Source organism: Athene noctua, chromosome 2 (genome assembly GCF_965140245.1).
Source record: "Athene noctua chromosome 2, bAthNoc1.hap1.1, whole genome shotgun sequence".
Classification (NCBI taxonomy): Eukaryota; Metazoa; Chordata; class Aves; order Strigiformes; family Strigidae; genus Athene; species Athene noctua.
Window position 1 is genome coordinate 141,121,537 of NC_134038.1, and position 547,188 is coordinate 141,668,724.

General features: G+C 40.3%; 9 protein-coding genes and 1 long non-coding RNA gene across 33 annotated transcripts; 6 read left to right on the top strand and 4 right to left on the bottom strand.

Annotated features, from left to right (window-relative positions):
- The first annotated feature begins 99,973 nt into the window (after nt 1-99,973).
- On the top strand, nt 99,974-263,355 carry CHN2 (chimerin 2). Of its 7 annotated transcripts, XM_074900457.1 has the most exons (13): nt 99,974-100,289; nt 166,172-166,210; nt 173,429-173,484; nt 189,109-189,140; nt 192,265-192,378; nt 194,382-194,667; nt 237,701-237,778; nt 244,404-244,488; nt 246,937-247,110; nt 248,858-248,935; nt 255,725-255,862; nt 257,735-257,840; nt 261,459-263,355. In XM_074900457.1, the coding sequence occupies exons 1-13, from the start codon at nt 100,241-100,243 to the stop codon at nt 261,628-261,630; spliced, it is 1,407 nt and encodes a 468-aa protein (XP_074756558.1). In that variant the 5' UTR covers nt 99,974-100,240; the 3' UTR covers nt 261,631-263,355. The 7 variants fall into 7 exon arrangements, with proteins under 7 accessions (XP_074756558.1, XP_074756559.1, XP_074756560.1 ...); XM_074900458.1 differs by lacking the exons at nt 99,974-100,289; nt 166,172-166,210; nt 173,429-173,484; ... (2 more) ...; nt 194,382-194,667; nt 237,701-237,778 and adding an exon at nt 237,046-237,643; XM_074900459.1 differs by lacking the exons at nt 99,974-100,289; nt 166,172-166,210; nt 173,429-173,484; ... (2 more) ...; nt 194,382-194,667; nt 255,725-255,862 and having other exon boundaries at nt 237,046-237,778.
- A 9,246-nt stretch (nt 263,356-272,601) lies between these two features.
- WIPF3 (WAS/WASL interacting protein family member 3) lies at nt 272,602-351,372 on the top strand. 4 transcript variants are annotated; one of them, XM_074900467.1, is made up of 8 exons: nt 272,602-272,704; nt 327,665-327,797; nt 341,882-342,014; nt 342,658-342,786; nt 344,307-345,101; nt 346,632-346,778; nt 347,469-347,570; nt 348,496-351,372. In XM_074900467.1, the coding sequence occupies exons 2-8, from the start codon at nt 327,720-327,722 to the stop codon at nt 348,534-348,536; spliced, it is 1,425 nt and encodes a 474-aa protein (XP_074756568.1). In that variant the 5' UTR covers nt 272,602-272,704; nt 327,665-327,719; the 3' UTR covers nt 348,537-351,372. The 4 variants fall into 4 exon arrangements, with proteins under 4 accessions (XP_074756568.1, XP_074756567.1, XP_074756566.1 ...); XM_074900466.1 differs by lacking the exon at nt 272,602-272,704 and adding an exon at nt 313,425-313,461; XM_074900465.1 differs by lacking the exon at nt 272,602-272,704 and adding an exon at nt 314,854-315,002.
- Nucleotides 272,952-276,245, top strand: PRR15 (proline rich 15). Its single transcript, XM_074900470.1, has one exon. The coding sequence runs from the start codon at nt 273,293-273,295 to the stop codon at nt 273,656-273,658; it is 366 nt and encodes a 121-aa protein (XP_074756571.1). The 5' UTR covers nt 272,952-273,292; the 3' UTR covers nt 273,659-276,245.
- Nucleotides 351,373-351,896: 524 nt separating the features above from the next.
- SCRN1 (secernin 1) lies at nt 351,897-392,368 on the bottom strand. Its single transcript, XM_074900469.1, has 9 exons — nt 392,242-392,368; nt 381,757-381,916; nt 370,027-370,208; nt 362,870-363,072; nt 359,751-359,945; nt 357,981-358,146; nt 355,923-356,103; nt 353,688-353,847; nt 351,897-353,422 (listed from the first exon to the last, which is right to left on the bottom strand). The coding sequence occupies exons 2-8, from the start codon at nt 381,913-381,915 to the stop codon at nt 353,689-353,691; spliced, it is 1,245 nt and encodes a 414-aa protein (XP_074756570.1). The 5' UTR covers nt 381,916; nt 392,242-392,368; the 3' UTR covers nt 351,897-353,422; nt 353,688.
- A 10,231-nt stretch (nt 392,369-402,599) lies between these two features.
- On the bottom strand, nt 402,600-410,171 carry FKBP14 (FKBP prolyl isomerase 14). The gene is made up of 4 exons (XM_074898086.1): nt 409,812-410,171; nt 407,801-407,952; nt 404,984-405,111; nt 402,600-404,112 (listed from the first exon to the last, which is right to left on the bottom strand). Exons 1-4 carry the CDS (start codon nt 410,006-410,008, stop codon nt 403,954-403,956), a joined length of 636 nt encoding a protein of 211 aa, XP_074754187.1. The 5' UTR covers nt 410,009-410,171; the 3' UTR covers nt 402,600-403,953.
- Nucleotides 410,172-410,767: 596 nt separating this feature from the next.
- On the top strand, nt 410,768-450,738 carry PLEKHA8 (pleckstrin homology domain containing A8). Of its 4 annotated transcripts, none has more exons than XM_074900472.1 (14): nt 410,768-410,858; nt 421,943-422,059; nt 422,737-422,892; nt 424,816-424,940; nt 426,377-426,535; nt 427,448-427,488; nt 428,018-428,175; nt 430,743-430,902; nt 431,314-431,399; nt 432,048-432,106; nt 433,458-433,588; nt 434,091-434,161; nt 436,391-436,452; nt 437,379-443,474. In XM_074900472.1, the coding sequence occupies exons 1-14, from the start codon at nt 410,819-410,821 to the stop codon at nt 437,574-437,576; spliced, it is 1,563 nt and encodes a 520-aa protein (XP_074756573.1). In that variant the 5' UTR covers nt 410,768-410,818; the 3' UTR covers nt 437,577-443,474. The 4 variants fall into 4 exon arrangements, with proteins under 4 accessions (XP_074756573.1, XP_074756574.1, XP_074756575.1 ...); XM_074900471.1 differs by having other exon boundaries at nt 410,819-410,896; nt 421,930-422,059; nt 437,379-443,475; XM_074900473.1 differs by lacking the exons at nt 436,391-436,452; nt 437,379-443,474 and adding an exon at nt 450,398-450,738.
- Nucleotides 450,739-452,958: 2,220 nt separating this feature from the next.
- Nucleotides 452,959-496,895, bottom strand: COLQ (collagen like tail subunit of asymmetric acetylcholinesterase). 7 transcript variants are annotated; one of them, XM_074900482.1, is made up of 17 exons: nt 496,681-496,895; nt 483,373-483,485; nt 481,463-481,567; nt 478,755-478,799; nt 478,021-478,047; nt 476,312-476,383; nt 473,835-473,897; nt 472,793-472,819; nt 472,102-472,146; nt 471,351-471,386; nt 470,357-470,437; nt 465,746-465,842; nt 463,858-463,997; nt 460,871-460,990; nt 460,147-460,267; nt 457,829-457,931; nt 452,959-455,854 (listed from the first exon to the last, which is right to left on the bottom strand). In XM_074900482.1, the coding sequence occupies exons 1-17, from the start codon at nt 496,784-496,786 to the stop codon at nt 455,785-455,787; spliced, it is 1,371 nt and encodes a 456-aa protein (XP_074756583.1). In that variant the 5' UTR covers nt 496,787-496,895; the 3' UTR covers nt 452,959-455,784. The 7 variants fall into 7 exon arrangements, 6 of the variants coding, with proteins under 6 accessions (XP_074756583.1, XP_074756588.1, XP_074756586.1 ...); XM_074900487.1 differs by lacking the exon at nt 496,681-496,895 and adding an exon at nt 487,743-487,848; XR_012633227.1 differs by lacking the exon at nt 452,959-455,854 and adding an exon at nt 458,302-458,427 and having other exon boundaries at nt 457,837-457,931.
- Nucleotides 496,274-513,532, top strand: LOC141958040 (uncharacterized). The gene is made up of 4 exons (XR_012633228.1): nt 496,274-496,750; nt 502,251-502,355; nt 504,174-506,688; nt 513,186-513,532. It is a non-coding gene; the product is annotated as an uncharacterized LOC141958040 (long non-coding RNA).
- Nucleotides 507,067-531,583, bottom strand: HACL1 (2-hydroxyacyl-CoA lyase 1). 4 transcript variants are annotated; one of them, XM_074900475.1, is made up of 17 exons: nt 531,444-531,583; nt 530,301-530,405; nt 525,043-525,083; nt 523,726-523,806; nt 519,586-519,658; nt 518,994-519,071; nt 517,902-517,996; nt 517,321-517,433; nt 516,244-516,379; nt 515,005-515,110; nt 513,545-513,628; nt 513,147-513,248; nt 512,093-512,247; nt 510,537-510,695; nt 510,149-510,256; nt 509,379-509,565; nt 507,067-508,986 (listed from the first exon to the last, which is right to left on the bottom strand). In XM_074900475.1, the coding sequence occupies exons 1-17, from the start codon at nt 531,516-531,518 to the stop codon at nt 508,954-508,956; spliced, it is 1,731 nt and encodes a 576-aa protein (XP_074756576.1). In that variant the 5' UTR covers nt 531,519-531,583; the 3' UTR covers nt 507,067-508,953. The 4 variants fall into 4 exon arrangements, with proteins under 4 accessions (XP_074756576.1, XP_074756577.1, XP_074756578.1 ...); XM_074900476.1 differs by having other exon boundaries at nt 530,551-531,549; XM_074900477.1 differs by lacking the exon at nt 513,147-513,248.
- Nucleotides 531,584-531,807: 224 nt separating this feature from the next.
- BTD (biotinidase) lies at nt 531,808-541,262 on the top strand. 3 transcript variants are annotated; one of them, XM_074900480.1, is made up of 5 exons: nt 531,873-531,945; nt 533,945-534,020; nt 536,528-536,762; nt 538,267-538,416; nt 539,850-541,262. In XM_074900480.1, the coding sequence occupies exons 3-5, from the start codon at nt 536,532-536,534 to the stop codon at nt 541,029-541,031; spliced, it is 1,563 nt and encodes a 520-aa protein (XP_074756581.1). In that variant the 5' UTR covers nt 531,873-531,945; nt 533,945-534,020; nt 536,528-536,531; the 3' UTR covers nt 541,032-541,262. The 3 variants fall into 3 exon arrangements, with proteins under 3 accessions (XP_074756582.1, XP_074756580.1, XP_074756581.1); XM_074900481.1 differs by lacking the exon at nt 533,945-534,020 and having other exon boundaries at nt 531,808-531,887; XM_074900479.1 differs by lacking the exon at nt 533,945-534,020 and having other exon boundaries at nt 531,846-531,945.
- The last annotated feature ends 5,926 nt before the right edge of the window (nt 541,263-547,188 follow it).

A 547,188-nucleotide genomic window follows, 5' to 3' on the forward strand; every position in this document is an offset into this window, starting at 1 on the left:
TATGGGTTAAGAATCAAGACCTCTTAGTTCAGTGTCTTCCTTACTGAATATATTTTCATTTGCTAGCTTTTTCTCTTCAGTATCTTTCACATCATGTCTAATATTCAGGACAAAGTAGAGGGATTTCTTTTCATCTTACAAAGACTGTATGTTTCTTTCCTCATTCTCTACAGTGAAGCCACTACAGTGCAAAGGAAGATATCCTGGCTCTTAAAGTTTTCTTCAATTCTGAACAAAGCCTAATTGACTTTTCCCTGTGACAAATTTGCTTCACTCTAGTGTACTTTAAATACTGACATTTTAGAACACCGTTCTGTATAATGCTGTGCTTATTTTCTGTCCCTTTGGGTTTTCCTTTTGAAATATGCTCAAGCTTCTAAGGGCAATTTATGAACTGTCCTTCCTGTAGAAGCACCCTAGATCTTTTTCTAGTCATGCATCATTGCAAATACTAAAGGTTTAAGTCAAATTGTATCTTATGTATTGCTTGTGATTTATGCTTTCTAGCACTTAGCCAACATTATTATTTTCACTGGGTTAGGGGAATAATAAGTGACAAGAATTTAATAAAAAAAAAATGTTACTAGTGATTCTTTAGAAGCGAATTCATCACACACTTGTTCTCAGACTGGAAATATTTTATACCATAAACAAAAGAAATACAATGGGTTTTTTGCAGATTTTTTTTAAAGTTCAAATAGGAAGTTATTATTCAAAATACATTAGGAACCCATCTGTTTGGATAAAAGATGCCACATTTGCTTTACCGCTTTGGAATAGGAACTTTCCAGCTGCAGTAGTTCTTGTTATCCTAGCACACAATGAAATTTTTAATGATTGAGAAATAGTAATCTTTTTTACCCCAGACTGAAAAAGCATAAATCCAACTATGAAAAACAGGGCAGTGAGAATGAAAAAGTGGTCAATTCTTAAAAGTTTTAAAGGTTATCTTAAAATACATCTTCATGATTAAGATTTGAAGTACAAGGACTTTTAAGGGCCAAGAACAGACATCTATTCTTATGATGATTATGAGAGAACTGACCTTAAATAAGTATTGTTTGGCTAAATAGTATTTGTATGTTTGTTATACCTAAGATCAAATACCTCTATGAATTTCTTTTTGGTTGTTTTTTCAAGAGGTGTTATGTAGGCACTGGTCAGAGGACTGGTGGTTGAAAGTGGTGAACACATATTTGTAGGCAGAATACAAACTGGAGTGAAAGAAGCAGCATGCTCTGTGTAGCCTATCCCAGTGTATACTGGGACTGTAGCAATATCCCCATGAGAAACTATCATTAAACAAAATTACTCTTTCTTGATTCCTGAATAAGAGAACTGGTGCTGAACTGGTAAGTTTAAGGGTTGATATCTCATAGCTTTATGTAGTTATCAGGAATGGCAGCTAGTTGTGTGGAACTGGAGCTTTATCTCAAAAGAGGAATTTTTCTTTGGTCTACACAATTATTCTGTCCACTGTACATCATGAGTGTTTTCATCTGAATTTGTACAAAATGTTTCTAGAAATGTTAACTTCAAACTATTTCTCAGTGAGCTATCTGGTCTGATAGAAACTTCAAACTATTCAACTTTAATGTCAGAATTCCCATGTAAAACAGGACAAAACACTTCTGTAAATTGGTATATCAATGCGTTTAGTTGGTTACAATATAAAATCTTAATTTGGAGTTATTTGACTTACAGTGCCATTGGAAGTTGTGGTATACATCATTACTCCATGAGTCATGCTAAGTTCCCTGCAAGTAAGCATAAAGAAAACCAGAAAGCTACTACACCATTCCTGTTTTCTAGCTGATAAAGTGTTAGTGTATGAATTTATACTGTTGTAAATATCTTCGCTTTTTGAAGAGGGAAAAGTATTGTGGAACACTGCACAGTGGTAACAAAACATTTCATACACCGTCAGTGTCTTTGTTAGCAGCTCCTGCAGCTCATGGGTTAAAGCATCTTTTAAGTGGTTACCAATTTCGGTGCTATTCTATATGTCAGTGACAAACACCATAGTGTAGGAAAATATGAGAATTCTAGTGCCAATTGTGCTATTTTTTTTCCTATTGAAATTTCACACACAGTTCACCTATATTGTATAATTTATGTTGGTTGCACTTACTGTAGTAATTAACATTTTAACTAAAACTTGTTCCTGATATGATGGTTTGTGTTCATTTGTAATGAAATGTTGCTTGCCACATCCAGTTCTTCAGAAATGAAGCACGACTTCCAGGCTAGCAGTTAATATTACGTGCCTGTTCTGCTCCATGGGACGAAAGCTACCAGATGTTTGGGAGTTGGCTGGTCCCATCATCCACAGAGGTCTGTGGCCTACAAGGCTCTGCCAATCGCACGTATCTTTAAATCTCTTCAGAATTAAACATCTGAGTAAAGTATTTGTGGTTTTTTGACATATGATGCTAGTCTAGACGTGCTTTTGCCATTGTGTGCATTCTCTGTCAAACAGTCAAAACCCACTGAATTTCACATAGTGTAGGTTGTGCCTCTTCGACACCCTCTGGGCAGGCAGTTTCAGGACTTCGTGTTGATTATAGCTATTGGTTCCTTTGTGCATATTAGTTTACTGCCTAAGCGATTTCAAATCTGTTTTTTGGGTCTCACTGTGTAGCCTGTGTGAAACAAATTGTAGCTGTATCCACAGGTAACAATGTATTCACGTGTTCTGTCTGCAAGTGAAAATCAGCTAGCTCAATCTATACAATTAAATGCAAATCAAATAATGGCTGTTGTTGCTGTAATATTAGCATTTCATAACAATAAATGTAGTGTTAGGTATGCACGTTCTTCTGTGTAGTGATCTCTGCCAGTATGAATCACTTACACTTACTTAGCTTTTGTCACCTAGGTTGCTTGAATCTGATACATTTGCTTTATCCATGACTTCTTTCCTGAGGGAGAAACTCTTTTAACGGAAGTACATGCTTTCTGTGTAGTTCAGCAGCTGTGACAGTAAGAAAGAGGAGAACCCTACTTGTAGCAGGATAAGAGTGGTGTAATTTATGTAAAATAAATGCTTATGTAGCTTATCCAGGGCCAATTAGCTGTTGCAGTGTCTGCAATTCTTTTGCACGATATCTGTTTATATATTGAATCTTTGCAGTATTGTTAGACCAGTTTTTCCATAATGGGGTAACAAATCAGGCAAGTGTTCTTGCAGACATTTTCTTCTTCTCTTTCTCCATAAAAGGATATGTGTACTTATGGCAATCTCTTTCATAATGGGTAATACTCTCTTGCAATGTTTTTAGTGTGATAGATGGTCTTTTCTATTCCTATCATTCTGGAATTTGGAGAGTCTGTAGCAGAAAAACCCTTAAACAAAATAGCACTTAAACAAAATAGCGCTTGAACCAGGACTGGTAAAATATTTTCTGATAGATATGCAGAAAAATGGAAAATACTCACAGTTTGTTGTGGTTGACCTATATCAGGTTAGAAGTCAGGTTACTCAGTGTCATTTAGTCCAGCCTCCCAACTAGATCTGGTTGCTTAGGGCTCTGTCAACTCTCTGAGGATGGAGTTGTCATCACAGTGCCTCCCATTAGGTAGCTGAAGGCAGCAAAGCTGTCTTATGGCTAAAAATATCCCTTTCTTTTAGTCACTCCTCATACACTGACATGCTTCAGCCTCATGATCATCTGTGGCCCTCCACTGGACCTGCTGCAATATGTCAATGCTGCTGTTGTATTGGGGCAGCCAAAACCTAATACCTAAGACCCCAAGGCCGCTAAAATGGTTAAGGGACTGGAGCATGTGTCATGTGAGGAAAGGCTGAGAGAGCTGGAACAGTTTAGCGTAGAGAAGAGAAGGCTCAGGAGGATCTCATCAATGTATATTAATACCTGGAGGGTAGGGCGCAGAGAGGACAGAGCCAGGCTCTTTTCAGTGGTGCCCAGTGACAGGACCAGAGGCAGTGAGTACGAACTGAAACACAGGAGGCTCTGTCTGAACATCAGGAAACACTTTTTCACTGTGAGGCTGATTGAGAACTGACACAGGTGGCCCAGGGAGTCTCCATCCTTGGAGATATTCAGAGGCCACCTGGATGTGGTCCTGGGGCAGCCTGCTCTAGGTGACCCTGTTTGATGACCTCCAGAGGTCCTGTCCAACCTCAGCCATTCTGGGATGTTAAAGCCCACATGGTACTTTCACATGCTTACAGGTGCTTAATAAAGGGGAGTGATCATTGATTTACTGGCTACACCATTGCTAATCCAACTCGATATGCAGTTGGCCTTCTTTGCTGGAAGGGCACACTGCTCACTCACGTACATTTTGTTTCCTGTAAGGTCTCCCTTGTAATTTATAGCAAAGCTGCTTCTTAGCCGTCATAGATTGTACTGTGGCATGGTGGTTATACTGTCCTGTGTGCAGGACTTTGCATTTGTCTTTGTTCAATTTCAAGAGGTTTCAAACGTCTCTTTTCTCTAGCCAGCTGAGGTCCCTCTGAAGATGAGTCTTGCCCCCCAGCATATCGCATACTTCCCCGTATGTTACCATCCATGAAGCTGCAGAGCGTGCACTCTGACCCACTGTGCTGCTTGTTAATAAGAGTGCTAAAGAGTATTAAACAATTTTAAAGAGTGGGTAGAGACTCACTTTTGATACTTGGGGGTTACCTGTAGTAACTGGCTGCCGGTTGGACTTAGTCTTACTGATCATAATCCAGCGGGTTTGAGAGTCCCACTGATTTTCCATCCACTATTTAACCGGTGTCTCACCAGTTTTGCTGTAGTGATATTACAGGACACTGTTGAAGGCTTTGCTAAAATCAAAGTAAACATCATATTTTGCTCTCCACTAAGCCAATTATGTTGTCACAAAAGGCATTTAGGTTGGTTAGACCTAGTTTGTCCTTGATGAATCCACACTGGGTGTTTTCAGTCACCTTTTTGTCCTTTATGTGCTCAGAAGTGACATCCTGGAGGACTTACTCCATAGCCCTCCTGGGACCAGAGGCAAGGCTGAGTGGCCTCTAATGGTCTGGATCCTCATTGCTCTCCTTGAAGATGGCCGCCTTCCAGTCATTGGGGACCTCCCACAGTTTCCATGATCTTTTGAAGATAGTAGAGAGAAGTCTTGCAATGAAATCAGCCAGCTCAGATGCAGCCTATGTGCACCCATGGACTTGTATATATCCAATTAGCTTTAGTGGTTCCTGATTTGATCATCTTTTGTTGTGGGCAATGCTCCCACAGACTCTGCTATTAAGATGAAGGAGCTGGGACACCTAAGAAAAAAACCTTACCAATAAAAACAGAGGCACAAAGGCATTTAATACTTCTGAGTTTTCCATTTCCTTTATCATTAGATTCCCTGCCCTGTTAAGCAATGGTCTCAGCTCTTCTTTAGTCTTCTTTTTTTGCTACTTGTATTGAAGCCTTCCTCATTTTTGCTTTTCACATCTCTAGCTAGTTTTGACTTCAGCTGAGCTTTGGTTCTTGTGTCTTCATCCCTATACACTCAGGCAATGTCTTCCTTTTTCCAAGTAGTCTGTTTCTGTGTCCATCTTCTGTGGTCTTCTGCCATATTTGCTTGTTTTTCTGAGTGTCAGAAGGGACCATTCTTGTGCTTTGAGAAGGTTGTCCTTGAAAATCAGCCAGCTCTTTGGGGCCCCATTGTCCTTCATGGTAGTATCCAATGGGTTCTGCCAAGCAGATCCCTGAACAAGGAAAGATCTGCTTTCTTGAAAGCCAGGATTGTAATTTTTAAGATTTATCTTGCTCACTTGTCTCAGGATTTTAAACTCCACATTGTTAATGGTCATTGCAGCTAAAATTCTCCTCAACTTTCAGAACCCCAACTGGTTCTTGATTGTTCATAGAAACAGGTCCAATAGAGCACCTAATTAGCTTGTCAGTCACCTGTATCAAAAAATTGTCATCAAGGCTATCAACATGTGCTCCCAGCTCCTGTTTCATAATTAGTACACATGAGTCTTAAATAATTGAAAACTATGTTCTAGACCCTGAACTGGAATGACTCAGCATACCTTTGATGTTAATAGAGCCACGTGCTCATGTGTGTTCACCCCAAGGCCTGACCTCAAGTTCTAGATGGTTTTTAAGAAACCATTTAAGCACATGACTGAGTTTTGATTAGAAAGACTGATTGAATCATCAGGTTTAGTCATCTGCTATCAAAGTATGTCATATGAATCCATTCACATCCTTTTGAGAAGTTACTTAAGGATTTTTTGCTCCTTTTGCTGCTACTGGAAGCATCTTTGAGAACATTCTGGCTGTAGTAGGCAGTCTTCCAATTTCTGACATAACTGCTTCCTGTTCAGTATGCATTTATTCTTGGGGGTCTAAATTATCCTTTAATGTAAAAAACTCTACTTATCTTTTGGCATTTAGTGTTCTGATATTTACAGAGAGCCCAGCCTTATCCCTTCAGGCTATTTTGCTGTGATAAACAGTCCAAGCTGGTTTAAGCTGTCATAGACAGACTCTTGATTCCACTGTAGGTGCCAGTGTCTCATCTCTGTTTTAATTACTCTTTCTTGGATATGAGTGATAGAAATCTACACCCAACTCCAGATAAAGTCCCTTCAGTGCCTGAAGAGAGTTTCGTATGCTTGAAATTATGCTCGGTTTGAAATCACTTAAGGCCATTTCATTCATCCCTCTCCACTAACTTTTATATCATATGTTGACAGTGACACCTCTAGATTCAATGAGAAATCTGTAAAGTTTTGTCTCTGATTCTTAATACCACATTTTTGCTATATATGGTGATACATGGTACTAAGAGTCGTAGTTTTGAGTGAAAGTGGGCAGTAAGGCAGTGTTACATGATCCTTCAGTCTTAAGCACTGAGCATTTCTATAGAATTTGACCTGGGGATATATGTGTATTTAGGGGAGCAGACATAAACCTTCTGTCTTTCTCTTAACACCTCAGACGGTGAGTCTTTGAAGCAGAGAAATACATATTTTTTATCTTGTATTGGGAATTGCCCTGTGCAGCCACTTCATTTGTATAAATACCTTGATAAAGTGTTTGTAGAGATTTTCAAAACATTTACTAATTAAAATGAGAGGACCTAGAAAAGTGAAATAGAAGCAAAAGTACTGTAGTCCTTGCATTCTTTTATTTTTATAAATATTTGCATTTTGATTATGCTGTACTTAATACCACATGATGAAATGTGATATTGGATCAAAGCTGTTGCTCTTGCTGTAGCTGAGATTTGTTTAAAATGGCTGATTTATTGGTAGTATTCCATTATATTTCATAGTATTGGGTTACAGATTACTTTAGCTGACTACGTTCCAGTTAGCTCCAAAGAAGAGTATGTGATTTTGTCTCTCCCTGTGGACAAAAGAGAGGCTTGCTATGACACGTAGCTTAATGTATAGAGCTGGTGAAGAAAGAGTTATAAAACACCTGACATAAATAAGAAGTTACTCTGATATTCTCAGGTTCTATCTAAGGCTAGATGATAAAACTGTAAAAGCGGTGCTAAAAGTGGATGGAAAACTTACATCTGATCTCTCTTGGTAATTACTCTAAAACTTGTCAGGTTTATCAGCTTTGGTTCTGCAAGGATTTATCCTGTGTCTGCTATGTATTACTATCTGTCATTAAAAATATGGATGATGGAATAGAATATGCTTATTTGATTTGCTGGCAATGTTACACAGAGGAGGATCTGCAGATTTTAGAGGATAGGGTCAGAGTTCAAAATTAACTTGACAAATGGTCTGAGGAAAAAAGTAATTCATAAACCCCAAAAGGATATTGTGAAGGGGAGAATGTAGGCAGGGAGGGCAGGAAGGATGATGAGTGTTACAGCAGTTTCAGTAGCAGGAAAGGCTATATAGACTGCTGTAATATGCATGTTTGTTGTTTTCACCACTGTAATTAAGAAGTCTCATCTTAAAAACATGGTGACAGAACAAGGAAATATTTTTATTTTGGGGGTGGTTAAGTGAGAAACAGAGCTCAGTATTTTTTGAGTGTCTAATTTGAGAGGCTCATCACCTGTTTTAAAGTAATTAAAATTTATGTAGTATTTAAATATTTAGTACGTAGCTTCAGCTAACTAAACTTGCACCTTTAATTTAGAGGTCACTTCTGTTGAAAATCAGACTTCCCAGATGTTTCAAATTACACAGCCATGAAATAAAGGACTCAGAGTTGGGGGGGGGGGGTGGGGGGGGTGTGGTGTGGTGGTGTTGTGGGTTGATCTGTGATAGAGACAAAGATAGAATCTACTTCTCTGTGGCAGCATTTAAGGATTCGGACTGAAAAAATACTTTTTCTCCTTAACTCTTCCTGTTCTTGTTTCCTATACAATTTCACTCTCATGTCCTGCTGATAAAAACCTCCGCAAGCCTTTGAGTTTCCATGCCACTACCCCAAGATCCCTGCTCATTCATAAAGAATTATACAATACTTAATATCAGAATTTGTTTTAATATATATGTGCATAAATGCTGTCACGGTTGATGGCAATCTAAATTCTGGAATTTCTTAACAGCTAAACGTTTAACTTTTAGAATCATAGTCTATTTTGCTGTGATTTTAATGCATTTCTAACAAGTTCTTAACATTTGAAGTATTCTAATACTCCTGTGAACTATGGTGGTACTATATTTTTCTATATACATTATAAAAGAAAATAGCTAAATATTAACTATTTTTCTTTTCCATATCAGATTGTGAAGAACAATCCTCACTTTCTCCCAGGTATCACCATGATAACTGATGGTCCTGCGTGAAAAGTCACAATCTTCTGAGAAGTCTGAAGTTACTTAGACAGTGGATGCTGAGTTATGTTCTAAATTGAGTGTTTTCTTTGATTAAGAAGGGTTACATATTTCTTCTGTCGCACACTGGATTTAGAATATATATTTCTGTAGTCATAAACAATACAATTTTTATTTCTGTAGCCCGGTATAATGTGAATAGAATAACATGTTGTTGGAGTCTTGAGAAGGCTTGTGACTAGTCTTGTTCAATTAGTCACTGTAAAATTAAGTGTCAAAAAGAGGCTATTTCAGATTGATGCTGGATATTTAGATATCTACATCAGCATTGTTCTGTCAGTATTGTTTTAACTCTTATTTTTTTCCACCTCCCCACCTCTGTTTGTCTAACATGATGGGTAGTGTTTTTGCACAAAATTAGTAAATTAAGCCTGTACCAAAATTAACATCCTGAAAGTAATAAAATTTAATAGAAGCCACATTTGTGATGGACTGCTTGTTAACAGCAGTCTATAGGATCAGTGCAAACATATCATGTTACAGATATCCTTAATCAAAGTAGGTTCATAAAACTGGTTTCAGAGGCAGAGGAAGCGAACAGGGGCAGAAGGGAGAACTACAAACACAGGGGAAAAATCCTGTTTTATATTTTTAATGGTATTTTCAGGTTACTTATTGAGGAATTAAGTAATTCTGATCTGTTGTTTATTACTGTACACTGCTTATTTGGTTGTCCTTATTCTTTCATAAATAATTTTATATTGCGGCGGCTAGTTATAGCTGACCTACTGTTGATTGTACAGTCATGTGAGAAAAGAAAGTAAATGCTAGTGCCACCAGGATACTTGCTTAACACAAGCCAGTGCTATCCAGCCTGAAAGTATGGAGACTGGTCTTTAAAAAAATGCTCATTAGCTGGAATCTCTAATGGAACAATATACTTGTGTCTGTGGTATAACATACATGTACTTTTCTCAAGGGAGAGTGCAGTAAGCACAGAATATTTGACTTGTATTGATTTCTCTGCCTCAGTGATTCCTCTATTAAGCTGAATATAGGCTGTATTATGGGCCAGCTCTTCAGCTGGCATTATTTGTTTTACCATTACTGCATTTTCCTCACACCAGTTAATGTGCTAGTCTGTCAGCATGCTACATTTTTACTCAGTCCCTCCTGTAAGCATTTTTTGAGTTATGTATGAGGCCACATTACCATAAAAATGAAACGTCCAACAAAATAAGTCGTCTTTTTTTTTTTTTTTTTTTTTTCCCAATGGTAATATTACTGTGTTCAAAAGTTGAAATACAAGAATAAAGGTGCAGAAAGAATAGTTGTGGCTTTTCAGTTACAACATCCATTTTGTTCATGCTGTAGAACAAAAGTGTATCTGAACCAGGTCATTCTTTAAAACAGTAATTACTGAGTACTTCACCCTGTATAATAACCATGATGCAAGGGGTTTAACATTCAGCATGAATTATAGTGATGACATACATTATATATATGCACAGTATATAGTATAGAACTGTTTACGCACATTCAAGTTTCTAATAAAAGATTAAGCGGTATTAAACCTTTGTGAGGTAAAAAACCTTTTCTGATTACTCCCTTATTTCAGAATTGTAAGGAGATAATTTCTTCCCCTCTTCTCCAGTGTTACCTATGTTAAGAACAGCTTTGTGTTTTGGGGTTGTCCTCTCCAGCTTTCCTCCTTGAGACAGCTTTACCTGAAATAAGCAAAACCTTTGTCCATGGACTGCTGCTTGTTCTATTCATACTTGAAATATCACTTGAAATATAATTTGTGTGTTGAAGAAGTGTTATACCACTGGGAGGTGATCCTTTTCCTGATAGTAACAAACAATGCAGTTTTATATTATGGCATAATTAATTATGAATACAATAGACTTAGAAAGTTGCAAGTTAAAATTAGCAAACTCAAATATCGGTTCTCAAAAGAATAATTGCATTAATAGGAAATAAATACCTCAAGCAGAAGGAACAGAAGAATTCCCATTGGTTGCTACTTGGGTGTAAAGGCTATAAAGTTTTTTTGTCTTATCATGTGAGAAGCTTTCAAACTTCCTATCTCAATGAAAATTTTTTCCCATTTCAGTGTTGTCAAGTCCACCAGCAGAATAAACACAAAATGGGATTCTTGGAAGGAAGCTTGGAGTACAGGTGGGACTCTCTTCCTTTGGCTTTAGAGATCTCAAGTATGAAATGCCAGTGGCAGTGGCGTTGCTGCCTGGGGCAGAGGGATTCACCCTGTCTGGTGAGAGAGAGTTTCTGGTCTTGCTCCTATTTTAAAGGCTTGCTTCTGGTAGAAAAAAAAGAAAAAAAAAAAAAAACCTTAGTAGGCTAGAAATTAAAAGACACATTAAACCCACTGCTATGTTTGTGTTTAAAATAGATGCGTTTTAAAAAGTGGAATAAAAATTACACAGACTTTAGTCAGTTGACAAACATGACAATAATGACCAAGTTTCTGAAAGAAAAAAATGCAAGGAATAGGATTGTAATTGTGCCCAAACAACTTTAGATCATAATTTCAATTGAAACAGGTTATTAAAATTATGACATTTTAAAAACTGAGCTTGCATAAGGAAATACGTGACTGAAGATTTCTGCTGTGGGCTAATCTGGCCTTAATTGTCCTCATGCGTGACAGTGATGCCAGTGTATAAGCAGAGAATGGTTTCTGAGGCCATTGCAAGTCTATGTGTACAGTGTTGTGGAGTAGCGTTGTTGCTTTACTCTCCAACTTGCCAGACAGTTGGAGACAGAAGAGAATTTATTGTGTCAAAATACTGAGGTAACAATAACAAAGTAAAAACTGCAGAGGAAGATGTAGAATAACCTGTCCTACCATGTCTCCTCTTAATCACAAACCTACCTTTTTGTTTGGGTTTGTTTTGGTTTTTTTTCTTTTCTTTCTTTACGTGATTTAGAGTTATCCATAAAATGTCAGATTTCCTTATTTTTGACAACTTTCTTAGTTCTTCCATTTGATTTAGACATAAATATCTATTTTCTGGAAATTAAACTTGATTCAACAGTAAAGGAGGATTAATAAGCTCTTTATGTATCGCTACTTACAGTTCACTATGAAACTGCTCTTGTGCAGCCTGATCAGCTATTTCTGTTGGCACACAACAGAGCTGGAGTTTTGCCTAGAGTAGCACAATCTTTTTATTCGCTGGAGAAACAGCTAGTCACCACCTCAGCTATATGATACTCTGCCTACTGCTACACAGGGACATAGTTACTCACTTTTTGTGCTACTGCCCACACCTCTAAAGCTCTGATGTCCACACTTTATCATTTGTTTTCCTATAACTTCTCTGTATTCCTGGTTTTTCTGATTCTGTTGGTTTCTTTCGGCTTCTTACTCTCAGTTGGTGCCTGACTTGACTACTTGCTTACAGTTGTCATGCCAACTCCCAAGCCTGGAAACTCAAGTAGAGCGAGGATTTATCTTTTTTTTTTCCCCTTCTTTTTGTCAAGTACTCACTTCACAGTTACCAAGCTACATGAACTGAATGTGTAAGTATGGAAAACAGCTCTGTGACATTGGTCTGACACATTTCTAAATATCCGTTTCTGCTTCATGAAGACTTTTTTCAGGCCTCCCTTAATCCTTGCTGCTTGTCTGCATGCTGAGTATCAGGAAAGTTAGAAATAGATCAATCAAGTGGGGAAGGAATTTTATAGACTAGTTGTTGCATTTTTCTTATTTAAACAGAACTGCAAATGTATTTCAAATACCCTACATGGAAATAATTTTTTAAAAATCCATGAGTCTGTTCAGTCTTTCTGAAAGTTAGATATTACAGAACTTGATTCACATTTTATGCCAAGTCATTCAATATTTATTTGTACCAGCTTTCCAAATAACCAAGTGAAAAATACAAGAGAGGTACAGGAAATTAAAAATGAAAACTCTTAACTCCTTATACCAAGGTCACATGCAGTCATTATGCCTTGTTAGTAATGTATGTAACAAGGACAAAGTTCTGTCAGATAATTCCTATCCAAAATATACAGTAGTTTTAATAGTTTGCTGTAATTGACAGCTACATTCACAGGTGAATCACATTGGAAAATGTAATGTGTCTAAAGGGAATTGGTTTAAAGAGGAAGAAACATGGAAATTTAATCTCAGACAGTATTGCTCTTTGGAGATTCCTATAGCTCAGTTTGTTCTAGGTTTCACAAGAACCATCTGTATGACTTCTGTAATACTGCATCTAACGTGTATCTTGCTTTTCTCAAGTTCAAAAATGTGTGGTTTATCATTGAAGATAATTCATGTGTAAATATGTACTGTAATTCATTACAGTTCCTACTTGAAATTGAGCTTTCCTGGCTGCAAACTTTTATTGAGAACATGCATTTATTTTGCATGAAGGACTTCAGAGAATCAAATAAACTGGCTGAACCTTTTCACAGTTGGTTAATAGTAATTTCCTTTTCTTCTACTGTATCAGACAAGTGTGTTTGCTTTAACTGAGCCCATTCTGAAGTGGAAGGCTTTTATATCTCATTCAAAGAGGCAAGAAACCTCAGATATCTGAAGAAGCTTTAACCTAGGAGGCAGGTCCTAGACTGTGGATCAGGGTTCCAGAGCTATATTAAACATTATCCTACACTTGGGCCACCTTGTAATAATCTCAGATAATTTCACTCCAAATACTGGAGACTTCGCAGTTTATCTAAAGCGTCAACTTTTTTCTTCTCCCTGCAGCCCTCTAAAAGAAGAGCCTATGATTTGTGTTGGGCCTTTATGACAGTGGAGTAGAGGTAATTGCATTGGTCAGCAGTCTTAGTGACTGTAGGTAACTGCAATAGATGTTTAATCTAAAAGGATCTAGAGACCACCTGTACCTCTTACCCCCACACACTCTACAAAAGCCTGTAAAAAAGGCCAGGAGTTATAAACTGCCATAAGAAGAAAGATAAAGCATTTCAAATGTCTTGGGATCCTTTGGTAACACAGTCTTTAATCAATAGTTTCTGCATGATCTTTAGAAGTATATATAGTGCATATATATGTGCTACTGGCAAAAAAAATCTCTGACATGACTTGTCTTTCTGATCCTAATTCAGGTGACTTGTTTAAGTGGGAATGTGAGCAAGGTGAAACAGGCTATCCTTGAGAGGTTTTAATACTTTAAGGAGACCACCACAGCCCAACTTGTTTATTTCTTCTTGTGCTTTCCATCCTAATACTTGCTAATGATGAGACAGGATATAAACCACATAAAAACAGATGATCAAGCTGCAAAATGACCAAGAAAGATTGTTTACATTCTACGTCTGCCAAGAGGAAATAAACTCTTGGTCTTCTATGCTAGGAATGTAGAATGAAAAGCAATGTTACTTTCACATCATCTCCCTGGTACTTCCTTGATAATGCATTTTATGCAGCTTTTCCTAACTAGATTTATTATGAGAAGATCCTAGGATGGGAGGAGACGGAGCCAATTAGAAGAGCTAATCAGCTGGAATGCTGAGAACCATTGCTTTGGAGGCCTCCCAGCCGTGTAGCACCATCAAATGCACTTTGCTGAGGAAAGGACAACTTGTTTGTTTTGGCCATGGCTCATGTGAGTAGAGATAGTGAAAATCCAGGGAATCCAACTGGATAAAGAACATCTGCAAATGATGTTCAGTTAATGTGTGTTCTGTCCAAAGAAGCCTTGATGCTTGGTCTCAACTCTGGCCTTGGCCACACATGTTGCTTTGTCAGGTTCATTCAGAATCAGGTTTTGTTTCCTGTAAATAAAGGGGGTGCAGAGTCTCTTTCATGCTATTCTGCAATAACAGTGTAAACTATTCAGCAAACAAAAAAAGTAATTGTTGGGTATATGGAAATCCATTCTTGACCTAACTTTAAAAACTAACTGTGAATTTAGAAGCTTAGTCAAATCTTCTGTTGTTTGAGTCTTGCCTATATTTCTCTATGTTTTGTTTTACTTTAGTAACTAAAGAAGGTGGACTAATTTGGAAATCCATCAATAGAGTTTGAGAAATAAATTGCCTGATGTTCCATGTGATCTGGAGGCCAAAAAGTTAAATAAAAAGATTTGAAGACTACACTAGGTGACTTTAGAGAGGAATTTGGGTCATATTGCTGCAGGAGGGGCAATTAGTGTTCTCTGTAAACTGCGATTTTAATCTAGACAGCTAGGAGGACTGATATAGGTTGGACTTCTCACCAATCTTTTTTTCTGTAGATACTTGTGAGGTAAAGACAACTAATTCAGTATTTGTTACCAGTTATGTGAACTAAGTTACATTCTAGGACAAAGTATTGGCCCTTCAGTATGTTAATCTTTTTTTGAAGCAGAAACATATTTTTAATTATTCACTTTCATGGTCCTAATGTATTAATAATAATGAATAACTGGTTATGACAGCTGTATGATTTCTTCATTCAGCACAAGTGTTCATTCTGTTCAGTTTATTTCTAGTAAGGTGGTTTGGGCACAATCTTGAAGTTGTTTCCAGAGAGAAAAATATGTACTATTTTGAGAGCATAGTGTTGGAGAAAATTTGCATTTGGGACAAGCTCTGATTTAGTGCAATTGCTTGAAGCCACAGGCTGAATTTCATGTCTGCACAGATGCTTTGCATGGACTCACTGGAATTGATAGCTGTTATCACGTCCAGGGAGGTATTGTTACAATACCTTTTATGAATCTTCTGTCTCAAGGATTCAAGCCTTGATTTAGGTTATCTTCACTGCATCCTTTTTTTTAGTGAAGAGAAAAAAAAGATTCATCATGGAATGACTTATGACACATTAGTTTTTATGGTGTAGTCTCCAACAAGGTAAGCAATAAGTTGATGGCCAGTATTTCACCGTCTAACAACAGCAAACATTTTTAGCTACAGTGTCCCCTTAAAGGAATTGGATAAATTAAGATAATATTGATAATATTAAGATAATTTATTTTACTACAAATTAATTTACTCTTAAAGCTACTTAACATTTATACAGTTGTTTCACACTTAATTTTAGAAATCAAAGAGTTTTAGTGTGAATTCTTTACTTGCACAATAAACCATAATAAACCAATCAATTAAGCTTTCTTAATTGACTTTCTGAACTGACTGCTATTGGGTTAATGCAAACATTTTTTCTCTCTTTTTTGGTTGCTTATATATTCTGTGTAATGGATCTGTGTGACTTGGCTGACAGTGGGTGTTTCTTGGTTCTTTTTTGTCTCATCTGAAGTTCTTTGATCCTCTACTTTTATTAAACTGATTCTGTTAAACTGGTAGAGAAAGAACACACATGCTCTGTCTTGGCACTCAGCTGCTGTTAACTAGACCATGGTGCCATGTTTCTAGATTATGCAGAAGATATAAGAAGACAGTGAGATTTCCAATATATTTTAATCTTTATGTGTAATTCCTGTTCTCAGCTCTGCTTTTTCAATATTAACATTATATTTAAAAAATAAAAGATCTTTTTTATTCATGACTATAGTGTATCAGACTGACTTGTCAGCAGCTTGGACACTTTGGGTAAAAGAAAGCTTAAAATTGAAGAGATTTAGCTCTTGATACGTATATCACTATGCTAATATATGAAAATGTCATTTTGTAACAACACAATTCTTAATCAGCCTGTCAAAATTGTCAAATATCCTAAGGAGCAGCTGAATGGAAACCAACTGCACTTGGTTCTCCATCAGCTGGGAGCTTCAGTCGACCAAGGAAACATTTTAGTTGATTATAGCAGGCTGCTTTCTACTTGAGAAATGCAAAGAATCTGAAAAGCAGTGCAGAATGGACTTCATTCCACGATGACAGATCAAATAAAATAGTTCCTGCTGAGATATGCTGCCTCTTCCCTCATCACATGAATTACTTCAGCCTATGACAATCCTTTGTGTGAGGATTGTCACTTCTTGTGGGAATCAGTGAATTCACTCAGGAACTTTGCCAGTCTCTCTAACTCAAGATAGTAAACTGGGGTCCAGATATGTAGCCTGAAAATTACTGCTATGTGGACAGAGTAAGAAATTTTTTAAAAAGCATTTATATGAATGTATTAAATAGTGAGTCATAACAAGTCAGTTTATTGCAAACTTCGGTTATCCACTCAGACTAAGAGACAAAGTCCTAACTGTAGAACTAGCTACATTGCCTTCAAAAATTATCCGTGCTTGATACTATGTAACTGCAGGAATTAGGACTCCTATGTGTGTATGTAATGTTAAGTAGCTTTTGTAAACTATTTTGTATCTGTTCATAGATTCATTTTTTTCAGATGTAAGCATATTCATCATAAATCTAGGCAACTTCAGAAAGTGAGATGCAGACATTGTTCTCCCTGGCATTTTATCAAAATATAATTTCCATCAAAGAATATATAAAGAAAAAAGGATGCTTCCATCCACTTAATTACTGTCGTTCTCATTTTAATGATGTTTCCGCATGACAATGTTCTCTCTAAAGTTCAGTCATAAATTCTCTGAAACACTTGGAAGGGCAGCTGATTAATATTGTCTTTAATCTTCATTGCACTGTCTTCTTCCAGGCCAAATCTGTCCATCCCATCCAGTGTTCTGTCAGGCTGGCCAGGGTAATGCAACTGTTCCATCTTGAACAAGTACCTTTGAGATTCTTTAGCATCCAAAGGTACCTTTTCAAAGTTAATTACTGGTCTCAAGAATATAAATTTTGAATAGTTTGTTGATTTGATGCTCAGTAGTGACTCAGACTCAATAATTTGCAAGCACATCCAGTTTTGTTACAGTTGTTACATTCAATAACATTTGGATTGAAAATGAAAAGCTTTGATGCATGGAAATAAGGACAAGGGTTAGACTTCAGGTTAGGTTGCCACGTCAGGCTAGGGAAGTTATGACATTGGCATTAATCTTGTGTTTGAAAAGAGCTTTTTGAGCTAGAGCTGGACCTGATGCCAGTTGGTTTCCTGTAGATAGTGTTTTCCTTGCAGCTGGGCAGATTTAGTTTAAAGGGTAAAATACTTTTAAGGGCTAGAAGTCAAGGTGACATGGTGGTTGAACCCACGTTACTGTCGGATTTAAAAGGGTATATTAGAGTATTTTGAATGCGTTTTAAATGGGAGCTAGTAAGCCATGTTTAGCTTTTGGTGTGGCAGGGGTTGCTGGTGAAGCATAAGGGATGATTTACAGGAAGGCTTCTTGATGGGCAAGGTGAAAGATCAGGTGATACTAATCACTGAGTCAGTGTTGCTGCCCTGATCTAGGTGTCTTTTAATGTCATCACCAGCAGGAGTCACTGAGCTGTGCTTAGTTCAGAGTTTGACAGGGATTGCTAGTCTGGGTGTAGTTTTAATTTCAGGATTAGTGTTAATGTTAGGGTTCAGGCTGGCATGAGCAGGAAAGGCTTTGCAGCTTCTTGGTCTAATGAGGTCAGTGAGGTCAGATTTGTGTTTTTGATGGTAGGATGCAAACGCTATCCCTAAATATAACAAAAGACCCTTTCCTTACGCTCAGCCCTGTAACAAACCTGAGAGCTCTGCTCGTCTGAGCTACAACCAACCTCATGATTTCTGGCCCATTTCAACTGAGGGCAGCTCAGTAACAGGATTCCATGGGAGACCCCTGCCACATGAAGATGTAAGTAGGGAGAAACGTTCCTGATTACAAATGGTGTGCAGAGTATTTGTTGCTGCTCATAACAGCTGGCTCATATATTAAGCTTCCAGGCTGAAGCTCAGGAAGAGACTGCTGCTTCTTTCAAGCTTCACAGTTGAGGCATGGTTAGATGATTTCTGAAACTCTTGAAGTTAGCTCAGGGATCCTGTTAGGATTTTGGTTCATATTTGAAAGCAGTGCTGACTCCAATCCTAAAATAAAAGCAACAACTCCTATCAAGTCCAGAAGTACTTAGAGCTACATTGCCCTGGTCCTCAGCAGTTTTTTGTAGAAGCAGCAAGAAATCAAGTTAATTGGGCCACCCTGATCTTTTCATTAACCCTAAAGTCTTCCTAAAACTCTGCTATATTCAGAGGACGGTGGATTAGTGTCACTGTTAATCACTGCTCCAAGCAGAGCTTCACAACTTTTGAGGCTCTGCAGCAACTTGGGTTTACAAGCTGTTATCCCCTGCCTACCCAGGACTACAGTAAGAGAATCTGCAAACAACTGTCCACCCACCCCAAATTAAGTTGCCTTTCTTCAGCTGCAGGGACTGCAGCTCACCATTTTTTATCAGCCCAAATTGTAGTGCTACACCCTCTCTGATTTATTTTTTTTTTTCAGCCTAAAATCTCTTATGAATGTCTCAATTAAGTGCAGTCAGCTGGCTGTAGCAACTCCAAACACCTTGATGGCCCCATCTTTAGTAACCCAAACTCTCCCATCCATCCTGGGCTGAAATCCAGTCCTCTCCTACAATCTCTTTGCTCAGGAGAGGAGTCACAAATCTTTCACTGCATCTAGGAGGTGTTAGTAATTCAGTGCCTCCTCACATCACACAGAGACACTCCTTCAGTGTTAATCAGGGGCAGAATTCTTGTGATTCAATAGGTAATTCTTCCTGCTGAGCTGCTTTTTAATGCATAATACTGAATGTCTTGCAGCCCAGTGGAGTATAGAGCAAATTTTGCTTACCTCCAAAACACCATGTGGCACAAAAAGGGTATGGATTGAAGTTCTGAATTTCTTTGATTGGCTAGTAGAGGAATTTGAAGTAACAGTTAGGAAAATGGTTTCAAATGCCCTTAAACAATGTAAAGGCTGAATTTTTTTTTTTTTTTTTTTTTGATGAGTGACATGGTATGCATCCAACTTGCTTCTGAGAATAGAGTATTAGTGGCTATTGAAAATTTCTCCTCATGTTGTAAACATTTTTTTAAAACAAAAAGCCCCTACACTTTACCAAGTAGACATTTGCAAATTAATTATTTCTATACCATTTACTCTGCTAAAAAATGTGAATGGATTAATCATGTCAAAAAATGAGTATGGTTAACTCAGTACATATTAGATTGCATACAGCTTCAGCACAGCTAGATACATCCAGTATAAAATGACATCTGAAGGATTCTTCAAACTATATATAAACATGAGCAAGGAGGTCTATTAGCTAATCTTTATTGTTTAAGAAAAAAGTAAAACCCACTAAAGTACAGTAAGGAAAAATCTGATTTACATTACAGAATGACAGCTTTTCTTTAACCTCTTCGCTATGTTCTTGCCAAACAGTGTGTATGTTAAACCCTGTATCATTTATGTTTTGTTGTATTTTGGCACAAAATATTCTAAGCCAGAGTATTACTTTCAACTCATAAAGTTTACCTTTAAAAAAAAAAAAAAAAACCACAAACTTCTCTACAACTCATTTTACCTGTCTAACTAAATCCGGAGAATAAAATCTTTGTATCTGACTTTCTAAGGTATGAGATTCTCTTTTCTGGAGATGTGTTTAAAATGTACAATTATTCCCATGGGAAAATAAGTAGATTTATTAAAAACTTCTAGGTTCCAGTATTTCTGATATTCACATGAAACAAGAAGAAAATGCAGGAGGAGAAACATCACTGTGTGAATCTGTCCCTTCACCTTGACACTGAGTAGGAAAACCTGGACTTCAAAGGGTGAAAGTGCAGGCTTCATGCTAAATTAGTTTTGGTCCTGCTCACAAGATTTGTCAGCTATGCCTATGTTTTAAGACAAACTGTAAGATGATGTTAACGTAAAGAAAACCACAGCCACCACACTCATTTTCCTTTGGCTGGGGGATCAGTTTAAATCCCCAAAGAGGCCAGTACTCGGTCCTTCCAGACAGCCCTCTCTCCCCTAATCCAATCACCACCATGACCAGAAGATGCTAACTGTGCTGTGGATTTACAGATTTCTGCCTTAATTGCCAGCCTGCAGGAACTTGAGGCAAAGACAATAGCTGGCTCTGTCAGATGGGTGAACATCTGCAGCCCCCCTGCTCCAAGCTCTGCTGTGAAGGACTGCTGGGAGAGGAGCAGAGCCCACGTGTGTCAGCTGCAGTTGGCACCCTTGTGAGAAACGAGGGTAGTGGTGAAATGCTGTGTCCCTGCTTACGTTGGCTATGACCCAAGCTTCCTATTTGACATCCTTGGTGGTTGTAAGAGTACTGACTGTAGGATGTAGCTACCCTGTGTGATTGTATCAGAAATAGTGTGTTCAGCAGAACTAGGGAACTAATCATCCCCCTGTACTTGGTGAGGCACCTTGAATACCATGTTCAGTTTTGGGCCTTTCACTACAAGACAGATGTTGAGGTGCTGGTATGTCCAAAGAAGAGAAACAAAGCTGCTGACGGGTCTAAAGCACAAGTCTTATGAGGAGCGGCTGAGGGAACTGGGGCTGTTTAGCCTGGAGAAAAGAAGGCTCAGGGGAGACCTCCATCACCCCCTACAACTACCTGAAAGGAAGTTGTAGCGAGGTGGATGTTGGTCTCTTTTCCCAAGTAACAAGCGTTAGGATGAGAGGAAAAGGCCTGAACTTGTGCCAGAGGAGGTTTAGATGGGTATTAGGAAAAATTTCTTCACCAAAAGGGTTGTCAAGCATTGGAACAGGCTGTCCAGGACAGTGGTTGAGTCACCGTCTCTAGAGGTATTGCAAAGACGTGTAGATGTGGTGCTTAGAGACATGGTTTAGTGGTGGACTTGACAGTGTTAAGTTTACAGTTGGACCCAATGACCTTAGGGGTCTTTTCCAACCCAAATGAGTCTATGATTCTATGACTGGGGATAGTCAGAAATTTAAGTAAGACCAACAAATGTCAGATTGATTGAATTACATCATTGAGGTGTGTCTCACTGGTTGTACTGTTATGTACAGTACCAAATAAAATAATCCTGACTAAAATAGTCTGGTTTCTAAATTTTAGTTGTATTAAGACTTGCAGGAGAGATTACATGCTCCCTTGCATGTGGCAAGCCATACATATGTCAGGCAGAGGGAACTGCAGATAGAAATTGTTGCTTTCACTATGTGTCAGGTTTACCACACAACAGGTTTAGTATTGTTGGCCTCTCTACAAAGGAAGCTACAGCAGCTGACTGACCTGGTGCCATGGTGGATCCTACAGGCCACTGACATGTTGTGCATGTGAGTGTTTCTTTCTGGCTTGTATTTACCTTCCATTTACTTTAAGCTGCCTTTTGCTCTTTTCTAAATAACACAATATAAAAGGAAAATGAGGCTTTCTTTTTTTTTTTTTTTCCTATAATCTGCCTTTTCCAGTAGCTAAAATAAGTGCCTCCAGCTATCTTTTTCATACCCATTTCCCTATCCCTGCCTTCCCCCCAGTAATTCTGACAACTATTACCTCCTGGCTGAACTTTCCAATAGTTGTGATCAACACTGCCCTAGTGAAGAGTGGTCAGGTCTCCGTAACATAGCTCCTGCAGAGAAGCCAAGATCATTATGGACTAGTGTTTATGTCCATCTTATTTACTGTGCTCGGCTATGGACTGAATCCTAACAACTATCTCTGATGGCTTGCTGTCAGGAAGGCTTTGTAAAGTCCTTGGAGCACTTCTGCAGTACTGCACATGCAAGAGCTGGAGGGAAACTTTCTCCACATTGGACTTTTCCAACACAGAGCATCATTGTCCCACTTCTTAGATGAGCAACAAAGTCAACATTCCCCAAGTGATGACTTCTAAAGTTTAACATAATTTGTTAAATGGGTAAGTCTATTGTTTAGAATAAGTACTAAAACGATCAGTGTAAGTAGCGAGTCACCCCAAAGGATATTGTTAGAGAATTAAAGGGGCAGTATGTTTCTCCTGAGTGTCACCAAAACCAAGCTCTCACTGACATCCTTCCTTTTCTTCAAAATAAGTTATTGCTAAGGGCAAGTCAGGGATTTAGAGTGAAGATTGCAGATTTGTAAGTAAAAAAAAAACCAAAACGTGGGTATAATTAGCAACGTCTGCAAAGAGATAATTTATATTTATTCCTGTGATGCAGAAATAAAGATGATTTTACATTTATTTTTGTTAAAATGCGGATATTTCTTTGTCTTTCTTTTCTCCATTCTTCATTATCTAGCTTTATACAAGTGGTTCCTTGTGGTTTGTCTAGGATATCGGTAAGCATGTACAATTAAGCCAATGAGAGAGGAGCTGCAAACCAGATGTGGACAGACCCCAGCATAATCAGGCGGGTGAACTGCAGGAAGCACTGAGTGAAGAAGGCCGAGTTAGTTCTTGTTTTCTGATCTCTGGCAGGGAAATGGAGTTGGCTGATAGTGGGTGTTTTGAACAGCCCTGTGGCTTTGTGGTAATACAGTTCAATATAATTTGGGAGAGCAGCTGGATTCCTGATGTGGGATTATTGTTCCCTGGATGGGATGTGCTGTGGAAGCAGTGAGATCTACTCCAAAACTCAAAGGGCAACCTGCCTTGCATAGGGAAAACTGGGGAGCATACTCTGATAAGAGATGGTTTAACTCCTCTCACAGATGGCTGGCAACTGCAGGAAATGGAGAGACTCAATGTGAAGTGAAAGACAACCAAGAGCTGTGGAGTGGGTGGAGATCCAGGAGCCTCAGATTGATTTTGGAATAGGTCTGAATGAGTAGAATGGGTATCTTGGCTTATGATCTCATCTGTGGTTCTCAGTAGCTATAGAAAACCAGACTGGAGCACCAAATTAATAAATATTGACATCGCATAGTTCATATGTTAAGGTTTTTGCAGCCAGATTTTGTACAGCTCTTAAACATTATTTGCATACTGAAACTATGAAAGCTTTATATTTTTAGATAATCTGTATGAAGCATTCCAGAGACATGTTCAAGTTTTCTTCAATTTAAACTTTAATTAAATATAACTACAGCAATTTCTTTTCTCTTAAGTATATACCCTGAACCTTCTGCAATGGCTTCACAGTAATAAAGACAGTGAGAATTTAATGTGAACTGACTCATGCCCAACAGGAAAAGATGAAACAGTGTCCTGACCAGTCAAACATCATTGTAAAATCTAAACCAATTGTACTGCTTAAAATAACAAGGCCAATTTTTTATGAATCAAAGAAGTGTGTTTCCTTTGTTGGCTCCCTACATCAGCACAGGAAAAAGACTATTTATTATCCTTTGCTCCTTTACTTTTTGCAAGAGTTAATGCAATGGAAGAGGATCCTTCTCTCCCTAAGGAAGAGCGTGCAAGGCAGATTCAGTCCTCTCTTCACAGCATACCCCAGAGAAGTCACCACTGACTCATAATCAGTGCTTGCAAAGGCAATATCTATTTTGTGTCAGCTGTGAACACTAGGAAATACAAATACCCTTTTTTATTTACTGCTACTTACTTCTATGAAAAAGAAAATCATGCTATTAAAAGCCTGTTTTTTCTCTGCCAGCACAAATGAAAGTGTCTTCTCAGCTATTTTCCATACACCAGTGACTTGTGCCTGTCCAGTTTGACCCTCACCAGCTGAAATGAATGTAGCAGTTCTTCGTTCTGCACATACTAATGGCAGCGCATGCCGTGTTCTGAACACGCTACATAAGCGATTCATTGTGGCTACCCTTGTGTTGTATGTACCAGTTGTGTCAGCTGCATCACTCAGTCTTGTTCGAAGACAGAGGAGTCCCTGGTGATTCAGCAACTAACTGTGGGAATTTGGAGCTTCAGAATAGAAAAGAGTTCACCAAGAACTCGATGGAAGTTAGTTAAAACCATCAACTTCAAATAAATGCAATAAAAATCTTGGAGGGGGGAGGTGAGAGGAGGAGTTCCTTGCTTGCTTTATGAAGAAGGCCCCATTGGTGAACTAGGCTGGGGTCAGTCGTACTTTTTTATGTGAGTATCACTCAGAACTGGATCATCTAATAATAAAATATTATTTTACAGTAAAGTTAACTGCAGTTAAGTCTGCAGTTTTCTTCTCTTACAGATCTACAGGTGTAGGTATTTATTTGGAGTTGAAGGCAGGTCCTTGGACTTAATTTGCAGTCCAATCTAAATGACTTACAGCAGGTCACTACCATACAGTATGGCAGTATGGAGGGAGGATAATTAGTCTTGTCTCTTTTCAGGATATTTTCAGCATTTGTTACATGTTTACTTATACGTTTACCTCAACCAGAAACAACACAAGGACAGTGCTATTTTTCTTGGTACATGTGAGCAACCTAATTGATTAAATTGCATCTGTGTAAGTAGCTGAAGTGAGATGTTCACATCCACTTCACAGGGTAAAAGAAGGAGCGAGAAATGGACATCAAATAATTGGTAATTTTTATATTTTCATTCTGTAAAGGTAAAAGTTAAACTACTAAATTTCACTTCAAAGTGTTAACCATAGAAGCATTGGTCTTACTCAGGCTACTCTTGAAGCCTCAGATGCTGCTGTAGAAGTCCTGGAAGCATAGTAGGCAATCCAAGACAAGACCATTTACCATGTGTGGGCCTGCAAGCATATAATCCCAATTTCATGAGAACAGTTCAGGTGGAAAGCTACAAATCATCTGGCATGTTAGTTTTTTCAGTGGCTGGACAAGAAGTGTTTATTTAACACATTAGGATTACAAAGGCTGTGAAAATAAGCAGGGTCACAATAAAAAATAAAACACAGATTTCGACAGAATGGACAACCCCCAAAGATCTCTTAAAATCTAAATTTGAAAGGTGATATGGTCAGCAGTAATAAGCTACTGTTTTGCCACTTCCTAGTTTGTGGAATTATTTCCTATTTAAAAACACTGCTATCTTGAGAATGCAGAAGATGTGTTAAATTCTATTGTATTTGACTACCCAAACGAAATCCTAGTGTAGTTAAGCTTCTCTGAACTCAGTCTGTGGTACACATGATTGAGTTTTTTGGTAGTGGAGTTGCAAAATGAACATATGATGAGGATTATATTGGGGGAAAAACAGCAGAATCCATCTATTGGGATGGCACACACATGCATCTAGCAAGAACTAGTATCAACTACTCAGAGGGCCTCTGCTGCCTATGTGCTATACCCAAACTGTCTACCAAGTTTTCTTTTCAAAGAGCAGCAAATGTGGATCCAGTTCCACATTTTGCAGAGCAGGCATCTGCATTTTTAATTTAACAATGACTACAATAAAATCAATGCTTTCTTCCTGAGAAAGAGATGCTCCAGCAATAATTATCGCAAATCTATTTAGCAGTTTGCAGATGGACTAGTATGATGTAATGCATTGGGGAAAAGCAGAAATACTTGGTCAGGATTTGTTGGTTTGCTACCTGTATATTTTGTCTTTAAAAGATCTTGCTTAGAAAGTTAATAAGCATTTGCTTTTATTTATTCAATTGGTTTGGTTAAAATTCTGCACTACCTCCTCTGAGGTCATAATGTACAGTAACATTTAGGCTTTAAAAATTATGTTGCAAATATTGAAGTTTGATGAATATCACATTTGCTTCATTGAAATTAAACTAAACTCTTTAGGCAAAGGGATTTGGATTTGTTTGGGGAGTTTTTGGTTTTGGTTTGCTGCCAGGCCAATATATCTAGACCTGTTCTAGTTTGGTTTAATAAACTACCACTTGGAAGATTAATCAAAATCCCATTTTCAATGTACAAGTGTAGCAGCCTATTACTAAAATATGCTTTAACATGACTTTTCCTCAAATGCTTTGATGTTCCAGTATGTCCACCTTTGTAAAGTGTAATCATTCTATGCAGGTTTTTTCTTATTTTACCAAGGCGTTGACATGTGACAATTTTGCAGCTCTTCTTCATCTCTGTCATGTATTCCCACAAAAGTTGAATATTGCATGGGTTTATCTTTCTACCTTCCACTCCCTCCTCCACTTGAAAGGGTAGGAAGAGTAATGAGAGTGGAGCAGTGTCCACATAAGGAATGGCTGAGCAAATGAGGTCTCCTCAGTCTGAAAGAGGGCAGTTGAAACATGATATGCATCTAGTAAATCATGAGAAGCATGAAGAGGGTGGCTAGCAATCGGTTGTTTACTGTCTTCAGTGCAAGCACTGCAGGGTACTTAATAAAGCTTATATGAGGCAAAGTTTTAAAAAAAGAGGTTTTAAAAAAGAAGTTCATCTAACTCATAGGCAGGCTGTGAATCTGTCTTGCAGTACTGTGGATACTGGAAACTGATAGGGATTCCAAGGAAGACTATGCAGGGATTGCATAGACGTTACATTTGATTCAGCCAGTCCCTGGGCGATCAATGGCTGCAGGCTGGGATAGCCTATGCTCAGCTCCATAGTCTTCCCTGGGAATCTGCTTTTGGCTAGTGTCAGAAGCAGGATTTTGGACTAGTCTGACCTTTAATTTTACCCAGTTCCTATAATGCCAGTTGATCACAGAATCAACTAGGTAGGAAAGGACCTTGAAGATCATCTGGTCCAACCATTCACCTGACCCTGACAATTCCCAACTACACCATATCCCTCAGCGCTATGTTGACCCAACTCTTAAACACCTCCAGGGATGGGGACTCCTCCACCTCCCTGAACAGCCATTCCAACACCTAACAACCTGTTCTGTAAAGAAATGCTTCCTAATATCTAGTCTAAACCTTCCCTGGCGCAAGTTGAGGCCATTACCTCTTGTCCTATCGCTTATTACTTGGTTAAAGAGACTCATCCCCAGCTCTCTGCAACCTCCTTTCAGGTAGCTGTAGAGGGCGATGAGGTCTCCCCTCAGCCTCCTCTTCTCCAGACTAAACCCCCCCAGTCCCCTCAGCCGCTCCTCGTACGACATGTGCTCCAGACCCTTAAATGATGTATGAACTCATCAGATGTGCTAAGATTCATATTATTGTCAGTACCAGCGACTTAAGACATGCAGTTGTAGCATGTCCTTAAATCTTCATGTTCTCCTTCCCTTGGCCTCAACTATACAAGAAGATTGTACCAGGTAGAATTAATCAGCCAACTGTACAAACTCCAAAAGCATACCTGCAAATAGCTGTGCTGAACTTGACTTCTCTCAGTCCAGACTAATCTGGTAATATGCTAGTTTTGGTTCATTCAAATAACAAGCTTGCACTGCATTGAAGATCAAAACTTAACTGTACCCAGCTACTTTGACTCATGTTTCTTTGCTCTTAATTTTATGACTTTTTTTTTTTTTAAAGGTAACCTTTCTCCCTTCTCTTTAATGCACTGAGCATAGAGAGTAAGCATCTATCATACTGTAGTTTGTTTTAAAGTTAAGAGCCAAATGGTTTGGCAGAAAAGTTTTCATTTCGGTGAACACAAGCATACGCTTCTGTTTTAGGTAACCAGTGCTAAAATGAAAGTCCACAGCAATTACAGCCCATTTTTCCATTACCACACGCTTACCATTTATAAAGTCTCTACAGATCCAAGTTTCACGGAGAATGCTTTTTTGTTACTGCTCAACAATCGTATTTGATTTTTGAGCAGTGAAAAGACAGGATCTCTGCCAAAATTTTTAAATCACCTATATAAAAATGGAAAGGCCTGGATACAGAATTAAACACTTCTTACTTATCGCAAACACGTGTAAGTCTCTTTTTTTCCTTTTCTGCATGTTATGAAATTTTAGAATCTCTTCTCAACATATGCATAGAGGCAGTGTGGTCTATTGGATAAATCACTAGGCTTAGACTTCTAAGACCCAGATATTCTACCCTTGACTTTGTTACAGGCACCAGGGAAAATCCTATCACAGTTTTCTGGACAAGCTTTTTGCCAGAAAAAATTAATGACAATAGGGCCAGCTAGAGAGTATTTATTTATGGTTATATGCTTTATTTTACGGAAAGAATTAATTGCACCCTGTAATTGGCCAGTAGTTTCTGATAAAGCTTTTGATAAACTAATTTTGCTTCCTCTCACATAACTGCAGTTGCCTTATTCTGGTTTAAATTGGATCCATCTTCCAGGCTGCTAAGCACTCCAAGAGCACTAGTTGTCACAAAACTAGGCAGAAATGTGGGAGGGTGCATACACAGAAAGAAGGTCATCATAGACTCATAGAATGGTTTGGGTTGGAATGGACGTTAAAGATCATCTAGTTCCAACCCCTGCCCTGGGCAGGGACACCTCCCACTAGCCCAGGTTGCTCAAAGCCCCGTCCAACCTGGCCTTGAACACTGCCAGGGAGGGGGCAGCCACAGCTTCTCTGGGCAACCTGTGCCACTGTCTCATCACACTCACCATAAAGAATTTATTTCTAATATCTAATCTACATCTACCCTCTGTCAGTTTAAAACTGTTTTTTTTTGTCCTATCATGTCCCTCCCCGTCTCTCCTGTAGCCCCTTGAAGTACTGGAAGGCCGCTATAAGGTCTCCCCAGAGCCTTCCCTTCTCCAGGCTGAAGAGCCCCAACTCTCTCAGCCTGTCCTCACAGGGGAGGTGCTCCAGCCCCCTGTTTGTCTTCGTGGCCTCCTCTGGACTCACGCCAAACAGGTCTGTGTCCTTCTTATGTTGGGGGCCCCAAAGCACAGTATTCCAGGTGGGATCACAAAAAAAAGTGCCCTTCCACATGAACTGCAGCACAAAAACTACAGGAGAAAACCTGAAGGTTTCCTAAGACCTCGTGTTTGAAAGTGGAGATTGTTGTGCCTAGCAGTTTTGTTCTACCTACTGTATATCTCCAGACAGAAAACAGAAAAAACAAACAAACAAATAAACAAAAAAACCCACAACACAAAACCAACTTTAAAAGATATGGTTTACACTCTCTGCAGTAGATTAAACTCCAGGGAAGCTTAGTTGGTTTTCACTCTAAAGTACACAAAAATAGGGGACACTCAAGTAGGTTAAATAGGTCAACTAATCCTCCAGCTGCTGACCCACATTAAATCCACAGCCCTTTAAACAATCACTGATAAGACTGTGGAGACCCTTGGGGACAGCTGTAATAGAGATACAGAGCAACCTTTCAGGCTGCCTTGGGACAATTCAGCCTCGTGAGGGTGGAGGTGCTTGAACCACAGCAGAACATGCACGTGTGCTGTGGCATGATGCTCTCCTCAGGCAGGAGCAGGGGCAGAAGCATCCGCAGCCAAGGAGAGTCGGTGTGTGGTAGGGCCAGATGCTCAGTATGCTCTGTGCAATGGGCTGCTTAACAAATCTATCCTGTTGGAGAGGGTCTGCCACCAAACAAAATATTCAGAGGCATTTCTGTGACTTCTCAGAGGCAAGGAACTGAATGGCCTTCAGCCAAGAGCTCCACTGTCTCTAGGGGGCAAACTGAACAGGAGAAGATGACTGTGTGGGTGGAGGGCAGAAGGGGCAAAAAGGGGAGCAGAGACATATGAGAAGCCCACAAGAGCAGGGCAACACAGAAAGTTATGGACTTATTCTCAAAAGAAATTACTTCAATTTGCAGAACAAAAAACGTAGATACAGACTAAATTCAACCCAAAGCACTTACAAATCCATAGGATGTCTGTGCTCTCCCGGGGCACCATTTTTTATGCCTCTCTGAATTGGATCCTGAAGGTCACAGACAAAATTATTCTTGGCTTTAGCTATAGGATCAGTGTGTGCTCTGGCTGTTTTCTTCTTAACCATTTCGTGTGTAAGTGGAATGGAGTCAAATCAAGTTTCTTTTTTAACATTTTTTAATTTTCTCATTATAACCAAGAAGTAACTACAGACAATTTAAAGCGTATTGTAGAAAGACAGTTTTGGAAGAATATTCAGAAGAAAAAGAACCACTTCGAGGTGCTATTTAAGAAAGTAGATGTGTTTTCTTCCACTCTGACAAACTTGAACTCGTCCCTATCACACCCCTGTATATATTTTGGTGGTTTTAGACATGGTCACTAAAGAGCTCAAAGAAGCTGTGAGTTGTGATATGAATCTCTATCTGTTGCCAGCTCCCTTTGAGAGCTTGTCTTTCGTATTTAAAGACATTTAGTGGAGCACTTTGCCACTTTCTTAGTATGACCATAAGAGGCCTCAGACTCTCAGCTTTCATAGCTATATTCCAAAATTAGAGTGTTCTCACAAACTGGCAAGTTTCCAGTTTCTGAAACAAAATGGCAAAATCCAGCACTGTGAACTATTAGCACTTGTCCCCAACATCCAATGTCTAAGCACCTCTACTGGTGTTCTCCAGCTACCCACACAAGTTACCTGTACTGTGATAAAGAAATGACTTACAGCTAGAACTGTGATTCACTTAACAGTATATTTAACAAGGTCCACAAAGAGATCATCTTTAAGAAGACAAATCACAGGAACCTTATGAATATGCTTCAAACTAGTAAAGAACCTAGATTACTTTTATGCTGTTAATTCTGTAATAATCTGTCTGGAAATGCAGTGAAGAATTTAAAGAAAGTAGCGTGGATCTCCTTATTAAATACATTTTCAACTGGGGACCAAGGTCTTGTTTTAATTTGGAGCAAAAGAACAGTCCTAGTGAGGAAAGGTCTTCAGCCTCCAAGTTTCTTGATGAATTCAGGGACAGGACACAGTGGGGTTGTGTCCACAGCTGTGGGCTGTCTTCTGCCCTCCACCCTCTGCCTGGGCTGTGTTAATGACTCTCAGCAATGATTTCTCTGCCTGTATCCTGGTGCAACGTCACCTTTTCCCAAACCAAGAAGCTGCTACTCTTGGCAGACACAGGCCCAATACTAACCATCCTGGTTTGCCTTTATTTTCAAGGAGAGGGCTTCTAAAGTCAGATGGCTTCCTGGTGCATTTTGTTTCCTGGGGAGTTGCTCTCTGTTTTCCAGAGTTGTTGAGAAGCCACTTATCAGAAAACCACCTTAAAGAAGACCACAGAGCAGCAGTGGATTAAACTCTTGATCCCAAAACACAGCTACAAAAGAGCACAAAAAAAGGATGCAAAGTTGGACTGGTGTCAGTCACCTGTCCTAGTTCTCATTTGTTGGTACCTGCAGCAGCTTGAATTCTAAGGGATTTCTTAGCTACAAATATTTCCAGTTTGTACTTGTTCCAGTTTTGTATCATCAGCAAGCTTGCTGAGGGTGCAGTTGGTCCCATCATCCAGGTCATTAATTAAGATGTTGAACAGTATTGCACCCAGTAGGGACCCTGGGGAACATCACCAGTTCCTGCTTGATTTCTTTGTTAGGTTTATTACCTTTTGAAGCAGCCTAAAATTTCAAAGGTGAAAATCATATTTGCCCATACACTTTGTCTTTCTCCTTCTTCACCAGGTCTTCTGCAGGCCATTAGTTCCCAGCTCTGCTCTTTTTTGAGGAACAAATTACTAGGTGATGATGACTAGTGCATTCATAGAGACTGTGCTAGACCCAAATTGTCATCAGAAAGACCTAAAAATCCAGATATTACAAGGGATGTTTGACTCCAACATTCTCTATAGACTCCTAACAACCTCCAGAGACTCAATGAAACAGAAAGCATCACTTTTTGAGAAGTTCCAATGGCAGCATTTTATCTGGTTATTCATTTTCCTGTATAGTGTACATGCATTTCATATTTCAATGACAAAGGGGGAATTCACAAAAGTTCACTTCAATGGAGAGGTGCGTCAACCATCGGGGGTTTTGGAAAGTGATTTAGAGCAGGAGCTTAACTTCAGACACTCTGAATATTATCTCTGAAGGGGCCCCTTTCTTTCCAGTGCCTGTAGAGGAAGTGCAGAGAGATTAGCCTCCATCAACACTCCTCTAAATGTCAATGCAAAAGATTGCGTATGACAGCAGTTAGGAAATTAGATAGTTTAATGCAGCCATTAATTAAACAAAAACATTAAGGCAGTTTCACCATACATTTTCATAACTGTAATTGAACTAGAATTTCAGGGCTTGAAAAGAGTTTTGTAATTAATTGCATTTGTAGAAGCAACAAAATATTAACAGTGTCTGAAAAATTACCCATTGATGCCTTTAGGACATTTAAGTGAGCAAAAAAGGTAGCCTGTCTTTTCATAAATGCACTTACAGTACAAAAATAAATGGTTTGGAGAACTGTCATTCGAAACATGGTATATAACTGTTGCAGCATATAAGTAAAGCAGAGTGAAAACTTTGGTAAAATATTTACTCACACTGTAAGATTTAATGTTTCCTCAAAAACAGCATTTATGAAAGTGGTTGATATAGTAAAAAATGCACTTAACCCTTGGACTGTGTGTCTGAGCATTTCCTGGTATAGGTTGATGGTGGCAACATGAGGAACCATAAATCCATGGAAGACACCACAGTAAATGTGCAAATCAGATGTTCTTGGGCTCCGTCTTGGGTGGACTCCATCAGGTTAGGGGGAAGGAGACTGATGGTTTTTGCTCTTCATTGGCCAGGGAGCAGGAATAAATTAAAAACTGTACCTGTATACTGAAAGCACACATCACTTTAGCGGAAACATTAAATAGTCCAAAAAACAATACATAGGGTAATATTCCCTTCTAAATTCCAGGCTGAAGCACTATTTACATTTTGTATCAATCAGGAGCCAGCAGCGATTTTGTAGGATTTAAACCAAGATAAAGATCTTTTTGCATGTAGAATATCAAGATCTTTCCTATATGAAGTACTAAAAATCCCAAAACAGGCACAAAGGGTTTTTTGAAAAGGCTCATCCCAATCAAATGAATTAATACTTGCAATGTTTATATATGTAAGAGATGTTGAGAGATCTGGATTCTCACAACTTTAAGAGAATTTTCTGCAGTTGCTGTATTTACCAGCATAGACCCACATTATGGGTGAGAACACAAGAAAACTACTATATACCCAAGATTTTAACTGTGATATTATTTTGTCAAGTATTCTTTCTGAAATGTTAACAAGCACTCAGATTACATTTAGTTAGCATTAATTTCTTCTATTGTTTGCTAGTGCTAAATGTTTTTATTACAGTGTACATAGCTTTATCTACATAGACAATGCAATGAAATTTATTCCAATGCAATGGAAATATGGGACTACAGTACAATTCAGCTAGAAATCATGGCCTTTCTCCATCATTTTCTCCATTAGTAATTGTTGCAATAGGAGTTTATTTGACACAGAACAAATTGCTACTTTAATGACCTTTACTGAAAAGAACAAAACCTCTAACATGCAAGAAAACTCAACAGGCCTGTATGTGTTAAGCAGATTATTAAAAGAAAACAATATGGGAAGATGAGCTAGACCATTCCAGTAGATATAAAATATTTTCTCTTTAATGCTATTTTATTCAAAAGCAGTCAGAGACTTATTAAATACATTATCACTTTACCAGAATTTCCTTTATTTTCAGTTGATGTAATTTCTCTCTCTTTTCTCCTCCTAAGGCTCTAGGATTGCTCAGTGGTAACCATTAATATGATATCAGTATTTTGGCCCCTAGTATATAGATGTGTATTAGATATGCAGGTACTGAGCTATGCAAACACTGTTAATTTTCAGATGAGGAATTTAGGGGGACATATTCATGGCAGCTGAGTTATGGCAGATTCAGTATTACAGCTGGGCTCCAAGCCTTCCCATATTACCAGCCATCAAGGGCACACAGTCCCTGGTGGGGATGTCAGCTTGAGGCTGTATAAGAGAGCTAAGACCCCAGGAAAGCAAACCATATGAAAGGCAGGTCTGAGGCAGCTTGGCAGCAAGTCAGCTTCTAAATAGTAATGTTTGTATTAAAGATATTATGCCTTCCATGCTTAATAGTAATAAAGTTTGATTGAAGACATGTTCAAATTGCACTCTGTCTGATGCCAGGTATTTAATATTAAGCAGTTTGGGGAGCTGCTATCTGAAGCAAAAGAGATTTAGATTTATTCCAGACTTTCACAGTAGAAACTTGCTCTATGGCCTGGAGCCACTGAGGCAGGAAAAAAAAAAAGAAAAAAAAGAAAAAAAAGCTACTGGAGGTCTGATCATCTTCCTTTTGGCAGAAAAACTCCTGGGTCTTTGCATGCTTTTCAAAATTGTTCTACTGTAGGAGGAGTTACCCTTTTCTGCAGCACCAGGAAATCCCCATTTTGCCTTGAAACTGCTGCAGGGTCCAATATGATGATACTATTCTTTTTCTGAAAGTACAGGAGCTCTGGACTCCTGTCATGATGAACTCCCATCTCCCTCCCTCCCTTCTTCCCTCCCTCCTTTTGTCACAGAGACAGTTTCTAGCCCCTGTGTTTGCAAAGTTAAGTTTGCTGCCAACAAGAAGCTCAAAAACAGAGAAGTAAATTAAAAGATGCACACATTACATATTGGCTTTTTCTTCGTTATTTAGAAAGCCTCCTGATCCTATGGCAATCCAATTATATTTTAAGCCTGGCTCATGATTTCTGAATGCTCGATGTCATATCAGATATCCTTGGGGATCCACAGCAGGCTATGATGTTCTGTAAAACCTGTATTAGGTTAATACAGAATTCACCACTGAGAAGACAGATAGAGGGACAGCCTTGCCGGTACAAATTCTTCATTTACTTTTAGGTGATAGGAAATACAGTGCCTGTATTTGAAGCTCTGATTAAAGAATTTATTAGCTGAACATTTCATATCACTAGCTAACAGCACACATGCAAATATGTGCTATATTCATTTGGATTTGCATTTGCGTGGATGGTTTTACCTATAATGTAGCCATAGACATTTAGAGGATAAGAATTGTCAACAAAGTAATCTGTATACTGAAGGAGATAAAGCCCTACCTGGAGCATAAACAAAGAATTTAAAATTCAGAACCACTGGCGAAAACGGTTTTGAAACGTGTCTACGGGATAAATGTCCTTTTGAAGATAAGTGCAGGTAGGAAGAGGAAATTAGGAGGCAGCCTTCCACACTGAGCCATGGCCTGGGAAAGCAGGTGATGGGCCAAAGCATCCGAACAAGTTGCATCTTTCTGAACACCTTTACCTATATCCTTACAGTAACAACTGGAGGTTGTTTCAGGCTCCCTGCTTGATGCAGAGAAGTTTTACTCTTCCATCTCAACACCTTTTGCGTTTTCAAACTATTTTTGTTGTTATGTCTTGGCCTATTTCTAGGGGAGGATAATATTTTGCAGATGAACCTGTGGGCCTTTCCTAATGACCCAGTGACCTTAATCTCTAATGATTTGTGGTTTCCTGCATGGGGAAGTGCTGGACCATCGGACTGGGCTCTTTCAGCAGATTGATCCCAGTCGACTGCAATGCATCTATATTTTGACGGCTCTTCTATTCACTGACCAAAACAAGCATATAGTCAGGATGGCGGTGAAACATCTGCAAGGAAGAGCACGTATTTCCTCCTTCTACTACTGGAGATTCCTGGCTAATTTGGGAATGTTTTTGGCTACAGCAATGCAGTAGTTTCAGCTTTGTGCTGTTTCATGTCTTCCGTGTATTTTCCTTGCTGCAGGGGAGGAGGGAGGAGAGGAGAAGGAGTTCCCTGGTGCAATTGTTTGTGTCAGGTAAACTCTCCATAAATCTCATCTTGAGGAATTCAGTTCATTAAAGCCCAATTAGACACCAATGGCTTGACTTACCTCATTAAGGCTAATTTAAAGTAGCAGCAACAGCAAACTGCTGTTAGGGATTTATAGATAGAGTTTTAGTGGACTGTGAACAGACAAATACCAAAGCAAAGATAGTTCCTTTTACTGTACTTTTCACTCATGCATATTTTTGAGCATAAATACCTATTAAAAGAGCATTTACTAAACCTGGCGTCAAACTCTCAACATGTAATAAAGAAGACATTAACAAATATGGTGATTTACCTGAAATCCCTTGTTTGTTTGTTTGTTTAAAACATAACTATATTTTTCTTTGAGCTATATTACATGACAAGACTAAGAAAAGAGAAAATAGTCTGGATAAAGTTTTTTCATTCCCAAGAAACTTGTAGTCAAAGAAAAGAAAGTTCCTCCAGAATTAGCATTTGCTTGTATTGCATCTACCAGCACTGCAAGAACAGGTTTATTCAGCTTCTGAAGCAATTACATTTGCAAGAGTCTGTGCACACCTAAAGGAGAAGGGTATGGGCATTATGAAATACTTAGAATTTCAAGAACTTTCAGAACAAACGTTCTACATAAAAATGTCCTAGGTAGCATTACCAGCACTTTCAGAGACCCAGGTCCCTGTGAATGCAAACTTTGGTTCTTTTCCTTATCAAGCTGAAAACATCTGATGCTTGAGACAGCACTACCCCAGAAATGGCTGCATGAGTACAGCGGGAGAGCACCTACACACATTTATATGGATCTATAACTCTATAGAGTTGGCCAAAAGCAATCAAGAAGTTTGATATATAATCTATACTGCTCATTCAGGCTCCCTCTAAGGTTAACAGAGTTGCAAGAAGACTTTTATAGGTCCTCTACAAGAGCTATACGGTGGTCATCTTGTCTTTATTGCCAGATTGCATGCTACTCAACTGGGTTTGCTGACAAACATTGCTTTAAGGTAGAAGTTAGGCATGGTCCCAACTTTTTGTTTTTCAGTTTTCAACCAACCATGGTATTGCACAATATTTCAGAGGGTTTGCTAGAGATAAAATTTCAAGATTTTCAGTAGCCATATCAGATGCCAGACTCCAAAAGCTGCACTAAACTACAACTTGAGTATAAATGTGTGTGTGTGTACACCTATGATATTCGACAGACAAAGGATGTCATAGTACATTCTCTGATTTATACAAAATGGTCTTCCCTAAGAAGAGACAATCTCAAGAATTACTCCAACCCCAAATTTATATTCCTTTATTTAAGGTTATGTGTACTTTAGATAAAAGTATTCAAATACATCACTGGCATCAGTTTGTGCTTTTTCAGCCTAAGACTCTTAAAGGTGGAGGGATAGGTTGCATAACTCAAGTGTTTAAGCATTTGAACTTAAAGTTTACCACTGAAGCTCATAACAAAGTTGTACAGCAGAAAAATGGCAATTTTAAATCACATTTTTCTCTTGTGCTAGAGCCATTGCAAAGATGTGCTCTGTCAAGAATAGTTTCAGCTTAAAATACCAGTTCTTTGCATTTAAACCCTCAGACAAGCTACAGACTGGGAGTTCATCAAAGCCATTGAGCCATGTCAGACAAAACAAAAAAAGATAGTTATGCATTCAGCAGTCACAGACAAATGCAAACATTAGAACAAAATTATTTATCATCTCAAATGGAAAGTTTTTTCTGATATTCTGAAAAGAAGCTAAAAGATTAACAGCAAGAGAAAATAAAACATAAGTGCAACCTCATGCTCACCAAAAGTTCTGACGAAGCCTTATAGTCACATCTCTTAGTAATAAAGAGATAAATCATAACCTTTGACTTCTGGAAATTAATCTTTAAAATACCCACAGTGGCCATAGCTTTCGATTCCCATTGTACTCTGACCCCTCTCAGAGTGCTTGACTAGAAATGGGATGCTGAGAAAAGACAACGTCCCAGATCTGGACACTTCTTTTTATTTTTTTAAACTTTCTTCTCTAATTTTTCTAACAGTCACTGCTAAGTAATGCCCATTTCTTCAGTGCTAAAGCTCACTATCATTTTTAAAGCAATGTTAAAATCTAGTTGTTAAGATGCACTTCATCTGGAAAAGTTTTATCTGGTGGAGTTCATGGAAGAAATTTGGAGATCATTTTACACAAAAAACTTCAAACTTGTTGTAGTAATTCAGGTGACATGAAGCCAGTTCTCTCAATTAAACTGAATTCTCACTTGCCCCACAGAAAATCTACTCTCTGAAAATTTGCACATGCCAGCTAAGGGGAATATTTAAAAGGCACTGTGCAGAGCAGCCTTCCTCTATGTCTGCCTGGACTCCGAGTGAGTCTACATTTACCCCAAAGTTAAAATCAACAGGTAAACTCTTAAACACTCTTATCAGTGTGGCCTAGTGAGCAGCTGAGCTGGTCTAAGAGTCTGCTGTTGCCAGAAGACAACACCTTCACCCCACGGTCCCTCCGCCTCCTCCCACAGCCCCAGCATCTCACCCATAGGCTCACCCACTTTGCAGAGCCACAGCCCCCCATGCAAAGGAGACACAGTCTGAACAAGAAGGGAAAACAGACGTTGAGAAACTAAGTGACTGCCTCGAGATCACACAGTAAGCCAGCAGAAAACAGCAGGCCAAAATTCTGTTTTTTTCAAACGCCACCCCGACACTGGTCCACACTGCGCCTTATCTAAACAATCACAGATAGGCTAGCACAGGAAAACAGGAAGAGGTAAAATAAGCAGAGAGCTTTTTTCTCCCTCCTTTCAGGGGAAAAAAAAATAAAAAAAGTGGTCAAATCAAAGGAGCTTATTTTCTGCTTATGTTTCGAGGAAGGCATTGATATATAGATCATGTTTCAGTTTGACAAGTAATACCAAATAATTCCCAGTTTGCAAGTCACAGAGTACAGCAGTCTGATTTTCAGCCTGATTTCTGAAGGATCTGGGACTTCTGCAGCTGTGGTGTCCATCTGGCTCTCCTCACCTTACCCATTGGCCAACTTCAACCCTATGTTCATAAAAAGCCATGTCTAAACAGAGGAAAAAGAAACCTGAATTAATACTCTAAGAGAAGCAAGGCTACAGTTTTCAGGAGGCAGAGGAGAAAGACCATGGTACTTGGGAGGGTTTAAGAGACAAAGAGGTAGTTTAATGATATTGCAGCAAGGAGTAGTGGAGCTGAGGCTATGACTGTAAAGTGTTGTAGGAAACAACACCATAGTAAACTAGGTTTGTTAATTCTGCTGTTGCTTTCATGGATGAAAAAATATCTTTGTGGGATTTTTAAAGCACCATCAGGTGTTTGAATCTTTCCACTCAAAATCTTTTCTTCTGAGTGATCACCTGCTTTCAGAGAGGCAGGAAGAGCTTTTATGTTTAAGTCTTCTGTGAAAGGAAGTCCTACACAGAAAATAAATGATCAATGCATTTATATAAATTTGAATCTTCCGTGTCCACAGTTTTCCAAAACATAAATAAACACACAAGCCTGCAACAGCATCTGTATTTATTTTGGCCTTTTCAAAGTGAAGTTCTCTGATTTTTTACCAATGTGTTCCTAATTGCTAAAGTAAATGCAAAATTAGATCCAAAATTTGAAAGGAGACGCCATAGTGCCTGACCTAGTTAGAAAAAGAGACGCTTCTGCTAATTGTTTTCCAATGAGTCAGAGACAATGCAATAATGCTCCGGAGCGGCAGGATGAGTTCAGAATAAAGTGTACGGTCACAAGCAGTTGCACATCATGGATTTTGTCCTTTGGAAATTAATGAAGAAGGTAACCATGAAATAGCTTTAACATTTGCAAATTCATTCAGAAATAATGATGACAAATGATTCAAATCTAGGAAAGTTAAAGTAAAGAAAGTCCACCATTTAAGTAAATGTCACTGTGCTCCAGAGCTGCCACTTCTGTTATAATTATTGGAGGCTGCGAGTGGCACACATAGCCCTGGGAGCCCAGCACAGGCTTCACTCAGGGCTTTGCAAGCCCTGGGGGACCAACATGCTGAGCAGTGCCACTTCCATCTGCAGAGGGTTTCACGACACAAAGTGTGATGCCTGAAAGAGCAGAGGAACTCCAGCTTGCCCTCAGCCTGTCACTCTGGCTAATGGGACTTGAGGGGTTAAAGAAACCTGTCCATGGGAGAGCCACCACCTTCAAATTCTCCATGTTGCATAACAGCATTAGTAACACAGAGAGGCATTTCAGCGAGATCAAGCAGTATCAGCTTTGAAAAGAGTAATAGCATGGGCGTCTTTAGTATATAAAACAAGCTGCATGAAGAATATCCCACCCAGAGTGTACAACTGTCCTGTCCCCTTCATACTGTCCAACAATGAAACAGATCTGAGGAAGATTTTTGGCCTCTACCACTTGATAAATTAATGCAAATTAGTAACTGATCTGTGATGAACTGTAAAACCAGGACTGAACATTTGTATTTCAGTGTGGAAGTACAGAGAGGCAGAGTGCCTCAGCATCAATCAACAGAGGAAGGGGAAAAGACTCCAAGACGGCTATCAACCAAACAGCCACGCGAAGCCCTTGCAGGCTTTCCTGGGGAGCTTGGAACACTGCCTCATTTATTCCAGATGTAACCTACAAGACTCATTTGTTCTGATGATGGCTCGATAGCAATATTTCATATATGGGTCTTAAATGGTAAGTGACTAGCAGTTAAAAATAGCAGTCACACAAGCACTGTTCACATCAGTGAGCTGGAGAGTTGGAATCACACTTTACAAGACAATCTTTTGTTTTGGGTCCACGAAGGCTGAGAATGTGACACCAAGAGTGGCATGAGATGACTCTGCTTGGTCACCACATGAACTTTAGCACCAGCTCCTTGACATATTGCTCTGTAATTTGACCAGTGCTAACCTCTAGGCTCTTGTGCTTTTTTCATCTATAAAATGAAAAGATTCCATACATCGCTCAAGTTCTGTAAGACCTAATTTGTTGGTATTTATAAACTTGCTCTGGTATGTAAAATGTACAACTCATGCAACAGTATCAGGGTTCTAGAGATTCTGAATAGGAAAAACTACGCTGAGATCCTCTTGGAACAAGTAATAATTATTATCCAGGCATCAGTATTTAGCATCAGAAGATTGATGAGCAGCCTCACAGAACTGCTTTGCCACTTTCTACACATAAAAGAGTAGCTTTGTAAAAATTAAACACATACTGTATTACAGCCTAGAGAAATCTTCTTGTGTTTTGTAGATTTTTAGATTAACTGCAATATATTTATTTATTTTTAACTTTATGAGTTCTCCCCCTCCAGGACTGATCTTTATCACTTTCAAAACTACAGTGTCTGAAAAGACAGCCCATAGGTAAGTGCAATATAATTAACAGAATCAATCTAGGTTAACAAGTACAGCAAAGCCTAGTAAAACCAGCAGTAATTGTTAATGTGTTAGCATGCTTATTCACAGTTTCAGCTCCTCAAAGAAAATGACACAGTGAGAACATATTTTGAACAGGAGGTTTAACTACAAATTGAATTTATTTACGAAGGTCGTTCATTTGAAAGGACACTTTGAATCTTGCATACCAAGGTGGAATAATGATGACAAAAATGCAGAAGTTTCATGAAAAAGGGCAAGAATTTTAAACTATTTCAGTGATCTAAATGCAAATTATAATGGAATTATTCCCATTGCTAGAAAAATTCTTAAATTTGCATTACAAATATATATACTACTTAGAGGTCTTCTTTTTTTTTTTTTAAAAAAAAAAAAAAGACTTCTGTTAATTGAAATGGGCCGTTTTGGGAGAATAAGAAAAAAGCTATATTTGACTCTATCATATATGCATGATTGAAAGGGATTGGTTTCTTTAACTGCAAAATAAAAGTCAGTCATTCAACGAAGGATAATACTAAGCTTGGTGCATGTTATCTCCATCTTCAAAAGCCTGTTCTGGATAACAAAGCACTCTGTCCCAACCCTGGCTCATGGATTGCTCCTGTGGTAAACTCAAGTGAAATTATAGTGATTCTAAATTATAACTTTTGCTTTAATTTGTCATAATAGAAAATAAACAATTTTGTTAAAATCATCTGAGAATTGGATGCCATTTATATTTCAAGTACAAGATATGATGTATTCCAGCACGCTTTTTAAGTTGGACTTTGGCAGCAGAACTTTTTAGATGTGAAAATATACTTTGAATGTTCTAATGAAAAGTAAGGATATGTTATTTATAGCAAATAAGCACTCAAATACTTTTTCTGGTGATTTTCCTTATGAAATATTTCTTCGGTTGTAAAAGAGACATGACTTTTCCCAGCAAATCATATGATGACAAAAATGTGATAGATAATTTATAGATAATTCTTCAGAGACTTATTCATGGGAAGGAACAGAAAGAGTGAGAGAAATAAAATAAAAAATAAATGAAAAAAACCCAACTTTCATGCACTAGTGTCTTGTACTAAAAAAAATATGATTTCCTCTGATTTTCCAGCCACTTCTGGGAATAAGCATTTACCTCTTGAAAAAATGAGCTAAAGGATTGAATAACCAGGGTGCAATTTTTACTTTTCTGAACAAATTTAATGTCTGTGTTCCATTGTTTTCTGTACAAGAAGTGACTAAAATAGGGAGAATAATTTGGATTTTAGGACTTCAGTGTGCTAATTAGGCACAGAAACATTAGGACCTGGATACTAGGGTGAAGCTGCAATTAGCTGAGATTTAATGAGCTGTGTAATGATAAGTGACAGGGCTATGTAACTTTACAGCCATAATTTCCTGACTAGATGAACTCTTAAACACTGAAATCCTACGTCCTACCCCAAGGCACGTTGACCTTTCTAGCTGCCCAGAGGAGAAACAACTGCCTGCAAAGTTTTTAGGACCTACACAATATTTTAGCAACAGGAAATTCCGATAGTTTCAGGGCAATTTCTCACTCTGATCAGAGCAAGCATTATTTTCCATGCTAGTCTAAACATTTTTTTCTACACCTTATAATCTAGTTTATGTGACTAGAAGAGTTTGCCTGATGACAAGAGAATCCTCTGAAGTAGCCACGAGTCAGATAGGATATCAAGGGCATCCAATATCCACAGCTACATCAAATACAGTTTAGGTGATGGAAAGGATGCACAGAGAAAGCCTATAATAAAACACCTCATAAAAGAGGACCAGAAATGCAATCTCAGAAAGAAAGCAAAGCACAACATTAGAAAACTCTATTTGTAACATTCACGAGCATCAAGGTGAAAGTCTGCTAGATAAAGCATGGCTCTGATAATCAAGTGACTTGCAACCATTAATTGCTTCTGGCTTTTCATATCTTTTGACAAGTCAAATTCTTTCTGTCAGTCTTAACATGGGGAATGTTACAAATAAAAATGTTATTTGAAACTGTTAAAGAAGTTATTTGAAGATGATGAAGTTCTCAGATTCCCTATGACAGACACTAACATATTGCTAATGCTTTCAAAACCCAGTGAAGGGGATCTTTTCTTTTAAATCTTAATCTTTCTAGGATAGATAAACTGTAATATATGACATACCTGTATGATCACTTAAAATTTTTTTCTCCTTCATTCCTTTGCCTCCTTTAGCACAGAATACACATTTGCTGTGATCAAAAAGCAGTCCATGGAGCCAGAGAATTTTACTCCTATTTTTCTTTTCAGCCACCATCCCCTGTTCTGTCCTTCTATTTTAACATAATTTATAGTGAACAATGTAATAATGCAATGAAAGAAACATGGAAAGCTCCAAAATGCCTAGATTCTGCCTATACTGGGATTTTGGCAGAATTTAAGTATCTGGGTCAATGACAAAAACCCTGTTCTCCTGCAACAAATGTCCTTGGAGGCACCCAAGACCTTGTTAGACCCTGACACTGCTTGTCTGTACACACAACAAGAGGCTGGGATGAGCAGTGAGCTCCTACTCATGCTCAGGCATGGTCCAGGATTTCTGCATGGGTCATGGAGTTATCGAACACCTGGGATTTGGCAGAAAGCCCAGAAGCATGGTCACATCCGTGGAACGTACACAAACTGTATATACACACAGTGCATGGCACTGCTTCGGACTTCTAAACCAATTAAACAGTTTCCCAAGTGCCATGTCTGTTACCTCTGTTCTGTATGTGTTATGGTGGATGTATAACAATCTGATATCAACTGTATGCTTATCAGCAGTCCCAAGTAGATAATACTTGTTATGATATGTAGTTCAGTAGTTATGGGGCTGTGAAATGTGTGATGACATGGAAATCCTCATCAGCGTTACCAGGCTGTGATACCCCTCTGCCTTTTTCCACTGCCTGTCAGTCTCCTCAGTGTCTTGACATGCAGGATGGTTTTTTTTCTTTCTGGGGATGACAGCAAAATAGACATCTTTTTACTTTACTGGTTTTTCCTTACACTGTTCCTCAATCCAGTGCCCAGCCCAACTGACACAGCAGAGAAGGCACAGATGATGCAACAAGGGAGCGGTACATTAAACTGATTTTGCCAGAGGAGGAGTAATGTAAAATGAGGTTGTGTGAGAACCATGGCCTAATCTAGCTGTGAAAGGAGTCAAATACAATTGCAACTCAGTTAACATCCTTAGGTATTAATTACCAACTATCTTTTGTGCTGAAAAGCTGGCCTAGCCCCAGACAAATATTACCAGTGCTTCATTTGCACTATCACCAACACCCACAAGTATTCAAAACTGCCACACACTCTCCACTATTTAATTAATTAGGCAAGGAGGAACATGATTATACAAAACAGATCTTTGCATTTGAAGACTGTAAGTGCTTCACTGTGGAATTCTCCTACAGTCAACTTCCTTCTGTTTTATCCTACTAATAGTACAGGAAGCAGAGAAGCTGCAGGCAGGGCTCCAGGACACAGGTCCCTTGTGCTGACCATATTCTTGGGGACATGCCTCTCACTATCTTTTTAGCTGAAAATGGGCAAAGGCAAATAGCATGAGAGGAGAAGGACATGGATTTATTTGCAGTCTTAGGGCCTTGATGCACAATGGTGTGCTGTGCTGGGAAATATCTCTGGGGGAAAGACAGAGCCATGATCCATCTGCCTTTGGAGAAATCCACCCCAGGACAGGCTTTGTAAAGAGGAATCTACTTTCCAGCAGCACTGTGCATTGTGCTCTGAAGGAGGGGAAGAGTGGGAAAAGGAAGCAACAAAAGGTCTGAGACATCTGGTTACTACTACCTTTGACCCTGACAGGTCTATCTGCTGGCTCCTTATGCAACTTCATGGGGAAGCTGTATCTTCACAAAAATCAGAGTTAATGGACTACTGATAGGCCTTCCTTTTCTTTATTTCCTTGCTTATCTTTACAGGGCACTTGCTTGCACACTTCTCTGACTCTACCAAATGGTTTTCAGAGATGGGTGGATAATATTCAACTATGACAAAAGCTTTCAACAGTCATCTAATGTCCCAACTAAATAATTCAATCTGGAACACAAAGACTGTAGAATGAAGTGCCAATAATGATTATATGCAACCTTTCCCAAATAACTGCCACAACATGTGCAATTATCCCTTGCCAAGTAACACAACAGTGAAAAGTGATGTACCACCAGACTTTGGGAGATAAACAGAAGAGTCAGACAATTCACTCCAGCAGGCCACAGACTGCCAAAACACTGCTTGTTCCTCATAGTACCTGGATTTTGTACTGTTCTCGTATACCAGTGGCATAGCACAATCATGGGTGCATGGATAACAAGAGTTTGCTGTGTTAATATTTTTTATGAAACCTCTTTCTCAGCCAGTCACAGGATTTGAAGAATACAGTATACCATTCACCTTTTTTTTTTTTTTTCAATTAAAATAACAGCAGCCAAACACTTAATGCGAGAAGGTTAAACGTATGTGAATTAATTCCTGAGGTCTTCTTCTGATTTCAGTATGAACAATGCAGCCAAAGTTGTGGGAGAGCCTTGAAAGATGGCCAGTTTGCTCATGTGCCATATTTTAATCACTGCCTAAACCTGTTGGTATAATATTTCCTTGAAAGTGACAGTATAAACCATCTTTTAGAAAAGCTTGATAAAAATCTGTAAACAGCGCAATGAAATTCTTCACCAGCTGCAAGAGAGAAAGGTACTAAATTCTTTCTAATTTAAAGGCAGCTTGATGCAATCATACATGCAAGTAATGGAGAAAATACACAGCTTAACCTCCAAACCACAGCACAGAAAAATATCCCAAGGAAAAAATCCCTGTCCTATGCCCAAGCAGTGAAAATGTTTTCATAAGACTTCGCACATTTTATTTTCAGTGAAATAATATGAACTATTTAAAACCCCTTCTGAAACATGCTGGAATCTAACATGATTTGAGAGGATGAAGCAGCAAGGAGTTCACCAGGCTTTTGATCCCTCCAGAGGACCGAGTTTGATATAGTCATCTGTTTTGCAAGACTTTCCAGCCAAAAGTCTCCCTAATGCCGCAGTTCTCTCATAGCTGTAATTTATCAAATAGATAAACTGATGGAAATTATCCATTCCCTGTTCCAGCATGAGCGGTGCATGATGAAGAGTAAGTGACCATTTGGAAACAATCACCTTCCCTCTGTTCCCTCCAGTTTCTTCCAGTAATTCCAGTAGTCCTCTTAAAATAAAATTTATAGCTAAAAAATGGTTTCCCAGAAACTCTTTAGCTCAGTAATGCTATTGCATTCTTACATAGTAAAGAGTTACATATATTGATAATGCTCCACCAACAAGATCTCTTGCATCTAATTTTCAAAACCAGCTTGTTACCACTAGCCACAAAAGCAGCTGTCATATTAATTCTACCCAGTTTTGCTACCACCTGGTGAATACTCTGCTATATGATCAGGGCAACATGGAGCTTGAATCCCATTCAAGTGTATTGAATTGCAGGCATTTTTCACCTATGTGCTCTGAGGCAATGCAAAGGTTGTTCAACTGTGTACTTCCGTATTTCTATCTGTTTCACTTTCCTTGAAGTTTAATCTTAGTCTGGATTTCCTAAGGATGTAATTCTTATTCTTGTGGTAATTATCATAAATGACTGGTTTGGAGACAAACTCAATTGCAGTTTAATACCACGTTCAAATAAAAGGACTAAGGGGACTAGTGAGGGCTCTCCCTCTGCCGTTTCATTTGAGAGAAGGGATAGATGTTTAGAAATCATGGAAGCACCTGAGAAGGGTCTGGTAGGAAATGGGGCCCACACTCACAAAAAGGTGTTGGATTCATTCACTCATCTCAAGTGCATCTACACCAATGCACACAGTATGAGCAACAAATGGGGAGCTTGAAGCCATGATGCAGCACAAGAACTATGACACAGTAGCTATCACAGAAACGTGGTGGGATGCCTCACACGACTAGAGTGCTGCAGTTGATGGCTACAAGCTCTTCAGGAGGGATAAACAGGGGAGGAGACGCAGGGAGGTGGCCCTGTATGTTAGAGAATGCTATGAGAGCTCAGAAATCAAGTATAGTGATGATGGTTTTGAGAGTGTTTGAATTAGGTTACAGAACAATAAAGCAGATCCTGCTGTGGGAGTCTGTTATAGACCCCCCAACCAAAGGAGTGAGGTCGATGAAGCGTTCTATACACAGTTGGGAGAAATCTCGTGGTCACTTGCCGTTGTTCTTGTGGGGGACTTTAACCTCCCGGGTATCTGCTGGGAACACAACACAGTAGAAAGGGAACAATCCAGGAGGTTCCTGGAATGTGTGGAGGAGAACTTCCTCACACAGCTGGTGAGTGAGCCGACCAGGGAAGGTGCCTCCTGGACCTGCTGCTTGTGAACAGGGAAGAGCTTGTGGGGAAGGTAAAGGTTGGAGGCCGTCTAGGGTGCAGTGATCATGAGATGACTGAGTTTTTGATCCCTGGAGAAACAAAGAGAGGGGTTAGTAAAACTTCCACCTTAGACTTCTGGAGGGCAAACTTTGACCTGCTCAAAAGACTGATTAGCAAAATCCCTTGGGAGGCTGCTCTGAAGGATATGGGAGTCCAGGAAGGCTGGACATACTTCAAGAGAGAAGTCTTAAAGGCACAGGAGCAGGCTGTTCCCATGTGCCAAAAAACAAGCAGGTGGGGAAGGAGATTGGCCTGGCTAAACGGGGACCTTTGGCTGGATCTCAAGAACAAAAGAAGAATCTGTGACCTTTGGAAGAGGGGCCAGGTCTCTCATGAAGGCTATAAAGATGTAGTGAAGTTATGTAGGGAGAACATTGGGAGAGCCAAAGCACAGCTAGAGCTCAACCTGGCTACAGCTGTTAAAAATAAAAAATGTTTCTATAAATTCATTCACAACAAAAGGAGGATTAGGGAAAATCTCCCTCCTTTATTGGATGCAGAGGGAAACATGGTAACCAAGGATGAGGAAAAGGCTGAGGTGCTCAACGCCTACTTTGCCTCAGTCTTTAGCAGTGGAACTGTCTGTTCCCTGGACACCCAGCTTCATGAGCTGGGAGATGGGAGGGGAAGCAGAATGAGGTCAGCACAGTTGAAGAGGAAATGGTCAAAGACTTGCTGCACCACTTGGATGCACACAAGTCTGTGGGACCATATGGGTGACACCCAAGAGTGCTGAGGGAGTTGGCAGATGTGCTCACGCAGCCGCTGTCCATGATTTACCTGAAATCATGGCTAACTGGGAAGGTCCCATTGGACTGGAGGGTGGCAAATGTGACACCCATCTACAAGAGAGGCAGAAAGCAGGATCCAGGAAACTATAGACCTGTCAGTCTGATCGTGGTACCAGGGAAGCTCATGGAACAGATCATCTTGAGTGCCATTACAAGTCATATAATGGACAACCAGGGGATCGGGCCCAGTCAGCATGGGTTTATGAAAGGCAGGTCCTGCCTGACAAACCTGATCTCCTTCTATGACAGGATGACCCGAATATTGAGCAAGGGAAAGTCTGTGGATATTGTCTACCTGGATTTTCAAAAAATATTTGACACAGTTCCCCATAGAGTTCTCATAGAAAAGCTAGTTGCTCATAGCCTGGATGAGCCTACGGTCTGCTGGATCAGTCACTAGATGGATGGATGGTCCCAGAGAGTGGTGGTCAATGGAGTTAAATCCAGCTGGCAGCCCGTCACAGTGGTGCTCCTCAGGGCTTGGTGTTGGGACCATTTCTGTTCAACATCTTTATTGATGCTCTTAATAAGGACATAGAGTGTATCACCAGTAAGTTCGCAGATGACACCAACTTAAGCGGGAGTGTCGATCTGCATGAAGATAGAGAGGCACCACGGGGAGACTTGGATAGATTGGTTCAGTGGGCCAATGTTAACGGGATGAGCTTCAACAAGGCCAAGTGTCAGGTCCTGCACTTGGGCCACAACAACCCCCAGCATCGCTACAGGCTCTGGGGGTTCTCATTGACAAGCAGCTTAACATGAGCCAGCAGTGTGCCCAGGTGGACAAGAAAGCCAATGGCATCCTGGCTTGTATTAGAAATAGTGTGACCAGCAGAAGTAGGGAGGTGATAGCCCCCCTGTGCTCTGCACTGGTGAGGCCACACCTGGAGTACTGTCTCCAGTTTTGGGCACCTCAATACGAAAGAGATCTCGAGGTGCTGGAGTAAGTGCAGAGGAGGGTAACGAAGCTGGTGAAGGGCCTGGAGAACAAATCCTATGAGGAGCGATTGAAGGAGCTGGGAAAGTTTAGTTTGAGGAGAAGAGGGCTAAGGGGACACCTGCCTGAAAGGACATTGTAGAGAGGTTGGTGCTGGTCTCTTCTCACGGGTAACTACCAACAGAACAAGAGGGAATGGCTTTAAACTGCAACAGGGGAGGTTTAGACTGGATATTAGGAAAAAATTGTCACAGAAAGAGTGGTCAGACAGTGGAATAGGCTGCCTGGGGGCTGGTGGAGTCACCATCCCTGGATGTGTTTAAGGGTCGTTTAGATGAGATGCTGGGGGATACGGTGTAGGGGAGAACTTTGTAGAGTAGGGCTGATGGTTGGACTCGATGATCCCAAGGTTCTTTTCCAACCTGAATGATTCTGTGATTCTGTGACTTCCTTGTGTTTTTAAAAAGAAAGAATTTATACCTATAATCTAAATTTTAAAAGTCAAAGAAAAAAAAAAGGGTACAATAGTTGTTTGAAGATATGTACCATAAGAAAACATTCTCTTCTGCAAAGTAGTAGGATGGGTTTTCTAGGTCTGTCTGCTCTTTGGTGCTTTAGAGCAGCAAGAAGCAGTGAGTACCCAGCCACTGGGACTGTTGGTGATTTCTAGCATCACCTGGCTGGAAAAAGGGATGAGCATTGAGGCTCACAGGCCTTGAAATGGTGAAGGCAAAAAACTCCAGAAGCTGCAGGAGGCTTGGTGGTGAATTTTGAGCAGGCAGATTGCACCCAATTTCTAACACTGCCCTTGCATTGATCCATACAGGTCCATCCCAGGCAGGACTTCTGGTTGTGCTGAGCAGCAGACTCCAGTGCTGGGACCAGTCCTGCAGAAGGAACTGCCTGATTGGTATTGCGTTCTTGGTACTGCCTGGGAGGGTAGTTTGGGGGTAGCCACCTGGTTTTGAGCAGAAAGAGATAATAGGTATAGGGATGCAAGATGAGCTAGGATGCTTTACCACAGGGATATTGAATAGCCTCTGGCATCTTTAATTCAATCATGTCAATGCTATCAATTGAGTCTAGGAAGTACATAAAGAGGTAATTTTACATGGGATTAAGAAATAAAGTCTGCTGCATAGGAAGTGAAGTCTGTGAGAGGGTAACTTCCTCTCAGTGAGAAATGGGAAAACACAACCATTATACATTCCCTAGAGGCAGCTAATGCATGAGATTTCACTGTTTTTTAACTAAGTAAGATTTTGTAGGTCTACACTGTTATCCAGATCAGATGTTTTTAGTAAATAAGATTACATTTCATTAAAGACATTTATTTCTCCCTATTTAATTTATACCCCAAATAACTGTTAAATCCAGCCTTATTCTAAAGTTTTCTATATAAGTTTGGAGCAAGAATGTAATGTCATTTGTGCTTAATGAAATTCCTGAAAGCAAAATTTGCTTCATAGATGAGGAAAAGGAGAGAGAAGTTGCTGAATTATGTTTTAGCGAATAATTTGCTCGGCACCTGAAAAGCATAACAACAGCTGAAAATTAATTCAGAATACAGAAAAATAAAGGATAATGCACAGGGTTTAAGCTAATTGTAATCACTAAGTTAAAACCCCTTTTGGCTTTTGGACGAGCCTGGACCAGTTGCTTCACTTTGTATTTGCATTCTGACAGATAAACTGGGCGATACCTGCCTTAGCAAGTTATTTGTTCAGGATTTGTGCGTTCAGTTCAGTCCCTCACTTCCAGCTTGTGACATGTAAGGTATGTTCTATGGCAAGGATTATGCTCCATTTTGGAGGACAAAACATAGATCACTCATCAGCACAGAAGCTGTGCAGCTAAGAAGCTTTGTAATTAAGAACCCTCACAATTGCATTCCATAATTTATTCATAGTATCAATTACAGAATTCCTGGTAGAGGAAGTCAAACTAATTATATTTTTTAAAATTTAAATTGGTTTTTTCTGTTCAATTAGGGGAAGCCAGAAACTCTTCAGGGCACCCACACTGCCAATGGCAAAGTCTAATAGCTTTGCAGAGAGACAGTCAGCTGGAGCAGCTGCTGAAAGAACACTCTTTGCAAAACAAAAACTCTGGTAAAACCGCATTAGCCCATTTAGTCTTGTTGAGTGACTGCTTAGCCTGCTGATTACATAAATACTACTGGTTTTATATATGATTGTAATTCTGCAACTTTATAAACAGAAACAATGACCAATATATTCAAGAAGTACAGTCTGACTTTCAGAATGATGAATAACCTTTCTCGGCCCAGACACATAAATGCAGATGATTGCTTGTGAGGTGTGTGTTAGGGACACACTCATCCGAATCACCTTCTGTGTTGAGCCTGGTCCTCCTCATTCCCGAATGAGGAGCAGAGAACAACCACTTTCCTAGGGCAGGCCCCTCAGATGCATGAACTGAGGGGATGGGTTTGGTCCTGCTTTCCCAGAGCACAGCCGAGTTGTGTGTTTATGTCACCCTAATGCCATGTGGGTCCTGCTGTGCCCTTCACATCGGCACTGACGGTTCAGGGGGCTTAATTCAGCAGGGCTACCCTTTGCACCCTCAGCTGCATCATTGCCTCCTCCCTGCCCTCATTTCATTGGGACCAGGATATCACTGCAGCTTTTTGGGGGGATGGAAGGAGGGGGAAGACTTAAACTTTCACCTAAACCCAAATGTATTTTATATACATTAGATCCTTCAAAGAAAAACATCGTTGCTTGCAAGGAGAGCTGTGTGACCAGCAGCATTTCTCATAGAGAATGATGTGGGCATTTTCTGATGTTATCTCAAGTACCAAGTAAAAAAGCACTGGGCATGTATTTCATCCACAACTGCTTATGCCCTGATAAAAGAGCAGAGGGCCCCAGGACCCATCACAGCAGTTATTACAGGACATTCCTTCACATATCCCACACAGTGAGTTACAGCGAGTTGTATTATAAATCCAGCTGTATTTTTAGGTGCATTAGTGGTCGCTTGACTACAACTGACTCTGGTCAGAGTTTAGATGTTTGGTGGAGGTTTTTTAATTCCTCCATTTCCTCCTAGGAACCATAAACTCATTTTCCAGATATTTCACTCAAAAACTTCAGGGCTGCAACTTCCATCTACTGATTGGGGGTGGTGGTGGGGGTGGTGGGGGTATTTCTTTCTGGAAAATGTCCAGAAAGACTAATATACTACCCAGTAGTTTATTGTATTTCCTAATTACAAAGAGAGCAGGTTACCAGATCAAGAGAATACACCACCTTATCTTTGATCCATCCCCTGTGATACACAAGTAACCTTTGGTAGAAACTTCCCAGTGTCTGGATCATTGATTTGTGGATGGCCAGGAGACAGGGTGTAGGCAGCATATATGCAGCAGGGAAATTTATTTCTGCACATAAACAAGACCAGAGATTAGGTGGTTAAAAGCTCTTGTATGCATTAATGCAGCTAACAAGGCTTTATTGTCTTCATCGTATTTTCAGTTAAAAACTATGCAACTACAGTCCCATTGTGGAAAGTGTGGTTTCTCACATGAGTGAATTTATTCAGTTCTGGGAGCAATGAAAAGTTTGCAGAATTGCTCCAGTCTTCAGACTCCTGTTGTAAAGGATATTTCTGGGAAAGTTGCTGTAAACAGAATAAAAAGCACCCCAAACAACAGTCAGCACCTATTTCCAACATCACGATGCAGAGATTCAATGGCATATTATGAGAATTACCACATAAAGAAAAGCCTTTTCTGATTTTTAAAATCTCTCTTTAGCACTTCAAAGTCCTAAATTATTTGATGTTTTTCATCATATTTGTGTCAGAAGAGGGAAAAACAACAACAGCAAAGTAACCCAAACATCCCCCATGATTGGAGGATGACACATCTGCTAACAGAAGAGAAGCTGGAAGATTTTCTTTGCAAACCAGTCATGCTTCAGATACCACGGCTGCAATCCCACTTTCTCCCAAGAGAAAATGCCACAGGGAAGCAAAGGTGTCACACATAGTCTGTCTTTGCCCCCCCTCTGTGAGAAACGGAGTGAGTAGCTACTTAAATTTATATTTTATGCATGCCAGGCAATGAAGTGAAGCTAATTGTCTCAAACCCACTCCCAGCAGTATTTTAGCATATTCCTGGCCATTTGAACTCCACGCTTACAAGGTCAGATACAAGGCTTTGCTTCTGGACTGTATGATGGGACACAAAAACATATTGTATACAAACCAGATGAACCACTTGAGCATTAAATTAAAATTTTAGTCTTTAAAATATCTCACTGTAACAAAACAGAGTTTGAGGTGCATCTGTATCTTCGATCAGTCATATATATAAATACCTGCTATCAGTCATGTCAAATATCTGATCTACTCCCAGATGCAGCACGTACAACTACAAGATTTTGAAGAATTTGCTTTCTCCTTTCCAGATAATTCCATAGAGAGTATAAACATCTTATGACAGACTTAAATACACCAGTAATCAACAAACGATACCTGTAATACCAGTATTGAGCAAAGAAGTATCTTAAAACAGTATTTACATGGAGCCCAAGCATCCAGTTATGACATACTCTTATCAAATATTTTGGCTCATGGTGAGAATTCAGAAAGATCCTGGCTCTAGAAGGGATTACACCAGTTATGGGTAGTATAATCAGATACATAATTTCAGCTTCTAATTTCATATCCAAATGCCAAAAAACCTGAGCAGCAATTTTCAACACTTTATTTTCAGGGACCAAGATTCAGACCATAATCCTTATCATTTAAGGTTGTTCACAGCATTATGGGTGAGTCCACTGCAGTCCTCAAATAACCCCTACCATAAGGTGAAGTGCCTTGACAAAAACTGAAATGGAGGAGAGGTGAGACCATGATAATGCAATTAAGCTGTTCTGTTTATGATCTGTGTGGAAAGGAATTCCTCTCCAGCTAGACAAAGCCCTAGTATAAAACGTGACTGGGCTTGAATACAAGAGCTATCAAGAAGCTTATTAATGTTTCAAAATGTCCTTACTAAAGGTGTCTTACGGTCTAAGCTTTAACCTAAATGAGTACATAAGCCAAATGTTATGTGTATGAGTGGCCTTTTTCAAATCAGTGGAGCTGCTCCCACACTTGGATCAACATAGAGTGAAATGCATGAGTAGATGGCAAGGATAAACTAAATTCTACACTAACTGCATTTAGGCTACTTCCTAGTGCTGGTGTAAGAATAAGACATTTATTTACATTAAACTTTAGGGTTTTTGCTTGTACACCAACTGGGTGATGTAGCAAGGCCATTTGTTTGAATTATACTGACAGCTTTTCTGGCAATAGAAGAAATTATAGAAGTTAATATATTATAAAACATTCTTAGAGAGGGAAGGATTTGTATTATTATGTAGCCAACCTGACAATATCTGGAGAAACAATCACTGTAAACCAAGATGGATGGATTTATTTAAAACACAAACCCTATAATCAAAATTTTCTTCTGCTTGAATTTGTTTTCCAGGTCATTTTCTGATGAAGTTTAAATTTGAATCTCATTCCATGTATTAATATTAAATGACTGTTTACATTTCTTATACTGAACCCACAGTGAGAGAAGTGAACACTTTCATATTATTGTACAAAGTGCTCCCCTACACCTGGAAGGAATTGTATTATTTTTTAATTTAAGCAGTTTCAAATTTACAGTCTAGCTCTAGTATAGAGAGGAGTCAAAGGTTATCAATCCTCCATGGAAGCTAATTTAGTACAGCATAGGACAGATCTGTTAATATTTGTAACTACTTGCATTTACTCATAGTTACTAAACACTCCTTTTTGTCTTTCATTTTCTATAGGGGACTGAGGTCTGCACTCAACCACAAACAAAACTCAGTCTGAACTGAATTATTCTGTTATGGGGTTTCACACTCTTTTTTTCCCCCTTAACACTAGATTCTGTTTAGATTCTGTGTACAATTCAATTTGAAATATTTAGATCTTTAGGACTTTATGATATTTTTTAGTCTCCATTCAATAACCCTTGAATGTATGCCCAGTTCAGGGTGTTCTCAGAGAAGTGTTCCAGTTTGGATTTTATTTCAGAAGACCTGAGGCCTGAGGTTTTTCAAAGGGATCTTTGCTTTGATTCCACCCCTAAAAGGAAGGCTAAACCATGGCTTATACATGCATATGAATAATGAGCAAGGCTGAAAGTGGACTATCCTTACCTGTGTTATGACTGCAGTTAAAAATACTCATTAGGAGACAGATCCCATTATGTCAGGCACCATGCAAGTAGAGAGCAAAAAATGCAGCTTTATAGGTTTACAGGTAGGTTCAGCTACTATTTTATAAGTCCCTAGGGCATTCATGCATTGTACTATAAGAAAAGTTCGACTACATTGGTTGTTGGCTAATTATCACAAAACTCATTCAACGTTAACTGTTTTCTTTAACACCAACCAGTAAGTGCTGAATTATCATGTGCCCCAAGGTTCTGCCATAAACACGAAGCAATCCTTAAGTTTGAACTTGTGTTATAAAATGACCTGGCATGAATTTCTGTTTAAATTTAGTCTTTGTCATTATCTAAAATTTAAGATGAGTGATAGTACAATTTATTCCACTATTTTAATGGAGGTCTTATCAGATACATTAAATCTCTTCTGACATTGTTCTGTTTTTCACCTTGGCTCCCACAGCAGGCCTTCCATTTCTAAATACCAAAGTTTGTGGTCATATGAGAAAGCACTGAGTTGGGTTTAGAATTGGTCTGGAACATCATGTATTGCTCTATAATATTTCTGTCACAAGTTGGTTCACTTAAGATGGCATCCAGCAACAGCAGTCTCAGAAAAAATAGATTAATGATGCCTTCATAGCCACTGAACTTCTGGCCTGAACAAATATCCCTTTTCTAACATAGTGTGATAGCTTTTATTACTCACACTGGTGTAATACGTGAAAGAGTCTCTTGAATATAGTAAATCAGAGACAAAAATTCTTACTTATATTTAAGGGTTCACACATTACTTCATTTTTACTGAGACAAAGATTAATGAAACAGATAGTGTAAGTCAGCTTTGTAGTCCAATATTTTTTTTTTATTGCAAGGTTATGAAAGGCACCTTCAAACATTTGTTTCCTTTCTACTTGACACCGTGTTATTCAAAACATTTATTTTTCATATGTGTTGTGACATTAAGTTAAAGGAAGAGCAGCCCTGCAGAAAGGGACCTTGGTGTGCTGGCTGACAGCAGGCTCAACATGAGTCAGCAGTGCCCTGGCACCCAGGAGGGCAAAGCCCACCCTGGGGTGCATCAAACAGCACAACCAGACAGTCAAAAGAGGTGATTATCCCGCTGTGTTCAGCATTGCTGCGGCCTCACCGTGAGTACGGTGGGCAGATCTGGGGCCCACAATTTAAGAAGGATGTGAAGGTACTAGAGTGCATCCAGAGGAGGGAAACAAGGCTGGTGACAGGGCTGCAAGAAGTGTCCTATGAGGAGTGGCTGAGGACCCTGGGTTTGTCTAGTTTGGAGTAAAGGAGGCTGAGGAGCAACCTCACTGCTCTCTACAGCTTCCTGAGGAGGGGAAGTGGAGAAGGGGCTGGTGATCTTTTCTCCCTGGGATCCGGCGACAGAACCTGTGGGAATGGCTCAAAGCTGCACTAAGGGAGGTTTAGACTAGACATAAGGAAGCATTTGTTTACCAAGAGGTGGGTCAAACACTGGAACAGGCTTCCTAGAGAGGTGGCCGATGCCCCAAGCCTTTCTGTTTAAGAGGCATTTGGACAATGCCCTTAATAACATGCTTTTAGTCAGCCCTGAAGTGGTAAAGCGGTTGGACTAGATGATTGGTGTAGGTCAGCTCCAACTGAAATTTTCTCTTCTCTTCTCTTCTCTTCTCTTCTCTTCTCTTCTCTTCTCTTCTCTTCTCTTCTCTTCTCTTCTCTTCTCTTCTCTTCTCTTCTCTTCTCTTCCCTTCCCTTCCCTTCCCTTCCCTTCCCTTCCCTGCCCTCCCCTCCCCTTCCCTTCCCTTCTCTTCTCAACATCTCAGTCTCTTTATGGTATTCAGAACCCAACAGCACCAGGTCTTTCTAATCACAATATTTTTTTTCTCTAAATCTCTATCACCTTTTAGGATTTTATCCTAAGATCCTTATCTATCCTGTTTTGGTAAAGAAGTTGTTGGGCTGGAGAATAAATACAGGCCTTGGCATTCCTGGGGTGTCCTAACTTTCTTTATTTTGGTTTGTTTTTTTGTTTGAATTCAAACACTATTCTGTGATGGACCACAGAAGTAGATGGCAACATTTTATTCCAGGGATGTTGAGAACAGTATCAGGCCCTACATAAACAGGCATTTGTGTGAGTTTTGCCACATGACTTCCTTTTCATTGGCCTGAAATTTACTGATCCAAATTCAGTCCAAGGTCTAGAATATTCTGAGTGACTATATGGCAACTTTCCAACAGTGCTAGTCTGAAGCAAACAAAGACAAGATTTTTTGGGAAAGGTAAAATAATTTATTGGGAAAGTTTCGAATTTGCTTATTGTAAGTAAAGATACAAACAAAACTTTAAGCCTTTGGAAAATGTCCCCTGTCATACTTTCAGAGTTAGATATCCCAAAGTTTAGCCCCCAAACAGGAGCCAAACTTTGTCTTCAGTCATATAAATATCTCAATAAAAGTGAATAAGTGGCAGACATCATCTTTGCAGAAGTGACAAGTTACCTAAACATGGACACAAATACAGAGGTATTTGTCTGACCTTGTTCCTACAGTGTCTGAATAGTGCATTGTCGTTAAAGAATTTGCCTTCTTAACATCCTTATGAGATAAAATATGCAGCTTTGCCTACTTTACAGTGGGGACACTAGCACAGGGGGCCTTATGGCATCATTGCAAGCCTTTAAAGGCATTGAGGTAATTGGAAACAACCAGCATTGGGACTAAGAGGGAATTTAGGTCAGGTGAATCTATGCCTTGCTTAAATGAGAGATTTTACAGGTTTAGAAACATGGGAACATTACAGGAGCAGAATATTTGCACAGATGCAGGCGTATCAGCAAAATGAGTGCCTTATGCAAATGATTCCTCCAAAGCCAAACAAGATCACAGAATCACAGAATCGTCTAGGTTGGAAAAGACCTTGAAGATCATCTAGTTCAACTATTAACCTAACACTGACAGTTCCCAACTACACCATATCCCTAAGCATTATGTCAAACCTAGTCTTAAAACACCTCCATGGATGGGGACTCCACCACCTCCCTGGGCAGCCCATTCCAACCCTAACAACCCCTTCTGTAAAGAAATGCTTCCTAATATCTAGTCTAAACATTCCCTAGCACAACTTTAGGCCATTACCTCTTGTCCTATCACTTATTCCTTGGTTAAAGAGACTCATCCCCAGCTCTCTGCAACCTCCTTTCAGGCAGCTGTAGAGGGCGATGAGGTCTCTCCTCAGCCTCCTCTTCTTCAGACTAAACATCCCCAGTTCCCTCAGCCGCTCCCGTAGGACCTGTGCTCCAGACCCTTCACCAGCGTCATTGCCCTTCTCTGGACACGCTCGAGTCATTCAATGTCCTTTTTGGAGTGAGGGGCCCAAAACTGAACACAGGAATTGAGGGGCGGCCTCACCAGTGCCGAGTACAGGGGTCAGATCCCTTCCCTGTCCCTGCTGGCCACGCTATTGCTGACACAAGCCAGGATGCCATTGGCCTTCTTGGCCACCTGAGTACACTGCTGGCTCCTGTTCAGGCGGCTGTCAATCAACACCCCCAGGTCCCTCTCTGACTGGCAGCTCTCCAGCCACTCCTCCCCAAGCCTGTAGCGCTGCTGGGGGTTGTTGTGGCCCAAGGGCAGCCCCCGGCATTTGGCCTTATGGAAACTCCTCCAGTTGGGCTCAGCCCATGGCTCCAGCCTGTCCAGGTCTCTCTGCAGAGCCTCCCTACCCTCGAGCAGATCAACACTCCCACCCAACCTGGTGTCATCTGCAAACTGACTGAGGGTGCACTCGATCCCCTCATCTAGATCATCAATAAAGATGTTAAACAGGAGTGGCCCCAAAACCCAGCCCTGGGGGACACCACTCGTGACCAGCCGCCAACTGAGTTTAACTCCATTCACCACAACTCTCTGGGCCCGGCCATCCAGCCAGTTTTTTAACCAGCAAAGCGTGTGCCCATCCAAGCCGTGAGCAGCCAGTTTCGCCAGAAGAACACTGTGGGTAACAGTGTCAAAGGCCTTACTAAATTCAAGGTAAACAACATCCACAGCCTTTCCCTCATCCAATAAGCAGGTCACCCTGTCGTAGAAGGTTCAAGCAGGACCTGCCTTTCATAAACCCATGCTGACTGGGCCTGAGCATCTGGTTGTCCCCCATGTGTTGTATGATGGCACTCAGGATGAGCTGCTCCATCAGCTTCCTGAGCACTGAAGCCAAGCTGACAGGCCTGTAATTTCCCAGATCATCCTTCTGACCCTTCTTATATATGGGTGTCACACTGGCCAATTGCCAATCTGTCGGGACCTCCCCGGTCAGCCAGGACTGCTGGTAAATGATGGAAAGCAGCTTGGTGAGCACCCCAGCCAGCTCCTTCAGCACCCTCGGGTGTATCCCATCCAGCCCCACAGACTTGTCTGTGTCTGTGTGATGCAGCAGGTCACTGACTGTCTCCTCCTGACAGTCAATATAGATAGGGCAATAAAAGTTGGCAGAAGCCTCTAGCCCATATGCAATTTGCTGGGTTATTTTCTTCAGCTCCTAACTGAATGGTAGAGTTATTTCAACATCTCATTGTCCCCGGGACAGCTGTCTCAGTGTTATAGACAGGCTGCACCAGGGTCAGTGTGCAGTGGGAGGATGCTCTGTCCCAGATGCTGAAATGGCAGGGCATCCAATGGAAGTACCATCCAAGAGAAGGTACTTCTGGTAGCAAGCTGCTAGTTTTCTCAAGCCTTACTCTGAGCAGAGCCTTCATGTTTTGGCCTAGATCAAACATGAAATTTCCAAGCACTTGGAGGCAGGTGTCCAGCTCTTGGTACGTGTGCCAACTGAAACTTTTCACCACACCAAATATGTTTCAGGCTCCAGCCCTATCAAACCAGCTAAGTGTTCCTCTCCAAAATGGGAACTGTACTGCCAGACATCTTGGAAGACTTCTAATAGTGATTTACATTTTTTTTAAAGTATAACTTTTGTCTTAGTTTATTGCTTGTTTGCAAATGTTAATGAGGGATGTGTTTCTGTCTATTAAACATATAGTAGCTCAGTTACAAGGGATGTGCAATACTTATACATATGATGTGCAAATACTTATCAAAAAGCAAAGTTACACATTAGACATACAAATGATGATTATTAAAGTAGAACTTGCTGTAACTTCTTGGGAGTGTGCTTAGAAAATGTCTGTGCCATAACCCTCTTGGTAGTATGCCCTGGTATCCATCAGAGAGCGCAATGCTTCCCTGCAGTCCCAGCTCAGCTGTGCTTTAAAACAAAGCTGGTACTTCTGAACATGAAACTTATAAAGCATGTGGTCAAGTCCACACCAGCTCTCTAGATTGCATTTATTCTGATTTCCATGGGATAAATCAAACCTTCAGGGCTCTCAGACCCTTAGTTAAAGAAATTAAAACAGCTCATGAAAGACAGGATTGTATAAACAGTATCTGAAGGCACTCTGTTTGAAATTAGGCCAAAGAAAACGCTGTGGCTGCTTCTTCCTTTCCCTTTAGCTGCCTCTTCCCCCTCGGCGCCACTATGAGGGACACCTTTGCCAGACGGCTCCTGACCTCCCTGGTGCCCCTTTCTGACCCCCAGTCTCCCAGCTGGTTTTAATTGCAGAAGGCTAACACAAGGTCCTTCAGTATGTACTTTAGTAGCATCTCTGTTTCTTCTGCTGGATATATTTAAGGGCCTGCTCAGCTGGCTGCTGGATGTGCCTCTCTGCCCCTTGCCCCATGAGCCTGTCTGGGAGGGGACTCTGCAACCATCACCTTTTGGACAGGCATGCAAGATCCAGAACTGGTTCCTGGGGAAAGGATATTTTACTTCTCAAAGATAATTTTTGTTTGCTTTTGGTACCTCTAACCAAAAACTGAACATGCTGGACACATTTCATATCAGAAAACAAAACAGATAATGTCTGGTGAAATAGGAATTTTTTTGACAGCTACTAGAGGTTTAAAGCTGTTAGAAAATCATTTGCAAAATAGCTTTTATCAAAGTAGGACAAATGAGTCTAATTGCAAAGAAGAGAAAAGAGAAACAAAGAAAAGGTAAAGCTCATACCATTCACCTCCATAAGAAATTCCTTTGAAGTTGATTATAACCTGGGAGCTAGGGTTACAGGTGTGAATATAGTACTTGATACTAGGCACAGATTTCAAATCCTAAGATGGGAGGGACCACTAGGGTGATTGATTCAATGAGATTTAAAATGAGATTACATGATCTGTTGTGTCAGGGCTGGAGGATGTTTCTGTTACACTGCCTAGCAATATTTTTAAATTCAGCTTTCATATGGTGACTATGGTCTTTTTATTTTCTGTTCCTTTGCAGCATTCACCTAATCAATTCCTAATGAGCTAAAATTATACTTAATATCATAACTAGATGGATTCAAGATTCTGTGGGCGAAACTGTTGGATCATCTGGAGGATTTGAATAACAAAATCTCATTATTTACAATGGAAATTGAGCAGTCCAACCACATAGAAATCTGATGCTTTAAAAGTATATTTTGCTGAATGATTTTATGTTGTTATCCAGGAACACAGAGGCATGACATACCTCTTCTTTTTTGAGCTCCTAGTACACTGCAAACAATATTAGGTCTATTTAACCAGTGTCTATAATGGTTATGGCTGTGAAGAAAAAGGCCAATGTCTGAGCAGAAAAACAGGTGCAGAGCACCTGGAACAGTAGCACTAAGACCAGTGAACTGCCCTATTCATCCCAGCATACCCAAGGTGTAGTTTTACGATACAGCTGAGCCACTCTACATGCAAACTGCCCACAAACTGGCCTTGCTCTCCTCTTCCACCATTTCCTTTGAGCCAGCTCTGGTGTCTGATTGAACACAAAGTGAGGCTGATCAGGGAAACGGCACAGAAGAAAACTTGCCTTTCAACCCATCTCTAGCCCCTAAAAGAGGGAAGGAAGAAAGAAAAGACTCTTTTCCATGAACTGAGAGGATGAGGAGAAATGGCTTTGAAATCTGTAGCCTCCAAATGCAAGAATCTGGCAAGTTATTCCTAAGGTAAGGTTTATATATGATTAAAAACCTTCTAGTCATTAATATTAGTTACATTATTAAAGATCCCTGAGCAAGATCTGATGGTGCTAACATATCTATGCTGCACTGGAACAGGCCCCCAAAGCATGTTAGCCACTGTAGTGTTTTGCTGCTCTCAACCCCAAGAGCCTGTCTCCAGCGAGCAGCCTTGGATGGAAGGGAAGAGGGATGCAGCTGCCAGCAGGACCACTTTGGCACAGGACCTTGCTTGGGACTTTGCTTCCGTCTGGGCTGGCATGGAGGTCGCTATGCTGCAAGGGAGTTTTGGGGGTGACACACTACACACTGCAGTTCACTGAGAGGCTGACGCCTGTGATCTTCTCCCCAACCAAGGTGTGCCCACTGCTCTCCTGGGGAAATACTCTTGATCATTCCCATATTCACCCAGTCAGGAGGAAAGGACAGGGCAGGGAACTGGTCTGCACTGGATTGGACAGCTCTTTTGGGGACCCTTAGATGGGCTTAAGCCCATGAGAAATTTCTAATGTGTGCAGCTGGGCGTTCATCACCTAACTATGACAGCAACACTTTCTAGACTGGACTGGCCTGTTTACTGACAATCATCTTCCAATGTGGTGTCCTACATTGCTTAAGACCCAAGGCCAATGGGCCAACTGAGTCCTTGGACCAGAGTGCTGTAAGAGTAGGGTGTGCATGTCTTCCATGTATCTCATTTCACAGTCTTACATGGGCAGAAAATGTGACGCGTCTACTATTTGCCCCTTAACTTACCCTTTGGGCTTTCTAATAGAAAAGTTTTGCTGTTAAGCTCAGTTATAATCAGAATCAATGATCCACCAAATAATAGAGTGGGACTTACTTGTTTCTATTACAAATTTCCTATTTCATCTAGTGATTGCACCACAGCATCTTCAGGAAATCGAATTCTGAATAAGAAGCAGCTGGCACAAGCTGAATTTTGCAGGAATGCAGTGATTTTGGTCAAGACTGAAAAAGAGCAATGCTTCAAAAAGTATGTGGTACATAAACATTATCTGCCCTTGTCTCTATCTCTGCTCATGTCAGCACACAGGTCCTAAAATCATGCTAATCCCATCATCAAGTTTAGAAAATCTTTAGAGCATCAGCAAAATATACCTTTGACTTTCCTTGCAAGCAAAGATTTGATCTCAAACTGTTTAATCATTCTTGATGTTGGAAAAGCGGGGGCAGTGGCGAAGTCTCATTCTGGAAGAAAAATGCAGCCTACCTGTGCTGGCAGCTGCAGACAACACTGCTGTTCAGCCGTCTCTTTGTTTTCCTAACACTGCTGGTCAGATTTCAAAATTTAATCTTCACATTCCACCATCACCTCAAAATCCACCTATCTCATTTCCCAGACTAATTATACAAGACCTAAAGAAAGCATTTTTCTTATCAAAAAGAGTTTAGTTCTCACAAGCAGAGACTGTGGAGTAAAGTTTTAGGAGTTGAAATGGAATTAATCTACCCTTAAAGCATTCTTTATCATTTCCTTTTGGACAAAGATTTTACCCTTTAATATTATGTGCATATTTTCATTACCATAACTCCACTTTTGCCCAAGGCAGGAAGAGAAGAAATTTCCTGAAGCACAAACAAAAAAATAAGTTCAAGCATGATTTCCCTAAGGGAAAGGCAAAAACCAGTGAACTGGGGCTTACCTACTCTCATAAATCTGAAGAAAGCCATATAAGTTCCATACCATAAAAATCCAAGTATCCTATAATATTTCCTATGAACAAAAAGTATGAAGGCATCGTATTTTGATCTGGAGGTGGACAGTGATTTACAGGAACATGAGACCAGGTTTCTGCTTCAGGAAACGGGAGACCAGCTTTACACTAAGTTGATGTAAAACGATGGGCTGAGGTGATAATAAGCAGAATGACAGCATACCTTAGCTTCTTCACAAAAAGTAGAGTCTACATTTTACTTCTTTTCAAAAAGAAGAATCATTACTAGTTTATATGTCTTTTCTGGCCTATGTTGTATGAATTAACCAATTTCTGTGAAAACAGGCTGACTCGTTTTCCAGAAATGCAAAGCACAGTGAAAGGAACCCATCCTGGGCATGAGTGTTAGACACTTGTCTCACCCACATTAATGTTTTTAAACAAAACCAACTATTGTCAGGGGGTTTTGTGCTTTTTCTGTTGTTCATTACTACTGAAGCAGTGGCTTTCCTAATGAAGAAATCAAACTGGAATCTGACACTTCAGAGTAGCTGCAGAGAACAAAACTATAATGAAAACAATATCCCTCAACCAGAGTTTCACATGTGTTAGCGGTTACTATCGCCGCCTTTCTCAGTACTGCCTATCTACATAATCATGGTCTGCAAAGCAAGTTCAAAGGGCTTTATACGTAGGAACCCACACTGCTTCAGTTACAGCACAGCACATCCTCACATGGATGCCCAGCAGTTTAAAGCTGAATAAAAAACCTCAACTTGCTTCTGTCCTACAGAAAAGCAAATCTTGGCTAGTGCACACAGGAAGATGGACCAATACTCTTCTGTTGGCTTAGCTGCTTAATTATTTTGTCAAATCAATATTGAATACTCCAATTAATTCAAGAATTCTCTGGGCCCCAGGTTGCTTGTCTGCTGTTATTTTCTTTTGCAGGGGTTGTTAATGTTTGGCCGCCACGGGCAGGATCATGGGCTGAGCAGGCTGTAGGTCTGATATGATACAGCTATTCTTATATTCACAACTCATACAACTCTGTATTTAGACCAGGGACGAACACTTGGCTCTAATTCCATAAATTATACTTTGCCATTAAATTCAGGTGGTCCAGAATTTCACCTTAGACCTTTAAAATCAAACAGTGTTGACTGGGAATAAGTTTTAATTTTTAAAAAAAGCATATTCTAGACAAGAATGTTAAATAAAGGAGCAAATCAGGCCTATCCTTTAAAAATCATCACTGTCAAATCTGACACAAACTATCCCATATGAAAAAAAGTCCCTCAAATGTCTCACTGGAAAGTTAAGTGAAGCAGACATAATAACTACCACACTGTTTCTTCCAGAAGCTCCCTAAAATCCATTGTGCCATTACTGAAAAGCCAATGGTTTGTGCTCCCTCAGCTGGTTAATTCATGAACATTTCCCAGAGCTATGCTATTACTGAGGGCTGAATTTCCTGCAGCTCGCTAATATCTTTACATATGCAAAGATATTTGTCTCTACAAAAAAACTTTACACTAGTGATAACAGTATGATGGAGAGAAGCACAAAGATTGACTCTTAGGGCCCTGCATATTATCTTGAGTTGTCTGACAGCAGTATCACAAGATAAATGAAAGCAAACAATGACTCTTCCTTCTCATCTCCACGTACTTAATTAGGCTTTATTCTGACAAAACCCTATACTTTAAATAAACAACATGAACCTATAATTCTATGCTCTCATATAGGACTTCATATGAGATTGTAATTAATTCAGGAAAATAGTGTTTTCTACTATGAAATTCCCCAATGCAATTTTTTACTGTTATTTTCAACAGATTTTTATTATTTGAGCATTGTTCTCTCTGTGAAAAGCACCCAAGACTGATCACATGCTCTCACATACACAGCCTATGGAATCCATTCACTGTAATAATCCAGCGTAGGCTTAGAGAAGTAGTGAGGTTCTCATCCACACAGCTGTGGTTCATTTGAGGTTTTACTTGGGATACCAGGATATCTAGTTTCGCCTCCGTACCAGTTTTTTACAGAGGAAAAGAATTTGACATATCTTTTCTTCAATTATTTTGTATACTTCTTGCTTTCTATTCTTTGACTTCCCTTTTAGGCAAATCTAATTGAAATGTGGTAGGCTTATTTGTCTTATTAAGTTACTATAAAAATAAAATGCATCTTCAGTATGTTTAGTGAAAATATGTAATTAAGTGTCAGCAAAGGAAATCTAATAATGCCTTTTAATTTACAACTTTTGGGTGGATTAAAGTGTTATATGTTTTCAGTGTAAGTGGAGATTCCCTTTGCATGTCAAGAAGAAAAAGTAGGGCTTCTAGGAACTAAATTTCTCTGGTGAACAATTCTTCCATTATTTGTGTTTCTTTATAAATAGCCAGATATATTATAGGTGTCTTCCATAATGTTGGATTGTTTGGTCCTTTTTTTTAGTAGGGACCTGATATTTGCCTGTACTAAACAAGTAGATTGAAATAAACTAATTGGAATCTAGTTATTGCATTTATCCATGCAAAACTTGCACTGAAAAGCACTTCTACAAGAGAAGCTTGCTCATGTAACACCAACCTGGAAAAAGTAAGCTTTTTTTTTTTTTTTTTTTTCCTGTATCTGAGATACATGTAGTATTCCACAGAAATAACACAATATTTTGCTTGTAAGCAATTTGGTACAGGTCTTGGAAATCAAATTAAGAAAACTTTGCAGATGCAGTGGAATTCAGAGGAACACAGCCATCTGCCAAAGACCCCTAGTGGGACTGATTCCTGATTCTACTTAATTCCAAAGTTGTCTTTAAGTTCATGAATAAAGTATTGAAATGTCTCCAGAAAGGGCTCAGATTCTTTTCAGAGTTTTCTGCAATTCCTTGAATCAAAGATCAGGCCAATTTTGTGCAGGAGAATAATACGCTATCAAAGTTCTTAAGGAGCTTCAGCAGGAGACATTAGCTTCCAGACAGCCCTGTGGTGTGAGCCAAGGTATTGTTCAGGATGCAAAACATGGTGGTTCATAGGGTGAAGGCCATGAAAAAGCTAGCCTTCAGCTTTTCACCTAGATTTCTGTCAGCATTTTTAAGGTTGAACTGTTAGATAAAGCACCTGTACACCTCTAAGTCACCCTTGCATATAGGCACATCATCAAGTTTCTCTAATCAAAGGAAGGAAGACCAGCAGAAATCTCAGGGAATGCACCCTCCCTCTGGAGTGAATGATGGAAAATAAAAACCTTTCAACTGGTAGAAAAAATTGTTTAGAGGAAGTTATTTCCAAAGACAATATCTAGCAGCACCTTTTAGCAAGTTTCCAGATTAACTCCAAGACTTTGTCCAGGGCAATTTACTAATTTCCAAACATGATTGGGAGTCTAGCTTTTGAAATCCAAGTTTCAGGATCCAAGCTGGTCTAACAGCAGGAGCTGTTGTCTATGCTACCAAAATGGGAACATGATGAAAATCTGATAATATTGTAAAAGCTCCAATGACAGTTTCATGGACTTACTGTAATAATGCATCCCATGAAGGAGTTAAATGAAAAAAATCTATCCTGGGCAGATCTCTAATCTTAAAGTATAAATCTAGTGAGTAACAAAACACTAAAGCAAAGCTTTGTCTAAAATTTATCTATAATAAGTTTGGGAAAGTTGGTTAATAATTTATCTCATATACTTAGAAAGTAATGGTAGCATCCACTGATACACTGCATCTCTAAAGTAACTTTCTGAAGGAACTGAGTAGGAATGTGCGTAAATAAGAAAGATGTATGTGACTACTCTTCCTGTGAGGTATATAGAGAAGTTACATCCATCCTTTTGTCAGGGGATCTTTTGCTAATCCAGTAACAAATTTGAAATATGCCAATAGAAACCTTAAGAAGCAGACTGACGCAGACAATTAATTGCAGTTCAAATGGTTCATATTCACCTAAGAGAAGGAATGCAGGCTTTACAAGAGAATATTGTTCCTACCCATCTTTACCATAGGAAAATCCCAAATCTTACCTTTCATCATTCTACTCACTGGTTTCTGTCACCGAGTGTAAGGCAATGAAGATTTATTTCTTGAGCTCCCAGGTAATTATAAAGTAAGATAGTTTCCAGGGACTGGGGGCAGTGTTATCCAAAGTAATTTCTCCAATAACATAGAAATAATTTTTCTGGTAACACAGAAATCACTGGAAAAATTGGGTAAATATACTGGACTATAAGTAAAAATACAAATCAGGCTTATATAGGAAATGTTCACCCAAGTCAAGCAACACAATTTAAAGTACATTTACTTGAAATACACAGTGTGGTTCCATACAGACTTTGCAGGACATGGTTGTTTGTAGTGGTAGTCTTATCATTAGAAAACTCATTTTACTAGGTTTATGGCACTTTAGAAGACACAACTGTCTCTTTACTTGGTGTTGCATACATAACACCAGCCTGAGAAGTCATGTCATCCAGAATTCACATGGTTTCTGGGAAATGCAGTCAATACTAAAGGATATCACAGGTCACAATATTTCTAAATTGATCTTTGGAGACATCTTTTTGCAACAAGATGATCTTTAGAATTTCCTGGCTCATTTGAAGGAAATTTGCACAGTGTCTATGCAAGCATTAAAGTTGAACTAAGTTCTGTTTTCTTATACCACTCACTCTCAGTGGAAATGGGATATGACAGTTTTCATCTGGTGAAGCAATAAACAGTATTGTTGAAGGAAACAGATCTGTCCTTTCAAGAAGACAAAGAGAGGGAAGTGTATCTGGCTTTGGCTTAAGTCCTGGCTATAAAGAGGGCTGTTCTCTCTCTCTGAAGTGCTATATGTACCTTTCTGGTTACAAGTAAGCAGTAAACATGTTTAAGATTGGAGAGAACAGTCCTGGAGTTATGAGTGAGAAAAGTTTGCAAGTCCTGGAGGCAACCATCAGCAACGATTGAGTATTTAAGTGAAGGAATGGAGGGCATAAAGCTAAAAATGGCCCACCAGCCCTTAATTTCCTGTAGCTGGACATATCTTTCTGGAAATTTTAAACTTGTCTTTGCTTTTCTCTTGATTCTAGGGAAGGGGACTGTATTAGGGAGGGGGGAAGATGCCTGAAAAAAAATGTGAAACCTATAAAGAGACAGCTGAAATCAGTTTTCTGCACTAGCCTTTGATTAGCTGTTCTCCAGCTCTAAACCCCTGAAGCTAAAAGAACTAAAAAACCCAGCCATAAACAATGAACGCTTTGAATTAGCTTCTCTTCATATGTCATGCAAGAGGAGAGGAGTGACATGCCCGCAGTGAATAGCCACACAGAAGGTCAGTGGAATCTGCAACAAAATCCAAGGGTGGAAACTAATAGCTAAAAGCATCTTCAGGACTCTTAAGAAAAGACACATTTAAATCAAGACATTTGTTAATTAAACAAGTAAAACATTTGTTAATGGAGGAGAACAGCCACAAGGTAAACCTGCCCAAGTATACAGTGGTGTTGGGGGCTCCAAACTCTGTCCCTATGCAGTCCAATGCTTTTGACCCATTTCCTTCAGCATTCAGCCTCCCCTAGGGTCACGTCCCACTCCTCGGGGATGCAAGGGGACAACAGATCTAGAGGAAAGTAAATATATCCAATACAGGAAATTCAATCCATCCCCTAGAAGATTTTGTTCCTCAAAACATCAGTAAAGCCTCAAAACAGCAGGTGACTATCTGTTTCAACTAAGAATGAAAAAAACCCTAAAAAGATCTTACTAGTTGATAACAGGCTATCCATTCTGAAGAAACCACTAACACTCTGAAATCATAGTGTTGCTCTGAAAGCCATTCAGTCAGGCCTGTAAAGATCCAGGTTTCAAGTCCACAACTGGACTTCTCACACACTGTGTTTATTTAAACAAAAAGATCAAGGCAGATGCTTACAAGAGAGCTAGTGGAGAATTTATTTTTTTAAAAAAAAGGAAGCATTTACACTAAGGTGGTCAGAGAAGACCTTAAAGACATAAACCAGACAAATCTTAGGAAAAAGTTAAGGATTTTTTTGCTAATCTGTTCCAAATCTTGTTTGTGGGAACCAGCTATTATGAGGATCAATTATGAGGCAAGTGATTTTTTTTTTTACCATTTTGAATCATTATTTAACTATCTACCATTATTTTTCCCTTAAGTTTTCTATTTCTGATTTTCTTTCAGTTAATAATTTATATTACTGGTATTACAGACAATTTGGTGCCCCAGAGAGATTTCTTAACACCAGCAATTATCACTAAAAGCAGTAACTTCTTCATAGCCCCTTTTTACATAAATTTCTTTAACATGTAAAGGAAAAAAATATGAACTGAGAAGATTTTAGAAGTTGCCCAGGAGATGTCAGCAGTGCCAGCTTCTGGAAGTCCAGTGGGCAAGTGTTTAAAAAAAGATAAGTAATATAATCAAAGAAGCAACGTTCACCTGTACAAAATCCTTCCCACATTATCTTCATTTATTACACATACTGTTACATTAGCATAGCTAAAGCTAATCCTAACCTAACAATAAAAGAAAATCTTGGATACATGAAAAAGGAAAAGCCTGTTCCTAGCTCTTCATCTCTAACCCTACTTCAGGGTTTTGCTCACATTTACCATCTAGGAAAAAACACCATGTTGCTTCTTGAAATTAAAATAAATAAATTAGAATTAAGGACACTGAATTTTATAGAGTCAAGCTACATTTTCATTTTTTTCTCATTTGGCATTCTACACAAGTGCAAGAAGAAGGGAATCCATATTTCATTTTATCAATCCGTTTTTAAAAAACAGAAAGAAAAAAACGAAACTGCTTTGGGTCACATGTGAATTTCTGTCTATTCCTCGACTCTTATGCTCACCATGCTCCAGGAACAAAGTCTTCCAGAGTCTGAAGACATGCATGGCTCAGGATGGACTTTTTTTTTTAATAATTTCTCTAGTAAGAAAGAAAATGTATGTTAAAGTGAAGTTGCTCATTTAGCCAAAGAGGTGCTCAAAAAAATGGTCAGATAGTTATAAGTAGATGTGTACTTTCATAGATGCAAAAGCATATATACAGCTACCATTTTCCCTGTGCATGCACATGGTTCAGAAAGCTCTCTGTCTCCAACGGTTTCTTTGTGTCTTAAGAGTCTATTGCTAAAGTGTAGTTGGCAAGTATAGATCATTTACTTTCAGGTATGAAGGAGGAAATACGTAATCAGTGTTTGCACTTACAAGATTATCAATGGAAAGCATGGAAAACTTGGATGTACAAGGAAACTTGTTTATTCACTGCTAACAGATGGTGTTTTTTGTCAGCCCTGAGTCTGTTTTAATAAAGGCATTTTCCTATAAAAATGCTGCTACAGAACAATATAGTAGATGTTTCCTGCCATCCCCGAAAGCTAGATGATTCCCTATTTTCCCTTACATGTGCCACTAATTTCAGTGGCACGTGTGAGAAATTGCTGTAATACCAGTGTTATAAAATGAATATGGCCATGGAAAATGTGCACAAGAGACACAGCAGCTACTGTGTTTTCCCAGTATGTTCTGTATTATAAGTGCTGGACCCTTTCCATTAGAAGACCTGTTTTCAGATGCCCAGTTTCAGCCACATTGTTGAAATTTTTCATGCCAGGGTTCTGACCCAAGACAATTTAGGAGAGAATATTTTCAGCTCTACTTGTTCAATTATTTCCAAGAGTCATCTTGAAGCATTATGGTGATTTTCCCATTAAACAGGTCCTGTGTTTCTGGACTTTGGAGCAAGTAGTTTGGTGGGATGGTTACTCAGTCCATAATGTGCCAGAGGAGATGAAGCTGATGTGGAAAGGAGTAAGGATGGGAGAAGATGGAGTGGGGAAGGGAAAAAGAGAATCCACAAGTTGTTGGCAAGAGGATGGTGAAAGCAGTCCTTCTCCCTTCTAAGGCTGGGAATGGAAGTGTCTTGGGATGCAGAACACTAAAACTGGAGGAGAAAATGCAGAAGGGAGAGCTTGGGAAGGAGGTAGTAAGTGAGAAGGGGAAAAGACTAGACAAGGAACAATGCTCCGGGGGAAGGTGAAGGTGGCAGAACAAAGTGCGTAAGAGCAGCTGAGGAGCCCAGAGCATGCTGATATGAGACAGGGAGCGCTAGGGGGAAAATTTCAGATGGCAGGCCTGGAAGGATGGGCTGGGTAAGAAAAATTACACTGGATGATGGAAAAATGGGGAGGAAGTTACAAAGTCAGGGAAGAGGCAGGCCTGGCACAGAAAGAGATGAGAGGAGAAAGATAGAGCAGAAGGTCAGAACTGGGGCTGGAAAGAAGTGTCAGAAGAACCTATGCCTCACTGGAAGAAAAAAGAAAAAAGGCAAAAAAACCCAGCTGTCAAAATAATGTTTTTGTAAAGTGAAGGGATCAAAAGCTAGAAAGTTTCAGATTAAGGCTGCCTGTGTAACCCTAGCTCAGGTTTTTTTAGGGTATTTTTATCACAACACTCAGATTAGCAACTGTTTGCTTTCATGGCACTTCATCATTACAAGGAAATCAAAAAGACGCTCAACAAGCCATAGTCTATTTTGCTAGAAGAACAACCAAACAAAATAAGATGTCTGAATTTCTTTCAGCTTTATAGCTGGTCTCTTGTACCTGTTCCAAAACACACTCAGTATCAGCTGTATCAGAAGAGAAATGTTAATGTTCAAAAGACCACAACAAGGGATATGAAACATTATGATTACCCACGTGCATCAAAGAAAACACAAAGAGGAGATAATGTTGGTAAAAACAGTTTTTCAAAGTGTAAAAGTAACAGAGAAACTGGCATTGGAAGAAACAGTAACAGAGAAACAGTTCATTGCAAAGAAAATGCTGCAGTATACTCCAGGTAAGTGTAAGTCATCAATAACATAATCCTTTCCTGAAAGTGATATACTAGGAAACAACAGATAAGAAAGCAGCACCCTGGAAGGCAGGCAGAAGCATATTGCAGGGAGATCTCTTTTAGGGCAAAATGTAGCTGTGATTTATGTTGAGGTAGGCAAAAAAAAAAAAAAAAAAAAGGTATTGCAGAACTAAGAAAGTTTACCAGGCTGCAGAAAAATACAGAGAAAATATTTAAAACATTACAAATAATTAAGATTTGCATCAATAGCCTATTTATTTGGACCATCAGGAGTCGGGGCCTCTATACAATCAGAAGAAAAAGTCTAGTCACAAAATCCCAATACAAAACAGCAAGGCCAGAAGGTATAGGGAGTATGGGGCAGTACTAACTGAAGAAAGTGCAGGCTAACTTTTCTTCAATTGTTCCTAGTCAAATTCACTATACTTTCACTTACAGTGCAGCAAAGAAATGTGGATATTACCAACAATGCTGGTTTGTCCCTTATAAATGCAACAAAACTCTTCAACTAGGATTCTGCCCAAATAATAATTTTAATTTCTTTAAGACTCGAAGACGGCCTATTTCAATAAAAAGAAAACAAGAATTTCTGAAATAGCCTGCCTTATTTCCCAGAAACTTTTAAAACCTTCTACATCCTATTGTCAGTGGTGACTGAAGTATTTACAAAGTTCCCTTTCCCATGGCCTTCTCTCAAAGTCCCTTCTGATAGCAAGACTTCAGAGGATGAATGCATTTTAAAATCCACTCTTTCTTTATCAAGCATCCTGAAGAACCAGAAAAGATGCAGTGAAATGTCTTCCTCTCTTTTAACAAAGTGCATTTTTCAGCTTTTTTAATTTAACGGTTAAATACTTCATTTAAGGGTCACTGTTGTCAGTTACAATCAGAAAAGATGCTGCGTCCATTGAATTCTTTTGATGCCCCCTGCAGGCCACGATGGATAGGAAGCCTAAATCCTCGTAAAAAAAAAATAAAAATCTGTAGGTAGTATCAAAATACCCATTTCATTAAGAAATAGAGCTGCTTCCATTTTAGCTTGACTCACAGACTTAGTGATACACAGTCCTTCCTGTTCCAACACGCACAAGCAAAATGCAAAACAGTTCTAGATTCCTTCTTGCTGACCTAATTAGGCAGAATAATGAAGGCTGACGAAGCAACGCAGGATGGAGATGTGTAATGCCAAATACGGTGGTAAAATCGGAGGCGCCTGTGGTACGTGAGACTTGGAGGAGTCCCCATCCCTGTGGGGACATGCAGCTTTGCTGTTTCTAACCTAAAGATGCCAGTCTGTTGTCAAATGCTTTGACACATGACAGTGACTAATACAGATGAGCAGACTTCTGAAATTAGTCAATGGCAGGGCTAATGTGGAGCCAGTCACCTTCAAGAAGCTGAGGGCTTCTCATTGTGGTGGCTTCTCCCTACTGAATGTCCTCCAAGACTTTACAGTACCTGCCTGAGAGTCAGTCATTGCTGGTGTCTCTTCTCTAACTTGGTGCAGAGTATCAGGAACCTTGGGGACAAATGCGATAAAACTGCACTTGCTGGTTATTTTTCATTATTTTCCTTTTTAACCTTGGAGACTGCACACATTATACATTTCTCATAAGGGATCTATTTTGCTAGCAGTTTGGAAAAGGGCGGCTTTCTGAGATGAAATATTCTACTTCAGTACTCAGGAGAAGGGAGAAACTGTAATCACACATCATTAAATGAATCACCCCACTACCCTAGCAGGATGTAACAGGATACAGTGTGCTGCGAAAACCTGCTTCAGAAAGTTAAAATGACTCTTTCTTTAAATAACAGCATCAATCACCCATCATTTTTTGGAGAAAACATACACAAGACCTGGAAGGCATGAGGTGAATATGGTGGAATAATTCCCAGCTAAAGAATATTAAGGGGATGGATTAAAGAAGAAACAGAAGACAGAAATTTCTGAAGGATGTTTGTGAGATGAGTTGCAAGGAAAAGAATAGCAATGAGAATAGATAATTAGCAGTGGGAAATTAGTACAAAGGAATGTAAGGTTCTCACAACCTTTTAGTTCCTGCTCTCATCTGTTTTTTAGGGGAAAAAAAGCCCTCTGAAACAGGTCGTTGAAGTTTGATGGAAGCACACAAGTTGATCTGGGATCATTCTGGACCTCTTAAATCAACCTGCGTCTGTTTGGAGCTAACATGCAGCTGATGAGAATATGATGGGTAGGAGAGAAAGGACACAATGTGCAAGAGAGCCTCTCCAGAGAGATCGCTGCTATTGTCTGGTCTGCATTACACAGATGTTAACTCCAAGCTATTCTATGCGCTTGTTTGATAGGTAGTGTCTAAGGTATAGTGCTTTTCTTCTGAAATGTCATCTTCCTATTGTGAACAGTGAAAGAACTGCCATGCTGAGGTTTGGAGGTGGGTTGTTCTATTTCATAGGGTTTATCTCTTTCAGCCTCTCACATGATAACTCTGTCTTGGCAGAGAGTACTCAGAAGAGATTGTTGTTTCAAGTCTTGCTCAGTTTAGAAAGACTGGAATAACTTTTCAAATTTATTCCTTGGGGAGACCAACCAAGCTTAATTTCCTTCCCAAAGAGTAAGAGGAAATTAAAACAAGTGTTTAAAAGGAGTGAAGTAAATGCTCAAAAGTTTTAGTTAATGCACACACACAATTGTGATAAAGCTTTCAAGGCGTCATCTATTTTACTCATACACTGAAAATTCAATATATTTACAATTCAGAGTACTTCTTTGTACAGAATATTGTTTACCTCAAGACTTCTTTCTGATTTATTCTGCTGAGGTGACAGTTCTGATTCAGACTTCTTCACACCACAAAAAAAGTGGCTGGGTGAGGAAAAACCCTGCTTTCAGCAGACAGAAATAGGCTCTTGTTCAGCTGTACAGGGTGCCAATGGGCAGACACAGTCATTCAGTTTAGTGCGTCTGTCATTAATGATGCAGAAACTGATGGACAGAGATTTCTTATCCATGACGAATGGTTGAAGAAGAGTAAGAAGAGGACAGACCAGCATCCTATTCCTGGAGTAAATATTACCATGTAGGCATCCACACTTAAAGAAGTTCATCCTTTACAGATGGTAAAGAAATGGAGAATAGGGGAAAACCCACACAATCAGTATCTTAATTTAGGGTAAGTGCCATGAAGACTTTTGTTCCTGCTCCAGTCTGTGGGATGCCCAGCCCAGTGTGCAGCACAAGAGTTGCACAGTAAACCCTTGGAATCCAGCTGAAACCTCCCCCGGGGAAAGCATGATCCAGGAAAGGTTTTGTCCCTCAAGCACATCACTAGGCCACTGCATTTATTCTCCTTACCTTGCCCAACTCTGACTGAGCACACATGAGTTGAGGTCCAGAAGAGGAATAGAAGTGATTCTCCCTTAAAATAGAATGTGTAAAATGGGGGGGCAGTGAAGGGGGCAAGTAATTTAGCTTACTAATGATCTTATTTCTTCTGGCATGAGGCATATCCCTTGAATTAGTTTTAGAGGATCCTGGGTTTTGCTAGGTATTTAGTAGCCATTAGGAAAAATGTAAGCATTTTTTAACTTGTTATGAGAGAGGATGAAAATTAAAACCTCTTTGGCTAATGCAAGTTGTAGCTCCCATGATTTTGTTTTCCAAATTTTCAGGAAGTTTTCAGAGCAGAGGTGTCATGTTTCCCAGAATTCCTTTAAGAATGAATTGCTTTACAGTGAGTTCAATAATATTTCAAGCACCAGCCCAGTTAATGAACTGTGCTGTTGTCGTATGAGCTGTACATTAGGCTATATCATTGCAGTCTCATTTAATCTCTTGCTTTGATTCTTAATTCTTGCAGCTTCAGAAACTGGATGTGACAAGGCCCTCCAGATCCCTAGTGAAGGTTAGGCAAGGAGTCTATAAAGTTGTTTTCACTGTGTTGCCATTTTCAAAAGGAGGGGTAAGCAAGAGCAGCTGCCCTGGATCTCCCCTTGATGGCTTTCAGTCCTTGATCTCTCTGAACACAGACTGCTGCTGATTTCTAAGGTCCCACACAACTCAGCAAAGCCAGCAGAGCTGTTGCTTTAGATGCTGTCATTTAATCATCCAAGATAGGAAAATGTATCACAGATCTGAGACAAGAGAAGAATTTTCTGCTGTGCTTACTTTGCTTTGCTTAATGGTCTATCATGTCATTCCATTTTATCCCCATCTTAACATGCTATGAAGAATCCTCTAGGCACCCTTAATCTAGTATCTCCTGCAGAACAAATTGCTTTCACTTCTTTAAGATGTTCTCACTTTCACAGTAATACAGCAGAGGAAAAGAAAGTTTCTGATGATTTATGGCAGGAAACAGATAACGTGCCCTCCTGGCATCACTGAAGGAGAAGCGGAAAGCTTTCATAAACACATTTCTAAAAGGCAAGATCAGAAACAGTATGTTGCAACTTCAGAAAGGCCCCAGCTACAGAGTTTGCATTTATGTCCTGAACCTCGTGCACTTTGGGATTGTTCAGCTCTCAGATACAGATCTAAGGCTGCTTTTCCATGATATTACAAGCTAATTATGAATTTTCTAAAAGGTTTTATGTGTTCATATCACAGTTGTTTCCCAAAAAATGGCAAATAAAAAAAAAAATAATAAAGCAGCAAAACCTAGGAGGACTAAGAGTGGCTGGAAAGCTATCTGGGTTGGCTGAGTTGGTCAACAGCCAGCTGAATATGAGCCAGCAGTGTGCCCAGGTTGCTAACAAGGCCAATAGCATCCTGGCTTGTATCAGAAATAGTGTGGTCAGCAAGACTAAGGAAGAAATTTTCCCCCTGTACTTGGCACTGATGAGGCTGCACCTTGAATACTGTGTTCATTTTTGGGCCCCTCACTACAAGACATTGAGGTGCTGGTATGTCCAAAGAAGAGCAACAAAGCTGGTGAAGGGTCTAGAGCACAAGTCTTACAAGGAACAGCTGAGGGAACTGGGGTTGTTTAGCCTGGAGAAAAAGAGGCTGAGGGGAGACCTTATCTCTCTCTACAACTACCTGAGAGGAGGTTGTAGTGAGGTGGGTGTCAGTCTCTTCTCCCAAGTAACAAGAGATAGGATGAGAGGAAGAGTCCTCAAGTTGTGCCAGGGGAGGTTTAGATTGGATATTAGGAAAAAATTCTTCACCAAAAGGGTTGTCAATCATTGTAACAGGCTGCCCAGGGCAGTGGTTGAGTCACTATCCCTGGAGGTATTAGAAAGACATGTAGATGCTCATAGTGGTGCTCAGGGACATGGTTTAGTGGCGGACTTGGCAGTGTTAGGTTAATGGTCGGACTTGATGATCTTAAAAGTCCTTTCCAAGCTAATTAGGTCAGAGGTATTTTTGTTCTGTGTATTCAATGCCCTACAAACCTTTGCTCAGGACCTTGAGACTGTAGGAAGAATACTGAAGGAACATTTTAGCTATAAAAAATCTCACAAGAAAAGCCCCATGGTCTTGGTAACACCAAAACATTTTTCAAATGTATGTTGGTTTCAAATAAATATTCACCTAGTACAGAAAAATAAGCTTGATCATTTTCACATTATCAAAGGAAAAAAAAAATGTCTAAACATAGTTTCATCTAAACCTGAAATGGTGTTTCTGACTGTTCAAGAATTTCTATCAAATAACACATATATTTTGTGGAGCTTGGCTTCAAATGTTATTCCAACAGAGAATAGATAGTAAACGTTCCTTGAGGCCTTCTGACATTAGATTTTGCAGAGGAAAAGAAGGAAGGATTTTTCCTAAATTCATTTATATTTTCATAAGGATTTAAATACTACAATACAGCAGTAGGATACCAGGGCCTGTAGAAGGTCCAACATTTTCACAGCTCAGGGTTCAGGGAAAGGTAGTTCACAGATGGATGTATTTCCGTAACACCACATGTGCAAAGCTGGCAATAAAAAAAAAAACCTGCTGTTCATTTGAAGACAGGATCTGTGGTGAGGTACAGCTGTTTGTTTGAGCTAAAACACTGCAAAATAAACCAGCTAACCAACTTCACAAGTTTTCACCCACACCCTAACATGTCCATTCAAGGCTTTAATTGCATTTATAACAGAGACCAGAAAATATGCTACAGGAGGGCTGGAACATAGACCAGCTTCTGTGACTAAGGAAAAACAGACCTATATGTGCTAATTCAAAAGGCCAAGAAAACTGTGTGAGGTTGGAGAGGATGTGAAGGAAGATGGCAACAGAATGAAAATAGTATTAATATGTCTCTGTGAATAACTGATAGTCTTCTGGAGATTGTCTGAGTCCTGGGGAAAAAGAAGGAAAAGGTATTTGTTATCGCTGAAATGAAAATCTGAAAGAACTGTGGGGTGAGCAAGGTTGCTCGATGGTTTTGGACACAGGATAGACCATTCAGCCTCAAGGCTTTGGGATCTGAATCAAGAGAAACAATCTAAAAAAAGGATTGGAGTCACACAGTTGTTGGTGCTGTTTAGATGACTCATTAATTAAAACTCCAAGCCAGCAGAAGAAAGTGACAGATTTTATTGATTCTCCCACTTTTAGAGTCTGAAACCAGTACTGCTTGTTCCCCATGAGAGATTCATTCTGATTTTCCTGCCCATACAAAAGGACTACAGCAGGCAGTATGGAATGGTCCATGCTCTAAAACAGTTTACAAGCCAGTGTTGGAGTGAGAAGACAAACAACAAGGTTTCCTCTCTTAACTCCATGGAGTAAAGAGAAATCCCAAGGAAAACAAAGAAATAGAACTTCTTCACTCATCTGCAACTCTAGGTTACTGAAAATTGTCACAAACACAAAATATTGTACATGGAGCCTCATTCATACAAATTTTATTACAAGCAAATTTGTTTCTCTCATGTTGTTCTTTATAGATTATGATATAGGCCTCGACAGGTTAGACAGAGGCCTTGGTTAATCAGTGGATTAATTTGGGTTCAGCAGTTATGTTGGAACAGGGCTGTTTTGTGTTTCATAACCTATTGCAGTATTCATTTGGACTGCAAAGACTGTAGCAGAAGTAAATTGGTGGTTACACCTACAGGTATTTCTCAACCATAAGAAGAGGATGAGCTTATACCATTCCCTTGATCTGTCATTCCATTTTTAGTCTTAAAGAAAACCATTGCTGGAAAAAGCAGTTGAATTGCAACATCGCTAAAACCTGAGAAAAAGCTGCAGCTTGCTCCTGCATCTGGATTAGTGGAAGTGATTCACTTGAAGATGATACTAACTGTTCAGTAAGCATTGTTCACTCCCTGACTTCTTTACAAGGCAGAAATCAATGCGGACTGCTCCATTCACCAAGCACAAGTCATTACAATTTAATTTGCAAGCACATTCTGATTTCCTGACATGACCGTTGTACAGACTGCTCTGGAAAGATATTTCATGCCGGTCAGCTATGTACTTTACAATTGGCTTAATGCTAATTGCACTGCACAGACCATGGGAAGAAGACACTTACGAGCAAACTCTTGTGCTAGGACTTCTTGCAGCACAGCAGCAAGAAAGTAAGGCTGGGAATCAGTCTTCTGGAATTTCAGTCACACACGAAAGCTTAAAGAAGCATATGCTTTGTGAACAAGCTTCTTATAGTGCTCAGACTGATCTTGCTGACCCACTGTTTTCACAAAAGCCTGCTTTTGAAAATTAATGTCCTTTGGATAATTAACTGATATTAAAGGAATTTGAGAGCAAAAGCAACCTGCTGGGTTCTTCTTGACCACAGCCCAAAGATACACCACTCTGGCTAGTGTGATTAGGAAGACATCATTAGCTTGCAGCTGCACTGCAGAACCATTAGTCCATATTGTTGCCTCTCTCCGGGAACAGTTGCATGCAGGTAATACAGATGAATGCTATCAGTTAATATCAGTTATTATGATCTCATAACAAAATCATACATGGCAGGGGTTTATTTTGAACCAAATCACTTTCACATCATCGTAGAAAGTTAATAATGTTACATGTGAAGGGAAGGTTAAAGTCACTTTTCTTCAAAAATAGCTGCTATAACTCTTAGTAAATTAGTATTTTTTCAGATGATCCTGAAAGTTCAAGTGTATAGTAAAGACTGTTTTTTCTTCTCACAAATCCATGTAAAAACACACTGAATACAATGGAGACAGATGCTTAGTATTGTAGGCCTGATTCTTCAAATCAGAGAAGCTACTTGCTACGCTGCTGCTAGTGTAATCTATTAAGCACCCTTAATCTGACAAATGAAGGACAACAGCATTATAGTAATGGTCTTCCTATCCACTTATAAAGCCTTCAAAGAGGCTCTGAGGACTGTCACTCTCATCCCACTCCAGAAGCAGCTTTGCAGCTCTCGCTCCCTCAGATCACTGCAGCTGGGTGTGCAGGACAGGAGCAGAACTGTCAAAGCTGTGCTTCCCATCGCCTCGGGCACACACTGAGAGCAGCATGCTGCATTCTCAGCTACATGTCAGGATCCGGCTATTGCTTTCCACTTTGATTGTCTCTCAGAAAGACCAAACTGGCAACGTGGCTTTCTTATGCCAGCAATACTAAAATTCATTTATCATGCTGATTTCAGTCAGAGTGTTAGTTACTCTGCCAGGACAGTTGCCAGCCCTCAGTCATTCTTCTTGTATGAGTTTCCCAAATGCTTATTTTTTGACTGTGTATTTGTGGGTCCAGTGGTTATTTTTGTTCTTCTAAACATTTTTTAAATTCCTCCCCAGTTCAGCACAGTGATGCCTGATGAAAAGCAGGTGAGCGGGAGGCTGTTTAAATGCCCCTTGCCCAGCCATGCAGCAAGGCCATGCTACTTGTAGTCTTCTGCAAGTAAGGGAGATGGATCAGAAAATAACACTAAACTGTGCTTTAGCAGCAGTATGAGAAGCACATTAGTTCCACTCATACAAACCCAGTCAACCTTCTGTGAACAGACTCCCTGTCACTGGGAGTTTTTCAATGCCTTTAAAGAAGTAAACAGCAGGAAGGCTCAGTCTTGAAAACACAATTAGTGACTAGAAAACCAGGGCGGTCCAGAGCTGCTTCTGATATAGAATACCTGTGAGTCACTTCTTGAATATTCTTGATTTGATCTTCTGTGTGGCAGTACAGTCACCTTGCGGTGTTTCAGTCATCACTCTGTGTTGTCCTAGGCGCAGCACTCTGAAAATCCTGGGATGGTTTTGTTCCATGGCCTTTGCTTTTTGGAGGCTGGGGTGGCTGGGAGGGTCATGGGTGGGACTTACACATCCACAGCTGTGGAAGGACTTGCTGAAAACACAGGTACACACTGAGAAGTGAATGAATGCACCAAACCAAAAATTAAGTGCAGTACCATGTTGGATCAACAGAAGTTACAGAAGCTCCTTCCTTTTAATCCATGTGACACTGCTGCAGCCTTTTGACTCAGGAAGAAAGGATGCAGCAAGATGTTTCTGCTGAAGATGTTAACTATTTATAAAGCTAAATCCTTGATGCAGCTAGGGAAACAAGTGGAATTGACCTCTAAATGGGAGCCCTTGGTTCAGCAGTCTGCCTAAAGACAAGCTTTCTTACGTGGGTAAAGTGTGTATCTAATATGTCAGCTAGATATTTTGACAGCATGGTGTTTGTGTGTTGCTTGTGCTTTAACCATCTGGTAAGCACATTAATTCCTCCAAAGAAGGGAGAGACAGCGACAAGCACAGCACAGATTTACACAGTTTACATTACGGCTTTACACTCAACCGTGGGGTCGCAGCAATGCACCCCTGGAGCAGAGTTTGGCAGCAAACACCACCACGTCAGAGGAGACCAGACACAACCCTTGCACTCGCAGGGACCTCATTTCTTCCTCTCTCAGTGGCTGGCACGGATTTGTAAGAAGCACAAATATGAGGAAAATAACCCGGAGCAGACCGTCTGTGGGAGGTGCCATCAAGGCTCTTGGAAGTGCTACCACAGCACACCACAATGTGCCAGTCTAGTTCAATCACTGTTTCCACAACATAGCAGGAGAAAGTCACAGGAAATTGTGTGAAAGGAGTAACAGCGCGGGGAGGACACCAAAACCAACTCTAACACGGTTTAGGGGAAACCAACACAAATAAAAGCTGGCAGGCTCTACCCAGCAGGGTGGTAGATCTGCTTTCAGAAAACAGGCAGGAAAGGTGTGAGGGAACACAACTTCCTTTCATAATTGTTGGTTCTCCCACCTTGGCACAAAAAGAAAGCACACAGATTTTATACTCTGGCTGACTCCAGGTCACTGGAACAAAACACTTCCTTTTATTTAAACACAACTGCTAAACAAAATTCTGCAACTCCTGCAAGAAGTGCTGGTAGGTAAGCTTTCCCCTTGTCAAGTCTGAGATGCTCACAGGCGACTGCACCAGTTGGTAGGCTGGGGATGACACAGTCTCAACTTCTTTTTTGGCAACGAATATTTCTGTCCTCCCCTGTTAACCTCATTTAAGGTTTTGCATGAGGCAGGAGGGTCAGTCCCCTAACTAATATCATCCCCGTCTCCCTGTTCTCTTCCACTGTTGCAGCCTAGAGTTGTTTCTCAAGTCAAACAGGTTCAGGTGTAAAGAAACGTACATCTAAAACCCTTCACTGTGATTTGCCATCACTTACAGTTAAGGCAGTTTTTGGTTTTGGCCGTGTCACCTTACATCATCAGAAATTTCACCCCATTTCAGCAAAAGCAGCCAAGCTTTTTCATAAGGTGCACCAAGACGACTAAACTGCTGATATTCAGGTTTCCACATCTCAGAGTACAGGTGACAGATGAGTATTATAAAAGGATCAGTTAAGTGACTTTCAGAAAAAATGTTTGGGTCTTTGCTACTGACATTAAGTGACATGTGAATGCTCTGAACTTTTCATGGCCAGCAAGCTACAGTTTAGAAAAAAAGTTAAAATTCCTCTAGTTTGGGTCTTTCAGATGAATGCAAACCAAAACACTGTTAAGATAGTCAGTAATAGACATTAGACATAGTCTGTCCATAAGTGATCACACAGGCTTTTGTATTCCCCAAACTTCACACTTAAACATAGTTATTTTTTACTGTTGTTTTTCATGTGACTTCATAGACAGGATGGAAAGACAACTGAGTGACATGTCTCATGAGCACTTTTGTGAAGGTGGAGAGGGTAGGAATTTGGCATCCGAAATTGTTCTAACTTTACAGCAAATCTCAAGGCACTTCTTATTTATGTCAAAGTTGTTTCTCAAGAAATAGCTAAAAGCAGAGGTCTTGCAAGAAGATGGTTTAAGGAACTTCAGATTTTCTATATCTTTCACCTACAAATAATAAGCTCACAGAAAAGTCTTTGGTTTTCCATGTGAATGACAAACTATTGACTTTAAAAAGGAAAGTTCTGTTGAGGGTGGATGTGGCACAGTGAAAAACGGGTAGGCATGCTGCACTGCCATCAGTTCACAGCTCTGACATAAATGCTCTTCCATTCACTTCCATCCACAGAACTAAATAATACAAAGAATCCAGCTTACAGAAATTAAATTTCTATATAGTTAAATCCACAGCCATAGAGTTTGATACTGCACTCGAAACCAATTTATTTCCTTTGGGAAAAAGCAGAGTATGAAATTTCATCATACATGTTTGTCCCTGCAAAAGTACTACTATAATTAAGAAGGGATCTTGTGGTTAAGACATGTGACTAAAAGGCTGTGCACAGCTGCACTACAGCTTACAGAAGTTCAGGTTTGAGTCTGCAGATTGAAGATAATTTAGTCATAACATAAAGTAGGCAAGATAATGTGTATTAAAATCCATCTGCAGAAATAATTACTAACTGTGCATTATACCATATGCAAACACAGAGCAAGAAGCCCTATTTTATTTTATTGAAAATTAATTTTACACATTTTAATGAATACTAAAAGCATCAAGAATTTCAAGGCACTGAACTGGCACTTCCTTTGAAAACTTTAATACTTGATTTAGAAGGCGTTTTGTTTCTTTCTTACGGTGTAAGCTAGATCATTTTATAGTATTGCTGATAACTAACTAATACATTCAGATCGTTGAAACTTCACATTTCAATGTATGCTCAATAATCAGAAGGCAAATATCATCTCTGAACATGTTCCAACTGCCCTTAAGGTAGTTAATTGGTTTTTAGGAGAACAAAGTTGTAAATCCAAGCATACCTGGTGAACAGAACGTGGGTATGGATTAACCTCAATTGAAGAAAAAAAAAAAAAAAGGCTAATTCTCTCCTGCATATTTGACATGTAGGCTTCTCCTTTAAACAGCTTTAAGCAGAAGAATTCCATACCACTCACATGCATATCAACTGTAGTGAATCAAGACTTGTAAATTAGAATTTTATTAGCCATAACAAAGTTAAGAAGAAATCTTTCAGTGTAATACTTCAGCACAATTTACTCTTCCGTTTTATCTGACAGCAGCTCTTGATGACTTCAGGAAAGACTGAAATACTTCAGTCTTAGGGGCCACCATCAACACACATGGTCAACTGATCTTCTTGAATGAGGAAGTCACAGTAGCCACAAAGTCATTCATAAACACAAACTGCACAGCTCTGTGTCCCTTAAACCCTTAAGCAATTAAATTATTGTATATTCCTGCAGCAAAGTCTCCTGACTAGTTTTGAATTAAGGTCACAATAACAAAATAGTTCACCCTTTGAAGACAACTGATGATGTTTGCTCTTCTTTGTTAATCTGTTTAAAAAAAAAATCTGCATTTAAAAGAACCAAAAAGTAGATAGACTGCTGCTTGCAGGGGCTGGAGCTACAAGTGTGGTATTTGTTATCAGCTTGTGAAACATACCCAATATGACAGTGAGAGTTCCAGAGAAAATAGCTAAGCAGAGACTAAATCAAGTGCTTACAAGATGCCAACACAGTTGCTTATTCCTAGAGTGCAGAACAGGCTTTGACTCCTGTGCAAATCTTTTGCTCTCTACCCTGAGCTGGTACCCCCTTTCCTTTAGCTAAGAAGTCATTCTGGACAGCAGCGACTCTTTAACAGAAAAGGGCTTGTTGTTTATTTTAAACACACAAAAATAAATCCATTGTTTATTTTAAAACTTCCCACTTTCTATGCAGTACCAGGATTCTTTTCTGAAAAGTATCCCAAGACAGTGACATTAATGGAAAGACTCAATGTCAGCACCAGCTTAACTGGTGTATTGGCTTCCAGACTTGTTCCAATACATCTTTATGGCAAACTCATTTGCAGGCTGTTTTTTTGCCAGGAGAGACTGAGAGGCAATACTCTTCCCTTAAGCTTGTAATAGATTTGCATTCTGGGATTTATTTGAAAAGCTAATTCTACCATGACTTTGGTTGGAAAGATTTGTTTGGCTTCTATTTTATTTTGAATGCTAAAAATGCTAGAAACATTTTTTTTTTTAATGAAAGCTTAAGATTCAGTGATTCATTCTTTCACTTACAATGGTATGAAAAAGCAACAGGGAGCTGGGAGTCCCATGATAGTGTGGCCAGAATTGAAGCAGAGAAAAGGAAGTACCTTCTCCCACCACATATACCCAGGCTTGAGAATTCTTTGACCCAGGGAGCTTCACAAGATCGGGAGAGGACCTGAGGAAGTCCTTAGCAATGTCTGTATTGCAACAGCATTGAAGGGGCCAAGACTGCTCTGTTTCCTCAAGTCCATACATCTCAGCCACTGCAGGATCCCGTTTCAGTGTATGTGGCACAAATCCCTAAATAAACAGATTTAAATAGGTTAAGATTATTCTCAAGCATGGAAAAGACTCAAATAGAGGAAATAAGACTGCACAGAACATACCATACCTCTGTGATACCAAGACCATCACAGGGAAATTGCCTGAAACAAAATGCAGTGAACAACGCATTGGACAAGTAAAACAATCCCTCATTCTAATCCCTGTAAACCAAATGGGCAAAAGTCAGTACATCATATCTTACTCTCTGGGCTAAATAGCTGGAGTTTAATAAGATGGAAGATTTAAAAGAACATCCAATTTTTTTGGAAACTCTGGGTAGGACTCGGCTACTGATAGGATTCAGTTGCAGCAGAGCAGAATCAGCTTCTCTCCCTGAAATAGATACCTATTACCTGGGCAGCTGAACGGTTCTTTAAGATCCATTGATGATATTGACAGAATTTTGATTGACTATGATGGGACCTAAGTCACTAAAAGATCTAGGTTCCTAAATGTAGGTGTCCTCATACTGTGTATCTCGCTCACTATGGGGTGACTGGAATGGTTCATAGCAAGTCTTCTCCATCATAATATTTCAGACAAGAGCATCCAAGGACCTAGAAGGTATGTCAAACTCCAGTTAAGCCTGAAAGACATTCAGAAGTCAAATCAAGGAGCAAAAATAAATATCACAGCCACAGATTATAGTTTTGACTTTCCAACATATTTTTAGATTATTTTGCAATTAGAAAGAAAAACTGAAAGAAAAATCTGAATAGTAAGTACAACAAAATATCAAAAAGATTGTATCTTTTTTCAAAGACATTCTGAGGCATATTGAGTTTAGGACAAAAAAAAAAATCCTATAGCTTAGGACAGCTAACTATAGTTCAAAAAAAATCAAAGTCAAAATGATTTATGATTTGCAGTGAAAAGCTACTGTTCATGTTACTAAACATTAAAAGAAATAATACTGAAAAAATTTTGCTGATTCTGGATTTTGATAAATCTGTTTCTTATTACGCAATTTATTCTCTGATAATTTGGTTATCATTTTTTCTCTGATAATATTGGCTTGATTCCTGGGTCAAGTAACTTCACTGACTCCCATTTCTTGACTCCATCGACAGCATAGGTACAAGTTCTTTCGGCTTCTTCACTTTGCTTAGCTGTAGATTGAAGTTGAGTTCACATGGATTTTTATGCAATAGAGTTCTGTCAAATTATTTTCCAAGAGCATATCTACAAGAAGTTTCTAATATTATAAAATCCCCCAGTCTCTCAAGTTATAGACATTCACCTATCTCTCACCATTTCTGAGACAGGTAGGCAGATAGTTACCAACACAATACTCCTCTTCCATTTGCAGATGAAGCTGCATCTCCGGTTCTGTCCTAGAAAGTTATAATGCTTAATCATTCTCTGCTATTGAGCGATCCATAGGGGATGCAGTTTCTAAGAAGATAGTCCAATTTGTTTGATGTCATCATCCCTCAGGGAATTGCGTTTGCGACTGAGTTGAATGTTAATGTTCAGCATTCCATATTCTAAAAATGTCAAAAGGTCTACAGAATAATCTCTGTAGCTATTTCTTGGATGCAATGTCAAGAATAATTATTAATAGGTCTGCTATAAATATAAGCATTTGCCCTATAAAAAAACACTTCAAAGAGTATAAAATCCATCCCAGCATCTTATATATACCAAATCATGCACAATAATGACTCTCCGTATAAAGGTGGTATTAAGTTACAACCCAAATTTATGCCTGTGAAAATTCATTTCGTATTTTTCACTTACAGGCATCAGAGGAAAATGAGTTATGACAGTCTTGATACAGGCTGTGACAGAAACATTTGTCTTCCAATGCTTGTAAATAAGAAAAAAGGAAATAAGTATTGATCAGTAAAAATTTGACTGGATAAGAGTTTAGTCATTTATTAGTATGAAGCCACTGCTACTGAAAGATCTAGTCTGTATAATGCACCGTACTGGGAGAAAAGGCTTTTCATCCAGCCTAAGGATGAAATAAATAGTCACAAAACCATACCAATACTGATGCTCTTCTCAAGTTCTGACTGAAGCTTTTGACAACTAGTTTCTGGTTCTAAAAGAAGTACGATAAGGGCTTTTATTAAGAGGCAAAATAATTTAAGATTCATTTAACAACTAATGTTCTCTATTTCCAACACCATGAGAACAACAGTATGTAAGCTAATTTTAACATGTGGAAAGAACATTTAATTTTATCAGAAGGAAACAATGAAGAATCTAATTTATTCTCCACATGTATGCATAACCCCCATTGATATTAATAAGAGTTAAGCAGCCTATGGAGAGGAAAATAGGCCCCCAGATGTGGCAAAATGTTTTAAGAAAATTATCTGCAGCTTTCTAATGACCACAGAAATTATTTCTTTTTCTGTGCCAGTGGAGATAGAAAAAGAGCTTCATATCCAGTCAGTCATGAAATGTTTCTGGCTTTCCCAAAGCTGTATATATGTGAGCAGTGGTACATACACACGCTCACAGATGTGTACATGGGTCATGTCTCACAGACTCACACAAACACATCCTTCTCAGTTGTTGCCTCTTTCCAACCAGGCTGACCCATGGCACAGGGCTATATGAAATTCTTCTGGTCTTCTCACTGGCTGCTCCTCCCAACTAGGGATAAAAGAAGATAAATTTTGCTTAAGTCATATATTTTTTGAATCTGAGTGTGTAATGTGCTGTCAGAGGTAGCTGACAGGACCAATAAAGGCTGGTGAATAACCTTATTCTCCCTGTGCCACATTTTGCCTTAATTCTACTAGCCTTGGTGAGTGTGGAGGGTTAGTCTGGGTTAGCCCAGTGGCACTCCCACAGAGGGACATGCTTTGATTTCATCCTTAACATTTGTACCAGTCATCTCCATTTTCTTTTCAGGATGAAATTTGGTATAAGAGGGTGATCATTAGCAAGTCATTCCACCTAATTCTTCATCCTTCTGAGGCATTTCCTTCTGAAGATGTACAAATATTTTGCTGTCCCTGTGGTGGAGCTGTTTCTCTTCATTTTCTGAACTTTTTGAGAGCACAGTGCTCCTAATGCTCTTGGGCAAACCCATTACTAAATGGGACCTTTGCAGAATTTGAAAAGGTCATCCCTTTATTGGTGATCACAGCAGGAGTTTAACTGAATGACATCCAACTTTCTTTTCAGAGCGCTAATGGGGAGCTGCCCAGTCCCTGAAATCCTGCACTCTATGTTCTCTGTAGCCAAGAGCTTGCAGTCTTGAACCAAATCATCCTCAACACATTTACAGCCCCCATTCTGTCCAACTAAGCTTATGATGTGTTAATGTTACTTGCACACAGATACTTATTTATGGCTCTTTTACATACCCTCCATCCTACTTTCTCTTTAATTTAATGTGCAATTTTAGAATCATACCATTTGAGGCACTAATCTCTGAAAAAAATCCCTAGAATTTGCATTTCACTCAATCTTTTTGTATGTTTCAAAATGTCAGCATAATAATGAGAGCAGGACTTCCGAGGTTTTGTTTTCTTTTTTAGATCTGTGGAATGAAAGGCAGGTTGGGCACGGGCACCTCTGTTTATTTTCCTGTTGAGTCATAGACAATAGGATCTTCAGTCACCGATGAAAGCTCATTTGTACTCTGAATGTTTTCCTGTTCACTTAAGCTGATTTTATATAACATGCAAAATGAGTATTCAATATTCAATTAATTATGCACCAAATGGAGTAAGCCAAAGAATTGGCTTAATCAAGCATTCTTTTTTCTTTTAAAAAGACCTAACAAACCAACCCAACCAGAAACAAACCAAAGAAGAGCCATGACAGGTATTGCAGATAGGTTCCTGGTCTGACTATCAGGAGAGAATTTTTCCCTTCCCGGTATGGCTGATTACCTCTGATGCTGATTTTAAACTGGAGACTTCATTTTGTCTCAGTTTACTTTGTCAGCTTTTTCCATTGTCAATCTTAGATAATTGCTTAGCAAAGTTCTGCTTATGGTACACTACACATATATATTTATAGTGAGCTATTTATAGTATAGACTTATGCTTTATTACCTTTTCATTAAAATGTTCCCTCTTGTGCTTTTATCTTTGCAGGCCCCCAAAATCACAAATAACAGGTTCAGAAATACAGATTTTATCAAAGTATTACTGGGAGTTTTGGGGCGGGGTGTGTGTGGGGGTGTGTGTGTATGTTGATGATGGTGAATTTGATGAAGGTTTGGTTTTAACTGCACTAGGACCAAGACCTGGCCATCCCTTCAAGATCAGGGCTGTCACATACTTAAAATGGACCTGATTTAAGAAATTAAAAAGGTCCAACAGCCCAAATCGTAGGAGTTCCTGTTCCTGTTGCTCAGTATCTCTATAAATTTGTATTCTTTACAGCCTGCATACAAGGTAACTTTACCCAGTTCTGAGTGGAAGACAGCTTATCTTTTTTTCCTGGGAATTTGGACAAGAATTGGTTGCAGGATACAGGCAGTTTTATCTTTAACTTTTTGGTGGAACTCCATCATACCATCCTTGATATATTTTGGACTGGATGCTTAACATGACAGCAAAGGATGTCAGCCAGAAGATACATGCTTGGAAAAACTAAACTAAATAAATGAGGTAATCCATGATGCGGTATCTTAGAATAAAGCTGAACCTCTGAACATCTGGAATTCCCCAGGATTATGCTTAAATACCTAAGATCTGCAGAACTTCTTTGGTACTGACCCTTTTCTCACAAACCCATTAGAGCTCAAAATCCCATTTCCAACCTTCTTTGTGAATGAGAAAAATAATAAGAATAGATTTGTTGGTAAACCTGCGTTTACCTGACAGCTGTCCTTGGTGGAATGGTACTCAGCAGGTATATGGGGGGTTTATTGCTTGAAAGGAACTATTTCCATTTATAAATACTGCAAAAGCTCGGAGCTTTGTGAGTAGGAACATTTGTCTCTCCTGGTTTATTTCCTCCTCCCACTATTGCATACAAATATATATTGACATTGCCTTGTGGCATTACAATTTTTACAGTGGTGCATTATAGTTTCCAAAGCACATCGCATTTTATGATACATGGTAGCTTAAAGGGAAAAGCAGTATCCAGCAGGGAAATGAAGGGTGAAACACTGGCCTCTTTGAAGTCAGTGAGAAAACTATTACTTCCTTCAGCAGAGGCAAGGTTTCAGTCCAAGCATTAAGGGAGAAATGTGGAGCCATATATTGATTTTATCTCTTAGGTAAAACCATTGAGAAGAGAAATGCCTTCATCTGGAATCTAGGATGCTTAATACCAGGACGCCTTTAGGAAATTGCATTACATAGCTGAACGGTATGTTGGTCCTATGAAATATCCAGAAATCTCTACATTTGACCTCTGAGTCTACAAATGTGGAAGAAAGATCCCAACTGCAAAACCATTACAACCTGTAAAATTTCTGTTTACATATGTAATACAGAGCATCCATATCTGAACATATTTAAGAATAAAACAGCCAAGCTTGAGGATACCCCAGCCTCTATCAGTAAATTGCAAAGTACACAAAATTACATTTAGACAGAATTCTATAAAGGGGTGGAAAACATTTATAAATAAAAAACACATTAGTTCCTCTAGTAGCTGACCCTGTAGAATTTAAAATATTTGTAGCTAATTAAGAGAATCTGGTATCCCTATTAAACAGGGGAAATATTGAGATAAATAATTCAGGAACATCTGAAGTAAGTAACTTCTAAATAGATATTTTGACTAATTTACTTTTGACAAATAAATGAGCAAGGCTTTGGTTTTGCAAGAGTCTGAAGAACGCAATTTTCGGTTCTGTAGCTGAAATAAAATTTATTTTGGACAACTGCAGATCTCATTTCTAAAGGCTCGTAACACATGACTTAGATAACAAATCATGCAGCTCCACCTCTATTTGTGAATTTTGAGTATCTGAATACATTTCTGCATTGAACAGTTGTCAAACAAATCCATTAGCCAAAATTTGTCAGTACCAAGAAACGCAGTGAGGATGCTGGAATAGCAAATAAATTCACTAATTAAATCTTTGTAGGTTTTCATACAATTCACATACAAGGGAAAAAAATGACAGAAGAGTTAAAGCAGCTCTGCTCTGAGTCTTGCTCTTTTTTCCATCTTAATGAAGGAGTAAAGCTGAGGCTTTGATATCACTGCATTGTCATGGTAATTGGGAAGCTGTGAATTCAACATGATGACTTTACTGTAGGTTCAAGAAAGAGATGTTGAACTATGAGGAAAAGAATTTATTTAAATGTCAGTCTAGATAAAAGGCCAAAGGTTAATAAAAGCTATGCATTGTACGTCATGGATCTTCATTTTAAGTATGATCTACTTGGAACAATTCTGTAAGAAAATCTCAGTTTAGTACCAGTAGGCCCATATTTCATATTGAGTTTGTTAATATGGACTAACCTGAGAATCAGAATATTCAGAAAAAGACTGATTGTTGTTAAGTTCTTCAAAATTATTTCTAGTCTTGTTTTTCCACCTCTTCACCTACATCAAATTATGTGGTAATGCTATTGTTTCCAGTAATTATAGAAGAGAGGCTGAGAGCAGCTTTTATACAAACATGACCTTCACATTAAAATACGATCCCTTCTGTTTAGAGAAAGGCAATACAGAAACATGGAGAAAATTCATCTTTTCCTATATATGTTGAACTTGTCTGATACTTGTTGCCTGGACCAACAAAAGGCTATGCTATCCATGATTTTAAGTGTTTACGGATTGGTAAAAAATTAGCTATCTGTTTAAATATTTAGTAGTCTTGGGTTCCATCCCTGGAAAAATTTAAACTGTCATGTTCCAAAGTAAGAGCCTGATCATGATGTAAAGGAGAACTACACTGCAAGGAGTCTGCATTTTCAAATTCTGTTCTCTAAGACTAAGGATTTGAAAGTTGCTGCTTATTATTAAGAAAGAAAAAAAACACTAAAATTTAATTTCACAATAAATTTTTCGGTACTTTTTTTTTTAATCAGGTATAATGGCAGTTACACAGTTGACTCTAGTAATTCCAATATCTTTATCAGCTTCCAATTACAGATTAGAGCTCCACTGTATAAAAAACTTTGAAAACAACGTAACAGGGAAATTCTCTGCCCCAGTGAACTCTCAATCTGAGATTTAATTAAAATAGGATGTATGAGACAGGAAGAAAGATGAAAGGACAAATAGGATGAATGTTCATAAATTAGTCATAGCAGCAGGTTTAGCACACACAAGTGATGACCAGCCTATTTGCTGTATGGTTTTTGCAGAGCTAATAAAATTCAATAGATGCCTCTAGCTTGTTCACCAATTAAAAGTGCAGAGCTAAAAATTACACCAGGTGTTAGGGGTCTCAAACCTTCCTCTTTGGAGTATGAGGAAAAAAGGGAGAAATCACAGAGAGTCTTGAACTACACCACCACCTGCTGTTGCGACCATTATGACTCACATAATTTATTCATACCCAACATACAGTGTGCATCTGCTATTTATTGATATTTTTGGTTTATTTTTCTTATTATGGCTTGTGCTTACGTGGAGTAAAATTTCCAAGTACTGTGGAGAGTATATAAATATGGATTGATTATATATTGCTTATAAAGACCTTTCCCTTTCATAACATCAAAGAATGAATAATGCATTTCCTCCCTTTCCAGCTGAGCAATATAAACATCAAAGGAAGGATTAGCATTTTAGGTCTTTGACAACACTAAATCTTTGTGTCATATGTCTTGCTGTCTTGTGCAGAACATTTGTATTTCTATACCTATTACATAATCAAAGCAGTGGGCCAAACATCCTTACTTTCCTCTAATTTGCACAATTAATTAAACCCCCATTTTTTTGCCAAGCTATCTGCACTCACACTGAAGTAATAACGGCCAGTTTTCATCCTGAAATAAATTCGTTAACTAGATTTCAAACTCCTGTCCTCCCCACCAGGCAAAAGTCTATGGCGCACAGTAAGACATGGTAACTCTGCTGTAATAACCCAGCAGTCTGATATAGTGGATTATGCCAGATTCCATAAACATAATCTGAGATGTCATGACTGCAAAACCAGAAGGGCTTTAAGGATTGTACTGCAGCCATCTACAGAGGCTTGGCTGCTAGGAGCCAACGTGAAGCTTGGCTGTGGTATTGGATGGGGAGGGCTTGCGGCCGAGGAGACTCAAGGTGCACTGATTTCAGGCCAGATTCTTTTAGGAGGAATCTTATGAAATGGCTCCTGTATAGCGGAGACTTCAACAGGTGGATGATAGCAATGTAAATGATTGCCTGCCTTAGATGAATTTTTCAGACTGAGTAAGCCAGGCTGATGCCGAGATTCGGGTTGCTACAGGCCCTGTCTAGTGACCTACCTGTTTGGGGGTTTTTTTCATCTATACTTGTATTTCAGATCTCTTTTTCTGCAGCACGAAGCATTCTGCCAAGTCAGTAAAAAGAAATAGGTTCGAAGCAGAGATCTTTGCCTCCACAGCGAAAATGCCTACTATGTCTGAAAGTTGAATGAGAGGAAACCAGGATGTTAAACACGAGTGGATACTTCAATATGCAATAAGCAATTTGGTCAAAAGGGAAAAATTTGGCTTCTGGAAGGAAAGCAGCACAGTTCTGCTTGCCTTCCTTTATTTGTTATTTCTAGGTTTTTCATCCTGCTGTCTGGGGGAAGGGTGACTTTCTGCTTGCTTTTATCACATGAGAACATAAAAACCTATTTATCAGCTAGGATTTGCTTTGCCTTCACAAAGTCATAACAAGTTAGCTATGATAATAATGACTGTGCAGTAGGCAGGTGGCCTGTCTGCCCCACAGAGACTTTCTTTTTAAATAAGGACACAAACCAGTACATACCAGTTGGCTGGGGAACCAAGGCCACTCCAGAGGCCAATCCATAGCAGCGCAGACATGTCCTCACCTGTCAAAGTCACTACAGTTTACACCAATGGTTCTCCAAATGCAGGTCCTCATCCTGCTCATACCTATGATTTTACCAAAATACATAATTCCACCAGAGTTCCTGTGACAATGAAATTGTGCATGTATCTACACATCAAGACGTTCAGAACTACACTGTGAGAGTTACTTCCAAATGTAATTTGACTTAGTTTTCTGTTGGGTTCAATAGGTTTTGGGCTGTAAGACATTATTTGCTGTAATTCCATGGTATTTACTCATTTTTGGTTATTGGAGAACAAAATGTGTGTGTAAGATCCAGCTTGAATAGGAATCCTACCATGCAGAGGTATGAGTGGTTAATTAGGATATAGAAATAAACCAACACACTGAAAATTTGGAGCAACTTTTTAGATATTTTCATAGATTTCTTTGAAAACAAGAAGCAATGCTTTTGGGTTCCTTTAATATTCCAACTATTACTTTGGGCTTCCCACATCTTTTAGCTTTTGGAATACAATGGCCTCTTGAGCAGTGAGTTTAATCTTACTTCAAATATTGTGTTGCTAGCTGGGCTTTAGCATGAGGCAGGCAATCACTTCTCTGGAATTTAGGAGCAGACTGAGGACTGGTTTGTTAAATCTGTGTTCTTTGACAACCTGCCTAATCTCTTCATTAAGGAAAAAAAAAAAAAAAAAGGACAAAAAAATGCCTAAAAAACCAAACATTGAAACTCTGTCAGTAAAAATTGCATTGAACCAAGCTAGAAGCAAGGATATCTTCAAGGAATCTTTCCCAGGAATGAAAAGCAGAAAAGCTTTCAGATCTTTCTCATGCGTAATACAAAGCATACAGTCTGGTATTTTTCCTTTGCAAGTCACTGTTAATGTCAATGGCACTGTCCATCCATGGGGGATTTCTAAGTTCCTACCTAGGGAAATGTGATTTTTCTGAGTTCCTCAAAACTTTTGGAAGCTGGGACTTCTCATAAAAGTGCAGATATCACGCAAATAGGTATAACATTTAGTTCCACAGGAAGTGTAAAGTGAAGATTTTTATCAGACTTATATGAAGCATACACTTGTGGAAAGTCCAGGAATAGTCTATGTCCAAGAGAGATTATCTAGTTTACAATTTAAAGTTTATTCTTGTTATCTGAGTATTTCCACTATCACTAGTGGCTATATTTGGGTTCTGCACAAATTAGAGTAAGACAGAATCTGTTCACAGTTTTTATAAAATAGAACTGAGATTTGATTGCACTGTCTTCACTTTGCACTTTTTACATGTAAGAAGGCTACTTTTGTTTCATTTAAATTTGCTTCCCCTTTGATCTAGTAATCTCCCCTGTAATTTCATGGCTTTTATGTTCCTTGCTACTAACAAGAAAAAGGCCATCCTGTCCCGAAATATTTCTTTTAATCTACAGTACATTTCACTTAACTTTATTAATTTACCTTCCAATGTTGTGGAAAACGAGATTACACAACCTCATACCTGCTCTTATCACAAAGATTATCAACAGTTGCCCGTCTTCTAAAGGTACGTATGTTCACAACCAGACATGTTCAGACTCACTGAATTTGGACACAAAATACTTCATTTGCAATTACTGGAATACCTGGAGTAGTCATTCTCTGAAGAAATGCCTCTCTTGCTTTATTCAGATTTATGGCTGGAAAAATAATTTAAAATTAATTATGAGCATTTCTTCTGTCTGCAAAATCTCAGCAGAGTGAGGGGGTTTTCTCTCTTTTAGGCTATTTACCTCTTTCCCTGTAGATTTTGTCAGTGTTGTCAACACCACCGTATTTCACCGATCATGTCAGACAGGTTTCTGACAGTTCCTGGAGAGCCATGAGGGTAGGACAGCGCTAGATTATGGAGGGAAACATGAAGACGTATAAGAGACTACAAGAAGACAAATACTAGAAAGAAAGGTACAGCAAGAGGAGTAGAAAGCCCAAACATGTAGAAGACAAGCAAGTACCACTTCAACACATATACTCTGCAAGTGAAAAATTTACTATTACAGTCTTGATATTTACCATATTACTACAGTATTTTCCTACATCCTAGGTGTCAGCCTGGTTTGATGACGTAATCTAGAAGATAAAAGAACTTTCTGCCGTTCTCATTTTGTCCCCAGCATTCAATATTTAAGATGTGTGGCATGAAATATTTGGCCAAAGGCCAAAAAGCGATGACACACCTGCTCTGTTTTTTGTGCCCGTTATGTGTCAATTTACAGATTAGACAGATTTAGTGCTAAAACGTGGTTTGCAGCTCGTTCCTCCTCACACCGAGCAAGCCGTCATCAAAAAACAAACAAACAACCCCCCAAAAAACAACTGGAAAAGCGCGTTGGCCCCAGCCGCGTCCCCAAAGCTGGCGGCGGGATCCCGCGGGACGCGGCAGCGGGGCCGACCGCTCCCGGTGTCTCTGCCGCTAGAGGGGGCGGCGGTACCTTGTTTTCCCAAGGAAAAAAAAAAAAAAAAAGGGAACCGACTGGAGGGTCTGGGGAGCCCGGCTTGGATTTTGGCCTCGGGAGGAAGGGGAGCGGCTGGGTGCGGGTTACAGAGAGGGCAGGCGGCTTTGCACGCTCCTTCGGGACGCTGTGTAGCTGGGCGGGTAATGCTTCGTTTGCCAAAAAAACTTTAATGTGCTTCCTTGCTTGTCCCGAAGTAACTTTGTGTTACAGACTCGCTGTTACGAAACACGGAAAGCTCTCGTAAATCATCAAGGCAAATGGGTTTGTAGGCTTCTTATGGATCCCGTGCCAGCAAGACTCTGCCATGCCACTCGGCTTTTGACAAGCGTGTGGCAGCCGCCCATCTTCCTGCAGCCCAATTCTGTAAACGGAGATGGAAGCTTTGGCTGGCGATAAAGCTCTGCGAAGGAAACACGAAGGGCACTCAACAGGAGGAAGCCTCCGAGGGATGCTTTCTCGGCTCTTCTTCTTTTCCGCCTGCCCGTTAAGACACAGGGCAGCGGCCCAGGCTGCTGGGCCACAGACCCCCTTTGCGCGGCTGGTAGACGGCCCGGCGGGCCCCCCCCCCGTGTCCCCCCAGAGCCGCTGGGCCCCGGGCGGGGTGGGGAGGCCCCAACTGTGGCGGTGCCGGGACCCCGCCGCGCCCGCGGTCCCCGCTGTGCACCTGGCAGGGAGAGCGTGGTGGTGGTGCCGGCCTGCTTTTTTTAAGAAATCGGATGCCAGGAGGGAGGAAAAAACACACACGCAGAGTAAAAAAAAAAAAAAAAAAAAAAAAAAAAAGGGGGAAAAAGTGAGGGTGGGAACGTGCCAGGCGGGGGGAGGAGAGCCGCGGGAATGGAGGGCGACCCGCGGAGGACAAAGGGCGGCGGGGGGCGAAGCCCTGCCCCAGGTGCGCAGCCCCGCTCCAGCCGTAGCTGCACGGTCGCGGCGGTCGCCGGCGACCCGGGGGGGGGGGGGGGGGGGGCAAGCGAGCGGGCGGCGGCAGAGCCGGGTTCGGCGGGGCGCCGGCAGCGGAGCCGAGGGGGGGCGCCGGGCCGGGGCGCTCAACAGGCGCTGCCGCCCCGCCGGGCCGGGCGGCGGCACATGGCAGGAGCCGCGCTCGCCGCCAGCCCCGTGCCCGGCGGCGGCGGGCGGAAAGGGGCTTGGCCGCCGCTCGGCGAGGCTACCGCGCCGCCGGGGCTCGCCCGCCCGGGACCCACCCTGCCCGCTCAGCCGGGGCCGGCAGCCCGGCCGGCAGCGCCGCCGCTTCCTTTGTGTGCGTGAGGGGAGCTGCGGCGGGCGGCGGCGGGTCTCCCCGGCGGGCTGTCAGCGCTGCCCGCGAGGAGGCGGGGAAGGGAAGGGCTGGGAAGGGAAGGGAGGAGGCGAGGGAAGGCGCTGGCGGGGCGGCTCTCCCGTCCCCGTCACAAGGTGAGCCCCGCTCCCCGGGCGGAGAGAGGCACTTGGCGGCGCCGCGGGGCCTTTCCCCTGACCTGCCGGGCGGCTTCGCCCAGCCCCGGAGCGCGGCCGGCAGCGCCTCGGCGGGGCGCCGCCGCTCCCCGTTCCCCGGCGGCGCGGGGAGCCGAGCGCGGGCTGCGGCGGCGGCTCAGCGCAGCTCGGCGCGGCTCCGGCGCTTTGCGATGGGCTGGCGGCAGCGGCGGCCGGGCAGCAGCGGGGGCCGACGCGGGGCTCGCAGCTAAGGGGCTCGCAGGGGGGACCATGGCCGCTTCCAGCAACTCCAGTTTGTCCGGCTCGTCGGTTTCCTCCGGTAAGTTTCTCCGGCGAGCGCCGCATTTCTCCCCTCCCTCCATTTTAGCAGGGAGCTACCTGTCTGCAGAGCGCCGCGCCGTCCCGAGCGCCCCCGGCCCCGCCGGCGGCGCTCCCTGGGGGGCGGGGGGCGGCGATGCCCCTGCCCGGGGCCGGCGGTCCCTCAGGCGGGGCAGCCGGGACGGGGTCGGCGCGGCGGGGCCCGGCTCGCCTCCCCGCCGTGCCTTTGTGTGGGGCGGGGGCGAGGGGAGCTCCGCGCCCGGCTCCCTGGCCGGGCCAGCAGCATCCCCCCGCCCCGGGTCAGGAGGGGGCGCCTCCGCGGAGGGCACGGTACCGGGAGCCCCCGCCTCGGGGTTTGGGGGGCCGCGGCTCTTCGGAGACCGCCTCGCCCTGCGGACGGGAGTCCTCTGCCGCCGTCCCCGCGGGGCAGGAGCGGCCCCCCACCCCGCCTCGGCGCGGCGTCCTGCGCGGGTGCTGCGCGGGTGCTGCGCGGGTGGCGCCCCGCCGGCCGGAGACGGCCGGGCAGGGGTGCCCCGCGGAGCGCGTCGTGACACACACGGCGTTCTGAGTACTTCTGCAGTACTGGGAACGGTTAAATTCCCGATTTTTTTTTTTTTTTTTTTTTTTAAATGCTCCAGGTGAAAAACGGCGCCAAGGTTTCGGCCGCGGGGACCCTGCGCTGGTCCGAGGAGCTTGGGCTCGCGCTGGGTTTTGGGGGTGCTGGCGTGGGGGGGGGTGCGGGGCGGCTTTCTGCCCCTCCGAGGGACAAGGGCTGGCTCCGCTGCAGAGCCGCAGGAAGACAGGAAAGTTGCGGTGCGTTTCTGAGCGAGGCAGCCTGAAATTGAAAGCAGTGATAGAACAGTAACCACCGCCTGCTTCTGAGCTGCCGAGCAGTTATTTTAATACTTCAGTTATGAGGAGCTGGCAGAGAGTTAAGTCCTGGCATTTTAGTGGGCCGAAGAAGTAAATAGAAGGATGAACAACTTTGGGGTTCAAGCGACTTGTGACTCAGTGTTTTATTTGAGGTGCCAGAATGAGAATTTGAGAGCGCTTCTTAAACAGAGCAGTATGTGCTGTGAAAAGCAGACAAGCTCCTCTGACTATCAATACCACTGTAGAAAATTCTAAATACATTTTAAAAGCAATGAGCAGCTATGTTTTTTAAAGATGGCGTATGTGATTTACACAACTGTTCCAGCGTGCGGCACTTACAGCCAGATCCAAAGAAAGAACTGGGTCCTAAAAATGTGTATTTACTCCAACTCTGTTAATAAAAAGCACAGACATGGTGAGCCCTGCTTGCCTTAACTGGAAAACACTTGAAAGAAGCGGGCGTGAGAAATTTTGCGTTGTAACTCTTGCATTGTGAACACGAACACAAGACCAGAATGAAAACAAGCAAGAGTCAACCCAGCTCAATAGCTTATTAGTTAAGGTGCCGGTTTGGGCAATGTGATTTTTGTTGTATCAATCATTTGTATATTTTTACATCTACGTTATGGGATAAAACCAGAAACAACCCTGAAAGGCTGGACTGGAACTTGAGATTCTCTTCCTTGGTGCTTTGACCATTGAGCTGGGGAAATGTGTCCCCCATGTGTGTAGCTTCCTTGATCTGCCAATCTCAAGATCTTTCCTATATACTGTTCCAGCTTCTGAGGAAGGATGCTGAGTGCATACCTCCGAATCTAGGCTCCAGGATCTCTCTCCTGAATTGGCAGATGCGTCTCTCTGGCAGTCTTGGTTCAAATGCCTGAACTGCAGGGAAGAGTGGGAGTTCAGGCACATCCTTGGTCCAAGCAGTTGGTATCAGCGAACTCCAGATGGCCTCCTGCTCAGCAGGTGAAGCTACACCAAGCTTAACATCTAGCTGAGTAACTGAGCTCTGGGCTTTAGATGTACATGCTTAAGTCAGGGGTTTTGGCACTTGACAGTACCCTGCTTTGTATGAAGCCCTTAGCTACAGCCTACAGCAGTTTATGGTTCATCTTTTGGTTTGTATTTTTGCAAGGACAAGCACAGCTGAGCCTTGGCCAATGCTTGGGGCTCTTAGATGCCACAGTAGTACAACTAATAAATATTGTCAAGTGCTTCATAAAATAACTGAGTGCCCTTGGCTTTCATAACTTACAGCCTTGGAGTGTTTTTTGTTTTTGTTCCAGTGCATTCAGTCTGCATTTTTTTCTATGCACATACTAATCAGAAGTTAAATTTGCTGCAGCATGATAAAGTTTCCAATATTAGCAGACATGCCGTATCTGACTGTGTGCAGCTGTATTTTGGCTGTCTGTGGTTTCGGTTCTCAGAACTCGGCAAGTCTTAGAGCATATTGTTTACATATAATCTAAGCAAACAGTCTTGCTTTTAAATTTAATTTAGTAGAATTTGTATGTATGTTTAACTTACCAATATGAAGACTTCAAAATAGCATAATTATTTCTGTTCCGCAGAAGAGGGAAGGTTATAGTATCCCAATGCATTTTACAGATGGGCAAAGGAAGTGAAGTTTGGGGTTGATAGAAGAATACCACACTGCAGGACTCAGCTCTACTACCGTTGACTTGATGCTTGGCCTTGATCAAGCTGTGTAATGTGTTGCTGGATCTTTTTGCCATCTTTAAGAGCAGTTTAGTGTTTGTCAATCTCATAGGGAATTTCTGAAGCCAGATTAAAGCTCCGCTCGTAAAATCCTTTCAGATCTTGAAATAATCTAGGAACAATTACCATATTGGCAAATGTATTTTTAGCTTCAGCAAAGGGTCTGTTATTTTTAGGTTTTGGTTTTGGTTTTTTTTTTTCAAATATGCTCATATACAAACACTCTGAGAAGAAAGGAAACTGTTCTTGAGGCCATATAAATAATGTGAGTTTGAGACCACTGTTAGGGTTTGCTGTGGGTTTGAGGTAACAGAAGATCTGCCTCGCTTCTGTCCTTAAATTAGTGTCTATAACATCCAAATACATGGTTAGGTTTGAGCACTAGGACATGATACTTCAGAAATGATAGGTGACTTGTTTAAGAACTTCTGGGGGTAATAGCTGTCTCACATATGCATGAATACAAATTGAACTGGCTGATAGCCAGATTCTGGCCCATCTGAACACAGTGTGGTGCAGAGCATCTCCAGGTTCATTATGTTCACATCAAGATTTTGGTTAGCCTCTATTGCCTGTATGGAAAGGCAAGGGTTAGCTAGAATCTGTCTTACGAGGAGTAAAAAGGTTTATTGACTCAGTGATAGTGGAAATGAGAGTCTGAGTGGCAGATGGGGATTTTCATTCACTTTTTAAAAGGGATGATTTCTTCTCTCTCTTACCCACCTTTCTTAAAATAAAGACAGTTGTCCTTCCTTAGACAGTGTCCATCTCTAAACTCTTCTTTACAGGTCAGCACAGATGTGTTGCAGGAACAAAGTAGTCACATTAGGCCCAGGGGGGGGAAAAGTCTGCTCGTGAATGCTGACTGCTGAAGCCCGAGAATGTGTTACTGCAAGTGACCATTTGCAATGCATCATTTGTGTTTCAATTCCTGCCAATTCATATCAATGAGAAAAAATGTTAAACAGTTCAAATATATTTCAAACAGTTCAGATATATTTAATGTGAGGAAGCTGCCCAAGAATTTTATGGTGTAGATACTCTGCTTGCTGCCCAGGAATTTTATTTTTATTTTATTTAATTTAATTTTATTTTTTATTTAATTTTATTTAATTTTATTTTTATTCTGCTTGCCCACTTGTGTTTCTGTAAATGTGCAAGTGGAATTTATAGTCTTCACTTGAACTTGTGCCTACGTTGAAGACCAGAATTCTGTTCTGTCCTAGAGCAGTCATTTATAAGCACTACCTGCATTGTGACATGGCAGCGTGGTTAGCTGTAGCTGTTGCAAGGATGGGGAGCTAACATGCATGGAAAGGTATGACTTCAGCTAGAAACTGAAGCAAGTTTTGTACTTAGGAGTCTGTTGCTCCTGTGCTTTCACAGCTAGAGCACCTGTCCCTCTGTCAGAGTTCATGTCTGTGGTCTGTATGTACTTGTCTAAACAGCCACTGTGAGGCTGCTAATTATAGGCTCAGTAATATTAGGTACTTGTCATGGGCCCCATCTGACAGGAGCCTATGAAGGATTTTTTTCAGTAAGCTAGCACTCACTGGTAACAATCTACAAGAGAGCTGGGGGTATTTGCACTGTATTTCTTCATATATCAACTCTCTGCTTTTGGTGACAGAACTTAAGGTGCTCTGACTACCAGCAGGTATGTTTGAAGATGGCTGGGGGAGAAAGAGGTATTCTGTGCTGAGGGAGGAAGGTGGCCATGATAAGGAGTTAAATTAAGTATTCTTCTTTGGACCTTGGGCAAATCTGCACAGCATATGAAGTGCTGAAATTGTAATTACTTCCACTGGGAAATCCACTTTGCTTTCCTGTAATCTCTTCCATAGCACATGCCCAGGTGATCTATTAGCTGTATTCCTTGCAAGCCCCTAAATTTTGTTCTTCTCCCTAGATGATGTGCTGATTCAACCACAAGCAGCATCTCATCTTTCTCTCCCGTCCTCTAAAGAGGACTGTGTATGTTTCTGTGCTTTCCTCCATGCTGCTTTCTCCTTAAAATAGATGTATTTCCTTGCTGCTCCCCATCTTAGTATTGACCCTTATTCTCACTCATTCTGATCTTCCTTTTTTTAAAACTTTTGTTCTTGCTGAAACTTTTCAGCTTTTTCCTGGCAAACAATTTACCTCTCCCACTTTGTCATCAGCTGCCTCCAGTTTCTTCCACCCAGTAGCCAAATACCAATTGTACACAACTGACGAACTTGACACTCTGCTTGCTGGAATGTAAATACAGTCCTGACTCAAGAGACCTTTGTGGCTGTGTCTGCTCTGCTTGTCTCGGGAGGAAATAATACAGCATGCTTCCCAGCTCGACTCTATGCAGTGGTATTCTTGGGCGTTAGATGTCTTGATCTTTGCACAGTTGGGCCATCCCAAGCTAATATGAAGTGGCTCTAAATCCCAGCTGCCTTTAGGACTCTGAGCTCCACTTAAAACGTCTTCTTCCAGGTAGCCTCTGGGTAGCAGGTGGATAGCTTGAGCTATCAGGTAAGGGTCTGCACTGAAGGTAAATGCAAATACAAATCTGCTGAATGATAGTGTGTAATCAGACTTTCTCCTCCAGAAGGACTTGGATTGTGCCAAAACCTTTGCCTGAGTCTAAGCCTGTGTTGTGAGACTGGGGGAATTTGGATGGAGACTCAAGGCAAACATGTAAATGTATGTGCCAGTGTACCCAGTGTTTTGTGCTTTTTATGAGCTCCGAAGATAAATTTGCAGGTGTTAGGCTGAAGGGATAGCTCTGCACCTTTCTGCTTCCCATCTGAATTGATGCTTCTTCATGTGCTGTGTGCATTTCAAGTAATGTCTGTTACTAGACCTGATGATGGAGTTGAAACACATAGGCAAGCTTTCTGCTGCAGGCCTGGCGAAGGGCTTGTGTGTCTTGTTGAGGTGTTTTTACTTTTCAGCTGTGTCTGCTGCTGTAATAAATGATACTGCTTCTCTGTGCAACCCCCCTGCTTTATCAACTCATACCTATGTAGAAGGAGACAGCTATAAATTCTTTTAAAATCACCAATTATTGATGATTTTTTAAAAATTGAAAATCAAAACCTGTTTTTCTGTCCTGAAGCTCAGGGGAAAAGGCCTTTAAATATAATTTAAGCAGTGATCCTCCCTTAATAATGAGGTTTAGAGTTCATAAACTAGTTCTTGTAATAAATTGAAAGGCAACAAATGGTTTTTTTAAGTAAACGAACAGTTATGTTGTTTAAAGGCAGCATAGTTCTCTACTACATGTTTTCATACACACTCTGCATTTGGAGAAGGATTAAAAACACTTACTGAGGGAAGAAGAAAAATCTTTGATGGTTCCAGTAACTTAACAAGGTCAAAATAAAATATTAAAGGCTTGTGACTCTCTGGGGGTCATGAAGGTGCTGTGATGTGAAATAGGCACATATATTGTAAAAATGAAAGTCAACATAGACTGATTTTAATTAAGATGCAAGCAAGTGAGAAGAAATGAAATTACTATTGTACACAGATTCGGAGAGATTCTAATTGGGGAAAAAGATTAGTAAATGAAAATAGGTGTTTATTCTCAATGATTTAATAGAAATAGTGTTGTGAAAATAGCACATGAAAGCTATTTAAATAATGCTGCTGTTATGCTGATAAGGTGCTACTTTTGATTTTTAAAAGGGCAATGAGAGTTCTTTTTATTTCTGTTCCTCATGCCGGGCTTCTTGCTGGCCAGGGTGTTATTGCTCTAAATTAAAACTGAAGCCTTTTGTATTTGATGATTATAAAGAACTCACCATTCTTATTAAAAATAATAAAAATTCAAAAGGGAAAAGTGCCAAAGTACCCCATTCTGATGTAGTGATTGGTTCGACAGTTAGTTACTGAATGTGTAGGCTGTGATTACTTAGAATAAAATAGCCTGGAAACTGGTACAATGCATGTCTGCTTCACAATTTAGTTTATATTAGTACTCAGTAAAGCAAAAGTCTTATTCTTCTTATGGATCTGCTTGTCTCAAAGACATATGTGGAGGATCAAACGAACAGTCTTTCATGCTGTCATGAGGATGACCTTTTTGGATACCAGTTGAATTGACGAGTTCTTGCCTTCTGTTTGATGGTTCTAAGGAGACTTAGATATGCCAAATGCTGAGCAATTGTAGGCAGGAATATTTTACATTAGTGAGTAACACAGTCTTCTTGTATGTCCATGCCCATAATGTTTTACATGTTTCAGATAATAATTTAATTGTTATGGTGCATAGGTAAGTCTTAAATCTGGTATTTTAGACAAGGAAATGTTTTGGGGTTTTTTTAAGTTGCTTTGTTTATATACATACCTTTTGGCTAAAGGGCAACAGTGGCTGGATTCACCTCGCTTGCAACACTGAGCGCTGGCAGAAGGTGTTCCCATGCTGGGGAGCCAGTCTGTTGTTGCTTGTTCTTCTCTCCTACAAAAGGAGATATTTAAGAGATTAAATATTTGGAGAACTGTGTGTTAAGGAATGGCATATTAATACTGCATGAAAAAACTTTTGTTGCAGGCAAATGTAGGAAGATTTATACAAGAAGCTATAAATCTGTAATTCTGTATATATCACATTTTTTACAGGTGTAGTCACAGTCTAAGAATTATATACAGTAGCTAGTGTAAATGTATAGTTTTAACTGCTATGAATAATGACCCATTCTTGCTGTCTTTTTCTGACCTTTGATTATGAGAATGTAAATTTGAATTTTACATTTGGAGGTGGTTATTACCAACTATGAATCATGCACAATTCAGAAAGAATAGTTTCATCACCCTGTTTTACTCAGCAATAACCCAAATCCCGGGGCTAGAGGGTGAGCGTATCCTCGTAGAAGGAAACTGATGTTGCAATAGTGTCCTTGCAACATTAATGTGCTTTAAAGTTGCCGATGAATAGGTTGAAACTTGACAGCACAGGCTGATGTGTTTGGTAAGGTGAGGTTAAAAGGTTTTTAAAATTCAGAAGGATGCGCAAGTGTCACATGTCTTGCTTGTGGTATTATTGATCAAGGTCATCACAAAAGAATTAGTTCAGTAAATAAGACATCTGTTCTGAAGATATCTTTATCAGGCAGTCTGATTCCCCTGAGACAAGGCATCTTCAGTACGGTATTATTACTGACAGTGTAGAAAGTACTAGGTGGGCCCTTTCTCATCATCAGTAAATCACGTCACCTGCTGTGACCTGTGTGTCAAGTCACGTTTCTCAGTTTCTTCTTACAAGCTTGTCATGTAGCTATACCTCTCCTTCCTTCTCACCTTCTTGTTGGCTGTTTAAACATTACTTGTAGCTTTTTGAAAAAAACCCAACATGTTATGAAGTGTTTGTGGTGTTACGTTTTTTATTTCATCAAAGAGGAAAACTGAATGTTAGAAGAGATGGAGACCTCAGTTTGTAAATGAGGTTCAGCTTGCTGAGCAGATGTTTAATTGTTAAAAATTTGTCTTATCTTGACAGATCAATTGGTTAAATGTCTGGCTTTGTGTTATGGCAAGGAAGAAAAACAGCAAACACACATCATGTACAGGCATACTGGGCACAGCCACTGCGAAGGCAGGCAGAAGATGCTGGGAGAAAGTGATTCTTCTGCTCAAGCAACGTGCAGTGTGCCGGAGGGCTTCTGCTGTGCTCCAAAGCACGAGTCTAACAGCTCTTCCAGCATTAAGTTTGCCTTCAAAAGACATGGAGTATCTATTGTAATATTCTTCTACTGTGTAAAGCTGCACTGATTCTGTGTAAACTAGATCAGAGTCCCCCAAAGGAAAGAGAGGATGAGGGGGTCATGAGGGACCCTGACAGATCTTCCATTTTCACCTTTTCCAAAGCATCTATGTGGTTGCTGTTAAATACGTTTGTAAGGTTTTTCTGTGTGGCTGAACCCTACCTTTGTGTGCATGTAGCACTGGACTGTTTCTGCATATTTTACAGTGCTGTGGCCCCACAGGCACTGCCAGCCCTTGTATCTCCCATTTTGAAGCAGTTATATTGTGTGTGAGCATGTGTAGCTTAATAGGGAACCATATCCTATCCTGGTTAGGATTTCAGGGTTAGGTACTTCCTAGCACAGAGGCATATATAAATGTGGACCTCTTTGGCGTGGAAAATCAGGGAGGCTGGTGGCTGACGCGGGCTGTTGCATGTTTAGGTAACTTTACGGGAGAAAGATAAATCCACTGCTGCTAAAATACAACGGTATCACCTCTGTCTGAAGTCCCTCAGCTGTATGTAGGTTGAGAAATTGGTGAAATATATATGCTATACACCTGTTGTATCCTTTTACAGTTCTTTAGGCATCCACTGATAGTCGCTGTGGGAGATAATCTACAGATCTGACCCATCATTGCTGTTCTTATGTATATAGCTGGTAGAGTTACCTGAGTCAGCACACCATGACTTCTAGGTCCTGCTTTCTACAGTCAGGAGCTCCTAAAAGGGGATAAATTTGGTGTGGGTTTGAAATACGGGATGTTGACATTCTGTGTTGCATGTTAAAAAAAAAACAAACACAAAACCCACACCTGTGTTGCAAGGAGACCTGACAGGAAAATCTTACTAATAGCATGCTGTACAGAACAGTATTTGTCTCAAACCCACTTTCTTCCTTTGCAAAGCCTTCTCCTTCTCCTTTGCTTTATGAACATATGACCCAGCTGGATTTATGATCCAGCTGCAGCTGGATCATATTTCATTCTTTTTGTTTCCAATATTAAGGCTAGCAATTAATGAACTTTTAAGAGTTAAAGCAGAGTTTTTCATACATGTTTCCTCAAAAGTTCCAAGATTTAGGGCCTTTACAAAACGCCTAAATGTGGCAATCAAAATTCTGTAGTGCACAGAAGTGTCATAGAGCTGAATTAATTATTTGTAAAAGATTTTGTGTTTTAAATGAAAACCTCTTTATGAGCACAAGTTATTAAGTCCTGACCCTTCAAGCTGCTTGGTACCTTCTGTTCCTACTGCATTGAGGTAGTAAATCAGCAGCTTACAGGACTGGGTAGCTGCTTATCTGAATATTTTTATGCAGCTTCCATTAAAGCAGCATGTGCTATTGTGACGAGGCAAATTATTATAGGCTACATGGTAAACCTCTCCTCCTCCAAGTACTGGTACATAACATATTTAATATTCAGTTAATTCACATCATATATATATATGTATAGATATAGAGAGAGAACGTGTCAATTCTTTGGTGATAAATTTCCAAAGATTATGTACAAGATTTAAATTATACGTAATTTTATAAATACCTGCTTCTTGAGAGAGCATACTCTCAGTAACTCCTGATCTCCTGCCAGGCAAAGCAAGATGATGGACAGCTTTTAGCATCATGCTGTGATAGCTCTGTATTTGTTTTATTCTGCAATCTGAAGCATGTAGTTAGATTGTTTTGTGTTGATGAACTTACTTACTGAAAGAATATTGAACCCTTTGATGTCTTAACAAAAATGGAAAGACAAATTTCAGTTCTAAGCTTCCTCTTGCTCGTTTGTTTATAACATTGGTGTATGTTGGAAATTTTGCTTAAGTTTAGAGAATAACAGTAAATAATGACTTAAATAGAACTGCCTGTTCTTGTGGATGAAACTTCAGTGCTCCTGAGTGAGTGCTGGAGGCTGGGAGACAAAGCTGTGGAAATAGTGATTGACAGGCATGCTTTTTTCTCCTCTTCCATTATGACACTAAAACCAGCGTTAAATCAGTAAAACATTGAGAAATAAACTGGATGAACTGGAGGGTGGAGGTAGGTAGATGTCAGATTTGGGAGGATTTATGAAATTATGTAGACAAGAAAAGGAGATGGTTTTATTTAGGTTGTATAGAGAGAAGAATACAGGATCCTGAACTCTTTATAAAGCAGGTTGCTGTATCAGACCGTGTTATTTAACAGAAGGAGTACTTTATAGGTTTTTAATGTAGAACCTCTGGTCATTTTGGTACCAGATGAGTACATCTAAGCTTGTGGGACAGAAAAGCCTTAGGTCTGATAGAAAATGTTGAATGTTGGATTCAGGCCTTATCTGATGTTTCTGCATGAGCGCACAAGCAGGGGAGCTCTAAGGCATACCTGAAAGCATCAGTCACTGGCCATGAAAAATTAGGTAATAACGTTTTTCTCTCCGACTGATACGACAGTTGACTGCCAAAGTGAAGAAGCATCCTATGCTGTGGTAGAATTTTAGGTACACACATAAAACAGTGTGTATGAAAATCTGAGAGCTTCATTTCCATCGACACAGCATCTGGAGTGACCACTGTGGTGGCTTTCCGTATTGCAGTTTGAGTGATTTCTCCTGCAATTTGAAAAAGTACGGTGAACATAAAACAAAGAGGTTTTCTGGGCATGCTGTTGGGTAGGTAGCATTGCTGGGTAGTGCTGTTGTGCATTGCTAAACAGTTGTTTTATTTCCTTTCAGAATGATGGATTAGTTCATTCAGTAAGCTCCAAGAAAGAAAAAGCAAGAAATTCTCCTCCCAAATCCATTAGATCACCTTGTACCATTGATTTGAAACATAAACCTGAAAAAATGAACTTTAAGTGCAAAACCAAAGAGTTAAGTGTATTCTTTTTAATGATTAATGAAACAGTAAATCTTTAAGCACTGGCAACTTAAGAAATCAACTGTGTGATTTCTCTAGAACTACAAAATTTGACAGATGTGTACAGGTTTATGGGCTTGAATGTGTATGGGCTTGTTTGCACATAAAAATTATTTCAAAAAAAGGTCTTAAGAGCTATAATGAAAAAAAAAATGTTCAGACATGGAAATAATGGAATAGTTATTCTGGAACAACTACTACTGAACACAATTCAGTTTAGTTATAGTAATCTAGATCACTGACTTGAAAGGTGTAGAAATATAGCGTTAAATATACACATTTGTTGAGTAACGCTAAGCTTATCTTTTCTTTTTCCTTTCTGCTCGACGTATTCTTGAAAGCTTGTTGCTCCCTTTTTTCAGAGACATAATGTATTCTTGACATCAGAAACTCAAACCTGAACCTGACATTTTCAAGCTTTTTTTCTGCTTTTATTTAGTTTTGTGTTGTTTAGCTCAGAAGCTGATCACACGATGGTTAAACTATAAAAGGATAAAACAATGTGAAGATAAAGGTGATTCATTTCGGAGTAAAACTTTGCTAAACAGTACAGGTCATTATTAGTTAGAAGCATTAATATGCACGTAAGAGATGCAGTCAGGACTGGAGGTCTAGTTTGCTGAATGTTGCTGAACAGGATATTATAATTACTGTTGTTTCATTTATGCTGACATACATTTATATAGAGATTGCGTGAAAAAGCCACAGGGAGGCTGGTAGCTATAACAATGTAGAATAAATTACAATTTGAGGCCCAAAAACATCATAACTTGAAGAATGCTAGAAGCATGATGATAGGGGGTGTAAACTACAGCCGAAAATGGTGAAGAATTGCCACAGTTATTAATTACATGTATCAAAATGTGTGTGTGTATTTTAAGAAAATAACAGGAACAGGAACGGTTAGGAAAATAGTAGGAATGTGTCTCCCACCCCCACGAGCTGTTTCTTCTTTAATTCTGTTAACTAAGAAGGAGGAGGCACATTGTCTGCAAAGAATTGTTGTGGAGGGCTTTGGCTTGTGAAAGCCTTTTCTGTCTTTTATTTGTTTCAGATCCTTTGATCTCTTCTGGTTTGATGAGTACATGTCATCACTTGGTATTGCAATTGCTTCCTCTTGCTCAGATATGACAGTAATAAATATATTCACTGAAGAGTATAATTTAAAATTTATATTATTCATAGTTATTGGCAAGTACTGCAGCCTAAATGGTGAAAATGAGGGGGAGTCTGGTTCAGGTTGATTTTTTTAAAATAATTGATCTGTCTTATCAATATGCATAATAAACTTATCAAAACAGACTTCTCAAAAATTAAAGAAGAAAAAACTCTATAAAATGATTGTACGTGTAATTGAGTAGTATAATTTACTTTCACTTTACAGGAAAAGGCTTTCAGCTTCACCTCTTAATCTGCTTTAGAAAACTGCACACTGACTCCTGGCAGTAGTGTATTGATTGAAAGCATCCAGAGTGTCTAGAAAACATAAGTGTACACAAATCCAGCTGAACAGGGTGTTTTATAGAAAGAAATTCCATCACTGTCTAGGGTTTGTAAGTATGTTTACTTTAAAAGTACTGGATATACTATAATATATAATAAAGAACATAACAGTAGGATTTTTAAAAAAATGTCTTTTTTCATCATTCTGTAAATGCTTAACTAATCCTCACAGCACCTGTTTCATAACTCAGAAGAAACTGGGCAGAAAAATTGAACCACTTAGCTATTACCAAGTCCTAAAATTAAAATCAACATAGAGTTAAAATAGAAGTTTTTTAAGGAAACATTCTCAATTCATGAGAGGATGAATTGAGGTCCCTTCTTGGACCTCATTGGAAGCTTTGGCTCATACAAGGGATGTATTTAGGACTTCTTTTTTCCACCTTTAGTTTACCTTATTTTTGTTTTATGTCATAGTATGTCACAAATTTGTCTTACACATTTTTGGTTCTCATTATAAAATCAGTTTAGGACCTGCTTTGTCTCAGTAGAATTTAGATTTCTTTTGGCTTTACCTCCTTTCTTGTATGTACTCTCTCCCTCCATATGTAAAGCTTTGTAACAGTCTTGGGCTTAGTTTAGAGTTCTGCTTAAACCAGTTAAGTAACTGCAAGTAACGTCGATGATGTGAACTGTGTTATCCTGGATTTCTGTTCTGACAGTTACTTCGTCTGATACTAACTTTACCCATCCTTGATGATCAGACTGTTCCCTAGTAAACATTTCAGAACAGATTTATTCATTGATATGTACTTAAAGAAGTTGATGCTGTTCATTTCTGAGGCTGTTGAGTACCATTTGGAATAGCAGCTGCTGAGGTAACGATTTGGACGTGTCCCCTACTACCCTTGAAAGGAGAAACATCGTGGGCGCACAAAACCTTTCCAAAGTATCAACGACATGCAAGCCTGAAAGCATTTGCATATTTCATTTTAACAGATTTTTTTCACCCCATGAATATGTTTATCTTGCTTGCAGATAGTGAGTCTGATTGTGTGATGTCAAGCAGGAATGACTTCAGGATTTTTTGTATATCTGGGGCTCCCATAAGCGCATGAGTAAGGGCATATTCTTTCTGATTACCTGCCAGGTTGTGACAAACTTAAAGAAATATGATCTTATGGGTAAGATTCGGTAGTCAGCTCGGTTTACTGTATCCTGTGATTTATTGGAGCCTGCAGTCCATGTAATGGGAGATGCCAGCTCTCATTTGAGGGAGCTTGTAAGAAAGAATGTGAAACTCACCTTCAGGCCTGGACCAGATTTCTGAAATACTGAGAAAAAAAAAAAGAGTTTTGTAGTGAGGTTATTACTTGAAACCAAACCAAATTTTAGGTCAGTCTGTCTTCATCGCATTCCCACTGCTCCTCCTGAAACAGGCCTTCTGCCCAGTAACACACCAGTCTTTAAAATCTGTGATCCTAAGGAATCTAACCTTGGGAAAAGTCAGCTGGATTGCACCATTGGAGAGTCTATCTTTAAGTTTTGTAAGAGAAGTGAAGTTCCAGGACTAGCTGACTTGTCAGAGCAGTGTAAAGTTCCCATCAGTGCAAATGGGAATCAAACCAGAAGTGCTACTAAGTAGTTGTCCTCTTGGGTTTGTATTGTCAGGGATAATTCATCTTTGGACAGCCTTAGTAAGAGAATAAAAATCGGCCTTACAATGGTACAAGTATGAGGAGACTACCTGCAACTCTTAGCGTCACAGTCTCAAAATGCCTCACTCATGCTTCTCCTTCTTTCCCTGCCTTTGGAAATAGTAGAATAAAGGCAGCAGAAGGTAGGTGAGCTGAAAAACAATACTGGTGTAAGATGACCTTGTGGCCATTATATTTTCCCTCTTCTTGGTCACTTGCAAGATATTTACCCGTGCTGGGCAGCTGGCTAAAGCACGGCACCCAGAACAGTGGCTGGATCATGTTTACATAGGAAGAGCCGTACAGCGTTGGCCAAAAGGCTCAGCTACAACCCTGTGTCTTCCTCCCACTTGTGGCCACCAGCAAATGCTGAGGAGAGAGTTTAAGAATAGGACAAATGCATGGACTGAAATTTCATGGAATATTCTATTGGCATCCAGAAATCTGTGGCTTTGGAACTTCTGAGACAAAGGGCTGGGTGCTTAAGTTTAATAGATATATTTTATTCATATATTTTATTTCATGAATTTGGTTAGTTCTGTGGACTGCTGTAAACTTGGAACATCCTGTGTCAGAGAGCTCTGAAGTTTGAATGTGTTTGTGGACAAAGATAATGGTTTTGCTTGCTTTTGAACCTGTCATCAGCTAGTTTAATTTCATAGACTGTACCTCTTTTATGGGAACAAACAGTGAGTATTATTTTTTTTATAAATGTGTGAAGTTTGAAGTGGTGTAGAGACCTTTGTCACAGTGATACAGTCAACTCTTCTCCAGCCTGCAGAGTCAGGGTACTTGGCCGATCCTTGTATGGAATAGCCTATGTATCTTTGGTCATCCACACTGTTTTCTATTACTCTTTTCCAGTTTTCATCTTAGAAAAATGGACCAGCAGTGAAAACAGTCATCAGGGGATGGATGCATGTTATATTTATTGCACAGGAACTAGGGTGTTCTCATTTTGTTCTCTGTTCCTTAATATTTGCTTTTCTTTTTCATTCACGGTATTTTCAAGCTTTTATGAGAGCTGCGTTGACTTGCCTAATATAACATATTATCCTGTGTCTGCTAGTATTGTTTTTTTGAATAGTTTCTACAAATTTGCCCAGTGCAGGTGTGAGGCTACCTGGAATTTTTTTTGCTTTCTCTTGGGGCCCTTTTTAAAATTGGCATGGTGTTAGCCATTTTGTAGTCCTCTGATACTGAGGCAGTTTCAAAAGAGATAGTTGGTCATGCTGCTGCTTCATCCATGAGTTCCTTAAGAACTCTTTAATAAATACCTGTAAATAATATCTGTACAGATTGTTATTGTTTGTATGTTTGTAGTCTCTTCCACCGAAACCTCCCTTTGAAATGGATGATCCAACCAGTCCCTCATAAAGAAATGTTCTGACGTGGCAGCTTCTCCAAGCTCTGTGTTCTCTATAAGCAGAGCTCGAAATACTTGATCATTTTCTGCTATGGCCCACAAGTGCTGCTTTTATGCCTTGATCATCTGTTGGTCAGACTTGGCAGGCTTCGTATTTGGGCATGAAAAAGGGGTTGCTCTTAATTTTTATGTCTTCTGCTAGTCATTTCTCAGGCTGTATTTTGGCTTGCCTTATTGTGGTTTGAGTTTGCTTTGGTTTTGGGTTTTTTAATGTATTTAACCCGCAATAGCTCATGAGCCTTTCTACTTCCTTAATTTGGACACGATTCCAGCTTTCAGAAGGATGTTTTCTTGCTTCTGGTAACCTCTCGTAGCCTTCTGTTCAGCTATGCTGCCTTCCTTTTCCACTTTCTCAAATCCTTTTTTTTTTTTCTTTGTGGCGTGTATTTGCTCTCAGCTTCCAGTGTGGTATCTCTGTTTACCATACTGCCTGGAAAGGTTTAACTCTCTTAGCTTCCCCATTTAGCTAGCTTCCTTTTAGCAAGATTTAATGTATCCTCCAGGGTGACTTAAAAATCAGGTTTTGAAGGTTTTATCAGTCCTGTCAAAATTTCCTAGTATGTGCATCAACACTACCTACAGTTACAAACCCATTAAAAATGTCCAAACTGTAAAAACTATGTGTGAATATGTAAGCATGGTTGTCTCTTCATCATAGATAGGGAACAGATAATCGTTCTTGACAGGGAGAATAATTCCAAGTACAGAATCTAGGCAGTCGAAGCTGGGTTTTGTTTGTTTTTATCAGGCTCTAAACTAGCAGAAACTGTCCCTTCAGATGTAACGCTGCCATCTTCAGCACCTGTGGCTGCTTGAGGGCCAGCCAAGCTGCTTTTGCACCCAAGGAGTCTGGGAAGTGAGGTCTCAGTTTTGAGCTACTGCAGTTTGGAATTTGGATTGAGATGATTTAGCAAGACAACTTGTACAATTAGACATGTTTTTTGGAGTCAAAGTAGGCAAACTTTATTCCTGGAAGAATCTGGAGCACTCCCCTAAAATTGCATGCCTTTGTTACATCTGTGGTAAATTCAGCTGAGGAGTCAATAAGCATTAATGAAGGGCCTTAATAAGTGTGGACTGATGTGGTCTAAACAAGCTTAGTAAAGTCCTGTAACTTAGCTGTGGTATTGTTGTTAATGAAAAAACTTTTCAAAGAGTCAGAAAACCTAAGAGGAATTGTATAATAAGACATCACTGACACTCTCCTGCTCAAAGGGAAGAAAAACTGAGCAGGATTTGGTAATTTTAAAAGATTGGTAATTTTAAAATAATGGTAATAGAGGAAGGTAAAAGACTTTCAGAAAAGATGAAACAGCATTCTTCCTTTAAACCAAAATGATGCAGTTTGTTTAGATTTAATAGTAGTGTCAATATACATATATATGCACTCAAAAGCTGTCATATTATCCAGCCATTAATCTTGATCTGACCTGTGCCAGGTAAGAAACATGCACCCTGTGAACGTTTTTCTTTAAACTTCAAACATGAGCTCTCTTTATGATAACATAATATTTTCCATGCTGTCTTTCTGAACCTTTCTCTCTGTGTTTGAATTTTACAACATTGAGCTTTATCTGAAAGCGAATTTATTTTTAGAGCTTGGAAGAGAGAGTTCAGCTGCATGAGTAAGATGCAGAGACTGAACAGCCTGGAAATACCCCTCTCTAAGAAACATCTCTTCTTGGCTGGTCACACTTGATTTCAGTTTGCCCATGACATGAGCATCTACAGAGCGCAGGACAAAGTCCTCGCTTGGGTTCAGGTTGTTTATTTATAGTTTATTAATATTTTTAATACGATTTTAAGATGAGTGGCTCTGTGTGACCTGAGTAAGGAAAAGATTCTACTGAAATGCCGCCTTCTTAATTAATGGCTAGGGAGGTCTCTTCCAGAAGCAGCAGAGGCACTACCCCAGAGGCTTTCGTCCGACTGGGATGATGTGTTCCCACCTCTCCCTTTCCTGAGGCATTTCCCTGGGCAATATGTTTCTCCGGCGTGCATCTGCCCTGCTTTGTGCGCCCCCCCCCCCCCCCCCTTAGCCAGCCCCGCGCCCTTGCTCACTATTTGCCCTTCCCTCACGGTAATCCCCAGCCCTAGCTAAGATGTGTAGGAAGACAGCGGGGGGTGGCGGTGGTTTATTAAGCCTGACAGTTCGGAGCCACAGGGTGAAGACCCAGGAGGCAGCTTGAACAGAGCGAGCAGCTTGTTGGTGCCGGAGAGAGGGTGTCCCGGCCTGCTGCCCGCGCCCGGCCCTGCTCTTGCTGCCGCCCGGCGCAGGCCTGGCACTCGCCGCCGCCTTCTGTGGGCTGGCAGCCGCCGCGCTTCACAAACAGGGCTGACGGTGGAGAGCAGAAATCTCACTCAAGCATTTGCTTGGCAAGGGACTCCTCTCCTTATCCCAGCGTATATCGCCCGGAATCTGATTTTTCTTTCTCTTAAGGTATCTGGCATGTCGGTCACTCCTTACAGCTTTGCTTCTCAGAGGCTTTCTCTTCATGCCTTTCTTTCTCTTCAGTTCCTCCTCTTGACCCCACTTCATTCATAACCATAAAAACTTTCAGTGCCAGTATCATTCCTTTCATATAGGAAACATTAATTGTACATGGATTTTGCTAATTCCTTAGTATTTGAGCCATTCTTAGGTTTTGATAGAGCATCTTCAGATACATTTTTTTTCTCATTTTAGCACAGCTGACCATACTGGGAGCTTTCTGAGGAAGAAAAAGGATAGTATTCCAAACAAAGCAAAAATAGTGCTAAGGAAAGTCTGTTACCAAGTGATGAGAAGCCATAAAATTCCAAAGTTGAGATTCTGGGTGCACATTTTCAGGAGCTGCTGTCAACATCAATATTAAAATGTAATTGTCAACCATATGAGGAAACGTTACTTTTCAAAAAATGAAATACAACATACAGTTTGTGCTTACAGTATTGGCACATCTCTGAAACACTGTGTTTTATTAGGTGTGTGAGCTGGAACTCAAGAAAACTATTTAGATGAAATGTGCTTATTCAAGAGAGATAGCAATACCCCTATAACACCAAATGATTTTAAAAAAAAAAAGAGAAGGGCAGAGAAGTGTACTCATACCTGAACATTTTAGACTCCTGTTTTGCTGTCCACATGAAAAGGCTTGTTTTCTTTCTTCTAAGGATGCAGTCTTTTTTTCTACCATTATTTTTTCCCTGTTCCTTTGAAACAGTGGACTAGAAACAGAGATGTGCGGTAACCTATTGTATTAACTTGGGCAAGTGCCAAGAAAACTTTTCTGTCTGCAGAAATAGTGCCAATTTTCAGGTTCAATATTTCATACTACCTGGGTTGTAAAAATACTGTGAATTTCTGTGCAGCTGACAGTTTGTCTTTCCAATTCAATAAAGCCATTACTAGCAACTGGTTAATTATTAATCCTTGGATTCAAAGTCTTCTGATTGTTTTGATTCCTTTTTTTTAACCTAAACTGTCCTCTTGAGCAGCTCTAGATAAGTAACGTCTACAAGGGGGTATATTTTACCATGAGAATTTTTAAACTGCAGCTTTCAAATGCTGAATAAATAACTTCTTTCATATATGACATATTTTACAACCAAGACTAAGCTAACTTTAAAAGCAGAGGACAGATGATCAGTCATGTCTTTTTAGAAAACCGATTCCTCTATCTTAAACACACTCTACAAACATTTTTTTAATCTGTCAGTAACTCGATAAATTTAAATTTTCAGATGCATGATGATCTTAAGTGATGTGATAATACAATAAGGAACATAAAATCTTTAGCTGCATGAAATACTTTGGTCCCACTGAATCTCAGGAAACAGCATATTATACGTCAAATAGCCATGTAGGGAATTCAGAGATGACACAGATATTAATTTCAACTTTTGGAAAAATAGTTTCAAACCCAAACTTTTAGATCTTTCAACAGGGAGTAAATGCCCCTTATACTTAAATCTCTGCAACCTCTTCGATGGAACAGTAGAAATGCTTTGGAGAGCAGTAAAAGTAGAATTGGCTCTGTGACTCAGAATATTAGATTCCTGCAAATGCTCAATAACAGATAATGAGGATAAGTGAGAAATCCAACCAGGAGTGTAAAGAGAGGCTCGTTCTTGCAATGAGCTCCATATGGGTAGACATTTCTGCCTTTGCAGAACATCACTTTTATCAGCAGGTCCCCACATAGTACATGGATCAACTGTGTGGAGCTGATTGCATCATCAAAATGAAGTGACAGCATGTCTCAATTGTTTGCCTAAATGTTGTGTGATATTCTTGATCATGAGGATAAAACCTGTGATTATTTTGTTTCCATTAGCTGTTTCAATTTTGTGTTTCATCCAGCTATTCTTGCTGTCTTTATTTACTGTCTGGGATAACACAGACATAGGCTTTGATTTGGATTGAAACTGCTTAGTCCTAACAGCAATTTCTGGGGAATTTCTGGTGGATGACTTGAGGGATAGGGACTAAAATAAGGAATTCTGTGAATAGGTGAGCATCTTAACCCCCTTTATCCTGAGTCTGCTAAACTACCCACTGCCATGACACCAGGTCCCAGTTGCATCCAACGTGAGACCCCAGCTGTAACACTCTAGGCACAGTCCCTTTCTGCCTTTCCCTCACACATGCTTATATTTTCCCTTTCTACCCAACTCCCTGCAGCCGTTCCTGGTTTCTTCCACCTCCTTCCAAATCTGTAAGCTCTCTGGATGCAGTACCCTCTTGTCACCGGGTCCTTTTGTTAGTCTCTAGTTAGACATGCACTTACTGGTCAGGAAAGGTGTTCTTACCCATCAGACGAGCAGAAGGGGTATCTGTGTGGTAATCGGGTGACGAGTTACAGTAAATACCATTTGCCTGTGAGAAAAGCAGGGACGATCATTTTGAAACTGATACCACTCAAAATTCAACTTTCTAGGGATGTGAAAGCTGGTTTATTGTGTCTGAGTGACTGAATGTGATCTCTTTCAGTCTGATTAGCTACATACATTTTAAAAAAAGGGGGGAAAAATGTATTCATTAGAATTTGAAATATGACCGTGGATGAAACAATATCAGTATTAATAAATTTTGTGATTAATTAAAACACTGAGAAATTTCAGCTTCCTTTGACTTCAAGTCAGAATTTTTCCCTTTCATCCTGAGACTTACCCTATCAATAATAAAGTATCTATGTTTTAGATAGATGTAAATGAAGTACTTATAATTTAAAGATACTCTAAATTATATCTACTTTGTAAAGTTTAAGCCATCCATTCATTTCCAAGAGAGTGCCAGTTTTGGGGCCAGGTCAGACACTACCAGCTGGTTTGATTGATAATGCTGATACCTTGTGTTCATGGAAGACATTTAATCAGTCAGGAAATTAAAGCACTTCACTGCCTCAAATACACTAGAAGAATAATTTGGGGGTTAACTGCTCCCCCAGCCTTTCAGCACAGAGCAAGGTCAACAGGTCGACGGAGGAAGTTAGGAAGCATCTGCTGCTGTAAAAGAGTTTGTAGGTGAGCGGTCTGCAAGCACTCCAAGGGAAACTTGGCACCAATACTGAAGTCATTGCTGCCTCTGGTGTAAAATGAGTCATGAAATGAACCAGCCAGTGTGCTGGTTTATGGCTTTCTCTAAAAACTGTCACTACAGACAACCGGTGGAATTTGCACACTGTGTTGGGAGGTCAGGTCAGTGCAAATCCAAAGGGCGACATTATTGTCACCTTCAAACCGAAGACACAGACTGGCTTCTGACTTGGCACTTCTCACTCCAGATGTTTCAGGAGCAGCTGTGATTATCATCAAAGTCTGTCACACAGTAGCTACATTTTAAGACTTGAGAATGCATTGACTTAAATGGCAGAGGTAGAATCTGCTACATTTTTCTGTCTAGACATGCTTTTAGCTGCAGCGTCTTGAAATAACGGAACATAGATTTGTAAAAATTAAAATACAGCAGATAGTGTCTTGATATCATGGTGGGAAGAGACTGCATAACCATTTGATCATGATGGGGACACATAAAACCAGAACCTGATGGCTGATGCTAATGCATGGGCTGACACCTTCTTCCTCCGCAGCAAAGCTGTGCTTTTACTTCTTGGTTATAACATACATCTGAATGATAAATATGGGCACTGAAGCTCCTGGTTACTGTTTTTACATACATTTTTGAACTCTTAATACTTTGCAAATGCACTCAAAGCATGATGTAATGTATTCCAGAGAGGTATTATTTATTCTGAAAAGAATTTGGCATATATTAGTTAGGATTTTTCCTTCTTTTTTTTCCCCCTAGTTTCTGTAAAGCACTCTGGAAGTTTTCACTAACAACTTCTGTCTTCTTAAGCGACATATGGAGAAGCCGTGATGTTGGCATGAAGTTATCTCCTGGTAATAGTGCCAGCAGAGTGTTATTTTGCGGCATTGTTTAACACAGGAAACTGCTTCACATTTTGTCTGTAATTTCAGCTTTTCGAATGTTTGTTTTTGGATTCATAATGTTAACATTGACAATTTCTTTCGCATTTTGAAATGTCTAATAAAAGGGATAATGATAGCATGAAATATTTCTTCATGATCTTTGTTTTATTTTTTTTTAATTCTGTCTCCTTTATGTGTTTCTAATAAGTACTCTGTGGCAGATATTGAAGAATAGCTTTTCTAGGAAAAGTTGCAATATAGAAATGCTAACTTTTTATGTCTGAAAGTCTTCAAGTTCTGTGAGCATTTTTCATAGATAATTCTTTGCGGTTTTCTATTAGTGCTAACATTAAGATCCATCTTAGCTGCCTAACAATGAACTGGGTGCTTCTCTGTTAACACAGAAAGCAAAACTGTCAGTTTGAGTCAAATCCTGATTCTTTGCTCACAGCAGCAATAGGCAAGGCAGGAAGATGGGAGTGGGATTTCCACATCCTTGCTTGTTTTCTGACCTATGGACTGAGCAAGTTTGATTTGGGAAGTAACTGAGACTAGGTATAAAGGCTTCGAAGTCTTTTTAAATAGAACAAATTCTAGATAAAATCCTAGTGCTGTTGAAATCAGCATTAAAAGTCCCACTGGCTTGAGCAGAGCCAGGATTTTGCAGGCAGTGTTCGAAGCCCTGTCAGGACATGGATTGATTGTCCATTGCCCCATTCAAGAGGTGTGTAAGTATTGCCTTTAATTTGCAGACCAAGTTAGCAAGATGAAATAACTTGGTCCTTCCTTCACAGGGAGTTGGCTAGTACTAGACCAGTAATTCTGGGTTTCCTTGATCTCTACAGTCAGTCCATGCCTGACACCATCTTTTACAGACCATTTTTCTGTGGTATTCCTGCCTGTTAATTTGATATTCCATTCTTTGGCCTTGTTTTTACTTGCCCATCTTTTCACTAACCATTTCATTTATCGTGTACTTCTCTAGCATTTTGTCCTCCTAGTTAATTTACAGTGGTTCTATTCCTGGCCATCAGATTTCCTCTCCTCCTTTTATGGTTATAACAGAGCACACTTGTAAATCATCCTTTGGACTGCACGCACTCTCTGCCTTCTTGCTGCAAAATGTGAGCAGTTCTACCCTGTCACTATTATGCACTGACATTTAGCACATGTATTGCCATTGTTCCAGAAAGACTATTTTCTTAACATTTTAAAATGTTTTTAAAATAACTTTACTAGCCTTCCAATGTCTCTTAATAAACTTAATAGATGTATTCTAGTATGTGTAAATATTTGTTGGAAGTGTTTGGAAATAATCTGTACAAGCTTAATTTTTATATTACCACTCATCACAGACAATTCAGTTGGGTGATATGAAATTCATTTATCTGTCCTGGTTGTATATTGTATCCTACACAAAAACTTAAATTACTTTCACAACAAAGACATCATCTGAACAATGGTGGACATGCCTGCTGTATCCAACATCTTACACTGTGCTTCTGGACACAAATAATACACTATCTTTTAAAATTTTCGATTCATTTCCCCAGCCTGTTCCTTGTTGTACTTGTTCTCAGTTTAATGTTGGCTGCTTTCCCCTGTCAAATGAGATCTTTTGGAGTACCTTGGCATGTATTGTGGTTTAATAGTCATTAACTGGGTTTTCTCTATGGACAAAGAAAGGCTGGCACAGCCAGAATCCCTGGGGTCCCTCTCTCCTTTCTCCTCTCCTCTTGAGCCTCAAGCTTGAGCTTTTTAGCAGCTGGAGTCTCATCCATGTTCCCTGGTATTTGCTGTGAGGGTTCATCACTCGGTAAAAGACTACTCGTTTCTTCAAGAGCTGCGTTCAATGATTTTGTAACAGCATCAGATGGCTCGGGGTAAGTGAGCTGAATCCAAGTTTGAACACAAATTTTCTTAGATAAATCACTCTTTATCTATTTGGTTGGTGATCTTTATCATTTTGGTTTTCATGTACACAGCACAGTTATGCTGAAATTTGCAAGTTTAATTCTTTATAACAAAATGCTAAAATATGGCAGCTTGGTAAGTGAATTGCCACTTGCTTTCTGCTAAGCAGTATAATCAGTTTTGGCCCCAAACTGAAACTTTGTTCCCAAGTACTGCTGCATTTTGATCTGGGACAAATCCAAAATCCATGGAGTATCTCCCTCTTGGTTTTTGTTGGGAAGGCATCAGGCTTTGCCAAGAACAGTGATTTTTTTTACCAGATTTCAATGCAAGAGGTGATGACGTCTTTGGAACAAATAATTCTGTGAGATTTCTGCTAATGTGGCGGCAGCTGTTTTTCAGAGTTACCACTTTGGCTAGAACCTTGGGTTGCTCTTGCTGCTAAAACAGTCGCTTGATCCATACCTAAACTAGTGTAAAACTCACCGAAGTCTGTATCCAGACCAGTGTTTCTCGGCATGCCTTTGCCTGTGTTACTACATCACTATTGATCTCATATATTTCCAAAGTGGAGGAGAGGGAAGGACAGAGGAGGAACCACCATCTGTGTGACCAACTTAATTCAGTATATGCTCAGTAATGCATTCGGTGACTGTAGCGGGCTATTATTCATTTTAAATGTTATTATCGCTGTTCATGGAGGCATAGTTGAAATACTAGCTTGAGCATTAGATCATGTATATTTAAATGCTAATAGTTGTAAAAAATGGTAAGCACTTACTAGCTGTGTAATTTTTCACTGGAAGGATCACATGAATTGGTACTATTTCCTTGCGTGTTTGAATAATCCATAGGTTGCATTGCCTAAAAAATAGGAATATACGTTTGTAACCTAAGTATGCCTGAGGGAATGCCAGTCATGTATTCCTCCAGAAATTTTAGAAATCCGTCCAGATAGACACAAACTCTAATATTCAGTGATTCTTCGGGTTCCTGAAATATTGACTGATGCGTAACAGAAGATGATAGTAGGGTTCATTCAAGAATTTTGAGTATTCATTTAAGTCTAAGAGTGCTTGATTCTGTGAGTAATTATTGAAATCCAAGTGTACTTGCTTTTTTATGGAGGAATTCAGTATTCCTGGAAAACCATTTACATTAGCTCTCACTCTTCCTGCATTGTGCCTGCATTGTGAACAGGCCAGATGGTGCTTTGCTGCATGTGAGCACAGCAATAATTGCAGTTCTCAAAGTGAATGACTACGTTTTGCAGCATGACACCAATTTTAGATGAAAATGAGGCCTGGTGTATTGACAGACATAAGTGGAATGAAGCCATGGCCCACAGGGGGGGAGTGGACTTGCTTTCTGGCTATTCCCTCCTATTATTCTTTATGTACATTTGCGAATGTCTGTGTAAATTAGGGCCATTTGAAGAGACGTTTGCATAGGGTGAAGTTTCAGAAATTATTCCCCATCCTTCTCAAGGCTGTATGTTTCAGGATCCTGACAACTTTCTTACAGTAATATGAAAAGGTATTAAGTGTAATAGATATTAGTGTGTGTTTTGAAATAAAAATCTTGATTCGTAGAGCTGGTGATCATTTTGCTGCCATTTACCCATAGTTGAAAACATTTTCTTAACTCTACACCAAGCTGTTTCCAGGCTCCAAATAATTTGTCCAACTTTACTGTTAAGTGTATTTTTGCTCCCATATTCTGCTGGAAATCTCATCATTAGTCTCCTGGTCTGCTCAGAAATTAAAAAGCATCCATCCTTGCCTCCCTTTCATGCTCTTCTCTTTTCATTTTATCCCTCTTGTCAGGATGCCTTTTCTCCTCTTCCCCTTCTCTTTGAAATCGCAGCGTTCAGCTACGCAGTCCCTCTGCCTCCGCTGTCCTCTCTTGAGGTCCCAGACTTGCCTGGCCTTTGTGGATGGGAGGGGAGGAGATGTTGGAGGCAGGTTGTCAGCTTCAGCAGGTCTTAATAGGAGAGGGATGGGGAATTGGGGAAGGAAAGGGGGCTGGGGTGGTTGAAGGTTGCTAGGGATTAGGTTTCCATCTGCCACTCTCTCATCTGTCCTTACCCTGGTCCTGGGCTGCCAGTGCTCCCCTCCTTTTCTGCTGTTGAAAAGAAGGAAGAAAGCATGGGCTTTTGTTTGTTTAAAAGCATAAAAGAAAGGGAATTAAGCTCATTAGTCCTTCCTTATTAGTCACCATTGACTGTAGGGAGTAAGCTTGAGTAAATGGAGGCTCGCAGAATGGTGTAAAATCATTCAATAGCAGCAGTTAAGGGGAAGCTGAAAGTCCATTTTTCTTTTCTGCAAATTGGAAAAATACTGAAAGCAGATGATCTTGCATCACAGTATCAAAATTTAAATCTGACATATGAACAATTAATTGTATCACTAGTTGCTTGTTTCTCTCTTACTGATTGTCAAAAGAATCTAAACACTTGAAACAACAATTTTGATTCATGCTTGGGTTGTCTCTGCAGTATGTGTTAGAGACTTGGATTGTATATTGTTGTATGACTTATAAGAGGAAATTTGTTAATTTATATGAGTGCTCTGAAGTAATATATATGAGTATGTGTATCTGAAGTATATGAACATACTTAAATAACTATTTGTGTATAGTAGGAGGATGTTTTATTAGGGAGACAAGTTTCTGTTTTCCTGCTTTTGGCTTTATCTTTGATCAGTGCTATGCTATAAAATAAACCTGATTCTGTGTTACCTGCTCTGATAAAAAATATTTTGATTTTAATGATAGAAAGAGAATTCCTGTTGACAGGTTACTGGTTGACCATACTTAGAAATTGGCTGGGTGCTGAGCATGCTTAGTTTACATAATCTTTATGATACAGAATGTCTAAATGCAGAATGTAAGTCATTTGTTAGGATATTTCGGATGTACCAAATCAGCAGCATTTGGCAAGTTTTCAGATAAATGCAGAAGACAAGTATAGGTAGCCTAAAAATTCACAGGTAATCTACTGATGTCTATTACTGCTGCTGCTGTTTTGGCAGCTGCTGCTACTAGCAACTACTGTGCAAACTGAAGATATTAACGGGAAAAATGACCTGGGAAAGCAGTAATTAGTACATTCTTATCACATTTTACATGTTTGATGAATACAAGTGGTATAGCAATTAGAGTGATATGTTACTAGCGGCTTGGTACTATTCCCCCCTCTGCCCCTCACCATGCCTACATGCTCTTGCACGGGGTGACAAGTCTTGTCACATTGTTTGGAGGGATGGGAACACCTTCCTTGAACCACAGTCCCTAAATCCACCCTGCCCATTAGATTAGAAAAGCAGTTGTGCATCTTCAGCGAAGTGCTGTGTGCATGTAGCTTCAGCAGCGTCAGGGCACTAGGGCTTTGGCACCTCACCTGGGATGGTGAACAGCCGGTGCAAGAGCTGGGATGTTGGGTCATCATCATAGATAGCTCTAGTGCTGCCATTCTTTGTCTGATGGTGTCTTCCAAGCTGCTGGCAAGATTTTCCTCTGGTGTGTGCGTGTGGGAAGCCAATTTGCATCAAAAATTTTGTTAACTTGGGACAGCAGTGACAAGTGGAGGTGGTCTCTTGCAAGTAGGACATGTAGAAAAGGAAAATGGGCACTAGATTTCATCCCATAGCACTAGGATTTTCCTCTTGTTTTGTTTTGAAACTAAGTCACTTTTAAAGATTTAGTGTAAATGAGGTAATTGCCTCTGACATTCTTTGAAATTATGAGTTTGAGTGTGGATCATTACTATGTCTCTGTGAGCTTTATTGTATTTTTACATTATTTGCTTGCTCTTGAAGGAACCAGTTTCAGTGAAGACATTTTCACACAGGGCTTTAAGACAGATTAGAGAAAACAGTTGTTTATAGTACTTGTAACAACACCTTCATTGATATGTCTCATTTTTTAGTATCCTTTTCTCTACATGTCTAAAATTAAATTAGGCCTCCATTACTAAAATTAGAAGAGTCATTGGATTAGAAGTGCTTTCTTTCTGATCCTTAACTGAATGAAAGGGACTTCTTTTGATAAAACTGTAATAGAATTATATGCTCTACATCTCATCTCCTGAAATCTATGGATGGAGTATTAACTTTATTATATCCACCAGACTAAAAACACCTTAAAAGGTGGGACAGAATTTTCTGAACAGGAAATAAGGTTTATGTGAGTAAGAGAGATTACTCATTCAACCCCAGTATTGCCCTCACGTACTGGACTTCTGTTCAAGGTAGCCTTTCCTCTCCACCTCACACAGACAGAGCTCCTGTTGTATTCAACACAAGTTTTGCTTGTTTGAGGCAACATACTTGTCAGAAACTTCAGTGGATTACACCGATACTTAACAGAAAGCTTGTGCATAAGTATTTTTACTAATTGGGACCATAGCATTCAGCATCATTGAGCTCTGGCATCTTAAGGGCTTCAGGATTAAGTCTACTTTTTGGCATTACTACACCATATATGTGTTTTGTATGATTAAGTATTTGTATGTTTCTAAAATGCTTTATTTTCCACTCCAGAAATCATCCGTAGGTGATTCCCAGCCAGATTCTTTTCTGCTGATGTCTCTAGCTCAGAGACATTAACTGAATCTCAAGTAGAAATGGTGTAGTGGAAGAGTAACAATCATTGAACAGAAACATCAGAAGATAATATCCAAACTTCGCATTCCAATGCTATATGTCCTGTTAACTGGCAAGCAATTATTATAGTATTAAAAACCAATCTCATCTTTCTTAGAACCACAATAAATGGCTGTGTTTTCCTGTGATTTAAAAGTAGTAAGACTGAATGCCTTCAGAACAGTTTAGTGTAGCTTGCCCTTAGGAAGATGCAAATTCTTCACAGTCATTGCAGGCTGTGGGTTTATTTGGTGTGAAATAGACTCTCCTTGAGGCCGTCTACCTGCTGCTGGGGTGGCCCAGCAGATGGCATTGAGTGGTGGGTGATTGAAAAGTAACCTTTTTTCATGCACTTTGACTCACAGTCTATGCCAGTCCCATACTCTGAGGTTATTGGGTGGCTGGGATGGTGCAGCAGGATGGAGGATGGGGAGGAGTTCTCTTTGGAAGCAGTTCAGTTCCTTACCTATGGGGAATGGCACGGAACCACTGTTGGGCCCAGTTGAGTTTCATCTGGACAAAGTATGTTCAAGAGGTGCCCGAGTTCTGCCCACTTTTTTACAAACAGTACTGCTGTGGAGTGCCAGGCCTTGTTTCTAAACTGTTCATCTAGTCTTGCCAGAGAGCTAGACCTCAAGTTAAGAGGACTACACTTTTGTGTAGATAAGCCTATTATGTAGGCAAATTTTGAATGTACCCTAACATTCAAAAGTTGAAAGTAAAGGAATAAAAAGTCATTTCATTGACATAATTTCAATTGTCGAATGTTTGTTGGAGTGTGAAATTTATACATCTTTGAATTTATTTGTGAACTTGTCTTTGAGATATATAAGCATAATCAGCATTTGCTGCTCTTCTCACAAACTAAGTGGCATAGGAGGGAAAGCTGGTGTTTAAATTTCTTTCCTATAATTGGGTCATTGCACTGCAAAAAAAAATTTCTGACTGCACTGAGGTTATTTTAGCATGATGCAATTTATTCTGTAATGCAAGCAAGTCTCTTTCATGTCTGATGTGTCACTTTTAGAAAAAGAACTGTGGGGGAGTATCTCTGAAAAATGCTAAGGCGATACTTGCAGTTTTCATGACCTTCTTTTATTAGTGCTTCTTCAAGCTGATACATCTTTTTTGTCAGTTGTTCCCAAACTTACCAGCTTTGGACTTGTTCCTGTCTTCCAATCTCATCTGGGCTTGTGGACCCACCTTCAGACCTTATGCTTTGTGCAATAGTGTTAGGGCCTGACTGGCCTTGCTTTAAACTGGCCTTCACAACAGGTGACAAAATGAGATTTACCCAGCATAAGAAAATCTGGGCCTGCATGAAGAAGGCAATTTGTTGTCATTCAGAGAAACAACAGGCATCTACTAGGAATATGGAAAACCTCTAAGGAAAGGTTCATAGGGAGATACTGACTCTATAGTGGAGTCAGTCTCCTATGGAAGAAGCTCAGAAGAGAGCAAAGAGATGGAGCTTTGAGAGAAAAGCCTCATCTGCAGCAGGATAAATTAATCGTTGTCCATAGATCAGGAGCAAGTCAGGCTGTAGAGGTCATGCTTCACAGATTACATAAAGGAAGTCTTCAGAAGGGTTGGTAAGAACACGCTTGCAGTGGAAAACGGGTTTAACATGGAAAGCAGGCAGACCTAAACATAGACAAAGCAAGTGTAATACTCAGGTTATGTAGATGGAGTGTAGTCTTAGACTGAGTCTGTTTTACTCGAATTTTACATTTCGTTTTCAGAAATAAGCTAGGTTATGGCTTCAGACTGAGGCAAACTGCTAATTACAGAAAGTGAAGTTGCTTCTATCATCTCTTTTTAGGTTGGAAAAAGCTTGAAGTGGTAAAGGCTAGTCGAGTTCACAGAGGGGCAGGATGTGACTGGAAGTGTTTCCTTGTGTGCAGTGAAGCACTGATCTGAAGAGGAAATGTTTGAAGGGTGGATAAATGTCCACGTGTATATTTAGCCAAATCCCCTGTGACAAAGGGAAGCAGGGACTGGAAGGATTACCAGGATCCTGGCGTGCAGCAGTGGTGGTGGAGGAGCCAGCTACCTGGAACAAGCAGCACCCAACTTTCTGTCCAGGCTGGGTGCTGACAACAGGGTCTGACCTCAGAAAATTTCTCTTACGTGCCCAGTGCCATTTCAACCTCGGTACAAATTAACAATTTAAATAGTACCATTTTTCAGATATATTTCAGTGAAGGTTATTAAAGCCTTTGCAAATACAGCATTTTAACTGATGTGCGAAATCTGTGAGGTCTGTGCCAGTACACCCACTTTACTGAGTTACTGAGGGGCATAAATGTGATCACTTTTTGAAAGAAATGAGTGTTGGAACCGCAGGAGGAATTAAAAATCCAAATTTAGGTTTGTTAATCCAGGTATATAAATAAGGCTTCCCAAGACAAAGAGGTTGAAAAGGTAGCCTGTGAACTAAAAATCTCTTCTTTACAAATATAATATTCTGTTTGTTATATATGAAATATATTTAAAAACCCAAACTTTCTGACTTGTAGATTGTTTATTTGAGGGGAAAAAACCTAACATTTTAGAAAATGCAGTGTTTTCTGGAATGCTTGTTCAGCATATATAAAACTTTTTTCTCAGAAATTTATTCCACTTAACTCCATTACAAGAAATCTGAGCATCTGGTGGTGTTGTAGTAAAATCTGTAGTGCATTTCTCTTCAAGATGCAGCTGAATACAATCTTCCCCTTGATATTTCTGATGAGTATGTGGTAGCTATGTCAGCTATTTCTATGTTACTCATTTTGACAGATTAACTTTTTGATGAGAATTTTCCATGGAATGAATCTTCTTGTAAACATGTACTTAATAAATTAGAAATTGACTAACAGGCAGTGATGACTAAATTATAATGTAGAAAATATTAATTTGTCAAGAATTCATGTATTTTAAGAATGATTTAAGTTTGTGGTCGGTTTGCATATGTTGCTGTTAGCAGCAAACCAACCAAGGAACAAACAATCCATCCCCTCAGTATATTTTTGCTGTTTTCCAAAATAAGTAACATCAAGTGAAGAAGTGCACACTTTTGTTTTCTAAAAGCAGCTTTGCCCTCCCATAGGAAAAAATAAATATTTTGGAGAAAATCTCATTTAATGTAATTGATATATCACAAAAGCCAAAAAAAAAAAAAATCCATCAGTACTTCTGCTAGTTCTTGTATTTGGGTCTTTAGTAATTTGTTTCCTTTCAAGTATCATTTTTGCCATATATAGATAGTCTTAGAGCACCAAGAACATACATATGCTGAAAGCAGTATTTACATATAAATTTTTTTAAATTATTTACATATAAAAACTCATGTAAGGATAAAAAACTTAGCATATTTAAATTATTTACATATAAAAACTCATGTAAGAATAAAAAACTTAGCAAATTAAACCAGGGCTCAAAAATGATAAGGAATGATAAGGTGTTGCGCTGAACTTCAAAAAGCAAAGAGGTTTGGGGATTTTTTTTAATAATGAGCATATGTCAGACAAGGCTTTTTTCCTATTAAAACCTACAGTAGGATTAGCAGAAAAAGTAGTGCCATTCAAGCAATGTATATGCTAATTTCTGAACACTTGAAGTTTATTTGTTTTTCCTCCTTGCTATGTCTTCTCAGTTGATTAGTAATAAATCAGTTTTAAGCTGGGGGCATAGGGTACTAAGGAACAGAAGAAAACGCAAGGATGACTGGCTCATTTAATGGCTTAGCACAGAAACATGTTGGGCATATTGCCATTAGTCTTCTTGAGTTTGGAGTTCAGTTCAAATTGATGCTTGTAGTGCATTTCCAAAAGGATGCATTTTTCATTTTCATAACGATGCTGGTGGTGACTGCATGCTCAGTAGAAGCTATGAAGAAACGGGAACTTCCTCTTTGTTCTTGTTTTGTCACGGGATATATGGTTCACACAAACTAGGTTCTATGGTATTCAAATTAATGAGTAATTGTACATTGTTTTCTGACTAGAAGAAAGTTGAAAGCACACTTTTCAAAACACCTAGCTTTGCACAGATTTGTTGGGTACATTACCAAGAAGAACGTGTCCTGATTTGTTGTGTGGATCAGCCTCATCTGAATGGACTTTCTGGGTCCACAGCTGGTCAGAATAAGCTGAGGAAACTGGGATGCTGAGGAAGGACTGGGCACTTGTAGATGGCACAGGCCCTGGCACATCTGTCCACCATCCTTAGTGCTCTCCTGTTAAAGAAGGGCAGTGTCAATGAACTATCATTAAATGATGGCTCTGAGTAAGTCTTGACTGGCGGACAGTTCCAGAGAGGTTCTAGGACTCCCGAAATGCCTGCCATAGGGAAAAATTGGAAACCCCAGAAAATTAATTTCATCCTTCCCCCCACCCCCCCCACCCCCACCCCCTGGGAGAAAATGTTCTAGCTCCTTTTCTGTCCTGCTTGCCATCATGAGGTGTTCTGATCATCCTGTGGAAGAGTGATAAATCTCCCTTTCAAAGAGCCTTTATGGTCAATAGCAGGAAGTGGTGATGGCATCAGAAAGCATTTAGTACATGCTCTTTCAGGAAAAAACACAACTTTAATTTCTCAGAGAAAGATTCCTTGCCAAGGGAGAGGTAGGAGTGGCTATAGACTGAATAGAGTGAGGAGGAAAAATCCTGATAAAAATCTTCGCAGTGTTTTGTTAAAGGACATTTTAACAGGTCTGATTCAGCAGCTTCTCAGTGGCCATAATACTCACCTGAAGTTTAGCCTTGGGGCCCTAAGTATTGCTGTGAGTTAAAACTGAGCAAGTCTGTATATGCACTTTATCTGACCTATGTACCATAGATTATACTTAAACAGTTTTATTATACTTGCAAAAAAACTCACTAAATAAACTTTCTAATACTTTTTCGAATGTGTAGAATTAACTCTGTCAAAACTGAACTATTTTTTGATAAAATTTTCCCAATGTATTTGAAAATCAGATCAAATTGTGTCTTCCCCTAATTTTTGTACTTTATACATTGTATCTTAGTTTATTTGTTTTGACATCACCGTTTTACTGCCATGGAGTCTGCAAACATTTGTAACTTCCCCAACAAAATTTATTTTTTCTATTAATAAATAATTTTTTTTCCCATGTAGAAGCACATAATCAAAAATTGATTATACCAAACCAACTGAAAATTTCCATGGCAGCTTGAATCTGAAGAATTCCCAATACAGAGAATGGAAATCAAGTGCAGCTAGATCAATGTGATTCCTGTTCGTAGTTATTTATACAAGTAACAGGAACTAGGCTATGCTAATAAGCAAGTCAGCCTTTGAAGTACAAAGTGTATGTAAATGTGTTAGCCAAAATTTGGAGTTTGGAATGCAATTAAGTGAGCAGAAGAAATACTGAGGATGCAGAAAAGTTATAGGACTATGGCCCACTTTTTGGAGTTTACTGGGTTTTTGATGTCTTCATGTCCCGAATCTTTTTAATTCTTCTGATTGTAATTTCAGTTGGTAAGCGATATTGTAAGCTATTGCAGTTCATCATAGGTGTTTTGCATGTTAATGTTCATTCATTCTTCCTGCTGTTTATGTAAATAAGGGACTTTTGCATTTACCTGCATTACTTAGATCTTAACAAGCACAGCGTTTTTAGGAATGCTCAAATTTAGGTAATTTTACTCCTTAATTTCTTTTAGCTTCTTCCCAGCAGCAGCAGCATTGAGCCAGTAGGCTCACCAGCATTAAGGGGAATTTAAAGGGAAAAGCTGGTACAGACCTAGGGGTATGGAAAAGTGAAAGGTGAACACATGGAGTTTGAATATTAGGAAAATGAAAAACTTTACTTTTGAGTGGATGTAAGTATTTGTAGAAGAAAAAGACAATAGAGAGAGTATAGAGAAGGGGAAAATAGCAGAAAGGGGTAAAAGAAATAGAAGAAGAAACCTATCATTTTAGTCATAGGAAGCTGGTATGTATTGTCAAAGCATCCGAAGCCCATGCTGGCTTTTTCTGGTTTTTGGGGGGCTTTCTACATTTTAGTTTTCCTTTAAAATCTACAAGTGCTTTAGCGGAAAGTTTTATGCGTTTCCTAGTGTCCAATTCTGAATTTTTAGGGAAGATGCTGCAAAAGGTTGTTTGCAGAGTGACCCTTCTCTCATAAATAATGAAAGTTAACAAATGAAGGTGAATACTCTGTGCTGTGGGATAGAGTTCATTGTTCACTATCCTGAAGATGAGGGAAGTTATTCTGGAAAAACAGTGTTTCTAATATGCAAAGCCACTAATGGTATTGTTCACATGAACAGCTGTTGCAGCATTAGACTTTATACATATCAAATCTAAGGATTGGGTTTGAAGTAGCACTGTAAGAGTGGTACTAGACAGTCAGAGTAGGTGCTTGGATGCTGACATATTACTGTAGATTTCGTTAGTGCCTTGACCCCGTACATTGCTGGTAGGGTTTATGACAGATTTTGAAGGTAGCCCCTGACTGCAGTGAAGGGAACTGTGCCTTTGATGCCTTAGTCATCTTTGTTTTGCAAGACTATTGATGACAAAATACTGGTGTTTTGGTTTACACTATCAAGTTTCTTATAACACAGATGGAACTAACAAAAGAAAAGAAAAAAAGAAAAAGAAAATAGCACCTTATCCAAGAAGAAAAGCTGCATGGAATACGTTGGCACTTCCTGGGCCCATGTTATGTGTGTCCTACTTAGTATGTGTCTCCTACTTAGTTTAGTAGGAGAATATATAATAGTAGTAATAGTATACATAGTAATAATTTTACAATGCAAATTACAGATTAAATTCTAAAGGGAAAGTCCTCCATAATGAAAAGACTCTTCAGAAACATACTCTCTTTACTGAAATTTAATTACCGGATGAAAATCTTTTTTACCTCCAGAGGGGTCAATTGTTCCAAATTCATAATTTTTAGAAAGATTTCTGCAAGTATAGAAATCTCAGGTAGTAGAAAAGCATACATTCTTAAAAATACTGAGGGCAACTTACAAAACATTGGAATCCAAAATAAATACATTGGTTTTGGTATTTAATACTAGAAATCTGCTTTGAATTCTTCTTAGCATTTCCTACTTCTGATTCTCACTTAGCACAGGTCACAGAAGTAGCTGCTAAAGCCAGGCAGGAAATGATCATGTGCAGCCCCGCACGCTTTCAATCCCCGTATAAACTTTGTTTGCATCCTGTTTTTTAAACAGGTAATGATTAAATGTCTCACAGAAGAACAGAACTTGGAAGGTGTGGTATTTTAGCTTTGCTTAAAAATGCTTTAACATGCATGTCTTTTCTGGGACTAGCAAAGGTTTTGACTAGCCATGTCTTACAGTCTGATGCTTTATTGCCATACAGCCCATAAAGTCTGAGCTGGGATTGGCAATCTTGTGACATAATCGCTGCACAAACCACCATTTACCAGTTCAGAAAGCCTGGTTCGTTCTTAGACTGTGTCCTGTGTATACTACAAAATACTTTTGCTGGCAGAGTGATTGTTGGACTTCAGGACATTAAAATGCCATCTTTAAAGATTACCCTTTTTATACAGTTTCTTGCTTCCGTTTGCTCTCTGCTCAGCAAAACTGCCTGGGTATGAACTGCACAGTGTGGCTTCAGTCGGTCATAATTCTTCTCCAGAGGAAAGGTTTACCAAATGCTTCAGGTTTTTCAAGAATGTGACTGAAACCAAAGAACATGTTGAGATTTCTGCTCACATGCACAAGCTGTGTTATTTCCTCATGGAAAACATGATTTTTCTGTGTTAAGATGCTTTTTAGAAATGGCTCCTGTGTTGCCTTTACTCCAGGAGTGACTGTGGATTGCAGTAGATGGTTTGGGAGTGCAAGGAATGCACATCAAAACCATTCTGCACAGACCATATTGAAAATAAAGTACATAAAACTTTGAATTGGATCTCCACTGACAGAAAATGCTCAAGGTCTGTGGAAAGCTGCAGTCTTCATTGATGTCTTCAGAATTAGAATGAGGTTGGAGATCTGCTGGCTTAGGCAAGCTGTCTAGTCCACATGGATGGTATTTAGGTTTTGGCATTTTCATTTTCTGGCAAATTTAGTCTTGGGAAAAATGTTAGTTGGGCTTGATGTAATTAGGTAACTTTCTGTATAAAAAATACAGTGATTTCTGAGAACATTCATCCAATAGCAAGTTTATATACTCTTAGAGGACAAAAGGCTAGGACAAGTTGTTTTATTTGTCCAGCCAGAGGTTGGTAGAACATTTGAGACCCCAGGGTGCTCCAGAAATCTTAATGCTGAAGCAGCCTTCCTTCATATGTTATAGGTAGACTGAAAGCTGTTGAATAGATCAGCAATAGAGATGGAATCTGGTGGGATGTAAAGAACCATTTTTATTTTATTTTGGAAATGAGATGATCCTAGAGACAAAGTAGCACTGCATGAGCGCTGCTTAGACAAGGGAAGAAACAGCTTTTTGAACTTAATTCATAGGGTGGTGCGTGACACTGGGAAATAGCAAAAGGTACAGAGTAGAAGAGAGTTTGAGACAGGTGTTACGTTTCAAAATAGAACGATCCTTTCTGAAGATTAATTGTCTTTTAGGACCTGTTAGGACTGGGTATGTTAAAGACTATCTTTCTTTTAGTGAAATAAGACCTGAATGTTTTATATAATAACATACATTTGCATGCTGTGGAAAGTGATTTTTACATTACATGTATTTATTCCATAAGTTCATACATAATGCCTTAAGGAATGAAGCTGGTATAACGAACTTCAATATTAACAAAATTTTCAGCAGGGAGGGGCTGCTAATGCAATCTTAAAATGACAGTTTAGAACTTCTTTTAGTAAGAATTCAGAATTCACCACATACACTGTCCATATTGCTAGAAGAATACTTCACTGGATACTGCTGTGCTTGAGAATTGTGCAGAAAGAAATCAGTGGTTGCCCTTCTCTGGGCAGATGCCTCAGCACTACTCCCAGCTTGATCAAGCATTCCAGATTCAAAAACCCAACGTAGAACAGTTTGGTACAGCCTCATCCTGTGTTCAGAAGAGATGTACTGACAGACTTGCTTACTATTTGGAGGTATGTGAAGCTATAACAGTATACCTACCAGGGGTCCCTTGCACAAGGGGCCAAGACCATGAGAAATACCTGGCTGCTATTACATAATTTTCCTTATTGGACGTAAGTGGAAGTGAATGCTTCGTTCTTGTTTGAAAATTTAAAATCTGGGTAATCTATTAATTTGCCAAAACTGGGTCTCACAGATTCTGGTTTACCCCTTCATATGGTGTTACTGCAGGAGTGAAGAGTGAAGTTTTTGTTTCCCACCCTACTTGCAGTGCAGTCTAGAGAACACTTTTTATAATAGATTGACTTCTAATTCCATGTCCCTGTGCAACTATAATTTACATTTAGGTCTATAATTTGATTTTTAATGTCTGTTATAAGGAAGCAAGTCATGACTATATGACTTTAAGAGATCAGAAGTGTATGTGTATTGAAATAACCAACTCAGAGCTATTAATTGCATTTCTTTATATCATGCTTCCTATGTTTTTTGTTTATGCTACACATGAGGATTTTTAATAGGAAGCTTGATTCTGAAACCAGTGGAGCATATAAACAATGAAATAATTGTTATAAGAGACACTGTAAAGGCTGATAGTCCCAAATTTTACCTACGTGTTTTTTGTTTACTTTTATGTGCTTGATGCTAGTCTAGACCTGCCTCTAATGCTGTTAGCTTCAAAGCTTCTGAGGTACAAGAGGAGCCTCCCTCTGCCTTTTTTTTTTCCTCCGGCAGTGTGGTTGTTTGAAGCTGCTCTTTGTTTTCAGTCTGTAACATCATAATGTTAGTCTGCATATAACACAGCCATTCAAGTTCTTTCAACTCTGTGTAGTAATCACATTTATGAGAATGTTATTAGGGTTGTAGTCAAAATGTTCATAGATAGTGTAAGAGAATGTTGTTGCCTTACCTGTAACTTTCAGATCACCTCTTTTCAAGAGATCTGAATGGTGGAGAGTGTCCCCAGTAATTCAAAATGCCTGAATGACAAGGTTGAAAAGAATCAAGGCCAAATACAGAATACATTTTGAAGACTAATTGAGTATACTTTGATAGTGAGGAGCATCCAAGGTGAGGCGGTTAGTTGGCAAGCCCACAGTGGTTCTGTTGCATGGGTATTTCGAATAAGTAAGCAATTGAACTTTTAGGGTCATCAGCATGCAATTAAGAACTTCAGTGCTAAGCACTGAATGTATATGGAGATTTTACCTTGACGAAAAGGAGATGAAAATTTGATGTAAAGCTATGACTTCAAGAACAACTGATAATTACTGTAACCTAATTTAGGTGAACAGCTTGGTACTCTGAGAGCACCTGATTGGAATTTTCTAAAGCTGAAAAGTTAGGACTCAGAATCCCTTTTGAAAGTGCTAAGTCCTGTATTTGGGAAGTATGAACAGTAAATGTTGTGCCAATGCTGATAGGAAGACAGAACTTGGAGAAAACCTAATTTTTAATACTTGATACCTGAACACAAGTATTTACATGCATTTTGCTAAGTAAACACTCATTCTATATAACACAAGCTTTTTGGTGAAAGATTTGCATGCTGCTTTTCCTTTTATTTGGTTCCAAGTTTTAATTAGTTCTTAAATGTCTTGTAGCATCTGATTCAGATAGGCTGTTCTGTCCTGGGATGTTGACTTTGTATTTCAGTGTGATAAGAGGCACTTGCTCTTAATAATCAGGCATAGGCTAGAAAGTATATAGAATACCATTTAAATTTATATGTATTTACCATATCTTCATTGCCCAAACAAAAATAAATAAATAATAAGAAAGGAACCTGGCAATTTCTAACCATGAGTAACATGGCTGGCAGGTTAATTGCAGGCTTAGGCATGAATATGCAAAGGCGGAGATGATTCACAATTGCAGGAATAAAAGGACAATGAATGCAGTCTTTGGCTAGATGTACAGTTATGCCAGAGGCCTGGCACCAGAAAGGATGAATATAATACTTCCTCGATTGGGCAATCATCATGATCAAGAACAAGTTGTTCCATGAGCAGAACTGCAATGAAGCCTGGTTTCCTATGGATTCAAAACATACCCACTGCACTTCATGACTTCACCTCCTAACCATGTGCTTCACCCCAGTATCTGCAGCTGCAGTTCCCATGGTCTTCAGTGCTCCCTTGCCTCAAAGCAATGGCCAGTGCTTTTCCCCCAGTAGTATTTCCTCCTCCCCTCATGCTCCCTTAACGGCCAGCTGGGCTGGAGGCAGTATGCATTGCTCTTAAATTTAACAAAACAAACTCTTAAATCCCTTCTGTGCCCTTTCTCACATTGGTAAGTCATAAATTTTACCTTCATTCTTGAGAATGCAGCTGATAAAATGTAAGGATAACCTTAAGACACTATTTAGTTGGGGAAAAAAAATTGAGATGTTCAAAGTCTGAATTTAGACTAAAATTTTGCAGCTTGAAGCCGTATTTTACATCTATTGGACTGAAGGATCTCAGCGGCTTTTAAAAATCTCTAGTCCTTAAGATGCAGAGGGGCCCTTGACTACTGATTAACTCTCCCCAACTTAGGAGGAAAGTGAAGAGTTATCCTTTCTGTTAATTATGTATTTATTGATGAGCATTTAAGTTTTGCCACCTCTTTGGTAACTTGTTTCTTTCTCTACATAATGAATTAGGAAAATTCTTTTAATATGCCTGTGCTGGAGAGTATGAGAGGTGCACTCTTGTGGTTTTGTGACCAGAAGGATTTTCAAAATACTCATTTGCAAGATGACAGAGTACTAAGATGAATCTGGACAGTCTTCCTGCACAACATGCTTTTAGCTGCAGTAGCACTTCACAGTAAATCTGTCAGGAAGCTTATGGCACTGGCAGTATTTGCTGTTGTTTCGGTGCACTACAGTTGCATTTCTCTTTCTCCCTAGTTTTGATTTATGTTTTATGACAGTTGAGTCACATGGTGAGTGTCGATGAGCTCTGTCTTTTTTTGTGACTTTTCAAATAGTCTGAACGATGAAAAGAGCTGGAATGAAACAGGACATTGGCCCTAGTTTTGCTTTTTTGCTGATTTCCTGCAGATTTTTTTTCAATGTAATTTCAATATGAAACAGATGATAGTGTGGTGATCCACATAGGTTCAAATAGTAATAGGTCTTTTACCACAAAGTACTTCTGGGAAATAAAGACTGAACTGGGTTTATGGCTGTTTGGGTTGTAGAGGAATGAAGCTTTGATCAATAATCTTAAAGTACACAAAATTGCTGCTGACATCTTTTGTGGATGTACATAATGAGGAAGAAAAGGCAGTCATATGGAACAGTATGCTCATCTGGACAAACTGAGCCAATCCAAAAAACCTTAACATAGTTTCTGCTTTAAAGAGTGTTCTCTGATTATGTCAGAATGGGGTTACAGTGTCCCAGCAAGCAGCGACTGGTATTTTTTTGAAGAGTGATAGTGAAAATGCTACTTGAGAGAGGCTTTGACAAAATGAGCTCATAAATTCTGGGAACACATAAGTAGGGCAGGAACCATCAGGAGCAGACCAATGAGTTACAGTATGCTTGTCACTGGTGGAATTAGTACTAGAGTACTGAGTTAGTCCTCCTCATCTCCTTCGAAAATGGAGTTGTAAAAGGCAAGCGAGACACCGGAATGATACGGGGCCTGAGTAAAGAATGTGTCTTATACAATAAATGTAAAAAACTCATCAGGCTCATTTTATCGAAAAGGAGTTTGAGGAAGAGCTTGATTGCAGCATACAAATTCCTGCACAGAGAGGAGATAGGGAGTGCTAAAGGCTTTTTTTAATTTAGTGGAAAATGAGTAATAGAAACAGAAACCAGATAAAGTTGAAGTAGAAATAAGGTACTCAATTTAACATGAGAAAGGATGAAGGAGCGAGGGAGATGGTGCAGTCTCTGTTCTTTGATTTCTTCCAGTCAACGCTGACTGCATTTTCATAAAACAGTAGTAAAAATAAGGGTGTGATATATAGCACATTATACAGTCTTGGGCCTGCTGTCCTGTGAAACTTAATAAAATGACCACATCAGTTTGGCTGAAGACACCAGTGTAGTGGTTAATCCACAAGAAGCCTGTACATAAGTACAGTTAACATGCTTGTTTTACACACTGACCTATTTCAGTGCTGAAGTGCTTCAGTGGTTAAGCTCATGGTGAGAGTCACTTATTTCAGTGTAACAATTTCTGTTTGTCTTTTAAAGCTCTTACCATCTCAACATTTTTATTTGTAGAGCAACATTACTAATTGGTATACACATGATACTGAAAACATTGGTAGGCAAACAGTGCTGAAGAGCCAAGAGAGGAAGGGTAAAATACTGTTTTATTTGCAATTCACAATAATTACTTGCTTTTCTTCAGTTGAATGAATAGCAGTGGCCTTGTGGATGCAGAGCAAAGTGTGTGATGCCATTTTTCTAAAAGTGTATGGCTTTAGGAGTATTTTGGGGTTGGAGAAGGGGAAGCAGGAGAAAGATGGGCTTTTCAAAAGCATCAGACAAAAACATTTTGAAAGGTATTTTAGGGCTAGATGATTACAGGATTAATACTGATGATTGTTAGAGCAACTGTAAGAACTTTTTAAAATGCTGCTATTTATTCTGAGTTAATTTCTTCTGAAGGAGGCTTTCAGGAAAGACATAGGACTTTGAGGTGTAAATTGATACAATCTACTGTACTATTTGTAGGAGTGAGGAAGCCTCTTCAGTACCAGTGCAGGGGTCAGAGTGATTTTTAAAATATGATTTAACTTTTTGTTATTGGCAGGGGGTTTTTTGCTTAACTGTATGGCCTTTTCCTTTCTTTAAAAGGGGCTGCAAAGAAAGGTCAATTGAGGGAGTACAGCTGATGCCTGCTAGGAGAGGGACATAGCTTGGCATACAAAATACCTGGTTATTAGGACCCTCCCCAGAAGGATCTGAGTGCTGTAGTTAAATGCAGTGCTATATTTTTGTATGCAGCTTCAGTTTTTGTGAGTGCTAAGTACCGTCAATTTTAGCTGTACTCAGATCTGAAAATGATCAGTCACGGGAGCGATTCATCGTTGTACACGTTCTGGACCCTGTACCTTGTCAGTCTTTTAATGACATTGGCTCTGCGTCTCGACCTCTACCCCTTGCACGCTGATCTCTACAAAAAGGCCTAAAACACTGTTCTGTTCAATAGTAAAGGATATAACAAGAAACACTAGACAGGTCTGAAAGAAGTGAGCCATAAGAAAGACATGGGGTTTGATTCAGGATCAGGTACAGTGCTCTAGTGTTTTATTTTCTCTGTTTCTTTCTTGCTCCAAACATTGTATTGTGTTAAGTGCCAAGTGAAGCAGCAGGTCATTGTTCTTATTTTTGCCATCCTAACCATTTAAAGCTAAGTTTGGGTCAGGAATGAGAGTAATCTTCTGTTTCCTTCCCTGTCATTAGCTGGGCTTTGAGCACTGAATGGCTTTTCAGGAGAGTTATGCATTTCCTTTTGTTTTCCTCCCTGACGGAGTGGAATAAGCTACAGGCCGGTGAATTTTATTCCACTGAAGCATTCTTCTTGGAAAATAAAATGAAAGCTGTGCCACAGATCCAGCCCCAAGTATGCAGTCTAGGGAAAGGCTAGTGTTTGATAATGCTCTTATGGGATCTAATGGGTTGTGTGGCAGTTCCCAGTTGCTAGAGCCATCTTTGTGAGTGTAGCATGACCTTCTGCAGAGCTGGGAACAGAGAGGAGAACATTGTCAGTAAATGCGTATCACATGAGAGGAAAAAGCAAAACTTCATTTTTGTCACTGTTCAGTTCATTTGAGGCAAAAACATGTTCTGGTATCAAAATGGGTGTTGCTAATTGTCATTTAGTATCACCCTTTTCAATTTTCTTTGCTGAAGCATGTGCCCACTAAAAAATGAGCCAATGTTCCTCATTAAGGGAATTTATTAAACTCAGGATTTAGAAACTAAAACAGTGATTTCCTGTCTCTCTGTCAAAAGAAATAATTTTAATTATTTACAATTCTGTTCCCATTTCCTACCTTTGTTTTAAAAATGGTTGAAAGAATCCTTAGTTGAAATAAGTACAGATACAGATAACTTTTGAGCAGAGCTGCACAACAGCCAACATCTAATTTTTAAAACAGTGGGGCTGAGTTGCAGGAGGCTTCTGGAGGTTTTCTTTATGTTAGGTATGTTAAATTCCTTTGGCATGTTTTGTAGAGGTCCTAATGTTAATAGGAACTTTGACTATGTATAATAGCAACAGCAAAATATGTCGCAAAATTTTATATTGTGGATTGGAAATTAATTTTCCTATGGTGATTTCATGTAAATTAAAATTCTTGAGGGGCAAATTTTGCACTCCCCTGAATTCAGTTTGATGAATGTGTATTCATCCAGGGACTGAAATTGATCTCATGGGATCTTTTCCCTATCAGTTTTTTCTTAATCCATGTGGGCAATAGGATTTCAGTTTTAGACAATTGAAAGTGCAGCCTTCCTCTGAGCTATATAAAGTCTTGTATATGCATGTATGTGTTGTGCATCTCGTTTGTGCACAGACACATTCAAGATCTCCTTATAACCTGTGATGAGAAATTCTTGTCTTCAGAATAATTGCCCTTCCAAAAGTCTCAAAAATTTAGTTAAGCAATATTTTTATCTAGTATTTCTCTTTTATCTTCTTTTCCAGCACACAGTCACATAACAGAGTCTGTGCTATAGAGGTAGAGATAAAAATCTTCTCAAAACATCCCCTGTGGTGGACCACTTGTCATACTGTTCTGAAATGGCTTCTTTGGTGGGAGTGGAGACATGTAGCTGGGTGGGAGAGGAAAGAAGGAGAAAGCAAGGTTTATTCCATCTGCCTTACACCTGGAAGCATCTCCCTAAACTAATAATTAAAGTAGCCTAAATGACTAGCTGAGACTAGATGTACAACTTCCTAAATTACTAAGTTGAGACAAAATCCCTAGAAATGTTTCATTGTGCTCCCTCTGTCCAGGCTTAGTCTTTGGACAATCCAAGGCCTGATGGAGGGACCAAACCAGTTGACTCAGCAGCTTACCAGTAACTAGTGGGTTTGTGTTCAGATGTCTGAATGCACAGGTATGTCTTAAGTGCGATAGAGAGTGGATCGTATGAATGTTTCAAATAAGTATAAATTACATGTCAGTCTGACCCATCATTTCTTTGTCAGATTCAGGCGGAAGATAATACTGATTTTATCTTCTTTGGAAATAATATACCAAGCACTGCATCCCACGGTACCCTGACTTACTCTTTGTGGCTTTTGACAGGCTTTCCAGTGCCACACCATCAGAAGCTATTAGCTAAAGTTTAGTCTGTTCTTATTTGTCATCCACTGTCATGACACCATTTTATTAGCTTTGCATTCTATACCTATATGCATTGAATCTTGACTGATCAGCTAATTGGATCTTGTTAATCAGCTTCTAAACTGCTTTTAATGAAGACTTTTGACTGAGATGTTAAGACTGTGTTCAGCATGGTTGGCATTTCTGCTTGGATGTAGCGTGATAAATGTTTAACTCCAGATCTGATGAGTTTCAGTGTTTGAGAAATGTGATGTGTGTCAGTGAGCTGGACCTGCCTGTTTGGTTGGAAATCAGGAATAAAGAGGACAAGACATGAAACTTCTTGCAGCTGTTTGTAGAGCCACTGCTGAGAGATGAGGAAGGTATAAACAGGGTTCTTGGTGCACTCAGGGAGCAATCCTGGCAGAAGCCAAGTGTGCAGCTACTTACATAGTAGATATTGCCAACACTGAAAGATGTTGCAGCTTTTTTTCCAGCCCATCCTCAATTGCTTATCATGTCTGTCTTGCTGGAAGTAACTATTTTCTCAGATCTTCCCACAGATATGCTTGTTTAAGATGTTCCCTGACCTTGTTCTATCCAAAACAAGCTTGGTTAATTTATGCAGCCTAAAAAACATGTCTTTGTTTAACCCTACCTGCTACACTTTTGGGACCCGAAACATCTAGCAGGAGGGCTGTGTGTGGGAGGTGGGCAATAATTTTTTCATTGAATCATAGAAAAGTTGGTTGGAAGGGCCCTTTGGAGGTCTTGAATCAAAACCATTTCCAGCACTGTATCTGGTGAACCATGTCCTTTGGCCAGCTTAGTCTTGAAAACCTCCAAGAATAGATACTGCACCATCTCTCTGGGCAGCTTGTTCCACTGCTGCCCAGAATTTTGTATAATCGTGTTTGTCCAATCTTAACCATCCAAGCTGTAGTTTGTGGTGTTCTCCACTTGTTGCATTGTCTGCTGCTACTGAGGAGAGTTTGGGTCTGTCATCACTGCAGCTGCTCTTTAAGCAATTCTAGACTGCTATTAGATTGCCTCTTGACCTCCTCTTTGCCACACTAACAAAGCCTAGCTCCCTTAACTTCTCACTGTGGATAATGTGCCTTCTGTATGGTGTTTGTATTATTCATAAAGAAAGCATGCTGTTGGTTCATACTCAGGAGGGCACCACGACTCCCAGGTCATTTCAGCAAGGCTGCTGCACAACCACTCAATTCCCTGCCTTCAGTGATGTATGGAGCTAGTCTGCCTCAGACACCAAACTTCACACTTCTTGTTGAACATGATGAAGTTTCTGTTGTCCAGTCCTCAGTTTATCAATGTCCTCCTGACCCGAATCTCTCAGGAAGAGATTAAGCTAAACAGTAATTTATTATTGTCCACAAAGTTGCTGAAGGGTCTTTTACCACTCAAGTGGTTGATGAAGACATTGAACAATACCAGCCTGCTATTGATACTGGGCTACTCATTACCAGCTGCAAAGCAGTTGTAAAGCCATTGATTATCACTCTTTAGGATTCACAGTCCAGCCAACCAATTTTCAGCTGACCTGAGTCTCTTCTTCTAGCCCTTACTTCCTCAACTCCCAAATGAGTATGGGTGCTGCACAGTGTCAAAAACCTTAATAAGTCAAAGTATATTGCATCCATCTCTCTCTCCTCATCCACACAGCAGGTCATTTTGTTACAGAAGTCAGTCAACTCGATCAAGCATGGTCTACCAACACAGGCAGACCATGTGTTGACTGACGCCTTGTCCTTTGTGCACCATGAAGTGGATTCCAAGGAACATGTTCTCTTCCCTGCCCAGAGGTTGAGGCGAGGCTGACTGGCCTGTTGTTCTCTTGGTCCTCCTTCTTGCCTTTCTTAAAATAAGCATAACGTCAGCATTTTTTCCAGCTGCTGGGGACGTACCCTAATCATGTGCATTTTTTCATACATAATGGTAATACAATCCCATCTAGGACCAGGTATTTGAAGAAATACATCTAGTTTTGCTGACAAGTCCTTAACCAGTTAATTCCCCACTGTCAGCTACCTGTCCTTTCCCAAAGTATAGAGGTACATGCAGACGTCTGGAAGCAAGCTTTTCCGTATTGCATGCCAGTGGGTTGTCTGCCCCATTCATCTCTGGACCTTCATTTTCCCTCAACTTCCTTTTGCTGCTGGCATTGCTTGCAGAAGCCCTTCTTGTTTCCCTTTGCATAGCTGACTAATTCAGCTGTAGCAGACCTTTGACCTTCCTGATGTTAACCCCTAGTGACCGAGCAATGTGTTTATACTTCTTCTCTGTTGCCTTTTTTAACCAGCAGAACTGCTTCTTGGAGAGGATGTTCATCTGCAGCTTGGGTGTTCATTAAAGCACGGGGAAGCTGGAAGTGCACAGGCGGCATTCCCATCACTGTCCCTCCAGGGCAGAGGAGTGCCTGCTAAAGATACCATCTTAATATTTACAACATTTCAGACACCTGCTTTTGTACACATGTGGCAGGTCATGAGAAACTATTACTTTCCATATCCCTGATGGCTATTTACAGTATGACTAATTTATCTCACCAGGTCCTCTATTATAAATATGTATTATATTAGGATACTGGTGTAAATGGCCATGTTGTTCAGAAGAATTACTCTAGTTCAACATAATACTTTTACAGTTATACTATAGTGTTACTGTTTATGAATTCAGTGCAGTTAAAAGTGTCATAAAATTGAAATATAGGAAGTGAACCTGTCTACAGTTGGCGTATTTTTTACTTCAGAGACCAAATAATGGCAGTTGGCTACATTCTGTATTTTAAAGTTAAGAAAAAGCAATGTGTACATAAAACTTTTCCCATGGTTATTCCGTGTGGGTACTGATGTACGCCACAGGATTGTTTATCTCCAAAGCACTCCAGAGTGAGTGGGTATGATGTAGCTCTGATGGTGTCATGTGGGAAGGAACCTCCCTCAGCTTGATTGTTCTGCTTGCAGGCTCTTCCCCTGAGCCAATGTTGTTGGCCGTTGTTGGAAATGGCCTGTTGGGTCAGACAGGCATTTGGTCTCTCCTTGGTATTGCCATTTTTGTTATTATGACTTTCATATCTTGATACTTTAAACTTTGTCTTATACATACTTATTTCAAGTGAATGTGTGTTTTCTAGTACATTTTATTAGTAACTAGATTTTGTCAATATAATGGATAAATAAATAATGTCATGAAAGCTTTTTCAAGTCAAACTTTCAGTGCATTTGTTTGTTTTGTAATGTGTTAGGGGCAGCACAATGGTCCACTATTTCATTAACTGTATTTCTTATTCAAGCTGAAATGGCTTATTCCTGGGTTAGTTCCTGGTACCAGACAGTAACAAAAGAGCAGTTGACTTTGACCTTAATTCAGTTTACTTAGTGAGACATCAGTGTGTAAGGTCTGCTGCACAATTGTATTTCAGAATTATGTTTCTTTTAAGAAGACATCTCAAAGGTCACAGGAGACACTTCTTGAAAGTTTTTCAATAACAGCTTGTTTTCAAGATGAAATTCCAAATCAGTAAATGAATAATGAATAGAGCTGGATTCGGATATCTAACAATAACTTTTAGAAGTGGGTAAGGTAGACATGTCCTTGTCCAATTTGGACAGGAAATAAAAGGTACATGGCTTGAAATCAGAAGAGGCACTTGAACTGTACAGCTATTTGAGATTTGTTTTTTCCTGGATAATTCTGTCTGTCCCACCATACTTGGATTTTTCTCTTTTTTGTTTGTTGGTAACTTTTGTCTCAGTACTTCAGTTACTTCCTGCACTTATCTGCTCCTTCGTAGAGTTAGGGAATACTTTGTTATTCATGAGGAACTAAATCAATCATCACTTTCTCGTGTCATCTTGCATTGCATCAGCTTCCTTTTTCAGATTAAATATATGGGTGTAGCTCTCTATGGAGCTAGCAGTGCTGTTTGCTGGCTTGTTTTTGGGTAGTGGTTGCTCAATAATATCTTAAACATTTAGACGTTGCAGTTAATTTATGTTTATCTGTTCCCTTGCAAAGCTTGGAGTTTAAGCACTGTTGAGGTAAATGGGCATTTTTACTGCGCTGGTGTTGTACCATTATCCCTACAGTCATAATTGTAAAGATTTGCATTTTCAGTGGAGCTGGGTAAGGATTAAGAGCATGAGCAGGAGAGAGGTGGGTTGTAGAGATATGATTGAGCATAATTTGTCCTGCCAACATCCTATAATTGCTAATGATGCCTTAGAAGTAGAACTTGGGATTTTTGTTTGCAAGAATGACAATTAATTTGTTTACTGGGGGGTTGAAGGAATATTTTATGGAGTGTGAGAGCTGCCATGTAGCAAAAAATACCTTATCATTTCAAGTTTACCTTTCAGTCTGGAGCTGTATTCAGGTTTGAGCAGAAAAACTGAGTCTTTCTCCAGTGCACTGTATGATCTGCTCCGCTCTGATTTAGTTTCCCGACAGTGTAAGACTGCTACCTAAGTTAATACATTAATATTCATCGGGTAGATCAGTATTGCACTGTTGGAGCCAATAAATTTTGGTTTAGTTTAAAATCAGAGATGATATTTTATACATTATGTTAGCATACAATTTTTATTAGCATATCAGGCTGTGAAAGTGATGCATTGCAGTAAAAAGCCAAGTATTTCAAGTTAATTGCTATTCCATTAAGTAGAAGTGGTGGTTTCAGCTTAAAAGAGAGTAGAGAAATATTTGACTAATGAAAAGAGTGCTCAGAGTGATAATAACTGTTTGATGTAGTGAGGATGCCGTCTGAAAATACTCACCTCAGCGGTCAGAACTGAAGGCCCTTAGAGGCAGGTGGTGACATGGGACTAGTCCAGCCTGCAGAAGCACTTGCAGGGTCAGCCCAAGAGGCAGCAGTGCCCGCTGAAGCCCCATTGCGCTACCAAAAATAAATAAATAAACAGCCGCCAAGATAAACATTCAGCAGCAGGTTTGTCCGACCTGACCTGCTTTTTTTATCCGGAACAAGTAGTGTGAGGGAGCAGAAACCACATTAAAGCACTCGGTTGGAGGGTAGCTGGTAGATGCCAGTGTGATGCAGCAGATCGTTCCGCACCGTGCTGCCGCTGCTGGGGCTGTGCTGTGGCTGGCACGGACGTGTGGCTCTTCTCGCAGTGGCCACAGCGAGGGCAGGGAATCAAGGCAGGCTGTTTTCTTAGACCCTTTCCTTCTCTCCTGCTCAGCCTCCTGCTGTGCTTTGAGCAGCTGTGGAGCCGTCACTTTCTGGAATGTGTGACCAGGTGCAAGCGCAGCCACTGAAGCTCCTTGATTTCCTTCCACATCCACACCCTACAACTTCTTACTTCCTCCACCATGGAGGGGTTGCAGCTGAAATCAGAGTGGAGAGAGGGGATTCAGCTCCTGCTGCCTTCTGGGGAGACCTGCGTTTTGGAAATGTTTAAGAAAAGCTCCTGAGACTCCTTTTGACTATAAGGAGACAGCAGTTTTCTTCTCTACACCTCTCTTCAACAATGCTCTCAACAGCTACCACTGATTTCTGTGCCCTGTCGTAGTGCACTGCAGCACTACAGGGCTATTTGTGTTGGATTAGAAATATTTGTTCCACTGAACTTTGCACTGAAAAGTTGATTTGTTTACTTTCGTCTCCCTCTCTTTCTACCTTGCCCCTGCTTTGTGCCAGCTTAGAAGGCCACTTTTTTTTTTGAAATGTGCCTCTGTTATTTGAGACAGCAGAAGTATTTGTGGTTCATTTTATGATGATGTCTAAAGGCCAGATTTGAACTGGGATTCTGCTGCTGCACAAGGCTCAGGGCACGGTGGTTCAATCCCTAGGAAAGCTCAGAGAGGCCAGGAAAAAAACTGTGTTGTTTTTCTCTCTCTTATAGGGATGGAGAATAACACAGGGAGCATTTGGAAGAGCTAGAAATTAAACTCAGTATCTGAAGTTTCAGTACTGTCCTTTAATTGCAAACCCATCCTTTGTCATTTCTAGATGTCGGGGTGTTCCCTCCTGATATATGTCTGTGAGCTGTGTCACTGGTTTGTCTTTTGTCTAGCTGGACCTGTGAAACTCTGAATAAAAAAATCAATAAACCCACAAAGTTTATTTTGGAAGTCAGCGCAAAGAGGGAAGAAAACTTACTGATCATTCCACATACTCTTCTGTGAAAAATTCACTGAAACCTGAAGTGATTGAAAGTGGTAGTGAGTATGTGAGATGGAGTACAGAGATCTCACTTGTAAAAATAAAGACTGAATCTTAATGAGTATATAAGGTAGAGAAATCTAGTTCTATATATGTCGGTAAATGTACATGAGCATATTCAGAAAAAAAATGGACCTTTACAGCTATTAGGATATAGCCACTGGAACTAATCTGGTTTAAAATCTGATAGTATAGTATAGTACAGGTGTTTGGTCAAGGCTGCTGTGTTTTACTTTTGTTATAGGTAAAGATTCATGTTTCAGTTCTGAAGTAAGGTTATCTTCACAATATTTATCGATGAAGGAATTGGACTTGAACTGGATTTGAATTAAAAAGTGTTTGATACTGCTTCTAGCCTGGGGTTTTGGTATTTTTTTGTCTTAGAGAGGTTTTTGATAGGGTTTTTTTTCATCAGGTTAGGTATTTTTTTCAGTGATCAGCAGAATCTGTGTTCATCCAGTGCATAGTTTGAGGAGTATACTTCTGTAGTTCTGTAGGTCATTTTAATCTTTACTACTTCAGTGGTTCGTGTAAATTATGTCATAGGAGAATACTTCTGTAGATCTGGACATGGGTGCAAAAATTAAGTGCCCTTTCGGTGGCAAGAGTTCTGGGCTGTAAGGGATAAATCGGAGAGTGGCTGGCTCTGGCTACTATTGTACAGTGCATGAATAAAATTATTGTGATTGATAAACCTAAGTTCTTGATACTTCAGTGTGAAACAGAGTACGTTGCCATCAGTGGTACTGAGCTTACCGAGAGGAGCGTGGGAACCATCTGCTGTTAACACCATGACTACTGGGATTTCTGAGCTCATGATGCTCATATATAATTCTGGACAGTGCTTTGGCTGAAATAAATCACTCCCACCCTACTGAAATCAATGGAGCAATTGTAAGTTTTATAAATCAAAGTTTGGGACTCTCTGATATAAAAATTTATATTGAGTTGAAATATCATGGGGGTCTCGCTCAGTTGTAGGCTGCATTCATTTTTTACCTCCTAGGAGATGTTTCTTTAGTACTGATTATGCTACTTTATTCCCACTTACATTCACTTTTTGATAAATTCAAAGGTAGTACATATTTTGTAGCACTTTCTAAGTTAACCATGAGAGTATTTGTCACTGTTGTTCATAATACAATAAAGATAGTGATTTAAATGCAGAATAGTGGTGCAGGAATGTAGTACACCGGTCTAGGATATGCAAAAAGTAATATGCCTGCTAGGCTAACACTTTTGTACAGCAATAGGACCAGTCAGGGCACAGCTCTGAAATCCCATTTGGAACTGGTCCAAAAAGACACCTGTACTTTGAAGGACATTGCAACTTAAAGTTGAATCTGTTTTAAGAGAAATCATCTGAAGACTTTCTTCAGAGCTGGCATTGAACTATTTTGGCACCTAATCAGTTGTCTCTTCCATTGTTATAAAACCACTGGAGCATTTTCAAGGGAGCGTTTTGAGATAAGCATTTGTACAAGGCTCTCCTGCTATATTAAAAGTGCCTGCAATGCATTTCTTGGGGAGGTGTGATTTGCAGCTAATGATCAGGAAGCACCACCTCACGTTGATTTTTTGTTAGTGCTTTTGCACACAACCAGTGGGTTGTTAGATGGAAGCTTGCATTTCACAGATCCTTTTAGCCGAGGGTTATGTCATCATAAATTGTCTGCAGCAGAACTTGCCCTTCTACTGAATTTTGCTGTCTAATGGCAGCAATCATGTGCCTCAGACCTCATCAGATATACATGACTGCTCTCAAATTTGGTCTACTCATTCCCGTGGGGACTGAGTTTTGGACCCTAATGAGTGAGAAGCTGGGAGGAAATGTGGTTCTTTTAGACAATAAATTAGTTTCAGAAAAGAAGCATTCCTCTATCAAAAATGTTTACCATTTGTGGACTCTGGACCAGACTTTGCACAGCAGTGGTGTAAGTAAATTGACTGGCATCAGATAAAATGATGCACTAAAATCAAAGTACCGAGCACTAGGGTATAGACATGTCTTTGAAAAGACAGTGAAGTTAGTTTCTGTTCTCTGGTGCGCCTTAAGCAGGGAAGAATATGCTCAGAGTGAGCTGCAGTTTGCTTTTGAATAATTCACTCTTCGGTAGAAATAAATTATTACAAAACCTTGATCCAGAATAATTTTATTACTGACATGATGTGTCACTTCAATAAAAATGTAACATAAATGTATTGAGGTTGTTTTTTCTCGCGCTTTCAGGAGGAACTAAATCTCCACCATTTTTCTTAACATTTATAAGCAAAGCTTCGTAATGTAATAATAAATCAGCTGAAGTTATCCCTAATGTGTTTGTGTGATGTTCTGTGCTTCTGAAATTTTTTTGGTTTGTTTTTAACACCATCTTCTTTGGTTTTCTGGCTATCTTTCTGTTGCATTCAGATGAAACTATTCTCTTAATAGTTAGGGGAGGATGCTGTGACTGGTACTTATGACTCTGACACAGATAGCCCTCCTGTTATCCTTTTGCTTTTCCATCCCTTTTCCTTTTATCTGTTGGATGCCTGCCGCACATTATAATCACAGGCACTTTTAGGTCAGCAACTGCTGTGTTTTATTTTTAAACTGCACTTGTTAGCAGTTGGACATAACACCAAACCTGATTTTGGGTTCCAAGTGCTCCAAATAATGGGAATATAGTAATGATAATAAAATCTTTGCTTCTGACTCATTTGGAGTTCCACCTAACCTGAGTAAGCAATCAGCAGTTAGTAGGCAGATCTAAATGAAATATTATTACTCTATAAAACTGTTTAAATTTGAATAGCCTTTTATTTAAGATGCATAAGCATTTTTCCAACATTTGGTCTGTTAGGCAAAGTATATGCTGTAAAAGAAGCATTTATTGCTTGCTTGTAAAAGTAAAATATAATATTGGTAAGTTAGCTGGAAGCTTGTAGATATTCTAAAAAGATGACAAGGTAAGATAAGTGGTGGAGCTAAGCCGAAATTGCTCTGGAGGTCTTTCTGAATAGCTGTCAGTTTTGTGTTCTCCTAACACAATAATGGGCACTCCCAGGAGGTGGGAGTCTCATGGGATAATTATTCTTCTGAGGTTTAGATTGGTTTTGCTATGCCTTTTCCACAGATGGGTAAGACTGCCTTATAATTATTCTCCTCCTCTTTCAGTAGATTTTTCTAATGTAGAAATTAATAGAATTAATTCTGTGTAGATGCACTGTACTTATGTTACTTTAGTATATTAACGAATTTCAAGCAATACTGAATGCTATCAGATGGCAATAGTAAGTGTTCTGGTTAGCCTTTATCTTACAAATTGGATTTAAGTCTCACTGTGCTTGCCTTTTGAGAAGTGTTTCTTTTTAATAGTCAGGTCTATTTTCTGCTGTCATAAGCAAGCATATTTACTCTCTCAGCTGGTTTACCTTTAACTATCCTTGACAATAACAAGCGCAAGAAGTAAAAGTTTAAAATAAATATATATTTTTATAATTGTTGAATATTTTTATAGTTCCTGGTGCATGAAGCTGACACAGTAGCTCAATATCTCTCTGTAAGCATCAAATAATGTTGGTGAAATGAAGCAAAAACTTGTCAAAAACTCAGCTTCAGTTGGGGTGGCTTGTAGGGCAGCACACTGTCTCGGTCATTTGTTAAAAAGCTTTGGCATTGCCAATAAACCTGCAGACAATGAGCAACCTCAGCCTCTGGATTCTCAAGAAAATCTATATTTTGGGAGATTAGCTACTAGGATGATCTGACAAGTATATTATTGGGCCAAAACCATGGCCTTATTTATAATTAATTGACCTTACACAAAGTGTTTTAGTGGGATGAGTTAGAGGGTTTGTTCAAAATTATGGCACCTTTGTGTGTCTTTAAAAATAACTCCAAGGAAGAGGATATTTTTTTCTTACTGTACTGATTTTATGATTGAAGATCTGACAAATGAGCCTTTAAGTACTGCCTTGACTCACTTCTGAGTGTACCTGCAAGATTAAGTGGGGTATAGTGGGGTAAAAACAAATTTACTTTGTGATTTCTACAAGAGTGAAAAACAATTCCAGAAAAGTTACTGAGAAAGATTGTGCTTTCTCCTTCCTTTGTAATTTATTTATGTAAAAATAGCCACCCTAATTCTGATTATACAGAAGCAAAATCCATTTTTACATGAGAATTACCGTTTTCACTGGTTTGGTTTACTTCCCACATATAAAGAAGCTTCATGTGTTCTGAGACACTTAAATACAATATTCTTTTGTTATACCTATCTTTAAAATTTGCAGAATAGTAAATCAGGATATTAGCCAGGCTACAGTCACATTTTCCTTTATACATTACAGGTGGCTAAATTTTGTCCTCCCACTCATTGCCACTGGAGGCACTCATACATGTGTCCTGTGAGCACTGGTTTGGATTTATTTTAATTTGACGATGAAAATGTTAGAGAGACCTGGGGCTTGCCTCATGTAACATGCCATTAACCAGCGTTTCTCTAGGGATAATACAGTCAGTGTTGCAATCTGCAAAGCAAAATTGTCACCCGTGCCCAGGCACTGGGATATTTTGCACAGCCCTGTTGGTTAGTTTGATAAGACTTGTGGAAGACCTAAGTGCATTTTTAATTTTACAGTGTTTCATCCAAGGTGTTTTGCAGATATATTGATACTGTAAGAAGTCATTATCAACTGTAAAAGTGCCAGACTGTAGTAAAAAGCTCTTGGAAGAATTACAGACTTCTCCAAGGCAATTAAAATTCCTCCCATGTAAGGAAACAATACATAAACTGTATTCTTCGGAGGGGAAATAGTGCATGATAGTTTTCTAGCAATTTTAAATACTGGTAGTAACTCTTTTATTGCTGAGATTGCAGGGAGAAAAGTGTAGTTACATAGACATTTCTAAGACATAAGAATCTTGTCAGCATAAACATATTATAATGGAACTGAATTTTGAGAAGATAAACATTTCTCTATTATTTAGATCCAAATTAATAACTGCAGGAATAGCAGTACTGGGGGAACAGTTAAATGATGGGTGGAAATATAATAGAAAAGACATGTGAAGTGTTTGTCCGTTTGTACGGTATATTTGAAGAGAACGTAGGTGCCTCAGTAATAGCTGACATTGATAATCAAAACTATTTTTAAAAGAGATAAATTGAAGATCCAGAAACTCACGTCACATAAAATAAAATAATAATTCAATTGGCCTTGAGTGTAATTGACACACTTAGATGAATCTGTCCACCAAAGAATGTAATTAAAAGAAAAAAGTCATCTTTTTGTAACAGGGGAATTACACAGGTACAGTACTGCTGCTTATCCTAGGAGCCCTGATTATTCAAAGTTTTATCAGAGAGCTGTGGGAATGATTAATATGCTTTGCAGGTGGGTGGTGTTTTTCCTGTTTTTCATGCTTCAATGTATAGAAGCAAATATTGCAGCAATACTGCAGGACCTGTAAAAGAAGACAAAGAAAGGTCTACTTGTTTGCTAAACTTTTTTTTTTCTGCAGGTCATTATGCATGCTCTGGATGGCAGAGTAGTTCTCATCTGTGATGCCCAAGCCTTGAAAATGTGTTTAGGCTGCAAAGTTCAGTAAGGTCCCTAGTATGTGAGTAGCCCCTGTGGCGAGTACAGCACATTTTGTGATTTTTTTTAAGTTAGCAGTGTAAATTCTCTGAGTCACATGGCTTTGCTGAGAGGGATGAATTACAGGGTTTCCACTTGGTTCCAAGTCTGCAGTTTTGGCCTTTAAAGATACTTATATTTCTGTATCCAGAGAAGAGTGAATGTGTGGCTAGATGGGGAAGATTGAGACGATCTCTGAAAAGCAGTTGAACAGGCTCCACAGTCAACTGCAGGACTAGGACCGCCTTATACCCCTGAGTAGTCAAAAGCAAACACTTGCGCCCTTGCTTAGAGAGATGATAAAACAACACATGTCAAAAATAAGAGAGTTACCAAAAGCAATGACTTGAATTTTGCTAAAGGTTAATAAGTTTTCAGGGAATGTGCTGGCTCCTTTGACAAGACAGATAAACGGGCACCATGTCAATGTATGAGTGCATTTCTGGAATGGGAAATGTGCTGACACTACTTCAGCATAAATGCTCTAATTGAAATACTTCATGATGACCCTTTTAATGCCATTTTTTGGCATTATTGTGGTTATTTCAGTCACATACTTTTTCATATAGTGCCTGCACTGCTTTGCTGAGTCCAGAGATCATTGGCTGGAGGGTTGGGGTGTGGGTTTGTTAGGATGCAATAAGTAAATGACTGGAAATGCATTGCCACATTCTGCACAGCGATAATATTACTTCAGCAGAGCTATTCTCTTATATGCCAACTGATTATCCGGTCTTGATTTTCAGCCAGGAACTAACTGGTCATTAGTTAGAAGCTAAAGTATAACTGTGTAAGATAGGAGATCTGCTAATGTGATGTGATTTAACTTATGTCATGTGTTTATTCCTACCAAAGAAATGTCATTGTCTCAGTCAGTCAGGCAGAGCCCTGACTCTGCCATTTTAATGACTTGATACCTCTGGTTTATACATTAAAAACATGAAAATGTGAAAATAAACATGTTACATTTTGATTACGCTGACATTAGTGTTCAAATAGAGAATGGCAACAAGCATTGGGGCGCAACTTTTAATGACCAGATTAAATATAATGGCAGCTATTAATTTAAACAGATTTTTGGCAATCAAGCATGAAGGAGATATTTTGTGATTTTTTTCATTGTCTACCCTTCTAGCTTTTAGAAACAAACCTTTAATGACTTGCATGAGGAAATTCTTCATTGTTGCTCTGTGAACAAAATTATTCAAAGCACCTAAATCATGGAGGCTTTTAAATGCCATCCATGGTCAAATAGATTCAGTGTGATTCAACATTAAAAAGGATCTACCTGCCTAAGATTAGGTGGTGTGAATGCCCCTCTGCACTCTTAAATCTTACGGATTTTCCAGAAAATATCTAAAGTGTTGGGAATATTTGTATCACTTATTTAGATGCCTGTCAGATTCTTGGATTTTCTCTCTGGAAAAGTCTGTTTAATTCTATTTCTTGGGCCCCATGCAGTAGTCCTAAGAAAGACTAGTCTCCTAAAGAGACTTGTAAAACTGGAATTGTACAAATACCCTTCCCTTTTACATTCCTTATATTGCTGTTGAGAACCCTTCTTATTCCTTCTCTCCTTTTCCAAATTTTGAATAATATTTTCAACACTTATAATTCTCTTTAAATCTGTGCAGAATAGAAAGCCAGATTTTTTAATTAAATGGGATATTGCTCCAGTTGCATGGTCGTAGCTGACTGAACACCACTCACCAACAGCAGAACATGGCTCTTTAAGCTTTTGTTCTACAAGTTTAGCTGTGAATTCAAATAATTCAAATCTCCTGTGATCTCTTGCAGTAGGTCCCTAATATTATTCATTTATTTCACAGCTGTATTTTATTTGACACTTGATAATTCTTCTAAATTATTAAATTTACCTATTTCATAATCTTTCATCTGCATTTTAGTAAAACAGACATTCATTAAAAAAATTATCCATGCACTGTCTACTAGTGGAAAGATACTGGTTTGAAATCCGAAGCAAAAGCAGGAGAGGGCAAAATTTGGAAAGACTGATTTGTAGAATGGACTTAATGAGCTACCTTTACAGCAGTGGCTTCTAATAGCAAGTTTGTGGTAGGCAAAAGCAAAAGATACAAAATAGCTGTCAATTTATATTGTGGTTATTAAAAGCTTACTGTTTCAGTCTAATTGCTGTGCAAGAGAGAACTCCACCCCTTTCGTGAGCATTTTTTGACATTTAAAATTACACACTATTGCTGAAATTTTTTTTTAAAGAGAATAGCACAGTGGGAAGCACCCATCATCTGAATTAATACGCCAATTATAAACTGTGTTGCAAATAAACAGTTTGATCATTTCTGTTTCTATGCCTTATGCTGAAAGTTGAAGTGTCTCATTAAAACAAAAGCAGAAGTTTCATTCCATATTTTAGCTGTCCATGTACCGAAGACAAGAAATTTCAGTGATAAAGCTGGCAACTACCTGCTCCTCCATGGGCAACTGTGTGTTGTGAATGAAACATTAAACAGAGCTTTTGACATGCTGAAATGTTTCAACAGCTACATTGCTAATTATTAACTGCAAGAGAATTAATTTTCCTCTTCAAAGGAACAGTGACTTTTCAGGAGTTAGAGAGGTACTCATTTGACAGTATGATTATTTGCAACTTAAAAAATAATAATGTTCTTTCTCAAAGTGTAGTCAGACAAGCCTGCAAGGACAGTTGCTGTATGTAATAGAAGTAATCGAAACGCCCAAAGATATATGCCAAATGACAGTCAAACACAGAAAAAAGTGCCTATTCAAAATAGTTTGCAAAATGACTGTGATGTGACATAATTGTGTATGCATATACATTAATTGGTGAGAGGGCAAAATAAATGAAAATAGCCCTTCACCATCGACAAGATTAGCCATTAGGGGTTCAGATAAGATGAAAATGAGCTTCTGTAATTGATAAGTTTTAAACGTGAAGTGGAAATTAAATAACACAGTGATGTTTTATGTGTTGAAAAAGAACTGACCTTATCAAAGAAGCCCCCTTATTACCCTTCCACTTCAATCTCCATCCACCGATATATGCTGAGGAACACACCGCTGGAAAACAGCTTGGCAGAAAAGGACCTCGTGGTCCTGATGGACACCAAGTTGAAAATGAGCCAACAATGTACCCGTCCCTTGAAGAAGGCTGATGGTATCCTGGGCTGCATTAGGAGGGGTGTTGGCAGCAAGCCAGGGGAGGTGATCCTTCCCCTCTGCTCAGCACTGGTGAGGCCACACCTGGAGTACTGTGTCCAGTTCTGGGCTCCTCAGTACAGGGGAGACATGGACATACCAGAGAGAGGCCAACAAAAGGCCACTAAGGTGACGAAGGGACTGTGGCACCTCTCCTGTGAGGAAAGGCTGAGACAGCTGGGACTGTTCAGCCTGAGAAGAGAAGGCTCAGGGGGCTGTTACAAAGCATGTAAGTATCTGAAGGGAGGGTGCAAAGAGGACAGAGACAGGGTCTTTTCAGTGGTGCCCAGTGACAGGACCAATGGCAATGGGTACAAAAGCACAGAAGGCTCTGTCTGAACATCAGGAAACCTTTTTTCACTGTGAGGGTGACCAATCACTGACACAGGTTGCCCAGGGAGGCTGTGGAGCCTCCATCCTTGCAGATATTCAGAAGCCATCTGGACATGGTCCTGGACACCTGGCTGTAGGTGGCCCTGCTTGAGTAGGGGAGTTGGACCAGACGACCTCCTGAGGTGCCTTCCAACCTCAACCATTCTGTGATTCTGTGATGTCCTTACCCATTATAGTCAATTGTATAATATAATTCTGGCTGTATGAAGAAAATTACATGCACCTACAAACACTGTTCATCTTTCAGTTAGCCTTTTACTCAACAGTTATGTTATTAATATATATATATATAAAAATAAGAAAAATATTTGATAACATATACTAACAATGTTTTGGAAACAAAACTGTAAATATGAAAGTGTATACGGTGAAACTGTAAAAAATCTCTTTAAAGGAAATATAAAAAGGCATTAAAATACTAACAATTACTAGTCTTGGTCCTGAAAATAACAATAAAAGATGAAAAGATTAGTAACTGGACTTAATCATCCAGTGAATCATTTATCTGCACACTGCCAGTAAGCTAGTGGCTTCCAGATTGGCTCTTCCTCACACACAAGTGTCTTGCACACACCACACAGGTCATAGTTTTAAAATGAATTGTTACTGGAAAGGAAGTCTGAACTTCAGACAATGGTGGCAGAAAATCCAGGCAAAAGCAGTTCTTCCAAGGTGAACTGCAGAATATTTTTTATAATCCTTTAGTAAGGACAAAGGCAAAAAAAAAAAATCTTTTCTCCTCTTTCATAGTGTCTATGAAGGAATTAACAAAGAATGATGGTCCTGCTTTGGTAGCGGTCCTGCTACTGGTCTGCATAACTCTACTACTATAGGACTCGTTAGTACTTTTAAAAATATCTAGAACTGGAAATGTCATATAGCTACAGAATGGATATTTGTTACTGTTCCCCTTGTGATCAGAAATGCCACTTACAAGTCAGAAATACTTGATTTATGTGACATAACTTGTGATCTTTCCTATAAAACAAAGTTTTCTCTTTCCAGTGCATTACCAGTCTGGGTAGTCAGAAGCATCAAAGTTTTAGCTTAGTCGGTATCTTATTAGAACTGCTTTGGCTAGGTCAGTCCCAGTGCTGGCAGCACAAAATCACAAGCATTGGCATTACATCATCATCTTCACAGAGTACAAGGAAGCAGTAAAAAACAATTCAGTCATTCCTGAGCCTTTCACAACTACAGCCAGAAAGGTGTCACCTTTGATACAGAGCCAGGCACAGTGAAGAACAAGGTTTGAAGTCCATGGATAACTTTACTTACTGTATAATTAATATAAGCCCATTTATCAGAAATTGCTTAAGAATGGCTCTGAGTAATGTATTAACCATTTACCACCCATTGTTTACAGAAAAACTGTCTTCTGTCTTCATATTTCTTTCTTTCAAAAAAAATCTTACGTAGTTTTACTTTTTCTCTGGCTGCTTAAAGCTTTACCAACTTTTCAGTACTCCCTTTATGTCTTTTTACACTTACTCAGCTTTACAGTGCTGTATCCACTTTATGAAAATATTTTATTCCTAAGATGCTTTTCATCCTCTCTGTGAAGAGTAAAGAAAATAAAGTGAAGAACTAATCTGCTTTTCCTTACTCCCACTTTCCAATTCTACAGTATCGTTTTTGGTTTGACAGTTTTTTGTGTCAATTATGCATGCAGTGAGAAACCTTCTGGTAGCTGTAATAGTCCCCAAGAGTCAGCATTCACCACTCTTTTTGCCTCTCTGTTTAGCATACATCTAAGTTCTAATTAGTTTTTTAGGTCTAATAAATATTAACCTTCTCAACTGGTAGGTTTCAAAGCTTTTACTTAACAGTATTGTCTGTAATATTATTTGTGAAAGTGTCTCATGCTTTTTTGCCAGTTCTAGTTTCTAGTTTTTCCAGTGAGTATCCCTTAGTTTTTCTGGTCAGGTCATTTCTGATACAGTATTGGTAAGAGTTGAAATAGTAAAACCTGAACTGCACATTCTGTAATTCTTCTTCGGTGAGTCTCTAGATTCAGAAAGGTGTTATCATAGCTGGCCCTGGCACGTTTTGTAGAGTTTTGTAGGATCGATACTCATCTTATGCTTTGCATTTCTCCTGTGACAACTGCTTTCAACCTTAGCTGGCTCAGTTTCTGAATTTAGACAAGAAGTCACTGTCAGAAGTATGAACTCTTCAAGAAAACAGCAGTAAGAGAGACCCTGTCTTATCACCTAAAGAGTACCTCAGTGAAGTCTTTTTCCCATTCTGCAAATCACAGTTTTAATAGGCATTACGCTCAAAGTTTGTATTAGGAATATCATTTAATGAGAGATCAAGGTGGGGCATTTGTCATTTGTGCCAAGTCTGATTGATTGATTGATTGATTGATAGACTGTTTTTTGCTAGGGGGCTCAAGAGTGAGGTCTGTGGTCCTTGCTGAGACCATTACCACATGCAGAACTGAAGGCAGAAGCTGTGGGAATTGAGGTGTCACGTAGTAACTGAGCCAAGCACCCAAACTGTGAACCTGCTGTATTAAGTCTAGTGATGGAGAGTGGAGCACAATTTAATGAGTAGAACTACCTTATAATAAAACAGGACTAATAAAAAAAGAAGCAGAATAGAAAACTCAAAAAAGGGCAAATAGTAGTAATCCAGTCTGCTCGGGTAGGATTTATCTCATTTGAGCCCCGATTTATGAAGGTCTGAAGTTTAGTCTAATCTAGTCATCCAGGATGGGAGTCCTAAAACTGTTATCATACAAGGAGGAGAGTCAATATATTTCTCTGGTCACTCAGAAGTGGTGATTGCTGTCCTGAGGCTAATTTCCATGCTGACAGCAGTGTAGAATGGCATCTTCGGCTGTACATGGCCTATGTCGAGACAGGGGTCCAGAGGCCTCCTTCCACAAAAGGGGAAAGAGGTCTGTGTCTGGGCTCCATTACACATCGTCCTGATCCTTAAATCCAGGTTGTATTTGAACTAATGGTTCTTTATTTCCCTACAGATGGATGGCATCAAATGTCATGCATGCTAGCGTGACAATAAACAATATTAATACTATCAACTATATGGAGTTTTGTTCCCTGTGATTTAGGGATGTGTTATCAGCTGAATGGATCACAGAGGATGTTGCAGCGCCGCGTAAGGGTGAATGTGGACGCAGTGACCCGTGCTTTTCCTCTGAGTATGCTGCCCTTAAGAATTATTTTAGCTGTTGAGGAATGGTTTTGTCCACTCTTTCCTGGGCTGACAGATTCATAACTGTGATGAATCTAATATAATTATCAGGAGTTTTGTTTTATGACTATCTCCTGGATGATTGTTCTCCACCTAGGCTTCAGTGTTTCCACACCATCAGTCTGTCTCGAGCTAATGAAGCACTTTATGGCCACTTGTAGATCAGCTTTCACTGTTCAATTTACTGTGCTCTTTCTAATTAATTTGTTAGGCTAAAGCAACAGCTGATACTCATTGGTTTTTCATTGTTTCTCCCACTATTATTTTCTTTTCTGAATTCACAAGTATAGATAATCAGATATTTGCATTGTCTCATATTTCTCCTATTGGAAAAATACATAAAGTGAACAAGCAAATTCAGAAATTCTCTTGCAGTAGTGCAGAAGTATGACAGAGGAATTTAATACACAATATTATGGTGTTATGGTAAACTATATGTGGAGCAACAGATGTATAGAAAAAAAAAAGTAATGTATTACCATTATAATGTGAGAGGAGAAAAAATTAGCTCTTGCATGAATAAATTTCACCAGTCTCACAAATGGCTTCATATAATTTAAAATAATCCTTCTGTATAATGAAGTTGCAAGCTAATTACTCTTGGATTACCCACAGCATGGTATAACTCTGTCAGTCTGGGAGCATTTTGAATTTTGCCAAAGTTGTGAAGTGGATACAGTTGAAACTGGAATTGAATGGGTTTCCCAATCAATGTATCTGCAAATTGTTGCAGGGTATTATTCCAGGCACTAACTGTGATCATTGCTAGATTTATCCTTTTTTAAAACAATAGAGTTTAAAGTGGCAGATGGTAGTTAATGATTAATGTTCCTAGTAAACAAACTTTTGCCAGGATATATTTCAAGTGGTTGTGTGTATATAAATAGACAAGGAGCATGAGCTATGCAACTATAATTGAATTACATTAGCATAACTTAAGTAGAAGTTTAGTAAATACCAAACACCTTAATTATCTTGCACAGTATTAGGAGGTTAATGACATACCCCTGCAAATGACTCTTCAAAGTGTTTAGCAACATGGCAGTTCAGAGCTAGTACCCGGTACCCCACCCTTTGTGACTGGTATATAGTAATTTATCTAACTCCTACTGCTCAAGCTTGGCCTCTGCTGGGGTTTCTGGAGGTTGAAGCAACAGCCTTTCTTGCAGGCGCTGGAAACCTCCCTGTGGAGTGGGACCGTACACTCGCTGTGCCCTCCAGTTGCGCCTGTCTGCCTCCCACCCTGGAGAGCCCTTTGCTTGCTGGGTTCTTAACATGCGGTGGAGGAGGAGGGGGCTGTGTGTTAGCTCAGGCTCTACAAACTTACACTTTGTTTATATATATATATATATATATATATATATATAAAAGTATATATGTATATAGTACATATAATTAATTATTTATTTATATATAAAGACATATAGTACATATATGTAAGTACAAGTTTATGTATATATAAGTATACTCAGAAGCTCTGTTCCCTCTGGCAAAAATTTGCCCAGCAGCATTGTAACTCTGGCACTAACAGAAGAACCAACTCTTTTTGTGACCCTTCAGTCAATCAATAATTATCTGCTTCCAATTGCAGGTTTTGCAGTCTTCCCTTTTTCTAACTTATTATTATTGCTGATGCAGTTTCTGCAAAATATGACAGTTACGTATTCTAGCGGGTTCAAGAAGTGTAATTGAATCTCTGTGCATTGGAGTCCAACCTGTATCTTTTTAGCTAAGGCGTGTGTTATTCGTTGATGGTCGTTCTAAAATCTTAATAGTGGGGTTATAAGTCTGGTTGAAAACCAGTAGTGATTTGTTGGTTTATCATGCCAAGTAAAATGAATTAATAATGTAGTTACCAGTCTAGTTAATTATTTTAAAAATACTGGTGAGTCAGGAAATGATATGCAAATTGGTAATAAATTAATTCCTGTTACATTTGAATGATTTGGAAAAAGCACATTGGATCCACAAGTGGTTGAAATTTATATTCTTCTCTCACATAAGAAACTGTACTGTAAATGAGCTAGCATCTCTCTTGGGAAAGAAATGTGAATTTTGCTGACAAGCTGAGGTCTCTCGGCAGAAAAATGCGTGCTGACAGTTTGACCCAGTGGCCAATTGACTGATTTCTTTCCCCCTCTTTACTTCTATTCCAGATGCTGAAGAATACCAGCCTCCAATATGGAAATCATACTGTGAGTATACAAGAAATTTGAATAATCTTAGTACCTTACCAAGGTGTCCCTCTTAGGTCTTTTCCTTTCCTTGTTTAGAAAAAAGATATAAATGCACTAGGTGCTTGTAGAAGTTACTGTATGGGACAGCAATGAAATCTGAAGTTTTCTGGTTGTCCATGGAGCAAGTGCAGCAGGGTTATGAGTGCCAGACTCTTCTGGGTTGCCTTAAAAGTGTGCAAATCCTGTATTTCATGGTTTCTCTGCTGAGATTCTCAGGAAGAATTCCAGAGGTAATGCTTCACATGTTTACTAAAGGTCAGGCTTGAGTATACTTGTCTTTTTATATGGGTCACCAAATCACTTTAAGATAATAATATTTTTGATCCTTAGCAATAGAAGATGATTTTTGAAGTGGTGGTTTAGAAGTTGGAGACACCATTATCAGTTCTTTGAACCTTCCTGTCTGCCTTTAGAAAAATCATTTACATAGAGTGCAGTGCAGAAGTGCATATTTTATGCTCTTTTTGCTTTGTTCCAAATATATTTTCTAATGAAGTAGCACAGGTCTAAGACAAAATATTGGCTTTAAAAACCCTTATTAAAGATGGCCTTTTTATTTTAAACCCTTACTGGAACTTTAATGAAAATGTAGCTTTGGGTATGGACAGAGGGGTTTTTGCTGTTTTCAGATGCAGAACTATCCTAAGCAAAAGTTGTCTCTTTTATTGTGGCAACTTTAAGTTCAGTGCAGTGCCATTACCAAAATGGAACTACAAAAAGACAAGGATCACAGTACTTACATGCATGTACATGTATAATTTTAAAGACTGGAATAAACTTGTTGACTTCACTTATATGCACATTAAACTACCTTGCTGACTTCAAAGACATCACTTCTGTGTTACCCAAGAATGACATTCCGCCTCAGAATGGACTGGGATTTTTTCAACCAAAATTTGAATATGCCATTAAATTACAAAAATTGCTTCTCAGAACACTGTTTTCTAGAGACTCTTGTTTGTTTGTTGCAATATTTTAAATGTGCAAGAAAAACTTCTTTAAAAGTCGGCAAAAGTGTATTGATTTGAGTTGGACCATTCCAGCGTTCTTTGCTGGGTACTTGGAAAGAAGCAGACACTTGAGCAAGTTTTTTAGAAGAGGAACCTGGCTTACTCGAAATCAATGGAAAATCTTCCGTTGACTCTGATGAGACCAGAGTTTGAAATGACAGATGTTTTCTTTTTTTTTTTTTTTCAGGAAGTTTTCATTAAAAGGTCAGGGAATAAGCACATGCCTTTACTTACCTTTTCTTAGTTGCCCCACTGGTGCAGCAGACATATCACTGCGTGCAGTGAAAAAGTTTGGTTACTTTTGCCTGATAGTTCACACATAGTCCAAGGAAACTTCTTTAAAATTAAAAAAAAACCAGAATGAACTAAATGTATATCAATATATAATTTCCTATTCGTATAATAATAGGATGCCAATATTGTGGTAATGATGGAGTCACGGCCTCAGCATCTGAACCCCATGCATGAATGACCTTGGAAAAAGTTACACAGATCCAAAACGCAGAAAATAGTTTGAGGTTACAGAGGTTTACTGCTGAGACTGCTTAGCCGCAACCATACGTCTTTCGTTGTAATGTTAGATAATGTATGTTTCTTTACACTGCCAGAAAAATCCCAATCTGGTAAATTAATTATAGAGGTTATGTCCAATGATGGCATTAGTCTACTGTCCTGTCTCATCACAGTTTTAAGTTGTATATATATTTCCCTCTTGGCAGTTTGTGTTTATTGCCTATTTAACAATTGTTTTCAGTGTATTTTAGGTAGTAATTTTTGAAGTTTGCTAACAGACTATTAAGATACTTTGCATACAGTTTTGATTTCATTTTTAAGTCCTGGGTAGATTTAGGTGCACTGTGTTGCCTTTTATTGACATCATGATCAAGGCTTCAATCCTCCTAGCTTCTCAACAAAGGCAGATTTTCCTGTTTATGTGTGTAAGGTATTCAAATAAACAGTACTGCACATATCCATGGGAAGACGCCAATCAAAGTGAAACAGCTTTCAGAATCTGAGCCTTACTCTTTGGCATAAGGTACATGCTTGTTTCAGCTGTATTTGGAAAAGATGGACACTTCTAGTGCAGAAGATCCTCACTTTCTTATGAAGAATTATTAGAAAGTACATAGATTTCACAGATTACAAGGTTTTTCAGATTTTTCTCGTAGCCCTGGGACACAGAGAGTAGAAGAATTGGCAAGAATAATTTTGTATTACCAGGAAGGGTCTGGGGAAAAAGTCTGGAAAGTTACTAGCAGCCAGCAGTCTCTAGGCAGTGGATTTGATTGCATTTATACCTGAGTTACAGATCAACAAATAAATACCCATAACAGATTTCTTTTTTATGTTAGGAATATTATACAAAATGGCATTTTGCCTTTTTACCATCACTGTGGTGGGAAAGAAAGGAAGATAAGACTCACAGACATGTGAGTTGGGAGGGACTTCTGGGGTGAGCTCATCTGGCTTCCCACTTGAAGGATGACTGTTGTCAGCTCTAGAGCTGAGCAGCCATGGCTTTATCTAGCTGAGTCACGAAAACTGTCAGGGTTGGAGCCTCTGCCACCTTTGTGGGTAACCTGCTGCAGTGCTGCACTGCCCTCTTGGAGCTGAACTGATGATCTTACCTGCTTCGTATGATGAGTAGGCAATTTGACTGCTGGAACACCATAGTCACTTTTGACTTCCAGTACAGCAGATGAGTTTTGAAAAGATACAAACCCATTCTTTTTCTCCTTTTACCACTGTTGTGATTGTCATGTGCTAAGTAAGTCTGATGGCAATGCCATTTCCATGTTTATTTGCGCTATTTAAGATCAGTATACTGATGTGAAGCAACGTGGCAAGGCATGGAGCATCAGCTGATGCCATGCTTCAGCTCCTCATGAAATTTCCCTGCCTTCTGCCCTTCATCAAATAATAAGCGCGGTGTCTGAGACTCAGTTTTGTTAGAAATTAAGGCTTTATTTCAGCCAGGCACTTAGGTTCCTAATTAAGCATGTGAGTAATCCCACAGAAATAGGACAGCTTGTATTGTTCAAGCTCGGCACATGGATAAAGGCCTGACTGAGATGAGGCCGAGGAGGTAAAACTAAGGAACTCTATGAAACATTCTCAGAGAGAAGACAGTATGTTTCTTTGCTGCTTTGTAAAAGCGATGATAGGAATTTTTTCTCTCTGCTGGAGCATCACTGAACACTAGTCATAGGTGAGTTAAAGGAGAAAGCTTGAGTTCCTGGCACACTGTGGAATGGAAAAAAGTATGAGGAAAATGGTGATAGTCCTTCTTGCCTAGCAGAAAAGGAGTAAGTGTTGGTTTTTTTATGTTATCTCTTTGTTTCTTAGACACCTCAGGTTTTGGAATTAAACAGTTTTTTCTAAAATATATTGTAGACTTTCCCCTATTCATACCATGAGACAAGACTTGTCCTCTAGCAGGAATAAAACAGAGAGATTCTAACTAGTTACTTTACATCTCAAAGAAATGTTCCCCTATAAATTCAATAATAAATTGAAGTTTTGTTAACTTTGTAAGTTCCCAGGTGATTATGTTACTATGAATGCTGGCAAGCTATCTGAATTACGAAACTGATAAAAATGTTCAAGGGCCAATTAAAAGCTACTGCATTTTTCTATTGCAGAGAGTGTATTATTACCGTTCATTTTGTTTGCGTCTGATGCTGAACAAAAAGCTACTCTCAGTCTCATGCTGTTCTCTAAGCAGTAACAACACATTTTCTTTTTTCATGCAGTTGACTTTTTGTAAGGTTAATTTTCTCAGGGCTAAAATAATAATGCATCATTATGTTCATCTGTTTTACGATCACAGTGTCTACTCTGCCTGTCAGTTCTAAATGCTGGTCAGATGTCGATAACTGCTTACCACTGTATTAAATAAGTGTGTTTTTGTATTATTTCAGTTAGCCATGTCCTTATACATTTGATTCTGTTTTAAGATTTTCAGAGGTGGAGAGGGGAAGATGAGGCAGAAAGGCAAGGCTTATTTGTAATTCGAGCAAGTGAGGGCATGTGTTTTCTGAACTTCTGACCATTCTGTGGACTCTGCTGGGGTCTCAGCAATGTCAGCCAGAGTGTGATTGTCCAGTGCTTTGGAAAAAGTATGTAATGAAGTCGGACAGAGCTGCAGGATGTTCAGCACTTCTGAAAATGAGGTCACATAATGAGGTGTCTACGCTCATTGGAACTTAGCTGTAGGGCACATTTTTCTCAAGTCACCTTAGCCATAATATTGCACTTTTGTTCATAGACCATTAGCAGGCTTTCATACAGCAATCATTTGAAGCAGAAACGGGAGAGAACCTTTCTAGAGAACACAGCTTTGGTAGGGTCACACTTGTTTTGCTGCTTAATACTTTAGTCTGTGAGATAGTACCTTTTCCCAGTTTTTCACTTAACTGCACTTTCACTGCTGTTTTACCTCCTCTACCCTTGCCTTGCTATGTGTCTTTTCTGGGTGTCCCTAGCAGCTGTGTGCCTATCTGTCTCTTCTTTGTTGTTTGTCTCCTGCTGAACTGCTTGGCGTCCCTTACCACAATGCCACTGGTGGTTCTCAGTCCTTTCTTTCTGTTCCAGATCTCTCTTCTCTCCCTCTGATGGTTTTGCATCTCTCTCCAGTAGTTCCACTGAATTGTCTTACTGTCAGTTTAATTTCTTTCAATTTAAAAGTAATATGGCCACATCTGAATTCTTTATCTTTCCCAGGAAACCATTTCCCATTAGTGACGTTTTCTGTGATTACCACCATTCATGACCTCAATCATGCTTGTTATGTGGGTACATTTTCTCATCCTGCACATTTAAGGCAGTATAGCAGTATTATTGTTGTTATTAATATTAGTGATAATTTATTTGTACAGTAATAATTTTACTACATTTCCCTCTGATGTATTTCTAAATCAGATATCTTTCTCAGGTCAGATTATTGTGCAGATTATTTACCCATGCCTCTGTGAGAAAGATAGCAACCTTTTCCAGTCTATTCAAAATACAGTTCTTACGATGATTTTTCTTCCTTGCATTCATCACGAATCCATGCACTGATTCATCCCGCTGCATCCTATCAGCATCCAGTTTTTTGTGTTTGCTTTCAAGTCTTTCATATATCGGCCCTCACCTGTTAGTCATTTCTTCCTTTGTTTTGTGAAATGCTGACTCTTCTTCCCACCCTTGCGTCTCCAGTGCTATCAGCCTCAGAGATCCTTTTGGCCATTTTAAAGAATCCTTTGCTTTTCTCATTTTGGATAAATGCAGCACAACACAAGATAGGCTTCCTATGTGTTCTTCAGACCAACTTGGTTTATACCACAGCTATCAAGGTTATCTTAGAAACAGCTCCACTAGCTTAGTTTGCTATGTCAATTAATATTTAACAGGTTTGATTATTGAAAAATAGAATTTTTATGAAGTATGATTTTTCAATTAAAACTGAAATTAATAAATTGAGGAAATAGAAATTTAAATGGAAAGCAATCATATTCTTTCAGTATTTTGAATCCTTAGAGTTCCTTCTCTCTAATGAAAATGTATGGGGGAAGAAAAAAGTTACTATTCCTCTTGGTTATGTTTAGTATTAAGTATCAGTAACTTGCTAAATCAGTGGTTATGCTGATTTCACACATTAAGAAATGGACTCTAAAATCATGATATCGGGCTTCAGAATAATCAGCGTTTTAAAAAACTATCCGATTTTGGAAGCAAAATTTTCATGCTTTGCTTGGCAATTCTTTTGGATACACAATCCATTTGGTCACAAAAGAGTAAAAGGAAGACTTTGAATCTTAATCAGACAATTGTAAGAGGTAAGAAAGACCGCAAGTTAGCATGAGTCTGGTGCAAAAGTAGTGGGAGATCTGGCAGTGCTGAGTGATGTGGGTTAAATCCAAAGCCTTAGTACTCTGAGCTGGATCACGTCCATATGCATTAAAACTAGTGGGGAATATAAAAAATCATGAACTCTCTTTCTGTGCCCCTACAAGGGATCAGGGGTGAAGGTTGGGGTGGGAAAAGGAAACGTTATGTTTTTTTCCACTTTGACATTAGCAGAGAACAGAAGCCCCCAAAGCTTTCACATCCCCTGAGTGACAAACTTGAATGCAAGCTGAGGACTTCCCCACATCTCAGATTTCATCTCTCCTAGCCCTATTTAAAGAGAAGTGCAGAATATGGGAGAAAGTGCTGAAGAGTAACACCTACCATTTCAATTTCTGCAACAGGGCTTCTGTGTTTATCAAACCAACAGGCATTATATTCCTCCTATAATCTGCCACCTTTCAGGGCATAATCCTGAGCTTCACAAGCATTATGAAGAGCCCTGTCCTAGAAACTTGGTCTTAAAAAAATTCATAGACACAACATGATCTTTCCAAATACAAGAAGGTCAGCATACAGAAGGCCTTTCTCGAGGGACATAATCCAAACCTCTGAGATTTTTACTGGAGTCACAGAGAGACAGTCTGTCTGCACTGGAATTGATTACTGTCATTGCATGTCAGCTTTTTCTCACGGCTCTGGAGTGGAAAGGAAGGAGAAGATCTCATTAAATACATGCAGTGAAGAGTCTGGGGGCCAGGGTTCAGTGACTACCCCTAGCCTCAGGTCTCTCTCCTTCAGCCCTAAGAAGATTCGCAAAATTGATCCAGGGCCATTTGAATAGGGCGTAATTGCTCTGAAAGGAATGTTTGCTTGATTGTCAGTAATTGCTAGCAAATCTTGAAATAAATTATGAGACTGTGGTGAACCCTTTCAAACGTGTTGAACTTTTTCTTGGCCTATCCGAAAAACACGGGTGTTTACTGGTAAGCAGTGTGTTCTTGAGTTACAGCATGGTATATGCAAAAGTGAGATTTTATCCTGAGATGCACCTAATTAATCTTTCTGGTTAGTCTTCCCTGGTGTAAAAATGTAATAACAAGTACAAAAGGAGGTAATACTTCTGAAAGTCAAACCAGTGATTATTTTAGTTAGTTTGCAGGTCAACAACTAATTTTCATATAAATTATGTAGATACACTGAAATACCTCTGTTTGCTGTCCTTTTCTTTACATTTGCATTTTTCTCTGCAGCCTCTGGCTAAAAAGACTCATCTGAATAAAAGTTTGTGTATGTTGCCGTCTTCTAATGATCTGTACATTTCTGTGTTTGACAGTGTATCAATTGCAACAAGAGGCACCACGTCCCAAGAGAATTATCTGTCCTCGGGAGGTCAGTTCTTCTTTCTCTCTACCTTGTTAAATCTGATTAATTATCAACAGCATATGATTACCAAAAACTATTTCGTACAGTCTGCAGGTAGTATTTTCTTTAATTTTTCTAAGCTATCATTCTGTATAATAATTTTTCTTAAGGTTGATTAATTAAAGCAGATTAATATTTTCTAATTAGGCATGGAGGCCTCATTCTATGACTAGAAGCCCCTTCATTAGACAAATGCTCATTAATCATTGCTTAGTGTGCTTTTCTGTATACTACCTAAAGCGTTGTTTTTCCATGTCATAATGAAGGTGTATTTTATTCCTTCATCTGCATATTAACATCTGCGTGATACTTCCAACGTGATACAGGCAGCTCCAGTTTAGTGAATGCATTCTGCCAAGGATTATGTTCAAGTTAAAATACTGAAGTGATAGCCAGAGAGCTCAGTTCTGTCACAGAAAATTTAAAGATTATAGGATATTTAGAAATGTACAGGGCTGCAGATTTGGCTGAGTCATCTTGTCTCCTTTTTTTTTTTTTTCTGTATTTCTCCATTTCTACTTAGTTAAATATGTCCGTTCCTCAACCTGTATTGCATAATAATAATGTAAAACATATGTAGATGTCCCTGCTCAATCAATAAAATTGTGATAGCTTTATCTTCTATGTCCGGGACAAATTTTCTTCAAATAGACATGTAATACTAATAATATACTAAACGCATGAAGTGATTGCATGAGGTATAAACGATGATGTGAAAGAAGATAGAAACTGCGGTTCATCAGCGTGATGTATAGCTCTACTCAAACATCATCCTGAGCTCTGACTTGCTTCCCACACTGTATACCCCTTGAAGTAGAGACCTGGTAGAGCGTCTGTCAAGTATTAACAGATACAGTCTCAAAAAAAGTTTGTGTGGGCAGGAGGTTTTGTATCAAGGCACAGGTATTTGCCCAGGGTTGTGAAGAAGATCCACTGCAAATCCTGAGTCCACCCAGTACCTTAACTAAAATGCCATTGCATTTTTTTCTCAAGTGCCATCTACCAGTTGTTTCAGGGCAGGGAGAGCAGGATCTTAGCCTCAGACTGGAAGTCTTCAAGCTCTGTCAGTTCGGGATGGTCCCAAGACATTTACACAGGATGCTAAGAAGGGCAAGCAAAACACCAGAGTGGGCGAACTCTCGTGTCATCCTTTCTCCCTGTCAAAGACAAAGCTTGGGGAGAAATAAAACACTGCAGCCCTGTGAGACTTCAGTGCACATGTGCTGGAGGGTTTTAACAAGAGCTTCTCTGAAATTCTTGCACAAACAAATGACAGGTAGGTCTCCGTGGCTGGTATTCTCTAAAGGAGAGGACATTAAGTTTTTTACTAAATTAATATTACATAACAGGTATTAAACTAGTAGTGGCATAGTTGAAAATTTACTTCCAGTATGGCCTTAGAGGAATTTCTCGCTTTGTATGAGATGATAGTTTATCTAATATTTATTTATCTTTTCCATACTTTGAGAAAGAACTTAGGAAAATCTGATTAATAAGCATTGAATGTTTAGGAACCTTTGACCACAATTTGAAGTTGTCTTTGTGGAGATATAAGTGACTTGGTCGAATAAGTTTAATCCAAAAATTTATTATGGCAATTCAAATTAAAGAATTTTTTCGCTTGCCTCCTATGAGTGAAAATTTGAATCAAGGTAAAATGTGCTTTTAAAGTGGAGTAGAAATTGTATTCTTGTTCTAGAAACAGGATTATCTACGCAGGTGGAGTAAATGTGTAGCTATGAACTCCTTACCAGTGTGCTGTATTGAACTTATTTCCTGAGACTCAAGAACATGTTATGTACAAGCGGAGTTGTCCTTTGCTCCCTTTGCCTGATGTTTAAAGGCCATACATATTTAATGCCCATTCAGGTCACTTCCAAAGATTTGCAGAAAGAAGATCATATTATATTGACAAATTAATATGTAATTGGCAAAGTGGTACATAACAAAAAAGTATCTGATTCACATAGTCTGGGTTTGGTTCTGACTAATGGCTCACTTCATGGACTGGAGAGCGTCCTGTTTTGATTTTTTTTTTATTCAGTTAAACAGCTGAAAATAAGAGACTTTATTCAGGGGTAGGTATATATAACAGTATGAATTCCCACAGATGTGATCTTTGGTTGACTTCTTGTTACTTGGATTTTGAATCTTTGTGTAGCTCAACTGTATGTGTTCACAACCGTATTGCTAGAAACAGATTTTCTGACCCAAGAGCAGAAGCCACTACGACACTGATGATGTGCTTTATTTTTACGTTTTACATATAGTTGGGGAGGTGGGGGTCCTGATACCTAGATTGCTCCTTGTTGTTCATATTATCAGTTTTATATGAAGTAGAATTACATACTGGTTTCATAGAGCATCACAGATTATTTCAGAGAGAAAATTCAGCACTATGTTCCTATGGCACCTATTAGCTTTTCCTTAGCACACAGACTGTGAGGGGGGGTGTTTTGGGGTTGTTTTTCTTGATTCTGGTTTGACTTCAGTGTAATCTGATGATTGTATAGGCTTGCCTCACTAAAGATGGTGTCTTATTAACCCTAAATTTCTGTAAGTTACGTATAAAGATCTCAAAATCTGGTTGTGTGTTATGTATATTAATTGGCAATACGATACTTATTTAGTATGCAACATGATGCTTATCCAACTCCTGGAGAGCAGGTGTCAGCAGGATGTGTGACTGACAGGGGAAAGAATTATCTCTTCGTGTGCATATCATAGGAACTGGACTTTGTTGATGGTGTTCTTTTGTGTAATTTAGGATTCAGACTGCTTCAGACAAATGTAAAAATTGCAGATAATTTTAAATCCTTCCTGCTTATGGGAAGAAGCCTTTAGTTCGTAATTGCCAAATTCTGCACTGTTCGCAGGGAAACTGAAGGATCTGCTGCAAACAAAATCTGTAACCAACAACTTGTCAAGGGTTGAAGTTTTGGTTTTTTGCTCTCACCACATGTCATTTTCATCATTCCTCCATCTTTTCCATTGCCATTTTCCATAATCTCCATATTCATTTGCTCTTCCATTACCTCTGTTACTCCATAGTCACAGGGGGTTTAGCCTCAGATCTCTGCAGTTCTGCCATCTCATTTGTGGGGATTTATTGAATAACTACGCTGTGGACAACAGAAATCACCTCTCCTGATATGCTAACCACCAGACTAAAAACTGGGACTGTAAATAAAATTTGAACATTTCTACGTTTGTGTCTTTGAGCTTTGCTATCATGATTTTTCCTTTTCTTTTTTTTTTTTCCTGCATAAATATCTTGTCGGTGAAAGCAGGTCATTCCTGCAATGGGAATCCTATTGAATGAACTGTTAGGGCTTCAGGTATCCAACAGCTTTTAATTAATCACCACTGGCAGTGGGACTAGTGTGAATATCCTACTTTCCCAATAACATTGGATTTCTGCCAATATTCTCATTTGTAACCATATTCCTTCCAGCAGTGTTTTAATGATTTATTTTTTTAAATAGAAAAAGTTTCATTTAAAAGTGCCATTTAGGTGGAGGAGTAGCTTTTAAATATTGTGCAAGTGTGGTGATAGGCACCAAAGAATCACATTCATGTTGTGAGGAGGCCATATTATAAAGAATCTTTTAGGGTTTATTCTACAGAAATGCTAATAAAAAATTACATTCTCAGAAAATAATTCAAGCATTCAACTTCCTGGTTTTATTCGAAAGTGACATTTTAAAGAATTCTTATTTTAAGAAATATTTCAGAAGCAGACTAATCAAATTTAAAATATCTTTTAAAGAAATGGAGGCTTCAACAAAGTAAAATTCCTTCATTCAGGAAGGATGGTGACATTATTTGGAAATATTTTGGGTTAAACAGTAGGTTTGTTATAAATTCCTCTGAAGAAGGAGTGTGTCTTACCCATGAGTTTTTGGGGTACTTGTGTAGAAATATTCATACCTATGAATACTATTCCTGTTTTGTTCCAAGAAACCCTTAATTGCTGTCAGCAGTTTTTGAGGCTGGTGAGTTTGTCTGCATTAGACCTTGCATATTCCTAACAATGCCTTGGCCAAGCCAATGTCAGCAACAGTGAGAAACTTGTCTGAATTTCCCTAGTGTAGACAAAGCCTTAGAGCCCTAACTTATATTATTATACAGAAAAATGTCAGTTAATTGCTTTTCTCGTCATTCTGAATTCTAAATAGGTGTGTCAAAAGCGGTAGGAAATTATTGTCTCTGCCTTCAAAAGTATCAAAATTATGGTTTCTTGATTAAAACAAAATATGATTATGAAAGGGAGACTTTTCTCTGAAAAGAAGAAAAATCCCTTTTTCTTTTTGCTTAAGTGATTGTAAGAGACTAAAATAATCATGGCATATTCAGACAGTAACACTCAGAGCCTTTCACTCTAACCATCTGGAGATGGTCAGACAACCAAAGCAACTGTTTTGACTCTCTGAGTATCCATTACCCAGAGGTAGTGGTGTTTCATGGAACTTAATTGTTAAAATGGTTACTAGCAGGTTTATAACGATATTGCCATCTTGTATATTTCTAACAGAGATTGTAGAGGATCATTGCATATCTCCAGAACTCAACCACTGCAAATTATTCTTTACTCAGTTACCCTCAAAGTTTCTTCTGAAGCATAGGATTCGAGCTAAGAACAATGCAATTAGCAGAGTATCATTTAAACAATAGCAATATTGAAAAGTGCTTTGAAAATGCTGGTTACTTTTGTCAGTCATTCTTTCAGGTACAAAAATGTTTTATATTTGTACATAAGAAAAAGCTTGTGATTAGGTAACCTTGAGCAAGGTTTTTAAAATTAAGCCTTAGTAAGACGTTTGCAGAGTATATTCAACTGGATGATAAGTATTTAATCACTGCAGTAAGTCTTCCATGAATTCCCTTATTCTGCTGGCTTAGTGACCTTTACAAACTGAATATTTCCTCTTTCCCTCTGCTCTCATCTTTCTAAGAACAATGTCTATACTGTGGCAAAGTGCTGGAGAACTGTAATAGGCATTGAAATTGGCCATAAAACTGGTGGTAAATAATGGGAGTAAATGGGAATTTTCATGGCACTTGTTCAAATCACTCTGCTGCAAATAGTCAGACACCACCATGAGAAGGTGTCTCTTACTGTCAGTCCTGAGAGCATATCTAAGATAATTCAGAATATATTATCTTTTCCTTAGAAAGAAACTTCAGATCACACACAGTGACACACCGAGAGACCCCATTAGCTAGCAATTCAGTGAAAATGAGCAGAATTATTCTGAAACCTATTTTCATTAATGAAAATGTTTGTACATATAAGACTTAATGGAGCCTACACCTTCAAATTCTTATAATATCACTGCTGCTTTAATTGTGTTTTTATAATCCTGTCTTTATGATAGAAACAAAAAGAAACAAGGTAGACACAGCAGTAGTCTGTGGGTTGCAAATGAAGCTGAAGAGCAGTTTTGAATAGACATAGACAAAAGGAGGAAAGTTCCTCAGCTGAAATCCATAGCGAAAGTAGAAAGCCTGGCTGCACTGGAGAGGGCTGAAAACAGTTGAAGGCCAGGAAGGGTTTTTGTTTAAATTGGTATAGAGGACCTGTGGAATGTCGAAATGTATTGTATCCAGCTTCCATCTAAACTGATCACATGCAGGTTTTCCCATTAGGTTTAAAATGGAGGTTTACACCCAGTGTCATTTTTCTGTGGTATTGCCATAGTGAATTTTGCCCCATAGAATGCCTGTGGTTTGCAGCAGTGGATGAAAGAAAGAAGGGAGACTTGAACATTGCCCCAAATTCCCTTGTATTCATCACATCAGGGAAAGCTGCCAGTATTTTTTTCCAAGGCACTTTAAGGATTGACAGGAAATCTTACCTCTCCTAGAGTCCATGAAGTCTTACCCTGCTGAAGTAGTAGGGTGTTGGAACACTCAGATGAAGCCACATCATCCTCATTATAACAGTCCATTGACTATCAAACAGAGGAGAAAGCTTTCTAATTATTCTGTGAACATGATGGTAAATATTTCATTTAAGTAGTTACAGCTAAACAAAAAGGTTTATCTGTTCCACTTGAATTTCATCAAGTTTGATTTACTAATATTCTAGGTTATGATTTCCAAATTAGACTGTGGTGCTCACCTTCATTAGAGGAATATGGTATGGTATGAACCAGTTGGTGCGTTTAGTGATCACTGTGAAACAGAAAAGTTAAAGTCATCTTATTGGAAGACCAGAGGGCAGTTTCTGACTAATGAGCACAAACTGTATGTAGCTGTCTTTATGGACTGATGAACTTGCTAATTATCCCTCTGGCTTTGCTTGAAAGTTTCTTTGGGAAGTTTCACCTTCCTCTCCATTTTTCCGTGGAAGTAGGTGATGTGTATATATGTCTGTGTTTGTGATTTTGCTCTTCTCCTGATTTTTTATTTCCTTTTATCCTTGTTATGTATCAGTCTTTTCAGCTAGTTCTTTTTGTTTTGACATGATGATGAATGTAAGTAGTTTTCAAGCCAAAATAAATGAAAGCCTGTTTCATAGCTTGACCTAGATAAAGTTTATCAGTAAGCTTATGTGTAGGTGAAAATGCTGTGTGCTTGTATAGATTTACATATCTGTTCCAATTGAGGCCAGTATTCCTTGTGTCTGGTTAGATAGTATGTAGAAGGTAGTCTTGCTGTCTCTGCTCTGACTGATACTTTGTGAGGTGTCTGGTGTCTTTTTTCAAGATTCAAGATGAGAAACAGAGTATTGAGCAGTTTATGAATTTCTATTTCTAATATGAACGTAAAAACTTTACACATCTGTCTATCTTGCTTACTGTACTTCCTGTACGTGTATGTATAGCTACACATACAGTATTATCAAGTCAGCCAGTTACACGCATCTTCTTGTAATGCTGAAGGGAAGTAGGAATGAACATGACACAGTTTGTATGGTTTTCAAACAAGGACTCCTGAATGTCAGGGTTCAGAAGGTTTCAGTGTAGTTTTCTGTTTATCTTTTGTTTCCAAAATACTTGCATATCTGTTTGAAATACCATCATGACTAACTAATGTGTGCTGACACATTTCAACTGCCCTGTACAAATTAGTGAGAATGTGGGTGGGTGTGTGACAGAGATGTTTTTATGAATAGTATGTCTCATAAATAGTTTTCAAAATATTCAGCTTTGTTGAAATGAAAGCATCTGTAAGTTACCATATTGTTCATTATTTGGGAAATAAATATTCTCCTATTTAGTATTTTGCAGAGAAGCAAATAGGATCTCCACCTTTTACAGACTCAAGAAATAGCTAGCACTATCTAAGTTTCCTTATTTCTGTTCAGATTTTGCAGATAGCCTGATTGAAGAGAAACATCAGCGATTCCCAAGAACAGAGCAGAAGTATTCATAAAATCAACAACAGGACATAAACTGAATTAATATTATTATTCTTCCTTGGATTTTTCCTTTCATCCGTCCCCTCTCCCCATGCAGAGATTTTCTCACAGTGTGATGAAGTGGCAGTGCATCTCACACCCCACGATTCTATGCAGGGGTTTGTCTAAGGTTCCTCCTCCTCATTTTCCACCTACCCCATCCACTCTCAGTTCTAATGCGTTGTTTCCTGATTTTCCTTCCACACCTCCAGCCGATAGTCAAGTTTATGACCAGTTTCCAGCAGATTGGTTACAAATGTTCATTTGGCACTTTGCAAGTGCATTCACTAGGCACCTTGCTGAAGGGCTGCATGTTTACATCAAGTTGTAGCAGTGAGCTGGTTAGGAAGCACGGCTTTTGGGGATGCATTAGGGTAGGTGACATAACACCAAGAGGTTTGTGCAGATGTACTATGGACTGTTGTGGCATGTGTCATAGGAATGTTTTAGTGCTTCTCACTGGTTACAGAATTGCAAGCAGCATTTAGAGCACTGATAGAGCTTACTGCATTTATCTGCTGCCGCTGGGGATATTTTTCCTCCCATTGAAATGACTCAACACATCATTCTTGAAAAAAGGGAGCACAGCACTTAAATGCTGTAGTCAAATTTTTCATCTTGCATTCAAAGTAACGTTGATGTTCCTTCTTACATTTAGTGATGTCCTTACTGTGTGAGCGGAAGGTGCGTAACAAAATAGGTGACTCCTGCTTTTGCTGTTCAAGTTGTTTGAACCTGACCCCTGACTATTTAGTAGCAGCCTTCTTGATTAAGATTTGTTTCAGTTTATTTTATTTAAATCATGTTGAGGAGCACATTATTTTCTTTACTAGGTGAGAAAATACTTTATTTTTCTTGTTCAATCTTGCTTTTTTTGTTAGAGCTGGTTATATGCAGAAATATATTCTGGTTTAGTAGCAATAACAGATGTCTGTGTTAGGGGAGATTTTTGTCACCTTCTGGAGTTTATAGTGTTTTGTCTGGTGTATTGATTATTGACTGCTGGACAGTTTGCTCAAGGTCGTAGATAGGAGACAAAACTGAGTTAAAAATAGCCTCAGAAAGGATTTCTTAAAGCAGCTCTTTTTAAAGTTTGGTACAAGCAAGTAAGCAAACAAGCAAACCCAATTCATTTTAAATTCTTTGTTTTCAAAAATGGTAGAAATAACCTTGAGTTGCTTCTTTCCCACAATCAGTGTCACAGTAAGAGTCAGAGCCACTGAGCTTCCTGTGTTTCTTTGCGACGCATTATCTTTCTGCAGGAGGGTCATTATGAATCTTACCTTCTCCATAGGTTACAGCACACCGTGAGAGCAGAAAAGTTGTGTGGCTTTGAGCAGCAGTTAATAAAAGCATTCTTTTTGTTCTTCACTTTTGTCTTTCCTTTTATATTCTTCCTAGTGGCAAAGAACTCCACTGCTACCTTCTCCCCAGCACTGTTAATTTTAATGCAGAATATTTTGTTAGAAGGTATCACACACAATTTGGCTCTGTGCTATGCTGGTAGATTAAAACTGAGTTTTCTTATTCAGGTAAGCGGTGACCAGTTTATCACTTAAATGTTTGGCTTTCTTCTCTAGAACAGTTCACGCAGTCCACTGCCTTCTCCCTGCTGCCTTCTCTCGAGAGCCTCACAGAGGTGGGCAGACACATGGTATTATTGCGGATTTATATGTGATTTATACAACCTATTCAGTTTGCTCCCTGCTAATGCCTGTCTCCTGAGAGCAGTCCAGGCAGAGATGAGGAATAGGCTGGATCATGGTATCTCAGGGCCAGAAGAAACTCAAGACGTCATCCCTGTGTCAGGAAGAGGTGTTTTCATATCCTCTTCTTAAAGCCTTTCAAGGTTGAATATTTCATGACTACCTCTGCTTATTTATTTAGTGTTTAATTATTTTTAACTCTTTCCTACGATCTAAGCTCTATCTGTTTCGCAATTTAAGCTTATTACTTCTTGTCATGTTTGGTAAGCAGGCAGAGAACAGATTCTTTTATTTCCTCTTGAAAGTGGCCTTTTTCCTACCTGTCTTCTACAGCCCCTCTCTGTCATTTATTTAGACCAGTCTTTTCGTGACTTTCACAGTTGCTAAATCCCTGCTCACTCCAGTTATTTGCTCTAGTCTTTCTTGAGATGTGGTGCCCAAACACACACTAAGTATTCCAGAGGATTACTCTAAGGTGTCTTGTTGGCTGCACTCTTTTTTCTATACCCCAGTATGACATTATGGTTTTGGCAGTTTTTGCAACAGGCAGCATCAGTGATTCATGTTAATTTTATGATCTGTAATGATGCCAGGATCCTTTTCTGCAGAGACCTGTCTAGTCGTTGCCCCTCTGGTATTTTGAATTATTTCAACACCTCGTTCCCAGCTACTTTCTTGGAGGCACTGTAACCTCTTGCCATCATGTGGCTGAATGTGCATCCATCAAGTGGCCTTAATGCTCACATCCCCGTGGCTCTGACTGAATGACAAAAGGAGACACAGACTTCCAAAACTATTCATGTCACCTTTCTGGAGAGCCTCAGAAACATGGGCAACACAGGTGGAATATGTTATGGGGGCTTGTTCATTGATAGTTTCTTTCTGAGGAATGTCTTTGCTCCTCCCTCATCCCACAGCCAAAGTACGTGAATATACTCATGAAGTTACATGTGCTGGATAGGCTTGGCATATGAAGCCTGTCCCATCAGTCATGCTGAATGCCATTGACTGAAAATCTTACAGAAGAAGACTGACCGTCTTACCATTATGTGTGCACATAGTGAGTGTCTGTAATTGGCCTGTCCTTGGCCTCAGAGTACGGATGTTACATTGCTTCTACTACTAAGAAAATGAGCAACAGGCTTTATGATATGATACTTTTCACAGAAGCAAGAGTTGTGTCTCTTTGAAAACATTGGTACCAGAGAGCCTGATAAGGTAATAGTAAGGAAGTGGTTTAAAGGTAGTTAAAAAGATCGATTTCCCTTCAAAAAGAATGTTCTCCCAGTTTAAATTGCTTAAGAGTCATTGGTGTGAAATAATTTGTCCTATTTGGAGGGGAAGTTAGACACTCTAGTTGATCTAAGGAGCAATTTCTTCAAGAAAAATTTAGAGACAAGAAAATTATAGAAGTAATGAAATACAACATTGTTTTTTACTTCATTCCATTTAATGGGTGCTTACAATCTTCCTTAATCCTATTCAGTTGTTTGTTGGAAGACTAAAGTTTGCAGTTGGCTTATGACATTTCTGCCAAAAGTTGAACAGTTTGGACAATAAACTCCTTTTCTGTACAGTCTGTTTTTACTTGTCTTGAAAGCTTCTTTTCCAGCACTTCTATTTCTCTTTCTGTCAAACTGAGCAGAAAAATGTATTTATATCTAGTCAACTAGAATTACTGAAATTAGGATTGTTCCAAACAGAAAATAAATCAGATTAAACTTCCTTTGGGAAAATGCCTCACTGCCTGCTCTGAGTAAACACACTGACATTATTAACTGTTGGATCTTGTTGCTCTGCTCTTTCTGTGTACTGGAGAGAAGAACAGAGTGGCAGGTGCAACTACCACCTTATTGTTTCCCTTCCCCTTTTATATTCTCTTCATGAATGTATTAAGGCAGTGGTTAAAATAGATATACAATGTTATGCCATGCTGGCCCTTCCGAATTACAGATGAATTACTGTCCTAGAGGGATTTCTAAATTTCATTCCAACATTTCTAGATTTCAGCTTTGGCCACTGGATAAGGAAAAAGTCTTGCGCAATGAAGCCAAAGAGAAAATATTTTTTTTCTGAAATTAGGGTTATCTTATTTCTGTGGTGGTACTTATGCAGAAAGAATTCTTCAGGGTATCTTCAAATTTGCAGTACAGTGTGGCTTGGATGTCAGTGCTTGCAATGAAAATCTATCACATTAGGGGATGTTCACCTCCTGCCTGCATGATTCCCAGTAGTTTTGTGATGAGTTATCTTGCAGAGTGGTGTAGGATTTTAATACAATAATCTGTACATTAGCAGGAGTGTGTCATGCCAGAGTCAAACCATCCTGGCCAAAAGAGGAGCCACAAATCCCAGGGCATTAAAATTCAGTAAACTTCAACATTATGTAAACGTAATATATTGAATTAGCTTAGATAGCTGCTGTATTTTTTTGAAGAAGACTTTTCCTTCTCAGTGTTGACGTCAAGCCCCAGTACAACTTACTCCACAACTTGAAGTAACCTTGCTGTAACATTGTAAAAGAACTTGTAAAACTAGACTAAGTGTACAAGTCGGGATTTTTTTATTGGGATGGGGAGAGGCAATCAGGTTTGACAAGCTGGGAGTCAAGACTGGAGTATGCAGAATCTCTCAAACATGAGCTTCCAAAGGCCTCTAGAGAGTGCCAGGAGAGCTGTGCTGGGTTTCATTTCTCTTTGAGCATGCTTCAAGATTAGATGTCATTAAATGTTGCAGACTTTCTAAGAGTCCTGGATTAGTAGTGATTTAGGCTATTTCACCATACATCTTATTTCCTGATCAACTTGACTTTAGTTTTAAACAATTTTGGCATTTGCTGCTGATTTATAATTAATACAACTATGAATTTCAATAGTCATTTTCAGCATTTTCTCTGTGGTTTCCGGAGCAGCGACCAGAAATGCCTGCTCTGCAACAACATCTTTGGTTTGAGATTGGCAGTAGTACCGTTTTCTAAGCCAGAAAATTACCATCTCACATTTGAATTGAAAGCTGCCACTTACTTACTTTTAGTGGAGAGAAAGAACCCATTTAATTTATCCCCTGTATGGGAGTAGCAAAAGCAAGCTGCTCTTTAAAGCAAAATCTGTTTTCACTAGCCAAGACCTATTATTTGCCTTACATAATTTTCCTCAGTTTTGTGCTTAGTTTTTGTCTGTTAGCATAAGAGTCCTAAATGATTCAAACCCTCTGATCTCTCCTTATCCTCAGTGTCTAAGGAGATGGGCCAGAGCGATGGAGAAAAGCAACTGGTCACCTGGGAAAGGTGGCCCTTGTTTCAACAAGGAAATTGTGAGGGTTATACAGAAAGTAATGAAAGTGTTCTTCATAGCCATTATCTGTGAAAAATACCTAAGGTCCTTAGAATAAGGCCAATTGTTCTGGGCTCCTACCACTAGGAAACAGTCACTTTTCTAACTGCGAATTTTCAGTTCTTTCCACCACCACGAATTCTCTTAGGCGGATCTGCCTGACTTTGTGTGTGCAAACCCATTTGGAACAGGAGAGAGAAGGCTAATCCCAACTGAATTTCAGTCACCTTTGCCTTCTGGGATACATAGAATTTCCCTTGAAGTTTGTACAGAGTCTGCAGTCAGCACAAAACAGACCTACTGGCTGCTTTGATACTTTTAAGCCTCTGCTCCATCAATTGTGCAGGCTTTTGGTTTATTTCCAAGTTCAGTCCAACATTCTGGTTTTGATCTAGAGACCCTGATGTTATTTTGATCTTTTATCTTGCTGTAACTTTGTTTCCTTGTGTTTGTTCCTAGTGGTGAAGTTGGTTAGGTACGAAATGATTATTTCAGGCTAAAGGTTGATTTGAGCACTGGAGAGGATTTTTAGATTCTGGGACACCTGGATGGTCTGGCAGATCTGGAGCTTCATTTCGGGAAATATTACAGTATCTTTTTTGCCTAAAGCCAAGTGCTGAAGTTGTGGCTATTTTAGACACAAGGATGCTAAAAGATGTTGGAGTGAAGGCTTCTGTTTTGTGAAAGAGGAGGCAGAATATAGGATTTGATGAGCTTTGTGTGGATTCTCAGAAAAGCAAACCTTTTAGCTCATGAACAGCAAGAAAAATGGAAATCTCAGTGTCCAGGGCGGTTCAATCAGTTGCTAGTTAAACTATAAATATTTCACAGATAAATTAGTAGTTTTTTATAAACGGTGTTGTGAGAAGGATAGAAAATGTGCCTCCATTTGCTCAAGGAGTTATTTCCAGATGTATATAGGAGATTTTATATAGATATATTTTTTATATTTATATTTGTGGGAGGATTTGTGCTTATAGGTAATTTTGAGGGTGAGTGCTAGTACTGTGAATTCTCTTATCTTTCTGAGGTAGATTGAATGTGTTGAGATTTATTCTGTGTATGCATAAAATTAAGTCAAATCTATATTTTTAAACAGAAGCAGATTCTGAACCCTAGATGAAAGTCATGCTTTACCTTCTGTGGTTTGAAGGTTTTATTTGGCTTTCTGTGGAAATGAAAGTTTATCTCTTTGTTCCTTGTCATCATTTTCAATGTACTGAGTGGCCTTTGTTTCCATGAAAAAGAAGATTGGATGTGATGGTCTTACCTAACCCAGCTTCTTATACCCATTTTTTAATTAAGTTTCCAGCTAAATATATGCTTTGAGGGGTCATTAAGGTCTATAAGGATGACAGGAAGGCAGTACAGTTCCAAGATAATAAAGTCATGTAGCACTACTGAAGATGAACAGATGAACAACCTCCTTTCTGAGGTAATACAGCTTTTTCTTGATTTTTTTTTTTACTTATAAAAATATAAAGTTAAAAAAATGAATTCATACACTTTCTTCTCTGAATTGCCATGTACGCACATAGGAACACAGCGCCTGCACTTGGTAATTCCTCTGATTTTTCTCTCTCTTCACTTCTGAATTTGCTTTTTCCTCTTAGTCCTGCCCCTCGGGGCTCAAAACTGTTTGTATCAAGGTATTATTCCTAGGCAGGAGTTTCAAGGGTATGATGCTGCTATTGTTAGTGCCATGCTAGAAAAATAATGCCAAGCTGGGAAAGAAGCACAGTAAGGACTTGATTGAACTCCCATAGGTCTTCCATTGAAGATTCTCATTATCTTGTACGGACTTTCGTTCATCTCGCGCTGTATTGTCGCCTTAGTGACTGCAGGGTAGAAAGTCAGCTGCTTCCGTACAGTGTGTGGCGTGTAGACTGTTGAATCAAAAATGTGACATTTATGGATCTGCTATTCAGAAATAAAAGACCTTGATCAGTTTATGAAGGTTTTATGAGCGAACTAGTGAGATATAATGAAAACAAGAGCAAAGGTGCTTATTTCCAGTCAGATAAAACGGTGACAATTCATGGGGTTTATGCTAAAGGATGAAACCATCTTAAACCCACGATTTTTCTACGTCCACGTTGGTGTGTATGAAGCAGTAATTCCACAGCTACGGAGTTTTACTCAGGTGTGCGCTCAGTTACTTTTTTTTTTTTTTTGCTAATCAGGACACTTTATGTACGGCTTGCATTAATTTCCGTCGTGCTGACACGGTGCACACGCCGGCCGAAGTTGCGGCCCGGTAGGAGGGCACTAGTGGTAGGTGCCGTAGCTGGGGGGAGCCTCTCTTTATGCAGACGCGGGGGACGCCGGGGCAGGATGGCGGCTGGGCGCTGCGCGGGGAACCGGCCTCGGCCCGCGGGCAGCGCTGGCGGCCCACGGGCGGCCGCCGGGGCAGCCGCGCCCCCTGCCGGCGCCACCCGCCCCCGCTGCCGGCGGCCGCCCGGCGCCCCCGCCCGCCCGGGCCCAGCCGGGCTGGGGGCTGCGGCGGGCCGGCTTTGGCGGAACTTGACGGAAGGCTGCCGAGGCCGGAGCGACGGGCGCCTCCTGAGTGTCTGGATAAGAACGTGACCTTCCTAAAACTCCCTTCAGAGCTCTCTGAAGTCACTGGGAGTCCTTCCAACAGCTCTCAGTGGACTTTGGATCAGGCCTGCAAGCGCTGCAGGCTTCGAAGAATTTAAGACTAGGTCTAAATCCAGAAACCTTGTTTTTCCCAAGAATATTAAACTTTTTATCTGTAGTCAGTGGCCATATATAGGCATAAAATGGTTTCAAGAAGCTAAAGGGTGTATAACAAAAATAGCCTTACTCTATATTATAAATACTAGATTGGCAAAATTTCAGTAAACTACTATTTATCCGTTTGATCACATTTTATACAATTATGGGTAGTTCTGTTTTTTGGCCATTGAGACATACTATTCTTCCCCAAATCCATAAATAAAAGCCACCTCTTCGGTTTTCATTTTTCTGTTCTTTCTGTGTAGTCATGTTCCAGTCACAGTTTTGGATCTGCAGAATTTCATCACTTAAATGGGTGCAATAGTCCTCATTAATAACCAGCATAATTTATTTCTATGTATTTAAAATTGAGTATGATTTTAATATTTTTTTCATTTCTTTCAAAATTTAGGTGGAGAACAGACCAAAGTATTATGGAAGAGAGTAAGTATTTTCATCTTCTAAGTATCTGTTGGGTATATCCAAAAGCTGTTGTTCTAGAACTACCAAAAAAAAAAAAAAAAGACACAATGAAAGTCTAATAAAGTATTTTATTTTACCTTTCACTTCAGCTGTGAGCTAAAGATATTGAAAGCCTAATAATTTAGCTATGTTACAGTCCAGTACTACTGCTCACAATCCAGGGACTGTGCTCCTGTGTGACCCTGCATGTTTATTTTGCTTTTCTCAGGACAGTTTGGGGAAAAAAATATTGTCTGGAGTATTTCTTCTTTTATTTTGGTTGTCACTTAAATCTCCCAGTGGTCCTGCAATGCCCTGCAGAGGAGAGAAGCAGCTTGCCTCTCTCAGTGCCTTTTCTGTGTATGTTCCTATACTTTCACCACCCTACATGGTTGTGGAAGTATGTATTTATACTACTTCATGTGTAAATGCTGTTCTCCCTGCTGAAGTCACAAAGTCCAAAATACTCACAGATGAGGTGTATTTTTGTTGTGAGGAAAACAGCAGACCACTAGAGTATAATTCCTTTGTGCTCAGCAGTCTCCTTGCCAATAAATAGCTTGAAAGGAGCTGGATCCTGCATTGGCATGGAGATTTGGGCAGGTGAAGCTGAAGGGCATAGTCACTGCAGCAACCACCCAGGTCTGGCATTTGGCCTTTGCTGGCGTATCTGCTCAGGCCCTAGCTCTTATCATTAGCTACATTACTTAGATCCCATGTTCTACTTTTTCTTCCTTCCCAGACACATCATCTGTGTTTAATGATCCTTTTATACCATCAAAAACCTCAAGAGCCAGTAAGTTTTCCCCTAGTTACTGAAGTTTAATTTTTTAGAGATTATCTTTGACAACAGGGGATTCAGATCTAGCCACTAGACTGAAGACAGCACCTAGCTGAGTAACCCATCAAGCTTCCTTCAGCAAGACTTGTAAAATGATTACTGCCATCTCATATCCAGGAACCTGCCTGGCTGTTGACATATCCTGGGTCCGTGGAGCAGCAGGGCTGGCAGGAACTATAAGAAGTCACCTTGGTGAACCTGCCCAGGCAATATCATGTTAATTACTATCATTCAGAAAGATTCCAGAATCACTGGGACAATCCTATAAAAGCAATTAGCTCAGTGCTCAGTAGGTGCTTGGAAAGAGAATCAAGAATTTCTAGGGAAAGAAACAGAAAAAAGTATAATTACATAACTATATAAATCTGTGATGTGGCTGCATTTTAAATAGTACACCTAGTTCTGATCTCTACTCCTTCCTCCTCTCTCCTTTTTAGAAAGGTTATAGAAAAACTTAGAGAAATTATAGAAAAACTGAAAGGTACAGCACAGTGCAACAGCAGTGGAGCAAAGGGATGCAGCTCCTACTATAGGAGGAAAATTAACAGGTCTTCCTCAATGGGTGTCCAAGAGAGGAACATGCACTGTGTCCCTCTCAAGTTCATTGCCATGGAGTGCTGCAGATGCCAAGAGCATAAAGATACTGAGGGAGATTCTCAGATTCATGAAGGGTAAGGTCACAGCTGATCGGACACAACTTCTGACTCAACCAGTGATGGATGGACAGGGATGTGAAGTGAAAGAAATATGTCATTGCTTCCTCTACTCTTTCCATAAGCATTTCTTGTTGACTGCTGTCAGAAGCAGGCATCTTGAGTTCATGGGATCTTGTACCATGTACAAGCTGGTTTTATGCCCTTATAAAAGTGTACCAAAAGTATCAATGAGAAAGCTTGGATTACCCAGTATTTACCAGCTATGATTAAAGAAATTTCACAGGTGTTCCAGGTATCCTGTCCCAGTGATTTCTTAAATTGGTCACCAGAAGAGCTTTTTTCCTAATATCTAACCTAAAGCCTGCCATATTTTATGATGAGCTTCTGGTGGTGAATAGCTTATGCCCATTGTTTTTAACTAGAGTTATGAATTGCCATGCGTTTATTGGCAAAAACATGCTTAAATTATGTCATCTAGGGGTTGCTCATTTCAGTTTGGATGTGGCAGTAAATGAGTGTGTCCCTCACCGGTACAGACAGAAAGTGTGAATCAATTTACATCATTCTGAATAGAAAGTCACTCTGTAAAGATCACCTAAACCGAATATTTCCTATAAATATATTAGTTCTGAAAAGACAACATAAAGAGAATGAAACAACTGCATTTACATCCAGTGTGTTTTTCCTCTTTCACTACCGAGCCAGAGGCAGCATTAGAAATGTGCCACTTCATATGTATTGTCAGAAAAGAAAAAATGCCGAAGGCCAGTACATTTTAGTGCCTTTTTTCAGACAACAGCAAAAATATAAATTTTCAAAACCTCCGAGGAGACCCTCAGAGACTTACCAGCTAGCAAAATGTCTGTAGGAGTTAAGACTCAAACTGCTGTAAAGGCTGCATTTGTACTTATGGAAAGATCACCACTAAATATTGATTATTGTAAGGTTAATTGTGCACCCTGGATCTCTTTCTGTCTTAAAATAGCAATGACAAAAGAGTCAGAGAAGTATTGCTGTTTTCCAACACTGAGGAACTGATTGAAATTAAGAAAACAGTATTTTTCTCAAGGCTACTCTGTATCTTCTTCTGTTTTAATATATGCAGAATAGAATTTTGAATAATTGTTGCCATTTCTTATCTCAGTTTCCCTTGCAAAATTGAGGAAGCAATGTTAATATAAAAATAAACCGATAACAAGAATGACCCCTCGTTTTAAGTCATCTCCATTTAAAAAAAAAAAAAAAATGCCTTTGTGCCTAGTTTTCAATTCCATTGTAAGGCCTCTAGAAAGGAAACAAGGAAGAGGGGCATAGACTGGTAGAGAAGAAGAGTTGTGAAAAGATGACGCATTTACAGAAAATAATCTTTGGGTGCAGTTGAGTGTTAGCCTCACTGAAACTGCATATACAGTGTAGTTTTTGATTTGCCTCTATGCTGGACTTGCCCAGGCTGGATGACTGTCCTACCACTTTTAGATGCTTGGATGCTGTCCTGATGGCTTAGACCACGATGCTCTGCAGTGTGGAAGTTTTAAAGTGGTTTCTGAGGTGGAGGAGAAGGTGTTTCTGGTCTGATTATTCTGTAATTCACTCAAGTGTCTTCTCTTAGGTTTCATGGGATCATTTCTCGGGAGCAAGCAGATGAAATACTTGCTGGCGTAGAAGGAGCATATATTCTTAGAGAAAGCCAGCGACAACCCGGCTGCTATACTCTTGCTCTCAGGTAAATGCTGTTTTAATAAACGCTTGTAGTTCACATGTAAATGTGTTTAATGGAGGGGATTGTATCAGTCCCTTTTGAGTGAAGGCTCTGTCCACTGTTACTTAATACACATGGTGTCAGGGTGATTATAGCTTCTTGTCAGCAGTTTGACCGTGGCAGTACGGCAGCAGTTCAGTCACTCCTTCAGCACTTGGCTAGGAAGTCCCTTTTCAGAAGCAGACTGTGCCCATTTTCAAAATTTTTGCTGCCTGAAGTTGAGTGTTGTAAAGATAGAGCTTCTCCCTGAAAACTGTGTAAGAGATATGAGGGAGTACAGAACAGGAGAGTGTCCCGACAGAGGCAGGTTGTCCTCTGAGCTCAGTGGTGTGTGTGGTACACAAGTATCGGCAACCACTAGCGATAATAACCCTGGATAAACCTGGAATATTATGAAGTCCGGTGGCTGACCAGCTGTCAAAGGCAGTATACCAGACTTCAGTTTTCTTCCCTAACTGGAATTCAAGCTTGCTGTGGCATGAAGCATGGGATGCTGCTGCTCAAAGAAGTAAGAGTTTGCTATTCAACTGAATGAAAAACATAGCAGGAACCCAACCAACAACCTCACTGCCCCTTACAGGTGCCTTCCCTTGAAAATATGCCACTCCTGGCTTAGCTGTGCCATTCAAAACCATGACAGTCTGAAAGCTGCTATGGGTTAGTGGCAAGACAACCAGATATTCTATTGGGTTTTGACAAAGCAAACTCCATGGCAATATTTTACAATCTTTATAGCATTACTACTTCTGTGGGATATCCACAGAATAAAATCTGCATTTTTACCCTTCTGCTGGTAAGCTAGTAGGAAAAATCCTTTAAGGAGTTACCCCAAGTAACTGCGATACAGTGCTGAAATCATCCTCAGAATTTGTATTGATGTGCAGATGGTAGAGCTGGAAAAGCTGGTGAGTCATGCCAACTAAAAAGTGGTGTAAATTAAAAGCAACTTTTGTCAGCTGAAAAAGAGCAAATGTAATTTTTTTAGGGCTTTGGAAAGAGATTTCAAAATAAAGAATAAAAAGAACGACCAAGGGATGGAGATTATGGCAAAATGCCTGTTGTTTTAACACAACAGCATGATTTCTAAATCCGTCTGAATAATTATTTGTAAAATCATAAACTGAATTCGATAGTAAATTGGGAATTTGTACAAAAATGTGGGCAAAAAAAGAAGAGGCTTAAACAGTTTAGTTTGAATGACCAATAAAGTGTGCAGATTGCACCTTTGATGCAATATAAGAACTGTTTAACCCAATGTCATACCTTTAATCCTTTAATCAAGAATGGGATTTCAACATCGGTGTTATAAACTGAATGTGCTGCTACAGCACTTTGCTTTTTAAAACTCTTAAAAAACTTACATAGATTACACCTGCCATAAATAGCTGCATGGGGCTGGAGTTATCCCACAGAACTTCAGATGTTTAATTGGGCCCCTGAATTAGGAGCTCAGTCTCCCTGGCTTCCCTGCCAGAGAGTGATTGAGACCCTTAGGATTTGAATTACTTTCTAGAGATGCCCTTGTCTCTTCACTGACTGTAAATATGCTCATGGTGATTATTAAGCAACCAGTTTCTGCACCTCGGACACATTTCAGGATGGAAAACCCCTTAACACAGTTATGCATCCCGGTATAAAGTCTGGTCAATGCAAACATGCCTTTCAAATTGCTGCAGTAGTCCGTTTAGGATTTAGATTTAAACTACGTACGTTTGAATTGCATGACTTGTTATGAAGAATTGGCCTCAGTTCTGTAGCCCAGTTCATGTGATGCAGTCAGGTTTAGGTTTGAGCTTGAGTTGGTGTATCCACAGAGATCCAGCTGCACCATGTGCATATTTCATATGTAATGCAGATATGCAGACTCTTCAGCAAAACCTCCTGAGTGTTTTGCCGATATGAATTCTCTCTCTCACTCTTCCCTCTCTGTCTTTCTTCTCTCCCTCCTTTTTTTCTGGTATTTGCAGATTTGGTAATCAGACCTTAAACTACAGGTTGTTCTATGATGGGAAGCACTTTGTTGGGGAGAAAAGATTTGAATCAATCCATGATCTAGTTACAGATGGTTTGATAACATTGTATATAGAAACAAAGGCTTCTGAGTATATTTCCAAAATGACAACAAACCCCATCTATGAACACATTGGATACGCCACTTTGCTTAGAGAAAAAGTGTCCCGGCGGCTGAGCAGAACTAAAAATGAGTCAAGAAAAGCAAGTGTAACAAGTGAAGAAAATACCCCGGTTGAAAAGGTAAGTATTCAGTTTAAAATTTTGGCAATTAATACCAGTCTTTTAGATCTGATAAAAAAAAAAAAAAAAAAAAGTGTTTTGTCTAAAGATCTGTTTCTATTTTTCTATACTTCATTAAGTATTATTATCCCACTGAAAAGTTTATATCCTGTTAATGTGATCTTGGCTCCAAACTGATATTTGACTGGAGCTTATGACAAAAGCTTTCTAATAAGTACCAAATGCAAATGTTTTCCCTGGCTAAATATATATAGAGAGAGATATATAATGGCTAACTTAGGAGCTGTGTCTAATATTGTTGACAAGGTATGTCCATGTATACTGAAGCATATTACACAGCAAGATTATGAAACTGGTTCTCACTGATCCTTCACCACAGCTCAAGTTTGTTATCTTTCCATTCACAGTGCAAAGCTCCTCTTTTCTGCCAAGTCTTTGGTGGATGGGTCTCAAACTGAGATATTGTGTGTTTCCTTCCCTTTCTTCCCATGGATCTGAAGTTGGGATACTGTGTGTTTGCTTCCCTTTCTTCTTGCTCTTCTCATTTGAAGTGGGCTTTCCTTCGTCTCCTTCTCACATGCACCCATACCCATAGCATTGTATGGACAAGGACTTATTTACATGATGGTAGTTTGAGAATTTTGTCCAGTTAGCGGCCATCTGAAGACGTAAAACTAGAAATTCTTTTACACAGGAGAAACAGTGTTGTAAGCAGTGACACGTGGATATTTTCATTTCCCAGGTGGTAAGGCAGTAAGAACTGTCAAACAAAACTTTTTTTTGAGTCCGGTGTTCGTGCTGAATTGACTTACTGACATTTGTAAGCATACTTCCGCAGTGTGACTGATGATTTTAGTGCTTGTGTGGTGGTAGCTAGTTGGGAACTGGAGACAGTTTGTATTTGAGAAGCAGAGAGTGAATTTGCTGTCATATAGTAATACTGAACATGAAAAGAGATCATCTTTTTTGTGTGTATCCTCATCACGCTAGGACATTTCTTAACATAGTTATTGTCTGTTGGGTTGACATATCTGCATCGGATGATAATACACTGTTTTGGATTTCACAGTAGTAATAATTGCTCAAGTAACTGACCTGTCATGTAAACCTAATCATCCTCTATAACAAATTAATTCCATTTATAATGACATTTTTTAGGGAAGTCATACTGCTGCAGGGAAGTCCTTTGGAGAATCGCACAGCAACAAGTCCTCCATTCAAGTTTTATTTCAAAATTAATCCACTGATAACAATAGGTTTTGGTTCAATTGGATGATATTGTAATATGTGAGAGGAGCGGATGCCATAGAGCAGGGCTTTGTTCTTGTTCAGTTGATTCCTGTGATTGGACACTGGTTGGTTTTGAGTGCTGTAACAGGCACGAGAAAGTGAATGTTGACTTTATCTGAGGCACACTAAGAAATAAACATAGTGCAGTGTGACAAACGTTTTTTTTGTAGGTGTTTTCGTGTCAGTAGGAAAGCAGTCCAGAGGATGTTCTGGAAAAGTTTCTTTTATATCAAGAAAGTACTGGACCATCACTGGGATGACTGTAAATATTCCATGACTGTAGCAATCATGACAGTTGAAAATCATGATACATTCTCTAGGAAATCAGGAGAATATTTTTTGTAGAAGGAGAAACACAATTTCAAAATTGTCTTTAGTTTTGCTTACAGTTCTTCCAGTTGAGGAGCAGTGGTCTTTTGTATCTCTCAAAGCGCTCTCAAAGACTTCAGAGGCGTTTGTTCTAGTACCATATATTTCCAAACAGATTGTGTTTTCTGTTATGCTTGGGGTTAGATGTCATTTTTTCAGGCTGGGCAGTTTTGAGAGACTACTGTAAAAACTTTTAAACCAACAGAAGTCAAACTGTTGCTGAAGGAACCCCTGCCCTCTCTCCTTCACTACTGCGTTTTTGCTGACATACAGCTTTATGCAGCTACACAGTAGATGACACTAAAAAAGGGCTCCAGGGTAAAATTAACTCAGAAGAAAAACCACGTGAATTTTCAGCCAGATCTGCTACCTGATCCACCTCATATGAGTGGAAATGCAGCACAAAGGGGATGCCAACACTTTTTTCTGATGACAGCTCAAAAATATATGTTATTGGCTTAAAGTGAGTGGAAAGCTGCAACCCTAGTTCCAGATACCTGTGACTGAAAATGTTTGCACTTGATGTAACTTGCTGTCAATAGTGAAAATACACCTCTGGATCTTGTTAGTGATAGGATTTGGTCTTCTTTTGTGTTTCAGCTGAATGAAATTAAAGTGTTTAGAGTATTATTTACCTCTGAGGTGGTTCATGATGTGAAAGGCAGTACCATGGGTCCTTACCCTACAAGGACTGGTGCTCATCTAGATTTCCAAACATACAGGCAGTAGCAGCCTGCAAGACTGGGCTGTGTGGCTGCGCTGTTGTGTAAAAATAGCTGGCTTCAGCTAAGCCATTACATTGCTGGCAACCCTCTCTGCCTTCCTCCCACTGAGGTGAAGCAACAGAAGGAGGAATAGCAGCTGTTTCAAACATACTTTTCTTGCCAGGAAGAGTAGAAGTAGTCACAACTACAAGAGTAGTGGGACTGAATAGGCAAGGTGGTCTGCTCACAGGCTGAAGACCTGCCGTAGCAGCTGAAGCCTCACTATTGATAATTAGGACTCCCAGTGGGCTTCAACTCCCAGTGGGCTTCTCTACAGGCACCGGTAGTTTTCCATCATCTCATGCGAATCTATGTGAAAAAAGATTATGTCAACTAAATTATTAGCAACTGAAAGAAATTCACAGAAGTCTATATGGTGAAGCCTACTATGGTTGCTTTTGATTCATATGTTCCTGGGGGAAGCTCATGAGAGGTTTGGATAGCAGACAAAGACTCAGGGGTTGTCATTCCCATCTGTTGCTCACAGTAACGTCAGATAAAGTATGGACTGGGCTTTGGAATAAATGAGTGAAATATCGAGCATTTGTCAGTAATAGCATGTAGGGACAAAGGTAAGAAAAAAAGGAATTTAATGTTTGTTTCTATATAAACTTCAGAAGTCCTCTAAAATATAAAAATAATATGGGAAAGTGGTAGTTCAGTGAGAGTTGTATCAGATGTTTTGCTTGAGGCTGTCATGTGTTGTACAGTATTTTAGACAAACACCATGGTTTGCCCACAAATCAAAACCTTCACCCACTTCAATTACTCCAATAAATTTCAGACACATAGAAATAAATTAATGAATATTCAGTATAATGGTTTTTTACAAAGTATATTCTTTTCTGCATGTGTGAAAAATCATTGTTTTTTATAAGGTGTGTTTTCTCTGGCCAGTTGAACAGGTAAAATGTAATTTTTTGATAACTGAGCTGGTTTATTTGAAAGTGCTGCCTGGAGTATTTTGAATGTTTCAGAAATGATGGGGAGGAACCATACATGCAGGAGAGAAACTTCCATTATTTCTCAAGAGGAGGGTGAGAATTTAGCACTCTAAGGTTAAGCATCAGTGCTCGTTTTACAGATTAGGTTTTTTACAAGTGAGATTTTGTTTTATATTGAAACCAATTCCAGAGTGTGAAAATGCATCTGAAGGCATTTGTCTCCTTAGCGAGTTTGTTAACACCATCTGAGGAGTCTGCTCATTCTGTCGCCTCCAATGTTGACAGAGGAGATTATTCAACGTCTCAGTCATTCCAGCACCGCCACTCCCCATGGGGTAGGTCGATGGAAAGGGGCCACCAAGGCACGGGCTGGCGGGAAGAGCACACATTCAGATGAAAAGTCTTGGTACTGCCTGGGGTACCTGTCTTTTCCCATAATGATAATTTCTTTGAGGTTGTAATTAGTGGAGTCATGCCCATTCCAGAAGGGGCTTGTGATTCATGGGCTGGATTAAACTGTTGTTGTTCATGCCTTTTTATCCAACATTTTTTGTAACAGGCCTAAGAAAACATTTATGCTTGAAGATACTTTATGCCAACATTTCATCTGAACGTTGTTTCTGTTTGGCTTTAAAGAGGTGCTAGATTTGTAGACACAGATTCCAAATTTTGGTCCAAATAGTTTAACAAATCTTTAATCTGAAAGGAGCCGCAGTCATTTTTAGAAATGAAGTCTTGTGGGAGAACAGCGTGCTGCAAATACTTTTTTAGCAGTGTAGGCAATTGTCATTTTAACAGGATCCATCTTCAGAAGGGATTTTGGGTAGAGAAATAGTTTTTTGTGCGAAGAACATTTGAAGATTGTATGTTGTCTGTTTAAGGTTGTAATTTAAGTTTGAGCAGATTGTGATTGCCTGCTTCGTGTTTGCTCTGCTTATGGAATGCTGTACTTGGGGCAAATGAATGTATACTGGAAGATGTAGAGCAGATAAGTACCCAGTACTGGTATGTACTGTAATTAATTACCAGTAATTCACGTTAGTGGTGAATGTAGAAGTGTAAACTGCTGTAAACAATTAACCTTCACGTGTAGGAGTGAAAACTTTTCAGTAGTCTGTCAGTAAAATACGTAGTTCTGAACCATTTATTGCTCTCACATACCATGTTATCCTACAACTGCTGCCTTGCTGCGTCAGTGGTCCTTGTGTCCCAGTCAAGGAGAAAAAATTCTCATTGTCTAATCCTACATCAGCAAAGTGTAATTTGGGAAAATATATTCAATGAATTGAAATGTTGGAAGTAAATGCAAACTGGAGTTTCATGACTGCTTTGATCAGGTAAAATCTGGCACGGTTGCTGATGAGAAACCGTCCTGGTTCCCTGCTCTTGCACTTCCATTCCCACTCTTGTGATCTGCCCTGTGCACTGCCACAGCCACCCCATGCCTCAGGTGGGACCTGGACACTGTGACGCAGTGCCCTGTGTCAGGCAAAGGTTGTGCGCTGCACCTTGTTTCTTTGCTAGGCTGGTCTTATGCAGGAGCAGTTCCTCAGTTTGGGTTGCCTTATAGCTTCTCAAGTATTCATGTTAGCCTGAGGGACACGATGAGAACAGCAGTCTGGAGTTAAAGAAAACTTTTGGCAGCGACTGAGCTTAAAGTATTTGCAAAAAGAATGATCTTAACCTATCTGACTGGGGGCAAACTGTTGGTAAACACAGTAAAGATTAAGGAAGGTTTTGTCAGTGCCAGGTCTCCACTTACTTGGATGCTGGCAAAGCTCCCATCAACTTCTCTCCAAGTAGGATCTGGTTCAGTCAGTTCAAACATACTGGTTGTACATGAAATATGAGTTTGCTTGGAGCCTGGGCTGGAGTGCTTGTTCTGCTCTCTGGTTGCAAATACATGCCAGGAGCAGCAAGAGGCATTTAACAGTGATGTTCTGTAAAGAATAGTGGAGCAATTTGCACTAAACCAAGAGCGAGCTGTTTGCGGAGTCTTCACTTAACAGCAAGATAGTGCTGAAAACTGTGTATTCCTGCCTGACATGGTAACCTCTCTATCTGGTTTGCTGGAACTCATTATGGGGCATCTAAGTGCAAATGACAGCCCATAGTTAATACTGCAGCTAGAACTAAGGAGCTGAAATGATAAGCATATTATGGTGTCTGGAAGGTTGTAGATTTCCTCGACAGAAAATCCCCCACAAATAATAGACAGATAAGAAAGCTATTCCTATTAAGGCAAAGGTGACAGAAAAGGAAGAATAACTTTCCTAGAAGTAGTAGTTGGTATTACTGTCCTCATTAGTCATGCTGCTCACACACAGTTTCCCACAGAAGAAAATGCAGGACTTCCTGGAAAGACTGTTCTGTAATATCTCTTAATTGGAGATGTAATCTGGTTATGGAACTAATTTTTTGGAGGCACTGCAGTTTTCCTTACATCAAAACTGCACGGGAAACTGCCAATTTCAAGAGAACTCCTGGTTTAGTTCAGTTCTTGTAAGTATTTACACTTCTCCATTGTTATTCACATCACGTCCCTTTCTGAAGGCCTTTTAGCCTCATCTTACCACTCTATTTTTGTCTCTTCATTGAATTTTCTACAGGTACTGCTGTTAGCCAACGATAAAGAAATCTTTTCAGTCTTTTATTTATTCATTATTCTTCCCATTCTGCAGCTCCTCTAAACCTCTAATGATCCTATTACAGGTTGCTAGCTAGTGTTTAACTCTGCTGAGATGTCTATCCAGATGTTGAGCATTTCCTTCCACATGAGGGCTGTAGGGTACTGCACTGCCCCAGCAGCAGGTCATGGGGCTAAGAAGATAGTGGGCAGGAACACCTGATCCTGCAGACTCTTGGCTGGAACAACACTGATAATTTGACATGATGTGTTTTACGTTGCCTTCACCTCCCTGTTTTTTGCAAGATGCTTGGTCAGAACAAATTAAAATGCTCAATTCTACAGGGACATTAACAACCCACCACCTTCTTTTATTAGGAGTTACAGTCTCACTCCTATATGCATAGCCATAGAATTTATAAGGAACGTCTCCCTGGCAGTACTGATTTTGCCTGGAAGATGCTCAGATGCCACACTGTTAAGCAGCAATGTGGCCTTTATCTGTACATTTTAGTAATAGATACAGTGATAAAAGGTGTGTGGCATTTTTTGCTGCTAGAAGCAACAAACTTACACATCAAAATGACTTTGGGAGTAATGAATTCCTTTTCATCACACATTCAGGCTTGTCCTGCAAGTATTCTACACACAGGTTACTACATGTACATACTTAATTGTAGCATGTCCTGACATGAGTCCTTAACTACATACGCCACTGTCTTCTTTAAATAACTGTTAGCAATTCAGATTTCATCCAGAATACTCACTGGTATTATACCACAGCAAGGAGGAGTTTAGATAAATACAGCAGATCTACCAATATATGTATTTTAGTAAGCAGTTTTATATTTTGAGTGACAAATACCATCTTACTGAAAATATAGCTAGCTGATCATTTTCTTTCGCCTTTCAATGTTGGCATTCTTTTGTGTTTTCCAGCTGTGTCTCTTTACAGCTTCTTTTTTGTTTAAAGCATCATAAATATGAAATTGGCAATATATAAGAAATAAAAATAAGAAAGCTACGAAAGTAAAATCGTGGAAAGTATCTTTTTCAATTCCTTCCCTCTGGCTGTCTGTGTTTATGCACACAAAGAGGGATGCTGCTTTGTAGCTGACTGTGGCATTCCTAACTAATACCTAATGTTTTGCCTGATTAGGCAAGGATTTTTGAGAGGAATAATTTGGGTTCATTTTAACAGTAATAGAAATTGAGAGAATCAAGAGGAAGAGTTTCCATTGAAAAGCATTTGCTTACATTGCTTCCCTGAGCTGTTAACATCTCTCCAGGTTCCTGGTTTATGTTATGTTATTACCATCAGTTTAGATTAATGACTTTTGCCTTAAGCAGAATAAGTGATATGATTATGCCTGAAGAGAGGTTATAAGTTGGAGACAACACTGATTTACACAATGACATGATGCAACAGATATGATCTGATCCAAATGCTACTGTAATTAATGGGAAGACCCTTGACGGTTTCACTGGGTCTTGGAGCAGTTCAGGGCCCTGCTAAGCACATGGAGCAAAGGTGAATATGAAGTTTGTTACCACCAAAGTGTTTCCCAATCCAGTGTTTTAGAAAGGTAGCCACTTGAAAGCAGTATGAATACCACAATTGTAGATTGACATTTTCTCAAATGAGAATGTCAGATTAGTACAAAAAATGAGTAGATACACCAGAATTGCTTATAGTAGTCTGAAAGCAAATGCCACTTGGCTCTTCAAGTACAGTACTATATCTGCAACTAGGCTCTGCTGAATACATAAATTAATTCTTTCTTCTTGGGTATTTTCCTGTTATGAGCATATTAATAATTCTAAATGTTTCTTGCATGGAACCTATGCTTAGTTTCATGTATTAAAAATAAAAGCTTTAATATGAGGGTGTTTTTGTCTTGGCTTTTATGCTCTTTACATGGTTTGATGGTATTAAATTAGTATAAACAAACTTCCATAAGGATTGGGATGGAGCCTACAGCATAAACATTTCATTTGTCTAGTCACTGGAAAGGGAAAAGCCATTTTTAAAATATAAAATCTATACTTGATTGTCTTGCATGAATCTTGAGACACTGTGTAAGAATAGGCACTAAACTTTTACAAGTGCCTCTAAACTGCCACATTTTGATCTTGGAAGACAAGTGTTCAACTTAAGAATAAGAGAGATACTAATTTCAGTTAGTAGAGGACTTGGAATTAGCGTGAAAAAGAAAGTGTTTAAATAGTGACAATATTTATTCTTTATATTTTGTTTAGAAAATAAGTGATTTTAGTAATGTGCTTGTTTAGGTCATATATTTGCTTGACTCATTAAAAGGAAAAAGATAACATGTCCTCTGTGCTTATGCTGGACATGACAAGAAATGATAGGCCTGAAATACAGTGATGAACATTGCAGGTTAGCTATTAAGGTAGAAAAAAAGGAACGAACAGTGAAACACTGGAATGGAGCGCCTGAGGGAATGACAAAATCTCCCTCATTATAAGGCATAGAAACACATTAGAAAACATCTGGGAGAAATGGCACAGGTAGCACTGACACCTGAGGCAACCAGGAGAAAAACCTCCTAAAGTACCTTCCAGTCCAATTTCTCCGTGGTTTTCTGTGCCTGAAAAAATATTATTTAGGTTCTGAATCATCCTTTATAGATGAAGATGTCTTGCCAACATAGCTAAGGAGCAGTTATTTGATTCCTCCCCAAGGGAGGAGAGTACATTCCAGCCTAGAGAAGGCTCCAGGGAGACCTTACAGCAGCTTTCCAGTACTTCAGGGGGGCTGCAGGAAAGATGGGGAGGGACTCTTTATCAGGGAGAGTAGGGATAGGATGAGGGGTAATGGATTTAAACTGAAAGATGGTAGATTTAGATTAGATATAAGGAAGAAATCCTTCCCTGTGAGGGTGGTGAGACACTGGCACAGGCTGCCCAGAGAAGCTGTGGCTGCCCCCTCCCTGGCAGTGTTCAAGGCCAGGTTGGACGGGGCTTTGAGCAACCTGGGCTAGTGGAAGGTGTCCCTGCCCAGGGCAGGGGGGTTGGAACTAGATGAGCTTTAAAGTCCCTTCCAAACAAAACCATTCTGTGATTCAATCCTGAATCGTCACTTCCCTAGTGAGAAATTAACTGCATCTACAATCCTGATGTCCAAGACTTCCATGAAATGCTTAATGCTAGATAAGACACACTAAATTCTTCCTCTTCTATATCCTGCGCACACTGCAAACCTTCTGCCAAGGAACGGATTGGCCAGATTTCTATGTCTTCACACACTGACTGGCACATGTCCTATCATACTCTGGATATTATCCTTTCTGAGCATAAAACATGTATTTCATATCCACTGAGCATCTTCTTCCATACTCAGGGTGTAGAAGGTCTCACCCTTGAGGCATATGGGCACTCAAGTGAAGTCAGGTGCAGAGCCCAAGCAAATGTCCTGTTTGATCTGGCCTCTTGGCACAGAGAGCCAACTCAGCAGCCTGCACCCTCACCCTGCATCTGGGATGCTGGGAATCCAAGTGCAGGGATCTCCCTGGTCACCTCTGGGCTGGGTGAGCAGCTATCAAGTCAGCTGCAGTTGCAGTCACCGGGCTAGCAGAGAGAAGGCAGCTAAGCAGGAGAAGGCAGCAGCCTAGGCAGGACAACAACCAGTAATGACCACAGTGAAGCACATGCTGTTGACAGCTTTCTCTGCTGAGACTTGACTACAAAGGTCAGGAACCGGTGCTTTTTATAACTGCTAATATGTGGAAAAGAGGACACTGTGGTGTGAAAAGTACAAATGGTAACAATGGGCTCTTTCTTGTAATGTATTCTCAGCCCTGGAGAACAGTGGGACTGTGCACAGTCGTCAGCATGGGTTATATAGAATGAATACTGCCAGTTAGACTTGATTGCCTTTTTGATAGATTTACAAAAGTGCTGAATGAAAAGAATGCAGCAGATGCAGAATAATTGGTTTTTTAGCAAAGTAGTACAATGTCTCATGGAATCATACTCTTGACATTAATTCAAATTGGTTGACGCATGAACACTGTCACATGGACCAAAAATAGGTAGAGGAATTTCAAGTAAAGAATAAAGATAGGCAGCAGCTTGATAAGCTGGGGAGAGGTACCTGATGAAGTACTGCAGGGACAAGAGTTTCATTTAGGACTTTTATTGATCTGGGAAAAGTGCAAACAAGACATTACCGAAAACTTAGGTTGGTCTGTGCTATGATATGACTTAGTATAGGAATTTAATCCCTGGAAATGCATGTCCATGACAGAAATATCAAGAGAATCTCAATTAGAAAATGTAAGAAGACAATTTATCATATTTTAAGCATAGGAAAAGGGGCCAAGCCACATACATACCTGGAGTATGTCTTCTGTTGAGAGTGAGAGGATTGTTTGCATTTAAGCCAGGTGCGCCACTATTAAGCAGAGGCTAGAGGTGAAGAAGGAGAACATTACCATTTCCTCAGGAGAAATTATGTCTCCACTGCTTGTAAAGAAAAACAGTTATACTTTGAAAGCCTCTTTCTCTGATTTTCGGTGGGTTCATCCGTCCATCTAAACAATACCTATGCTGTGGCAACTCATTGTCCACTTTTGGCAAGCTGTGAGCTGGGAATAGTGTTTCTGCTTCTTAAAATGATTGAGCCCAGCACCTGTAGGCAGGGAGATGTGGAAAACCCTGCTTCCTTCACTTCATGCGCAGGTGCTGGACCAGGTTTCACGTGGCTTGTGGTACAGGGCAGCTTTTCTGAAGTCCTGTGGGCTTTTTGGGGATCTTCATAGCAAAGGTGACACCCCATGGTCAATTCTCGGTGCCTTCTGGATTGCTCACAGCAGTCTGAGGTGTGGTGTCCTCAAATGAAAAAGATGGGCTAGGAGAGTAGCTTGGCCATTTGGCGGAGTCCATCAGGAGCTAAACAGTCCCTGAGGATGAAGATACATCTTCAGTGAGAAAGCTGTAGGGTGGGGTTTTTTGGGGAGGGACGGGGAGAAGGTGGAGAAGGTATCTCCAGATACTTCTGCTAGACTCTGTACCACGTAGACTTGCAGGGAAGAACTTGGGAGGAATCAATCAAGTTGATTTATGAATGAAATTGTGCCAATTAAACACTAGGTGGCATATTTACTTAACAGTTTCCAGGGACTGTATTAGGGCATCTTACACGCTGACACCCATTTGTGCTTGTATGATGAGTGCAGTTTCATGCATATGTGACTGGCTGATGCCTTTTTTAACAACAAGTATTCATCTTGTTCTTAAAAATCTTGACACAAAACCTTGAAGTTATTCTTTAGCTTCAAAGTCACTTCTATATTAATACACAGATGATTAAATGCAGTGCGGTAAGGAATAGATGTACATGGCAGTGGTCCTACAGAAGGTCCAGTCTCAGAGGAAAATGTGTAAATAGTGAGAGGGGTTAATATGGAAAGACATAGTATGATTTACTTATTTTACTTGTCTGAAAGGCTCAATGTAGGAATATATAATGCATTTTAAAAGGCAAATGAATGAAACCTAACATTTCACCTGATGTGAATACAAAGCACAGCTTTTGATTTCAGAGCTGGTATTTTAAGGTAATAGCGTCCAGTGGTTTGTGCAAAATACTCGAAGAAAGAAAATATGCCTTTATTCTGTGTCTGTGTGACACCTGTTAAGTCAGTCAGGCTGCAGTTTTCCATATGCTGCTGCTTCTCCATTGGTGAAAGAATAAATATACCTAGCTTACAGAAATGGCTTTTCACATGCTGCATTCTTGAGAAAATGCAGGACCACAGCCATCACCCGGGCTTAGCCTCAGCTGAAAAAATTCCATGTTCAGTATGTCTGCTCAAAAAATTCTTAATTCTTCCTTTTGATATTTTATGAAGACAGATAGATACTTTGGACTAACTGCATATACCATGAAGATAAACTTCTCTAGTGCAGAAATCCATAGTGCTGGCTGCGCAGGTTGTTGCAGCTCTCCCTGGGAGTTGTAGGTTGTTGACCCACACTCACCACCAGCTGGATTTCTGAGATGAATCCTGTCGTCTGTCAGTCTGCTCTGCTGTAACTCATGTACGGCCCTCTGGGTTGACAGAACTGATTATAGCTGTTCAGTACAAGCTCTTACACACAAAGTGGGCTGTATAAAAAGGGAGCTAAATATATAGATCTGAACTGGGGTGTGCTCATTATGCCAGTGCCAAGGTGTGTGGAAAGTAGCCCTTGCTATGAGAACATGCCTGTTTTTCAAAGAGAGAAGGTCCCATTCCCGTTCCCTTTTCTGTCCTATCCTCACACACAAGAGGAAGGCTGTAACTATTGTATTATCTGATGCCAGGGCATGTCGTGGGCCAAAAGCTGAACATCTTACAGCTTGATGCCTTAGGGCATCAAAAATGTGTCCAGAGCAGCTGTGCTCTGGCATCAGGAGAATCTGGTCAGGTTCGTACCACAGATTAATTTAAACCTATTTTCATTTTCAGTAATATCTCTTGATGCTCATATTCTGTAAGGTTTTTTATGTCTGTTGTTTTCTGAGCTCTCAGGCAAATACTAGTAGACCAGTGTGTAATTCAGTGAGCCAAGCCTGGTCCCCTGCACACAGTGGCTGGATCCCTGGCCACTGCGGGGCTGCATTCACAAAGCTGTGTTTTACAGTGCAAGTACACAGAGAAACACCTGGGCAACTCTTTCAAATAAATTAATTCCACTTACTCATATACTTTAGGAAGTAGAGGAAAAAATAATTTCCTTTTATTTCCCTCCTCCCCTCACTTCAATTTGATTAATTCAATCACTGCAGTTTCCTAAATCCATCTGGTCTATAATGCATTGCCGAATGTCAGGCCAAGTGAATTTGCAGACAAAGCTTAAAGGCATTTCCAGAATGGCTGAAAATGAAGTATACTGGCAGAGGCTGGACTATAGAGAGTATATTTTCAAGGACACTGTTCACATCATTTGGTTTCTTGTGGACCTCAAAGTACTAGGAATTAAGGGAGAAGTCTGGATTGTGGTTTCTTTGTGGGCTGGAAGAATCCCAGTTGAATAAATTATATGTTGCGTGTAATGCAGGATTTGTATAACTTCCACACGATACTTTGTAGGGAACTTTTCCATCTGTGGTTTTTCAATAAGCCCTTGAATTCAGTGGCTGAAGTTTCATTCTCCACATGTGAGCAGTGTACAAGCTCTGTATCATCTAATATATCTAAAATACGAAACCTTCTGTAATTTCCTTTGTTCTATTTCTCACTAAATTTCATGTTGCAAATATTTAGGGTAGGGTACATGCAGCCTTTTCTTCCTTTGCAGGTCACAGTGTATGCTCTACAACAAAAGTGGCATGATACTGTGCCAGTTGAAATGAGAGTGAGCCCATATAGCCATGGCTCGAGACATGTAGCTGTCCCGTTAGAGCTGCCCAGAACTAGAAATGTGGACAAGCCTGTCATGATATACGTCCACAGAGTTCAGTGCCTTGGGGCTGGAGCGCCTTGTGCCTTGGAGCCAGCCTACTGAACAGGTAGGCAGCTTGTTCAATACATCAGCTCAAGTGCAGTTCACAGAGCATGTGAGCCATTGCTCTGACCAGGTTACCTGGAGATCTTGGTGCATACATTACTGGTACATACATTACTGGATGACAGTAATCAGGAGATTAAAGCACTGCGCATTAGAACACGAATGGAGTTCAGACATCTACTTGATCAGTATCTTTTAAGTAGAAATTTGTAATGGGAATAAATCAGTCCATTTAGTTCAATTTGGTGTCTAGACTTTCTACTACACAAGCAGAAGGTCTCACTTGCAGCAAAATTCAAGATTGGACTTGGGAACAGAGTACTGTATCAGCTAGTTCCTGAGCTTTCTATGGGGTAATAAATAATCATACCTTCTCTAACGCAGAACCCTCTTTGGTGCAAACAGATGGGAATGGTGAATTTGATTCTTCTGCAAATTATATTTGAAGTAAAAGATTGCAAATAAAGGGACAGTGACTGAAATGTTAATGCTTTCACATTTTATTGCCTATTTTCCTTTTAAAACATGAGTTTGTATTCTTGAATAAAGGTAAGAATCATGACATTAATAAGAGGAGATAAAAAATTTCAGCCATCATCAGCCTTCCTGATTGTATGTAGATTGGGTTAACAGTTGTGGATGTTTGCACTCTTAACACCACCACCTATTTTTATCTTGCCAGGTGTTGCTAAGAATAATTTAGTATTTTGAACAGCTATATATTTATAGACATCTGCAAGAATCAGGAGAAGTCCTTGCACATTTAATATTCCAATAATCAGATGAAAAAACAAGTTAATTCAGTATTTGCTAGCACTTCCAATCCCACATAATATACTCAGAGCTAATTGAGAAAAGAATATATTCCTATAGGCTTTTGGTATTTTTTCTTTCTGTAGAAATTTAGCAACTAACTTTGTGCACAGAAAATAAGCCTCGATATTCCCATCTTGATACTGCTTTTAAAAATGCAAGTACTTAAGTTCTGCATCATCTTCAGAAAAACAGATACAATAGAATTCATTGACAAAGCACAGGGGAGATGTATTTTTCACAAGACTTCAAATATCAAAATTTTACTAAAAATGGTGGGGGGTACTTGTCCCTTTAAAACAGAAATTGGCAAATAGAAAACAATTCTATAATAACCCATGTGGGACCGTGGAGCATTTTGGATTAGCTATGCACCACGGGTAATCCTAGTTTTATCTTTTTATTATTGTTGTTCTGTTCACAGTTCAGTGTATTTTAAGATGGTATCCATGGCCTTTTGGGGTATAATTACATTTTTCACTTGATCTGTAATTTAGTAGCTGGAATAAGAAGACAAAAGGTTATTTGGAATCAGACCTGACAGCCAGGAGGCTGAAGTGCTGACATTAGTCTGCTGCATGACAGATCTGTGCCTCATGATTCGTCTGTGGATGTGTTTGTGATATATTTAAAAAGCAAGAAACCTAGCAGAAAGGATTCTCAGCCCACACATAGGTGCAGGCAAAATGCACAATAACGAGCCTCGAACTGCCTGTTTTATTTTCAGCAGGATGCCCTTTTTTTTTTTTTTTTGGCTTGCTTTCACTGAACCTGATGAAAATAGTTGTCACACAGAGCGTCAGAGGATGCCTTTTTTGCTCCTGGAAAGCATGCCATTGCTCTTTGTCCTCAGTTTTTCTTCCATTACCAGCACATACTCTGTTGAACTTGAGTCCATCTTGTTGAGCTGGTTGTCTGCCTCACCATTTTTACACAGAGCAGTTGGTCCATCACTAGTCGTGTTGCCTGATACACTGAAAACCTCTTGTGTTGTGTTTGGCATTTGCTAGCCAAAATAACTGGAAAACCTTCACTATCTGCCCTTCATCACTGTAGGGTTAAATGCTGTACCCAGCTGAATTAATGTTTGTATCTCAGCAGTTGGTAAAGTCCCTTCTCCAGGGTTCCACCAAGTCCGTATCTCCACTGCCATTGCACAGATGGCTTTACACCCAGATACTTTCTTCCTTTGATTCACAGATAGGAAGGCAAAGATGCACAAACAGTGAATTTAGGACAGAAATGCAGATCTGTCTCATTTGAGAATGATGTGGCAGTGGGGTGGCTGTGGTAATTAGGGTTGTTTTGTAAATACGTTCTCATGATGGTTTATTTGGAATAGTAATGTTGATGCACAGTGTATTTTGTATAACTAACTGTCCTCAGAAGTCACTTTGTAAAGGAGTGGGGCTGGTGGGGGGATTTTAAGGAGACACACTTGCACTAGTGGAAATGTCTCTGAAGGCCAGTGAGGTGTTGCAACCAAGGACCAGGGTAAATCCCAAACAGAAAAGTACAACCTCCAGCAGATTTTCCTTTAATTAACATGTCTGTTGATCTCAGTGGCAAATGCAGAAAAGACAGCTATTGTGAAGAAACTGCAGAGCCACAAGAGACAGAAACAATAGCAGAAATGGCATAAAAAAACATTTTCAAAGATTGCTTACTGTTCTCAGTCATCAGCCTTTTTCCTTGAACATTCTTCTGTAGCACAACATCAAAGACAAAACGTTTTGCCTTAATCACACTTTTATAGATGTCTCGATAGTTGAGACTATAGGATCTAAAAATTGCAGAATTTTTAATACATCTATATAGCTAATATTAAAACAAATACATAAAAGACAGTGCTAGAAATTTAATCAGATTTAGTCTCTAAAGCCTGAATTTTCAAATTCCTGTAACTTTAATGAAGCTTCACTCAGATGAGTAGATAAGCATATGATTTACATCTAAACATAGCAACACAGGCATTCAGTGAGCCATTAAATGAATTGACTGTGGATACTGAGATAGGGGCAAAGCCCAGGTTTGAACATAGCAGCTTTTGGCTCTTAGTTCATTCCTCGGTTCAATAGGTCCCACTACCTCAGATTTGCAACTCTGAGTAAGATTTCATGGTGTGTGCTTAGGAGAGTCTTAGTAAGTAGGGTGTCCTTTTCCTAGTTAAACACTTCACAGCTTTCTCATCTATGACTCTGCTAACCCCTCATGGGTATATCTCTGGTAATGGTGCTTCAAGCTTTACCTTCCTTAGCTTTGGTCCCTTCCATTCGGTCTAATTATTTGCTTTTATAGGGCTTTACTTTTTCTCTCACAATCAAGCTTGAGAATTTTTGGTGGTGTAAAAGGAGTCCAGGGAATTTGTTCTGGCAAAGGAGAATGTTCAAGCCAGAAGCTGAGGGGAGAGGTTTTAAAATACAGCCTCTCAAAAATTTAAAAACGTTAACGTGGTTAGATTCCACATCTTCTGAAGCAGACCCTTCAAAACAAGGAAGTACTGCTGAATCTGACCATGTGGTCTGTAAAAGAAAGTATATGTCCCACCTCAGTAATCAATTTTTTTTTCTATTTTAAATCTGTGTCACTGACTTTCTAAAAATGCGGGTGCTGTGATGTCACTTCGGGAGAAGTTCTGCAGCTATATTCAAAGGGAGCAGCAATAAAATTTAATATGGTCTCCCCATACTGCAGTCACCTCCATTTACACTTCAGCCTCTTCCACCAGGCAAGAGGGATGGGAGAGGTAGTGATTTGTAACTAGCCCGTCTGCACTCTTGAGACCTGGTGCAGATCTTTCTCACCATTTGGATACCACGCTGAAGGGCAGGAGGTCAGCCTCAGTCCCTATTTTGCGACAGGAATCTCACAAAAGATGAAATGACAGATCTTTTTGGCAAGAATGGGACTTGAGGTTTATCCAGATTCTGATGCAAAGAGAAGCACATGATAAGAAATGTGGCTTCCTGTTGCTGCTGCTAAGGAACAGAGCATTAATAACTTCTTTTGACGAGTGACATCACTTCCAGAGAAGCAATGAAGGAAGAAATAAATATCAAAAAGATGAAATAAGGATCTGTTCATTGGCAGATCTTAGTTCTGTTGACTTCTCTTTTCATTTAAGCAACATAGACACATTTCTAAACAAACTGTCCACTATCAAAGTTGTGAATTATTGAAGGATTTACAGAGACTGCCTTCATACCTGTCTGTAATCTTAAGTACATTGAAGGCAACAAGTGGAAAGAAGTCTTCCAAATTCAGGACAAAATGGCTGTATTTTACAGATACATGCATAATATAAAATAAAGGGTTGGATCCAGCTAATATGTAATACTAAGCTACAGTATTCATTTTCAGGAACAGTCCTTTTAAAATATCTGTGAATGTTAATAAATGCTGTGCTTACTGTCATTTAAAAGCACAAGGTTATGAAGAAATAAAAGTAATCCTTTTTGGCTCTAAATGTATAACAGAACTATTACATGAATATTGAATATTGCTAATATGTGAATGTGAAAATTACATGAAGCAAAAGAAGTTCTGGATTAAGAAACTGTTGGATCTGGTTCTCTGACAGCTTGCATCAGCTTGAGGCTGGTGTAAGATTTGTCTTGTCAAAAACAGGCATTGCAGAACTGAAAGCATTATTTTTATGGTCATGGTAAATATATATATATAATTTTTTCTTCTTACAATAATTTTTAAGGAATTCTATGTCCATAACATTTCCCTTTTTTTCTAGAAAAACAACCCTTTTTTTAAATGTGTGTTCATGTACACAAATAGTCAGGGGAAAAAAAAAAGTGTTGACACCATCATCATTACCCTTTTATAATTTCCCCAATAAGGTTGTTCAGGCTGGTTGTGCAAACCCCTCATTGGGGAGTATTTTAGTATTTTACATTAGATGTGTTGCAATCTCAACTTTTCCCTTATAATTCCCTTTATAATTCTTATAAAGGGAACTATGGACATCACACCATGTTGGCTATAGCAGGATTAATCAGAGCAACATCAGAACAGTCAGTCTCTACAAGGTTGCTCAGCCCTTGCTACCTTCTGTCAGATGTCAAAGTGGAAATAGGAGCTCTCCTGAGAATCCGGAGAGAAGAATGCCCAGGGAAGGTATATGAAAGGCTGTTTACCCCAGTATGTAATTGGGTCTCCTTCCCTGAAGCTGAGGCTTATGAGGAGGCATGCCTGGCTGCCTTCGTGCTCTTATACATGTAGCTTTTTTGGAAGAGGAGTGTGGAAGGGAGAGGAGAGGGACTGGTGACAGCAGGGATCCAGATGGGAAAAGGGGGCAATTTAGAGCTACTCCATGAAAAAAATAAATGCACCTGTTCTCTGGGAGCCAAAAAGATTGGCATGAATAGGAACACAGGCTCCTTTGTGTTTCTCCTCAGCCTCCCTCACTTCCTCACTGGCAGCAATCAAACATGTGGAGCCTCAACATTTCACGCCTCACAGGCAGGGGTCCTACATTGGGATTCTGCCTGTAGAGTTCTCAGGCATTGCTCTGAGAAATATTGGAGAGAATTACATTGAAGACAACTTTTGCCCCAAGTCGGCTGTGAGAAAGTGCAACACAGGTTGCAAATTCAATTGTTAAATAAAGTTATTGCCTCTCAAAAGCATCCCCCAGTGGGGATTTTGTCTTAAAACTCTTAAGAATTTAAAAAGAGGGGTCATCTCAGTAAAAACATCACTTGATAACCAACAGACTCATCTCCAATTCAATGCATTGGAATATCTCCCCCTCACCCTGTGGTTTCACTTCAAATTTTTTTTTTCTTTTATTTAAACTATCATCCTAAAAAACACCCTACACCACCTTTATTTTTCCTCATTATTTCCCCTTGCCTTCCCAGGACAAGAAAAAGTCTTTCTTCTGGCTTTTTCCCACTTTATGCTTCAGAAACCCCAACACAGATACCCTGGTTTCTACCTATAGAGCACCGGCACAGCAAAGAAAAACAGTCACATTCTGCCGCAGCACAGAAGATGCAAGAAGGACCAGCAGCAAAGGGGTTAAAGGAAGTCCCATAGCAAAGATATGCAATGCCTTGAAATTTTAAGCACTAAAATCTACAAATACATAAGAGAATAAATCTTTGCAATTCCAGATATTTCTGGTTGACATAAAACACTCAGAGCCAGTTACGTAGAGGGTTTTTTCCTGTGAGCACTGGAATTGGTGATGCCTGGTTCCTTATTCATTTGTGCTCTATCTTTCTGCACACCTTACTCGCACTTGAGTAAGCCCAGCCATCTCTACAGACCTTTCACACATCCCTCCCTTGTCCCCACTCCTCCTCCTCCTACCCTCTTCTCCCCTCCACATTTCCTTTTCCCTACCTGCAAAGGAGGCAGAAGACATTGCTGCCAGGCCACCCAGGAGACAAAGCACAGGAGCTCTGACCACAGGCTGCATCTCTCACCTCAGTCTGGCCGCCAAATTTCATAAAACTCATGACATCTGTTGTTCCATCAACTTCAGCTAGAATTAGTCAGCTGGTTCAAAAGATAGACACAGCAAGTGGCAAAACAGATTCACATACACTGCAATCACATTTCTGTAGGCAACCAGGCTAATTTGAGGCTGATATTACCTTTTTTTTTTTAATAATAATTTTTTTAAGCTCCATAGGTACGGTTTCCAGACATGTTTTTTTACCTCCCTGTAAGTGTAAATGTAGCAATAAGATCCACCTCTACCCGCTGCCCCCCATGTTTGTAAACATACCTCTTTCTGCAAAATACCTGGCTGTAGGGGATTTACTGGTTTCCACCAGTACCACACAGACTACTACTTACAGAAAGGTAGCCAGGTACATTGCAGCTTGCCAACTTACTGTGTCCCACAGATTGGTTTCAGGTGGCTTTAAAAAAAAAAAAAAAAAATCCAGATTTTGCCTTTCCCTGAATGCCACAGCTGTAGCTGACTGCAGTTTCTACTACTTGATGGCTGCTGGGGGAAGATGTGGCTGTGGGTGAGTTGGGCACCTCACCAACAGCATCTGAGAGCTGCTCATTTGAAACTGTGAGGTGGGTGACTCCTGCCTCTCCAGAAAGTGTCTGGTGCTTTCTATGGGAGGGAGAAAAAGGTTTCACTGTAGCTGTTCTTCATGCTCTTGAGTTACGTAGCTCCCAGCCACCTCCTCTCTTTTCGGGTGGACTGAAGGGAGGAGAGTAATTGCTGCTGTCTTTGGCACAAGGGAATACCCACTTTAGAAGTGCTAAAGTGCCCTTAGCTGAACCTACAGGGGATAAAATGGAGATCTCTTACCCTGTCTTCCTCTAGCAGAGATCCCTGAGAAACTACCCATTTTTACCTCCATCCCTCTGGGTGGTGGACAAGGGGCATCACCCTTCTGTGATGCAGTTAGATCCCTGGCTGAGGAGCACACACTGTGTCCTTGCTGCAATGGCAAGAAGGGCCTCCAGAGTCTTTATACCTGAGCAGACACTGTATCATTCAGGACAATCTGTTTTGAACTGGTTTGCAACATCCAGTTCCCCCGATTGTGCTCTGAGTTATGTGCACTCAACAATACCAAAAAAAAAAATCTCACAAAAATATGCATCAAGCAGTCTCCTCTAGTTTGGTTTGGTTTAAATCTCCAATTAGGCAACTTCTAAGACATGTCCTCGGTTTTTCTGACTGCTTCCATTCCAAGAGAGACTGAGTTTCCTTTACTTCTTTAATGAGACTGTTCCCAGTGAGTTACTGTCTCGCTTGTAAAGAGGGATAAATGCCTGATTTCCTCCACTTGGAAAAGGTCCCAAAAAAATACTTCTGCTCAGCCTCAGCCATTTGGCTGGGAGGTTTCCACATCATGTGTCAAGCTGGCTTTTCTTCTCTGACTGTAGAAAACTGCTTAGATGAGGTTGAGGGGAAGTACAAGGTTTTGACAGCACATAGAAGACTCCAGCTAATTGAGTTCATTGGGAATTTTTTCTGTTGAAAAACACCAACTCATTGTGGAGGAGGGTCAGTTCCGCAAATGATTCGCTTTAATGGAGAGCCCACAGTAGAAGAGGCCAGGCTCAGGCTGGTGCTCAACAGGGTAGTGTTTGTACCCTATGACCCTCTCCCTCACAGGGATTAAAAATTCCACATCTAAAGTCTCATCAATGCCCTTCTGTAAGCAAAAAATGCTGACAGTTGCTGTGCTGGCTCGTACTACAGGTATCTGTCCTTGGGTTTTTGGTGCAGTCTGGGTGATTAACCATGCTAGGGTCATCCTCAGTTCATGTTTTTAGGATGGAGGAGTGGTTCACATTGCTGCAGGAGTCCAAAGAAATTAGGAAGAAGAGTCAACGTTAAAAGAGCTTTGAAGGTGCAAAGTTAAGCATTTGGAAGTTAGGGAATGTCAAATGGAGGGTCACCAGTACAACCCCAGCTGTATGTTTACATGACAGTACTGGTTTTAGTTATTGGATCTTATTTCTTTGCTGTGGGACTCCTGCCTCAGTCAGTGCTCTGAACAAACATTGCTCAGCTAGAGCAGCATGGTTATGTAGCTAAACATGCTGTTGTCCCTTGGGTTGGATTCAAGTGGTTTAAACCCAAGAATTTCCAAATTTTGCCTTCCCCTGAATGCCACAGCTATAGCTGACGACAGTTTCTACTGTTTCCGCTTCTTGATGACTATTAAGTCATGGCTGTGGATGAGTGGGTGGCTGTGGGCGAGCGGCTTTGCCTTGCTATTTATGGAAGTGAAAGGCATGTGATGAAAAGGAATAAAAATGTGTACTGCAGTGATGAAACTAGTTGAAAGTTGCACAAAGGGCTGGATTACATCCCTGCCCAGAGCCCTCATTTCATTTTGGCAAGTAGCTTAAACATGTTCAGAGGCTAATGAGGCTGCTTCTGCTACTGAGTGCACAAATTAGATTCTGCAGAAGTATTGAGTAAATGCAGGTGAAACTAATGGGATCTGTTATCTGAATATAGAAAATAATATACCCTATTAAATGTTATTAAAAAACCCACAAACTGTGACACCAATTAGGTGCCAAAAAGGAGAAAAGATTAATACGAAGAGTCAGCCTCTTGTCAATGATACGGGAATAATACCAGCCTTTTGATGAAAATTGTTGTGCAGCATCCAGACTGCACAGCTTCCCGATTCCTTCGCGAGCCAGGGGGTGAGGGAGGGACATTTACATTCAGGATTCAGAAGAGAGTTTGAGAGGAACGTGCATGATGTGAACTGGCTTGAAGAAAAATAGTCTGCACTCATCTAAACGCAGACACCATCATAAGACTTCAAGGGTCAGAGCTCAGCTTGAATTAAGACAGATCTCTCTTCTTTAATATTTAGTGTTGGGAGGATGAAAGAAGTAGTGCCCTAGAAAAATCAGTTTTAAAATTCTGCTGGATGCTGGGATTTCACTTTAGAAGTAAATAGGGATGTTCTTTTTCTTTGCTTTGCACTTCAAAGATACACATGCATGATAGTGAGTAATCAGCTGTTTGCTGAGTGCAAGTCAGCGTGATGGAAAAATAGCCACTGGTTTGTTCCATAGGGTCATGGGAAGAAACAAATAAAACAAATGACACAGTGAATGTTTGATTTTTTTAAGATCATAATGTGGCTGAATAGACCATTTCTTACCACTATGGGTAAGGCAGTGGTCTGCCAGCTTTGTAGTTGTTAAGCAAAATTTTTAGTCACAGTATTTGTAATAAAAATAAAGGAAAGTTAATCAGACAGCTTTTTCAGAAAACGCTTTGGAGGCTTTTTCCCTAGACCACGCTTACTCCCTAAGTTGTCACTTGCCTTCCATCCCCCAGAAGCAAGTATCCTCTCATCTCACAGATATCCTGAGGATTACTATTAATATTTTCTCTTATTAATATCTATTTTCTGTAAAAGCACCGATGTGTACTAGGCACTTTATAGACATATAAGGAAGCAAGTTTGTTTTCCTAGAAACTTGCAATCAATAGGGGTTTGCCTGAAGTAGCATAAAATTACTTTCTCTGGGCTGTATTTATTTATCTATTACTTGTAACAATTTATCTTGCATGCCTGGCCCTGACAGCTCTTGTTTTACAAAAGCTAGCAATGTGGTAGGTGATCCACAGCAGAATCTAAGCATGACCTGCAGCTAGAATGTTATTTTAAGAAAAAAAAACAACAAAACAACAAAACAACAAAACAAAAGATATTCACAGATCAATCTTGACTGGTTCTTTTTCTTCCCGCTCACCCTCCAAAATCTAGCCATCTCAGAAACTCAGCCAAGTAGATGTTTCTGTAGCCTGCTGAATTTATGTATTGGAAGGAAATGAGAGAAGCAAAGTTCCTGGTGTTTATGGAGAACCACTGGGGAAAAGTGAATCACTGGGACCTCAGCACAGATGCTGGGTGCTCTGAGCATCCCATCCCTGCCAAGGAGGCTGGCGGCTACGGCCTGTGTTGTGCAGAGCTTCTGGTGGGAGCTTCAGGTTTGATCCTAAACAACTGGCATGGAAGTTCCTTCACCCTGAAGGTGGTAAAGCAAAGTCTGAATGAGTGAAAAAAATTCATATCCTCATTGGCATTTTAAATGATGTAAGGCACTACTCTTCCCTGATGGCTAAAAAGGAATATTAGGTCTAATAAATTCTGCTAGTTGCTGATATCATTTTAGGGAAAGGTGATTTATCATCCTTTGGTAGACAGCTCAGGTTCTTCTTTACTGAATATGTTCACTGACAGTAAATGTACATAGCTGCTCAAGATAGAAAGCTATTTTAATAGTATACTTCCTAACACAATCTTTTTTTCAACAGTAACATTTGAAAGGTATGCAGGAAGAACAGGTGACACATTTTGCTTAAAATAAAAGCTTTCTTTTGATTTGGCTATGAACTTAGATCCTTATGAAAAAACCCATGTTCAATCTTTCTAACTGCTGTACTTTTCACCTTATATATCCACTACTACAAAATACAGTTGTGTGGGACTGTAATATCCAAATTATGATTCTGAAATTTTAAATATTTGCATATTTGTAATGAAACATCCTGATAATTATATTTTACCTGTATAAAATTTAGCACAATGATGTCTGGTTTAGAGACAGACTTAGGGTATGTGAGGGTGGTGTTTACTGTGCATGGCTCCAGTTGACAATCCAAGTCTTTCTTTTGCTTACAATACATTTTTCAAATATGGCCAACTAATTAAATTTAGATAAATTTAGATAAATAAGTACTTCTCCATTGATATGCATATATATTTTATGTGCATAGCATATCAAAAGATATATACATATGCAGATGTACTAAAGACAAATAATGTAATGTTATATTACGTGAGTATAATAGATTCATAAATATGAAATACTCACACTGTTCTTTGGTTTCTGTGCAGATTTATGGTCTATCAAATGGATTAAAGCCTGTGGCTGCTGCATAGTGAAGTAGGCAGCTGCTCCATATTTATTTTTATCTTCATTGCTGAAAAAGTAGACCCACTGCTCATTAAATTAGTCCTGTTTATTCCAGTAAGCACAGTCTATCTCCTTCAGCAGGAGTCCAGGTTAGAGATACTTGGAAGTTTTCCAGCAACACCTAGGTTTTTTTGTTGTGTTTTTTGTTTTTTTTTTTTTCCGGATAATGTATGTTTGAGCCTGAAATCTTTCATTTAGAAGAAAAAAATATTTTATTGAGTCCAAGTGACCATATGTATTCACACATCACACCTCCATCCTCAGCACTCACACCTCCCTACTTCCTGGATTTCTTTTCGTGTCCTCAGCCTTGGTGTAATCTGCCTGATAGATTGGTCAATTATGTTGGAAGATAATAATCCCCAGGCTTTAGGCAGTCTGCCATTAAACTGAGAACCTGAAACACAGTCCCCTGTCTGTCTAGCAGATCTTCCCCAGACGCAGCAGACCTGAAACAGTGTTATTTTTGCCAGAAAACTCCTTCCACCAAATGCCCACCATTTCGCCTGGGGTATAAAATTTTGTTAAAAAGACAAGAAATTTTACACAGAACAAATCCCTTGCTTTTCAGCCAAGTCTAGTCCACTCACACTCTTTGGTAAATCATCATGTCAATCCACAACACCTTTATCTTAATATTTGCCTCTTTTCTATTATGTCCATGGAATGACAGACTCTATGAGTACATACACATATATATATGTGTTCATGTGCGTGTATATATATATATACAAAATTAGAAAAAAAATGTTGTCTGTAAGTAGGTAGATTTGTGTTGTGGCCAGAAGGGCAGTGCTGGAATTCTTCAGATAGTTCTTAGCTTTGGTATTTCTTGGCTTCTAAATGTTTTAGTTTGCAATCTATTTATAAATGTAGGAAGTTATTTTAAAGATGTATTTTAATGGAAAGTCTAAGAGAGGCTCATTTTGAACTAAAATACCTGTATTTTTTCAGCAGATGTTCTAAAAATATTTTAGTTGTGTATGTGTTGTGGACTGCAGACTTTTGCAATAGCAAGGGCTGGTTCTCAGGCAGATTAGGGTTTGTTAGGAATTACAAAATGGAGTATCAGGTTGTAAAATAATCTACACCCCATGATAATATTCAGGGAGAGCTCTAGATTTTTATAAATGTTGAATAAATTGACTGGCCTTTGTTCTACATATTTCTCTTTTGAACTTGTGCTGATTTATTCTCTGAAGAAATAAGGGATATGGTTATTCTGGGAAAAACAGGGACAGCAAGGAGAAAAATTAGTGAATTAAAATGGGGTTTCTACTTCCCCCCTCCTCTTCATTTGCATGTTAATCAGTAATCCAGCACTTAAGCAAAGGAGAGACAGGAGCTTTACTACTTGGGGTATTATATATAGTGCACTTTTAAAACACTCTGGTAATTTTCTGTTGGGGTCCTTGCCCCAATATTTACAATTTTTTTTTTTTCACAGGCTTAAAAATGAATGTCTTTCTCTGTTGTGGTTATGTTCCATTTCATATTTTTTCTTGTGTGAAAAAAAGTCCTTGTTATGAAGTTGGGGCAGCTTTCTAGACTGTAAGCTCTTCAGGGCAGGGAATGGTCTCTTACTCTGTGTTTGTACAGCACCACTGTTGCCTTGACCTGGTCAAAGGCTCAAGCTCCTGTGCACTATTGCAATGCAAATAATAAACAATACTGAAAAATAAAGAGTCTGTTCAGTCAATTGGAGTCTTACCCAAGTATGAACAGAGGGAAATTAGCTGTCAAAGTCAATGCTTTCCATTGTAGGTTGTTCAGCCCATAGTAACCATTTAAAATAGTAATGAGTTTTATAAATTAGTCGTGCAGCTAGTTGATACTTTGCAGACTTTAGAAGATTTACTGATGATAAATACAATGACATTTCTTGTTAACAATGAGTAGTGAGACTGTACAGATTTATCAAACAAAGGAAAATTCTTCTTACTCAGTGACCCTGCCCTTTAAAAAGCCCTTGAATCCTAAAGGGCTTCTGTAAATATAAATCACTGTAAACTGCAGAATTGCTAAAGCATACAGCAAAGTACGTCTGTAAATCTGGAGTCTGATCATTTAATTTACTCCATAAATTACCATATAGTTAACCATAGAGGACATTTCATTTTTTCTAAAAAAAAATTTTCTTTGGGCATTGAGTTAATGTGTATTAGTGATTCCAGACAAAGAATAAAAATGGAACTTTACTAATGGAATTAGCTCAGTAAGTATTTTTCTCATTTGATTCTTCACGTGGTTATGGGAGCAGAGTCATCTCAGATGAATATAAGCAGAAAATGATGGGAATATTCATAGTATGGATAGCATATGTAAAACTGCATTGAAAATAGTGGCCCAAATGTGTTCAGTAGGATGGATGGCCCACTAAGATGAGACAGGCAATTACACAAGGGCAGGAGGCAGAAGGTGAAAAATATTCAGAGTAGAAGGTGAAAAATATTCATGAGATGGCAGAGCTTCTTGTTTAGTGCTGGTGCCAACCTACAGAAGAGTCTCAGCTGAAGATTCACTGAACCCTTTTTCAAGAAGAACTTTATCATTCAAAAATAAGAAATAAAAGTACTGCAGTTATAATAAGTTGACTTTGACGTTCTACTTGGGGGGGGGATTGCTTTAGACAGATTCCTCTGGCTGCTCAGGAGAGCTTTCTCATTGCCAAGCTGATGTTTTTCTGATACGGAAAAATCTGCCACAACTTCCACCTGTAGCATAAACTTCCATGACATTGGTCTGTGTGAAACCAAGGAGCTAATCTCCTTATCCCTGATTGATCTCCAAGGCCCTTCTGATCTCGTTTGTGCTAAGCAGTTGCCAAGGTTTTTAAGAAGTGATGCCTGCCTTTCCTTTGCACACAATGTGCCAAAACCTGGTACTTGGCCCTTACTGGATGGGTGTAGAGAGCTGGTACCTCGATGGTTCCTGACTCTTTCCCTTCTTCCCCTTAACAGTAAACATGTATGTTTTTCACACTGCTGAGACCATCATTGATCAGACTGTCAGTGTAACAGCTGGGGGAACAGCTATAATTGCTTTTTAGTGGCTTTGTTGTTAGCTGAGAGCACCCACTTGTTCATTTCCAGGTGCTCGTTCTTTGTTACAGGGGCTGACTGGGACAGATGTTCCCCCTCGACTCTCCCCTGCAGAGTCCATGCAGCTGCAGCAGTGCAGAGGTGTAGGCCTTTATCTCACCAACATCTGGTTCATTTGCATCATGTGGATAGAGGCAGCAGTGTGGAAGTCAGCGGCACAGTCAAGCTCTAGATAACTTGGAGCTCAATCTGGGTGATGCGATGAAGCAACTTGAAAGTCATTACAGCCGCTCCTTCAAGTCCTGGTGTTTGCCTGGTGCATGTTACTAGAGCTTGCTGCTGGGGGTATTGCTACACCCTCCGCTGCTCTTTGGCATTTATAGGCAGTAGTATCTAGTAAAACAGGGGTTTTTAAACCTGCATCTACCTGGGGATTGCAGTGGTTTCCTTTAGAAGCATTCATAGTCACCACGATCTGTTCCATTGCTGCTACCAGCTGCTTTTTCATAAAAACCAAGCTAGAAACTGGTGTTAGAGCAACAGCCTCTTCCGTGGCTCATGCGTTGCAGAGCAAGTGGTACATCTGTTGTAAGGCATATTTTGCCTGTTTGCACGTTTGCAAATAAATTTAGGACGTTGAGGTTTGACCTGTAAAGCTTGAGGAGATTCATGAACTGTTGTCTGTGGAGATAAACTTTCTCTTTGCAACATTTTGCCATTGTTGAAGTTAATGAAAAAGATCAGTTAAGAAAGCAAAAAGCCCCCAACTGGGAAGACCTCACCTTACACATCAGGAATGTCTCCAGCTCTGGTGCCCTGCAAGTACCATGCAGCACTGAAGGCTGTGAAACTGGGGTGCTAAAGAAATGTGCAGCACAGGGGAAATGGAAGCAACTGACATGCTTTCCATGCCAGTCTTGTACTTCTGTTAAATTACCAAGAACCCGTGTTGGCAAGTTCAAAAAATTGCTATAAATTAAAATAAAACAAGGGCAGCATGTAATCATGATGATGCTGATACAAGATGACAGGTCATTTAATGAAATCTCCCTGTATTACAGCAACAGTAAACCAACTTGTTAAACTTCTTAAAGCAAATTAGATGGTTTTAGAATGAAGTGAAAATACATTTAAGTGATAAATTAACTTACTTTGTCTGAATGGGCAATAGAGTGCTCAGCCTGTTTTTCAAACTATAGAGCTGACGCACTGTTATTTTTAATGTTGCAATAAAAGAACCTTAAAGTTTTGTCTAATTTGGAAATTAACTTAATATAAATGGAAGCAATTAGTGTGGTGTGAAAATGTACCACCCAAAAAGACATGGTTTTCTTGCAGTGCAGTGAAGTCTGATTTTAGCTTTTGTCTTTTGCACTGGCAAGTCTTTGACTAGTTTGTGTAAACATGCAGTTTAAAACACTGCATTGTCTGCTCCTGGCTGAGTAAATCCTTCATTAATGCCATCTATATTAAGTATGGGTGTTCCCTCCACCAGGGCTGAAGTGCGATACTTTACAAACAGCTGAGAGTCTTTCTACAGCATTCCTTCAGGGGTGCTTCTTGTTGGACGGCCTTTGCAAGGCCATGGCTGTGGCAAGGCTCCTTCTTCCCGTACTGACTAGATTAAGTCTGTCTTTCAGTTGAAGTCCCAAGAGAGCAAAAATGAAAGCAGAAGATGGCCATGATTAATTCACATCAGCCTGCTAAGGCATGAGTCTTTTGTTATTGCTTTCTTCAACTGAAAGAATAAGATTCTTTTCTGCTTGAAATGATAAAGTATTTAGAGATGTACCTTTTGTTTTAGTAGCAGAAAAGCCATTCTTGGTGGGACTGAGGCTGTCGCTGCAGATTAAAAGAGCCCCAGGGAACAACAGATTAACAGAACGAAAATGAATACAAAGCCCCCGTGTCTCTGTATTGAGCTCATACGGGGGAATACAACTTTACTTGGCAGTTGTCAGTAGAGGATCACCTTTGAAACTAACATTTTATCAAAGCACGATAGTGGAGGGTTATAATAGTAGTGGGAAATTTCTGCATTTTTGTTTTTACTTTGTTCTGAATTGTGATAAAAGAAAAAAACTCAACTTTTCACAACTGAGCACTGAGGAAACAGGATAAAAGGCAGATTTGAGTTAGATTGACTGAAATGGTTCCAACTATTTTTAATGTTTTATTAACTGTCTTTCACAAAGTGTTTCACAGTGGAAACAGAAAATTGCTTTTTAAAATTTTTCAAACTTAAATGTTTTCACAGTTTAAAAAAAAATGGAATCTGGGTCTTGGTCGGAACTTCCCTGTGCAAAATTCCCAGTCTGATGAGTCACGTATTCTGCAGCAAAACATGTTTCCCTGAAAAATGCCCCTCCCCTCCCTGATTCAAACCTGCTGACTATATGCTGATCTGCTCTTCAGACTAGCAAAGTAAAAAATGTTGGTACTTTATGAGGCAAATGAGTCCTCCTTTTTTATCATAACCTCTGGTCTAACTCTATGGTGTGCTTGAATGCCTTCAGGTCTGAATTAGTGGCAGTGGAAGACATGCAGCACATCACTGGTTTGGGCCCTTCCAGTGTATGCTGATGCTGCCATCAGCATTGCTGAGACAGTAAAGCTCAGAGCACATTTGATGGGATCTGTTACATCCTTGGTCTCATCAGCATCATGGTTTTCTGCACTCCCATCCACTGGCCGCAGCTGTGCAAATCCGCTGAAAGCTGCATGTTTGCTCCAGAAATCTCCCGGATAGAGCTGGTTTGTACAGCTGTGCACAAGGGAATAATCTGAACCTTACTCTGTGTGGTTAGATGCAAGAAGAAAGCAGCTCAGCTTGGTTCTTCAGGCAAAACCACAAATAGACAGTGACGTCTCACACAGACGCTGATCTGTGTTTAGGAATAAAACCATCTTCAGGGCTGGAACAGGAGCTGCACAGGGGCACTGTTGGGTGACAGGTCCCAGCCCCAGCTCAGACTGCCTGGAGGAGTGTTTCTCTGCTGTTCCCAGTCACTCAAGGAAAGAAGAAATTGCTTCACTGGCAGAAGGTGCTGGGGGCTTTCTTGATCTTGGTAATGCCCATGTGTTATACTCCCAGTTGTCTCTGAGGAGAGAGGAGGTGCTCAATACCTTCCTTTTTTTCCTTTCAGGGAGAAAATCTCACCTTGAAGGAGTTTCTTATTCTCTGTGGAATGGTTTCATCTTCATATGACAGCATTCCTGCATGTCTAGTGACTGTTGGTTGTTTCACAGGGAGGGTGAAATAAAACAATTTAGAAAAATAAATTCTGATCCTTCTGGCAATGTCTACTGATGGTGACATAAAGGGTAGTAGTAGCTACATGGCCACGTTGATGAGTGTCCTCAATGAGACATTCCTAAAAGCAGTAACATCTTGCAAATGTACCACAGTGGATCGAGCATATGCCTAAGTTTTATATTTTAAAAATATGTTTGCTGAATTTTACAAATTTTACCAAACTATTACTATTCCTTATAAAATTATACTTCTGTTGTGTTATTCCCCCTACACCCTAACAGAATACTAATTACATTTTACAGAAGCCCCAGGATCATAGGCAGGCTTGCATTATGTCAGCTTTACAGCTGATAAAACAGAGGCACAGAAAGGTCAATTATTTTATCCTAGTCTGTGAGGTCAAAAGTATTATAACAAGCAGAATTCAGAAATAGTGCTCTGCTGATGTCATAATATATATTTATGACACTACGTATACTGGACCTTATTTGTAATGCTAACTTTTCTCTTGATGGTTAACAGTTTGGAAAGATCTCACTATTATTTCCATTTTGGAATTTTTGTTTCATGATTTTTATATAGTTTTGCTAGGAACCTCATCTGTTGCAAAGCAAAAGTTTGTGCTCTGCAAAAAACCATGATGGCACCAAGTACCACACATACACAGAGGCCAAATTTCCCTGTTCCAAGTAATAATCAGGTAGTGTACTCAAGGTAATATCTAAATTCAGATAAATACTAGCTTGGTAAACTTTAGTGGACAAGATCACCGTATACACAGTCCATTGAAGGTGTTCATAGTTCCCCAGAGTGTCTGTCCTAGAGTACCACAAAGGCTGCCATTCTTTGGCATCTGGTGATCAGAAAGGGATGAATTCAGAGTGATTTCATAGATCTGGCTGAATTCAAGGCAGAAGAATAAGCTCACTACTTCCAGAACTAAAGTTTTGTGCTTTTTAATTCCATTGATTTATGTGGGGCTATAAAATACAGATTAAATCCTTTACCTACAAAATGTCTTAACGGGATTGGTCCTGATGGTGAAACATTTTTTCTGTTTCATTTTTCCCCAACATTTCTTATGAACTCCTCATCACAAGTGAAACAAAATAAATGAGCTGTAAACCAAGTTACTGCAGTTGAACTATGGGCAAGGATGGAGGTAGGGTACTGTGTAAGTCTTGCTTTTTGAGTACTTTAAAAGTGCTGCTGCTAATAAGACAGTATCCATTCAGATTAGCTAAACAGCTTTAAAAGAATATAAATATTAGAATGGTAGCAACTACTTATTTCAAAATAAACATTCTTTTCTTCTGCAAAATACAAACATTTTCCTTTCCACAGGCAGAGTCAACTGCAGTTTGAGTTCATACTGGTGGTAGCTCCATGGGTCCCATGAGTTAAATCCTAGGCTGGATAGTGATGTCATTCCCTCGGTTGTTTTTTAATCTCCTTTTTGTGCTGAGAACAGCCATCTGTCCCTCTCCAAACAATGACGGAAGCAGCTGTGCATGTTGTGCCATCAGGAACAAAAGCTGCTGCTTCATACCAGAGGGCAGCGGGCTGCAGGTCGCAGTGAGTTATAAGGATATCAGGGTCAAATGACACCTGTATAGAACAATAAAACTGGGATTATACAGGCTTGATGGGTTCATTCACTACCAGAGAAGTGAGGTCAGTCTTTGTGTGAGTTTTTCTCTACTGGCCATGGGAATGCATATGTGTTTTCAAGAGTAGCTGAACCTCTACTCATCCACGGAGTAATGGAGTAAGAAAACCAGCTTCAAGCAGTGGGCAAAGCAAACACAACACCAAACAATTCTTTCGAAGGGAAAATAAAACAACTTGGATACATTCTGGTACTTTATACAAGTTCAAAGTGTGTGATCTCAAGTGGTTTGTGTGTCCTGTAACACACCCATATAAAAGCTCGGTGAACCATGCTTTTCATGTGCAGTCTGCAGCATACAGTAGTTCCCTGGATTCTCTGTCAGAAAAAGGAAGCTGAGTGAGGGTCGAGTGCTGCACAGAAGCCTCATCCAGGAGAATAAGTTGGTTATGCTTTGAGCTGCTTTTTCTGCAGGGTGAACTGTAAGGAGCTGGAGGAGGGTACTTACAGGATGAAATTGCCCACTCCTGCAGGTGGCTTTCTACTTTTCAACAAGTGGTGCTAGTCCTGGCCGAACTATTCTCTTTCTGTGCTGGGTCTGTAAGGAGAACAGAAACTGATACAGGTTTAAGCAATAGGAACCTTTATTATATACCAAGGGGGAATGTAATATATGGGGTAAAGTTCATGCATATAATGAAAAAAATCATAGAATCAGAATGGTTTGGGTTGGAGAGGACCTTAAAGTTCATCGAGTTCCCACTGCCCTGCCATAGGCAGGGACATAAGTGATCACAGCTGAGTACAGAACCTCCTATCTTTTCTTTAACGTTACATCACTTTTGTCTGCTTGGATTCCTGCTCAGTTTCCAAACAAACACACATTTTGGAGCCATTAGTCAGTGATATACCAAGGATCATACAGCCTTACCACTTCTTTTGGGATGACAGTCCAGGATTTGACCCTGTCTCTCACGAACAGGGTGACATTTCTTGAAGTTTGATGGGACAGAAGCATGTATTTCCCAAACAGGTAAGCTGTAAGCACCGTATGCTCCCACCTCAGGGAACCATGTCCTGGGAGACAGAGGCATTTGTGGATATACAGCTGAGCTCAGACAAGTCATAAGACAACTGTGGCTGGCTCAGCACCAAAAGAGATCCCTTCCATGACACAGTTCCACTTACACACATGGAGAATGGTTTCCTATTGTCCTCTTTTTTTTTTTTTTTTTTGCCATGCAATTCATAAAGAATACTGAAATAGGAGTTCACAGTCATAAAGCATAGCATTTTTATAATACTAACATTTCTCTTTTTTTTTTTTTAGGTAAAGTGCAATGGCTCAGCCTTGCTAAAAGTATTCTTCCAACCTTAAAAAAATGTTGTGTTCCTATTTGCTAATTTCCTCGTTTATGCCCTAAATGTAACAAATAATTTCCTTCACCTTGTATTGCCTACCCAGTTCATGAATTTTTGCAGGAAGAAGTCACAAGATACTGCAATAAAAGGGAACAGAAATATTACTAATGATGGAAAACACATGATTAAATTTCTAGGCCTTTGCACTGTGTAGCTTACCTGAAGGCATCATGACTGCTGAGCAGCAGTGTAACTCGTCATGCTGTTTATAAGTTTGAGACTGAAGCTGTAGAGTTCCTTCACACCACCCAGAAACTGCCAAAACTAGAGAAGAATCCTGTTTACTGCTTCATGCTGATATTGGCACTGTCCTCCCTGTAAATTGCTTATCATCCCCATCTGCCTGTGAGCGCTAAACAAACAGAGCATCACACCATTGAGAATCCACTCCTGAACTGTTACTGTCTAGGAACAATTTTATAGATTGCCAGTTTTTAGACAAGATGGTGACAGGTTCATGACTCACTGGTTCGCAAATTAATTGTTCTCTTTCACTTACATAAATGTCTTCTTTAACCCACATTAAAGTCTCTTGTTTTAAGCTGTCTTGAGCCTGGGCAAAACTTAGGGTGCTGCTGTTGGTTCCCAAGACTGCCACAGCATACTTTACATTCTGGCAGCTCTCTCGGCGTCCTTTACAGACCCTCCAGAGATCAGCTGGCTCTGCCGAGTGGTTAGTGGCTCCAAACATAAATGCCATTGCTGTCTGACTGTGTGGTTTCTGGGAAACTTTTCTGAAGCCTGTTTTCTTCCATGTTTTGAAATAATCCCGGAAGGGATGGATTTTTGCTTCTCTATATGAACAGAAGCTCTGACTGTGGTCCATAAGATTCAGCCTAGAGCATATGCTGCAAGGCTGAGCTGGTCTCACTCTGAGGGAAGCTTACTCCCACCGGCATATAGGATCAGAACTGAAAGTGAGAAACAACAGATGAACTTTCTGTCTTTTATTTTTTATACTGTATTTATTTTTGTTGTGTGAAGTTTTACTATGTATGGAGCAGATAGCCTGTTACGGTATTGCTTTGAAATAACACCTGCCTGTGTGAAGGTAGGTGTTTGTGTACTGTCCTGTGGGGGTGTGATGAGGCACACGGTCAAACATCCAGGCCTTACAACCACCAGCTATACAACACAGTAGCTGTAGAGCACTGGGATTTATTATCAAGCTCATTCATTTGATGGCCTGACATTAAACAGACTTAATGCAGTCTCACAAAATATGGTCTTCAATTTAACCCTGTGATTGAGCATGACACCCAACCAGCTCCTTCAGTGCACAAACCGTTATGGTTAATGACAACCCCACACGAAGGGCAGGACTGCTGTGCTTGTGGTGCCTCTAGCTCCTTTCCCATCCTTTCAAGGACACTGCACCATGCTCACAGGCATCACCTTTTTGAGAGGGGATGTTCTTGCCTTCCCCTCTCTCCCCAGACCAGGCAGTAAGTGTGTTAACTTCTCCACTTCCTTGTGGTAGCTCAGGAGGTTTGGCTCTAGTTCAAGCTCTGCAGTCTCCTTGCAGGACAATGGCAGCTTTAATCAATAGCAAGCCAGCTTTCTTAAACAAAGTGCTGTTTCTTCACAAAGCAAGAACTTCATAGCAAAAATGTAGAAAGATGAACAGGTCATATACATGTATAGCTTACATGGTGCTGAGCCAGCATCCACTGGGGGTCTGGATAAAAACTGTAATGTTTGGGATATATTTTTAAATCTCTGTCTCTTGACTAATAGTCCCATATCTTGCAGAGAGCATGAGTCACTTCCCTCTCAATTTAGAGAGGCCATTGTATATCATATTAAGTTCATTATGTTGCTAGGCTATTTCCTCTCTGGGTGAAATGTCAAAATACTGGCTACCTATATAGTCATACCAGAAATTTGTATTAATTCCAGACTGATTCCTCTATAGTTATACTTACTGAAAAAGTTCATCGAATGAATCCAAATAAACCTATAAAGGTACATGCATCTGTGTAACAAATGATACGGTAAACTGGGTATTCCATGTTGCCAGAGCATGAGTCTTAGCCGGGTCTAAAGTATGGGAGGTACTGATAACCAAAACACAGTACAGTTATTATTCTATAATTACTTACAGATATGGTTGAGGCTGGTAAAATAAATTATTCCTTCTTTAATTTATTCTAAAATTGAATAGATATAGAAAAATGGAAATAAAAAATAGTTCAGAGAGGGATTAATTTACGCAGTTTTTAATACCTTAAACTATCTTTTTCTACCTGGGTTATCTAATTTCCTTATATAATCCATAAATGAGCTGCAAAAAGGCAATTCAAGCTCACCCATTTTAAACTTGATCTGTCATAGAAGAGGATGAATCACTGTCTGGAGTTTTCTGGGTTTCTCCTTTGGTTATAAAGAGAGATCAGATTACTGGTTTAGATTAAATACCTTCCATCTGTCCATCCATCCATCCATCCATCCATCCATGCATCCATCCATCTATCCTATCCTTGAATGTCTGTTTGTTAGAAAAATACTGTTAGGTTTTTTGTCAGCAAAAACATCATTGACAGAATAATGGGATCACTGCAGATTTTTTACAAATATCAGGATAAATACTATGTTTTGAATTTTTGTTTGCCTACAGACCGGATGTTATCACAGATACACTTTAATCTATTGGTATTATAGCAGTACTCATTCACACACGTTGCACAGAGTCAAATTCCGTCAATCATCACGTGTGTTGCACCCACAAAGAGAGCAAGAAGTAATTCAGAAGTAAATTCTGTGCAGTTTTCCTGAGAAAGCCCTGTTTGCAGATGAAGTGGCTCCTGCCAGCCCCACCACAGGGACCTAGTGCTCCTCTTCCTCTGTGGTGGCAGCAGTGGCAGCGGTGTCTGGCTCTGCTCTCATCTGCCCCGCTTAGCCCTCACTCCCCTGCTCTTTCAACCCTCTGCTACTGTTTGGGTCATGAATATTAAGCACAGAGGAGAGGATCATGAACTTGGCCAGGAAAACGTCATTAATAACCTTGACAAGTATGGAGATGGATTGGGAAGGATAAAAGAGAGAGTGGGAGGAAAGGAAGTTGAGGCAATAAATAGGCTAGACCTGCTGTGACCATGTTAATCTCTGCAAGGTTATTTGAGAGAATTACTGAATTAGTTCATCCTATACCTAGATCCTTGCCTTATTCCTGGACTATTTCTTCCTTCGTACTGACAATGTAATTGTAACACAATGCAAATTTATTACAGTTTACAAAAATAAGAAATCAAAATACTGTTTCAGAGAAATGCAATGGCGGATGTGGAATGCACAACACATTAAGTGATACAACTGCTTGACAAAATAAAAGGTTTTAGTCAACCCATTATTTTTTAATTGGAGATGACTATGTAATTGCATACTACTTATTGTAACCTCCAGTTTTTGTTCTAAAATAGACAATAGTTTATTATATTAATACTCTATAAGAGGCTTACAGCAACTATTATTTTTTATAATAGTCTCTCTAGTGCCTTCCTACACCATTTCACCTTTGGCTGTTGTATTGTTTGGTTCACTACATTGTTTTGAGAAAAATAATCATGATGCGTGCAGAAAAATCTGTTTGAGGAGGATTTAGAAAGGGGAGCTGAAATTTAAGGAAGATTATATTTCCATTTGCTGTAGACAAATTATGTCTTTTGTCTGTGGGGGAGGGGTCTTTGTACCACATCAGAAAGAAGTGAATATAAATGACAACTGGTCACTACAATGCTAATAAACAGTTAATCATATTAAGTTAGGAGAGGTGTAAAGATTAAAATTTTGCTACAGGAGTCCTCCTAAATGAGCAGTTCCTTTTGCTGTGAAGTGGGTTATTTTCAAAAGCTAGGGGTGTGATTGGTGGTGATGGAAGTGCACCCAGGGTCTCCAGTAGAGGAGCCCAGCATAGGTAATCTGCTGCCATGAACACTGACACATATTGTTAACAGCTCCTCAGACTCATGATTTGCAGAGGGGCTGATGTTTATTAAAAAAAAGAAGGTTGAAACTCTGAGGAGTAAAAAGCAAAATTATAGCTATATCTTAATCCTTAAAAAAAAAAAAGGCAGTACTTTTTTTTTTTTTTTTTATGACAGTGTTCAGTTTACTGAGCTCCAGCTCACCTGAAAGGAAGTTTTCTGCTGGCAACAAGAGACTGTTGGCTTTTCAGTGAGCAAGATAGCATCCTTGATGAGTCGAGATGGACCTGTGTTTGGAGGAAAGTCTCAGCGATCACAGATGGAGCTCTGTTGAACGGAGGAGGGTGGCAACCAATTAATGCTAATTATTTTTTGCCTATTTCTGATTTCCTGGGAGCAAGTAGATTGTGTTCCCCCCCAAAAGCAAACCAGAGAGCAGCAGCAGCAGCACAGTTTCTGTGCAGTCTGAATCCTTTTCTAACCCCAAGCTTTGTGTTGTGGAACTTCCCAGCCCTGCTCACCTCTGCAGTCTCTGTTTACCTAACAGACATCAGGACCCTTCCCACCAGAGGGAGGGTTTCTTAGGAAAGAGGTTTTGCAAGATTGGGTTGGCAGGCATTGTGCTCTCCTTCGTGTTCAGTACGTTTTCTGCTTGGAGCTTGTTTCCTCTAACTGTTTCAGCAGCACAGAAGCCCTTTAATGGCAGCCCCCAGTGCCGTGGCAGTGGAAGGTACGGGCTGGCAGCATTGTGGTATGGCGAAGGCCTTTGGCTGACGAGCCTTTGCCATTGTTTCCCCTCTGTGCCCTGTGTTTCGCTAAGAGCACACTTAGACCACTGCATGCCTTGCCACCTTCTCTGGCATTGTCTCCTGAGCACATCGTGGGAAGAGCTCCGTGGGAGAAAACCAGGAAAAAAACAGTATCTGTGACATTCCTGCACTGTGTGTCATCTCCATGGCGTGTTTGTAGTTGAGCAAACATAATCTGTCTGGCAGATAACCGAGTGTGCCGTGCCTGCGAGGAAACAGGCCTCTCTTTGACCTATGACTGTGTCTGTGTGCGGTGTTAAGTGTATTTAGTTAGAGATCAGTCATGGATTTGTCACAATTCCTCATCACGGAGAAATCTCCCTTTCGCTTGTGGTGTTGTCCAAGGAGTCATGCCCGTGCGGCTCCTCTGTCCGCTGTAGCTGTGCCCTTCAGCAGGCAGAGCGGTGAGCCAAGGACCTGCCACTCCATTCCCTTTCCCTGCCAGCCACGGGTGGGCACGGTGGCAGCTCTGGGAGAGAAGCCATCGCTCCTGCAGCATCTCCTCCCACCACGCTTGAGCTGGCACAGAGGAGCCGGGCAGCATGCAAAGTCCCCCCACCTCTTGCTTCCAGCAAGTCCTCAGTGCTTCCTACATGTCTACAGCAGAAATCATACCACATGTACAAAACTAAAAGCTTTTCATACTACAGTTTGTTCTCTCCTACCCCCGAGGCCTTTGTTAACAAACAAGACAACAGTGTTTGAGGGGAGAGACAATGGCGTGGTTCAGCTCGCTCTGAGAAGGCATGCTGGAAATGGTGCAATAGCTGAGTCCGCCCTCTTCCCCTCCCTTTTTTAATTTTATTATTCTGGTTCAGTGACATTTATTTTGCTGTAAACGCTCAATTTGGTATAGAGTACATATGTTTTACAAAGAGACTAGTAAACTAAACTCATATGTTATACAGAAATCCTTTGGTCTGAAAACGCAGGCAACCCATATTTGCCTTTCAGTTTTCACTGGCTTAGATGTTTGGTGACAACCAGCAATAATATTTTTAGCTGCTGGCATTCTCCTACTGCAGACTATCTTGCTAACTTGATCAAGAGATGCTCTTTGAATGAGTTGACATCATGTGCAGTACATTTTGTATTAAGAAAAATAGATAAAAGAGAGCATTGGGCTTGGCCTACAGTATCAGTAAGTTGGAACTGATTGCTGCTGGGAATTTGTTGTTGCTTCTGTTTGCATTATATTTAGAAAGGGAAGGGGTTATATATGTGGTCCAGCTCATCTCAGTTTTACAGCACCATTTTAGACATCAAACCTGGTAGGGCTTTTTTTATGGTTAAGCTTCTTAAGAGGATGCACTCAACTGTTGGCCTTCTGTACACATCCTGTGTTTGCAAGGGTTCCCATTAAACAACAGTCTAAACAGGGCCCAAGCAAGGCAGAAAAAGCAACCTAGGGGATAAATAAAATTTCATATATGATAAACAGTAAATACTCATCTGCCTTAGTCATATGAACTGGTTTGACTGTGTGAACACTCAACAGTTTCCATTAAATATGTTACTGTATGACTGATTCCAGGATGACATTCTGATATTCCAAAAACAGTTTAATAAATAGAAATTCCAAGGTGTATCATCATAAGCCTGTAGCTTGAGTATCAAATCTGCCATGTTATGTAAAAAAAATATTGGTTATGTAATGGGATTTTTATCAGTCTAGTGACATAAATACAAATATCAGAACATTATTAGGAAACCAACCTCTCTGACTTTGAATCTGTTAAGTCAGATCTGAAAGTCAGAGAGAAAGTAGCTTATGCATATGTGGAGGTACAGATGCTGTAGCTTCAAAGCTGTCTTAACAACTCAGAGCTAGCTTGAGGGTTTTGTTCCAGATAAATGTTAATACATTTAAAATGGTACTGAGAAAAGAAACTGAAGTGTGATAAGAACTTCAGGCTGCTCCAGAGTTCCTTCGTGATGGCCCAGACTGAAGCCATTTACAGCCATGGGGTCAGTGATGTCCCTAAAACTGGTGCTAAACTTCATCTCCTGAAATACATTGAGACAGACCCAGGGAGCTATAGCCGATAAAGGTCCTGAGCTGGCAGAAATCGGGACTCACTAGCGGGAGAACATATGGAAGAGCAGCAGGGATTTCCTCCAGGCAGAGCAGTGTTCATACATGCATCACAGACGGTTGTCACCGGTGGTCGGATAACAGTGCCGAGCCCTGGGGAAAGGCTGGGCAGGCAGCAACTGCTCAGGGAGCAATGGGGTTGTGTGGAAATCCTCCCTACTGGGGAGCAGAAGCTGTGGAGTATGGGAGCATGTAAAAAGAGCTACTATGAGTTACCTGGAAAAGAAGGGAATTAAGTATGCTATACATAGAAGTAAGTGCATCATTTTATAACCGAGAAGCTGATTTTGCAGGTTGCACAACTTCTTGAAAACCCTAAGTAGGGCACTATCTGAAATTGCACAGCCTGATGTTAGTCACAGCCAACCATCTGTCCCCCCAGGCTTTCAGATCAGGAGAGCATCGCTTTTACTAAGAGCATGCAGTCTATATGGTGGAGGTTTTAGTAAGTAAATTAGATGAACCTTCTGACTTTTCAGCATAAGGTAAAAGCAGACTGAAAAAGCAGAGGCGAGTTCAACTTCACAAGTTAACATAAGTTAATTAAATAATTTAATTTCACGTATTTTCTGGGTAAGTTGAAGTGGGGCGGACTGTAAAAGGCTGATGTGGTCTTTAGTGTTTAATTCAAAGAGACAGTTTTCCCAGTAGTGCTGTTAACCCCCCCTATTTGCTCTGTCGCAGCACCTCAAGCATTAAGACACACATTAGAGAATTAAATCTCACAGTGCTGTGCCGAGCAGATAACTCCTGTCCTCCTCTTGTGGGTGAAGAATATGCATACTTACCAGAGGAGCAGGAGAGGGGAGCAGGAGGGAGGGAAGCTGGTGGGGAGGGGGCACACTGCATGTGCTTCCCAGGGGAAACTCGGTGTGACACATCTTACTGCGTCCTGGGACAGGGAATTACCTGCCCGTAAAGAAGTGAATCAGTTGCCCAGAGTAACACTGCAAGCTGTAGCACAGACTGGTCAGGGTCCAGATCCCTCCTGTTCCTGGGCTTTTAACTAGAAATCAGTTCGCCCCCACGAAATCTATAGATGCATGTAACCAGAGCAAAGGACGGCTGCTTTTGCTACCTCTCAGACCCTGTTCTGCAAGCAGGGCTGTGTGCATGGGCTTCCTACATCCACGTGAAGGTCTCCTGCTGCCTTCACTCGAGCAGCACAGGGCTTGGGGGCTGCCGAGCCTGCATCGTCCCAGCTGGGCTTTTTAACTTTCCCAGACAGTGAGCCAGCTCCGTGCTACCAAGTGCACACTAACAAAATGCTCTAGTTTAAAACATGGCATAAAAGTGCTATTAATGCTGGATTTTTCCCCTTGTACAGGATGGGGGTGGGGGGGGTGGGGGGGGGGGGAAGATTTTTAGCCATGTAAGATTAAACAATCATCATGGTTTTAAGGTCTTAATCTGCTGGCATGCAGACTGCTGGCTGATAAATCTCGGAGTGTAATTAGATGCAGCATCAGAATCAGTTGTGTGGGCTTTTCCAGGGCTTTTTGTTTGTTTGTTCATTTTTAACATGCTGTGGAGTTGAAAGATCTGTCCCTGGAGATGTCTTTGGGCATGAAGCTGTAACATTGTCCGCCCCTCCCCCGGCTGGTATTTCGGCAGCACCTAGCTGGAGACCACCGCTCGAGGAGGGTCAGGGGGAAAGGTTGCTCAGTGTATGAATTCAGGCTATTGTTTGAGGCACACATCTGCCTTAAGAAATCACACGGCACAGGCCGTTACTTATTCAGATGCAGAAGCTCCTTCCGTCCCACAAGACGGCCCATTCAAGTCACATGCCAGAGGTCTCAACAGAATGGGCTGCAGCTGCTGCAAATCTGCTGTCTAACATCAGAAGCAGTTGGACAAACTGTACCGTACTGACTACAGTCAGGCTCCCAGGCGCCGAGGAAGACAGGGAAAAGATTTGGGATCCCAGCACTATGTTCTCAGAGGATCTGTGGCTGGAAAATGAGAAAAACTGTGCCGTTGTTCACAAGTCGAAGCGAGGAAGGAAGCGCCAAGAGCTCCTGGCCGTGGCCCTGGGGGTGAAGGTGGGAGTCAAGGGGGCACTTTTATGGCAACCTCTGAAACTCTTTGCCTATTCACAGATCACCTCCTTGGTCAGAAGAGCAGCCTTAACTCAAAATGACAACCACTTCAATTATGAAAAAGCACACAATTTTAAGGTAAGTACAACTTCCTATTATTTTTGGCTAAAAAGTTCTGTGAGATGCCTCACTTTTTATTTTTTGCTGTGATGGGTTTTTCACACACCCATCTATACTAGCTCTGAGAAAAGTGTTGAAAAAAGCATTTTTCTAAGTTCCCTTGACTGCATTCTTAATATGCTTTTACATAGGCACTGAATCCAAATAACGGTTTTGCTACTTACTGCACTACTTGACTGGCATTTTAGCTGATTTTGCCCAGATTCATTTTTCTTTTTTGTTCAGAAACAAAGTACTTCATATTGATTGTCTTTATCTTAAAGTGTATCCATTTTTAAATGAGAAAAAGTCCCCTTTACAAAGCCTAGCTTTTATCAGAAACCAGTAGCATTTTACCAGCAAGTATTTCGGACCTTTTCTATTTTCAGAAGAAGTTGAGGGAGCTCGGGTGCTCCCTAACAATAAAGCAGAGCACAGCGGTGGTTATTGTCTCCTAGCTTTTGTTCCACCACCATATGCTAAGGAAATGCTCTCAGAGTCCTGCTGAGCTATAGGATCTGAGCTTGTATTTGCTTGACAAACTAAACCAAATAGATGGACAAACACAAGGGTGTATAAATGGATCATCTTTTTTCTGTCTTATACACACAAAATCAGATTCTTAGGGGTTTTTTCCCCAAGTGCTGTGTCTGGCATGCTGCAGCGGGGAAGTGACTCAGCTTTGGAAACGGACCTTCCAGGCAGCTTGTACTAAAATGTTTTGCCAAAAGGACTGTGCTGTTACTGTATCTAATGCTGTCAAATTGCGGTTTGATGCTTATCGGAATGGATACAGAGAGAATAAGAGGCAGTAACAAGACAAGAAAGGAATGCATCTCAGCTTTGAAACCTCAGTTTACTTAATGCTGCTTGAGGATGCTGATCTGGGTCACTGTCAGAATAGTTCAATTCATCAGCAGAAAGAGAATTTTCTTATAGTCATCTCAGGCCTGTCAAGAAAGGAGAAGCACTGATTAAAATTATTTCACTCATTTCCGGGTTTAGCAAAAAACCTTCACTTCTTATTTTTCTACGTATTCTGCTGCGCAGACATTGCTCTCCTCTGCAGTGCTTCTGCTGTAGTTCTAAATCTATAATTTAATATTAGTGAGCAAAGCAAATAATAGCATCCCTTTTCTCATTACCCCTCCTTGACCCAGTCTACAGAAAAGTCAATATTTATCTCACTGATCAGCACTGAAGAAAATAGGGAAATACTCTGTGTTTTCTTGCTTGATTAAACCAGCTTTCTTCATTCTTTCTGGTTTTTGCCCTCATTATCATTTTAATATCAAAACTATTTTAGTTTAACGAGAAAATATTTTCTCATGACTGAGACTTTTTTCCACTTTGACCCATGCATTCTTTCCTCTTCAAAATTCCCCTTGTTTTGGCTTTGATTTATAATTGGACATGTGCCCAGTTAGCTTTGTGTTTGCACAATCTAACTGTTGTACAGTCTCCGTTCCATTCTATTTCAAAAGAGTCATAGTTTAACTGAAAGTCACATGATTAAAATATATATGTATTCAAAGGCTTGACAGCAGAAAATTACTGTTTAATCCTAGTAAAGGCAATAAAAAACCTAGGGAAGAAACATTTTTTCAAAAATTGTCCAGAAAAGCCAGTCAAAAGTGTTACATTTACTTAATGACCAAATATGTTCACTATGCAAATACAAGTAGTTTTCCAAAGGAGTATATTAGAACATGGCTAGTTGTTGAACAAAAAATGTGGATACAATGCTTAGAGTATAATATTTAGATTTAAAAGATGGCTAAATTGAAGCCTAAAATCTTTAATATATTCCATATATATTACATAAAAGGGTTAATAAATTCTTTAAAAGAGAAAGAATGGCTTTATGGGTCTTGGGGAAAATTCTTAATGGCTTTTGACAGCACTTAGGCTATGATGATATGGGATTTATCTGAAGAAGAATGCTATTCTGCAGATACTCAAAGAGTTGTCTTCCCCATTTTTAGGTGAATACTGATGTGCATTGTATCATTCATCTCAGTTCATAGGGACAAATGTTATGTGTCACAGTGTCCCTTACAATCTTGTCATAGGCAATTCTTCATGAACAAGCAGACATTCTTTAGCTCTTGTCCTTTAGCCATGAAGAAACTTAAAAACGGAGGGCACATTTTTAGCGAAGCTGGTGAGATTTTTGTAGATCTTATACCAAAGCTCTTATCTACTAGACAAGAGAAGAAAGAAATAGACTCAAGGCAAAAATTTAGAGCAAGGATGCATCTCCCTCCATCCTTTCCAAGCTAACATGAAAATTAAAAAGAAATGCTGGCGTTTGGAGAGTGAGGGTGCCAGGTTATACCGTTCTGACCATCCGTGCTTTCTCCTCCAGTCTCTCTTCCAAATTTCAAGGTACTCAAGGCAAATGAACAAAAAAAGATTTAGGATCCAGACGGATTTGTTAAGCTGGGTTCGTCCTGAGCACACAACACAGTCACATGGATTTAGGTTTGGAGCTGGCGTCTGTCTGGCGGGACAACTTTGCATAAGCCAGTGTAGACATACCGTAATTCAGGGAAGAGAATAAATCTCTGAAGCCCTGTTTAGAAAAACACAGAGGTATTTCATTAACTATGTGAGCATCAGCCTAACTGGATCACAAAGTCCTCTTGCATCTTGTTACAGTTAGGATCCAGCAGGCTCTTTGGGATGTGCTTTACCTACCAACTTCAGCAGGGTCCCAGCTGGTGGTGAGGTCACCTCGTGCCCGAGGGTGGCAGCGTGGAGTTTAGGGATGCTCCCCGCGTTTTGTTCTAGGCTGGGAATTCATGAGAGGGCCTCTGTGCTGCTTCAAGTGAGCAAATACAGTTGAATAATGTGCATCTACCACAATATTGTGCCTGTTTGTCACTACTGGATGGGCAAATTCCATTTGCAGGCGGGTGAGTGGAGTAGAGGCAGCTGATTACTGACAACTCAGAAGATCTGCTGGGAGAAAGGAGACTCTGGGATAAATTTCCCCTTCTGTTAATCACTGCAGACAAACACTGCTTCTGGGAGACAAACGGTTTGGGGGAGGCATTTTTTACAGACATCATGAAGATTATGTGTATGTAGTTAAACAAAAATAACAGCAGAGTCAGCTTTTCTTCCCTGCAAGGAGCTCAGGTTCAGCAGGAGTCCACAGTAGAGTACAAATGTGCATGTATTCAGGTGAAAGTCTGAAATTATTTTCTTTGGATGCAAATAGAAAAGTCTTCAAACCCAGTCAGATAAACAACAAAATTGCCTTAGAAACAGCACCATATAATGCCATTAAAAACCATGCGTTTCAATTCAAGGGAATTTTTAGTTTGTTTCTGCAATATTGCTTAAGGGATTATTTTGGTTTGCCACTGTATTGGCACTCCTTAACTTTGGTCTTAGTTTCTCCCTCTGTGAACACAGCTCAGACACAGACTAAAGCTGCGTGAGATCGTAACACCTGCTGGGAAAATTCTGCCATTTGGAAGCCAGGGCACCAGAGGGCTGAAGGGCGAAGGGGAGAGCTCAGGAGGGCGATAAGAAGAGACATACAGTCTAGTATCGGGTGAGGTTGTCCAGCAGAGAGGATGAATGTAAGAAATTACTTTTCACTGAAAGAGCTGGAAAGGAAATAGAGTGAAGAAGTTAGGAGTTAAAACATTGTTGAAAGAAGATGAAAGACTGAACAGGTAAAGTACACTGTATAGTCTGAAACGTCATGGTTTTGGCTTATATGAAGAAATGCTTCCCAGAAATGCTTCCCTGTAAATTCTTCTTAAATTTGGAATTATGTGTCAGCTGTAGCCCAAGCAGCCCAAGCCTATGCTGTTTGTACACAGAGAGGTCTCCTGAGACTGCGGGATGGGCTAGAGACCAATAATAAATAGATCTTGATCATGTTTCCAAAAACCTAAGCCCAGGCCATTTATAATGATGTGGTTACAAAGGATGGGGCAAACCTAAAAGCCCATCTGAGAAAACTAAGACCTACTGTTACTTCTGCTTGTAACAGGCCAATCTTGCAGGCAGAATTCTCATTTACCATTCTAAAGTGTTGTGTGCAAGCTTCAGGCTGCATTTGAGTGTTGTGTTCAAAAGAACAAACTTCTTTCATTATTTCTTTAAAATTAATGGCAAGCCATAAGAGACTTAGTTGAAAACTGCATCTTAAGAGATTTTTTTCCACCTTTATCTAGAAACTTTTGAAGATCTTCCTTTTTCAGCTAGAGATAGCATTTCCCTGTTTCAGCTTGTCGAGAAACCACTAAGACTCGCTTTTCTCAGGGCATTTCAGTTGGGAACTTGCTATCTGAGCTAAAATGCAGATCCATGAAAAAATTAAGTGAATGAATAAAGAGAGGTAAACCTTTGAGGGCCACCAAGCTGAAGGGAACAAGGAAAGGGTGTGCAGTCAGCACTTCTTAGATGGAAATCAGCAATGATGATTATTTCCCATTGATGACAGGAGATATCAAAGAATAATCATCTACCATTTTCTAAATATGCCACAGCGAGCTCAGCTGAATTAAGCTTTATGTAAAGTGAGCAAGTAGGCCCCACATATCCTAGCAACTGTGATGGACTTTAAATATGAAATGGTGCGGTTTTAAAAATCCTGAATGAGCTTTTACAGCCACTTCTCACAAGGTTAGCTTTTGTAAATCACTGCAAAGCAGAAGACATAGTTAGCTGTCTTCCCACAGCAGATTATTTTTACCCACAATTAAATGCAGGTGCAGACTTACTAATTATGTGGTTATCAGTCTAAAAATGGTAAAGATGCAGGCATAATTAGTTGTATCTGTAGTTTTGTATCCACTGAAGGTCACATAGAATATATGCCTGAAACTCAGGTCACCAGCTGATGTTAGGTATGGCCATTTACCCCCACTAAAAGCCATGTCTGAAATTCATGCTACCCACCCTGCAAAATAAAATAAGATGAAATGAGAAAGAAGTATGTGTCTGTGTCTGTCAATCTATCTATCTCAAACTTTATCGCAGAGTGTTGTTTCCCAGAGATACACATTTTTCTGAGAGGTAAAATACCATTTCAAAAAATAAATATGACTAGTCAGACATTCCAGTTTTGACCTTTTACAGTCAAAAGGGAGGAAGAATTACTATTGCTTTAAGCTTATTCACACAACTATTGACTGTGAGTAGTTGGTTAGCAGTCATTTGTAGTCAGGCTCACATTTTTACCACTAAATCAGAAAGAGAATTCTATATTAAAATCACAATACTTCATCTTCTTGGGAAATGCACGCAACAGTAGAGGCTTGTTTAGGGGTGATCCTGCAGACAAATGGGGCAAAAATATTAGCAAGCCAAATGCTTGGCTTAAAACATCACCAAGTTTATTTGAAAAGGTCAGTGACCATTTTTTTACTCTATGAAAAGTAAAGAGCAGCTTTCTCCATCCCAGGGGGTGGAAGTGGCCTTTCAGCCATCCACCCAATGGGTAAACAAGAGCAGAGAAAAGGAAAAGGAAACATTAGCAGCCAGAGTGTGCATGATTTATGTTTTGTTAAGCTCAGTTAGGTCTCTGGTCAGAACTAGCTCATACCAGGTCCATTCACAGGCACAGACCTCACTATTTACTCTTCTTTTCAATGAAAATTAAATGCTTACTTTACCAGAACATACATCTTAAATAAAAAGGTCTTCCACTGTAGCCTTTGGAAAAGCAGTGGAAGAAACAGCAGTGGTATGCAAAACCTGGCCGGGGAGCTGTGGGCTCTGTCAGCATGCAGGTCATTTTATTCCTCCTTATTTGCTCATGTGTGGACTAGCAAAATGAAGTTTAGCCTACTGAAAAAGAGCCTAACGACATCTTTTCCCTATGTGAGTTCAGTTTACTTACTAGAGTGGGGAAGGGTGTCATTTGCTTTTATCACTAACTGATTCCAGTATGCAAAATCAGATCATTACCCAACCACTGCCTGGAGTGGCTCCACAAGTCATTCATCCCTGATACAAATTTACAGCTCGAGTTTTTTTCAGTGTTGTTGCATAGAAATGCATGTGTAACACCACAGTCGTAGTGCATTCAAACCTGAGTGGTGCTCTGAGAACACGGATCTTGCACCAGATCTGTGGTCACACATGATTATGGGGAACCAAAATGTGGTGCATTAAAAGGGAATTTCTGTCACTGCATTTCCCCTACTTTCAGGTGATGAAGAGCATTTGAATCTCAGAAACATTCCTGGTTTGTTAAACTAGTCAAACAAAAGCACTGACTACAGTTCCCTGGATTTTTAGTTTTAGTTGTTTTGTTTTTTTTTTTTTTGTCTAGTGAACGTGGTTTCCTCTCCGCTGTAGCTGAAATGTCAGCTAGCAAAAATTATTTGGTTTTGGTGTCGTACACAGCCCAGTTCTCTGTTATGTTAAGCCTGCTGAAAGATAAACTTCAAGATCAAAGCAAATTTTTGTCCCCATGGTTTATTTCATCTAGACTTTAGAAAGATGTGGGCACTGTGTGCTAAAGATTTACTCCTACTGAGTCTTCTGTTGTTTATCCATTTCAGTTGTTCCATCTGTCAGACCATCTGCCTCCCAATGACCCTATTTCCTTTTTTTTCCCCCATTTGTATTACAGGTCCATACATTTCGAGGTCCACACTGGTGTGAATACTGCGCCAACTTCATGTGGGGTCTCATTGCTCAGGGAGTGAGGTGTTCAGGTAACCCTGCAACATTTTCTGTCATTCTCTTGAAATGCTCAAACACCTCTCCCACCCCCAGCCTGCACTCCCTGCAGGAGTGGGGGTAAGGGTTATTTTACAGAACAAGGCAAGAAATCCTCCTGCGCATTTTTTATTTTTATTTTTTATTTTTATTTTTATTTATACAGCATTGTCATTTTCCCCATTAGCTGGTTGAGAAATGAAGCCACCATCCCTTGCTCACTGAGGGTGACATCCTTTCGGTAGTACCTTGGTCATGTGTGTGCCTTGGTGTGTACATTGATCTTTATGGCTAAGTTATCCCTGAATGTTTTTATGTCTTAAGAAGCAAGCCCTGGAAATGGCAGAGCCATTCAGCAGCTAGGCTTCTTAACTCATCTTTCTGCAACCAATTGCTGAGAAGTGCCCTTGTCTGCAAAAAGACTGTCACCTGTTTCCTATAAAAATACCATGCATTGCTGCAAGTCTGAAGTATCCTACCTCAAGGGAAAGCAAAAAATATGACCTTCATTTTCCTATAAAGATTAGTTTTCTGGTGCCTTTATAACTGTATTAGCATTTTAATGGTGTTTTAATTATTTTGAATTTGTTTGTTCTTTTGTGAAAAATAATCATCTTGGAAAAATGGAATAATCATCACATCATGAGCTTTTGGATTCAGCAAGTGAAATAGTATTTGGTGCACTGCAAATGGAGTTTCATAACTTCTTTCTGTGGCCCTTCAATCCCTTCCATGTCTCGCCTGAGTATGCTTCTGTCTTACCTCTCCCTGCCCTGGCCTTGAGACTGGCACCAAACACATCTGATCCTGACATCTGCCTTTCATGGGTAGAGGAGGTGGTTGTTACCTAAATTTTAGACTGCAGTTTGAAGGATCAAATACATTTCACAAATGCACAGTTTTATTAAGCACAGTTTCAGTGACTGCTACATCTTGTCTGCCTGTAGATGAAATGGTGACACAAAGAATATGAGAAGGACATTAAAAAAAGAGGAAAATGAATAGTAGTTTGCTTTTCAAGCTATTTGATCTTAAACACAAGTGTGCAAAAACTGACCTTACTAATGCATAGCACTGTATTTGTTCACGTTAATAAAATATTAAACTTATGAAAAGGCTTATTTATTTAGTATAAAACATAATACTCTCCCTCATTAAATTACCAACATTTAACTCTAAGTAGACAGATGCATTTGGATTTAAATCCACATGCTAGGAGAACATCACTGAAAACAATACAGGGAGAATCCTAACTGCAGCTGCTCACATTTGTTTAGATTTTGCAGAACAATAATATATTATTCAGTAATAACTGTATGGAGAAACACACATAAACCCACTCAATTCCATTAAATGTGTAGGTGTGTTTGTAGTGATTATATGATTTTGCTTGATAAATATTTTATAGAGAATAATACTGAAATGTGCTGTAAATAATAGTCATGTTTACGTTTTTCATAGCTCAGGCAGTAAATCAACACAAAAAAACAGTAAGTGACTTGCTAGTGATGATATTAGACATGTTAAGTTATCCCAAAGGGTACTGTCAGTGATGGGCATGACTGGGAAGGCATTAAAACAGGAATCAGAGTTATGTGAGATAATGTGATTCACAATGGTGGTGTTTGCTTTACTGAGGCTTATAAATTAATTTGGCTGAATATTTGAATCTGTTAGAAATGTGGAGATCAAGCAGTGATGTTTAAGTTAATAAAAACCTACTCAAGCAACAAGTAGGATTTGACTCGAGTAGGACACCAACAACCATCTGTAAAATTAATCCCTTTTATACATTATGCCTTTCCCAGCATTTTATATGTCTGAACTGACCTACAGACTAAACAGAGGGGACGCTTTAGTCACCAGTGAAGTGATAAGACAGGGATGGGAAGGCTGCTGATGTGGCAGAGAAAGCAAAAATGCGACATTCCAGGAATGTGGAAGGGAAAGGGAGGTACGCTAGCTGAAAGCACTGTCCCAGTCTGAGTGCTCGGGTGAATCTTAGGTCCTTCACCCGTTAGCATTAGCAGCTCTAAGCCACAAGCTGGCCAGCAGAAGACAGTCATTACTGTGCTAATTTTATAAAAGGCTAAACTCAAATACCCAGAAGTTAAGTCCCACACGTTCAAATGCAATACCTAGAGCTACGTGTCTGGCAGTGAACTGACCCAGACTGCACCAGTGGTCACCTCCATCTCAGAGGGTTATGAGGGACATCCAGAGCTTTTATAGCTTTTTAACAACTCTGCTGGAGTTCACTTTACCAACCACAAGTTTTTTACAGATTTCCATGCTTGTCTTTCTCATCTCCATCTTATTTATTGTAGCTTTGCTGACTGATGGGGAAACTATGCACCTTGCTTGATGTGGCCCAAGGAAATAAATTGTTAGACAAGACCTATCAGCATTAGTATTAATTAATTAACAGCTAACTTTGTTTACAGACTGCGGGTTGAACGTACATAAGCAGTGCTCCAAATACGTGCCCAATGACTGCCAACCAGACCTCAAGAGGATAAAGAGAGTCTACTGCTGTGATCTCACCACACTAGTGAAAGCCCACAATACCCAGAGGCCAATGGTTGTGGATTCGTGCATTCGAGAGATCGAAGCAAGAGGTTTGTGTGTTTAGGAAAGCAGCGGACACAATTAAATGAAGATAACTTGAATTATGTGCTAAGCTAGGATATGGTAGTATGCTCAGGCACACTGAAGACAAAATGAGAGAAGGGCTATTTTAGTGTAGGTGATACATTGCTTTGCATTAGCTAGTAAAATTAAATCATAGCATTTCATAATGCAGTTTCCTGAAATGCTTTCTGAAAACATGTCAAAACATGTATTATGTTACACTTCTGAAAGGGGTGAACTTTAAAGTGAACTTTTAAGTTCATGTTCATGTGTCTTTTTTCATTATTTTCTTTTAACGTACCTAGGGACACTTCCAATTTCAGAGTAATCAGTTTAAATCAAATCCCCTATTAATAACCTTTCCAGGCATTAGGAGCAAGCGAACACAAGTGACTGGAAGTGACTCAGACTAGTGAGGTCACAGGCTGTGTGTTTTGTGGTAGGTCACAAACTGCACAGGGTTCCTCATAAAGCTGAGCTACTGACTGATGGATACTGTGGCTCAGGCAGCTCAGCCAAAATTCCAGCTTGTAACAGGTTTTTGGTACACAGACACGTGCCAGATTGAAGAAATACTGTATCAACTCCAACACAACACAGTAATGATCACATATTTTTGCTTTGGATAGCAAATGTGTATGCCATGCTGCCCAATAAGCCAAATTTTCTTGTTAGTTATAGCTTCACACACGAATCTCATAATGTTGAATTCATCCCAGTAATCTGCATGGCAACACCCTGATACTAGCCATAGGGATTTCAAAGCCACTCATCATCTACTGAAATGAATTAAAGATTTACAAGTAAATCCCCTGCACTGCTCTGTAAAGCTCTACCAGGATTATATCATCATTGCAGGGACAAATAGAAAGAATAGTTTGGACTAAGACAGAAGAGCTTTCCTCTGATGATATAGCAGGAAGATACACTGCATTTGGGATCTAATCACTTACTTGTACATTTATTGATTAAGATAAAATCTGCTGCCTGCTCTCTGTTTTTTTAACAGCTTTAAATTCCTTTCCTTTATTGCCAAAGAACTATGTAGGATACTGATTTCATTCTTAAGAAAACAAAGAGTATTGGATCTTATAAGTAGGTTAGCACTATGCATAGTCACAATAAGGAGTCTGGGATTAAAATAAATAATATGTGTGTAACTGTGCTTGTCTAGCTCTGCCTGCTCTGCTGGGCTGCCCTGCATTTCATTTTGGTGTGGAGCAATGGGGGGAGAGTTGTGCAAGTGAGCAGGTCTCCTGTGCTGAAAGAACTGCAGAAAGGATGTACTGATGTGGGAGAGAACAGTATCCATCACATCTATCTGCTGTGTATAAGTAAAAGCTGACAGCAAAACTGAGAACAAATGTGCTCATAGGGAAAGACAGTCTCTTACTTGCATTGCTATTTATCATTAAGCAACTGGTAAAAGGAAAGGAGACCTTTAAAGCTTTATTAATTATAGCCAAATCCAGGAAAATCTCCCACATAAAATTAATAAATCGTTATAACATCACATGCCCCACCATTAGCAAATTACAGTATTTTCCTCTAATATAATCAACTGTGTACCTAACAAAATCAGAAAGTATAAACTCTGAAATTCTTTAATCCTTTAAAAAACAATTTAAAATTATCTTGATCCTTCCTTATATGCTCCAGAGTTTCACATTACTAAGTGTGTGTAGTTTGCTACACTTACTAGATCTGTTGTTAACCAAGAACTTTTTGTTTCAGGTTTAAAGTCTGAGGGCCTCTACAGAGTCTCAGGCTTCACTGAGCATATTGAAGATGTGAAAATGGCCTTTGATCGAGGTATACCATTTTTTAATCTTTTACAACTTTAACCTAAACTTTCAGTTCTAGGACTTTTCAGTTCTCTTTGGGTTTCCATAGGTACTGTGGTAATGAAACTGACATATAAGCACAAGCACAGAAAGCAACCTGCCTTTTCTGAGTTCTCAAATTAAAGACATCGTATTTCATAGTTGGAAGGAATAATTAAACAGTGAGTGATGGTAAGCAGAAGGCTGAATGCTTGAGGGACTGGATGATTGCTCAACCTAGAAGCACAGCCTAGGCTCCTAGTTCAAGTATGAGCCTAGGTAGTACCAGGGGAAAGTTCTTAGTCCTATCTTTAGTAGACTTAGTGCTTTACAATACAATAATCTCTTTATGAGTTTAAGAACTAGGAACTTCAACTGGGAAGTCAATCTGCAGGTAGCCTTCTAGAAAGCACTGCACCATTGTGCATGATTGCATTTGTCAACAGATGAGAGGAGCATTGAGGAGATTTCTTTGTCTAGCGTATTGAAAAACTAATAATTAAAACACTGCCTAATTACCATCCTGGTAGCCCTCCTGATTTGATTTAGCTGATTGCATTGGTTCTGGTTGTGCACAGAGTCTTTGTACACAGGACTAATTTTAAGTATATATGTAAATGGGTGTCAAGCAGGGCCTTCATCAACAGAAGACATTTTCAAGTACATTTAAGAAGTTACATAAATATTTTTCGCCTTTCCCGTAAACAGTGTTTTCCTTCCTACTTAATTTTTTCAGGTATTACCTCTGCTATGTTAGGGAATAGGGACAGACACAGCCCAGTGATCACAAGCCCAGGTCACGTCAGAAAGTCAGCCTGTGGGACCAGAAGGGCGCACAGCCAGGCACAGGCATGGCCATGGCACAGCTGGAGACAGCTATGATGCAGCTCAGGCAGGGACTGGGGGCCCTGAGGACCCATGGGCAGGAGGTGTGGGGGCTCCAGGGGAGGCTGAGCAGGGCCAGTCAGGTCTATGGGTGGCGTTTGTCATGCAGACATCACTGGCAGAGAAAGTCCAACTAGGAATTTCCAAAGTGACTGTTTTCATGATACACCAAAATATCCTTTCAAAAAGAATAAATATTTTTAAATGTGTTGGATGCTGCAGTTGTGAACATGTGCATATACACACATAGCTCAGCCATGATTTGGGCGAAGGAGATGCACAGTGATATGACTGCTATCATAGAAAGATACATGTTGCAGATGTGCCACATGAAGCACAGTCCCCATAGGTCCCACTCTGCTCCCTGCAAGTAGATCTGGCTGGCAAACCCTTTTATTCTGTGTTAATTCTCTTCTAAGTGTACCAACCTGAATGAAACCCAGAAGGAGAAGCACAGGTTGAGGCGGGAAGAGTTTGAAGAAAGCAGATGGAAATTTATGTCTGAGCATGACTTGAATACTGCTGCAGCTGTAGTTCCTTTGCAGATGCTTCGAACCATTGGAGCTAATTCAGTTTTACAGGCAGCGTATCTTTTATTGTCGCATATACTCATGGCATAATCTGGTGACAGTACACACTTGAATTAGACCCACAGCAAGGAAGAAAGTGTGATTTACCAGCAAAGAAGGCAGCATCTAGAAACAGGAAGAGTAAGGTCACTAGCACTGTTGGACTTCCAATGGAAAAAAAGCATGGATAAACATGGAAGCAAAGAAGGCAAGAACCGAGTTTGCATACAACAGCTATGGGGAAAACCATTGGGCATAAATTGATAAAAAGCTGTGTCTTCCTTTTCTTTTAATAATCTCGTGAGGGGAAAAGGCTAAGAAAGGAAAGAGAGGTTGTTGCCATGAATAATGCTAAAAGGAGCAGAACAGTGAACAAAACCTTGTTATGACAATTGCATGACTAGCGTATTGCTGAGACCAGAAGCTGAAAACTTTCAAAGTCTTCCAGTTTTTAAAATGTTTTCTCCCTGAACTGAGGTGGAAAAGCAGGAGGAGTTAGGGGGTTTTTGCAGGAAGGGATGTAAAGAAAACCAAAATAGATTTTTTTTTGTTCTGACTTGTGGGCTGTGCAGCTAGAAAGTGGTTGTCAGCTGGCAGAAGGTTGAATTGGCAAGACATTTCCAACCTGGCAGCTCAGGGCTTGCTTCCCTGTCATATCCAAGTTTACAGAGACAGGGACCCCACCGTCCCTTTTGCATCCAGTCCCACAGGTAGGAACATCGCTTTTCTGCTGCCCAGTTACCCCTGCTTAGCCCTGTAAGCCAGAGCAGCAGGCAGTGGTCTATCCCAAGGATGTAGAATATCCCAGATCTCTGTCCCAGGTGACAGTGCTGGGAGAGAAGGGAGCTGAGAGCCAGGTGGCAGGTCTCACCTCCAGCAACACCTGGAAGGTCTTTATTCAAATGTCAGTTTCTGCCCAGAAAGTGAAGTTTGTGGGAGTTTTACAGAACCGTTGTTTCCACATTCACTACATAAAATTAACATTTTTTTTCAAAAGTAAAAAAAAAAAAAAAAAAAAGAAAATTTGTGTCAAATATAAAATGGAAAATTCCTGATCACTTCTGGTTAATAGATAGGTGTTGCAGCAGAAACAGCCCTATCTGTGGCCACATAACTATCTCAGACATCTCTGAAGTGTGATACATAGCAGAAGGTAAATGTGTTTTAAAAGAGCTTGAGATAGTTAGCTGTCAAAGGAGAAGCTGAGTGCAGGGATATGAACCAAAGAAGAGAACTCTTTAATCTAATGCATAGTCTTGGCACAATACTAGAGGGTGTACACTGGCCAGGAATAAATATAGTTTGACAATTCAAAGACCATTTTTTAACCATCTGACAGTAAGACGCTGAAACAACCTTCTAATAAGAGCAGGGATAAAAACCTTAACTAGTTTTAAAATGGAAGTTCAGGGGTTTACGAGAAGGTTTATATGGTGTGGGGCCTGCAGTAGCAGAACACTGCACTCTGCCATTACAGAGGTCCCTCCCTGCCTGTCATTTCCAAGTCAGTCCCCAGGCATCTGGCTGGAATGCCAGTATGCTTTTGCATCTCTGGAAATACAGCTTTTAATAAAAGTGTTTGAAAATAAACATGCAAGGAGTCCTCCCATTTTAATGCGCAGGACGCCTCCTTCAAATAATGACATCAAGCTTTCTGGTTTCCCAAGCTCTTTCTCAAGACACAGGAGCCTGAAGACAGTTTGATACAGGGGTGAGGCATAGGGACTGACTCGGCCGCAGGGTACCTCTCCTGCTGATTTCATGTGCAGCTGAAGGGATGCAATGAAGAGAAGCCAGCCCTCCCTCTGACTAATTCTGCTTTGCCCAAGGGGCATTCACTTGTTGCTTCCAAAGAATTATAGTGAGAACAGAAAAGCAAAGGCAGGTTTGAAAGTTAACATCTTGGGAAGAGAATGGCATCCCACATAATATTATTTGGACCCAGTGAAGCTGGGGTAGCTGGTTTTAAAACAGGGAGAAGTTGGTCCTCATCTCATTTAAACTAAGACTCCCTTCCAAAGCAGTGTAAATACCCCTACTGTAAATTAGCATTAGGCTCTCTGAGGCACTGACAATGTTCCATTTTAGTGATTTCTGTAATGAGAAGGAGGGGAATAATGTGGATTTATTTAATCTGGTGAATGTTGGTGCTGTAGAATGACAGTTGCTTTCTGTCAGCATTGTTGAGCTGTGGCGTGGTGGCATCCAGAAAACACTCATTGTGCGCTTTATCCACAGAGCTGCCATTGTCACCAGTGCATTCTGTCCCCCTACTTGTTTGCATGACTGGCTGGTACAATGCACTTGCTAAAAATATTATGCTGTTAAATATTACATGAGTACTTAGAGGAATCCTAACTCATACTCAGTCTTTTGCCAGTGTAGCTGAAACCCTGTCAAATGCCAAATCCAAGAAAAAACACTAAGAAGCATGTCAGCATGCTGAAGGTTGTGCAGTAAAAACAAAGTGTTAAGGAAAAAGGAACTTAAGTAGAAAAGTATTTCAGTATGCAGAGGGCATAGCTGAGGCTTTAAGAATGTAATACTTATTCCATTTCATTCTCTAATAAACTATTTCTATGGTATTCACAGTCAGCTGAAACCTTTAAGGAACAGAATAAAGACTTTCTTTGTCCTGAGATACTCATAATGCAATAAGATATGTTGAGTCAAGTAACAAGGAAAGAGAAATGATGGACTTTGGGTAGGATTAGGTTTGTAAAGCTGAAATGAACTATATATTTGTAATCTAAAAGTAAAATAAAGGGATTGTATTAACATATGGCCACTGAAAATGCTAATCACAATCTGAGGAAAATTGCTATATTGAAGAGTGAAAAAAATTATTGTGGTAATGCAGAAGGTACCATATAAAATAAGTGTAGTTCATCAGTATGATATTGCAGAGGATCCTCTGTGAAATAATGTGCCATGAATTTACCAGCAATGAAATAACTTTTCTTTCTTAAGTGCTTTGAATTTTAAGTGTGTTTAAATAAAAATATAGATCCAGGAATTTGATGAGGATAGGAAATAAGTGCAACCTGCCAAGGGCTTTCAATTGCTCAAATTGAAAGGGGAAAAAAAAAAAAAAAGACAATCCAAAATCTACCAAAGGAAAATAAAAATCTGCCTTCCCCTACATACACACTGCAGAAATGTGTAGGTATATTATAACAGCTGTATTATTACACTCAGTTTAAACTCAGAGCATTTAGAGCATTTCCAATGGATGTATATTTGTCTCTGAAGTGAAGACAAAAATCTTTGACTTGGGAATGAATGCATTTTTCCTACAGTAAATGAATATGTAAATAAGAGTTATGTTTGAAGTACATTGTAGCTGGAAGTACGTCTAGCTGAAGTGCCCCTTTAAGCTTGCTGGGCTGCTTTGTAAAAGTACTAAATAAATAACACTTCCATTTATTGTACTGGTGACCAGGATAATAGATGCAACCTTCTGCTTTGCTATATCTGTTCTGATGCAGCTGCTGGCTCCTTGGAGGTATCTGTTTTCAGTGGAGCATTTTGAGTGCTCAGTGTCCATCAATTAAATAGAGCTCTCCACACAAAGCTTTACAAGACTAATGCTACCGTGCCTGGAACGTGTGGATTAAACAAAAGATTGGGGCAGTGTAAACATCCTCCTAGGGCTTATTGATGCTGTATTAAATTAAATGCTGATGGATGTATTCAGACTGTTCAGCTGCATCAAGAAAGGCTGCTTGTTTTAAACACTTAAGCATATAATCTCCTCTTGATGAGAACATGTAGTGCTATTAGTCTTAATGAGAATTATGTGCATACATTGGACGGGACATATCCCTTCAAGATTAATGCCACAGGTTTGTATAAAATGTCTACAATCAATATAAACTCTTTTTACTCTGCTGTGAAAACCTTTATCACCATCTTAGATGCCATGTATCAAGCACACCCGCTCATCTGTCTGTATCAGATTGTGTCTACAAGCACTAGCTACAGTGAGACAAGCAAGGCTATGGCTTTACAGCATGTTAGTGCCTCAGTGGTAACAGCCCAAGCTTGTGCTTGCACCTCCTGGCAGATACAAGCAAACTCCTCTCCACTGTTCAAGCAAGCATAACCTCACATCACCCCACTCACCGTATGGTCCTAATCTTCACCACCTCCTGCTAGGGAAGCGGTATTATCCTCACTTGAAAGTTGGGGAATAAGGACTATGTGGTATGACTGATCTCAGAGTACCCTGAGGTAAAGCACGGGTTTAAATCCAGGCAGCCTTAGCCCCTGCTTGACCAGTGTCCTACCCCATCTTTCTACTGGAAGACTGCCAAGGACAGGCCACAGGAGGGGTGGGCAGTAGAATTTCCTGGTCTGGAGAAAAATGTGGGTATGAGGGTACTAGGTAGTACAGAACAGATGTAGTCATTTGAACTTGAAAAATATTAGTGATCCAGCCTCTCTGCTAGTTCTTGTCATTTCACTCATTGCAAGCCATGCATTGGTCAAAGTCACACTTAAAAATGTTAAGATCATGTGATTAAAAGTGCTCCATAACGGAGTTCTAACTGTGTCATAATATGTGACCAAAAAAATGTATGTCATTTCAGTTGCATAATTCATCTACTTAGCTGTTCATCCATTACAAGTATCCATATTCATTTAACAAATTGCAATCCACATTTCAGAATAAATTGTATAGCTAAATGCCACAGCATGTCTATTTACATTCAGATCTCTGCTATAAATAAATAAGTCGAATATTAAGACATTAGAGGACATCCAGAAAGTAAGGTGGCTTTCTTATTAGGTAGTCAGTATAGACAGATTGGTGCGAGAATTAAAAGATTCAGACGTTTACTCTGATTTTTTCTGCTGGTCTCCTGAGGGTCATTGGAAATTTGTGTTATTTTTCTGTGCCTCTGTTTCCCCAAGTAAAAATTAAAAGAATCATTCATACTCCTATGCATTGATCTGTGGATACAAAATACAACATCAGAACAAGTTATTAGTAGCTTATTTTCACTGAATAAATGGGCCAAATTCAATAAATACATTATTAACATGATTTTTCATCCAACATTAAAACATTATGTGTGAGATGGTACACTGCAGATATTGTCTGTGAAAGATGTAAGCAAATAAATTGTTTACTGAAGTAACTACGGTTCCTCATTCATATATTGTAAAGTTGGTAGCGATATATTCTCATTTAAGCTTTCCAAATGCTTTCAGGTTGTTTTTTCTTGTCAGCTTGGACACAATAAATCTGAATTAGAGGCCTAGCCTTTCTTCAGTCAGAATTAGCCTGGTTTCAAAAAGATTTCTTCCTCCTCTTCTAGATGGTGACAAGGCTGATATTTCTGCCAGTATTTATCCAGACATAAACATCATTGCTGGAGCACTGAAGCTATACTTCAGAGACTTACCAATTCCCGTCATCACCTATGACACCTATTCCAAATTCATAGAGGCAGCGAGTAAGTATTGCATAGTAATTTGTACTGATCTTTAATTACAATTCCCATCCATAAAGCCATCCATGTTAAAGAATAAGAAAAGGCAGACAACAAATTAGAAGCAAGGGTTGTTATGTTCATTGCTTCTGTGCCTTGTTCTTCTTTCACATGAAACTATTGCCTGATTGTTAATGGGATGGGACATCATGCAGATTAAAAAAATAAATGTAGGATATCAAAATAACTGACCAATTTCAGAAAGTGTGGTTTCAGTGTCAGTTGGTGAAGCTATGACATGCCCTGGGATGGGATTTTGAATGGAATTGCTTGCTATTTTCTTGTCACAACCCAAATTTTGTGCCAGGAGGCAGAATGTCCAGTGTCATTGCAAGGGCTGCATCTGGCACTGGGCGGATCCCAGGATTGGTATCATGGTGGTAACGCTGGCCGCCAGACACATGCAAGCCTGGGTGATCAGTGAGGGTTCAGGGTTGTGTGAGCCTTGAAGGTGCATCCCATTTCCCCACCATTTTTCCCATCTCTTATATTTGGGCCTCCTTTGGCACCAGATCTGCACTGCAGACAGGCGCATCATTCAGTCAGTGAGGGATCAGAGCAATAAGACACCCCACAAAGCACATCTGCTCCACTGTTCAGGTGCATCCACTGTTATTAGTCCTACAGGACCTAACCCATGTCCAGACAGGAGGCACGTGCAGTTACCACCCACCCAGAGCCGGCAGGTCGTGCGTGCACGCTGTCAGAGAGGGAGAACAGCAGCATTCATTGCTGTAATGTTGGCAGAGGGAGCTGAGACAGGTTCTGTTCTCTGGGGCACAGCCTTCCACATAATGATAGTCCCTAATGAAAATTTACCAGATAGATTGCATCAAAATCAGATTATTAGCAAAATTGTTGAAGACCTGAGGTATCTAAGAAGTAGCATGCTTTCTTCTTTACAAACATATCCTTAGTAATTTTGAAATGGCACCCAGTATATTGATAAGCATCAGGAAGAGTGGTCTGTCTGTGTGACTTGCTGCCTTCCCTTCCCCTCTGGCTTAACCCAGCCTTGCACTACCCATTCCCAGATACCTCTCTCCTGCACTCTCCTCTTCCTCGCTGGCAGAGAAATTATTCTTGCTCATCACTTGTCCTCTAAAGAACGTGTCCAGAGGAATCAGTTCCTATCATGTCAATACGCCAATCTCTTAGAAGTAGGACAGGTCAGGAGGATTCTTAGTCTTCTAAAATTATGGGCCTCTGGTGCCATTTGTATGAAAAGTCATGCAGCAAATATAACTCAACTCAGTTCACATTTTAGGAATTGATAATTTTCCTGTAAAATACATGTAAATCCTGCTCAAATTGTTAGAGAGATTGCCAAACAGTCTTAAGTAAGCACTCATGCTTTCTGATCACCAATACCTACATATTTAAATATGTTCACAAATCTTTGTTTATGTAATTCCATCTAATTTCAATCTCTATCTAAATTTACATATTCAAGCATAGTATCTAAAAGCATGTATCAACACTCCCATCTAGTTTTGAAGGCTAATGGAATTAAAATCTCATGTAAGATTTTAAAGAGTGAGTTCTGGGGAGAGTATTATGAAGCACTTAATGAAGCTTGGGTACTGTATCTATACAGGCCTGTAGGTAGAGCTACAAACCATAGAGTCAACTATGGGGTGGTCTTTGTTGCTGATTTCTTTGGGTTTTTTGAAGCTGCAGAAGTTGCTGATAAGCTCCATGTTTATACGTTTTTTATCCCTCCAAGCACAGTCAATGGCTTGTAAATGACTTGATAATAATAAGTTAGCTTCCTGAATTATGCTGTTTACAAATGGAAAGCCCTATTGACATTAATCCTGTTTGGTGTTTTTACAGAAATCTCCAATCCTGATGAACGACTAGAAGCAATACATGAAGTGTTGATGTTACTCCCTGCTGCTCACTACGAGACACTTAGATACCTAATGATTCATCTCAAAAAGTGAGTTAATTGGCAATGAGTTCTTGAAGAGCTTAACAATTTTCTGCTTTGAAAAATTACAGAAAGTACCAGTAAAGTTTCCATTAGGGCACTGCCACTAAAACAATGTTACAATAAGCAGAAAAACTATGTTTGTATAAATGCATATAAGGTATGCACATATATAGCCTAGATCCTTTTGCTGGCAGATCATCGCAGACCTTCAGAGAGTTAATTGAGATTTGTCACGCTTCTCTGAGGCAGATAATATCTGAAAAATACCGCAATGGCAGGTACTTCAGAGATGTGCTAGATGTGCTGCAGTAAGTCAGTTGATCATGCTTTGCTTCTGCCTCCCCTTACCTCCTGCTTTGTCTTCTTGAATGATAACCCTAAAAAGAAAGAGCTGTCTCTTTACAAGTTGTTTGCTCACATCACAGTTAAGCCAAGAATCAGGCAGGCCTTATTTTTAGACAACTAGCAAAAGCAATACAGATCCTCACCAGTTATATCTCTTTTGGTTTTAAATACACGCATGCCTCATTTGCTTTCCAAAGCTACTTTAGGCATACATAAGGCATACATAAAGCATACACAGGGCTCCATAAGGCATACAAACTTTCCAAAACTGGCTAAATTTCATTACTGAAAGTGACTTGGGAGTGTACTGACGAGTTTTCCAAGTTTTCAGGTAGGTACCTAGGAAAATTATGAAGTGCTCCAAAGAGGGTGCCTCACTTTCACTAATTTCAAGCAAAACTGTTTTTCAGGACTATGCTAACTCTACGTTGCTACTTTGGGTATTTACATGCCTCAGGAAGTCTTCTTTATAAGTTTTTACGATGAGTAAAACTGGCACTGTTATCTCAAAGCAGGCCTTCATTTAAGGATATATTGCCCAAGATGTCCCTTGTCTCTGGTTAAAGTTTATGGTGCTACTTGGAAACAACAGAGAAGGGGATAAGGGAGGAATAAGCCTACTCACCTTTTATACAGTAAATCCTTGATCTCTTCTTTGTCCTGCTACTTGCAACACAGTTGCAAATTTGAAGTATTTTCTGGGTTTGATCTGCACTGTTCTGCACTATTAATGCCATCTTGTAAAGAAAAAGGCCTCAACTCATGTAAAATTGCATCAGAGAGCTTGTGTGAAGTGCATTTCATGCTCAATCAGGTTCTCATTATGCAGAGACTTTTCCTCATTTTGAATTGGCTCGGGTCATTACATTTTTCTTTTCAATGAGACATTACGTGGGCATGCAGGAGCTTCTTTGGACTCTGCAGAAATGAGATGTGAAAATATCCACCCTTGTCAGCATATATGCATAGACAACGCAGGATGAACCATGCTGGCTTTTAAGAAGGCCTGTGAAGGCTGTGGACAAGCGACCTGCATACAGAATCTGTACTTTGATGTCTTGACAGCAAATTTTTAATAGGCAAGTATTGACTTGCCTTCCTTCTTTTTCATCAACTACAGTACAGGCTTTGGTTCAGCTGTTGAGCTGAACTACTCATGAGACAAAAATAGTCCAAACAGCTGATTAAGCTTTCTCTCTCAAATACCTGCAAGTCATGCAATGAATTTCCTCTCCTTTCCCAAATCATAGCTTTCAGCACCTTCATGAAAATCAAGTGCGTGTCAGTTCCTATGGAGAATCTGTTGGAGAGATCTGAATGCAAAAGAGGGAAGGATCCTTTAGGTTCAGACTATGCTGTTCTGTAGATTAAATACAGAGTCCCAACTCCAGTCCCATAGGGCTCCTCCTGCTTAGAGAAGACATGCACCAATGTCAAGGAGTCTACAGAAAGATGACATACAGGATGACAGCCTCTACACCAATGCTGTTTTTCAAAAGAAAAGAAACTGCACTGAGTTACTGTTAAAAAGACAGGAAAATCCAGCAGAGGACAATGTCAGCAATGAAAAATTAGTTAGTCATCTGATAGTCTTTCTGATAACTTTTTGCTCAAAATTGAAGGAAATACAATAGCATGAGCAGTCCCCCCTGTGGTGAAATATGTACAACTCTATATCCATGCCAGCGTTGCAGTGAAGCTGTGAATCTTCATGCAGCATGTGAATTCTCCATGCAGCAATCCCCACACTCCTGCACAGAGGTGCTAGTAAGATATATGTGGCATTGCAGAGCTGTTCAACATCTGAGCTGCACACATCCACAGATGGAAAGCATAGTGTTACACATACATTTGCACAGAGGTGGCTTGGGCTAGGCAGCCTTGGTTTGTCTTTTCTCCTTGCAAAGCACAGATAACATATCTGTGCTAGAAGATGAAGACGTGTCCGTGAGTAGGGGCACTAATGGACTTCTGTCCTGAAAGCAAAGAACAGTTTTTCTGTGACAGAGCTACTCTTTGCCGAGAGCTAATGGTAGAAGCAAACCCTAGTCATATAAGGACCTTGAAAACAAGGGAAGACCAGATTACTTCTGGTTTCAGCCTCTTTGTGCTCCCCCGATGGCATGAGTGAAGCCACTGCTGCCCAGCTGGGGAATTGCCAAGGCCAGGGGCAGTCTCAGCTGTTGCCAGGAGAGCTGGCTCCAAAACCAGATGTGCTCCACCCTGGCAGAGAAGTTGTGTGTGGAGATGTGGAACTTCACCCATGCTGTACTTAGTAACAGCAAGTGTCTGGTCCATGAGGGACCATGACCGATCAAGGGACCATGGCTGTCTCTACTCTGCAGTGCAAGAGCGCTCTCAGGATTGAACTCAAATGCCAAAATCTTGCTGGGATAACAGTTATGAGATTCAGCAACATTACCTGGAGGAAAACCTTGAGCACATCTTGCATTTTCCAGCAGGCCTGACTGATTTTCCCATCAGGGCTCACTTGTCTCCAGCTTGGCCAATCCTTGGCAGTCTTTGTTTGCTCCAGCCACAGTCTATCTATTCTTCTATTTACATTATATGACCCATGTCAGGGAACAGACCAGCCTGGGCTCCTTCCTAGAAGTGCCTCTGTTCTCTGTCAAGTATAGGCAGCATTTGTAGCAGCTTGACTTTAGCAAGCCATCTCTCCAGGCTGCTCCAGGATTCAGCCTACTCCTCAAGTATAGCAAGAATCAGAATCACTCACCTGTTGGTTGGCCTGAGGCAGCCAGCAAGGCAGAATCGTGTGAAGGGGTGGGTTCCTGCAGGCTGGAAGCTTGTCTGGCAGCATGGAGGTCATTGGTAATCAAAACAAAATCTGGGTTCGTATTTGGGAAACACACCTCCACCTCCGGTGTGATGCACACCAAGTACAACGTGCCAGAGAACTGTAGTTACTGTAGCTTAGGGGACTGCTCATACATCACCACTTAAATCATGATTATGCTTTTCAAAAAAGCAATTGCCACTAATTCTTATACTCTAATGGATAGCCACATGGAAAAAAATCACTTAAAGAGTCACATAAGGGGTGTTTAAAGGCACTGGCAATCACAGCTCCACTGTAGTTGCATTGTACTTGCTGTGGAAACAGTTACTATTCTGAATGAAAGTAAAATTTGTTACTGAAAAACATCTACCAATGCTTGATGTGAGGCAGGACTAAGATTAAGATGCATATATTATTTTCTTCTGGGAAGTAAACAACTACTTTTTTTTTCTTTTTTTTTTTCTTTTTTTCTCTTTTAGGGTTACCTTGCATGAAAAGGAGAATTTTATGAATGCTGAAAACCTGGGAATAGTGTTTGGGCCTACTTTAATGAGACCTCCAGAGGACAGTACCCTTGCTACGCTGAATGACATGCGGTACCAGAAGTTAATTGTGCAGATTTTAATAGAAAATGAAGATGTTCTCTTTTAGACAAAAAGAGGCATGTCTTCAAAGCCATTTGTTTTAAAATAATTAGTTTGGAGGAAAAACAACATTTCTTTAAATTTTTTTAAACATAAAGGAAAAGTTCCTTGACTGCACTTCAATTTCTGCAAAGTTGCAGATGGATGCCAAAATGTTTAGGGAAAGCCTATGTCTCATAGACATACGCCTCTTTGTAGAAGGGAAAAAAAGGTCAGAAAAAATCCTCTTACCTTGTATCTTTTGCCTTGCCTCAGATGTATATTTGTTTTGAGAAGTTGCAAACAATTTTATTGTTAACTTATTAAGAAACACAAAACATATTTTAATATGGCTAGAGAAGCAAAAAGGTACTTAATCAGTGTTACTTGTATACACCTATACATTTCCCTTTCCATGAGACATAATTATATATGTCAATTGTGAAACAAAACCTATATTATAAAGATATTTTTACTTTACCTAGCTGAAAGAATGGCATTTTATTTTAGCAAACTGTAAGTCAATGCGGTGCATTGATTATTTTCCACGTGATTCTTTCCTGCATTTTTGCTATGATATATTGAAAACAATTACCACTAATGCAGTATTATCCTGACATACCTCTTTCATTGCAAGTGTTATAAAGGAGAATTCTTTTCTTATGTGTATTCCAGCTTTCCTTAGGTTTCTTTGCATTTAGGCATTAGTATCCTAAGAATGTACACTTTTAGTCATTTGCTATTTCCCAAAACATATAGTATTTTCTCTTCTTTTTGGTTTTTTTTTGTTTTTTTTTTTTTATTACTCCCATGTAAAATAATGGTATTGAGAATTTGTATTGAGAATTTTTCAAAAGTTCTGGTGGTAGTATCAGTTTCACATGCCAGATTTTTCTTGGATTACAGTAATATGTAAGTTAAGTGATGCTGGGACACTGGATATTTTCTGGCCTTGTTGAAAAGTTAGCACTTTTTTGGGTTAATTATGAAGGATTTGGTTTTTCTGTAAAAATCGAGTTATGTTCTGTCATGTTTCTGTATTTATAAACGTACAGTAAATCTGCTAAAAATGTAGGTATTTATCTTGAATGTGTTTCCTGATGGTTTGTTAAAAAAAAAAAAAAAAAAAAAAAGAAAGAATGTGTAGGAAATGTGGGAGTGGTAATTTAATTATTACCAAGTTTTAATATTTTTCTCCCCTCACAAACATTGACCTACAGAGTTCATAGTCTAACTGCAACTTATTCCTAATGTTAAAACTGTTTCTCAGCATGAGATGTTTCTGCAAGCATAGAAAATCAATATACTTTACTACCAAACTCAATTTTCAATACAGAAAAAATTCTAATGATCCCTCATCTTGATTGTTTGTATCATATGCTTGGTAACTCAGTGATGCAGTTTCCTGAATTATTTCAGGGAGCACACGTTTCTATTCAAATTGAAAAATACGTGTAACTATGATAATGAAAGGAGATGGAGGGTATGACTGTAAATTTGTTGTCTTCTAGAGAAGTAACTAAGGGCTAGATAGATTAACCCAGATTGCAGAGCAAATGCTAAATAGTCTGAGTTCCCAATACTTCCATAGATCCTCCTGCCTTGTACAGGACTACTTGTTGTAGATTATGTACTACTTAATACTGTCATAAAAATGATCTGGAAATGGTTTTATTTTGTGAAGTGAAATATGCTTTGTAATTTATGATAGTGTAAATGGAAGGAAAAATCCCATTAAATGTGTTAAAGAGTTCTGGTGTCTGTCACTCCGACCACATGGCAAGCGGCCAAATGAAAATCAATCGCTAATTACCATCCTGACACTGCTGGAAATTTTCCTACTTGGAAAACTTAGAACAGTTTTACTGAATTCAGCAGTTTCAGATTGGCACTTGGATGCCCACACTACCACAGCCTACTATGCACACATTTATTTTCTGCAGCTACCCTGAACCACCTCTGTGTAGAACTTCAAGCAAGCAACAAATCGCAGTATCAATCCAGTCAATATCCAAGAATCAGTGCCATTGGAGCACTTTTCCACTCCCTTAAACACAGACATTTGACTAACAATGATTTTCTTTATTTTTTCTGGTCAGTTCAGTAATGAGTTATATTTTTAGGGCAGAAACGGTATTTTAGTATCATTTTTTGTTATTTTTGTAGGAGGACAAGCAAGCCATTCTGCTTCTGCTTTTCCTTTTCCCTCTACCATAAGCATACTGGTAGTTCTGACATGTCTCACAGTCTGGGGTCTTGAATACATGTCCCATCCCAAGGATTTGATGACAGTACAAAGCAGTGTGTTTAGAAATACCCACGCTTAGTGTCTTTGGAGAGCAAAAGTTTCTAATCTGTTGGACAGAAGGAGAAGTATGAATCCACGTCTTAAACCACAAATATTTAGTGAATTGTTCATGTTCATCTTGGCTAACTGATTAACCAATGTCCAACATCCTCAGGGGCACACTGACCATGGAGGCAAAAGGTTCCTGTCCCCTCCATACCTCATTAGTGCCACCTTGTGCTGCTCATGCTTCATCTCTTATGTCAGACTTAGTGTGACCGTCACCACTGCACGTGGGAATGAGCAGCACCTCCGAGATCTGATTGTCACTCTTCCAGATTCACCATTCAAGGAAGTAAAGGGGCAACAGACTCTGCAAAACTGACTGCTAAAACAGAAGAAAAAAGCATATTTATCTTTAATGGAAGCCTATACTCCAGTACACAGAAAAAAAAGATGGGTCTGACTGGATTATACCAAATCCTTCCCTTTGCTTCAAAGCATTCAGCAAGAGTGTGATGAGTTATCTCACATGAAGCACTACTAGAGAGTAGTTAAGAGTCATTTGAAAGATGCTTCAGGAGGCTGTGTTTGAGCTGATGTCACGTCCCTGCCAGGTCATTTCATCTCAAGTGGAATGCAGCTCTGATCCTCTGGAAGCAGGTAAGATGCCTATGTCTGACTGCACTGGGGCCTCTGCAGCCAGATGTTCAGCCAGAACCTTGTTCCCCTCCAACTACTGGCAAAGGCCTTTGGTGGAGTGCTCCGGGTGCAGCAGCAGTCCCCTACTGCAGGCATCCGCCCGTGATTTCCATCTGCTATTCAGCTAGCCCCATCTCCTGGTGTGAGGGGTGCAACTCCGTACCCCCTTACAGCTGGTTCTTGAGCTGCAGGGGTGAGATGACTTGCCTTCCATAAAGCAGAAGTGTCTTAGCCACGACTAGTAAAACATTACATGATGTTAATGCTTTGTAAGGTGGCTGCTTTCCTAAGTGCTGTGGACCAGCTGAAATCTCTTTTTTATACCTCTTGTGAGCCTCATTGCTGTCATGTTTAAGTATTTTGAGCCTGCCAGGGCAACTGAACAAAGGACTTGTTTCCTGACAACACCACGCTGGAGACAAGGCAGCATGTACTGTATCTGACTCCAAAGCACACGTGTACTGAAAAGGCAGCTGGCAGACAAGACCAAACAGGGAACTGTTTCCTCAACTGAGACACCGACTGGGGACTTCTCTACTCAGAGACCAGTTGTGAAACTTAAATTATCTCTCTCCTGCTGTCAAATACCATTGGAATTGGACAAAGGATGTAGAAGTTACTGAAGAAGGAAAATAATTTGAAAAAAAAAAAGAAAGAAACAAAGAGCATAAGTTCAGATACTCTTTCCTCAGGAGAATTTTTTTAAAATGAAGTTAGAAAGGAGACAAAGCTTGTAAACCAAAATGTCTTGTTAATATTTTTTTTTTGTCTTTGCTCTCAACTCACCACTCCGCGAGCTGATGTCAGTTTAAGCTACAGAACGGGTATAACAGAGCACAAAACTGGGTGAATTGGTGCCACATTAATTTTATTTCTAAGTAAGAGGTAAGACTACACTTTCCTATACACTTCACAGTCTCAAAGCTCACACAGCATTTGAGCTTACTAAGGAGACAGGGCTGCAGGGGCAGTTGACGTGAGACTCTGAGAAGGAATGTATCAGGTTTGGGATCTCTTCTGAAACAAGGTGCTTGAAAGACCTGAGCTGTGTGTTACTGTCAAATTTAGGATACAGGAGGGAGGAGGGATTGTGGGTGTAGTATTGGGCAAAACTCCCAGTAAGACCTCGGAGAGGTGCCGGCTGTGCTTGGGGTAACAAATAGGTGGGCTGAAGGAAGGCTTAAAGTCACACTGCAAGGAGCTGAAAGTCAAAGGTGGGTACTGAGAGCAGTTTGCAGAGCACGTGGAGCAACTGTATCTTTTATGATAAGCTCAATCACTGCACAGTGCAGATCTGTACAGATGAGACACTGGGAGATGATTAACTGTGTTTGCATAGGGCCCTGCCTGGACTCACACTGTTTTCCTAACCCAGCTCTACTGCGGCTCTCTCCCCCTCCCTCCCACTTGGAGATGGAGACAGCCAACAGCCTCTTCTGCTCTGCCTTCAGCTGCGTTAAGACCCAGACTGGGAGTCCAGGGAGTCGTTAAAGGTTTTGTGATCCCCTCAGGTTAAATTAAGGTGAAGCAACACCAAATGACTGGTTAAAATGTTTTACTTGCGGTAGAAACAACTTGAACTTGGAAAAGGTATAGTAAACAATGAGGCCTCTTATTGATAGTCTATAAGAAAGAAAAGAAAGGAAAGAAAAGGAGGGGAGAGACAATAGGGCTGGTGGTTGGACTCGATGATCCCAAGGGTCTTTTCCAACCTGAATGATTCTGTGATTCTGTGAAAGAGAGTCAAAGAATTTGGATCACCACCCCAGGTTCCAGCATTGTCTCAGATCCAGTAACCTTGGGTGGTGGGTGCACAACCAGTGAAGTTTTCTGTCACCTTTTTTAAGTTCATCTTATCAGCTGATTTGCATAGGTGGGTTTTCCATAAACTCATTAGCATGAGAGACGAGGAAAGGTGGAGCACGGGTTCTGCGCATGCGCTTGAGGGGGGAATGCGGTGCATTAACCCTTTCAATTGAATCAGCGTTCACAATATCCCCCTGCCACCTTTGCCTTTCCCCGGTTACCATCATTTTTCACTGACTTCCTGCTTCTCAGGCAACCATCCAGCCTTTGGCTCCTTCCAGGGCAGATGCTGCCTGCTTATCAGTCCTCTAGCTCTTCTTCAAGGGCATAGTCACCAGCAAGCCCTGCATCATTTATACAAAGTATCAAACTTACATAACAGAGCCAATGTTTAGCGTCCTCCTTAGAGTGCAGACAACAGTTGGATGAATGTTTGAGGCATTAACTCCTTCAGTTCCTCACAAGCTGCTGCCAGTATCACACTCCCCCACGCAGGGTACAGGCAGGGCAAAGGCAGCCTGCTCCCCTGATCCTGCTAATGGCTGGTGAGGTGCTGCCCTGCTGTCTGGGAAGAGCCCAGAGAGGCCAGAAAGGAGTTGGGGTTGGAAGGAGGGATCACAGAAGGATCCACAAATGAGGACTTCTCCAGCTGTTCACGCTCCCGAAAGCGGCAGCAGCCGGAGAGGCTACGACATTTTCCCTCGCTGCTGCGCTCCCCCTGAATCTTGCTCAAAGGGCACAAGCCACAGCAGCCTGTCTGGCCTCCTTCTTGTTTCTTTATTGACAAGTACAGAGTCAGGTTCTGCAGCAAAGGGAGGAAGATTCGAGTGCCAAGAGACGAGACTCCTCCTGCCAATAACCAGGAACTGATGGAACTGATGAAAACTCTGAGTAGGAAGGCAATTCACAAACACTTAGGCAAGGATAAGAATGCCATCTAACTGGATCTTCAAAGCAGAATTGTATTGCTAGATCCCCTACAGCTATCTAAAGGGAATGAAGAGACTATAGGGCTCATGGAGATTGAGAGCATCAATACGTTTTATGTTCTTTAACTGTAGAGATTAATTCCTTGATTAAAGCAAAGATCATGGTTAAGATTCAGAAATCTGAACCTTAGGGAACTATGATTATTGCTGAATGCTCTAGGGCTTGCAGATTTAGGACATCAATGGGTCTTACATGGGAGACATACTTTACATTATCTTTCTCTGAAGGCACAGTATTCTGGATATAATTATGCTGATGCTACAGCTAGAGCCAGGACTGGGAGTTCAAAGCCTGAAGGACCTGGATTACTGCAGGGTGCTGTAAGGACTGCAGTTAGGAAGAAAGCTCATGTCAACTGGAGTCAGTGCTTTATAAGCTACAATAGAAATGAGCTGCAGGTTGTAAGTAGAGAAACTGTCAGCATTCAGTTTACAGTACACTTGGGGATGGCAGGAACCAAGCTTACCACTGGAAGCTACCTTCACTGCAGGGCCTGATGAGATGGGGGTCAAAGTATTCTCGCTGGTCTTGAAACTGTGAGTTACTACAAAGATGAAGGCTAGAATGAGGAGTGGGGTTAGCTGTAGGGTTTGGAACTGTAGATCTTGAAGAACAAAATTGCTGATGGCAATATTTGAAGATACCTTATTTTCTGGTCTACTATAGGTCAGGTATGAGTATGACCAATGTGCATGAAGATCCGTATTATTTACCACATGGTGCTGCCCAAGAAATTAGGAGACTGGGGTCCACAGGTATTCATAACAAGGTAACAGTTAGGGTTAGGTTAGGAATCTAAATTTTGGGGAACTGGTATTGTTACTGCATGCTGCAGAGTATTAGGAATAGGGCTGATGTCAACAAGGGATAGTTATTTGTAGTACATTTTTTGTTGTTATAGACATGAGCCTTACAGTTATAATTGAGGTAGGTCTTAGGGACAGACTTTGGAAATCTAAAACCTAAAGAACTGAGTTGTTCTTGAAGTTGTAAAAACTGCAGCATGCTGGTATCAACAATGATCAACTCTTTACTCAGGGTGTGAGTTCTCTGGTTAGGAGCATGGATATTGGATGAACTAATTTTTTTGCAAGGCCTGCAGAGCTAGGAAGGGTACTGGTGTCAACAGTCACAAATATCTGCATTCTTCTCTTCTGCTATAGGAACAGGATCTTAAGTTTTATCTTCAGATAATATAATGGTGAGAGAGAAGATGAGGTTTAGAATTCAGGATTCAAAGAATCAGATGGAGTTTGTTGCTGGATATACAAACATAAGAAAAGGGCTGGTGTTAGGGGCCTACACTCTTCTGTTTGTTTCTGCTGTGGGTATTAATTCATGGGATACAAGAAAGAGCTGGCAGCTGGCTGGGAAATGAAAGTTTGAGGAGCTGTGTTTCTGGTCTGTTTTGATGAAGTTTTGGGCCTTCCTTATGGTTATTGTCAAGGTAAAGTTTCAGAATCTGTTGTGTTCTGAGACAGATTTTTTCCCAGTGAATGAGGATGAGCACTAGCACTAAGCTAACATCTTGCATTCCACTATAGAACTAGTTCCCTTCGTAGAGATACTGTTAGCGCCATGTAAATAAAGATATTGTCTGCGCTAGCACTGGAGGTAAGATTAGAAAAGTTATGACTACATCTGTATCAGTCAATAAAATGGGGTCAAGGACCTCTTCCCTGCCAAGTGGCACAATCTTGCCCTATCCAGATTACACTGTACTTAACTGAGGTCCTCTCAGGAGCCCATGGTGTTGCCTTTAAGAGTTGTTTTTTCCTAGAGGCACTCAATCAAAAATTGAGACCTAGCACCTGTAATAATGCAAGGGCTGTGTTGCAGCCCATCAAACTGGTGTTTTCATAAACCGAAGCTGAGATGGTCCAATGCACGTCCCTAGACTGTTACATGAGAGTGGTTGTGTACTGAAGTGTTTGAGAGTGCAAAATGTTGCAATAAAGCTGGAGGACTATGGAAGGTGACAAACTGGTGTATTTTCATCAATTCTGCCTAAGGGGAGTAATCCTTTGCTCTTGCTGCCTCAAAACCATGTCTGACCAGTGGATATTTACTGACATAGGCCAAAATCATGACACAGAGTTGCCACTAACAATAGGGCAGATTGACCAGGTGCAGGGTTCAAACTCATTCCCTGGCTCTATGGTTTTTTTGGCGGGACAGATATTGCCTGGGTGTGGATGCTGCAGTCCCACAGCCTTAAGCAGCAGCCTGGTGTCAACAGGGAAAGTGTTCTTCCCCTTTATAAAATGGTTGGAGTCCTTCCTGTGGTTATGGTAAAGGCTCAGGATTGAGATGCTGCTAGCACTTGGAAATCTAAAGCTAGAAGAACTGAAGTTACTGCTGGCTTCTTGTGAGTAGACAGCCTGATGAGGATGGGAGCCAGTTCTTTGTGTGTTTTTTTCCTGTACACAGAGGTCCCTTGGTTTAAATTAAGATGACATTTAAGCTTAGAGATCTAGGAGTTTCAAGATTTTAATGCTGAATGATAAAAGACCCACTTGTGCCACCGGATATCAGTGTTGCAGTTTTTTCTTCTAAGGGCCAATTGCTCAGTTGTATGTCAGCTCAGAGTTAGAGCTTATGAATCAAAACTTGAAGAATCAAACGTGCTGTTGAATATTGCTGGGCATATTGACCTAAGAAGAGTTCTGCTCTTTATAGGTGCCAGTGCCATATGTTCTTTTCTACAGGAGGCTTAAACAGGTCCTTAGCCTTAAGGTTAGCATTTGAGAATCCCGTTTCAAAAGGCCAGAATATTTGCTGGATGGTCTGGAGCTCCAGGGTAAATAAGAGATCTGATAGCAATATTCACTAGTGCCCTTTATGTTTCTGAGGTCACCACTGGATCCCCTTGGTATAATTATAACTGCATTTAATATGAGGGTTAATTTTGCTGTTATGTTTCAGAAATCAAAGGGTTCCAGAGCACAGCTGGACACTGCGTAGTCCATGGTGCCAGGAAGGCTCATGTCTGCAGTGGACGGTGCCTCTCTTATCGTGCGAGTAGAGATGGGTCCCCTCAACACAATTAGGTAAGGGTGTGGTTTGGTAATCTAAGGATTGCAGAGCCCAGTTTCAACTTGAATACAGTAGCGTCTGCAAAGTTTGAAAAAAGGACAGTGGGAAGTGCAACAAACACCTTTTTTTTCCCCCTTTTTTTTCCTGATAGTAACAGTTTAGGTGTTGCAAGTAAGATTAGTTTGAGAGCTAACATTAGTCTTTGGGAATCTAAATCTTGAGAATACCATGGTATTTCTGAATTTTGGAGAGCCTGCAGCATTACGAAGAGACCTGATGTCAGTATGGTCCAACCTTACACAAAAGGAGCATGTTAGAATATAGGAGAAAAGGCCCTACAGTTTTATTTTGCACTGTACCGGGGCATCTGCTGAAAGCCTACACTAGTCACCCTAGTTGGGACTACAAAACCCCACTAATTTTTATCATTTCCTCCTGCAAAGACAGAATTTAACAGCAGCAGCCTTATTAAATGAATATAGTATCTAACTTCCATGCATTGAAAGAGTCAATGGGTTGGTTTACTTTCCTTTTTATATCAGCGCTGTAAATATATGCATACGGAAGGAATGCAACAAGTACAGCTGCAGTAAAAAAGGGGCAGAACATTTTCACTGTCAGAGTTGTTTTTATATAAACACTAACCTCAGTGACACTCTTGTGAAACAGCATGTTGTGACTGATTGGTAGCAGTGACTTTCAAATGCAGAGCAGGTTTTGCTGTCCTCCTGCGCCACCACATACACGTGCAGGCAACCCTCCCACTCTCTCGACTCTTAGAAAGCCCTGCGACCTGCCTCTCTCTTTTCAGTAGACCCTGCTTTTAGTAGCGTCAGAAAGGACAAATCTCTTTCATTATATGATTTCCTGAAACAGGTTCAACTGGGAAAAGCATGCTGATTTGATGTAAGTGGCATGTGAGTGAAGATAATAATCAAAATAATATAAACAGGTAATATAGTGGCAAATGTTTTGTATATGCCTATAACCAGAATGAAGGTTACAAATGTCAACCAGTAATATTTTTGTGAAAAGGGCTTTTAAAAATAATAATAATAACCTTTATTTCTCCATAAATACCCTTTTTCCCAGGCATGAGGAGAGATGCTGCTGTTCTCCTTCTCTATAGGTACAAATGAGTAACAAAGCGGTAGGTTCTACGGACTAGGGGAAACTTGACCCTATGGCCTGTTGCTGTCCTTGGCTCAAGAGATCTTGATACCCTTGTGCGGTGCATCTTAGAAAATGCTAATTGCTTACTTGTTAGGAGGGAATGTAAAGGCCATCTTTTCTCATGGTTTTATTTCATAGAAGAGATTTTTTGCTGCTGGTTTTAGTTAGTATGACAGATGGTCTATAGTACTTTCAAGTGTGTGTGCATGCATGCTTCCCATTCCAAAAGCCTTTGGGTTTGAAGGGAACAATCTACAGAGTAATGTAAGTGCCCACCCCAGGCTCCTGTCCCTCAGTAACCTGCATTCACCAGATTCCATACGTGTTGTTTTTATGGGAAGGTGCAAGCAGCAGAAGCTGATCTGCAAAAGAAGATGAGGTTGAAATACCACTGGTTTCACAAACTCCTCCACACGATCACAGGCATCCTTCAGTAACTGACTGTGCACTTGACAGGAGGGCTGTTAGGGATCAAACATGGCATGACAAGGCATAGTTCTGCAAAGAGCAAATCACCATTTTTAACACGTAGTGTGGCACATGCAAATCTTTTTTCTCCTTTCTGAGTGAATAAAAGACATTTGCTTGGCCGTATATACATCCATCATCACACAGAAGTTCAAAGTCCCGGTAATATTAGACGGCACAGTCTCTCTTAGTGCGTCAGCTACATTCATTTTCTAAAGATGGGCAGTTACAGACAATTCCATTTTCTTCGCGGCTACCAAAGACTCACCTGCGCGCATCCACCGTGCGCACCAACGAATCGCGCCGCTGCCTCAGCCGCGCACGCTGACGCCACCGCATCCACCGCCGGTAGCCCGGGATTCCGTGACGCGCACTAAACCCCCTCCTCCCGGTGTCCCCTCAGGGGTCACCCCTCTTCCCCCCGCACTCCCTTCCGCAGCCCCAACGCCGCCCCCCCCCCCCCCCCCCCGCCAGGTGAGCGGGAGCGGCCCCGCCCCCGGGGCCGAGCCGCCGCACTGGCCGCCACCTGCCGCCGCTCCCGCCGGGCCGCTCCCCGCCGCGGCCATGGAGCCGTAGGGGCGTGCGGCGGTAGGAGCGGCCGCGCTTCCCCGGCGGGAGAAGGAGAGCGCCGGCAGCGCAGGTCAGTGTCGCCTCCCCCGTACCTGTTGCGCCGGGAGCCGGCGGGGGAAGGGAAGGGAAGGAGGGAAGGAGGGAAGGAGGGAGGGGGGAGCGGCGCCCCATCGCAGGAGTCCCCCGGAGGTACGCGGGCTCCCGGCCCCGTCCCGGGGGAGGCAGCAGCCCCAGGGTACTGGGCCTCGGGGTCCCCTTCAGGGGCGGGCGAGCGCAGGGCGCGGGTCCGGCAGCTCCGGGGCTTTATTTACCTTTCCCTCTCCCCGCCAGCCGCGCACGGGAAGGCGGGTGGCGCTTCGGAGCCGGTCACCGGGGCTCGGCCAGGGCAAAGCGCGAAATCCTGCCGCCCCGCCACCCCCTCCCCGGCTGCCTGTGCGCGACCTGTCCCTCCCTGCTCGGCAGCTGCCGGGGAGCCGCGCAGAGCACCCCAGGAGCGCTGCCCGCCTCCCCCGTGCTGGCGAAGAGGGCTCCCCGCCGCCCTCAGCGGCACCGGCCCGAGCGGCGGAGGGGCCCCGGCGGGCGGGGCGGCGGCGAGCCCGGCTGCCAGCCCGCCCTCGCTGTCTCCCCCCCCACCTCCTCCCCACAGCAGGAGCCCGAGATGGCGGACAGCGCCGCGGCCACCGCCGCCCCCCGCGCCGGCGTGAAGGGCAGCTCGGCGGGGCCCTGGTGGAAGTCGCTGACCAGCAAGAAGAAGCACAAGGAAGCTGCAGCCGCCCCGCCGCCCCCCGCCGCCGGCGAGGCCCCCGCCGCCCCCCCCAGCCCCGGCGGCCGGGAGGAGCAGCCGCCCCCCTTCGGCAGCGGCGAGGCCGCGGGGGCGGGCGGCGGCAACCGGCGGAGCCTCCGCGTCTCCCACTCGGGCCGCTTCAAGGAGAGGCGGAAGGTGCGCACCTCGCTGCTGGCCGACAGCCCCGAGGTCTTCGACGGCGGCGGCGCCCCTGGCCATACCGCCCAGGGGGGCGAGTAGCCCCGGAGGGTATCGCCCCCCGGAGCCGCGGCCCTGGGAGGAGCCGCCACCGGACGGCTGTCCGGAGCGCCGGCAGGACGGGCGGCCGGAGCCGGCGGTTGCCCCGCGGCGGGGCTGCTTAGCCTTGCTTGGCCCCGTGGGCCACTGGGAGGTGCGCGGTAGCGGCCTCCCCAGCCCTGACCGGACACTGCGGGAAGCCCGGCACCCGCGCCAGACGAGGGGATCCCGTGCCGTGTTCCACGAACGCCGCCAAGACCAAACCCCCCGACGACGGACGATGTGATTGTCCTCACAAAATAACACCAGTAAACACCCCACTCCCTGTCCTGTGGCGAGCGGACTCGAAGGTGCTGTCCGGGGGCCGACGCTGGGGTCCCTGTACCTCGCCAGGAGCCAAGGCGCTGACTTCTCAGGCCTGCGACCCGGCTCCTCCGAGCTCGCCAGGCGACGAGGCGCTTCGCTGCTCTCCTCTCACGCGCTGCCTTATCGAAGGAAGGGGGAAACTAAGTGCTCTTATCTCATTTCGGGGCCGAGGACCTCCGGCGGTGCTGTGTGTGCCCATGCCCTGCGGTTGCAGGCACACCGTGAACCCAGCCTCGTTCCCCTGTGGGGGTCAAAAGAGAGTTATCGTGAGGGACAGGCGCCTGCATTCGCCCGTACCCCACACCACATCGCATTCAAATATGCAAAAGGCAGGACCGTGCTGGTTTTCTCCCTCTTCTGACTGTGTAATGATAAGCAGGTGTTTCAGAGGCTGGTCTCCTGTAGGTCTGTTACAGAGGGAGGCTGGTTGTTGTTGTTGTCTTAGCAATTCACGCTGTTTACACAGGGAACACATGATTTTTGCATAACTGGCATAATGAAGCTCCGGTGAAGAAATTGTGTGATAAAATGTAAATATTCTTCTGGGAGACAAGACCAGCCCTAGAGAGCACAGGCAGGGTTTTACTCTTAATGTAGAACTAGGCTTGGGCACCACTGCAGATGTTCTTTACCGTGTCTGACGCATGTGAAGCAAGGTTAAAGATTCCCAAGATGTCTTTTGATAGCAAGATAATGTGCTTTAACTTGAGCAGCTATCTGCTCCCTCTAACAGCTCCTGGATTTTTGGAAAAATAAACTGTCATCAGAATTGTACTGGTGTTGTGCCTTACAGAGCAAACTTGGCTAAAAACAGTTGGCTATTACACATTTCTTTATAGTAGGTGATGTAGCAACAACTGATTTATTTATTTTAAATGCATTCGCAATATATATTGTTAAAATGGTTTTAGACTTTTTCTAACTATAAGATACTACATAGCGGTGGGGACTGAAAATTGTTTCCTAACAGTCAAGTATTACTCAGTTATGATTTTGTTTGGTTGTAACTAATGATCTAAGGTCAATTAAAAATAAAAAGTGACCTGAAAGGAAACAAGAGCTGAGAGCTGAGTTCCAGTTGAAAATATGGATTAAACCAGTCACTGACAATCACTGAAATTATGCGGTAGTTGCTGAAGAAGTGCCTTATGGGTCGATGTGTGTAATAATATATAATGAACTTTGAAAGCTCCAGTGCAATAAACTCTTGACAACCTAGCTGGCTTAGGTACTCACCGGTCCTTCACCGAGCTACTCCTTCAGACTCTGAAATGCAAGGACAAGGGGACTGTAGCATCAAATTATTTCCATAAAAGCTTTTTTCTACCGAATGCGCAGGCAAAGTTTTTTTAATTTCATTTAGTAAAACCACAAGGTACTGGTTTTGGACTGCCTTTTTATGTTCCTGACTACTTGCTGACCAAGCAGAGAGGTGGGAGGTTGTAGGGGGAGCTCCTTAAAAGTTTCTCCTTGGAGATGCTTTTCTTATGTGGAGCCTCTCCAGTCAAGGGGCATCTGAAATCCCTCTGCTAAGAAGAAACAATAGGAGCAAACCCAGCCCCAGATGAAGGGGTGTGAGAGAGAAGGAGGAAAAATTAAATCTGGGAATGGAGAGATGGATGAAGAACTGTACTTCAGCTACAGTTAGCCTGAGGTGGGGGGATAGGAGGCAGAGGTGACCTTGCTGCCAGGGTTGTCATACTACCTTTGGAAGGCAACATGTTCACATCTATTACAGATAAAAGAATTCTGCCTGTATTGATGTATTCGAGGGCTCAAAGAACTTTTCTTCTATGTGTGTCCCCAAAATGGAAGAACAAGTAAGCAGATACTGCAGTGGTGCATTTCTTTACTCCTGAGTCTGGTTTAGTGTGAACTCTGTGAGGGTCGGATCCTCAGAACTATCCAGAAGCCCAAGTATGCAGACTAGTGTTTTATACTTTTAATGCAAATGCTTTTCTGCCTTACACTGTTACGAAAATTCAGTTTCCCATCTTCTGTACCTCCAAGCTGCCCCTTTCTAGAGTGAACCTCTATTTGCTCTTTGGAAATGTCTCAGGTTTATTAGTTCCAAGTCTTCACCTAGGCACAAGATACCTACCAATTTGAGTTTTATTTGAGAATAAGTCTGGTATGCTGTTCAGATGGCTGCTGTTAAGATTCGATATCAATACTGGTTAATATGTGTCTAAACATTAGCCATGTCTTAATCCTTGTGCATGGTACTTTCAGCTTGGAAATTCTGTCAGAATACAAAGTCAATAAATGCACATAAAATGACTCGCTTGCAGCCATCCTCCATCTTTATCCTGACCTTGAGCTGTGGGAAGGAGACGTAATTCTATCTTCCTGCTCAGTCAAATCCTTGCTTCAATGAATTTGATAGCAGGCACTGAAAAACTAGATCCATGAGAAAACGGGCTGACTGCCTTGTCTCACTTTCCCCACCCTCTGTGCAAGGGCCACGCAGCAGTATCTTAGGTTAGTGCTGCCCTGCGTACCACAGCAAGGAGTGAGACGCCCCATTGGCCATAACTGACTTGTAGTGCAGAAATAGTCCTCTTGTTTCTCAGTCTGAGCATCAGATAATGCTTTAAGTAATCCTTAGACGTGTAAATTAATTAAGCTGATGAAGAAAAAGACAGTGTTTTATGGAGCATCTGAATTTATTTTTTTAACCCTTGAAATGGAGAAAGTTCAACCTTTCTTTTGTATTGGAGAATACTTGTTCAGTTATAACAATAGTGCATTTCTGTGCACTGAATTATTAAAAGGCTGTCAGCATTCTTAATATAGGTATTTTCCTCATCTCCTTTATAATGATCATGCATCACAAAGTAAGTTTAGGAAATAGGACAGCTGAGAAAGTAGTTGCTGTTTGTTTTTAAAAGCAAGCGGTGACATATTGACAAAATACATCGAAATAAGCAGATGAGGTTCAACCTCAGCTACATCAGCTGTAGTGAAATTTTCTTAGTATTATCCCAGATACTACTGAGGATTGCAGGCTTGGGGCAAAAAAATAAATATTTAGTAAACTGAGTGAACTTTTCAGACAAACTCGCTAAGTATATGCCTGCTTATTCCTGCTCTTGCCAAAACTAAAAATAAATCTCTGAGTAGCTGCTTGGTGAATCATTCCCTGCTATTGTAGGCTGGTCAGTCTGGACCTCAACAAAGATTATAGGGAGCACCTGCAGAAAATGATCCTAAATTGGAAACACTGAAAAAAATGCCTTGAAACCCTCAAGGCTTTTAACCTCAGATGTTAAGTCAGGATGTGACTTAAACTGAACTGAAAGAATGGAAAGGGGACCTTACTGGTTTGGGGGGGAAAGGGGTCTTCTCTGTTTTTTTGTGTTTTGTTTTTAAGCTCTGTCTCCACTGTAGTGCAACCAATGATAATTTTAGATTTGAAATATCAAGTCCATTAACAAAATAACCTCATATGAGGGCTAAAATCTGAAGGACAGAACTCCCAGCCTTGGCCTGGCCAGTGCAGCTGAATGCTTCATGTTAAAGCCCATGTTTAATTTAGCTCATTCAAACATCTGATATCTAATTGGAAGAAAACCAGTTTCAACTGCAGGTATAAACTGGAAGCTCATTTTGCTGCCTTTTAGGATCCCCTCTGTCAGAGCAAAAGAAGGAAACCCAAACCTGGTATTTTCTAAGATGTCTTTTAAAAGCTGAGGTGAGAGAGGGTTGGTTATAGAAGATATTTGAGACCATATAATTACACCATTTTGAAAAACAAACCTTTCCCCTTCATCACTAATTTATTGTAAGATGGGAGTCCTGCTGGCTGTGATTTTTCATTTCAGAATAAAACATAAGGGATAAAGTTGCTCAATATTATAAACACCAGAAGTAGTTAAGTAGTTTATCTGTTTTATCCTTAACGACACATCTGAAATTCACAAATAGCTCTAAGGAACAATATTAGGAGACAGTCTTCAACTAAAGCGTATTGATTATCAGCTGCAGCTTACGAATTTGATTTACTGCCCATTTTATCTAGATAAAGCAATATAACATTAGATAATACGTGTTTGGGGGATAGCAAAGAGCTTTCCACAATAGCCTTAAGGCATGATTTTAAATGAAAAATTTACTCTGGTGAGTAATTCTCATCAAGTCTAGACATCATGTTTCATGTGAGTAAAAATGAGTTAGAATGTTTTTTCAGAGTATTACCTGTTACCAGGCTATCGGATGGTTTGGGAAGTGTGAAGTAGGCTTGATTCTCAGACGAAAGCCTGTATGTGCTACATCTTCCCCTGCCTGTTTGCAATGCCTCGGGTCTTTCCCCTGATCCAAAGTTACCATTTTATCATGGTAGTTCCTTTTCCACTATGGAGGTAAAAAACATGATCCTCTGCATTACTGAAAGCAACCATACATAGGTATGTCTGCTGAAGTGAAAAATTAGAGGTACTGTGCATCCTTGAACTTTGGTGGCTCACTGGTTTTTTCTTTTCACCGCTGGCTTTCATCCATTTTGCTTTCCAGGTCTTTATTTTATCCTCAGCCTGTAAATGAACAGATAAACCGTGCACTGCTCTCACAAGAACTCAGTGACGGGACAGTGAGCAGCACTTCAGTGGCCAAGGAAAAAGAAAAACTTACAATAAAACCGTTTGTCCATATGCTTCTGGGCACATTCCCATTCAGTTTTATGAACAGGAGCAGAACTGAGCCTTAGTCTTGGTTCTGGAAATGTCACTACCTGAGAAACAGAAGGAGCCTCATAGTCTGCGCGTCCTTGGTTGTGTTTATCTTGGCATGCACTTTCAGTGACAGAAGTTTCCAAAAATCAGAGTTGGTTTACCTGTCCTGTTTAACATCATAGGTTCGGGACTTGGAACACAGTGTAAACTTAAAAGATAAATTCTGCCAACAGTACTTGATAGAAATGCTGTAGCTCAGACCTCTGCAAGGAGGAGGAGGAGAAAAAACATATTTTCTGGCTTCTCTATTTTGGGGTTCTTTTCTTGACATACCAATGCTATAGCAGTCTGCTTGCTAGACCCTAAAGCAGCTAGAAAAGTAGAATTTATGAAATAGGCAGACATACAGAATATACAAGGCCAGAATTCTGCAATGGTTTTCTCCTGAGGAAGAGACAAACCAACGACTAGACATTACAATGGGCATTCAAAGGTGGTTTAATTCTTCATGCAAGGCCAGGAAGCTATGGTTTGTTCCTGGCTCAGTTCTCAATGAAAGTAGCTATGAAAATGCCTCTAGGTAATATATTAGCTATTGCAGGTGTTAATTAACATCTGCCGAATTGCATCTGAAATGGAAAACGGTGAGAAAGTGAGGAGTGACATTAGAACAGTAAATGTTGCTGACCATGATTGAAAGCAGCTTTGAAAAGATGAGGTCCCATTTTAAATAATCAATTGAAGCACTTAAAATATTACCTCTTGTTCTAGACAGCTATTCTTCCTTAATTAATATGGTTTTATTTTTCTGCTATAATAATAAATGCAGTTGCCTTTATAATGAGTAATTTTTTCACTGTATATTACCTCTCCAGTTTTATTCATGGATATTCTCCTTTTTGTACTGGACAGAAATTTGTCTGGGCTTATCCCCTGCAAAATGTTTCCACAAAATTTGAAGATATTCCTCTGACCTATGTCTAAAACTAAACTCGAATTAGTAATAATACCTTGCAGTTGTGGAGAGCTCTGGAGAAGTCAGCTCACTGCTGAAGACTGATCCTTTCATCTTCCTGGAAAAAAACATGCATCATCCCTCCTTTAAAGAAAATAAATTCAAGATATAGGGCTAAAGTAAGGCTCATAAGTAAGTACCTGAACAGAATAATGCATCTAGTCTGAGACCAGAAATCAGGCTATGGTGAAAATGCCTAAGAAAACCAAAGTGTAATAAGTGGTGGCAAGAGATTCAAATGGGCTTTCTAAAGTTTCAGATCCCTGAGAGGGACCTTTGGATATATGGGAGTTTTAACATCACTTAAACTTACATGTCATTGCACAGCTACCTCCAGGACAGTTACTGATGCTGTGCATTGTAAACTATGGCTGGAACTTTAATGAGAACCACAGAGACAGGCAGAAGTGGAATTGTAGTTGTAGCTGTGGCATTGGCATCCCACTTGTACGCACGGGAAAAAACATTTAGTTATAACCTAAGATGTGTATTTGAACTAGTGTGGTTGCATGAGTATGTGTCTCCCCTCGTGCAGCTGCAGATTTCCAGTGTGGTCAAAGGGTCACGCTGACAAAAGCATTGAGGTGTCTGATTCCGCTTGCTTCAGTGGTGTCTTAGTACCTTTGTGGATCTAAGCTTCAGGAAAAACTCTCAGAAACTATCAGAATTGTACTAAGATGAGGAAGTTATAAAGGTACATTTCTGGTTTATTTACCAAGGTTAATAGAGTTAACAATGCAAAAGATCTGCCTAATAACATGTATTTTTTATTCTGTATTTTCAGCTGTTCGTGCTGAAGCAGTGTAACTCCTTTCTCCCCTCCTCCCTGGTATATTCTTGCTTTCCAGCTGCTATTTGATCTTTCCCAGTCTTGACTCAAAATTATTCCTTACAGAACCTCTCAGTGAGGTAGTTTCAGCTCAGCCTCGTGTAGCATTTCGACAGAGCCATTGTTCTTTTGTCCTCTACCTCTAGATCAGCTTTTACTGCTAAACAGCTTCTTTATAAAGCTCAGCGAAATCTTCTCTCATGCTTTTTGTCTGCGTCGAGAACAAGACTAAAGGTTGAAGATCGTTTTAAATCCTGAGGTGTGTGGAGGCCCCCATCCCTCCCTGTGTTTCGGTGTTAGTTACTGCTTTGGCCTTTACCTGCCAGCCAGGATGGGGCACACACCCATTAAACACAATGCAAACCCATTTAATTAAGAGCTATTCAAGCCCTTTTTTTTTTAAATGTTTGCTTCAACAAATGCCCATGTCAAGCAGCAGTCATATGACACCTTTCTTTCAAGCCCTGCAATCCAGAGGAGACATCAGCAATACAATTTTAACTCACTTTTGGGTCTGAACTGTCACCATAAAGATCCTCAGCTTGTTCCCAAGGCTGGGGAAAGGTCACTTGCCAAGGCTTTGCTGGCCTTTTATGGCATTTGCATGCTCTATAAAGTTTTCTATAAATGATACCAAGAAGTGTCTGCTGTGTGGGGAGAGGCAAAAATGGCGGTGCAAACTAGGCTTCTTGAGACTGGTAACATGCCCAGTGTGTGCTAGCAAATGGGGTATTTTCAGGATGTATGTGAGACCCAGCCTTTGATATCTGCACATACAATGCCACCTGCCAGTATGTGTGAAGGATCTGCATTTAGCCATGGACCTGTGCAAATCAACGCAGGCCATTACATGCAGGAAGCATTTTGAAAATGTTGTCTTCCTGTCTTGCTTGGGGATTGTATCATCGGCTGGAGCGTCCCTGCACGCCCCACGTGACTGCTCAGTGGCACTGTACCTGAGAAGGCTTTGACTCTATGATACCTCTTCTAGAGCACCTTGGTAGTCCCTCCAGAGGAAACAGGGCTTGCTCAACTGGCAAAATGGAAATTATAAGCTACTACTGGAGGAGTTAATGCCACAGGGATCCTGGAGGAGCCTGTCTTAATTATTGTTCTTTGACAAATCAAAGCTAGTTGTGTTTTGGCTTGTGGGAGTCGTGTTGGTGTTTCCTATCGCTGTGACAGATCCCCCACATGCCTTCATCAGGCTTTAAGCAGTGCAGTAATATCATTTGAATATGTTTGACAGATTTGAGAAGGAGCGTCATTCACTAAAGTCTTGACTAAAGGAAGAACTTGTGGAGAAGATCCATTTTTACATGATAAAATAAAGCTAAATTTATGGGGAGGAATCCCCCTGTCTAAGGTCCATATCTGTTCACAAACACACCCATGAAATTCTTGTGAATGAGAGCTGCAGGGTCTTATCTGAAGATGCAGCTGACTATGGGGAACTAGATGCCCTTTCACTCCAGGAGGAAGCGGTGCATGCTCTGAGGGACCTTAAACCTGAGACTCATTATCCTTGCTAATGGATCTGATCCCAACGTGTAGGAAACATGCAGAACTTTTTACTCACATAATTGGTTTAAGAAAGGCACATTGACAGTCCTGTTTTATGCTGATGGCAATGTATCATTGCTGTGCCATTTTGATCAGTCTTGCTTGTAGTGTTTGCTCATTAGGCCAGCTAATTGCTCTCTGCTTTGGACAGCTGCTCTGTTACTCTGTGCTGTTAATCTTCACTCTGAATCTGCCAAGAGGCTATTAAAAATATATCTGAGAATGAAGATGCTTTGCTCTCTCAGGTAGTTAGAGAAACCTGCCCATCCAACAGACTGGGAAGATTTGCAGCCTCAGGTAACTGTCTTGACAGAGGTAGTTTCAGTCCCTGCAGGCATGAGGGAAACATGATTGAGGTAGACACCTTCCTTGGTAAGTGCTTTAAATCTCAGTGATGTTGATGGGGCTCAAAAACTATTAGGCAGATTAGTGAGAAAAGTCCATGGAGAGCTATTAACACAAAGATGGGCTTGTAACCTCCCAATAGGAATTTCTTGACCAGAAAGCCTTGATCTCTTGTCAGAAGTGGGAGAGCATAGCAGAGGAAATATGCCATGTTAGTCTTGTTCAGGAGATGATGAAAGGGAATATTTACTATTAATTACTGTCAGAGATTGCTGTACTAGATGGACATTTGGTTTGACCTGGTGAAAAACTGTCTCTCTTGGTATGAAAACATAAAACCAAGTCCTGTGCACTTCTGTGGAAGAAATGGCGCTGTCACCTCTGCTCAAGAGGAGATTCTGGGCTCTGGAGTGTGCCTTTGTGAAAACGTCCCAGCAGAAAGAGAGAACATGAAAAACTCCTGTCCCCAGGACTTCCACCTCAGCCCAGCACCCGAGCTTTGAGGAGTCCCAGCCTGGAACAGAGTCCAAAAACCAAAGCTCCTTAGTCAATCTGGACTTTGCTAGCAGGCCAAAAGTCATGCATTTTATTTGTGCCAGAGCAAGGACCCTTTACGCAGAAGTACAGAAAGGTCTGTATTTGTCAGTGCTGATTTCTCTGTGGTTCAGACCTAGCAGGTACCTTTTGCTGCTGCTACAACAAGCTGTATTTTTACTATATTTTATTGAAATGCAGCTGTACTTTTGCACATCATGTACTAATTTCTAGGCAGATAATATTTGGTAAATGCTTTTGGATTCCTCTGAATGGGAACTGCATGAGCAGAAGGGATGACCTTTCTGCTCCTAGGGGTGGATGAGTACTTGGAAGGAGTTCCTGTGTCTGCACCAGAAAATGAAGTATCTTTAAAATGTCTTGTCATATTTAGCATTTGAAAAAAAAAACCAAACAAGCCAGCTCCAGGCATGTGCAGTGTGATATGGCATGCTTGTTTTTATAGCAGTTAAACTGTCCAATGTTCAAACAATAAAATATTCACAATTACACAGCAATAGACAATGTCCTTCCTGCTGTAGGGAGGGGCTGATGTGAATAGCTTCTCAATCATATCTTTTGGGAGGAACTTGCATCCTCAGTCTCCTTCCCAACAGAGACACCCAAGCCTGTCAGCTCCAGGGGCTTTCCTTTTGAAGTAGATGACAGGTTTTACACTCCCATACTTTCTAGTGACTCTCCAGATTTTAAACTCACCTACCAGGTGAAGTATTTTTTATATCAGTTGTGGCGTGCCCTGTGTCAATGATGATCTAGATCGCCCTTGTAAAAGTTTAATCATCAAGAAGAGTGGGAATTTTACCTGTACAACTCCAGCTAAGGCTGACCATTGTATAGTCCCTTTTGTGTATACATAAAATTGCTTAACTTTTATAATTTCTTGAGCTGGCACATAGTAGCTTCTTATATTTTATGTTCTTTAGAAACAGCCTCACTCTTATAGAGACTGGCTGTCTTTGTACACCATTGTAACAAGCCCCAGGAAAAAAAAAAAAAAAAAGTAAAAATGCTTCTTTTGTCATAGGTACTTCAGGATCTGTTCAAAAAAAAAAAACATTTCCAAGGTTTTTGTTTGTTTGTTTTTTGGTTTTTGGTTTTTTTTAGGCAACTACAGGTTCCTCTGGAGCAGGGCTATTGCAATTTGCATGACCAGCTTCAGGCAAGGAGGTCAACAGGCTGTACTATAGAGGTCCCCTCTTTTTAGTAACTGTTGAGATATTATGTATGAATTGTGAATCCCAGGCTCAATCTGCTGCTCACACAAGTTTTTTCTCACCCTCTTATCAGTTTGAAAACATGCAGTTTGCAAGCTTTATTTGTTGAGCACTGACAATAGCTGCTGTTATTGACTCTGATTCTCTGTCAGGAGTGATCCTGCTTGGAGGATTTAAGCTTTCTGTAACACTTACAGCTTTTGCTTTTCGATGCATCCATCTTAACACTCACTTTGCCCTCCGAGGTCCTGAGAGGCATGCTGCAATTGCAGATTGGTACTTCAAGGGAAAATACAACCATGGGTTTCCAAGAGGTTTTGATCAGGCTTTTAATTATGCTAAACATAAATATCCTAAAGCTTTATTCATTAGGAACAGGGGTATAAATGTTAATTTTTGTGTTTGCAGGCCTTCCTCCTGAGACTGATGACCCAGCTAAGGACATGGATTTCACAGATTTTCTAAAGCTGTCTCCTCTCCCCAACTAATAATACACTGTAGGAATAGCTTAATTTAGCTTAAATTTAAGAGTACTGTGTATAACTAAATTACAAGTAAAATGAGCCTATAATTTTATTGGATTCTTTGGACAGGGAGAGTTAATGTGATGTTCTTAACACTCGTGCAAAAGTATGTCTGTGTGCTCAAGGCATTACAAGGGACAAACATTTCACGCTGCCAAAAGTGGTGAAGGGAGAGCTTTAAGAAATAGCACATAGGCCTCTCTTCATTTCAATATATCAGCCTTATTTTGTCTTGGACCCAGAGCAATCTCAGTGGGCACCAAAATAGTTTTTAATCTCTGCTCTGTCGCTTTCCCTAGTAACTCCATTCACATTGTGTGGTTGCTGCTGTCCTCTGCTCAGCTGTATGTAGCTGCTAAGGCGTAGATGAAAGATCCTTCAATCTCATGATCTCTAAATTCTGATTTTTCTATGTACAGCTCATATGTGAGAGGAGCTGACTCTTTCACGTGCTAAGTAGCTCTGCTTTTTGCTGGCTTAGAAAAGCTGATCAATGGATATCTCCCGCACCGTATTAACACATGCTGTCAGCCCCACAGAAAGCAATGCCATGCTGCAAAAGACCAATACCTGATCAATGGTTTGCTTCTGAAAATGTCCAAGAAGGCACCTGAAAGGGGGAGCCAGAAATCTTCAGGGGTAAGTCCTTCTCTCCCCCACTCAGAGCATGTGGAATACAGTTCATTCTTCGTGCATTTGCAACGAGCGCTGCAAATGCTGTTGGGTTTGAACTGTAAATTGTGTCAGGGCTGAAAGGTTGAAGGAAGTAGGAAGACCAGTGGCTGAGGAGTAGGACATAATGTGCTCTGTGTTGGTTACAGATGCAGCAGGGTAACCTGCCAGAAAGGAACAAGGCATGACAGTGTGACTTCAGAAGTGACATCCATTATAAAACAGGTTTGGATGTAAATATTTATGTATGTTGTATGCTCTTTGATAGGCAAACAGTCTGATTTGGTGTGGACAGAGAAAACAATCCAATAACAAACTGGGAACAGGGCTGACATTCATTCTGTCTTTTATTGTTATTTTCAATATGAGCATAACTTAATGCCTATTAACAAATCCTACACTGGCATTTTAAGTAGTGATGTACTAAAGCTGATCCTGATCTGTGGCTGGTAGATGAAAGGACATTTAATTTCCCAATTGAGAAAAGCTGCTAATGACAGAAAAGCTTTCTTATTGTACTGTTGATATCTGATATTCAGTGGAGTATACCAAGGGCTCCTGCTGGCCTCAGGAGGAGGTTTTTCTGCTTTTGTTCTCCAAGTTTTAGACTCAGAAAAATCTATATTTCCTGCTGCTCTGGAAAACAAATAATTACTGGTATATATGCTGAGATCTTGATTGTGTTTTTCAGACTATGGCATCACTGGAGCATAGGACTATACAGCCAAAGCAATGCTCTGAGTGTGCAGCAACCACCGTATGTATTTTTAAATGATACATATTTGACTGCAGGATCCAGAGCTGTTATATTTAGAGAAAGACATTTCCTTTTAATTCTGAGTGTGAAGCTGAGGCTGTAATGTATAAAGGGCATGAGATTAAAAAGTTATGTCTTCTACAGCAACCAGTCCTGAACGAAATGATTTCCTTGTTACTTGGGAAATAAATTATTAAATTGGATATGAGAAATAGTCCTCTCATGAATCAATAATAGTTTAAAACAACAAGAAAAAACATCCAAAGGGTAATAAACAGTCAATTTTCTGAGAGCAGGAAGTGGGTCTCAGTGAATAGGCAGCAAAGGGTGAGGTGACAAGACTATAGATCATTCAGAAAAGTCAGAGTTTAAACTATGATCTTAAAACTTGGCAAATAAAATGGCAGATGAAAGTCAAAGTCAGTACAGTAATAGATCCGGGGAAAACAATCCTTACAATGATAAACTCTCCAGAAATGATTACTGTTTGGTAGAGAGCTTGAAACTGTTGTGTTGGCTGTTCCAGCAAGAATGCCAGCTCAGTACTCCATGGTAGTCCAGAAAAGTAAATAAAATGTCAAGATTTATCAATAAAGGAACAGCAAGCAAAACTGAAAACAGCAAGCTCATGATGTGACCACAGCTTGACTGCTGAAGGCAGTTCTGGTCTTTATTTCAGGGAAGGTATGGTAGGGCTAGAAAAAGGTATAGAGAAAGGTATTGAGAAAGTATCATCACAGGTTCGGAAAGGTTTTGTTCAAGATGAGATTAGCCAGAGTTACTCTGAAAAAGTTCAGCAGAGAAAAGACATAACAGAGCTATACAAAATCATGAACAGCGAAGAAAGGTGAGCAGGACACCATTATTTTCTCCCTCTATGCAAAAGCTCGAGAAAACTGGTTTAAAGCAATCGGGAAATGTTCTTCACAGCCGATGAATTAAGCTGTGGAACTCCTTGCCATAGGGTGTTGTGGAGACAAAAAGTATAACAAGTTGAAAAAAGTGTTATGAATAAATTTGCAGATGAGAGAAATCCATCAAAACCTATTCAATACAAAGATATGGATTAAACCTCTGTCTCAGGTAGTCCCCAGCTAGACTGTTTGGATCTGTGAGGATATACTGCAGGAAGTATAATTCTGTGTTTGCTTTATTCTTACACTCTCTTCCTAAACATCTCCTATGGACTGACACAGAGGCTGGCCAGTAGCCTGGATAGACCTTTGCTCAGATCCAGTGTGACTGTGCTTGGGCACCATAAATCTGATTGCTTGACAGGCAAATACACTGAAATTAAGTTTATGCATCAGATAGTGCTGGAAGATATGTGCTATCTTATGAAAGTCTCATAAAAAGTATACAAGCAATCTATCATTCTCCTGCAAATATATTGCAGGGAGCTATTATAAATTGGCGTGATGTGCTCATTATCTAGGTTCTATCAGACCACTGGTACTAACTCATTATGGTTGTATTGCCACAGATTATATTACTTTCATAACATGGGTCATGGCAGAATCTTGGCGCCAGAACTTATGATAGTTTTAAAGGTCATTTCTCAAAGTCAGATGGTTGCTTTGAGATCAAGGACTTGTACTGATTGGTCTGGTTTAACAATAAATTAATGTACACCATCTTATAAATTAGGATATGACTAAACTGCAGGTCTGAGATGCATTAGAGTTCACTGTTTTAGATGAATCTCTGAAAATAAAACATGCTTTCAAAGAACTAAGGGTTTACAAAATATTGCAAGCCTGAATTAATTAATATTCTGAACTTGTGTCTTAGAGATGGTTGAGAAAAGGATTATTTTTTTCCATGATTCTAGAGATCCAGACTAAACAGTAGTTTATCTTTAATAGAGATCAACCACGTTTTCCTTTCATGTAGTACCATTCATTACCTGAGGAACTCAAAGTGCTTTACAAACGTGAATTAGCTAAGGGCTATAAAGTAGGCAGAGACTAGAGTAACCTCTTTTTTAGAATGAGACTTCACTGCAGAAAATTCACATGGTTTAAGAAATTTCCCCTTCCAAAAGGCATCAAGAAGTGAATTTTGTGAAGACATCTTTCTCTTATTTCCATGTCTCAGCTGTGTTATATTTTCACAGTATTTTAATATGTTGCACTTTGAGTTAAGAAAAGACCAAATATTTGACTAAAGGGATATCTGGTGGTCCAGTAGAATACTTTATTTTGTCAGAAAAGACACCTTTTTGTAGCTGTGGTTGAGTTGAACTGTACTTCACTCTTTACAATTCTGTTTCTGCTGGCAAACTCCACTTCTGCAACTGAATTTCCAATGAGTTTGTGACTCACAGCAGTTCCACCTTCTGAAATCGTAAGCACTAGTTTAGAAATCACTCCTTTCTCTGGAATATTCCCTGTAGGTCAAGTTTACATACTCGCAATAGCAAAGTCATTATTCACTGATCAACTTACATTCCCTTTTGGAAAGGGGAGAGAGCGTATGGCTTTCTGGGGAAGCTGGAAGCTGGCAACTCAGGTGGAGCAAAGCTGGCGTCTGCTTCTGCCCTTTGCTATGAGCTACGGGAAATGGATATTTTGGCTCACCTAGAGGATCAGTAACTGGAGAGGTTTTAGCAAACAGGCTTTGGGGTTGGAGACAATGAATCACTCCACTTTAAACAACGACAACAAAAAAACCAAAACACAAAAGCAAACAACCCCAGGATGAAACTTTCTGTGAAAATGGTCTGTGCGCCTGTGAAATGGCTTGTGAATGTAAACAGTGAATGTAAAGGAAGGGCAAGGAGGGAAAGCTGGAGGAGGGCATGGAGGTAAGGGTAGTCCTGGGCAGCCATATACTTCACTTGCCATCTGCTAAGTTTTGCGAAGTGGGTGGGAAACATGGCTTCCTAGTAAATAGAAGGGACATTAAAAGGCAGATGAAAACAATCCCAGAACTTAAATTACCAGGCACAGAGCTGGCAGGGCGGGCTAAAATGCTAAATTCCAACTCTCTTTTGGCAGTTCTGGTTTTCAGGAAAAGCTGAGCTTCTCCTTGAAAATTCAGTCCCTTTAAACTACTTTTCAAGTTGAGTACGTACCCACATCATGAATCACTGCTTCTTGCATTAGCTAGTGATCAACTCATGTTTGTACATCTGTTTAAATGTCTTGGCATTTTTTGTGGAGTGTTTTCCACAGAGTACCAAGATATGTTTCAATGTCTTCTATTTTAAATGAAGAACATTTCAATGATGAAAAGCAACAGAAAAAAGGTGCTTTCAGAGCAAAACTGAACAAAGTGTGAACCTATCCCTCTTTAAAATCCTCTTCCTTTCATGGTATGACTACTTTATGCTCTCTGTAAAATGAAACATGGAATTACTCATGCGAATAGGCAAAACATTTAGAAATTAATCACAGTATTTTCAGGGAGTTACAAACAGCATCCTTTAGGATCAAAAATCTTTTATAAATAACAACTGACCACTTGGTTTAAAATCTTTCTCATAATCCAGAGGCCAAGGGGTCCTTCACAACTGAGCTTTACAGGATTCTTATATAATTTTTTGAACTTTTTAATAAGTTTTAGACATGCAACTTTTGCTGCCTTCCACTGGGAAAAAGGAGTGTGAAATTCCCCTATCCATTCTTAAAATTTCCTTTCTATGTTCCTAACCCCTCCAGTTGACCTCAGATGAAACAGCCCACTGATTTAAAGGAACTGAAGGAAAACAGGGAGAAGGCTAGTTGTTGGTTTAGAGGGAAATCACTGTTCAGGACCATGGGGATATGGCTGTTAGGAAGAACTTTGCTTTAGTATGGAACTTACCAGGAAAGTGGTGCATACAAATGACAGGCTGCGGTAGCAAAACAACTAGGGCAGCGAGAATTGCTGCAGTCTGGATGAACTGCATCACAGAAGTAACTCAATGAAAGTGAAGAATGACAGTAATTTACCGAAGAGTCTATATCCTTAATGAGTATAAGGACCCTATAATTTTACTGACAATGCATTTGATGTACTGTTCTCCAGTTTATTGCAGAAACAGCAGGAAGTCTCTTTGAAAGCAAAACAACAACAAAAAACTGTAGAAATTTAATTATTACGTCTTATGCGTCCAGGCCTCTGAGTCTTTTATTCCTGAAGTTGCTCTCTGACCCTGGTGACCAAGAATGCCATGTTGGTACTAGGAGTCCCTTAAACACTGTCTCATTTTTTTACCCACCAACAGTGCTATTAAACTGTTGCATAAAAGGCACTGAATCAAGAGTAGCTTGGCTTGGGAAGCAATACTTCATGTCTGTTCTGCATTGATGAGATTGCAATTGGAGCATGCATCCAGATCTGAATCCTTCAGGCTTTAAGAAAGAGGGAGGGTAAGTAAAGGGAGTCTACAGGAGGTACTTAATATGCATGAGCAGAAGCCTAGAAAGCATGATATATGAGGACAGACCGAATAAATTAGAGGTTTTTAATCTAGAAAGGAAAAGAAAAAGCAGGAAACATAATGGTCTTGAAACACCTATAAAATTACTGCAAGAAAGAATAATCTGCTTCCTGTGTCCTTGGTAGCTAGTGCAGGGAGTAAAAGGTCTGCACTACAAAAAAGGGAGCTTAGATTTGACATTTGAAAAAGCAAAGCTTGGAAGGGTTGCCTTCACCATACACGGCTTTAAGATAAGGGCCTCTTTGAAATATAGCTGATACTGCCTTGGGGCAGGAGGCTGGAGCCAGGGATCTCTTCCGATTCCTACCAGCCTTCCAAGCAGTTGGTTGTAAAGAGAAAAATAATGGCTGGCTGTCTCTGTTGGCTGTTTTATGGACACAGGAGAAGCAGTCTCACCAAGGAAAGAAATTTATACTGAGCTGATCTTGCTGAAAACATTTGTTTGGTTCTGGGAAACATGCTGAATGATTTCAATCCCGTACCCACCTCCACAATATCTGGTATGTATTACAGGGAGGTAGAGTAATATAAAGGAAAGCCTCTTACTGGGGATGATGTAGGATATTTCTCAGCACTAAGATTTGTAAGGGGTTGTAGATGCCAAAACTCGTCCCTTTCCAGAATGGCTCTGAGGAGTGCAGCCATCTGGCCTTGGGGAAACTGAAGTCATAAATGACTTCTGCAAAGTGCATGGTAGAAGGAATTAGTAGCTCTGACAAAGAAGTAGTAGATAAAAGCTCCGTAAGAACCAGCAAGTACAGATGCTTCCAGAGCAAACCAGCATGGGAGGATTCCAAATTTCATGCCAGCGCATGTGCTTTACTCTCCCAGCACTTTTCACAGTGTGCCCACAAACATTTACCTTTTCCAGCCTGAGCTGAAGCCAATCATTTCCTAACCAAGAAAAAATGCTGTTCAGATAGTTTGGTCTGCAGCTAGAGAACCCTAAAACAGGCATGAATCAACATGAGGGAATGCCTCAGCTCAGCCACTTGCAGCAGTCCCTGGATGCTTCCTTTACACAGCAGGCAACACAGTGCCCACTCACCCTGAAGCTGCACAAATCCAAGGAGACAGCAAATATTCACATTCACATCTGTCAGCAGCAAGCACAGCCTTGGAGCAGTAAATCTGCCAACTCAGATTAGCGATTAGCAACAAAGATTCAATGATTAAATAGCACCAAAAGGCTTTGGCTGAGAAGTTTTAGAGCATGGAGCAAGAGCTGGCATTTGCTGGCCACCTGGTTCAGCAGGAGGTTCAGCTGTTTGCCTAATGTGGCTGGGTCTCCTGACAGCAAGACAAGGAGAGGTTATAAAGTACAGCATATAAAATAGAGAAACCACTACGTGGAGAAATATTCATGGAAAGACGCTAGTTTTTTATTCAAAGGAATACAGAGAAAAAAAAAAAAAGTACAGTTTTGATAGTTACAACTTGACAGATCAAAAAATCTCACTGTCGGTGGGAAGTTAGCATGATTGTGTTGCCAGTAAAATCTCACATGAATTGGCTCTAATTTTCATGCCATTTAACATTATTCATCAGTCACATGGAAGAAAAAATAATTCCTAGTCTTAACAATTACTGAAAACTTGAGCTGACACAAAGACTGGAGGTAGCAGGTAAAAAATGAAGAAAACGTGTCATGGATAGAGACCAATCTGGGTCTTGTGGCCACATCAAACAATGCGTGCGAACAAAAATTAATTCTGACAGAGATTGTAGGACAGCCAGACTATGAAGGACAAGCCCTCTTCACAAGCTTCCAGTGGCCAAAATATCTACAGTAAACCTTGATGTGTTAGCAGGAGAATGGTGAGAATGAGTGGGGAAGGCATATTGCCTTCCTCATTCCACTGGTGCAGCCACTTCTAAAAGAACATCTAGTTCATTTATCTGGCAATGATTAGAGAGAAGACTGATCATACAAGATCATACAAGAATGATTAAAGCCCTGGAAAATACACCTCATAGTGTAAGACAAGAGGAGGTCAATCTATTTAGCTTAACAAAGGAGCCACAGCATGACAAAACTTTGATCTCAGACTCCTTGATCTAGCAGATGAAGATATAACAAGATCTGGGACAGGATGGCAGCAAACCCAAATTATAAATAAAATGTAATTTTTTACTAAATCATTGCCATGTTAAGCTAATAATAGAATTATTTCTAGAAAAGAGGCTCTAGTTCAAGCAATAAATTGTTAATGAAAACCTCTTAAATCATGGTATATATGACATCAGATTCAATAACCAAAATAATCCCTCAAAACAGATAATCTATGGGTTATTAAGAAAATTTTCCCACACTATATTATTATTTCATTATATGTTACAATCATGTCAAGAGACTCTCAATAAAATTCATGTTCCTTTTGTGTCGATACTACACAGCCATGTCTCAGAGAGAAGGTCTCTGCCCTAAAGGGGTTCTAAAAGAAATTATTTTATGCCCTATTTTGTAGATTAAGTAATTTGACCAAAATCAGACAGGAAACCTGTGGCAGAAAATGGATTTGAATCTGCATAGTCCTTAGCACTATCTTAACCAAAATGTCATCTACCTTTCACTGAGACATCTGCTGATGTTATGTGCTTACACAGTGAGCGCCCTTCGTAAGGTCTTTGCAATGCCCACAGGCTGGTTGCTCACCCCTTGTGCCGCAGAACAGTGCTGGAGGAGAGCAGAAGGAAAGGGACAAGGAATACTGGTGCAGTTCATGGGGAAGGCATCTCGACCATTGCCGATGGAACAATACTGGTGGGATTTCTGGATAGGTGTTCCTGCTTTTTATTAGAGCCTGCAGGGAACAATAAAATAATATTTACATAATGTGAATTAGCTATTAACCTGCCAATGCCAGATACAGAGATACAGAGGTGAGTGCGTGGGAAATGCAGGTCCATGCTGCTGCTGTGCGCAAAGCTGAGAACATTTGCAGGATTTGTACTGCTCTGAAAGCATTTGAAATGCAGCCCAGCAGCTATGTCTCAGCTCACTATAACACAACCACACTTTGCTCATGGGAAGCTGTTACATCAGACTGACTGTATCTCAGCTTTGGATGTACACTGCAAGGTGCCCTATGGTCCCAGTCCCATTACCTCCCCCAGCTCTCTCTCTGCACTGTTCCCTGTGCACTGACAGCGATGAAAGGGGATGGGGGCAGAGGGGCTTGGTACACAGTGAGGGCTCGCACCAGCTTGGCCCCAGCACAGCACATCTGATGCATTCCCAAGGCACGGCCTTTGCAAGTGTCTTTAACCCATCCTGAGATGATAACTGCTCCCGGTCTGTCCTGTGAGCGTGGACAGCCTGGCACATACCAGCCCTGAACAAGGCAAGCAGGCATCAATGCAGGAAAGATTTTTCACGGAAAATTGAGCATTATTCAAGAGCTGAAGGGAACTGTTCTTTTTTTCTGACAGCTATTCCTAAAAATATTTAATCTCTTTAGGTTTGAATTTATTCCCCGTCTTCCTTCTTCTCCCTATTTACAGAAGAGGAAATGATTCTTCTCTGCCTGTGTTTTAATTTTTTTCTCCCTTTATTTTCAGACTGCATTTCTCATGAAGAACATTTTGAGAGGGGTGTTTCTTTATGGGGGATGAAACAAAAAGCCGGGAGTTTCACTTGAAAAATGGAGGCCCGTTGTCAGAGAGCTCTTGTACAGCTAGTATTGGAATGTGTATATACATCCTCTGGGTCATTAAGTCTGTAGGAAAAAGTCACCCAGACTTGGTGGCTATTCCTTTGGTGGAGACATCCATATGCTTCATGGCTATGTCATGCAGAGTGGCAAAGAGAAGCCTTTTCATGTCTCGTGCCTCCAAACACACACACGCATGCACACTCAGATACACTATGGTTTTCCTAGCGTCCTAAAGAGTCGGCTGGTGCTTTCAAGTGTTTATGTAACACCGTCATTGCTAGTTAATGCATTGGAAATGCTGAACAGCAATTAAATAGCAATTAGTAAGCTGAATGCTTTATTGTGGTCATAATTCCTTTCCATTTTACTCAGCAATGGCAAGAATGTCTTGGCTGCAAGCCAAGTGATTGCTCAGAAGGGTGATTATGAATTTCAGTGGCATCCAGAGGGTTAAGTTTCCTGATTAAATCCAAAAGCCAGCGAGGAAGAAGTGAGTCTGTGATATGCAAGGCAGAAGTCATTACTATCCTAATAACATATTACATACAGACAAACATTTTGGAAACAGTTCTGCAGTAGAGGATCCACACTCCTCCAGTCTTGTAGCTAAGATAAGGGCTTTTTCTTCCCTTCTACGATATTGCTTTTTTATTGTTTCGTACTTTGAACACTATCTTACGAACCCAAAAAATTATGGCACTTATTTTCTTATCTTGCTAGGATAAGCAACAGATGAAAGATTGTGGACACCCAAAGACCCTTGTCTATTTGGTCCTGTTGACCTCTCCAGCATGTCCTGTAAGTGCAAAAAGGCGTGTCACAAGCTGTTCAGCTGTAACTAAGCTGTAACTAAATGAAAATAAAAGAGCTAAGGGTAGCCAGGTGTGGTGCCAACCTTTGGTCATGTGCTTTTGTTTGCAGTTGGCAGAGTCCAGGCTCAATTTATTTATCTTAGTCACTGAAAATCATATCTCTGTATTTAATTGTTGTCGAAAGGAAATGGGCATGTCTTGTGGCTCCTGACTGGGTTGGGAAAAGGTAGTGGTCACCTTATATTAAATCTAAATTTTTTGCTGCAGGACTGAGGCCAAATTTGGAGCTCATTATCACTGGAGTTTTTAAACAGTCCTTAAGAACTTTAACAGAAGTATAGCTATATATAAAAGACTTCTTCAGCCGTATTTCAACATTAATCAGAATTATTTCTACACTACAAGAACTTTTTCAAATAAATGTAGCACAATAATGCACACATCTGTGAGATAGCACTTTTGTAAGCCTTCTCAAACCTGGAATATTTCTTGTCTAGGGATGCAAGACTGGATGCTAGTTTTGTATCTAACCTAAACCTAACTCTCATTTGAAAAACTTGCTAGTTAAACTAGTTAAGAGAACTTGGAGTATTCAGCAATGCTTCTATACAGACAGTGCCATTTTAAGACTACATGATAAACCCATTTAGAAATTATGGACAATACATATACCCAGTATACTGAAAACCCTAATTACTGGGTTTCTCAGAAAAGTCTCTCTATTTTTGTCTGTATTGTTGCTCATGTTGCTCCTCCACTTTCATGTCTGAGGGCATGATAAAGGAATGAATGTATCTGCAGAAGTGCACTTGGTACACGAAGGTAGAGCCTTCCTGGTGGCTTCCTCATCTGGACAATAATCAAAGAACAAGAAGACATGTCTTTGAAGCAACTACTCTACTCTGACTGTAGAATGTAGAGAAGGATAGTAAATAACAAGCACAGCAGCATTACATGTACTGAAAGTATGGTAAAAATCAGAAGGGCTTTGACTTCAGGAAGCAGCACTGTTCTGTGAGAGAATGGTCACAGTTCACTCTCAGTATTACAAAATCTGCAACACTCTATAAAAAGAAAGAAAAATTCAAAGATCAATTAGCTAATGTGACATTGCACTCCAAGAGAGCTTGATGTCATTTAGGTGTGTTGAAATCTTTAAGTCTTATACTAAACAGGTATACATTTGGAACTTGCTGACATGACAAAGTCCCTTCAGGGTGCAAGCAGAAAAGTTTTGCTTATGTGTAAATCAACAGAATCCCAGCCAGTGATTGAAAAGCAACTACAATTCACTTCAAAAGCATGTCAGTCAGAGAGGATTTACACCTAAAACATTTCTCCCAAGCTGTGAGTTACATCTGGCTGTGTAGAAAGCCCTTTGCTTTTCTGAGAAGTTGTAATAAACGCTGCACCATTTGAATTCTTTGGCACAGGTGACATTATAAAATAAAGGTATTGTTTTCAATGTAGTCAGATCTGCTGGGATGTCTTATGCTTAGAAAGTAGGCTTTTGGATATTGTTTTCATTTAGACTGACTTTACCGCTGCTATTCAGATGTATTACAGTATTATCTCTGAGTTTTCCTTCAGTTATACCGAAACAAAAAGATCAGGCATGATGCTATTAGCTTCTATAATTTTTAAGAGATCGCCACCCAGTGGTAAAATAAATTAATACCATTTCTCAGCTCTGGTAGGCAGCATCAGTGTGCACATCAATGCTTAGAAATGACGGTGCAGATTAAAATATAGTCATAATAACACATTCAAAGCAAATATTAAGAATCATGCAATCAAAAGAATTTCTTATTTTAGGGCGGACTAATCAAGGAGGTAAACCCTTTGAAATGTAGATGACATAGCTTTCACTACCATACTCTGCTGTAAAAGAAACAGCCCTAAGTAGGTAACTTATTATTTGAACTACTGGCACTGGTTGTTATGAAGACAAGAACCACCTGGACTGCACAACTCTGACTTATCGCCATTCAGAAAACTCAATAGAAGTGATTGCATTAACACGTCTGCTTCTTTAGCTGGCTGGGTTTCAAGTAGCTAAGTCTCTTAAAAATTAGCATGCTATTATTTAGTCATAATTTTTCTGGACTAATAAATGTCACTTGTAAGCTGCATGATTGCAGTGGAAATGGGATTCCTCATAGGGGGTCCTGGACAACAAGTTGGACATGAGCCAGCAGTGTGCCCTTTGCAGCAAGAGTCCAACAGTATCCTGGGCCAAAGAATGTCACATATGAGGAAAGGCTGAGAGACCTGGAACTGTTCAGAGAAGAGAAGGTTCAGGAGGGTCTCATCAATGTGTAAAAATATCTGAATGGAGGGTATACAGAAGCTGGAGTTCTTTTCAGTGGTATCCAGTCATAGGACAATTCCACAGAATCATAGAATTGTTTGGGTTGGAATGGACCTTTAAAGATCATCTAGTCCAGCCATCTCTGTGATGGTAACTGACCACTGGCACAGGTTGCCCAGGGAGGCTGTGGAGTCTCCCTCCTTGGAGACATTCAAAAGCTGTCTGGGCATGGTCCAGGGTCACTAGCTTTAGGTGACCCTGCAGGAGAGTTGGACCAGATGACCTCCAGAGGTGCTTTCCAACCTCAGCCATTCTGTGATTCTGTTGTAGGTAGCCATCTGGTTTGTCTCCATTTGCCACACCAAGCTTACCAGAAGTTATTGCTTAAAAGTGAGTTCTTGATTCACAAAAGGAAACTGTCAACCTTAAAGTGCTAAAAGAAGGGAGAACAGGAACTTCATATGCTATGTCTACATAGTGGTCAATGTGTTTAGCCCACTGAACATCACTTTGCAGTTACTTTATCCATTCCTATTTGCTTGCCCTTTCAAAAATAATTTTTGTATTCTATGACAGAAGTCAGAAAAACACAAATGTAGCATCACTGATTCTTCTGAAAAACTGATACTGTTATGTAACTTTTAGATTATCTTAATACTTGGGATCACAACTAGCAATTTCTTTAAAGTGATCTTTAAATAGTATTTTCAGACCAACTTGATTCTGTGTTCCACAGTAAGATTAGAGGGCTCTGCAATCATAAGGCCTTCTCTAGTCCCACATTATTTACTGCTTGTAAAAGCCAACTATGCAGAAGGAAAACAAGGTCTTCAGGAAATATGTGTTTAGGTGCAGCTACAGAATCTACCATCAGAGGTGGCCAGATCCTGGCCTGTGGTGTGTCCCTCCCATGTTCCTGGACTGCATGAAAAGTAATTTCATCCAGACCTTCTGCAGGCTGTGATCTGCCACCTAACAAAAGCAAGGGCATTTGGGATCCTGCCCTTTGTGAAATGCAGTGTTTACATAATCATTAATCCTCTCCTGTTTATCCCAGTTTTTTAAAATGTCACTCACAAGGTGGGGGACTAGTCTCTAGTTTCACATGATTTATTCAGTGAAAAATAAAAATGCCAAAGAGCAACTTCTTTCTGGGCACTTAAACAAAGAAAGTCTTTTATGTCACCAGTGATCCATGAACCTTATCTTCACAAAATGTTCGTGTTGGTAATTCATTGTGATGTGACAAACTGCATACATCACCTAATGCAATCAGCTCCAAAGACAGAAAAACACACACATACAGATGACTTTCCCCTCATTCGCTGGAATAAAGAGCTTCCTGCAACTGTATTGTTCCCTGTTTTGAGCCAGTGATCCAACGCAGACAACCTTGGCTTGTGTTTCAGCAGACTGTTCTCCAAACCACTGATACCAACAGGCTTCCAGTTGAGCAGCAAGGACCAAGTGCCTCTCAGGAAGCAGACCCAAAGGAAATTTTACATAAAGATTGCTGCTTTGTAAAATAACTTTATCTTTCAAGACAGATTGCACGCTTAAGTCCAATTTCTTCTAGTTGGATTGGAAATCAAACCTGAAAGTAAGCTCCAGCTCCAGCCACTCCATGGGTATCAGAGCAGACTGTGCTCAGGATATGGCCACTACCAGTGTCACACTGTTACGGCATGTAGAATTCATGTCCTGAAGATACTGTGACAAAGCTAAAATATGCAAAGCTTTATCATGCATGACATTAACATTACTCATAGTTGGAATATGTTCATCAAACCATGTAGCTAGGTATGTGTGTCTGTTTAAGACCTGGGACGAATGCCAGGTCTGTATTTTCCTGCTTCCTGGTGCTTAAAGGAAAAGGGTGCAGTTGAAATTTGTTGTGTAGTGAGCAGAATGCAGTCCTAAAGAGTGTGGGAGATGTAAGGCTCCACTGCTCATGGGTGCATACAAACGCATGAAGATTCTATTAGATTATGACTGTGACCTTGGTGCAAATGAACACTGGTTGGGAATAAATTCTAAATTCAAGGAACTAGTTCAGCCTTGTTTTAACAGGATGATGGTTAGCATGTTAATTGTTTTTGTTTTTAAGCTGATACAGTTTAAACAGTACAAAAACTAGAGGTAAACTGGGCAGCAGTAGGGAATAAAGATGCAAAGCACCTCAATATCAGTGTATTATCTGTACTCCATTCATGTAGCTGTTGCTGGTCTAAACTGCCTGATTTATGCACCTTGTAATAATTATGCCTTCACATTGATCACACAATTGCAAATCCTTGATTAGTGTAAAGCTTTACTTGGTGAAGGTACCGTTCAAAGTTAATGCCCCAGTCTACTACATGGACAACTTATACATCAAAAGCTGCTGATGCTGACTGCCTAGGATGTGATGTTGTCTAATCATATTTACTAAACTATCTTCTCAATCATATCAAGGTCTCACATGCAATTTCTTTTCTGCCATGGAAGCTCGTGTGCAGGCTGCTGCCTTGACTGATACATTGAGGAATGAACCACTGACCTTGGAGGAAAAAAACTCAAGGATCTATGTGCTGCTGCAGTTTGAGCTTCAGAGTTAACGGCGTTGTAGCTTTGAGCTGTAAAATGCCTCTGTGAATCAGCACAGATGGGATCTGTATCACATACCACAAGGGGTTTGCACTTCAATTCAACCAAGTCTGGCTACTTCAAGCAGATGAAATTTGGCCAGGGGGGTGAACTGGTGTGTTTTAACTTCTACTGGTTTAATGACTAAATAGCCATGAACAACACTATTGAAATGGTGTCTTAGTGTCTTTGCCTTTATTCTCATTTCTACAGTTATTGCGGTAGAAGCCGTGTCAGTCTGTGACTTCTAACCTCTGTGATGTGACAAGGTTATTAATCCTTTTGTCAGCTTAAGCCATGTTGGGAGACTGAAACGGAAAACTAGGATCAGCCTTCTTTTCCAGCATCCTCCTGTGTTTGGGTGTGTGTGTATGCTTTGCTACAGTAATGACAATCATATTTATGTCAAGCCAAACCCTTTTTCTTTTTACATATTCATATACATTGATGGAAATTTAACATGTTTAGCACAGATTTTATTTCTCTGTGTAGGAGAGCATGATGAAAATAATCACAATTTTGGCAACTGTCTCAGAATATAAAGGTCTGCTCACGGGTCTGAGGCAATGTTTGGTTGTTTCCATTTAATCTGTGCAACTCCCTTGATGTGTTTATACAATTTCATTAATGTTAAAGTAATGAAATAGTGAAGTAGGCCAACTGTCTTCTCTTCACAGACCCAATGCTGCAATGAACGATCTGTCAAAGAGATAAAAACTCTTATAGAAAGTAATCACCTGACTGCAGACATTCAGGGCAAATTTTGTAGGTGTCCCATGATTGCACTAATGTCTTCTGAACATGTGTCAGCCTCCTGGTGACTTGGCAGGACAATTTTGCTGCACCCAGCTCCACCAGCCGTTGACAGGTGGTCTTGTTCTCCATTTCACAGTAGGCTACTAAGTAACTGTTGCATTTCATTACACAAATGATGAGGGAAGAATATTCCTAGAGTTATTAACTGCATGGAAGACCCCGAGATGCAAAAATCCGATCCACATTCAGTCCAAGTTTAGCTCATTTTTGGAAAGAAGCTTGACTTTGGACTTTATAGAGTCTTGGATGTTGGGATCGCTTTAGTTCCACCTCTGTGTATTAGCAGAGTAAACCAAGGCCCTAAAGGCTAAAAACATGGATAAGACATTTGTTCAAAACCAGTTCATTTATTTCAGACCTGTTATGTTTCACGCCATGAGAACAAAGTCCTCTCAACTGAATTCTTCCCACAGGCTCTCCCTGCACTGGCTGCTCTCCCAGGGTACACCTCACTCCTGCTTCTGGCTCTCCAGGGTGCAGCTGCTAAGCCACAATTGGCTGCTCCTAAATTGATTTCAAATCCTATTTTTTCGAGGAACCAAATTCACTCACAGCTTTGTGTAGCCCCAGAGCTCAACTTGACACCAGATTTATCACTGGCCTTACTTTATTAAGATAGGATAACAAACAGCAATGGTTTACTGTCAATCAAGCAGTGGTCAGTTGTCCAGCTACCTGAATCCCATAACCCTGACAGTGCAAGTCTCTTTTGTATACATTTATTTTGTTCCTTATATCTTGTAGCATATTGTTGGGTATTATCTTTTATCATGCCCTTTCTAAATGGTTACATATTTAACCCAACACCTAAGGAGGCCCCCAAGCTCCAAGCCCCAGCAATGGTGGCTACTCAGGTCAGGCTGTTTCTTTTAATGCTGTAGCTGGACTTGTCCTGGTCTGCAGATGCGATATCACAGGTACCATTTGTAGCCCATTCTTAGTCCCTGGATGGACTACGGACATTCTGCTCATTTTTCTGGTATCTGAGCCCTTAGCAGTCGCGCTCTCCTCTCTACTTCAGTTGCACAGCTGTAATAATTAGACTTGCTGTTTTCCAGGCCCTTTTTGCATTGCATTAACCTATGCCTCAACTGCAGAGTCTGCATCTCTAGCATTTGCAATACAAATGTACCTGATGCGTGGCCTGCAGCCCCGGCAGTATCTCTGAGAGTTGCCCGATAACCAAAGGAGGAATGCACCAAGGTCACCCCAAAGCAGTAGCTGCACACCCCAATCTCTCATCCGTCAGGCGGCCTCATGCTCTTGCGTGCGCCCATTACACTCCCCTCTTCATCCATCATTTTTGATCAGATCTTTGGAGCCTCGTGCATCAGCAGTCAGGTAAGACGAGATGTCTGTTATACAGCAGGCATTCACTTAGAAAGGGATTCGCTGCCTTTGTGTACAGACTTGTTTGCATCCACTCTTGTTCTTTCTTTCTTTGGTCTGTACTGAAAGCCTTCCTCCAACCAGCCTGTAATGTTTAGTACAGACTTCCACGTAAGAGCAAAGTATGATAAGGTATCTGCAGCAACAGCCAGTGAAGTAAAGTGAAAGATTTTAAAGGTTAAATGTATAGCAGGAAGTGATTTAATTACTTACAGGATAGGGGGATAGAGAGCCCAAACAGACAAATCAGTGCAACTGGAATAATGACACCCAGGAAAGTACAGAGGAGAGATAAGTCCATCATGAAAGAGGCTTAAGATAACTCACATTACATCGCATTTGCTGTGGGCTAAGCCTGAACACAGGACAGCTGCCATGGCTTAGCTGATGTGCAGTATCTTCTTAAAGTCTCATACCTCGATCATGTGTGTGAGCCATAAGGTTGCAGAAATACACACTAGATCAGTTTGGCAGAGTTCCATAAAAACATGCAGAACTTTAAAAACTAGGAAAAGAAAACAGAAATTGATTCAGAAATAGAGAAAACCACTTTCTTCTGTCTTTTGTAGATTCAGTGCAAATTCCTGCAACACCTTAACCTTGCAGTAGTGTGACTCATAATGAAAGAACCGCTACAAGAAGGGTGGGAGCTGATGCTGTGAAAGCACATTGTAGTTTAGGTAAAACTAACCATAAATTTCAGTTGTGTACTGAACTGGGTGAAAAGCACAATGGGGAAATGGGTCTTTTGGTAAGAATCAAAAATTGTTCTGTGCTTTGGGAACCAGGAACAACATCCAGATTTAGTGCCAGTTATGGAAACAAGACTGTTTTCTCACAGTCTTCCCTGCAAGAGTCAGTCATACATTTCAAATGTTCATTGGGTCAGAGAGCAAGCAATGGTGCTGTTCAAGGCACTCGTGTGACTTCCAGGGCCAGCTCCAATGACCAGAGTTCAACAAAGTAGACAGTTTCAAGAGCAGATGTTCCAACACTCCTTGAGTCAATGACCGAGGTACTCTCCTACAATATCAGACCTGAATTCTTTGCTCCAAATTAAGCACAGAAGGGATCTGAACATCATCTTCCTGTACCCTGAGTGAAAGCTGGATATGTACATGGGTCAGCTATAAGTAGCAGAGACAATGAGATCTACGTGGGCAGCAGACATTCATGGTCCCGCTTCCCGCTTCGTGAAAGCCAGAGCCTGAAAACCCAGTCAGAGCTGTTGCTTAGGGCAAGGGAATGAGTCATTTCAGAATAGGCAGTTGTCGTCCTCACCCATTCCCCTGGCAGCAGCAAGTCTGGCATTCCTGAACTGTCCTCTCTGCTCTTCATCATAGATAGCTCTTTCCTTCCCCTCCCTCCCTTCCTCCCTTCCTGCAGTAGGAAGAACCCAGACCTCTCCCCCAGGCACTGAAATTAATTTTTGCTGATGCTGCTAAGATGCCTTAAATTGAATCTGGTGTAAGCACAACACTTTTGCCTAATAAATCTCATTTTATTCCAAACTGTATCTACTTTTATCAAAACTCACACAGAAATGTACCATCCTCCAAATAGGAAAAGTTTTGTTTCATTCACAGGATATTTATGAACTGTAAATTAAAAAAGTAAAATTTTCTAGTCAAATCAAAAGGAATTTTTTCTGCCTTTGCTTCAAATAAAACTTGGAAATCTTAGAAAGAAGTTAAATAAAGGGGCACTCTGTTATGAATCAGAATGAAAGAGACATAGATGACCTTAAAGATGAGTAGAAAAAAAGATCTGTGAAAGATCACTAAATACATTAAAAGCAATAGCTGTAGTAGAAGCCACTTGGTGTGAAATCTCTGATTTCAGAAAATTCTACATCAAAATCCCTCCTTTTTTAATAGGGACTCCAAAACTGGCCCCCAGCTGGAGAAGAGAGTGGTATTAAATACCCTGGAGAGTACTAGAAGGCAAAGAAAAGGCAGAAATTAGCTGTTAAAACAAAGTAGCTGCCTGCTGGGTAAAAAGTAAATGACATAAAGGGTGAAGACATGGTGACCTTGTTGCCTGGAAACATTTGAAGTGTGTTTTGTTAGTGACTTTCCAGTTGGCTAGGGTAGACTTGGCAGCCCAGTACAACCCAGAGGTGTTGGCTGATTGCTACCAATGTGCCGCTGGCTCGTTTTCTGTGGGGTCATTCTGCCCTTTGTGTCGAGACTAATTCAGCTGGTGAAATGTGCGGCACGGGGTTTGCTGCTGCAGAGCACCTGCAGAATTTGGCACCCACACTGCTGCAGAGATTTCTAGAGGGAAAGGGTACTGTGGGCTACCTGGGTGGCTTCAGGGGAAGACTTCCTCATTCTGCAGTCCTCTCGTGCTAGGCACCAGAATAATCAGCCTGATTAGTACTAAGCTGCTCCTCTGCACAGCGTGTCTTTGCAAACCTTGGAAACTCAATTAGAAATTATTTCATCTGGGCTTATTCTGTTTATTTACTCATTTAGCTTTCGAGCTGAAATGCATGCCACGCCTACAAGATGAGCTGACTGGGCAGTCTTGAATACTGCAACACTTTCTAAGGGAACAAATAAGCTTATATTTTTTTACTGTTGCAATATCTAGGATCTTCAGACAGCTTTCTCTGATCCTACTGTAAACCACACATTTCAGCCTCAAAATAAAATGGTGATCTCTGCCTTGATATATTTCACCTTCCAGTATTTTCTAAGAATGTGTCCGGCTTTTACCGCATGTTCAGGTAAATTTTCTTTATTTATGGGAGTTTATCTGAGGATGAACATAGTGACTTGATAAACATATGATCAAAAACAAATGACAAAGCACAATAATAGCACTAAATGAAAGGGAATTTGATGACAAGTCTATAATAGAGAAAGTGGAAAAAAAAGATCTTACCCAAAATTCTGTTCATAGAAAACCTACGTTTTTATAAATTACTGTCTCTTTTGCAAAAGAGTGTTAATCTTATTTTTCTAGGAAAATCGCAGTATTAATCACACTGCCTTCTACTGAGAAGTACTAATGCATGTGGTTATGTGGGTTAGGTTGCCACAGGTGGAGAAATCAGAAAATGAGAGCTGGGTTAGTTTCTTTGTGTTTTGTCTCCTCAAACAGGATGGTAGCAAATCTTACAACAGCAGTTTTCACTTGCCAAAGAAGGTGAGGCATCTTTGTCTGCATCAATAAGAACTGTAGTGGGTCTCTGAAACTCACATAAACTCAAAGCAACCCTGCTGTTCCAGTAACCACATTCTGCTCTCCCTTCCATCCTTTAATATTCACTTCACAACTAAACAAACCCCACAATTTTATTTTCATCTCCGTATCTAGAAAAAATGAGTAGGCGATTAAAGCCTTTTGTATGTCCTACAGGGGAAGTGGATGCAAACAAGATGAAAAAGAGTGTTTTTGACACACCATGCCTTTTACAACACTTCCAGGACAGCTACTCCAAGGCAAGTGAGCTCCTTCTCTGGAGAGTTTTATCTCAGATACTTGAACATCTGGCTTTTAATGCAGAATTCATTAGTACTTTAAGTCATAATACCGGAAAGTACATTGAGATTCTGAAACAAAAACAGTTGTTATTGCAAAGTATTAAACATTGAGTAAAAGAAGCAGCTCCTTAGTGGCATGTAATAGTTACAGCTCTTATTCCACAAATCACTTAAAGCCACTTATAACTACTATTATTAGCTATAAAAGCCCACTTGGGTTTTGTGAACACTGGAGAACTGAGACAAAAAGACTGGTTCGAAAAGAACGGTGTCTTGATCATCGTAAGTTTTTTGGCCCCCGCACAGACATGGTCAAAAGAAAAACAGAGATTATACCAGTCCAATTACCTAGAAAAATGTCTGAAGATTTAAATGCAATGTATCTAGGAAGATTTTATTTTAATTAGAACATAGCAGAATAACAGCAGCAACCTGCAGTGATATCATCAAATCAAGGCTGTTTCTATGGGAACACCACCAACTCCCAGAAATTATCGTGTCAGTTTCCATAAATAGAAAAAAAAAGACTATTTAAAAAAAAAAAGAGAAAAAAGAGAAAGAAAAAAAAAAAAAGATTACAGGAGAAAGAGAATGAAGAGAATGGAGAATCCAGTCCTCTCTGATGCTTATTGCCAATATGCTGTCAAGTTTTATTCTGAAAAAAAATGCATTGAGATAAAAATTTCAGTAAATTTACACTCCTCCTGCCACATATTCGAGGCCTTGAACACCTTTTCTGAAGACTTTCTAAAAGGTTTTATGGGAAAAAACATGCACTGCACTGCATTGTATACTGATCTCCCTTCTTCCTGTGCTTTCTACAGCATGAGTGAGCTCAAGATTGGCGTGGGAGAGAGAAATACTCTTGGTCATAGATATTTGCTGTATTTCCTCATTTCCATTTTTCTGCTAACTCTGGACTTTGAAAGTCTGGTATACCAGGGATATAACTACAGAGAAAGAAAAGTAAACAATGAATATCACAAACAGAAACTATTACTTCCCTCCATCTGCTTATCTGATTTCTTCTCTTTCCCAACAATCTTCTTCCCAACAGCTTCCTCCAGCCTGGTGCCTTCAGCAACCACATAAACACAAGGCAAACCACTCGAGTTCCTCCCAGGAATATCTAGAGATGTCTTACCCCTTTGAGACTCCAGTCCAGCAGCATTTCTGCACTCTGGCACTCAGTGGGCTTGTTTCTCCGGTTCTCCTCAGCACTGCGACACACTCCCTTCTGCGGAGGCAGTGCCTTTCTGATGAGCTGCCCAGGCCAGTGGCAATAGCTTCCCAGCACTGTATTCCCAGCTGTAAAATTCCCTTTTGCTCATGGTTTATGTCTACTGTTTTTCCACTTAGAAGATGTGTGTTCTACTGTCAGTGATACTGTTCTACTGTCAGTGATACTCATTTGTACCCCCCTCACCAGGCATTCCTCCTGAAATTATCCTTTATAATCTTTTTCAGACCTGCCCTATTGTGGCTATTAATAGTACCTGAATGTCACACCATAACCTGTGTCATTTGCTTCATATGCACTGAGAAGAAATTCTCCACTTAGAAGTAGTCCATGATAGTAAATTATTATTGAATTTTATCTCGTTGAATGACTGAAAATAATAATGTCTCTTTGGACAAAACCAGACAGTGATAGTATCAGTAACTGCTGCTGAGAATATTGACAGTGAATTTGATGATAGTCCTTCATGTATAATCTTCCCCCTTTTAACAACTTGATTGAAACTCCTATCTGCATACAGAGCAGCAGAGGGCATTCCCTTACTCAGATCCCTACAATGAGTCTAAAGTACTTTGAGTGCTCTCATGGCCTGGGAGAGATATCAACCATATTTCAAAGAGAAAAAACACTTTTAAATGTCTATTAAAATGTTGATACAACCATTTGTAGAGAATATGTCCATTTTTTCTAAGAGGACTTACATGAATATTTTTCTTACACAGTAAGCTGTAAAATATTTCAGATTTTGTTGTTAAGTGCTGAAAAGCTGAATAGGCATTTACTAACAGTATGTTTAAGCCTTGGTTTCAAATGAGGCTATACCTTTCTTTAGATACAAAAGACCAAATTATTTCAAAGAAAAACTGAAGAATTTACAATAATATATCCACATGCTAAAGGTGCAGATTTACTTAAGCAAACAAATCATGAGAACTGTTGTCTGCCCATCTCCTGCTACCCAACAATGTAGACTGGTCCCTTCTATACTAGTCTGATTTTAAGGACTGCAGAGTTGAACAGTATTTCAGGTTTGACTGGTGGTGAACTCGACAGCAAAGAGTAGCAGCCCAGAGGCAGAGTACAAAGAAGTATAATAATTTGCTGAGAATAGTCAGTTATGCCTGAGTTACGGACAGGAGCAGTAGAGACTACCTGGGCACTTGTACCCAAGTTGAACAGATATAAACTCACACCTCTCTTTGACTATGCTAATACCTAAGCAGCATGTGCAACATTAACAGCTGTGTATGCCATGATGTAGGAGACTTTCATTTGCTGTTCAGCATCCTGTCCTAGGTAAACTCTGAGCTAAATCTTGTACTTGACATCAATGCTTAAAAAAAGAAGTGTTCAGAATAACACATTCAAAGCCCAGGATGTAGAAAAACATTCATGCTGCGTCTTTGCTATAATGTGATAGCTGAAGCAAAAGGAATTTCAGAGGGGGGAAAAAATTGCTCACAAAGATCACAAAGTACCTTTCTATTTCAAGAAAGCAGCAAAGGAAACCATCCTCTTCAAACACGCTATTTGTGCCTACTAATTATTATCTTCAAGTACACTCCCCCTGGTGGGGATGAAAAGGTTATACTCTGAAAAGTGAGATTCAAAAATGGTATTCTGATTCTTGCCGTATTTCACTTTTCACCCTAATTGCAGAGTAGCACCGGTATGCTTTCAGCTCATTATTCTCTACAGAGTCCTGCTAATGGTATTTCATCTACTGCCTAATTCTACAGCTTTAACATGGAGAAATTCCTTTCAAATTCAATACTGATAGAGAGCAAACAGTAGGTCTGCCTCTCTTTTTGTTTAGCTGTTCAGTAACTGGATAAACATTAACCAGCTGGATAGTGCAATTATAATTTTTTTTAAGGTACTGTAAATGCTTGCAACAGCATAGTATCTGGCAGCCTCACAAATATTAATGAATGCATTCTTGTTCCACTCACGCTATTAAGAATGATTAAGTACTTTCACAGAGGTCATGCAGAAAATGAATGGCAGAACCAAGCACGGAAGAAAATCCAAAGCCTTTTTTACTAAGAGATACTTTCTAAGACATCCCACAGCACAAACAGAAATAAGAATAAGAAATACAATTAGTGGAGGAATTGACATTAGGTAGTAATTATTTACTATGAGCATGAACATACTTAGATATTGTTTCCAATGAACTTAGCAAACAGCTTGCTCAACAAGATCAGGAGTAAGGATTTAGGATTTGGTTTAAAAACACGTTAAAAAGTAAACACTAATATTGCCCTCTAGGGAAATTATCTCTACTAATTATTTGTCTACAGCTTTCCTCAGTATTGCAGTATAAATTGCATTTGTAAACATCACTCCACTGTTCTTAACAAGCAACTCAGCCACTTATAGGAATTTCGTACTAAAATGCATTAGAGCAAAATTAAAGTTTTGAGTTATTATTGACTCTCTACAGAAAGGACAGAATTTGTACAGATAACAATGAAAAAATCAATATTTGGAGACAAAGATATGGTAATATTGCTGTTCATACATGGGAATGTCTCTGTTAATCATGGAATTAGAGCTAACAAGTCATCAAACACAATAGCTGAGACTATTATTGTAACAGAATTTCCAAGTGTTGAAAGCTATTCAGAAGTGTAATCAAATGGCATGCTAAAAGCTTGCATTAAGAAACTTTTTTTATTTCTGCTCTTAAGCTTTTAAGTTTCATGCTTTTTTATTCAAACCCTATTTTTTACATTATGCACAAATGCCTTGACCTAGAAGTAGTTTATGTCTTAAAAATGAATGCATAAATAATGACAAATACAAACCAATTCATATTTTCTGACAGATGTATTTGGCTTTTACCAAAGCTTAATATTTTTTATTTCAAAGTATTTTTTGCTTATGTTCAGTGGTGACTAGAAAGCTTTATATGTGCTTCTTATTCAAAATACAAAGGTACATATGCTTTAAGGGACTGAAGACTTTCAGCTTTTTCTTATATTGTCTAGAGGGAAAAAAAAGTGTAAGTACTTATGATGGGTATAAGTACTTTCTCTGGCAAGTATTTTTCTTGACACATGCCAGTGAAGATCCCTGCTTGTTCTCCTCAAAATCAGAAACAATACGCCCAACAGGAGATCTGTTTCTTCTTCCTCTGTTTGGAACTATCTTTATCTCCTCTTAAATTGTTTCATTTATTTCAGGTATTTTTCACTTTCTTGCATGGGGTTTTGAGGATCCTTGAAGACAACAGTGTCATAAACATTCTTGTAGTGTAGAAAGATATTTTTAAAGAAGAAATGGTCAATGATATATTTGCTAAGAATAATTATTATCTAGTATTGAACAAGTTATGAATGGGAGTAGTCTTCACCTAAGTAATATGGATTTTTAAATTTGTTTTAATTTTCTTTTCACGTGTTTGTAGCGAAAACAGATGTATCAAAATCAAATTTCTCTCACTGTGAAGCATCACTCACCCACCCACCACATCCTATTGCAGGTCACCGCAGGCCATTTGTACCTCTCCTGTCTTTAATGGTCATGGCTTCTTGGTGTAGAGGGCAGAGATTATTCTTCTTCCTGTTTTAGGCTAGGTTTTTTTAGGTAATTTCTTTTTAGGCAATTTTTTTTTAGGTAATTTTCTAGAAATTATAGGCTCATAACAAATTTGGCTTTCCACAGAATGGCTAGGACCAGAAATGGAAGGGTGCAAGATTTCTCACTTAGGCTGTCAAGGCTGAAGGTATGAACTAGGGTTCAGCTGTGCAAGATACAGCAAGAAAAGGAAATGTAGGAGAAAAATACCAGGTATTGCAGCTGCCTGTGCTGAAATAAAAAGATGACAGACTGGGGCTGTTACGTTGTTCAGCACAGCCACTCAGAAAGTACTCACCAGACCAACATGAGAGACATGTTCCCAACCTGTGGTGAAACCCAAAGCAAGCCTTGCAGTTGCTTGCAACACGGTACCAAGGAACCACAGAGAATGTCATACCAGTAGCCTGAGTCTAGGCCAGGTGCAGAGGTTCTTCTTTTCTCGAGAAATGGATATATTGTGGGATACATGTTAAAATGTATTTGTCAAGAGTTAAAATATAATTTCAGTATACAACATAATTTTTAATACTTATGCAGGTGGAATGTTTGGAAAATAAACTTGTATTTATGACTAACCTTTGTGAAACATATCAGTGTTAGCTACAAACATGTTTGAGGGAAGTTTTCTGTATTTCAAACACTTCAAATAATCTTTAATAAAACCCAGGAAAGGCACATCCTACAGAATAATTTGCAGTCAGTTTTGTCCCTGCTGTATTGCCCTTTCTGTGATCTTGGATGCAGCTGAGGAGGAGGAGGAGGAGGAGGAGGAGGAGGAGGGCTTCATGTGGGGAACCAGAAAAAATGGGGGTTTCAGTGCACTAGCCTTCACAGATCTCCTTGCAGTTTGTACAGGAATCTTTGGCCTCTTCCACTACCACTGTGTGCTTCAGAAGTGCCTTCATTCCAATTCAGGATTGGAAAGGGAGCACTTTTCTTTTCACCTATGCCTCTCAAAGACAAAACAGAAGGAGGGGACTTTTATAATTCCTAGGCATGCAGCCCCATAGGACTCTTAATTAATGCACAACAGGTTTCTGTAACTACCACTAGCCAAGAGGCAAGTATTACGTGCTTCAATATATTAAATGTATGCAAACTACGTACCACTGGTACAGTTGATTGTTTCAGACCAGACCAGACCAGTGCATAAACTTTGTACCAGGTCAGTCCAGCTTCACAGGTGGAAATGGTCACTGTTGCACTGTACAAATTCTGCTATCGTTATGTGGACCTCGCTGAGACGTGAAAGAAAGTGAGTGAAAGAAATGTCATAGGAACAGGACAAAACCAATTTCCTGCTGCATTCTTGAAGCTTGTTCCTCTGAAGCTCCTTTTTGATCTAAACCAAAAGGTGGACAAAGTGCATTTCAGCATTAGCAATCGAAAATCAAATCTCAGCTGAGATTAATTTGCATGAATAATGAAAGCTATTTTCAAGTGTGGCATTACATGTATTTTTTAAAGTAAATGCTTACATTTTTAATTTTCTGGGGCACTACCTATGACATTCTTGGCTTTGTTTTGTGCTTTGAAGTTCAAACGAGTAATCAGCTGGAAATGGTTTAGAGCTCCCTGACCGCTGTGGAAGGAACTGGGGTAGATATTTGGAACTGAGAATTATTTAGTCTGCTGAGCAATCAGGAAGGATATTTTCAGAATAATAAAAAAGACTCATACCTCTGAACAGACAGGATAGAGAAACCTAGAGTACGGATTTTTGTGCCTCTGTCCTGACGAGCAGAGGTGCCACAGCCCATTGGTGACTTTCCACTGGTCTCAGAGACTGATATTGCCATCGTCCAGATCCATGCAACACTGATTTCACTGGACTGCTTTATAATGAAGCAGGGCAATGAAAAACCTGATTTTACATTTCTGCAAAGAAACAGGTTTCCCAGATAAATCCAGAGAAGACGGGCCTGCTCTCAGCCACCTGAAATCGCCGTGCGAAGGCCACCAGGCAGACAAGAACCCACGCTACCGTTTTTAAGTTATTCATTGACATCCTCATCCCGAGGCGTTCGCTGCATGACAAAACGGGGGTGCCTCGTTCCTCCAGCTGGCTGGGAGGCTGCTCGGCAGCAACTCCCTCGCCCGTACAGAAACAAGGATGGTTCGCTCTAGTAACGTTTCCATATGCAAAGTGCCTTGAAAAAAAAATCCAGAAGAAAACAAGATTTTTTTTTTTTTTTTTTTTTTTTCTCCAGATGGTTCTAGTGCACAATCTGGGGCAGAAAAACCGAGGGTGCCCGGCTGGCTCCAAGTGCAGGCCCTCAGGAAGCTGCTGGGCAGAAGCACTTCGGCAGGTGGATGGCTTCTGTCATGGGGACAGGGTGGTGGCATCTGTTCTCCGTGCCGGGGGGCAGCATTTTGGCTTCCACAGGGGAATTATTTTAAAAATAGCCGGCTCCGCCAAGGCACCTGCTTATGGGAGGGTGCGCCAGGCTGCAGCTGGACTTCACCCTCACCCGAAAACTTCGGGGGTGGGGATGGAAAACGGGGCCGGCGGGTGAAGGCCGGCGCAGCGCCTCCTCCCTGAGGAAGAGCCCCGCGGCGGCAGGCGCCGGGCCCGGGGCCGCTGAGGGGCGGCGGCACTCAGCGCTGTGGGGCCGCTGGCGCCAGAACCGGCCGGAGCCGGCCGGCGCTCACCTGCTCCCCGCGCTCCTCCTCCGGCTCCTCTCCCGCTCGGGGCGGCGTGTGTTAAATTACTACTTTTAAAACACATACATGTTTTTTGCTCCCCCCCCGAGGACGGGGACGGGCTTTTTTCCCCTCAAGATTTTAAGATCTCCCCCCAGCTCCTTCCCCCCCGCCTCCCAGCCAACTCCTACCTCCCCTGAGGGGAGGCGGGCGGCCGCCGCCGTACCTGGCGCCCTCTGCCCGGGGAGGAGCGCGCCGCGCCGGCCCCAGCGACACCGACACCGGCACCGGCCGCCGAGCAGGTGGGCGCGGAGCGGGCGCAGCGCTGGGGTTGGGGGGTGCCCGGTGCCTCCGACCCGCCCCGCCGCCCCAGTCAGCCGGCGGCGCCGGGGTCTGGGGCGAGGCGGCCACCTCCCCTCCCCTCGCCGCTAGGGCCGGGGGCCGCGGCGGGCGAGGCGGCCCGAGAGCCGCGGGGGCCGAGACAACTCGGCGGAGAAACTTGCTGCCGCGGATCGTTACCGGCCCCGCGGGAGCGGCCGGACACCGCCGCGCCCCCGGCCCGCTCCCCTCGGCCCTGCGGGCAGCGGCCGGCCGGCGAGCCTGGGAGGGCCGGGGCGCCGGGGGTCCCCAGGCCGTGGGGAGGTGGCTGCTCACAGCGGTGGAGGAAGCGTGGCCGCACCTTTGGTCCAGGATTTGCGTAGTGCTGCTGCTCTTCTCTTTTTCCAAGGAAAGGAAAACGGGCTGTTCTCAGGCGGCGGTGGATAGGAAGAACTTTTTTCCTAGTTTTTGCCCTTGAAATAGATGTGCTGGGATAGGTCTGCTGAGAAAAAGGGGGGGTGAGTAGCAGTCAGAGCTACTGCGTATGAAATACTTATCCCCTGTTATCAGAGGCAATGCTGGAGAAGTGTTGGAAAGAAGCTCTTAAAAGTTCAATAATTAGCAGGGGTAAAAATGAGGCTAAAATCTGTGACATGCATCAGCCTGTTTGCACTAATACAGAGCGACAGGCAATATCTTGGTAGAGGGTAGCTAGAAGGGCTTTTGTTATTTATTCTTAGGATATGCTTGGAGTTTGCAAAGGCATAGCAGCAGTAGGTTATGTCACAGCCTGTGCAGGGAGGAGTGGAGGAAGGGTGTGTTTGTGTCGGTCACAAAGTTCAGTTCTAGGAGTAGGAAGGACACAGTAGGCCAGCATGACTTTTAATTTTTTTTGTTTGTTACTGAAAGTGGAGTATTTCTAAGGTAGTTTTCTGAAAGGTAGCAAAATCTGATTTAGGAGGGAAGACAGTGAGATACAAAGGTTGACAGTTTCAACACAGAATTGTCTCAGGACAGTCTGGATTTATGGGCTAAAATTTGAAAGTGATTCTGCTGGTTCAGCGAGTGAAATATTGCTGAAATTGTGACAACAGTGACACCTGTTATGCGTTCTGCATGAATCGAATTGTTGAACTTCTTCCTGATTCAGTCAGTATTTTCTGTTTCTCCATCTGTATATGCAGCACAAGCTCCTGTTTATTTAAGAATGCGTGTTTGTATATTCATTAATAAAGTCTTTGGTTTGCATCCTTTGTACTGAAAGACGAGCCCCAAGGAAGATGATCAAGGAAATGAATACAGCTTTATTCTGTGATAGCAGTCGGAGCTGGGGTGCTTGATAGGTTTGTGTGCGTGAGGATGGTTCCTGTTCGCTGTGTGGACCTGTGACCCAAAACAGTGCCCTGGCTGGAATGTGCAGGCGGTGTGGACACTGCTGCCACCCACGGCTCGTAAAGAGACATTACCCAGCGTGAGGTGGAAAGATTGAGTGCTTTGCCATCAGTTACCAGCTTCCGTGTACAAGGTAACATACAAGAAGCTCAGTGTGGGACCCTTAAAGAGGTTTGTGTAAGTGTGTTTTGTTTCACTGATAGAATGCTGTGGATGTTTTGCTGTAGATGATGATGACAAAATGTGGGTTAGACTCATAACTAGAAAGAAATTGTGTGAGAGTGATCCTTTGCCTGTAGAAGATCCTGGTCAAGGAATGGGGCTTAGCAACCAACATGCAACCCCTCTTGATGTTACTAAACATTTTTAAGTGTTATCTACAACATCTTATAAAGGTTGGGGCTAGGTGGCATACAAAATTGCACAAAAGTGCCAGTTGCCTGTACCAGCTAAGTATGAAACTTGATTTTTTTTAAAAAAATAAAGGGTATACATTCTGTGAAGACAAGGGTGTATAAATAGTTTGAACAGCTTTGCATACAGAATTTGGTTGCTTAGGGGCAGTTGCAAAACTTAATTCATTAGCTGCAGTGCTCAAGTCACTGCTGGTTTGAGTCTCTTCCTGAAAATGATTGAGGTGCACTTAAGATTCTGATTCTGTGATTGTACTGCCCTGGAAAGAGCAACACATGGCTGTATTTATCAAATCATATAGTATAATACAAAGCAACTCCCTCCTTTTTCCTCTCTCCCCATCACTACCTCCAAAAGGAAATATAAATAAAGATCTTGTCACATCTCAATTTCTGTTACTGCAGTACCTCAGGAAGGGCCATGCTACGATTGTGTACGCAATGACTACTAAATCTGAATTTGCAGAAAGTATTTAGGTAACTTTCTTTTAAACAGTAAATCAAAACATAGCAGTGTCACATCTCAGTAATCACACCATAAAAGTCAGTAGTGTTTGTTGAGTATCTTAACAGAACATAGCATAGATTGTAATAGATGCTCTTTATATAATGCTTAAAAAGAATAATTTTCTGGGTTGCTGAGGTCAGTATTTTGGGAAATTCATTGTCCTCTGAAAAGACCTTGAACTGAAAACAATATCTTAGTCATAACAAATAGAAAAATATTTACATATTTTAAGAGATAGGCATTAAAAGCTTCAGAGTTGAATAACATGATTTACTGTTTTATATTCTATATAAAATAAATACTGATACTAAGTATTGAATAGTTTAATATTAATATTTTAAAATATTCTAGCTCCAAAGAGAAACAAAGCAGTGAAAAGATTGTAATGAAATTTATTTGCGTGTTTGTTAGTCATAGCTCACCTGTAAGAATTACATGATTTTTCAGAAGCATCTGCTTCTGTGAAACCTTTTATTCTCTGTGCTCAGTGATGGGGACAAGCTCTGTTCAGTTATTGAAAGTAAGTGAGACTAGACTAGCTCAGTTCAGCTCTCTTACCTTTAACTTCCATAAGTTACAGATCCTGGATCTGTGTGAGCATCTGCTGCATTATTATGTGGGTATTTTATGCCATTCATTTTAAGGTCTAATAAGATGCAAAGTTGAAGCAGATGATTGCTTTGGGAAAATGATACTAGGCTCTGTTGTGCCAGAATAAAGATTCCTAGCTTCTTCAGAGAATGTGTAAAATTAATATATCAAGAAACATAATAATCAACTATAATATCCAGTAAATTCTTTTATCTGAAAGTCTTCAGTACTCACACTGGGTTACTAGTGACTGCTGTGCAGTTTTGGGGTATAGCTCTCTGGAATGCTTTTACCACTGTTCTTACAGATCTTCCTCAATTAGTCTGTGCTCTTCTACACAGTAGTTACTCTTTTTGAAAGACCGAAGCTTTCTGAAAACTGGCTTATAGTAGCAAAACCATAATGGGACTTCACAGTTGCTTTTTTATCTGTGATCGTTCTGCTTCAGGGTTATCCAGTGACTTCACAGCCAGGATGAACAGCAATATAAACAGTGATGTATTTACAAACAAAAAATGTCTTGGGAGCTTCCAAATAGGAGAGAAAAAGAGTATTTTTAGACAAAATTGTATTCTTTTGAATATGCCCACCTTAATTTGACTTCTGAACATCATTGAGTGAACTCATTCAGTATTACACACATGACAGCTGTAAAGCTGCCTTTGGATTGCTTTAAAAGTATGTGAAACAGCTAAAGAATTTTCGTAAGTTGTGAAAAGTGTGTTTTCATGCCTTGGTAATTCAGACAACAGCTGAAATGGATTTCCTTAAGACTACCAGAAATATCTCTCTCTCAAATAAGATCATGGGGAGCCTGATTTTTCTTTGCATTGACCCTGTGTCATCTTTCACCACTGTTATGAATAGATTATGTATGTAACCCTTTGTGATGAGAATGGTATCATTTTGTAGCCAGCCCAGGCACAGGAGAGCAATGTAACAGCTGTACTATAGCTACAGTACAAGTGAAAATACAGAGTGAAAAGCAGAGGAAAGCTGGACCAAAGGCCCCCACAAGATAGAGTTCACTAAACATAAGAACAGAAAATTCAGCATGAAAGTGCTTGCTCAGTCTTGACACTGCTCTTAGAGATGTCTAAGAAAAGTACCTCCTGTGTCTGCTCTGCAGCTTCTGTGTAACAGATAGGCTATATCTTTTGTTTACACTGTTGGCAACTGCAATGTCTGCCTTGATAAATTAACGTCTTGGCTAGAAATTACAGTGCTTCTGCTTGATTCGTAAGATAGGGGTAAAATGCTTCCTTCTAGATGACAAAGTGAATGAATAGGTTTAGAGATAGTAACCCCTTTGTGTTGGTCCCTTTCATGATCTGTATACAGGTCTGTAAATGACTGCTGTACCATTTAACTTTTTCTAGTTACTATATCATGTTTTACTCTCTTAATTATAAGTAACAAAAAAGGAAAAAAGAGAAGAGCAGTATATGGTACTGGACCACAAGGAAGGTCTTGGGATCTTTTGTTCCTCCTTTGTATCCTCTTGCTTTCCTAACTGGCATAGTTCTGTGCACTGAAAGATGTATATGCACCAGCACTACTGCCTGCATATAAAATAGTCCCAGCAGGTTTTGGGCTTGTGTCCAAGTCAGTTACACTTTTGTTGTATGCTAAAGAAGAAAAATAACACTATATCTGTACAAAGTCTAGAGATCTGCTGTGTTGGTTGAGTAGACACATAAAGAAAATCATGAGGCACAGAAAAGGCAAGCCAGGCGTACGTATCAGGAAAACACAGGCTTTTTTTAGCAACTTATTTTCAGAGGGAATGTTTGCTCCTCTTGGGGATGTATGAATCACTGCAAAAATACCTGTCAAATTCTGCCTAGGATTTGGGCAGAAAGTTGCTTTAATTGATCAGTGGTGTGAGTGCAAACAGCTTAACCCACATTAGTGATGTTAACTTGTGTTGCTGCAACTTGTACTTGCTTATCTTCAAAATTAAACCATAAAGAACTGACCTCAGTTGTACTGAAAACAAAGGAAAAATTAACATAAAAAATAACACGGGATGGCTTAGTTCCTAAATTAGTAAATTGACAGAGGGGGTGGAGACTGTCTCTGTAGTTTACTGTGTGAGTGACAGATGTGGGGTCCAACAGGGCATTTAATGCAGAATGAAAGCCTTTTTTAGCCTTGAAATGACTAAGTAGCAAAGAAATTATGCAAAAGCGGATTGTACAAAATATTCTTGGATCAAGTGATCATGAGTTTACATTGACTTAACAGTAGGATAAATGATGCAGTGCCATGTGGGGATACTTGAGCTTGCTCTGAACAAGCTGTACCAGGAGCTGCAAAGGCCAGTATAGCTGCAGAATGTGTGTACTGTTGTTGCTTTGCTGCTTTCCTCTGCCCAGACGGCTTTACCTGGTTGTTTTTCTCCAAAATTTCAGTCTTGTATGCTGTCCATTATGTGAGGCTTTGTACACTGGCACTAATACTTACCAGCTCTAGTCAGGGTATATCTCCTGGTACCTCCTAGAATCACATTTCTTTTTTTTTCAGAGCCAAATCAGCCTAGTTTGGCATTTCCTTTGTTTTTCTCAGTACTAGCAACCAGTGCTGAGCCTCTAGTATCATCATGCAGAGCTACTTACTTTTGCTCCATATGCAGTGTTTCTTTCCCCAGGGCAGACAACTCCACCTTTTAAATGAATTGTCTCTGCCTTGCCTTGCCTTGTGTCAGCAGCAGGCAACAGGTGAGGTGAATGGTGAAAAGAGCAAAGACAAAGAAGAAAGTGGAGAGGGGGAATGGAGAGACCCGTAAACCACTAGAAAAGGAGATAAATTTTCACAGATGGAATTAAAGAAGGAGAAGGGCCAGATCCAGACTGGCACAAGTGAAAGCTGGGGTCCAAAACCAGCACAAAACTTGACACCATTGTCGGTGGAAAAGCACAAGTCCTCATCTTTCCTCTGCTTGGTCTGATGGTATCAGATACTGGCTGCACTGGTCTTGGAAGCTGATTCTGGTAGCTGATTCCAATCTGCTTGTTCGAAGAAGGAAAATTGTAGAAAACCACTTTTTTTTCCCATGTGTCTATGATAGACACAACTTCAAAAAAATCTTCTATTGCCAGTTAATCCCTAGGATTACTTTCCTTCTTCAGCAGGCAGCCTAGCATTCATTGCTTATGCCATGTGTATGTATCAATCACACTGTCCTCTCTGAATATGACTTTCACAAACAGTTGCAACTGAAGTCCTCTAATAAGTCAAAGTTAATAAATCTTCAGTTTAATAAAGCTCATATTGTATCTTTGGAGAACTTAGTTTTACTAGCAATTCAGAACTAGGCCTACAAATCAAAACATCTTTTTGACAAGGATTTTTTTTTGTTGCAGTTGCAAATGACTTTGTGATTTGTTGTTCATTGTACAAAGTAAAATCGTTGTCCTGAGTAAATGGATATGTTGGGCCAGATATTTTTGCCCATTGCCTTTGAAAGCATCTAACAGTTTTCTGTACAAGAAAGCATATTTACACTTTTATGCACATAGGAAGTTTTATAAATATATCAGCTATGACACTTAAGGGGCAATAACACTTTGCATTTCATTTTTTCAGAACAATGAATGAGTTAAAATACTAAAAATGCGATATTATGGTAGTGTAGCAAGGCTTCCTTAATAACAGAGGGGTTTATATACCTTTTACTTAGAACTATGGAAGACTTACCCTGGTGTAAAGAACATCTAAGATGACATTATCAACTATGTAATTGAAATGGAGCAGCAGTTTCAGCGGGACTGACAGATGAGAGCATGAAAGTAAGAATGTATAAGCATGTTCAGAAGTTGTAGTTTAATTTGTCAGGACATTAGAACTAGCATTTTTACCACTGGAAATAGATTTGGAAGGGAAATTTAGTAATCACAACTTCACTGAAAACCAAGATCAAAGTTTCCCATTCTTCCTTTGCGGTGAGGATTTCTCTGGAAGCTTATTTCTGCCAGTGACTAGATCACACATTTTACAACCCTTATGAAAGACAATTCTTAGAGCATACAGTGTCCACAACCCGTGCTGGGGCTTGATACTGATACTCTTTTGTAGGGAAGAATGGCTCATGTTGAATTGCCAGATTTATTTTCCTTGCATTGCCAGTATTAGACTGTATTTCTTAAGCTGGTAGATATCAGTCTGACATGGCACACATACAGGTTTCTATAAATTTATATTTTCAAAATGGAAAGCTGTGAAAATAGGATCTCTGATGAAATATCATGTGGTTGAAAGTGAAAATTTTAGAATTGAGACATGGATTTTGAAAGTCCTGTAGTCTTCCGATACCCACGTTTGCAAATTTTTTTCATTTGATTGGCATTTGAAAACAGACATTTGTTGAGCTGTGTATAGCAAATATAAAAAAGCAAGATGCTGAATACTGCCGTGTTTGGGGTTTCTGTTTTGATGCTATCTACTTAACTGGAAAGCAAAACTTTCTTTTGTTAGAGGAATTGATTAAACAGATTGAGGAATTTCTTTGGTGGAAGTCATTCGATGTAAAGGTATACTTTTCAAATATCTATATTTACTATCATTCATACAATATATGAATAACTAAATATATTATTTATAATTATGTGAAAATGTACAATTTCATTCTCTGAAGAGACCACAAAACTTGCAGTTGTTGAAACATTGGATTACCTCTACTAAGAGAGCACAAGTGCTGTTCACACTGAAACTCTTAAGGAGTATAAAAGTAAACAGTTGTCTTCAGAATGTGGCAGTGACCTTGAACTTTCACTGAGCTGCTCATTATTTAGCTTAGGCCAATGATTAACTTTGCTAATGACTGTGTATCAAATTCACCATTGTTTATATATCTGGCAGTGAAATAGGCCATGTCTGTCTTTGTGTGGATGATACAGTATATTTCAGGGAAACCCTTTGTATAAATCCTTTCCTTTGGAAAATTATGTCTTTGTGCAAGTCCTAATTGCTTCTAATTTACCTCATTTGTCTTTGGACTCTAACTTACAGTAGGCGTAATATATTTCTTCTTATGTGTCGTTCTTTTCTCTTACTATTTAAAAGAGGATGGCAAATTCTCTTATTCTGCTCCCTTACAGCAGTTAGTCTTCTGTGGCAGATCCCCATGGAGCAGAGGAAGCTACACCCTGAAATAGTCATGTGTGGGGATGTGAAGTCATCTGCGCAGCTTTGCCTCTGACAGGAGGTTTGTCAAGACATAACATTTTAATTTCTAGCCTCAGGACCATAGGGAACCCAGCAGAGATCTGCCCACAGCACACATGGAAGCAAGGCATCTTCAGATTCCTGCTATCTATGCTAGGTCAGCCCTGGCCAGTTTGTTGCAGTGTTACAAGGCTCCTGACAAAATAAGAGTCATGCTGTTTTTTCAGGCAGAAAGGGGATGCAGCCCTTAGCTGGATCAAGCCTGGTGGAAATAGTCCAAGCTGAGGAGAACTTATGTTCCTTGGCTTAAATGCAGGATACTGTTACATGCTGTGAAACAATCCCACAGACCCTGTGCAGACAAATGCTGCTTAAGAGTGTTTCATCAGATATTAAATGAGGAAGAGCCCTCAAGGTTTGTCTGTTTCAATGGAATTGAAAAAGCCAGATTCTGCCTTTAGTTGCAGTGATGTAAATGGCGACTGAGAGCAGAAATTTCTCTCAAGTTGTATACAATCTAGGTACTGCCTGTGGAAATAATGAAAGGCTAGAATTTTCTTAGTCAGCTGTAGAAATATACCTGTGAATATTTTAAAATATGTATGGTAAGATGGCTAATGCATATGAGTGTTTGCCTTTCTTCTGTAAAAGAAGCTTATAACAGTTTAACACTTCTGCACTGCACTCAGATCTCTCAAACACAGCAGAGACTATCAAGTTTTTTGTGGACAGGGTTATTTTGCAGAGGAGAAGGAGACTGTGAGGATACTCAGAGGCTCTACCTTGATTCTTGTTTTGTTCTCTAAACGCAAAAAGTCATTCACAATAAAAACAGTAGAAAGAAATGCAGCATCTGATGCTTAAAAATTACATGGTTTGATTCTGTTATAATTAAAATCCAAACTGGTTTGTTCCAAACAGAAGCTTATTCCAGGTCATTTCCAGTTGTGTGATAGTGACAGCCGAAAAATTGATCTGTGTAACACAAGTATACTCTTCTCTGGTTTTAATCTTCTCTGCCTCTGCGTGTGTTTTGTACTGTCTTTAAAAGATCTGTGGTGTGCTTGTACCAGTGATTTCAGCTGTTCTTCAGTGATGTTTGACAGGAGCAAATGGGGGCACAGTTAGGCTCATTGTCTACTTTTCAGATATTGAAAGGTGAGCAGATGCTTGGTTTTCCTGTGTAATTTTGAAATTCTTCTAGTTTTCTGTTAAAATACAAGGACTTAAAAGCTGTAACTCAGAACAGTATAGTTAATGGGGAAATCATATTTGATGATATGAAAGCTGATTAAAAGTTAAAAATGGAATTTGTGGTCTACTTTTTTTTCTTCAGTTTTTAACCAAGAAAACAAGACCAGTATTTTATATAAGCTTTCCTGCACACCTTTGAAATGTCTACCCCAGCCTTTACTTTGAAGCAAAAAAATCTGTTCCCCAAAGCTGAATTACCTACTTCAGAGCACGCAGTTGCAGTAATTGCAAATCCAGTGGTAATGTGTTGGTTATTTTGCAGTCATTTCTCCAAATTGATTAAAAGGGTTGCATTTTCAATTCTAACCATGTTGTTTTGTATTAATGACTATACCATGTAAAGACCTAAGGACTATAGCCATTAAAAAAAAAAAAAAAAAGCTACTAGTTAAGAAATATTTTTGTGTATAAATGCATATTATGTGCATTTAAGTAATTGTGACTTCTTCCTCTGTCTTTTCCCCTTCTAGATATTGTTCTAAATTGAAGGTACAGTTGTTTCATGCCTTCCCTTTCCACGATGGGTGAAGGCATTTTAGCACAGTCTTTGCAGACAGACCTGTGGTGGTTCTGCTGAGTGTCAGTGTGGCAGGAGACATGTCAGCTGCTGTCCAAAACCCACATTGTTTCTTAGTGTGACTCTGTGCTCCCTGCAGGACTTTGTCTTGGTGTGAGCCCAGCACTGTGGCAGTGACACTTTAGAAGGAGACCTTTGGGAAGCACTTGGATCAGAGTTTGTGTACATCTGTTAGCTGGGCAAGGTGAGACCAAATCTACATAAAAGCTTAGGCAGAAGTATCGAGTTTCCCACAGATGAGTTCAGCACAGGACTGAGAGCAGTCCACGAAGAAGAAAGATCTGCACCGACTGTCTTGTCTGACACTTCAAAATGAAAGTCTGGGTGAAGACTATTTGGGCCTTGAAGAAATTTGGAGCTTGAATTCTGTATTGATAGCTGCACTGTGGTTCTTAAACTCAGCTACTATTCAAGCAAGCAGTGTGAGAAGTAAGGAACAATCTGTGACACCTGAAATTACCAGTTTTAGAATTACCCTTACCAAGAGAACAAAAAAAAGACCAATTATTTTGAGCTCAGAGAGCAATAATAACTTTCACTGACTGATGGGATGACTTGTGAGAAGTAAAACAGCTCAAAAAGCATAACTGTTCCTTGTAAATGTATTTCTGATTTGTAAATCTTCTATTTCACAAAACTGATGCCAGGGAGTGAGAGAAACTTTTGCTTGGTACAAGGTAGAGCGTCTGCAGTGGAGTGCAAATGGGATCAACTAAGAAAGGGAGAAATTAGGCTGAGTGTCAGGCAATCTGAACAATGACAGTTATTTGACTGTGAAAGAGCTTCCCAAGGGAAATAATACAAGCCACATTATTTGGGACACCTAAAATTAGACTTCAGAAAGCCCTAAAAAAAAAAAAAAGGTACAACCTTGCTTTGGTAGGGAGGTGGACTAGAAAAGGCAGGGTTTGGGTTTTTCCTTTTTTTTTTTTCAATAAACTCTGCAATTGTTGGGCCTGATTCTGTTCTGAGTTGGAAGTCAAGGGAAGATTTACATTGCTTTTTGCCTGAGAAAACAGGCTAAACACACAGGCTTCTCCCCTTCACCTATTGCCAACTTTTTAAACAGTATGTTTTTATTTCTGTCCCTCAGGGTTAGTTCAGACTCCTCTTTTCAATTATAAATATGTATATTTAGAGGAGAGGAGAAAGGACACATGTGCCTTAAGGATTCTTTATGGCATTTCCCTCTTGTCTGGCTCTTAATGGGCACTAGAACTGATCAACGTGATAATCCTTTTTTGGTTTTAATTGAGAATTTATTTAGCTTGTCATGTGCAAATACATAACCCTGGCACATTCTGAAGCTATTGTCTGAAATTGCCATGTTTTAGCTAGCAGCTTAAGGGGGGCGGGGGGGAAGAGACAAGTGAAATACAGCCTTTAACCAAGGAATAGAGGCCTCCAAATAACGTGTTGATATACTGACAGTGTTGCAGTCTTCTCCATGTTTTTCTTTAAATACAAACCACGTAAGTGAGATAGGTGCAGTAATACAAAAGAAGTTCTCATAGCCAGTTCTACATATTAAAATATGTAGATTGTGCAGTTATAGCTACATTTTAAGAGCCAATTTCTTTTATTATAAGTTTGAAGATGCCCACCTTTATCTACATACAGTCCTTCTTTGCTGTCAGTGTCTGCTTGCATGAATGACAGCACTTCTTCCAAAGTCTGCTTAAACAAATAGAGCCCCTATGTGGAAAGTGGTTCTTCACTGTGTAGGGATTAGATGTGATCACCTTCACACTGTAATAGTACTGGTATGAAAAAAACATGAATTTGTCTCTGTGCACAAAAGCACACTAAGGTCAGGACATCGAGCCTCTGAATTTGGGACGAGACAAAGAAAGGCACATACACAGAATTTTCTGAAAGATAGTTCATCTGTAGAGGATTTGAAACTGCATGAGACAAAAGCTATAGGGCTATCTCTGGTATTTCGTTTGAGGGCTGTGGGTTATAGCCCCCGGAGATGCACTCTTCTCCTCTGTCACCAGACAAGAGGATTCAGGATAGGGGAGTGGGGTACATGGTGAAGTGAACGCTTCCTCCGCACTGAATTTTGATTTGTAGATGGCCACACAGTTTCTGGTCCTGGAACTTAGGCTGCATCACTTGGAGGAGCGGGTGCAGGGACTGGTGAGAGATGCAGCTAGGAAAGTAATTGCATTTCAGACTGTGACTTCTGAATACCAAGAGCTAGTTCCCATTTCCTTTCTCCCACTGCTGCTCGCCTCCAGTGTGCTTTACCTCCTGCTGCCGTGCACATGGTCTGCCACAGAAGCGTGGGTTGTATTTTTTTTCTAATTTGACTAAGCGCATATTTCCCAATCTAAATCCTTAATGAAGACAAAAGGCCTGTATTGCAGGGTAGGAAGATACTAACCCGAAACATATTATTAGCAGGGAAGACTCATTCTCCTTATGTCCGTATTTTTGAATTACTTAATTGAGGAAAAGAGATATCTTCTGATAATAGCTTTTTGCATAGGGCAACAATGAGGGTGGAATGGTGGAGATGCTGTGATGCTGGCTTTCTTGGAAAGCTTCATTAAGCCATTATTAAAGTGATTATAATAATTTCTGATGCAGATCCAGAGTGCTTTGATTTGCTAGTCCTGTACATACTATAGCAATCTTCCAAGGGAGAAAACAAGTGTTGCAGAGGCTCTGCATGTTTAATTTTTGATCAATCTCCCATAAAGTATTTTACAAGATACAGCAGAAGGAAGATACTCAGATATTACCTGAATATTGCTCATGTACACTAGGTAGGAAGTGGACAAAGCTGTACATACATTTTAAATTTGTTGCCTCTTCTAATCTATCCCCAGCAAAACAGCTAAGTATTCCCCTGAAGGCTGTAACTTGCCTCATTTCTGCCTTGTTTTCCCTCCTCAAGTTCTCCAGATTTAACTGTCTCATGCCACCTGCTTACACAGGTGATACTTCAATTACTTGAGCAAAAGATTTCAGACAGCTGGAAAAGTATGGAGTGCCTGTTTTTTAAAAAGAAGGGAGGGGTGAGAGAAATAGGGCTTGGGAATTGTGGTCCTTTCAACTTAACATCAATTTCTAGGAAAACATCAAAATGAGTATAATGATTCTAAATGCTTGGAGGAGACAGGAAAACAAATTATCATCTACAGAGATGTATAAAGAGCAAATGTGTCAAATCAATGTAATTTCCTGCTGAGATAAAGCCTTACAGAAAGGACAGAAATAGTGAATGTCATATTTTGTGTTATTATAGGGCTTTTGACACTGTTTCACATGATGTTGTGAAGAGTCTCAGTAGACTGCCATGACATGATGGACATAAAACTAGATGTAAAGCCTCATCTGGAGCATTTATCCAAGGGTCACTATCAAAATAAAAGAAATTATCGAGTATGGCTTGCAGAGGTCTCTCTTTGGCACTGCCTAGTACTTTCATTTGCAGTTTTACTGATGAAATATAGGGGTTGCTTGTTAACTTTACAGTAAACAATGTGATTACTTCAGATTGAGAGGGGAGGCAGACATACCAGGGTCTGAGTTAAAGATGAAAATTGGTAAGTGATGCACTGTCATTCTGTGGAGAATTAAAAAAAAAGTATATAGCTTTTGTTGGAAGGTGTAAGTCTTTCTCATCAGAGTGTTACTAAAGAGTTGTGAAAAGTTAACTTTTAAAAATGGCAGGAAAAACACATCGCTTTAATACTTGAAATATCTGGTCCTTATATGCTGTCATTTGGTAACAGAAGCTTTAATTTATAATAGGATTATATCTTCATTTATTATTCAATCATGTCTTTTTTTCTTTTTTATTTTTTTTTCCTTTCCTTTTAACATTGGAGCAAGTCCAGTGAACCTTACAAAGTTCCTTACTCTGTCCTTAGCTTACTCTGGCTTAAAGTCAACAGAGTTTTTGTCCCAGCAGGAGTGTCTATGCGTGGTTGACTGCGATTTGTTCTCTGCAGAATTGCATTTCAGGGCTATGGGCTAGATTAAGGCAAGGCGTAATAGTTAAATCTGGATGGGAGGGCATCTATGCATTTGGTACTCATGGCACTTGTCCAGATCTGTGAGCTTGCTCTTTAGATGAATGTTGTCGTCAGATAACTATAATGAGGCTGTTCGTACTGTAGTTTTGGAAGCAGTGCAGTATAAAAGTCTTCAGTCTGCCGAGAGCCAGAAATCTGGCTGATCTTCAGTTTACAGTGTATAAACACATTCCTCTTCTTTTTTTTTCTTTTTATTTTTCACACTCTTCTCTCTCTCCTCCCTTCCTTTCCTTCAAGGACATAGACTTTGGCTATATTTTTCATAACTGCGTGAAGCTAGAAATCTTAACGGATGCCTGTGCCACCGCCACCACCTCCTCCTCCACCGCCTCCACCACCTTCTGGAGGGCCCCCTCCACCACCGCCTCTGGTAAGATTGACTTTTCATCTCCATTAGCAAAAGCTTAGCTATAGTAGCCAGCCCAGAGCCCATTAGAATTTTGGCGTGGATATTCTTAGCAAATACCTGGGGCAGGTGCTTGTTTTGCTGGCTTTTGTTCTTCTGTTCATTAGAGCAATGGTCTCCAAAGTAGGGTGTGTGAGATGAACCATTGGGGCGCGGGAAGAAAATGTTAGAACTTCAGTCATATATGTGTATAATTTATAAGCAAACAAACAAATAAATAAAATGGGGTGCACACTCAAAAATTTTTTTACTGCTAAGGGTGCGGGATCAAAAAGTTTGGAGATGATTGCATTTGAGTGCATACGGTGAGAATTTAGCATTTGTGAATACTTCTTCAGTCACAGGGAACTCATTTTTGTATTGGTAATGTGCAGGTGGTAAGTGTTAATTTCTCCATCCTCTTTCTTACAGCTTCTATTAAGACTCACAGTGTTCAGCTGTAGGTGTTGCCCTTTCTAGCGCACGCCGTCTTCCTGGGGATACAGCACAATATGCTTTTATATATGTGCAGGAACAATTACTGCTTGTAACGGATCATTACTGTATGTGTCATGAAGTAGAACGTGTGCCCTGCCAGCATTTTTGCAGTAAGAGGAGGATGCTCTGAGTGGAGTTCCAGGGTATTACATTTTCATACCATCACAAGCAATTATTGTACCTATGGTAAAACATGTTTAAGTAATTCCTTGTATTCTGCAATCATTTGTTAATAGCCTGTTTCTGTGTTGAAATTCTTAGACCATTTTTGAAACTGAAAGCTGGCATTGTTATGTTCAAGACATAAAATCTCTCCTGACTTTTTTTCATATATTTTTCTGTCACTGCTGCACTTATTTGCAGTGTGTGTTAGTCCCTGTAGCAAAACAGTACATGGTACTTCAAATGTACTTCAATTTATTGGTTGGGGTTTTTTTCAAGAACTTTATTTCTCCCTTGCGTTTCCTGACATCTCTCCCTGTTTTGCTTCCATGAAGGTCTGTTGATTTTGTTTGATAATGTTCTTAGTGTTATTTTCTTCCAGAAGGAGGTTTCATTGCATGCTCCTCTGCTATTTTGCAGGCTGAACCACTTTGTAAAACTCTCCATGAATTGTGGAGATAAAGAGGAGGAAGATAAAGACAGCACATGAAATAAACAGTGTTTGATTCCTTTTATCATTCTGTTTTAACTTTGGGCACCATAAGCAGTGTTTTGAATTAGCAACTCCTCTGGGCTGGTACACAGCCTATAGTTAGATACTGAAATAAGTGTGTTGAATTTTGTGAGCAACTTAATGCAATTAAAGTCAACAGAAGCTGCAAGTGTTCTTATCCTAATAAATTTAGCTTGGTAAAGTTTCTAGAGGCATTTTTAGGCTCCTCTAACATATGCCAATTATAAATGACTTGAGAAAGCTAAGAGGACCCCTAAGAACCCATATGAACAAGTTTGGGATTTTTTGTTTCCCCTCCTTTTCTGATGACTAAAACCACTACCATGATAGGGTTTTGATATGAAAAGGCTCATACTGTATTTCCATATTTTAGTTAGCTCATTCTATTTCAAATGTGATCTTTTGTGCATAAGACATACAGAACTTAGGGTCAGTTTTATCTTGGTGCTACGATGCAAACTAAATGTATTTCTAATTAATGTCTGATATTAAAGTCTTCCTTTTAATAAGTGCTGACACAAGTAAGAGCACATAAACCAACATAAAAAATTAGTAAAATAACATGGCAGAACATTGTTTTTTCTGTAACAGCAAAAGGATTTTTCCCTGTCAAAACTGATTGAGAGAGAGGGAACTTTGAAAGGATCTGTAGTCTGCCTGGTGAGCAGAAGCGCAGTGTAAGAGGCAACTCTCCAAGTTGGTGCCAAGTTGCAGAGTAAAATCTTATAATTGGGGAATCCATGAAAACTTGCTGGGGACCCTATTTTCTTTTACTAAGAAGTTATTTTCTAGAAATTGGCATCTGTCTTTTACAGCTGCCAAACTGTCCAACTGTTGTTACAGCTGCTAAATCTGCAGTTGGAGGACAGAAGAAGAAAAAATTCTAACAGGCATGTAGCTTTAAGAAAAACCTTCAAAACAAGTAAGTTTTATTTGGCCAACACCTGGAAACATTCCAGAGTAAACGGCACTGTGATTTTTATTACACTGCTATAATTAAACTAGAGTAACATTTACGTGTTAGCAATTAAAAGTTAGGTTTTAATTTTACTATTGATATGCGGCGAGCCGCTAGTTTAACTTACTTGATTTATGTTAGAAGAGACACATCTGTGTGTAGGTTGAGGTTTTAGAATTCTGTCATTTTTCATGATGCCATTGCATGGGTACCAGAGACTTGTCTTGCTTTTCTAATTATATGGATTATAGCCATACTTTCCTCTTACTTTCGTTATTTAGAGATTTATAGCAAAAGTAGTACACCACGTTATCTTTTTCTCTGCACGTTTTCTTAGTGAATATTATGAGCCATGGTCCCAAATGATTTTACAGTCCTTACTTCATTGAAATCCTAAGCACTGTTGGCACTTGACTTTTTTGTACTGTTAACTCCCTCTTAAGGCAGAAGAAAGTTAGGATCTTTCCTACTGTTTTCAAAGATTTTGGACTTGTAGATGTTCTGTAAGTACTTGTACTGAATTCTGCTCACAAAAGGTGTTGCAAGGCAATACTAAAGTGATTGGGAGATGGTATTTAAGACATGCTGGGAGCCACCTGTGCCCAACAGCTGAAAAGCTACTGGCTGTTAGAACACTTAAAAGGAAACCAGGTGGATTTTTCAGGAGGGGATGGTAGGGTATATGCAGTAGCAGATGTAGGTGGCTGAGTCAAAATGTAAATATAGCTAATTGGATTAATTGAGCTTGTCTTCAAATGTCTGCCTTCTGGGGGTCATAGATAAAGATGAGAGGGATAAGGAGGTAGAATAAAATTGTGTCCCAATAGATTTTCTGGCACTGGCTTACAGAATTCAGATTTTTTTCTCTTTCCATTTTCCCTTCCACCCTAATAAAGGAAACTTAGAGAGGGGGCATTAGGATGGCTGTTCTATAGCTCTTTCAATTTTATAGGCATATGTAAATAATGTAAGATTTTTTTTCATAGGTTTTTGTTGTTGTTTTCTGGGGGGAGGGTGTTGGGTTTTTGTTTGTTTGGGGTTTTTTTTAAAGCTTACTGCTCATGAAAAACTTCTTTTTATTCCCCCTCAATTTCTTTTACCATTTTTGCCTTTTAATTTGGCATACAAGGCATTCTGTTTAGTTTTGGTTTGTCATATTTCCTCAAGTAGATACCACCGGTGAGACTGATTAAAGATTTTCTCCTGAATCTCCCAAGAGAAGATCAAGAGAGAATTTTGCTTTGATAAACCATGTTCACTTTTTACATGCAGTAGAGGCTGCTCACTGCTGTGCAGTGTTTGTCTGTACATTTGAATTCCTAATGTTATGATCCGTCATCTCCTATTAGTATTGAAGGAAGTGTGGATGTGTAGCAGCCCTGCTGGGTTGTGCCTTATTCAGAGGAGATGTTTGTTTAATGATTCATATGTTTGTGGAGTTCAAGAAAATACTTCTGTTCTCTTTAGAGCTGTTATTACTGAAGTCTTAGCATAGAAATTAACCCCCCAAATCACAATGGATCAGATGATTAAAGCCAGTGAAGTAGCACCGGAGTTTATTTGCCTTATTGGCATACTAAAAAGTAGGAGAGCAGGAGAAGAAAGGAATATGCTTACTTTGGTGAGAGAAATGTGAAACTTGAAATAATGCTGAATGCTAGAGCGGCATGTAGATTAATCTAATGAATACCTCACTCTTATTTAGTTAAAAGAAAAAAAGGAAGGAATAAAATTTCTGTTCTAGGTAAACATATGTCAGTGTTTACCAAGTTTGTTATTCTGACCTTATTTTCTACTCTTATAATAAAAAACTCAGAAAAGCAATTCCTCATGATATAACACTGTGATAAATGCATCATTTACAAGGTAACATTTCTAAGGTTGGTTTTTTCCTTCCTTCTTGCAGTTGTCAGAGCACAAACCTTGTTGAACTCTTTCCTTCAACCTTCCCAAGAAATTGAGAGCGCTACATTGCTTATCTGAAGTTGTGTGGGAGTTGGTTTTGCTCCTATGACATTTATCATTAACTGTTCTTTGAAAAGAGAAAAGCAACGTATGTAAAACAGCTTGGCTGAAGATAATGACGATTTATGGTATTTTGATTTGGTCTTACCAAATATGAAAGAATATGCGCATCTAAGTGTGTGTATACATAAATGTGTGTGGGTGCTTGCTAATTATTTATTGTAAAAATTAAGGTAATTTCTCAAGCTTTCATTTAGACACCTAGACATGCAAGCATAACACTTGAAGAACAGAATCATGCATAGTGCCAGTTACAAAATATGTAGGAATGTGTTTATTAAAATTTTATGCGAGCTATGAGTAAGATGATATTTAGTACTTTGTCAGGAAGTCACTAGGTCAGAAGATATGAAATCATAATGTTTATTGCTGTCAGGTAAAATATACTACAGTGAGGGAGAGTGAAGGCTTGGTAATCTTGTTGATGACTGGCCATCATACAGACTGTGCTAAGGATTGGCAAAGTGCAGCTGAAAATTTTGAGAATTCTTTGTTCCAGCCAAAATAAAGGAAACATTTATAGTGGTTTAATAATGTATCACATCTCACACCAGTCTGTTTTCATAAAGAAGTGAGAGGCAATTATGTAGAAAAAATGCTGCGTCTCTGTGTGGTTTATTTCACTTAGTTTTCAGGTAGTGGAAATAGTGGGATTGCATAGCCATCTCAAGTGTTATACACTTGTCTTATACACTTGTAGTCAACAATACGAAAGGGGTAAGTGGAAGCTGTGAAAGGTGGGGAAGATGTAAAAAAAGCATATATTAGGTTGGCATTGCTCCTTGTGTTTCATCTGAACAGGGCATGTACTGCATATATTCGTATGTGCTAATCTTCTTGAATGCTTTACTTGAGATCTCTTAGGTCACTACTTTTAATGTGTTTAGGTGGTGAGTTCTGTTTTGCAGGTTTCTTCATAATGTTGGTGTTGTACATGTCTGACTGGAATAGAAAGCATTTAGATATATTTTTCTTATTCTTGCTTATTTTCATTCGTATGATTTTCCATATAAAAGTATGGAAGTTGCAGTGTGTTGCAGAGGTACCAGCTGTAAATGATCATGCCCAGGTAACAGAAGCAGCCTAGCTGCAGAGAGCCGATAGGTTGATTTACCATTCTAATCACGAGGTACTATTGCCCAGAAAAATCAGTGCCCCATCTGTAGTGTATGCAGCGGCTACATATTACATTCCCTCTGTCAATTAATATTACACTTGTAGCCTTTTAATTAACTATAGTGATACTTCAGTTGGACTTCTCTGCCTGGCTGGAAGGTGACATGGCAAGAAATGTTCTTTTCTCACTGTTCTCCTATTTGGAGCTGACCATAATTTTGCATGGATGCTAAAAGGCATTTCAGAATGATCAGTAGCGTCTGCACAGGTAACTGGGTAGGAGAAATGGCCTAGCATTCTTGGAACAGGGTGAAATTAAATTGTTGGGTGAAATTAAATGTGACATGTAGGTTGTCACATATTGAATATTTTGTTATGACTACTCATAGTAGCCCTTGTCGTTCTAGGGACCATGCTATGGTAGACAGAATAAACAGTGGTAGTGTCACCAGCTCCCATGGCAGTATTTTCAGCCTTATGCTGTTCGATGTTTTCATTGCAATGCCAGGGCCCCAAGTTTTCTTGTTTATGTAAGAATTTTCACTTGTGTTTTCATTGGTGCAGAAGAAATCTTGGGAATTTGAATCCCAAAAATTTAGAAATCAGAAGGTAAAGTTCAAAATGATTTTTTAAAGCCAGCCTCAGGATATTTTTGGTATCTGACTTGCAGTTTTTCTGAACTGCTGCGAAACACTTTTAGAGTAATTTTGTTTTTATACTGCCTCCATTTTAGTGGCCTTTGTTATTACATATTGTCTTTTATTGAAAGCACAGCCAGAATTTATGTTTAAAATGTGGGTGTCAGAAAGTTAAATACCCACAGAAAAGCTAAATGGCTCGGCAAGTATGGATTATCATATTGATTCTGTGGCATTTTTGCATTCAGGTAGACAAATTTAGCAACCCACACTGGAAAATTTTAAGTACACCCATTTAATAAGCCCACTGCTCCATTTGTAGCAGGAGCCATTGAACCTTTAAGTATACAAGATTTTACATTGTCTGATGGAGTGATGCTAACATAAAATGAAGAGGGTTTTATTGGGTGCAATGTCATTGGTTACTGGTGGTGTTTGAAATGAGCAGTGGAATATAGATGTAGAAGAGAGTAACTCCTGCTATGCTATTTTTTTTATTTTTTATTCCCTGCCATTGTGTCTGCTGGTACGCTTCAAGCAGGTCGATGCTAGCACAGAGCAGGCACTGGGCTCTGCTGACACTGAAACGCTTCATTATTTGGGACTCATGCCAGGACTAGGCGGTGGCTAGAATGCTGGGAAGAGATCTGTAACAACTTTTGCACAGTACTTCCCTTGCTAGAAGTTGAGGAACAAGGCTGGTGTAGACACAGCCTATCTAAGTACACACATTGCTCGATGACCTTTTCAACCCAGCAGGTTCAGATTGCAGAACTTTGTGTGATGGAGACTGAGATCATGGTTAATCGTTATTAAGCTGGGTGTAAATGGAATCGTGAAAAGCTGGTCCTGTCATTCTCTTAAAACAATGACTTCATTAGCTGCCAGGAAGCTATTTGGCAGGTCCCCTCATGTGGGTTCCCTCAGAAAAGTTGGCTGGAGAGTGACCTCTCGCATGGGAAGCGTTTGAAGCTCGGCTTGCTAGAAGGCTGAGAGATTGCTGTGTTTACCCAGGTAGACCAAGTGCCAAGAATTAATTAGTTTCATTCTGTGCTACACAGCAGAAACACGAGAAGCAGCTCTGATCTTAGGATTGACTATGCAGGTGGAGTCTTGCACTGTGGCGAGGTTTCCCATAATTAAAAATTTTTTAAATCGGAGGTCAAGGCTCTGTTGTGAATAGGCGGACCAAAACTCGCACATACCAGATCTCACAAGCTTCTTTATAAATGAACAGTTTAAAATATTTAAAATAAAAGAAGTTGTGTGCTTTGTTGTTGAGACTTCTTGGATTTTTTCTTAAGATGGAAGGGGGTGTTGTTTTGATTATTTTATTTTGCTTTTGACAGTGCGTGAGTGAAACCACACCTGATGTATGTTTAAGTAAATGCAAGAAGGATTACAATGTTTTTTTCTATTATAGTTCTGTTTGTGACTTGCTGGAAACTGGGTTTATTTTACTATTTTAATAAGCCCCTGTTTTTTGTTGCAATTGCATTTCTCGGCACATTCCCGAGGGAGACTTTAGCTGCTGGTTTGAGAATTCTTTGTAAAAGCAATGCTCTTGCCTGCTGGGCAAACTGCTTCTGCTGCAAATATAAAATCATGAATTCTTGGCATAATTCTAATCTACTAATAGTGGATTGATCTTGAGAAAACAAGTTCTACTGGCATTTCAGATTTCATGCTGGGCTACAAATGTGCAGATGATTTTTATAATCCTATGCTATGTCAAGGAAGACATACTGGCTAATTTACGCTGAGATTTCTGGTCATCTTCCATATTCTACCTTGTTCTAAACCAACCTCATTCTTTTTATAAAAAGTTAAAACATTGTAGCTTGTTAGAATGTTCTGGCATCTTACTGTTGATGGTTTTTTCATGTTATTTCTGTTTTGGAAAAGGATGCAGTGTTTTAAGAGTTGAATTCACTTAAACACATTAGTCCTGATAGTTACAGGGATCTCCTTATGGAACACTTGTGGTCAGCAGCTTGTGGTTAAGTGGAAGGAAGTTACAGAGTAAGTTGCCCGCAAGCAGGTCTCCCCTGTTCTTCGTCCACTTTTCTTCATCATCAGTCTTCCCAGAAGGGTATTTTAGCAAGGTGTTGCCCCTTAAGTCCCATTACTCTATGTCTGTGCCCTTCAAGGCTGCTGTGAGCACCAACCCTGTGCCTGGCTTTCCTTCAAAGGAGCAGGAGCTTTATGGCTGGATGCAGACACAGTCATCATCTCTCCCTCAGTGCTCTCCTACTTAGAGAGCTTTGCTGTGCCATATGGGTGATGAGAACACTCATCGTCCTTCCTGAGATGATTTACCACCCCAAACAAGCTGTGTTTTCCTCTTGATATTCTTAGCCATCTCTGACATGACGCACGTACAGTATTAAACAGCTACTTCACCTTTATTGTCCTTCACCTTCACCTACAGCTAACTTCACCTTTATTGTCCCCTTTCCTGAATGATCCGTATTTGTCTATGCCAGAATTCCAGTTACTGTTAATACAGGAATAATATTGGGGGGATTTTATTATATTTCAATTATATATTATTATTGTTATATATTATATTCAATTATATATATTTCAGGCTCTTCCTTGATGCTTTGCATGTCCTTGAATTAATGTTTAGATGTTTCAGTTGTCTCTCACTGTTGATGCATTGTTTTTTCAGTCAGACAGCACTGTCACATTACTGACTGCATTGCCTACACAACTGTTACTGGCTTTATGCTGTCTGTTGTTCTACATGCTGGTCTTAATTGTCCATTGCCATGTTTGTGGACTTTTAAATTTCTTAGTTTAAGTTCAGTCTCTGAATCATGCCAGGACTGGATGCCAGAGAAGGCCAGGACTGGCCCAGGAACTCTTGTTTTCATGAATGTGTGTCTGTGATCAAGCATCCATTATCCTAGAGCTTTCTGTTAATCCTTCTTTATCTTCCTGCAACATCTTTCCCTTCCTTAAAAGCTAATCCTGAGGTGCTGCATGCTGCATTGAAGATCTCTTGCTCAGACCATATCTGTGCAGGTTTGGCTGAGCAGGGCAGAGAAAAATAATAAGCAAGCAAGGTTTTGTTAAGGGATGTCCTCAAACTCTTATTAAAATATATGCTGTGTATGCCTTCTGCCAGTACCTGTGCTTGATCTCTGCACTGAATCCTTTTTTTTTGTCTGGGGGGAAAAATTGGGCATGGGAGAGAGGAAGAGTGATTGTCACCAGATTCATAGAAATAAATGAGATTTTCAGCAAAAGAGAGAGCTCTCTCTGCCCATAATAATATACAGCATGTCAAATTGATTGATTGAATTTTAATTTTATCATTATGTATATCACCAAATAAGGATAAGCTAAATGTATTTTGACTTCTTTTTTTGGTTTATTGTTTATCTAGTTCAGATAAATAATAGATTTTCTTTTACACAGCTGTTTTTTCCAATATTTCCTATAAAAAGTGACCAGGAAAGGGAATCTACTGTGATGATACAATTCATTACGTGTTTGGAGTATAAATACTCAATACTGTAAGTTCTCTGAAATGGAAGAGAATGTAGGGGTAGAATGTTTGCATGGAATGGTGCTTTATTTTATTTTACTTATGGCTCCTACCTATTATAGAACTGGAGTACTGGATCCTCTTTTCCCATCAGCTGATGGGTTTATTTTGAAACAAAAGTCCACGACTGCCTGGCTACTGGATTATCTGAAAGGCTGGAGGTACATTTGTGCTGCAGCTGCCATGTTTGTGAAGATCTACACTACCCTGAAGTATTTTTCAAATGCGGTAAAGAGCATGTTTAAAATCAGAGTAAATATAACCCATTTATGGGACAGCATATGCATCCACTGTGACCTGAACCAACTGTCCGGAGTCCAGAGGATTTCCCACTTTTCTGTGTGCAGGGGTGCTCTTTAAAATCTGAAAGATAATAATTAGTACTACTATAAAGTTTTTCAAATGCCTGGTGCCTTCTGCATTTACATCATTTTCGTATCAGAGCACGTACACCTCTTAAATATTTTAAGTATCATAGGAGCCCAGAGGGTAGGTTGATGCTCCCATCTGTCTTGCAAGATGTAAAGTCACTTTCCCAAGGTGATGCAAGTATTGCAGCAGTAATGTACCCAGAAATGGAGCTCACTGCCATGGATTTTAGTCCATTTTCCTTTAAAAAAGTCTCTCAGCTCTTAATTTGTCTGATACAACCCAGTTTAGGGTATTAAGGTTATGATTATTCCGGGCATGTAAACAGGGTTGTTTTCCTAAACAAAATGACTCACAGAACTCCGAACTGGAAGAAACTGTTATAAAACCACTGGCTACCTCTCCACTGCAAGGTATCACATGTCTTGTGCTTCACTAAAAGCATTTCTGCCAGAGAGAATCCAGCCTTAATCTGAAAACCAAGAAATCGATAGTCTGCTGTGTCCTCAGCCCTTTGCTGTGGGGAACAGTCAGTCTCACTGCTTCCATACTTGCCGCTTCCTAATCAGAGCTTGTCTGGCTGTGTCCTAAATTAATTCACCAAATACCTGTCTCTGCTGCCTGAGTCCTCAGCATGATTTCCCTGTAAAGGTTTCTGTGTTGTACAGGCAGACCACCCCTCAGAAAGACTTCGGGGCTGACAGCCCAGACTGAGCTGCTAAAAACTGAGCAGTTTCTTCTAGCTTTTTGAGTACCACTTTGGCTCTTTCCTGGGCATCTCCAGTTTTTCAACATAATTTTAAAGATCTGGAAACCAGAACTGAACTTGCAATTCAAGTTTTTCCCACGTTATTTTTTCTGAAATAATAAAATATATCAGAGGAGTGTGCTGTCCCTCCTTGCCACAACCCTGTGCTAGGAGGTCAGGCACACTTGCTCATGCAGGCTCGCTGCTGGAGCCCACTGGCGGGTTCAGGCTTGTGTCACTCTAGATGCAGGCTTTCATTCCAGAGGCATGGCCAGAACTTTGCATCCAATCATTTTCAGTTTGACATTTGTATATTGTGCACCTTCTTTTTTTTCGTTTTTTCCCTTCCCCCCACCCCTGAGCAGTGGGGGAGCATGTTTTGGTTTGTTTCAAATGGCCTCAAGTTGCAGTGATTTGGATCTCTCAGTATAACAACACTGTCCTCATTCATTTTTCTGCATCTGAGTTATCACCTGCAAATTTTGAAGTGTTTATTTCCATCATTGGTGCTTTACACTCTGGAACATAACTCTAAATATTGTGATTAGATGGTATTTTCCTGTTTATAGGTTCTTTGGAGACCTGTCAGGTTGCCCAAACATTGATCCTATCCCTAACTGAATGACATAGCTGAGGGTGTAATTTAGGACATTGAAGACAAAAGTAGTGGAGTTTGGTCAGATGGAAAGGGAGCAGTTCTCTTATGTTCAGACTATTTGCATGTGTGGTTTGTTCCATTCTGTTTCCAAGTATGTACTGAATGTGCCATTCTTTGTGTCTGAAATAGTAGCAGAATAACCTAATGGTTACGAAGGTAATGAGAACTCACCGTTCCCTTACCAATTCATGTAAATAAAGTATGGAATTTAATTTCACTGTGTTACCTGAGGCAGTTCTGGCATCTGATAAAACAAATGATCTTCACATTCTTCTCCGCTTCCTTTCTGATTTTCATTGAAAGATTGAGATGTTTCTCTTTTTGCAAGTAAATGAGGCTGCCCTGCAGGTGGTGGGGTAGAAAGTGGTCTAAGGATTAGATATTTTGTTTTGCAGCTGTTTTTCCTCTGTGACCCAAAATATATTTGTCTTCCTGCTGAAACATTTCTATTGCATGTGATCAGGATTGAAGATTTGACACCTGTAAGAGTTCCTCTTTTTCTCTTGATACACAACTTACACATTTAGTATCTGTTCTTCTGCTATGGATTGCAGGCATAGAATGAGTGTGAATCCCAGATTAATTTCTTAATCAAAAGAAGGAAAGCTTTTTCCTGACTGTGTATCAAAAAGCAATATGGTAAAAACAGAGATTTGCAAATGCAGGACACCAGTAGATGAGTGGGAGATACTTACCTGGTGAAATGATTCTTGACAAGAATCGTCACCAGCCTTGAAAGTGTAGGCAGCAAACAAGAAATCCGAAGGAGCTCTGACCGCTGTGCAATGAAGCAACACTACACCCCAGACCATCTTGACTTTGTAATGGAAAAAGAGAATCCGTATCAAGCTACTCAGCAGCTAATCAATCACCTGAGTGCACCAGGCTGGGCATGGAAGATTGTATCTCTTATGTACATGAGGAGGAAGAAGAAGCAGCTGGGGCATGGGATGGGGTTGTGCTTGAAGTGAGGGGATCGATTGTAAGAGGAAGGCAGCTTGTTACGCTGCACTATGGGCCTGCAGCTTTTCTTATCCTACAGATTATGAACAAATTAATATCTTAACCATGTTAAAGTGATACCAAGTCATGGGTCACTCGCAAATATAAGTTGCCACAAGTGGGGTATTTTTGCCTAATAGCTATTAGGATATCAAGACTTTATATTCCAACAGCCTACCTGCTCAGAGAAGTAGATTGGGGAGATGAAGTGGACAGCTGGCATAATATATGGACACTTGAACCCGGAAACGGAAAGACAGCTGCTGGATCTAATTTTAAACACAGGTCTTGATCAGATGCCCCTAGATCCTGGTTGTCCTGCTACAGCAAAGTCATTAGTGGGAGTAGAGAGGAGTGAAGTTGAAGATAACAGTAAAAAGCTTTTGTGAGAAGGGGAATCACCCTTGTTGCAGTTATGGTATTTCCGTTTTTCACAGTAAGTATTGTCAACTTACTGAAAATGTGAGTGGAAACAGTTTCTGGCTGGTACGTGGTCTAACACTGCTTGTCACGGGCAACCTCTTTGGGATGTCTTAAGGGGCAGTGGGACTCTGCCCTGAAAGCACAAAGGTAGGCAGCGCTGTTTCAAATTAGGAAACTATGTAACAGAGTGGGTTTCTTCTAATATTTTAATGTATGGTTACAGTATCAGTCACAAGACTATAATTGTGAGTTGTTACATCAGGTGTCAGGAATGCAGCGGGCATTAGCAGCGATCTGGAGTGCCATCTAGTGGGGCTCTGCAAATCTGGCTAGTACAAAAACAGCCACAATATCATACTGGTATAATTCTTCATTTAGGATTAGTTAGACGTTTTATTAATTCAGAAGCTGATTAATTATTTATATTTAATATTTTATTTATATAATATAAATATGTTATGTTTTCAGAATGCTATTATAAAGTTGGGGGGGTTGCTTTAAAGTGTGACAGTATTCTGCTTTATTATGACTATGATGCTAAAATTAAGGGCTATGGAAACATTTCAAGTACTCGTTCTCTCTCGGAAGTCAGCTGTCCTATGAGAATTTGCAGTAGACATGGAAGCAGGCAGCACATTGCTCCACTGACATGAAGATTCCTCTCTGTTAGATCACGCTGTTAACCACATGATAGGTTTGGAAATAACAGCATTGTTGATTTATATCTGCTTCAGGAAAACGAAACTTTTTAAAGATTTTTTTTAAATAATAGAAAACTTGATGAATAAATTTTTTTGTTTGTTTTATTACAAAACTTTAAACTACAGGTTGACTTTATATCTATGGACCTTGATTAGTCTAGAAAAGTTAGAAAAATAGAATTATATTCTTCTAAAGACAGTCTACTTAAACTGGTGTAAATCTGTGATACAGAGACAGTCTAAATTAGTTAATTGAAATATAAGTCCAATATCCAATTAGCTGTCTTTTTTCCTAAGGCAAAGTGGGTAAAACAGAAGGATGTTTATTCTAAGGTGGCATATAAAATCCTTGTTGTAAAGCATTGTAAATGGAATGAAAAGAGCTAAAGAGAGAGGCAATCAGAGCTGGAGTTGTGGAGCAGAGACCATAAATGGCCAAGCACATTTCATTTAAGTGTGTCCCCTAATTTTCTTTTAACAGTATTAGCACAGATAGTATTAGGTCTCTCCTATATTTAAAGTTTCAGCTTTCCTGCCTCCTGTACAACTGAATACTGTTCTTTCGACTCAAAGGCTTTGAAATGACAGCTGCCAAGAATGGTTTATTTCAAATCTTCTACCCCAGGTTTGCTTATGTGTCCTTTCTAAGCATGTATTTTTGCCTGCACCTACCGTCTAATTAATGCTCTTGTTGCGAACAGGCAAGTTCAGATGTACCAAAACTGCGAAAGGAAGACCAAAAAGCACGAAACGCTCTCTTAGCTGATATCCAGCAAGGAACTCGCTTAAGAAAAGTGACTCAAATCAATGACCGCAGTGCACCTCAGATTGAAAGTAAGTACGTGCTCCCAAGTAAGGTCCCTGGGTGAGCTTTGCTGAAGCCTCAGTCATGGAGGTCAGCTGAACAGTTTTCAAATTGAATGGCAGGTTTGAAGTTCAGCAGCTGAAGTTCATATGGCTTTTAGGATGCGGAGAGGGGACACTTTATAAACTTGCATCCTGCTCTAAGGTCATTAACTATTAACAGTTCATAATAAATCTATAACTGGATATCACCTTAACAGGCATTCCTTGTCCAAAAAAAAACAAACCCATGAATGTTGAAATCCTTGAGAATCTCTCAATCAAATAATTGTTTAAGTGCGAATTGTTTGCTCTGGTAGAAGAATTATTCTTTACTAGATAAAAAGAACAAAAAAAATGCCAAAAAATTATTGAAGCATAAATTCAAGGTTTAACACAACTTCTTGGTGTGATTATTGATGGGAGATTTAAAAGCACCAGAGGGTGCTGTGCTCCAAGGTATGGGTCAGAGAGTAATGGTAGTTTAATGTATTAACAGTAACTTTCCTTGCTGAGCCAGCTTAAAGAGGCAAACGGGTCTTGGCTATGTTTGTTGGTGCCAAGTCTTAGCAGTCTGAGGGCAAGGATGAAATGACTTGCTGATATACCCTGGTTTTTTGTTTCTTTTTAACAGAACCCAAAGGAGCTAATAGAGATGGAGCTAATCCAGCCATTAATAAAGGCGGCTCTCAGCAGCCTCTGGGAGGTTTATTTGCTGGTGGCTTTCCTGTTCTCAGACCAGCAGGCCAGAGGGACATGCCGGGTAAGGGCTTCATTTGTATGAAAGAGTAGCTGGGGGGAACTGTGATTTGGGATAAAAGTACTTTGGGTTTAGCTTTATTGATTGATTTTCATTGTTGTTTTCTGAACCCTTAGCTCATTACGTGGTCATGAATAGCTCAATTAATAATGTGCTTGAAATCATCTTTCTAGATTTCAGGTGTCTTATTCCTTAAAACGTAAATAATAAGCTATCTCTACACTGGATAGGAAAGAGATGGAATAGATTGTACAGAGTTTTAATGGAGACTTTGCATTAGTTTAATTAAAACTTTTAATTGGGCTTCAAATAGTGTATTGGAATCTGAGCTTATCAACTTCAGCCCAAATGGCAAAGAAGTCGTATTTCCTTCCCTCCATTAGCATGTATTTCTATGATACTACAGGCTTGTGTGCTACTTTAAAGATTCATATCCAAGATTTTTGCCCTCTGGATTTTATAGAGTACAGCTTTGATCCAGCAAGGTAATTTGCTGATCTGAAAAAGGTTATGTTGCTTCACAAAGACAAGAAGAAGGCATGTGTGGGAGCCCTACTGCTGCTTTCAGCTCGGGAAGTGCCAGCATCAATGAGGGGTGACTTTTAGCATCACAGCAATGACCTCTGGTGCTGTTGTACAGCTGGTGCCTGCTCAGGCAGCACAGAGCAAAGTGTACATTTGCAGGGAAAGACAGAACTTGGCTCTACCTGCAGGTGTTTTTTTTTTTTTCCTGGAATGCAAACCCAAGATGTGGAGCATTGCTTGTGATAGGGCTTCCCCCACATAGCTTCATCTGCAGTAGCCTTTGAGTTGTTCTTAAAACTATGACCGTGCCTATCAGATTATGTGAATGTGGAATAAGATGCCTTTTTTTGACATCTTGCTTTGTGAAAAGTCCTTGACATTTACTCAGGAAAATACGTTTTGTAAGATCAAGAGTCTCTGGGCATTTGCTGTTGAAAAGGAAACATCTGAACCTGTGCCTTCTGGAAAGGCTTTGAGGCACTACTTTTAAGAACTCGGCTTTTATTCACGTTTGTGTGACTTTTTTAATCTTAAATACTTAACTTCAAGGATGCAAGTTGAAGCGTGTCAATCTACTTGTGTTCTTTGCGGCCTTTTCACTAGGACTGGGGATTCCTCCAAGCAGATGGCTCACCCGTGTTCAGCGGGCTGTGCCAGGCAGATGAGGCTGGTATGAAGGGCCCCGGGCCCCTGCAGAAAAGCACCTTCTCCTTAAACTGTTTCATTTTGCAGAAACTGAGGAACAGGGAGGGGAGCAGGGTCTCTCGGCAGATTGTCATGTAACTAAGCAGAGTCCCTGGTGCCCACTACAATACATCACCTTCTAAGCCCCATTGCACCAGGGGCAATCTGTTGGATAGGAGATGTTTTGAGAGAATTTGTTAATCAGAGTGTGACCGCTGGGGAGGGGAAGGTGAAGAGCTTGCTCTTTGCACTGTTTTGTCTGATGAGCAGGAACAAAACCCTGATGTATGTAAGGTGTGATGCGTGTTTTTCAGGCGGGAGGCCTGGGCAGCTCCCTGGAGTCCGAACAGCGGCTCCCAAGACCTGCGCCCCACCGAACAGCAGCGCAGCGAAGGCGAGCGGTAACGCCTCGCACCCAGCCGAAGGCCCGAGGGCAGCTGCTCCCGCAGAGCCTCCCAGCACCTCCCGAGCCGGAGCCGGAGCCGGAGCCGGAGCCGGCCCCGGGCGGCCCAGCCTGCCCGCCCCGCCTCCACCGCCGCCTGCTTCCAGCAAACCTTCCCTCACCTTCCCCCCTCCTCCCGCTCTGCCCCCTCCAGCCGACCGCTCTCCCAAAGGGGTGTCCCCCAGCGCTGCTCCTCTGCCCCCGCTCCCTCCTCCTCAGGCTGACAAACCCATGAAGCTTCAAGCAGGAGCTTCACACCCGCCCCCCCCGCCCCCTCCTCCCCCCCCGCTGCCCCTCGTGCCCCCCAGCGGCTTTCCAGGCAGGACAGGCAATGATTTCTCCGCTGCTGCTGCTGCTGCCGCTTCCTCGCCGCCTGAAGGAAGGGACTGTGCCCCTCCCACACCGCCGCCTCCTCCTCCTCCTCCTCCTCCGCCACACGCGCACTCCCTGACCCCCAGCAGACTCTCCTTGCCACCCTCCCCAGGCTTTAACAGCGCTGCCGGCGGCGCTGACGTGCCCCCGCCGCTGCCCCCCAAGTCCCCCCACCTGCTGTCGCAGTTCCATAAGCCAAGCAGCATCCAGTCGCTGCCGCTCCCTCCCACCCCCGGCCTCCCTCAGCCCGCAGCCGCGGCCGAAACCAGGAAGAAGAGACCGGGCCGCGGGGCAGGTGAGAGCGGCACCTTGGAAGAGGGGAGGGCGGCTTCTCCCTTTGGCCACCGGCGGGGGTCGCAGCGGCGGCTGGAGAGCTCGGAGGGGTGGGGATGGCGAGCACGCGTAGCAGGACGGTGAGGTCCATCGTGTGGCAGGAAAGCCTGTAGGTTGCCCAGCGTGTAAGGAGCCTGAGAGAAGTCAGGCTCTTCCTAGCACTGGGCGCGCGTGCCGTATAATTTAATCTGGGATTCTTGGAAGCAACACGGTGAGGAGCGGAAGCAACATTTTGGGATCGCTCGGCTGCTTCTTGCTTTTGTGTTGGCATTGGTGTGTCTCCAGCAGTGAAGCAAGGGAGCTCCACAGTGGCCTCTTTACAGCCTCTGGCAGGGCAGTAGACGGTACACGACGATGCTGGGCAGCTCGCGTGCCAGTCTACCCCTGACACCCCTCCCCTCTGTACCCCCGCAGTCTGGAGCAATACTGGCAATGACTGGGAGACGCTACAGGAGAGAATAAAGCAAAAGAGGGGCTGGTACAGCCACAGATGAGCAAAGGCAAATATGGATGCAGCCCTCCGCTTCTTGACAGAGAGGAGCAGCCAGTCTCCCACTATCAAGGTGGCAGGGCCAAACGTCTCTCTGACTACTTGGGAAGTGGGGATATTGGCTAGTGTTTCCTTGAGGAGACAGCAGAAGGAACTTTAATCAGAGAAGATAATTCAAAAAATGAGTCTAGATCTGTGTGGGTTTGAAAATGGAGACAGCTACTTAATAAGGAGCATCTGAAGAGAATGTTCTGTACCCTGTATTTTAGCAGCCACGTGTGGAGAGAAAGATTACTGGTTCCCTTTGGCAGCCATGGGAAAGGCTGTGTAACTACAGCAGATCAGGTGCTTCGTGACAGTGATTAATGCTGCTCAGGAACTGTCACTTTATTGAGGTGCCTCTTTCTCATGGTGGTTCAACCTTTGAGATTTCCATTAAATTAGCCTGCCTTTCTCTTGGTTATCCAGGGGGAGAAGCAGTTTTGAGAGGCTGCTAACTGGGAGGCCTTGGGCTCCCTCCCCTTCCAAAGTTCCTGTGGTACATCTGCCCAGAAGATGTAAACTTTGACAGCTCTTGCAATTCCTCAGTGAAATGCACAAGAATAATGGTAATTCCACGGCATGGCTGCCAAAGTGTCAGGAAATTATTTTCTTTTAGAGATACCATCTAGTGTGCTGTTTGGATGTTTTCTGAAAGAAACTGCTTGCACTTGTGGAAGGACAGTCTTACCCTCTGGGCTAGGACAAAACTGTACTTCAGAATGTCAGATTTTCCCTAGAACTAGAAATAGCAAGCTGCAGCCAACTCCAATAATGACTTAAATGTAATACTTCATGCTATAAATCCATGGTCAGGCTTGACAAACAGTAGCTATGAAGCTGGGTAAGTTTGCCCCAAATCTTGCATTCATTCTGTACTCCCTCCACTTCTGTGCCAAGCTTACTGTCAGGTTTGTTAAGTCATGGTGATGTTTATGTGCTGATCAGCTGCTTCTTTTTAAGGAACCGGTGCTGGGAAGCTGGTCACGCCTCCACAGCCACCAGCAAGATCACCAACAACTGAACTTACCAGCAAGTCTGGAGTCTTAGCCTGGGCTACAGCTCATGACCCCTACCCGCCACTTAAAAATGGAAATATGCACATGATTGGTAATGTCATTTAAATTAGATTTCTTAGCCTTAGTTAATAATTTTAGTACAAAAGCCTGTGCGTGTTCGACTGCAAAAACTCATTCAAGACTTTCTTATGGCAATAACAGGGTAGTATCACTAGACCCATTAGAAACATTTTTGTATGACCTTATACAATGAGAGAAAATTAAGGCTTTTTTACAAAGATTCTGAATCATCCAGTGGACAGGAAAAGCATGCACTACCTGCAAAATTATTTAAGATTGTGACAAGTTGCTGTAGCATGCTTATATTACTGTTCTTAAAACCAGTTCATGGAGATTTAGTAGCTTCAGTCCTATAAAGCAAAGACTGAAGAATTATTTTTGTGGTCTGATGAATTGGCCATTCATTCTTGCTTATAGCTAAATGGCTTGAAAACCACCTAGGAATGCCTCTATTACCACAACATCATCAATGCAGAAAACTGGAATGGCAGCCAGAAGCTTAACTTCAGTAAGTAGCAGCGTTTGCAATTAAGCCAGAAAACCTGGATGGTTCACAGAAGTACTCATCAGGATTGTGACTGATTATGGAATGAGCTATTATCAATTCCAGGGGAAAATGAATCAGCTTTTTTATCTGAAATTACTTGTGGCAGTTTTAAACTTTCTTTTTTTAAGTATCTGTCTAACAGTGACTAATGTTTACTTCCCTGAAACTTCCCAGATGACTTTGAATCTAAATTTACCTTCCATTCTGTGGAAGACTTCCCCCCACCTGATGAATTCAGACCATTTCAGAAAATATATCCCAGCAAGATAGCCAGAGGTAAGTGTGTAAACATGAGAAGGTCTGATAATTATCCAATAGGACTAAAACAGGGAGCGAAAATAAAGCATTAATGTGAAGAACTGGGCTGCTAGCATAGGTACAGAGAGGGATGGGATTTGTTACAGTGGTAACAGGGACCAAAGCTATAATGTAAAGCACTTATTAATTACTTTGGAGTCTTAGTACCTAAAAATAAAATTATGTGGCTTGACATGCAGTCTGTGTTCTTTAGATTGTTGAATTTGCAGAGCCCTTGCTGTTAAAAACAGTGATGTCACATAAACAGACTTAAGCAGATACTGAGTTGGTATTTTTGTTCATGAACTTGTGAAATCACAAAGAAAGGTGACTTGATCCATGTCTTCTACCATGTATTTTGATTTAAATCCCATACATGGTGTTTTACACACCTGAATAACAGAGGGACTTAGTACCTGAACCTTGTCAGGAAAGTAATGAATGACTGAACCTTGCTTCCCCCCCCCCCCCCCCCCCCTTAACTTAGAAACTTGGTATCAGGTCACTGTTGTAGGAAGTTCACCTATCCAGCTTTGAAAACTGGTAGTTAAAGGTGCCAAAAGATCTGAAGCGCTTACTCTTGCTTTTTATAAAACCCAGTCTTTTCTGTATTATTAGATCAACTATTTATCTCTAACTTTTCATTAAGTTGGTTTTTTGTTTCTATGCCAAGGTACTTTGCATGACTTATCATAGCAGCCTCAGTCAGTCTAAATTGTCTGTTGTATGATCTGATCACAGACTTCTTACTGAAGGGCTACAGAGCATAAGCTATATATATATATCTCAGTTCAAGGGTAGGAGAGAAATGCAACATCCCTGCTGTAAAAATGCATCCAAAATATATATATCCAAACCGTTTATCTATCTGTCTCCTGATTAAACCTGTTATATCTATTTGCAGATGCCACTAAAAATCCTCCATTAAGAACACATGTGAGATGAGAAGAGTCTTCTGATGCTCTCTGGATTAGTATTAAAAAAGAACATCGAGAGAATATATAAAACAGAAGGTGTCCCCATTACAGTGATAGAGATCATATTTGAATTGCAAGTGCTGCAGTGTTGACATTTCTGTAAACTGGAAAAGCGATGTAAATGATACTTTTTAAACTGGCCTACATACTACAGGAATGTTAGTACAGGCTTTTAAATTATTGTATATAGGTGGATATTTTTTAAGCAAAGCAGCATAAAATTTAAATTCTTTGTAGTGTTGAAACAGTTCATTCTTATGATGCTGACAGATGTTACCTCAGAATACTTTTTGCATCAGATGCCCTGTAGTCCACTCTTCCCCTTTCATCATCATCTTTAAGTATTTTGGAAATTCTCTAGTTGTTATTCAGACATTTTTCAATGAAAAACATGCTACCTTTAGTCTCTTTGTATGTTTCTTCCCTTCTATTCTGCCTATCCTCAGATTGCAGCAGAATGTCACCTTTATGAACAGATGCCCCACAGTCCTTTTCTCATCAAGCATGAAGAGGAAAGAGATGACAAGGAGCTGTGGCTGCTGTTGAGCCTACCTCCTGCTGATTACAGATCCTTATAGGATAGTGCCTGAAGAAGTCCAGCTGGGTAGGGTGGTCACAGACTTGACAAAGATGATGGAACTTTTCCAAACTGGAAGAAAAAAAACTTGTTCTACTGTAAGCAAAAAAAATCCCCACAGTCTGTGTGAAGACACATCCCACGGAGTATATCCTGGCAATTAAGAGGCCTTTGGATGAGGGGTCCAATACTTACATTTTAAAGACGCTACTACTGTTCACCCATAGCAGCAGTGAGGATTCATTGTCCAAAATACACCACATGGAACAAGCAGTCCCCAAAGAGGTTGTTCCCTTAAACAGAGCTGGTTGAAAAAAGTAACAACCTACAGTGGACAAGACTTTAGCTTCTGCTTTTAATATGCAGCCTGGGGTAAGGTCTCTAGATCACAGATGTTCATGAGAGATCTATTTTGAGCAAGAATTATCCTTATCCTTGTGCATTTCACTGCATTAGGAGGAGTGCTGGCAGCAAGCCAGGGGAGGTGATCCTTCCCCTCTGTTCAGCACTGGTGAGGCCACACCTGGAGTACTGTGTCCAGTTCTGGGCTCCCCAGTACAGGGGAGACATGGACATACCAGAGAGAGGCCAACAAAAGGCCACTAAGGTGACAGAGACTGTGGCATCTCTCCTATGAAGAAAGGCTGAGCGAGCTGGCACTGTTCAGCCTGGAGAAGAGAAGGCTCAGGGCAATCTTATCAATGTGTATGAGTATCTGAAGGGAGGGTATAAAGACGGAGCCAGGCTCTTTTCACGGGAGGCTCTGTCTGAACATCAGGAAACACTTTCTGAGCGTGGGGGTGACTGAGCACTGGTGCAGGTTGCCCAGGGACATTGTGAAGTCTCAATGCTTAGAGAGACTAAAAAGCCATCTGGGCATGGTCCTGGGCAACTGGTTCAAAGTTGGACCAGACAACCTCCAGCCACCCCTTCCAACTTCAACCGCTTTTGGATTCCCCTACTTAGAGCTTTCCTGGGTTCCTGCACTTGGGTCACAACCTCATGCAATGCTGCAGGTTTGGGAAGAGCAGGCTCAGCAGAGAAGGACGTGGAGGTGCTAGTGGACAGCAAGCAGAATATGAGCCAGCAGTAGGCCCAGGTGAAGAGGGCCAATAGCATCCTGGTGTTTCAGAGATAGCATGGCCATCAGGGACAGGAAAGTGAATAGAGTGAGTCCCCCTGTACTCAGCACTGGTGAGGCCACACCTTGAATACCATGTTCAGTTTTGGGCCCCTCATTACAAGACAGACACTGAGGTGCTGGTGAAGGGTCTAGAGCACAAGTCTTCTGAGGAGCAGCTGAGGGAACTGGGGCTGTTTAGCCTGGAGAAAAGGAGGCTGAGGGAAGACCTTATCACTCTCTACAACTACCTGAAAGGAGGTTGTAGGGATGTTGGTGTTGGTCTCTTCTCCCAGGTAACAGGAAATGGCCTCAAGTTGGGGAGGTTTAGATTGGATATTAGGAAAAATTTCTTCACCAAAAGGGTTGTCAATCATTGGAACAGGCTGCCCAGGGAAGTCAGTCACCATCCCTGGAGGTACTGAAAAAATATGTAGACATGGTGCTTAGGGACATGGTTAGTGGTGGACTGGGCAGCATTAGGTTAATGGTTGGATGCGATGATCTTAAAGGTCTTTTACAATCTAAATGATTCTATGATTCACCAACTTGAAAAAGGGCACTGCTGTTCCAGGGTGAGCCTGGTGCTATCAGCCAGGCTATTTACAGTTTGGGCATTAATTTCTATAATTTCCATAAATTTCCCTCAGCTGCAGCTGTAATAACATTATAGATCACAGGTGAAGATCTTTCCCCCATGGTCATGCCTTTGAACAAAACTATTTGGAAAAGAGAGGTAACTGTATCTCTACCTATCTCCGCTTTTCTTGCAACAGCTCAGTTACACTGTAGGGGCTGCTCCCACACACATGGACGCTCATGGTGTGGAGATGGTGTAAGGGTAAGAAGCTCTTCACCTGTAGGACTCATAAGAAAGCAGTGTTAGTCTTTTTGTAGCCTATTACGATATCTTGCTGGATGTCATGTGAAAATCAGTGATGCTTTGACCAATACTTACTGTCACTCATTATTACAGTTACTTGATATGCATGAATATAGTAATAAGCAGGGGTCAGCATGTACATTGTTTCTCAAACAACTGGAAAAGTTTAATACTGCTTTGAAGAATATTTTGTCATAGTACTATTAAAGGTGACTTACTGTTGGTTCTCATTTGTTCTGGAACTTGTGTACTGTTCTGTACTAAGTACCTTCATAAGGAATTTAGAACTATTTAATGCTAAACTACCCGCCAGAAGATAGCTGAAGGAGAAAAAGTTTTACTCCTGTTTTTATTATGATGAGGGATATTTTTGAAGCAAACAGCATCTTTCAGGGATTAAATTAGGAAGCCTGTGTATAGTCGCAAGTGTTGGTGAACTGTTATTTCCATATATACTGGATTGTTCAAGATCTGTTGAAGCTTCTGAAGCCGCTCTTACCTGGAGATAGCGACTCACACTGTCTGTCACCCAGTAGCAGTTGGTCCCACTCTGTCCTTCCACCAAGCCTCAGTTGTGCTCAAGACCACTGGAATTTTTAAGGCCATCGGGGTGCTTTGCTTTCTGAAGCTTGTAGGACTAGTGATTGCACTCAAGCATGTTGCTGTAGCACAGTATTATAGGTTTTTTTGAAAATGCACTGCACAGCTGAAGCAAAAGCAACTTACTATTAGAAAATTACTATCTGGATCACTCTGCTCAAAAACAATTTATTAGTTGTCATATAAGCAGTTCCAAATAAGAACATAAATTCCCACAAGATAATTGCAAATGTTGGTTTCTTCTTTGTTAAGAAACAGGCAAATAAGAGATACTATGTTTTTAGCAGGAACACCCTCTTCTTTCATCCTGCCTCTTTCCCAGCTCTCAAAGGTTAGAGATCAGAGTTGTGCAAAAGAGCTGTGTGAAGTGGTATATCCTAAATTTGGCCCTCTGGCTGGGGCAATCATTGAGGTGTTGCTGCCTTTTAAGGAGCTTTTATTTCTCAGTAGAAAAGTCCGTGGATCTTCACCATCCCCTTTCCTGAACAGTGAAGGATTTTAACTCCATATGCTAACTTCCACTTATTAAAGACACGGACTTCTTGTCTGAACCTCCTGTTTAAAAAAACCAACCATCTTCACATGACACAGGAAGCAGTGTTTACCAGTTTAATTCTTGAAGTGTTTGCCCTATCTCACTTCTACAAGAAAATACTTGAAAAGCAGGTCTAAGACTGTCAAGGAAGGGAAGCATGCTGCAGCACTGCACGTAATATAAGGAAGCGCAAGACAGCCATTTCTAAGCCTAATCAGTTGGATTGCCACACCCACCAGTAACTCACTGGTACTTTTTGGATTCAGCCATGTATGCTTCACCACAGAGATTACTAGGAACTGTTCAGCACTACAAAGGCAGAAAGGTGGAAAATAGTCAGGTACTGATCAATGTCCAGCATCTATTCCCTCCAAAAATTCTAATTTGTAGCATGTCTATAAACATGACACCTCATTAATTGCATCTTAAGGGCCCATAGGTTATGTATAGATGTCTTGGGCATCCAGGCTGGTGCTGCAGTTTAGTACTTGGTACTAGAGCAGCAGCCAGGTGCATTACAAACCCAAGCTTCCCTAAGTTGGGTGCAGGTGAAGGCAAAACTTAACCTGGGGGACCTAATTCTGATAATTTGTACAGGTGTAATGTCAGATGCTGAGTTACTGTAACCAGATATGCCCATATAAAGCCAGTACAGCAAGGTCAAGAACCAGGACTTAACTTCCTGCCCCCTCAAAACTGGGATTTCAACTCTACCATTCTCGGTATGAATTAGCAAGAAGAGAAAAATGCATGTCAGCTTTGCTGCAAGCCTAGTCCTGAGCAACAGAGGAAAAAATGGGTTGCTTTCAATGATGATATGGCAGGTAGCCTGATGAAGTTAAACTTTGCTTTAATTGGTTGCCCAACATACATATTTAAACATTCTGTACTAAATTAGCCAGCATGCACACAGTAATTGGACCAGTCAGTGACTTTCTCCTTTCACTATATACATACACAAACAGGAACACCACAAGATTGGACAAAGGAAAGCAATTTGTTAACCAGATACAGCTAGCAAGTAACATTTTTTCCTCTAGAAATGTTTTTCCTGCAAATTCACAAGTGTGAAGACTTTCTTTCAAGGCTTGAAGAACTTTGCAGTCTTCCAGTGAAAAGGCTAACAACAGCCACCATAGCTGAAATGAGATAAAATTCATTTAAAATCCATTCCAAGCAAAAGTGAAATTGAAAAAAAAATTGCTTGTAGCATAGGGAAAAGGGACTTTGGAGACAATGCAAGCTGATACCCTGAAGTAGAAAGGCAGCTTTGGACCCAATTCTGAACATCCTTAGTTTAGTGTAAAAGAGAAGGAAGAGGATCAGAATCAGATCCAACATTTCACATTCATTGATACCTGGTACCAGACACTCACTATCTAAAGAACGAAAGTGTTTGCTTACTTTATTTGAAGAACTTTAGTTCTGTGTCAACACAGTCATAGAAAAGATCCACTACTTCAGCAGGATCCAGAACCTCTGTACGAGTAAGGATATCGTCCATTGCTTCTAAGCCTTGTTTTTCAAGGTCTAACATAATCCTCATCAGTTTCTGGCCTTTATCCTAAACACATGAAACAATCAAACTCAATTAACCAGTAAACAGTATTGTTAAAGCATTGCACTGTTCTGTTATGGAGATATTTTCAAGTTTCTTAAAAAACAAGAAAGCCTGTTTAAGTAGAAACTATTTCTGTTAATAGTTTTTTGCATGGTGAGGAGCTAAAAAAGAACAGTGCTGGACACTTTATGCCTTAAGAAAAATAACCTTGAAGGAGTTACTACGTTTAAAGCAGAGAAGGAAGATGGAGTGAAAGATGGATAGAGGAAAATGGTATAAGGCTTTTACATGTTATAAAGAAGTAAAGCAACTTCTTAAGCTTAAAAACCTGCAAACAGAATTATATGAGAAGACTAGAAGCCCCAAGGATTCTACAAATCATGGTACATGTGTATCCCTCAGATCACCACCCGCACGTTTATGATCAGATCTGAAATTATGTGTAATGTAACAGCATTAAGACTCCAGACCCCAGGGAAGGCTTTGTGTACCACTCTGACTTACTGCTCTTCATGTTTCTGGTCAGGAAAATGGTGTCATTTTGGTTTATCCAGATGTTAAAGTCTCCTTTTTTTTTTTTTTTTTTCTTTTTTTTTTTTTTTTTAATGGAGAAGTGCTGTTTGTTTTGCTTGCAGCATTCAGCATTGAATTCCAGGGAAAAAAAGACGTTTAGAATGAGTGATAGTTCTGAGCTTTCCATGATTTATACCAGCATTTGTGCAGTAAGAGTAGAGCACCTAAGCAAAGATTCAGGCTCTCAGATCACAGGTTTTATAGCATGAAGCCTAACTAAAAGCTAAATTTCCTTTTCTACCATAACTGATGATGTCACACTGTGGGACATGGATAAGGAAGAGTTCACAAGAAGCTAACACACCCCTGCTAGGTCTTCCCTAAATCAGCATCTTGCATAATGCTATAAGCCACATGCACATTCAGTCAATGTTACTGCAGAGGCCACAGATTTTAAGTTAAATCATTCCAAGAGATTAAAAACCACATCTACCCAAAACTGTGTTTAAATAAAGTTTGTACTAGCAAAGTTTACCAAGGTTTCCTTAATCACTAAAGGATAAGGCTGAATGCTGTTATGATCTTAGCAAACTCTGACCTATGCAAACACGCACAGAGGAAAAATGCAGAAAAGCATGTCCTCTGTGGAAGTTCAACATGACTGCATAGGTCCTCCACAAACTGCCTGAAATACCAGTACCAGTACGACTGGCATGCCCTGGTGATCTCTCCCTCTGTTGTACTTCTTTATAATCAGTTATCCAGTTTGCTGCTGTAGTTGTAATTGCAAATGTCAAATAACAGTTACTGAACTACTTGCACTATGACAGCAAAAGCTGTAGCTCAATCAGTTGAAAAAGCTGTCCAGAATAATCCCCTTCCTGACTGCCTTTATTCAAAAATGTATTCCCACAAGAGAATACACTGGAAGGTTTTCAGACCACAAGTGCCTGATGCATGGCATTGGAAAGTGGCCTTTCTACTCCAATGGCATTTTTAGTTAATTCTTACAAATTAACAGAAACGCATTGAGTTGCAAAACTGTCATGTGCAAATTATTCCTTCAAGAAAAAAAACCCTCAAATCATGTAGTTCTTAATCCAGCATATAATTGAAATTACAGCATTGTCATATAATTGAATTTACAACATTCTGTCCATCATCCTGATAATTCTGATAGGACATTGCACTAGCATCCAGTGTTCAGTGATCATTTGAAAAGTCTATATACACAATGGGAACTGAACAAGCTGATCCGCTTGTCAGTTTGACTTTTCACTTTGTAAAAGTAATGGAGCAGAGCAACGCTCTCAGGATAATAAAAAAAACTATGTAGAATAGTTTGCCCTTCAGAGGGCATCATTATTCAAGCTAAACTTGGATTCTAAGCAAGGATTCTAAGAACATTCAGAGAATGCTCTTTTTTTGGGATTCTGATAACATGGAGGAAGAAATGTTTAACCAGAGCAGGTTGCATCCTTGTTTTTCAGTGAGTAACTCTGAAGTAGATTATGGAGTTAGGAATCTACATTTTCTTCTTTAATTCCAGGTCCCACAGCTCTTACCTGATCATTCTCAAGAAGAGATCGTGCCCATTCATGTGCCTTGTACAATTCATGCCTGCGATCAGGTTTCTCCTGGAATCGAGGTATCTTTTTAGCAGGATCATCATTGCCAAAAGAAGGAGACTGTACTTTTGGTACTAATTTTACATCATCAACAAAAATAAAGGGTTTAAATATGGACCTGAAAGAAATGAGAATTACTGCTTGCAGTAATAAGAGAGATTTTATATATGTTATTGAAATGTTCACCAGAACAGCACAGGTAATTCATCTACACAAGGCATGGACTAGGTTAGAGAGTTGATACTGGTCACAAGGAAAATAAGTCTATGTGCTTTAAAAGAACTGGTTTGCCAATTACTGTAAAATTTTATTACCCCTTTTTACCTATAGGCTTGTTTGGTGTCCTTCATGCCAGTTCTGCCACTTCTTTAGAAGAGTAGCACTGTATTTTGCTCTCCAAGTTTTTTTTTTAAACAAATCTCAGCATTCAGCCTCACATCAGTTTTTCTCCTCTGTTCACACTGACATCTCTCCTTCTCCGAGGTTTGATTTTCATTAAAAATCACAATCAAACACTTTTCTGTCTGAGCAGAGATTACCTACCTTGCCCAATACCAGAGGATTTGGCATATAACCAGCAGCACTTTAGGATTTTATGTCAAGAGGGGGAAAAGACATAACTACCAATATTGTGACATTATTCAAACAGCTTCAACACTGAGTTTCAATCTAAACTCCAGAGACTGACAACAAAACCCCAGTGATCCAGGATCTTAATTCCCGAGAATGGGAGAGCAGTTATTGGCAAATGCATGGAGAAACTTCCTGCCTTCCCTTTAGATACACAACAAAATAGCACCCTGCATTCTACAGTGAAGAAGCTGCCAGAAGTGCAAGACTTCTGCAAGACATGATTAATAACCACTGACTGCATACAGTCAGCAGGTTCATTGCTGCTAACCTTTCCATCACCGTCATGAAGCCTTGCTGACTAAGAGTTTGTGACTCACTAGCTGCACTTAAAATAATGCTTTTTTAATGCATTAGAGTGTAAAATAAAGCAAGAAAGGCCTCTAAACAAGGATTTTACAGCTAGACTCTGCCTTTAAAAGGACAGAAATCCCACCAAAACAATTTGAATCCTTGCTCCTTTTAATCTCAAAGGATTTGCATGAAGAGAAGTTTTGGCAAGCAAGCTCAAAACTTCTTACTTAACTCTGAAGGTTTGAGTTGCTTAATGCAAAGTGGGTGGAAAGTGTCTTTCGCACAGATGACTTCTGTAGCACTCAGTAGCACCTAATGCTTACTACCACTCTCCTTTTAGGAACGACTGTCAGTGGTTCAAGGGCACCATTTTCTTCTCACCCATAGCCTCTTTACTTCAAATGCAAGTGGCAGATCTCCTGAATAGCAAGTGGTTTAATTTAATTTCTGTGAATCCCAGGTGGATTTTGTTTAAAACACAAGATAATTTATTAGTTCTTTAACGATCTGGTCCATGAGTTCCCTTACCTCCTCTGCTGCTTTCAACTAGAGAAGACAACATTTAAACCACCTGGAAATTGTCCCTCCAATAAAAAAAAAACTTCAGATACATGGACTTGTAGATGTTTTGCTCTGTTAACATTTTGATGTCATATACCTAGAGTAGCCTTTTTGCTAGTTAGACACTTTTTTTCAGTTTTGCACTCAGTTCAAGAGAGAAGTGACTGAAAAGGTCCACAAGCTCATCATCTCAGCAAAAACCCACTGGAAAGCAACTATCGTGGAGTAGTAAATAGTTCCTGGCTCCTCCCTAAACTGCATTTACTCTAGAAGCTCCAAATTTAGGCAAAGTTCCAGATCTGGTCTTTCAGGCAGTGGCGTCCATTTAGAATTGAGCAAGATGCAGTTCAGTAACACAGGCCTGTCAGACTGCACACCAACAACTGCTGATTGCATTTCTGGTTAGAACATGCTCTTGAAGCAGGTACCAATTTGGGTAGCAGGGGGTTTTTAATATCTTTTAACCCATCATCTGCTCTGCACCCAAGGAACCCCAGTGCTGTGGCTTACCTTGAAGGGTCTGGTGTGCCAGTGAAGTAATGAACACAGGGAAAACTAGGGTCCTGAGGCAGAACAGACACTATGCTAGCTGTAGTAAGGAAAGATTCAGAGTCCACACAGACACCACTATCCTTGTCACGCAGCACATCAATCATAGCCTGTGCAGAAACATCACCTATAGGAAGGGAGGAAAAAAGAAAAGAAAAATTGCTGAGTGAACAATGGCTTGAGTCCCAGGGAAGAAATTTAGCCTGAATGGGCTTTGGCCTAATATGATCAGTGTCACAACATGGGCATGTCACCGGAACGAACCTGCCTAACTAGTAAAAGAGAACAGTAAGAAGCATTAAATAGACATTACAATATCTAGGTAGGGAGAAATATCGTTAAATAATATTTTTCAGGAAGAAGGCCATCACGTCTGTAATATTGCTTTAGCAACCACTGTGAACAGACTACTTTCATAAACAGCCATTTTCCTCTAAGAAGCTACTTCTACCCAAGCTCAGGCAAAACGGGCACACCCTGATCTCCCACTTCTCATCTATTTCCATTTCAGTCAAAATTTTGAAACATCATCCCGCATTCACAGGATCTTACAGCAGCAGACCTAGACACTGAGATTTTTCTCCAAACCACTACTTACAAGAATACCATGTTCTCATTCTATTTCCTGTGTCTTATCACAGCTTTCTCGCCACAGCACCTCCATGTTTTCTTGCATTACCCACTTGGCAGGAAAGGCTTCTTCCCCATCCACTTAAATCCTGCACTGACTCAATCCTTCCATGCACAGGTGCCTCAATACACTAGGAGACACAGAATGACCCAGCAGTCTGCAAGATTTGCAGCCACAGCCATCTGTCCTCAGGTTTTTTAGTGCTATAATCCAGCTTTATTAAGACCTTTTACCTATGGTCCTTCAGAATTGCATGGTTTGTGTCTGCCTCAGACACAAACCATGCTCCATGTAATTAATTCTATAGCCTTAGCAAGAACTCTGCATTGCAATAAATATTTCACCTAAACACTTCTTGCCATTTGACAACATGTGAAAATGCTAACAATCTAGTAAATTCACCTCTGTAGTGAAGAGCTTTTTATAAAAAGATAATTTGTACCATTTTTCACACATGAAAGACCAGATATATGCCATGCAATGCTGCAGGCTGGTCATCTCAGAGCTATTTTGACCAGCTGCAATGAACTTAAGTTACTAATAAATTTTGGTCCGGAAATAAACCCTTTCTTTGACTGAAAGGAATTGGCACGTTGTCTGTTCTGGTAACTTTGTTGTGCTTGACAATGAAAAAGGGACTTCCGTTTGCAACTGACTAACATTACTCTTCCTTAAACTATGATCTTAATTCCTTCCTCAACAGCCTAAGCAAACCTCCCAAAATGTAGAATCCACTAAGCTCAAGCCGTCATATGTGAAGCCATTTTTTTTAAATACTATTATTTCATTATTAGGTAGGACCACTATAATTACACCAAAGCACAAATGTAGTGGCACATGATGCACAACAGAACAGCAGTGAAGAAAGTTATTTTGTAATTGCAATCCTGTTTTAAAACCTTAAACTTGAGGGGGACATTAAGGGTTTCATCCTAAATTGTGGCAAGTTTAGCAGTCTTCAGCCCTGGTCTTCCTTTCCACACGGTTTACATGTAGGGGTATTCTCCCTAGTCAACTGTAGTTCTGGACAGAATGCCTGGAAGGAGGCAATTATGACTAAAAATCCCACTTCACACACAGAAAGATGGTTCAACACTTACCACCTTGCTTTTCTAGGCTCTCCCTGCCAGAACAACAGGCTAAATGGTCATCAGCAAGGGAGAACACTTCAGAAAAATTGAAGTCTGAGTCTCCGTTCCACCAGCCTTGACTTCTCACGTAATTCCTTAGTTCAGGATGCTCAGCATCAATTTTTGTTGTTAATGAAAGCTGATTACAAATGCATTTAACTCCCTCTGTAGAAAGAGCCACACATTAAAAGAGAGCATTAATACAGTTTTTCTGGGAGAAGCTGGAAGAACAACGTCATTTCAGTTAGGAAACAAATTATACCATTGGTTAGGAGGTACACTTGGCATGACTGCATAACTACACAACTACACATACACAGAATTACTAGTCACTGCAGGTTGCAGAGCTCAAATCTCTGTGCCCTACTTAGATATCTACACTGCCTTGTAATTAATAATGAGTGGTATTTAGTCAGAACACCAGTTTCATAATCCGTACCTCACACATTCTGACCATGAAATAATAATAGTGGTCTCCAAATGCCAAAGGCACCTGCCTAATCCTTTCTCCAATGGTGTATTCCACTGCCACAACAAGGCTTGAGGTCTGACTTGATTTCAAAATATATTTCAGGAAAGCTGCATTTAGTTTAATGAACCCTCTCTGCCTCCCAAAACTGAAAATTTAATTTGGAAGATGTTTTTTAAAGTTTATCAATTGCTTTAAGCTTCCCAGCTGAAGAACAATTTTATTGTAAGCAGCAAGATAGGCGCTTAAATTAAACTTCATTTTTAATCTTAATTTTTAAAATGGCATAAGGTAAAAAAAGTGTAAGCAGCCTTTAAAGAATATGAAAGGGTTTTTTAATTAGCTTTTCTCAAAAATACTGCATTGCTTATATCTATATATCTACAGCATGACTAAAAGTGGCTGCTCAGATACTCCTCAGAGAGAATATAGTGTTGGAAGCCAGAGAAAGAGCTGAAGAAGTAAATCTGTAAACTAAAATAAAACCAGATTCTGGAATTTGGCACAAACTTTATTAAACAGAAACCAAAGCAGTATTTGTGAAAGTTATTAATACTGCCTTCCACAAAAGTAAGCTTGTTTTTGTAATACCTCATGCATGCAATTTAAATAATAACAACTTATAGTAGGAAGTTCTGTGCATCAGTCTGAAAAAAGTCTCTGTCATTCAATTCTGACTTACAGTAGGGTCACTGACAACTTGTTCTGATTCACACTTTCAAACATTATACCTTTCAGGGAATTTTCTTGAGTGATAGGAATATTTGTACTCATATCAAGCTAGGCAAGCCACTCCTTAAGAGCTCTTTAAATATTACATTTAGTAACTTGTGTAAAATAGTATTGCATGGTTCTGATCCCCCTCAAAAAATGAGAATTTATCAAGCAAATAAATTTTTCCACTCAGACTGAAGAACAGTAATAAGAAGGATTTTAAAGTGTTTATCCTTAAATTACTGTCAAAGAGTGGCTTGATAAATTCACTATAAGCTTTACAGAACTGCAGCAGTAATATTAGAGCAACTCTGAGGACAGTCAGAGAAAAAAATGCCTTCACACTGGGGAATGACGCATTTTCCCTGTTTTAGCAGCATTTGTGCATTCATTTGAAAGCTTAAGAGGCACGCTTATGGTTGCAAAAAAGAGCCCCCTGAATAAAGTGTGAAATATAGAGCTCTTATACAGCCAGCAGCCTTTCCCTCTGGCAGCCTTAGCAGGCTGCAGGAGATGGAAACTACTCATCTGCAGCTCACAGGGACCTCCTGAAGAGAAATGCGCCGGTAAAAATCAGAACAGAGCTGCAGTATCATTTCAGAAAGCTGAAAGCAGCCAATGAAGGCAATAGTTTATCTGCTGGGAAGAAGGACATGAAGGTTATGTGTTGCTGATGCAGCTAAAAAGGCAAAGTGAAAAACACTGTTCTTCAAATATCAGCCAGGTAGGTCAACAGAAGAAGGCAGGCTGTCACTGCATAATCCCAGGAACCTCAGGAGCCAGCTGCCTTCCAGAATCTGGATTTTATCAGGACAGCATTATCAGTCTTCCCTCCTCTATGTTTGGTATCTGTGCTAGAAGACTTCCTCCATCTTGCAGGTATCCTTAAAATGCAAACTTTGCTTGGGGAAACAGCATCCCTGCTAAAGTAAGCTGATTCATTTTTGATGGCATGAACTGACAGTAAGCCATCACACAATATTACACAGCCCAGTGTTACTTCTTTGCTTTGGTATTTTCAACAACATTAAACCTTCCTCCTCCTTTTCAATGAAGCAAAAATGAAGAGAATTGAACGGATCAGTCATAACATGGATGATAACAATCTTAAATGATCTGAGTTTTTAATGAATTAAAATGTGAGTAAATTTTTTAAATCCCTACTCTTATGAAAATAAAAATCTTTTCAAAGCTCAAAACAACTGAAAATAAATTAAATATATGCCTTAGACAATCATGTTATATTAAGGCAGCACATACTTGCCAGCAAAGTTTTAAATAAGTTCAGCCACCAAGCCAGTGAACTCTAGAAGTTAAGTTTGGCAGGTCTGGCTTCACACATACAGAAAAGGAAACCACCTACAAGTTCAAAGAGCAGAAAAGTATTGTTTTGCAGTATCAGGTAAGAAATGGGGATATGAGGAGACTATATCTATTGTGGTAAAGCAACCAGCAGCAGCCCCATTCAATTTACAACCTAACACAAGTTCTTTTCTCAAAGCTATCAATGCTCATCCTGCCCTCTTAACATTTTAGATTTTCAAGTAACAATTTGGGAATTAACTCTATTAAAAAGACATTTGGCATATTCCAAATAGTAAATAAATCTGGGAAAATACAACACTTTCCAAAGATAAAAATTTAAGCATTATGATTATTACATAGCTTATGTATACAGGTAACAATCTCCAGATTTACAGAAAATGCTGTTACATCAGCCAATACAAATCAACATTAACAAAAAAAAATAAGAGTAGTACAAATACAGAAGGTTAAAATTGATGATTTAATCAAACGCATAAATTAGTCACTTATTTAAACTCAATGGCTTTAAGACCATTTCTTCCAAAACAATTCTTTACAGTTATGTATAAGAAGAGAGGTTTGCTGAGAGTGATAAACTGACCTGTGATTTTTTCTGCTGCCCAGTACTTTCCAGAAGTTTCCAGTATCCAGGCTTCATTTCTGTCCACAATCAAAAATGCACTTTGGAAAGTATGGCATGAACTCCCATCTTCATAATAATTTCCACCTTGTCCATACTCTTCCAACAGAGCAACTATTACATCCAATGCTTCTTTAGCTGTTGCACCTCTTTCTAAGCCAAGTCTGTAAGAAAATGGTAAAACATATTCAGACAGACATGTAATGGTGAGGTCTCCATAAGCTATTCATTTTAAACATCAGCACCGACCTGGTTTTAAAATACCGAAGTGTCAGGTATGCCTAGTGTAAGAATTCTTGCTTTAATGAGCTACTAGAATTACAGGATGAGATATTAAATTATTTGCTTCAAGCAAATCATAAGCCTATCATAGCTCAGTTTTAGTTTTTAAAAAAAAAAAAAGAGTCCAGTTATCAACAAATGGTCTCAACTGCACTGTAAACATGCAATGCTCTATTTATCCCCCCCTCGGGCAGAAGAGATTTGAAGGACAATTTGCAAAGATCTTTTTAAAGTAACAGCTGTATGCAAGTTTACTTTTCTGTACAGAAGAGCAGGAAATTACAAATTAATAGTACCAGAGATCACAAAAAAGGGAAGTATTCAGTACTACAATCTCTCTACAACCTCTCTTTCCAAATGCTCCAATACTTGATTGGCCATAGAAGCTAGATGCATGTTATTCTTTGATGCATACTGCATGCTGTAGACAGAAGCATTTGTACACAGTGTTCCTGAAGAGGCTTCCCCAAAAAGACACCGAACAATTAAGGAACAGATATGGCTTTTGTCTGAACTAAGAGTAACCACATGTCTAAAAGAACATGATTTTAAAAGAAAGTTTGAGCAAAACAAGGGTATTTTAGGGAAAAGTAAACTGAGGCATAAGAATAGGTTTTACAAAGCTGTAGGGAATGACTGTATCCTGCCTTGAATAAATGGGATGAAATAATCCCTTGAGATAATTTACAGCCCTAAACAAGTCAACAATGAAAGCAGTAACCAGAAGAATCCAAATCAGACCTGCAAATGATTCCACTGGTTCCAAAATGCACTTACTAGTAATGAGGAAATGCAGTATTTCAAACAACAGCATATCCACGCCTCATTCCTTTGGGAGAATTATGTGGATCAGTCCAAAATTTCTGTTGGTTATGTCACCTTAATGTTCTCCACTGTGTTTATCTTTCTCTAATAGCTCTATGGACAAAATAATTTTGACAGATGGATAGTTTCAAGAAATTCACCTTTTTAAATTTAAGTACTATGTTAGCCCCTTTCATTTCCCTGGAAATCACATGACAAGAAACCACTACTCTGATTCTTTCCTGAAAACCACAGTACACAAATCAGATCCTGGTAACTTGAATACAAATTTGTTATCTAAATACTTTTCAATCTGATCTGCACTGGGCCTTCTTTATTAAATTGCTGGCCACTATTAGCCTTGGTTTAGGCTGAATTATTGAAAGCAGTGTTTTCATCTCTCTCAGCAGCATCTACTTATCACTTAATGACAAGGGAGAGCCAAATAAAATTTTAGGTCCTAACTAACAGTGACAATGTCTTCCCCATGATCTTCTTTCTTTGCATTTATAGTCTTTCCCTTTTGTCTTGTTTCTCTTACTAGCTGGAATTTGGTTTGTCTTGTTTGCATTTTTAGTCCCTATGCATTTATGTTATTCCTTCATTCTTTTCATCATGGTGCAATCACTTTTTCAGAGCAATACAGAGATACCAGTCTTAGCATATACCACATAAATCTTTTAAAAACCTGTCCAAAAGCATGTCTTATTTATTCCCTAAGAAAACTCAGAGACCTGTCTCTGCCACAGGTAAATGAATGGGCTGACTACTACCCTGGTGACCTTGTAGTCACTAGATTCAGTGACAAGCTGCTCCCTTCTCCCCAGTTTATGACCAACAGCATTAGGTTATAATTAGATCAAAACCTGCCAAGAGACATAACATTGCACTAAAACTTTTAATAAGGTCTTCCCTGAAATTTTCCTTCCGACATGGTTATAGTCTAGCTTTCTCTGTCAAAACTACAGCAGAGATTCAGGCTGAAGAAATATCTTTTAGATCACTTTTTTTGCAAATGGTTCCAATGTTACATTTACTTCCATTTAACAAGGGCCTAGGCTCTGCTTTTGTTTGGGTGCTCCTATCTGTCAATAACAAGAGACAGCAAAAAGAAAACAAACAAGAAAACCCACCCCACATAGCTCATCTCCACAAAACTGTAGGTCTTGCCAGTTATCTCAGCATCAGTGTCCTGGGTAACTACAGCATAACCCTCCCACTAAACATTTCATAGTACCCTTCAAAGCAAGCTGGAAGAAAAGTTTTAAGTAATTTCACCCCCAGATGAGAGCTTGAATTAGTCATTCAGAAAATTTCAGTGACTTCGTACAATCCACTGCCTCAGTACCTCCAATATGCTATCATAGCATATTATAACCTTGTCAAAACATTATCTTAAAACTTTCAGCTTCACATATCAGTTACAGATGCAGACTTCCCAAATTAAGTAACTAACATACATGATGAATACAAACTTTCAGCTTCACATGATGAGCTTCAACATGATGAATACAAACTTTCAGCTTCACATATCAGTTACAGATGCAGACTTCCCAAATTAAGTAACTAACATACATGATGATGACATTCTACTTTATCCAGTTTTGATGTCTCTAATGAAAGAAATTAGTAAACAAATTGATACCATTTTAAAGAGCATCCTTGACTCCCTGCCAAGATTGGCATCTCTGTGTAGCTCTGAAAAAATGATTGCATCAGCAATGAAAAGAATGAAGGAATAACACAAACACATCAGGATTAAAAATTAAGACAAAAATGCAAAAGGGTGTATTTTACAGATTTCTTCGTATATACCTTTTTTATGATAATATTGTCCTGTTCTAACTGTACCAGCAAAACAGTACACCATCTCTTCATATGAATGTACTTCCCTAAGTAAATGGGTGCTTTATAGAGGCAACCGTGCCTCAAAGAAAACCAAAACTGCAGCCACAATACGAAGAATATCTGAAGAAAACCCTGATAAGCTAAGCAATACTGGTGCAGCTATCAAAGACCAGCTTTTGAATAAATTCCTAGAACAGAAAAGCAGTGTTTCTTAGGAATTTGTGCTGGTTTCTCTCAATTTTTCTGTCTCTTGTGACTAGGTTCACATTCTCCATTTAGATAAACTGGCATGGGGACAAGCCTGCATGGAGTAGGACCGAGTTCTATCCCTCAAGTCAATCACACAGCCTTTATTCATTTCTTAAGAATTACTGTGCAGGGTTTGTGTGGTGGGGTTTTTGATAGCTGTGAAGGGGCTACAGCAGTGGCCCCTGTGAGAATCTTCTTGAAAGCTCCCCCGGCTCCAAGGCAGACCCACCTCTGGCCAAGGCCAAGCCAATTAGCAATGGTGGCTGCACCTCTGTGATAACAAGGGGAATCTGGGAGGGGGTTGGGGGACTTTTGAGGAAGAGTTACAAGAAGGACACCTATGTGACCACCAAGGTCAGTGGAAGGAAGGAGGACAAGGGGGGGGAGGTGTGCCAGAGAAGAGACTGCCCTGTATCCTGTGGTAAGATAGCAGGGCCGCCCCCCTGCCACCCATGGGTGTCACTGGAGAAGCAAAGATCAGCCTGCAGAGGACCCCACATGGAGCAGGCAGCTGCACCTGAACAAGGCCAGGACTCTGGGAAGAAGCAGCCCCCACTGTTGTAGTTCAGCCCTAGGACTGCAACTCACAGGGCTCACAAACAATGGAGCAGCATGGAAACGACCACAGCCTGTGGAAGAACTCATGCCTGAGACAGATCACGGAGGACTGTCTCCTGTGAGAGGGGAACCACATAGAGCAGGGGAACAATGCAGAGGAGTCCCCACAAAGAATAAGGAGCAGCGGACTGACTGAGTACCCTCCATAACTTTCCCCCCTCCTGGGAGAAGGAGGTAGAGATACCAGGAGCAGAGCTGAGCCCAGGAAGAAGGGAGGGGTGGAAGGGAAAGATGTTTTTAAGGTATGACAATGCTTCTTACTTGCCCACTCTGTTAAGTGTCATTGTTGTTAGTGTTTGAATTAAAGTGGATTTTTTTTCCTTCCCCTGTAAAGTCTGTCTTTTGTCCAGAACCATAATGGGTAAGTGACCCCTCTCCGGCTTTATCTCCATTCCCAAGCCTTCTCTTCATTTTTTCCTTCCCAGCACTGGAGGAGAAGGGGTGCGTGAATGGATGCATGGTGCTCAGTTGCTCTCTGGGCTCAAACCACGACAATTATTCATATGTTCTGACATGCTGTGACAAGCTATCAAGCTACAAACATGTAGGTGCCTGTCTTAATCCTCAGATACAGCAGTATACTATGTAACACACTGTTTTCAGTCATTAAACCAGCAGCCAATTACTAAACCATCTAAAAACTTCATCAAATACATCTTTACTGATGTCCATCATGATCTTTATTAAAAAAAAATGCTTTGTTTATGAGGTTGCAGGATGAATTTTCAATTTCCTGTTTCAACAACAAAACATGCTGAAGGATGCCTCTGGCCTGTTTAACGCCATGTGCTCTCACAACACCACCTTCAGCCTTTGCCATGTTGGCTGGATTTTATATCCTAACTGAAAAGTGACAATTCCAGATGGGTCAAAAGAGAGAGAGGTAGTCTCCCCTACAGAAAAAGAATAATCACTTTAAAAGAATGTAGAAACAAACTCTTAGGGGAGCCTGAGCATTCAAAGAAAATTTGATTCTACTATCTGGATGATATTCTGGGTTGACAACTCTTATGCCTACTCTGAAGAACATGTTTCAGGGTATAAAGTTTTTAGTTTCTTTTGCAAGCAGCTAGTCATACATGCACACACACACACAGTGTCAGTCTTCATCCTTCAGCTAAGATCTGACTCAGACGCAGGAGTCAAACATATACATAGGTGTGACAAAAATTTGGCCAGAGCTGTGCATTTCTTAATTAGGCTTTAAAACATTCCAGTTTATTTTATTCCAATAAATCCTAGGCAATAGTATTAGCCTGTTCTACAGATGGGTAAAGAGAGGCAGAGCTAGTGCCAGCTGCTTTGTCACAGCTTATATGATTGATTTCATACTTGATGGCTCTCTATTCTATGAGGTGAACCATAACAGGTAAGCTTAATGCAACTGGCCAAGTCTTCACAGTAAGAATCTCTTTGGCTGGAATAAGATGCAGATGGTAGTCTGGAACACATCTCTAATTCTCCTTGCCTGAAGCACTCTGTGTTCAAGCTACAGACAGTTTCTTCTGCAGATAAGAAGGAAAACAGGGAGGGTAATATCTACAGGACAGGTGGTGATCCCTCATAGTTTATGACCAGTTTCTCCTTATTTTGATATCTCCTGATTTGCTACTGTGGGTAAATCTAGAGCTGCTGGATGACATATAATATGAATGTTAAACAGTATTTTGAGACTGCAGGAACTGTGACCAAAATAAACAGAACTCTGCATTAAACCAATGGTTTGTTAAAGTTTCAAAAGGATAGTAGTAGGAGGGAAAAAATAAAAATGGAGCTTGGAAAGTCACCTAACATATCCCTTTTCTTGACAAAAGCTTGTCCTGTATTTACTTAAGAGAGCCCCCAAATCTATCCAGTCTCCCTTGATGCAATTAAACTCACTAGTCCTCCTAAGTACAGCTTTTCCACAGATTCCTTCAGTAATACAGAGTTTAGATAAAATACTAAGAGAAACACAACCCAGATTCCCTCATTATTTTCTCATTGGTCAGATTCTATGGATCTCTGATCATATTTCCCATTTCTGATGCATTCTCTCCTACTGGCTCGTATTCTTCTTGATTTATGATAGCTGGAACCAGATAACTGTATTTCTGCAGAGACATTGTTAAAGAACATTTACCACTGCAGTTTTAGGCAGCTATACACCTAACAACAACTTCTTCTAACCCATGCTTCCCAGCTTGCTTATGAGAATACCCTCTAAGGTTTTAACACGCTCTTAAAAGTCAAGGTATCTATTTCCTACCTTCTATCCATACAATTTTTTTAACTCATTACAGAAGTAGAATGGTGTGACAGGATTTTTCTTGACTAACAGTTATTATCACACATTTAGAAACTCCTTGATATTTAAGTAGGTTTTTTTCCCCTTCAGGAACTGAGGTTAAACTGGTCTATAACCACAATTCTTTTTAACTCTATTAAGTATAGCCACAACATTTAACATTTTCCAGTCATCCAGAAACTCTCCTATCTTTCACTAGTTCTCAAGAAAAATGAGAACTTGCCTGAGATTGGTTTGGTCTGCTCATTAAGTATCCTAAGGTCAAATGCCAGCAGGAACACTGGGTCTAACATTGATTTGCTTAAGTAAGCAGGTGGTGTTCTGTTCCATCTTTAACTAAATTGAGTCCATTTGCTCCCTTTCTCTTCGTAATACGTTTGCACCATTTTCTCTTGTTCTCTCATCTTCAGCTTTCTTCCCCCACACAACTCTCCCATAAATTCTCTTCACTACAAGATCAGCATGCAGGTTGAGACTTACAGTGCAGCACAAGCCTCTTAGGCAGACAGACTTCAATGAACAGACTTACAGAGTTTGTTTGCCAGAATTTAAATAAGGGCAATGGTTTGCATTGGAATGCATGGGCTGAAGGAAGACATAGTAGTTTGTTTATGCCTACAGTTGGCTACATGCCCAGGATAAGCTTTTAGGTCAGAGCAGGCTGTTGTAAAGTGGGGGAGAATGAAGGGCACACCAGCAATCTGATGTTACAAATTAGTAGGCAGTTCCTTACTAACAATGTGATCATTTCTCTTATCCTGTCAGAATAGCAACTGCTAGACTGTAGGGTAAGTAGACAAGGTAGGCTTAGTGAACCCACAATAGGCTGGTACATACTTGGTAGCCAAATTCAGATTCCAAGTGTTTTAAGTACTAACTCAGCTGCATCTGGGGCTCTGCCTAGAGAGGTCTCCCACTTATATTGTTTTAAAATCTCCTAATGCCAACAACACAAAGCTGTTACCTGGTATCATCATCAGCTAAACGTTTGATGTTTGAAAGGCTGGTCACAGCTCAGCAAGCCACCCACCTGACAAGATCCATTCCAAGCAAGGCTTCAGATTCAGAAGCTGGTTCTCTGGTTACCACGGCTTCATTAGCTACACAGACTCCATGCTCATTAGCTCCCATTTCTGCCCCCCAAAGCCAAGAGGGCCTGCTCAGCACAACAGCATGAGTCTTCGGCACCTGCTCAATCTCAATGTATGTGCACTGCAGAGAGAGCAGAAAGAAAAAAAGCAAAACAATTGCAAGCACTTTAAAGCTGTGTCTGAGTAACACAAACCTTCAACGTACAGACAGGACACACGTTATTTAAAAAAAAAAGCCGTCCTTGTCTTGTGTATGAGCGAAGAATTTTTTTAAACAACATTTAACTGTCATGTTTGAACATTTACATCCTTATATTGCAAAAGTCTGGGAAAATACATCTCTCTTCATAGTTGCAGAGAGTCAAGAGTCAAGCAGAACGCAAGTGCTAGAATCAGTTGAAAGCAGCAACAGACAAACTGTCCTGTTACTGTAAAGAAACACAGGTCATGTTTGTACATAGTAACAGCATCAAACCATTCTACCATCTCAACTAAGCGCAATCTCCAGTACTTTATTTAAGTACACTGTATAACAATGGTAACTGGACAAAGTACATTAGAAGGCTCCCCCCTCTCCCTTGCTGCCTCCCCTGCAGCTGCCCCCAGGAATGAGACTGCTGATACAAAGGAAAAAAAAAAAAAATCAAGACTTGAAAAGATTCAGTGGAATGCTTTGATAGTTACAGGAAGTAAAACACGGGCATTGTTTTTGCTTAAAACTGCTGTTTCTGCTATTTTAAATGGCCTACTGTAATCAGAGGTCTGAGAATGTATTCTGACAAGTGAAAAATACAGGGGAAAGCTGCAGAGAAGTCATTGAAACTGTAAGGAAAAAAGAAATTATGTTATCTTTCAAATATATTTACTTTTCCCTTGCTCTAGGACTTTAAAACAAGTACTGTTTTCCCAAACAGCATGGAAGAGAGCTTGAACCATCATTAGATCATTGGCTTCTAGAGGCCAAAGGAATGGGCTTTACATATTACTGCTGGGGTCCCATTAAGTTTTTCAAAGACCAAACTCTACAGAAGTTTCTTTTGAGGAAACTGAAGATGCCTGTGGTATTTATGAGACAGCTGCTAGTGTCCAGCATTCCTGTCATAAAACTTTCTTGCAGGAAGTAATATGCAACATTGTTCTGGAGGAATATTGGGTCAGACATATCAAAGCAAGCAGGATGAGCAGAATGGACTTGTGCACTGAAAGTTGTTTGCCATGAAAATAGATGCCCTGTCTACATTAAAAGCTAAAGCCAAAGGAACCAGTCCAAAATTATTAGCAGGGAGAAGCTATTTTTTTCCTAACCTGTCCTTCCCCCTCTAAGGACTAGACAGCATGATCATCTTCAGCCTCAAGTTTTAAGCAATGGTTTTTACAGTAATAGTTATTCTATCATGCAATTAAAATGTATAACAGACCATCTTTGATCAAAAATGGCATTTTTAGAGTCCTTCACTCTGACTATGCAAGGACACAAGAAATGAGCTTGCCACCTTCATCAGGAATTGTGTGTGAACAGGTCAAACTTATCTTTCTATAAAAGCAGAGAAATTACAGGTGAAATAAGAGGATGATTTCTCACAGAGGGCTCATGATTAAAAAAAAAAAAAAAAAAAGGATGGCCAGGGAACTCTCATTCTAAGGAATTAAAAATAGGGTAGGGACATGCTTCCCTTTTCCTTTCCGCTGTATGCTTAATTTTGATTTTTGGCTTATGCAGTAAGACCCCAGCAGGGACCTACCTGCTGCCTTTGTTGGAGAAACTCCCTATTATTTGAACAAGCTGATGGACCAAATTGCTTATCTAGTAATACACTATGATTTTGTAGAGGCAGATTCATCATCTACTGAGATGCAACGACCTCCAACACTGGCCAGGAGCTAAGACTGGACTAATATACTTTATACAGTTCACCCTTTGTTTCATTTTTTAATTTCTTATCAAGACATTTCTTATCAACATACCCCCTATTCCATTTGAGCTGTTAACAAGCAAATCTCATAGTCTGTGCAAATTTTTTTCAGAGCTTTAGGTCACTGCTGTTTGGATAAGCACTAATGCATGTGTGTGTGAGTGAACAGAGAATAACTGTATTTCCTGGATGTGCAAAGGAGATGCCACAGCAGGAAAAGAGGTTAGGCCAAGCACCTTCCCCCATTACATGTGAAGACATGACTGGAGCAGCTATCAGGAGCCAGGTCTGCAGCTCCAACCTCTGCACAGACCAAGTCTCGGCTCCCTACATCTCAAAGGTAGTCAGCTATCTGGAGTCATCCTGCAGAGCCATCCAGGGAATGAACCTTCTCAACTCCAGAGCAGAAAGCAAAAACCTAGATGCAGTGTGGAGGAGACTTCAGCACTCCATAAAGCCCCACTTGCATAGCGTTCTCTGGCTGGATAGCCCTATTATACAAGCTTGCTTACACTGACACTTTAACTTTCTAGAAAGAAAAATAATGAAAACACTCTGAAAAGTGATAGTTAGGCTAAAAAAATGCTGAATGCCTTTTCTCTGCAAAACATATTCTGGTGATCCTTGCTACCAAATGCTTATTACTTGGGGCCTCATTCCAAAATCAAGCATTTCCAAAGCTGCTATTTATTATAAAGATTTTATTGTCAATGGTAGCAGTCGAGAAAGGGGAAAGAGGAAATTGTTTGCTCCTCCTTGAAGGATCCAGAGCATTTTGAAAAAAAGTGTTTTTGCTTTGTAACTATGTAATCAGGCCAGAAAACATGTTCCAGAGGCTTCTCTATACACCCTCAGAATACAGTTGTCACCTTCTGTATTGCTTATGTTTCCCAACCCAATGACAAGTGAACACAGACCATATTTTCACATTGTTATTTTCAACTTCCATACAATAACTTATGTACACAGACAATGTTCAAGCCTTATTTATATAAATTGCCTTAGAAGACTTAAATAACAGAAAACCATTCCAATCCAAGAGTAGCTGACAGGCCTTGTAAAACTACCATTGACTTGATTCTTGTTCAACCTTTGCCACGGTTATTAACAATGATGAAGAAGCCTTAATAAGTTTTTACCTTCCCATTAGAATGATTTACTCCAGTAAGCAGAAAAGTAGGCACTCAACAGGACTGATGTATTAAGACAGGCATCTGGTTCATATTTGTTAACAGGTGTGAGCTTCTCAAAAAACTAGGGTCTAGATGCGACAACAGATTACTAATTTTAAACATAAACCTCTCACTCTTCATAACTCCATGCCCCCTTAAAATAACATCAGAAAACTCTTTTCCAGATAAAATAGTATCTTCATGCATGAAACAGAGGAACTGTGCTACCCACCTGTAGCCGAGACACATCAATTGTAAAGGCAGGTTAACTAAAGCCAGTCACTGGATTTGCAGCACAGCAAACCGTTGCTACTAATTTCAGAAAAATCAGAATATAGCTTATAAACAGCTCAGACATGGAAAGAAATAGTCAGGGAAAGACAACACTGTCCGCAAAAAAACTCACTGGCCACTAGATCTCTAGAAACAGGAGCTCAGATGATGACAGCATTTCAAAAGCAAGCACAAACCACAACCTCCTTGTCCCCTCTCCTGCACCTCACCAATCTGGCAAATCCCTCCAGCACAACAGCAAAGCAGCCTGTTCTACTGAGAGCTGTGCCAAACTAGGCAATGACAAATAAAATAGACATAAGGTACTGCTGTGATTCTGCTTGCTATCACCAACCCCATCGTTAAAATTCCTGAAGAATCCAACCCCAGCATTTCCTAACACTAACATTTTTCTTTAAGTATGAATGTTAAAAACAGAAGAACACTGATACATTTGGTGGCAAAGGCTGTGAGTGAGTGGTGTCAGGCTCCATTGATTTGCTAGCACTCCAGCTCTGAAAGCAGCATAACTGGCATCATGCCCTGTGACAGTAAACTCCCATGGAGAAATATAAAAGTAGAGAATAGAGAATTCACATACAAGAGATGTAGCCAACAACTTTAAAGAGAACTGAGCAGACTGGAAACTAATGACATTTCTTTTATTTCACTTACAGTATCAAGAAAAGAATCTTATCAAGGCAATTCTAAGTATAGTACAAGGCACAAATGTACCTCCTACCCTAGCTAGAGCATGCAGATTATGTTGGAGGTATTCCAAAAATAGACACAACAGTCATAAGCACAAGAGATTTCTTCTTTCATTAATGAAAAGAAACTATTGTGCAGCTCCTACTGTACTCAGGCTACAGAAGCCTGATTCCTAGCACTGTCAGTCAGGTCATTATGAAATATCAATGAAATCACATAGGCTTTGGCCCTGGATAACAAAGGCAATAGTCAGGGAATGCTTTAGAAATAAATAATCTTTGAAGAAGAGCCATGAGATTCTAGATGACAGAATAGATTCCTCCACACCACCCCCTCATGAGATCCAGGCTCTGACTTAGCATTAACTCTTTGCTTAACTACTTCAAGCACTGCCATACTAAAGCACATATTTGAAAATAGCCAAAATATCTGTACTATCACAGTGACGAGAAGTTGCATCACGGCTGCTTTTAACCCCTTCCAGAAGAGCAATGGCAAAAATGTGATGAGGCAGTCTTGCAGCCTGCTGCCTCTGTGGCCATCAAGACATCTAGACTGACATCTGGAACTGTCTAGAGAGGTGATTTCTGATTTCACAGGTGACATGGGCTACCTCAGCATTCCCATTATGCTTTAGTGGAGGACTGGAAAGCTAGAACATGGTTGTTCAAGAAAGCCCCTCAGACCATCTCCTGTGGATATGCCTGATAGAATATGTCTTACAGATAATTCTTTTGCTGCAACAAATGCAATAGATCTCAACAGAGTGGGAATAACCGTTCTCTGAAAAGAGAAACATACAAGCAGTAGCACGCAATGCAAATGTCGCTAGCTGATGCTGTTACCACTGCTTGCTTATGCACTAAGCAGTAGTGAAAGGCACCTGGACGACTTGACAACACCCATTAAGCATGCTCATGACATCATCTACTAGCAGCAAAACTGTTGTGACGCAGTGGAGGGGACAGCCCTATGCCAGGATAAATCTAGCTTGGGTACATCTCAAGTAGTCAACCCTAGTTCTAGCGGTCACATAGTCAAACCAGAATGGTGAACAAAAGTCTCTCCAGTGGCAGGATGAATCCTCAGGTAGCTAGCTTTCAAAAACACATACTATGCTAATACTTGGATCCTCTTATTGTAGTCAGATATAAATAACAGCAGCATTTACCAAGTGTACAAATACAGAACAAAGCCAATTTCTGCCACAGTAGAGTGCCTCTTACTACTTCATATTAAGAACGGTTCTTCTCTTTTTATGAAGACCCTGGTACACTTTACTTAAGCTTCTGCATCTGCATGTTGTTCTATCTGTTGCAACCAATAACTGTAAAATTTGAAACTATGCATCTGATCTCTCGCAGTCATTTATCTTGAAGACTAAGCATAAGAGATTTTATTCTAGAAAAGAATTAGAGAAACTAGAAAAAGCCGAACCATTCACCTCAAAAAGCAAAACTACAAACCCTTTGACCTACTCTAACCTACTTTATCAAGCCACCAAGGAGCCTCAGGCACATGAGCCACAGTATGGAGATGTGCTCAACAAAATGAAATATAACAATCTTTAAACAAATAAAATACCATAAAATGCAGCAAGGCACCCAAGGCTGAGAACACTCTCTGGAGACACTATATGTTGGAGTCAATTCAGCAGTCAAGAATTCACCTCTTGTTTTTTAAGTTACCAACCTAGCAGTCTCCTGGGAGATAAGCAAAAGTAAAACTGAAAGAGGGGTGAAGCTTAATTCAATTTTTCCTATAGTAAGAAACAGATTTCAAAGAAGCCACAAAAAGCCCATGACAGAGATATCCTTAGATATCCTAAGACTGATTTCTTTGCTTGGCCACTTCAAAATGCCTGCTCACATATCTGTTTTGGCACAAGTAAACAGTTTGGGTCAAGATGGGATTGTCGAGAGTTTTTTGCCCCACACAATTCCAGCACTCTCCCTCCTCTTCCTCTCTGTTTAATAAAACAAAAACATCACATTAAAGAGATTAAGGAAAAAAAAATAGTCCAAGCTAACCAATTCTGCTTTGGTAGCAGAAGGAAGCAAAGAAGCAGCACTCCTACAGTAAAAACAGAGGCTTTGAGAGGGCAGAAATACCCAAGAGATTATGGCTTCTACCTCTGAACTGGTGCCGGCTTACGCATTGTGCTACAAAGCAAAGTCAAACACATTAGTTTAAAGGCCAGTGGCCTGCAATGGAGCAGAACAAAGAAAAAGCCCACATTAGCCAAGCAACAGACTCTGCTGAAGGCAGAAACCACTTTCTCTCTTTTATTAGTTGCTGTCTGCCTGCACAGAGCCTCTTCTCCACCTCTGTGCAAAGTCTAAAGGTTAGCTTAAATAAGGTAGCTTGAGGTAAGCCATCTGACTGCATGTGTCATGAGATAGGCTGCTTACACAAACAGTTACTGGGTCTCAGCTGAGAGGCAAGAAAAAGCAGCTTCCTAAACTATCTCTGAATTGTAAGCCTTTCGATTACGATGGTTTTTATCTACATAGAGTAAATTAAAAGTTTCATCGTGGGCACAAATACTACTGTGTTTCATCAAGGTTTCCTGCCCATCAGCAGTTACCCACAGAGGTACCATAGTGGGGGTGCCCAGGTTCAAGTCCACAGCTGCGGTAACACAACTGTAAGTGTGGCACTGTCACTCTAATCTGGAGCCTTCCCAAAGAGCAAATTCTCAGTAGATTCAGCTGCCGCTTGGCTTCTGTCACCAGATTCTGAACATCTTACCCCCAGATATAATGCAAATAACCCAAACAGCTGGCATAAGAGGGAATCAAAGTATACCAGAACTAAACTGTGGCACTGGTACAATGCTGCTGATTATGTTACAAATACGAGAATTAAGATACCTCCAGCTAATACAAAGCCAACTTTAATACAGTCAAAGTCTGCTTTCCAAGCTTTATACCTATCTTGCAACACCAGAGACCCGTCAGTTAGCTTCAGGTGAGTTTTTATGCCTGCTGTGCTCAGACCAACTCAGAGCAAAAAATATTACTGCTCTTCTGAAAACTCAAGAGCAAAGGAAGGCAGGACAGTATCCTTTAAAAGAATAGAGAAACCAAGAAACCAACTAAGGCATGACTGTGCCATAAAGTTTTGGAGAATACAAAATTTCTCCTGCCTCACAGAGGGCTGGCTTTAAGTCCGGAAGAGTGTTTAATATGAACATATTAGAGAAATTTTGTATATTCCACAATTTGATAGACTTTGTTGTAGACCATCCTTTCTATTTTCCCCCTTACACTCCTCCATAAGAAGTTGCATGCTGTTAAGATTAAAGAGCTTTTACAGCTCTATACTGAAGCAAGCAACCATGACTATTTTCAAATCATGGATAAAAGGTCAAATTAGAAGAAAGGGAAGTTGATCTAAAAGGAAAAAAATCCACCTAGAAAATTAATTTGAGAAAAAATCATCCACTCAAGACTTCTTCAGGCAAAAAAACTCCACAGCAAGCAGTAAGTTACTAGAGGATAAGACAAATCTAGTCAGTAAAATACCTTGAGGCGCTTGCATCTTAGAACTCATACAACATGAATTCTCACATATGAAAAATTCTTAAATTACAATCTGGGGAAAAAATAACACACTTTTAGTTGAGGAATTCAAAAAAGAACCCTATTTATGCTTAAGGGAACAATATTTTACCTACATGCACAAGTTTACTAGACTGACCAATACGACAAGGAAGAGTGCTGATCAACATCTGCCACTGCAAAATGACAACACAAGACAAGAACACACTTTTGAGAAAGCTGTTACACACACAGAACAGACCTTTATGAAAAGCCCCATTGTTCAGGGTCTTGGGAACCTGCTGGCATGGTGGGGAGGAATTATGTTGATGAGTTAGCTGCAGGGTTACTAGTCTGGTAGATACAGCCACAAAGGTCAAGCTTAAAATGACTTGCAGTATTCACTGAATTCCATTCTTTAAGGCCCTGCCACAAACCAGCTGACAGCTATATAGCATAGCCTGTCTGATTCCTTTATGGCAATAAACTAACTGAACAACTGTGCCATTTTTGGTTACGTCATGCATTATCACACTTGCAAACATGAGCAGCACATAACACAAATAGGATACAGATTTCCTGAGAGAGTCTTTCAAAACGACCTATGCTGTTGGTGTGATGAAAACCACCTTAACAGGTCAAAATATGAGGGATAGCTACAGATAAGTAATCCAAATTTGATACATGTTGGATTACATTACCTGCAAAGAATAGGATATAATGAAAAGCAAGTCCACCGTCATTGCCCAGTGAAGGTAAAGGATCACACATCTAACATAAGAAACCAATGAAAATGTACAATATGGAATGGAGAGAAAAGCTGTTCATTTGGAAAAAAACAAACATTCTAGAATGGATGAGAGGGAAAATTTAGTCAGAGGCACAAAGGATTACTGACTTAGAAAAACAGTAGCATGAAATTGGTCAATCGCATTCTTCCATTTGCAAAGTACATTTAATTTTCTCAGACCCGTTTAGTTAGCTTTAGAAAACACAAGGGAAAGAAGGCTGTAGCAAAAAAAAAAAACCACACTACCCAACGATAACTGAACTGTTGACAGTTTTCATGGGTTTTAAAAAACAAAGCAATAATTCTGAACATGTCAAAGGCTACACCTAGAAGCTCTGACCTTCCTCTCCACCCCCCCTTAGCTAATTACCTCTGACAACTCAGTAAATTGGCTTAAAAGGTGGATATAACATTGCATGCCTGCCACTTAAAAAACATGAAGCAGCTGAATTCAAGTCCTTCCTTAAAGTTTTTCTTAACTTTTAGAGGTACCACTAACAGTACACAAGGAAGTAACAGACTTTTCACAAGCTCTGCCTATAGGCAAGCATGTATGTGTTGTAAGACAAGAGTAGTCTTAGACACGTCACTGCAATAGGAGAAATACATACATTACATCTAATAAACAAAAACTAAAGACCCTACTTTGGTTCTCCCATCACAAAGAGTTAGCATGTTTGACATTTCCATCTTTTTATTCACTAGCGTCCTTAAATTCATAAAACATCAAAATCTAGAAGCAAATTTAGCAGCCTAACACTTGGATTATAGAGCTTTTATTGATTCTGTCAATCTTTCACAATTTCTACAGCAAAGGGGATTATGATACTTCGTAAAAGACCTTTGAAGTGGCCAGTTTTAAAAGAAGGAAAAAAGAAAAGGGTTATTTCTAAAGAGAATTACTCTACAACACTGGTATTTGCTAGACTTGTCTGATTGAACACACTCACTCTCTCTGAAGGCAGAAAAAAAAAAATCTTGAACTTTAAAGAAAAACTAACAACTAAATCTATGCTTAGGTCTGTCCAAAGGGGAGCAGTTAAAGGACTCTGCAAAGATATGAGACAGCCTTTAGATCCAATAAAACAATTAAAATCAGTATCTTGTTTTAACCAGGTTACTCTACTCAAAATACCCATGAGTACAAAAAAAGAAAAAGACATTAACAATACTTAGTGCTGAGTGCATTCTGTACATTGTTCATTATGCTGTGCATTATTCTGTACTAAGAGGAAATGGAAAGAATTTCAGTGAACATCTGGAGCCTGTATGTTTCTGTACAGCACTGTACTTGCAAAACCTCAGGCTAGTTAATGAAAAATTATGCAACAGCACAGACTAGCAGAGGACAAAGCCATCTAATTAGGCTGTAAGCCCCTGCTTTAAAAAAAGGTATTAGCCCACTCCAGTCCCTTGTCTAAAAGGGCATCTTCACCACAACAAATTTTACCTTCATATGAAAAAAAATTAAAAATTCAACATTTAAGGGGAAAGCTTGAATATACTATTTAGGAGAATAAATCTACAAACTGTAGCATGCTGCGCAAAGGGATTGTGCTCCCTTTTTCCAAAAGGGCTGGCAAAAGAGTCCAGTTTATGACTGCATTCTATAAAAGGCATTACACTGGTTCATCATGGGGTGGGAGAGGGATCATAATAGATTTTACATGGATTAATTATACTCTTCAGAAAATTATGACAGCATCAAAGATGTAAGATACCACTATGCAAGATATGGGGCAAGGAAATCAAAAGAATCAAGTACTCTAACATTAAGTTCCTACGAAGTATTCTCCATTAAGTATACAAACACTCCAGAGCAGGTTTTGGAAGTTGTTCTTACACAGTAACACAACCTTTTTTTTTCCCATTACTATGAAGAGAAGCTTTAAAAAAAAACTGTTCTGAAGTTTTTTTCTTGTCTTATTGCCACAGATGCATTCCGTATGCTAGCACAGGTCTACAACAGCACTACCAATACAGCACTGCAATTAACAGCAGTTAGTGCTTTTGGATGAGCGGGGGAACTTCTTTACATCCAAGATTAAACCACTTAATAATGCATGAGTTGTAGTAGATGTTGGTCGCAATGGGAATCAAGAGAACATTAACTGTTAGAAAGAACAGCACAAGATCTTCTGAAATTTGGAAGTCGTCCCACTTGAAAGACAATTAAAACTGGCACTGGCCTAAGATCTCTTCTGGGGAAGCAACAATTATATCCACAAAGGACCTGTAGGGATGAGACACACCAGCCTGGTGCAGAACACCTAGTGTCCTCAGCTTTCTGCACAGCCACAGGGACAGAAGGAAGCTAAATGCAGGGAACCTCACAGCTCCTGCTTTCCCAGTTGCCAGCCGGAACATGTGGACTCCAAAAGCTCCTGACAGTGCACATTGATCAGGCTCCGTGTTCTCTGCTAAAATGGCTACCTGCACCAATCCTTGTCTTTCATTCTGCTGTCTCAAGTCTCTTCATTCCACCTTCACTGAACACTCTTCCCTCTTCCTGTCATCTTGTTTCATTTTTCCCTCTGCTTCTTCACCCTTCCACAGCTGCTTATCCTTTCATTTCTCCTGTCAGTAAAGTGAGGCTGCAGTAACAAACTATAATTAAAATTACTACCATTAGGGTCCCTTTCAACCTACATCCATGGCATCAGCACCCAACTTCAGGACTCCACATCCAGCAAGAAGGCACAGCACCAAAAACTGACCCTGATGAAGGTGCCTCAGCTGCAAAACATGTTATCGAAGCCAACTGTATGTACAGGAGGTACGTTTGGCTTACAAAGTTTATGCTCTTATTCTCCTGGTCTTGCATTCCCTTATTGGAGCCCAAGTTCTTTGAGGCAGAGATTTCTGGCTACCTATTTTGCAACATGCCTAGCGTAGTCAGGCCGCTTTACAACGGTCAAACAAATGCCATGAATGAGAACAATTCATACGGCAAGTGACAAACTTTGAAAATTTGCTTCTAGTTCCAGTTAGCTGGCATATTTTTCCCTTAAAAGGAAAAGGCAAGCGATAGACCACACGGTGCAGGAATCTGATATAATCTCCAGCCTGTCTGCAGGAGAAGTACAGATCATGGATTTTTGCTCAATTAAGTTTCACTTTCAGGACTTTAAAAAAATCTTGTCTCTACTCAAGAGAACCTTGAGTGAAGAGAACAAGGACTCTACAATCTGACAAGAAAAAAATACAGCATTCATTTCTTCCAATAATAGTAATTTCTCATAGTTTGAATGCAACAATCCACCCTTACCTCAACTTTGCTTCCTGGATCATGAGCTGCAGCAGCGAAGTAGACCACCTCCTGCACTTCATCCCTAGGCCGTGCAGAGTTCTTCCCAAACACCACCAGTCCATCTTTAGAACATGGGGGAAAGGCTACAAAACAGTAACTTGGGGGAGCTGCAGCCATCCTAGAAAGGAAAGGAAGAGTGAACAAACAAAACTAGTGTTTGCTGAATTCATAATTGCATGCATTAGAGAATCATTCAGTCTACCACTACTTGCTGTAGCTAAGAGACAATGCATTCCCTCTATCTGTCAGTTGATTGTCCAATGATAACAGAAGAACAGGTCAGATCAGAAGAAGCTTATCTGGATTTAATAAAACGAATTACAGTCATTTTCAGACATTTTTCAACCAAGCCTTGTGAAGGCATAAAGAAGAGGAAAAACGTCTAGATAACTGTACCTTAAGGAGTCTACTTAGTCCCCACAGAAAAAAGATATTCTGCACCGGAGCTGTTCGGAAACATATGACCTAGATGTATTCTGCTGACTCAGGCAAGTGCAGAGACACAGAATAATTTTTAAATAATTTACTCTCTCTGTTTAGTATTTTAAAAAAGGAGAGAGAAAACATGTTTGAGGGATTCCTGAGGGAAGACAATGGTGTAACTGGAAACAGAACAAAGATATAGCACAATTATAACAAAAACTGTCTTGTCAATTTATCTACTCAGATGAGCAAGAGACTGAAGCACTAATTGCACTTTATTTTCTCTGTGGTTTGAGTGCATTGCTGCTCTTGCCTAAAGTTAATTGATTGCAGTTTATTTGTTTATGCAGGCTAATGTGAATCTTCTTTAAAATGCTTGTAGGATAGCACAATTATTTTAAGAGTTTAAGTATTTGCAATGACAATATATTAATATGTAAACTGTTTCAGGACTATGACACTACTGTAGCTGGTCTTGTGTGCACTGCCATATCTGACTTTTTTTCCACCATTCAGGGAAACTTCTGACACATACGCCTAAAAAAGATAAAGGTGGGGTGTTTATTGCTTGTTAAAATATTATTTAAGACAGATGTCTGAGATTTCTTCATAGATCTTACCATTGCATTAGAAATTCCAGACCCAAAATGAACAAATATATTCCTCTCCTCCCTCCACAATATCTTCAACAAGTAAAAAATATCTGCACACATTTGGACTCCTTAGAAACAACCAACATAATCAAAAGTTTCCCCTAAAAAACCTGCTAATTTATTTGAAAGACAACGCTGAGAGTGGGGGTGTGTGCAAAGCTGGTTTTGATCATTAACTTGGACATCTCTCAAACGATTCAAATTTGACTTTTTTTTTTTTAAGTAGTACCATTTGAGCACACACTTCTGGTGGAATAGCAGGCTTCCAATATTAAACCAAAAAAAGAAAAAGGCTATAATCCATAAAGCGGTAACTGTTTGTGAAGAAAACACTTAAGAGCTTGCCTATAGACTATGAACAGGTCACACAGATGCTCAGCCTTGCAAAAAAAACCTGAAGACAAGACGTGTGTTAAAGGTGTCCTCTATCAACAGAATGTGGGATGATAAATTGTTTAAGGAACTCACATAACCTTTTAATTTAGATATTATATACAAGAATAATCCGCCAGTTGAGTTGAAAATGCACTGAGGAACAAACAAACCCCTTTTTACAAGCCCAGTTTTGAGCAGTGGGAAAGGACAAGCTAATACAAACTGGAATGACTTCAGTTGATAAAATACATCAAGCAGAAGACACCTACCTGCAGACTTCTATACTGTGCCACTAAGCCTCAGTACAGGTTCTAGGTGAGCATCTTGCTGACAGACATGAAGACAAAGCCCCACTTTAATTGCCACTCATCACTTGTGAGTCATCAGAGCATTTGTGATTAAACAGAAATGCAACATGTAAAGCGTTGCCAACCTTCATCACTAATGAAACCATTCAGTATTTTGCTATGAATAATTCCAAATATGTGGGTTTACATTTATTTTGCTGTGTTGGTGATGTCAACGTAATGGCTTTTCAGTACCCTAAGAGTTCACATCTACCTTCAGATAAGTCATCATTTAGTGCTCTAAATTTGTCTTTTGATGCCTTGCCAGATCAGTCAAAATCCTGAATAACTTCCAGGCTTACTGTGGATCTCATTATTCAAAAGAAATATTTTCTTTATTCTAAACACAAACTAAGGAGATTTATTTGAAATACTTAAGACAGCTGAAAGGCAGTAGACATCCAACAGCCTAGAAAGAAAGGCCAAAGCAATACACAGTACTAATTTTTATTACAAGTTCGTCAACTTACACACCAAACACATGGTGAGGTAGGCTTAAAAAGATGGGAAGGAATGCTTCAGCACTGTTACTGAACAAATTGGAAGGTATGCAAGGAAGACTTCTACATACCTACAGATTGAGTAGACAGGGAAAAGAACTAAAAACCTGTAGGTATGTAATGTTCTACAGACTCCTGTAGTCCTCCCTAGAGTAAGACAGGCTCAATTGTATTTGCAAGGTTTTTTATTTCCTGTAAATATACCAACAAATACTGAAACAAAACCAAATTGCCATTTTAGCAATGATTTTTAAGTATTGAGTAATCTACTCTACAGCTAGAGTTCACTTCAACACACAGTATGTTTCATACAGGGGGGTATAACAGTGAAACACTACAAGCTGAACGTTAACAAGCTCGTACTGAAAACACGATTGTCCTAAGAGTTGGCACTGGGATCTTAAATTATGTTTCCAGAGAAGGAAGCTAGCTACTACAGTTTAAATCTACTCATTTTTCCAGGTAGCAGTGTTTCCTAGAACCTCATTTGATTCATTTTAAATATGACAAATGGCAGTTTCTCAGGTACACCCACAACCTGTGTTTGTTCAGAACACTACTGAACTTCATCTTCCTCCATCATGTAATTAAAGCAGTCCGTTAGCAGCTACCTCTCTAAGCAGGACATTTCTACTTGCTACTTCATTTTCCCTTTTCTTTAGTTCAACTTTAGGTTGTCATTCCCACACATTTGCCACCTCTTTGTCCTGTCACAAGGTACCATCCTGACTCAATACCAAAGAAGCATCTTTCAGCTACAGGAGGAACAAAATATTCCTCTTTCACAGAATGTCTGATAAATCAGGCTAGTTTACAGAACTACCTACGGTTAATCTCTACTCTTTTTTCACCAAGTATTTGATCCTCTGATGAAAGGCAATCCTGAAAACCTTAGAAAACACTGGGTATGGCTGCAAATAGGTCTCAAAGAACACCTTGTTGCTCATTCACGCAGTTCTTTATGACAGAGCACGCTAGCATCCAGACTTGATTTTCTCAACAGATCATAACTCAGAGCTACATTTTGGTGTAGACAGAAGTAAGCTTACTCAGTATGTCAACAGACCCTAGATTTGATTGCAGACCATTACACTCGTGGATGGGCCACTGCAAGTAAAGAGAAAGAGGAACCATACAGTCTGTTATAGGCTACATCCAAACCCATTCTGCGTAAGAAATCACTACAAACAACGAGCTGTACATTATGCTATGTCACTACATAATCACTGTTGCAGTTTCACGTAGCTAACAGGCATCACACTTGGTCGGCCTAGAGTCAAGGTGGGCACAAAGGTTGGAGAACCAGTTCTGAGCAACAGCCACAAGGTAATGCTCTACTTGGTATCCTTTTATTTGACAAAAACATGCTACAGCTGGGGTGCAATACTGCACATGGTCGTATTTTTTTCAGTCTCCTGATCACTATGGCACTTAGCTTAGTTTGTGTTCTGACACTGTGAATAAGCTTTGTTTAACAAGTTCCTTTATTAAGATCTCCTCTCATTGTGTTAAAGCTCATTTAGAGACTGTCAAGCCAAATTAATTCTACAAACAAATCGCCATTACTGTCAGATGAGCTCATAAGTACTTTGATGCACCCACTGGGCAATGTCTGGCTCCAAACATCACAATGTGAAACAACAGGTACAACAATTATCAGGGATTTATAAACATGTCCAAACATCACTATACTCCTGAAATAGGGTGAACATGAAAGTGCCTTTGCCTAGCACTGCCTCAAAAAAACTAACCCATAAATCGTGATAGACATAAAATACTAATCTTCAGGTTGATAATATCAAGATCTGGAACATTTCACTCTTTTCCATTTCACACTATGAGGATCTTACAAATGCTAATGTGCATTAAGAAGGGTCGCAAATTCTAGTTAGAACAACTTGCCCTATTAGTGTCAAAATTTGTCCACAACCTAACTTTTAGAGTGGTCAACAAGGAATAAAAGTCTGTACATAAAGGTTGTGACATAATCTAATGAAAACATCGTTTAGATGTCATTTTCACTTATTAAAAAAGGAAGAGACAATGGAGGACAGATAGCAGTATCCCGTCCTCCCCACATGAACACATGACTGACAGAGACAGAAGCCCTGCTCCTAGGAGAACAGGGACAGGCATAAATTATTCAGTGTGTTTAGGAGCCTTCCTCCCGACCCAGGAAAACTGAAATAGCTATGTATCCACAACAAAGCACTCTGAGCTTAGCAAGTCAGAGGCCAAACTGTAGAAAGGTAAACTTTCATACTAACTTGCTCAAGACTTGTTTGGGGTTTTTTCTCAGAATAACACTGTGTACTGCTTCTCTGAAAGCTGCAATTTGGCACTGAAATAATCTTTTATGAAGGTCAAGAATTTGACTGCTACAATAAAATCACTTCTCAGAAAAATAACTTTATCCTCCCATATCAAATAGGTATCAGCTCTTTTCAAGCCAATTAATTTTCCTTGTTTGCCAAAATACCATGAAGACATTAAGCACGAAGTAATTACTAGTTTTACAGAGTTAAAAATTATGTGAAAACTGGCTTGCCAACAGCTTTCATAGTTGCTGTATTTACTAAAATAAAAAATACCAAAAATAAAAATTCGGTATTATGAACTATTAGGTTTTGAAGCTCTTCTAACAACTTATTGTTCAAGCAATTCCAAAGCGTTATTTCTAAAACAGTAAAACTGCTTTTCCCAACAGCAAGTTATTTTCTCTGTCTTTTCTTTCAATTGGAAAACAAAACAATAGGCTTATAATGAAAGTGCAGCACTCACTAGGAAACAGAGGGTAATAAAAAGGATCAGCATGAGAAAACAGGGTCAAAAAAAAGGTGTCTTGAAATTTAATTCATGCTTATTGAACTGAACCAATATTTGCTCTTCATACTTTTTTATTTGCTGCTAACTTAACACCCTGCTACTTTGCTCAAGAAAAGCTAAAGATGCCCCTAGAGTTACATATAAAACCCCTTTGGTTTTAATACAACTTAGGTTAGCTGGTGTTTCTGAAATGCTAATTGAGTTTTATTGTTAATCAAGATTTACACCAAATGAAAAAATTCTGAAGTAGCTATTCCTACACATAGAGCTACTCCTTTCCTGACAAGGCACCATTTAGGACATGTTAAGTGATGCACACGTACAGTTCTGCCCTTTCATACTCTATGAAATATTTTTTTTCTACACCAATATAGTCTGTTGCCCCAAAATCTAATACCACCTACGTACCATCATGTAGAGCAATACCAGACCAGTAACAGATATTACATGAGAAGTTAGCTACCGCCCTTGTAAAGCCCCTCTTCACAAGAAATCAAAACAACACTCAAGCAGATATTAAGGAAGAATTTTGGTGAGACAAAGCAGTCAGCACAACAGAACAGCATTCACCTCATGTTACTATGAGTAGAACTTACCTGTAAAATTTACTTTGTATTGATGTGATTTGACTCACAAGCTGCCTGACTTCAGCTTGATCAAGTCAAACCTTCACCTTGCAGCATAGCTGCTGCATTCATTACTTTGTGTAGCTGTGTTAGCAAGTCTTCCAGCATGGATGGAAGCACAAACAACACACTTCGCTTTCATTCAGCCTAGTGAGGTTGCATAGATACACCACTAACTCGTCTTTCAAACATTTTCTAAGTTTGTCTTCAAGAGTTTTGTTGGCATAACTGTCAAGCTTTATGAAGCATAGACATAACCAAAGTGTCATACAGGGTGAGGTCTAAAACTCTCCTAACTGCCAGTTTTTCAAGCACACCTGTGATGGTCCTCAGATAACCCATTGTTAATGCTGCGATAATCAACACCATGTTTTCAAGACAGTGCGAGTGTCCACAAAAACAAGGGTGGGAGGGTCAACACTGGGGTTTCATCTCAGACCTCCACAGCAGTTTGGTCAGAACATCAGCTTCACTGATCACACATCCTAATTTTTCCACCCTCACTTCTACAGTTTCTTCAAATTAAAGCTGGTCTGGAACAGGTGTTTTAGGTATGAGAAACACAGAGGCTGCTAAACTCCTGGCTGACAAACTCTGAATGCATGCTGGTGATGACAGCATTTTCTTTAACATTTATATCACAAAGAAGATTTGAGCTTTTAAAGTCCAGAGAGCATATTAAACCTTTCACAAAGACGTACAACTTGTTTCTGTGTATTACAGGATGACTTCTCTCACTGTATTTTTGGCTTTTATAAAACAGAAACCCAGCTGTGCTAATACTTATGAAATATTTCAGTCCTGTTTAAAGATTCCAAGAAATCTGTTTTCATGGCTACCAGAAACAGTAAGTGACCTAACCTGCAAGAAACATTTACAGTGAAAATCTGAGAGGCAGCATCCGAACAAGGGTCCTCAGATTTGGACCAAGTCTGTCTCATTAGGAAGGGAAGAATACAGCAAATAGGTCACACATTATTTATTCTAAACTCTTACATGTTTTTAATGGGGTAGCAGGAAAAAGGTCAGTTACAACTGTGAAAACTTTGTTCAGGGTTTAGTTGTTGGTTTCGAACCTCCATTTTAACTTTCAAATTGTTTCCTGTGCCTGAGACAAGCTTGTATTTCCATTTACAAATCAAGCCTAGTATCTTATGCACATAGAGACATGTGATCTCTGCATCCTGCAGAAAAGCAATGTTTCCAAAAACAGAAATGAAAAGCAAAATTCATTCAGCTGCAGGCACAGAACAAAGACAGCAAACTGACAGGCACAATAATAATATTGTTTCCATCTTAGGAAACATCGAAAGGTTATTTTTTTAAATGGCAGTTTGGACAGTTTTAATGCATGACTTATCAGGAGAGAGGAAGGTTGCATTTATTAAGCAAATAGAAAGCAAAGGCTGTTCCTGAATATAAAGCACAAAACTATGCCAGCTCTTGGTGTCCCTATAGTTTGGACATTTCATTACTAGACCTTAGTCAAACTGTTTCTTTCCTTACTACCAATGGATGATATCAATTTACCATCTGAAGGTACCACACTTCGATTGTCTCTGTCCCTCTAAGCTGTATCTGAGAAAGTATCCAAGAAGAGTTATCAGCAGCTAAAACTTAGCAAGCCATGCTCAAATTTTCCACTATCTCTCTTCATTTTTGCACATTAACTACACGCTGAAAAATTATTAAAAATTTGCTCAAAATAAGCAACATCTCAAACTTCTAGTCAGAGATTTGGGGTGGCCATTTTCTCTAGTAAGTGTACTTTAATTTTTGAATTACAAGAAGTAGCAATTCCCTATACAGGCATAAAATCAAGTTGCGCTTCAAAACACTCCTAAGCAGCACGCCCCCCTCAGTCATTTAACTGAACAAATGCATAATAGGCCTGGAAGGAAGTGAAAATATTTCTCTTGCTGCATGTGGGAAAATTTGGAATAATCCTGACAAGAGCTGCCAGATTTCTTAAGACTAACAAACTAGATACTAGCCATCAAATGAGCATGGCAAAACTCTTCAGCATGTAAAGCCCTAAGAAATGGTAAGACTTCAGCTGTTAAAAAGTTCACAGTCCCTTGACCAACCAGTCTAATACACCCTTGTCCAACCTTTCAAAGTAAACATCTTTCAAAAGAAGATAGGATCTTATTTTTTGCCTTGAGTAATGTGAATTATGTTAATGAACACATAGTTCTATTTAAAAGCAAATCAGGGTCAGTCATCCAGAAGACAATAGATTTCAGTCTCATTTCCATCACAGGCTGTGCATACAGGGAATACTCATTATTTATACAGACTTTTCACTGAGTGGATGTCAACCCACTTAATTAAGTCTCCAAGCAGTCACAGAACTCTATTCCTTTTGTAGCTGCTATTCCAGCCTGCAGTCTAAGGTCGGATTTGTACCACTCTCCGTCTCATAGAGAAGCACCTGTTTCCCTGCTTCTGCCACTGGGGCAGAGACCCTTGTTAGGAGCTGCTAGCATCTAAAGCATCTTTGTACAACACACAGCTTCATGACAAGAAGTCGCTAACTGCTGCATAACTGCTGCAGTGAAAGCCCATGCACCTTTCACTGGTTGTCAAGAGCTAGCACAATCTAGCTTTGCGGTTCCGTTAGGTGTTCATCACTGCACAGGAGACTGTCCACCTCCACACACAGCTGGCTAACGCACACTGACTGCTGGTCATTCCAAATTAGCAACGAGGGTTGAAATAAAAAGCATCAAAGTACCTTGTTGGAAGTCTCCCTTTAGTTTAAAATGCAACCTATATAATACAACTAGCAACAGTTCTCAAATGTTAGCATGTAATGCAACACACCGTGGAAGAAAGTAGCCATCTGGTTACCTTACATAGAGGCAGGTGTAGTAGCAATTCCGTGCAATTTCTCATTCTGCTGAATTTACAGGAAGAGAAGGCCAATACACTACAGGGACAATGTCCAGCTTCACAACTCTTCAAGTCCATAATAAATAATGACATTTTTAGTAGAAGCTTCTAGCATAAACCAGCACTTTTCCACATGCAAGCTGTATAAAACATCCATGGTTGATGACTTTTGAAGGGAAGGACAGAGCGCCAAATTCAGTACCCTTTATCAAAAATACCAAACTCAGCAAGAGTAAACAAATGGAGCTTAAGCCATGCCCTACTTTACCAGGGAAAAAAAAAAAATTACAAACATCTTCCAAAAAAAGGAAGCTAGCATAAAAATCTCAAACTCTAAACATCAGAAATACTCTTCTGGGGAGGACAAAACCTATTCACATCAATAAAGAATTTCCATCCACCACATCTGCCTCAATATAACACCTGTCTTTTTAGACTGTCTATGTAAGCTCTGGGATCTAAACTGCTTGGAAAAGTTCACAACACTATGAATGGTTTAACTTCGGTCCCAATTCATCGCAAATCAGTGGAAGTCCTGTGTTTACAGAGATCAGCTTGCTAAATATATATGATTGAGGGTTTTGTATCTTTCTGTTTGGCTAACAGGTTTGGAGTGCATGTTATGAACAAACCAGTATGCTTAGAGGTGCTTTAAATCCCTAATTCTAAACTAGCTTTTAGACCAACAGTTGAAATGGTAATAGTATATAACCAAATGAGTCAGTCACTCCACTTCCCACAAGTTCACATATTAGCTTCTAAGCTACCGAGTAAATTTAGAATACACAGATAGTTTGCAACACAGAATTTACTGTGTGTACTGCAGCACAACCACTTCTCTGGGATTATTAAAGTTTCATATCTATGAATAGCTTTACTCAGCTCTAAGGACATTTTTCATAGGAACAGATTTATACATATGTGCACTCATAGGATCAGGGTCCTTAATAAAACTGTCTTGTCTTTGAGATGCTGGGTTTTTTCCCAATCTACTTATCAGTACTAGAGAAAAACGTCCTTTTTGATTTTTAAGGCAGGTTAATTATAGTATTATTATAGTAGCACAAATAGAGATGTCAGTTTTGTAGCCTCTTGCAGGAAGTATGTCTGCTCACCAGCCTGCTCAAGTGAACGAAACCATCGCATACCCTACCCAAGAGTAACAGTATGCTTAGAAATGCACATGAAGGCATCTAGATTTCAAGGTGACTATACGAAAAGGCACCTTCAAAAATTAAAAAAAAACAAGGAGGGACACAACCTGGTCATTAGGCAGCAGAAAGGAAAGCAGCAGCTAGTAGAGAGGGCAGCCAGCGAAGACAAGAGACCGGCGAGCCTTGCTTCGAGCTGCACAGCAAGGGGCAGCAAGGGACGACGTTTGCCGATGCCGGCCCCCAAACACCAAGTGCTCCCCCCGCACCACCGGGGCCCTGCCCCCGCCGGGCCCGCCGCCCCCCCGGGCCGGGGGAGGCCCGCGGGGCAGCCATGTTACGCCGTGCCCGCAGCCCCCGCCCAGGGCGGCGCGGTGCCTCTCGCCGCCGCGGCAGCAGGTGCGCGGAGGCGCCGAGGGACATCGCCGCCGGGGGACGACGCCCGCACCGACTCCAGGACACCGGCCCTGCACCATCCTTCCCCGCCCGGCGCTAACGGGGCGAGCCCCGCCGGGCAGGTCGCTGCCCGCAGACCCCGCACCCTCCCCCCTCACCGAGCAGTGAGGCCCCGGCCCGGCCGCCGAGAGGAGACAGGGGTCGGGGGGATGCCGCCCTGCGCCGCAGCATCCCCGGCACCGTTACCGTACCTCAGCGCGCCTCACGCTCCGCTCCGCTCAGCCCGGCGGCGGCGGCCCCTACCGGTGGGAGCAGGCGCGGCGCGCGGCCCCCTCCCCCCTGCGCGCGCAGCCGCCACCGAACCGCTCCGCGCCGCGAGTCCCGGCCGGTGCGGCGGCAGCGGAGGGCGCGGCGGTGCTGCGGTCCGTCCCCGCCAGGGTCAGCGCAGCTCGGCCGTCCCACCGCGCCCCCCTCCGGCGCCGCCTGCGCGGGTGTTGCCCCCCCCCCGGTCACCGCGGGCCTCGGGGACCGCCCGTTTCTGGCGTTTCACGGCGTAGCTGGCCGGCTGCCCGGGCGGTACCAAGCCTCCCCTCAGGGCCGCTCCCGAGCTTGCCCGGGGTCTCCCCGACGCCCCCGTGAGGGAGAGCGGCGGTCCCGGCTCCCGGCTTTGCCACCCTCAGGGCAAGAGGTGTGGCCGCCGGTGCCTCTCGTGGGTGGGTGCACCCTCAAACACCACACCGAGGTGAAGGCCGCCAAAGCGCCAGGACGTGGAAGCGCCAAGAAGAGGAGTCCGCGTTTCGCAGGCGTGTGTGGCGAGCGGTGCACGTGTCGCCCCTCAGCCCCTCTCAGCGACGAAGAGGGGACACAAATGCTCTCTTCACGTTAGGTGTTGGAAGAGAAGGGGCTCATTTATTCAGTTTTAGTCATATAATTGGATTGGTAGCATGTGTTCCTCTGTCTCACACACAGGGTAAGTAGAAAGTAAAACAGGTAATTTCATCACAGAACCATCTAGGTTGGAAAAGATAATCTAGTCCAGCCGTATAAAATGTGCCTGCTACTTCATCAACCAGTCAAAACAGGAGTCCAGCAAACTTTGCAAAGCTGAAGGGGATGACCTTGCAACTGGGGACTTCTCCGCTGGACGTGTGTGAAGCATCGCAGCTGGCTCCTGCCCCTCCATCAGCTGAACCCCTGAGGACCTTCGGGTGCAAGGGCACCAGCACTGCCAGGCCCAGAGCAGGATGGCACTGACCGTCCCTCTGAGGCCCTGTGCAGAGCACAGCGCGCCTCACCGCGTGGAGCAGGCGGCCGGCTCTGTTTGCCAAGCGCACCCGAATGGGGCTGTCCCATGTGCTCCGTCCTCAGCACGCAACCTGTGCCTCCATGCAGAGGGGAAAACAGTCTCACTGCTAGGTGTAATCATGCAGGTCCACAGCTACCCAGTTAAATGGCTCTGGTTTAGGGAAACAAATGGTTTGCTGGCACGCAGCAGCACCTTTAATACTTCTATCTCTGTCTTGAAGGACATTAAGCAGGATGCTGTAAGCTCCGCCAATGCCTGCCCCAGACCAGACACTTAGTGTGGAGAAGGGACTACTATATATGTTTGACGGGAAGATGGGAAGGTTACAAGGAAGCTGGGGAGGAGGTCGGAGAGGCAAGGATGAGCCAGTAGACAGAACAAAGACCATTAAGAACTAAAGTGTTTCAGCATAAGAGCAGGAAGAAGCAAGTATGTTAGGTTGGTGCAGCAGTGGGGAATCTGGGGAAGGCACAGGAAATGTAGAAATCTTTGTGCCTAAGTCCAAGAGGTTTATTCTCAGCTATTGTCTCATTTTATAGATTTTAATGCTTTTTGCCAGCAGAACTACCTGAAAGTACCCTGTCAGTAGCTGTACAACTTGGTGGTTGAAGTTGGGTTCCTCAAGACATTTGCTTTTCTTCCTGTTTCTTTTCAGGAGCCTAACACATTAACATGGGCCAAGCCAGCCTAACATGTCTGCAGAATCAATTGCCACCAAAAGCACAAGACTGATAGTTCATATTTCAGTTAGTATTACATGTCATGCACTCCTACAACATAGGAATCAAGACACTTAAATATCACACTGTGTATTAGATCAGTAGATCTACTTTAGTAATCTGGCAAAAGAAAACCAAAAAGCTGTACAGAATCTGCATATGGGACTCTATATGAAACAAAAATTTAGAAGAAAGAATCCTGGAACCGTATGCAGCAAAAAGCATTTCCTGTCATCACCACAAGCAGCAGAAGGGGTCTGTATGAGTTCAGAAATTATGGATAAGCTTTGGACACCCTTGCTGTCAAACTTAATCGCAGGCCAGAAGTTGCAACTTCATTATTTAACCAAAGGAGAAAATGTTCCTAGTCTAAAACTCAGTGAATGTGAAATATTGTGGCATCTGCACCTTTTGGGTTTATATCAATAACCTGAATAGGGACTAATTTATAAGTCATTACTTAGGCTCAATGTTTTGTTTAAAAAGCAGGGCTGATCATAAGCAACATGGAGCCCTTCATACTCTAAGATCTTCAATTATGTATTTTAAGCAAGAGGTTTGTTTTCTTCTGCTATCAGTTTGCTGTCATCAGAATCACAGTTCAATGTGTTTTGCAATAGAAAAAAGGCTGGATATCTCCTGCTTAAAATACCTAACAGAAAGGTGATTTGAATCACTGAAAAGCTGAGGAGTTTCTACCAAGTTAATTGCAACTTCAGTTGAACATAACAACCCAAATTCCTTACTCTGGAGTTACATCAAGGATGAACTGCGTCATAGGCAGCTTGCTTCTTAGAATCAGAAAGATAGTCGATGAAAAGAGCAGGTGCAATTTAAAAGCGGGTTTAAATTATATCCTATAACACACCACTTATATTACCCATATTATGCTCACTTAGATGACTAAGTCTATTCTCTAATTACAGTGGAGATGATTATGGCTGAGTATAATCTACCTAAGAATTATTAGACTGCCTACAGAATGATTACATACCGGCGACACACAAATCTTTGATGCTTTCTTTCTGTGTAAGCTGTCATGAACAGTGTAAAGCAGCAAGGATGAGTGGTTAGAGCATGGTCCTGGGAATCAAGAGAGCCTGGGGTGTATGTTGTTCTGCCATAAGCTTGCTTCTTGGCTTTGGATAAATCTTGTAACCTCATGGCAATTAAATTACCTCCTTCATGAAATGGGGAGAGCATTTAGTCACAGCTGCATCTTTGAAATCTTTGAATGGAGATTGCTGCATAAACAGAAGATACAAAATTATAGTAATTAGGACAAAGCCACAATGCTTATCTATTGATTATTTGCTCTTTGTCTTTAATAACATAACAGCAGAATTTATGGATATTTAAAAAAAATTTTCTTTTCTCCTGTAAAAGATGAGTTTCCAATGGGATGCAACATCAAAGGAGGAGAGCAGGAAGGACACATCTTTAGAAAACAGAATTTCAAAGAACCTTTGTTCCATGTTTTATCTGTGAAAGGAAGAGACCAAAAGGCAAACACAGAAACATACAGATTAAGTTAGAGTTTATTTTTGTTCTTCTTTTAATACCTCCTTAGTTGGAGATCAAAGCCCATTCAGCAGAACTAGTACCCAAAATCCTCAAGGCACTGCAGCATTAATCTTTGATTCATCTTTTCCAAAACACTTCCCTCTGCAAGTTCAAGACAGCAGCCACGCAGGCATACAACTGAGGGAACTAGTTTTCTCAGCAAACTGTTTAGAAGGAGATAAATTGGCTTAATTCAGATGTTGAGTGTTGAAATTATATAAAAAAGATGTACTAGCTAGATTTTGGTGAAAGCACAACGCAGCCAAGAAAGCTCTTTTGTTGGTATTCAAGCCACTGTCTTGTTCTCTCTGGTGGACACTGATTTGGACTACCTAAAAATCAGATGAACAGGGGTCGTACAGAACAAATGTTCCTGGTTGCTGCTAAGTCAGCATTCTAAGTCTGTACCCATAAAGGTGGTTTCACCTGTAACAAAGAAAGAGGGTGACAGGTGCAATGTTCTGATATGAAGATGTCACCTGCTGGGCTCAGTGAAAGTTCAAAACTAAAATATAGAAGTCTTGGCTGCAGCCCCTTTATTTAATTATACCATTGAAGATTAATCTATGAAAATGGCTGCAGCTGTACATAGATGCCATCACAGGCACAGTGGCAGGCTTAGATGCCAAGCTCTTACTCATGCACCACAGAAGGTGATTCTCCATGGCACAAGTGACAGAACACAACTGCTTACCCTGTGTCACAGGGACAGAAGACAGCATACTACCAGGACTCTGGGCATGCTGCAGTCACTCTCGGTGTCTAGAAACCTGTCAGGCACAGCACTGAACCACACAGCTAAGCCACTTCATTGCCCATTCAAAAAGGTCGCCTTTTTCTGGAGTAATGTTTTATCAAAACATTTTCCTTGTTTTAATTTACAATAACCTGTGACACCACAACTTATTTTCATAACCCTAAAACGTATCACAAGACACATACATTATTATTGGTTTATGAAGTCCATGAGTCTGGAGCTTTTTGAGTGTGTTAGAACAGCACCTGTTAACAACGAGGCTAAAATACTTGACAATAGCTTGAAACTCATAATAATAAATAGTCGAGGTGGGTGGAAGAAGGAAATCTGTCATCCTGAGAAGATAAGCCAGTAACAACAAAGAAGCAGAAGATGCAGAGACAACGGTATTACTTTCTTATGCAACGATCCTGTTTAATCTTCATGTATGTTTCCATTGTTATGGTGCCGCCTGTACAGAAATGCTGGGAGGAGACCGATGAACTGAAAGAGGTCTCACTTCTCTCTGCAAGAAATGTGCTATAGTAACTATGTGCTATATAGTTACCCTTATTAAAATTATATTAAAAGTCAAGCATAGTTTTTCACAGCTTAGCATTATTCATAAAATTGCAGCAGCTTGAACATCAATACGTAAGACAAAAAACAGTTCTGGTGTTATGCAGGTGATCCAGGAGTTCATTAAAGTGAGTGCATACCCAAAATAGCTTTATATTTTATATTAGTATGTCATGTCTGAGTAATCTACGTGTAAATTGCTGCAATTTAAATCACAGCACTTAGAGGAATGATTGGACAGTAATACAAGTGACAGAAAATGCCACTACGTGATTTATCAGCCATCTGGTGCAGTGCAAATAGCACTCATTCAGGAGAGGTTATAGTCTTCTGATTAGTTACCACAGCAACAGGTCTGCTGAGTACACTTAAAAAGTTATGCATGTGTCAGCAACCTTCTTTCTCCTCCCATACACATCATACACGGGGGCTGTGAGAAGGGGCATGTGCCTCCAAGGCTGTGCATGTTTTTGCTGAAGCATTTTCCATTATTCCACTTTTCAGGAGACTTAAAACTTAGGCAGCCTTTTTTTTTTTTTTTTTTTTTAAATATGACTTTAAGGAGTCCTGACTCCAGAAAACCCTCACCATGATTAAGTCATTTTCCTTATTCATGGAAGAGGTAGATAGCTGCAGGTAGGAAGGGACCTCTGATATCAGAAATACTTCAAACTAAAATATAAGAAAGAAGTCCTTTTGGCTGCTGGTCTTCCAAAAGGATAGGAAAAATATATTTTTTAAATTGTCCAAAACTGAGTATCTCTGTCATGAAAGAGCCCACATTTACATAAATGGCCTTGTCCACAATATACAACTGGAAAATAGTAGTTTAATTGGAGATGTGAAAAGTAACAAAGCTCAAACTGTATTGTGCATTTCATGCTCATTGTGTTACTCGTTATGTACCTATTTTAATAAAGAAATGTCAACAACAAATTACCCAGTTGTTTGTAAACTTCCTTATATTAGCTATCAGCCAAGAAAAGTTGGATGGTACGGAGAGCTATTCCCCTGCCTGTTTTCTCTGTTGTTTCCCCCAGTGCAAGGGCCCCTGGTGTTTCCTCCAAGCCTGCCCTTAGCTTCACACCCCAGCAGCTGTGTGACACCGAGAGCCTGGCTGGTGCCGCTCCAGTCTGTCCAGAGGCACCGACGCATCCCCGCGATGTCCTCCCACGGCTGCCTGCTCAAGCAGCAAGGTGTAAAGGTTCGAAGCCAGCGCAGGTATGGCAGAGCATATTAATTGGTGTCCTAGAGCCCACCTCACCAGCCTGCCTTCACACAGCCCCACCGCTGCCTGAATGGCTAGCTGTGTCTGATTTGAAAGGGTGCCGTGGTGGGTGAGCTGAACTTGGCTCAGGTTAGCAAGATGACCTGGTACCAAATGAACAGGGCCGCTAGCTATTTCTGCTCCATACATGCTCCCACCACAGTTTGTGCTCATTTGTCAGCTGCAAGATGAGTACCACCACATGTCCAGGAGCTTTGCTTCAGACTCAGTTTTGCAGAGGTAGAATGCTGAATTATTTCAGAGTACAAGCCTACATTGCTATGAACATATGACCATGTTAAGCCCAGGTTTCAACCCAACTAATAATACTGACAATAGCAATGAGGACATGATGGCACATAAGGGCTGAAATACTGGATGCAAATGTAAATTCTTACCTTCCGTTATAAGGAAGGCACATCGCCATTCTTGCCTCTCTAAGTATTGTGGTCAGCATTGCTAAGAGTAAAATACAGCAGGTCGTAATTTTCTTTAAAATGTAGCAGGTCATAATTTCCTTTAAGCAACAATTAGTCTGTTAGCTACAGCCCTGTAGACTCCACACCCAGAGATGGACACAGGGTCACCAAAAACATTTCACATTGCATTTATGGAATGAAAACCTGTTCTCTAAAGACATATCCCAGCAGATTAGAGAGACCAGAGCTAAGCTGTGCTATTTACTCCCAGAGAGACAGCAGACCAAGCATGCAAAAGGAATAGGTATTACCTAGTTCACTATTCAGGAAAAGAGACATGAGAGGAAACATCAGCTGCTTTAAAGGAATTTCAGTGGCAACAAAGTGTAAAAGGACAGGATTGATTTAATGCTTTCAGTCTGACTCCCAAATGAGGAATCAATTATCCTGCGTCATTTAATCTCCTTAAGCAGGTCATGACACAAACTAGAAATTAGAAGCACTCAATCTAATATGAAGAGCAGCTCTTAATGGTAGCCTCAGATTTTTTAGAGGAAAACCTGACTGTGATTTGGGGAGCTCTGAAGAATTGCCTCCACTCGATTTCCACAGTCAGATCCTAGTATTTTAGAGGTGGGTTTGTTCACTGTTTATCCAACGCAGATGCAGGTCAGTTATAAGCAAAAAAAGAAAAAAAGAAAAGAAAAAAATACTACCCTTGCAGACAAACTCCAGCCCTGCATCAGGAACATGGCGTTCAGAAACCTTGCACAAAATTACTTACCTGACATGTTTCAAACTAACCTCTATTTTCATGACAAATTTCTCGGCTAAACAAAGCTGCTACTTTTTTTTACATCATTCAAGAGAACAGAAATACCACACGACTCCTAACTGAGTGCAACTCCTAGCTAAACCAGCGTCCTTTTGGAACCTAACCTCTTAGAAGGAAGAGATGTGATGCAGGAGGAGGTTCCATCTGAATCCCCTCCAGGCTGGGAGGGCTGAAAACGAAGGTTCTTGTCCCTGTGTATAGATATATAGCTTCCTACTGAGCTTTTCAAATACATTTCTTGTGTGAAGCTGTTGACATAATCAAGCAGAAGCATGAAAACAGAAGCAGGACAGCTAAAGACAGACCCTTATTTTGTCAGAGTTGTTTTTCCTGTGTACCAGGAGAAAACTAGGGCACAGAATGTAAGCATTACGACTAACTTTCAAGAGAGGCTAAAATTATCCAGGATTATACAAATATAAGCAGGCTTTGTGTGTTTTATTTCCTGTTACTAAAACCAATTCAGTTTTGTGGTGGTGGGTTTGTTGTTTGTTTTTTTGTTGGTTTTTTTTTGTGGTTTTTTTTTTGTTTTTTTTTTTTTTTTGCAAAAGCTCTATGATGAGGCCAAAGTATTTTTAAGAAGCAAACTCAACATACCTATTCTGAATATTCTTTAATGGACCTTGGAAGTGTGAATCTAACCTTTGTTGTAAGATTGAAAATCCATACGGAAACTGTCTAAAGCAGTGATTTCTAATCAAAGATCAGGAACCAGCCTTATTATTTGTAGTACCAACATCAGTGGCTGCCAGTGTTCTTTCTTCCAAGTAAGCAGATGCCAAAAGACCGAGGAAACAAAATCTTTTGCATTTCACACATCACTTGGGGTACTTCCACTCACTCTCGCCAACTTCCTCTAGCTTTGCTCCTTTTCCCAGTTTGCCCCCAACCAATGAGCTCTCCCCATCCTGCTGATATTCACCTGCCATCTGAAACTGGGATTTCTGGATTTAAGGGATAGACCACCTCATATCTAACAGCAGAAACGATGGGGTGTGAGGATCACATATGACAAAGACAATTGTAATTTAAAGACTGACCTGTACTGCCTATTTTTACACTGAAGTACCCAGAAAACAGTTTTCATTCTAAACATCATGAAGAAGAAACTATGGTAGCAGATTGTTCGATACGCGCTTGACACTGCGATTTTATAACTCTTGTCATATATAGCACTCACCAAAGCACCTCTATGCTAGGGATGTTACCGGCTGCACAAGGGCGTAAGTTACTGAAAAGCAAAGATTTAAGACCTAATAAAGTGATTCCTTCGTTTTCAACAGTTTGCCTTGTCAGTTGATCTCAAAGAAGAAAGCTTTAAAAAACATTTCAGACTAGAAGCACCATTCCTGAAGCTTTGCCAAAAGCTTTCTTGTGTCATTGCATTGCATATCAAGAATTTTCAAACAGAATGAACTCTGAGGGCTGCTTCTTACCTACTAAAGAGAGCAAATCCCACTGTAATTGCTAGGTAGTGGCTGTGAGTGACAGGCTGCAGTTCTAAAAATCATCAGTACATATTTTCCTATATAACAACAAAACAAGAAACCTGTGAAGGATATAAGAGGCAAGAAAGTGCTCTGTTTTGAGCCTGCTCCAATTTTTCCATTGCTGCATTTTACAGACACGCAATGAGGGTTTCTTTCTTCAGGGGAAATACACCTTGTGCTTCACATGCAAGCCAGCCAAAACGTTACCAGAGTGCCACTGAAGTTCCAGTATTCCTCCTCCCCTCAGGTAGCTAGCTGGCTCCTGCTAGCACTGCAGCAGTATGCCCTGTGGATTAACAGGCAGATGCAACCAAGGTTAAGACAGGCAGTGCTATTTCTACCCAAGAAATCCGTTGTCTTAACAATAGGAAACAGTAATAAAATTGAAGTGTCTTCTCACATCTACTACTGATTCTGCACTTCTGAATTTCTTCTTTCAGTTCAATTTCAGAAATTTAACACAGCTACCAAGAAAAGCACTAAGAACAAAACCCATCCACTCATCTAGCATAAACCTACACAAAACACCAAATAAAGAATCTTGGTCCCGCAGCTTTAATACTCTGCTAGCACTAACAAATTAACTACATGTTCACTTATTCTTATGAAATGGTTTAAAAATCTAAGCACAAGATAATGCATATGTATTTTTCACAGTATTCACTCACTCCAAACTCCTAATTAATATAAAGGAAACAACAGTTGGCCCTTACTGAAGGCACATACTGTCACCCCATTATTTAAGCTTTTTATATATTTGGTCAGTAATCTGGGCCAAATTTTATTTCAGGCTTTTATGCTTTCATTCCCCAGCCAGACATTCACAGAACATGCTAAACACTGTAAACAATCGTCTAAAACCCTGACAGACAGAATGCAAGTCACAGTTCTGCTCTTCCCAACAGCACAAACAGAGTATTTCCCCTTTGGCTGGTTGGGTACCTGCCAGTTTCCACATCCTAAGCAAGACTGCCTTCAGGGTCAACTTTATATTCTACTACCCCCCCCTCAGTCTAGGCTATGCCAGTTGCCTAGTCTCCCCCTGTAGTCAATGAAGAAAGACAGGAAACTCTATTTGATAAGGCATCTAATCCAATACAACATAACAACATATACGTGATGAGTTGCCCCCAGGCACCTAGTGCTCTGATGACTGCAGGGGTAATCAAAGATACTCAGCACAGAACATGGAAACAGCCTAGGGAGAGCTGAAGTTAGGCAAACTTATTTTTTATAATTGCTGAGAAAAAAAAGTATCAACAGACAAAATCATGACTGGTAGGAAGAGCTAAATAGGTAATGATTATTCACTACTTCCTCAAAAATGCAAGAGTCAGGACAGGCAACACCACTGAAAACAAAGGGAAATATTTTTATACACTATTCTACTATGAAACTCACTGCTATAGAACATTATGGAAGTATAAATGGGTTCAAGAAAACTAGATGGCATCACTGACGAAAGCGTAACCTAAAGGTTACTCAAAACAAAATATGTGGCTATAATTCCATACCATGTAGGCCATCAGCCACAAAATGACAGATGCTGGAAGGAAACAACAAAACAGAGAAAAAAAACTCACCACTGCACACCTTCACTTATACTTTTTTCCCCCCCTAAAAGTCACTATTGACAGCAATCAGCAATGTCCATATACAGCTGAACTCTTTAATAAAGTAGCCTTCTAATACTTCTTTGCATCACTAGGTGGCAGGGAAAACATCTAGCTCATCTAAGGCACTGAGAACCTTGATTGTAGGAGTTATGGATTAGTGCAATGCAGCAATCCCGAGTTCATAGAACTGCATTTGCTACGAGTCCCTACATAGCCCTGAGCAACATTTTTCAAGTAAAATACTGCATTCAGAGATGCGTATGTTAGTGGTGCCAGAATACAGGATAGTTCCTTCCCTGAGATACCCTGCCCTCTCATTTAAGAAACCATGGACAATTGCAGAATGTTTGTTCCTCCCCAGAAACAGTTCAAAACCACACAAAATGGAATTGAAATCCTCATGGTCTCGACCTCTGAAGAGAGCGCACTGTAACATTCACATCATGCCCGTTTACTAAAAAGTCACTTTATTATTTAAAATTCACATCACTTGTGTGCTGCTTGTAAAACCACTGGAGAGGGGCAATGATGAAACAAGTTCTGCAACTCGCAATTGCAAAGCAGGCAAGCCAATGCAGATTGTTCTTCAGGCCATACTAATCCTCCTGTCAGTATACTCTTCCCCTTCTGCAAATGGAAGAGACTTCAGACTTGCAACATTTTGCTCAAGATCTTCCTCAGAACTTGAGAAAAAGGTATGATCTTTCTTCATGAATGCAAACTCCGAGTTTCAAAATAAATGTGTGTGTGTAAGTAAAGGACACCACCTCTGCACTGCAGCATAACTTGCCATTTTCCAAATTACAGACATCTCCTAGAATGTTGCTGACATTGGAAGTCTGACATTTAACTCCTTTGTTCACATAATTTAAAAGAAAATTGCAGACAGGTTGGTAACACTCTCCCTTTAGAAGAGCAAAATCAGCACAGAATAGTCACTTATCATGCAGCTTTGTATCAGTTTCTCAGCTGTATAGAGATGCTAATGCCTTCTAGTACACCTTTTAAAAATCTGCAGAAAGAAAACAAAGGTCAGCACACTGCTTTTTAAGCAGCGACACACAAGAAGGAAGGTCAAGGAGTCACTGAAAGTGATCTTAACACACAAACAAATCACATTAAGGCACTGAACTGGATTTTGGTTTTCACAATGTTTGATAACTGTAAAGTTTGTTTCATTTCTGAAAAATAAGTTAATACAAAATTTTAAACATTGATGTGCAAGTATTTGCTGCATAAAAAGAGGTACATTTTCATACTTTTAAAATCATTTAAAACATTTGTACATAATAAACAGAAATTGTCTTTTACATAAACAAAGAGTGTTTCTTTGCCAACAGCAGCTGTCAACTTCAAAACACAGAATTAAGATGACAAGAGAACCAGACAGTCTAAGTCACTGCCATTTGTGTCAAAAAAATTATGCCACTTTTCTACAGCTCATCATGCTTGTATGTAAATTCCCTTGCAGATATAAACCCATCACTGTCTTCATCTTCTTTATCAAATATGTCTTCAACCAAAGCATCATGCTGGGTGTCATTTACCACTGCTCCATGCTTTTCAAATTCTTTCTTCAAGTAAATTTTCACCTATTAGGCAAAAGGCAAGAGTTAATGTTTTCAGACTTATGAAAGAACTGATTACTGTAGCATAAGACAGGGCGCCACTGTGTTCAGGACAGTAGTATTAAGACAACAGATACCTTCCTTCCTGCCATTACCAAAATACTACTTGTCTGACTGATTCTGCAGCACTGCTCAGTGATGAAAGACTCTAATATAAGTGACTGTGCTGGGTTTGTGTGTGTGGTGGGGTTTTTGGTAGCAGGGGAGGGAGCTACAGTGGTGGCCCCTGTGAGAAGCTTCTTGAAAGCTCTCCCAGCTCCAAGTCAGACCTGCCTTTGCACTAAAGCTGGGCCAATAAGTGATGGCGGCTGCACCTCTGTGATAACATATTTAAGAAGGGGAACCTGGGAGGGGGTAGGGACTGCAAGGAGGACACCTATGTGAACACTGAAGTCAGTGGAAAGAAGGAGGGGAAAGTGGGGAAGGCATGCCAAAGCATTTAGCAGGAAAGATTCCAACCTGAAAAGACATAAAACACCAAAGGCAAAAAGGCAAGCAACACTGAAAGTCATCTGCAAGGAAGATCAGAGACTCACCCTTCCTCACAAGACTAATAACCACCTGGCCTTGGGTGTCTTACCATTAACAATGAGCACATCAGATATGCTAACAACTTGTTAGTCCTAGTTACCCTTACTGTGCATCACCAAATAAATAGTTGCCTAAGCACTCTTAAATAGTGTGTATTTTGCATGCAGAGTTGTTCTGTGCACAGTAGTAACTAAAATCAAACCTGTGTTTAGATACTTCCCTAACGGTATCAAGTTAAGCTTATCTTTTGCTTTCCACTACCCCATCCTGTTCAATTTGCTCACAGGAAAGAAAACCCACTCACCTCTTGCTTGGACAGTTTCCAGTCATCATTAAGATCCATCTCTTGGAATGACTCATGAGACCTCGGTCCATTCCTGATTTCTAGAAGGTCAACGTTGAAAATCAGTGTGCTCTCAGGTGGAATTTTTCCTGCCCAAAATGGTAAACATGGAGAAAAGTTAAAAACTACTTATTCAGTGCCATACAAAAGCTGTACGCATCAGAGCAATGTTCTGATAATCCAACTACTTTCACAGCATCCTGCAATTTGAACTAACAAGGATAAAGTATCTGTAACAATGATAACTAATTATTTCAAACTGTAGCCTGGACCCTGAGCAGCCCTTACAGCACACATGCAACTTCAGATGCAACTAGTTTTGTTGGAAACTAGTACATGTTGATGTGAGCCCATATTCAGCAATCATTATCACAGGTTTATCAGACAATGCTCTCGATTCTTTTTTTTGTGTCCAGAGCCAGATAAAGCAGAAAACAGTGACGGAGACTGTGCAGCCAGCCAGGTGGCCACTACTGCAACATAGAGCCAAGACTGATGGACAAGAAGTTAAAGTTTAGTCCTCCTCATACACTATAACCCCACCAGTCTCCACATTCCTCTCCACTGCAAACTGACACCTTGTACCTGCTATTCTGCCACTGAAAAAACTCTTATTGCAGAGAAAGCCAGAAGGACAGCAATACTGTCAGTATCCCATAGCTGTCTCTGGGCTGCTGCACAAAGCACCCAGCTATTTCCAAATACACAGCAGAAACTAAGTATATAAACCTGCTCAAAAGACATGTGTTGGCATCATGCCATTTTTGACACAGGTGAACAGAATGATCATTTCCCAATAGTGTCAAAGACCACCCCCCTCGGTGCCACCACTCCTTAGGGATTTCAGTTTATCAGGCATTAACTTTTACAGTGATGTGATATGCCTTCATGCTGATGGCTAAAGCTACTGTCAAAGACCTTTTAGCACACACCACTTTGGTCCTATTCAACATCTCTCTATATAAGGAACAAATATATTTCTATACTGGATGGCAGCACCCCAAGAAAATATGCCTGTGCCTTGAGAAGATAAGGAAAACACTAATCCATGTCTACTTTTGGAGTTATGGTGTTAAATACACCCTGAGCTGCAGCAGCAAACTGACTTGTAGATTTCTGGGATAAATAAATGTGTAGGAACTTGTGGAAATACAGGGCACAGTGGCCTGCTTAGAGTTTTGAACACTGGTAGTTTTCCTGAGTGTTACAGAAAAAGGCATCTGACTCATCATTCAAGTCAGACAGCAAGCAAGGTGGTGAAATTATGCGCGTTCAGAGGAAAGCATGAAGAAAATGGAACAATTCTGTCTTCAAGGGCATCATCTCAAAACAGCAACATAATTATATTCAAATACTTCAAAGTTTTCCTAAAGCAAGTAATTTCTTACAGCAGCAGTTAGTGGTGTTGACTTGTTCAACCTTCTTGCACTAAACAGAGGTGAGGCTTTCAAGTCTTTGAAGAGCAACTGTAGTGCTTTACATATTAATCAAGGCAATTAGGCCTGTGATGACTACATGAGCACTGCAGCGTTTAATAGCTTTTTGTGGAAAAAAGTTGCGCCCCCTGCATACAGTCAACTGACTGCCACAAGTCTCCTGTTCTCTACTAGAAACACAATTACTTCTAATACTATCCCTTGAACCCCAAACCAAGGCTTCTAGAAAAATATGTTTTAAAAGGATACTTTTGAGAAAGGAGGTTATGGAGTATGCTGCATGTATGGAGTACTATGAAATACTACTTTGCCTATGTTCAGCCTTTCCTGCCAGAAGATACAGACATGCAAACATGCCTCATTCCTACAAGAGTCTCAAATTAATGAGAGGGGACAGTAGCAGGACACATTATGTGTTCCAAGACATCTATCCTTTCTGCTTTGAAACCCTGTGTTACCTTAGGTCATTTGTGATAGTTGTTGCCATGACAAGATATTTCTAATAATTGCTCCAAAAAAGCCCCATAAAGCAGAGACAGTAACCTTCCTGCATCATTCAAGTTGTCACTCATTTAACTGCAAATTCCAGATCTGGCCCTCCCATTAAAATAGGCACCTAGAAACGTTTGAAAGGAAAACCCCTAAACCCTATCAGTAATAGACAGTTTGAGAAAACACTGCAAACAACGCATTTATCTGTCTGTACACCACTGAACACATTTTCAGTAGATGTCAACATGACTGTCCATGTACATGAATATATTATTGTGTATAACAGGAACCACTGCCCAAACTGAAAATAGCTAAAAGACGGGAAAAAATTAAGTGTCCCTATACGGAGAAATAAATGGTGACTTCTCACTGTATCAGCTAAGAGCTGGTAAGGCAGTACAGAGAGTTTCTTACGGTTCTGAAAGAAATCTGCAAGCAAGAACAAGGCTTGCACATGCACATTCATGAAGTATTACCACAAACACAGATGCAACGGCCAAAAAGCCAACTGTTACCTAAGCAACCACTTTCAGCTTAACTGTAAAATGAAGGGGAAGGGAAAAAAAAGAAAACCAGGGCACTACTGAACACAGCACTAACAGAAAAGACACTCAGAACATACAGCACAGCAGCTACTAACAATTCTTGGTTTTTTTCCTGCATTCACCATGTAACCACTTAATGGTTATTTCTGCAGAAAACAACTGTGAGAAAGAACACCTGACTCCATCAATTTTTCCCATTTAATGGAATCAGCCTGGAATGCTTGATAAACACTTAGGCCAAGAATAACAGTAAAATATAGAGATTAAAAACAATTAAAGTAAGGGAAGGACTTCAGGTGTTTTACCTTTCCCTTCTTTTCCATAAGCAAGGTCTGGTGGAATAGTTAGCTTCCGCTTCTCTCCCACACACATGTCCTTCAAGCCTTTGTCCCAGCCTTTGATAGCTTCCCTTATGCCAAGGGTAAACCACATAGGTTGGCCATTGTTATGCTTGTGACTGGAAAAGAACGGAATAAAACACTTAGTCTTTAGACAGCAAGTTCCGTAAGAGGCACATGAAGCAGAGGGAATATGCTCACTGCAGAGATATATAAATAAAAACATACCACTATCTGGCACCTTGGCATTTCTTAAATGAAAGACCTAAACTTTTAAAGTCTTTAAGGAACCTTGTCATGTAAAGTGTAAGTTTTAAGAAATGGAAAGAAATGAAACATCTATGTGATGCGTTTCTGACAACACTAAGCAACCTGGATCCCCACCTTCACTTATTTGATCACCTATTTCCACTTTGAAACCGATCAAACTAGAAAGACATCTCTACTTAAAAATATAAATTCAAGGCCATGAACATTCTTTGGCAAATTGCAAGTCAAAAACCAGCTTGGTCATAATTACAATGTACCTTATAATATGCTTAGAAGAATCAGCCACATCTCTTCCAAAAAAGCCGTTAGGGGGGAAAAAAAAAAAAAAAAAGAAAGAAAGAAAGAAAAACCCCCCTACACAACAGATAGTGTAGAAAAACAGAACAAATGCATGCATAACATTCAAGTTCAAAGTAGGCAGACAAGCCCCATTTCCATTTAACCAGGTGGTACACCAGGACTACTTTTACTCTACTGACAGACACAGAATTTTAAAAGCTCTATTTACTAGTCATGCAGGAAAGATGTTTAACAAGAAAACAGAGCACTTACAGAAGTTAGTCAGCAGCAAAAACTTAGAGCATCACTAGAACTTCTCTTAGAGAGGCAGGTTAACTACAAGAGAAAATTAGTGAAATTTTTAGTTTAAATCGTCTGCAAGAGCATAACCATGCAAAACAGTTTTTAAAAAATATGTTCCACAAAAGTAGGTGTCAGACGTAGCCTACAGATACTTGAGCATTTTACTGTCTCCCACCATTAACACTTCGCTGATGTTTTACAGGAAAGGCAACATTAGCGAGTCATTGCAGGCTCTTTGCAGGCTCCCTCGAATTTCTGGCTCTTCCTCCTACTTGCATTACTGTGGTTCTGGTATGTTGATTTGTCTGGTCGGGGGCAGGTGAAGAATATACTATTTTAGTAATGAAAAGCTGTCATTGTGCTGCCAGTAGTGGAAGGATATATATAATTTTTTATTTTTTTTTAAATTAGAGGGAGACTTCTTCCCTGGAAGTTTGCTTTAGAAACCAGACAGAAATTCGTGCAAAGCATAAGACTTACTAAACCGCTGAGAGCTCAACCTGTGTCTAAATTGCAAAGAGGATACATAACATTCCATCTTTTAACAAATGCCACATGGCTCTATTTTCTACGGTCTAACCAGAAAACAAAAGCTAAATAAGATTTTATATCCTTGATCTAGCAAAGGGAAAAGGGATAAGCTTTACCGTTGTTCATTTTAAACAGCATTGTGAGTCTGTGCTTCCTAAATTATCAAAGCGTAAAAGAGCAACCAAACTTTCTGGAAATAGGTGACGGTGGAAAGGGTCCCGTGAACAACTTTGTGCAGCGTTATTTAAGCTATTTTAGTTCAATAACGATTAATGTCTAGGGCATGCTATGAACATGCATGCATTGCTTTTGTTTCCTTGCACAATGGTAAAGGCAAGTTTTGGGAGGGAGAAGTAATTGTTAAAAAAAAAAATAAAAAGCCACCCGCCCTCAACAAAACACTCCTCGCAGAGCTACTTCACAGAAGGATTGCGGGCCACTATGAGACGTCCAGGCTCAGTAAAACACTGCCAGCAGAGATGACCTATATCAAAATACATACAAATATATATATAAAAAGAGATCCATATAGCTCCCCCCGCAAGCTGACCCACCAGCCCGCTCGAAGACGAGCTGCCCGGGGCAAGCTACTCACGTGGAGTGAAACATGGAGCCATCCTTCTCCAAGTAGCCCTCGTAGTGAACCAGCATCATGTCCCCCCACTTCGTCCTCCTGTGGCAGAGGAAGGGCTTCTGCAGCACCTCCACCTTCACGTCAGCCGCGGGGATCAGCGCCGCGGCCGCGCAGCCCAGCGCCGCGCCCAGCAGGGCGGCCCGCAGCGCCGCCGCCATGCCCGCCCCACCGCGTCCACCTCACCGCCGCCGAGCCGCCATCCCGCACCCCTCGCCTACGAGCCCAGCGGCGCGGCTCCCCGCGACAGCGGCCAAGCCGGAGCCCGGTGCGCGGGCCCTCTCCTCCGCCCTCCCGCCCAGCAGACGTGGCAACGGCCCTCACACCAAGCGGCCGATGACCCGGGTCCGGGGACGAGCCCGCTGATTGGCTCGTCTCGGAGCGAGCCCAGAAGAAGCCGCCGTCTATTGGGACACTCCCCTGTCTATCGTTCAGCTTGTCCAACCGGCAGGAGAGCCCCGGGGGAGAGGCGCTGAGAGAAGGGAGTGGGCGGGCCCCGGCACTCCAGGAAGCGAACGTCGGCGAGCCGGGGCGCCCCGCGGAGCGCTCACACAATAGAGCCGGCTCCTGCCGGCCGCCGATTGGGCGGCGCTCTCACCGAAGGCTCGCTTTGATTGGCTGCGGAAGGCCACCTGCTTTAGGAGGTCTGCGCCCGCCCCCCCTTCTACTGAGGATCACGTGACTTGCGATTCCTAGAGCTGTTTGCGCTGCCGTAGCGCTGCGAGGCCGTTCTTTGGGTGCGCGGCAGCGGCGCATTCTGCGCTAGGAGCGTGGCGGCGGTGGGCAGGTTCGGCGGTTGGGGCTGGGCCAGGCCGGGCGGGCGGCGCCCCGCGATGGCCCTGGGCGCCGGCGGCGCGGCGGGGCGCGGGGGGCGGTGGCGGCAGCGGCAGCGGGCGGCGGTGGCAGCGGCAGCGGGCGGCGTGACTCCGCCGGGGGGCGGCCGCGCTGCATGGGGGCGGGGGCCGGCTGCCATGGAGGGGGTGCTGTACAAGTGGACCAACTACCTGAGTGGTGAGTTGCTGCCAGTCCTCAGCCCGTGCGCGGGGCGGGCTTTCCTAGCGAGACGGGTGCCCTCATCTTCTTTAGATATATTTGTGTAAATATAAATATCCATATCTACAATATATATGTACTCGCTCAGTCTGGATCAGTGCTGACCCCGCCGTGCAGGGGATCAGCCCCGGCTCACCCTGATTTTCCAGCCGCGCTGCCACATTGTCACCATCCAGTGCTGGAGGAGGCGTTTAACCCACTTGTGGGTGCCAGCACTCCTCTGGGGCATCCCTTGCCCTCCCTGGGGTTCTGGGTTGGGATTTGGGGTTATTTTGGATACATCAGGTCATACTCACTAGCGAACTTCCCTTTTCTGTACACCTCCGTGAAACTTTCACTGCTTTTATTGAGTCGCTTTAGGGACTTGGGGGCAATCCCAGATCTGAGAGGGAAAGGTGTCGCCAGTAAATTACACTTAGGGGATCTGGATGAAAATGCATGCATGCAAAAGAAAAAAAAAAAAAAAAAAAGACTGTCCTGTCCTGCTAGTGTTAGGCCCAGAATTTAATTTTGGGGGTATTCCCATGCCATGGGAGGCTTGGCTTTTGTAGCAGACTGGAAGCAGCCATGTGTGGACAGGGTTTGCTCAGCAGAGGTTATCAGTGGTGGGGTCAGAAACGCTGGAGCAATGGGCAGGGTCTGTGCCACCTGTGTTCCTGTGGGTATCCACCGCTGCATGTGTTGGAATCGGGTGGTTTGTAATTTGAGGTGTGGGAGTGGGGGTCGTGCCTGGTGCAAACCTCTCTGTGGTTTGTTGAAACAGTTTGGAAACTTGATGGTCAGAGAAAAATAACCACGACCTTGACATTGCCAGGTGCAAGTTTTGCTTGTGAGTGTAGGCAGGAGGACTGCCTTCCTGCCTGAATTTTTTTCAGAGAGGCTGGAACAGCTGCACCTCTCTGCTTAGTTGGGAAAGTGTAGGAAATCAAAATTAAACAAAGAAAAAGCTGAAGCACAAGCAAGTGATGAATTCATGTTGTAGGGGGATGGGGGGGAAGTGGTGCATGAGGCTGGATTTATTGGTGTGCTGGAAGATTGCTGCAGCTTTTCCCCTTTAGGAAATAGGTATTCTGAGGGAGGAATAAAAAATTGTCAGGTATGGCATGGATTTTTTTTTTTAAATTATTTGTGAATCCTCTTGAATTATGGAGTATGTGGCAGTAGGAGCAGTCATGCTTGGCTTTTCCATTTGGACTGCAGAACTGGGCCAGTCTTATTAGTCCTTTCCCGGTAATACAAAAGTCCGTGTTTCAGTCAATCTAAAGATTTATGTGTTTGGCTTTCTTTGCATTGTTTAGATGCCAGGGTGTATTTGGAACCCTTGTACTTGCTTTTGTGCCGTGAGACCTATGTGTGGGAACCAGTAGATGACAGACTGGCATTTGGCACCGTAGCATTTGTGCCTGAGTGTGCATGTGGTAGGATCAGCTGGACTTGTCTTCTGTTTTGATGGTATGCTGAAGACTAAGAACCAGAAATATACCAGTTTCATCAAAATTAAATTGGGGTTTTTTGCTAGCCACATTGATAATTCACTTTCAACCTTCATGAAGAAGTGAATGCAGACTGCAAGAATCTCTTTTCTTTGGATGACTGAGATTTGCCCCACCTGAAAAAAACAGATGAGTTTTTGCTGTTGAGAGAAAATCTGTGATAAAGGATTGAAGCATCTTTCTGATTTCTTTGCTTAAACTTGACTCTGCTAGTAAGCATGGTGGTTGAGGTCACTCCATGCCTTTTCTTAGGTTGTAGAAGGCCTGTTGTGTGTTTGAGAACAGTAAATTTGCTGTTCTGCAAGCTAACTATGCTTACAAGTGCTTTCTTTTGGCATAAAATGAAGACTTCCTGCCCTGAAGCCATTAAGTTATAAATTTATGTGATGATGCAAAAAAATAAATCCTGCTGGAATGTGGCATTTATCATAGCAGTAGCACAGAGCTGGGGAGAGAGAGCCAGGAAAGCCTCCTTTCGGGGATTAAGGGAAGCAAGAGGGTTCAACAGGTCATCCAGAACAGTATTTCTGTCAGTATTCTGCCACCAATATGCCTTTCTTCTTGTTCAAGGTTAACTAGTCTGGTGCTGCATAGTGTAAATGATGTGTGTAAAAAGTAGGGCAAATGTCATTTCTTTATGTTGGTGTATGCGCCTGTGTTACTAATACAATGCTGATGCAGATTTACACAGCAGGTATTTTATGCCCTTTCCTCCTCATAATGAGGAAGACACCTTTGTTTCACAGAGTCAGAGAGGACATAAAACATTCAACAAAGAAAAAGCTTAAAACTGTAGAAAAGCAGAGTTGATTTCCCTTGCTATAAGAGAGGAGCTGATGGAATTTGTTGGTAATTGAGTCTTTTCTGGGAATTTTGGTTTTATGTCTTCTCTCATCACTATCATGAGAGGTCAAGTCCACAGCAACCTGTTTTCCTCTGGCCCTTGGACGGGGACCTAGATCTGTGTTGCAAATTACATAGTTATTGACAGCAAGAACATTTCAGAGGTAGGAAACAAGTTTGGCTTTCTGCAGGCAAAGGTCAGAAAGCACAGCGTGATTGCCAACAACTGAAAGACAGATTAGCTTGCCTTACTACTCAAACAAGTTATCTTGTTTTATAATAAATGCACTTGTTTGCTTTATATAGATTAGGATAAAATAAATTAGCGTTACTTGTTTTCTGCTTGGAGATAGGGTTTTTCCTGTGGTATTAATCCTGTGCTGACACTGTGGTTTCTATATGCAGGGGTTCCAGTGCTGCCCCTGAAATATCTGCGTTTAGAGAACTGAGATTTTAGAGGTTTTCTCTCTCCTAGTGCAATGGCCACCAGATAGTGATTTCTCAATGTGATAGTTTTGTTTAAATTCAAGTGAAGTGTGGCAACTTTGGATCAGATATGCATGTACACAGATCTAGCCTATGAAAATCCAGTTGGAATCTTGTGTTTGCAGTAGGCATGTCCTGAGATTCTCGTCTATGCTTCTTCCACTAAATTGGTTTAAACCTTAAGGTAATGGAGAACTTTGCAAGAAGAATTTTCACTGACATAAAAAGTGGGATAATACTTTTTCACTTGGGCAAATATATGAGGCCTCTGCAAACTTCAAATTATTAATCCTCAAAACCCAGAGCTGGGTGTCTTAAATCATGCAGGTGTGCAAATTGGCCTCAGCTAGGCCTACAGTCAAAGCGTGTAATTTGATTTTAAAGAATTCCTAGATTTAATCCTTTGCCAATCTCTGTCTAACATTAGCATTGCTTGGTAAAGGTTGTGGAGGCTAGGGATGGGTTTATAGTATGGGTAAAGGGACTATAACTCTCTTTTCAGTACTGCTTATTGTAGTAAGTAGTCAGGGTGATAGAAGCATCGCTCTATACTTTCCCTGTAGCTCCTTGCTCTGCTGTGCCTGTGGTTTTGTCTGAGTGTAAAGCATTCTGGTGTGGACAGCATCAAAGCCAGATCCTGGCTGCAGTGTGGTAGGCAGCAGGACTGATCTCAAACTACAGGATGCTTCTTGCAGGATACAGAAAGGAGATGTAAACTGAACATGAAGACTGCTCTTTTCTCTTTGGAAACTGTCTCCCACAGGACTTTCCAACTGAACTCAAGCTGCAGTTCATGCTCTTTGTTAAGCATACCTTCTGGTTATGAAATTTCATTAGTCTTTGGAGATTGCCTTGTAAAAATAATCTGATACTTTGATTGCTCACTGGGTTTCTAGAATGAGTAAGCTATCACCCACAGGAAAAGAGCGTGGAGTTGGGGAATACCTTCCTTCAGTGGTGTGTGTGAGAGCTTGGCGCTTTTAGTTGTTTTTTCTGCTGAAATTCAGTTCAGTTAAGATCTTCAGTGTGAGGCATGTCTTATCTGGGATCGCTGGACACAGGCAGGATTGCTGCTGACTATGGAAAAGGCAGTATGTATCAGCTCTTGGCTTGGGGATCAAAGGCAGCTTCATCTTTAGAAGGAAAAATGCCGACTGCCTCTACTGACTTGCCTTGTATTCAGCTATATACTCTGTGAAATGGCTTTGATCGGTTTTCCTGATATTTAAATATTCACTTCCTTGATTGTGCTGAGTAACTCTAACCCTAACTAATTCATCTTCCTCAAGGCATGACACCCTTGCATTCATGCCATCACTAGTGATGCTACATATACCACATACCCTAGTTTGCTTTCCCTATCTTCCTGTATGTAGCATCCACTCTCGTTTTATTGTGCCCTGAATTCTTTTCAATTTATCCCAAGATACCAAGAGCCAGCACCAAGCAGTAATTTTCAGGCTTCACATAAAACTTTAAATTACTCTTATATCTAATGATTCAGAATTCCTTAACAAACTGGGGGAGAGCTCAAGAAAACGTGAGAGCATTAGCTTCTATAGCTGGATTCTAGATATACATGATACTGCTTAGAGTGAGTCTTTGTTTTGGGAGTTTAAATTAAGAAATCTGACCTTTTAGGATGGGAAACACATGCACTTCCAGTTGATATCAAGCTCTGGAAATAAGGTCCTCTGTTTCCAGAGATGGAGGAAGTAATAGAAAACTTCACACTTGTATAAACATTTGGTTCTAAAAAGCTTTTGTTTATATTTTTTCCCTTCTTTTTAGCCTCTGGGTATAGTCCCAAGTTCTGGTTGTGTAAAATGAGAAGTTTGGCTTTTGTGGAGGTGGACCTAGACAGCTGTTTCTGTTGCCTTCAGAGCAATGGTCTGCCCAGTATTACTGACTGTAGCTGCTCTCAGAGACCAGGCATTGGTATAGATGGATGACTGAGTCTCACCCAGTCCTGGCTTCTCACCCAGGATGCTTCAGGGACTAGTTACTTCATTCTCATTGGATTTTGCCTAATTACGTTTCTGTGGTTTGACCTTCTTTCTACTCTCTTCCCTTCACCCTGTTTTTCTTCATGCAGCAATCTTGCTTTTGTCATACTTCTTTGGAACTGAGTAATGTGCTCGCAGCAGAAAAGTTTGATGAGGCTGCAGGAATGAAATTGGTGTCCCCCCTCTCTTCTGTAGGTGTTAGAGCAATGCTGCAGAGCCTACACAGTTCAGCGTTCCCTGCCAGGTATGCTGCAGTACCAGTGCCTCTGCATTCAGACCTTCACTGAAATAAATAAGTGATCACAGGGAATGGCTGGGTAGGACAGAAGTGAAAGGTGTGGCAGAATGACGTGAAGAGATACTACTATGTGGTATCTGTGTGTGTTTACATAAATTCATTGCGTTGGCTCAGTCTGGCCTGATAACCACCCCAGGGGTCAGAGAGAGGAGCTGCTTGTTTGCTGGGGCTGGGAAGTATAAACATAGGAGGGAAACTCCCAGGAGCTTTGAATGACTTGAATTAGTGTGTCTGAGCCAGTGGCCTGGATTATTGAACTTTTACCTTCATCACTCGCCATGATACCCTCTCTGCCCTTCATCCTTTCACTGTGTCTCCTTCAGAAATGCCTGACTGCTGGGACATTGTGCTCTCTGTGCCTTGGCTGGTTACTGGATTTTATGCCAGTTGCCCTGTGATGGCAGGATGCTTTTTCAATACTGCTAGCACTACCCTAACAGTTGTGATTGAAATGAGGGTGGGTTTTATGGGACCACTGCCAGAAAAATCATTTGGGAGAGGGTCACTGTATTAAAGCCGGTTCCAGCTGTTGCTTGCTTCACTTGAACCTCTAGTGTCCCTCAAATGAGTGCTTTAGAAAGTGAGACCATTGTTGAAGTGCTAGATTTGTTAACTTCATTACCTCTAGGGGCTTTTGGTATTGATTCCTGCTGTTACTGTGCACATAATTAGAGGGAAATTGCAATATGGGCATTTCTAGAAGCTGCTCTCTAGGTGGGAGAATAATAGCTCAGAGGAGAGGCATGAATTGTCAGACACTCTTGTCTGCCTTTCTGCAGTCCCTCATGGATATGGACTGGATTTTTACCCTGTCAGTTTGTTTTGCTACAGAATTAAGACTGCAAAATGTGTTCTCCAGTGCCTGAGATTGCCCTTCTTAAAATACTGAGTAGCCTTAGGAGGCTGTATGTAAAAAGCAGGCAGCAGATTTGGGTGCAAATTGCTTAGGTCAAGATAGCCCCTTTAACTGTCTTACTTCTGTTCTTTGTATGAGAAAAAAGGGGGAAAGTTTCAGGTTTGGTCTGTGTAAGATACTCTTTTGCTAAATGCTTTTGCTGACTGGAAACCTGGTGGTTACTGACAGCATGAAACATGAGGCTGCATGAACTGAACTTGGTCATGTAATCAGTTGTTAAGAACTGGATTGTACGATTTAGTGTGGGTACCCAGTAGTTAAGATTGCAAGGGCTCTGGGATCTTGAAAACAAGCGTTTCATACAGAATCATCTAGGTTGGGAAGGACCTTGAAGATCATCTAGTTTAGCCGTTAACCTCAAAGTTCCCAGCTACACCATATCCCTCAGTGCTGTGTCGACTCTACTCTTAAACACCTCCAGGGATGGGGACTCCACCACCTCCCTGGGCAGCCCATTCCAACGCCTAAAAACCCGTTCTGGAAAGAAATGCTTCCTAGTATCTAGTCTAAACCTTCCCTGGCACAACTTGAAGCCATTACCTCTTGTCCTATCGCTTAGTACTTGGTTAAAGAGACTCATCCCCAGCTCTCTGCACCCTCCTTTCAGGTAGCTGTAGAGGGCGATGAGGTCTCCCCTCAGCCTCCTCTTCTCCAGACTAAACACCCCCAGTTCCCTCAGCCGCTCCTCGTACGACCTGTGCTCCAGACCCTGCACCAGCTTCGTTGCCCTTCTCTGGACACGCTCGAGTCATTCATACGTTTGTGACTTGGAGATTTCCATAGCCTTAATTCCTCAGGGAAATCCTCACCTGTTGGATGCTAGTGCATTAAGATGGAGTGGTCCTTCTGGGCCATTATGAAATGTTTGTGTTTTGTAGGTGAGGAGATGCAGGGAGCTCGATGCAGAAATCAGGGTTTTTTCAGCACAGTCCATGGCATCTCAGCAGTCTGCTTTCTAAGGTGGAAATAAGGTCTCTTGACTCAGTCCTGTGTTTTGCCTGTTAGATGCATCCTCTAACTGGAAAATACGACTTTCCTTGTAACTGGAAGGCAGGTGTTCTGCAGTCAGAGTTGCACAAGGAGAAGGTGCAATCTGCTGGCCAACAGCTGCTATGTGAGCAACCAGCAGCAGGCTGGGTTTGAGCAAAGGTGAGAACCTCATGGCATTCACAGACTTATATCACTGCTGGCAACTTGGGTTTTCTCTTGCATTTTGCAAGACACCAGCACTGTCTTGATCCTATTTGAGCTGAGTTTTCAGCAGCTGTCATCCAGCTATCAGTCATTGACACAGCACTGGACAGAAGCTATGGTTCTTCTGCCCTTAGGTGCTGGGAGATTAAGCTGTAGGTGGTAGTATGGTGAACACATGGCACAGTTTACTTTGCTGAGGGTGGGGTGCAAAGGTGATTATTGCTTATTCTTGCTGTAAGATGTCTCTGACTGTCAGAGCAACCACTCTGGAACTCTCTTGTGATCCTGTGCAGAAAAGTGGGGATCTGCCCCTGCTCTGCCACCTGCAGCTAAGTCTAGGGTCTTGCCAGTGATACTAGCAGTAGGGATGTGATGAAGGGTTTAACCCCTCCTGTTAGACAGATGTTGCCATAACATGGAGTTTTCAGAATTATCTCCTATCCACACTCAAAATCTGAATTATGGTCAAAGAAGTCCAAGGACTATCTATTCCATGTATTTTTATAAAAACTTATTGTTGAAGCTCTATAAATTAATAAGCATGAAGTATTATATAATTTTAGTGGAAGGCAAGCAATAATAAAAACCATGAGTGTCTGGCCTCTTAGAAATGCAACTGGAACTTAATTGCAGCTTCTTTTCTAGGTCATCAGTTTGACTTCTTGAGTATGTAGTTCTCCCAGATGGTTTTGCTTTGTGGATGTCTAACATGATCTACATGTCTTCAAATGTTGGGTTTTTTTTTTCTTCAGGCTTGGCACTTTGGAACAAATGCTGTCTAGAGTCTGAGTTGTGTAACATTAAAGTTTGAATTATGTCCAAATTTCAACTGTGTTATCAAGAACTGTCAAGTTTGCTCAGTGATAGCTGTATCCAGACTTCCTGAAGTGTAATGGTGGAAGTAGGCAGATTCAGGCTGTAGAAAGTTCTGGAGAAATACTGAATCCTTAGCAAGCACAGACTGCTTAAGTATTTGTTTCTGTACAATATCAGATCATCCAGGTACTGCAGGTACTAATTTAAGGTTTCTCACAGGAGTGCAGTATGTATTAGGACATTAACCAGTGTCTGTGAAGTTGTCTGGAATCTCTTCACTTTATTCTATGGCCGAGACCTTAAGCTACTACTCACTTTTATTGTGCTTTGCATTTTATTGTCTTTTTTTTTTTTTAAATCTATCTCTTTCCCCAGCAAGGTCATTTTTTACTGTTAATGGCTCTGTGCCTCTAAAATGAGTTGTGGAAGCATGAGCTATATTTTGTCCTGCCTGTGCACCACCAGTATAAATGGGCTTAGTAAATTCTTCTTCAAAGTTGTGTTAGTGCTGGCACCAGTAAGACCTCAAAAGGTTCAGCTTTAACTTTCTGTACCAGGTGAAGTCTGAATGCTCAGTTCCAAAAATTGCAATATTCCTAGGACAGTTTATAGGGAGAAAATAAAACTGAATAAACCCAAGACTTGTGTTCATGGAAGTGTCTAAGTGTCTTTTTGCTGCTTTGGTTTTTGTTGTGGTAGGTTTTTTCCCTCTTCTCTTTGCTTGTCTGCAAATGTGAAGCTCCTGTAATTGAAGATTGTATATCCCTGTTGCACTGCCCATGATTTGTCAGCCACACGCTATTTTTAGCTGGTTGTTTAGGATAACCCTCCCATGGCTGCTGACTCAGTGTCAGTGAGTACCAGGTGGTTAGTGCATCTTCTCACAGAACCTTGCTGTGATTTTTTTTTTTTTTTTTAATTGGTTTCCTTTTACAAAAGTGTATTTTTATTAGTGTAACAATTCTGTTCTGAAAAGATATGCTGTCCTAATTAACAATTGCCTATCATAGTCTTTTTAATGCATATCTAATAAAGAACAGTTAGGTTCTGCAAAGGGAGACAGATAATAGCTGCTTCCCCCTCAAGAAAAAAAAAAAAAGACCCAGAACCAAAAAACCCAACCAAACAAAAGCCTCAACAAAATATATTGACTCATAACATATTTTTAACCAGTCTCCAAAGTGATGAAGGCAGAGTGCTTTGTATGTTGGCTAATTGATTGCACAGCCTTTGATTGGTGGGATGCAATTTGGTTGAGCATCAGCTGCAATTGTAAGCTGTAGGACCATGGCTGAAATAATTCATGTGCAGCAGCAGGATCTCCAGACTGAATTAGAGGCTTGTATTGACTGTGGCACTGTGCATTATTTAGGGGATTGGTTCTGTGCCATTGAGTATCTGAAGCAATTAACTGCTTCTCTCTGCTGAACAATCACCTCCTTTTTTTGTGAGTTTCTGCATATCAATAGTGACTTTTCGTATAGTTTCTTTATTTTTGTGGCAAGACAAATAAAAATCAGTCTTGCTGGGTTTTTTTATTCTCATTCTTGTGATTTTGTTTTCCCCTTCGTAGAAAATAAGGAAGTATTGAGAATACTCTGGTGTTTATAATGTCTTTATATTCTTCTAGGAAATAATGGAAGAGCTCTGGAAGTGTGTGAAAAAGGATTTATGTTTAATTTGTATTCCAGCCACTCCCAAGGTTCAGCAATCTATAGACCAGGTTGGCCCAGATGCTCTGGTATTGCTTGTTTAAAAAAACCAACCAAACAAAAAAACCCAAACCATACTCCTAGCATTAGCTTTAGAGCTTTCTGACCTTAAACTGAGTTGGGCTTGGCTTCAGCTGTAGCTTAAGGAATCAGACCCTGGCTGGTAAGGAGCAGTCATTCCTCCAACGTGATACCAGTCCAAGCCCAGCCTGGGCTCCTGCAGTGCTGTGTTGGTTGGCAAAGCCCTGGTGCAGGGGACAGTAGAAGCGAGGCCCCTCTGCAAAAATGTGTATGAGCCACGTGGCCCACATGGTCTTGCCAAAGTGTTTTTCCTAGAGATGGTTTCCTGGCGCAGTGTGGGAGCTTTGGTATCTCACTCCCTTGGTCCTGGCCAGCGAGATTTGCAGCTCAGTAATGAAAGCTGCTTTTCTCTAGTGACGTTGCTGCCTCATTTCTTCTTAAGTTAATGAGCTTGTAGTTTTTAATTAGACATAAATGACAGTTGTCATGTCTTGTTTGTTTATATCTTTTCATACTGCTCTAGTACTTCCAAAAGAGGAAAACAAAAAGGGTAATTTATTTCTGAAGCTGGGCAGCAGGGTGGGCCAAAGTGGTACCTGGAACTTTTTGGTTTTGGTCTAGCCTGGTGTTTTGGTTACTCCCTGGGAATGTATCCAGAAGTGAAAGTCATTAATTCAGGATTACTTTTTATGTGGGCAGCATAAGAATTTCAAGAGCTACTGAGAACTGCTTTGTTGAGAAAGATAGTGTTCAGAAATCAACACATCCGCCCCTGTCCCCTCCTTCCCATGATTTTTAGAAGTTTCTTGCCTGTTGCTTTTTCAAGACAGTTTGGCTAGCCCTTCCCACAAGGGAAGAAGACATGTAAGGCAAGACAGCAGGGGTGGCTTTTAGAAAGAGTGAAGAGGTGGGTTGAAGAGTGATGGAAGAAATTGAGGGGTGGTGGACTGAAAAGGTAGTTTTGGAAGAGAGAGTGAGTCAGTGATGCTGTGTTAGCAAAACTACTGAAAATGGCATATGGCATCTCTGGAACATACTGTGGTCCAGTTGCCTGCAAAAAGGACACATAGCTGCCAGCAAGCAGGGGTTATGGTGTACAACATCCAGACCTGTCCACAAATCTTACTATTTCAAAGGGTTTAATTTTCCTGGGGGAACTGAGAATCTTTGGGGCCTTATTTGCACTGAGTCCTGAATGAGAGAGGTGGTGGAATTGCAGGGAGAGAAGTAACTGAGAAATGCAGTTTTGTTTTTCAGGCTGGCAGCCTCGATGGTTTCTTCTCTGTGGTGGCATACTGTCCTATTATGACTCTCAGGAAGATGCCTGGAAGGGTTGTAAGGGAAGCATCCAAATGGCGGTGTGTGAAATTCAAGGTAACTAAGATACAGTAACACTCAACTGCATGAAGTTTGTCCAATAATGTTGCATTCAAGATGAGATTTCAGGTCACAAGAGCTATTTGGCAGCTTGATTTCTTTGGTATGTATTTGCAGTAACTCAGTAACTTGATCTATATGCCAGTTTTTATTCTATAGTATTTTGAAAATGTTAAGAGAGGTGCAGGCCTCTAATATAATCGGTATTCTACAGGCAGGTAGGTCACTGTTTTTCATGCCCGTGGTAGAACATCACACAGCTTTAAATGACTCTTCATAAGCACAAAGCCGAAGCTAAAAATATGACTAATAAGCTTCAGTACTAGGCATGCTCACTTGGATTGCTTGCCACATCTTTGAGGCTCAGTTATGGGCTGGAAACCTGACAGAGAGGCTTGCCAGAAGAGGATGCCCTTTCCATAAAGACTCCTGGATGATGCTGTACTGGTCACAAAACTGCCTTTCATAGTCTTTTGTCCCACAGCTGTATATGTGTGTGTCCTGTCTATTCCTTAACTCCAAAGAGAAGTCATAAAATGGCAACAGGGGAAGTCTGGAGCTGTAGATTCATCCTCTTTCTTGACTCTTTGACCTGCCACCTAACATATCTTTGGGGGTATTCAGTTGGGCTGGGAAGGGCTGAGGGACTGGTCTGAAACCTATGTTGCTTCCAGTTCATCCTGCAGATAATACACGAATGGACCTGATCATCCCAGGGGAACAGTACTTCTATCTGAAGGCAAGAAATGCAGTTGAAAGGCAGAAGTGGCTTGTTGCACTAGGAACTGCCAAAGCCTGTCTGACTGACAGCAGGACACAGAAGGAAAAAGGCAAGAACACCCTTTTGCTGGCACATACTGTTTGCTTTCTATTTCCCCATCCTTACCCTAGTAGATGTACACGCAAAGATGACAAAGTCCATACCTGAACTCTCTGTCCAACCTGTGCTTCAGGTTCTTGGTGCTGCTAAAAGCCGAGCCACGTGGGAACTCCAGCTAGAAATATCAGGTGTTAACTCTTAGTGCGGGGATTTGAAAACTTTGGCTTTTCCTTGAAATATACTATGTATAAATCATTTGAAAACTGTGTGCTGATGGGTTCTGTTACTAAAAGGAGCAAGTAGCTCCTGGCTGTGAGTCACTGGGTTGCAGACTGTGCATGACAGTAAGGCCCCATCTTACGCAACCATCTTAGTATGGGTGGCTCTTGAGCTTTGGAGTTCCTCAGACCCTTTCCTTCCTTGTTCTAACTGGGCTGTCTTGTGCACTCCAAGAATCCCTTGGCAATTAAAATAAAGGTTCGCAATTGATTTTAAATTATAGTGCGTACTAGTGTTCAGAAACTGAAATTTAATTTTCATAGCTTGACCATGATTAGTTCACTTATCTCTTTGCTTTCACCAACAATCTTGCTTCCACCCCAGTGAAAACCCCTTTTGCTTATAAGTGTAGTGTTATTCATGAGTCAGTGTGAGATCTCATGCCTTAACTTTTTGTAACCTCAGCACATGACTATGCAGAAGATGGGAAAACGGAAAATTATTGTTAATATATCAGTGATCCCGAGCAAATGCAGGCAGGGCAGGCACTTCCTTGCCCTGAGGTGAGGAATCACTTCTCCTCTTAGCCTTATGTGCATCTTCACGAGGCATTGCATCTACCAGTTCAAACTGAGTCAGAACTGAGCAGAAGATGCTACTGTAGCATCCTGCACAAAGTTAGGTTCTGATGCACAGTGCCAAGAAGCAGAACAAAGTTCTATCAGTAGCACAGGGTGAAAAGCTACTGATGCATTTTCAGAACTAAACCATGTTATTAACAGGCAATTTATTTTGTAATGTTGGGACTCTAATGTCAAAAAATTACTTCTGAAAAATCTCAGAATGACTGTTAGTCATATCTGGATTAGTCTGCTCAGTTCTGCACTCTCCAGTACAAGAAACATATGGACATGTTGGAGAGAGGCCAGCAAAGGGCTGCTAAGATGATTAAAGGAAATATCTGATGGGAGAGCATTAAAAAAATTAAGCCAGACTCTTCTCAGTGAATGGACAAGAGGAAATGGGCATAAGTTTAAATACAAGCAACTCCATTGAAACATAAGCAAAAATGTGTATATTGTGAGGCTGAGGAAGCACTAAAGCAGGTTGCACAGAGAGGGTGTGGGGTCTTCATCATTAGCAATGTTCAAAACCTGACCAGACATGCCCCTGAACAGCATGCTCTGGCTGACCCTGCTTTGAACTGGGGAGTAGGACTAGCTGGTCTCCAGGGATCCCTTCTAACCTCAACCGTTCTGGGATTCAAGGATATATATTAAATTAATCCCTTTGTGTTGGACAGGATGTGTCTTTTCCATCCAGTGTTTCCTACCCAGAACCCTGATTTTTTAATTCATGGTGTAATTGTTTGCACCTTAAATTACTTAGTGAAAACAAAAAATATGATATGTAGGGGTTTTGTCCTATTTAAAAGGCCCATTAAGGTCAAGTGTTGTGTACTTGCTTTTTCTGTGTCCTAAGTCTGGGAACATACTGTTTCTGTCTATGATGGCAAATAATGAAACAGTATTGTATCTGTCAGGAGCATTATTTATGGCCAATCCAGCTCATCTTTTTTAGTTGATAGAAAATGTTTTGAAATCAGGAAGTATTGATTGAATTAGATTGGGTAATACTATTTCAGCAACTTTCTAAAATTGTATACTGCAAGATGGATACAATAAATTTAACTCTTCTTTTGTTTCACTTTTAGAGTTCACTGAAAACACAGAAGCCTTGAAGACCAAAATGTCTGAACTTAGACTGTACTGTAACCTCCTTGTTCAGCAAGTGCATAAAACAAAGGAAGCCAGCATTTCTGGTGTATCAGAACCAGAGGTACAGCTCTATTTTTGGTGTAGACCACATCTGTAAAGTCTTCAGCATTGTGAACTCTTCTGGTTAGCCAATGTAGTACTCACTCGCAGTTCCTTAATATTTCACCCTCTTTCTGCAGAGAACCTGTGTGAAATATGTACTCATGCAACAGTTCTTGTTTAAATGGAGTAATACTGTGTCATTGCAAATAAATTTCCCTTTGTTGGGGTAGGAAGTAGTGTGATGAGATATGATATCTGTGATCTAGTTAATAACATCTCTGTAGGTAATCATGTATATATAATGGGTCAAAAAAGTAAAAGATTTTTTTATAAAAAGATAACTTGTAAGAAGTGCACATTTGTATTCCCCCAAGTCATTCATATTCTGCTCAGCAAAATACTTATTTTCTAAACCAAAACCCTTAAAAGGTCAAGAGACAATACAGATCACGCTAGAAAGAACTGCCTGATTAAGCTCACTTAAGTTAAAGTTTCAAACCTTGTGAATCTTCCTGACCAAAGAAGCCTTGTTTAGGAGGGGTCTCCTAATGACAGTGATCTGCTCCTTGCTTTGAGAGAGAAATGTGTGAAGAGGGGTGCACATCACTTGCTAGAGAAGCTGGTGTGGAGTTCCAGGATGCCTTCCATGGGAGAGGTGGGTCCTCAGGTGCAGGACATACAGGCAGAACACCTGAAGGTTAATCATTTGTATGAAACGATCTCTGTAAAGGTACCTGATAAACTGTTTATGGTAAATTAACAGACAGTGCAGAAGCATGATGTAGTGTATAAATGATAAAAGGCATTGTTAGAACTTACAGCTCAACTGTTACAACTTACAGCTTACTTGTTACAACAAACAAGTAATGTGGTGTTTATCCAGCTCCCACTTCTCAGGAAAAACTTGCTTCCCCTGATCTTACTGGTGTTTGACTGGTAAGATTTATTGCTAAAAGCATTTCAGCATCAATAACTGCATTTTGCAGGGATGAAGAGTGTTATGGCAATGTGATACTTCATTCTGCCTGTTTTTCAATTTTTTTGTTCGTGGGATTTTTAAAATTATTATCTTCAGATCATTCTGTATTTATTTAATATATTTACTTTTCATTTCTCCAGTCAATGGTGTCTTCTGAAATGTCATTGTTGAGTACATCAGGGCTTAGTATTCAATACACTTTTAACACCAGAGATAAGTAACTAAGTATTGCTTTTAAAATGCAAGTGTACTGAGCTGGTTGTAGTGAGAGGCTGACAAGAGTGATAATGTTATGAGGGGGAATAGCCCCAGTAATATGTGATGCCAGTTCTCTGACCAGCTGACACATTGCATTTTAATTCATGTTAAACAGAAATCTTGTGGCTGTGGACTTTGTAGACGTTAGTTATTCCAAATTGATCTTCTGTAAGATCCATTGCAGTGCATTTCTTCCAATTTTTTTTTTTTCCCCACAGAGTGAGATTGATATGGGAGCTCTGTTAAAATCGACCTGTGACACCTTCCTGAAGACTCTTGAAGAATGTATGCAGATTGCAAATACTGCCTTCACTTCTGAGTTATTGCATCAGACCCCACCTGGATCCCCACATTTAGCAGTTCTCAGAACGAACAAGGTAGCGGCCAGTATCCTCTTCTCTCAATCTTGGCACGGATGCTAAGGTGCCCTTTTGTAAAGTAGCATTTGTGGAAGCAGGGAATGCATTTTTACCCATATCATAGCTAGTAGTCCTCCACGGGACATACTCTGCTATTTCTTGTGGTTTACAAGTGAGGTAGGGCCATTTTTTAATAAGTGGTGACCAATCTCGTATCTTTTAATGATAGCTGAAAGTTATTGAGCGTTAACTTTCAGGGCCTGCTCCAGCTACAGACAGTGGAGTTTCAAAATACCATGTCTGTATGGCAAGTTGGTCTGTTATGGGAGCTCACAGCAGTTATTGCTCTTCTAAGCTACTACAGCATCGGATCTGTGGTAATACACCAACAGGAGCTGATGAGCTTATCTTTTTAATGACATGGACATTTTCTTGAATCCTGGATCTGCAGCTACGTAGGCAAAACTGGAGCTTCTCTGATAAACAACAAATTACGGTGTATGTAGGAAGGTAGATGCATCACTGCATCTGGAAAGTGAGATTACTTCACCATACCTGGTATCTGGTCTCAGTTTCTTTTGTTTTTTCATAATTTTTTTCTTTACTAAAGAAAACATCATTGCCAAGAAAGCTCACTGCCCTGTTTCTTTTCCACATGCTGTATGGCGTCTCACTTGGCACTTGCTAGCTAGCTTCTGAAAGAAGTCTCCTGGTTTTCTTTATCTTTTTCCATTTTAATGGTGTAATAATGTAGCACCTTTTTCAGATTTGTCTGTGTACTGCCTCCAGGTCAGAGAATTAGTGAGTGTATGCTTAGCTTTTCAGATTTTTTGGTGACTCCAACTTGTGTTTAATAAAATGTGAAGTTTGGGAAGCATGATACCATCTTCTTGCTTTAAAGAATATTCTCCCTCCCCATTTATCTTACAGATAAAGCACTCTGTCTTGTCCAGTCACACCTCAACGGAAAGGTATAATAGAAGTCTTTACTGTCAATCTCTTCTCAATCTGTTTTTGACAGTGTCTGTTCTTTCAATATTTTTGCAACACAACAAAAGGGAGCTGTCTCTTCCTTATTATCCCTTTCCCTTTTATTTTTCTCAGCCAACTACTTGATGACTTACTGGTCAGTCACCAGCCATCTCTCTCCCACTTCACTGCTCTTTTCCAGCACCTTAGGTTCCACTCCATAAACTCATAAGATCATTGATGGAGAGCAGGCTGTAATTTGTGGAGTAGATGGCAAGGATATATATTTTAAAGTACTACTGAAGGGATATTCTTTCAGTTACAATACCTGCCTGTGATTTTCGTTTTTGTAATCAGTTCTATTTTTTTGATTGTCTTTTTTTTAATAGAGGTAATTGTAAATACTCAGAGCAGCCTGTGACAGCTTATAATTTCTGTCAGCTTCTCTTATTGTTATTTGTGTATTTTCACAGGAAGAAGCTTACCAAGCAATGTTTTATACATTAACCATTATTCTTTCCCTTTCTTCAGGCAGATGGAATTGAACCCCTGTGAAAATGGCTCTGTAAAAGCAGAATTTAACCATCAAGAGCAAACACTTATTAAAAGTCTGGAATGTTTAAACCTAGAAACAAATGAGGGGAGCAGTGATGTTTCTGTTGAAGATCACATAGCAGAGGATTTGACAGGTAAATATATGCAATGTCTTTTATCCAGGATCATTACTCTGTAAGTGTAAATGGAGGGAAGTGTAGGCTGCCTGTGAGAATGCTGATACCTTGCGTCCCAGGAGGGGGAATGTCAGTGTATTGTAGTCCGAGATCTACCCTTTGCAAATCTTTTCAGCATAGCTTCTGCCCTTGTTGATAGCTAACTTGGAGCTGACTGGGGAAGGAAATTAAAATATTTTTTTGGACAAGCAGAGGCTCGTCTAGATGCTGATTGATGTTTGTAACATCACATCCTGGCAGAGCTTGGGCTCTGCTTGCACTTCTCCCAGAAGCCCTCCACTGGGAATGCCAGCACTTCTGCTAGTATGTAGGGCTGCAGTGTCAGGAGGGGGACATCAAAGCTTTGTGTGCCTGTCTTGGAGGGGTTGACCTTGTAGTCGCTCTTGATTGCTCTGGCAAATCTTTATGGAAAATTAACCCTTTTTCTGCAACTAAGAGTGTACTAGAAAGCACCTTATTTCTTCAATTACCTTAGCCATATCACAAAACTTGGATTTGTGCATGACTTCAGTAAAAAACTGTTGAACTAATTCAGTATAAAATTCCATCTAACATAGCTATGTAGTTAAGGGCTGCTGAACTTAATTTGGGTTAAGTCTATACAAGTAACATGATTTCTGCTCATCCTGTTGAACAGTAACTTTCTCTGCCTGGCCATTGTTCCAAAACCTACATATGCAGTCAGTGAAACAGCTGGTTTTTAAGCCTGTTTAATGAACATGGTTTTGATTTTGCTCTTGCATACGTTCTCTTTGGAGTTTTTGCCATTTCTGTAACTGGTGTTGTGTAGTGTGGTAAGACCCTGCAGAATAACATGCATGTGTCACAATTTAGCATAATACCTCAAGAATAGAGTGCTAAAGCAAGGAGATCAAACTAATTCCAGTCAGGTTGTTGGTATCATTTAGCTACTGAGGTTGATCCTGTGCCAAAAAAAAGAAAAGCCTACCCCTTCTCGGGTACACACGTTTGAGTTGCAGAGCTTTGCTGGAAGCCTGAGGTGGAGTAGGATGTGCAGTGCCATCCATATGGGATAGGCTGAGCCAGCCAGCCTGTGGCTCTGTCTCGCTGATGGCTGTATTTGGGTGCTCCATGTGAGCCCAGGAGCTGTGCCCTGTCTCAGATACTCTTCCTCCCTTTCCCCTTTATTAAGAGCAGTCAGTTTTTAAAAACACTCAAGCACTTAAGTCACATAAGTAATTTCCATTTGTCATTTAGGGCTTACAGTGTTAGAGTTTGAAATTTCAGAGGACTCCAGGCTTTTTTGCATAGCCCTCCTGTGGAGTCACTGCAGACTTGGGCTGTTACTCTATTCACCAGCCTGTGTGTCTTGGTGAAGGACAGATCAGTGACATCTCTCAAACTCTAGTTCCTTAGCAGAGTCATTTTGCTTGTGAATGAGGCATAGTCAGTGATGTCTGAGGCCATTTTTTTCTGACTTAAGGAGAATAGCTGAACTCTCATTGCTGTTATCAGGTGCAAGTGGTTCTTTTTCCACCCAGAACCAGGCTTATTCAGTGGTTCTGCAAGTAATAGGGAAAGCTGCAAGTTTTTTTCAGACTTCGCTTGGAGGAAGAGAGTTCCTTGCAGCTTGATCCCTTCAGCCAAAAGCTCAGTTCCACTCCAGGTCTGTAAATACTGGCATTTGAAGGCATTCATTTCCTGGAGAGACAGGTTCCCTAGGAAAGCTTGGATGCTAGTCTGACAGTGTGGCAGCAAGATGTGCTGTAGCCATGCCTTGTACGCTGCAGATGCTGCGATATATCATTTTTGCTTTTTTGTCTTGTTCTCTGCAGTTGTCCATGATGTCAGAAGGTCTTGCCATGCATAGGATGTGACCTTTGTGAAGACTTTGTCTTCATTCGGAGGTCCTCATGTAATGGTCTGTTTATATAAAACAGATGCACTTGACACCAAAGAAGAAATAAAATAGACCATAGTGGGGAAGAGGCAACTGGTTGTTCTTCTGTGAATCTTTGAAGATACTCATACAACTCAGGGAGAACATAGCAGTCTTTGATATCATAGCAGTATCAATCTAAGCAGCCAGTTTAATTACTTACCAGAAGGAGTAAACAAGTCACTATTATTCTTTTGCTTTTGAAAATGCACTGTGACACCTTACCAGTGCTGGGAAAGTTACAGCCATGTGAGAAATAGTCTTTCTTTCAAGGAGATGAGTCTGGTCCGTGCTGCACCCACTTGCTTCTTCACTGCTTTTCTCTCATAAGGCTGTCCTTACTGAGTATGCGCGGGCTCACCTGCATTGGAGCCTGGTGCTTGGTCTGTCTGATTAAAAGAAGTAGGGAGGGGACTGGTTGAAATGTCGTCTGAGCACCTGACAGACCTGTGGTGAGAGTCATGGTGCTGGCAGGGAAAGACAAGATTGCCGAACTTGCATGATCCAGATATCCAAGTACTGTCTTTCAGATAGAAAGCATCTTGATGAACAGGGATAACAATATGAGTATATGGCTGTTTTCTTTTTCTTTTTTTGTTTTTCTGCTGTTTCATATAAATGTAAGGCATTAAAGAAGACAGAGAGAACAAGCTGCAAGCTGTAGAAAGCTGTGGTGCCCACAAGTTCCTGCAGTCGGAATTGAATTCTTCAAGTGGATTGACTCTATGTGAGGAAGACAGAAGTGAAAATGATTCTCCTACCTTCTTCAGTGTCATGAGCAATAGGTAGCACAGATTTCAATTAAAAGGATTATTGAACCTTTGTTAAGCCTTTGACTAATTTTTAAGACTCTTCTGTCTGTAAAGCTGTATGTGCTGTGGTTATTTGGTTATTTAACAAGACTGCATACAGCACAGTAATTGAAGAAGATATCCTTTGTAGAATTAGCTGTACAGAGTGGAGAGGGAAGTTTTTTCCTTATTTGTAATTGCAGGCCTTGCTTGCACACCACCAAATGTGTATTTTCTGCAGTCATTTACTTTAACCTAGTGAAGCAAAAGCTGTGTTGGTGGTTCCATGTCTATAAATCTTATCTCTGTGCACATGAAGTGGGCATGAAATGTAATTTTGCCTTTAGAAGCTGCACAAAAGAAGTTGTTAAGGTAACAATATTTTCTACTTGTCCTGGACACCAGGTTCAGTGATATTGAACTTCGGGAGGAGGAGGGCATACCAACAGAAGAGTTTCTGGAGTCGTGTTACGCAATTGTGCCAGTTCTGGGTAAGCAGCTCCTTCTTTTCTTCTGACTCCTTTTGACTGTTGCCAGGTGTGAGAAGAGGTGAAGCAGTTGTTTTGACTATATCACTTTAGCAAAGAAATAAATTCTCCAAACCAGTTCCTATCAGCAGAATGTATTTAGCTGGTACCAGAAGATGTTTCTTACTCCTTTGCTTCATAGAGGACCCACTCTCATTTAGATGGGACCCATGTATAAGCTGTCTGGAAATCTATGGGTCTATCAGGAACAGCAATTTTTTCCCCTCAAAAGAGCAGGGTGAATGCCTTACATGTCTAGTACAGCTGACAAAACACCATCAGCTGTACTATTTGATTTTTCCAAAGACTTCTACCTCCAGCTAGTGCAGCCCCCCACCTGCTTGGCCCCTGCATCTAACAGTGGATATGAGGTCCCTGTGGGCATGCACCCTCTTGAAGGCTTCCAAATTGTAGGTCGGTGTATTTTAACACTTGTACCAAGTGGGGTGGGTTGGTTCTACACCAAAGACAGACTTCAGTTTATGTCATTCATTTAGTATTCTCCTGCCATTTAGAAGGATTGTTAAGAGAGTAAATGAAATTAATTGTTACTAAGACATGCCGACTGGAAAATGACACAATTCTAAAATATAGCCACCTTTGTTTTTCTAGACAAGCTGGGACCAACTGTTTTTGCTCCTGTTAAAATGGATTTTGTAGGCAACATCAAGGTAACAGCTTATTTCTAGTACTGACTTTTTCTGTTTTTTTTAAAACAAACTATCTATTTTAGGCACTAAAGCTCAAGAATCTTTGTTGTAGGAGTCAATGCTGGAAGGCTATTTAATACTTGATGATATTACCATCTGTCAGATCAGAATACTGAAATGCCCCTAATTCTGGTTATATAATATGTGCTGTGTTTAATAAATCCAATTGTTATGTGCAAACTTACAAAATACTTGATTGACTGCCAAGTAAAATATCTGTTACACCTAATGAATATGGCTTTGATTCTGAGCTGAATAGATTGTAAGTCATGATATGATGGTAGCTGTATTGACTTTAGACTGTAAAACAAATGGAGGGGGGGAAGGAACCCCTTTCCTCTACCAAGTAGGAGGAAGTTAGTGTGTTAAGAAGCAGCTTCTCAACAGGTCGGGGCAGATCCTGCAGCTTTGGTTCTAGTTCTGGAAGTTCTTCCAGCATCAAGTCTGAAAAGGTTTGAAGTGCTGCTTGTGAGACAAGATGTATTCACAGCGAGACTATTCATAGCATTTCTTTCAAGGAAAAAAAAAAAAACAACCCAAACAACACAAACAAAAAAAAAACCCCAAAAAGCAAAACATATATTCTGAGTGTATGATAAGGAAAACTGCATACATTCAGATTTTTTTCGTGCAAAGTAAGACAGGTATTTGCTTATCTTACTGAAGGTGTAGTCACTGAAAGACTGAAAAAAGCAAGAGGGAAGAATGCTATTTAAAAAACTAAAACTTTGAATATTTATTGTTAAGTGATAGGCACCTACTCCTTTAATGAAGAAGAATGTTTATCTGCCCCTTATACTTTCTCTCTTGTTTTTGTGAGAAGTTGTGTATAACAAACTTAGGAATAAATTAAAAAGCTTAAGCATGCTGATGACTGCTAAGCCTCATTGAGAATTCACATCTTAGCAGTTTTCAGAAGATAATCTTGCTTGTACTTGAAGCTTGGGGCAAATGGGACTTTGCTTGGAGAGCAGATTGAGTTAACTCCTTCCCACCGGTGTGGAGGATGCCATGTGAATCTAAAGCATTTTGTCAGACAGAAATGGTAGATTACACGTAAATCTTTGTCTGAGATGCTTTTTGTTGTTGTTGTTGCATTAGCCAGATGGCTAGCCAGATGTGTCTGGCCTGGTGCCCTGGGAAAGTGTGCCCAGCGTGGCAGGGCAGCCATACTGCAGGGAGAGTGTGATGTGGTTGGGGGTCTGTGGTATCCCTTTGCAGGGAAGAGTCCTGGTAAGTAGGTAGTATTTATAGGACAGGCCACTTCTTGTTCTTAAAAGCCTAAAGCTTTGCCTCTTGTTCTTTTCTCTAGAAAATAAACCAGAAATTTATAACCAACAAAGAAGAGTTTGATACCCTTCAGAAGATAGTGCTCCATGAAGTGAACGCAGGTGTAGCACAAGTTAGAAACTCTGCTACAGAGGCTCTCCTGTGGCTGAAAAGGTAATGGCCTTGTATCTACTTACACTATGAACTGCTAAGATGCAATGAGGGGCCTTTCACTAGTGCAAGCTTGTGTACATGGAGCAAACTGGTGACTTTCCACAGGGTCCATCAATCCAAGCTGTCTAGGTTCAAGATTAATGTGTTGTTCTATGGTTGTATCACTGCAACTTTCCCAAAAGGCCTGAAAAAGTGGTTGCAGGCAACCTTTTTTTCCCCTAAATGTGAAGTTACGGTGAGTGACTGAACCAGCTGGGCCAGAACATCAGGCAGGTGATTTTGGGCTGCAGACAAAATGTTTTAGCAAAGTTTTTTTCCCTTGAGCTGGGAGAGAGGCTGGAGGAGGTGGCTGCATTTTTTTTAATTCAGGTTGAAAATGGCACCTTAATTCTGAGTTTTATTGCACTTCTGAATTGTATTGCAACTTTGGGGGCTTTGTTATACTTTAGGTTGCTCTGTTATAAACATGGTTTCTTTTTATTTCATGGGTTCATCCTGACAGAGGCTTAAAGTTCTTGAAAGGGTTTTTGACAGAAGTGAAGAATGGAGAAAAGAACATCCAAACAGCTCTGAGTAGGTGCCAGTTGCTTTATTCTTTGTGTGTTTGTGAATTTACATACTTTGCTATTTTCCTCCTTGTTTAGAACTTGTTTTTTCATCAGTGACTAATGATGCAGGTAATCTCCAAGACATAACTTTTTTGAAAACTGCAGGTTTTTAAAATGGCCCTCTTCAGGCAGGTTACTGGATAACTGATCAATGTTGTTTTAATAGCAGATAAAGGTTCCTTCATTTGGCATACTCTTGGCGGGGGAGACAGTCATGTCTCAGGGAAGAAAGTGCTTTGTCTCGTTCCACTTTCTCTACTGGTTTACAGCAAGAGCACTCCAAAATCTGTAGTTGCTGTTGTGGTTTTTGTTTTGTTTGTTTTGTTTTTTTTTTTAGTTTCTTGTGAAATTTGCCATCACTCCTTGAAATCACCCCTTTGCCAGTATGACTGTGAATTGCCTGTGTCATTTAGAAGGGAGTTTGTAACAGGAAAGACGGAATTTTTTCCAAGTACATGATTTCTGACACTTGCCCACTGCAAGTATAAAACAAAATACAAACCCCTCTTAGGCTTGACTTAGTTGTTCCTGAGTAAAACGCTATCTATATGCATGCAGTCTAATGTTATGATAATCCTTTAAAACAGCTTTTTTTTTTTTTTAGCTTATTTTAAACAGCTAAGCAGTCGCCCTATATAGGATTAGTAAAAAGAACTACTACACTGAAGTATGTAAGCAGCTCTTGGAAGTGGAACTGTAAATACACTGCTACCAGATGTGGATATTAAACATCATGAAAATTCAGGCACTTATTTGACCTTCTGAGTCTGAAGGCTTCAGCACTGAATTACTACTTGAATTGCTCTGTGTTTGCAGCAGAGCCATGCTGCTAATTTGTTTTTCTCACTTCTTACTTCCCTTTTTCCTGTGAAAAACTCTTCCATATCTCTATCACCAGTGCAGCTTTGGTTTACTGTCAGAATTTCTTAATTAGGAGTTACTGAGCTATTTGAATCTTAAGTAAAGATGGAGTATGTGTTTTCTTTCTATAACCTCAAATATCAAGCTAATGAAATTAAAATAAAAGATGGAATATCCACCAGTCTTATGATCTTCTGAAGAACAAACAGCTTCCTAAAGAGATTTGTCTTTACTTGGGATTTAAATCTAAGCAATCTTTTCAACTATTAGTTCTTTTAATGTCCCCTACATTTGCTGATAAGGCAGAGAATAGACTTGTCAGTCCTGTTTGCTACACAATACTCTTTTTCTCCTTATTTCATTGCTCTTATAACTGTATGTTTTTCTCGTAGATTATCACTTACACTGTAAAGATAAAAAAGCTGCATTTCATTAGAGTGATAGATGAGGAGTACTTCATATTACAGCAAAACTTGTGGCTGTGTTTTTTTGGCTTTTTACATTCTTCCGGTAATAACTGTCTGAAGTCTTCTGAGCAAATATCTGAAAGCAGCAAAATGTAGAAGTTTTCTTTCTTCAAAGTGGACAGCACGGGGAAAGTATAATACAATGTCAGATACTTAAAAATTCAACTGAAGGACAAGGGTATAAAATGATGACAGTGACAAACTAAGACTGGGAAAATATAGCTCGAAGATATTTGGCTTTGTATGTAGAAAGCTTTGTATATGAAAGTGGAGCTGTCTGGGAGCATAACAAGGGCCTTCATCAAAGGCTATGCTCAGGGGCACTCACAAGACAGATACGGAGGATTATGTCAGTAAAGGCCCAATGCTTTCTATTTCAGTGATCTTCAAAACTCAGATGTAAACCATTTTACCCTCAGATGTAAAGAGAGAGTTCTTGGTTAATGCTCGAACTAACCACCTCGATTGAGGCTGGCTAATCATCAGCTTGCAGGATTGTTTCATCCTGTATATTATTTTCTCAGACTTTCACTGAACTAAGGACTGAATAGTAGAAGTGTTAGACGTGAAGCACAGCTCATCAAATAAAAATTACATTTGGCTTCCTGTCTGTTAGCACACTTACTTACTGTGAATGAGCTGAAGTAGATTTGACAGCAGAGCTGAGACCCCAGTGCAGAAATCCCAAATCTGTCATCTTCTTTCAGGCATAACTTTGGTGCTCAGAAACACCCATTATTTGCATCCAGTGGCAAGAATAGATCCTTAAATAGTTGTTTCTAAGCTCTAAGTTCTCTTTGTGATGCAAACTTAAAACCGCCATACATCTATCTCTTGATTTTATTTTTAAATTTTTTTCCTTTAAGACAATGCTTATGGAAAGACATTACGGCAGCACCATGGTTGGGTTGTTCGCGGGGTCTTTGCAGTAAGTATTTATCTTGGTCTTGTTCGTGTGATCTTATGTTGTGTGTGTAATTAATAAACGCTGTTAAAATTCTAAGCATTAAAATTAATAGATTTCTTTGTCAGACCTTATTTTCAAAGTGAGGATTGTAGTTATTGCTATGTTTAGTATTAGGCTTTCAAGGGTGGAACCTGCTTTATGGAGCCAAAACAGATGGATCATGCTTGCATGCACATTTTTTTCATTATATGTTTTTTCAGCACAGTCTTGCAGGGCTATTAAATGAAGAAATGAGGTTTTGAGGTTGCTTTTTTGAGGATTGATCTGTCTTTGGATGTGAGCATTCAAGAAGGGTTAGTGCAGAATGTGTTAGGGAGTTGAAATAGAATATATTGGCTAGAGGAAACGGTTATTTTTTGTCCAGTCTGGCAGCTCCCTCTCGTGTCTGTCACTGGAAATTATCACTGCAATTACAAAAGGAAAAAGGAAAGCCCCATCCAAGCAATCATGATGGAAACTTTGACTGGGAGAAATGTAAATGTTGGGGAGAGATTTCTAAAGAGCATTTTGAGAATGGGACTTCAGTGCTGAAGTATGTGACACTGGGCTAGAAGCTCCCCTAACTGTACTTTATCTGGGGTTTGTATTTAACTTCTAATGTACACTATTTATTTGTACAAAATATTATATATAGACACTTCCTAAAAATTGGGTGTCTCTGAAGATTTCTTAAACTGGGGATCTACATAGAGATAATAAAAATAGAATTTAAAAATGTTAGCCTCCCTCCCAGTTAAAAATCTTTAACATATGCGAATACACGTAATTACATTAAAGCTGTGCAATCTAAGTGCAAAGAGAGATGTCATAAAAGTTTTTTGTGGATTTAGTTGGGATTCTTTTCCTGTTCTGTTTTGCAAATCTAAAAACTTTGATTCCTCTCCCAGTTAGCTTTAAGGGCAGCTCCAACATATGAAGACTTTGTGGCAGCTCTGTCTGTAGAGGAGTGTGATGTTCAGGAAGAAACATTTTACAAAGGAATGCAGAGGGACCTCAACATTTACTTACCAGCCATGGAAAAGCAGCTAACTATCTTGGACACTCTTTATGAAGTACATGGTTTGGAGTCTGATGAGGTGGTATGACTACAGCAAGATCACATCTTAAAACTTCAGGGACTGTGTCTATTAACAAAGATTTCTTTTGGTTTGGGTTTTTTTGGATATCGTTTCTGTTCGTTGTATCTTTACAGGTGGGAAGGGTGTTGTGAGTGTTTTTGGGGAAGGGTATGTATGACTCATTTTTTTGTTACACTTGTTTTGTGTTTAAATGCAGAGGTACTGTTTCTCTTTGGGTCATAACTATGTCCGTGATGAATGTTTTTGACTGTTTCTCTCCTGCCTGTGCACATCCTCTTCTCTTCACCTCATAAAGGTAACAGAGCAGAATTTGGCCTTTGCTCCGATACCCTAGGAGGAAGCCACGTGTGCAGCGGAGCCACTGGGACATCAGCACGGTGCCCAAGCAGGCATTGCTGTCTCTGGCTCTCCCATGCCCTGTGCCCACTCCCCACGACAGTGTAGGAGGACAGAGGCAGTGAGCATTAGTGTTACCCTGGTAGCAGAAGAGAAAGGAAGCTAAATGACAGCTTATAAGGTACACAGTGAGTTCGTCCCTTAATTTGGGTTGAAACTTTTTAATGCAGCACCTCCCCAGATATTTCACAGATCTTCACCACAGGCATATGTGGCTGGTGGCCTGAACTTCCGCAGGAACCAGCCTTTGAAACTGAGTGTTGTGTTCCCTAACCAGCTCCCAGTATGTGCCATGTTCTCCTGTCAGCTCCTGCCAGTGGACTGCAAGAAATTTGCTGGCACAGACTGGCAGAGCCCAGCTAATTTCAACAGTGCTTTACACAAGCAATTGAAGATCACATTCATCATCCTGGTTTATGAAGGTTTTGGTGGGTTTTTCTATTTTGGGTTTAGGGTTTTCTTGAATCACATTGACACAAAAACATATTTGCTTTTAAATTGAATACAGCTAGCAGTTTAAAAAGCAGATTTCATTAAAATCCTTCCTAGACTGCCATTATGGGCAAAGACTTCATAGAAATAGACATGAAATTACTAAAGCATAGAGCAAGCTAGAATTTGTCATGGATCCATTACACATTGGGCCAATTACAAACCTTAAAATCGAAAATGATGTAGAGGTGACTGGAAATTAAGAAAGTAAGATTTGCCCTTTACCATTTTACTGATACAGATGAAAATGTGCTCCTTGACACTGCTGCTATTAAAAATAATAAAGAAGTCCTTTTAGCTAGTGGTATGGATGAAATTCCTTCTTGTGGTGATCTGTGATTCACAGGCTCTGAATTACTGACTGCCCATTCAAGGCATAAACAGGTCGCTCAGTGGTGACCTAGGGCTTCAGATGGCTTTGTGCATAGATTGAGTTTAACTCACGTGCAGGAGGAGGGAAGATTGTGCTAATGATGTGCTTAGAATTAGTAAATCTTCATAAATACAGAAGTCAGTGTTGCCATACTCACAGGAGAAGTACTGGCTTTTGCTAGGCTAAAAACCATGTTAATAAAATGAATGTACTGCAGGCCTGCTGTCTTGCATCGCTCTGTGATGGGAGCCTCTCTGCACACCGAATACTTGGTCCTTTCTAAAGATCCTAGCATTGTGAGCTTTAAGAAAAGCATATGATGCTTGAAGAAAAGACCAAACATCACACTTGGTGTATAAAGCAAGATACTGGGACTCTAGGCATTTAAGCAGTGTGACTTCCTTGTTCCTGTCATCTTCTCTGAGTTGTGCCTATCTGTAGTTCCAACACACACCAAGAGGGATCAGAAGGATGTGGGGGTTTTGTTAGTTTTTTGGATATTCTTAAGTAGTATGTATTTATGTTAGAGTACAAAGTCAAAACTTGTGACCAAAACTCTATTCAATTATTTCACTACTCACAGTGCTAGAAACGAAGCAGAGAACCTTTGGGATTTGGCTTTCTGCTTCTTCTAAGCATGAATGCAAAGAATCAGCCCCTGTAGTAGAACAACCAACTCTCCACCCTGCATGGTTTCCTCAAGGTTTTCAGCTGCTATGTGGGAAACTTTGCTGTAATAGCTTTTAGCTGAATGTTCTGGGAAGGTAATGGAGACACCATTTCCATGAAATATCAGCTAGGGTATGAGGACAGTAGGAAAAGATCCCTCTTCTCTAGAAATTATGTCAGATTGTGTTGAAAATTTACTTCGCTTTTTGCTCTAAGCTTTTCCAGTAGCAGGAAAGCATATTCAGCACTTAAAGTCTTGGAGGTACTTTGGGGTTTTCGTTTTGTTTGGTTTTGGTTTGTTTTTTAACTAGCAGGAGTACCACTAGTTTGTTAGTAGTGCATCAGACCCAATGTTTGATGCAAAAAGTCAGGAGACTTTATTTTGTAGGCAGAGAACATAACACTTCATTGGACTGTTAGCTTCAGCAATTACTAACTTCTACCATTCTTCTTTCTTCTAACAAATAGTCGTCCACATTGCTTATTCTCTAATCAGCATGGCATCCTGCCTCAGAGCAGGCTTTCCAGTCTTGCTCTTCTGTGGGAAGTTGGGTTTTCTGAACTCTGGAATTGGTGCTTGAGAATGTTCTTAGGAGACCATGGCTTCAGGAGACACCTGTGTGCTTGTTGTTAAACAGGGGACTTGTAGAGAAGGAATTGAGCAAGGCCTCCTTGCCTTCAAAATTTGTACTTTACCATGCGCTGCTCTTTAAGGACGTTGAGCGCTTCCAAGACTTACGAATACTATCTTTCCAGTCAAACCACCACTGAGGAAACACATGCGGTATGTTGCAGAGCTGAACTCCCAAGTTATACCTCTAAGGATGCAATAGACCAGGTGATTAAGTGGCAGCACTGCTAGACAATTCACTTCTTTCTTTTCCTGTGATGTCAGTTTGGCAAGCAGAGAGGATTGCTTTTGGTTTTAATAATTGTAGAGAACAAGCAACTAACTTTTGGACTTCAAATTTAGAATTGGAGGGGAGGTTTTCTGTTTGGTTTGTTGATTGGCTAGGGTTGTTTTGTTTGTTTGTTTTTTAATGGCTGACTTTTATAACCAGCTGAGCTGCATACTGATAGAGGTCCACTTGACTCAGATAACAGCACCCTTGCTCTGTATACTTTACGTGAACTGCTTTGGTTTCTTGAACTGTGTTAGTCTAATGTTTTTGTGTCTTTTTCCTTTAGAAATGCTTTTGGCTGTTTCATTCAATGTCTAACAGTTGCATATTCTCAGGGATTTTACTTAGCCATGGCAAAATAAGAGTAATCACAGCCTTACCCTAGGGGAGTAAGGCTGCTTTTTGTGAAATTAGTATAACTGAGCGTAGAACTCTGATACAGCATATGACACAGACAGTGTCTATCCCCAGTGCGCATCCTTGCTGAGACATGGTAAATCCCAAAGCAATCTGGTAGAAGTGCTATCTAGTACTGAATAATGGCAGTCAACATATTTGAGTAGAGGTCATACACACATCTTTGTAATATAGTGCCGTTGGCATTAGTGCAGAGCTCTCAAATAATTTCAGTTGAGTTCTGCTTAGCAATGGGAGGCTTTTATTTATTTTATTTATTTTGTTGTTGTTGGTTTTTTTTTTTAGATGAACTATGTTCCAGAGCCCCCTCTGCTATTTTAAGACACCGTACTCAGTTGTATATGGAAATTCTGTGACATTACAATTGTAGAATATGAACTGGATACTCAAGTGCTTTAGTGTAAACTTAAGGAGTCATTGAAACATCCCACCTTGACAGTGTTGTAATATGGGTCTCCTTTTAACAGATGCACTTAAAGTTAAGGGCCATATACCTTCACTTACAAGCTTTTTGTAAAACATCATCAGGATTTAGGTTACAGATGTTTGCTTTAAAAATGTTTCATAGTTTGAAAAGTGTCACTTGGTTGACTGGACGTATAAAAAGTATGCCCAAAGTGTCCTCCAGCTGTTCACAGCGTGCTTTGGCAAAGGGGTGTCGACCATTATAGAGAACAATGTTATGTGTTCTGTATGCTGGACCTTCAACCCTTTCCTTTCATTATCACTTCAACTTTTGTGAAAAAATTTAGGGAACCTTAAACTGCCTTTTAGACACTAGAAAAGATCATTAGCACATTCCTACCTGTCTGTCTTTCCTTCTTCCCCCACCTGGTCCCCACCCCTTCCTTCCATTGTCATTTGCTTTGCTACCAGGGCTGTTGCTGTCAAGTCAAAGCATCTGTCCATAAGAGCACAAAGCAGGAAATTTGGTAAGTGATGCAAATGTAAACTTGGAAAATCAGACCTGAATTCTTTGGCAGGCTATCAAACATACAGTCAGACAGAGAATGTGCTGCTTTTCTCTGAAATTTCTCCCTGGTTTGACATATTTTGCCAGGAAAACCACACCACTTTGAACTTTTAATTGGGACACTCCAGACTTGGCAGCTCTACTTCTTATGAGTGAAAGCACAGGGATTGGATTTTTTTTTTTTAATTATTTCTTTTCTCTTGCCTGCATAGTACAGATAACAAAGCAAAAAGAGAAGGGGAGTGGGAATAACTGAATTCATGGCGCTTTGCTACCTTCTGTAGCACTTTGGTGAACTAACCCTGCAGACTGCTGCATGCTCCAAGCAATCTAAAAGCACCCTTGTGCAGAAGGGGTATCTTAAAGCACTTACTGGCTCTGAGCAAGCCCAGGCAGTAGCTGATCCTGCTCACAGTTCACACAAGGATTTTAAGCACTTGCTTTGAAGTTAGAACATAAGCATATGCTTCTCTTCAACACACGTGCACCCTCCCACTGGCATGAAGTTCTTCCAAACGTGGTCTTTGACTATCATTTCTAATATCCCTTTCTTGGTATAGGATTTCTCCCCCCAGATACTCCAGACGTGCTAGATGTGGGTATTTTTTTATATATATGAAATTTCCTTGTTTTCATATCCTGATTTCAGTTTGATAACTTTATTTTGCATTGCAGCATTCAGGGGGTCCAAAACTGATTAATAAATTTATTTAAAGCCATCTTGAAAGTTTGAGATTTATGTCTACTTGAAACTAAACAAGTAAATTGCATTCCAGAATACGGTGGCTAAACTGAAAACCAAAGCAGCTTGCTTTTGTGGTTTTCTTTTGTATTTTCTTTTTCCAAGCCAATTTTGGGCATACATTTTATCAATGTCAGGCTGAGCTTACTGCAAGCCTTACTTATACATACTAAAATACATTACATACATACTGAATACATTTAAAGATGAAGAGAAGGTATATTGCCTCACACTTTTAAATTTACTTAATTCTAAGGGCTTGCTCATGCCCCCAAAATAACCTCTTCCATTGTAAGTGTTGCACAAATTGTACTGTCATAAGCAGTTCAGTCTGAAATACTTTTGAAGTTTCCAGTCTGCGTTGTCTCTCATATCATACAGCATCTGTCTCTTCTTTTGGAGCATTGTTAAGACCTTTGTCAGACTTTTATATTATTTCATTATAATAAACTTATTTTAAATAAGCATGTTTTAAAACCTCGCTTTCTCCTTGCATGGATTTTGGTTTTTTATTACAATAGAGGGGCTAAAGAGCTCTTCAGGACTGTATCTGTTCTAGGTACTGTGTGAACAGTCAAAAGCAGTATGTTTCTGGTTCACAGAAACTACGTGTATGTATCTTTGTACAAAGAATGTTAATACACATGGAGCCTGTTTTGATTACAAGAATAAAAGCTGTGTCTGGCATATGGTTGTGGGTCCTTGGCCAGTGTAAATATGTGAAGGCTGTAGTTAGAAAAGCTGGCCGGGCAGGGTGAGAGGAATTTGTGTTTTTAAATTCAATGTGTTATTTGTCCTTCTTTTGCCTGGTCTTGAACCTCTTCTGTAGACATTTCACAGACTTCATCTTAAGATGCAGATGAAGACAAGGGCTCCTTAATTAATGTGGGTGTAACATCCTCCCTTTTTTCGCCCCTTTTCTGTCTGTTTCTCTGTATAAACACCAGATGGTCCTGAGAGCAGATCTGTGATACCCAACTGTCTCTCTCTAGCAAGGGCAAGTCCCTCTGTTAAATGTCAACATCCAGGCAGAGATCTGAGAAGCGATGGAGGCATTTTCTCAGCTGGAGAAGAGCAGATGAAACTGAGCCCCTGCCTGTGCCTAACCACCCTGGGGGTGGGGGTGTGTGTGCCTGTATCCTGTTGCAGCAAAAGCAGCGCTGCTCAGCTAGAGACTCAGAGGAGACCCTGAACCCTTTTAATTGCTGTAGTCCCCAGAGCATCAGCTCTGCAAAGGCCAAGAGCGGCATTTGCTTCAGCAAGGGCTGAGCTCCAGCAGGAGCCCCAAACTCAGCATCCTTCTGTCTCACCTGCTGGGGCTGAGCTGGTGGATAGCTGGCACCTCGGTGATGGCAGAATAGCTTAGAAGGCCTTCCAGGGCAGAGATCACATCCCTCTTTCACCACTCCAGGGTTTCATTCATATTCTCTTCTTCCTAAGAAAAGGAGCAGGTTATCAGTCAGGAGACCCTGGCTGTTCAAGCTAGATATCGACAGTTGTGTCACTAGTGCTCCTGGAGGTCCTCCTGAGACACTGCCTTGGCCCTGTTCTGTGGGCATGTGGAATACCTTGACATGTGGGTGAGCCTGGGTGCCACTGGCACGAGCTGTCATTGCAGCCATGGCACGGATTGCTCTGGTGGCTCTCCTGAAGTGTCAGCTGTGCCACAACAACCCGCTGAGCCCAGTTCACCGTATCACCTGGCAGCTCCTCTGAAGCCATGCTGTTGCATGTCACAGTTAGATGGAGCTGCTGCTGGGGCAGATCTCTGTCCTACACAGAGTCAGTCAGCACTTCTGGTGTGGGTATCTATACTGTGTTGCACTGTACTAGACAACTGTAGGTCTTTGCAGCAAAACAAAGAGCATGTGCACAGAGGCAGATGCTGAAAGTGGCACAGATTCTATGAAAACTGCACTCACATGCAGCATTATAATGAACTGTTCCCTTTTCTCAGGTGCTGTTCTAGCAGAAAGATGAGGTTTTAGCCTCCCATCCAGGCATGCAATAACAAATTGTACAAATGTCCATTTTCACCAGAGAAGCAGTGACTTGCAACTTGCTGCAGCCATGCGGACAACTCCTTTCCATTGGCATTTTTGGACTGGAGGAGGAGGGGTATGATGGGGTCCATCCTGCATCACAGTGTCCTCAGACCTGCTCTGTAAATGTCAGTACTTTGGCAAAACCCACAAGCTAATACCTCAAATCCCAGCTTCTAACCATGATTTGCCAACCAGTGCTGCAGTGTCTTACTTTACAGCTGAAACATGTCCACGAGCAAAGGAGAGCAGAACATGGTGGCTGTGGCAAGGATGTGCAGAGGGACTGTCTGCTAGCACGAGTCGTTAGTTGCCTCTGTAAAATGCTCTGCTCTCCTAAATAGCTGAACACAGACCAGCAACACTTCACAGACATGTTCTAACAGAAATCCCATGCACAGAAAGATACCTCCCAGGCAAGTCTCTTCACTACAACTTTCACTGGTTAAAAAAAGCAAATCTGTTGCCATTGCAGGATCCTAGATCAACTACAGAAGGAGCCTCAGCTAAAGCTTTGACAGAGTTTGTGATAGTTGTTAGTAAAGGTCATGGGCTGTGGTAGTGGCTGCTAAATTCCTGTCCCCACAGGAATCTAGATCCATGGTTCAAAATAAAAAATGGTGTGCTGAACGTGGAGGGTTCATAGGAACACACAGGTGCTGCTGTTAAAATGGGAAACTCAAAGAGGACATCTTAAAGATTTAGCAATGACCAAAATATCCACAAATATTTTTTTCCTAGGGTTCTCCTATATGGAAGAAGACTATGGTTTCTGAATTTAAGGGGGAAAGGCAATGCAAGCTCACAAAAGCTTTGATCAATGCAACCAGGCAGAGTGAAACCTTTACTGGTTTGGTTTCTTTCTAGCCCAGCTGGAAACCCTGCTACACTGAGGACGGTGTGGGGCTGGTGTGGAGTTTTGCTGCCCTATAGGAAACATAAAGCTAGTGAAATTCAGAATATGAGACTATAATTCAGTGCTATGGCCTGGACAGAGCACACCTTTTTGAACACCGCTTCAAAACACTTTGCAATGTTTATGCAAAGCTGTTCCCTGAATTGGAGCCATGAAGAGAAAAGTCTTCTTTCTTCTTCATTTGGGGACTGGTAGAGTAAGTGTTAAGCCAAGTTCTAGGACTGAGAAAAGGAAGTGCGGGAGATACTGCAGTATGCCAGACACTTCCAGACATCAGTACAACCAAGCTAAGTGTCTGCCTGTCCATCTGGAAGATTTAATCCAAATTGTTACATGTATTTTTTTCCTAATATTTCAATACATTGAGCCAAATATATTTCTTAATTAACATATTTATTCCTCTCCTTCTGTGTCTGATACAGATTTTAGATTTGTTTCTTGTGTGTTATTAAAAAATAATTCCAGCTTTCCTTCCCTGCCCCATGAAGGTATGGTTCCCAGAGAAGCTGCAGTGATGGCAGTGCAGGCTCAACCCCTGAGATTGGGGATTAGGGAAAAAGGATTTTCCAAGTTTTGTTATGTATTTGCAGTCCCCTAACCTTCACCTTTTAGCAGCCTGTATTACTTTTCTGGTGATATGGTTTGCAAGGTCTCATAAAACTTCTCCAGCATCTTCGTTTATCCACCACTTCAGCAAGGCATCGCCTTTGGTGTGGGAGTTTCTACTGCAGCAGGAGGAGCTGAAATTGGTGATACTCATGTCCTTCTAGAGCTGTCAATCTAGGAGTCACTGAGATGCTGCTTCCCCATCAGGGCCCCCAGTGGGTCCTGGTGCCAACCGGCAGCATTTGGCCGCTTTCTAAGCTTGCTTTCAGCAAGATGCACTGGTGTGTGACCTATGCAAAGTCCTGCAGCGATGCCAAAGAGAGGACAGGTCACTATTTTCTCAAAATCAAACAGATCTGAAACTTCAGAATGCATTTTGCATCAATTTGTCTTTGTACCAGGGCTCCTGCTCCAGCTATGGCTTTCTGCCAAAATAATTTCCAATCAATTTAGCATCTGTTTCTAGTGTTGATATTGCCAGCTCATCTGTAGTCTTCAGAGACCAGACATGCCTCACATAGTTTCCTATAGGTCATAGTTTTCCACTTGCTTTCTTGCTTAGCAGCTGGTACCCAACCTCCTTCCTGCAAGCGAGAGGAAGCTGTGTGCTCTGAAGCCTGCGCAGCCTCTGCTGCGTTGCCACCGCTCACCCACCCCACTTTCTCCCTAACGTGACATTTGAGCCATGGTCCCAGGTGTTCGACACTTGCTGAGCCCAACGCTTCACATCCCATGCATCAAGTGGCAAACAGCTTTCCCCAAACCAACAAACCAAGAAGTTTTGTCCCATGACAGGACACACCTGTGTGTGCAGCGGGGTGCTGCAGATGTCTCTGTGAAACCTGTGCCTCTCTGAGCGCTGTGGCAGCTGGGAGAGCCTTCTTGCCCAAAACATGGTGGGACACCCTCATCAAGAGCAAGAGGCATGATCTCCCACACAGACCTTCATTGTGCTGCCCTTGGCCCTTGTATTGAGGCAGTGCCAGTCCTGCCTCAGCAGATGCACCGACCAGGCACAGGGACCTTCTTGCAGGCATTTGTCTGCCAGGAGTCGTCCCCTTGTCAGGGGCATGCTGAACATCCCAGCTGTGCATTGCATCCTGCCAGGACATTTCACAATTTTATTTTCTTCAGCTTATTAAATTCCCCTCCCCCCAGTCTTTTAAGGATTCGTATGCTTTCACCATTAATGCACAGCACACTGTTAGCATATAACTAGTTGCTGCTACTTTTACCTGCCTCACACTTCATCAGTCACCTTGAGCAGGCTGCTCTTGATGGGGACTCAAACCAGCCCCTGGGTGGAAGCTGGGGAAAACCCCAGGCTATTTCAAAGAACTTGGACATGCTTTTTGTCAGCCAGCCCAAAAGTTTCTTCATGTGGCCCTTTACTTGTGTGGAAAGCTCATACATTGAGGCTACGCTCCTTCTGAAATAGACTCTTCTGTTGAAGCTCTTCTGCTTTCAATAAAATAATTAAGTATTAATTTACATTTTCTTAAGCCTGTGTCATTGGACAATCAAGTAATTTTCTTATATTCTCTGAACAGCCTGTGAGTACATAGCTGGTCTCAGCACAGGGAAAGAATTAATCTGTCCACATTCGTATTTTTTTGTCCACAGACCATCTCAAAAGGAGCTAGAAGAGTTTACTAGAAGAGTAAAACTTTTTGATACAGACACTTAGAAACACATGCAAGCAGCATATTCCTGCAAGCATGTAACTTTAAAAAACCTGTTTGTTATTATCCTTTTTATTAAAAGAGAAAAAAGCAAGGAAATAATCAGCCCTCTGCTGAGGGAGCAGAACTGGGTCTGCATGACTGACACCACAAACCCCAAGCCACTGACATAGCTATTGCGAAAACATGTCTGCAAGTAAAAAAATCCTCAAAGTATGCTTCGTAATCAAAAGCAAAATGGGTGGTCCATAACCAGAAATAGAACAAATCACGGTGACTTCTATAGGGAAATAATGCAACACTCACTGCTGGGACCACTGCCACTGTGTCCTTCCAGAGACACACACAGCACAGACCTGCCTTGAAGGACTTTTCTTGTGGGCTACATGGTTTGGTGAAACCAAGAGAAGGTCTGGAAAACTGCCCTGGTTTGTATCCCTAAATAAATGTCAGACAGATCTGATCATCTCTGTAAATCAGAGATGTCAAGCATGTGCCCCTCAGCCTCAGTGACAACCTTCAGTTGAGCCATAGGTGGTGAGGGCACGGAGGGGAATTCCTTCCACTCCCAAATGACAATGCGTTGGCCATTGGTGCAATAGAAATTAAGAAGTCTTTAATCTTCACATACAGACACACTCACCAAACAGAACACCCTGCTGTGAAACCTGGGCATGGGTGTTGCAAGCAAGGAGAAAAATCTGAGCCACCTGGCATCACCTGCAGCTCTGCTGCGTGTCACTGCACAAACCTCACTGCTGAGACGTTGCTACCCACCTTTTGGGTGGTTTTGCATTTTGAGGGAATCTTTGCCTCTCTTTACGCTGCAGCTGGAATCCTGCCATCCTCAGGGCTGCAAAATACAGGAGCAGTATGGCTAAAGAGAGCATGAGTTTCCCCTTACAAATGACCTAACAGACACTTGACTGCTGAATGCAGGAGGAATAATCACATTATTTGTATGTCCTTAGGGCTCAGTTCTGCCTTGCCTATACCCAGTCCAAACTCCCGTGTCAACATATTTGCCCTAAGGGCCAGTCGCAGCAGTTCAATCCTCCCTGCCATATAGTTACTCCCTGGCAAGCGTACAGGACATTATTGCTCATCAAATAATGTGATCATGTGGAGCAGAGAACAAATATTTAGCATTTAGATTAGCATAACAACTTCATCTCAGACATCTTAAGGCAGAGCCTGCTGACCCCAGCCAGCAACAGGTACAGCTCCCCGGCTTTATTTAGAATCTGTAATCCTGTAACATTTCACACCAGATGTTGTCTTGCTCAGAAAGTCCTGGCACAGAGCAAGACTCTGTCTTTCCCTGCATCCACCCAAACCACTGAGATTACCAGCTTTACCCCACTGGTCCCACACCACTGCTTTGGGGGTACTGCTGGTTTTTGACTAATCTCTGGTCAAATGGAAGGGAAAGGGTAACTCAACACTACGGCCACCAGATGGTTTATGACAGTTTATCTGAATGCACTGGAGCATCACAGCTTAAATCTGGCTTTTTGTTGTTCTTCACAACCAGCCTCCCTGTGGGTTTTGGCCCATAATATATGCGTTTTAACAGGACACTTCTGGACAGTTCAGCTGCCTGAACTGTTCTCTGTTTCCTACCTTTAATCAGTCATCCTTCCCTTTAAAGCTGGTAGCAACTCAAAACCTAAGCAGTCATCAATATTATTTTACTCAGCTCATCCCATCCTCAGAGCAGTAGTGGCAGGCAGGCAAGATGGCAAACCCAATGGAAATGTATAAAAGAAATTATATTGTTGTAAAGTGTCGGGGTTGCCAGGTTCCCCTATATGTTTATCCATCATACAACCTCTGCGAGGAAGGCATTGGAAACACCAAACATAACTTGCCCCGAATGTCTGACTATCTCAGCACAGCCTCCCCCAGCTCCTGCACGGTGAGTTTCATGGGGGAACATGGCTGCTGGAAACAAGAAGAGCAGGGAGCAAATGGGAGCTCTTCTCTTCCAAACAAAATTAATCACTAAAAATTTTCTGGGCCCCTGTGATGGAGAACAGTGTGGGATCCCCAGACCAGTCCCTCCTTGCTCCACCAAATTGGAGACACTCTGGATAAGAGGGCAAAGGAAAATAAGTCTTACATGCCTACATTTCCACATCTTAAGTCAGCACTCAGTAGTGGTTCAGTGGGAAATGCCATTGGGTGCCTCCTCTACTTGGGAGGGTGACGGTGAATAACAGTCATCCGCCCCGTGCTCACCCCACGCAGGAGATGCTGAGGTCCCTGGCAGGTCTTCTCTCCAAGATGAGTCCTGAAAGCTTCCTACCATGCCTGGCACAAGGGTGAAACATTTTGGCACAGGCTGGAATTTAATGCTGATCTCAGTTTGTTCACTTATTAAACAGTGACACTTTAGACTGGGTGAGAGAGGGTCATCAGTTGCTGAGTTTCTAAATATACTAACTGTGCTGCTGTGTGAGGAGGTTAATGTTACCTCCTCTTCCTCCTGGCTGATTTATTGTGCCCTTACCTCAGATTCCTGCTCTGTCAAGGCTCTGCATTTGTGTTGTTGCACACCAGCCAGGCAGGCTTCCAGCCTAATAGGGAGTGCTTTGTCCTTCTCTGTGTCCTGCAGGAAATGCCACCAGTAGCATCGGCCCTGGGGACAGCCCTGCAGACGGCTTTTCCTGAAGACCGTGAGATGCTCTGATGCACATGTGACACAAGACCCCTTCGTGCCCCGAGCACGATGGCCAGAGAGGCTCCGGCTCCCTGTAGTGCCCTGCAGCACTGCTTGGCTTTGCTATGAGAGGCTTTGATGGATTCAGCTCCATGGTTCTCCTTCCCCCTCCTTCCCCAAAGAAAATGTTGAGCAGTGCCCCATGCAGGGAGGACTACTTGTTCAGTAGCAGGTGGGAAGGCTGCAGCAAAATGTGGCTTTTTAAATCCTGTTCTCTCTCACTTGAAAAGATTGTGCATCCAAACTGGACCCTCCATTAGATGCACAGGAAACTGTCAGAGTGAATTAAAAGCCCTAAATGTCCAGTGCTCAGTGCTTCTTAAGTGCCAAGATTTTGTTGGGGGTGGAGGGAGGGAAGTGGTCACTAATGTAATTTCCAGCAGGACTACTCTAATATAATTTGGCCTGGTTATCCTTTCAAACACAGCCTTTCCTTGGCTGGGCTGGTTCAGGGCCATCCTTCTAAATGCCCCAGTAATTACCAGTGCAATGAAAGCATATTCCCAGGCTTTGCTCTGACCTCTTCAGACCTGGAGTGACACCAGCCTTCAGCAGAGGGACCCAGTTTGCAACAAAGAGCACATTGCCGGGCATGTAACTGAATGCATCATTACAGTGGTTTTTTTCACTGACCATGTTCAATAAAGACACAAAATGACTCATTTGCTTAGGCTTTGTTCCTTATTTCTCTTTGATTAAGGTCTGGCAGTGCTCAAATGGTCTGCAAGTTGCACAGTCCCTTACCAAATCAATAAGCATCTGTTACTCTGAAGTGATCCCAATTTTACATTCAGTAGTTGCCTGCTTTAGTTTGCCTTTCTACCAGCACCTTACGTTGTTTGTTTGTACCAGAGTTCAATAGCCCATTACTTGGTGTTTTCTATGCAAGAGAATGATTTCCAGTGAAGGGACACTTGCTTTGCCACATCCATCTCCTCAGACAAAAGCTATCAGAGGAAGAACTTGAAAGTCCATCACGAAATTCTCTCTGTTGCTTCACCCTTTGTGAATTAAACCATGATTTTTTTCCAACAACTCTTTAAAGATCTTCTTGTAGCATTGCCTTGCCTGCATGATATGCTTGAGTAGCATCAAAGAATCACAGCACAGCACTGGTTTACTTTTCTTGGGTTTACTCTGGTCTTCTTTTTTTCATACATGCCATTATTTTATGTGGTAGCAGAGTGCCAAAGCTATTGAATTGTCCCCAAAAGCAGTGACCTGGGGACTAATTGCTGTTATTACTCATAAGCAGCTGATGCTCAAGGACACTGCCTGTTTTGGGGGACTGCCAGTTTAAGGATAACTACCAATCCCCTCTCCCCTTGTCCAAATCAGGGGGACTGAAATGGGAATTGCACCATGTGATTTTTAGAGACATTGAGGTTGGCTTCTCTGAGAAGCCATCTTTTGAGGAGTTAAGAACCAAGGCCAAGGGTATTTGCTGTGTCGTTTGCAGAAGATGTTAGAAAAGGGATGGCGTGAGAGACTGATAAAGAAGCCGATGAAACCCAATGCCTGCAGAGCAACAGGGGCGTTGCAGGGTTTTGAAGGGGCTACAGAGGATATGAAATTTGGTGCTGTTAAAGGAAACTATAAGAACAAAGAAAGGAGATGAGCTGCATGGCCAGATTTATGGGCAAAGACAGGGTTGGCAGCTGCAATTTTGAATTATTTGAAGTGAAGAAAGACATGATGTAGGCATTTGGAAGGCAGAGAGTTGAGTGTCACAGAAGCTGAGCTTTTAGAAAGGACAGGCAGAAAATTTACCACCCCACAGACTCATTCATTCTCTGGCTGTCAATACACTTCCATTTCCCCTGGGGACAGACAAAAGCCTCGGGAGAACCGACTTTCCAGCTGCTACTGCAAGGCAGGAGCCTCTTCCCGAAGCCTGGGTGCCAGCTGCTGGGAGTGACCAAATTCTAGGTGCCAACATCGCTGTTCCCAGTGTCCCTCAACACCCGATGCTGTTGCTTTCTGGTTTGCAGCCATCAGCTCAGCCTCTGGTAGGAGTTGCAAGCCAGCCAGTACATGATGAGATAGCAGGAGGAGACAACACCCCAAACCACAGCCCAAAGCCTTAATAAACGTAGTCCATGTGACATTGATTACATCCAGAAATCAATGAAAGCAAAGCAGTTCTTCATACGGCGTGTTGAATGGGTCAGTTTGAGGCTGAGGCAGCGGCAAGACTGGGTGTGGGAACACACAGTCGCACTCCCAGGCTGTGCAGCCCAGTGCACCCATACAGAGCTGGGTCCAGTGGCAGGCACGGAGAGACCGCAGGCGTGGGAGAGGAGGCACTGTTTTTTTCCCTCTCCAGCATCTTAAGCTAGGTAATTATATTTTAAAACTGTGTTGTTAACCCCAAAATGAAATAAGTGAAAATAAGGACATAGCAGAACTAAGGCAGCATGATTTATTGATATGAGCTGCTAATACATGGAGTAGGTAACTACATATATTTAATTGTATATTAAGTGCAAGCTGGATCTTTAGTATACATTTAATACAGTGCATGATGTAAGATCATACTGTTTGTGTATTTGTTTTGAGTTGCATACTAATCATTAGAAAACTCTCACAAGCATTCGCTGCTTAAAAAGGCCAAGGAACTGAAATAACCTGATTAACTTTTGAACCAGTCTTGGCACAATTTGTTAAGAAACTCAGAGAAGAAGGGAAGATAATTCACAGCAGACCAGGCACCACCCAACTGAAGAATCCTGACTTACTGACAAAGCAGGTATATCAGAAATAAAGGAGAAGGATTTCTTTTGCAGCCTTTTAAAATCATATATACTTAACACCTTCCCAGCTGTCTTTCTCATATTTATCATCTGAGGGGAACAAGACAGTAACAGTAGTAAGAAACTTGTTTCATGTTTCTTTTTTTTTCCCTTGTATCTTATATTGCTTTCTTTCTGTTAAGATGCTGAGTTGTTTGTGCTGTATTAATAAAGTCCATTTAAAATCCATGCTTTGCAAATGTTTTCTGAGCAGACTGATACGCCCCTTCCTGAACATGTCCAGCTGTCCAGCACAGTACAATTTTATCTATGCGATCACATCTCCTGTTTACATTTCCTACCCTCTGTGTGCCTAGCTTTGCAACTCCGATGTCTTTCGGAGGTAGGCGCTTTTAAAAATGATGCAACTTAAAACTGAAGGGGAAAGACCACTGGGATTACCAAATTTCTCAAAGACTTCAGCCTTTTGGGGAGTAGAGATGAACTCCTTGGAGAAGGTGAGAAATTCAGATGAAGTTTCTCCAAGCCCAGGACGGTAGCACCCAGCAGATGCTGCCAGAGGCTCAGCTGGAGGGTTGCCCAGCAGGATGTGCTGCTGGGACCGTGGCTGTCCTCGAGAGCCTCCCGCCAGGATACGTGCTCCCACGTGGTGTGACACTGCGGGAACCTGCTGTTTGTGCAAGCACAGGAAATTAAAAGGCAGCTGTACTAGTGCCCAGATTTCCAGAGCTTATGGCAAGTTCCTTGGCCCAGTGATTTCTTGACCTTTTCTTAAGACCTCTGTTTAAAAAACAAACAAACAAAAACAACAAGATGAAAAAATTTTGAACTATTGAACCGGGCCACAAATGCTGGTGGCTTGGCTTCATAGCATCATAAATAGCCCAGGTAAGTGAGAACCACAAAGAGTACGCTAATTTTGATTTGTTTGGGGTTTTTTTTAATTGGTGATTTCCAGTATCACTTTGTACATGCAGAGTTGAAGTCTTCTATACAGGCGATAAAAGTTGTATGCATTTCTTGATTGCTTTAATGCATTATCATTATAATGCAACGCCCACCTTTATTTAACCTTTACGGAAGTACCAGTCTAAGTGCAGCTGTTGCAGTGCTGTCACTGGTGCAGATAACTCATGCATTTCAAACAGTCATGTCCAGCATTTATCACAAAGCAGAGTGGTTTGTATGAAAATAACACCTTGATTTGAGGCTTGTAGTCCTGAATTCTGCACTTTCGTTGTTTCATTTTCTTCTGTTATAGACTCTTCTTCACATAACATTTAATATGCTTCTCATGTGAAATTTGCTCTTTAAGCTTGCTAATAAATATCATTACCCTGACTCCTATCAGAGCTAATATAGTTGAACAAACTTTCTGAAAAACAAAAATACATGTACATTTGACAGCATGAACGAACATCCATAAACACCCTACTTCAAAATCTGATTTACAGCGATACAAAAGTGAGAACATACACTGAGGGGTACCCTAGACATGATGGTGGAAACAGTGAGAGGGAGAGAGGGGAAAAGAGGACAGGGTATAACTGGTAATTGAATGATGGCGGTTGGGTGGACAAGGGGATGAAAACAAAAAGACCTTCAGTGTAGAAAACAGAGTGAAAGCAATGTGTATGTGGTCACACTGTAGTTTCAGGCAGGTAACCAACACTGTCCCAGCCCCTTTGGGGTCACGCAGAGATCAGCCAGCAAGACAGAGATGAACAATGCGGAAATATGTTCCTTCTTTATCTTCCCCCCTTCTCTGATTTTCTTCTGGGAGACAGCTCCTTGACTATTTCACAGTTTATCTGTCCAGTTTGGCCTTTGTGGTCTCCAGTTTCAGGCCTCCTATGACTGCTTGCATTACCATGCATGAACAGAGACACACAGAGCCAAATGTCTTAGCCTGAAGGTGAAGTTAACCAGCTTTTTTTGGCTGATTTGCTCATCTTGAAAGCACTTACTGAAGGGCCTCTGCTCCTTTCACCTGCAAAGGTGTATAGTTAACCTTAATGTAGCTGAAGTTATCACTCATGTGGATATAACACTTGCAAAGTTCACATTGCAATAAAAGAGACGGTCTCTATAAACACCACATCCAAGATATGCTTCGTGTTTATGCTGAGAAGGTTTAAAGACAAAAACCCTGAAGAGCTTACATGTAGGTTTAACAGTGCTAAGTCGAGGTAATTGATATTCCTGGTTAGTGAAATTCAGTTTCCAGTAGCTTAACGTTGCATTTGTGATGGAGAGCAAGCTGCCATCCACAGCCACATGGAAGTCTTACTGGCAAACACTGTTTGACTTTTCTCTATTAAGACAGGATGCAGTGGTCCTATTTTTTCCCAGTCTGACTTAGTTTAAAAAAAAAATAATCTCAAAATGGCCATCAGCAGCATGACGTCTCTTTGTTGGTTTTCACACAGAGGTGGGTGGGGATTTTTTTGTCCCAGTCCTGCTTACATATGTGATAGTGTAGCACCTAGCACCCCACTACATGTGGGATGCTACCCACCTCCGCTTCCCTCATGTGAAGTATCGACACTGTGTAGAGTCAATGTAGCAGTAAGAAGTGCATCTCAATTTTCCATAAGACCTAAAATAAAAGAGAATATCTCAGTTTCAAAGTATGCTATAGTTCACATTATATGGTTTCTGGATGTAAATCGCTGAAGGAGTGGGGAACATCAGAAAAACGCCATGTGCAGCAACATATGGGAACCAAAATAAGAAGGTAATTTCCATCAGTGCTCCACTGTGCTCCCCCTTGTCAGCAAAATAAGAGTCCAGGAGAAACTATGAGCGAAGACTTAATTCCCAGTAATGTCAGTTAAAAATATAGAATCCACATTAGCAGTGGGACTTGGGTGTTATGCAGGGGTGGGTGTAGGAGGCCTTGGCGCTCACCCACAGGAACTGTGTAATGAAATATCTGAGGTTCTGAGTTAAGTGTTTTCCCAGTTACTTCCAATAGCTCCAGCAGGCATGACTGTGCCTGTCTAACTTATTTTTCATGTACTTGAAATAATGATAGTGACACATGCCCAACTTTGAAACTAAAAAAATTGAAGGGTGGGTAATTGCAAAATAAGGAAAAACAGTGATTCTGTCTTTCTGCTGACTCAGATTGAGCTGCAGTGACTCTACCTACTGATGACCTGACCAGAGATGTCAATAAAACAAACATTTTAATGAGATTTTATTGCTAGCATATCTCTAAGTGAATAACCCATCCATCAAATAATCCACAAACTGCAGATTAAGCAGCCATTGAGCAGGTCCTTAAAACCATGTTCTTGGATAACCCATATTTTTCAAAAACCAACATAAGATCTGAAGTGAAGGTGTGTGACATATGAGGAAGGATTTGGGGGCTGGAAAGAGTAGAAAATGGGAAAATCAGTTGCAGTAGAGCTTGTGGAGGAAAAGGTGATTTGAGATGAAACTCCCATGGGAGTGCCATGCTCACATATTTATCCCATTTTACAGCTTTTTTTTTTTAGTTTATCAGATAATTTGCAGACTGCACACACAAAAATAAAGGATCTCAGCTGCTCTTCACAGCTTGATCATACATGAAAAGTGAAATTTATAAAAGTCTCTCAAGATTTTGCTATGCTGTTTTTGGCACCAAACTTCAGACTTTTAGAAGGGAGTAAGTAGTTCTCACAGTAGAAAACAACTCTAAACTGTCTGAAGATGAGATGTCTGTAAAATGTCTCAGGTTGTCAGGTTTGCTGGTCTCGATTTGTGTAATCTAGTACACCAGGAGTGCTGCAACAATTGCAGTGGAGGGATAAGCACAGCACTTGATTTACAAAGACATCCTGTGGTTTCTTATTCCTGTCAATTAGCGCATTATTATTCCATGAATGATGAAGGCTCTGCGTATAATCTCATTTGCAAATTAAACGTTTCCTGTTAGCCAGTAACAATACCTGACAGTTAAATAGAGGTATTGCTGCTGGAAGCAAAATGCTGACCAGAGGAAGCTGCTTAAACAGAGGCAGAGAAGGCAAGTCAACAATAAGCAGATGTTTTAAATGAAGGACATTGCTAAGCAGATGCGTGGCTTTACATCTGCTGTTGAGTGAATTTCCTGGTATTTGGAAAGGCTGATAGATGACTGGTTGATTCAGACACAAAGATACACCTAGAGTACCCATTCACTGGTCAGGGCAACAGGAGGTCTGTTGGAATTTTTTTCTTCTTCATCATTTTCTTCTCATGGTCTTTCCTACTCTTGGTATGTGACATTAATGCAATTATAATGTCACCAAATGAGGAAATCTTTGCAAGCAATGGGCAAACATATATCTATGTGACCTTCATTCATTTTGTACAGTAAGAGGCATGTGCTTTTTACTGAGAGATGAGATTTAGCCCTTAAAGTCAATGATATGCAGAAATAATCTGATAGACTCTTTCTCTCCCACTGCCTGCAGTGGTCCCAGTGGAACAAGGTTTAAGTGGGTAATACTTTTTTTGTTTTAAAGCTGGCAAAGAGAAAAAAAAAAAACAACCCACAACAAAAAAACCCTGACCCGAAGTGAAGACAGCTCATACCTACCCAGGGAGATATGTTTTACATGTCAAATATCCAAAATCCTTCCCATCGCAATCTTCAACTCCCTCGTGTCTGTAGCCATCTCCACAGTAAGCACGGCGGCATCCTAGTGAAAAATAGAGAAAGAAATACCTTCAAGGCACTTTCTATGTAAAAGAGGCAGGTGAGGTAAGTGGAAGTAGGTTTTTAAGGGTAAAGTATAAAACAAGGCATTTTGGGGATGGCATCCTGTAAGGACAGTCTTAGGAAGAGCAATATTCTTCACTACAAAGAATATGCCTTTTATAGCCTAATTTCAATGACCAAGGGAAAGAATGGTTAACTATTAAAATAATTACTACAGAAACACTAATTACAACAGCATTTATTCTAATAATTATTATTACTATAGATAATTACTATTAAAACAAATCAAAGGAAGCATAAGATGCCGTTAACAGAAATGATTTGGGGAGGTCACAATTTCAAAAACACACCTGAGGTCATTAAGTGTTTTGAAAATCCCAGCTGAGACCTTCACCCTAATATTCCAGAGTATCTATGCATGTCTACTGCAAGTGAATTCCCACATAGGAACAGAATTATGCAGACCTATTGCCTGTCTTAAAAAAAAAAAAAAAAGTATGTAACAATTGCCAAAAAGGTGTTTTTCCCACTTCTGACTCCTACTGACTTGAGCGTGAGTAGGCCTTGTGACATTTTTTCATGGTGAACTTGCATGTAGGCTGCAGTAATTATAGGCTTGTTTGCTATTTTAGCAATTAGACTTTGCTTTTGATGTCTTCAACTTTTTGAGTATGACTTTATAACTTGAACAAATTAATTTAGCTAAAATCCCCTTCACATATTTTGGAGAAGCTATTAAGCAATGGATTAAAATGACACTCAAGGAGTTTATGAGTTAAAATGGGTTTTTACAAATAGAAATGATTAATTAATTTCACCAAGATCTGTTTGTTAGAAATTGATGCTTCTAAGAACAACGAGCCTATTTTACAATTAAATCCACCTAACATTTAGTTACCTTTTTTGTTTTGGTTCAGTCACAACAGCAGAATGATGACAATGTGCTCATTTCCAAGTAACTCAATGATAACTCTTTGGGTCACAGTGTCAGAAGTCTATGTTTTGCAAGACCTTCATTGACCTGAAGCTTTGCCCAGTGTATAGCACAAAGTAACACAATGTGCCTCCAGACACACCATGTACAATTTTGTAGGCACTAGAATTAATGAACACTATTTTCCTGCATGCTTGTTTCCCACAGTTGATTGCAAATTCTAACCAAATCATTTTCTCATGCTCTCTCACTGGACTACTCTGCAGTCAGGCAAGCTTAGAGAAACATTTATTTACATGTGTCCCTATACCTGTTGCAACGGAATTGATTTTGAAATCTCTTTCCTGTTGTCACTGAGAAGTTGGCTGGGATTCCCAAGTTATAAGGGAAGGGTGCTGATGGATAAGAGGATGAATAGTTTACGTAGCTGCATACACCTCATTTTCAAAGTCAGGCTGAAAAATGGAGGGCTATACAAATTAATAGTGTTGGCTGATACCTGTTTTGAAGTGTGAAGAAGCATCCCTTTGCTAGAACCAGCAGAGTACCAAACCTGCTGTGTGTCAGGTATAGATGGTGTGCACTCTGGGGAAGGAATCAAGCAGTAAAAGTAACTGAAAGGTAGAACTGAAGGTTTCCACAGCTGCTTGTATGGTTATATGCTCTTTGCTATCCACAGCCAGCAAAATGAAAGGAAGCTTGACTAGACAGGAATCAAATGTTGTATAATCCTAGTAGTGGCGGTAGTGTGTTGACACCTTCCCTATGTAAGGGAGTAACAAAATCCAAAGCGGTTTTACTGCACTCAGAATCTAGCTTACTATTAGAAACAGCCAGCTTCAATGTCTATCCTAAGGGGGTTTTGTGGTGCACTGCAAAGGTATGCTACATCTTTTGACCAGAAAACCAGTAGCCCCCAGGGAAGGTGTATATGTAAACCAGCTGCTGGATCTGATCCCTGAAACATGGTGGGTTTGCTCTGGCTGCAGACACCTCTTCTCAGAGGGGTACACAGTCCTCAATGAGGATGCATAAGAAGTACTTGGCATCACCTCTGCCTTGTGCTGGGGTGTGGCACCCACATGCATGAAGGACCTCCGTTTTCACACTATGGGCATTGTGCCTCCCTCTCCCCGTGCCTGCACTCAATCCACGAAATGAGTGAAACATTTGTGTCATTTTCACAACAGGGTACCTTGTGAAAACAATTAATGCACCTTCCCTGGAAGAAAAAGGCTGCTCTTGACATGCTGTAACTTACTTATACAGTCATCAGTCACAACCGCATTGCCATCATCACACTCTTCCCCATCCTGGACGATCCCATCTCCACAGGTACCGCCATCCTCGAAGCGGTAATCCACAGGATAGAAAGGGGTGAGCTGGCCAAACAAACACACAGCAGTTACTGAACTGGACCACGAGCAGCCTGGCTAGCAAGCAGAGGTGAAGTGTTGTGGGAGGTTGATCCCGCAACTGGCTTTTCATATCCTGCTATATGGTGGTTCACAGGGTTTATACAGAATCTGATTCAAAGTCCAGTGGACGCAAGAAGGATGCTGGTGATGATTTCAGCAGGACTTAGCTTAGCTCCTTGAAGCAATAAGTAAATATATGGTTTTGGTTTACAGGGTTTGTGTTTTTCCGCAACTTTGTAGCCTGGTGAGTTTTGCCTTATTTTGTATTAAGTAAAAAATGCTCTTTACTATCATAATTCCCTGAACTCAGCCCCAGTTTGTTCACCAGTGCATCCTGGTTCACAGGGAGGTTAGCAAGACCCACAACACTGATGAGTTAATGCCTCAGTAATTGACTCCTGTAAGCAGAATTCACAAAAATACATGGTTGTGTCAGTGCTCAAAAATGAGCTTTCTCTCCATTTGATTCATTGATTCTGTATGACACCTTGAGTACAGAAATATGTTCTGTATTTAAAAACGAAACATACACCCACAAGTCTTCCGAGACCACAGTCATATTTTCACCTGGATTGGGAGCCATCCAAAGGTATCCTTAAAATACAAAGATCTCTGATCTCTTCTAAAAGCTAAGGCATTTTCGGTGTTTAACCGGTCCAACTCTTCTTGATTATTCACCACAAAAATCTGGGACACAGAAAAAAAGGTGATTGGTAACCCTCCCAAGAAGTACTTTGGATTGCCATGGAATCTAGTTTTGCCAACTGACATATATATCTGCAAATAGATAAATGATTAAACAGAAGAATTATGTGGTTGTTTTCAGAAACAGAATGGTGTGAGAACTTACACCCATGGACTGTCAGGTCCTAAGAGGCTTCTTTACGACTGGTAAGAAGTGACACAATTTTCCAAAGGAGAATGGTCTTTCCTGAGCACCTAGCTATGGCTCCAGTGGTCCCTGTTTCAAAATGCACACCCACAGGTAATGATCATGCAAGTACTCATGCACAATTATTGCTGAGAAGAAGTGTCAGATGCTCAAATGGTTAGATGTCGGAACAGTTGCAAAATCTATATGGGCATAAATGTTTTTTGTGGGTTTGTCTATAATTTTTAGGCATGCTCATGGCTACAAATAAATAATGCATTGCTCAATGCAGCCTTCACTTATCTTTTACCACTTTGTTTAGATTTAATTGGCATAGAAATGCATGTTTCTTGATATGCATATACTTTAGTATATGAAGCCAAGTCTTCAATTAAACAGAAAAAAAAGTAGTTCAAAATGGAAAAGTAGGACGAGCTGCTCTCTTAGCAAATTTTTTATGTCCCAGTCACTGAAATTGGCTGTAAGGGGCATTAGGAAATAATCTCTTCCTTCAGCATCTTAATCAAATTAATTTTAGCAAGATTCAAACCATTTTTAAATTAAGAAAAAGCAAATGGAGTGCTTCTGAGGAAAATGGATTTAGTGCTGAGCCTAATTCCCACCAGCATAATCAGAATTAGCTCTTTTTAAAGCAAATTATCCTGAAATTTTTTACATAGCCGAATATTCCCATAGCCCTCAACAAAGGCCAATTTCATTAAAGAAGCATTGAAGAAAAATGCCCTCAGCTTGAAAGAAAGCAAAGAAACAGAAAGCCAGCAAAGAACTGATTCTGTAATTGTGTTCAGGAGCTCAAGTTCCAGCTCCAGAGCTCTAATTTCTCTTGAAATCAATAGCAGATCTGTGCTATCTGAAACTCTCTCTTACAGATACCAGCCTTTGAAACTGTGGAAGATTCAAAATCCCAAATGAATCTTAGCCAGTGACAGAAAAACAGCGCTTTGTTTCCTAGCCTCGCCCCTCCTCTGGCAGTGCTGGCACCGGAGGAGCTGACAGATGGGTGGGTGGTTGCACTGGGGACATGCTGCAGTGGGGTGCTGCTTTGGCAAACTCCACGACACCAGGATAAGGGGCAGAGGGCACCATCTCTGGGTCTTTTCTGTCTGCAGCTATAGAAACCCTGACAACAGTTTTCAAGTGGTACAGGGCAGGCTTCAAAGCTGCTGCATGAGGATCTGAACAGAATAAATATAAGCAACGTTTAAGCTCCTGCTCTTGACGTTCATGGGAGTAAAACAAATGAGGCAGGCAAACGGGGAACACTGCTCTCTGCAAGTGCTCAGTTTTCAGAGCTGAGGCTGGCTTCTTTGTCATCTTGCATTTCTGAGCACAAAAAGGCGCTTGATCGTCATCAAATGACTGTTCGTAGCAATAGTGTAGGGTACTTATATTTTAGGTAGTTATTATACACTCCTATTACCATCTTTTAAGATATAATATGGAACTGTGCCTTATTCAGGAGGATGATAAGACCTACACAGAATATTGCAAGTCTTATATCTTTTCCTCTGAGCTCTCCATGCTGTGAAGTACATGATAGTTTTTCTGCAAAAGCATGCAGCCTGATGTGATATGCACCTTCATTTCATGTACTTTTTTCTCTCACCATCATGTGTTAAAATCAACGGGGCTTTTTTTGTAATGTGACACAGACAGGGATGAGTGAGCAGCTGACAGGACTTGCAACACCCTCATGCAAAAGATTGAGTTCAATGACCCAGTTTAATGGACAGTGTTGTGAATATGTCACTTTCACACACCGTAACAGCTTCCTGACAACATGACAGATGGGCAAGTTAACAAAGTTAATTGCTGCTTATTGTCATTCAGAGACAACCAGACGAACAATACGCACTTGCATGAGTGGAGTGACTGGGCTATGCTGGTACACAACAGCAAGGTAGCATTTTCATTACTGATTAAGTGCTACAATGCACAGAATAATAAGGCAGAGCCCCGCAGAAAGACAAGTACAGAAATAGTATTTACAAAGACCAAAGAAATCAGAGATGAAAAACTGCTAGGTCACTTTCCACCAATGACTTGTCCTTTTAAGTACTTTGTCCAATTTTCTCATAAAAATGCTTTCACGAAGGCTAGAGATTGAAATTAACTATATAAAGTGTATGTCTACCCACAGGAGTTCAGAAGTCTGACTCCCACGGTTTGCAGAGACTCCTTTTTGGTTCAAGGTAGAGTGTCTATGCTTAGAAAGTTCCATCATATATGCAAAATGCCTGGTTCAAATATTCAATTCTGAAATCACTGTCTTTGCAGAAGATATAAAAAATAAGCAAGAGATGCTTACTTCACTGACCAATCTGAAATATATTTTGTTTTACTGAAATAAAAAGAACAGATTATCTATGTACAGTAGGAGATGAAAGAGAGGGCATCCTCAGGCTTGAAAAAAGGTTTCTAAACACGTTACATTACTGATGGTTTGAAACAGTTGCATTTCAGCACCTCAACCACACAACCCTTGGACTAGTTATGAGACCAAACTCTGTTGTACCGGCTGGAATGCAGAGGTTTTGGATGCTAGAAACCACACACTGCCCATGTACAGACACCTCCCCTGCGCACCACGAGTGAGCACACCACCTCTTACAATAAAAGTACTTAAGAACAGCTCACATCCTCTCCCAGAACATTTGCTTACTGCGGGGACTTTTGGATAACGGTGTCCAAGCACAGATTCCTCATATGGCGGGTTATTCACATGCTGTGGGGCTCTGCAGAGACATCTCCCTGGAGGCCCTGGAAGTCCTCTTTCACCTTTTGGTCCTATTGCGAATTGCCCTAGGAAGGAAAATACCAGGTTGCCTTGTTATGAAGTTAACACACAATACATAAACTCAGCCTTAGTGGAAAAAGTACAGGTCAGGCAGACAGATGCATTTACCTAAGTTTTCAGATATGCACATCTCCCAGAAAATCCACTGGGAACTGAGGGAAGGGATTACCAGAACCATCAATTCCAGCACTTCAGGAAGAAGACCTGAGTCTGTGCCACAGTCATATTATTTCAGATCACACTTAGAATTTTTCTACCAACTTTACAGAGAAAGAGAGAGACCATTTACTTAGAATAAATGTCATCCTGTTTGAAGTTAAGAAATTCAGGACACGATGAACATACCGATCACTCTACACCTATGCACCAAGTTTAGTAGAGTCAGTCTCTGTACACATCTACAACACACTGGACTTGTGCATTTGTACAACCACTTGAGCAATGCTGCTTCAGAGGTTTCTGTACAGAAAAACCCAACTAAAGATGCAGGAGTGCTACGAATAAAAGTTTAAAAAAAATGCTGCTTTTTGACTTTCAAACTTTGGCAAGGATGTGCTCCTCTGCAGAATTAGACTATGAGCCAACATGTTCATACTGCAAGCAGTGACATCATTACATAAAGGTCTTTTAGAATCAGAATTTATGTTCTAGAGGAGAAAAATTAACAAGCTTAACACATAAACTTTCTGTGGATGGAATAAAGCCTTTAAAAAATAATCTCAAGATCCTGACTGCCTTCCTATTAGCATGGTGAAAATTCTGCCCTCTGAAAACTTTCAGCTAATTTACTCAGGACAAAGATGTCTCATAATGGGAAATATGAGATATGTGAAGATCTTGAAGCAGGCCTCAGTTTCACAGATGTACCATTTCCACACCACCACAAGAAGAGACCTCCTGCCCACCGATGTATGCAAGGGAAGAAAAAGGGAAAACAAAATGGAAGAGGACATTGACCGGATCGGCTGCAGTACAAGCAGCTGTTGTCCATTTGGAGCAACAGTAGTTTCTAATAGGTTTTGGTTTTCTTTTCAGATACTTTATTATTTATCCAAGTTGAGAAAACCTACCTGAGGCTTCACTGTCACTGAACACTGTGGGTTGTGTATTGTCCTTCATGTCTATGCTTGGTCTCACAAGCTGCCCAGAGTTCATGTGCATGCATAGCTTTGAAGCCATACAATTACCAGTTGTGAGATTTTTCTTGTGATTTCTACAACATGTACAATTGCAGTGAGCACACATCTCCAGCACTTATGTACAGAGAGAGTTTTTCTCCATTGCTTTTTTTCCCTCTGATTCCTATCTCTTTTCTTCTCTTCCCTTCTTTCCTTAATGCCATTGTGACTTGAGTCTCATCTGTTTTTCTTTTACAGAGCTGCACAGGATGAGTATGTCCTGGCTGATTAGAAATCACAGTCTTTCACTGTAAGCCAGGATATCTGGAGAAGCCACAGATCTTTGATGATGAAGATTAACCAGTCCCTCTAAGGCTGCCAGATGTCTTTTCACCTGCCAAAGTCCCACAGGGACCACATAGGCCATGTTTTTGGTTTTATTTTAAACAACCATAATGTAGGCTTTAAAGTAAGGTATAAAGTCCAAGGGTGGCATGACTTGTCTTCAGGAGAAATCCTCTCCTTGCTTTCAGTGGAGAAGCAAATGAAGCCCTGCAGCATTTTTTGTAAAGGGGTCTATGTAGGTGTATGGGAGCAGGGACACTGTTTAGGAGATCACCTCATCTCCTGCTTACCTGATCCTGAAGGTCCAGGGGGGCCTGGCTGGCCAGAAGGACCAGGCCTTCCAGGTGGACCCATGATACCCGCAGGTCCAATGTCTCCCTTTAGTCCCTAGGAGAGAGGAGACATCCATTTATTTGCTATTAATACCACACAACCTCTTTCACCCAGCTCTGGCCTCCCTTTCAAGAAAGCCAAGACTTTTGCCAATAGAAGCATGCAGCATGAGCTCCATAGTCATCACCCCAGGGAAGAGGTGCTCTCCTCTTCTAATGGAGACCGAAAAGCATGTTCAGGTGGGAATTCTGCTTCTAAATGTGAATGGTCCCAGAGATCTGCTCTATGTGGAGTCAGGAATCACCCTGCTCTGACTTAAATAATTTGATAGCTTTTCTTTAAGGATGTCTTTTAACACCTGGCAGCTCTCTAGGAGTCAGTGCAGCTCAGAAAGAAAGGGCTGGTGGACCTGAAACAGCTGACCCTGGAAATCCTTAGTTACTGCAGTAATACACACTGTGGGGAAAAAAAGAGAAAATTCACTAAAGAGTCTGCAAGGGCTTCCACAGTGACATTTTCCAATCTTAGGGTGTAGTCTTTCAGAAGCACACTAATGACTTTGAGGCCCACAGTGTTTTCAGAAGTACTTAAGGTGCCTGGACTCCTGTATCTCCTTGATTTCCACTGTGGGTATAGCTATGTTAACAAATCATTGCAAGGAAAGCAAGGGCTTGGCTTTACAAAGTGCAAGCTAGTGTGTGACAACACCATACTGACAAATCGTGTCCCTCTGGTACCTTATCACTCAGTCAAAATGCTGTAAAATTACCTATGGGAGACGAGCTTACACACAGTTACCATACAAGAGATAATATTCTGTAAAATCAGCCCTAATTTTCCTCATGGGAACTTGTTTGTGCAGCCAAACCCTCAGGCATTTGGAAGTTTCACCCTAGAACTGCTCAGCACCTTCCTATTTTTGCTCCTTAATTTAATATGGCGACACTTATTAAAAATAACTATGTTTATCTTCATACTCATATACTTGCCAAGGCTTGGATTTCTCAGTTTTGTATTTCAGAAGTGTATTGCATAGCTTAAACTTAAAATATCTGTTTTGATTGTTATGTAACATCATACATTATTCAGAATAACAAAAATGATGTGTACTAGGTAAGCTTTCTTATAATGAAAAGGTGATGAATTCCTTGAAGATGGTGTAATTCCAGGTTAATTCACGGGCACATGACAAGTGGTTGCATGTCTAATTTCAGAGTAATGAAGCATAGATAGCAATACATGCTAAAATAATTTGTTGTTATATAATATGTTGTATCCCATGGATACGTTTGAATGTCACTTGCACCATTTCAACAGAGGAAGGTTGATTTTGCCATGGCCCATAAAGTACTAATTGAATATTTGCTTTGTTTAATCCTATTAGGTAAGATCTGTGCCATCAAAACATTCCAGGATTTATGTGAATGTCAGCGTTGCTGATCCCTAATTACTTCTTACATTATGCAACACAGAACTATCAGACCAGGATTTTGTAGTCCCAAAGAAGTCTGTGGGAAATCTCTTTCCCCTACACAAGAGCAATCTGGCAGACGCGAGCCAGCACCAGCTGGACATGTACTGCCTGAAAATGAGCTGTCTTCTGTGTCTCCTGCTTTGGAGGACTGATTGCTTAATGCCTTCTTGTTTAGCACAGATAAGTTAAATAATAGTGGCATAATAATTAAATATTTTTGCCTTGTCCTTTTCACACGCACCCATGGCATTCATGGCTTTCCCATGGACAATAATTATATTCCTCTCCTTTCCTTCAAAAGGAAGCCTTATATAAAGCCCTAAGTCATTCCTCCTTATCAAGACTGAAACCCTAAAGTTGCTCCTTAGGGTCAGTTCCCAAGTTACAAAGCTTTGAGTGTTATATCTCAGTTAGAGGACAGTGAGGCTGTGACTTGTGACTCCTGGCCACCTTTTAGGAAGAGCCTGCCCCAGAGGCAGGGGAGAGTTGAAGAAGTCAGTGAGGTAATCAAGACGTATCTCAAAATGGAAGTGGAAGTAACACCTTCCTAATTTAGCTGCTTTTATCTAGGGATGTCAGCTGGATCAAGAGACAGGAAATGGCCCCATGTTGATGGAAACTATCCTCTCAGCTGAACAAACAACCAGAGCACTACAGCACTTAAAGGCAGCAGCCAGACCCAAAGAGTCTTAAAACGCTACTCCCAAGTTATTTCAAAGTTTTTGAAAAGAAGAAAGGAAATAGCTAGTTCACCAATTACTGAGAGGAAAACCAGTTTTCATGCAGAAGATCAAAGCTGAAATCACCTTGTCAATTCTGGCACCAGAAAGGGATTTGTGTACAGAGCCTTGGGCCTGGAAATCCTAATTTAGGGTCGGAATATAGTTATTTTAATCTTACTGATTGTTGCCTTAAATTATGACACGCTTTATATCACCGCTTTTTGATTAAGACACTATGTAATGTGACAAAATGTCTAAGGTCAAGTAAGGAGTCCACTGTGTTCAAACTGATCTGCAGGCGCTGCATCTTCTCTTCGCCTTATGCTTTGGAAAGATATTCTGTGCTTATTACTTTGGCAGGACAGCTGAGCAGAGTTAACAACAACAGAAAATCAACAAAGAGCACATATCAGCTTTTAAAACCTGACAAATCAAGGACAAAAAAAAATATTTCTTGTGGGTCATCTAGCTAACTTACACTGGACATACCTTCCTTACTTGGTGAACTATTATTCTCTCCCTAACACTCAGCTTTTAATTTTTCCCCACACTGATTATTCTTTTACTTCAGATATTAGCTGATGGCATGAAAGTAACAGTGAAGCAGGTATGTGCCTCTGTTTGCAATGCTCAGCCATAACCAGACTGCATATAAAATACTTTCAGCTAAGCCCATTAACCAGGGCATCTACAGGCTCCAGTATCTGAGCAGACGTATATTAACACCAACACCAGTGTAGTGAGAACAGGTTCCCTTCCCTGTCAGTCAGCAGAAAGAAACAGGCTCTGTAGGTGACAAATCAGAGCACCAGGAACTGGTCTCGTTTGTATGCCCAATATCCTTGCTTACAATAAATACAAAAGGAAAGGTGCACTCAAAGAGGCCCATTTGGGTGACTTGACCAGGTAACTATACCGATATTGCTACCTCCTCCTTGGAAAATGCTATAGTGGAGGAGTCAGTATCAAATTTACACACAATTCCTTGACTTCATAACTCACCTGAAAAAATAGCATAATTATTTTGAGCTCTAAATAAGGACCGTTTGTCAACCATCTAATTCCTGAACATCTTCCACACAAGATCGCCATCCTTTAAGGTCACTCACTATGTGTCTTCCTGACCTTTTTCAGAGCTGAAGAATCTGTCCCTGGCATTCAGTACTATGGCAAGAACCACCATATAAATATCCAGTCTAACAAATCAATCTTGGTTTAGTGCTATCAGATGAAACAGGAGAAACACAGAGTGTTTTAGTATTTTGGTTCTTTGAACGGTGTGTTGGACATCTCCAAGGCCTTGTGGTTCTGCAAGCTGATCTGTGTTGACCCCGACACTGGGGCCTGGGCAAAGTCTGACTCAGACAATTTGGATGGTGTGGACAGAAATCATCCTCCAGGCAGGCCTGGCAGCAAGGGCAGAGCTTGAACAGACACAGGATGGACACTTAGTGCATGTGTTAGAAACCAGGACTATATTATAGTGTAATACAGGACTGGGGTTTGAGGTATAGACCAGTGGCTTTCATTGCCACAGACCACATAGCAGTTTAACCCATTACAGCAAACCATTCTCAGTGTACAGGCAGCTACTGCCAGTGCACACAAGCAGTGGTTTTGCTAGCAGTAGTGTAGCTTTTTGCACTAGTGAGCCAGAGAGAAAACTCATGGACAGATGACAGGTCCTCCCTTGCAAGATGCTGACACTGACTCTGCCCAGAGCTGAAGTGAGGAGGAACTACTTCTTGTAACATCCACAGCAATCCCTCCCTCAGACCCCCAGAAAGCCAGTGTTTTGCTACAAACCTTCCTTCAAGCATCCCAGGAATCTCTTTTCATGAGGGACAGAGGATGGCACCTGGGCAGGCTGAAATGTGTTGAATTTTAGATATATCCCATTTACCGTTTCACTCTGCCTGTCTGCCGGCTCCCTAAGTCAGCTTCAGGGTTGGGATCTACGAAGTGTAGGGCACCACAGCATTACATCTCACACTGTTTGTGACCTGGACCTCGCACCAACTCTCTAGCCATCAAGTGGGCCTGGGACAATAACTCTGTGTTGCTTAGGGTTCAAAGGAGGGGTTCAAGGTCTGCTCAGGTTGTATTCAACAAGTTCATTACCAAGACAGGAAAAATACAACTTTCCCTATGATTCATGGCCAGGGAGCTGAATGATACAGATAAGGCTTCAGCCCGAAAGCTGATGGTTTAACTCCTGTGTAGCCTGTGCATGGATGAGAGGTGTTTCAAGGCTTCTGTCTGCTCCCTGTGTGATAAAGTGCATGGTACCACAAAAGCACAGATGACATGGTTGTACGCCATGACCACAGAGATGACATGAGATATGGGAAGAGCAAACACTGAGGTCTTACTTGTTTGCCTCGTTTTCCGGGTCTTCCAATAGGTCCTCTGTGTCCTGGTACTCCAGGTTGTCCCTTCGGGCCCATCTCTCCCTTGGTGGGTATGGAGGGAAGGAAGCAGGATGTAAGTACATGGTTATACCCACCTTATACAAGATAGCAGACGGACAGTGCTTTTATTCACATGACTCCTCTAGATAATGCTGTCACTGTTTCTTTTTCAAAAATCCAAAATTACAATAAAATATTTTAAAACAAGCATAAAATGAAAAATATCTCTTACAATTTACCTACATTTCCCTGAAATATCCTTTCCTAAAGAGGAGTCTAACTGGAGAGATCAGAAACATGATCAGAGACTTGGAGAGGTCAAGGCTAGCAAAACTCTCTGACCCATTGGCAATATCTTGCTTTGCTGTTATGATGCATGTGCAATAAAATCACGCAGGGAAAGGGAGAGGAATTCTCTCATCTTCTAGCTTCCTTAGAGGTGACCACTATTTCCTTATCCTAATTTCAGAGATAAGATGTGATTATCTCATAAAATGATCCTCCTTTAGGCTTCCTATCCATAAGACATCATCTGAATTTTGCTTGTTTTTCAAGTACAGAATAATGATGACATAAAAACTGGCCATGGTTGTCGCTGCTATTTGTAGTAGTGTCATTGTGATTCAGAGTATCAAGAAGGAAATATTTATTAGTTTCAAGTGAATAAAACCCAAACAGTTAGGGCAGTTATGAATCTATAATCAAGAGTTTGAATAAGTTAAACAGAAGGAAGACTATGACTAAGCCAATGTTCTGGGGAAAATAGAGAAACAACAACAAACAGAGTTTTCACCTAAGATAAAAAGCCTAAGGAATTTGATCAAGTCCAAGTAGTGTTGGTCACTGAGTGAAGCAAGACCTCCAATGTCTTATGCTTTCCAGGATGTCCCTGAAGCCACTTATTGACCCTGTGTCAGCACTTAACACAACTCCCCAACACACCACACTCACTTACTTTTTGTCCCAGCATTCCAGGGAAGCCTATTTCTCCCTGCAAAAGGAGAAAAGTAATCAAAGAATGTGGAGTGATCTTTGACAAAGCAGCACCTTCCTTGGAAGGAAGAAAAACAAGTGCCCTGGACTGATATTGGTTAAAAAAACCCACACTGTGATTCATCACTCTGAGTGATGTGGTAGGTGGAGAATTCTAAGCAAAATTTTACTGTAAAGCCCTTTGTGCAGTAACACTACTCCTCTGTCTGTTCCTCTGCCTCCTGCTTCCTCTCCTCCAGCAAAACATTTGGATTGTGCTTTTGTCTACAGGCAACTGGTCACTACCTGGACAACTTCCGAAGCCTATGTTTGGGAATGGCATTTCTCTGTTTACATCAAAAGCAGTTTATTTTTCTTTTCTTAGTTAAAAGAACCACCATCCCCCCTCCCAGCATTATCATATCACCAGCTAAAAGCATTTTGGCAAGCTCTTGAGGTTCTGGACTGCACAGGCCAGGAGAGACTGAGGTTACCTCCAGGGAAATCCCCCTCTGGCTCATCAATCCCACTATGCGCTGGGGGGCATGTGGACACAGAGGCTGCCCCACTGCCCTCCTATCATGTAGGACCTCCCCTTGCCACTCTTCCCCTCCCAAGAAGATGCCTCCAGGCTCCCTTCCTCCACACCACTCCTGGTTTTTGCTATCAGAAGTACACTGGTTCTTATGGGCACGTTCAGCTAAAGCTCACAGCCATTTGGAAAAGAAAATTACCTGGTCTCCTTTGACTCCTTTGTCACCCCTGTCACCTCTGGATCCCTGGAGAGAGATAACAGGGTGACAACAGCTTAATTGCTACCATTTTATGAGGAAGTAAAAAATATTTCTCCTACACGAGACATTGTTTGGAGTCACACATAATACAGCAATATCTCCAGAGTGAGGTATATGGTAGATACTTTAAATTTTTCCTTATTACTTTACTTGATACTATAACAGCATTAAGAGTAAGGCTTGTAGGAAAAGGTAAACATTCTCCTCAGAAAATTATTTAAAATATGTGCTTTCCTGGACATAATACTTCCAAACTTGATTTTTTTTTTTCCCCAGTTGGCTTTATCCAAGTTCAGGTCCCACTGTAAGGACTTACAGTAAAAATTGTCTCTGTGCCAAAGTGTATATACCCTAAATAAACCAGACCAACAAGAATTATTATAGCCGTTCTACAGATGGGGAAACTGTAGTGAGGTGCACTGTAGTAACTTGTTCACAAGAAGATGGGGTGTAAAACTCACTTCTTCAGAATCCCAGCCCAAGCTTGTGCTCCTTCTCAATGTTTGTTTTCATTTCTCAGTGGGACCTTTAGATTTCACGCCATCAACATTCAATCTCATTTCTACAGTTACTTTTTTTACATAATTGTTTCCAATTGTTAAATTATACATTAATCTATTGTCACACTGACCTTTTCTCCTCTAGTTCCAGGAAAACCCTAAAGGGAATGATAGGTATTTTAATGCTTCTCACTTTCAAGATCACCCAAGAAGCCGGACTTTCAAACTTTAAAGTGAAGAAAAAGAACGAAGCACGGATAATTAATTGCATCAACTTGTAAACGCAAATGAATATTTATAGCTTCTAAAATTGCACTGAAACAGAGCTATGAAATGTGAATTAAAGGCAAGACAACTCAGCCCAAAAGCCAGTGTAAAAAAGCCAGGTAAAGCCAGCATGTTTGCTATTGCTTTAAAATTGAAACAAGGGAAAGAAAATGTAACTGAAAGTGAATAAAGCCACAATTAATAATCTAAAATAATTTTAGTAATAATCTTCTTCTTCTGGTTTGTTTTTTCTCCATGGAACATCCTTAAATTATACTTAAGTAATCTTCTAATGTGAAGATTACTATAAAACTGCATTTCTCTTTAAGAAATATATAATAAACATCAGTGTTCAATTTTTCTTTCCAGTCCTTTATTTCAATAAACTGGTTATGATTATATGTTTTTTCAAGTACCTTAAAGTGTTGTGGCTTAAATATTTAAAGGCAGAGGATATGTTATAGATGATGATGTGCAGATACTAGAACACCAAGATCAAATTTTGCTTACTATCCAACTGTCAATACATATGCACGGTTTTAGTAGAGGACCAAAATGATCTCCACAGTCTTATGAGGTGGGTGAAAAACATTGCAGACATGATTTAATGCTGCAGATATGCTTAAGAATTCCAGTTTTCTAGTGGGATACAATTATAGATGAGTTTTGCTTTTAAAATGAACTTTTGCATCACAGTAATTTATACCAAAGCAATTTTATGAAAAGCCAAAAACACAGCCAAGCCCAGCCAGACAACATTATCTTGTTTGAAGTAGAACATATTTTTTTAGCTGTATTAGAAAAGATATATCTTGATAAATGCTTTCCAGCAAATTCATGAGGGAAGCAGCTGTCAGCAGAGCATTAGAAACCAATGTCTGAAAATGCAGCATTTGGTTAACAAACCTTGGAGCCCATTGGTCCTCTTGTACCTGGCAATCCCATCACACCCAACTCTCCCTTTTCACCCTAAAGGGGTCAATAAAGAGAGTTATTGATTGTGGCTCTCTGATGAGGTCATATTTGAATGTCTGACAGTTTAGCGGTTCAGGGTTTATGTCACCGAGTTGAGACAAGCCTGACCTTTGGTGTAGCATTGTAGTCAGAGGTCTACACTGCAATTGCATTCTGTCTGAGTCCTCATATGTTATCTTATTCTTCTATTTGCATTTTCTTGGGCACGTAACTTGTGCTTAAGTTCTGCCAGATGTTATTAAAGGACACGCAAGCAAATTAACAGCAACTGTGGATCCTTTTTCTGCATGAAGGTGCATTGTCTCTACTCAGCATCACTTCCACTGAGTTGCAGAAAAGAAAGGTATTTTGCTGCAAGACTTTAGGGCTTGGGGAGGCATACTGACTACTTTTATTGCAGTTCTGAGACATCATGTGCTTTACAGTGGTTTGGAGCCAGTAAATCATGAAAAGGCTTTACAACAACTTCTCTGGCTGCTGTCAGCTAATTATATCTAGCGTGAAATACAGAGTAGTCCCCACAGACATACAGCAGCCCTACCAGCATAATACAGTTGGCTCTCATTCTCCTTTGGCTTTCACTGTCCTAGAAATGGAGAGGATTTTCACATTGGCTGCTGCCCCGGCAGAAGTTCAGAAAAGACTTGAAGAAACAAAGTAGGAGAAATAAGGATTGGACCAAGGCTGTGTCAAAGAAAGAGAAGACAAGTAAGGAGACCTAGCTGAAGAAATAGAAGGCACAGAGATGGGAAAAAAAAACCACCAAAACAGACCAAACAGCAGCTTACTGGAGATTTACAGCAAGAAGAGGATGCAGCAAATGACTGTGGTGAAGATGAGTATCAGGAGTTTGGAAATACCAGAGATGAGATGAAGTGAAGGAAAAGAGAGGCACAACCAGTGGAAGAGAACACAAAGATCTGCTGGCCTCTATTCGACTGGAGCCTTCAATGACAGGCAGGAAACCCAAATTTATAAAGACCAGAAGGAATGAAAGTGTGAACCCATCTAAAGAACAGAAGAGACAGGTATCAGATGAGACAATAAAAGCAGAAGAATTGGAATCAAACAGCAGTTAGGACTTGCAGTCAAAATATAGGAAAAAGTATTACTACTGAATGTGAGGGATGCTTATAGGAGTGTGATGAAATAACAATAGACAAAGAGGAGATAAAACCAAAATTAGGAAGACTTCACAAATAAAACTAGAACTTATATAAAGAAAAGGCTAAGTGAATGAGTTTTCTGACTGCTCTGCTCTCAGTACTAAGACTGTGAGGGAAGGAGGTAGTTGGACCTTCCTTCTGCTTTCACTGCTCCCACTGTGGGAAATCATAGCACAGAATGTGTTTGGGGGGACATACCATTTTCTATCTCATAGTTCAAAGTGAACATTGCTTCCTTTCAAGTACATATTCTCTTGTTGCTTGCCTACATTCCACATACTATATTGTGATGTTCTTCATCTATCATAGCTGTGAAGATCTTGTGAGGCTACTTCCCAGATGCGGCTTGAATCATCTACTATAGTCATCTACTATTATTCTTGCAGTAGCAAGAACTACTGCATCATGTCCTCTGAGGTATAGGCACCAACCTTCATGGAACAAATGAAAAGTCAAAGATTTATTGCAAAATGCAGCTTTGAACTAAACATTGTGTGCAGTCCTTTTACCTGATGCATACTGGATTGAAGAAAAGCAAGTTATCTCAAAAGTCCCAGTAGAAACTCCATATGCTGTGGATCCTGTGAAGAGCTGTATACATTTTGCGTAAGATAATACTCAGTAAAGGACTGTCCTGCAGCTTTTTTATAATAAATTCAGATGAAGCAACCACTCTGCAGTAGCAAAGAGTGCCTTGCCATTTCTTCTGCTGTTGGTTATTAAAGATCATAGGAATTAATGTTTGTTTGTATGGGAATGAATTTCAAAGATGTGATCGGCAATCCTCATGATTTGTAATCTCTTTCTCCTGATAGCAGCCTGGTATTTTCCCTCTGATCACATGGGCACACATTTATGCTGCGAAGAAGTACGCATTCAGGCAAAGAGACCATCATAAACAACAGTCATAAAGATGATGATCAGTTTGGAAACACCGATTTGCGTGATTGTGAGACACTGGTGGTTATGAATGAGTCTTCATCAGATTGATTTTCAATTTTCCTTTGACACATTTTAATCCACATAAGAAGTGCTACAGGGGCTAGGCTGAAGGTGGAGTAACCTAACCCTAGACTGGGCAGGTCTTTGCAGAGCACTGTAAGAAATAGGACAAGCACAGTGTCCTTGTGCTGCTGCAGCTTCCCAGCCTCCAGCAGATAACGGTTTAGACATTTCCCTAGAGAACTCTTCTGTTCAGACTGTGATGTTGAACAGGTTATTCCATGTGAATTTTAGTCTTACCTTCGGTCCCACAGGTCCAGGCCATCCTACTGGTCCTGGCATCCCAGGGATGCCCGGGGGACCTGGTCTACCCTTGAACAGAAAACATCGATTACAATGATTCATGTAACATCATTCCTACACACAGGCCTCCACTGCACACAGGAGATATGGAGGAGTAAAGTATTTTCAGGAAAAGACCTAGAAATGCTTCGTTACCGTGTTTTTAATACAAAAAATACTATATTCATAATACAGTTTGTGTTGATACTGCTGTAGGAAGTGGGCTTGCGGAAATAGCAGGTTATACTGATGCAAATAAATCTACATACAGTCAAAATAATAATCCTAAAACCCAAGTATCAATAACTTAAATTGTCTTTTCATTTAATAATATCATGTAAATCAAAAAGACGTGCATGCAATTATATCAGTATGAATGCAATTTATGTTAAAAACAGAACCAAATTTTTACTAAGATATTTTTATTTACCGTTCTTATTTTGAACATTCTCATATTAATAGCTGCAATTGCTCTTTATTAGCTGCTATATGACTAACAATAACTACATACATGTATCTATTTTGATTACTGCCTGTAAATCACTCTTTGAGTATCTCCTAAAATCCTGCAGATTAGTGCTATTCCACTGCTTTATGCAACTTGACCATATGATCTTAGAAATGTCATCATGACATTAGGGGCTGAGTGACATCCCATGAGCCAGACAGCTTTTAACAAAAGTTATAACATTTTCTTTCCAACCTGAGCAACTTCTTTTCTGGACATGACTAGTTTTTGTCAGAAGAATAAGTACAGATGTAATGTGTTTAAGGTTTGCACTCTCTTTGTAGTTTGGTGGATGACTCTGAGACATCACTGTTTTGAACACTTGGAATTTGTGTGAGTAATATTTTTATTTACTGTAGGGCATTTGCAATTTAAATTAAATGTGTTTTGTATTTATTTGAATTACTGATTGGTAGCTGGTGTTAAAATCCTTTGTATATTATTAGAAGGGTGTTTAAATCCTTGGTGTATTATTAGAAGGGTACTTCTTTTCCTGGTTAGTGACTACCCCCTGCATACCTCTGATTTCATCCTGCATCTCTATCTTCTTTAAAAGTTAATTACATTAAATGGAGGTACTTAGCATCTGACATAGCGTATTCTGTTTCATCACATGTAGGGGCACATATTTTTGATAATATATCATGGTTCATATGTCACCAGGCATAGGATTGTAGTCAGCATATAGCATTTGTGTCAAAACTCTGTAAGTGTAATCATTAATGGTTATTCCTCCTTCAGGGGTATTTGACTGAGCCTTGTTTAGACTTTGGAGGTGTCAAAAGTTTGATTTTGCTTTGGGCTTTTTTTAATACACCTTTTATGATAACTCCCATACTCTGCTTCCCCTGTCCACAGAGGCACAGTTCAGGTAACTTCCTACTCTGTTTTAATTGTCCGGCCAGAGCCTCATGCTCTTACTGAGGGAATTTATTGAATTCAAACCAGCTGGGACACCTTTCCAAGCCAGAGGGTCCAGCTGTCCAGCCCTGCACCCAGGGGTCCCTATCACCCACCCTGGGTACCTGGGGAAGCAGCACAAACAGATTAAACTACAACATTAGCTAATTTTTATTTAACTGTTGTCTGCATCCCCTCTCTGACAGCTGCTATGTGTCAAATATTAGACGGCTTTCTGAGACAGCATCTTGGTTCATACCTTTCTTCCTGGCCTGCCAATCTCCCCCTGCCAGAGAAAGGAACATGTTAGTCTCATAGGCACCACATGAGCACAGTGGCTCATTAGTCAATGCATTTATATTATGAAAATAAATAAATATTTGGAATATCTTTGTGTTCAAGACTGCTTCCAGAGGTAAAATGAGAAGAATCACTTTGACAGAGCTCCTTGGTCTTTCCTGTGTTCTCAGCCCTAAATCTACAGTCATGCCCTTGTATAGCAAAGCATGTAATTATGTGCCCAGCTTCAGGTATAAGGCTCATTAAGCACCATCATGGAGCAAATGCTTTGCATATCTGAAGCCATAACTTAACATCTAGGCCAGTTTTAATATCTGAGCTGACCCACACAATTAACACTGCATGGGAGAGCTCTTCTTCTCATGTCTTCCCAGAGGAACAGAGCGTTCAAAGGCTTTTGAATCAGTAAGATTACTGACTTGTGAGCCTGAGCTGCTTTCTTAATACATACTCTAGACAGAGGCAGCTATTATGAGAAGCCATAAAAAGTATTTCAGGACTGAAAATGAACACTGAAAGATGAAGCTTTAAATTACAGCTTCAAACCAATTCACAGATTTACATTCAAGTTAAAGAAAATACCCACATCTGTAAGGTCCACCATTCACTAAACAGACAAGGAAAAAAGTAAACAGCCCCATCCTTTCTTTGCCCCTCAGAAACATGCCACGGTCCATAACCACAGACACTTACCTTCTCCCCTTTTGGTCCCATTATACCAGGAATTCCTTGTGGACCCTAGGGAGAAAAATGAATGCTACTATTAAACTTCATTAGTAAGGAGACACTGGTGGTTGTCTTCCCTCAAGCCTTCACCCTCTAGGTGTCTCCTGGGAAGAGTGTGATACTACAAGGTTGGGGTGTTGGATGTGGTGTTTGAATGTAGCCTCTAAATGCCAGGTCTGTGCCACTGCTGGATGGCAGGCTGGAGAGTTGTGCAAGAGCATCTTCCAGATGAAGAAAACTAGCAAGAAAAAAGGTCTGGAGCAAAGGAAAGATAAGAAGTTATTGGAGTCCTGAAGAATCAGTGACAACAAGGACATGGAGACACCACATCAGCTAGTAAAGGAGGTCAGCCAAAGGGGTGGTAAGGGAAGTGGCATAAAACATGTGGGATGGGCTCTTCAATGTGGTATGGACATGGAGGATTGCCACCACTTCTGAATCCTGAAGATATTTCTCTCTCAAATGAGGCTGATTCTCCTTTCAGGAGACTTCTTAATCCAGAGAGACCTTGAACCCCATTTCAGAAAAAGATTCAGAAAACCAGTTTTGTTTCTAGAATGCTTCAGTTCACAGACCACCTTTTATTTTTGAATGACTAAGGAAAAAAATTCCATAAGCCTGCGTCACAGGAGCATTAGATTCACCGTACAAATCACTCACTCCAGGTTTGGATCCTGACTGTCTTATACTGTCCAAAACACGATGCAAATTGTACATGAACAAGAGCAAAATATACCCCCAAATGCAAATTACTCCAACTATTTTTCTCCGTAGAGTTATTTTAGATTTTCTATAGTGTAAACCAGAATGCACCCTATTAGAGCCAAATTTTGTCTTACTTCTTTCATTTTACCTTAGGTTTCTTATGGAAGGAATTATACTCTGAGTTATACAATTACAGATCTAAATCTTTTTCTTATGAAAAAGTGTTAAAAATCAGTTCTGAATCAATAGTAGGCACTTTTACAACTCTTTTGATAGACATGCAAGTTACAGCAGAAAATTCAGAAGTGCTTTTTAGATATTTTTTTGTAATGCTAGCATTTCTTTTCAGGTGTCCATTGTCATAAAAGTATTGTGCAGAGAACTTCTGACTCTAACATTGTCCCATTGCAAGCCACAGTCCCATAATTTATAATTAAAAATTCCAAAGCCATGTTATACCTACCCTACTGTCTGCTGTTGTGATAAAATCTGCCAGCCTACTCTATTTAAAAATGTTCTTGTAGGGATGGTAGATCATTTGGTTGCAAGGTTAATATTATTTATAGCAATGGACTTTGTAGAACAATGGATTTAATATTACTGTTCTTCCAATTTAAGTCAGAGAGAGTATTGAGTTTTTTAAAAAAAGGACAGTCTAGCGAAGACTGAAATAACGACTGCTTCTTTCACATGTACTGCAACTATGGATCGTGGCCAACCACACTACATGGATGTTTCATAACACAGAGACGACTTTTCTCAATACAGGACAGGACAAACACTTCCCGTCGCTTCCCTCCACACCTCATCATTCACATACTAAATGAATCTGCCTCATTCTGTGTCTCAGCAAAGACAAAATGGCAGAAAAATAAAGTCAAGGTTCATCAAACAAGACTTTATGGCTTTCATATTGCAACTTCAGACTATTTACAAATACCTTCTGAAGTATTGACTTCTAAATAATTTAAGCTTTTTGCCACATAACTGAACCTTTACTGTAATGTACTGTCTATACTTTATAAATAATGTTTGGGTGCTTGTTAACTTCTCAGGTTCCCAAAGCCTCAGTCACAGTTTTGCTACAGCAAAGGTCCTGTGCCATGTCTGCTATTAGCGGTATTGTAATAAAACTGGCACCCAGGGGCCTTGAGGAAGATCACTGTCCCAAAGCACTAGGCACAGCACATAGATCAGGACCGTCTGTGCTCCAGAAGAAACCGAAAGTACCTGTTCATGAAAATTTTTTCTTTGGAGGGAATGAACTGGAATGGAAAGACAGATGGGTGATCTTCTCCACACATCATATATGTTCACAAAAATCTTCTCCCTAGAGGTGGACTGTTCCCTCAGAAGATTTCTGACCACCCTCAGAGGATTTCTGAATGTACAAATTGTAGAAAATTAAATGGGAGGTCAAAAACCCTAGCCCAAGGCTACTCAGCAAGTCAGAGGCAGAGACTTTGCAGGCCAAGTTAGGAGATTCCACATCTCCTCAATCTCACTCCACTGCCCTCCTGAGTCCCCTCCTCGTCCTGCTGCTTACTGTAGGTGTTTGCCTTCAAAGGGATGTACTCCACTAACATTCAAGTTCATTGTACCTCTTGCGCATCCACTCCACAGGCTCTTTCCCTCACATAAAGGGCAACAGAGTCTAATGCAAAGAAAAAACTAGCAAAGAGTCTCTGAAGGAAGAGACGGCACCTCCAAGATTTTTGATGAGTACTACCTATTGTAAAACTCCACAAATGAAGTGTCCACTTGAAACCAACTGGAGTATGCAAGGCAGGGATGAGAATACAGGGTAAAAAGCCTACATGATTTGTGCATAGCCATATAAAAATGAAATTAAGCCAGAGCTTGGTATGATTATTAAGTAGTAAAAAGCATTTGCAGATGTTTTACAGCTTTGTAAGGACCTTGGAGCAAGTGAGAGGACAATGTGGTTTAATTACAAATGCATCACTCACCTGGGGGCCAGGAGGCCCTGCAGGGCAATGCAATTCGGGTAGAGAGGAAGCCTGTATTATCTGGAGCTCCTGACACAACTCTTTCATATCCAGGGCAAGCAGCTTCTACATAACATAAAAGATATGAGTGAACATGCAGCCATACGTAGCCTGCCGGAGAAATGTGTAAGAAAACATCCACCAAATGCTACAGCCTCGAGAGTTTATTTGCTGCCATAGGGAGAAGCCTAGGGTTTGTTACAAGGTTATCTTCACGGATGGTTGAATATTAGCACTTCAGCATAGCATCCTGCCCCATGCTTCCTCCTCCTCTCCCAGAGGCACATCGCAGCCGTGCTGCTGCACGCCCCTCAGATCCAGCGTGGGACCCTGACCTATTCTTAGACCTGACCCTGCTCTCTCCATCCCACTTTACAAGAAGCAGCTCCTCTCCAAAAATAGCGTCTTTGCTCTAATAATAGAGGCTATGCTCAGTGAGGGTATTGGCAGCGTGAACTTCGCTCCAGAAGATACTAACCCGTAGGCATTCATTCACTGCAGACTAGAGCTGATGACTTTAATCATCAATGAATGTCTAACCTCTTGACTTAAAAATCAGGATTTCATGAGTAAACTGGCTTATTTATGTCCTGTGACAAAACTGATCTCCCCTGGAAATGCAAACAAACACTGAGACGGAAACACTGGGTTAACACAACTGATTTTCAGCTTCCAAGTGAAAAGCCATTTTCCAGAAAAGCTCCAACTAGAGACTCCAAAGCACAAACTGCTCATAGTGAATTATGTGGCTCCCACTCTCCTAGTGACTGCTTATTTTATTTCATCTTTCTATGAGGAAGATGGTGTAAAGGATGATTTTATCCTCAGATTACATTCTGGGCTGCTTGGGGGAATCTCAGGGACCCTGGTCCCAACCTCATCCTCACTGAAGGAATATACCACCATTCCTAAGGAGATCTTGTCTCTGGGTCTGCTTTCTGTGGAAATCAAGGCACAGGGAGGGGATGAGGAAGGGGGAGGCAACTAGATTTTGGTTTGGGGGGAATAACACCCTGAGCTCAATCCCGATCTCTCTGAAGACAACAGAGGATTTTACACTGTATTTCTTCTTGGGTTAGTTCTTGTCAGACACCTTACTAATAATTATTTATATAACACTAGCAATAATTGCAGTACTTGTATATGGTAAAGGAATAATGGAATTAAGAAATAGGAAATACTGAGTAGGTGGAAAAATTCTTAATGCTGGGGTAGAAAATGTATGGGATTTAACAGACCCTGGCAATAAGAGTAATTTGGCATACTGCTATATCATATATGTATTGTATCCTGTACATTCCATATGTTATCACATCTGTATGGATACACATCATACAGAGCAGGTATGTGCCTAAGAGGGTGAGTGAAAACTCCATACCAGCAAACACATGTATTTTTGCAGAATTAAATGGTGGGAACAGATTTCATAGGAGTATTTCAGGACCTTCATTTCACCTACTGAGTAAGGCAAATGTGATGCAAAGCAGGACACATAAATACATAATGCACACCCTGAAATCACTGTGCAGGATGGACATTTGCATTTCTGTCCTTACTTGTTTTATGGCATTGCCATTTCCTTTAGTTCAGGATTGCCTTACTCTAAGAAATTTCCCCAAACAGAGTAAGGAGAGTATTTTAAGTTAATTAAATTATTTGTGTGAACAAACCCAGCCTCGTTTCATTACTTTGAGATCTACTTCAAGCCTCAGCCTGAGATGTTAAATGATTGTCCTAACAGACCCATATCAACACAGACAAATGAGTTTGCTGAGTGATGCCATGAAGCAGTACTTGAGAGGATGCTTCAGTCTTTGTCATACATAAAAAGCCAGGTAAAAAGAAGAGAAGGGCTCCTGGGCCACACTTACAGTGCTCCAGCCATGCCTGAAGTACGGTGGTGGAAACAGGGGTGGTGGAGGAGGGCCAAGGAGGCAGCATGCTCTGCGGTTGAACTGTTTCTTCTGTTCCAAACAAGGGAGATCTGTTCAATACAAACACTCATCTGTTGTCTTGAACACCACAAACATTTCTTACAGAATAAGAGGAGTTTCCAACCCGCAGGATTTTCCTACATCCTGCGTGCACTTACAGTAACACTGTAATCAAAGCAGGGATTTAAGAAACTGGGTGGTCCCTTAAGTCTATAGATTCCTTCTTGTGCTGAAGGCTATGCAGAGATTTAAGCTCTTATTGTGGCTATGAAACAGGCTGATTTTGGAAAATTTCAGATAGGCAACATTAGAAAATAGATCGAATTCTTTCTTGTTTTCTCTACCCTCTGTTCCAAACGGGTGTTAGAAATGGCATCTTCCCGTTCCTGTTACAGCCCACGTGCCACCAAGATTACTCCATGCTGTTGCCCACCAACCTTCCCCATGGACCAAATCACTTCAGACACTTCTGTGATAACAGAGTGGGAAGCTGTTCCACAGCACATTTGCTTATATTTCCCCTGGGACTGAAACCAGGTTGCCTTCTTTCTGATTCATGCATCATCCCTAAGAATAAACGCTCTGCAACCCAGATTTAGCTGATAGCTTTGTCACTGACTGACTGGTAAGGCAGCATCTCACTTGTGTTCAGCAATGTGTTTAACCTTTTCTAAGAGGTAAACTTCCATCAACAATACAAGAAGCTGTGACCAGATTCACAGAGAAAGGATGTGAAGATGATGGGGGTTTTTTCTGAACCTATTTACTCCTTGGGAAATGCATCTCTACCCAGGGTGGGGGCCTTTTGCAAAGGTTTTGCCAAGGACAGCAAACATTTATTTATGTCTGCTGGTTTCTTCCTCTGGCTAGCAGCAGATGGAATGGTCTGTGAACTGAATGGTGGCAGGGAGCCAAATAGAGTAGGAAGAAAAGCCTATGGTGAAGTATCTGGTATTAATAGAAAATCTCTAAATTAGGTTTCTAGGAAGACAAACCTGACAAAATTGCTAGATTTGTGTGCAAATCAACCTCAGGCTGGATATTAGTCACATCTCAAGGTCAGGCAAATTTTCTAAGGGACAGAGATACAGATTTTTTAAAAATGCCTCAGAAAATGTATTATACCAGTTCCACCATCCCACATTCATGAGGCCAGCATTTTCTCAGTCCTGATGCACAAAAAAAAAAGCTGCCCAGAGGAGTGTGATTCAGCAGCATTCAGGGGTAGTTTATGTTATCCAGACTTTTTTTCTCTATCAAAACATTATTTGCAATGATACCTTTGAGAGATGAGTCAATTTAAGTCTGAAAGGGTCTGTAATAAAGACTTTTTCTCAACTTTTCCTCACAAGTTTGAAACACAACCAAAAACTTCTCTTTAAGAGAAATGCAGAAGATTTATAATAAAAAATACACATATATATATTATTTCATTTAAAGATTGAAACACACACTGAAAATGCCAGTGCCCTTTAAAAAGTAGCAAAGGTTTGACCTGTCTCCAGTTCTAAGCAACCTATCTCCAGTTCTAAGCAACAAAATACAAAGGTATGTAGAGTTAAGTCCTGCATTGGCTTATTCTGAATTCTGTCACTCTTACACAGCTGTAACTAAGGTCTTCAATTTTTACCACACATACTTATACAGTTGTCTTAATTTCAGTACTGTATTTGAACATACTGCAATTGGGACTAAATTGCATATTATTAAAGCAATGGACAGCTTGTAATTTAACAAGGTATAAAACGTGTCTTATTTTATTGTAGGCAACATTCCAAAATCATCACTATTTATTAGTATTGCCTTATTGCATGATCTAGCTAAATTTCAATAGGATTATTATCATTCAACAAGAATAAGACTATCAAAGTTGGCCCAATGTGGCTTAATTGCTAAGAGATCACCACCAGGCACTGTAGAAAAAGGTTTGCATTACTGCAGTTATACTGCTACTTTTTTTAAAAAATAGAGAAGATTAAAGTCTTGTTCTTTAAATATTTTGCAAAGATAAGATTAAACATAGATTAAACATCTATAGCTTTAATAGGATACTTATGTCCTCATGAGTAAAGTCAAGTCCTAGGTTGCAGAATATTCGGATTTTCCTTTTTAGAAGCAAGGTCTGAAATTCTGTAGAACAGGTTTTATTGTGAAAAACACTACAGCTAACCAAGTTGGTAGCAAAATAGCCATTGACTTCAGTCTTTATAGTCTTATTTTAATACTACTGTACAACAGTTAGGTTGAAATCCAGTTTAGGTTTGCTGGTATATATGGTGATAGCATGTACTGGTCTCAGCGTGGAAACAAACAACAAAAAACTATTTAATTACTATGACTACTATATAGGATAGATATCAATTATATAATGATGCAGCTACTTAGTGTTTCAGGGGAACCATCATTAACTATGGCTAAGTTCTGGAAGGTGTATTTGCAAAGCAAATATTTAAGAAAAAACTGGTCCTGGACCCAAGGACCTCCCACATGCAGGTATGACAGGTGATACAACAGCAGAGGGAGCAAAAAAATGAATGAGTCAGAGAGTGACTACACGTATGGCCACTATAATTCAATCTTCCAATAAGCACCGCCTTTCATTGGTATGGATTTTGTAACTGCAATAGGTCCAAGATGTACAGCCATTACAGTATTGGCTTGCTTTTTATCACAAAAGGCGTTACCCTGACAGGTTTACAGGCTCTCTGCAAATACAATATGTATTTTTAGGCTCCAGGTTAGCTTTGTTTGCTAAACACAGCTTTGGAATACTCCAGTCCCCATCAGTGGAAAAAATCTCAGCCCAAGAATAGGACTGTCATAGTTTTCTGTGAAATAGGAAGACCCTGCCTACACAGAGCGTGCGTTTACATGTCTCATATGGAAACTGCTCTTTCAACAGCATCAGTATCAAAGAATGTATTCAATAAGAGAAGGAGGACAAAATGAAAAACTCCTTCTAGGACTTGTCTAAGTGTCAGTTATTTTCAGAGAACAGAAAAATTATAATAGTCAGCTTTAAAATAGAAAGTCTTTACCGTTTTCAAACTCAAATTATTTTTACGGTCCAGACTATATGTTAATTTCTTGTAGTCTGAAGAAAGGGACTACAAAAATCTATGAGTATACTGGCAATGATTGCTTCAGAAAATAACATATTTTAGATAAGCTGTTGCAATGTTTAATTTTGTTCCTGCAGACTGCTTGCTTCTGATCATAGCTGGAATTTGGGAACTCTTGTCTGAGATGGTCCAATGCAGAGCCAGAGAGAAGCCTTCACCCAGGGGTACAGGCAGGTACCCCTGAAGCAGGTCTCTGAGCCCTCCCAGACCTGATCCTACAGCTGACCTTCAACCCTGTGAACCTCAACAGCTGCAATGGAGACACCAGAGAAGTGCCACCCTGGGTTCAAGTTAGATTTACAGGATTTAATTGAAAAAAATTATAAGTAAACCATGAAAGTGACTTTTATCCTAAAATCACAAAGCTGTAGGCCATCTGTCAGGAGGAAAGGGCAAGAAAGGAAAAAGATACTTCACATGTGTTTCCCTTCCTATTTGTGACCACATTTATCTAGCAAGCCCTGACGGGAAGATGAGCTGCTATCCAAAGGCCCCAACAGCAGTGCTGGTGGCCTGCCCAGCTTGTGATGGGCAGGACTCTGCTAGGCAGAGACCTCTGATGGCTGACACCCCATCACAGGTGCTTCTCCTACTTGGATGGAGCTCAAAATTAATAATAAACAAGCTGGGCAGACTAGTCAGTTAATGAATGTGTGCTTGTCCAGCTGAAACTGAGACTTCCATCTGCTTTGTTGTCATTCATTCAGGCTCCTCTTACCCTCCTTGCAAGGAGAGCAGCATGCCATGGGCCACAGCCACTCGGAACCATTCTGTACATCTACTGCAAGGTGACTAAGGCACTTTTTCCTTTTAAGTTAGGAAAGTTTAAAATCCTGTCAAAAGTGCCTTTTGAGAGCCATACAGGTCAAAATCCTGTATTTACAGAGCAGATGCAGGTATTAAGCTCTCCTTTAAAACTCCGAAGTCATGTGTCAGCATTAATGATACATACTTCTTTAAAATGTGTTTTACAAAGCTTTTGTGGCCCAAAATGTGCCTTAAGGACATATAAGCAGAGCCAGGAATACAGCTTGTGTCCAGAGCTGGGTCGGATAGTCAGGCTGGTAAACGGTCTGCATCTCTTAGTTCCCTTTTGAACTTAGACCTTACAGTTGATGGCCTAAATATATCTTTTCCTATAAACCAGCTAATATAAATATGCCAAAGAAAAATATTAAGCCCTACAGCTTAGGTAATGGTGTCTGCAAGGAAGAGGCGGTGACCTGTGAAGCTCCTGTGGGAGTTACAGGATGAGACGTGGGGCTGCAGCTTTACTCCATTTCTGCTTTCCTCTTGTTTGAAATGAGGCTTCAGATTCTTTAAGAAACAGAGCAAAGCTGGTCAGAAATTAATTGCCCCATCCTCTGACAGAAAAATAATAAATCCAGACAAAACCTTGCAAGTTTCTTTTCAGCCAAGAAAAAGTCCTAAAAATTGGAAAATACACTGGTTTTAATCCCCAGAGTGGCTATGGGCCCTGGCAGCACTAATGTGTATTTTACCAGCTGGCGCATACTCAGAAGCTGTCATAATAAATAAATGAATAAAAGTTTTTAAAATCAGTCGACGTTCAAAAAGCTTGACAATAACACAAACCCTGGCACACTGCCTGGACGGCGGATCTCAGTATACACCCGGCCAGAGGAGCAAGGACGCTCTGTCTTCCATCCCCACCTAATATTCAGCCCATGTCCCTCAGCATCTCCTGGTACCTCCTGCGTGCTCACAGGCCCCCAGGTAAGCCCTTCACAGCCCAGCTGGCGAGCAGTGGATGGCTGCAGCTTTGCAGGTCAGCCTTAGGAAACACTGCAGAAATGGCAAGACGCAGGAAAGCGAAGGGGCCTGGGAGATTTCTCAGCAAGGGAAAGGCCTATATGCAAATATTTCAGACATTTAATCTGTGTGTATGTGCATGTATGAGGGCAATGCGTGTGCCAAAGTTTAATATACTGTCAGACTGATTGCAGAGGAAAATTCTGAGATCAGTACAGAAGGAAAGAGGAGCATTTGCTTGAGCTGGCTCTGCACTCCAGTTTCACAAGAACATGAAAAATCTCAATAAAAACTGTTGGGTGGAACACTTCAGTGGGTTATATTATGGGTTTATAAAATAAACCCATGGCTTGTTAATCCCAGGAACCACAACAGGGCTATTTTGTGCAATTTCCCTTCTATTGCCTTTCATTTTTAGAGGTCCAGACACTGCTACACTATGTTGACAATTCTATGTGCTCCTCTTCAGTGCATGAGAAACTGAGGCACAGAGAAGATAAGCAACTCCCCCAAAGCCACAGATCAATTACAGTACCAGAAAAAGAGTTCCAGTCTGGTAAATCACAGTACCTTGTCTCAGTCATTTTATGAACCAGATTATAAAACTCAAGCGCTTGTCACACCAAAACAACACTAGAAATGCTTCAAGTATTAAAGTCTAAGAATCTACTCCAACACATAGAAGAACCTGAAATCCTGAAGATTAATGCAAGATGGCTGCTGTGTCAGCTCCAGAAGACTTCTGCGTATCATTCACTGCCACACAGTCCTCTCCCACTTCATCTGTGAGATCAGTAGCAACAAAGCAGAGAAACACCAGTACTACCCTTCCACAACTGCAAGATCATAATCTGTCAATGCTGGCATGGATCAAACGTGTACTTGACTTTGATGTTGCTTCACCATATGTTCAGACAGTCCCAAACAATCCCTATGAGCTGTGTGCTCAGAAAGACTTCAGAGAAAACGCCTTCAAATTCCTCTTCAAAACTTCGCTACCACGAACTAAATTAATTCCTCATGGCTCCCTCGTTGCAAGAGATTCACAGCCCAGCTGACCTCCTGCCTTTCACAAACCATAACCCTGTATTGACCCGGTACAGTAAAAAGTAATTAACTCTGTAGTTACAAGAAGTTAAAAAGAAATCCGTCAGCACTTTTCCCTGGGTAGAAGAAAACTGAAACTGTAGCACTTCCTTCTCCAGACAAAGCACCTCCCTCTACTTGTGTGCATTCCCTGGGCACATGCATTTATGCATATACACTTACTAGTTCCTGAGAAAATCAGTTAATGTCTTATTTTCTCTTTCCCCCGCTGTCCCAGTCCTTTTCTGCATTCTTCCTATATCCATCTTCTCATCCCAAATGCCCTTTTACCATTACAGTTGTGTGACTACAGAAAGCATCCCCCCAGTTTCCTTTTCGTTGAAGTGGTGATTAGGTTGGGGTCTGTTAATTCCTGTGGAGTTTTTCTCTCCTGACTATTTCTAATCTTCCTCAAACAATTTCCTCTAGGCTTTAAGATGTTTTCCCAGTTCTCTTCTACCTACTAAGCTGCAGCATGAAATAGGTCTCCCAGATGCCTCCTGGGTGAGTCCTATGTTTCATTACAGCTAAAGGTGCTCTCTGATTCTGCAATCACACCCTGTCCTAGCAGCAAGAGTTAAAAACTGAAGGGGTTCATGGCCTATTCTGACAACAAACTTCCTTCTGCATAAACACAGATGATATTTTTCTATAGTTTTAACTAAGATTAGCAGTCTCTTCTGCTGCAATCATGCTGCTGGTGCTCTCGTGTCAATACAGCCTGCCCATAGGAAGCCTCTGTATCCAATGTGAAACAGACTGTAAAAACCAATGAGGGTAAAATGCGAAGTCACAGACTGTTCCCTTCCTGTGCAGGGGTTTGGTAATATTGACAAACCCACAAATGAACTGTCTGTACTAGGAGCAGAGGCCTACAAGCATTATCTGTCTACAAGGACATAGCTGATTTTCCAGCACTTTGGATTGCTTGTTAGTGGAGCTCCCATCCTTTCACTGAAAACACCTGATTTTTGAAACACTCTGCTGTGCTGGAATTTAAGCCTTCACCTTCCAGTCTGGTCACAAGAAAAATCTAGTATTCACCTGCACATCCAATGCCTACAGACAATGCTATGCTCATTCACAGTAATGATACAGCATGGACAAGCTTACTTGAACAAGTTGGGATCTCCATGCCAGCTGCAGCATCACTTTCAGCTGAGGTTCCCTTTTGGACTGGTTGCTGCCTGTCAGAAACATTCACAGGTTATAGAAAACCCTTCAGATCAGTTACTGCTTCCTTCCCTGGAAAGCTAATCAAGCACTGCCTCAGCTTCTGTATTGACCTCTGTCCCTGGCACCTGGACAACTTGTTTGCCACAGAACAACTCCCTGAAAAATACTGGCTATGCTTGGATTGTGCCTCCAGAGGAGCTTCCAGTCTCAAGTTGGACAGCTGCCTTACTTGGAACACAAATATTGCCCCAGAAAAAAAATCTGAACTGGCCATTGGTGTAGTCCCAGATTTCTGGGAATCCAGGTATCAAACCTGGCTTCTGTATTTCAAGATGCCTCTGCCTCCATCAGCTCAACACATGAAGGCAACCAAGTCAACCTTTATATTAAACGAGGGGGAACAGAAGAACAGAGGGGACACCACGTGGTCCTTTGACATGCATTTTCTTGAGTGAGTGAACATACATGATACCTTAAGTAGCATTTCACTAAACCCTTTTCCTTCATTTGCATTATAGTCACTGAATCGTTTTTGACAAGCTGAGCATCTTATCATCCAGTAATGCCACAAGCAGGTCAGAAGTCCCTTTCCCCTCCTGCATGCAACATGCAGAGCTGTACTCAAGAAGCCTTGTTGCAACCAGCTTCCATCTTCCTCACTATTGGCTGTATCCTCTTCTGATTTTTATTTACTGCTGCAAGGCAAATCTCACAAATTCCTGAACTGCCTCTGATGTCCTTTCCTTGTCCCTCACGCACAGGATCAAGCGGGCTTCTACCCACTGATCTATCGCTAATCTCCCAGACCTCCCGGAGGTCCTTTGCTATTGTGGCTTGCATCAGCCTTCCCCTTGCCCCTTCCCCACACGAAGCCGGGTGCAGGCACAGTCATGGACAGGCTGTGCACCAGCGTGGCTGCTCTGCTCTCACCTGTCTCAGCACAGGTGTTCCACCATATGCCACCAGAGAAGGGTCTGTGAATCCTAAGGCAATTTCATCCCTGAGTATTATCCGCATTGATCTGTGCAGGAAATCCAATTTGGGATTCTCACAGGTTGTATTTTCCAGGGGAGAAAGTACAGATAAAGTAAAATCAAGTGCTTCTTTGATCTAACTGTGTTTATTTTAAAGACCCATCTACTTCATGCCACAGTAACCACAGGGACTGGATTGTTATTCTGCTACTGGGCCAAGCCTTTCCCAGAGGCTGTTCAGGAACTGCCACTTTTATCAGCTTAGAAGGGTAACCACTACACAAGCCTTCTTTTGGCTTATTTTTCTAAACACTCAATTGTGCTATCAAGTGCAAATGGCCAACCCCAAGATTATTTTTTTCTCTCAAGGTGAAGAGATATTCTGTTGAAAGAATCTATTGCCTTCCTTTCAGGCTTCTGTGAGTCACAAACAAGATAGAAATCTTTTAAATGTCAAGCTGAGTCCAGTCCAAACACCTTTCCCTACCAGATCCACAGTCAGGTGACTGCCTTCTCTTGTGGCCAATGATACTTTGCTTTTCTTCCCCTAAGGGAGCTGTAGCCTTTGCCAGTGGCTCATTTCCACCAGGAATTTTAATCTGACCAAAGCTTTCCTGCTCATATATGTTCTATGAGAAAACCCTTGACCAATGGCATGAGGATGCTGGGCATCTCCTGGGCCCATGCTGACTTTCCAGGCTTCCTTCCCTGGACTAATATTTTTGCCCCTCAGAGACTCACCTCTCTTTGCTAGTCACCCTTTGGGCTGTTTTCCCAGCAAGCTCTGGCTGCTCCCTTTGAGTCTTCCAGCTTTTACTGTTGGTCTTATTTTAAATTTCTTCTGTGTCTTTCTTACTCCTGCAAGCACTCTGACTATTTTTTCCCCTTATGATTTTACGTAAATAAATATTTACAATTACTCTTCTTAGAAACAAAAAACATCCACCTGACATCTCTGCTGTCCATTTGACAATATTTAGGGTTCCTGCAGGTTGTTTCATTAGAGGGGGAAAAAAAAAAAGCCAATGATGGGGTCAGATACTCCTTTTACAGGAAGGCAGTCATAATCCCGACTTCCCCAGTGTCAGGCATCACCACTAGTTTTTGTGTTTTCTTTCTTGTGCTGTTTCTCTCATAAATACACGTCCTGTCCCACCAGCACAGCAACACAGGGGGTATCAAGGTCCCCTCCCTGCGCTGCCCAGCCAAGGCTGTCACCCTGCATAGTTCCTGTCCCCAACCCACGTTGCTCATCACCACATCTCTTACTGCTCCAACAGTGTCTGTCCATAGGAAAGCTGGACTATTTTCTGCAGCTATCCCACGAGGTACCTCACACAGGTTAATATTGTACCTTCCAGATTCAAAGAAGCTGTGCCACCTGTCCAGTGAGACATGGTGTTCCTTTTCTTTGGGAAAATAATAGGAAAAAGGAGCGAGGAATACTGCCAGTAGCACCTAGATATTACTGTCCCATTTCATTTCTTTAAATTAATGAACTATATTCTTTTCATAGGGCTGTGTATCAATATTGATCGTAGGATAAAATTCAATCAAGAGATACATTTCTGACATGCATAAAAGGCAGTTTGGGTCAGAAGATACTGTTCTTCTCCAGCTGTTGCTGATAATTTAAATACTTTGCCATCTCTCTGCAAAACCTCAGAAGCCTTTGGTCTGGATGAGTAGAACAAGGGAGGGGAAGGAATGAGATGAGGGAGGAAGAAAGTCTTTCTAATACCTGAATTTGGAAGGTGGTTTACTTCAGGCTGGCTCTTACAAGGCACAGACTGGTTCATGTAACTCTACTAGAAATGAATATAAAATTCACAGCTAGTTTTCATCATGCGAGTGCAGCCTCCTCAAGCGCACAGTGCAGGAACCTCAGTGGATCAGAGGTCTGAAAAATGGTTATAAAGGACACCATAAACAGTGGCATGACTGGGATATGACAGGTTACCCTGAAAAGAAACCTGCTGTCTTCAGGAGGGTTGAGCTACCCACCCTGGGGTCTTCACTGCCATGTGGAACCACAGCCACATTTTTGAGTGTGTCGTAACATTAATCTCTGAAGCATTTCCTCCAGAAACGATGCTTTAGGACCAGGAGTCTCAACACTTTGGAGCTGACATGATATTCTAAATACTTCCAGAAACAAAGACGCACTGTCGCTTGAGGCAGATGGGACTATAAGGCAGAGTTGGCAGCAAAACAGACAAAGATCCAGATTATTCTTCTTTCCACAATTATTCTACAAACACTTCCCCCCCCCTACCAATTGTTTATTTCTGCTTTCTGGTTACTGTTTTGTGACCTGTAAACCTTTTTATTTGTGATCTGTTGCTATGCAAAGATGTGTGAGGACAGAAATAAAAGTACTTTTAGCCCAGAAGTTTTCAGACATACCTGGAAAATACCCAGATGCATTTTCTCAACTATAGGAAAGACAAGTTGTTGCTTAAGAACATCCTCACTGTTAAATGTGATTAGTTTTAGAATTTACAAGTACAGTGCTGAAATCTGTTATTTAAATGTGAAAATACATCCTGGTGCCAGATATAAAAAATTGACTCAGCTGACAGTCAGAGAACATTTGAGAAACCATTAAAATAACTGAAAATTTTAATTGAATTAATTCACCTTCTGTACCCACTGTGAAACTTCTATCAGCAAGGAGAGATTTTTTTTTTCTTAGGAGATGTTTCTTAAAATGCAGATGCAATCAAAGCACTAAAGGAATTTTTTATTATGTCATTTTTCATACCAAATAGCCCTGATATTAGCAAGTAATAATGGCCCACAGGTATGTAACAGGTCCCCAAAGTATGGCTCTAAATCCAGCCCCGTGGTTGTGGGCTTATGACTGAATCATCTGCCAGATGTTATTTTTTCCCCATATTATCAAGTAAACATTTAGAATACATTAATGACAGAAGCCTTGCTAAGAGCTTGCTGGGTATAAAGGCAATTTCCAGTGGCTTGGCCAGAAGAGCATGGCGCGGGGCTTTCCCATGGAGCAGTGTGTGGGGTGGCAATTTGCCCAAACTGCCACATTGGGAACCAGATTTCCCCATTGAGTTCATACCTTCTCTGAGCCTGAAACCAGAAGCTGTTGGCCTGTGGGGATGGAGGAGGAAGGGACTGTGGTTGGCTGCAGTTGCTGCCAGGGAAACCCTGGGCTATCTTGCAGGCAAGCCCCTGGAACTGCACTATGGAAAATATCCTACTGCGAAGAGCAGAGTCTGGCATTTTCCTTCATAATTTGCCTCTTCCACTATGTTTTTAGCAGAAATGATAAGTCATTCCTCTTCTAAGAGGAAATTTAATTGTTCAACTGTTATTTTATAAGAGGACAGTTTAAATGGCTTCTCTAGATACATAAGTGTGTGGCATAGGAGAAAGGACAGGCTATGCAGGTGATGGAAACGTGAAATTCCCGTTTCTCTGGGTAGCATCTACAAGAGTCAAATAAATATAAAGCTCTTCAAAACAATTTTTGAGGTCTAATAACTTATATGTTATTGCAAAGCAATTTGGAATATATCAGAGAAAATAAATCCTGGTGATACCTGTAGGTCAGCATTAACTAATCTCAACATAATCAAAAAATCATACCCAACTGAACAGAAAAAACAAATGTAAATGCTTTTTAGCATCCTACAGAGCTTAGTAGAAAAAATTATTACTTCCTAAAGGTTGGAAAAAATGGATTAAATTGTTTTCCAAATGATGCACTTCTTCAAACATTAGGCTTCTCTAGATGTTATCTTAAAAGCTATCTGAAATGACTACAGAACTCTAATGGCTGTGTTATTAAATCCTATAGGGCTTTTCCCCAAAGGATATCTGCATTACTCTTGTGGCCCTCAGAATCTTATTATTTGAATAAGAATATCTTCAAATGAATGGACTGTTCAAACCATTGGGGGTGAAATACAGTGTAATAGCTCTGCACATTTTAAAAGATTTTTAAAAAGCCGTTAGAACAGTATGCATATTGTTATTGTTATTTAGTACAGAAGTCTATCATCTCATACAAGGTACCCTCCTAATTGCCCATCTCTCTTAAATGCCTTGAATGTAAACCATCTGACTCTGTGGTCACACCAAAGACATTAGAGAGAGAAAGGCTGTGTGTCTTTAGATTCATGTCTAAGGTTGATTGTATGTACAGTCCTAAAATGTGCAGCCTTTTGGTCACTCTCTTCATCTGAAAGATATGGGGAGGTATAGCTGACCTTGACCTACAAATCTCAGTTGAACCATCATTTGACACTGAAGGAAACTGGGATGTTAGTTAGAAGCATCACTATTGACAGATACAGAATAACAGACAGAAGGTGGGAGATAGCAACTTGCCGTAAGTTGGTGAAAGTTCCTCAAAGGAGAAATGGAATCAGAGCTGTTGCCAATTTTCCCCTTCCTTTGCATTAGAACGTGGCTAAAGAAAAGTTTCACTGATGAAACTGTAAAACATATTAAGTGGGATTTCCAGTGCCCTGGTTCAGCTGACAACTAATTTGTTTTGCCTTTGCCTAGCAGGGATTTTCCATGCAGTGGGCTCTTGTTCGCTATGTAAGTCATCCAAGTATTTGTTAGTGTCATAGCCAGAGCCAGATGATGTTTATTCTGCTAACATCCAGTCGGACTCCGGCAGCGCTCATTGAGGTCAGGGCTTTATTTATAGCAGCAGATATACATTGAGATTCATTTTCTTTCCCTTGCTGTAATCTACCTAAGCTCATCCAAAATAGAAAGAAACATGCAGACATGCAAGTAATATACTAATCAGGCCAGATCCTTGAATTAGCACAGCACCATAGAAGCCAATGGTAAAAAAGCATTTTAGAGCAGCTGAGGATCTTGTCTATTATTTTTCACAGGGAAAGGAGGGGTTTAAAACCAGAAATTATAAAGTAAAAAGCAAAAACAACCAAGAAACAAAATGTCCCAGAATGTGGCAGAACAGGTCTGCAATGCAAAATCCCTCCATTGAGATCTGCAGTTTGAAGTATTTATTTTTTTCTCCTGTGTTCCCAGTCACCAGAGAGTGCAAGAATCAGAGTGCAGAGAGCTTGAAGCAAGGAAAAGTAACAAGACTTAAAGCAATTTACCTGCTGAAACTGAGAAGATATTGTCAACGTACGCAGTCTGAGATAAAGCAAAGCAGAAGAAAAGCTGCAGGTAAGATCCCCAGACAAGTGAGCTGAGGACCAACATGTTGGCTGCACCCTGGCAGATTCCAGCTCAGAGGCGCAGGGCTGCTTTGGGGATCTCTCTCTCTCTCTACCCTCGCTCCCTCTCTGCCTTGCCTGCTCTCTGCCTCTTCCCTGGCTGTGGGATGCGTGTGTGTGTCTGTGTGTGTACGTCTCTCTCTCTCTCTCCCCCCCCCCCCCCTTCTCCCCGTGCCTTTAGGAAGAAAGAATGCCAACCATTTCCCATTAAATCTTCTCCTTACACTAGACACGGTTATATTTAACTCCTGTGCTGGATCAGTTGCCCCTATTGTGGACATTAGTTGCTAAAACTGGGACATGGGGGATTCTGGTTTTGCTAACAGAAGCAAAAAGGCACTTTGGATAATAATAATGATGAGCAGGAAAGGGAGAAATTATGAACTGGACTATAAACAGCATCCTTCACATCATCCTTGCAAGCAACCAGACACCAACGTTGAGATGGATAAAATCCCTGATCGATCATCTTCTACAGGTCACTAATTGCCTTAATGAGAGATGAGCAGTGACCTAACATCTGCTTACCACTGGTAGTTAGAGGCATACAGGCATTGCGTTAATTTACAGAGTGCATCTCAGGCTGAGGGATGCCACAAAGGCTTCACAAACCGCACAACAGATCATTATTTGGGATTTAAGTGAAAATGACAGTATCACTAATAGTGCCAGACATCGTAGGACTGCAAAGGGTTTAGTGACAGGGTGCAACAGGTGGAAGAAACAATATGTGTGCCATGATGGGGTGAGTGAAACGCTATCAGCTCTGGGGGTGGCGATGGTCAACACACTAAACAGCACTGTGGGAAGAAAACAAACCTCTGACTCTCTGAAAAGCAGCGTGTGCCCTTGTTACCTGTACAAAAGCTTAGTGTTTCTGTGCCTTATTGCAACTTGCAGGGCTTTGCAAATAAATTCCTGTCCTCTGAATAACTAGAAATGGGATCCTCCTTTCTGCTTGGAATCTGACAGTGGTTTCCATGAAAAGCAGAGGTACTCCTTTGCTGTGAAAACCGTCATTACTCCCTCTCTTCCAGATGGAGATAATTTTCTTTGCCCACTGTCTATTGTTCCTCCCAAAACAAACATGAAAATTGTTTGGATTAATTATAGAATTGATATTTTTTTTAATCTCAGGAAAGTACTCATTGACAAAGATAATGACAAATCTCCCTGGGTGTTAACTCCTAGTGAGTACACCACTAAGGGGCAAAGCTATGTATTTCCACAATTCTAGTTAAACAATCTTGGCTGTTATTTTCAAGACGTTGCAAACATATTATTTCTAAATGTAATGGCTTGATAGGAACAATCATATCTGCCTTATATATTTCTATCCTTAAAGGACATGTTTAATCTAAAATGCTTTCTAAATGCTTTCTAACTTATCTTTCCAGTACTGCAACTCTTTGGATAACTGAATTTATTTTTTAAGTTAATCTACTTTATTCCACTGTCTGTTACTTTTTAGTATTTGGCTACTTTTAGTAGCTTTTGACCAAGATGACCATGCATTAAATAAATAAGTGTCATTAGTTCTCTTGGCATGCTGCATCCCAGAGGGAAGGGCATAGCTCCTGTGGAGTTTATCATGACAAGCCCTATGTAAGATAAATGTCCAGCTGCCTGATCGCAAAGGTAAGCAGTGGAATATCCCCATGCTAGAAGCCTGCATGGATGCTAGAAAAAAATTACTCAAACACAAAAATGTCAAGATTTTATCAAAAGATTCACCTCTGGAAATGTTTGACGAACTCAGTAGTTAGTCAAAGCAACAACTGAGTAATTTCAAATCCTCCTGAAATCTTCCTGCAGTCTTTTAGCAATAGAAAATTGGGTAAAAATCTGTAGTACAAAATATGTTCTATTTGATAAGGAAATTAATTAATCCAATAACACTACAAAGAACTAAGACCCATATCTTTCCCCTCCTCCATCACCCCCCTTACCAATTTCAGTTCTTGGTTCTTCCTAGAACAGAAACATGTTTGGGTAAAAATGCAACATCTTGCTTGAAGAATATTGCAAGGAATTCTATTGTAAACCACATCCACCCTCTGAACTGCTCTAAAGAAGATAGGAACAAGGAATATACCCTTTCCTCGCAAGACTGAGTGCTATATTGGAGATGGCTAGAAGCAATACAGAAAGCCAAGGCTGTTTCAGAGTTAAAAAAAGACACATATAGTTAGCTTTGCAGTCATTCTTAGGTAGAGATTTTTTATCCACTTTTTTCAGTGGAGAACCCTGATTAAAAATGTATGTTTTGTCAACATTCTCCTTTCTTTTGACATAGCATCTCCATCACTCCAAAGTCTAAGTCTGTTTGACCTGAACTGTCTCTTGGCCAACACAACAGGAAAGCTCTGTAGGCAAACACTTTTGCAGAAAACATGCCAGCTTTCACAAAAGACTTGAAAGATATTTGGACTTATATTTGAACAGACCTCTTCATCATGATGTAGTGGTAGTTCATCAACTTGCTAGTTTTTAGTGGGGCCACCATTAGGTCAACACAAAGGAGAGCTCTCATTACAAGGCAGCAAGCCAGGCCATATCAAGGTTTGTTTCCTCTAATTTTGAGGTATTGGCCCTACCAGCTAAAACTGTTGGCAAGATTGCGAATGGTTTCAGTGGGAGAAGAATGAAGTCCCTTAGAAATAAAATGGACAATAGCTGTGGGCTTTTTGCTTTTGATTTAGCCAGGTGACAGTGCACAAGACTGACACTCCATGCTAACTAGCACTCCATACTAGAGGACAAGGATGTACACCTGGTTACACAGCTCATTTCTGATCTCCATGGCATTGGTGCATGTGATAGAGACAATCCTGAGGAGGGGAAGTGTCACATAGCAGAGTGAGTCCTATATGGTGCAAGAAACTTGATGGACGTGTGCTTTCCAGGCCTCTGAGCTATCATCTCTAAACTTGCTCAGCGAAGCAGTACATTCCTCCAGCTATTCCCATGGGCTTATGAAGTCAATGGAAAGCTTCTGCATCCTTCAAAGAGCTCTGCACCAGGTAGTTAAGGCCAATGATCTGAGATCAGACGTAGGTCCTTGTCTCTATCATCCAAATAGCAATCAATAACAAAGGATTTTATTTTCTTTCTTCTGTATTCACTGCAGCTGCTGTTGCCGGTGTAGTGAAAACCCACACTAATATGACTTCACGGTGCAACCACTGGAGAAGATCCCATAAATATTTGGGAATAAAAATATTTTCAATTTTGGGGGGAATAAATGAAAAAAAATATATTTTGATATGAAATGATGCAGTTGCTTGAAACTGAATTAATATATACTGCATAATTGCTCGTCTCATCTAGAACTGCTACTCCGATACCAAGAGTACCATTCATTGAATGGAAATACAATGGCTTCAACAGTATTTCTATTTCAGATAATATTAGCTTAAGAAAGAAACACAGCAAAGTTTTCACATTTCAGTTTCTAGGTCTTATAAGATACCCCAATGGCCTAAGTAAGAACAAGGGGGTTTGAGGATTTGACTTAAAAAACTGTTCTACAATGAGAACCTCAGAACCCCAAATGTCACCTGCAGTTTATTGTTCAAAGATAAAGATCACCACAGTTTTATCACAGGGAATCAATTGCAGTTTTAAGAATCCTATTTTGAATAAATGTCATAGCAACTAAGAATGTCAAAAGCCAACCAACACACAACAGCAACAAAATCTGCACAGTTTACCTGCTCAAGTAGCACTTGCTTGATCTTTTCAACTCAGACTTGAAATCTTAGAAGTGGGTGGATGAATCTTCTGATGATCCTACATGTAAACAGAATTTACGAACCTGTATTTTCTATTCAAGAAAAAAAGACTTTTTCCCAGTCCAGTCCACTTTTGGTTGGCAGGTCCTTCATGGACAAGGGAAAATTAATGTAGGTAAAATATCATCAATCTCAGGGTTCTATATGAACATAGCTCTAGTCAGAAGGACAAAGATAATCGAGTCTTTCTAGTTCCAAAGTCTGAAAGCTCTTCTGCTGAGTGGGGCAAAGGTAAAACAGCAACCCAGTGTTAATGCAATAATTCAATAACAGATCATGTCTGCAGAGTAGTACAGAAGAATTCTGTTCATTCAATTAGTGCAGGAGATGGAAAAGATTCTTTATAATTATGTTTTCCTTGTTAGATAGCTATTTAGCAACAATTGTTTTTCACAATAAAAATACCTGTTCAAGTTTGCACATCTGAATCAGTTACACCTAACATTTAGATTTAATACTTTGACAACATAGCTAATGCTACTTTGGAAGACGGTATTATCTACAAGTACTAAGACAGCTGCTGAAGTAAAAAAGACAGTAAGTGCAGAAAAAAAATGAACGACTTCAGCATTTCCTTGCTGGTGTATTAGGTCTAATTCAGAAACCCATATAGGAATAGAGCCACTAACTGTGTGATGAAGTAAATTCAACCAAATGAGAAAGTTGTGACTTAACAGTTCTGCTTGTGCTAGTCACCCAGTAGGGTATCACGTCACAGGGCAGTTGGTCAGTTAAAGGCAAGCCAGTGCTAGTAAATCTTCAGATTATCCACTGGATGAAAAGGGCAAAGGTGGGACATTCAAGGCAAGACAACTTCCCAAAGCAACCCTTTCTGCAAATTAGTCACTTAATGGATGTTATATGTTGCACAACAAGCAGTGGCCTTCTGGCCTCCTCTTTTCTCTATACTCTGTATTTGACGAGATGCAAAGCTGGCTAGGGAACTTGATTTATTTTTATACCTTTCAGAGGTCATTTGTTTCCAAAGCAGCTCAGTTCTTCATTTTTTGAAAGTTCAGCTTGAAATGCTAACTTTGCATCTTTAGACCTATTTCAAAGGCTTAGTCTTTTACTTTTTTTTCTCCTATGAGTAATGCCCATGCATACATTTCTTTTACTATTGATAATGGAACAAACTACATTGTAAAAGAGTTATGAACATGATTAAAAGTTATGGGATAATGTCAAGTGACTTCCATCAACGTGATCAGAAGAACCCCACTGTGGCCTTGTAATGTTGGAAGGCACAACAAAGTAGAAAAATTTTAAAACAATAATTCAGCTGCTGACCTTTGTAACATCATTATTCTTCCCCTTTCCTACTGGTTTCATCTGCCTTTCAGACCTTGCCTTTCAAACTGCAAACCATTTAGCCTTTGTCTTGGGATTGCCTAAAATTTTGCACAATGACAGGGCTGCCAGTCACAGCTGAAATATATGCATCTTCATAATGTGATAGACATGCAGAAAGCCTATGCTTCCCTACAATGCATGCATGTGCTGTAAAAATCTATATAGGCAAGAAACCCATGGACTTGCTGAATGGTGATCAAATGTGCAGAAGGTTTGATAGCTCCTCAAGTTCAGATACTAGATGGTTTTATTGTGCATACATAGTGTGCCAAATGTTCTCATTCTGCTGTATCTACTGCACAGGAGCTGAACATCATGCAGAATGTGTGATGCTTCTTGGATGAGGTGCACTCATCACACATGCTCACAAGTCTGCACAGAATCAAGGGATACATCCAGGATTACCAGGTATTTGGAAATGCTGAAAAACATGCAAAATTCTAAAATTAGCCATAGAAAAATGTTCCATAGGAAAAAGAAGATTCCCATAGAAACCCATGTGTACAATGGCCTTGTCCTGGCCAAATGAGATCTACGGTTCCTGGCATGTAAGTAGATAAATAGCCTTTAACATGCTACAGTGGTGAATCACAGAAAGGTTACAGCTATAACCTAGTTTGCTCTTGATATTTACATCTAGAGGAGATGGAAATTGTCTTCAGGGTCATTCTTTCATCTTATTTTCATTTGGATTGTCTACTGCTGTTATTTACTTTATTAGTAAATGTCTGCAGGAACTCATCACCTGTACTAGTATCACTGAGGTTAAGAGTATCTGGCAGTACTTGGCTCTCACAACTCTTAATTCAAGGGATTTATCATCTGGTTTGCCAAAAAGCCCAATCATCTTTTTTCTCTGTTAACATTCTTGCAGGAAAAGATTGTTATTGTCTTAACACTCACACTAGTCTTAGGACTCTTTATTCCAGAGAGCTTCATGGATGCTGACAATGCAGCATCCTGTTCCTGATTTTCATACTGCACTACAGCCTGTTACACCATTAAGATGCAAGGAAACATGGATCCAAACATGGCTGCATACACACTTGAGAGAATGCCCCCTCACATAGGTACTGCAGCCTTTGGTAGAGGAAGACAAGTGGCCAGAGCACCACTCATTCAGGAACGGACTTAATCATGAGCAAAACCTCAGGCACACAAGTGAAGCTGCTCCTGAAGTGAAGCGTACACATACGTGCCTTGCCAAATCAAGTCGTGAATAAGCTTCAAATACCTTGTCTTTAAAATAGCATGATGCCTCATTTTCCCATGGCTGGTTTTCCTCACATGGATATCTCTGGGCACTAAGTTTTTAGGGATCCTGTGCCTTGCAGAATACAAAACTAGGAGCAGAGCTGCTAAACCCAACTTAGGGAACAGCAGCAGATGATGACACTCAAAGGTTCAATCCAAAGGCTTAACAAAAGAACCAACACAATAAAGCTGGGGATGGGTAAAGAACTAGGTCATAGTAGAACAGTAGGAAGAAGTAGCAGTATGTTGTCAATTTTGCTTCCTGCTTTTTTTATTTTTTTAAGCAAACGGACGGCCACAAGTGCCAACCATGACACTATGGCAAACAGAGTTCAATGAGAGTTTTTTGGCACCATAGCTGTTGGGCAGCTCATATCTATGTTTTAAAACTGCCACGTTTTTGTAAGCTGATGGTAAATTTCATGCTGATTTCAAGGGGTGCTGGATCAGGCTATTGGTGGAGAAGCTTTGCCTTTCTACAGTACTTCAAAATTTGAAGCCCAGGCTGTACTATTACTGTATCAGCATACAAAATGGCTGGGCACTGCATGTTGCTCAGTCATTTTGGTGTGCCAGGGTTGTTGTCTTCCACATACAGGGTAACAGCTGAGCATAATCAAACTAGACAAATGCATTTTCCTAGCTCCCTTTGCAGAATCAGGGAGCTATAATTAAGGTTGCATTAGCATTTCCGTTATAAAGTCCTACTTTTGAAGCATCAATCATCTGTATTTTAGACATCCCTACCAAGTGGCAACTTGGCACACAGGGATGAAAACACTCAGAAAAATCAGCTCTTACACTAAAATCAGTAACAAAGGCCTTGCCAATTTCAACTACATAGAATGAGGTCCAGCATTAGCTGCTTATCTGTGGTAGCTTAAAATTCCTCATACGGCTGAAATATTAATTTTTCCTTCCATAATTTTTACTTATTTTCTGAACACTTGAATGATATCCCTGTTTTTGCAGAGCAAGAAGAAGGTCTGTTGCCTGGCTAATGAGGCTTTCATACCTAAATCCCTGCAGCTGTGTCTCCTTGCTGTAAGAAGGATGCACTGCTTTGGCTAGAACTTGAAGTGTGCCTGCAAGTCCACCAGCATTGGTATCAGCACCTCTCAATCCCAAGGTCTACAAAATGCCATATGTGTACATTATCTTAACGACAGGGCCAAGGAGACAGATGACAAGTTCTTCAAACGCTTCAAAAAAGTGCCAATTTTTAATACTTTTAATGTGCTGATTTCATTAGAGGGATTTATCTCTAGCTTGGATGAGTGCCTGCGGGTATGTTGACACTGCAGTCACCACTGCAGCTGCAAGGTGATGCAGAGGTATGCAAATCTGCTGTAGTCACCATAAGGAGAGAAGTCCTCTCGGCCCAACAACTTGGTTCTCAAATAGGCTTGCAGGTTCTGCTGTTTCACGCTGCAACAGCTACAGCTAGTCACTGCACAAAATTCATGCCCAGAAAGAAGCGATTGCTTTCTGGGAGCTTATGTTGTCATATAGACTGGAGGTGTAAAAAGGCTAATATGAGTCTTTTACTATCTTCCTTATGTGGTAGCATTACCAACACTAAGTACTAGAGGAAATCTCCCATCAGCTATGTGCAAAGATGTTCTAAACTGCAGACATTCCCATGGCCATGGTCATTTACACAACCCTAGACAGGCTGTTAATCCATTTCTTCAACTCTTGTCTTTGAAAGCATCCCTCCTCTGCATCCAGTTTAGAATTTGATCCAAGGTATTACACAACTAATTGCTAGCTGGATTGTCCAGACAGCTTGTAACTGTCAAAAAGTAGAAAAATTCCAATTAAACTATTTTACACAACCTTTTCAGTAGTATGCTTCCTTATCTATCACCCCCTTTAAAAGATTGATGAAAAAAATTTAAGACTATTAACTCAAGCAGGAAAACTGTCATTCTATTAATTTCTCTTACTTATTTCTGCATTATTTCAGGCAGCTTAGAGATTCCTGGAAAGAACAGACACCAAAATAATTCTCATTTATATTAGTGTGTGCCATAATTAGCTGAAAGGGCTGCTTTACTGAGGGCCTCTTTAAACCTTGTCCATCTGGTTTCAATCAAATCATCAAAAGAAACAGCAAATGTCTCCATCAGAATAGCTGTTTCTTACTAACTAGGATATTCAGTTATAAGTAAGTTAGTTGACAGGAGTTGCACTGCCTGTATGTCATAAAGACAATCACCTCTGATACCTGGTCTGACCTCAAAATATCACTGAGTAGGTGAGTGCCAAGCACTTTTCTCTGCTAAGCACAGCCATCAAGCTCTTTAAATAGCATAAAGGAGCTGCAATTGGGATTTTGATTCCAACATATAAAGGAATGATGTAGTCAGGGCAGAAGTCCCTTACATTTCCTAACAGGACTTTCACTGTAGCTTACAGTCACTGTGTGCTAATTTCTTGGGTAGAGTGGCAGGCCTGATGATGCATGGGTGCTTGTTTTAAGTTTATTTGGGATTTTGCATGCGTGCTTAAAAAACAAATCTTGCCCGACCAAGTATTAAATCTGGTTCCTCATGAAAATGGGTATATGCTATATGGCCATAACAACTGAAGGCAAGCATGCATGACATACACCCAAACGTTCACATGGCAGACAGTTTACAGAATTTGCTGCAGACTAAAGGTTAAACATAATTGCTAAAGTTAGTAATTACTGCAAACTAAACCCATTAGCAAGCTGAGTGCACCAAGAAGCTGCAGGAACACCTGCTCAACACCTTACGCTATCTTGTGTGGTGCTGAGACAGTAACAAACCTTCCTTCTCATCCCTTATACCTGGCCATTTCACTGTTTCACCTGTGGTCCCATAGTTAAATTACCTGCTGAGTTTTGGACATCTGTGATGCTTTTCGTGTACCACTTGTTCCTCCCAGGTTCCAACCCCTTTCATGCATGCCAGTGTCCTCTCTTTGAAGAGGACAAGTGCTGCTGGCCTGAACTTCTGGGTTCCCCAAGCACATGAACTGAGCAGGCCCCTGTAAGAAAAGTTTTCATAGGAACTACTACACTAATGACTGATGGAGGTCAACCATAGCAGGTATAGCAAAATTTAAAATATTCTTTATTTACCTGAAAGCCACAAGACTCAGAACTGTGTCTTATTTAACCACTAACTTCTGGTATGTCTCAGAAAATTACACTCAGTACCTCTTCCACAGCATCTTCTTTCAGCTGAGGGGGCCCATGCATTTCCTTCCTCTTGAATTTGGTGTCTTGAGTCTGTTCAATACCTTTAATTCTGTGCTCAGCCAACTGGAAATTTTTCTTCAAGGCCAAAAGTCACATGGGTAAGCATTCCCCAGACTTATGACATCTGTAATTTTTGGTTCCTTTTAATAAAATTAGGACACTTCAGAGATAGCTTGTTTCTGTCTCCTCTCTGAACCTGTTTTCTTTCACTCCTCTTAGATGCAATCCCATGGTGTAAAACATAGTATCAATCAGGTAAGCTATATAAAAATGTACAGATTTTGCTCTCCTTGATTTTATATGGAAATTGTGCACTCTCTCATCTCAAAAAACCTAATTATTACAATGTAAGAGTTTCTATTATGTCATGGTAGTAGTCTATGTTAAAGCTGAAAAAAATGTATTGTTAATTCTTTCAAGTTTTTTTAAAAGCTCAATGAAATCCAAACTGATGTTACTAACGATGTTATCGCCTCCCCACAGTTTTGTATTCTTTGCTTTCCATTTTCCAGGTGACTTGACTTATTAAAATGAACTGTGCATGTTACTGTGTTTACACAATTTTCTAAAAATCCAGTGTAAGCTGATTTCCAACAGCTGACAAAATACTGGCATAATTCAAACACTCTCATTAAAGAAGAAACAGTACGAAAATCACTTTTTATTAATTTTCAAATACAAACCAAGAATTTCTGCATTTGTTTATCCAATGCAAATGATCTCCCCTGTGGTCAGTCCCAGCATTAACTCTTACAGATATTTTACATCATTGTAATGGATTGTGTCCAATCACTGCAACGTAGTAAAATCAATTTTTGAGAGTTAAAAAGAATGAAACAAAATCAGTGACAAGATTTGACGTTGTTTCATATTCCTTGCAGAACACCCCAGAGGACATAGCAACTCTGCCTTCTCAGCAGCCTTACACTCATTTCTTTTTGCACTTCTTAGCCCTCCTAAGAGTATTACCTTCCTTGACTCCAGCATTCTTAGTGCCACATGGCTATTCCCACACACACAGCAAGTAGTGGTACTTCTAGGTAGATTGTGGTACTCTCACTCATGTCAGATACTATCTTTCTGTATGAGTGTGTAGAGACATTCCTCTGCCTAACCCACAGACTTGTGTCAGACCCAGACTGAAGTGCAAGAACTAATAAGCCAAGGTTTCTGCAACAAATCTAACCATAGGCCAGGATCCTGTCAGGTCAGCCCTCCCCTTCCTCAGGTCATTCAAGTGCCTTCCACAAGTTAACTAACACTTAATGTCAATGGAATAATAGAAAATAAAGCAATCAAAACCCAAATCAGAGCCAGAATTTTCCCTTTTACATATGTAACAACAAAGAACCTCCCAGTGCATTTAAGAACAGATGTAAATATGAAGTAACCTGCTTAGTGAGTAGTTGCTGTAGGCCATGATAGAAGCATAAAGAACTACTTCACTTTTAAAGTCTAAGCTCCAAGTCGGATGGTCAGATGCAACAACAGATGAAAACACAGTAGAGAACCTCAGGTAGGCCAACTGTTTACTTCAAACGTTACTGCATCACAGCCAGTGCGAGTTGGGCACTAAGTTTCTATACAGTAAGTACATTATAAGAAGAACCTTTGTTGCATAATTAGTCAGCTACAGCATGAATGCTGGTAGTTGCTTTGTGATGTCAGCCAAACTGAACTTTAAGCTCCAGCCTAATACTTTTTTTCCTGTTGTTCTGGTGTTTTGTTTTTTTTTTATTTTGTTTTGAGGGGTTTTAAATTCTTTTAAAAATGCTTCTGATTATAAAGATTTATGCTCTATTAATCCTGAAAATCTCACTGATAAATCCAGCCCTGTTTTCAGACTACAGTGATGATAGTGCCTTTGCAAAGAACAAAGCTTCAAACAAAAATCTAAGACTTTTTTCCTACAAGCACCCTAAGTCCCAGTTAACAATACCAAATGAAATAGACAGAAACTCAGCCCTTGAGTAAGGTTGCATTTTTAATACACTACTTCTACCTGCAGGAGAAGCTGAAAAAGCAACCTGTAAGATTATGAAGCAACTATCAACCCAGTAGGCTTCAATGCATAATAAGGCCAATCAGCAGTTTTTCACAAGATGCTTTGTTTTGATCCTTACAGGACAAATTCTCTAACAAGTAGTATGCTGGTGGTAAGCTAAAAATGAAGCTACTATAATTGCAGACTGCCAAAATTTCCTGTTTCAGTCAGCATAAAACCCTGACTCCAGAACATCCAAGATTTTAATTCACAAGTCTTGATGGGTGTGACTGAGTAAAAGTATATTTTATCATCAGTGTTTCTGTAGAATCTGCTAGAAGGCCTGGTGTACATTCATATATCTTTTTAATTTTACAATTACTTAATTTCAGCATTTAAAGATTCCTCTAATAGCAGTTCTACAATCCCACTCTGTTTCAATGCTTATGTAAAATAAGAGTTGTACCAGTACCACTTCTGGAAACCAATTTAGTTTTGCTTAGTGCCCTGCCTTGCACCACCACCATCTTCATCTATTACAGGTTAGAACGAGTCAGCCAGGGAAATTCCTGGAAGAAAAAAAAAAATTTAAAAAAAAATAATAAAAAAAAAAAAAAAAAAATCAATGGACAAGCAGTAAGAGGATACAAATATGTATTAACTACCGGGTGGAATCCCCAGGAAATAAAGACTGCTCCAAAACATTTCCATCTCATTTTGTCAGGAATCAAAAGGAACAACCATAAATTTTGGAAACAGTCATTAAAGAACTATGCATTAATAATAGCCAACAGGAAAAAAATCCCACAAACCAAAGAGCCAAGCAAAGCAGATGGCACAATGTAAAAACGCCCATTCTCCTATTTTCCAAATCTAAAGGCAATCTTTCTGCCTTCTCTAATACTTCCTGAGGATTTCAGAGGCTTGCCCATATGAAGCTTGCAGAAAAACATATACATACCTGTTTCTTTCTCTCAGACTGTGGATCAATCATTACATTTATAAGTGAAGGTGTTTGCTTGTCAGCCACACTTGCTTTCAGAGCATTCTGCAATTCTTCTGGTGTTTTAACAAAGTATCCTTTACCTCCAAAGGCAGACATGATTTTCTCATAGTGTGAATTTGGCAGGAGAGAAACAGGAGGTACACTGTAATACAATTGAAAACCTCTGATTAATGGCAGGGAATAGTTGCCAGACTGACCAATTTAATTCTTCAGCACTGATTTTAAAGTGTAAGCTGATTATTGTGCTGGTCTGATGAATTCTTCTGGGCTGAAAGAACTATGTTTCCTATGCCATTTAAGCTGTGTATATAGGGTAGCATACTCATTTAATCTTCTGGAGACATTCCTGAGCAGAGCTTTAGCCTAGTTCTCTTGGTATGGAGATCTCAGCTCCAGAAGCAGAAGTCCAGTGTAAATTCAGAACATAAATCTCAGGTAGTTTTGGAAATTATCATGATTTTGAGGCTTAGACCACTATGAACTCCATACTGCATGGCCTGAACTGCTGCAGGAAACTCAGACAACTAATAAGAGTGTCATCTCCATGCAGCAATTAAGTTGGTAGCTCGTTTTCGGTAACTGGTTCTTACCTATACAAACTTAGCCCTAGGACTACATTCACTTTGAAAGATTGCAATCTGTATCATAAAACATTAAAAGAGAAGAGAATGACCATTTTGGACACTACTTCCTTAATTTACTGGACATACTTTGAAGATGCTCACCATGTAGCAGGATCTCCAAACTTTAGCATCTCCTTCCAGGAATCTGCATCCAAACCAGTGTAAATCCCATTGTTGTTTACTACAATAATCAGGATTGGCAAGTTGTATCTACAAAAAGATGATTTGGAAGAATTCTGAAATATTCCTTCTGCAAGGTGTTGTTACTGTTCCTCAAACTAAAAATGAAAAAAATCACCTTCACCTGAAACATGATCGACTCATCACTGGTAACATTATGTCACAACAACATAAAAATTACTATCTATATTTTTTGGCTTGGATTCATGTGCTTTTAAGAGTGCCCCATCTAACAGCAGTGTCCTTGGCCACCTACTTAAATTGATCTTCGCAACATACAAAGAGGGTCATCTTGAGCAAAAAAAGTTACCTGCAAATAGTCTCCACCTCCATCCCAGAAAATCCAAAAGCACTATCTCCTTCTATGCAGATGACTCGCTTTTCAGGTGTTCGGTCTTTAGCTACCATTGCAGCTGCTATAGCAAAACCCAGCCCAACTCCCATCGTTCCAAAAGTCCCTGCATCAAGCCTGAAGACAAAAATACAAAGTTACCATTCCTTTATTTCCATTCAAACTCTTAATCCATGGTGACTTAACTTTACTTTTAATAATTTGCCATATACTATTCAAACACTGTTTCATAAGCAATTGATATAAAGAAATACGAGATCTATGGATTATTGCATTCACTCAAACAGATAAGACCGCAAATTTTTTAAGTTAATATAAACACAGTGGAACTCTGATTAAAATTAAGAACTCTTATACACTAGTTGCTCTACAATAAAAACTATTCTTGTACGCTTTTAGCTTGCATAGTAACAATATTTTCAAAAACATTCAATTACTGTAGAGATACAGAGACTACATGAAATCTTTCTATATTTAATTCCTTGAAAATATAACTAGAAGTCTGAAAGCCATTTGTTAAATACTGCTGTTCAAATTTTAGTCTTCTGTTCAACTTTTGAAATCAAATTGAGAGTCGTAATTAAGTTAGATCACTTCATCAGAAGCACATAATGGATACAAGAGTACATAAAGAACTAGATTATTCTAGGGTTAACTTTTGAAATTTGCTTTCAGATATGCACAATGCAATCTGAAAAGACAACCATTAACATTACAGTGCCCTTATTTTAAATAAGGGGGAAAATATGCAAACCCTTCCCCCAGCTTTATGGAAAGTAGTTTTTTGTTGGTTGGTTCAAAGAAGTATTTAGGATCATTTAGGACTTCAGTGCCGCTTTAATAAGGTGGCATAAGCTTCACCATCAGATCAGAAGTTTCATCTCACCAGACAGATCTCACTTTTTCCCCCGCTTCAAGAAACAGCACTTAATTCCTGCTTACATTAAAACTAGACTACACATAATGATTTAAGTGATATACCAACACTTCCCAATTTGAGTGCTTACATTTTAGGCAAGCAGGTTTACATGAAAGTGTGCCCAATATAGCATCCAGTTTTCAAAATGAGTGGATTCTTAAGTCTTCCCTGTTTTTAAATGTCTTTCAAAGAAAAATTCTTCATATGAATTATTTTCAACATGACAATCCCAGTGACTGATTTTATTTTAAATCAATGTTCACCAGACTATGAGCACAGAAATAAACGTCTGGATCAGGGAATTCAACACGATGCTCCTCACTCACTTCCCACAAAAATGTGAGAAACTATCACCATTCTGTTGCAGAGCACACAGATGAGTCAGAGAATTGTTAAAATCTATGACAGGACATCAGTATATGAGCAGAAAAATTTCCCTTAACCCTTCTCCCATCATACTAAGCTTTTGGTTTTTATTTGGAACCTTTAAAAAGTATTACAATAATTCTGTAACATCATAATTCTCAGCTAAATGAAGACATTTATACATAGATCTAGCCTGTTGAGTCAGCACAACAAAAAAAATATACCACACCTTTGACGAGGATAGTAATTTGGAACCATAGTTCGTCCAATGTCCATGGTGTTTGCTCCCTCACTTACTAAGATGCAGTCCTTGGGTATCAGTTCTCTGATGTGATGAAAGACTGTGTAATAATTCATTGGCAGGGATTTCTGTAATGCTAATCCCTTAAAAATAAGAGATATTAGTAACTCCTATGGATAGAATTTATAATAAGGTGCAGAACTGACACACGGAAATAAAAATGCACTCTGCTAGGTAAGGCTGAAGTATTTGGTCTTCCATCAACTACACCAAGGTCACTCCTTCTGTATCTATCCTGGTGACACATGTGTTTATCAGGGGCTCAACTCAGCTCAGCAACCCTTGGACGAGGAAGCTATTCAGACTGTTTAACCTGAGAGGCACATGAAATTTTTCTGCCCGTAGGTTTGACTACTGATAATCCTAAGTGAGCTGTCATCTGTGTGCTGGGATGTAGTTCAAAAGATGGATCTGCTAGAATGAATTTTGTTTACACCCCGATCTGGGAAACATACATCTGAACTTGCAGAATATGAGTTGCATAAATTTAGGCATATGCCAAGCATCTGTGGTCTTTTGGCCTTAATAGCTACTTGCTTTTAACACAGATTACACTTCCACCAGCACTGCTAAACAGTTGAACAGCACAGTTACAGAAGAAAACTAAGAATGCATCTTCATGTAAGCTAGCTTCCACTTGGAGTACCTGTCCATTGCTTAGAAGTCACTGCCCACAACATAGCAGCTCTGGCTGTGGTCTTCTACTACTGGCTTCAAGAACCCAATCCCGAAGTTCAATGGCTTCCACAGTTTGAATTTAAACAAAACCTAGAATACTTAACTTACAATTAAGTATTAATACTTACAGTTCAAAAGCCTGACAAGCATAAGCCTGTACAGAAATGGTACAAATTTTCAAAGTCTGGGTGACATAACTGTCAGAAGTAATTGAGGATCTTTGGTATAGATCAATGACAAAACTGACTATGCATCACTACCTGTTAAGGCAAGAAACCTCCTCTTTTCTTGAATGTAACACTACCTTTGATCTTTCCTCATTGTACGTTATTTTGTCTCTTAGCCTCTTCCACCACTCCGAATTAGAAGGATATTTCAATGGTCTTTTGCTGAATTCTTCTAAGAGCTGGAACAACATTGAAATGTTGCAGAGATTTCTTCCAACATATTTAAAAAAAAATACCATGAGCATCAAGAATAATGTTATCAAGAAAGATCCCAGCACAATCACAGTAACACTAATCAGAATCTTTAACATCTCATTTGGGAATAGACTGGATGCACAGCATGAATATGTTGCCTGAAAAATGAATTTCCTTGAACAGTTTTCTTTTTTTTTTTTTTTTTTTTTTAAACTGGTATGTGACTTTATATAAATCAGAGGAAATTAAGGTCAAAACAGGACACCTGACATTACATTACCTGCTTAGTCACAGCGCTTATGTCACCTAATAAAATTGCAGCTGGCCTCACATTATTCCCCAGCTCTTCGGCACAAATATCAATCTATATTTCAAAAAGAAAGACCACCATTAACGCAAGGATATTAAAGAGGGGTTTTTTTTTCCAGTTCAAGTGAGGAACATTGTTCAGCAATATCTTCATACCGTCTTTTGGCTGTACAGATAACTTCCTCTGCCTTTCATTGAAATGACATCAGAAAATCCTTTATTCAAAGTAAAATACTATGGTACATACCTCTTTTAATAAAAGTTCATATATATCCTTAAAACTGATGGCTGGCTTCTTTCAAGCTCTTGCAGACTGTATAGAACTTTATTAGAATGTTAAGGAGAAGGGGTGTTTTTAGTGATATTTACGGAGAACTAAAAATCTAGGCTTAGGTATATCCTTAAAGTCTATACAAAGCAGCAGTTTTCTTACTGAGAAAAGTTTGTATACGCTACTTGGCAGTTAAGAATTTGACTAGTATGAAAAAACCGAAAAGTGAATTGCAACCACTGAAGAAACTTCCTCCCTTTCTTTATCAGTGGTGTATGAGACCTCTAAGGTTACATGGAATACTAATACCAGGTCACACAGATTATGAACTGAATTAGTATTTTAATACTAACCATATACAGTGAAAAAAAAATTACTTTGAGACTAAAAAAAAAATATTTTTATTTACATTCTTTAGAAAAAGGAAACCTAAAAGATGCATTATTTCATAAGTCAAACAGAATTTTAGCTTAAAAAATGTTATTCCTCTGGAAAAGATGCAAAGTTTGGAACCTGAGGTTATGTAGCTGATCACTGAAGGCAGGCCAGTCAGCACACTGAATCAACTTCTACTGTTCAATCACAGACATCAAGAGAGGAGATTGTAGGACAAACAATTTAACAACTTGTCCTTCTAAGAGCTGGCAGATTTCCAAATACATTAATCAGTTAAATAGCCTTTCTTCCTCTTATTAAGATTTCTGAGTGACTGAGTTCTTCTAATGACTGACTCTGGATCTGAAAGTAATTCTATTTCAAAAAAATCCAGCTGAGAAAGCAGTCAAACGGTATGAAAGGTTTCACAAGTTCAAGACAATTTGCTTTTAATCATGGAAATTCTAGTGCTCCAAAGATCGCACAAGTATTAAGAGTCTAATCTTAGTCAACTACAGAGAATTGCCTTCCCTCCTCATTTCAGCAGCATCAAGCCCTGACAGCTGGAACAATGCTGTAACCATTTTTAGAAAAAATAATTAAAAAAAAAGAAATCAGAAGTATTTCTGGAGAACTACCACAACTACATGCACTGTCCTGAACTGTGTACTGCACATAGGGCAGTATTTTCCACATGAAGGACCCTACCAAAATAATTTACAATAATTGCTCTAGGCAATGCTAGAACACAGAGGACTTCAAGTGATAGTAATTTTCCTGCTTACCTGAATAACCTTTACATCATGTCGAAACCTTGGTGGAAGACCAAAATGCAAAATCCAATTCAACCTTGCACCAAGCAAGACGATTACATCAGCATGCTGTAATGCCCTAATAAAGGGAAAGAAGAAAATCAGATAAGAAGGAGTTATTATTAAATAGTGTTTTGAAAATTAGAAGTAATCCTAACCACTAGAGCAACCCCCCGAATACACATATAATCCTTGCTTCCTCTAACCTGCTTGCTTAGCCCCAAAGCCCTGTATCCTTTTACATAGCCAATCATCAAAGCATTCTTGAGCTTAGGAACTCAAGAAAATTAATTACTGTTTTCCTAATATAGTGTGTCTGGGAAAGGAATCATTACACTATAGAGACTAACCAGATGCTATAATGATGCTGAGGTTAAAGCAAAAGACTCACTACTGTGACACTGGTAACAGTGGGTGACAAAATTAAGATTGTTGTTGGACCTCTCAGTTTAGAATCCTGTTAATCTACTTTTCAGCTGGGTAGACAATATTTGGTATACTCTTTTATTCCCCATTTTTCTTCCCAGCATGCTTAACAGTGATAAAGCTAAGATGCTCAACAACAGACAATATTTTAATCGCAAAGTATATGAATGCTCCATGTGCAAGCTGACTCTGTGCATATTCATATCTATTAAGGTTTTTACAGTCCATTCACATTAATTTTGCCAAAAGGCAAAAAAAGCTTATAAATGACTTTAAACACAGTCCTTCAGTGTTGTTTGAAATACCTTATTTTTCTTTTTAATTAAAGTGCAATTTAGTGATGGTGTATTACAGGCACCATGCTAAGAAAGCAGATAAAACTTCAACTGCAATGTATGCATCTTAAGCTTCTGTTTGTTGTGTTAAAATAAAAAGCTAGTAGTTTGTCTAGTTAAATGTTTAACAAACTGTTTGCCAGTTTCATTTTATGTTATGAAATACATACTAACAACATGGATACATCTACTTGCCATAGGTTTCATAGTTAAAGAATATTAGCTCTCAGATAAAGTATCTTCCCAGCCAGCATTCTAAGCATTGTCAAAAGTGATCCACCTAAATCTGTTGTCTCTTTCCAAGCAAGATCTTCAGTGCTCTAAAATGAGGTGCAAAGAGTGGTTGAAAAATTTTTGCTGTAAGCATTTTGTCTTCCCTGGCATCTGTAGACCACCACAATTCCTAGTTGTTTGTCAGATGTTAGGATTAGAAGCCTTGCTTTATATTTACGTTGATCTTGCTGCAGCTACACAATTTGGATGGTTATCAGGAACTACTCCTTTTGCCATTGGTGTAGGCAAAAAAGGCAGTCCACAAAGGTCCACCAACTTTCTGATGTTGTTTTCCGCATGTGAATAAGCAGCACCTGAATAAAATGAAAGAGACTGCTTAATAGGACAGAAACCTACCCTATTCACTTGAATTTAAATTAACCTGATTAATAGCAGAAAGAGTACTATTCCCCATTATGAAAGCTGCCTGTTATTTTTCATTTTGCAAAACTCAAAACATAACATGCCAAACCACAGGTATCTGGGTTCACATTTCCCATATTTTTGACAAAAGTTTTTTTTTTTTTTAAGACTTCAGCTGAACTATATAGCTATTTCTGTGAAGCAGGACAAGGAAAAATTGAGATTCAGTTTATCTAAAATGACAGTTTTGAGTGGGAGGCAGAGACTTCTGCAGCAGCAACAGAAGATGACCTTTGTGTTTTATCATGTTATTTTTGCTTGCCCCCTGCATCCTGTTGTACCAGGTGCTCCTTAACAATCTACCCAAACAAGTCTACTATAAGCCTTTAATAAAAAAAATAAGAGAAGCTCAAAGATGACTTTGTAAAGATATGTTTGTTCATACATTTACTGTTGCAACCTTCAGTACATGGCTGCTGAATTAAAGTTGCTCAGGCAATCTAGAATAACTGACTGGTCCTTGTGCCATGACTTAAATCTGTGAGTCTTAAATCCTGGAGAATAAACTTCTGTTATTTTTTCCAAAAATTCTGCTAACAACAATATATAGCAGAAAGTCCAGATACATTTGTTAAGTAGATTCTCAATCGCTGACATCAAAACCACACATATCTATGTATTTGAGTTTTCTACCTTTCACTTTCAAAGAACACCCTTTTGTTCATGTGTATCAAGCCAGAGGGGTTTCAGGTTTTTTTGTTTTAATTGAGAGTGAAAAGGAGATGGCTAACACTTATGGGGGAAAAAAAAAAAAAAAAAAAAAAAAAAATCACTTTGGTCATTGTTCTTGTCCTGAACTTGTACAGTTCAAAGCCACATCAAAGCATGCTACCTTTGCCAATGATTAGGAGAGGCTGCTTGGAATGAGCAATGATAGACGCTGCTTTGGATACAGCAGAATGTTCAGCCGTGCTGATAGGAGGTGGCAGGCAGCATTCCATGTACCTGGAAGTCAAGCAAAACAAGAGAGGCTCTTAAATGAAGAAATGTGGAAAGATAAAACCTATTGTTTAGCATAAAACTGCTGTTGCTAAACACAGTGTTACTCACAGCATTTATTGGAACAGGATATATTTTTTTCAAAACAGGCTTTGAAGTTTTTCTTGCATGTTTCTTTAATCTTACAGGTAGTGTTGTTCCAGAGATTTACAGAGTGACATCATCATATTCCCATCATACCAATTCATTCCTTTTTGCACATTTCATTACAAACTACAACCTCCATCACACGTTATGATGGAACATCGCATTTAGAGGCTGGATTTTTAGTATCATTTCAACCTCATGGCAATTTCATCTATTGCTCTTGTTTATCTTTTTCTGGTTTTAAGAAAAGAAGATACAAAAGTAACTTAAAACTAAAATTTATTTTATTCAATGACTTGAAGAATAATGAATATAATTTTTACGCACTTGACAGATCTCTCATTCACCTGAAGATTCACAAAATCCCCAGGTATGTCAATATAGCAGGAACCTGGACGACCATATATGCTGGTTCTTACAGCCTAGGAAACAGATAATCACAGTTTTGACCACTGTTTGAAAGGATTTTAAAAATATTTATATGTAAAAAAAGAAAAACCTTCTGCAGGCAGAGAAGGAACATGCTGTTTTGTATTGCTAAGCTACCATGGAGAAAGCTCTCATGAACTAATTCATACCAATAAATTCAAGTTTTGACAGCTATTTATATTTTCCCCTATATGCCAGTTGAAGCCTTTCGGTAGATGCACAGTATTAGACTGTAAATTCTTTATTTAATTTACAATAAGGCAAATGCATTATCAGTTGTGTCTGGAAATACTAAATTAAACTTTCATGATGAATTCTATTTAAAGTAGCATGGAGGCATTCGTTGTCTTGGTTTTTCTCCATTTTCTATTACTTTTGATTCTAATTCTTCTATTACAGGTAGATGCTCTGCTGAATTTGCACTTCTGAAAATAGTATCATTGTATGCAGAATTTAGGCTGATGTGGCTGAAGTGCTGCTGCAACAGTAGCAAGAGACTTTTGTAGTCCTTTCTGAAGCACCGAGATAAGGATGTGTCATCTTTCCAAAAAAAAAAAAAAAAAAAAAAAAAAAATCGCCCAAACCAACCAAACTCAAAACCCAAACACAACCACCTCTACCGCTCCCCCTCCAAATCTCCTTCACATAATGAGGTGTGCTAAAAGAGCTGAAGTTTGTAGTATTACATTTCTGGTTATTGCATCCTAAAACTATTTCTTCCATAAAAAAATTTCCATCTCTGACTGAAGCTAACAAAAAATGCTGCAGGGATCAGTAAGCATCAGATTGAACCAGAATCTATTTCTAACCTCTTCCATAGCATCGTTCATAGGAAAAACCTCCTTGGTTGTTAATTTAATTAACCATCACCTAACATCTGCAGGACCAAACCATTTACAGTAACAAGTATACAAAAAATAAACTCTCAGAACTTATATAGGAGGAGACAGTTATTTGATGTTCTGTTGCTAATCTAGTATTTTTTCATACCTTTTCAATAATGGCAGGAATAACTTCTAGGCTGCTTGGACGGACAGACAGTTTGTTGTACAGCCTACCAGCTTCAACCTGAATAAATGCATATAACCATTATATTGATTTAAAGTGATTTGCTCATTTCCATCTCATTTCAACATGAATAAAATGGAAAAAACGCCAAATGGAAAGCAATAAACTGAAAAATCTCACACAGGAAAATGCTGTTCCTAAGCTGCTGGAAACTGTCAAAGCCCTACTCATTTCTCTCAGTGCTTAAATTTTTTTTTCCCCCCCAGAAACTGGTGGCATTTTTCTTGGAAAGTTTATTTTGCTTTCTTCCATCTCAGAAAAGACAGACAAAAGCAATTTATACCAGCTGAGAACCTAAAACAGAGCATGAATTCTAACATGAGTATGGACAAAGACATTCCAGGTAATCTGCTGTACTTACACAGTGTCAATTTTAAACCAGTAGATGGAGCAAATCAACAACATTATAAAATCTGTCAGGAAATGTTAGTGTCTGGGATTGTTATTCCTAATGAAGAAATGACATTAATTATTTAACTGAAACCCTTCTGTAGAAACTTGTATGTCTGCATACCTGTGGGAATTCCTGGAAAGCTCCCATGGTTTCCTGATTTCTGTCAGAAGAGCCTCCTATAACAATCAAAGGCCTAGAAAGGTATATTGGAAAAACTCAAACAAAACAACTTTAAGCATACATATATTTTTATAACTCTAATCACATCTGTAAACTCTCCTTATGGTCAAATCCTACTGCTCTTGGGATGTTGTGGACCTTCAGCATCCACAGATCTCAATAGGAATAGAAAGTGACCAGCACAATACAGGAGTGGATTCTAATACCAGCACGTCAGCTGGTAGACTTCCTACCAGCTTTAGGGTCACTAGTTTTAGGACAGTCTGGCCGTATTAAATGATCTACATCTAGCATAAAAGTTCTAAACTCAAATCATATTGCTATCAATTTTCATTCAAGTTTGATAAAATGGGTGGCAAGGTGGTTTGAGAGGAATGACAGCAGCTAACCTAAAAAGCTAAAAAGTATTAATTGATCTAAAAAGTATTAAGAAGTTTGTTTACAAGAGGCACTGCCACATGCACAGCCACTAGAACCAGGAAACAGTATTTTCAGAAAATTTAGATTTTCTTTGTATACAACTTGGAACACAGTTATCTGAAGTTAGCTGACTATCCAACAGAAGTTCTCCCTGCATTCAGTTATTAGTAAAAAACCCGAAAGACTTAAAAAAATCAACATGTCTACAAGCAGTCCTGTTCTTAAATTAGTTCACAGCTATGTGAGAAAGGTAGCATTAGTTTGCAATATGGGTTATACATTCCACCGAAGCACATTTTTATTATCATTTCCACATAACACAATAAATTATTTTCCTGCAGTGAATGAAAACTGGTCTTTTATTCAGTTTGTAGGTGAAACTCCTTAAAATGCTAAATGTTGAGTCAATAAAAGAAAGTTGTCTTATTAATCTGCTCATTCTCCACACTAAATTGAAATATTGGGTCAATACTTTCTAGGCTTTTTCTCCTAAACAAATTTCTCTTCAGATTCCTTTGACTGTATTTATCTATATAATGTATTAAGCTGAAAGATTTACAGTGTGCTCAATGCATAATCCTAAATTTAATCACCCATATGATTTGGGGATATGTGTACCTAGATCCAAGCTTCATAACCAGGGCATTTCTCTGCCACCAATCAAAAATGTCAGTTCTAATCCCCTGACATAGTGAGATGAGAACTTAAGGCAGTATCTTACCGCTATGAAATATCTTTATAGAAAAAAATGCACTAGATGTATGCTCTAGATGTTTTATTCTGCTGATTCTCTCCCCTCAGCAAAATGATTATGACTATCCATATATAACCAGTCTGTTTCACAGTGATAAACCCTATGTTGCTTTCACTTATCTTTTCAAATGTATCCGTTTTAATAATCAAAAAAGCTACTACTTCCCAATACTGAAATATGATTAAGAAAATGCTGTACTCTTAAGAAAGCCAACTCCAACAGCTATTATCTTGAAAAGATCTGGTTCTGCTTTTGAAGTTTACATAATTGTAACCAGAAAGAATTTATTCCCCCAACAAAATCACTGTACTACTGTCACAATACACTAGACATTTTAAAGAGCAGTGCTTATAAATTAAGTCAAAAACAACAGTGAGGCAGGGACAACAATCAATATAATGAAACTAATAATGGAACTAATAGTAAGTCTTATGGACTTGCAGAATAAAAACTTCAGTAAACTGAAAAAAAAAATTCGACTGCAACTTCAGATAAAGAGCAGGGTATTCCACCATGCTACCACACACTGAAATCATACCAACTATCAGAAACTATTCTTTGGAATCTATTCTCATAGCTAAACTAGGATACAAAAAGTTCTGCTCAGAATGAGACAAGAAAGAGGAAGGCAGCACAGCAGATAATTTTTAACATGAAATATCAAAAGGTTTTACCCTTGGAAATGCAGTTTACCAAGGCCTCATTAGCTACCTAGCTGGTTAGATTTACACGTCCAAGAGCTCACTGTGACAAGCTTCCAGGGTAAAGCAAAGGCTCTTCTACTCTGCCAACCTGTGCTCAGGCAATAAAATCTAAAAGGACAATTGGTAGCCAACTGTGCTATCACACTGCTTGACTTTCTTCCAGTTGATACAGAAGGTTTTTTTCACCTGGAAGAGACTGAAACTGAGGAGAATCAGAAGAATGGGTCTCCAGGCTCAAGGAGGACACCTCAGACTGAGCTTTAATGACTACCACTTAGTCTGAATTATTTAAAGTCAGAACCAGTTCAACTATTAGCTCACCTCTGTAAGAAATGAGCCATGGCTCAGTCACTGTAGCACAATAATAATGCAATTCTAGACATTACACCTGGCATGACACCTGGGAGATACCGATGAGGGCTAACCTTGCCCTACAAATAGTCTCCTCCTGGCACTTCCTTGCTGGGGATTGCATAGAGCAGGAGACTTAACACACCCTGTTGCCACAGAAAGGGGAAGACCTCTCTAACTTCTGCTCTCAGCTGCATAATCCACTCCCTCCCTCACCTAGATTCTTGATGCTTGCCTGACTGCAGAGTGAGCCAATAGAGATTACTTATCTACCATGACATTATTTATATTTGCTGGATTGGCTTTTTGAATAATGAACTGAATGTGATTGCTGGGGCAGACAAGTACCAGAGCTGTTAAAGAGTGCAAGCAGCAGGAGTAATGGCCAGGAGAAAAGTGTGGAGATGACACAGGCCCATGTCCCTTTTAGCGGCAGACTGCATTAGACCAGTGTAACCAAACCCCTCAGTGTGTATTCTATTTTCATCTCTTTTCCTTTGCTTGGGCTACTCCTGCTCTTCCCTTGCAACACTCCCTCTCCATAGCACCTGCTCAAGCATTCATGCTGCTATCTAGTCAAACAGGCTAGAATGCTGATTAGTTAACGCAACAGAAATATCCCTAGTTTACCTCTCCAACGCACAGCTTCCTTTCTTACAAAGGTAATGCCAGGTAAAAGTAAAACGTTTGAGATTCTCAAACACTCACTGGATGTGCCTACTAATGAAGGAGCCAAGGAAAATTAGTTTCACTAGGCTAAATTGGGGGTTTGTGAACACGTACTTCTCTCCTTTTGGCACATGGCAGGCAAAAGGCAAGCCTGATGTAACCAATGAAATAATCATTGGGCAAACACTAGTTTGGTCAGCAAAATCCAATCTTCTTATTATACTGTCAAATCTTCTGCCAAACTAGATAAGTCACTCCCTTCACCTTTTGCCAGGAGTAAAGGTTTACACAAGATCAAGTCAGGTAAACAAACTTTATCTCATACAAAAATACATTTGTGAGAAAATAGAAATGTCTCCTGCAAGTGCCATGAATGCATCTTTCTTATAACCAAATCCATGACTGTTCAAAGGCAAGGTTTGCATATGATCTTTTTTTCAGTCTAAGGTCACATAGGGACAGCAAAACTTTAGTCAATGACTCATTTTTAAAAAAGAATCTGAACACTTTAGGTCTTTTTTTAGTGTCAGAGACAGGATTTGTTAGCATTCTCGTTACTGAGCTTCCCTTGTCCATCAGCCACTGCTGATCTAATACTCTAGATCACATGCACCTGGTATTACCAGAGCTCCTACCTAAAATACATCATACAGCTTTCTGAACAGCTTTCAGTGGCAGACCAGCTAAAGTTGCCATGTCTCAGTGAAGGCTTGTGGGAGTAAATGCTCCGTACATAATTTAATTCAATACTTAATTACTGCTCCAAATGTCTGCATGGGGAGCAAATATGGATTTTAACATTGTAGTTGTCAATTTGTTCACATATGAAATACTGTAATTCAAATGGATTTAAATTTAGAAAAAAACCTCTAAGACTCTCCATGATCAATAAAGCGTTACAGGCTGAGTATTGACTTCATTTTCAAATGTATCCATACCATCAGATATACTGATAGATTTTCCAATATATGCATAACGGGTAGGACAAAAAGGAGTATTTATCTATGAGAATACCAAAGATGGAACTAAATTACTTTTAGGGTTGATAAATGAAGAATTCTCTTCTCACTATCCACAGAAAAGAAAAAAACGTCCTATACTAAATACTGTGGAGTTCAACATCTGCAAGAAATAACAACAAACAACTATTACAAATTTAAAGGGAAAATGTAGCTAAATTACCAACAGTTCATGGTTGCATTTGCCATCCCACCAAGGGCATGCAGAAAACCTGGACCAGACACTACAAGACATACTCCTGGTCTAGAGGAGAAAAAAGAAAAAAGAAAAAGTGAGCACAAATAAATCACCAACAATAATTAGTAAGATGCTGAAATATATAACATTAAAGTTTTACTCATATCATCAAAATGCATGAATGACAAGGGATTTGTATGAAGGACTAAAGATAGACATAGGAATCAGAAATCATTTAGCTGTATCAACCCAATGGAAAAAGCAAGTGAACAGTTGTTACGTGTCACCCACACAGAACATATGTAGGCTCATCATAACACAGCTCCTTACTTCTTTTATTGCATTTACTCCATCATCTAGATTTTATATGGAATTTGGTAGGCCACTTTTGTCTGCAGTTCTCTCAACTCCACTTTAGCATAGGTATCAACGAAGAAAGCTCACAAAGGAAAAAGTGCATCTGATTCAACACAAATCTTACTATAGTTTAATTCAGGCAGAGGCACTTGTTATTCCAGGTGATGAGATAAAAATGACAATTCTTAACTACTGAGCATTTTTTAGCAGCTTTATACTCTTTAAATATCAGAAAAAAAACCCCACCAAACCACAAAACAGCTTACTTCCAGAGGATTATTCAAAGGAAGAAAAACTACAAAACCATCTAACAGGTGTCATGCTTGCAAACAGAATAAGGAATGATCACTGGGTCTGCAATTGCGAGCAAGCAAACAGCAGATGTTTACTTTAGAAAAGGATCCATGGGATACCCAAGAAGCACACCTCCAGTCACAGGTTACAGAATGCTTCCCCAACAACATTAAGAGCAAAATACAGTAGAAAAGAGAAGTCAGTACTTCATGTCAGAAGCAGCACAGGAGAGACTGGAAGGCTTATGATCAGTCTGTGTATTGACAAGGTATTTGTTGAATAATATGCCCAGATGATGAGATTAAGGTATAGTGGGTCCACCATGTTGCAATGAACAATGGTGACATGATTTCTGCTCCTCATACCAATGGTGTTAAACTGCTACTTAGACATTAAAAAGAAAAAAGAAAAAAAAAAAAAATCAAGAAAGTTAAGATAGACAGAATCATGTGAGCTTAAGCATCTCCTTGTTCCTGCCCTGAATCATAGCAATAGAAATACTGATAATCGTTACAGTTATTCTAAAATTCATGTGCCATTTTAACTGCCCTACATCTGCACACACTAAAAGCACCCAGCTCCAAACCAGAAAAACATTCCTAGCCTCTAACTGCTAAGTGTAATACAGTTATTAATAAATATGGAATGTACCTGCCAGTCAAATATCCAACAGCAGATGCAGCATAACAGGCCTATAGAAAATACTAGAGTTAATTATATAGTTATTATGTATACACATTTCATGATATCTTGTACATAAAACTTTCAACAAAAATAGTGAAAATAAGCAAGTACAGGTTTTGCCCTGATCATTAGAGCTTAAATGTAAGTAGAAGCTGCCCTTCACCCTCCCCATTATAAGGTGTGTTCATGAAGGCTTATCTGAAAATTCTCAAAACTCATCTCCACATCTCAGGCTTCTGTTGTTCCAGGATATTACATTAGGAATATTTATAACTAAAAGAACAAAACCACAACGTAAAAGAAAGCCCCCATAACCAGAGAAGCAAAATGAACAGAACAGCATAAGAAACTTCTGCCTTCCAGACTAGCAAGGAAGAGGGATTTACAAGAGCAAGGCAATAAACAGAAATCCAGCCATGACTGGAATGACTCATTGTATTTCAGAAATTAAACAGAAGGTTGAAATCACACACTGGTGAGATTCATTAGAAGATTAGGGATTGTCTTTTACAAACTGCAGTACTTCTCAAGCTATTTCTGGTATCATGTTTAGTTTTAGCTACTTTGACATTTCAAAGAAAAATTGTATTTTGAATAATTTTCACAGAAGTAGTGCCTACAACATGTATTAACATAGCTTAGCAGAAGTATTATTACAGAGTATGCTTTTATGTTATTCCTGTACTAATATTAAACATTCAGATATAAAGTCCACCTGGTAACAAGACAGTATGTGACCAAGTAGAAACAGAAGCTTATGGGCGACCTCAGTACTCTAAAGGAGTCATACATGCTTTTGTCTTGAATTCAGCAAGCTCTAATGCTTAATGGAAAGAAGTAATTTTGCAATATTTTTTTTTTTTTTTTAAGCAAGCTCCTGGCCTTATAGCTTGAATCTTTCATTCTGAAATAGAGTTGGGATTTTGGTTTTTGGATGAGTAATTCTAGGCAACACAGCACGTTAGCAACGTCAACTTGAGTGAAAACACTGACATTATAAGCAGGAAGAAGAAACTGTCTTTAATATCCTCATGCTCCTACAGATACAGACCAACAGAGTAAAAACCTGGGGCTTCATAGAGGAATAATAAGCAGCCCTTACATTCTTTGCAGCATTAGAATAGGGAATTGTTGACAAAAAAGTACACTGACAAGAAAAATCTATTCCTACTTTTCATAAGAAGATAGAGAAATGTCACTAATATTCAAGAATTCAGTAACAATTAGATATATCTACGTGCAAAAGTTTAGAAGTATTTGGAGTAGATGCTACTAAAAATCTTGTTTAATGGAGCTCAAAGTATGGTGTTGAGTTCCCATGGCAATCATGTTTGAGAACTGAGTGGCAAAATAAAGCAGCACATAGAATTTGAGTTCATGTACAGTCATTGCCATTAAAACTTTTACTGCTTCATTCTGCAAGGAAGCAACATGACTACATCTATCTGTATTTAGAAGTGAGAAGATCATAAATAATTTTGAAGGTATACTTAAAGATTTTTTTTGTGTGTCTTAACAGTAAGAACAAAAACCCATTTTACTTATGAACCTTGCACCACCTCATTTCCTTCCCCCTGCTCCTCCAAAAAAAAAAAACCCACCAAAATAATGGTACTCATGTTATCTGTTAAGGTCAAGGTCACAACACAGTTGATCAGCTGAAACCAGATCCTTATTTTCCACAGACAGGCAAGAAGATCACAGGCATATAAAATGCAAATGACCACCAAATCCACAATCAACATTAGAAAGAAATGTAGGAGGTCCAGAAGCAGACACTGAACTCAAGTTTGCAACCACCCATGAGTGCTGGGTTTGAACTGTAGCCAAAGCAGAGTCCTGTTGCTCCCATACAAGCAGAAGAACACTAAGTAGAGTTTAATTAAACTATTCTGTTTTCAACTCAGACAAAAGCAAACTAATACAACACAGCTAGTAAACAATGGTTAAGCATTTCTGTACCCAGTGGTCCTGTTAAAATAGTACCACCATGCCTAGGAGCAGGCCTGAAGCCCTTATGTTAACTGTACCTAATGCTAAATGTTCCTGTAGGATTTGTGATTAACTTGTTACGAGAACTTGATTTATGAACCTGAGCTTGGTACATGGTATGACATACAACTTCAGTGTAGGCTTTGAAAACATGGACACAGGTTAAAGCAGCAGTCCCAGAATAATAAGCCATCTGCTGATGGACAATTACTGGTCACTGAAGAAGTGCAACCTGAGAGCTGGGAAGACACTCTTTTTGTTTTAGGAAAAGCAGCAGTGGCTAAGCAAGGGAGGAAACCCCCCCCCCCAAAATCAAAACACAAACCTAGAACAAAGACCAACCAACAGATGTAGAACAGAATAAGGCACCTGTTTTGGTCTGGGAAAGTCACATCCATCCAGCACTACACAGCCCAGGCAGGGAAGTCAAGGGGTAAGACCTATTCAGGGGCCAAAACACCTTATAAAAAGATATCTTTGAGGGGCGGAGGAAAAAAGATGTCCACTTTGGTTCAGGCCACCCTTATTGAAGGGTTCTCAAGTGATTCCCTTGACAGCTAGCACCATTCCTGCTAGCTACGTTGTACCAGCTCCAACATATTATATACTCACAACTTATTTAGGAAATAATTATCAGGAAGATATTACTTTGAATACATAGTGATACTTATTATTAAAGATTAAGAACTAAACATTAGCAAGGTGTATTGCTAACGAAGAACTAAACATTTGCAATGTGTATTGTTAATGAGTAACAATATAGTAAAAGGGTTTTTTTTTTAAGTTTAAAACTTACCTGGGTTATCAGTCTCCTAAACAACCACAGCAATCTCTAATTACCCAAGGACAGATACAGAAAATATATGCACCTATCGAGTTGCAACATAACTACGCAATGCTCAAGGGGGATATTGGACACAGGTTAAACTGCTTCTGGTGAACTTATGGCATGTTACAGGCCACAGGAGATGAGCTACCAGATACTAGTAGTGCTATTTAGCTTTTTACTTTCATGTTTTAACCTTGTCTTTGTAGTCAAGCAGTTTATTCTTCAGTTTTACAGGCTTTTGCTACATCTGGCCCAGAAACAAGGCAGAAACTCAACCTCTGGAAAAAACTGTGTTTTCTGTATATCTCAGATCATATACAGTTGCCTTCACCAATAAAGGAAGCAGCTATATACACATCCTCCAGAGCTAGACCACACAACTAACAAACTTGGACAATTAAAACCACGACATCTGTAAACATTAAGTGTATCTTGAATATACTGTGTATAACCTTTCACCCTCTCCTCTGCCAAGCAACCACTCTGATCTTCACTGAAAACAAAGAACCAAACAAAACCCACCACAATATATATCTGTTCATAATTTTCCATTCTCCAAAGAAGAGAAACCCTGATATTTTGATGTAAAAAAAAGTCTTCGTGTTATCATTATTCCCCTAAGCAAAAGTACCTCACTATTATACACCAGAATGCTTCTTGTCTTCTTCAATCTAACAGAAGAGAGCCTAGTAAAGAGTGATAAATAGGACAGCATCTCATATGGCAGTGCAAAGCAATCTTTTCTGTTAATTACAAACACACGAGGAAACAAATTTTAATCATGTTAATAACCAAAGCTAAAACTAGAATACTTGCAAAATGGCCTACAGGAATATGAAGACTGTGTTGAATTCCCAGTCCTTCAAAGGAATCAAATGCACTTTTTAAACATGTTTGCATATGTTTGCTCTCACATGATAACAGATTTTCCATAGAGACACATGGATTCCTCTACAAATTCCTACATTCCAATATAAGGATGTAAGGATTAGACAGCAAAACACACAGCTTGTGACCACCTGATTTAGGAGAACTACTATTTTAATACTTTATTGATTTCTAGAACAATCCATGGAGGCTATGAACCACATAGTGGAAAATAGAACACTGCTGCAAAATACAGGCACCTGAATACTATGCAGGTCCAGAATATTAAAAGGAGTTCCTTGTAAAAGTGGTAAAATTCTAATTAGTAGAGCTTGTGGAGAGACAGAATCCATAAAAAAGTTAAAACACAAGAAAAATCTCCTCATAAGGTAATAATCAAACAATTTGTTTATTTGTTGTTTATTGTTATTTCCACATCAACTGTGGAAAACTGAAAATGCAGTAAAGCAACTCTGAGTATGGAAAGCTGATGGTCCATTTACTAGGAGTCCAATATAGAGTCAGCTTGTGTAGCAATCCTTGAAAATGAGGGAGAAATCTGAGGTTATTATATTCAACTTCAGACCACCAAAGAAATTACTGAATGTTTAAAGAGTTACTGCTGGGGAAAACCAAACAAATCAAGAACTAGTGGTGTTAACACCAAAATGCTAATGAGCTTGAGTCTAATTTCTGATACCTAGACAATGAAACTGAAAAATACACAATTAAGACTGTCTCAGTGTATGTGCTCGATTTCCATTCATTCAGAAGCACTGTAACTTTCTATGGTTTGTTGTTTGGTGAGTTTTTAAAAGGAAAAAAAAAAATACTACAGTTATTGAAAATAGTCAGGATAAGTTTCTCAGCAGGAAAAACTCTACTTTTTGGACACTGCAAGAACAGAACAGAGACAAGTAAAAATCTGCTTTTTTAAGCCTCTAGGGAATAACTCCTAAGTAAAATATCCTTCTAAACAAAAAGAAAGAATAGTAGCTAAGAAAGCTCTAAAAGGGGAAATTAAAATACTGCCAAATAGAGAATTTTAATATTGTCGTACTTTGGAAGGTAGGACATCAACAAAAGAAAATGACAGGAGAAAAATTTAAGGGTGAAGTCTATAGAAAGCTACAGAAAACCAACAAACTTGGAGGAGCCTCCCCAAAAAATGGCAGACAAAATCTGAAAATATATTACTTGAAAGATACAAAATTATAATTTTTTCTTTCTGCTATAGAACACTTTGTTCAAATTCTTCTTCTCCCTATTTTCATCCTACCTTCTCTCCCTTATTGGAGAAAAGCATCTAAAAATGAAAAAAAAAGTTGTAATTCCCTATGAGAAAAGGAGGGAAATGGAAGGAGGAAAAAGAAACACCCAACCCAATCCACTAATGCTCTCCCTTATTCTAGAATGACGGTAAGTGCTTCTCCACAGGTTCTTTAAAGAACATTCAAAAACCACATTCTTCCTGGTAAGAAAAGGTAAATTAGATTTCATTCATAAAGAATTGGTCCTGCTATAGATATATACTCACGGCTTGTTCGTTTCTCATTCCTACATATTTTATTCCAACTGCTTGGGCTGCAATTGCAATTTCAGTGACTGGAATACCAACGATGCCAAACATGTATTCAATATTCTAAAAAGAAAAGTGTTAAATCAGAATTGTTTCCAAAAGATTGCTTTAATAAACATGTGAAACACAGTCGTATGAACTATGCAGTCAGACTAAAAGTAACTTGTAACAACATATATATTCACATAAAAGTTCACAGGCCACATACAATGGCAGCTGACATTTGCAGCTCTGTCCTCCATGGTTGTTCCACTACTTGTAGGCTTCCAAAATCCAGTGCTTCCACAATTGTTCAGCCCAGCTTCTCAGTCAGCGTATGCTTAGCCTTTTTTAACTACCTCTTCTTATCTGGGATGTCTCTGCTATATCACCTTCCTGTTCTCAGTAGGTCAGCTTTGCCTCTTCTGAAAATTCCTCGTATTGTTACATGTTCTTATGCTTGCACGGAGAATTGACAGAAAAAAGGTCCCAAGAAACAACGGGGATTGTACCATGCCTGAGAAACTTACAGACGTAAAGACTACGCTTATTTTTATCGCAACTAAAATAACTTTTCGTGTATCACAGGCCAAACGGAAGTCCTTCGTTAAGACCAGTGCCAGTTCAGCAGCATTTCTAAAGTTTAGAGACAACAGACTTCTGAGAACTGTGAGCGTGGAGCTGCCGCGGGCCGCCAGCAGTGCTTGACGGTAACGACGGTATCGGCTGAGCCCGGGAAGGCGCCAAGTTCGTCAGAACTAAGCGAAGGACTGGCGAAAGCCGCACTGGGCTCACCACCTCACGCCTGCCCACGGCGGCGCCGGGAGCTGGCGGGGCCGGGCCGCTGCCGGTCAGGGCCCGCTCACCGGGCTGCGGCGGCGGCGGCACCTCCTTCCTTTCCACAGGGCGACAGAACAAGGCCTCCTCGCTCGCCCCGCTCTGCCCGCCCCCGGCAGAACGGCAGCAACGCCCAGGGTGAGCCCGGCCGCGCACACTCCCTTCCCTCCAGCCCCGCGTGGCCCGCCCCGGCCCGGCCGCCCTCCGCGTCGCCAGGCTGGTGGGAACTGTCCCTTGCCCGCTCGCCGTAGAGGAAGCGGCTCGCCGGTGCCCCCGCGCTCTTACTTGAGCCTTGAGGGACTCGGCGATGAGCCGGGCCCCGCTGACAGCCTCCCCCGCCGCCCCGCTGCCGGAGGCCATGCCGGTCCCGCGGCGCAAGCCGCGCCGCCCCCCGGGGAAGCGGACGGGGCAGGCCCCCCGGCCGAAGGTCGGGCGCCATTGACTGCCACGCCGCCCGGCCAATAAGGCAGCGGGGGGGGCGGACCCGAGGGCCGCGAATGGCCACCCCTGACCCCGCTGACGGGCGGCGCGGGGAGCCGGGCGGAGGCTGGGGGAGCCTCCTATTGGCTGGAGCGAGCACCCAATCGGAGGCCGGGGTGCGCCTGCCTCCCCCCTTTCCGCCCGCCCTCTCGCACCCGTCGGCCTGAGGCGGTGCCGAGCGCGCAGCAGCCGCCAGGGGGCGGGGGCGGCCCGGCCCGGCCCGGCGCAGCCTGAGGCTCGCGGCGCAGCGTGAGGCCGGCGGCGCGGTGACGCGCGGGGGGCGGCCGTTCGGCGGCGGCCGCAGCCGGTGGGGGCGGCGGGGCTGGGGGGTCAAGGGACGGGACGGGAACGGGGGGAGGGAACGTGCGAGCGCCCCGCGCCTCCGCAAGCGACGGGCCTCAGGCTGGGGGAGGCGGGAGCGGGCGGGCGGGTTGGCCGTCAGGCCCAGGTTCCGCTAAGGCCGCGTGTGGCAACGCGACCTCGCAGGCCTGCGGGAGCTGTAGGGCCAACCGCGGCTGTGAGCGGGGCGGCTGCCTCCGCCGTGTGACACCTCAGCCCTGGGGTGCTGGTCAGAGGTGGCTGACGCAGAGCGTGGCAAAGTGCAGGGTTGATGGTAGCATTCGTGAGGAAGGTAGCATTCACCATGATGCCAGCATTCACGAGGAGAAGTGAGAGTGTGGTGGGAGTTGCTTTCCCAAGCTCCTCAGGGAAGGGGTTGGTCGCACACCATTTTACCTGACTGCGCCTGTCCTGCCCACGCCGAGCTGGGAAGTGACACAGTTGGCTGTATTCTGCCTCACCCTGTGGCTTGTTTGTGCTACGATCTTGAGTTGTTCAAGCCAAGCCACTAATAACAGCAGCACTCAATTCATCTTCACTCCATCAGTAACTTAGATGACCTAGATCCTAACCTAGAATTACGCGACAAAGCATATTTCAGGAATCCTGTGAAACGTATAAAACATTTTGTAAAGCATTACATTAGAATGGGCAGCGTTCTTTAAAAATAGATGGCACCTCTGGATAAAAGCAGGAAACTAGAGCAAAGTTATATATTACATTGCACACAGAATAAACATTTTTCAGAAAAGGAAATGGGAGATGCCCTTTTCAATTGAGCTATGATTGCGTTGTTAAAAACTTTGGAAAAGCCTATATAGTAATATACTGTATTAAAATATAGTGCAGCAAATAAAGGCAGTAGACAGGAAGGATCAGTTGAAAAAAATGGAATTTGCCAGTATTTTTACATCTATGTAGGGGCTGTTGTGTTACGTGTTCTGTATATTAGAATGTCAACAACATCACATTTATGGATAACAGTGTAAAAAAGAACTATTTTTTCATAGCAAATTTAATATTTTGCTTACTAATTATTGTTTATGTTACTATAACTTAGCAGGCATTTGCTGTTAATCACTTAAGAAGACTCAGACTAGGGCTGTGCTACTTCTGTTTTTTATAGTCTGTTAGATTATTATGAGTATAAAAGTGCTAAGAAGCAGGGTAGTATTGCCTTTCTCTGTGTATACATCTATGTGCGGTGAGAGTTGACAAACTTGTTTCCAAAGTTGTTGAAAAGTGAGTGACTGGATGCTTTACTTCACAATGTACTGAATTTAGATGGTTCTGAAAAACTGAACGGGAAAACAGGCTACACTGTGACTGGGGGAAGAACTTGTCTCCATCAGCATCCAAGCTTAAACACCAGTATTTTTACTTTTTGTGTAGAAGTATAACTAGAATACTGTGACTGCATGACAGTAATACTGCTATGAAATACTTATATTTGGGTGAAATGAACCTACTGAAGCATGTCTGCCAGGCAAAAAACCACATAAGTCACATGAAAGGGATAGAAAAAGAGATTATATCATAAAGCATTTCAGTTCATGAAAATTTAAAGTCATGGCTCAGGTGAGGTGACAGCTCTGTAGACCCTAAACAGATGAACTTCTCTTCAAGGAAATGATTTATTAGGTGGTGTGGCACTTTCCATGAGGGAAAAAAAATCATAATGTGGCAGAGATTTATTTGGAGTCTCAACAGCCCAAAGACTGAGTAAAGCCTGATGGTACCCTTATTTTGTTCGGAGAGGTTACTATCCCCTAGGCCAGCCTTGGGGTTTGTTGGAGCTCTCCTTGTTAGAAGCAATACATTAGATAGCAGTGTTCTCTTGTTTAAGCTGTCAGATAGGAGAAGGGCATTAGGGAGCACTCAAGTAAATGTTCAGCCTTGTCTGTAGGACTAGCAGTGATCGCAACCAAGGGTAAGGACAATTTTAGTTATTATTTTAGTTGGCCCAGGTGCAGCCAGATGGGATTGTGTAGTTTGATGTTCAGTGCTAAACCTCCTGTGCATCTAAACAAGGAAGGCATTCAGGTTAGTACTTTTGAGTGTTTCTGACCACCAGAAAATAAACCATGGCAGAAAAATGAGAATTCTCCAAGCATGTCTGTAAAATACAACATTTTGTAGAAGCCCATTACCTATTAATTTTTTATGTTAATGTGTTTGGCTTAGAAGGCAAAAAGGCTATTTTTCTAATGCATAACAGTGCTATCCTGCGATCTGAAACTCTCCAACTTTCTCCATCACTAGTAATGATGAATTCTAATTACATCTTAGTTGACAACTTTAGTGAGGAATGGCTGACTAGAACCCATTCCTGTCCTAAATAGGCATTTTGGCTCTGAAGGGATGACAGAAATAGAAAAGACAGTTTGTCAGTGAAGTGCAACACAGTATGTTTATTTTCAGTGGCTTCCTTAACTGTGAGAGGCTTCCCACCTCTCCTCTCCATCCCTCTGCTACTGCCTTATATATTCACGTGTACCTTGGTATTTCATTTGCAAAGCTGAGCTGCACAGGACAAAGCAGGATCCTCTCGATACTGCAAATTCCCCCCCACCCCAGTACCTAATGTTTTCCTAAAGATGCAGAATAGCAAGGGTAGTTTATTGTACATCACTTCTCAAAAACGCTTATATAAATGTAGTATATTTGATGCAACTGTTACAGATATACAAAGGGTTTATTCTGTTTGTATTGTTCTTCAGGTAATTTAAATCTGCCCTTGAAGGTATGTATATATGGACACATTGACAAATTAAAGCTCAAGAAAATATGTAGTTGAGCTTAGCAGCTGATTTATTCCTGGGCCCTTGCAAGAGTTATTACATGTTAAAGCTTCTTGGTTGAACAAACAGATCCTCCTGCCTGCCATGGGCAGTAAGGTTATGATTTTCCTGTCCTACACAGGACTGTGTTGCTGTCAAACCAGTGTTGCAAATAGCACGTAGAGCTCATGGAAGCAAACCAGTGGCTTAAACTAAGATATTACTTACTAAATGGTTTTTGAGTAGCTTTTCCTCACCCTTTGATTGGTTCATTGTTAGACACTAAACCAGTTGGTGTTTAGACAAAAAAAAAAAAAAAAAAAAAGAGCAGTGTTGAGGGTTGCATATTAGTTGCTTTTCATTCTGGAATTTAAGAAGAGAGATATTTTAAGTTAACTTGCCATAGACTTTCTTCTTTAGGTACAAGACTACATTTAATATAAGACGAAAAAAAATAAAATGGGATTAGTTTAAAATTGATCTTTTTTTTCCTGCTGAACTCCTAATGGGGACTAGAGAAGGCTCTTTGTACATATGTCCTTCAGGCTGTATTTGCTTTGGAAAAATTCACAAAAATTCTTTGTGGATCACGAAGACTGAAAAGTGCTGAGAGTTTTGGAACATTTTTTTTTCTTGGATAAGAGTTATCAAAGAGCAAATACAATTAAGAAGTCAGTAACTGAACTTGAAGACTGTGGGCTATCTGTATGTGGCATCAGTGCATCTCTTGTATGTTCTTTCAACTTCACTGATATTCAAGATTTAATTCCTTAATGATGCTAGTACAGGTGACAAGTACAGAATTCTGAAATTGTGAGAATAATTCTAAATAACATGGCATTTCTATAGTATTTCTTCAGCATTGCACAGCCATTGACTGTGTCAGTCAGTCTTTGTTCTGCATAAATATTTTCGCAACTTGGGAAGTCAAAAGGATACATGTGTAACCCATACTGGGGAGTGTGCCCCTGCCTTCCAGACTCACTAATTCTTCATTTCTTTCTAAGAGAAGCTCAGTAATGCAAATTTTCTGCATTTTGTATGGATTTTTGCTTTATTGTTATTACTGTGAAAGTGTTTTTAACCTTACCTATCTGCACTGTATAGAAGGAATGCAGATCTGAATTCTGCTCGACATTTTTATAAATACTGAAAAAAGCTGCACCGTATGAAACAAATTAGTCTATTAAATTACTTTTGTGGAGTCGGAATAGAGTGAATCTGTAATCCATCAGGGGAGGCATTGTCATGATAGATAAATGCAGAAGTAGTGTCTAGTGTAATTCCTGTGGCAACTATCTGTTTCTATATTGATAAAGTAAGTTCTCTTTCTACTTGACTACTAAATGTAGTGTCCAAGCAATCTGAGGAGATGCTACTTTTAAATACATCTCCCATCACCAAATGGGGGAGAAACTGCAAATTAACGAGCTGCTTTTAACTTTTCCCAAAGATGTTTTGGTATATGGTACAATAATCTATAAATGAATGCCAAAGTTAGTTGTAAAGGGAGTCCAACCAAAGAGATCAGTAGAACTTTGTAGGAAGCTGAAATGCTTTTAAACAGGACACGGTTACTTAAAGCACCAACATAGTTAGTTTTAAGGTTTAGAAACAATATGCACGTGATTGTTCAGGAATTTAAAAATAACACACTGTTCAATCGCTGCTAAGAGTCTCAGTTACAGTCCATATTTAATCGTAAATTTAAATTCCTGGCATGATTTGTTGCTCAGGCTCCCCCCACCCCACCTGTTTTCTTTGCTCTAGGTTTATGGCATACACCATGGCGGATCTGTGCTGGAAGCTGTCCGTCTGCTTTTTTTGCTATCAAGTGGTCTCAGGAAGGGTTAAGAAGGAGGGGCATTACATTGCTGCCGTGTATGAACATGAGTCCATACTGAGTCCTAACCCGACAGCCCTGGTTGATCGACAGTCTGCGCTGGAACTCATGGGCAGAAACCTGGACATCTATGAGCAGCAAGTAGTGGCTGCTGCAAGACAGGTATGCCGCAGCTTGGTGGCAGTTGCATGCGTCCTATGTATATATATAGAGTAAGTGCTATTTGAAGATAATCTTTCACATTTGTGTTCCCAGGCAACTAAAGCCATATTTATATACAGAACCATGGTCTGGTTTTTCAGACATTCTGACCTGCCAGCAGCCCTGAAAAAAATCAGGCCAATTAGCAGCTCGCCTGACTTGAGTTATTCCAAGCTTGGAAAAACACGCCTATAGTTATTTAGTATAGGGAAATTAATTTTCTATTTTGGTCTGAATCCTTTGGTCTAGCTCCTTTCTGTTTTCTGAAATGGAATGTTTTTATTGAAAGATTGTCTTACAGACAGCTGTCTTTGGGTTTGATTTTATTCCAGTGCTCACAGTGGAAATTCCTGAATGTTTCTAAAAACTAAGGAAGTTAAATACTTTGGAAATGAATGTTCCACCATGAACAACTCTGTGGAAGTAAAGTTTTCCATTCTTTTCTCCTTCCCTCCATGGAATGGTTCTCAGTCTAAATATATTTAGAGAAGAGAGACTAGTATTTCTGGCTGTTCTTACACACAGACTCCTTTCCTTCCTTCCCCAAGAAAACTCAAAGCTGGTGCTAGTCAGAGGAAGTAGACATTACTGTCCCTATGCAGAGAAGAATTGACTTGCAAGATTCACAAATCTATTGTTTTGGAACCGAAGAATTAAAATTTTTATATAATTTGAAAAAGTGTTTGTTTGGTTGGGTTTTTTTTTCTTGATGACTGGGCAACACAGTTCAGGAGCATAGTAGCTATTCTTATACAGTACTTCATCCAAGACACATAAATATCCCAAAGTCATAGCACAGATAACACGTTTGAACTGACTTTTGAACAGACGCAAGAATTTGAGTGATGCTGTGTCTGATTTAAGAGGAATCCACTACATTTAATAGGAACTGCAGGTAGAGCCAGTCAGGCTTTGGCATGGCTACATTTCTACCAGAGTCTGCACTGCTTCCACAGTCAAGCTGTTTCTGAGAACAGTACTCCCAGTACCGTATCCAAGCCTGTATACCTAATCATGGTATACAGCCCTGACTGACACAATTACAGAACCTTTGACACAGGTACAGCATCTTTGACAAAGTTCATCTGCAAATAGCATAATTCTGAAAAACAGTTAAGACAAATTTTAACATCATCAGTCTTTAACAGGAGTGATGTCATTCTCATGATTCACATGAATGGAGAATACTTTTGGTAAGAATTTGGATGAAGTCTGCACTTATTTACATGCCCTTAAAATAATGTCAGATAGATTATTTTTCAAGCTAAAGGTATGAGCTTTTTTTATACACATAGTTACACTTACTATCAAACAAAAGATATTTTCAAACTACACTCTTGTCAAAACATACTTGGGTTATCCTTAACTTTCTTTAGCTCCTTTTACCCATGAGATACCCTTTTTTACTTTCACATTTAGGTTGGTTTTGCTTTGCCTACCAAATACATCTTTGTTTTACATACAGGGGGCACAGATCATTGTTTTTCCTGAAGATGGAATCCATGGCTTCAACTTCACCAGAAGCTCCATTTATCCTTACTTAGATTTCGTTCTGCATTCACACTCCGTGAAGTGGAATCCGTGCAGAGAGCCATATTTGTTCAATGACACAGAGGTAAATGTAGGAGTGGTTTCTGTGGAGAGGTGGAATAACCTGAATGCTAGATTTGTGCTCCAAGTGGGAAGATAGCTCTAGTAGTTTTGCCTAGGAAAGTGAGCACGAAGTTTAACAACTTGTAGTACCAGATTTTGTTTTCACGGGGTCTCAGCTTATGCTGGTTTCATTCTTAGCAGAGGAGGGTTTTAGATAAAGACATGCAAGATTAGCTTGCTTATGAGCCATTTGCATTTGTCTCTCCTTCTCCCCAGCTTATGAAATAGTAATTGCTCTCTAATTAGATACATTGTGTGTCATTTTATTTTGAACATTGGTATATATAAAGCAACATAGCAGTATCTTCTCTTTTGATGCAGTCTTGTTACTCAGTTTTAATGACTTAATGACATCAGAATGTTCCAACTGAGTGATTGTGTGTGAAATTATTAGCCCAAGTAACAGGACTTGACCTGCTATAATGTAATAAATTTCCAACTTAGCACGGACCAAATGTGATTACAGAATGTATGACCTGCATACAAAACCAGTATTTTCATCGATTCTTCTGAACCCAAAGTGAAAGTAACCATGCTTAGTAATAAAAGCTATTTATTCTTATTAATGTTACAGTAGTCAGTATAATGAAAGTAATTGTGCATGAGCCTACTAAGCAGAATTTGTGTGCAAACGGGAATCCCAGTTGTAAATGGTGACCTACTTTGGCCTAAGAATCTCAGCTACCAATGATCATGGGCAAGCAAGCAGGAACTTGGTTTGCCATTGAGATCCTGTTTGGAGATTGCACTACTGGCAGTCTTTGGTACAGCTCTCTGTGACATGGAAGAAACATCCCAGTCATACTGAAGTCTGTAACTTTTTGTATTTCTGCTCTATAGCTATGCAAAGTATGTCCATTTACACCTCTGCTTCCTTAAGTTGTAGCTAGTAATCACTTTTTAAAAATTTAGTGTAAAACCATCTAGTTGCAGGAACAAGCCATTGTAGGTGCGAATGGTCATTATTAGATGTTTGCTGTTGGAAAGGCACACACAGATCAGTTATGCTGCCTTGTCAAAGCTTTCAGTTGACCTATGGTGTTTTAAAGCCATTGGTGCTCCTGCAACAGTCAGAAGTTTCTGAAGATTAATGCCCTTGAAATAGAGGTGTATTTACTTACTTACTTCTGAGGAAATAAAGCCCAGATAATTGTTTTCAGTGCTACTTTGAAAATAATAAATATCTGAAATACTTCTCAGTCTAGAAAGCTACTGGTTCCAGTAGATTTTGTTGCAAAATCATCAGTACTTCTAATTGTTACAGATATGGTCAAATGCGTTCAATTTCCAGTTGAAAATAATAATTTGAAAAGTATTAAATAAGTCATAGCTGCTTAAGTAAAACTTACTCCTCCATATTCTGAAGTGCTTACATTTTCCCATACTGTTCTCCAGGTTCTTCAGCGTCTGAGCTGCATGGCACTGAAGAACAAAATATTCCTTGTGGCAAACTTAGGAACTAAGCAACCCTGTGAGCACACTGATCCTCACTGTCCATCTGATGGCAGATACCAGTTCAATACCAACGTGGCGTTCAGTGATGACGGTGTGCTGGTAGCCACGTATCGCAAACACAATCTGTATTTTGAATACGCTTTTGATACCCCTCCAGAGCCTGACTATACACTCTTTGATACCCCTTTTGCTGGCAAGTTTGGTATGTTCACTTGCTTTGATATACTCTTTTTTGAGCCTGCAGTGAACCTCATCCGACAATACAAAGTGAAACAAGTTGTATATCCTACTGCCTGGATGAACCAGCTCCCACTCCTGTCTGCTGTAGAATTTCAACAGGCTTTTGCAACAGCTTTCAGCGTCAATATTTTAGCAGCCAATATCCACCACCCTACCTTGGGCATGACAGGGAGTGGCATATACACTCCAGTCAAATCATTCATCTACCACAACATGGAAAGTTACGGTGGCAAGCTCATAGTAGCAGAAATACCCGTGACCACAGACTATGAAACCAATTCGGAGAGTAATGAAAGATTCAGAGAGGACTTACATCAGTCATGCCAGACTTTTACAAGCACCTCACCAGATGATCAGGTTTGCTTTAAGGAGGGAGAAGAGAACCCTGGCAGAGTGTCAGAAAAAGGAAACAAACAGTTACCTCCCATATTTTATGCAGAAATGATGTATGACAACTTTACTTTTGTTCCTGTATGGGAGGAAAAAGGAGAGCTCCAGGTTTGTGCCAATACCCTATGTTGTTACTTAAATTATCAGAGAGCTGTTTCCACCGATGAATTCTATGCTTTAGGAGTGTTTGATGGGCTCCATACAGTGCACGGCACATACTATGTCCAGGCCTGCACATTAGTAAAGTGTGGCGGGCTCAGCTTTAGCACTTGTGGGCAGGAGGTTACAGATGCCACTGCTCTGATAGATTTTCAGCTATGGGGAAATATGAGCACCCCTTATATCTTTCCCTTACTGCTGACATCTGGTGTTACCTTGGACTTTGCTGATCACATGGGCTGGAAAAACAACCATTATTTCATAAGCAAAAATAGAACATCATCTGGCCTACTGACAGCTGCTCTATACGGACGATGGTATGAAAAGGACTAGCACAGATACTTGACTGAATCAGAAAACAACTGCCCATATGTTCAGAGTACACATCTTAACGTAAATTGTTGAACATCTGTACTTCATAGAGCTTCAGGTGTGTTTGTTACGTGACTGACTGATTAGATTCCATGTTTGAAATGATAAGCGAAGCACTTAACCTAAGAGGCTGTATGTACCTTGGTAGCTTATGTCCTACCAGAAGTAAAAGAACTGCCTTGCAAAGATAAAGCCTTGTTGTAATGTGATGGTTTATACTGGGAAAATAACATTTCTCTTTTCAACTGAATTTACTCCTTTTAATGTAATCCTTCAGTTTTCTCAGGTCCTGGCTAGGAGTATGGAAATGAATGGAATGGAAAACCATTGCAAAAGGAAGGAAAATAGGAAAGGGAATGAAGACACAAATACTGTGCATGGCATACATGAAACTATATATGTATATATACATGTAGCTTGTATAGGGTGAGGTTCTGATTTCTGGTTAGGGTTCTACGACTTTTTTTTTTCTTAGAGTGAAAAACTCCCAGCTGAAATCATTACCATTTACTGGCCACTCAGTTGTCTGTAATCCTGTTAGAAAACTCAGTGAGTTCTCGTGTACTTTTAACAGTAACTGAACGTTACAGTTGTGAACATCTGTGGGACAGCTAGTCTGGGGAAGACGATATCAAGGATTGTGAAAAACTAGACTGCATTAAGACACAACTTCCAGCCTACTGTGCAAGGAATTGTGTTTAAAGAAAACGTCGGCAATGGGTATCAACAACTGTTACATCCTGTTTAAGTACTTCAGCTTTCCCTGTTTAAAAGAGAGGTCATTTCAAGACTGTTTGGACTTCAAGACATCCTACACATTGTTCATAAATTCATTCAACAGGAGCTATGAGAAACACATAATGAACTGTGGGACAGCAAGGTTTTTACATAAATACTTTGTGTGCCAGATGGAAGGTTCCTGCTGCTAAATGAGTAAAACACACCATTCTTTCCAGGGCAGTAACTAGATGAAGTGCTATAACTATTGTACTGCGCTGACAAACTGTGTTAGTGCAGCAAAGAAGTCGGGAAGAGACTATTCAAAAGCTAATAATTTGGGGTTAAATTCAGAGAAGACAGTTTATTCTCAAGCATTATAATTTTCTGTGGTCTTACTGGCCGTTCTGACTTCATCTGCATCATAGCTGTTGAGTAACAGAATAAACACAACCGTTCCCTTGGCGAGTCCTCACGTTCCAGTTGCTCAGCCTGTTTGTCAGGCCAAGGGGAGCAGAGTGCTAACGGGAGAGCTGTGAGTCCATTTTGGTGGTCTGCATCCGTTCTGAGATGTGTTCAAACTCAAACCACTACAGCAGCTGCAAGGTGTGTGCTCAGTAAGCTCCTGTGTCAACAACCAAGAAATTGTTGAATTTCTACCTCAAGATTCTTTAAATATTTACACAAAATTAGTATATAAATATTGATGATCTTGGGCTCTATCAAACCTTCCTTCTCCAAGCTATATCACCTAATCACACTCAGCTTTGATACAGCAACACAACAGGTTTGTTTTTCCTGCAGCATATAGTGGACAGAAATATGTAGAGGGGAATGTTTGTATCTCATTAGACAGAAACTTGTGGATGTAAAAGTAGGCTGTGCCACTGCAGGGTTATTAAAAATTGTTAGTTCTTTAGCACCCATAGTGGTGTTCTTGCTGAATGCTGCACAAATTGCACAGGGCAGAACAGAAAAGCAGTTGTGGTGCATATTTGTGCTTCTGGTTCTAGTACTGTATGACCAAGTCTAAACGAAAGGAACAATGAACAGCTGGAGAATTTCAGCGCTCCTGACAAGTCTCCTCACTCCACTTTGTAGGCTGAAAAACACACATCCTCTTGCACTAAGTACTGATTCAGATTTAGTTCCAAAGCAGACCATTGTTATCACAACAAATTAGGCTAAACCAGTTAATAGCATTACATGTATTTGCTATACTTAAGGGGAAAAAAAAAAAAAAAAAAAAGGGGGTATTTATCTGTGACATACTTGCAAAGTGTATTCCACAGAGCTATTCCACACTTTGGGCATGTCATAACTATGAGAAAACAAGACCTGCTGGCCTTACCGTTTGCATGGGGCATGTTGCTCTGTCTCCTCCCTGAGAAGAGCAGGTGTTAGAGTGTGTCCCCATACCTTGTTCCTAATACCCATAATTTGTACCCAAAAAAGCAGCCTTTAGCAAAGAGACACTGGAAAAGGTGGGACAGTACTAGACACGATGGATAATTACCAGTAAATAGCTTGCCCCCACTCCCCCCATTCTGATCTTCGAGTGACAACAGATGTGTGTGTCTGAAGCAGGGTGACCAGGCAGGAACCTACAACACCTGCCACAACTCAGTGTTTTTTTGGAAGTTGCGCTGGAAGAGCAGTCCTGGCTGAATGCACTGCTATTCCTAAACAACCTGGCATTCACCTGAGGGTGCCACATATCACTTACTGAGGGGGTGTGAGAAGCCACTAGCAAGGCCGATGTTCACACAGGCAGACTTAACACACCGTAACACAGCCCATCATCTATTACCTCTTCAGCGGGTATAGGCACTTCTCTTAAAGCTTCCTGAACCGTTTCTATCTCTGAGTGCAACAAAACCAAACCAGAACACAAGGAACTTTTGACATACAGGAAGTACAGCTAAAGGCTAAACCGGCACTAAATTACCCAACTTTAAGGTTAATTTGACTTGAGATGTGGAAATTTGTACCAACACCACTGAGACAGCGGATGATGTCTTTAAAGGGCCATGACACTGCCCCTGGGAAGGGGAAGACAACCACAGGAACTGTCTGTCCAGGCAAGGGTAACAGCACACGGGGCAGAGGTGTTAAAGGTTTCTTCATAAGGGATCTGCTGCTTTAGGCCTCGCATGACCAGTGAGTTTTCCAGGTAGATGTGGGGATACTCTGATTACAGTTAGAGAAACCACTAGAAAGCACATCAGAGGAGCACTAGGCAAACAGGATGTTGGACTGAAGTTACTGAGAGGCATTTGAATAGACTGAGGAGCTCGGTACAGACTGGGACAATGTTCAGACCAGAGATCTTCACAATACACAAGTGGGGGTAAGCTCATTTAGGCAGATCTCTACGAGTGAAAGGAACCAGACTGAAGTGATGGAGCTTCAAGGGCCTCCTGCAGTCCACATGGCTGCAAGGAAGCCATCGGCATGAGGCACAGCACGGTCTTGCCCAGGCTGGGGCCAGTCTTGCAACATCAGGCATTTAACAAACACCCCAGCATCACATAAAACCCAAGAACAATGCAAAAACCTGACCGCCCTCTTTGGCTGCTTCAGACATACCATCTGAAGTGAAGTGCCAACTGAAGAAAATTACATTTCCAGAACTGTTACAGAAAGAGGAGCCAAACACCACCTAACCACCACTATGGCACACACGCAGATTCAGTGACTAGGTAGAACTATCCCTTCCTCCTCTGTTTATGCAAGTTAAGAAAACCCCAAAAGTGGTGACAAATGCCATTCCTGAAAACCCAAAATATTCCCAGGTGGAAGTGGGAAGTATTGCTCCATCAAGTTTGTAATGGTCAACAGCAATGGAAGTACTTCGGAGATTCACTGTGCTCTCCATCCTCCCTCTCCTGGGAGGGCAGATGTAGGCAGGGTCAGAAGTCACAAGACAGCACCGATAACCACAGCAGATCAAACGCACTCTTGGCAGAAGACATTAAAAAAGGTTGAATTCAGTAAGATGTTAAGAGATTCTAAGAAAGATTTTTAAGAAAACTATGCAGACAGCTTGAACAACAAAGTTGTCAAGGGATAGGAAATACATGACAGGATAGGATGTGAATCCATAGATTTTACTTTAAAACTATTTAAGGTATCTAATCTGTACTTTTAACATAAAAGGACATCCAACACCTCAGTGTCTTAAGCTTTCTGAACCAAGTCAAACCCCCAGGTACAATGAGAAGAAAACCCGCACGTCTGTCATTTGACAAGGCTTGGAAGCAGGCTTTGTTTTGTTCTGTTGTGAATCTGAACAGCAAAATTTCTGGTTGCTTCTATTGAAATTTTGATGAAAAAAGAGAATGTAAGGTGCTTTTCTCCTCTGTAAATATTTAGTGACACCAACAACATTAAGACAGCTTGAAAGGTTCTTTAAGTTCCATATTACTCAACTATGTTTACAGTTACATGCTGAAACACTGAAAGATTCCTTACCCAACCTCAGATTCAGAAATGCTGAAACATAGCATGGAATGGAGAGAGCTCAGTTTCTCCTAATGTAAAATAACACACCGGACCAGGGAAGCATGGATAATTTAGATACTGCTTTATTTGAAGACAAGTAACAGTGCTAAAGAGGCTGGGATACCAGTTTGGAGAGAGTTGCAAGAAATCTTCAAGTCCCACAAGTAGGGATACTCATCTTCTTCCTGTCAGGAATGTTCAGTTGCGAGGTGAGTTGCACAGACAGGAACAAGCCCACAGCCTGAAAATTTTAGTCACATCTGTAACTCCCAGGGAAAGGAAACCAAAACTCTTGTGATTTTCCTGGGCCCTAGATGATGGAACAATGGACAGTGAAACACACTTTCCACGGCTGCTGTTTCAGTTTTTCTCTTGGTAAGTAGGAGAGGATACATGGATCAGACTAGGGACATGGGTGACATTTACAACATCCAGCCAGGGATTTGCATCTCGTTAAGCAGTAAAACAAAGGGATTTTTGTAATAAGGCTTATAGATGATGAATAAATATATTTTCTTAAGAATAACTAGTTGTTTTGCTATTTTAAATTAATGCGTGGTAGTTACTTTGCACTTACCATTCTTCAAAACGTGCAACTATTACAGTGAGAAAAGGAGTCCAGAAAAAGAAAAAAAAAAAAAAATCAATGCTACCAGCTAACAGAGCAGCCTGTATTTTGTCTTCACATTTAACATTTCAGGTTTCAGTCTGTAAATGAGACACATGTTTTATAAATTCTTATCTTGTCCAATTTAGAGTTCCAGCAACAAATTTATAAAAATTTTAATCCTAATCTGAAAGAATTATTTTCCAACTGTCCCATCAGTTTTTGCAGCATATTAAAGGATTATAAGGAAGTCATCACAAATCATTGAGAGATTACTACAGGAGGCAATAATTACCAGTCAGTCTTGGATTTAAGGACTTATATGAATTCGCTGGACCAACTTCAAGAATTTAAATGTTTACTCTTTTCTGCTATTAAAATGGATTTTGCTGAGTTTAAATCCAGACCTATGGAAGTGGTGTTTAACGTTTAAACTACTTAAGAGATTTACCAAAAGGCCCTGCTCCCCAAGGTTATTAGTCTGATTGCAACTAGGACTGGATTATCAGGAATTACTGTTATCAGGAACCAATGCTTTTTAACCAAAAGCACGATGGAAGTGGCTGCGTACCATCAGCAGTGACAGAGCAGACAAAGCAGGAGGAGATGAGGAGGGTAACTCCTGCCAGCTCCTCCTGCTGCTCTCACAGCTGCTGCTGGGGGGGCTCCCTCACCTGTCCCGTGGTACACTGACCCAAAGAGCACGTCCTCCAGTTCTCCAGAATTAAGGTGTCTGTAAACACTAACCCTTTTGTTTAGGTTTCAGTTTTTTAAGACATGAACCTCACTGATCCAAACACGGATCAAGTAGTATGGGCTCCCCGGACACATCTAATGTTCCACATTTTTATGCACACAAGAAAAATCTTCACAAGTATGTGCCAGACAACAGTCCTTTGTACAGTACTCATTGTTGCTTACAATCTTTCTGCAGGCTTATCTTCTCTCTCAGTCATTAGATGATTAACAAACATCACCACATTTTCTTTTTTTTTTTTTTTTTTTTCCACAATAAAGAAGCAACCAATGACATATAAATAGAGTATGTTATTCTGGATTACTACAGTAGTTGTTGCCTTTAAATGGACATAATCTCGGGGCAAGACAGGAAGGCTAATTCCTCTCAAAACCAGAACTACTGGATTGAATCTGTAAACATTATCTCATGCTCCTTTTCAGTCATCTTCCATACAGTTCAGGTAACAGCTTTGGAATCTTTACTGCCCTTTGTGTAGATATTAAAAGGAGCAAAACATTGAAGTAATTAATTTTTAAATATTTACTTTTTTA

Bases quoted from the DNA above. Each gene is read 5' to 3' on its own strand.
- FKBP14 (XM_074898086.1), bottom strand. From the start codon at position 410,008: ATGGCGGCGGCGCTGCGGGCCGCCCTGCTGGGCGCGGCGCTGGGCTGC. The intron at 405,112-407,800 runs GTAAAACACCTG...CATTTTGGGCAG, and splicing joins TTATGGAAAAGAAGGGAAAG to GAAAAATTCCACCTGAGAGC. The intron at 404,113-404,983 runs GTGAGTGGGTTT...TTTGCCTAATAG, and splicing joins GGAAACTGTCCAAGCAAGAG to GTGAAAATTTACTTGAAGAA.
- CHN2 (XM_074900457.1), top strand. From the start codon at position 100,241: ATGGCCGCTTCCAGCAACTCCAGTTTGTCCGGCTCGTCGGTTTCCTCC. The intron at 192,379-194,381 runs GTAAATGCTGTT...TGGTATTTGCAG, and splicing joins TGCTATACTCTTGCTCTCAG to ATTTGGTAATCAGACCTTAA. The intron at 244,489-246,936 runs GTAACCCTGCAA...CTTTGTTTACAG, and splicing joins TCAGGGAGTGAGGTGTTCAG to ACTGCGGGTTGAACGTACAT.
- PRR15 (XM_074900470.1), top strand. From the start codon at position 273,293: ATGGCGGACAGCGCCGCGGCCACCGCCGCCCCCCGCGCCGGCGTGAAG.
- BTD (XM_074900481.1), top strand. From the start codon at position 536,532: ATGGCATACACCATGGCGGATCTGTGCTGGAAGCTGTCCGTCTGCTTT. The intron at 536,763-538,266 runs GTATGCCGCAGC...TTTTACATACAG, and splicing joins TAGTGGCTGCTGCAAGACAG to GGGGCACAGATCATTGTTTT. The intron at 538,417-539,849 runs GTAAATGTAGGA...ACTGTTCTCCAG, and splicing joins ATTTGTTCAATGACACAGAG to GTTCTTCAGCGTCTGAGCTG.
- HACL1 (XM_074900475.1), bottom strand. From the start codon at position 531,518: ATGGCCTCCGGCAGCGGGGCGGCGGGGGAGGCTGTCAGCGGGGCCCGG. The intron at 510,696-512,092 runs GTGTGGTATATT...TTTTGTCTTCAG, and splicing joins AATTACTATCCTCGTCAAAG to GCTTGATGCAGGGACTTTTG. The intron at 510,257-510,536 runs GTAACTTTTTTT...ATCTTTTTGTAG, and splicing joins GAGGTGGAGACTATTTGCAG to ATACAACTTGCCAATCCTGA.
- SCRN1 (XM_074900469.1), bottom strand. From the start codon at position 381,915: ATGGCTGCAGCTCCCCCAAGTTACTGTTTTGTAGCCTTTCCCCCATGT. The intron at 359,946-362,869 runs GTCAGTTTATCA...CTCTTTCTACAG, and splicing joins GGCAGCAGAAAAAATCACAG to AGGGAGTTAAATGCATTTGT. The intron at 358,147-359,750 runs GTAAGTGTTGAA...CCCTTCCTATAG, and splicing joins GAGCCTAGAAAAGCAAGGTG to GTGATGTTTCTGCACAGGCT.
- WIPF3 (XM_074900467.1), top strand. From the start codon at position 327,720: ATGCCTGTGCCACCGCCACCACCTCCTCCTCCACCGCCTCCACCACCT. The intron at 327,798-341,881 runs GTAAGATTGACT...TGTTGCGAACAG, and splicing joins CCCCTCCACCACCGCCTCTG to GCAAGTTCAGATGTACCAAA. The intron at 346,779-347,468 runs GTAATGTCATTT...GAAACTTCCCAG, and splicing joins TGGAAATATGCACATGATTG to ATGACTTTGAATCTAAATTT.
- COLQ (XM_074900482.1), bottom strand. From the start codon at position 496,786: ATGTTGGTCCTCAGCTCACTTGTCTGGGGATCTTACCTGCAGCTTTTC. The intron at 476,384-478,020 runs GTATGAACCAAG...TTTCTGTTCAAG, and splicing joins TTGGCAGGCCAGGAAGAAAG to GGTAGACCAGGTCCCCCGGG. The intron at 463,998-465,745 runs GTAAGCAGGAGA...TTTCCTTCCTAG, and splicing joins CCCTGGACCTTCAGGATCAG to GGCAATTCGCAATAGGACCA.
- PLEKHA8 (XM_074900471.1), top strand. From the start codon at position 410,819: ATGGAGGGGGTGCTGTACAAGTGGACCAACTACCTGAGTGGTGAGTTG. The intron at 426,536-427,447 runs GTAGCGGCCAGT...TTTATCTTACAG, and splicing joins CAGTTCTCAGAACGAACAAG to ATAAAGCACTCTGTCTTGTC. The intron at 434,162-436,390 runs GTAGGTGCCAGT...TTTTCCTTTAAG, and splicing joins GAACATCCAAACAGCTCTGA to ACAATGCTTATGGAAAGACA.